We start from the raw sequence: 576716 nt of genomic DNA, 5'->3' as shown, positions 1-576716 counted from the left end.
GAGGGTCTAGCTGCATAATGAAGCCCTGATAAGCAGTAATGAGAACTCTGGGACTGACAAATTGGCCCTGGTAGGAGAGGATCACAGTAGTTGAGTTCAATCCAGAAACACTGGAATGATTTATGGTGCAGCCCCAGTGCAAGCCTGGGACTGACCTCTGACCCAACTCAAGAAATTGGACCCCACTTCCTAGAGGCGGTGGGGGGGGGGGTCTTTTTAAAAAATGAAAAAAGTGGGAAGTTCCCTAGTGGCCTAGTGGTTAGGATTTTGGGCTTTTACTGCCGTGGCCTGGGTTCAACCCCTGGTGGGGGAACTGAGATCCCACAAGCCTCAAAAACAACAGTAACAACCAAAAAAAAAAAAAAAAGGAAAGAATGGATAAAGTCATTCATTCATTCAGCAAATTTATACTGAAAATTTACTCCTAGTCCCTGAAAATACAGTGATGGATACAAAAGATCTGGTCCCTGTCCTTATGAAGTTTACTGTCAAATATTAATCAAACAGTTATACGAATAAAAGTAAAATTGCAACAATGTTGACAGAGGCTATGAAAGGGAAGGTCAAAATCTGAAAGAGTGATACTTGCGCTAAAATCAGGAGGATGAGTAGGAGTTAACTAGGTGAAGAAGGATTGTTCCAGGCAGAAAGAACATCAGAGCAAAGGGCCTGTGAACAAGAGGGTCTGAATGCTGGCCAGCATAGTGGGGACAGAAAACAAGATCAACCGGCTTTAAACTTCATTCAACAAATATTTACTGAGCACCTACTATGGACTATGCACTGTTCTAGATGCTGAGGAACAACAGTGAACAAAACAAAGTCTCTGCTTCTCACAGAACTTATAGTCTAGTCGGAGAGACCCCATAATAATATTGGTGGAAGAGAATAATTGTTGGGTTGAGCCATGACAATAGTAACTATAATTCACTGAAGACCTGCTACATCCCAGGTACTGCCAGGCACTTCCTATTTGTTGTCACTGATTTTCCCACCTACCCTGTTGGTAGGTATTAGTTCCATTTTATAGGTGAGGAAACCGAGGCTCATGAGGTTAAGTAACCTACCTAAACCACAAAGCTAGGAAGTTGGAGTCACCTGGCCCCATCTGACTCCAAAGCCCCACCACATCACGAGCTTGAGCAGGTGGAGAAGCATCATCACCCGACACAAGATGGAGCAAAGAGGGCTTCCCTGGTGGCGCAGTGGTTGAGGGTCTGCCTGCCAGTGCAGGGGACACGGGTTCGAGCCCTGGTCTGGGAAGATCCCACGTGCTGCGGAGCGGCTGGGCCCGTGGGCCACAACTACTGAGCCTGCGCGTCTGGAGCCTGTGCTCCGCAACGGGAGAGGCCGCGATAGTGAGAGGCCCGTGCACCGCGATGAGGAGTGGCCCCCGCTCGCCGCAACTGGAGAGAGCCCTTGCGCGGAAGCGAAGACCCAACGCAGCCAAAAATAATAAATAAATAAATAAATAAAAATTAAAAAAAAAAAAAAAAAAGATGGAGCAAAGATTGGCACCACTAGTACTGCACCCACCAAGGGGTGTGCACAAGTCATCCTGAGCCCCCTGCCAGCGCGTCAGGAGACTTTTGTTGGGGCTTCTTGTGATTACATGCAGGGATTATTGTGATTACATTGCTTGTAATTACCACTCCAGTTGAAGGCACCATTCTTGTTACCCACATGGCCTTAATGGTCCTCAATTCTGTAGATGGGCAGAAGCCAAGGAGGCCAGGGTTACAGACACCTGAACAAAAAAGTGCTATGGGAATTCAAAGAGTAGCCTTACTCTGCCTGAGGAGAAGAGACTTCAGCACTATAATTCTGTCGATTTGAAAGGCTTCTCACCCAAACAGTCCCTGTGAGTGGGTAGAGAGACTGAGGAGGCATCTCTGGGTTTTGCCTGCAGGTCTTCTTGTCATTCAATTGTTCGGTATTGCGCTGAATACAGAATGAAGATTTTCTCCATCTTTCAGCAAATGGAAATTTTCAGCTGCAATTCAAAAATTTCTCCAAGGGTTTAACTCATAAAGGATTGTACCAAAGAAATAGCTTCTCTGACAAAGACAATCACACATAAATTGCAGTAAGAGATATAGCATAGTAATTAAGAGTGTAAGCTCTGGAACCAAAGCATCTGGTTTTGCATCATAACTCTGCCACTTGCTAGTTTAATGACCTTGGATAAGTTACTTCAATTCTCTGGACCTCAGTTTCGTAATCTGTAACATGGAAACAGAATTTTTACTTACTTCATAGGGTTGTTGTAAGGATAAAATGGGTTTGCATAGGTAAAGTGCTTTGAACAATGCTTAGTACATTGTAAGTATTCAATAAGTAATTGGCTAGAGGTAGTAGTGGCATAATAAGCAAATATATGTTAGCTGTTATGAGTGGCAATAGCCATTAACTTCATTTATATACTAGGCTAAGAGCGCCACTTGTATTATCTAATGTAATGCACCCAGGAACCTAATGGGGAGGGTGCTATTATAATATGATCTTCATTCTGTAGATGAGAAAACTGAGGTTTGGAGCAGTTAATTATTTGTCCAAGGTTACACAGCTAGTGGGTAGTAGGACTGGGACTGAAATCGAGGTCTGTCTGACTCCAAAGCCTATGGTCACCTTAACAGTTAAAATCAGCAGTCAAAAGAGCTCATCTGACCTGGCTGGCTACTAGAGAGACCTGCAGGAGGGCAGCCTGGTGACTGCCAGGGGCAGCCAAGCTACTGGAGGGGAAAGTTGTGACAGTTAGCCAGGTAGGTCAAAGGGAAGGGACACGAGGTTACAGGCAAGAGCCTGGGAACTTGAGAATGGCATCCATTGGGCTAAGAATCATGAAAGAGAGATAAAGCAAGGAGTTAAGTACACGGAGGAATTAGAGCGAGTCAAATGGAGCTAAATAATTCTATTTTACCACTGTGTATGTTTAAGTATGTCAGCTTGACTCTGTATGTACACATATGTACTGAGCATATGTCATTTGCCTATGTGTATATATATATGTAATGAGTATATCAGCTTGCCTCTGTACATATGCATAAGTGCCAAGCATATGTCCTTTTACTCTCTGTGTGCATATGTAGGGAATGAGTATATATAAGGTTGCCTCTGGGAGAGTGTGTATGTCTGCATATTTGAGTGTGACAGCTGGACCCTCTGTTTGTACATGCACATTTAAATGTGTGTATCCATGCACACATTACTGTATACAGCAACTCATCAGTACATGTACATGTGAAGTTGAATTGAGTCGGTGGTTTTCTAACTCTTCTCCCTTGGCAACCAGTTGAAAATTATTCCCTACAGTCTGATGGCCTTGGGACTCAGCATCAGGGTCAACATAGTTAGACTTGGCACTTAATCTGGGTTCCTAATTAAGGGAGTTGTAAAGGTGAAACAGCAAGACCACATCCTAAAGCTGTTTCTCTCAAAGCAGAACAATAGTGGTGAGACTTTGGGCAGCTCTGATAGTGGTGACTTCAACAACAATGGGAGCAGGGGTCAGGGCAGGGCATGGAAAGCAGTGACAGTAGCCACATTCATCCAACAATATATAGAGATTGCCCATTATGTGCCAGGCAACCGTGTTAGGCAGTGAGGATGCAGAGGTGAATCAGATAGACACAGTCCCTGTCCTATTGTCTAACAGGAAGTCACACTTTAAACAATCAATTACAATTATGAAGGGTTTTGCAAAGGATGTGTAAAAGCACCAGACAGGGACCCCTAACTCCTAGGGGCTGGGTACTAGTACCAAGGAAAGCTTCCCCTAAGACGTGATATTAAGCCAAACCTGGGAGACTGGTGAAGAGTTAGAGGGGGTAGAGAGGGAATAATATTCTATGAGAAAAGTTCAACATGTAAGAATGATAAAGAATAGGGCAAGTTTAAGAAACAGAGAAAAGGCAGCTGTGGTTGAAGCCTGGAGAGTGAGGAGTCAGATGACACAAAGGATGAAGTTAGAGACCAGACCACACAGGGCCTTTTAAGCCAGAATAAGGATTCAGATTTGATCCAAAGATTATGAATGGGGAATAACCTGCTCAGATTTATGTTTTTAAAAGATTACTTGGTTATGAAACACTGTAAGTCAACTATACTTCAATTAAAAAAAAAAAAGATTACTTGGTTATATGCATGAACTGTAAGGTATGTTAATTGTATCTCAATGACACTGTTAAAAAATAGCTTGGGCTGTAGTGTGCAGAATGGATTGGAAAGATAAAATGTACCCAAGAAAATCATGGGAGAGCTATTAGTGGTCTAGGTGAATGATGATGGTGGCTTGAACTAGGGAAGATGGGGATAAGTAAATGAATTAGACAGGTTAAAGAGGTAAAATCAGCAGAATTTGATGACCGGCTAGATGTGGGAGCTAAGGGAGAGAACATATCAAGCCATGGTTATCCCTAGGTTCAAGGGTGTTTACTAAAATAGCCACCTCTGGAGAAAAAGCCAGTTTGGAGAGAGGATGAGGAGCTCAGTTGTAGGCACACTGAGTTTGAGGGGCCACTGAGGCATCTGTAACAAGACATCCAGTAGCAGTTGGATGTATAAGTCTGGTGCTCATAAGAGATTTACAATGGACATGTAAGTGTGGGAGTCATCAGAGAAAAAATTAATTGAAGTCATAGAAGTGGGTGTGACAACTTAAAAGTATATGAGATACAGTTGACCCTCGAACAACATGGATTTGAACTGCAAGGGTCCACTCAATTTTTTCAATAAATAGGTACTACAGTACTACACCATATGAGGTTGGTTGGCTCCTCCAACACAGAGCTGTGGATTCGGAGGGCCAACCGTAAAGTTATACTAGGATTTTCAACTGTGAGGAGGGTTGGTCCCCCTAACCCCAGTGTTGTTCAAAGGTCAACTGTACTATAAAATTAGAAGAGGGTCTAGCCTGAATCCCTGAGGAATTCCAATGGAGGGAAATGTGAAAGAACTGCCAGAAAATTAGGAGGAAAACCAGGGAAAGAACAGGGTCACAGAGACCAAGGAACAAAAATGTTTCAAGAAGGAGGACATGGCTAACTGGTCAAATGCTGCTACAAGGTCAAGCAAGACGAGTACTGAATAGTGTCCAATGGATAGAGTCACTTGAAGTCATCGGTGATCTTAGCAAGAGCCATTTGGTAAAGTGGTAGGGGCAGGATCCAGATTGGAGCCTCCTGAGACATGAGTAGGAAGTAGGAAGTGGAGACAGAACGTTTGGACAGCTTGGCTGTGAAGAGAAGAAGAGAAACAAAGCTAGAGGTGACTGGGTGGAGGAGGGACTTTTCGAGATGAGACTGTAAAATACTTAAACAATGATGGAAAAGATCCTGGGAAGGGGGAGTTGACTATACAACACAGGAAAAAGGATAATCAGATGTGTAAGATACTTGAGAAGACAAGGAGGCGTGGAATTCAAAGCATGGATGGAGGGACTGACTTTTGAGGGAAGATACTTTCTTCTTTGAAACAAGAGGGAAGAGTGGAGGCTGATATGGGGGTGGGGTTGGGGGCTGTAGGTATGGTATTGGTATTGAGACACTGAGGAACATCCTGGATCTTGGCTTCAGGGTCTCTTTCTCCAAAGAGAAAGGGGTGGAGTGGGGATAGTGGGTGGGGGAGTGGCTGCATCAAAAGGTAGCTGAAGGCAGCTTTGGCCCCCTGTAATCTCCATCAGCTCCCTCTTAGTCTTTCCACCCCAGTCTTCATTACCATCTTTGCTGTGGGCAGTTGCAGTCTCTCAATCATATGTAAAAAGTTACTTTCTCTTTAAACTGACTTCTGACATACAATATATACAGCAGATACCACTTCAGATCAAGTACCCCGACCCCTCCCTTTCAATTGGATTACTGCCCCAAGTCCCTACTACACAGCAATTTGGGGTCAGATTTGAGAAGGAAGAGAAAATTGTGAAGTGGTCATTGATGATAAAGGAAGAGAAAGCACATGATTTTCCCCAGTAGCACTCAGGAGAGATCGACAGCACCAGAGGCAGACACGAGAGGAACCCTGGAGTAGGCGCACTTAGAAGGAACTCAGGAGCCTTTTCTCTCAGGTGGGCATTTATTGGCATTGGAAAAAGAAAACAACACCTCCTACTACTCACCTCTGGCTCGGGAGTTCTAAGGGAGATGGCCTCTTATGAAAGTTGGAGCAAAGTGGACCCCATGCTTTCTGAGTAGCCAGGTGTGACTTGAGGTGACCTAAATTCAGATTTTCTCCAATCTGGCATACCTTCTTTCATGTATGCTGGCAAATGGTCAAGATTGGTTTAATCACCATTTTGAAATCCCCATGAAATAATTGATTTGAGTAATGATCATTGATGGATGCTAAAACCATGGGGTGAAAGGTGGCTGGGGACAGGATATTCAGAGAGACTTAAACTATCATCCCACATATAACTAATTAACTATGAGTGAAAGGAAGTAACTTTATAATGGAGAGATCTAGCAGATGCTGCCTTCTCCAGGTCATCAAATTTAGCCTCACCAATGGTGGGGCAGCTTTAGACCATGTGGCTCCTGAAACTATGTAAAGAGAGGTACATGACGTTATCTATAAGATAGTCTTGCCAAAGAAGTTTAACCTGAATCTAATCACGAGGAAGTAATCAAATAAATCCAGAATGTGGGGCACATTGACGAAGCCTGGACTTTAAAAGAAATTTAATGTCATGAAAAACAACAAAGAAGAGAGATTTCTTCTAGATTAAATTAGACTAAAGACACAAAACAACCAAATGCAATAAACCTTGATTGGATCTGAGAAAATAAACAGCAATAAAAGACATTCTTAAGACAACTGGATAAATTTGAATGTAGACTACATATAGAAGCTATTACTGAGTTAATATTAATTTTCTCCAGTGTAATAATGGGATTGTGGACGTAGGAAAATGTTCTTATTCTTAGTATATGCATGCTGAAGAATTTAGGGGTGAAGTGTCAAAGTCTGCAACTTTCTTTCAAGTGGTTCAAAGAGAGAGAAAAGCAAACTGTTAACAATTGGTGAATCTAGGTGAAGGGTAAGAAAAGGATTTTTTAAAAATTCAATGCAATCTATTTCATTACTTCAGACTTTTTTTTGCCATGACCTTGGATAGCTTCATGCTTATAAGCATAAACTGTGCTTCTTAATATGCTAAATTAGATTGAAATCTTTAAAAGCATCATAGAAAGAAAATTGCTCTGCAAAGCTTTTTAGACATAAAAGAACTTCTAATTTGTGTAGGACTATAAGTGAAGATATGGTAAAGTGGGAGAGAGAGCCATGAAATAATAAAAAGAAAACTTTCTGGGAGTTGAAGACCTTTGGGTCTAGCACTTAACCACCGGAGATGTCCGTTTCCTCATCAGCAAAGTGGGGCTAATTGTATCGCCTTCATTATCCTGCTGTACAGGCACAGGAGAAACAGGATATAAAAAGACTTTATAAACTGGAAATGGGAATGGAAATAAAGTGATTTTTGTTATCATACTATGGTGATGTCCTATTAGCAGTGGTTCTTCAACTTTATTACACCTAACAAGCAACAGGGAAGCTTGTTAGAAGTTTAGATTCCCAGTCTTGCCCTCAGAGATTCTGATTTCAGTAGGTCTGGGCAGGGGCGTAGAACTTGCTTTGGGAAAGCACCCCAGATTCTCTGATGCAAGGGATCTGAAACACTTAGAGAGCTGCCCTGGAAGTTCCTGTGATCTAAAATCCTTGCTACTCAATGTTTGGTCCATGGATCATCAATATCACTGGTACCTGGAAGCTTGTTAGGAATGCAAAATTTGGCCCTAGCCCAGACTTACTGAATCAGAATCTGCATTTTTAACAAGATGCCCAGGTGATTCTTATCCACGTTAACGTTTGAGAAGCACTAAATGGCAAGACTGATGGGTGACCTCTCTTTTTTGCCTTGGTCACTGATTCTCAGCTTGCTGTCAGACAGAATTGGGTACCACCTTTGCCGTCGCTGATACCTTTAACCTCACTTAGCTTTTCTCTGCTTCTCTTTGTTTCTGGCTCATCAGTCCTAGCAGATGTTGATAATCATAACCAGCCATAAGCAGACTAATCAAAGCATACTAACTCGGGATCTAAATCTAGTTAAGCTAGGTATGTGATTTTTTTTCTTACTGTGGTGAAATACCATAAAATTTACCCTTCTAACTGTTTTTAAGTGTAAAGTTCAGTGACATTAAGTTTATCCACATTGCTGTACAACCATCTCCAAAACTTTGGGTATGTGATTGTGAATAAGACACTTAACCTCTCCAAGCTTCATTTCATTAGCTTTAAAATATGGATAATATTACCTACTCCTACAGAGTATTTTAAGAATAAAATGAAATAATAGATGAATGTTCTTAGCACCCATAGAAAATATTCAATAAACGCTAACTTACTTCCATTTGAAGTAGGTTTTCAGGCAGCCCTCGATGTTTACAACAGATATCATCTACTGAAATCAACTGATAAAGTTTTAAAAGCAAATACAAAAATCTACATATTCTGGGCACATTATTGCCTTAGAATAGGGCAATCTGTAAAATAGAAGTATTCTATAATCTATAGAAATGGGCAATTTAAAAGAGCTAAAGTAAATAGCAGCCAGTTACAACTTATTGGAAAAATTACATTTGGGGAAGCAACAACCTTTCTGTGCCCATTATATAGAAATTCTTGTGTTGCCTATATTTAGATTGTTTTAGAAACAGTTTAAGTACAATCATTATGCTAATATCAATAACTTTCACAAATAGCACTTTCAACCTTGGGGCTGATCCACTTGGATGCATGATTAGAATTCCATTTATATGCACATTATCTTTTAAGGAGAACGCTACATTGAAAACTTGTGTTACATGCAGTAAATTGAAAAGATTAGTTTAACTTCAGAATTAGACTAATTAGAACAGGGGAAGGAAATGTAGACATCCTCTCCTCCAACACCCTTAATTTACAAACAAGGAAATTATATTAATCCAGAGAGTGATGAGTTACCAGCAAAGCTGGGACCAGAGCCCAGGTTACAGGAGTGTGTCCTGGTGTCACGTGACCTTGAAGGATGGGTGACACTTCAGCAGCACAGGTGATGGGAAGGGGTTGTAGAGAGGCTGAGAGCACTCCAGGCAGAGGGATCAACAGAAGTAATTTCACAGAGCCTGGTTCTGAAACCAAGATGATAAGTGAGTTCAGGGATTGTCACAGAGTGGAGAGGCTGGAGGGAGAGATTAAGGTGAAGTTTTGTAATGGGAGAAGAGAGTCTTGGACTGTCCTGTAACACAGAATATCAGAAGAAAGGTTTAGGGATTTGCGGGGGCGGGGGGTGATTTTATAGTTTATGTGGCCCTTTCATATGTATATTCTCATGTAATCATTATAGCAATCTTGGAAAGTATTTTACAGATGATGATCTAATATTCAGGAGGCCACATTCTTTGCAAAGCAAAGATGTGAACTCAGGCTCCGAATAGAAACACTGTGTATTCTGATTCTTAAAAGCATGAACTCCAGAGCCAGGCCACTTGGGTTCAAATATCCCTGGCCCATTTAGAAGCCATATGACCTTAAGAGAAAAAAATAATGGCTAAAACTTAGTGTTTGTGTGCCAGGCTCTGTTCTAAATACATATAACTAAATACATACTGCTCATTTAATCCAACAGCCCTATGACATATATTCTATTATTATCACTATTTTAAAGCCTCCCCCTCCAAACAAAGAAAGAGAGGAAGGAACAGGGACGCAGTTCCCCCCTAGATTCTCTGTTCCTCGATTAATAATATAATCTCAACTCCTTGGTATTCCACTCATTGCCTCCCCACTTGTGACACTGTGGTAAATGAGATTATTGTTCAAATTTTTCACACCCTCCCTTCACCTTCTTAAGAGCCGTCTACTTCCCTCCCCTTGACCTTTGGCTCAGCCACATGACTTGCCTTGGCCAAGGAGATATTAGCAGATATGACACTGAAACTTGAAATGTGCTTCCACAGGTGGGCTTGCCCTCTTGTACTTCTGCCGTCACCATGAGAAGGGGTTCCCCTGGGCAACTCCTGCCCCTGCAGCCTTGGGCTCAGTGTGACCACATGAGAGCAGATGGGCCCCAGCAGCCCCCCAGATTTCCCAAAGGCTGAGTGACTAGAGTGACCACCTTCCATTCCTGCAGAAAGTGTAACACCAGCCCATCCAAAAACTCTTTGAGACTCAAGGATAAAAATCTAGAACCACATGCACCTCACCAGCAGAGCACCAGTGTGAGTTTCCTTCTTGGTTACTCTGGAAGCCAAACCAGATGATGAGACAAAAAGGAACTGGAACCTTAACTTCTGCTACTATTTACAGTAGTTCCACTGTAACAGGTGTCCTTTTGATTCAAAATAACCAATTTCTTAAATAACAGGGTTTGGAATTTTTTCCCCCCAACAAACCCACAAAAGAGAAAATTCAGACCAGAACCTAATTAAATCTCTTAGCAGTTATCGGGAGTTAAGACAGGGAGCCCAAGTTTATGGCTAGAGAACCCCCTACTCTGATGCACATACATGGTGAGTCTTTTCCCCCCACACTAGAGGTGCTGTGAGAATATTTTGCAAGTGGAACTGGAGCTGCGATCCCCTCACTCAGAAGTAGCAGGATCCCCATTCTGTCCACTCTAATCAGTGTCAAGAGTGAAAAAACCTTCACACACAATCTGGGCATCTGGATAATGTAGAAATGGAAGTTTTCCACCTAATGTTGACAAACTGCACTGTTAGGAGAATAATCAGCTTGCAAACCCTATTATACTGGGTAATGAAGGCTCAATAGATATGTTCTTTAAAAATCTTACATAAATCACTCTTCTATAATCAAATCTCATTCTAAATGAACCAAAGGGCTGTTTAAGGAAATACTATGTTGAAAACCTTCACACACACCAAGAAATCACTCTTGTATCTGTTATGGAAGTTTTCTGTACTGGGTGTTCCTAAACCATGGTAACCACGGGGTACTTCCCCTACAGAGCAGCATCTCTACAGGGGAGCGTCCATATCACAACGACAACAATAATATTAAAATGCTTTACATCACTCTTTATTTCAAAAGTGCTTTACTAACATAGACTAATCTTTACAACATTCAAGGGAGGTAGATAAGTATTACACCACTTTCACAGATGGAAAAACTGAGGCAGAGATTAGTAAATTGTATTGAAGGGCATAATATACGGCACAATTAGAAAAGAATTTGTTGCAGACATGAATCACTGGTGACCTTTTCCATGACTTCTGAGTCCCACCAACACGCAAGTAGCGGATGCAGCAAGGAAGCAGATGGTCGATATTTTGTCTAGTCCAAGGCTACACTTCACCTTGTTGATACCACATGTTGAATATGCTGGTTTGGGGCCAGTATCTCCCTTACACACATTCTCACATGACTCCAACTGTAAAAGGGGGGACAGTGGAAACTGCTGTGGGTGCAGGAGGGGTTGGAGAAACAGGGCTGGGAAGGCAGAAGATAGAAGAGAAAAGGGCAAGGAAGAACAAGAGGACCAGCTGGGAAGCAGCCCAACAGAAAGGAAAGCCACAGCAGAAAAGAAGTGTCATTCCATTTGAACAGCTCAGACATCCAGAGATACTATTAAAAGGGTAATTCTTAGCAATGACATTACAGAGCCACTCTCCTTGGCTTTGCCAAATATAATTATCAGGTCCTTCTGACATTCCCAGGAGGCAAAACCATTCCTTTCCCCTGGTCCAGACCAAGTGCTGATGTAATTGACCTGACACTGCAGAAGCTGTTGACAACTCAAATGCACTGCCCCACCATACCTCTCTTCTTCTGTTCTCTTTCTTCTTAAAAAAAAAAAAAAAAAAGCCAATGCATTTTAAGATTCTCCCTGAAAAGTTCCTAAAATATTTGCTGATTTTTAATGCACAATAAGGTAGGATTCTATGTTTGATTTTTGGAAACAGGCTGTAATAGGGATACACGGGAATTAACATCCCCTCTCAGCCAGTGTACCTTTACACATGGGACACTTAAAAAATATCCTGAAATTTGTGGATGCCAGCTAGAAAAGAATTGAAGTTCAAGATAAAGAAATCCAGTTGAGGGACTTTCCTGGTGGTCCAGTGGGTAAGATTCCGCGCTCCCAATGCAGGGGGCCTGGGTTCGATCCCTTGTCGGGGAACTAGATCCCACATGCATGCTGCAACTAGGAAGCCCGCGTTCCACAAGTAAAAAAACTTAAAAAATAAAAAAATAAGATCCCGCATGTTGCAATTTGCAATTAAGACCTGGCACAGCACAGCCAAATTAAATAAAATAAATAAATATTTTTAAAAATAAAAAAAGAAATCCAGTTGACCCTTGAACAACATGGGTTTCAACTATGCTGGTCCACTTATACTCAGATTTTTTTTTCAATAAATGGGTACTACAGCACACCATCCGCAGTTGATTGAATCCCCAGATGCAGAACTGCAGATACAGAGGGCTGACTGTAAAGTTATAAGGGGATTTTCCACAGCTGGGGGTGGTGGGCACCCCTAGCCCCCAGGTTGTTAAGCGTCAACTATAGTCTTTCCTGCTCTTTCAAGTGTGAAGCCACTATAAGAAATGGTGACTGATGCACCACCAGCTGCAATGGAGGTACTGATGGCAGAGGGAGCACCAAATTGAGTCGGGGGACAAGGACCCAGCAGGGAGGGGTTAAAACGTCAGATGAACAGGTGCAAGAGGCAGCACAGGAGGCTGAAGAGGCAGAAGTCAGAGCAAAGAGGTGACAGCCAAAGAGGAGATGGGAGGAGGTGCTGGTGTCTGAGGCTGAGTGGGTGGGAGCAACTGCACTAGTTCATGTCTAGGCCTCTCCTAGGATACGTCAGCCAGAAATGCATCCGTTCTTTATTTCAATCAGCATCATTCTTTCCGGCATCTAGCTTTAAAACTTTACCCATCCCCTCCAACAAAAGCAATGTGCTGCCAAGCCTGACTGATTCCACTTCGGCAACGCCCTTCACGTTGGTCTCCCTCGTTTCTTACTAGGTCCTCCTATCATCTCATCCTAACCAAACCCTCCTACCTCATCTCCTGGACTCCAGTCTTCTCTAAACTCAATTCCATCTTCTAATCTTCCTCCTGGAGCACAGTTTTCATCATGTTACTGCCCAATTTGGAAATTCCCCCATGTCCTCCCAATTATGTGTCTCACCGTCTTGAATCTTCAACAGGACCTTGCATCTAGTGAAGTTCCTCTCCTTTCTGAATCTGCACCTACCAAAATACCAACTCTAAAGATTTAGCTCAAATGCCACCTCCTCCAGGCTTTCCTTCAAGCCTCTTCACTCTCTGCTGAGCTTCAAATGCTCTAGAAGATGTGCCTGATCAAGTACATGATAGCTGTGTACAAGCCTTACATCCCCTACTGGGCTGTGTCCATGATTTGGCAGGTCAGGGGATGGTGAACTGTGTCTTAGTATTTATCAGTCAATTCTCTACAGCACCTACCAAGAAATGATTATTGCATTTCCACCTCAGGTAAGGAACTACTCAAAAGTGGAATGAATTGGGATGTACCTGTTCATGAGTGGAAGCATTACAAGTATCCTGTAGATGTGATCTGGCTCTCAGGATAAAGCAAATCCACGATATAGCTTTGAGGGATGGGGTGGGGGGAGGCAGGTGGGGCTATTTGTTTTCGAGTCTAGAGACCTAGGACTGAGGTCCTGCTTTGCTGTTCACTAGCTTTCAGCCTGGTGCAGGTGGTTCTTCTCTGGGCATCATTTCCTCACTTCTGCAGGACTTCACAGGACTAAGGACCAAATGAGACACATTTGTGAACTCTACACCAGTGGTTCTCAATCCCAATTGGGTATCATCACCCCCTGTAAAGCTTCCAAAAAATATAGAGGACCAGGCCTCAACCCAGGTAAACTGAATGAGAATCCCCTGGGAGTGGGACCCAGCGGGACTAATTTTTTATAAAATACTGTTTCTGATGCATACTCAAGGTTGAAAACTGTTATAAACTCATAAATACCATTAACAGTAGAACAAGGTGCTTTAGCCTGCTGGTTTAATTATCCTTTATTTGTTCAGTTAGGAATTAGTTCGATGCTTTTATAGTTCCATTATGTGTGTGAGCATTTTTTGTGTTGTTCTACATTGTTATTTGTGTGATTAGGTGGTAATTCTGGGAGAGGAATAATATCCGGCACAAAGCTGTACACAAAAATGTACCTAACCCAATGGGTTGTTTTTTTGTTTTTTTGAGGATAGGTAAAAGCTTCACAGGGTCCTCTAAAACCTTGCTACACAGAACTGTGGTGGCCAGACAGGCAGACCTGGTATAACCTGGGAGCTTGTGAGAAATGCACACTCTCAGGCCCCCCCCACCAGAATCTGCATATTAAGATTTCCAGATGGCTCAATAGGTGAAGCAAAGGCAAACTTTTCTCAGTTCACATCATCTGTGTTGAGGACCTGCCACTCCCTGCCCTAATCTGTCTCCCATAAATCTGTTAAGCTTGGGACTTTTTCCAGATGCTGCTTCTCTAAAGGGTCCATTTGGTAAAAACTAAATTAAGAACACAAATCCTTACAAAAGCATCCTTCCTTTGAAAGAAGACTAGTCTTCACAGGGTTCCTTCAAATAACCAGTTCCTCTAAGATATTTAAAATATGATCAGTGTATAAAATAAATTGATATCCACTTAAGTTTTATGCAGTGCATGTATTAGTATACATGTACTTTACTGAACTTACAGACCCTGGGACCCAAATTCCAAAATTATGAAAGGAAGGAAGCTTAGCCACTGCAGTAAACTCTTCCTGTTGACCCACGCCCTCCGGACAACTATGATGTTAGCAGTACTCATCCAAGACTGTGCAGATCACATCACAGTCAAGGAGTTGTAGCAGATTCTAACCATCATCTAGACCAACTCTCCTGTTTTATAGACAGGAAACACCAGGGCCAAAGACTAAATGGAGTAACTTAAGGTCACATAGCACTTGAGACAGCATCGAGCTCAGAATTCAAGCCCTGACTCCTCGTCCTGCACTCCCTATATAGCCTCTGTCACACATACTGCTCCTTCCCCACCACATGGCCTTGAACTTTCATTCTCAGAAATTGCTGACCTGCCTTGGCACGTAACTGTCACTTTGCTTCTTCCAGCTACTGTTATGCCCAACTCCCAAGACTGTTTTTCTCACTAGGCTACAGGAGAAGTTATATCACAGCTCAGTCAAAATATCCATTTATCAATCCACGTTTCCAAATATATTGGTAATGGATTCTGAAAAAGCTCAATACTAACTGCATACTATGCAGACTATGTAGCATCACTATCAGCTAGCACCAGGAGCATGGCGAGGGCAGGGCCTTTCCTTAGGCGGCTAAAGATTAAAAACAAGGGCAACCATTTACTCAGTAGTACAAAGTCGGTAGGAAACTACAGCAGGAAGCCAAAAACTGTAGCACAGTGGAGGCGGGCAGCACCTTTAAAAAACATACACAGTGTGACTATAAAATCACAAGTCTTGTCTTTTAATAAAACAAGCATGACAGAATGTAGAGCTCTAAACGAATGTTTCTCCCTCAAAGTAGTCACATCCTTAGTTCCAACAAAGCTACACCTGCTGGAGACATTATTTGGAACTCCTCTTTGGGGAAAGGAAGGCTTTAAAAGGCAGCCTATGAGCCACATTAGAAAACAGCCTTCCATTATGTTCGGCCGTTTAAAAACAGAAAATCCACGCTCCAAAGATGACACTGAAAAAATGAAAAGTGTGCTATAGCTCTTGTGGAGGCTCCAAAAGACCTCTAGCAAATTCTGAGTAACAGCATTACCACTGGAGAAACGTGTGTCCTCCCAGGACAGCCACTTTCAATGGGAGGGCATTCATTTGGATAGACAAGGTCTGATGTCTATTTAAAAAAAAAACAAAACCCCACAAAACCCAGCCACACTAGCATTTGATTAAAAAAATACAACAACAACACTCACACATGGTTCTTGTATGAATTCTAATTAAGAGACATTACATTCAGAATGATAGCACTCATAGTGATCATTTTCAGAAGACTCTAACAGCTTCTTTGCCACTTCAGGGGTACATAGGGTGCAGCTGTTTACCTGAATGTATTCTTAAATAAGTGACTACTAACACTCTCATCTTCCTAGTTGTAGCTCTGTGACAGGCTACCGACTGCAAGTTCGTGTTCCAGACCTTCTTTGCCAACACAGATTAATTACAAGTGAGCCACACCCCACCGTCTTAGGGTGAATTGGGAAAGGGCCGGTTAAATGAGGAAACAGGCCATTCCTTGGTAAAAGTTTGCAGTTTTCTTTCCCAATACATCTTCTTTTTATTGAGAACTTCCATTTTTATCCTGTGTTCCTCCTCTGCCATCTCACACTCTCGCTCTAGCTGCTGGATTTTGGCCACATGCACCTCATTCATCTGTATCAGCTGCAGTTGTAAGATGGACATTTGTTGATGGTGTTCTTCCTCATGCATCTTTTTTAAAGCACCTTCCTGAGAGGTTTTGCTCCTGTAGTTTTTATTGGCTGTTATTCTGACAGCTGAACACGAGGGTTCAGGTTGAGAGGTCCCCTCACATACTGGGAAATGTATGAACTCTTTCTCATCATCGCACAGTTCTCTATTTGAAACAGCAAATGATTCTGAAAAACAGTAGCAGAAAACATGTTCAAAGATTTTACAGGCACAGAGTAAATCAATCCTATTTCAAATGACAGGGTCCCCCACGACAGGATGATCCGAAGTAGCATCTGCTCTGGTCTGCATGTTCACAGGTACCCCTGCCCCACCTGACTTCTCAAAAACCCATAAATCGAGAGCGATTTTCCCTGAAGAAGTAACGATAAAGGGTTTCATTATGTCATTTCTGGCACTTCGAACTACGGGAACAGTGGTCAGAGATTGTGCTTATCAAGAATTGGAGACCTGGCTATGTGGATATAAATCCTAACATGACATGTGCACGACTCCCAGTGAGCAGAAGACCACAGTACGAGGCCAGCAGTGGGTTTTCAGATTAAGTTCTCCTGCAGTCTATCTCCCTCTCCGATTCTCATTCAGCCATGAACACTGAAGTTCAGTCTCCACAAGGGCACCTTTGCTGTGGGTCCTGGTCACAGGTCTTAACCCTTACCCAGGATAGCCATCTTAACAAAGGTTCTTCCTTGAAAGATGAGCCTACACGCCCTGGCTTAACTTCCTCAGACTTCTCTTCAGTCTCCTACATCTGGCTGTTGCCTCTAGCACCGCCATCTGGGGGTCAATATTCAGATCCCAAAGACACTTTCCAACGTCCCTCATATGTAACTTCTCCCTAGCACTTGACAATCCTTCTTGACATTTCTTTCCTCTATTAGCTTCTGAACCATCGCTCTCTCCTAAGTTTTCTACAGCCTCCTTTCTGATTGCTCTTTAAGTCTCCTGTCAGGACTCACACTTAAATCTTCCCCTGGGGTTCCTATCTTTGGCTCTGTTTTCAATCCACCCTAAGTAACCCTCATAATCTGGTTCCGACCTTCCTTTATCTTCCTTGCCTTACTCTTCAAATTACCCTGTGTACCCTCCAATCCTACCACAATCTTTATTTTTTTCCCATAATTCTGTCTCACTGCTCCTTCAGCTAAAGTTGGGCTCACTATTTGTCCCCACTCCCCTACTCAAACACACACTCTTACTCCAGTTTCCCCTTTCAACCTCCCGCATAACCCCTACTTCATTCAGGATCAATGCCACTTGCTGTGAAACCTCAGCCCTCTCCTTTCTCTGTACATACTCTTCTGTTACAGCACTTAACACATTCTAGTATTATTTGGGGACCATGCCTTAATCATATCTTTTATCCTTGGGCACCAATTATTTTGCTTGGTACCTAGTGGATGCCTAGTGAATATTTATGGGCTGAAGCTTTGAACAAAAGGGGAAAAGAGCTTATGGATACAAAAGGATGCCACGTTTGGTGGTACCATGTTTGCACTAGTATTTTTATTGGGCAATGATACAAGTGTCAATTAGGAAGTTTCAATAAGGAAACCACTAACCCCACTAACCCATGGAGTCTTCTAGCTGTGACTCCAATGCCTTCTTGGGAAGCTTTATATTTCCAATAATGAGAATCATCTCCTTGAAGAAAAATAATATCAATTTATTAACAGAGTTGATTACATTATTACATCCACTCCATTATTCCAGAAGATGGGATGCTGGGAATGTTAATGGCTACTGGGGGAAACCTAACTCATAACAGTCTGTTAATAAAAGGAAAATGGCTACTGTTTATTTAGATTATTTCACTCCAAGGGGTTAGGTAACAACCATAACTAGTCCCTAATTAAGGTAAAAGAAAAGGTAAAAACCTTACTTTTGAAAGAGAAGGTTAAAAGGACCTCTCTGTCATCCAGAGATAATGAAAATGTCTCCCTAGGAATCTTTCCCAAATCCAGCAGCTATAGCCTCAATTAGATGTCCTTCCTTCATGCTCCCACTGGTTCCTAAGCCTACCTCTGGCAGAGCACTTGTTAAAACTGGCGGTTTAACTACCTCCCCTTCAGGTCTCTGATTACTTTGAAGACAGAGACTGCCTCTAGTTCATCCTCCTGGAGGACCCAGAACAGGGCCTGACACACTGCTAGGCATATAAGAAGCGTGTGCAGGATGAATTGGCTGCAGTAGGTCACATCCCTCTCAACACAGCACAACTGTGTAGAAAGAACAGTGTTCTGAGTGGAGAGCTGAGGCACAGGACAAAGGAACAGGAAAGGCTTGGCACTGAGAATAGGATCCCTCAGATGGGATCAGATGCAAAGAGGATTACCTCATCCGTTTCCTTTCTAGTCTCAGATCTGAAACTGTCTTCAAAGAAGACTGGACACATTAGATGTGTTTTGGTACCTTTAGCCTCTTTTCTCTTTGATTTCATTCCAGGGGATAGTTCTGAATACTCCTCTGAGCCTTTAAAGTTCATGCCCTGACAATGCTACTCATCTCTCCCAATATCCAAATGCTCATTTTTATCTCAGTAATTCTTGGTTTTGGGAGCCTTTTGATGATGGTGATGGTGATGACGATGACGACGGCAGCTACCATTTTCTGAGTAGCTAACCAGGCATTAGGCTAGTGCTTTGCAGCATTACCGCATTTAATCCTTACAGCAACCCTCTGAGGGAGGTATCAGTATGGAAAACCAAACACAACATCTAAAGTCATTTGGCTAGTTCAAAGAACCAGGACTCCAATCCAGGTCTGCACAACTCCAAAATCCAAGCTCAGCTACTACAACACCTGGCCTCTCACTGCGTCACTTGCTCAGCTGATCACTTATGTACCTTAAAATGCAATCTCCAAGTTGTATCAACTACAAAACCATCTATTATTAAGAATATGCGTGTATATCCTAAATTCTGATCTCCAAATTTCTCTCTAGAGTTGTGAACATGAAGACAGCATGTTTATATCCAGGAGCAGAGAAATGACTCTACTTTAAAACTAATTTTTTTAGTTTAAATGTGTGCTCACAAACGCATTTTAAATTTAAAAAGCCAGGCCTCTTAAGACTCTGGCAGAAGCTGGGGCTTAAAACTAGAGAAGCTCAATGGAGTAATTAACTTTCACACAAATATTAGCTCCAATGACTGGAAGCTAATGTTCAGATGGGGAGAATCTCCTCTTAATTAGAGAAAGACTATCCTGGGCATGGCAACCTTCTGCAAACACACACCATGTAATATCTCTCCCAGGTAAAACAAAGCTCACCTGAAGTAGAAAACAATTCGATCTTGTGCAAAATGGATAGGAAGGCCTAAAAGCTTTCCTGGGAGCAGAGAACACAGTCAAGGGGGTGTTCTTCCACTTGGGCAATCTGAGTACGTTTAAGCTCATCGGGAAAACCTACTAAGGCAGTAAAAGGATGGGAAGGAAACTGTGTACAGGCTGAAGCTCAGCTCTTCTTACCAGAACAAAGGAAACAGGATGGACTGGGAACACGGATAAATAAGATGTGGGGGATGCATACTACGGAATATTATCCATCAACTAAAAGAAACAACTTAGACTGACACACTGCAATGGGAATAGATATTTAAAACATTCTAAGTGAAAAGCAGCAAAAGGAAAAGGAATGGTATCTACTGCACAATTTTTAATCCATGTAAATTTAAAATATATGCACAAACACCAACGCATGCTTTCAAGAACAGGTGAGAGAATACACAAGCACCTAAGAATGATTAAGGTGCAGGAGAAAAGAATGAAAGTGGTGAATGGGGATAAAAAAGTAATAAATGTGTAAGTAACAAACAAAAAAAGGGCTTTTCCAGACCAATGATGCTAGTGTGCCATGACTGGTAAAAATATGTCAGTCCCCTCTACTGGAGTTCCCACCCCCAAAAGAATAGGATTGGACTAAACAGTGATAACAATGGAAATTATTAAGAAATGTTTGCATTATTTAATATAGCTTTGCATACCTATGTCTGTGTTACTGGATTATAGCTTTATAGTAAAGAAATAATAGCATATGAATTAAGTGTAAGTTCTCTCAAGATATTTGAGTACTACTGAAAGCTTAGTTTTCCTAAGTGTATTTGACATTTGGCCATCCTTCCCTCCCGACCACCCCTAGCAAATTTTGTTGGCTCCCTTAGTTTCTTCTGCAAACCTCTTCCCCAAAGATAATGGAAGATAAGTGTCAAAGGCAAATTACCACAGATCATAAATCTACAGGGTATAAATTGTTTTAATATATTTAAAGGGAAAATACTGGTTTTTTACAAACACATTCCTAAGTGTTAAGTTTTAAGACTACTGTGTTCAACTACAGATGTACATTTCGAGCAAGTCATTGACAAAGCTAAGAATATGCATGCAGGGGACGGTGATCAAGATGACACAGCTGTTTTTGATAATTGGAATTTTGTATTTAGAGGTTACATTTTGTCAGCTTATGAATGGGCAGCTCCTGGAGAGGTCACAGGGTCCCCTTCTGGCCTGTGAGTTTAGTACCACTGGCCTCAGGAGTCCCTGTTTGTCGTTGGCTTGCTTTTGAATTACTTTGGCCACAAGTTCTGAGACAATGCTGTGTAAAACAGGAAGGGGCCGTCCTGAAGGGTGTTATTTGTGAAAAGAACTTGCTGAGTGCCTTCACCAGAGGCAGTAGAGTCTGCAGTTGAACCACAATAAATGGGGATAATTTTGCACGGCACAGACATTACAGTAGTTGTCTTTATGATAGGAACTGATTCCTTGAACGTATAATTGAACTCTAAAATGAACTATGCCTCTATGCAGGTTTAATGAAATTTCTGAGGTTGCTGAAATTTGTATATTTGTTTACCTTTTCCAATGCAAGATCTGCTGATGAGGGGAAATATCTGACTGGTTTCATTATGGTTTATACATGAATAAATGGGATATTTAGTTCTGTACATAAATCTACAGTGAGTACATACACTGGAATGAGAGACAATCATATTAGACCAAATCATCAGATCAAACGACAAAGACATACTTTTGAGGCTTGAAAGTTCAAAGCTGACATTGACCTCTTGAAGGCCAGTTTTCCAGCCATTTGCTGCCCTGGCTCAACCCTCCACCCCGCTCTCACATCCACATTTGCAGCTGGGTTCCCCTCACTTCCTCACTACTGGGGATTGTGACAGCAAATTTAGTTCACCCATCCGTGGTATGGTCCGCAACACTAACTCAAACCCAACTCCTTCGTTTTACAGAAGGGGAAACTGAGGCTCAGAGGGCATTTTAAAATAGTGTTTGTTCACTATCTTGAGACTCTGTGGAATTTTTAATCACCTTATTTTAAGTCATTCATTATTGGGAAAATCAAACCCCTGTTACAAAGGAGAGAAGCCAAATAGGTTCAAATGAAGAAGCACTTGGAATTTCTGGATTTTACTGTGTATTTGGCATACATCATGCAACAGGCCCTCTGTTATCACTGGGACATAACCAGACCCGGGTACCTTAAGGTCTAACAGCCTTAAGGGCATAGAACATTAGATTATTGAAGAATCTGGAAAAAAAAAAAAAAAAGATGACACAGCTGAAGCCATCTCACACAAGAAACAGTTGGAGGGAGGCCTCTAGTGGAATCTGCCAGGCTCCTTCCTGTTTAACAAATGCCAACAAATCTTTCAGCACCTAATTCTGTCACAGGCACTCTGTAAGGTGTTTGGACAGAGCTGGCCGATAGAAATGTAATATAAGATACATTATGTAATTAAAAATTTTTCTCATAGGCACATTAAAGAAGTAAAAAGAGGTAAAATTAATTTAAGTAATATATTTTTGATCCAATATATCTCAAGTATTATCATTTCAACATTTAATCAACATAAACGTTGTTAGTAAGATATTTTATTGATACATTCTTTTTTGGTACTAAATCTTTGAGATATAGTGTGTACATTTATAGCACATCTCAATTCAGTCTCCCCACATTTCAAGTGCTTACCAGCCTCATGTGGCTTGTGGCTACTGTACTGGACAGCACAGTAGAGACAGAGAGATAGTAGAGATAAAGTTAGTAGAGATAATAACTGAACACACACACACACACACATACACACACACACACAGAGTCCATGTGTGTCAAAATATACACAGTGGAATGTGAGCCATAACCCTATAGCAGGTTTTCAACCTCTTCCCCAGCAAGACCCAGAAGGGATGATTAACAATTCCAGCTTTCTTTTTCTTTCTTAAAACTAAGTTGAAATGCAAAATGAGTGAGGTAACCTCAAAGCTGTTTAAATGTATGGAAAGCGTTCCAGTACCTTAACTACTAGAGTTTACAGATACTTTGGACACAGTTCCCAACTGACAAAGCACCATGCTTCTCCACCGCCCTCCAGATTTGACCTGGAAACAGGAACCAGGAAGCATATGGCTGTACTTTAATAATCACCAGCAAAGAGAAGTCTCATGTGTCATATATGTACAAACATCCAATTTAAAATAAATCTCTTTTACAAGTGAGTCTCTAGCAAATGTCACTACAGGAAGGACACTGAGAATCCATATTTATTGCCTTCTTGCTGGAAATTTAGAAATTGTTTTTATGAGTAAATGAACTACATTCTTTCCTCTAAAAAGCAAGAGAAAAAAATCCGTGGAATGGACTTTCTAGATCCTACCCTAGAATTTGAAAATGGGGAAATAAGACTGTCCCGTTAAAATAAGTCTAGGAAATCAATACGCAATCACCCAGATCACGGATTTGCGAAGTAAACTGCATGCAGTCCACACCAGCATCTTCCTCGGCAACATCTCCCAGGGAATATGAGCAATTTGAAAAGCAGTCCTGCTGATTCACCTCCCTCCCTCCCCCAGCACCATTCCTTTCACTGCCTCACAGACACGCAATCGCTCCAAGGCCAGCATAATGGAGAGGAACAGGCTGAAGCTATAAACATCTCCAAAGCAAGGACACTCAATTAGCAGCGGGCCCCCTCCACCACAGAAGCAGCAACAAGGAGGGGTGAGAGAGAGCTGGCAGTGTCCATATCAACACTCTCTTCTGGGAGCTGCCCTGACTGGGGAGCTCAAGAATCAAAACTCAGACACAGGGTTCCTACCCTGAGAAACAATACATGAGTTTCTTGACATTCACCACTATGGTTGCCCAACTGGCTCCCTAGACTTAACCTTGGCCAAATGATCAGAAAACAAACACTTGATCATAATTTAGCTTCCCAGGATGATCTGCTGACAGGAAAAAAAAAAGTGCTAATCAAAAACATGTATTCTGTTCACTTGGTTATTATCTTTTCCACTCTATACGGATAACATTCTTGGTTTTAGACAATTTCTTGTGACTTTTAATTAACCAGTCCCTCAGAGCTCAATTTACTCTGAGGACACTAATAAGTGAATTTCTCATCCTGCAAGCCAAGAATCGGATTTTCCTAGGCAAATGCTTGCTTCCTGGGTCCTTGGAGCACGTTATGAACAGCCCTCTGGTCTTCCCAGAAATCTTCCTCTGCTTCAAGTATATTTTCTGCAAACTGCAATCAGTCTTTATATAAACTGGTCATTCCTATCTTAAAAGAGGCAGGAATTATTGGCAATTTATCTATATGCATCCTCACCCTGCCCTTGCCTGGAGACATTTCAATAAGCCCCTTAATTCCAACTTTGTAAAGCCATGACACACTATCGCTACAGCCTTGATTACATGACATTCTTTTCCTTCCCCAAGAATTAAGTATGACATTTTTCTCTTTTCAGTGGAAGTATATTAAAACTAAAATGATGTTTTTCCAGAATTTCTCAAGTTTCCTAGAGTGCACAAACCAAAACTATAGATCACAATATTATAATGGGTAGAAATGCTGGTTTTTAATCGGGGTGACTGCTAAATGGGTGTTTGCTATATTAGTCTCTGTACTTTTCCTAAGTTTGAAATAGTTCACTTTCTTAATGTGGCATTTTGAGTAACTTAATGCAGAGCTTTGCACATAACAGGTCCTCAAAAACTATTTTTTGAAAAAAAATACAATAGAGTGAATGAATATAAATCCTCCAGTTCTCTTTAATATATTTGAGATAGATTTGAGATAAGCAACTAAGATACTTCATTAATAACTATATTAATGTAGCCCCTTATTTTTCCTTCTTAAGTAATAACAGAGATAAGTGAGATCTCTCTAAGAGAGACACAAGGAGATAAGAGCTTCTATTTTTATGTACGACTTGAATGTCCTATCTAATTGGGAAATTTTGTATTGAGAAAGTCAAGTTTGATATGAAAGTTTCCTTTTTCTAAATTCCCTCAAAATGAAGGACTTGAAAATCACAATGTCAAACAGGTACCCAAGGAGAACATGCAAGCGGGCGTCAGGCACCGATACCTTGGGTGGCGGCATCAGCGTGGTACTCGGGCTCCTCCTCGGGAGGGCTCTGCAGGAAGTACAGCTGCTCGGGCAGCATGTTGGCGATCTTCTCCTTCCCCAGGACGTGGGTGCTCAGAAGGGGGCTGACGCTCCGTTTCACTTTCTCTCTCCTTTCATGGGCCATAATCTTTTTGGTCCGAGCCTTGATGTTCTCCCAGCACTTCTTCAGCTGTTTGAAATCCCGCAGCGACACGCTGGGCTGCGAGTTGTATTCATGGGCGAGCGCCTGCCAGGTACGTTGCTTGAGGGCAATAGTTCGCGCGTCGCTTTTCTTACACTCCAGCACATACTTGTACTTTTCTACTAAAGCCAGCAGGATGCTCTTTTCCAATTCTGAGAAGTATTTGGCAGGTTTTATGATTTCGTTGTTTTGCATTTTCCACTACGTTTCTCCTGGCTGTTAGCTATCCTGGAACAGGAAGTTTGAAACAATCAGTACCAACTCCAGCAATAAACAAGTCAGCGAATCACTCAAGCTCTATCCCTGACTTGATTCCCTGGTCTGAAATACGGTACTTTCTTTTCCACTCATGTTGAATTGTGGTATTCTCAAGAAAACATTCAGAAGATTACAAGGAATGGGGTTTTTACTTAAAAGTAGATTTTCAGGTAGGACCTTTGCTGTAGGTTTTGACCACTTTGTGATTATCTGGTACAGAACAGCAAAAAAAAAAGTTGAACATCTATGTGGAACTCTAATGTGTTCATTTATTTCTGCTTAATATTAAGGAACAGATAATTCCCCAAATTCATAATGTTAGGCAGCTTTTAAACTAAACAGGTCTCTCAAAGTTTTGTCACAGCTGAAGACAAGAGAAGCCACTGTGTCATCTAATACAACAGATAATGTAACTACTACCAAGATTTCAGAATCATCCAGAAATCACCCCAGAAGATCTGACATTTCCATCACTATGTCTGTGACCTTCGTTAGGTCCATGCTCTTAGAAGAACCTCAGTTTCTTTACCTTTAAAATGAGGGCTTGGAGTCTGTGATCCTTAAGGTCTAAGGGCCACTTTTATTTTATTTATTTTTCTATTTTTTAAATATCTTTATTGGAGTATAATTGCTTTACAATGGCGGGCCACTTTTAAAAGTGTACAGTTCTGGGACTTCCCTCGTGGCGCAGTGGTTAAGAATCTGCCTGCCAATGCGGGGGACATGGGTTCGAGCCCTGGCCTGGGAAGATCCCACATGCTGTGGAACAGCTGAGCCCCTGCTCCACAACTGCTGAGCAACCCCCACTCTCCACAACTAGAGAAATCCCACACACAGCGACGAAGACCCAGTGCAGCCAAAAATAAAAAAAAAAATAAATAAATAAATAAATTTAAAATTAAAAGTGTACAGTTCTGTGTAAATAATTAATATAATTTCAGAAGTGTAAGGGCCTGGACACTTTAGAGCTTGAGTCCAGTGCCTCTCTCTTTTTTTTTTTTCCTGGACATTTCATATAAATGGAATAATTCAATATGAGGTCTTTTGTGACTTGTTTCTTTCACTTAGCATAATGTTTTCAAGGTCTGTCTATGTTGTAGCATGTATCAATACTTCATTCCTTGTTATTACCAAATGATATTCCATTTTATAGATGTAGCACAGTCTATATCCATTTACCAGTTAATGGATTTTTAAAATTGAGATATAGTTGACATGTAACATTACATTGGTTTCAGGTATACAACATAACGATTTTATTTACTTATATATATATATATATATATACACATACACACATATGGAAATGATCACCACAATACATCTAGTTGACATCTATCACCACACAGTTACAATTTTTTTCTTTTAAGATCTATTCTCTTAGCAACTTTCAAATATACAATATAATACTATTAACTATAGTCACCATGCTGTATATTACATCCCAGGACTTACTTACATTATAACTGGAAATTTGTACCTTTTGACCACCTTCACCCATTTTGCCCCCCCCTCACTCCCCATCTCTGGCAACTACCAATCTGTTCTGTATCTATGAGTTCTTTTTCTTTTTTCTTCTTATTCTTCTTTTTTTTTTTTTTAGATTCCACATACATGTGAGATCATACAGTATTTGTATTTCTGTCTGACTTATTTCACTTAGCATAACACCCTCAAGGTCCATCCCTGCTGTCGTATATGGCAGGCTATCCTTCTTTTTTGTGGTTGAATAACATTCCTTTGTGTACCTATATACCACATTTTCCTTATCCCTCTTTTCAATTGAGGGAACTAAACTAAGGGCCAGTAAGGTGAAATGGATTGTACAAGATCACAAAGATGGTGACTTCAGAAGTCAAGAACCTGGACTGCCCTGATAGTTTGGTAATCTTTTTTTTAAACACACCAAATAATAGCCATTTTTTTAATGCATATTCGTTTAACGTCTTTGTTCACATATTATAGTAAAAGTTACCAATTTTATATTATTTTAAAAATGTGAAATGACATTCCATTTTCTCCCTTATCATTATTACAGTCTACATACCTTTTTATATTTTAGATAAAAATTGTATATATTTATGGGCTTCCCTGGTGGCGCAGTGGTTGAGAATCTGCCTGCTAATGCAGGGGACACGGGTTCGAGCCCTGGTCTGGGAAGATCCCACATGCCACGGAGCAGCTGGGCCCGTGAGCCACAACTACTGAGCCTGCGCGTCTGGAGCCTGTGCCCCGCAACGGGAGGGGCCGCGATAGTGAAAGGCCCGCGCACCGCGATGAAGAGCGGTCCCCGCACCGCGATGAAGAGTGGCCCCCGCTTGCCACAACTAGAGAAAGCCCTCGCACGAACCGAAGACCCAACACAGCCAAAAATAAATAAATAAATAAATAAAAAATTTCCTTCAAAAAAAAAAAAAAATTGTATATATTTAACATACATAGAGAAATGATTACTACAAACAAGCTAAATAACATATCTCCTCACATAGTTACCTTTTATATGCATGATGAGAGCGCCTAAAATCTAGTCTCATCATATTTCCAATATTCAATACAGTATTATTAGCTACAGTCATCACTCCTGTACACTAGATCTCTAGACTTATTCATCCTACATAACTGCACTTCGTACCCTTTGACCAACATCTCCCCGTTTCCCCCACCCCCCCATCTCCAGCCCCCAGTAAGCACTGTTCTACTCTCTGCTTCTGTGAGTTTGAATAGCCTGGTATTCTTAGTATCATTTCACAACTATCTCGTGAGCTCTCACCTTGGGTGACTCCAAATTACTCAACCATGACTCCCTAGGTCATCTTGCCATCCTCCCCAGTGCTAAGCCAGCATCTTTCACACAATAAATGCTTAATAAATGTCTTATTCCACTGAACCTATGTGTGTTTTATGACCACACAGTTTTCCACATCTTTTAATCACAGGAAACTTCCTACAAAATTAATCTCTCAGTTACATTACGGCAAGAATGTCGCTAAGCAACAGAGAATGCAGCAATAAAGCAAGCATTGCATGTCCCCTTTGTGGAAAGGGCCGACACGCCCAGTCCTCCTTACATTCTCTAAGCCTCTGACTTTTCAGAATAACAGGCAAGCATCAAGATACTGATGATATAGTCCATTTAAAACTGACCAACTGGGCTTCCCTGGTGGCGCAGTGGTTGGGAATCCGCCTGCCAATGCAGGGGACACAGGTTCGAGCCCTCTTCCGGGAGGATCCCACATACCGTGGAGCAACTGGGCCCATGCGCCACAACTGCTGGGCCCGCACTCTAGAGCCCGCAAGCCACAACTACTGAGGCCCATGTGCCTGGAGCCCATGCTCTGCAGCGGGAGAGGCCACCGCACCGCAACGAAGAGTAGGTCCCGCTCACTGCAACTGGGGAAGGCCCACACACAGCAACGAAGACCCAACACAGCCAAAAATAAATAAATTAATTAATTAAAACAAACAAAAAAAACTGACCAACCTGTATTGAAAGAATTAGAAACTAACTTGAAAGGAGTCCCACTGGCCAAAAATGGGACATTTGAACAAGGGTGATGGGTACACAAAGATTCATTAAATTATTCTCTTGATCTTTGTGCACGTTTGAAAAGTTCCACAATACAAAGCTGGGGGGTGGGGGGAGGCTGTGACTTTTAAGTTTATGGTACACTGATTTAAAAATCACACCATTACAAGTCAGCTTTTCACCTACTATGCCTGGGGAGGGGTTACTATAGCTGTAAATAACTGAAATCTGTTAGATCTGAGGCTGGAGGGGACCCAGCCAGATCAGAGAGCCTTGAAACAGAGACCAAGGAATGTAGGCTTTACATGGGGGCAACAGAGCCTGGTCAGGGTCCCCCAGTATGTACCACCTCCTCCCAAAAGTTAAAGTTAGTGTCATCAATGTCTCCAGATACAAGGTACCTCACATTCATCATGGACACATCAGTATCAGAAATCGAGAGATTTAGACAAGTCAAAGGTGGTTTGGCCCTCAGGTCTTGGGCAAAGAGAAATGAGGGGGAATTTATCTTTGGAGATGTGTCCCTGTACCCCTAAATTATCCGGCCTATGCTTCAGTCACGTTGCTCTAATGTTCCTACAATGATCCAATCTAGGCCCTTTCTTCCCCAAAGGTCCAAAATTAATTTTTGACTTCATCAGTACTCCTATTTCCTATAGATCGGTGTTCCCAAACTGAAATTTATTAACACACCCTACCTATATCTCTTCTATATGATCTCTATCTGCCAAGATGACTACGTTCAACTTTATGTTCTATAGTTTTTATTATGAAATCAATAGGTATACTGAATGTTCTTAAACTACACAGCCCCCAGAGCAGATTCTGATCTGAAGCCCATCCCAATTCTTCTGCCCCCAGAAGATGTCTACCCACTCTTTTTAAGAATCACTGCTATAAGGATTGGGAATCTGATTCACAAATGAAAAAGGGATTGTTCCCTGTTTCATTCTATTAAAGGTAATGCTATTTTATACATTATATATTTTTTCTTTTTAAATAAATATTTTTTTCTATCCTTGATTATTTCAAGATAAATTCCCAGAAGAGGAATGGTTGCCACAAAAGATAAAAACACTCAAGACTTTTGTTCCATCACCATCTGCCCTCCAGAAATGGTGTACTAATTGACATGCCCACTTCATTGACTTCTGCTGTTAACATTTTTTAAATCTATGCCAACTGTGGAGGTGAAAAAATGTCCCTTCATTGTTTAGTGATATATGAATTGCAGCTCTCGGCAAATAAGCCATACTCTGCCTGAACAAAGTCCCTTTGATACTTAGTGGAAATGAAACTACATGGAATTAGTTCCAAGCAATTTAATAATTCTTCCTCACAGTGTGTGCAGTACCACTAACTGCCACCAGGTGGTGGTGGGCTGGGGGGAGTCTAAATTCATAAGGATCTTAACCTAAGTGTGGCCAGTTGAGTCTCTAATAAGAGCAATAATTACAATAGCAGATAATTTTTATTGAGCTTTTACTGTGAGTTTGACACAATACTAACTGCTTAATATGCACTATATCATTTAATCTTCCCAAAAATAGCCCCTGAGAGCATCATTTGTTACCCTGTCAAAAAAAACAAAAACCCACAAAACTTTATGAAAGTACCAGAAATACCAGAAGAAATTACACAACTGCTCTCAAAAGCAAATACTCAGAATTACCAACACCTGGGGACCATTAATAGCCTAGTAATTAAACTATTATTTAATCACTAGCTAAGTAAATCCAAGTTACCAATTTACTTTGCTAATTTTGTAGAACAGCAGGCCTCCCTCGGCCATGTGGTTGCATCCTGCCGGGCTATAAAGGGATTCTGGAGTGAGACAGTGTACCCTAAACGTCCCCTATGGATCCCCAACAGCCTCCTGAAGCAGGCTGTTTATCCCCACTAAACCAATTATTATTCCTATTTCCCGAATCAGAAAAGTGAGGCTCAGTAACTTGCCAGTGATCACACAAATAGTAGCAGCACTAGGATTCAAACCCAGGTCTGACTCCATGCCCAGGCTGCTCTCTGATCTGCTTAGCCCTCTTCTTTCAGACCTAGTGACAGCCTCTAGTGCCCCAGCTCAAATTACATATCAATTAGCAATCTGATTGTCAGCAGGGACAACCTAGGAAGAGCTGTGCCTGCTTCCCTCATCTCCATTTGTTGGCTCCTCCCCTCCCTTCCCCACTCCCATCACCTCCCCCCTTCTAGGTCTCAAACCTAGGGTCCACAGCTCCCCACCCCAACCCAGGTGCACCCCTCTCACTCTAACTAGGGTTCTGAAATAATTTCCACTGTTGATCTGCTAAGAATGTATGTTTGAAAAGTAACTGTAGCAATAATATGGGGCTTTAAAATGGGCCACACCTCAGGGGAACTGGATGCTGACATTCTGCTTGAGCACCTGACAGTCCTAAGTAAACAAACACTTCCCAAAGAAAGAGATCTCCAAGAGAAGCTTATTAATAGAAACTTCGAGGCTAGAAAGCACATTATAGCTTAAAACTGCTTAGGAACGTCCATAACTGGTTATAGATGACAACACAACAAGCCTTCTCTGCTACGTTAGCCTTTATCAGAAACTGCCCTTCCCTTCCCCCCAACTCCCCTCTGTACGGATCATCTTTTTTGTCTGCTGTTCTGCTAGACAGAGTGCTACCCGATCTTATGCATGGTTGTAGGACAACAAGCAGCCCAGAGACCCCACAGTGGGCCCTCAGCAAAATTTAATGAATGAATGTATTTTGATATAGTCATAAAACTGTCTACCATGCACAGAATGAGTATCATACACGGTAAAACAATCAGTACACCAAAAAGCTGCATTAAAGTAAAAATGGTCAAATAAAATAGCAAAATCCAAATGCAATGGAAGTTCCTCTTGGGCTAAGCAAAGACCCATAGACAAGACTAAATAAAATAGCAGGATTCCAATACCATAAAAGAACAAAAGGGAAATAATCAGCAAAATTCCCAAAACACTAACATTGACTAAACCACCAGAAGATTGTAATAAGTACATTTAATATGCACCTTAAAAATCCATCTGTTAGGGGACTGAATGTTTGTATCCTCCCCCCACCAAAAAATTCATTTGCTGCAACCCTAACTCCCAGGGTGACTGTATTTGGAGATTAGGCTTTTAAGGAAGTAAGTAAGATTAAATGTGGTCCTAAGGATGGGGCCCTGGTTCAAGAGGATTAGTGCCCTTAGAAGAAAAGACAACAGAGAGCTTGCCCCTTCCCCCACTAACCCCAGGGCTTAAAAAGAGGCCATGTGAGCACACAGAGAGACGGCAGCCACCTACAAGCCAAGAGAAGAGCCCTCAGAATGAAACCTACCTTGCCGGCACCTTGATCTGGACTTCCTAGCTTCCAGAACTGTGAGAAATAAATTTCTGTTGTTTAAGCCTCCCAGTCTGTGGTCTTTTATTATGGAAGGCCAAGCTGACTAACACACCATCTAATGATATTTTAAGTCCACCAAGGGTCAAACTATGTCCTAAAATTTCAGCAAAGACCAGAGAAAGTTGGCCAGATTTTACTTCTACTGCTGTTTGTAGAAAAGGGAGTTCTTTGAAGTCAATACTCAGGATGGGAACCATGACTAAAAATCTGTGACACTGAGACCTCAGACAGATATTAGGATATTAATGCACTACTGTTCTTAAAGTGAAGTGAAATAACCAAGACAGTGGATGCAGAGAACCTGGGCTCAAATCCTGAATTCAGCACTCACCTAGCTGTGTGACTTTGGGCAAGTCAATTAACCTCTAATGCTTCATCTGTAAAACAGGGTTAATACTCCCTACTCTGCTTTATTCCCTCTACACAGCTGTCCTGCAATGGGAGTAAAGAGGCACAGACTAGATCTTCAATAAATTTTAGTTCTTTGCACCCCTCTCACCCATACTGAACTGCTTCCAAAAGTAGAATAGTGGTCTAAATACAGTGTATACTCAAATACTTATTGGCTCTTTTATTCATAGACACACAATTCAACAAATATGTAATGGACTCCTGCCAAAGGCTCAGTACTGTCCTAGAGTATGTGGGAGATACAAAGACAAGCTGAAGGAGCATTGGCATGCAGAAACTGACAACCAAAAGGAGAGGTACAATGAAATGGACACCATAACAGAGGACAAAGCACCCTGGGTGTTCAGAGGAGAGAAGAGGTTAATTTGCACTCTTCATGAACAAGAGGACATTTGAGCTAGATCTTTAAGAATGTATAGGATATGAACAGAGAGAGCTGAAGGAGATCATTCAGATAAATAATTGATAAGAAAGGACCTGGATTCTGAGTGGTGGTGATGTTAATGGAAAGGAGGCAGTGCATGCCAGGGACTGTTTCAAAGTGAGAAATGACCAGGACGTGTGTGTGTCCGCACTACGGTGGGGGATCAACAGAAAGTAGAGGCAAAGAGGATACAGGAGGATTAAACAAGCACCTAGAGCACCTACATGTGCAGGCACCGGAAGGAGGGGTATTCCTTAAGATCCAGGAGACCACAGTCCAGTGAAGACATATCACAACACAGTGTACTGTGGATGGGCTGGTGACAAGGCAGTGTGATAAGCACAGTGACAGAGATGTACCCAGGGATGTTACTCCAGGACTGGGTAGGATCTAGAATAAGGACATTAATTCCTATCAGAATAGACTGGAAATAGAATTAGCATTAGAACAAAGCAGGGCCACTTTGGAAAGACTGAAAGAAGGAACAAATACAGAATTGGTGAGTAAGCTGCAGGAAACGTGGCAGCCAATCCCTGAAGGGAGGCCTGGCCACAGGTTATGGGTGATCAGTTTGCTCTAAAGACATGAGAGCCTACTTTCTATCCTGGTCTGTTGACTCTGTCTCCTGACTCAGCATCCCCCAAACAACTTTTTTTGGAAACAACATAGATCCTAACATGTTATAACTAAAAAAGGACTTCAGTCCAATCCTCTAATTTTACAGATGAGGAAACTTAGGCTTAGAGCAAACTATGGGGGTTCCCGGGGTCCCAGTAACAGAGGAGGGCCTAAAAGCGAAGCTTCATTATTTGTTTTCAACCCCTCCCCCCACATCTCTTCTCTGGAACCCTCCCGTCATCAAGATGCCCTTTTGCTAGGTACCCTCAAGCCTTCCTCACTATCCCAACTGAAAACTCGAGGGCACTGCTCTCAACTCTAACACTCACTCTGTGACGTCAGGCAAGTCCCCTTTCCTCCCTGATTGTTGATTCCTCATCTCTAAAAAATAAAGCTGCAATGGGTGTTCTCTAAAGCCCCATCCGGTGCTGGCAGTCCATACTAGCACTGCTGCTACAATGGTTTTTCTGCAACCTAATTTCCACAGTTCTCTGCCAAAGACACATAGATGGTATTTTCTGATTATTTATGAGGCTAGTGGAGCTACTAGCCAAAGAAAGAGAACACTGCCACAGAATAAAGTGATCTCAGCACTTCAGAGGATTTAAGGCCCAAGCCCAGGTTTAACTCTATAGGTTAAGTAGTTCCAAGTGAAACACCTAAAGCAGGTGATGGGATCTCTCTTTCCCCAGCTCCTTGAAGACCACCTGGTACACAGTAGGTACTCCATAAATATTTGTGGAATATACGTTGAAACTAACCTGCTCGCCATTCACATTTTTTTACTAATTATATCTAGATGTTCTACTATCTTAAATTTCTTCTTCTATAAAGGATTTCTCATAACAAAAATCATTTCCTGGCTTCTTCTTGTAAATACTGTTGCATGCCAAATTTTTTACAACATGATACAACAAATTTCTACAGCTGTGATGCCTTCATGATTTCATTTGAGGCAGAGGTAAGAATAGTCAGACATTACTGTCCCCGTGCACACCTTGCCGTGTACCTGCTCTCACGTGTTCAGACCTGTCTACTCAGGATGGCCACTCACCTGTGCCCTCTCCGTCTTCTTTCTTTCCCTTACGGGAGCTTCCAGTCTAAACCTAGCACTAAACTTGCTTCCTCCAGGGCTCTCCCTCCCCTTTCCCTTCGCCACCCACTCCAGGCAGCCAAGTAACTGGGAAGTGTTTATTTTTACCATCTGTGTCTGAGGGTGACTGTGAGCAGAACCAGCCTTGTGTTTAAGGCAAGAGCTCCGCCCTCCCGTCCCCCCTCCCTCACAGTTCCCTCTGTGAACCAGAGGCAGGTTCTTAAAGGTCCTGACCCCTTCCTTCCCCTCCCCCACCGCTCCTTCCTAAACCATCTCCCCACCCCCATCCCAGTCTCCCTGAAATTCCCTTGGAGTCATTATTAAAGTACCCTCCACAGAAAGTGCTTTTACAATACAGAAAAGTCCCCTTGTGCAGGTGTTCCTGCTCCAGCCTGCTTCTTGTCTGTGAGAACTCTCTCTTCTAGGCCCACCACTTCAGCATCAACGGCTCTCAAATCTCTGGGCCCAGGGTCTCAAGTATTTATCTTTTCCTGCAGCCCTCAGAATTACTCTGTACTGCAATCTATCCGTACCCTCGAGGGGCTCCTCCATCTGAGCTCCTGAGGCACAGAACTACATTTCACTTGTATCTTGAGCACACAGTTGACTCTCGGTGTTTGTTCAAAAGAAAGTAGGGGAAAAAAAAAAAAAAAAAAAAAAAAGAAAGAAAGTAGGGGGCTTCCCTGGTGGCGCAGTGGTTGAGAGTCTGCCTGCCAATGCAGGGGACACGGGTTCGAGCCCTGGTCTGGGAAGATCCCACATGCCACGGAGCAACTAGGCCCGTGAGCCACAACTACTGAGCCTGCGCGTCTGGAGCCTGTGCTCCGCAACAAGAGAGGCCGCGATAGTGAAAGGCCCGCGCACCGCGATGAAGAGTGGCCCCCGCTTGCCGCAACTGGAGAAAGCCCTCGCACGAAACGAAGACCCAACACAGCCAAATAAATAAATAAATAAATAAAAATAAATAAAAAATCCTTCCCTCTAAAAAAAGAAAAAAAAAATATATATATATATATGTTGGATGTAATTTGCTTTAAAAAAAAAAAAAAAAAAGAATGTAGGGGTGTCAGGGAGAACCTCTCTCCAGCCCCATTTTCTCTCCTCAGCACAACACACATTTCCAGTTGTCTCCTAGCCACCTCTATCTAGCTGTCCATTATGGGTACCTCAGAAATCTCCAAAAGCAAACGAATTATTCCTCTACCCCCAGACCTCCTGATTTCTGATAATTTCAGCCACATTAACTTGGCTCAAAGCAGAAACCTCAGCGTGCTCTTCAATCACGTGGAACCACTCATCACACTTACCACTACTACACATTTTACCTCAATATCTCTTCTCTCTGCTCCGATCCTCACTGCCTATGTCCAAGGTCAGCCCTAGTCTCCCAAAATGATCTCGCAAACTTCCAGCCCCTCTTCCACACAGCCACCAGAGGGATCTTCCTTAAACATAGTGAGGATGCCACAGTCCTGCGTGTAAACCTCTGACATCTCCCCCACTGCCTAAGCAATAAAGTCCAAACTGCTCACAAGGCATTCAAGGCCTTTCCAGATTTGGCCCCAATTACAGTGACCCCTCCACCCCACCCCAAACCACCCTTTCCATGTATGTTTCAACCCGGCCTGCCGAAACTCACCTTCGTGCCCTTGAACCTACTGCGTTCTCATGCCTCTGCGCATGGGGCCTCCTCTGGCTGGAATTCTTTACCCCAAGATCCACCAATGGCTCATCTTCAACCCTCAAGGTCCAACTCTCATGAAATTTTTGTGAAGCCTTCCTCAACTAATACCCAAGCTATTATGTTTATTTTATTTATAACAGCTTCCTCCTAAAATGAGTTTGAGGCAGCTTACAAACTACGTACACACTGCAACTAGATTTTTTTTTAAGAGAGAGGATATCAGGGCAAAGACAAGACAGAGGTAAAAAAGATAGAAGTTAGGAATTTGTGTAGCATTCAAAACCTCTGTGATAACGTCTCATCTTGTTAAATCTTGTTACAGAGGTAGATTAGCCCTGAGTATTCTATCCAGAATGAATGAGTTACTCTTCTCTGAGCTCACTGCCAGTTGTATATGATTGTACTTCCCATATTTTCTGTGATTTGCTCATTGTGTCCATCTCCCTCACTAGGCTGGGAAATTCCTAAGGGAAACACATAATTTCTGACTCATCTCTCTCCCCAGCATGAAGCGTATGACTCAGCATAAGACTGGTGCTCAGCAGACAAGCATTAAACAACTGTCACCATGGACAGGGAAAAAGGTCCTAGTGCTTGTTGAGCTCCCTACCAGGAATTTGAAAAAACATTCTTTAATCCTCACCAAAAAATTACATGGCGGAGCAATAGCAGACCTAGGATTCGAACCTCCCACTGTCTGTCTCTCCAAAGCAACTGCTCTTTTTACTAGGCACACGGCTCCCTACTTTCACCATCACTATGTGCCCAAACACCCCCTCCTTCAAGTCCTGGTTTTAAAACAACCTTTCTCTAAGAAGCTTTTCCTGCTCACTCAGGAGAAAAGTCAGCCTGAGTTCAGCCCCGACCTTAAACAACACTCAAGTAAGACACGGTCACAGTCGGGAGAGGAAGGGGTGCCTTCTGGGTAGCCGAGCACTAGTGGGCCGGGTGGGTGTTCTTCAGATGGTGTTGTGGGTCCTCAGCTCTCCTTCTACCCCCTGCCCCTGGGTGCAATGCCTGGGCCTTCCTGCCTTTCTCTTCCTTCTTCAGGGTCCAAAGCCTTCCAGTTCTCCCCATTTCAAACTGAACCCCAAAATAATCTCCTCAGGCCCATTGCTTCTCTAACCAAGGGAACTGTATCCAAACACACTCCATTACATCAGTTCAGCCTTTGTACTGATATTTTAAGCATCTTACCAATCTTCAGGGTTGTTGAGCATCCCAATTGCCTCAAACATAGTAAAAGAATTTCAAGAATCATGAGAAGCGACCATTACATTTTACGAGGCCCCGTCACCTGGCGCTCAACCCATCTGAATACTTTTGGGGTGTCCTGGGAATAAGAAGAGACAATCCACCGATCTCACCCCAGGATCCCTCCCCCCTCTCTCCATCCAGACAGGATGCGTGGTCTCTAAGGGCAGGATGGAATCCTGTCCAGAAAACTGCTGGGGTGGTAGACGCTGGTCCCTTCCTCCATATCCTCTTCCAGAGCTTCAGAATCTTCCCTTCTCCTCCCCGTCCACCCCTGTCTCTCTGGCCCCAAACTCCCCTAGCAGTCCTCAGTCCTAACTCAGGAACTATGTTTTTGAATTAATATTCAACAATTTCCTTGGTAACACAATTGACTTATCTGACATACTAAAATGCACACCCCTGGCCCTGATATTATCCTACCTCCCGGTTTTAAATGCGTAACAAATATATCCTATAACCACTCTCCTGACACTGCAGGAACATCTGTGATCTTAAATGTTACCATACCTAAGAATCACCCAATCTCCTGAATCAGAATAGGGAGACTAAATTTTCTCTATTTCCTACTCCTAAATAAAAATTACTCGTGCAATTTACAGTAGCTACATCACAGAGCCAGTGTGATGACTTAATTAGATAACTCATGCCAACTGTTTGGTACCTAGGGCCTGGTATATAGAAAGTGCTCAATATTTAGCTATGATCATTTACGTACATTATCTCTCACAATAGCACCTGAGGGTAGGCATTACACCACGCACTCCCCTGCCACCATCCCTCCCCCCATCTCACCCCCATTTACAGAAGCAGGAGCCAAGGCTCGGAGCAAAGGAGATTTCCCAAGGTCAGGCGGGCACCGATGTGATGTTCGGCCCTCAGCCTCTGAGTGAGGGACCCCTCCCATTACACCCCTGTAAGGGACACAAGGGGTCTTAAAGGAGACGAGTATGGAAAAGCGCGAGCACAGTGCCCGGCGTACAGTGGGGACCCCGGGATAGGGAGACCCCGGCACTGCGAGTCATCCGGATTCCTCCCAAGCGGCTCCTCCACTCCCGGAGTCCAGAGTCCCCCGACCCCGGGTGCGACGCTGAATCTGCCCGAGGTCCGCGCCCTGGGGCTTTGTACGCCGCAGGCCGGCCCCACTCACCGAGTCCCATCGCGGCGCGCGGAGGTGGCAGCCGGGCCTGCGGGGCAGGGGTCGTGGCGCCTGGGCCGGAAGCCCGCCCTGCCGGCCGCGCGGCCCCCGCACGTCTGGCCCGCGCCTCCCGCCTGACCCTCGCCCGCGCCCCCGCCTCGCTGCGGCCCGCCCGGCGGGCCAGCCTCCTACCTGCAGCGGCGGCGCAGCGGCCACGGCGATCGGGGGAGGGGCCGGCGAGATGCGAGCGCGGGCGGCCTCGGCTCCTCTCGCAGGCTGGGCGGCCGGGAGGGCCGCGGGCTCCGGAGCGCCGGGCGGCGGCGGCGCGCCCCCGGCCGGTCAGGCCCCACCGCGCGCGCAGCGGCCACAAAGCCCGGGAGCCGCCGCCCCCTCGCGGGCCGCCCGCCGCCTGCGGGTCCGCAGGCGCCGAGGAGGGCGGGAGCGCGGCCCCGCGCAGTCCCCACCTCCCCCACCCCTGGTCGCGGGCCTCCCCCGAGGTTCGGGGCGGGGCGCAGGGGGGTCCCCCGCCTACCCACCCCTCTCCCTCCTGGCTGACATTCTTGTGCTGATTGAGTTCCCTCTTCCCACCTTTGCGGACGAGCTCCTGAAGGACTTGAAAAACTGTTTCATTTCCACGAACAACAAAAGAATGTTATTTGTCGCAAGGTATTTGGCGGCCATGGACGCGAATTAGCCCAGTCCAAACCCCCTGTCTGAGAAAGGCCCCTTTTCTTTCGGGACACCCTGCTACTTGAGTAGACAACCCTCCTTGGCTGGGTTCATCACGGAGTTGTGTTTTGTTTTGTTTTGTTTTGTTTTTTAATTTGCGGGATGTCTCTCCCTAGGCTGCAGAGACTGTACCCTCCGCAGCCCAGGACCTGGTTCAGACACTGTGCGATGAGTAAGTGGAAATTTGTGCGCGGATGAATGAATGCACGACAGATGCAACTCTAGGACAAGGCACCTTTCATCGTGCCGCCACAAGGATGAGGGCTAGGTGTTTCTTTTGCCCTGTATCCATTGGGAAGATTCCAAGCTCAGAAGGGCACAGAGGGCTGCTGAACTTTCTCTTGTTATAATCGACGTGAAATTCAGATAACATAAAAATAGCCACTTTAAAGTCAACAACCCAATGGGGTTTATTACATTCACAATGTTAAGCAACCACACTATCTCTATCTAATTCTGAAACATTTATCACCCCAAAAGGAAACCCCCTACCCATTAAGCAGTCACTCTCTATCCCCCCCTCTCCCCAACCAGGGGAAACCACTAATTTATTTTCTGTCTCTCTGGATTTGGCTATTCTAGACATTTCATATCAATGGAATCATACAATATGTAGTCTTTTGTGTCTGGCTTCTTTCACTTAGCATGATGTTTTCAAGGTTCATCCAGATTGTAGCACGTATCAGTACTTCATTCCTTTTCATGGCTAAATAATTGTATGTATACCACAGTGCATTTGTACATGTATCCATTGATGGATATTTGTGTTATTTCCACCCTTTGACTACTGTGAATAGTGCTGCTCTGAACATGCCTGTAAACGTATTTGTCTGTATATCTGTTTTCAGTTCTTTGGGGTATATACTTAGGAGCGGGCTTGCTGGGTCATATGGTAATTCTATGTTTAACTTTTTGAGGAACTGCCAAAAAGATTTTCCATAGTGGCTAAGTGAATGATTTTACATTCCCACCAGCAATGTATGAGGGTTCCAAATTCTCCACCACCTCACCAACACTCGCTATTTTTTCATTTTTTAAAAATTTCTTGACTATATGTGAGGCTACTGCCACCCTCCCAGCTCCCATGACCCACAGACCCACTTGGCTGAGAGGCTGAGAGGCTGAGCCAGGTCTTTTGACTACAAAGAAACACCCAAACACTTCTAGGGGTCAGAAGCACCAATAAAAATAAAGACCCTTACTATAACTTAGACTTGTACTGCTCCTTGTTCATTATTTTAACAAATTTGTCTGGTGTCCAAGAAGCTTTGAAATTGTCCAGAGAACTTGGAAACTAAGACCATCCCGAGAGCGTTACTATTGGCAAACAAACTTTATGACACTCACCTCACTGGAACCCAAGGCAGTACACCATTTCCACTTCGAGTTTTCCACCCTAGTGCCACGTTAGACGTCTATGAAGATTTCCTTCTAAAATGAGGATACAGCCAAGGGAAAACTATTGGGGTGTGAAAACAGTCAATTCAGATTGGAAATCTGATTGACAGGTGGTACAGTAAGGGAAAAGAAAGCAATGAATTTAACAGACAGACAGGGGCCTGAATCCTGACTTTACTGCTTATACTTTGTGAACTAAGTTAACCACTTAGAATCTCAGGTTTTTCATTTCTAAGGTGAGAATAATGATACTTACCTGGCAGGGTGATGAAAGCTTCTAGTCTTGACTTTAATACATGATCAGTACCATTATTATTACTGCATGTTTTCAGCATTGTTATTATTGTTTAAAATAATAATATTTTAAATAATGATGATTGACATGAGCCACATGCAGAAATGCTAAGGAAACAGAAACTCCTATCTAATCATGTGTCTCCTCCTCAAATCAAGAGAGTAAACTATCTCCAAAACTAATGTGACAAGGGCATCTTGTAATGTGTGTAATGTGGTCACTGCCCTCCCAGCTGTCTCCTTGTTCCCTTATTTCCCTCCTTGTTCCCTGACCTTGGACAAGCTTCTTAACCTTCCTGAGTCTTATCTGTAAAGTGATGTAACAATACCTACTTAACAGGGTTGTTTGAGGATTCAGTAAGGTATTTATAAAAGGCTTAGTACTGTGCAAGTTACATAGAAAACACTCAATAAATGTTATCTATTATTTATTATTAATAATAAAGTTGCTATAACTTCTCTGTAGAAAGAGTCAATAGAAGGGTGGAGCCTACACAGAGTCTAATAAAAGGAAGCCTTTCAAGAGAACCCATCTGTGTGACTTGTCCCTTCCTCAAGAGCAGGAGGGCCATTCCAGTGATGGAGGTGAGTGATGCATTGCACTCTGATAGCTTGTTGAGAATAACTCTGAAAACAGTTTCTCCTTTGCTCAGATCCAGTCTCACCAAGCAGACTTGACATAGGAGTTGGTTTCTACATAAGTTTTCTTAAGGGAGGGAAAATGCACTGATCATCCAACCTGAATACTCCACAGTTTTAAGAAAGTACAGTTCTCTTAATACATTGAGGTTTAGTTTATCCAACCATTTTGACTGCTCAGATCCAGTATCCCTAAAATTGAATTAAGTATGGACATTAGAGACAACTTTAATCAGGCTTTCTTAGTGGCAAGGAAGAGATTCATTCAAACTCGCTAAAGGGAAAGGTGTTTATTGAATTTTAGGTGAATTTGAAATACAGGAACAACCCAAGTTACATAGGACCTCACAGAAACCTAAGAGCCACTAGGAACCAATTTTTCTCTCTCTCATTTAAGGTCAGTGTGTCTTTCTATGTCTCTGCCTCTGACTTCCTTTGTCTCTCTGTCTCCCTCTTTGTCTTGTTACATCTTTGTCTCTCTCTGGATATATGCTCCTTCTTCCCTACCTCTCAGCCTGCTCCCTCTGCTTACTCACCTGCACTTGGCCATCATGGACTCCCCAGCCTAGGGTAGAAACCTCCTGCTCGTCTGTTGGTTCATATTGACCTACACAAAAAAATGTGATTGGCCCAGCTCATCATTTCAAGATAGGATGCAAGTTGGCAGCCTATGAATTGATTGCTTTTGGACTAGAAGTCTGCTTTAACTCAATCAGCTGTTATGAGATGGAAGGGAGGTATCATCTGGTACAAAAATAACCACCCCACACAGCAGAGACTGGGAGTAGGGGTATTCACCAGAAGCTGGCATGGGTGGATAGATGCACTGAAATCATTCTATTAATATGACCATACTTTCTGAACCAAATGTCAGAATAAATAGTATAAAAAGTATTTGCAGGGACTTCCCTGGCGGTCCAGTGGTTAAGATTCCACTCTTCCACTACAGCGGGCATGGGTTCCATCCCTGGTCCAGGAACTAAGATCCCTCATGCCGCGTGATGTGGCCAAAAAAAAAAAAAAATTATTTGTAATCCACTCTCTAATGGTAGAGACAGTCTGAGGTATAGTTCAAATACTGAAATCTCAGAACTTCTGAAGCATTTTGATAGCTAATGACAACAGACCAAGACTTTTGAAATTGAGACTTTCCTGAAAAATCTTAGTCACCGTAATATGGTGAGTGATCTTATAAAGCAGAATACCTACATCACAGAATTGTTGAGAGGATTAAATGAGTAACGTATATAAATCACTTTAGTAGTTCCTATATAAATGTTATTATCACATAATAGAAGACAGGATAGCCCTTAATCTATGGTGACCCCACCAAGATACAGCTATCCTGTTAGGCAATCTCTGGCTGCTAGACAATCTGTCTCTTTGCACATTTCTCTTCAAACATAACATCAAACACCAGACAAGTAGGAGGATAGTTTTTAGGAAGCTTCAGAGGCTGGCAGTGATGCTTTCCACTAAGTACATAGAGTTGATTTTTTATCTGAACATCCCCTTCCCTAAATTGAAGAAGGGCAGACTATTCTTCAGATGGCTAGATAGATCCAAATATCTTTTGTAAGACATGAGCATGGAGAAAACCAAAAATGTCTCAACTTACAGGATCCAGCTGTCCAGGGAAGGAATGAGGGGTGAGGAGCTGGGAGTGCTGAACGAGAGCGTACAGGTGGAGTCGTTAGGAGACCAAAAGCTACTGCTGATGGAGCAACCTGGAAGAGTGCCAGGTCAGAAAGTGATGGGCTATCAGGGCCGGAATGAAATCCAGGCTGCATGAAAATTCCAGAACTCATGGATTTCAAATGCCTATACTCTACCTTTCCATGAGACCCACCTCGTCTATTTTACAGTGGCTGGATTTGCAAGCCACTGGCCACTGGAACTGCTGGTACCACAGCAATTTGATGTTGAGGTGGTTTTGGTGAACATGCTGTCAGTATCTAGGTTTATTAGTTACTCACTGTGGTGTAACAAGGTACCAGAATTGAGAGGCTTAAACCAATGAACATGTATTGTCTCACAGTTTCTGTGGGTTACGAAGCTTATCTAAACAGTTCTGCCTTGGGGTCTCTTACAAGGTCACAGTCAAGATGTCAGCTGGGGCAAGAAGGCAGGTTCTAGTTTGTCCTCGAGGGTCCCAGTGTTCTTTGTGGGCCCAAATTTGCCCTGGAAGGTTCTAGTTTGTCCTTGATCTTGTCCACATCCAGCTTTCCTTCCCAACTGCCAGTCTGGCTGACCTACAGCGACTTCAGGCTCAACACTAAACTCGAGGCAACAGCAGCCTACATAGACTGTTCCACCAGCTGCCACAGTTGCATGAGGTCTAACCCCTTTTAAATGTCTGAAGACACTGCTACAAGCCTGTGTTACTTTTCATAGAGCTGCTTGAAACTGTTCTACATTTCTTTTTTTTTTTAAGATTTTTTTTTTATTTTTTAGCTGTGTTGGGTCTTAGTTGTGCCATGCAGGCTCTTTCGTGGCAGCGCGCAGGCTTCTCTCTAGTTGTGGCGGGCGGGTTTTCTCTTCTCTAGTTGTGGCGTGCAAGCTCCAGGGTGCATGGGCTCTGTAGTTGCAGCACGTGGGTTCCAGAGCACATGGGCTCTGTAGTTTGCGGCACGCAGGCTCTCTAGTTGAGGCACACGGGCTCAGTAGTTGTGGCGCACGGGCTTAGTTGCCCCGTAGCATGTGGGATCTTAATTCCCTGACCAGGGATCGAACCCGTGTCCCCTGCATTGTAAGGCATATTCTTTACCACTGGACCACGAGGGAAGACCCTGTTCTACATTTCTAGACCTACTCTGCCACTAATAGGCTGTGAAATCTTGGGGAAGAGGTTTAGTGTCTGAAAAATGAAGAGTTTGGTTTAGATCCCTAATTGTAGCTTCAATATTAGTTGCTACTACTCTCTGTTTTTCACTATCAAATTTCTAACTCAGCAATTCCACTTCTAGGTCCTCTCCTAGAAAAACATTTGCCTGTGATTACAAAGAGGCATGTTTATTGCAGCTTTGATAATGGAAAATAAAGGAAGGTATAGAGAGGAGACAAAGGAAGAGAGATGGAGAGGAAGAGGGAGGGAGAGGGAGGGGAGAGGGAAAGAAAGAAAGAAAGGAGGGAGGGAGGGGACTTCCCCAGTGGTCCAGTGGTTAAGACTGCGCTTCCACTTCCACTGCAGGGGGTTGGGGTTCGGGGAACTATGATCCCACATGCCCCGCGGTGCGGCCAAAAATCAAAAAAAAAAAAAAAAAAAACAGGAGGGGCAGGGAGAGAAGGGAAAAATCACTGGAAGCAACCTAAAAGTCCATCAATAGGGAATGCTTCAATAAACTATGGTACTTCATAGGACTGACAAAGCAGTGTATGATGTGTTTGTTTGCTTATTTTTCTTTTGTTCTATTTTATGCAGCCATTTTGACTCCACAGTTTTAGACCTGGTCAACATTTTAGTCCTGGGCATATTCTCACCAAGGACATTTTGATCCAACAAAGAGTTAGCTTGCTCTTAACTCTACTGTGAGTATGAGTAGTTAGTATTACTATGGGCAAAGCTAAAAAAGCAATAGGTCAATGAAAAATGACACGGAAATATTATTCTTCTGGAGTATCTGAAAGGATTTGCTTACAACATTCTCATAAATTAATCAATAATTAACTAAAGATGTCACTATGTTGTCCAATTCATAATCAATATTTCTGGCAGAAATAATTAATACAAAATAAAATTGACAAAGGCTAAAACTGCACATGGCAAATGTCAGATCTGCTAACCTCGACTTCAGAAAACAGGACTTGCTAGATACACTGTTCACAAACTAGCACTCAAAATGGCAGAAAAGGGCTTCCCTGGTGGCGCAGTGGTTGAGAATCTGCCTGCCAATGCAGGGGACACGGGTTCGAGCCCTGGTCTGGGAAGATCCCACATGCCTTGGAGCAACTGGGCCCGTGAGCCACAGCTACTGAGCCTGCACGTCTGGAGCCTGTGCTCCGCAACAAGAGAGGCCGCGATAGTGAGAGGCCCGTGCACCGCGATGAAGAGTGGCCCCTGCTCGCCGCAACTAGAGAAAGCCCTCGCACAGAAATGAAGACCCAACACAGCCAAAAATAAATAAATAAATTTATTAAAAAAAAAAAAAATGGCAGAAAAGCTAATCAATTAAATTTAAAATAGAAAATTTTCATAGAAAAGAATTGATCCTGTTAATTCTATTAATTATAATTTCAGTAAAATCGAAATGTAAAAATTTGGAAATCATTTAACTGTGCTCGCTGGCCAAGGAATTAAATGAGTGTGATAGAATTGACTCCAGAAAATATATTCTCAACAAAAATTTGTGAATGATTGTATAATTCCGACTGATATTCTTATGTTCTTAAACTTGTGTTCAAAATGTCCTTGAGTCAAAAAATAGCAGAGTCAAAATCCTGCTGTTAAAAAAGTCCTGGTTTCTCTCTACAGGCTCTATGCTCTCACATTTCTTCTTAGTTCTTAGAGTTAATTCTTACAGCCAGTGGTTTGAGAACCACTTCTGTAGCCAGATAAGAAAGGAGGGTCCAGTGCATACCAATTAAAATCCCCAAAGCATTTTTCATGGAATTTGACAAGTTGATTCTAAAATTCATCTGCAAGAGAAAATGTTCAAGAATAGTGAAGAAAGTTTTATTTTACTTTTTTGATCAGAGATGGGACTTGTCTTACCAGATAACAAAATATTCTATAAACTCATATAAATTAAACCTGCATGTTGCTATACAGGAATAGATAACTAAATCCAAGGACTAAAATAAAGCCCAAACATATTCTTGGACATGTGGGAATATCATATGTATAAACTATATGGAAAGGATTGATTAGTCCACAAATGGGGTTGAGATACTTAGCTATCCATTTACAAAGAAATAACATTTCTACTCTACATCATATTTAAAAAATTCCAGATGAATTTTAAAGCTACATGTAAAAGAATATTGTACAAGTATTAAAATAATATACAGAGGGCTTCCCTGGTGGCGCAGTGGTTGAGAATCCGCCTGCCAATGCAGGGGGACACGGGTTCAAGCCCTGGTCCTGGAAGATCCCACATGCCACGGAGCAACTAAGCCCGTGCGCCACAACTACTGAGCCTGTGCTCTAGAGCCTGCGTGCCAAGAGCCCGTGCTTGGCAACAAGAGAAGCCACCACAATAAGAAGCCTGCACACCGCAATGAAGAGTAGCCCCCACTCACTGCAACTAGAGAAAGCCCGTATGCAGCAATGAAGATCCAACGCAGCCAAAAATAAATTTTAAAAAATAATAATAATATACAGATCTTGTTTGTTTTATCAAAAAAGATACTTTCCTATATAAGATACAAAAAGCAAAGCTATACAAGGCACTATTGATACATTTAACTATGTAAAAATTGAATTCTACACTCAGAGTGCCCAGATCTTAGATTCTAATACCATTCTCCAATAAAAGGAACCAGGGTTCCTTGGAGAAATGGTTGGTTCTATTAATAGGGTAGGAAATATACAAGATGAGTCTGGAGAATTTTGTAGTGCCAGAAGATAAAGAAGAGCTAAACTACACACACACACACACACACACACACACACATACACATTCACACACAGTTATGGGGATGTGTCAAAGAGACACAGGAGCCAATTGAAAAAGCACCATTAGCCATAGTTGTAACAATTTGAGCAATAATAGAAATAAAGTAGTATTGAATTAGAACCCAAAGTATAAAATAAATATCATAAGTCCATACATATATGATTGAATAAATAAGTAAATGAGGGAGAATAGATAAATCTGCCACGCCAAAGAATTCCAGCATAACTCCCCATTCCTTAAGTGTGGCCTGTGCAGAGTGACTCTTCCAATGATTACAGTATGTAAAGGGAGAAAAGGAAGAGTAACTTTATAGTGGATAAACCAAACAAACACTACCTCAGCCAGCTGATCAAGATTAATATCAATAGTGATAAGTCATGTTGATAGGCTTGAAATGAGGTGATAAGAAGGGCATTTTACCTCTGTGGTTTTCCTCCCCCAAACCCAAAACTCCAGTCTAATGATGAGAAAAACACCAGGTAAATCCCAACTGGGGGACAGAATACCTAACTAGTACTCCTTAAGATGACAAGGACATCAAAAACAAGGACAGTCTGGAAACTTCTACAGCCAAGAGGATCATAAGGGGACATGATCACTGAAAATAATAATGTGCTATTGTGGATGGGACCCTGCAACAGAAAAAGGACATTAGGCAAAAACTAAAGAGATCTGAATACAGTATAAGCTTTAGTTAATAATAATGTATCAGTATTGGTTCATTAATTATGACAAAGGTTCCATACTTAAGTGAGATGTTAACAATAGGAGAAACAGAGTGTGGAGGTATATAGCAATGCTGTACTATCTTTAGTTCACTGTGACCTTGACAATTTTGAGGAGTATCAGTCAGGTATCTTATAGGATGTTCCTCAGCTTTTCCCAGTATTAGACTGGAGTTATGGATTTGGGGGAGGACAGTAGCTATTAGAACTTTTAAATATGAAATTCTAGGAATCTTGAGAAATACTATTTGCACATATGGAAAAAAAGGCATGAAAAGGGGTTTACTGAAGCATTATTGGAAAAAAAAAGTGAAAACTTAAGACCTATTGATAAGAAAACGATTAAACTATGGAATAGCCACAGTGTAGTACATCATATTTCATTGACTTCAAGACATCATCAATTATAGACATCATTATTTTATGTATCATTGAAAAAAAAATGCTCCTAATAAAACTATGACACAGGGACTTCCCTGGTGGCACAGTGGTTAAGAATCCACCTGCCAATGCAGGGGACACAGGTTCAAGCCCTGGTCCTGGAAGATCCCACACGCCGCATAGCAACTAAGCCCGTGCGCCACAACTACTGAGCCTGCTCTCTAGAGCCCGCGAGCCACAACTACTGAGCCCAAATGCCACAACTACTGAAGACCGCACGCCTAGAGCCCGTGCTCCGCATTGAAGAGTAGCCACCGTAATGAGAAGCCCGCGCACTGCAACGAAGAGTAGCTCCCGCTCGCCGCAACTAGAGAAAGCCCGCCCGCAGCAACGAAGACCCAATGCAGCCAAAAATAAATAAATAAAATAAATTTAAAAAAATAAACAAATAAAGCTTTCTTATCATTTATAATTTTTATTTTAAACTTATTCAGAAGGCCACATGAAACTTAAGACATGGATTTTTAACTCCATATCATCCACATGCATACATTAAAATGAAAGTATTAATCAAATAAATTGATTAAAGCATATATAAATCTTCTTCTCAGAGTCTGAACCATCTGAATCATGTTTAGACTCAGGATCATCAATATTCCAGGCTGCTAACATCCATTCTGCAAGTTTTGAAGCATCTCCAGCAGGCGATGACAATTACATCACTACTGCTGCCTAGCTGACAGCAATTGTTAAGATGCATACTAATTTTAGAGATAATAACATGTGAATGAAAAAGTGTGCCTTAGAATAATGAAACGAGGGTATTATGCAGCAGCTAAAGCAACCAAGGAAGTTTCACACAGGCCACCATGGAAAGTTCTAATTCATTCAGATCGCCAAGGAAAACTAGCAAGTTGCAAAACATATATAGTGTGAGTTCATTTATGGAAACTCTATATTTCTGTGGCAGACACTGAAAATTCAGTTACCCAAAAGATATTCACAACTCGCTTTTACTGTGCCATTCTATAGTTTAGATACTTGAAAAGTAAATTACTTCCCTAGACTCCCATGTTGATAGAGGGGTCATGTGATACAGTATGGCCAGTGACTTGTAGGCAGATGTTCTGGTAGGCTTCCTTTCTTGAATTAAAATATAAAACTTCACAGGATGGCTTTTGTCCTTTCCTGCTAATATGTGGACTCACCTTTAGAGAAGCAGCAATCACCTTGTGACCATGAGGACAAACCTGTGGATGGTGAAACCAAGACAGAAAGCCTGCTGGCTCTGAGCTCCTACCCCTGGGCTTCCTTTCGAATGAGACTAATAAACTGCTTCCTTTTGTTGGGTATTCAGTTGGCAGAATAAAGTCCTAACTGCTACAAGTCAGGGTACGGCTAGATTTTTAAGTATCTGAACAAAATGCACAGTAAACTGATGAGTGGAGTTGGGAATAGAATTGGGAGGGGATGTTGGGGGAATTTCCCTTCATTTTTAGTTTTTGAACTTTTTACAACGTAAAGGTATTCACATATTACCTATCTAGCCAAAAGAATTATTTTTGTAAGATTTATGTCAGAAATGGAAAGAGACTCGCTGACAAGAAAGGCGCTTACAATGGGACAGCATCTCAGGCTGAGACCTTTGTTCAAATGACTTAGGTCCAGAAAAGACAAAAAGTTTTTCCACTGAGCTATCAGTTTACTATCCATTCAAAAAGGTTAAGCTGGATTGCTTTATTTGTTCTTAGACAGTTTAGAATGCTTCATAGTGCATACTAGTTCCTTTTCTAAAGGCTCTCAAACTACCTTTTTTTGTTTTTGGCCGCGTGTCTTGCGGGGATCTTATTTTCCCAACCAGGAATCGAACCTGCGTCCTCTGCAGTGAAAGCGCGGCGTCCTAAGCACTGGACAGCCCGGGAATTCCCCTCATAAACTACCTTTGATATGATCCATCCTGGGTTTGATTGGTGCTCAGTAAAAGTCAAGATTACCAGAGTCCATTTTTCAAGATCTACTTTTTTCTCATTTCTAAAATCAGCACATTTTCCAGTCTTTAATTTCCTGTTACTGCTCATGTTCTCTGATATTTCCCAAAGACTACCAGCATAACAGCTGCATACAAAAGATCCTGGCACACAAAAAAAACATGATGATTCTTATGCTATTAACGTTCATGATAGTAATGGCACTTACCACTTACTGGGCATTTCCTTTGTGCCAGGCACTGTGCTAAGCACTTTACACACACTGTCTAATGTCATCTTCACAAAAGTCCCGTGAGCTCCATTTCACAGAAGTAGACCCTGAAGCTCGGGCAGGTAACTTGCCCAAAGCCACACAGAGGCACGCGGTGTCACAACAGACTGCGACCTGCAAAGCACCAGCTCTTGACCACCAAGCTTAATTGAAAAAAAGGCAAAATCAGCAAAAGTGTAAACTCAGGTCAGTCCCCAACAGGTTCTCTTTGCGTACCCTTCAAACACTCACTAAGCTGCCCCACTTAGCCGGAGTTGACTGCCATTCCGATCCTTTCCGTGTTTCCCTTATCACCGCCGCCTGAGCTCCGCAGGCTCCTCCCCTCCACTAGCCCGTAGCAAGTTCTGCGCAAGCGCACTGTGGCCTGGAACTTGACTACGGCCCCGCGTGTCCCCGAGTGCTATCGAGCGGAGCCGAGCCGAGGGAGCGCGCCGAGCGGGGCGGCGCCCGGCGGTGGGCGGGGCCTGCGTGGAATGCGCAGAGTGACGCGAGCCTTGGATTTGCGAATGATGGCGGGGATTATATGGATTACACTTCTCGCCGGGGAGGAGCCACAAGAAGTTTCCATTGCACAAGTATTTCATCTACCCATCCATTTATTCCAGAAATATGTGTTAGTGGCTACTGTGTGCGGGTACCCACTTGGCATGAAGACTGTCCCCCCGGGGCTCCCCCACTTGATAGATACTAGAGAAAGTGCGAGAGCGGGGTTCCTTGAACCTCACCCCCACACTCCAACATCCACACAGGAGAATTCCTAATACTGTAGGAGGAAAAGCCGGCCCAGCAGGGTTCAGGTCTGCACCCACCTGGGAAATGGCCCCCAGGTTGTCTCTAGGCTTGTCATTCCGTGCTCGTCTGTTCTCCCAGACATTTGTACTTACCCCATGCGCCCTTATGTCAAGGTTCTGTCAGCACTGCTTACACTGTAGCCGGGTTAGAACACTCCACCATAATATAAGATGAGGAAAGGGCGCACTCAAAAGAGGAGCAAGTAGCTAGGGATGGGTCTGTAGAAGGCAGACGATTAAACCTCATGCTCACCCCTAGGATTATCACTGTGGTTCAAAGGAACTAGGTAATGATAGACCCAGTGTTCATAATACTTGGGAAAGTGTGGGCCCTCCCTCAGGAAGCTCACAATGTTTAAAGAAAGAAGAAGTGTATGGGGGGGCGGGGCGGAGCGGAGAGTGGAATAAAATAAAGATCCCTCCCTCCCAAGTCTTCCTTTCTATGCCTTCCACCTTCCTCTAATAATTAACATGTGCTAAATTTTAGAAATGTTTTCTGCTCTCATTGTTCAATTTCTAAACCATCTTCTTTTATTTCTGGAGTATATAGTCTTAACTCACTGAAAAACAGCCAACCCTTCTCCTCCTTCTCCTCCACCTCCCCCTGCCCTTTTTCACTTTTTGATTAATTATTATTAATCATTTTGTAATTTCCCAGTTCCAAAAACGCTTGTCTTCCATTCAGTCTTACAAGCAAGTAATCTGGTACATTCCTTGTCACTGCCATCACCTCTACACTGTTATATCCCATATATATGTATTGTCAGTTTCATGATCCTAAAATTTCTCAAACTTTTCTCTGTCTCACCATGTCCTCCCACTACCTTAGTTCAACCTCTCATCTGAATTACTGGTATACCCACATCCCTTTCATTTTTCCCTTCCTGCTAATCCATTCTCCCCAGAGTAGAGTGATTTGCTTGAGACACAAAATCTAATCTGTCATTGGATTCTGAGCATTGGCTTACCTTTGTTTTAAGGATAAAAACCAAAATCCTTAGTGCGACCTACAATGTGGCCCTGCCAAAATCTTTACTCTCTTTGACTCTGTTCTCTCCTTTGTGTTTCTGTTAAACCCACTGGCCTTCTTTTAGTTCCTTGAATATGCTTTCACCTCAGGGACTTTGCACATGCTATTCCCTCTGCTTAGAGTGTTCTTTTCCTTACTTATAACATTATTTTTTAGTTAAAAAATTTTCCCAGTATTATCAAGGAATAATTGACAAATATATTTGTATATACTTACAGTGTACAATGAGACAATTTGATACATTGTATCAAATGATTGGAATGATTACCAAGATCAAGATAATTACAACATCCATCACCTCACACATTAACTCTATTTTTTCTGGTAAGAATGCTTAAGGTGTACTCTCTCAGCAATTTTCGAGTATATAATACCATATTATTAACTATAGTCAACATGCTCCACATTACATTCTCAGAACTTAATCTTCTTATAACCAAAAGTTTGTGCTCTATGATCTATGTCTCCTCATTTCCCCCTCACCCCAACCCCTGGCAACCACCATTCTGTTCTCTGTTTCTATGAAATTGGCTTTTTTTTTTTTTTTAAGATTCTACATATAAATGATACTATACAGTATTTGTCTTTCTCTGGCTTATTTCATTTAGCATAATGACCTCCAGGTTCATCCATGTTGTCACAAATGACAAAATTTTCTTCTGTTTCATAGCTGAATATTATTTCATTGTCTACATAGACCACATTTTCTTTACCCATTCATCCATCAATGACACTTAGGTTGTTTCCATATATTGGCTCTTGTGAATGACGCTGCAATGAACATGGGTATACATATATCTTTCTGAGGTACCGATTTTGTTTCCTTCAGATATATACCAAAGGAGTGGGATTGCTGGATCATATGGTACTTCTATTTTTAACTTTTTGAGGAAATTCCATACTGTTTTCCATAATGGCTATACCAATTTACATTCCCACCAACAGCTTATATTACACCCACATCCACAGCAACATTTATTATCTCTTGTCTTTTTGATTATAGCCTTCCTAACATGTGTGAGGTGATATCTCATTGTGGTTTTGATTTTCATTTCCCTGATGTTTAGTGATGTTGAGCACCTTTTCAGATACCTATTAGCCATTTGAATGTCTTCTTTGAACTCATCACATTCTAAACACCTGCACATCCTTTAGATCTCAGATTCAACATCACTTCTCAAGAGAAAATTTCTCTGATTCCCAGACCAGGTCATTACAAGGATAAATTCTGACAAGTAAGCATGATTAAATCAAGAAAGTGCATGTGTTTGGAATTCCACTTGCTCTTCCAGATGCACTCTTCACTTTTCTTTACCATGCGTTATACCCAAGGGGGCCAACCTGTGTGGGCCACACCAAAGTCTCCCTGGCCCCATGGCTTCTGATTGGGGAGAACCGTCTGAGTGGGGCGTATAGGCAGGAGCTCAGAGCCAGGGGGTGTCTTGGCTTTTATCCCCTTGCCTCCTCCTTTGGGGTCCCTGCAGACTGGCTGCTCCCTCGACCATGTACTTAGTAAGCTTCTGTCAGGCAGGGGTTTCCTCTGACCTTTCTTGGTTTCCAGGTTTCCTTATCTGCCCCTCCTCCCTCCTCTTGCCACTTCAGGCCAATGGGTGCCATCAGCAGTGCGGTCACATACTACATTATTACCTGTGGCTTCTTTAATCCTTGCCCACTCTTTTGTAAACAGATCTTGTGTTAAACACTCCTCAAATTACTCTCTCAAAGTGTGCCATCTGTTTCCCCCAGGGATCCTGTTAGAGACATTGCCCCTGGGGATTTTTCAAGTAACTAAAATTTACATTATTGGTGTCAAAACTTTTCCTCTGGTCAACAGTAAGGGATTATCTAATCTATTATAGTTACAAAATGGAATGCTATTGGTTATTGAAAAATCATGTTTTTAAAAAATAGAAACACGATGCAAAGCATATATTGAATTTGATCTCAGTTTTATAAAACCAAAGAAAACAAACTAAAACAAATGTGTGTGTATAAAAGATTCAACAGATATGTTCCAAAATGGTAATAGTTGCTTTCAGAGTGACAGGATTTCTTCTTTATGATTTTCTATTTTTTTCCCATTGTCTGAAATAATGCTACATTATTATGATGATGAAATATATATGTTATTTTAAAACATTTTACTTGATCCAATACAAATTATAAAATTACTAATTAATTAAAATGAAAGTTAAATAAGACAGAAAGTATATTGCCTAGGATACGTGCCTATTACTTGGCACAGAGTAGGTATTCAATATGTCAATTATAACTTATTACAAATGTTTTACATATTTCTCTGCCTTATGAAACTAAATACAGAGAATAGAAATTAGCCTTTTCTGAATCACTCAGAAATATTAATCATTATCTTGTTCTTTAACAGCATGATGCTCTGAGCTCAGTTAGTTCAATTTTATCATTTAGCATATAAGAAAATGTATAAAATGGAATCATCCCCAGAGAGATTAAGTGACTTCCCCAAGGTCATATACAACTAATTAGTGCTCTCAGCTCACCCTCTCTCTAAAGACTTCCTCCAAGACATCCTTCCTTCCCTCTGGAGAAATACTTCTTTTCCTGTATATGTCACTACTCACAATTTAGTTAATTCTATTACAGGCTTTGTGTTAAGTAATTAAGTCTATTTCTATCTTTATCATAGTACATCATGTACAATTTTTTCTTCTCTCTCCTTGTCTCAGTTCTATTTTTGTTCTGGAAGTGGAACTAATTGGGTGAAATGAGTCCTAGTGCTAGAACACAGTAAAAGGAAATCAAAAAGTTTCAGAGTAAAATTAAATTTAAAAAAGAATGAATGCTATCAACTTTTAGAGCCCATTAACATGTCTTGTACTCCCCTTCAGAAATCACACAAACATCCATTGTCACCTTCCTCCAGCTCTTTATCCTAACAGTGCTTTGGTGAAGCATGCTTTATATATGAAAAAATGAACAGGTTTAAGTGTAAAGCTTAATGAATTTTGACAAGCATATATACTTGTGCAACCATTGTCTAGATCAAGATAAAGAAATGTCCTGTAAACAAAGACAGGCAGCGTTGCTTACCACCCAGCTCTGCAAAGATTAACCCGCTGCAGTCGTTGATGACCGACAGTGCACTCTGTGCTTCAGACAGAGGAAATTAAAATGATAACAGGATGCTCTATGCTCTGGACAAATAGGCCCTTAGATAGTTAGATGTATCTCAGAAAGAATTTTAGTGAATGAGCCTTCTTGCATCTTCCCATACACAGAAAAGCACCAAAATCATTAACTCGATATATATCTGTTCTGGGTGACTAGCAGTAATCTGTTACCAAGATGTATACTAGACTGCATGCATTCCCCAGCCAAAAATCATATATAAACTGCCCTGCCAGCTATCTCTTCAGAGCAGTTTTTCAGAGCTACTGAAAGACTGTCTTCCAGGCTAGTGTTTTCAGTAAAAACCTAAATGAAACTTAGCTCACAACTCTTATGTTGTACAATTTTCCTTCAGTCAATAGTCCTTTACCTCAGAAAATTCCCTCATGATCCTTCCTGTCTGTCCATGCCCTGCAACCTCCCTCCCCTGACCCCCTGCCATGGTACAACACAACCACTCTTCTGATTTCATAGCTTGGTTTTGTCTGTTCTTGAATTTCCCGTAAACGGAATCATACAGTTTGTACTGTTATGTATATCCATTTTTCATTCCTTTATATTGCTGTGTAGTATTCTACTGTATGAATATACCACAATTTCTTTGTCCATTCCTCTGTTGATAGACAGTTGGGTTGTTTCCAGTTTGGGCTATTATGAATAAAACTGTTATGAACATTCCTGTACAAGTTCTTTTTTGCACTCATTTCTTTCGGGGATATGCCTAGCAGAGGAAATGCTTTATAATGGGAATTTCTCTATTATGCTGCACATTTCACATTGTAGGAAACTACCAAGCAATTTTTCAAAGTGGTTGTTATATTTTAGGCTCTCTTTCACTACCCCACGTCCTCACAAATACTTAGAATTACCACTCAAATTTTAGCCATTTTGGTGTGTATGGGGTGGTATCTCATTATGATCTCAACTTGTTGAGCATGTTTTTATAAGTTTAGTAGTCATTCAGATATCTTATTTTGTAAAGTCTCTATTCAAGTCTTTTGCCCATTTAAAAAATTGTGTTGCATTTTGATAACTGATTTGTGAAAGTTCTTTATGTATTCTACTAACCTGTCCTTTGTTTAATGTATTTATTGTGAACATATTCTTCTAGTCTGTAGCTTGCTGTTTCACTTCTTTAAAGTACCATTTAGCATGAAGAAATTTATAATTTTTATGAAGTCCAAGTCATCAATTATTTCTTGTCCAGTTAGTTAATTGCATTGTAAGAAATATTTGCCTACTCCAGGGTCATGAAGAGGCATTTCTCTATGTTTTCTCCTAGAAACGTTATAGACTTATTTTCACATTTATACCCCTATTAAACTTGCCTTTCTTATAATTCTATACATGTAATCATAATCTTCAGATAGTATTTAAAGCCTTGGGAATGGATAAAATCACGCAGAGAGAGTGTAGAGAGATAGGAGAGGAGGGATCAATATACACCAGTTGAATTTCCAACAGCATTTTACATGGAATTTGACTAGCTGATTCTAATGTTTGTCTGAAAGGAGACTTGCTCAAGAACAGTCCAGAGACTTTTGCAAAGAACAAATTGGTGGAGTCTGCTCTACAAGATGTTAAAGATATGTAATTTAAAATGTACATTTCTGTGAAGAAATGGACAATTTTAACAAAGGAACAAAATAGAGTTCAAGCATAAATAGAAATATTAAGCACCGGGGGGAAAGGCTTTACAAGTCCATAAATGGTATTGAAACAGCTATCTATCCATTTAGAATAGAAATAAAATTCTTACCATACACTAAGACAAAAATAAATTCTGTATGGATTATAGAGCTTAACAATAAGGATTTATACAAGTACTAAAAGCAAATATAAGAAATTTGTTTATAATCTTGATTAATACCTTATGCAAATGCAAAAGACTGACAATTAACTATGTAAAAATTGTCTTCTGCATGAGATCATAAGCAAAGTTAAAGGACAAACAAATTAAAACAATGAGATACCATTTTTCAGGACCAGATTAGCAAAAATGTATTAATCAAAAACACCCATCGTGTGACAAAATGGATACCTCAGTACATTGTTAGTGCACGTTTATATTGACATAACCTTTTTGGAGACCAGTACCTAAGAGTTAGAATTTTAACTATACAATCCTTTCAATCTAGAAGTTCCACTCCTACTTATCTATTCTAGAGTAATACTTACACGTGTGCACCAAAAGACACATGTGAGGGAGTTACTGGAACATTCATGTTGATAAATGGTGTTTAAAAAGCTATAAAGTAACCATACTAAGTAATAATGTATTACATTAAATCTACTATAACATCAATTGTAAGACCTGGGGGAGAATTCACATGTTTATGATAGTGAGTCTACTAATCCGTGAACATGATATATCTCTCCATTTATTTACATCTTTGGTTTCTTTTATCACATTTTGTAGTTTCAGCATACAGATCCTATATAAGTTTTGTTAGATTTATAGCTAAGTATTTATTTTCTTGGAGCTGTTATAAATGGTATTGTCCTTCTAAAAAAAAAAATTCTAAGACCATCTTTCTTTGAAATTTATTTTATTGAAGTATAGTTGACTTACAATACTGTGTTAATTTCTGCTGTACAGCAACATGATTGAGTTATACATATATATATATACATTCTTTTTCATATTCTTTTCCATTATGGTTTATCATAGGGTATTGAATATAGTTCCTTGTTCTATACAGTAGGTCCTTGTTGGTTATCCATTTTACACATAGCAGTGTGTATCTGTTAATCCCGAACTCCTAATTTACCCCTCCCTCCTTTCTCCTTTGGTAATCATAAGTTTGTTTTCTAACTGTGTGAGTCTATTTCTGTTTTGTTAATAAGTTCATTAGTATCATTTTTTTTAGATTCCACATATAAGTGATATCATATGATATTTATCTTTCTCAGTCTGACTTACTTCACTTAGTATGATCATCTCTAGGTCCATCCATGTTGCTGCAAATGGCAATATTTCATTTTTTTTATGGCTGAGTAGTATTCCTTTGTGTGTATATATATCCCACATCTTTATCCATTCATCTGTTTATGGACACTTAGTTTGCTTCTATATCTTGTCTATTGTAAATAGTGCTACTACGAACATTGGGATGCATGTATCTTTTCAAATTAGAGTTTTTGACGTTTCCAGATATATGCCCAGGAGTGGGATTGCTGGATCATATGGTAACCCTATTTTTAGTTTCTTAAGAAACTTCCAGACTGTTTTCCATAGTGGCTGCACCAATTTACATTCCCACAAATAGTGTAGGAGAGTTCCCTTTTCTCCACACCCTCTCCAGCATTTATTAAATGTAGACTTTTTGACATTGGCCATTCTGACCAATGTGAGGTAATACCTCATTGTAGTTTTGATCAGCATTTCTTTAAAAAGTGTTCCTCTATTATAGTTTCTAGGATTTTCTACCAAGCCACTGACACCCATTCTGAGGTTTTGACACCTGTGTACTCAGTTGTAAGAGGTGGTCACATTAAAATGTGAAAAATTGTATGTTTAAAATTGATGAAATATGTGTGTTATTCAGCAAGATCTCTTCTGGTACCTATTATATGAAAAGAACAATTTGCAAAAAATACATAAAATATAATTCCATTTGTGGAAAAAAGCCTGTGGTAGACACTATAGATTGGCCCCCAGAGCTATTCATAATCCTCTCTTCTTTTTAACTTCTAAGAGCTTTACTGAGGTATAATTTACAGACCATGCAATCCATCCATTGTAAGTGTATGGTTCGATAAACTTTAGTAATTTTATACTGCTGAGCAACCATCACCACAATCTAATGTAAAATGCTTCCATACCCGCTAGTGCTAGAGGGAGCTCTCTGGGGAACACGGGGGAGTGCCGGAAAGTGGGCAGAGTCTGGCTGAAATTACAGGATGACTTCGGGTTTGAGGAATGGTGGGGACAAGCTTCCATGTGGAAGGAATGACATAAAGCTTCAGTTCCAAATATTTCCTTTTTTTTAATCATTCAAGAAATATGCATTAGTGTCTACCATATGCAAGCCCCCAGCAAGCAAGAAAGCTGCATTCCCTGTCCCCGTTTGTAGGTGTAGAAGGGACGAGCATTAACAGTGCACTGAAATGAGTATAACGGAGTTAAAACTTGGGTAGGGGGTTTCCCTGGTGGCGCAGTGGTTAAGAATCCGCCTGCCAATGCAGGGGACACGGATTTGAGCCCTAGTCCGGGAAGATCCCACATGCCGCGGACCAACTAAGCCTGTGCGCCACAACTACTGAGCCTGCGCTCTAGAGCCCGTGAGCCACAACTACTGAGCCCGTGTGCCACAACTACTGAACCCCGCACGCCTAGAGCCCGTGCTCTGCAACAAGAGAAGCCACCGCAATGAGAAGCCCACGCACCGCAACGAAGAGTAGCCCCTGCTCACCGCAACTAGAGAAAGCCCGTGCACAGCAATGAAGACCCAATGCAAAAATAAATTAATAGATGTAATCTCTCATTTCTTAAAAAAACAAAACAAAAAAACTTGGGTGGGGGATAATGGTGAGGGTGGGAGATGGGGGAGGGGGATTACAGAATAGTTGTTGAATCGAGCCCCACTGCTTGCCGCTTACAAAAACATATTCACAAACATTGATAGAAAGGAAAGTTGTCTTTAATCAGAGTGCCAGCAATCTGGGGAGATGGTGGACTCAGTGTCCCCAAAAAACAACCTCTGAAGATTCTGCTTGGCCATGAAAGTTTTAAAGGAAAGGAGAGAAGTAATCTCAGTTGATCATTGAGATAGGGGATCAGAGTCATCGCCATCCCCCACTGCGTGCAGGCTCGTGAACTTCTTGTGATCTTCCTCTAGTCCTTATCTTGTTCACACAGTTTGGTTACACAGTTTGTTTGCGAGATTACAGAAGGGGAAGCTAGGGAAGAGATCTGGTCATCTGTTAATCACTTATTCTTCATTCCTACTTCTTTGATCTACGGAAAGAACTGACAAGTTAGGCAAGGTACTGTGTGATTAAAAGATTTGAGAGGTGTGCCCAGGCTGGAGTGCTTGGTTAAAAGTTAGTTACAGAACGATTTTTTTTTAGATTCCATATGTATGTGTTAGCGTACGTTATTTGTTTTTCTCTTTCTGATGAACCTAGGGCCAGGACAGGAATAAAGCCACAGACGTAGAGAATGGACTTGAGGACACGGGGAGGGGGAAGGGTAAGCTGGGACGAAGTGAGAGAGTGGCACTAACATATATACACTACCAAATGTAAAATAGCTAGTGGGAAGCAGCTGCATGGCACAGGGAGATCAGCTCAGTGCTTTGCGACCACCTAGAGAGATGGGATAAGGAGGGTGGGAGGGAGACGCAAGAGGGAGGGGATATGGGGATATACGGATGCATATAGCTGATTCACTTTGTTATACAGCAGAAACTAACACAACACTGTAAAGCAATTACACTCCAATAAAGATGTTAAAAAAAAAAAAAGTTAACTACAGTATAGCTTTGCTAAAGTGGCAAGGAAAGGGGCTTCCTGCTGAGGGCGGTTTCCTGCAAAGAGCTGCTTACAGAATGAGATGGTGTAGGTCAGGGTCCAAATATGCACACTTTGGGGAAAAGACATTCAGGGCAGCCTCTAAGCTGCCTGTAGTAAACCAGTGATATATTATTGAAGAGAGAAAACGTAAAAAAAAAAAAAAAAAAAAAAAAAGAAATGTCACTACACAGGTGAATGAAATAAATTTTTATCATATATGTTGGGTTGAAGAAAATTAATTAAAATAATCATTAAAAGAGAAAATAACTTAGAAAAAAGAATCAATGTAAAATTTAAAAAAGGGAGTTCAAAATTAAGATTTCTAAAAAAAGGGAAGAAAAAGAAAGATTTATGGACTTAAAAAACACGGAAAAAAAACACAAAAACACGGGCCTCTAAGCCTGTGCTCTGCAACAAGAGAAGCTCCCGCTCACAGCTAGAGAAAGCCTGCATGCAGCAAAGAACAAGTGCAGCCAAAAAAAAAAAAAAAGACATTCCAAACATATATTTAATAATGGGTGAATGATTATGTGTTATGGGAATTATATCTCAGTAAAGCTGCCTAAAAATAAATTTTAAAATAGATCTAGATCTAGATAAATAGGCGTTCCAGAAGAGAATAGAAGGGATGGTAGTGAAGTGTTACTGAAGAGACAGCAACTGATAATTTTCTAGAACTGAATAAAATCTTAAGTTCTCAGAGAGAAAGCCCTAGATACACTCTAGTGAATCTGTAAAATTTACAGTGAATCTGTAAAATTATAAGGAATAAGAAAAACTTAAGACTACAATATGGAAGTATAAAGTGTATGCAGTTGAAGTCCTCCTTCATCTATCCCCTCAATATCACTTCCCTCTCCACCAATCAGCCCTATTAACTGCTTGGTGTATGGGTGTACATCTGTATCCATAGCTGTATCAATAGCAATACATCTATACCTATAGCTATCTATCCATATTTATACACGTATATTATATGGTTCAGTGTGTGTTGGTTTTTAATTAATAAAGGGGATCTTATAATACATTTGCTGTACAACTTTCTCTTTTCATGTAACAATAAACCATAGGGATCAGATTCAGCTTTTTTAGTATAAAGCTCTTCTTCTTTGAAATGTTATTTAAAAACAATGTTTGTGGGCTTCCCTGGTGGCGCAGTGGTTGAAAATCTGCCTGCCAATGCAGGGGACACGGGTTCGAGCCCTGGTCTGGGAAGATCCCACATGCCACGGAGCAACTAAGCCTGTGAGCCACAACTACTGAGCCTGCGCGTCTGGAGCTTGTGCTCCGCAACGGGAGAGGCTGCGACAGTAAGAGGCCCGCGCACCGCGATGAAGAGTGGCCCCCGCTCGCCGCAACTGGAGAAAGCCCTCGCACAGAAACGAAGACCCAACAGAGCCAAAAATAAATAAATTAATTAATTAATTTTTTTTAAAAAGCAAGTTCTTTTTAAAAAAAAAAAAAAAAGAAAAAGAAAGAAAAAAAAAAAGAAACAGTTTTTAAAAACAAAAAAAAAAGTTTGTTATTTTTTTTTCAAATTCAGAGAAAAATAAAGAGGTGCTCATAATCTCACTGCCCATGTATTGATATTTTTAAAATAATAAAAGTAATAATCATTCATGGCTAGAAAATAGAAACAGTTCAGAAAAGAACAACATGATAGCATGTGATTCTTCCTGGAAAAAATTATGTTTATTAACATACACTACCTATGCAAATTTTTCTTTTGTTTTAAAAGTTAACATGGGGCCTTCCTTGGTGGCTCAGTGGTTAAGAATCTGCCTGCCAATGCAGAGGACACGGGTTTGAGGCCTGCTCCGGGGAAGGTCCCACATGCTGTGGAGCAACTAAGCCCGTACACCACAACTACTGAGCCTGCGCGCTAGAGCCCGGGAGCCACAACTACTGAGCCCGCTAGCCACAGCTACTGAAGCCCGCACGCCTAGAGCCCGTGCTCCGCAACAAGAGAAGCCACTGCAATGAGAAGCCCATGCACCACAATGAAGAGTAGCCGCCGCTTGCTGCAATAAGAGAAAGCCCATGCTCAGCAACGAAGTTCCAATGCAGCCAAAAATAAATAAAAATAAAATAAATAAATTAAAAGTTAACAAAAAAGGAGTCATTATAACATTGTTCCACACATTGATTTTTACTTAATAGTATACCTTGGAGATCTTTACATATTAGTATATGTAAAGCTATAGTATTCTTTCCTTTTTAAAAAAATTTTATTTATTTATTTATTTATTTGGCTGTGCCAGGTCTTAGCTGCAGCGTGCGGGATCTTTTTTTTCAGTTGCGGCATGCAGGCTCTTAGTTGCAGCACACGGGATCTAGCTCCCTGACCAGGGATCGAACCCGGGCCCCCTGCATTGGGAGCATGGAGTCTTAACTGCTGGACCACAAGGGAAGTCCCAGTATTCTTTTCTTTTTAATGGATTCATAATATTCCATAAAATGTAATGTATTGTACATAAGTACAACCATTTACTCTACATGGAATACCTTGTATATAAAATTACGTACGTCCTCTAACGTTCAACTAATATTCTTCTAATGACAACTTTTAGGTGGTTTCCAGAGTTTTGCTTCTACAAGCTTTGCCAACACTAAATATCCTTGTTCATATATCTTTGTGCATATGTGCGAATGTTTTTCTTGGACAGATTTCTAGATTTTGAATTAAGGTATATAGGCACTTAAAATTTTGATGACCACTGTCCAATTTCCCCCCCAAAAAGCTGCACCAGTTTATACTTCCTTTAACAAAGAATCTGAGTGCTTTTTTTCTTCACTTCCCATAAATACTGGGTATTATCAATGAAAAAAAAAAAACTTCACCTGCATGGTTAACTAAAAATGAGATCTCATTATTTTAAATGGCATTTTCCTAATAACTAGTAAGAAGGACAATATTTCATAGCTTAATATCATTTCAGTTTCTTTTTCAAGACTATTTTTTGGTTAGTTTGTGTGTGTGTGTATAATCTGATAATTGTCTTTTTTTTAATCTGTCATGATATCTTTTCACTACACCAAAGCTTGAAATTTTTATAAAATCTAATGATCAATCTTTTTATTATGGATTTAGGGTTTAGTGATTTTCTTAAACATTACATGGCCAAGAAAATATTGTTTTATATTTTCTTTCTAAGGTGTTTTTAAAAAAAATTTAGATGCTAGGTTGGGATATAAATAAAATTTTGATTTTCAAATCCATAGCCAATGATCCCAACATTATTTATTGAATCATCTTTTCCTTCATTGACTTGAAATGTCACATTCATCGTGTACTAAATTCTGATATATATACACACATATTTGTGTATATATACAACTATGCATATATACACGTATATGTGTGTATATATATCTGTGTGTGTGTGTGAGTGTAGAGATCTCAGATCTCTTACTGCAGTAGAGTAATTACCAGCAGCTCTGAGGTAGGAGATAGGCCCCAAACTGAGCGGCTGTAACTGGTCTCCTGCTGATGCTTCCAGATGGGATACCAGTGGGAGCATTGGGCCCTGATTGGGTGCATTCTTGTGGGTTTCCAGTCCAACACATGTGCAGAGAAGGCCCTAGGTCTAGGGGAAGGACAAAAGGAGGGAGAAGATGCCAGCTGGAATCCATCTTGGCTGAGAGATGCGTGCCCACACCAGTACCAAATATGGAGATAATTGGCCAGAAAAAAACCTGGAAAACTGCCCCTATATAAGCAACTTAAGCTGCTCCTATTGCAGGCAACTCTGAGCTCCTCTGTGTGCTCTTCCACACATACTTTTCTTCTTCTACAAGTATTTTGCTTCTAATAAACGCTTTTGCCTTTTTCACAATCTTAGTCTCTCTGCTGAATTCTTTCTTCAAAAAAGACAAGAACCGAGGTCGTTCTTCCAGCTTCTTACAGCTGGAATCAGCTCTACCTCTAACACTGAAATCCATCATCTTTTTTGCTCTGAGGCCTCACTTCCCATGGGTTGCTCCTAGTGACTGAGTATCTACTAAGGTAGGTCTATTTCTGGGAGACAAGATGCCTCTGACAAATCACTTTGTCTGGAAGACTCCCTGTTGGCCTGTCAAAACTTTTTCTTTTTCTTCAGCTTTATTGAGGTATAATTGACAAATAAAATTGTAATATGTTTAAAGTGTACAATAAGATTATTATATAAATAATAATAATTTTATATAAATTATTAATTTATGTATTAATTAATTAATTAAAATAATTTATATAATAAATATCTTGTGCATATACTTCCAGCTGAACTTGTTTCATAAAAAATATGTATTATATATATATATATGTATATATGGAAAGAATTCCCACCATTGAGTTAACACATTCATCACCTTACATATTTACTTTTTTTTTTTTGACTGGAACACTTAAGTTCTACTCTTTTAGCAAATTTCAATTATACAGTACAGTATAATCAACTATAGATACCATTTTCTACATTAGATCCTCAGACCTTATTCATCTTATAACTGAAAGTTTATACTCTTTTATCAACTTCCCCTTATTTCCCCCACCCCCTCAGCCCCTGGTAATCCACAACTCCACTCTCTGAAGCCTTCTTAGAACTGCATTGCAGGCTAAGACCTTCCTCCCTTCCTTCTCTCTTTCCCAGGGTGGGGGGATGGGGGGTGGTCTGCATTGTTGTCTGACTGTGCATTCCCAGTCCTCTTCCCTCACTCTTAATTTTTCCTCACAGATATTTCCCACAGTAGATGGGAGACAGCTCATATTTTGGTTTTCAGAGGATCTGGACTAACACAGTATACATGGGTCTCTTTGTTTCATTGATCTATTTGTCTATTCTAGGTCTGTTATCACAGTTTTTTTTTTAAATTTATTATTTATTTTATTTTATTTATTTTGGGCTGCTTTGGGTCTTCGTTGCTGCACGTGGGCTTTCTCTAGTTGCGACAAGGGGGGGCTACTCTTCGTTGTGGTGCGCGGGCTTCTCATTGTGGTGGCTTCTCTTGTTGCTGAGCACGGGCTCTAGGTGCGCAGGCTTCAATAATTGTGGCACGTGGGCTCAGTAGTTGTGGCTCTCAGGCTCTAGAGCGCAGGCTCAGTACTTGTGGTGCATGGGCTTAGTTGCTCCGTGGCATGTGGGATCTTCCCAGACCAGGGGTCGAACCCGTGTCCCCTGCATTGGCAGGCGGATTCTTAACCACTGCGCCACCAGGGAAGTCCCTCACAGAGTTTTAATTACAAATATACCATAAAGCTGTAATTAACATAATTATGGTATATTTTGGTATATACCAGCTTTATGGTATATTTTGAAATTCAGTTGAATAAATCCCCTACATTGTCTTCTTTGTCAGAATATTTTTGTCTATTCTTGTGCATATACTGCAACTGAACTTGTTTCATAAAGATTTTTTTCTTTTTAATTAAAGCATGCACATGATGACAAAAGGCTATGTAAAAAGTAAGTTTCCCCTCCCATCTCTGACCCTCACTTCCAGAAATTCCCTTCTTAGAGGAAACTACCTTTACTAGATTCTTCTATATCATTCCAGAAACATTCTAGATATACACAAGCATGTGTGTGTGTGTGTGTGTGTGTGTGTGTGTGTGTGTACATATACATAGGTATCAATTCCTATACATATCCCTTCTTTCTTGGTCCATATTGTAGCGTAGTATGCACTGTGTTCTGTACTTTGCTTTTTTCATTTAACAATAGATCTTGGAAAGCTTTCAATGTCAATATTTATAGTTCTGCCTCATTCTTTTTAATAACTACTTAGCATCTTATTGTTCCCTCCCAATGCACATTTAAGTAATTCCCAGTCCCTTGCTATAATGAACAATGCTACAGTGAATCAAAGGAACTTTATTTTATTTTATTATTATTATTATTATTATTATTATTATTATTATTATTATTATTATTATTATTATTTTGGCTGCGTTGGGTCTTCATTGCTGCAGGTGGGCTTTCTCTAGTTGTGGCGAGTGTGGGCTACCCTTCATTGTGGTGCACGGGCTTCTCATTGCAGTAGTTTTTTGTTTTTGTTTTTGTTTTGTTTTTTTGCTTTAGACTTGAAAAAGACAGGCAGGTGATCTGCTACCGAGCAGTTTCAGGGAACAAGCTGAGCTATGACTAAACGTAGCCAAAATGTGAGTGGTTGAAGATCATTAAAGATATCAAATTAATTGTGTGAATTTGGAAGCACACCAGTCTTATCTTGTAAATTCTGATTTCTTTTCACCATTCGTAATGTAAGACAGAACCACTTGTAGATTTGATTTTTTTTGTTATCTACTGCATTTAGGGAGTATTCTCATAAGCTAGTTGAATACTTGAACCGTAAAATGTCCAGAAAGGTCACTGTTTAGATTTGCCAGAGTCCACTGCCTGCCTTAAGTGAGGAAATCAAAATGCTATGACGAAATTTAAGATCAAAAAGACTTATTAAAAACTGACTTCGTTGGTTCACTGTTAAGACCGTGAAGATCCTTTGTATTGTCCTCTTAGTGTTATACGAACATAAACATACATCTTTGATGTGTTGTTCCTGGCAATAAATTTTGAAAAGTCATATTTGTTAAATTTTTTTGTACAAAAAAAAAAAGATCACATTTCAAAGTGATCACTGCAATAAGTCTAGTTACCATCTGTCATCACACAAAGTTATTACATAATTATTGACTATAATCCCCATATTGTACATTTCATACCTGTGACTCATATATTTTGTAACTGGAAGTTTGTACCTCTTAATTTCCCTCACTTATTTCACTCATCCCCTCACCTTTCCCCTCTTGCAACCACCTGTCTGTTCTCTGTATCTATGACTCTGTTTCTGTTTTGTTATGTTTGTTCATTTGTTTTGCTCTTTTAGATTCTACATATAAGTGAAATCGTATAGTATTTATCTTTCTCGCTCTTACTTATTTCACTTAGCATAATAACCTCAAGGTCCATCCATGTTGTCACAAATGGCAAAATTTCATTCTTTTTTTATGGCTGAGTAAAATTCCATTAAAAAAAAAAAAAATATATATATATATATATCTCACATCTTCTTTGTCCATTCATCTATCCAATGAGTACTTAGCTGGATTCTATATCTTGCCTATTGTGAATAACGCTGCAAGGAACATAGGGGTGTATATATCTTTTCTACTAGTGTTTTTCTTTTCTTAGAATAAATACCCAGGATTGGCAATCCTGGATCATATGGTAGTTTTATTTTTAATTTTTTGAGGAACTTCCATACTGTTTTCCATAGAGGCTGTACCAATTTACATTCCCATCCACAGTTCACGAGTGTTCCCTTTTCTCCACATCCTTGCCAACACTTGTTATTTGTGGTCTTCTTGATAATAGCCATGCTGGTGAGGTGATATTTCATTATGGTTTTGATTTGCATTTCCCTGATGGTTAGTGATATTGAGCATTTCTCATGTGCCTGTTGGCCATTTGTATGTCTTCTTTGGAAAAAATGTCTATTCAGATCCTCTGCCCATTTTTTAATTGGGTTGTTAGTTTTTTGTTTTTTGTTTTTTTGATGTTGAGTTGCATGAGTTCTCTGTATATTTTGGATATTAACCCCTTATCAGATATATCATTTACAAATATCTTCTCCCATTCAGTAGGCAGCCTTTTCATTTTGTTGATCATTTTCTCTGCTGTGCAAAAGCTTTTTAGTTTGATGTAGTTCCATTTGTTTGTTTTGCTTTTGTTTCCCTTGCCTGAGGAGATAGATCCAAAACAATATTGCTATGACTTATGTCAAAGAGTGTACTGCCTGTGTTTTCTTCTAGGAGTTTTATGGTGTCAGGTCTTAGATTTAGGTCTTTAATCCATTTTGAGTTCGTTTTTGTATATGGTGTGAGAAAGTAGTCCAGTTTGTTTCTTTTATATGTAGCTGTCCAGTTTTCCCAACACCATTTACTGAAGAGGCTATCTTTTCCCCATTGTATATCCTTGCCTCCTTTGTCATAGATGAATTGATCATACAAGTGTGGGTTCATTTCTGGGCTCTCTATTCTATTCCATTGATCTATGTGTCAGTACCAACCCCACCCACCACTATGTTATACACCTGAAACTTATAAAATATTTGCCTGTTGTTGGGTGGGGTTGGGTCACAAGGCAGCCGGCTGCAAAGCCCTGGGGGGGTCCCCGGGCTATTGCTGGTCCACTGGTGGGCAGAGCCAGGTCCCAGGATGGCTGGCTGCAAGGTAGGGTGTTTCAGAGCCAGTGTCAGCCCGCTGGTGGGCGAGGCCATGGCCCACAGGTGTCCTGGGGCTGGTGTCCTCCCGCTGGTAGGTGGGGCCAGACCCTGAGGCAGTTGGCTGAGGGGCCGAAGGTGTCCTGAGGCTGGCGTTGGCCTGCTTGTGGGTGAGCCTGGTCTTGAGTTGGCTGGCTGAGGGGTTGGGATAGTCCCAGGACTGGTGTTTCCCCAGTGGTGGGTGGAACCGGGTCCTGGGGTCTCTTGCTGCAGGGTTCTGGGGTTCCTGGAGTTGGTGTTGGCCCACTGGTGGGCGGGGCTTCTTCCCTGGGTGGCTGGGGGCTCAGTGGCAGCTTTTCTGCTGGTAGGTGAGGCTATATCCCTGCCTGGCTAGCTGCTTGGCCTGGGGTGTCCCAGGACTGGTGCTAACTGCCCAATAGGCAAGGCCAGGCCGGCACTAATAAACTAGAGGGAGGATTCCAAAATGGCTCTTAATGGCATCAGTATCCTCTTGGTGGAACAAGCCCCCAGAATAGCTGCCTCCAGAGTCTATGTGGCCAGGGGAGTCCCAGTTGCCTCCCTCATCTCTGGGAGGCTCTCCAAGAACAGCAGTTGGCCCCTTTCAAATTAATGTTTCCGCTCTGGGTATAAGAGTGTGTGAAATTTTGTCCATGTGCATATTAACCTATTTGAACCATCCTGTGTTCTATATATTAGCAATGAACAATCAGAAAAGCCGTATAAATATGGCATCTAGCTCCTCTGTATCAAGATGTTAGAAGGAGAAAGGGTATGGAGAATCACTCGTGGAACATTTTTATGGGCCAGGCCTGAAAGGAGGTGTACATTACTTCTGCTTACGTAAGAGTAAATACAAATCTAACACCTGTGCTGGGTTATCTGTTGCCGAGAGGAGACAAGATCTTCAACAGGGACTATGCACCAAGTTACTCTGTTCCTGAATGCCGTGACTGGATGGAACTTTAGGATTTCTTCACTGGATAAGGTTTGAGAGTGTCCTGTGTTGGGGAACATGTGAATCTCATATTCAGCAGATGCAGAAGCTAGCTAGTTGTTTATCAAACTAGAGGAGTTAACAGCTCACCCAAGTGGTATGAAAGTGGTCTGAAAATTATTTTAAACTGGAAACATCTGAACAATCAGCGGCCACAGAAAGACATATTATCTGAACTTAAGCAGAACCTCTAGAAAATACAGCTGCCATTGACCCTCCTCTGAGAAAGTTTCCTTCTTGGAAAAAGACTGACCCTTAGCATTAGGAAGCATAAACTCAGCTGTCATTAATATAAAAAATCCAATAGAACCTTCCTTTTAGTGGGAAACATACTTTCTCATTAAAGCCCTAAAACAGCCTCCTTTTTAAAGCTGGTACTTAAACCTTTATCTGACTATTCAGGGAATTACTCACTGCAGAGTACTCTTGCGGCAAAATAAACTTTTCTTTGTTTATCTGTCTATTGTTAGTTAATTTGAAGTCCCACCCCAACCAGCAACCAGTCAGACCTAAATTGGTAGAGAAGTTTTCCTCCCCCGCAAAACCCAGGCCCTTATTTACCTGGGCATGCAGTTTAGCTATATTTATATTCCTCCTGTAGCTGTGGCCCTGTGACTGTGTACTAGCCAATGGAACATGAGTGTTGAGGAAATAATTAAAATAAATTTTACTGTCAATCCAGGAAACATCTCACAAAGGTACTTCAGGAAGAAAAAAGTTTTATTATTGAATAAGCATTAAACCATGCTTGTCACAGTAAATGGCCAAATAGGTTGCAAAATCAAAAAGAGTTCTTGCCCTTTTATATACACGTTAATTATCCTTATCAAAGGGGATAATAGAACTTCTCATACCTTTTCAACAAGTGGGAAGTCACATCTTGTAGCCAAGCAGCTGGGCTAGAACAGGCAGCTAGGAAATCATGTTCTCTGAGGTTCACATTTCTAAAAGTTGGCTCCAAGAAAGAGGTTCCTGAGATGCAAAACTGGCAAGAAGCTCATTTAGCTTTAAAAAAGATTTACAGGGGCTTCCCTGGTGGCGCAGTGGTTGAGAGTCTGCCTGCCAGTGCAGGGGACACGGGTTCGAGCCCTGGTCTGGGAGGATCCCACATGCCGCGGAGCAGCTGGGCCCGTGAGCCACAATTACTGAGCCTGTGCGTCTGGAGCCTGTGCTCCGCAACAAGAGAGGCCGCGATGGTGAGAGGCCCGCGCACCGCGATGAAGAGTGGTCCCCACTTGCCACAACTAGAGAAAGCCCTCGCACAGAAACGAAGACCCAACACAGTCATAAATAAATAAATAAATAAATAAAAGAACGTGAATTTCTAAAACAAACAAACAAAAAAAAAAAAAAAAAAAAAGATTTACATACATCTCTAGGAGACAAAGAAAGCATTTACAGCTTCAAGTTTTCTAAAGGAAATTCTAAAATGAAGGAAAATGGGGAAATTTCTTTTTCCCTTTTGGCACCAGTGAAAATTTTAAATTAAATCAATTTTTAAAAATTTTAGATTTGTATTTACCCTTAGGTTTTCAGAAGTAATGTGTACCTCCTGCAGGCCTGGCCCATAACTATGTTCCACGAGAGATTCTCTACAATATCTAGTCATCAAAAAATATTTTTTAAATGCTTAATATCAGGGACTTCCCTGGTGGTCCAGTGGATAAGACTCCATGTTCCCAATGCCGGGGACCTGGGTTCTATCCCTGGTCAAGGAGCTAGATCCTGTGTGCCACAACTAAGACCCAGTACAGCCAAATAAATAAATATATTTTTTTAAATGCTTAATATCAGGTATTAGTAAATATACCACATACGATTGCTTTGTAAAAGTCAAAAGCTTAAGATTTAAGATAGATATACTCTGTTCATTTTGTGAATGTTTGTACAATGTGCAAGGGAGTTGAAATGGGACAATGTAAAAATCCTATAATATAGTTGGGTTAAGGGGATTTCTAAGTGAAAAATGCAACTGTGTGATTCCCAAGAGGCCCAAAAAAGAACTTGGGAGGCTGCTGTTTTAGACATGCTAATGTGGCCATTATCAGTCTGAGGAGGGAGGTACTAGAAAATTATTGCACAAATAGTTTACATTTAGGAGGGTTTTTTTTTCAAGCTACATTTTAAATTCCATTATGGTGAATATTTAATTGTAACAAAAAAATAGGTTGCATTTGCATTAGCATACCCCAGATAACACCTAATGGGCACACAAATTTCATTGAAAGGCAATATTCCTACTTCATTAACATACTTGCTACAAGAATTCTGTGATGAAATAATTAAACAAATTTCAAATAAGGGTTAATAGATAATTTTATTGTGCTGGGGAGTGTTGTGGGTTCAGGAAACAGTCACAGAAGTCTAGTTCTACAATGTGTTTTAAAATATTTCTCTTATAATCATCATTTATTTTTACGTGCACCATAATTTTTTTTTTTTTTTTTTTTTTTGGTTGCGCCGGGTCTTAGTTGCAGGAGGCGGGCTCCTTAGTTGTGGCATGCAAACTCTTAGTTGCAGCATGAATGTGGGATCTAGTTACTTGACCAGGGCCCCCCCGCACTGGGAGTGCAGAGTCCTATACACTGCGCCACCAGGGAAGTCCCTACGTGCACCATAATTGATTTTAAAAGAAATATAGTGCTTTCCTCCTCATAGTCTTTTATATTGATTGTGTTAATGATAACCAGGATCTGTAAAGTCATAGTAGCTAGTTAAATATTTCAAGATTTATGAATAAATTTAAGTTTGATTTCCCTTAATACATTTAGAATGAATAGGTAAAATTTCCTACACTAAATGAGGAAACAAGCATTCTAATCTTAAAGTTAAGAGTTACATGACAATAACTCCATATAAAAGTAGACTCTCAGGATTTTCCTGGTGGTCCAATGGCTAAGACTCCATGCTCCCAATGCAGGGGGCCCAGGTTCAATCCCTGGTCAGGGAACAGATCCCACATGCATGCCACAGCTAAGAGTTCGCATGCCGCAACTAAAGGTCCCGCATGTGGCAACGAAGATTCCATGTGCCACAACTAAGACCCTGCACAGCCAAATAAATAAATAAATATTAAAAAAATAAATAAAGTAGACTCTCATATGGAATTTGGCACAAAGTACACTCTTGGCAAATGTCAGTTTCCTTCCTTCCTTCTTCTCTCCTCTATATTATATTGATTTTTTCTTATTAAATATGGTATTTTTTGATTTATTTAAAGAAGTAAAATTTCAGCGAGCATTAAGCACACATATGATTATCACCCAGTCATCCAACCCTCCTGGATGACCCAAGTTGAAAGGAACAAAATTTGATGCCTGAGAAAGGAGGGGAAGTGAACTGTAGAGTAACAGGTGCAGACACTTGTTTCAATCAAGCCTCAGGCAAGTTGCAGGCAAAAGACAAGGGATTTAAACCCTTTCTCCAGATCCATCTTAATGTAATTTCATTATTCACACTAGTTGATTGTGTGAGGGAGAGCTAAGATTTTGTTTGTGAATTATATCTTTTGTGTTGTTTACTGTGATCCTGAATAACTGCTGAGAAGACCTTAAAAGAATGCCTTGGGCTAGATAATGTAAATATCTAGAACTTGAGTCAGTGCATCCATTAGTTTTTATTTTTTAAATCATTCTTACTAGTAATTCACAATGAAAACTGAATTTCCAAAATCTCTGTAGTTCTAAAATATACTTAAACATTTACTATTTACGGAGAAGAGAAGAAAATAAAAAAGAAATTCTATTCAGAAAAGGCTTATAATCTAAATTTATGCAAAAACATGACAAAAATCAGTTATTTATCCAAAAGACCAAAGTGATTACATACAAAATAAATAGATAAGGCACAGAAAAGAACAATCACAGCAGAGCTGGCTTGGTCAGGGAAGGTTTCTTGAAATGGTAGTTGTGAGTCATTTTCTTGTATACTCACTCTCCTTTAAAGAACGCCTGCATTTGTGTTTATTTTCAATTAAATTTTTTAAAATGTAGTAAAATATACAAGATTTACCATCTTAATTATTTTTAAGTGTACACTTCGGTAGTGTGAAATACATTCACATTGTTGTGCAATTGATCTCCAGAACGATTTTCATCTTGCAAAACTGAAACTCTATACCCATTAAACAACTCCTCATTCCCTTCTCTCCCCACCCCGCCTCCACCCCTCACCCCCAGCAACCACCATTCTACTTTCTGTCTCTATGAATTTGACTGCTCTGGGTACCTCATGTAAGTGGAATCATACAATATTTCTCTTTTTGTGACTGTCTTATTTCAGTTAACGATGTCCTCGAAGTTCATTATGTTGTAGTATGTGTCAGAATTTTCTTTCTTTTTAAGGCTGAATAATTAATATTCCATTCTATGTATATACCTCATTTTGTTTATTCATTCACTCATTGATGAATACTTTGGGTTCTTTCCATCTTTTGGCTATTGTGAATAATACTCTTATGAAAATGGGTGTAGAAATATCTCTTTGACACCATGCTTTCAATTCTTTGGAGTATATACCCAGAAGTAGGATTGCTGGATCATATGGTAATTCTATTTTAAATTTTTTGAGGAATTGCCATATTGTTTTTCATAGTGACTGCATCATTTTACATTCCTACTTACACAAGGGTTCCAATTTCTCCACATCTTCACCAACACTTGTTATTTTCTGGGCTTTTTTTTTTAATAGTAGCCATTCTAATTCATGTGAGGAGGTATCTTATTGTGGTTTTGATTTGTATTTCCCTATAATTAGTGATATAGAGCATCTTTTTATTTTTAATTTTAACTACTCAATAATACATGTTAATTTAGAAAAAACAGTAAATTTTTATCTAAATAAAAATGAGGAAAAGAAACCACCTTTAATCACAGTCGTAGATAACTACCTCTAACATTTTGGTGAGATTTCATCCAGACTATTTTCTACATACTTATATAGAAATGCAAATGAATGGGAACATACTATATTTACTGTGTTTTAATCTTTAAAAAAAACTATGTACTCTTAATATTTTCATTTTTATAAGTGTTATGTACATTACAGTTTGAAGTGACTGCAGACTATTTCCTTATATGAATTTACTATACTCGATTTAGCCAAATCCCTATTGTTTAGCCTTTAGGTTGTTTTTAAATTGGGGACATTATAAATAACCAATAGTTATTGTCTACTAAAGGGAGGGTGGGAAATGATCTTTACAAATATTAACAAATGTCTACTGTCCCCCCCCCCAAAAAAAATGAAGAGCCTTCCACATCTTTCTCCACTTCAAATCATTATATAGACTTTTCATTCTTTTGTCTTTTATCACATCGTTTCGACAACTGAGTCTGTTCTTTGTCACTAATGTCTCTCATTTGTTTGAATATTGTATTTTCCAAATGCTTCTAGATTTGGATATCTACTCTTTTTTTTTCTTGCTTAGAAGTTGAATGTGTGTGGTTGTGTCTAATAATTTTTGTAAGGAAAAGTTTTAGTTAACTGGTGGACAAAAAAGTCTCCTTGCAGGAAACCCAGTAGTGAGCTAAGGAAGTGTCAGCATTTTAAGAAATTTGAAATGAAAGCAATCATGTTGAGTGTATTTATAAATAACTCCATATCTTTTCTTCACCTACCCCCCAGTCCTATCACAGGTATTCATCATCTCTTACCCGGGTTATTAAAATAGCCATGTTCCCAGTGTCACTCTCTACCTCCTACCCTGCATTAATAAGGATAGCTATGTTGATAGAAAATCAAGACTTACAGAATTTAGTGGCTTAAAGAGCAATAAGTTCATTTCTCATCTCATTCCAGAGTAGGTTTCCAAGTCAGCAGGTGACTCTCCTCCATATAGTGATTCAGGGATCCAAACTCTTTCTGTCTTAGGTCTCTGCCACTGGCTAGGACATTTTCCTCATTTGCAAAATTAAGGCTAGGTTCTGATTTTTTACCAGCAAGAGAAAGTAGAAAAAGTCTTAGTCTGGTCTGAAGATGCTGGGATGGAAGTAAATGCACACACTTCCATAACTTCCATCTCACATTCCTTTGGATAGAACATATTCACATGGCCATACCGAACTCAACAGAGGCTGGGAAATGTAGTGTGGTTGTATGCTCAAGAAGAAAAGGAAACTGGACTTGGACAGACAACTCTCAGTCTCTGCCACACCCCCTCAGCTTTGCTCAGCCTCCACACTGCTATCAATGTTAGCTAACTGAATCCCAAATCTGATCCTGTCATTCCCACTGCATAAAAGAAATATGCAATGGTTTTCTATCATGGAACAACAAATATTTTTATTGAGCACCTACTAGGGGTGGAATACTATAGATACAGTGATAAGGAAAACAAAGATTATTTGTCCTCTTGGAGCTTACAGAGGAGCTAAAATCCTGGGAATCATGTAGTTCTTCCTTCTCCATAACCCCTACACCCAATCCATCATGAAGACCCATGAATTCTACTTCCATCCAAAGTACTGCTCTGCACCCCACTTCCCCGTTTTCCCACCAGTGTCACCGCTGTAGATATTTGTTTAAATCCTAAATTACATACCTCCTACATAACCAGGTTTATAGAGGCCTTTATCAAATGAGCCATGAATGTGCAGAGTGTGCATGGAAATGAAGCATTTAATTTTAACTAATTTATTGACAATGACCTATTTTTGTGTTCATCCTGACTCTGCTCTGGCTTGAAGGTGTGAGGGAAACCTTTTCAAGGAATACTATTGGAACCCTTTTCCTTTGTGGAATGACTGGGTTCATTAGCTGTGCTGGTGGTCCATGAGATTTCCTCTCATATTCTTACAACAAACTCCCTTTAATTTGAGTAGTTTGACTAACTTCCTGCTCCTAGCCACCAAAAGATCCTTCAGTAAAACATTTTTTTTTATTTTTTGAAAAGTGTACTTAACATCTAATGTGGATATTGCATGGTACTAGATGTTTGAGTGTTAGCATTTCATCCTGCTTGGAAAAGGCTTTGGCAGTGGCTGATGCCCAGTCTAAAGAAGAGCAAGACGTCTGTATTATTTTTCTATTGCTGCTGTAACAAATTACCACAAACACACACAGTGGCTTATAACAATACCCATTTATTATCTCACAGTTCTGTAGGTCAGAAGTCTGCAATTATGTCAAAATTAAAAAAGAAATATTTCCCCGGGTTTCATTGAGAAATAATTGACATACATCACTGTATATGTTAAAGGCATACAGAATGATGGTTTGATTTACATATGTTGTGAAATGATTACCACGATAGGTTCAGCTGACCTCCATTTTCTCATACAGATACAATAAAAAAGAAAAGAATAAAGAAAAAGAATTCTTAGGATCTACCATCTTAAGAACTTTCCTACGTATCATACAGCAGGGTTAGCTATAGTCATCATGTTGTATATTACATCCCTAGTACTTATTTATCTTCTAATTGGAAGTTTGTACACTTTGACCACATTCCTCCAGTTCCTTCCCCCTCAAACCTCCACCTCTGCTAACCACAAGTCAGATGTCTTTTTCTATGAGTTTGGGGGTTTTTTTGTTTTTGTTTTTATTTCTTTTAGATCCCACGTATAAGTGAAATCATATAGTATTTGTCTTTCTCTATCTGATTTATTTCACTTAGCATAATGTCTTCAAGTTCCATCCATGTTGTCACAAATAGTAGGATTTCCTCATTTTTTATGGCTGAATAATATTCCATTATATATATATATATATATATATATATACCACAACTTCTTTATCCATTCATCCATCAATGGACACTTAGGTTATTTCCATGTCTCAACTATTGTTAAAACAATAATTTTTTAAAATACATGTAGCAGTGAACTAGAGTTAACATGATTTGTTCTAGTTATGGGATTACATCATAAACTCAATCTGAAGTAAGGAGGACAGGATAGCATTGAAAGCAATAAGACTTCTAACTCCAGCAATATCTCTTACTAGTTGTGTGAGCTTGGTTAAATTATTTAACTTGTTAATAACCAATATATTGCTGTAATAATTTATGTTTATTATTATTTTGTTTATTTGTATTATTATTTTATTTATATTATATACTGCTATATAATAATGATAATAATAATACCTAAACCATAGACTAATTATAAATTATATGAGAGTGCTTGTAACAAAGTGTATGTAAGAACTGTTTAGCATAAAGTAAATGATCAATAAATGTTAAATAAATAAATAAATAAATTTTAAAATAGAGGAGGTGAAGTATCTGCTTATTCCATAAAGATATAATTCTTCTTAGCTTTTAAAACAGTGACATGCACACATCTTAAGAATATAGTTTGATGAACTTTGACAAATGTATGTCTCTGTGTAACCCATATCCCAATCAAAGTATAGACCTTTTCTGTCATCCCAGAAGTTCCCTTGTGTACCTTTCAAGTCACTCCTTCCTACCCTGTGAGAGGTAACCACTGCTCAGTCTCTAAAAATTAGTTTACAAATTATTGTAGTTTTGTCCATTGTTGAAATTCATTGAAATAGAATTTTTCAATATGTACTCTGTAGTATCTAGCTTCTTTTGATCAAAATAATGTCTGTGAGATTTATCTATGTCATATGTGTGTTTCAGCTGTTCCTTCCTTTTTATTGCTGAGTAGTATGAACATATCACAATCTGTTTATTCATTCTCCTGTTGACAGACATTTGGGTTATTTCCAGTTATGAATAAAGTTGCTATGAGCATTCTTGAACAAAATTTCTTATGAAGGTAAATTTTCATTTCTCTTGTGTAAATACCTAGGAGTGGAATTACTGCATCATACAGTAAGTATACATTAAACCTGATAAAAAACTGAAGAATGGTTTTCAAAAGTGGGCATACCATTTTATAGAGCTCCCAGCAAAATATGAGAATTCCTGTTACTCTACTTCCTTGTTACCATTTGATATTGTCGTATTACATAACAGTGAAGGAAACCAGAATATGTCACCCCAAAGTATGTTGCTTTGGCATGTTGATTAAAAGCACTTAGGAAACAGCAGATGTAAGAAGGATGCTCTGACCCTCATTTCTTCTTTCTGAAACTAGGAGATAAAACTCCCATGTGAAAGGTTTCCTCCCTGTACTAGGAGGAGAGAAGACATTCTTATCAACCCAGAGGAAACTGCGAATAAATCTTACTCCATTAGTTTCCTCACATACGTACTTTCCCACAGTTGGCTGACCTTGGAAGCCTAAACTTCTTTCCTTTATCCTGTCATTTCTCTACAAATTTATTGTTCTTTGTTGAAGATGCTCTGTAAGCAGGAATTCTAAGCTGTCATTTTGTGTCACTTTTTGTTTAGATTTCTATCCCATGATGTGTTATGTGTACTGCAGGTGTTAATAAACTGGTTTTCTCTTGTTTATCTGTCTTTTTGCTAAAGAGTCCCAGTTGAAAACCTAAGATGGGTAAAGTTTTGCCTCTTTACAACAGGGATTACGTCCAATTCTCCTTCTCTCTCTTTCTGTCTATATATATCTGTTCGTCCTCACAGCGACCGATAAAATAGGTACTAAGATTACCCACATTTTGTAGATGAGGAAACTAAAGTACATAAATATAAAATCACTTGCTCAAGGTCATACAACTTTCAATTGGTGATGCAGGGAATTTTATCGGGTAGCCTGCTTCCAGCACTGCTCTCACTCACTACATACTGCCTTCTCCACATACAGCTTAAAGAGAGAGAGCTATAATAGATATTGTTACCATATATTATATTTTATACATGTATAATTTATATAATCCAGTTACTTCACTCTCTTTTTTTTGCTGCCATATGCAGGCTTTCTCTAGTTGCGGCGAGCGGGCATTACTCTTCACTGCCGTGCGTGGGCTTCTCATTGCAGTGGCTTCTCTTGTTGTGGAGCACGGGCTCTAGGCATGCGAGCTTCAGTAGCTGTGGCACGCAGGCTCAGTAGTTGTGGTGCAAGGGCTTAGTTGCTCTGCGGCATGTGGGATCTTCCCGGACCAGGGCTCGAACCCATGTCCCCTGCATTGACAGGCTGATTCTTAACCACTGCACCACCAGGGAAGTCCCTACTTCACTCTTATGTACAAATGAAAAGAATAAGCCTGAGAAGAATTTGGCACTTGTGCCCTTTGCTCTTCTTAAACTTCCAGGTTATTTTTCAAAGTTTTAGATGCTTAGGTATATTTTTCCATCCTGGGTCATGAAAATGATTCCAAAGAAGGAAGGAGGACTGAAACATAGCTGTTAGGACAGAGTGCCCATACTCTTAGGTCTTTTCTAACTCCAAACATCTGATTTACTGCTTCACAAAGAAACTAACTCTTGTATAAATAGGAAATATCTGTGAACCGTTTGCTAATGTGGGAGAAAAATTAAAATGGAGTTGGTATTGCTGAGAGAGCTCACTAAAATGGAGGCAGGAGGTCACTGAGGAAGCATAACTTATGCAAGTCTCAGCCTGGATAGAATTTAACCTTTTGACCGCTTATTGTCCTAACCAAGGCTTCTAGAACATCTGCCAGCATCTGAAGATACTTATGGAGCCCTTACCCTATAATAAGTCATGACAGCTTATCTACTTATCTGACCTTTACCCTAAAATGACTGGTGACAGCCACCCCTTAAGGACAAATATTTCCTTTTTCATGTCAGAGTACAGCCTCATGCCTTTTGCCTTTATAAGCCCCTGACGCTTTCTCTTCCCCAGAACACTCTTTTGGTTTTACCTGAATCTCTGTCTCCCAAATTGCAATTCTTAAGACCCCAAATAAACTCTCTGCAGGCTTCTGCATTTTGTTTTGGTTTGGTTGATACTAAAGACAAGTTAGCTTTCTTATTCTATAATTATTAGTCCCTGTAATCATATTTCATACAAAAAGACTAAGTCGTGCAGAAAAGGAAAACATTAATTTGAAATATTTTTCTGGTTTTAGGTTGAAACTGATATAAATGTGCATATATTTGTGAATATATGAATGTGTGTATGTACTTATTTTCTTAACCTAAAAATAGATATTTTGCTTGAAGATGTTCTTTGTACTTTCCTGTGCTCCATAAAGACTAATAAGAGCATTTGTGTTTTCTATTATCTGAGTCCCACACTGAAAACAGAATCAAAATTTAGAATTTAGATTTAGTGCCAGTAAAATTAAAAATCTATTAAGATTCATAAATTATAAAGATGATATCCTTCCAAGGTCTCAGCATTTATGAGCATATCTTATATCTCACAATAAAATAAATCTGTTTTGCCTGAGTATTCAAAAGGAAACTTTTGCTCTTAGGAGAGGAACCAAGATGGCGGAGTAAAAGGAAGTACTCTCACTCCCTCTTGCGAGAACACCAGAATCACAACTAGCTGCTGGATAATCATCGACAGGAAGACACTGGAACTCACCAAAAAAGATATCCCACATCAAAAGACAAAGGAGAAGCCACAATGAGACGGTAGGAGGGGTGCAATCACAGTAAAATCAAATCCCATAACTGTTGGGTGGGTGACTCTCAGACTGGAGAACACTTATACCACAGAAGTCCACCCACTGGAGTGAAGGTTCTGAGCCCCACGTCAGACTTCCCAACCTGGGGGTCCAGCAACGGGAGGAGGAATTCCTAGAGAATCAGACTTTGAAGCCTAGTGGGAATTGATTGCAGGACTTCGACAGGACTGGGGAAAACAGAGACTCCACTCATGGAGGGCACACACAAAGTAGTGTGTGCATCGGTACCCAGGGGAAGGAGCAGTGACCCCAGGGGAGACTGAACCAGACCTACCTGCTAGTGTTGGAGGGTCTCCTGCAGAGGCGGGGGGGGGGGGGCTGTGGCTCACCATGGGTACAAGGACACTGACAGCAGAAGTTCTGGGAAGTACTCCTTGGAGGGAGCCCTCCCAGAGTCTGTCATTAGCCCCACCAAAGAGCCCAGGTAGGCTCCAGTGTTGGGTTGCCTCAGGCCAAACAACCAACAGGGAGGGAACCCAGCCCCACCCATCAGCAGTCAAGTGGATTAAAGTTTTACTGAGCTCTGCCCACCACAGCAACAGTCAGCTCTACCCACCACCAGTCCCTCCCATCAAGCCTCTTAGATAGCCTCATCCACCAGAGGGCAGACAGCAGAAGCAAGAAGAACTACAATCCTGCAGCCTGTGGAACAAAAACCACATTCACAGAAAGATAGACAAGATGAAAAGGCAGAGGGCTATGTACCAGATGAAGGAACAAGATAAAACCCCAGAAAAACAACTAAATGAAGTGGAGATAGGCAACCTTCCAGAAAAAGAATTCAGAATAATGATAGTGAAGATGATCCAGGACTTCGGAAAAACAATGGAGGCAAAGATCGAGAAGATGCAAGAAATGTTTAACAAAGACCTAGAAGAATTAAAGAACAAACAAACAGAGATGGACAATACAATAACTGAAAAGAAAACTACACTAGAAGGAATCAATAGCAGAATAACTGAGGCAGAAGAACGGATAAGTGACCTGGAAGACAGAATGGTGGAATTCACTGCTGCAGAACAGACTAAAGAAAAAAGAATGAAAAGAAATGAAGACAGCCTAAGAGACCTCTGGGACAACATTAAACGCAACAACATTAGCATTATAGGGGTCCCAGAAGGAGAAGAGAGAGAGAAAGGACCTGAGAAAATATGTGAAGAGATTATAGTCGAAAACTTCCCTAACATGGGAAAGGAAACAGCCACCCAAGTCCAGGAAGCACAGCGAGTCCCATACAGGATAAACCCAAGGAGAAACACGCCGAGACACATAGTAATCAAATTGGCAAAAACTAAAGACAAAGAAAAATTATTGAAAGCAGCAAGGGAAAAACAACAAATAACATACAAGGGAACTCCCACAAGGTTAACAGCTGATTTCTCAGCAGAAGCTCTACAAGCCAGAAGGGAGTGGCATGATATACTTAAACTGATGAAAGGGAAGAAACTACAACCAAGATTACTCTACTCAGCAAGGATCTCATTCAGATTGGATGGAGAAATCAAAAGCTTTACAGACAAGCAAAAGCTAAGAGAATTCAGCACCACCAAACAAGCTCTACAACAAATGCTAAAGGAACTTCTCTAAGTGGGAAACACAAGAGAAGAAAAGGACCTACAAAAACAAACCCAAAACAATTAAGAAAATGGTCATAGGAACATACATATTGATAATTACCTTAAACGTGAATGGATTAAATGCTCCAACCAAAAGACACAGGCTTGCTGAATGGATACAAAAACAAGACCTATATATATGCTGTCTACAAGAGACCCACTTCAGACCTAGGGACACATACAGACTGAAAGTGAGGAGATGGAAAAAGATATTCCATGCAAATGGAAATCAAAAGAAAGCTGGAGTAGCTATACTCTTATCAGATAAAATAGACTTTAAAATAAAGAATGTTACAAGAGACAAGGAAGGACACTACCTAATGATCAAGGGATCAACCCAAGAAGAAGACATAACAATTATAAATATATATGTACCCAACATAGGAGCACCTCAATACATAAGGCAACTGTTAACAGCTATACAAGAGGAAATCGACAGTAACACAATAATAGTGGGGGACTTTAACACCTCACTTACACCAATGGACAGATCATCCAAAATGAAAATAAATAAGGAAACAGAAGATTTAAATGACACAATAGACCAGATAGATTTAATTGATATTTATAGGCCATTCCATCCAAAAACAGCAGATTACACTTTCTTCTCAAGTGTGCACAGAACATTCTCCAGGATAGATCACATCTTGGGTCACAAATCAAGCCTCAGTAAATTTAAGAAAATCGAAATCATATCAAGCATCTTTTCTGAACACAATGCTATGAGATTAGAAATGAATTACGGGGAAAAAAACGTAAAAAACACAAACACATGGAGGCTAAACAATACGTTACTAAATAACCAAGAGATCACTGAAGAAATCAAAGAGGAAATTAAAAAATACCTAGAGACAAATGACAATGAAAACACGACGATCCAAAACCTATGGGATGCAGCAAAAGCAGTTCTAAGAGGGAAGTTTACAGATATAGAAGCCTACCTCAAGAAACAAGAAAAATCTCAAATAAGCAATCGAACCTTACACCTAGAGGAACTAGAGAAAGAAGAACAAACAAAACCCAAAGTTAGCAGAAGGAAATAAATCATAAAGATCAGAGCAGAAATAAATGAAATAGAAACAAAGAAAACAATAGCAAAGATCAATAAAACTAAAAGATGGTTCTTTGAGAAGATAAACAAAATTGATAAGCCATTAGCCAGACTCATCAAGAAAAAGAGGGAGAGGACTCAAATCAATAAAATTAGAAATGAAAAAGGAGAAGTTACAACAGACACCGCAGAAATACAAAGAATCCTAAGAGACTACTACAAGCAACTCTATGCCAATAAAATGGACAACCTGGAAGAAATGGACAAATTCTTCAAAAGGTATAACCTTCCAAGACTGAACCAGGAAGAAACAGAAAATATGAACAGACCAATCACAAGTAATGAAATTGAAACTGTGATTAAAAATCTTCCAACAAACAAAAGTCCAGGACCAGATGGCTTCACAGGTGAATTCTATCAAACATTTAGAGAAGAGTTAACATCCATCCTTCTCAAACTCTTCCAAAAAATTGCAGAGGAAGGAACACTCCCAAACTCATTCTATGAGGCCACCATCACCCTGATACCAAAACCAGACAAAGATACTACAAAAAAAGAAAATTACAGACCACTATCACTGATGAATATAGATGCAAAAATCCTCAACAAAATACTAGCAAACAGAATCCAACAACACATTAAAAGGATCATATACCATGATCAAGTGGGATTTTTCCCAGGGATGCAAGGATTCTTCAATATAGGGAAATCAATGTGATACACCATATTAACAAATTGAAGAATAAAAACCATGTGATCTTCTCAATAGATGCAGAAAAAGCTTTTGACAAAATTCAACACCCATTTATGATAAAAACTCTCCAGAAAGTGGGTAAAGGGGGAACCTACCTCAACATAATAAAGGCCATATACGACAAACCCACAGCCAACATCATTCTCAATGGTGAAAAACTGAAAGCATTTCCTCTAAGATCAGGAACGAGACAAAGATGTCCACTCTCACCACCATTATTCAACGTAGTTTTGGAAGTCCTAGCCACAGCAATCAGAGAATAAAAAGAACCAAAAGGAATACAAATTGGAAAAGAAGAAGTAAAACTGTCACTGTTTGCAGATGACATGATACTATACATAGAGAATCCTAAAAATGCCACCAGAAAACTAGTAGAGCTAATCAGTGAATTTGGTAAAGTTGCAGGATACAAAATTAAGGCACAGAAATCTCTTGTATTCCTATACACTAATGATGAAAAATCTGAAAGAGAAATTATGGAAACACTCCCATTTACCACTGCAACAAAAAGAATAAAATACCTAGGAATAAACCTACCGAGGGAAACAAAAGATCTGTATGCAGAAAACTATAAGACACTGATGAAAGAAATTAAAGATGATACCAACAGATGGAGAGATATACCATGTTCTTGGATTGGAAGAATCAATATTGTGAAAATGACTATACTACCCAAAGCAATCTACAGATTCACTGCAATCCCTATCAAATTACCATTGGCATTTTTTACAGAACTAGAACAAATCATCTTAAAATTTGTATGGAGACACAAAAGACCCCGAATAGCCAAAGCAGTCTGGAGGGAAAAAAACAGAGCTGGAGGAATCAGACTCCCTGACTTCAGACTATACTACAAAGCTACAGTAATCAAGATAATATGGTATTGGCACAAAAGCAGAAACATAGATCAATGGAACAATATAGAAATCCCAGAGATAATCCCATGCGCCTATGGTCAACTAATCTATGACAAAGGAGGCAAAGATATACAATGGAGAAAAGACAGTCTCTTCAATAAGTGGTGCTGGGAAAACTGGACAGCTACATGTAAAAGGATGAAATTAGAACACTCCCTAACACCATACACAAAAATAAACTCAAAATGGATTCAGGACCTAAATGTAAGACCGGACACTATAAAACTCTTAGAGGAAAACATAGGAAGAACACTCTTTGACATAAATCACAGCAAGATCTTTTTTGATCCACCTCCTAGAGTAATGGAAATAAAAACGAAAATAAACAAATGGGACCTAATGAAACTTCAAAGCTTTTGCACAGCAAAGGAAACCATAAACAAGATGAAAAGACAACCCTCAGAATGGGAGAAAATATTCGCAAATGAATCAATGGACAAAGGATTAATCTCCAAAATATATAAACAGCTCATGCAGCTCAATATTAAAGAAACAAACAACCCAATCCAAAAATGGGCAGAAGACCTAAATAGACATTTCTCCAAAGAAGACATACAGATGGCCAAGAAGCACATGAAAAGCTGCTCAACATCACTAATTATTAGAGAAATGCAAATCAAAACTACAATGAGGTATCACCTCACACCAGTTAGAATGGGCATCATCAGAAAATCTACAAACAACAAATGCTGGAGAGGGTGTGGAGAAAAGGGGACCCTCTTGCACTGTTGGTGGGAATGTAAGTTGATACAGCCACTATGGAGAACAGTATGGAGGTTCCTTAGAAAACTAAAAATAGAATTACCATATGATCCAGCAATCCCACTACTGGGCATATACCCAGAGAAAACCATAATTCAAAAAGAGACATTCACCCCAATGTTCATTGCAGCACTATTTACAATAGCTAGGTCATGGAAGCAACCTAAATGCCCATTGACAGACGAATGGATAAAGAAGTTGTGGTACATATATACAATGGAATATTACTCAGCCATAAAAAGGGACAAAATTGAGTCATTTGTTGAGACATGGATGGATCTAGAGGCTGTCATACAGAGTGAAGTAAGTCAGAAAGAGAAAAATAAATATCATATATTAACGCATGTATGTGGAACCTAGAAAAGTGGTACAGATGAACCGGTTTGCAGGGCAGAAATAGAGACAGTGATGTAGAGAATAAATGTATGGACAACAAGGGGGGAAAACTGTGGTGGGGTGGGGCTGGTGCTGTGCTGAATTGGGCGATTGGGATTGACATGTATACACTGATGTGTAAAAAATTGATGACTAATAAGAACCTGCAGTATAAAAAAACAGAGAAACAAAAAAAAAAACAACTAATACTAAACTTTCTTTGGGTTATTTGTATGGAAATATGTTAATATAAATGTTTCAGACATTACATGAAATTTCTAAAAATCTTATATGTTCTGGTATAATGTTATAAGTCATAATTCTAGTTATTACTTTAAAATGTATATCTCAGAAATAGCTAAATTTCCTTGTCAATTGCATTATTATGGACTTTCATCAAATCTTTAACCGTGGTCATTTTTAAGTCTTTTGTCATTTACAGACAGTTCTGGGTGTACTCTGATGCTTTCGCAAAAATGTTCCTATAAATGGGTTTCATCTTCAAGGAGTTCATGGAAAAGACTCTGACAAGTACAGGTTTCTGGTAACTGACTATACTGCTGAACTGAATGAATAAGCATTTTCAGAACTCTAATGGAAAACTGATGAATTCATAAAAGTGCTAACAAAAGATCAAGATGAAAAAAAAAATTAATTACATGGGACTGAGTGAACTGATGAGGATGATTATAATTTTTGTGACTTCCTGTTTGAATTAAAAAAAAAATCCCACAAGGACTCAGAGGCAAAAAATATACAAATCAATTTTCACTGCAAAGTAAAGGAGCTGTTACAGTGGAGGATTACTGGACTGAATGTCAATATTATGACATAGTATGAGTGTGTTTCGTGTTTGGTAATTGCAATCATTGTTGCTTTTGTTGTGGTCATCCATTTACAATGCTTGGTGTCCGTTTCTTTATCCCTTGTAAAAATAAAATACAGTGTGTGTGTGTGAGTTGTGAAAAAAAAAAAAAAGGAAACTTTTAAATTCCTGATTCTGGTTTTGTACAACTGTGTAATTAATGTTGATGATCATATTATAAGGGCAGATTTACATGTGTGGGGGAGGTGGTGATGGGGAGGCCCAAATAGAAATTACAAATAAAGGAAATAACATTCCATTTTTTAAAGTACAAAAACCATCTACTGGTTTTGAGTTAGGGATGTGTCACTTAAAAAGAAAGACAGGCTTCTGGATTGCAAGACTGAAGCTAAGTTGAATTTATTTTTATAGCTAAAGAAAGAATGTGTCGATCAGAAGAGGAATTGATGGGTCTTTTAAACAAAAGAAAAAGAAAAGGGAAATTCCTAAAGAAAATTTTGGCTATACTCATTTAACACAGCTCAGGGGAAGAAACTTACTCGGAAAATTTCAGAAATCACTTTCCCAGTGGCAAATCTAACCCAATTTTGAAAGTGGTTGTATTAGGTCTCTTACTAGTAATCATTCAAGTTAACTTATTCCTTTTGTTCCATTTCCATGTCCACTATTCAGGCCTGTGGTCATAATTTTTCTTTTGTCCCATGGAAGTGTACCTATCGGAGGCAAATGTGCTAGGCTTATTGCCCTGAGTGTTCTGGTCTCTGTAGCAGATGTATTTTTATTATAAAACCAAACATTGACACTCAGCCGTTGGGCACTAGCTCCTTTGAGCTTGGTTAATGTAAGCTTACTCTAAGCCTGCCTAAGCTAACCTTTAAGCCTTCAGGGGGTAAGAGTCAGACCCTGTAGGCACGTTAGTAAAGTTATCAAGGTACTGGCACAAATTACCAGCATTTTTCCCTCCAAAGACCTCTGAATCACAGTTTCCTTTCACAACATCAATGCAGTTGTTGCTCATCTCATGAATCCATTGAAATAGAGTGAAATAATATTTATAGAGAGCTTTTCTCTCCTAGAAAAGAAAAAAGGTTGCCAGTTGTTACTTCACAGAATCAAAATACTAGGAATTCAAATAATTTTCTTCTGCTCTTTAAAAGTATCTTTCCATCCTGCAGATGGAAAGGCCTCTGATGATGAAAAGAGAAACCATATCTCTAAAATGGTTTTAAAAATTAGCTGAAGATAAAACTGATGAAATATTCAAACTCTTGAAAACTATGAAAAACCCCACAGAGAAATCAATTATTTGAGAGGCAAGTTTTTGAAAATCATTTAAGTGTTTTGAAATGAAAAGATGAGAAATAGCAAAATTAAACTATTTTACAATCATTATATAGAAATTTTATTTTAAAAATATATATTATATGTATATATCCCAAAGGATAATATTAAAATCTGTCTTTTACGATAAATCATACTCTGTGTGAGAATAATCGGTTTGTTCATTGGAGAAAAATGAATTTGTCAGAAGCTACTTGGAAGTGCAATGGTAATTTTAGGTAAAATGAAAAATGTAATAATAGTGTGAATTAACATTTAAAATTAACGCCCCCTTTCTTTTTGTCTCAGAAATTTGGTCTTTCAAACAGTATTCATTTACACCAAGGACCTGGAGAGGTTAAGTTACCCAGAGTCATAATGCCAAAAAGTTGTGGACTGGGATTCCCACCCAGAGAGCTTAACTCTAGAGCTTCATCTTTGCATTTACTGCGGTATGTCCCAGAGAATTGATGCTTAACATTAACATGCAGCTGTTTGAACCTATGTTTCATTCGTTAAGAGAATTATGTTAAGAGAATTCTAGGTAAAGAATTGTTGACTGAGGGACTTCCCTGGTGGTTCAGTGGGTAAGACTCTGAGCTCCCAATGCAGGGGGCCTGGGTTCGATCCCTGGTCGGGGAACAAGATCCCGCATGCATGCCTCAACTAAGAAGTCCGTATTCCACAAATAAGACCCAGTGCAGCCATAATAAATACATAAATATTAAAAAAAGAATTGCTGACTGAGCTGTCAAATGCAGCTAAAATTTCAGGTAGGAACTTGAATACCTTCTGACAATCCTTGATGACTGTTGGTAAATCCATTCAAATTCTTTACATTTAATAGTACAAATAAAGGTGGTTAAAGTAAGTTTGAAGTCAGAAATGCCAAACTGATTTGCCTACTTATCTTAAAGTTCCCCTTCACAGCTAAGATTTTCACCAGAGCACTGGGAAATTCTGTTCTAAATATGTATTCCACAAAATATTATTCTCATGAAATGCTAAAATCTTTAATCAAATAAGTTTGGGAAATGCTGGACTAAATGAAAATAAAATATATTTCTTTATCCACAATTTCTCAGAGCCTTTAAATTGGTAATATACACTCCCAAGAGGGGAATGAACTATGCAACATCTCCTAGGTTTATTTAATCATGCAAGTCTTCTTTCTTCAAATGAGCCTCTTGGGGTTTAGTGTTCCCCCAAACACCCTACTAAGAGCTGCCCTAAGCCAATTTTTCAGGCACAGTTATAAAGTCCTTTTTGGTAGATTAGTGAAGTGTCTATTAGTTAGAGTGGGTGAAGATTAACTATGCCTCCTTAACCTCACTACTAGGTTATAGGAAAGTAAGTCTGGGACATAATTATGGGACATTTACTAAACAGAAATTCATTATTAATAAAGCATAAGACAATACTATCTCAGTAAAATTCAGGTCTCTGCCGTTTTTTTTTTTTTTTTTTGGCTGTGTTGGGTCTTCGTTGCTGCGCACAGGCTTTCTCTAGATGCGTCGAGCGGGGGCTGCTCTTCGTTGTGGTGCGCGGGCTTCTCAGTGCGGTGGCTTCTCTTGTTGCGGAGCATGGGCTCTAGGCGTGCAGGCTTTAGTAGTTGTGGTACGTGCGCTCAGTAGTTGTGGCTCACAAGCTCTAGAGCGCAGGCTCAGTAGTTGTGGCGCACGGGCTTAGCTGCTCCGCGGCATGTGGGATCTTCCTGGACCAGGGCTCGAACCCATGTCCCCTGCATTGGCAGGAGGATTCTCAACCACTGCGCCACCAGGAAAGCCCCAAAATGCTGTTTTAAGGATAGTATTTTAGAAATAATGCCCCAGGCTCTGCAATGGCCATTTTCTAATTTTAAAGTTTTCTTTAGTTGGCTATAATAGGAAGACTGTCTTACTTCTTTCCCTGTAAATGTAGGGGTTTTGATATCTGGATTCAGAGTTTATAGTTTCCTAGACATGCGCATCCTTGCACCTTAGTTTCCTCAGGGCTGGTGTCCAACTGGGAGGCACTAAGATGGCTATGCTGGTATTTTAAAGCTGGCCTCTGTGCTGATTGTTTGGTGCTGAGCTGTATCATTTGTTAAAACTTTTGAGCGATCATCCTATCATCCTTGGGAATAAGGATATCAGTCAGGTAGTTATACGTTCTGACTCTCATAGTGGGATCAAGGATGCCTATCTGAATCCCTACAGAGCCCTTTATTCACTCTCTAGCTGTGGAAATTGTCAAAGTCTTCCTGTTTAGCAGAATTGATGAGAGGGGCAAAGCGACATTGAGATGTGGGAAAATATTTACAGAGACTATGAATATGTGTAGGATCTGCAAGGTGGCAATTTAACCTCTGAGATGATCACATGACTTTTTCAAAAAGATTTGTTAAAGGACGTACTTCCTTATATAAGTTGTTTGTAAACGCTTTTTAGCTTTTAGGAGACAAAATATCGAAGTTCACTGCTTAAGGTGAACCTTCTTCAGAATTTTGTGATGGGACTTACAGGTGTGTTATTACAGGGTGCGTTAATGTCTCAAGTTTTGGGATATGGTTAAGTAAGCATTTAAAAATCAGTGCTTGGACAAATAATGCGTTATTCCACGTACATGAGGTATCGAAAATAGTCAAACTTAGAAAAGCAGAAAATCGAATGGTGGTTGCCAGGGAATGGGGGGAATAGGAGATGGGGAGTGATGCCAGTGGGTATAAAGTTACAGTTATGCAAGATGAGTCCTAGAGATCTGCTGTACAATATGGTGCCTATAGTTAGCAATTTGGTGTTTTGCATTTTAAAAGCTGTTAAGAGGGTAGATCTCATGTTAATTGTCCTCACCATGAAATTGTTTTTTAATTTGAAAAAAAAAAGCAAAGGGACACAAGGAAACGTTTGGAAATGATGGATATGTCTGTTACCTAGGTGTGGTGACTGTATCACGGGTACATGTATATATGCAAACTCAGCATATTGTATACGTTAAATAAGTGTAGGGTTTTGTATGTCAATTACACCTTAATAAAGCTGTAAAAAAAAAATCAATGCTTGTAGTAAAAACTGGTGAAATCCAAATATGATCTACACAGGAGTTAATAGTATTGTACTAACTTCAGTTTTCTGGTTTCAACAATGTACTATGTTAAAATAAAAAACAATGTTTGATATTAGGGTGTTAAATATTATTTGATTTTACTTTTTGATAGCCATGCTTTCAATCATCTCTTTCTGCTGTTTACACACCCCTCTTTCCCTCTGTTCCTCCCAGGTAACTAATGACATTCTGACGTTATTTTTCATAGCTTTCTCCATGTTTATGTGATCACACAGAAATACAGACATATATTGATGTTTACATTTTTGGTTTATTTCATAACAATGTGGTTAGACTATATATACTTTTTCTTACCTGAAAATACATTGCGAAAAAAACCTCTTCAAATTAACTGGTATAGAAGAAACTGAATCTTTTTAATGGTACTGTAAGAGTCAATGTATCACAGCTTGTTCAATTATTCCCCTTTTGATTGATATTCATTTTTTTCCCTAGTGTTTTGCTACTCAAATATTGTTGTAATAAATATCTTATAAATATGTTCTTTGGACTGATACTTTTATATCTATGGGATAAATTCTGGGGGGATGGGATTACTAGATTGAAAGAACATGAATTTAAAACATTTCAAAAGATATTTCCAGACTTCTTCCCAAAATGGTTGCAATATTTTATATTTCCAACAAAGTACGAGAAGAAAGCAAAGCATGAGAATACACTTTTCCTTCATCCCTACCAGCAGTAGGTATTATATTGTCTTAGAATTGTTGTGAATTTGATAAATGAGACTTTATATTCCACTGTTATATTAATTTTACCTTTCCCTGACAATCAATAAGATTGAGCAGGCTTGCAAAGTTTATCAATCATTTGGATTTTTGGTGTGTGACTTGTTATTCATAGCTTTTGCCCTCTTTTCAATTGAAGTGTTTTCTTGATAATTTGTCAGAGCTCCTTGTATATTACAGATACTAATAATTTATCTTTCATATGTATTGCAAATCTTTCTTCTAAGCTACTTTTTGTCTTTTGTCTATGTTTATGGCATCATTTGCCATACCACATTTAATTTTTTTAATGTTTTGAAATAGGTCTATATTTTTCTCCAATGGCCTCTAAGTTCCCTACATTTTTAAAGAAAGTGCCCCCAATCCCTAAATTCTACCTGTATCGTACAAAATTTTTTCTTATGCTTTTGTTATTTCATTTAATTATTTACAATTTTCACGGAGTTGAAGTGCTGATTACTAAGCTACCTTCCCTCAGCTTCAGACCCACCCCTCTATAATCTGCTTTGTGCCTCTGGATCTAGGACTCTGCAAACCCCATTTCTACTTTGCCAGCTGGCTCTCTGCTGGGCTCTGTCTGTGGCAAGTAGAAGAGGGAGACTGGAAAGATACAGGAGGAAGAAGAGACTTGCTTATTCCTGTTTGTCCTGCGTTCCTGTCAACATCACTGGAGCGACTGGTCTTCACCCAGTGGCAACTAGCTTCAGAACAGCATCCCAATTTGCAGTTTTCCCAACACTTGCAGAAGCAGCCACATAGCACCACCTCAGAGACATTGGCCAGTTGGCACCATGAACCTCTCTGCGGGTCTGACCTCCAGCTCAATGCCCATCTCCAACCTTCTAAATTTTAATAATCCCCACTCCTTCCCTCTGTTCCCCTGTCCCTTGGGTTGGTAGCTGCTTCCTGCAGTTATTTCCTGTGATATCTCAGATCCTCTTTCTGCCCTCTAATCTCTTGAGTACTTGGTTAACAATTCTTTATTTTAAATTCTCTCTATTAAAATAGCTGACATGATTTCTGTTTCCCCCAGACCCTGAATGATACTGCTGAATTTTTCAATCTTTTCCTTTAGATTTTTTGTACATTATGACATGCTTTTGATGTTAGGAATCTCCCAGAGGCCAGTCCCACCTCCCTCCACCACTTTTTACTACTTACAGAAGATCCTTCACATTTCTCAGCTCCTATACAGATAGATACAGTATGAGTTCTGGCCAAAGGGATGTAAACAGAAATGTTATATGCAACTTCCAAGAACTGTCCTTAAACGGAAGGACCATGTCCTTCTCGTTCCCTTCCCTTAATTTGCTGACTGAAATGTGGGTGTGATGGCTGGAGCTAGAACAGCCATCGTGAACCATGAGGTGACCTTGAGACTGGTGAAACAATAGAGAAGTGGCCTGAGCGTTTGAGGACTTGCTGGAGCGGAGCCACCTGATGCCTAGACTGCCTACATCTTGACTTTAATGCTAGGAATTAACATCTCAACTTTAACATGAGAAAGTAAATTGTCTTGTGTTTTACTGTTACGCCCATCAAACTTAATTCTCACAAATACATCTTCTGTAGAGTTTATGTCAGTTTATACTTCCACCAACAACATATGAGAGTGCTACTTCTCCGCAGTGTCAACAACAGGTATGTTGTCAAATTTTGGATTTGGATAATCTTAAAAGTGAGGAAAAAAAATCTTACTTTTTTTTTTAAAAATTAATTAATTAATTAATTTTTGGCTGTGTTGGGTCTTCGTTTCTGTGCGAGGGCTTTCTCTAGTTGCGGCAAGCAGGGGCCGCTCTTCATCGCGGTGCGCGGGCCTCTCACTATCGCGGCCTCTCTTGTTGGGAGCACAGGCTCTAGACGCGCAGGCTCAGTAGTTGTGGCTCACGGGCCTAGTCACTCCGCGGCATGTGGGATCTTCCCAGACCAGGGCTCGAACCCGTGTCCCCTGCATTGGCAGGCAGATTCTCAACCACTGCGCCACCAGGGAAGGCCCCCAAAAATCTTACTTTTAATTTGCTTTTCTCTTTTTGTGAATCAGGCTGAATATCTTTTATGTAAGGATGATTTATATTTCTTTTTCTGTAAACAGGATGGAAATAAATATTTTTCTATGAAGTACTTGATTTTTTTCTTTGTTTCTAGGAATTCTTTGTATATTAGGAAAATTAATCCTTTACCTGTGATATGAGTTGCAAAATTTTTTTCCAAATTTGTCTTGTCTTGTGACTTTTCTCTTTTTTTTGGTGATACAGAAGATTTCTAAAAGTTTTGGGAAAAGCCTGTAATCAAATTTTAAAAACTTTTCCCCTGGCATTTACGTTTTAAGTTCTAGTAGAAATCAAAAGTCATAAAATAATTCACCCATTTTGTTTTCTGGGACTTTTATGGATTTGTTTTTTAAATTTATGTCTTTGAATGTAACATGTGAAGTATGAGCCCAGCTTTATTTCTTTCCAAATGGCTCCCTATTTGTGCAAACCACTTATGTTTATACCATTGATATGAGATGTTGTCTTTATAATGTACTAAATTCTTATATTTATTTGGTTCTATTTCTAGACTTTGTATTTTGTCCCATTGGTTTGCCTATTCATGTGCCAAAACCATATTTGAATCACTGAAGTTTTAAAATATATATCCATATCTAATAAGGTTGGTCCTCCTTATTGCTTTCATTTTTCAAAAATTTGTTGGCTATCCTTCTGTTTAATTTTTCATATACAAATTTTAATCACTTTGTGTAGGTCTAGAAAAAACCCTGTTGACATATTTATAGAGATCTCATTCAATTTACCAATTAATTTAGGGACAGTTGTCATCTATAGGATGTTAAGTATTCTAATCCAATTTCTTATTCAGTCCTAGGAATTTTATCAGTTTTGATTGCTATTGCAAGCGGTGCTTCCTTTTCCATCCTATTGTCTAGTTGGTTATTATTTGTGTATGTGAAGTCTATTGATTTCTGAATGTTAATTTTATATTGCCTCACCCTTTTTGAATTCTTTTATTGTTTTTAGTAGATTTTCAGTTGATTTTTTAGGCATACAATTATATCTGGAAACGTAGACAATTTTATTTCTTCATTTACAATTCTTACGTCTTGGAATGATTTTGTGGTATAACAGTGGTTGTACTCCTAGTTCCTGGCTGGTCTCCCTCCTTCCTGTCTTTTTTACAAGCCTGGGTCAGCAGCCTTCCTCGCCTTTCTTTGTTACTCAATATTCTCTGAGTAAATCCCTTTTATAAAGTCAGAACTGGTTCCTTTATCTAAGAAACTTGACTAAAAATTTCATTTTGCACAAGTAGGGTCCAATGATACATCAGCAATAAGAATATCTGTTGCCACTTATTGAAGTCTTACAATGTGCCACGCACTGTGCCAAGTAATTTGCATATAACCTATCAATCAATTCCTAGAGAATGCACTTTTTTCCCCCCACATCTTTATTGGAGTATAAATGCTTTACAATATTGTGTTAGTTTCTGCTGTACAACAAAGTGAATCAGTTATATGTATACATATGTCCCCATATCCCCTCTCTCTTGAATCTCCCTTCCATCCTCCCTATCCCATCCCTCTAGGTTTTCACAAAGCATCGAGTTGATTTCCTTGTGCTATGCAGCAGCTTCCCACTAGCCATCCATATCACATGTGGTAGTGTATATATGTCAATGCTACTCTCTCACTTCATCCCAGCTTCCCCTTCCCCCACTGTGCCCTCCAGTCCATTCTCTAAGTCTGCATCTTTATTCCTGCCCTGCCATTAGGTTAATCAGTACCGCATTTTAAAATTCCATATATATGTGTTAACATATGTTATTTGTTTTTCTCTTTCTGACTTACTTCACTCTGTATGACAGATTCTAGGTCTATCCACATCACTACAAATAACTCAATTTCATTCCTTTTCATGGCTGCATAATATTCCATTGTATATATGTGCCACATCTTCTTTAGCAATTCATCTGTCAGTGGACATTTAAGTTGCTTCCATGTCCTGGCTATTGTAAATAGTGCTGCAGTGAACATTGTGGTACATGTCTCTTTTTGAATTATGGTTTTCTCAGGGTATATGCCCAGTAGTGGGATTGCTGGGTCATATGGTAGTTCTATTTTTAGTTTTTTAAGGAACCTCCATACTGTTCTCCATAGAGGCTGTATCAGTTTACATTCCCACCAACAGTGCAGGAGGGTTCCCTTTTCTCCACACCCTTTCCAGCATTTATTGTTTCTAGATTTTTTTTTTTAATTTATTTATTTATTTATTTATTTTTGGCTATGTTGGGTCTTCATTGCTGCGCACGGGCTTTCTCTAGTTGCGGCGAGCGGGGCCTACTCTTCGTTGGGGTGCGCAGGCTTCTCATTGCGGTGGATTCTCTTGTTGGGGAGCACGGGCTCTAGGCGCGTGGGCTTCAGTAGTTGTGGCTCACAGGCTCAGCAGTTGTGGCTCACGGGCCTAGTTGCCCCGCGGCATGTGGGATCTTCCCAGACCAGGGCTCGAACCCGTGTCCCCTGCATTGGCAGGCGGATTCTGAACCACTGCGCCACCAGGGAAGCCCTGTTTCTAGATTTTTTGATGATGGCCATTCTGACTGGTGTGAGGTGATACCTCATTGTGGTTTTGATTTGCATTTCTCTAATGATTAGTGATGTTGAGCACCTTTTCACGTATTTGTTGGTCATCTGTATATCTTCTTTGGAGAAATGTCTATTTAGGTCTTCCGCCCATTTTTGGATTGGGTTGTTTGTTTCTGTGATATTGAGCTGCATGAACTGCTTGTATATTTTGGAGACTACTCCTTTGTCAGTTGCTTCATTTGCAAATATTTTCTCCCATTCTGAGGGTTGTCTTTTCATCTTGTTTATGGTATCCTTTGTTGTGCAAAAGGTTTTAAGTTTCATTAGGTCCCATTTGTTTATTTTTGTTTTTATTTCCCTTACTCTAGAAGGTGAGTCAAAAAGGATCTTGCTATGATTTATGTCATAGAGTGTTCTGCCTATGTTTTCCTCTAAAAGAGTTTTATAGTGTCTGGCTTTACATTTAGGTCTTTAATCCATTTTGAGTTTATTTTTGTGTATGGTGTTAGGGTGTGTTCTAATTTCATTCTTTAACATGTATCTATCAAGTTTTTCCAGCACCACTTATTGAAGATGCTGTCTTTTCTCCATTGTATATTCTTGCCTCCTTTGTCAAAGATAAGGTGACCATATGTGCATGGGTTTATCTCTGGGCTTTCTATCCTGGTCCATTGATCTATATTTCTGTCTTTGTGCCAGTACCATACTGTCTTGATTAGTGTAGCTTTGTAGTATAGTCTGAAGTCAGGGAGCCTGATTCCTCCAGCTCCGTTTTTCTTTCTCAAGATTGCTTTAGCTATTTGTGGTCTTTTGTTTCCATACAAATTATGAAATTTTTTGTTCTAGTTCTGTGAATAATGCCATTGGTAGTTTGATAGGGATTGCATTGATCTGTAGATTGCTTTGGGTAGTATAGTCATTTTCACAATATTGATTCTTCCAATCCAAGAAGATGGTATATCTCTCCATCTGTTTGTGTCATCTTTGATTTCTTTCATCAGTGTTTTATAGTTTTCTGCATACAGGTCTTTTGCCACCTTAGGTAGGTTTATTCCTAGGTATTTTATTCTTTTTGTTGAGATGATAAATGGGATTGTTTCCTTAATTTCTCTTCCTGATCTTTCTTTGTTAGTATATAGGAAGAATGCAAGAGATTTCTGGAGAATGCACTTTGAATTCTTGTCCCTGGTTATAGTACCAAATTTGAACTCATCTTTTTACCTTTCTTCAAAGAGTCTCTGCTTTCAGTGTCAGTAGTAGCTCTGAAATGTAAAAGCCAGTTTAATATGTTTATGCTTCTATTATTTGTCTTGACATTATAAAATCAAGTTTATTAGATTAACAGAGGTTTCAATTTTTTTTTTTTTTTTTTTTTAGCAGTGGTATCCTATTTCCAAAGCAAATATTAATTGGAAGCCCAGTGTAAAGAACAGAGAAGCTGCAAAGTTTAGGGAGATGGTGTGGTAATAAGTTACTTAAGTTAGAATTTTGTGATGCTTCTCAGCATAGACAAAAAAAGAGAGGATGTTCAAATGGTGAAATATGGACATTTCTGGACACAAATCTGTTTTTGTTTTGGCCGCCCCACACAGCTTGTGGAATCTTAGTTCCCCGACCAGGGATCAAACCTGTGCCCCCTGCAGTGGACGTGCGGAATCCTAACCACTGGACCACCAGGGAATTCCCAGGACCTAGATCTTGGTGACTGTTATGGGTTGAATTGTGTCCTTCTGAAAAGATATGTTGAGGTCCTAACCACTAGTACCTCAGAAGGTGACCTTATTTGGAAATAGGGTCTTTACAGGGGTAATCAAGTTAAAATGAGATCATTAGGGTGGGCCCTAAATGACTGGTGTCCTTATAAAAAGAGGAAATTTGGACACAGACACACACAAAAGGCAGACAATGTGAAGACAGGGAGAATGCCATCTACAAGCCAAGGAACATCTAAGGCTACCTACCAGAAGCTTGGAGAGAGGCATGGACCAGATTTTTCCTCAGAGCTCCCAGAAGGAATCAACCCTGCCAACACCTTGATTTCAGACTTCTGGTCTCCAAAACAGAGAGCCAATAAATTTCTTTTGTTTAAGTCACCTAGTTTGTGATACTTGGTTATAGTAGCCTGAGGAAACTGATAGAGGTTTAAGTGGCCAACTGGACAGAATTTTGGAGGTGGAATAGCCTACAGATTCTGGAATGCATGTTCACTGTACATGTTTTTCTGGCATGGGTCAAGGACCCTTGATTAGTTATATGCTTGTTATTTATCAAAGGTCTATTCTGGCTCAGCTGAGCAGTCAATTCTTGTAATTATCGAGTTCATTCCTTGGAGTTGGAAATCTATTTTTAGGTACATACTTTTCATGATTTAAACCAGAGGTTGTAAACTGGCAACCTGCTTGTAAGTATTTCGTTTGGCCCACCCAGTGTTTTAAAACAGGAAAAAGATGTACTTGCTTACCAGTATTTAAAGATCAGATTTCTTATAAACACTTCTGGATTTCTGATTTTTTCTTGAAAATGAGATATGCATTCCCTCATGGCAACAGTTGGCTATTGCTGAAGACCTGCTTCCTTTAGCCAGGCCACATTTCTGTCAGCTGCATTATCACCAGGCCCAATTTGCCACAGGCAAAGAAGCAAGAGTGTTTGGAGTAGAGCAAAAAAGTAGCGAGTGGTAGGAGGAATGCCCAGAGGTTAAGAGGATGTGTCAGAACACGGCACAGTTTGAGGCCATCAAGGACTCTGGTTTTTACTCCAAAAGAAATGGGGAGCTATCGGGAGGTTTTGAGAGAAAGATCTGACTTAGATTTTTAAATAATCACACAACTGCCCTGCTAGGATTAGACTGTAGGGGGAAGACACTAGACTGCAGTCGTGGAAGCAGGGAGACCTGTTCAGAGGCTTTTTACAGTGATCATGAGATGGCTTCTACTATCATGGTAGCAAGGGAGGTGTGTTAAGTGGTGAAAGTCAGAATGTGTTTGAAGATAGAGTCAACAGACTCTCCTGATGGCTTAGATGTGAGATGTGAAGGAAGGAAAGAAGCCAGGCCCAAACTCCAAAGGTCTTGGCTTCAGTAACCGGAAGGATGGAGTTGCTGTTTGAGATGAAGAAGCTGTAGGAAGATTAGATTTCAGGGGGAAAATCAGGAATTCCATTTTGGACACATTGACCTTGAGATGTAGAGCAGATGCAAAGAAAATGTTGAGAAAGCTGTCAGATATGAGTCTGGAGTTCAGGGGACTTGTCTGGCTGGCAATAAACCTTTCCTCTTCTGATTTGGTCTCATAACTTTCAATAACATATAATGCCACATAATGCTGATGACTACCAAATACATATGTATTTGTTGGAATCATATTATGTTGGAATCAAGGTAGATTGTGGGGCCTTCCCTGGTGGCGCAGTGGTTAGGAACCGCCTGCCAATGCAAGGGACACAGGTTCCATCCCTGGTCTGGGAAGATCCCACATGCCGTGGAGCAACAAAGCTCGTGCGTCACAACGACTGATCCTGCGCTCTAGAGCCCGTGCTCCAGAAGAGAAGCCACCGCAACAGAGAGTAGCCCCCGCTCGCCGCCGCAACTAGAGAAAGCCCTCGCGCAGCAACAAAGACCCAACACAGCCAAGTAAATAAATAAATTTATTTAAAAAACAGGCAGATTGTGGTAGTATGGCTGTATTGCCAGGGTGTCTGGGGCTGCCTCTTTGTCTCTGATCATAGAATATGCATGATCTTAGTCCCAGTGCTCGGGTCTCTCCGCACCTCAGACATCATTGCTCTGAATCCCTACCCAGCAAACTGAGGCTCATTTCTTATCAGCTTTACTGAGTCTTTTTTTTTTATACATATATATATTTTTAAATTTATTTAATTAATTTATTTATTCATTTTTGGCTGCATTGGGTCTTTTGCTGCTGCGCGTGGGCTTTCTCTGGTTGCGTCGAGCGGGCTTCTCACTGCAGTGGTTTCTCTTGTTGTGGAGCACGGGCTCTAGGCGCGCAGGCTTCAGTAGTTGCGGCACGTGGGCTCAGTAGTTGTGGCTCGCGGGCTCTAGAGCGCAGGCTCAGTAATTGTGGCACACGGGCTTAGTTGCAGTCTTCCCAGACCAGGGATCGAACCCATGTCCCCTGCATTGGCAGGCGGATTCTTAACCACTGCGCCACCAGGGAAGCCCCTACTGAGTCTTATAATCTGGTAAACTACAGAAACAAATTTGAATCAACTTCTAAAATCCATACCTGGGGCTCTTCCCTCCATGCCACCTGCCAGTCTTTGACAAGGCTATCTTTCAAAGACGCATTTTCTTTGCTTTCTCATCCCCTTTCTAGGCATTTAAATTTCTCTCTAACTTCCCTGGGCCCACTTGATTTCTGTAGCAGGAACCTCAGTGCTGAGAGACTGAAATATTAGGGAAGATCCTCACCTAAGACTTTCTGGCTCCAGCTACCAGGTGTATTTTGCCCTCTGTCGTCAACTAATTCTTAATTGCTCCATCCAGGTTAAAGGGAATTCTAAGGTCCTTGCAGTCCTAAACTTTTCTCTTTCTCAATTCAGTTCAACTTATACTCATCTTTGAATGTCTCCAGGTCTGAATAACAGTGGTCTAGCGAGGAGAGAAAAGGCATGCTCCCAACTAGCTGTACCAGGGCGACACCCCCCAGAAACGCACGCCACCCGGGAAGCTCAGGTCTGGACCTAGATCTAAGCTTTGTCCTTTCCCTCTCTTGGCTTCCCCGAGCGCGGGGGCCTTCCGGCGCCGGCCCCCTCCTCCGTGGGCGGGGCCTACCGCTCCCGCTCCCGCCTCCCCGGCTGCGCGCGGCTGCGGGCCGCGGTCACGTGAGCGCGGCGCGGCGGGGGAGAGGCCCTGATTTCCGGGCGGCGGAAGGAGACGCCGCCGCGTGAAGACGAGGAGATTTTAAAACACGCTCCGGGACCGAAAGCCTGAGGCCGGTGGCGCACGCCGTCGCCCCGTGGGCTCCTCCTCGGACGCTCTCTCCACCTGCCTCCGTGTCCCGGTCCCGACCGGGCCCTCAGGTGAGCTGCCGCCGCCGGTCTGGCCGGGCCCTCTCCGGGGCGCGGGACGGCAGGCGGAATGGCTCGTGGGGCCGTCGCCCCCCGGTCCGCGGCCCAGGCAGGCAGGGCCGGCTGGGGCCAGTCTGCGCCCCTGCAGAGCCGGGCCTCGGAGCGGAGAGGGGCTGTGCGGGGGCGGGGCGCCCCGCGGGCTTTCGAAGCGCCTCAAGTGACTGGGCGGGGCGGGCTCGCGCGGTTTCGGGTCTAGGAGACTTTTAGGCCGGGGTACGTTGATTGGACCCCGCTTCCCCGACTGTGGTCCTGACCACCGTCCCCAGAAGGAGCAGGAAAGATAGTTTCTTAAAATCGCGGGGTGTTCACTTCTGGGTTGCGGGACCAAAGTCTGGGGGTGGGGATGCGCAGCTGTCTCCTATTCGGCGCTCTCGCCGTCCAGGTGTGGACGGTTAAGCGATCAGTATGAAGCTGGTTCCGTCCATCGGTCCTCTCGAGTCGCCCCAGTCTGTGGTATTTGTTTTTTGGGAAGTCTGGTGCCTCCAATTGGCCCACTAGGTAGAGTTTGGAGGAACTCGTGAGCGTAAAGGGTTGGAGAGGAAATTACCAAAGGCCGAGTACAGTGTGCTTTCTTGATTCTTTTTTTGGCGGGGGAAAGAAGTTGGAAATCAGGGGAAGGTAATGAGGTGGCAGACAAACTAGCTGGGATTCGGTTCGGTCGAAATCCTTTTAGGCTAGAATCTCTCTTTTGTTGAAATTAGAAGGCCTGCAGCTGGAGTTTATGAAATTCAGTTGTAAAGCTTTTGAGGCGCACCTGGTCTAGCGATGTGAGAGCTCAGCCTCTGAGGCTGGACCTCCTACCTTCTTATTCGATACCAGCTACTATAAAAGTGGCTTAGTCGGACTGTTTGATTTGCTGTACCACGAAAAATCTTTATTTTAAGCGAAAATAACATAAGTTGCTGTAGAACTTTTAATTTCTAGTATAAAAATGTTCCCTGTGTACCATGAAAATAATCTTACTAGCTTGAAGAGTCATGAAGGGGCGATAAGCCCACTTTTCCTAACGGAGGGAGAACGGTAGAGTGATTAATACAAAGTGGTGGGTAATATGGCATAAGCTTGACAGTAGACTGTATGTTGGACACTGATCAGATAGTTAGTGGCTAAAGATAGCACAGGGAATTGGGGGGTGGAGGGTTAATTGATCGATTTTTCTGAATGTCTTGTTCCATTTATTTTCATCTCTGGTACTAGCTAGTAATAAAATTGTAGGGAAAACTCACAAAATGTGCTTGCTTAATTAACAGAGACCAGGTGAGTATTAGGGCCTTAGTTTTTACTTACTCATTTTTTACACTAGAATAACTAGAGGTGTGGGTGGGATGAAAATTTAGTATTGGGATAAATAAAGCAAGCCATTTTGCCACTTTTTTCCAATCCTCACCTGAGTTCCAGTATATATAACATAAAGTTGGTTTTGCAGAGTTCAGTCTTGTTTATGAATCCCTCTTCAACTCCTTAATAAGGGACTGACAAACCTTTCTGAGCTATGTCTTTAAAATAGTTTTAGTACCACCTTCTTCACATGGTCTTCTGAGAATTGAAAGCTATTGTGCATCTAATATTATGCTTGGTATTTACTGGTCCTGAGACTAAGAAAATATACATGTTTGTGCTTATAGCATATCTGTAAGTGTGCCAGGCACAGTTCTGAGTGTTTTACAGATATGAGCTCATTTGCTCCTCATTCATCCTACCTCATAACAACTGTATGAGGTAAGCATTATTATTATCCCTGTCTTGTAGATAAAAACTGAGGCACGGTGGTTAACGATAGCTAGAAAGTGGAAGAGTCTGGTTAAGAACCTAGTCACTCTGAGTCTTGAATCTGCTCTTAACCTGTGTAGCCAAACCCTAGATCACGGGGCTCTAATGTAGTAAAACCTTGCAATCATGTGAATTTGGATATAATGTCATAGGTGATTGGCTTCTGGATTCCTAGAATTTGAGCTGTCTGGTCTTGCACCAGCCATTTTATTAATCTCACAATAATGCAAACCTTCATTTTAGTCAAATTTTTTGGACTCCCATGTGTAGCATTGTAACTTAAAAAAAAATAGCTAGGGATAGGATAATTATGACAGATCAGGAGAAGTTTTATTTATTCCAGAGATACCTACTGCAGTGGGTGTACAGTGCAAGGCAGAATTCATTATTTTTGTAGTGTGTGGAAAAGGCTTCAAGAAGCGCTGAGCTAGTTCCAGGTATAGGAGGCTCTTTTTTAGATAGAGGTTAGTTTGTGGAAAAATAAAGCTGGAGAGGAAGTTAGGAAGGACCGAATACGTCAAGCCAAGGTGTTTTTACTGTAAGCGAGTAAAAGAAGCAGCTGAAAGCTCCTGAGCTTTGGTCAGATCTGTGTTTAGAAAGAGTCCCCTGGTGATTCTCTACCAAATGGACCATGGGGTAGACACTAGAGACAAGGCAAGGATTCTGGTGGGGGAACTGTTAAGTCTTGGGTAGAGATAAAGGACTTAAGAAGGGGCCTGGGAATGGGTAGGAGGCACAGATCAAAGATTTTGTGTGTAATTGGGATGATTTGGATGTCAGTTGAAAGAATGTGGTGAAGAGGGGGAAGTGCAGGATGACAGGGTTGTACCTGAGTTATTTATTATAATAGTGGCCTAGCTGGTCTTTGTTCCTTATTCCTTTGTTACACTATATTTGCTTTTATACTGATTTTTCTCCTGCTTTTTTGTTTACTGTTTATATCTAGTCTGAACTTTTCCTGGTGTTCACAATGCTGGTACTTTCATTTTTGCCTATACCAGGCTTATCCCTACTCCTGATCCATACTGTTTTCCTTGCTCATGAAATGCTCATTAACTGTCCTTGATGCATATCTGAATCTTACCCATTTTCAAGCACCCAGCTTAGGTTCATGAAACTTTTCCTAACTATTACAGGCTGCATTAAATAATAACATTGGTTTTCAGACTTTGTTTTGCTAGGGTTTCTTGGGGGCTTCTGGGGGCCAGGAGCTTCCCCGCATGTGCAAGGTGTTATCTATAGCAACTCTGTGCTGCCTCCCCCTCATCCTACGGGCACAAAAAATTTTTCAGAAGTTTTCTTTTTTTTTTTTATTGAAGTATATATATTAATTGAAGTATACAAAAGTTTTCTATTTAGCACATTGCCCAACCAAAGGTCCTGTTTAGAACATTGCTTGACAAAAGGTTCCATGGCCAAAAATATCTCTTGACTAAACTGATTTTTTTTTTCTTACTTCATAAAGGTAATTTATCTTTGTCTTTATTGATTGTTTTTAAATTAATTCTTTCATCATAGCACTAAAGAATGACCAAAAAAAGAAAACGCCAAGATGATTTTCAAAAAGTAAAACTAAAAGTTGGTAAAAAGAAGCCCAGGTTAGAAAATGCCACTGTTACAAACTTTAAAACGAAGACTATACATTTGCCTGACCAACTCAAAGAGGATGGAACACTTCCAACAAACAACAGAAAACTTAACATTAAGGTAAATCGTAAATATTATTTTGATAAAGTAGTATTTTCCTTGAAATCATCTAGGATGTTATATTTTTGTGAAAAGTTGTTTTAACTCTTAGGGTTTATTAATGGCTAAAGATTGGAGTTTATCTGTTACCCAAATCTGATGTTGCCACTGCAGCTTTCCCACTTCCTCCAGAAAGACTTGCTCAGCTAAAATCAAAGTGATTTCTCCCTTTTATATTTATTTGATGATTTGTCATCTGGAAATCATTTCTGTATTTAACTTTTTGATGCATCAAGTTTTTGATGTGACAGTTTTTTAGCTGTTTTTATAGCACATTAAGATAGGATCCTGTCTCATCCATTTTTTTTAATTTTTTATTTTTTTAATTTATTTTTTTATTTAATTAATTTATTTTATTTATGGCTGTGTTGGGTCTTCGTTTCTGTGCGAGGGCTTTCTCTAGTTGTGGCAAGCGGGGGCCACTCTTCATCGCGGTGCGCGGGCCTCTCACCATCGCAGCCTCTCTTGTTGCGGAGCACAGGCTCCAGACGCGCAGGCTCAGTAGTTGTGGCTCACGGGCCCAGTCGCTCCACGGCATGTGGGATCTTCCCAGACCAGGGCTCGAACCCCTGTCCCCTGCATTGGCAGGCAGACTCCCAACCACTGCGCCACCAGGGAAGCCCTCATCCATTTTTGAACCCTTATAGTATGTAGTTTATTCCAGACTCATAGTGAATGTGTGAAGTTAATTGAAATTTGAGCAGTGGTTTTGCTTAAAAATTTAACAGCTTTTTTGAAATGTAATTTACACAAAATAAAATTTATCATTTTAGAGTGGACAATTCAGTGGTTTTTAATGTATTTACATTGTTATGCTACTATCACAATAATCTAATTTCAGAACATTTTTGTCACTTCAGAAAGAAACCTTATACCTATTAGAAGTCATTCTCCATTCCTTCCCCCCACTAGACAGACACTGATCTATCTGTAAAGATTTGCTTATTCTAGACAATTCATATAAATGGAATCATACGAAATGTGGTCTGTTATTACTGGTCTTTCACTTAGCATGTTTTTGAGGTTCATCTGTGTTGTAGCATGTATCAGAACAGTACTTCATTCCTTTGTATTGTCAGATAGTATTCCACTGCAGGGCTATGTCATATTTTTTCTCTCAGCAGTTGATGGGCATTTGGTTGTTCCCACTTTTTGACTCTTATGAATAATGCTGTTATGAACATTTGTGAACAAATCTTTGTGAAGATATACATTTTCTAGTTTTGCTTTTTAATCTCTGAAGGTTAAATAATGTCAAAAGGTATTTGAAGTTATTGTTTATTTACAGATTATATAAATTATTCCACAAATAAAATTGCCAATTGTTGTACTCTGATTAAAATACACAGACACCCTGAAAGACCACTTAAAATAGGTAGAATATAGGTATAAATACATATTTGGTACATAGTAGGTCTTTAAGTGGTGGTGATGATTGCTGTCATTTTAAATGATAGTGTGCCTAATCCTGTGTAGTTTCAAAAAGAGAAAATTCTGACTGAAAGTTATTATGCTTTTATTAAGCTAAAGCTATGCTAAAGATAAAACTTTCTGATCTTAACAAAAGCTTCATTTTTCTAAAAGTAACATTTAGAAATACTTACCAAAGCAGTCTCTAACCCCCCACCCCCACTGGAGTGTCAGTTTATTAGCATAGTTTTAGTTAGCATGCTTATTTGAAAAGGATATAATGTGTATGTATATGTATATACCTAAAGCTTGTGTTTTTATTTTTATTTATAGGATTTGCTGTCACAGATGCATCACTACAATGCTGGGGTTAAACAAAGTGCTCTTCTTGGACTTAAAGACCTTTTGTCTCAATACCCATTTATAATTGATGCACACCTTTCAAACATATTAAGTGAAGTGACTGCTGTGTTTACAGATAAAGATGCTAATGTACGATTAGCAGCAGTTCAACTTCTTCAATTCCTGGCCCCCAAAATACGAGCTGAACAAATTTCTCCATTTTTTCCTTTGGTAAGTGCCCATCTCTCTAGTGCCATGACTCACATTACTGAAGGAATTCAGGAGGACTCTTTGAAAGTTTTGGACATTCTGCTGGAACAGTACCCAGCTCTAATTACTGGCCGTAGCAGTATATTGCTTAAGAATTTTGTAGAACTTATTTCTCATCAGCAGCTGTCCAAAGGACTGGTAAATAGAGACAGATCCCAGTCCTGGATACTTTCTGTAAATCCTAATCGGAGACTCACTTCTCAGCAGTGGAGGCTGAAAGTCTTAGTGAGACTCAGTAAATTCCTTCAGGCCTTGGCAGATGGATCCAGTAGGGTGAGAGAAAGTGAAGGACTTCAGGAACAAAAAGAAAATCCCCATGCCACTAGCAACTCCATTTTTATCAACTGGAAGGAACATGCCAACGACCAGCAACACATCCAGGTTTATGAAAATGGGGGTTCACAGCCAAATGTCAGTTCACAGTTCAGGCTACGGTAAGAAGGATTTCAGTTATGTCCACACTCAGTTTTCCTATATTGAATTATAACTGCTGACCGTTGATGGCTAATGGTGGGAAGACATGCAGTTGTCTTCTGTAGTTTCATATAGTTACTCATAATTTGATTTTATTTACTGATGGGAGGAGTCATTTCAAAGTATATTAATTTACTCATTTGTAGCAAAGCCTAATGAAAAGTAAAAAATTATAGTCTTTTGGCTTTGTCATCTTAGAATTCTGTTTTTCTTCCTAGTGTTGATCAATGTAATTATCAATTCATGGTGCTTCATTTTGCTGGTACTTTATATTTTAAGGTTTAAATTAAGAAAGGAATAATATTTTTTAATTAAATTAAAAAATTTTTTTATTCTTACCTTTCCTCGTTAGGTACCTGGTTGGAGGACTAGGCAGTGTGGATGAAGGCCTGTCATCTACTGAAAACCTGAAAGGATTTATTGAGATAATAATTCCATTGCTAATTGAGTGCTGGATTGAAGCTGTGCCTCCACAACTAGCTGCTTCTGTTGGAAATGGTATAGAACGAGAACCTCTGCAGGTTATGCAGCAAGTTCTTAACATTATTTCCCTTCTGTGGAAGCTCTCTAAACAGCATGATGAGACCCATAAATTGGTGAGAACTAATAGGTTCTTTATTTTCTGAGTAATGCCTTTTATCATGACAAATTAGAAATCAGCATATTACTACTAATTGGTTATGCATTTTCCAAAAAATTCCCAGGGTTTAACTGTAAACTTATTTCTTACATTTGCTCAAAACTACAAATTAAAACAGTTTTGTGAGTTTATTATCTGTATGTTTAAATTTTTAAGCGAAATGCATAACTGTGCTTGATTTCATTTGTTTTTATTAGCTGTAATTCACAGTAGTGTTACAATGTATTGTTTATGGCAGATTGATTATGTAGGAACATTCTAGTTTCTGGAGACCTCTTACAGGATTTAAAAAGTGGCTTATTAAGTAGTCTCTTCCAGTTTGTGCCATGTTACCAAGTTTATGGTAAGAAATGGACCAAACTGAAGATCTCATAATCAACCCTGAGAAGGTTTTTTTTTTTTTTTTTTTTTTATAATTTTAATTTTGTCCTTTAAGTGACTATTTTCTTTTTATTTATTTATTTATTTATGGCTGTGTTGGGTCTTCGTTTCTGTGCGAGGGCTTTCTCTAGTTGCGGCAAGCAGGGACCACTCTTCATCGCGGTGCGCGGGCCTCTCACCATCGCGGCCTCTCCTGTTGCGGAGCACAGGCTCCAGACGCGCAGGCTCAGCAATTGTGGCTCACGGGCCCAGTCGCTCCGCGGCATGCGGGATCTCCCCAGACCAGGGCTAGAACCCGTGTCCCCTGCATTGGCAGGCAGACTCTTCAACCACTGCGCCACCAGGGAAGCCCCCCTGAGAAGTTTTTAAACTACTACGTTTTAGGGAAGAAGCTACCCACAGATTTGCTTAGTGTATGCTTTGTTGTTTTTTCTTGATAAAGGATGTAAGATCAGAAAACATTTCTTAAAGTTACCTTTACTGTAGGTAAGCTGTAGTTGTAGGTATGGTGTGAGTGAAGTTAACCTAAGTAATTCCAAGTCATAGGACAGTTTCTTGCTAGAAAGCTGATAGCAAAGACATATTTCTTGATGAGTAAATTTATCTCCTATTTGGGGAGAATTGAGTGTTGGTGGCTTTTTTAAAGTGTTATGTTGTAGTGAATACAATATATAGTGCATGGAGCAAGTAAGGAAGAACAAGCTCTAAGATTAATTGGTGCTGGATTAATGTGGTTAATCTTAAAAAGGGTAGCTGCAGGACCAATAACTGAAGCTTGAAGCATATGTTTTACAGAAGAGTTTCTGCAAGGACTTGACAAGGCAGGTTTGAATCCTTGAAGTTGCCTGCATACGTCCGAAACTGGCAAGGCAGTTTTTTAGTTTTATTTAGTTCTTTTTATTTCATTCAAGCTTACGAGTTAGTAAGACACATAAAATAATACTGGGGTAAATTGTAATAGTATTTCATAATCTTGAAAAGCATTACAGAATTGTACTAAGGTGTGTGTTTCTTTTAAGAGCTTACTCTATCGCTATTAACCCATTACCCATCATTCTGTAGGGATGTTTTATGAATTGCTTTCTCAGATAGGATGGCATTTTGTTGATTACAATTTTGAGCCTGTTTTATGATTTATTGCATAAATTGGCAAAGTGATCATGGTTAGGGGTATTGTATATGATTTTATGAAAGTGAAGCTTGTTCTCCTTTATGGCAATTAATCTGTGGTCGTAGGCTAGTTACAGTAATAATGCATGCAGCTTCTTAGAAAATATATATATTATTTGGAGTCTTGAATGGCTGTATTTTCATCTGAAAGGCTAAGATAAGAAGTAAAAGTAATGATATTCAGTGTGATCTTAAGTACTAGGCTTTCTTTCATTTTTGGAAAGCTGAAAAATAAAATTCCAGGCATTTTGGTGTTTGTTTTTTCATGGGCACTGGTTAATGTTTATTATTGCTTTAGTAATAGTATTTGTAATTAGAATGGTAGGACTAAATGCAAAATCATTAATTGTGCTAGTTTTGGATCATCTACTGTCATTCAGATGATACTGACAAAGGATCTAAACACTGCCTTAATTTTAAGGATATTTAAAGTAGCTATATTCAGAGCTATTCTGTGGTATTATAACATGACTATATTTATTAGCAGTCCATTAACATAGGACACTAAATTCAGAAGACTGGTTTGCCTAGACTGTTGAAGGTTATATAGAGTACTGAATTGGGATACTGTATAAAATTGAAATAAACCGAGTTGGTTAATTCAAATAGGAATAGTATTTAAAAGCATCCACTGGTAGAATTCGCTAATTTACCCTGGCAAATTTGTTATTTCGAACTATAATAACTAGATAAGGTAAGATGTATTATCTTAGAGACAAAGTATAAGTATGTATGTTAGTTATATCAGGTGACATTAAAATGCACGTTAGTTTTTTTTTTTTACCATTCCCACTGTTAGTTCCTCTCTCTCATTCACCTTCAGTTATAGCTTAGTAGTTAAGGTATTGGGTGACCTGTAACAGCTCAAACTTTAGGAGGAATGAAATGGCATTCCTTGGTCTTAAATTCTAATTATGTACCACAGGCTGAATTGTAGCTCTTTTCTCTCAGAAAATGTGTAGGTTTTCTATTGATAAATTGGCGTCTGTATTAGGTGCAACCTTAGGGTCACTGACCACTTACTTTTAGGTTTTGCTAAATGCATGTAGTGTGTTCGTATTTTGCTGCAAAGTTGAGAAATTTCATTTTTATCCAAGTAGTATTCTTTTAAACCTTTTTAGGAATTTGAAATCTTTCATCTTTGCTTTGAAAAGAAATCTCAAGTTACATTAAATCTTATTTGCAGTGGTTGAGTACTCAGATCCTTACTGAGGTTGCTTATTTCTGATATACTGTGTGTATCCTTAATATATAGCTAGTTTTAAAAATGAAATACAATTTAACATTAACTTTTTAATTAACTTTGGTTTTTGGAGTCCTGTATTAATAGCTTCAGGTCAGTATTATAATTTTACACTGTAGAAATTTTGTTGTGTCTTAGCTTTGTATTTTAATGCTTGCTACTTTTTGTCCAAATGTTTCATTATTGTTGTCTTTTTTACCATGAAGATTAGAATTTGTGAAGAAAAGTTAGATGCAATCATGTGTCAAAGATTTATTGACCATGTATAAATGTGGGTCTTTAATTAAAATTCAGTTCCTCAGTAAACACTAGCCACATTTCAGGTGCTCAGTAGCTTCAGGTGGCAGTGGCTACTGTACTGGGCAGCATAGATACAGAACAACTCCATCGTTGCAGAAAGGTCTTTTGAATAGCACTGCTCTGCAGTGTGCCAGGTTCTGTTCTAGGCTCTGGGAATACAGAGATGAACATGACTGACAAGGTGAGTACTTAGCTCTTGGTAGGGTTGATGGATGGTAAACAAATAGGTGATGTTGTTATTAGGAATAAAGATGAAAGTGGGGTAAAGGGAGAACATATGATGGAACAGTGGGGGGGAGCTATTTTAAATAGGAGGTCAGGAAATGCTTTCTTGATATTTAAATATCACTGAATGAAGTGAAGGACCAAGTCTTGTGAAGACCTGTGGGAAGGACGTTCTAGGCACAGGGAACAGCAAGTGAAAATCCCTGAAGTGAGAACAAATTTGACATATTTGAGGAATGGCAGGAAGTCCTGTGCAAGTGAGGTACTAGGAAAATGGTAGATGATGAGGGAGAAGAAGTGACAGTAGCCAGATCATATGGTACCCTGTGGTAAAGAGTTTGGATTTTAACCTGAGTGTGGTGAAAAGACATTGGAGGGTTTGAGCAGAGGAGTGGTATGATCTAAATTATGTTTATTTAACTTTAATGTGTCAAATTTACAAATAAAACACTAATGAACTCCCACGTACTCACTATCCAGCTCTAGCAAAACTGGAGGCCAAACTCAGACCATTGATCCCATGGATGACTAGTCCTGCCCTACATACACACCTATTTCCTTTATCCTTTCCTGTATTATTTTGAAGTGTGATTTATGTTTTAAAAGATCACCCTGGCTGCTATGTAGATTATTGTGTCTAGGGGGAGCAAGACGAAAAGCAAGGAGACCATTGGGAGGCTGTTATAGTAATCTAGGTAAGAGGTAATGGTGGCTTGGAGTAGAATGGTAGCTAGTGGTTGAAGTGATGAGAAACAGCTGGATTCTGATAAAGCCAACAGGACTGATGGTGTGCATAGTGAAGAAAAGAGGAGCAAGGGTGATCCCTATGTTACGCTTCAAATGACAGTGTGACTGCCTGTGAGGAGAGTTCAGTTTATTCATTTTAAATTTAAGATGCCTGTTAGAAGTCCAAGAAAAGTTGTCAAGTACACATTTTTAGGTTGGGGAGAAGAGAAGAATCCAGTGAAGGTAACTAAGGAGATGTAGGGTGACTAGCTATTTTAGCACCTCAAGTCCCACAAGCCAAGCAGCCCCTCTGTCCCTGGCAAAATGGAATGATTGGTTCTGTGGATAGCAGGAAATAAGAGTGTTGTAATCTGAAATTAAGACAGTGTTTCAAGTAGGAGAAAATGATACATTGACGAATACTGCTGAGCAATTTTAGGGAAGTGCATTGCTTTGTGAAAGTGTTAAATACCTTTAATGGGCAATAGAATTGCTAGGGAATGGAGTTACAGTTAAGTGTAACACTAGGTTGAAGACTTTCTTGTATATTTTGTAAATATTAGTTCAGATTCAGAATTTTCTTAACTCTTATTTACTTTCTCCCTTTTTTTTTCTCCTTTTTAAACAGATAAAATGCAAGTAAAAATAATTAAATAAAAGCACCAAAAAGATGAAAATTGGATGGCTTAACAGTTAATTCTGACTTTAAGATTTATTTACCTATTGTATCATTAGCAGAAGGTGTATTGTACTGGTAAATTTATAGTTGAATATTGACAAGTTGTTAGATTTCTGCTTAAAGTCTTATTTGTCATTTTAAGTTATTGTTTCTTATAGATTTTCTAATCTTTGCTTATTTTACTAGGAGTCATGGCTTCGAAAGAATTATCTTACTGATTTCAAACACCATTTCATGAGTAATTTTCCATATGCCTTAAAAGAAATAACCAAGCACAGAAGGAAAGAGACAAACAAAAGGTACTGGCATTCTTTTCCACTGGTTAACCTAAAATTATCAGAAAATAATTAGCCTTAAACTGGAACTTTCTATGCTGTGAGGTGTTTTTGTCTAGATTTTGTCAAATAGAGATAAAAGCAGTAGTATGGCTGATCTTGAGCAAGTCACTTTAAGCCCTGGGACTTCCAATTTTACTTACTTTCATTTTTATTTTTTTAATCTTTCAAGTGAATGTTTTGTGCTAAATGAGTGTCAGGTATCAAATTATGTAGATATGAATTTAATAAAATTTGCCAAGGTGGGTGATTTATTTGTGAGAGGTACTATGTAATTATTGAATTTTTAGGTGAGAGAGTATCTTAAAGGTCATTAGTTCATTTGTACATGAGGAAACTGGTAATGAAACTAATATCAGTATCCTGAAGAAAGAGGGATAATTGGAGAAAAACAGTTCTCTTTTCTAAAATAAATTTATGGATTAGAAGATGGAGTTTAAAAAAAAATGTAAGCCTGGAAGTTATTTAAAATGTTTACCTCAAGTGAGAGCAGATAAATGTAAAAACAAATTGTCTAGTAAAATTTGACAAGCAGGGCTTCCCTGGTGGCGCAGTGGTTAAGAATCCACCTGCCCATGCAGGGGACACGGGTTTGAGCCCTGGTCCGGGAAGATCCCACATGCCGCGGAGCAGCTAAGCCCGTGCGCCACAACTACTGAGCCTGCGCTCTAGAACCTGTGTGCCGCAACTACTGAAGCCCGCACACCTAGAGCCCATGCTCCGCAACAAGCGAAGCAACTGTAATAAAAAAGCCCTCGCACCGCAACGAAGAGTAGCTCCTGCTCACTACATCTAGAGAAAGCCTGCACACAGCAACGAAGAGCCAACGCAGCCAAAAATAAATAAGATAAAGAAATTTAAAAAAATAGTCTACAGGTTTCTTAAAAAAAAAAAAATTGACAAACAGATACAAGCTAGAACACGAAAGGTGCAGTTCCCCACCATGAGCAAACACTTGAAGGGATCTTGAAGTCTGTCAGAAGGTTCTTAAATTTATCAAAAGAAAGAAACTATGTGGAGAATCAGGCTCATGGAGCAGAGTTCAGAGGATATGCTCAGAAGTGATAAGTCTAGTGGTAAGTCTATTGTAGGCAGATTAACTTTTCATTCATTCACTAAATAATTATTTTGGTTGCAAAGTATTATGACAGATAATCAGATGTCTTAAGGTATACTCCTTGTTCTCTTAAGTGATTTCATAAATTGCTAAAATCGGTACAAAGTCTTAAAATTGATAAAAGTATGTGTCATGGTCTAGTCAGGAGATGGAAATCACACCAGTGATTTTAACAGAGAATTTAATACAAACAGTTTTTAACTAGGTATTAAAGAAGTGGCAAGACGAAAGGGAACAGTAAGGTATTGTGGAGGAAGCACCTACAGGAAGCGGCTACTGCCTCTAGATTGGGAGAACAAAGAGAAGAGGGGAAGAAGTTTGGAGGAAAGTCTGTCTGGAGCCACAGCTCAGGCCTCTAGGAAGGGGTTGGTGCTCAGCTGGTGCTAATGTCTTTGAGAGCACAAGAGGGGCCCTGTGGGGCAGGGGTCCAGGATTTGGCAACAGGGGTTCTGGCTGGCTGGTGCTGGTGTTTCTGGGGGCATGATGATGCTGGTTCTGTGTCAGAAAAACCACAAAGTGGAACCAACTGTGACTACTAGAATGAACTGCTGCTGGCTTCTAGAAGAGTTGTTGGGTTGCACTGGTGGCAAAGGGAAGCAAAAGTAGGACTAGGAAGCAAACAGAAAGGAAAGTGTCCTATTTTCCTCTTATAGCTTTCCAGTCTCTAGTACTCCCTTATTGGCAGAGCCTAACAAGAAGCCAGCTGTAAAGGAAAAAATGTGGCTCAGTTCCAGGATCACAAAGCAGAGTGTAGAAGGGTGGTTTTGAAGCTGAGAAACAATAGCTCAATAACTTGCAGGAAAAAAAGTGAATTTACATATTTAACACAAGGCGTATGTAAGTGTCATTAGGACTTTACAGTTAAGAAGTGCTGTAGGAATTCATAGGAAGAGACATCCTTGTTAGGATAAACAGACAAAGCTGTGTTAGAGGGTAGTATTTGAGCATGGATATGGTTGTAGCAGGCAGAAGTGAAGCAAGGGAGGATAGATTACACTAACTGGAGGAGATAGCATATGAGAAAGCTGTCGGGTTAGGTAATGGAGAACATGGGACCGATCTCGGTCAAATCTGGTTTCTGCTGTTGACTAGCCTTGATGCTGAAAGTCATTTCTTGTCTCTGAACTTCATTTATCTTTCATCCTTGATCCTTTTGGCATTGAAGACTATTGGTTGGATCAAAACCATGTTTTAGGAATATTAATTTAGAGTTTCTGGAGTTGGAGGGGACAGAGAATCAAATAGGGAGATACTTTCTTGAGCAAGTAGGTTGTTAGGGTTTGTTTCTTCCAGATACAATTTTCTTACTAAAGCAAAAGTTTTTAATCAGGTGTGTGGATAAGCTTCAGAATATCCTTGAACTCGTGAATAGAATTGTATGTGTGTATATTTTGTCCAGTAAGAGGTTTCAGATATAATTTTCATCAAAATGAGATTAAATAATGGTTAGGATGTTTGGAATTTGGTAGACCATTAAATGTAAGTAAATTATTCAAGAGTATATGGGTATACTGTCATTATTCACTTTACTGGACACTTAATATGTTTCAGGCAGTTACTATACCAGGTGCTGAGCATTTAGTGGAAAAGGAGATAGGTAAGCCAGTTCTCATGGAGTACAGTCTAGTGAGGGAGACTTTATTTCTATGATTCTTTTCAGTGACCAACTGTGATAAGATCAGTGAAAAAGAATGTAGGGTAATGTAAGAGTATATGATAAGAAGCTGGTCCTGCTCTTTCATGGGGGGAGTAGAGTCCTAGGGAATGCTGCCCTGATGAAGTGGTTTGTGCCAAGATACAAAAGGTGAAAAAACGGATATGAAGAGGCCGAGGTGGTGAAATTGTGGAATTTTTAACAAAAGTGAATTGGCAGTATAATTTATTCTTCGTAAATTTCCCCAGTGATTTGTTTTTAGGGACCACAGGCTGCTACTGTATTGAGTTGGCCAAAATACTTCCATAAGGAAGTGCGTTGAATAATTAGCAGATAGCCTGTGGAGGGCAACACGGGTTAAAGTTAGGGGAGCCAACAATGGTCTAGGCCAGTGGTCTTCATACTTACTCATGTACTCCCAGTTAATATTTGACCTGATGTCTAAATTTTTTAAATCTTAGGTTGAAATGCAGAGTTACAAAGGATGTTGTTTATTATTATTGTGGTAAAATATATATAACGTAAAATTTAGCATTTTAACCATTTTTAATTGTATAGTTGAGTGGCATTAAATACATTCCCATTGTTGTGCAACCATCACCACCATCCATCTCTAGAACTTTTTCATGTTCCCAAACTGAAACTCAGTACATGTTAAGCAGTAACTCCCCATGCTCCCCTTTCCCCAGCTCCTGGGAACCACTCTTCTACTTTTTTGCTTCTATTAATTTGACTTTTTTAGGTGCCTCTTGTCAGTAGAATCATACAATATTGTTTTGTGTCTGGCTTAATTTCTCTTACCATGATATCTCAAGGTTTATTCATGTTGTAGCACTACTAGCATTTCATTCCTTTTTTTTTTTTTTTTTAAGTGGAGCTTATTTTTTAGAGCAGTTTTAGATTCATAGTAAAATTGAACAGAAAGAATAAAGTTCTCATATATTGTACTCCTGCCCCCACAGATGCATAGCCTCCCTCGTTGTTGGCGTCCACCCCACAGTTACATATGTGTTGTAATCTATGAACCTAAGTTGACGCATCATTAACACTCAAAGTCCATAGTTTATGTTAGGGTTCACTCTTGGTGTTGTACATGCTGTGAGTTTTGACAAATGTGTAATGACACGTACCCGCCATTATAGTATCATACATGATATTTTCACTGTCCTAAAAATCCTCTGTGCTTTGCCTATTCATCCTACCTTCCCCCATGTTTTTTTCATGGTTTGATAGCTCATTTCTTTTTAGTGCTAAATAATATTCCATTATATGGATGTGTTTATCCATTCACCTACTGAAGAACCTCTTGGTTGCTTCCACGTTTTCATTACTTTTTAAGGCTAAATCTTCCATTGTATGTATATATCATTTTATCTTTTCATCTGTCAATGGACATTTGGGTGGTTTCTACCTTTTGGCTATTGTGAATTATGCTGCTATGAATATTGGTCTCCAAATAGCTGTTCCAATCCCTGCTTTCAATTTTTTTGTGTGTATCAAAGGTTATAACTTTGGCATTACTGAAAATAGGGACATTTTAAAAATTCAGTGTAGTTGAGCGGTCTTTAAGAAAGCTTTCTTCTTGTACTCATCCTTTATTAGTTTATACGGTGATTATTCTAATGAGGTAATTCTAATATGTGCTGGGAACAGATAACAGCTAAGTCTTGCCTTTGGCTTACAAATCAGCTTGTGAGAGGGAAAAGTTCACTGCTGACTAGAGTAGCCTAATAGTTGGGAAGATTTTCCAGTGTGCTGGGAAAATTATTTTTTCAGAGGGATTGGAGAGCTTTGATTGATTTAGCAAGTTGAGATTAACTAAATGGTGGCTGGGTGGTTCGGAATCTATTGCAAAGTGTATTGGGAGAGGCTGATTTTCTCTTTATGGTAGTGATAGAAAGTTTCTTTTAGAAATACTTGTTTTTAAAAAGTGAGCTATATTAAAGAAACAGCGGGTAAATAATAGTTCAGACAGTATGTGAATGATTACATTTTAGAAAAATGTACTAACAAGTAGATTCTTTGTGGGAACCTGAGGATAGAATAAGCCCCAGAGAAAGACAGTGCAGTAGGAATTGAGCACAGTCGACCCTTGAACAGCTCTGGGGTTGGGGTGCTGACCCCTCTGTGCAGTGGAAAATCCACATAGAACTTTACAGCCCTTCATATCCTTGGTTCCACATCCTCATATTCAACCAACTGGGGATTGTGTAGTACTGTAGTTCGTATTTATTGAAAAAAATCTGTGTATAGGTGGTCCCTCGCAGTTCAGATCCATGTTGTTCAAGGGTTAACTGTACTTAAGCCGAAATCAAAAGGAAATTGACTTGCAGTTTCATCTATAGAAGAAATCTGGGCTTCCTGTAATTGAACAGAAATGTTTGTTAAGGCTAAAAGAAAAGATCATCTGGGACAGTATAGAAGGTTACTTAGTAAAAACAAATTTGTTGAATGTATTGTACAAGCATACCTCGTTTTATTTTGTTTTGCTTCTTTGCCCTTGGCAGATAGTGCATAATTTTTTATAAATTGAAGGTTTGCGGCAACCCTGCATTGAGCAAGTCTGTTGGCGTCAGTTTTCTAACAGCATTTGCTCACTTCATTCATGTCTCTCTGTCACATTTTGGTAATTCTTGGAATATTTCAAACTTTTTCATTATTATTATATTTGTTATAGTGATCTGTCATCAGTGATCTTTGATGTTACTACTGTGGCTCACTGAAGGCTCAAATGGTGGTTAGCATTTTTTACCAATAAAGTATTTTTTAATTAAGGTATGTACATTTTTTTTAAAGCATGATGCTATTGCACATTTAATAGACCACAGGTGAGAAATTGCTGTAGTGCCATTTTTCTCCTTTCCTTTAAAGACTCTAATTGAATGTATGTTAGACCTGCTTACTGAATTTTCTACCTATTTCTCTTGTCTTTATCTCATATCTTCCAGGTTTTAATTTTTTAGTTTTTGTTCAGTTGTATTCAAACATATATTTGTTGAATTTGTTTTCTGTTTTTATTTTTCAGTTTTAGACTTTCTGTGCAGTTATTCCAGCATCTTTTTTTGAAAAGACTATCCTTTCTCCGTTGGGTTGCTTCTGCTCCTTTGTCTAAGATCATCAGTTGACTATACTTTGTAGGCCTATTTTAGAGCTGTTCCATTAACCTGTGTTTGTTCTTTCACCAATACTATGCTGTCTTGATTACTGTAGATGTATAGTAAGTCTTGAAATTGAGTAGTATGAGTCCTCCAACTTTGTTCTGCTTCAGTTTTGGGTAGTCTAGGTTTTTGTCTTTCTGTATAAACTTTAGAATCAATTTGTCGATAACTACAAAATAACTTGCTGGGATTTTGATTGGAATTGCTTTGACTCTATAGATCTAGTTGGGAAAAATTGTTACTTTGGCTGCTGAGATGATGCAAAACTGGGATTAAGTTTTATGTAAGAGCTGTTTTTACTTCCAGTTCACCTTTACCCTGGAAGGGAGGCCCTTAAGGGTCCACCTTGAAGTAGGGATAATATACGAAAGTCCCCATGTTTGGCAGGCCCTGGGCTTTGTTTAAGACTTTTCCCTGTGAGGCCTCTAAAAGGTTACTTCATTTTTCCAGCCTTTTCTTTGAAATTGGCAGTTGCCTTCAGGTCTTGCTTTATTTTAGATTTGGGGACCCAGTAAATGTTCATTATCTTGTTAGCTCTTGAATGCTTTTGAGTTGTTAAAAACTATTTCATCCAGCTTTTAAAGTTATTTTCAGGAAGGGGATTAGTTCTAATTACCTGCTGTGTCATTGAAAATGAGAGTTTCCCCAGTGGCCTGCCTCCCTTATAGAATTGGTGGTCGGTTTATTTAGACTTTAAAATTTTGTATAAATTATTGGAGGAGCAGGATGAATTCTCCCAAGTTTGCAGTGTCGACTGAGACCTTCCAGACAGTAATAGATTATGTTGCTTGAGGTAAACTTAGGTATATCTTGGAAAGCTCTCTACCTTTGTAGAAGAAATGTTGCAATTGAGTTTTTGTGTGGTCTAGTCAGTGTAAAATATGCCTTGGTTTTGGGTGCTGAGCAGTTTGGCAAAGAACCTACTGGTAATTTTGGATTTGTGGTATAGATTGCTAGTGGTCTGTCTCAGCTTTCATTCATTCTCCCCTCTCTTAGTGATGGAATTTCCAGTTTTTAGCTGGACATATGACTACACAAAATAAAAACTAGATTTCCTAACTTTTTTTGTAGTTAGGAGTGGTCACGTGGGTAATTTCTATTTAAATAGCTCAGACTCCTCCCTCCAGTGTCAGACTTATACATTGAGTTGTTTGATGGCCATCTCTGCCTGGATTTATACCAGAGACACTTTAAGCTCAACATGTTAAAAGTAGAATTTATTTACTGTATATTTGCTCCTCTCTGCTACTTCGTCTCCATTTACCAGTCAGCAGTGCTAGAACCCTCGATTCTTCCAATCCTCATCATCCCAAAACTCACATACATGTATACATTTAACCAGACTTCAAATCCAGCTAATTTTTGTTCTTCCTAAATGTCCCCCTTTCTCCCAGTCTGTACCAACATTGGTTCTTGCACTTGTCATGTCTTGCCTGTATTGCTCAAACAGACATGCAACTGCTTCTTTGTTTAGAGTCTTGTAACTCTGATTTTTTCTATTCCATCCGCAGAATTATCCATCTGAAACAACTTTTCAACCATGTTACTCCTGTGCCTGCAGAGTTGATTTTAGTGTCCTTAGCCTTCAACTCTTTTTGTTATCTGGTCCCATTTTACTTTTTTAGGCTCATTTGTCATTCCTAGCCCTACATTTGATCCCCTGATAGCACCAGATTTTTAAAATTTTCCTTCCCATGTATTTGTGGTTCCTTACTACTATGTCCTTGCATGCCTAATCCAGGATTAACTTTTTCTTTTAAAATAAGTTAGTTTGAGGTTTTTAAAAATTTAAATCAACTGTACATGTTTCTGAACATGAAAATAAATAGACTCTGCTGTTGAATACATTGTAGCCTGAAATAAGTATTTATATCCTAAGTTGCAAATTTTGTTTTTGTTAAGGTATTCTATTTGAAGTTTTTTTTTTTTTTGAAATTTCTTTGAAGCTTTGAAAGAAATGTGTTTTATTTGGCTAGAAAAAAGTGATTTTAATATGTGAGTCATAAAATTAAGTCGTTTCAGAATAGTGCTTATCTGGACCAGTCTCCTGTTTCACACATAAGGAAATTGTGGCCGGGAGAAATTAGTGATTCTGTTAAGTCAAACTGAGTTAGAAGCAAAATCAAGGTCTACTGTGACCTCCATCCTAATATAAGTATCTGCTTAAAGAAAATCTTCCAAGTGTGTTGAGGTTTTCAAGTCTTCTTACCTCCAAGTTACATCTAGGATTACCAGGCAGTGTTATAAGAGCCTGTACTTTTTGTGTGAATAGCAGCTTGGGTAATGAACTGAACAATATGCATTCTTTATGCCTTAACAAGCCTCATTTCATAATGAATGGTTTATTTACAAAACAGTGGCTTTATATTCCCGCCTTCTTGGCAGTTTATCCTAGGAGGAATATCTTTTGACCCACTGACAGATTATTTTAAGTATTCTAAGTGAAGCAGGCATGGTAGATATAACACTTAGAGATGTGTGTGTCTTTGTTTGTTTTTAGCATCAAGCATTGCACGATTCTCTCCAATAATGTAGATCATCTCTTACTGAATTTAACACTGTCTGATATCATGGTCTCCCTGGCAAATGCCTCAACTTTGCAGAAGGATTCCAATTGGATAGAAATGATAAGGAAATTTGTAACAGAGACCCTTGAAGATGGCTTTAGGCTAAATAGTAAGCAGCTGAACAGATTGCTTGGGGTCTCGTGGAGGTTAATGCAGATACAACCAAACAGAGGTAGGTGTTACTGCTTTGTCCTTATTTAAGAGGAGCTCTTATGCATGCTATTTAGAGTCTAGCTTTGAGTTGATGACTTTCAAACATTTCACGTAGTCAAGTTATTTACATTCAAGCCATGAAAGGTAGCTAGCATAATTATAAAGGAATATCTACTTGAACACTGAAATCTTCTGTGGCTCAGAGCATCCCTTTCTCAGTGGGTAGGTCCACTCTGAAGCTAATTGGTAGGATTTCTACTAGATTACAGAGTTGGAGTGAAAGGAGGTAGGTGTTATTAAGATGAAATGACAGTGAGCCTAATGATGAAGTACCCTCTTCTGATGTAATTTGACTAGAAATTGATGAATCCTGTTTATCTTTTTATCTTTCTTGTAGCTTGAAGTTATGTTGCATTAAGTCAGTTTTTAGTGTGACTTACTAATTCTTTTCATTCAGAAACAGAGCTTTCCTGTTTGGTTTCCAGCTTATCCACCTTTCTAGTCTGGTTTTTGTCATCCCTGACTAGGTTTGTTGTCTCTTAGGAAAATTTACACTGCAGTCTCTGGTTGGTTTGACTTTGGTATTAGTCAGGCTATTACTGTAGGATTTTGACAGTAGTCATCAGTTTGTGTCTAAGGTCTGCTTTGTCATAGGAGCAAAGTAAAGTACTTTCGTGCTTTTTAGAAGAATTAAGGGGCTGTTGAAGAAACATTTTTGAATCATATGCAGTTTTTTTCTCTCTTTTTTTTAGAGGCTATGGAGTCTCTCATTAAGGCAGTTTATACATTGTATCAGCAGAGAGGCCTTCTCCTTCCAGTTCGGACTCTGTTACTGAAGTTTTTCAGTAAAATCTATCAAAAAGAAGAACTGAGATCTTACAGAGTCAGGTAAAGTTTCCTTTGTTATTCTGCCTTTCTTTTTCTCACCAAGTTATTTTGTAGTCTTTTTAAATAATAGACTAGATGGGGTGATTAAATCTTTGGAGAAATTCACTTTTTATATCCTATTTGGTTGCATTTAAGAAAAGAGAAGAAATTTAATTTTATAAAGAAGCATACATAATAGTGCCAGTAATCTTTATATGCATAACTGAGCAGATAAAAGTCTCTTTGAGCATATATTTCCACTTGTCCACTTAACAGCTAAAGGGCAGTTGGAACAACCTGTAGCAGCCTCAGCCTTTTCTTTTGCCTCCCATAAAAATTATGGAGGTTTAACAGCTGGTCCTTAGTGACATATTGAGACATACGGTATAAGAATGAGGGCAGTAGAAGAGGAGGTGTGAAATGGGTGAAGGGGATTAAGAGGTACAAACTTAGTTATAAAGTAAATAAGCCACGGGGATGTAATATATAGCATAAGGAATAATAATACTGTAATAACTTTGTATGGGGATAAATGTTGACTTATCATGGTGATCATTTGTAATGTATGCATATGTCAAATTATTATGTAGTATATACCTGAAACTAACATATAATACTGTATGTTAAAAATATTTCAGTAAATTTTTTTAAAATGAGGGCAGTAAAAGATGAGAAGGTTTCTGGCGTAGTTTGGTGCTACCAGCTGAAATAGACAACACAAAGGATAGAACTAAAGAATCAGGTTTTTGATATGGTGAGTTTGAGGTTTATTTGGGATAGTCGGGAAGAGATGTTTGGGTGGAACATAGAGATTTGGGATACATAGGTGGTTGTTAGAATGTATTTGAGTCTTTACTGTAAGTCAGGTGCTTTTCTTAATTTCTCAATACTCATACTTTGAAGTGTAGGTACTATTGGCTTCTGTCTTAACAGAAGGAAATGGATGCTTAGGTTAAATAATCTGGTGAGTGTCATGCAACTAAGGGCAGTGGAACTGAGACTTAAGTTCAGGTCTGTCTGACTACAAAGGTCATGCTTAAGTCACTAAGGGGGACAGCAAAAGTGATTGCTGTTACCTGAGTAAGGAGACATTAGAGCATTAACAAGTATATAAAAGAACTGAAGTATGAAATAACACAAGTTTGAAGTCATTTAATGTGGGGGCACCCTACACTGAATGCATCAATGACTTAATATAGTGTAATAATTAATGCTAATTAGTATAAATAGTTCACCAAGAGTTAAGTAGTGTCTGTGTCCTTTAAGATAAAAATACAGTTTACATAGTGCCACAAATCACATGAACTTTTAATATAGTGGGTAAAACTTCAGAAACTGCTATAGCTGAATAAATGATGCCAGCCATCTTGTAGGCTCTCACATGTTTAAATAAGTAAATGTGTTATTGGTAGATGATTTGTCACTTTGTGTGGTGTTTTAAGTTAAAAATATTCTTTGTTTAAATTTATTTCCCTTGTCTTTGAAAATTACACTTTATTTCATTCTTCCTTGACCTTAGGTATCGTAGTAAAGTGTTATCCCGTTGGTTGGCTGGTTTACCATTGCAACTTGCTCATCTTGGCTCCCGAAACCCTGAGCTGTCAACACAGCTTATTGACATTATCCATACCGCTGCAGCACGAGCAAATAAAGAATTACTAAAAAGTTTACAAGTTACTGCTCTCCGAATCTATGGTAAGAGTTTTGTTTAATTATGTGAGTAACAATTGGTCTACCCCAATTTAGGAAAGATGTTTCAAAGGGGAGCTCTTTAGGTTTGCTTTTCCTTTAAATTATTATAAATTAATTATACCCTGGGAAAATTAACAAAACAGCAAACAGTAAATTCATTTTCACTAGTATTATGTAAATTCATTTTCACTAGTATTATCTATTAGAATAGTTCTAGAAATTAATGGTTGTAGATGCGTCTTGCATTCTTTTTTTTTTTTTTTTAAATTTATGTATTTTTGTCTGCTTTGGGTCTTCGTTGCTGCGTGCGGGCTTTCTCTAGTTGCAGCAAGCGGGGGTTACTCTTCGTTGTGGTGTGCGGGCTTCTCATTGTGGTGGCTTCTCTTGTTGCGGAGCGCGGGCTGTAGGCACGCAGGCTTCAGTAGTTGCGGCACTCGGGCTCAGTAGTTGTGGCTCGTGGGCTCTAGAGCGCAGGCTCAGTAGTTGTGGTGCATGGGCTTAGTTGCTCCGCAGCATGTGGGATCTTCCCAGACCAGGGATTGAACCTGTGTCCCCTGCATTGGCAGGCGGATTCTTAAAGTTATACAATTTTTATTTATTTATTTATTTATTTATGGCTGTGTTGGGTCTTCGTCTCTGCGCGAGGGCTCTCTCCAGTTGCGGCAAGTGGGGGCCACTCTTCATCGTGGTGCGCGGGCCTTTCATTATTGCAGCCTCTCTTGTTGCGGAGCACAGGCTCCAGACGCGCAGGCTCAGTAATTGTGGCTCACGGGCCCAGTTGCTCCGCGGCATGTGGGATCCTCCCAGACCAGGGCTCGAACCCGTGTCCCCCGCATTGGCAGGCAGACTCTCAACTACTGCGCCACCAGGGAAGCCCCTGGCAGGCGGATTCTTAACCACTGTGCCACCAGGGAAGCCCGCTTCTTGCATTCTTAAATTGTCTTTTAAGCAACATGTTATTCACAAATTTAAAACTGATCAGGTATTTTTATAAAATTCCTTTGAAGCTTTAGTGGCAAATTTTACTTACTTAACCATAATGGATATCTTGTATGACTTTCATCTATTAATAACTTTTTTTATTCATCACTGAAACTTTCATTTTTTAAGCAAAAATATCAATAAAGCATACTGGGATATATACATATATATATAATTTATATTTATTATTGGAATATAATTCATATACCATAAAATTTGCCATTTTACAATGTACAATTCTTTGATTTTTTTAACATAGTCCCATGATTGTGCAATAGTGTTCATTATCTAATTCCAGAATATTTTTATCACCCCAAAAAGAAACTGTACCATTAGTAGTCCCTCCCTACTTTATCCTTCCCCACATCCTGGCAACCACTAATCTTCTTTTCTGTCTCTGTGTATTTGCCTATTCTGGACATTTTTTATAGATGGAATTATACAATATGGGTCTTTTGAGTCTGGCTTCTTTCACTTAGTATACTGTTTTTAGGATTCATCTATGTTGTAGCATATATCAGTACTTTATTTCTTTTTAATGTTGAGTAGTATTCCATTGTGTGGATGTACCACTTATATTTATCCTTTCATTAGGTGATAGACATTGGTTTGTTTCCACCTTTTGTGGGTAATATTTTAAAATCTGTATTTTTCGGTATTGCTCATATGTGGGGTGGTGTGTGTGTGTGTACACAGATAGGTCTTTGGCTTTAAGTCCATATTATAATTGTGACTGTTTGGCAAAAGTGCTAGTTTTTTGCCATTTTGCTTTGTGTCCAATCCCGTTAACCCCATCATAGTTTTTATTTCAAATAACACATTTGAATGTTACGAAATTAATAGAGTGTTAAACATATCTTTAAATAATGATTGTATTCAGTGTTTTACTCTATACAATACCTTAAGCCATACATACATGCTTTGTGATGAAACTTTTTTCCATGTAATTGATGTATTCAACATACATCAATTCAACATAACACAGTGAAAATAATCACTTAATCTGCTTTATTAATTTAACTCTGGTTTGTATATCTTTTTTAGTTTAACTTATCTTCTTACCCCACTAGATCCACAAGAAGGCACTATGGTGGTTCTCCCAGCAGAGTCTCAACAGCTTTTGGTCCAGCTTGTATATTTTCTACCCAGTCTGCCTGCTGATTTGCTTTCTCGGTTAAGTCGTTGCTGTATTATGGGAAGACTCAGTTCAAGTTTGGCTGCCATGCTTATCGGGATACTGCACATGAGGTAGCATGCTCAAGTGAGCTGTATTTTAAGTGTATAATCTCCCCCCTCCCTCTGTCCTTTTACTGGCAATTCATGAACTGTAGAGGATTTTTTAAATACTGCTCCTCCCTTCATTTGCTCCTAATGCAACAGTTAAAACTGTCGATACTATTATTAGATAGAGGAAGTTAACTAGAGTAAGACTGTTTCAGATTATTTGTTTAGTGACTTGTGTAGGTGGATTGGAATAAGGGTTAAAATTATCAAAAGTATGCAGTGAGGGTTCAGTGGCAGGTGAGAGTACTGTGCTTAAAACCTTGGGTGTTACGAAATGGCCGTACAGACCTTCCTTTCTGGAAGGGAGCTCAGAATTTAATGTAGCTGACGAAATAAATAAGTTTGTAGACTCAGACAAAGAATCACTTGAAATATCTGTGTGTGTGTGTGTGTGTGGCAAAATATACATAACATAAAACTTACCATTTTAACCAGTTTTAGGTATACAGTTAAAACTGTTCAGTGGCATTAAGTACATTCATATTGTTGTGCAACCAGCACCACTATTCATCTTCAGAACTTTTCATCATCCCAAACTGAAACTCTGTACTAATCATTTCCCCTTCCCCCAGCCCCCATTTACCACTATTTTATCTTCATGATTTTGATTATTCTAGGTAACCTCATATAAATGGAATCATACAATATTTTCCTTTTGTGTTTTGCTTATTTCACTCAGTGTAGCTTTTCAGGGTTCATCCATATTGTAGCATGTTTCACGGTTTCCTTTTTTAAGTCTGAATATTCAATATTCCATTGTATTCCATTATACCACATTTTGTTTATTCATCTGTTGATGGACTCTTGGTTGTTTCTACCCTTTGGCTATGGTGAATAATGCTGCTGTGAACACTGGTGTACAGATACCTGTTTGAATCCTTTTAATTCTTTTGGCTATATACCCAGAAGTGGAGTGCCAGATCATATGGTAATCTGTTTAATTTTTCAAGGAACTGCCATGCTGTTTTCCATAGTGACTGTACCATTTTACTCTGAAAGGTCTTATAACTAATAGTGTTTCGTATTGCGAGTGTTCAAAGTATTCTTAAAAACTTCATGTCGGTATCAGGCATGGTACTTTAGTATTCAGCAATATTTGTTACTGATTGTGGCCTATGGACAGGGTCTGATATGGTTTTAGGCAGAACTGAAAACTTGAAGACTAGCTTCCTTGTGGCTTCTTGTACAGATCCCCTATCCCAGTTCAACAGGAGTAGCTCACGTTATTAGTAGATTTTCTTTAGCTTTGTTTGCCAGTTTCTTCATACCAGTATAGGACATATGTTTGAATGTTGTCACCCAGAGTGTGCTTCATAACTGATGATAACATTTCCTTTTAGCAAAAGAGAGCTGTTGGCAATGTGTTGTTTGTATGTGAAAATTCAAGGTTTATTTCTGTGTTCATGTGCATTAAAGAAAGACTTGGTCTTAATTTGAAGTACTCTAAACATTTATTAGTTTTCCATGTTTTCCTTTCTTAGAAATTAAAAAACAAAACAAAACGAAAAAACCAAAGCCCTGCTCTTTGTCTAGTGCAGCACTTAATGCTAGGCCTTTAAAGAAATATTTCTTTTCTTATAACGTAAGTGGTTTCAAGTTAATAAAACTTCCAGTGGAGGGCACTGTTCCTTTGATATAACTATTGGAGGCTCTGTTTTAACGTTCATTTAAAAGCACCATTTGAACACTTCTTGAAATTGATTCTCTTTGGAAGCTATATTTAATATCTTTATCAGTTATGATTGACTTATGCTTAACAACTTTTGTCAAGGATTTTTTCAAAAGTTTTTTTTACTTTTTTCTTTTTGTGGATTTGTGGTGAGTATTGAGAAAATCTATTAATTTACAAATAATGATCATAGGGGTTTATAATTATTAAGAGCAGAATGTCATTGTAGTTAAAAGTCCACTAAGTTAAATTTTGCTTTTTAGTATTTGCACAGAGTCTGTTAGTAGACTTCTCTTTCTGTAGATGTATTGTTCCTATCTATTCAAATTAATCTCTCTTAAAAAATAAAACAAAATTGGGACTTTTCAACTTTCTCAGGCCAGTGGCATTATTATTGTATCACTTTTCCTAGATTTAGAATTTAAGAATTTAAGAATATTTCCTTAGAAATAACCTGGGTTATTTCATATGTTTAGTTTTCTCTTCAAAATATCCCTTTCTGTCCCTGATCATAAGTATAAACTAGCCAGCTTTTTCATTATCTCCCACCTGTACTATTATAGCAAGTAGTCTTGCTTCTTAGGCCCATGTATTTTGTGCACTGTTGGCAGATTAATTTTCCTGAAATATTCCTTTAATCATTTCTGATTTTCATCTGTTACATTAATTGGACTGTGAGATCTAGTTCACTTCAGGTATTGTAGTTCTGATGCCCTGCTTTCTCTGTCTGAGAGACTTGAAGAGCAGGTTACCAGCAAAGAATATCAGTGTGTTCCATGCATGAAAAACTCATCAGCTAAAAAACCGTTGGTGTTCATTTTATCTTTTAAAAAGTGTATTTAGAATTCCTGCTCCTACCTTTTTTACCATCTACTTAGAGCTTTTTTGAGTTTGACTTTTCCCCCTATCTGTGTTGTTCTACTGGCCTTTACTCATTCCTTATCCTCTCTGCTCCTAGTTTATTTACAGCTGGGTTGGGGAACATAAGACGTAAATGTAGAAAGGTAATCTACACTGTTAGATAAAAATATCAGAGAAGGGAGAAGTTCTTGGACTGAGAAATTCGGCTTGGTTTTTAAGTAGAGTGAATATGTGAGCTGGACTGCCAGGAACAGTTCTGGTTTACTTCTTTGGTCCCCAGCACGTTTAGTAATAGCATCCCCTTTTACTCTCAGAAGTGTTCTGGCTTGGATAGCATATATATTCATCATAGTTTTAAGGACAGCGTGATATATTGCTTGTCTTTTGTCCAAACTAGGCTCTTAAATGGATTTCCTACCCGCTTTAGCCACTGGATGGCACAGTTTTCACTGGGTTTAAGAGGATATTAGTTTGTTTTCTAATCACCATTTTGTACTCCTTTCCATTGAGCATCTCTGATGTTTTATAACCTCATAGCTTGTGATATTCCCTCCATAGCCCTTTGCTTATTGTGGGAATGATTATCAGAAGAGTGTTGCCATTATTTTTAACTCCCCAACTTTTAAGAATGTTAATAAATACAGTTATTTCATAGGTAAAAAATTTTTAGTGCTTCTAGTTGAATTAGAAATTCCTAATTTTGTCTGACATTTATTCAGATTTCTGTGATAAAAATTTGTAGTTTCAGCTTGTTGGATCTGATCATTCTCAGCTTTTTTTTTTTTTTTTTTTTTTTTTGCTGTATCCATGGTTGACATTTGCTCTATTCCTTCTTAGACTTACCTTGAAGAGAGTTTTTAAAGGAGTCACTGGAAACTGATCTCATAGCAGGAACCAGATAATCCTCATTTAATGAGAAGCTGTTGTACATTTAGCTGTTCCCTGGAGTCCCCTACCAGTACTTCAGCCACAATATTGTGAAGTAGACCTAGTTACAACTTAGAAAAGAATAGGAACACATAGTTATCTTAGAGTGGCTTTAAATTGAAGTATTCTTTGCCTAATTAAGATACTTCTGCTTAGGTAGGAAGCAGGAACTTGTTTAAACTTAACTCATTTATGTAAGCAAGGTAAGACTTTATAAAAATCAAACAGTAAATACATAGCAGCTGAACGTACTACTGAAAAGCAAAACTTTATCTTGGCTCCTTGGGTCTGATTTTCAAGTGGTGTGGAAAACTTTTTAAGTTTGTACGATATTTGTGGACCAATTATGCTTTTCAGTGAAACTTTACATAAATACAAATAAGTTAGAAGTTACATTTTCCATATTGTGGTACTTGAACCCTTATATATAAAGTTAATACATACTGTGGATTTTGTTTAAGCTATTAAATTAGACTTGTTTTCAATAAAGAAAAATGGTTATATATGCTGTGCTTTATTCTTGAGTCTTCAAGTGGTCACTTCTCGTAATAGTTCTCCCATTGTTTATTATAGATCATCATTTTCTGGATGGAAGTCTTCAGTTAAAGACTGGTTGATGAGTGATGTGGACTATTTCAGCTTCTTATTTTCAACACTTACAGGTAACCACATTGATCTGCCAAGTTGAGGAAAGGAAAAAAGCCTAGCATGAAGATTCTCCTGAGATTTACTCTCATACCTGTTTGGCTCTAAGTTTTGAACCCCATTGCATACTTTAAAAAGTTGATGAACAGAATATCCATTTTAAACATGTTTGAAATGTTTAACATGATAGGAAGAATATCAGATTTCAATTAGCCATTTTTTGCATTTCGTTGACCTGAAAGCAAAATTAGTAAAATGAGTCTAGAAATGTTATAAGTTCGATTTCTAAGTATTATTACTATTGTTTTAAATGATGTACTGTCTCAGTATTTTTGTTTTGTACTTGGATGATGAAGATGAGAATCTTTGAAATTTTCTGAAGACTTGAAATTTGGAGACTTAATTAATATGTTAAGTCAGAATCCAAAAAGAACTTGACAGGTTTCTGATATGGAGCTGAATCTAGCAAGATAAATATTATATAAAAGGTAAAAGTAGACTCCTTCATGTTTATTTGATAGTTTTGGATGTACACATTTGAGATGGAGGTGAAGGCTTTATGTTTTAATAGTAGTACTGGTCAAAAGGTTTAGTGGTTTTAGGAAACTCATTAGGAATCAGTAGTGGGGTGTAGCTTCCAAACTAGATGATGACTCTCTAGGGCGTGTTCCTGGAAATATAGTGATCTGAAAATATCAAAGCAGGTAGCTAGGGTCAGACCACATTGCAAGTATTCTGATCATTCCAAGAGCTATCTTTCAGGAGGGACTTTGGCAAGTTGTCTATATAGGTCAGGCCAAGTGTAATAGAGGTGGTAAGAGAATCAGAAATTTTATTATGTAAGGTATGGTTGAAGGAACTGCATTGTCAAAAAAAGACTTAGGAGGGATGGAGTAGTTTTAAAATATTTGAAGGGCTATTATGTAAGAGAATATAGAGTTTGGTATTTGTATGAATGAGTATATTATTTTACTTGTTCAATAGCTTTTTTAAACCTACCATTAATTAGAACGATTATGCCTTTCACAGTTATTTAAGTAAAGGTGGTAATGCCCCCAATATTAGGGGTAAAACCTGTTTCTTGCTGTATCATAGATTGAGTCAGGTTACATCCTTTGTGAACATAATTATATGAATTTTACTATATTACATTACATTGCTAGCATTTCATTTTTAAAAATACTACACATGAAATACAGAAATTCAGAGGAGACAGGGTAACTTAAGGAAGAATTTAACTTGAAGATACATGTCATCTGTTTTTAAAAAATGAATAAAGAATGTCACTTGCTTTGTGATTTATTTATTTATTTATTTATTTATTGGCTTTCTTTATACCCAAATTAGGGTTTTCAAAAGAGGAGCTGACTTGGCTTCAGAGCCTTCGAGGAGTTCCTCATGTCATCCAGACGCAGCTTTCTCCTGTGCTGCTTTACCTTACTGACTTGGATCAATTTTTACACCATTGGGACGTAACAGAGGTAATTGTCCATTTTAAAAGAAACTCATAATTATTAGAATTCAGTTAATCAACCGCCAATAGTTGCTGTATGTTAGGGTTGCCTTGTATAAGATACTTTTAGAGATTCAGAGTAGTATAAAACACAGTCCATGTTCTGAAAGTGCTTGTGATCCTTGGATAGATGTCTGTTTCTAAAAGAAGAGTATTTTCATTATAAGTTATGACAATACAATAGAATAAATTAGCAATTTGAACGATAGAGACAAATTTATTTTCTTTTGTCTAGCATAGGGAAGAAAGGATGGATCCATCTATGGAAAAGAGGAAAGGCTTCATAGAAAAGGAAGAATTTGACTTAGGTATTGAAGGATGAATAAGAGTTAGGGTAGGATTTGGTATTCTGAAGGTGGGTTTTTCTAATCAGAAAAGATTATTCGGCAGTTCCTTTGGTTTTAAGAATTAGTATGTAGTTTATCAGAGTTAAATTTTAAACCCTAATTTCTCCTTAACTTTTTAAGTTCAACTTACAAATCTTATTTTTTAGATAAATATGGTAAATTTAAGGAATCATTTTAAAGGGAGACTTTGATTATATTTTATTCCTTTTACAAACTATTTAAAACTTTAAAACTGTTTAAATAACTTAATATATTCACTATTCGTCAAGTAGTTCAGTTTTTTGACAAACCTTCACAAATGTTACAGTAAATCTTAAATATTTAATAAATTTATATAAGTATGATAAATCTTAATATCTTTAAGTTTCGGTACTGTTTATAGTGAAATTCAAATTAAAACCACAAGTCTAAATTAATTATTGATATGTTTTAAATTGGAATTATAGGGCTGATCTTTTACCCTAATAGTCAAAATTGTCTTCTGTGTTACAAATATGTAAACTAAATATGTAAAAACATCCTAACTGTTAATACTAAGGATTTGAGTCTCTAAAAACATGTATCTATTAGTTAATTTCTGTTATTTATTTCTTCAGTTTCTTTCCTTGCATTGGAAAGGTGCTTGCCCAGTAGGAATGCCATTGTGTCATCCCAAATAATTTTGGTTTAAACCTTGCAAATTCTGAGGTTATGTTCTCTGCTGGCCAGTTTTTTTTTTTTTCTTTCTTTCTTTCTTTATTTATTTATGGCTGTGTTGGGTCTTCGTTTCTGTGCGAGGGCTTTCTCTAGTTGTGGCAAGCGGGGGCCACTCTTCATCGCGGTGCGCGGGCCTCTCACCATCGTGGCCTCTCTTGTTGCGGAGCACAGGCTCCAGATGCGCAGGCTCAGTAATTGTGGCTCACGGGCCTAGTTGCTCCGTGGCATGTGGGATCCTCCCAGACCAGGGCTCGAACCCGTGTCCCCTGCATTGGCAGGCGGATTCTCAACCACTGCGCCACCAGGGAAGCCGCAGTTTTTTTTTAATGACTCAGAAGGTTTCTGGTTAGGACACTGACTATATATTCTTTTCTTGTAACTCCTAATTGCTAGGCCATTAGCCTTTTTTTTTTTTTTTTAAACCACTTTGTCAGTGTTCTCAGCAAGGTAGTCTCTGGAACCTACATCTGTTTTGTTGCTATACCAATTGAGTTTTATTAAAATTAACTGATCTATTTACTACTTCTTTTGTTCTGTTCCTGAATACTCTTCATGTTCTTCCTGTCCCTTAGGGCTATACCTTTTGTAGATGTTTAACACATTTCTCTCATGGTTTTGTTTGACTCTGATCACAATACTTAAGTCATGCCAATGACACTTTGTTCTTTTTATTACCCTGGTGCCTATATATATGAACATATATAGGCTCTGAAAAAATAGTGGATTTTAAAAAGTGAAAAATAATGAATTGGGTAACCAACGTAATTATTTAACATCTGAAATTTTATATTAATCCATAGTAAGTGAAGAGAGCTAAGAAAGACTGAGATTGAGGCCTTGAATACTAGATTGGGAAGTTTAGGTTTGCCAACAGTAGTATTGGTAGTTGTTTTGTAGGACAGACTGTTTCTAATGTTTTTAAACTGTATCATGCTGTATTGGAAAAACCATTGTATGGGGATAAGTGGGCTCCAGATTCCCGGCATAGATTTGTTAGTGTCTAGTTTGGTAACTTGGACAACTCCATTAATCTTTCTCTGACAATTACATTATCTGTGTAAAGCCAAGACACAGTTGTCATGAAAATGTGATCAGTTATATTTCTGAGTGTACATTTGGCAAGAACATGTATTAAACTTCAAGGTTGCTGTCTTTGAAATGTTAAGACATACATTAGGAAAAATCTGAAAGTTTTGGTTTTAGTTTTTGAAGTTCTTAAGTGAAGATGTCAATTTTATTTTGGATAAAATTTGCCATATTTAAGTTGGCCTCTTCATGTGAAATTATTTGAAATATATAGTTTTTGACAGCCTTAGTATAAAAATTTATTTTTATAATTTTTTTTTGGAGTAGGTATTGTCACAAAGTACAATTTAGAAGAATAGAAGGATAATAGTAAAAAGTGTTCCTCCATTCCCTATCTCCCAGCCATCAGTTTTCCCTCCCTAGTTTCTAAATGTAGTCTTTTTTTTAAAAATTTTTATTGGAGTATAGTTGCTTTACAGTGTTGTGTTAGTTTCTGCTGTACAGTAAAGTGAATCAGTTATACGTATACATATATCCCCTCTTTTTTAGATTTCCTTCCCATTTAGGTCACCACAGAGCATTGAGTAGAGTTCCCTGTGCTATACAGTAGGTTCTCATTAGTTATCTAGTTTATACACAGTAGTGTATATATGTCAATCCCAATCTCCCAATTCATCCCACCCTCTCTCCCCCCGCTTGGTATCCCTAAGTTTGTTCTCTATATCCGTGTCTCTGTTTCTGCTTTGCCAATAAGTTCATCTGTACCATTTTTCTAGATTCCACATAAAGCAATATTATATATTTGTTTTTCTGACTTACTTCACTCTGTATGACAGTCTCTAGGTCTATCCATGTCTCTGTAAATGGCAGTATTTCATTCCTTTTTATGGTTAAGTAATATTACATTGTATACGTGTACCACATCTTCTTTATCCATTCCTCTGTTGATGGACATTTAGGTTGCTTCCATGTCCTGGCTATTGTAAATAGTGCCTCAGTGAACACTGGGGTGCATATCTTTTTGAATTATGGTTTTCTCCAGCTATATGCCCAGGAGTGGGATTGCTGGGTCATATGGTAGTTCTATTTTTAGTTTTTTGAGGAACCCCCATATTGTTCTCCATAGTGGCTGTACCAATTTACATTCCCACCAACAGTGTGTGAGGGTTTCCTTCGCATCCTCTCCAGCATTTATCGTTTCTAGGTTTTTTGATGATGGCCATTCTGACCGGTGTTAGGTGATACCTCATCTAAATGTATTCTTTTAGGTAACTTTTGTGTCGTCACAAATGATTACATGTGTTCTTTTGGTTTTCTCCTTTTATAGAAATAACATACTCTGTACACTGATTTGGATCTCGCAGTTTTCACTTAGTATATTTGCGGTCATTTCTTCTGAAAGAATTGTATGACCTTGCTGTTAATGATGGAAATAGTAATTAACAGGGAAAGATCACAAAGGGAAAAGGAATCTCTAGACAGAGATACTGTTTCCAAATGGAGCTGTCTATTCCAGAGCCAATGAAATGTTTTAAGGTTAATTTTATTTGTGATTTACAAAATTTTGAATGGTTTTAAAAGTTATTTTTTAACTAAGTTCTGAAGGATAATAATAAAACATTAATCTAGTTTAAGAAATAGAATGTTTTTCATTATTTTTGAAACCCCTATGTGCTTTTCCCCTCTCCCTTTAGAGGAACACTCTTAAATTTTATCATACTCTTGCTCCTTTATAGTTTTACCATATTAGCATGTAACTCCAAACCATATTGTTTAGTTTTACATGTTATTGAACTTTTTAAAAGTGAAATTTTTTTAGTAATTTCCTTTTTATTCATTCAGTATACTCTCTAAGATACCCACGTTAATGTGTAAGCAGTTGTTCATTCTTTTTCATTGCTGTGTAGCATTCCATTGTAATCAGATATCATGATTGATGGTTTTTCATAGTTTCAGTATTTTTATCATTCCATTTTTATCTCCACTTTTGGCATGTTAGCTTTGCCTCTTATGTTTTTAACCATTTGCTCTTCAAGTTAATACAACCTACCTTCTATACTGTACGACTTCATGTCATAATGTAGTGTGTAATGATGTGTGAGGTCATTCTTATTTTTGTTTCTCTGCATGTGATGTGTGTTTTTTTTTCTCTACATGTTTTTTTTTACAAGTTTTAAAGATTTTTCCTTTTATCACATTTTTTCCAGCAGTTTGATTATATTAATACCTTTTTTTCCCAATGCTTTGAAATGTCAAATGAGTAATTTTGTTCTCTTTTATTTTTAAACTATTTGCAGAGACAACACAAAATTATATAATGTTACATTTATTTTAACCTACACTTCTTCCTTCATAAGGTTACTTGTCTAAACATTTCACTAACCTACAATTTTAAACTGAGAAAAAGAACAAAGTTACAAGTGTGACAATTTATCAGGAATAGATTAAGTGACAGCTGTAACTAGAATCAGAATTAGTAGATTATTTTAATAGTTCCAGGAAGAGTATAATTTACAAAAGTACATTTGAATGATGTTAGGAAGATAGCAGGAGGAATTATTTGCTTAGTCAAATAATTTCTTTTACTTAGTAATATTTATTTAAGGTTCCTCCATGTGTTTTCATGACTTCATAGCTCATTTCCTTTTAGCACTGAATAATATTCCATTGTCTGGTTATATCAGTTTATCCATTTACCTACTGAAGGACATCTTGATTACTTTGAAATTTTGGCAGTTGTGAATAAAGCTGCTATAAATATCTGTGTGTAGGTTTTTGTGTAGACATAAGGTTTCAACTCCTTTGGTTAAATACTAAGGAGAGCAGTTGCTGGATCATATGGTAAGAGTGTATTTAATATTGTAAAAAACCACCAAACAGATTTCCAAAGTGCTGTACCATTTTGTATTTCCACCAGCAGTAAATGGGAGTTTCTGTTGCCCCACATCCTTGCTAGTATTTGGTATTGTCAGTGTTCCAGATTTTGGTCATTCTAATAGGTGTGTAGTGGTATCTCATAATTGTTTTAATTTGCATTTCCCTGATAACATATGATTTGGAGTATTTTTTCATATGCTTATTTGCCATGTGTCTTCTTTGGTGAGGTGCCTGTTACGGTCTTTGGCTGATTTTAAAATTAGGTTATTTTCTTATTGTTGGATTTTAAGAGTTCTTTGAATATTTTGGATTTTCTCCTAATCTGTGGCTTATCTTTTCAGACTCCTGACATTGTCTTTCACAAAACAAAAGTTTTTAATTTTGATGACATCCAACTTATCAGTTATTTCATTCATGCATTGTGCCTTTAGTGTTGTATCTAAAAAGTCATCATACTCAGGGTCATCTACATTTTTCCTCCTATGTTATCTTCTAAGAGTTTTATAGTTTTGCATTTTACATTTAGGTCTGTTGGGATCCATTTTGAGTTAATTTTTGTGAAGGGTTGAAGGTCTGTGTCTAGATTCATTTTTTTTTTCATATGGATGTCCAGTTATTACAGCACCATTTGTTGAAAAGACAGTCTTTGCTCCATTGTCAAAGATGAGTTGACTATGTGGGTCTCTTTCTGTTCCATTTATTTATTTATCCTTTTGCCAGTAGCACACTGTTTTGATTACTGTAGCTTTATAGTAATTTTTGAAATTGGTTAGTGTCGGTCCTACAAATTGTTCTTCACCTTCAATATATATTGACTATTCTGGGCCTTTTGCCTCTTTGTATAAACTTTAGAATCAGTTCATGGATCTCCACAAGATGACTTGGTAAGATTTTGGTTGGATTTATGTTGAATGTATAGATCATGTTGGGAAGAACTGACATCTTGACAATATTGAGTCTTCCTATCCATGAACATGGAATATCCTCCGTTTATTTAGTTCTTTGATTTTGTTCATCAGAGCTTTTTAGTTTTCTTCATATAGACCATATGTATATTTTATTAGATTTATACCTAAATATTTCATTTTTGGGGGTGCTAATGTAAATCGTATTATGTTTTTAATTTCAAATTCCGTTTGTTCATTGCTGATATTTAGGGAAGCGGTTTGACTTTTATATATTAATGTTGTATCCTGCAACCTTTCTATAATTACTTATTAGTTCCAGGATTTTTTTCTGTTGATTGTTTCAGATTTTCTACAAAGATGACCATGTGATCTGTGAACAAAGACTACCCAATGAATTTTAAATTTTAGATAATGGGTTTTTTTTTTTTTAACATCTTTATTGGAGTATAATTGCTTTACAATGGTGTGTTAGTTTCTGCTTTATAACAAAGTGAATCAGTTATACCTATACATATATCCCCATATCTCTTCCCTCCTGTGTCTCCCTCCCTCCCATCCTCCCTATCCCACCCCTCTAGGTGGTCACAAAGCACCGAGCTGATCTCCCTGTGCTATGCGGCTGCTTCCCACTAGCTATCTATTTTACATTTGGTAGTGTATATATGTCCATGCCACTCTCTCACTTTGTCCCAGCTTACCCTTCCCCCTCCCCATATCCTCAAGTCCATTCTCTAGTAGGTCTGTGTCTGATAATGGGTTTTTTAATCTCAACTTTTTAGGTTCATCTTCTGTTTCTCTTACATTCATTTTTCTTTAACTACTTGAATATATTTATAGTAGTTGTTTTAAAGTTCTTGCCTGCTAATTCCGTCATCTCTTTTGATTGCTTTTTCCCCTGGTTATGTGGCACATTTTCATGTTTTTAGCATGTCTAGTAGTTTTTTTTTTTAGTTTTTTTTTTTCTGCCTTTATTTTCTTATTTTTTTTTAAATTTTTAAAAAATTTATTTATTTATGGCTGTGTTGGGTCCTCATTTCTGCGCGAGGGCTTTCTCCAGTTGTGGCATGTGGGGGCCACTCCTCATCGCAGTGCGCGGGCCCCTCACCGTCGTGGCCTCTCTTGTTGCGGAGCACAGGCTCCAGATGCGCAGGCTCAGTAGCTGTGGCTCACAGGCCCAGCTGCTCCGTGGCATGTGGGATCTTTCCAGACCAGGGCTTGAACCCGTGTCTCCTGCACTAGCAGGCAGATTCTCAACCACTGCGCCACCGGGGAAGCCCAGCATGTCTAGTAGTTTTTGAGTGTATATTGGGCAATGGAAATTTTATGTGGTGGATTTTGTTGTCTTTTAAAGAGTGTTTTGCTTTGTTCTGTCAGGCAATCAAGTTACTTGAGTTATCACCTTTATCCTTTAGGGTCTTGTTTTTAAATTTTGTTGGGGTGGTTTATTAGAGCAAGTAGCCTTTACCAAGGCAAGGATCAGCAAACTACAGCCTGTAGGCCAAATCTTGGTGGCCCTATTTTTGTGCCATCCTTGAGCTAAGAGCAGGGTTTACTTTTTTTAAAAAAACATATTTATTTATTTAGGCTGTGCCGGGTCTTAGTTGTGGCATGCGGGATCTTTTTTGGTTGCGGCATGTGGACTTCTGAGTTGTGGCAGGCGAACTCTTAGTTGTGGCATGCATGCAGAATCTAGTTCCCTGACCAGGGATTGAACCCAGGCCTCTTGCATTAGGAGTGTGGGGTCTTACCCACTGGACCACCAGGGAAGTCCCTGTTTACATTTTTTTGACAGTTGTTAAAACAGAAAATACCCTAAGAATATGTGGCAGAATCTGTATGTGACCTGCAAAGCCTAAAATATTTACTCTTTGGCCTTTTATAGAAAAAGTTTGCTAACTCCTGCCCTAGTGCTAATTTAGTTCTACTATTAATAGGTTCTTTTTCTGAGTATCATCTGAATGACCTGGTTGTTCTATGAAGACACTCCATGCTGGCTGGTTAGGACTCAAAACATCTCTCTTCCCTGTTTGAGCTTTGGGAATTCTTTTGCTCACAACTCTGCTGCTTCTTTGGCCATGTGGAATTTCATCACCTTGTGCGTGTACAGCTTTTTATTCATGAACGTATCTGAGGAGACTGGAGCTGTCTCTCAGGCAAAGAGGATAAGAATTTGGCTTTGTCAAATGGCCTCTCTTGGAGGACAGAGAATCCATTCAACCTTTTGACCATCTTGCTGAGCTGAATTGAGAAAATAGGAGACTCAGGAGGCCTCTGAGGGGCCTGATCCCCTCCAGCATTTCCCAGATTCTTAAGCTGCAAAAGCAGAGAGGCTTAAAAGCTAAGGCAGTAACCTCTGTGACTCATCGTCCTAAGGAAACAATGATTAGTTTAAGTTGCTGGCCTGGAAGTGGGTTGGGTCTTCAGTGTACACATAACCTCTCATTGCAGACTCTTTTTTTTCTTTTAATTTTATTTATTTATTTTTGGCTGCATTGGGTCTTCGTTGCTGTGTGTGGGCTTTCTCTAGTTGCAGCGAGCGGAGGCTACTCTTTGTTGTGGTGCACGGGCTTCTCATTGCCGTGGCTTCTCTTGTGGAGCACGGGCTCTAGGCACTCGGGCTTCAGTAGTTGTGGCTCTAGAGAGTAGACTAAGTAGTCATGGCACACGGGCTTAGTTGCTCTGCGGCATATGGGATCTTCCCGGACCAGGGATTGAACTCGGGTCCCCTGCATTGGCAGGCGGATTCTTAACCACTGTGCCACCAGGGGAGCCCCTCATTGCAGACTCTTAAAGGCTGTAACTTAGTAATGGGGACACACACATACATAACATGAATATAGGTTAAAGGAGAATTTCACAAAACAATTGCTGAGGACCTCTGAAAACATTGAAAACCATAAAACATTACTGGGAGATATTAAAGATGACTTAAATACATGCAGGGATATATAATGATCATGGATTGGGAGACTCCAATATTGTACAAATAATAGCTCTCTCTAAATTAATCTATAGTATAGATTCAGTGTAATCCAGATCAAAATCAGAGCAAATGTTTTTGTGGAAATTGAAAAGGTGATTCTAAAATTTATATTGAAATACAGAGGAAAAAGAATAACAAGAAAGTGTTGAATAAAAATAAAGCCTGAGGGCTTGTACTATCAAATATCTATTACAAAGCCATGGTAATTAAGCAGTTGGGATAATAGGAAAAAACAAGTGGGGCACAAAAGGACTCTGAACACAAACATGCTTCCAATACTAGGGAACCCTTGGGTGGTCTTTAGAGGCAGCTTGGTTGAAGTGAGTTTGTTCCCCCCACCAACCACGTACGTAAAGAAATACTGGGGTAAGGAAAGAGCCCCAGAATAGAGGCAGGTTGTCTATCTCTTTCTTATCGTTTTTTATTATTCATTGATAATAGTTGAGACATGGCCAACAGGGGAAAGGTAAAATGTAATCTGCCAAAGGTAAATTTGACGACACTTTCTTAGAACAATTGAGCCGTTTTGTAGTGTGAGTATATGGAAATTTTCATTCTGTAAATATATTCCGTGATGTAATTTTATTGGTAAGTGAAAGAATCTCTAAATCTGAATTTTAGTATTTTAATAATTATAATTTCTTTCTTTTACTTGCTCTTTTTAACATTTTAATATAGCAATAAAAAGATTTTATAAAAAGTGTTAGGTGCATGATATTTCTGTATATTTCCTGATAAAATTAGGTAGAAAATACTTCAATGTAGAAATTAAATGTACAAAACCTTCTTAAGAAAAATGAAGTTTTCTATTTTAAAAAAAACCTTAATTTCCACATTGTACCAGATTAGCATGCCTGTTCTGGAATTGTGCAATGTGAGGTCAGGGTTCTGAAGTATGCAAGTTTTTGTTAACACTGTAATTGCGGAAGTGAGGATTGCCTGTATTTGTGTATGTTTATGTGTGTGTATACATCTATGTGTTTATATTTTTATTTACTTTTACTTTGAAACATTTTCAAACTTTGAGAAAAATTATAACTACAGGACAAAGAACTTCTATTTTCTTAGACTATTTGACAGAATGCCCATACCTCATACTTCAGCATACAGGCATACTTTGTTTTAAAGCACTTTGCAGATACTCTTTTTTACAAACTGAAGATTTGTGGCAACCCTGCATCGAGGATGTCTGTTGGTCTTCATTTTTCCAACAGCATTTGTACTCTTCATGTCTCTGTGTCACAGTTTGGTAATTTTTGCAATATTTCAAACTTTTTCATTGTTACTATATTTCTTATGGTGATCTGTGATCAGTGATCTTTGACATTGCTATTGTAATTGTTTTGGGGCATTACGAACCATGCCCACATGAGACGGTCAACTGAATGAATGTGTGTGTTCTGACTGCTCCACCAACCAGCCCTCCCTCATCTCTCTCCCGATTTCCTGAGACACAACAATACTGCTGTTAGGCCAATTAATAACCCTACAATGGCCTATAGGTGTGTTCGAGTGAAAGGAAGAGTTGCACAACTCTTACTTTAAATCAAAAGCTAGAAATAATTATAAGCTTAGTGAGGAAGGCATGTTGAAAGCCAAGATAGGCTGAAAACTAGACCTTTCTGCCACTTAGCCAAGTTGTGAATGCGAAAGAAAAGTTCTTGAAATTAAAAGTGCTATTTCAGTGAACACAGGAATGATAAGAAAGTGAAACAGCCTTATTGATGACATGGAGAAAGTTTGAGTGGTCTGGATAGAATATCAGACCACCTACAACATTCCCTTAAGCCAAATCTAGGGCAAAGCCCTAACTCTCTTTGATTCTGTGAAGGCTGAGAGAGGTGAGGAAGCTGCAGAAGAAAAGTTTGAAGGTAGCAGAGGCTGGGTCATGAGGTTTAAGGAAAAGAGCTGTCTGCATAACATTAAAAGTGCAAGATGAAGCAGCTGATGGCGAAGTTGCAACAAATTATCCAGAAGATCTAGCTAAGATATTATTGAAGGTGGATACACTAAACAGCAGGTTTTCAGTGTAGACAAAACAGCTTTATATTGGAAGAAGTTGCCATCTAGGACTTTCATAGCTAGAGAGGAGAAGTCAGTGCCTGGTTTCGAAGCTTCAAAGGTCAGGCTGACTTGTTAGGGGCTAATGTGGCTGGTAACTTTAAGTTGAAGCCAACACTCATTTACCGTTCTGAAAATCCTAGTGCCCTTAAGAATTATGGACTTCCCTGGTGGTGCAGTGGTTAAGAATCCGCCTGTCAATGCAGGGGACATGGGTTCGAGCCCTGATCTGGGAAGATCCCACATGCCGCGGAGCAGCTAAGCCCATATGCCACAACTACTGAGCCTGCGCTCTGCGACAAGAGAAGCCACCGCAATGATAAGCCCACACACCGCTGTGAAGAGTAGCCCCTGTTCGCTGCAATTAGAGAAAGCCTGTGTGCAGCAATGAAGACCCAACGCAGCCAAAAATAAAATATAAATAAATAAATTTTTTTAAAAAAGAGAAGTGAGCAGAAAAAAAAAAATAACAGTTAAAAAAAAGGAATTATGCTGAATCTTCTCTGCTTGTGTTCTGTAAATGAAACAACAAAGCCTGGATGACAGCACATCTGTTTACAACATGGTTTACTGATTATTTTAAGCCCACTGTTGATACCTTCTGCACAGAAAAAAAGATTACTTTCAAAATACTACTACTCATTGACAATGCACCTGGTCACCCTAGAACTCTCATGGAGATGTACAATGAGATTATTGTTTTTTTCATGCCTGCTCACACATCCATTCTGCAGTGCATGGATCAAGGAGTCATTTAGACCTTCAACTCGTATTATATAAGAAACACATTTCGTAAAGCTATAGCTGCCATAGATAGTGATTCATCTGATGGATCTGAGCGAAGCAAATTGGAAACTTTCTGGAAAGGATTCATCATTCTAGATGCCATTAAGATCATTCGTGATTCATGGCAAGAGGTCAAAATATCAGCATTAAGAGGAGTTTGGAAGAAGCTGATCCCCAACCCTCATGATTTTGAGGGGTATTCTAGACTTCAGTGGAGGAAATAACTGCAGATGTGATGGAAATAGCAAGAGAACTAGAATTAGAAGTGGAGTCTGAAGATGTGACTTTTATTGTAGATATCTCATGATAAAACTTTTAATGGATGAGTTGCTTCTAATGGATAAGCAGAGAAAGTAGTTTCTTGACATGGAATCTACTCCTGGTGAAGATGTGAAGATTGTTGAAATGACAGCAAAGGATTTAGAATATTACATAAACTTAGTTGATAAAGCAGTGACAGGGTTTGAGAAGATTGACTCCAATTTTGAAAGAAGTTCCATTTTGGGTAAAGTGCTGTTGGAAGGAAGAGTCAATCTATCTGGCAAATCTTATTGTTGTCTTATTTTAAAAGAAATGGCCACAGCCACCTCAGCCTTCAGTAGTCACCACCCTGATCAGTCAGCAGCCATCACCATCAAGGCAGGACCCTCCACTGTCACAAAGATTATGACTCACTGAAGGCTCAGATGATGGTTAGCATGTTTTAGCAATGGAATATTTTAAAATTAAGATATGTACGTTGTTTTTATAGACGATGCTCTTGTACATGAAATGGACTACAGTATAGTATAAACATATCTTTTATATGCACTGGGAAACCAAAAAAATTTGTGTGACTCGCTTTATTGTGATGTTTGCTTTATTGCTATATTTATGTTATCGCAGTGGTCTGGAACTGAACTCACAATATCTTGGGTATGCCTGTATTTGTCTTAAACAAGACCATTCCATTATGTAAACAAATATAGTCATCAGAATCAGGAAATTAACATTGGTATACTGTCATCTAATCCTCAGACTTTACTCCTGTTTTGCCAGTTGTCCCAATAATGTACTTTAAAGGATCCATCTGAAATGATTCATTGCATTTAGTTGTAATGTCTGTTTAGTCTCTTTCAAAATCTGGAATAGTTCCTCAGTCTTTCCTTGTCTTTCGTTGACATTGACACTTTTGAAGAACACAGGACGGTTATTTTGTAAAATTTCTCTCAATTCAGGTTTAGTTTATTTTTTCATGGTTAGATCAGGTTATATAAATTTGGCAGGAATATGACATGAGTGATGCTGTGGTTTTCTGACTGCATCCTGTCAGGTGGTGCGTGGTTTTGATTTGTCCCATTAGATGTTCACTTTGATCCCTTCAGTAAGTGGTGTCTGTCCATGTTCTCCACTCTTTACTTCTTCCCCTTTGTTATTAGTAATATTTTATGAGGAGATACTTTGAAACAATGTAAATATCCCATTCCTTTTTGGTCTTCGAATTTATTCATTTATTTTTGTTAGTATGGTTTCCTGTATTTTCCAGTGGGTTAAAATTCCTTACTATCCTTACTAATTTTGATACTCTCATGTTTGCCATGGTTACCTCCTGAAAGCTGGCTTCTTTGTTCTTTTGATACATCCTCATTTTTCTCTGAGTACAGTTGACCCTTGAACAACACAGGTTTGAACTGTGCCCACTTATTTGGAGATTTATTTCAGTAGTAAATACTACAGTACTACATGATGCGTGGTCGGTTGAATCTGCAGATACGAGGAACCTCAGATATGGAGGGCCGACTATGAAGTGATACGCAGATTTTCGATTGCATGGAGTGTCGGCACCCCTACCCACTGCCCCCCACATTGTTCAAGGGTCAGCTTGCTTCCTTACTTTCTTGTACCACAAATTGTTTCAGATTCATGTTGTATTTTCCCTGTCCCAGCCCTGCAATCAGGTATTTCTTTAAGAAGCCCAGTTTTCCTGTAAGTGGAGAATGGATTTTAGAAACCAACTTCTGGACTCTTAAGTGTGGCCATTGCTATTAGATGTTGCTGTTCCCATGCCCTATCAGTGAACAGAAATCAGGAACGCAACACCACTGGGTTCATTCTAGCTGTCTCCTTTTCCTCTTGTACCTGCCTTTTCTGATGGTGAGAAACCTGACTTCCATTTTGCTTAATATATTTACCTACTTCATCAGTTACTTTGCCTGTAATCAGTCTCCTTTTGGCGCCACCCCTTGCCCATGCAGGCATCTTCCTTATCGCATTTGAACTCCAACGCTTGGGGACAGTGTGCCTCCATTTGTTAATGGGCAGCCTGCTCTGGGCCACTGAAGCTCTCCCACCCACTCTAGTGGTGATGTCTAGCTTGGCCTCATGCAGTGTCTTTAGAACTGAATCGTTCAGGAAGGGGAGGGGAGGCAGAAGGGAAGGGATTGAGTGATCATTTATTATTGAATGGGCCTTTCAAATATGATTTATCATTTATGAGTGAAAATATTCATTACACTCATTTTGAAGTAGAAAGATGGCATTGGAAATACGTTGTTTCCGTTGTTACCTATAGGTTTAAAAGATAAGACAATTGCCATGTGAAAACTCTGGGTGGTCGCTCTACAAGAGGTTTTATAGAGACATAATGCATAGAGATGTTGATTTTTTGAGGATTAACAGTCCTCTTGAATTTATCTTGACTATTCATTCTCTTCCTAGAGTGATATTCTTTCCACCAGTCTTATCTTTGTCTTTCCGTGGGATTTTTCTACATACTTGATTTTTGATACTGCATTCCATCAGCTTCTGGAGTTGTGTTGTGATTCTTTGAAGGACTTGATGCTGTCCTTCCCTCTTGTTGTTTTCTTGAGAACTTAGAAAATGAAAAATACTAGAGATTTGATTCCCACCTCATTCATATTTTTCTTCTTTTCCTATAGACTATTTTCCTTTTACCTTTAGGAAATAAGAGGCAGCATTATAATTAATTTGAACATGGTATTGGTATTTTCTGAATTATAAGTTTTTTTCAGTGTTATATTTTTCCACCAAATGGGAGAAAGGCTTTTGTCTGCCCTTTGTTCCCATCACTGAGATCTCCCTATTGTAGCACTTACTTAATAGAAATGTAGTCTCTGCCTTGGTAGATTGTAAGCTCCTTGAGGGCTGTGAGACAGAAGAGTTTCTCTTTCTTTCATTCCTATGCATAGCACCTAATAGGCCTAGCTCAGTGCTCAGTAAATGTTTAATAAATGAATTATTTGGAAAACTGGACCATTTATATGAGGCTTGATTGTTTGACATTTGCATCTTTAAAGTCACTTTTTGTTAAGTTTCCTTTTAATATATAGAGCAAGTAGATTTTTAAAAAAAACTATTGAACTTGTTTCTGACTAAAATGTTCTGATTTGGTATTGGTTTTCTCCTTTTCTGACAGACAGTTTGTCACAATTTATTGGTTATCCCTGCCCGAAGCCAAAGCTTTGACATCCTGCAAAGTGCCATCAGTAAGCATTTGGTAAATATACTTAAAATTCTTTTCTGTTACACAAGCATAGAGATTTGGTTAAGATTGAGTTTGCCATAACCAAGGAGAGAGTGAGTGTCCAGAAGTCTAAGCTTAATAATTTCATGATGCTGTGGTGAGAACTGAGAAATCTTGGTGTTTTTCCTGGCTGTTATTAATTAATTCTGTGACCTTGGGAAAATCTCCCCTTTTGCCAGGACCTTACTTTTTACATCTGAGCAATGAAAGACCTCTTAAACCTCAGGTCCTTCTGACTTAAAATGCTTTAATTAACGTGTGCCAGGTGTCATTGTGTTGGGAATCCAGCATCCAGACTGGGGTTCAGTTTCCACCCAGAAGGTTTGGGGTGTAAAGTAGGGATGTCACCTCACAGGCTCAAGGCCCGGTCACTGGAAGCAGTGAGCTCAGCCATGAAACTGACTTGTCTTTTGGCCAGTGGGTGTCTCTAGTTCCCATTGGCGATAAATTCTCATTAGGTATGCCTGGGTTTTGCTTTTAACTTCCTCCAACATTTACACTTTGCCCTTTGGCTTTTTAGTATAATGATGTGTTACAGTGCAAGGGGGGACTCCAAAACTTTATCTTCCAGGGACTCTCACTTGTTTGGATAATTTTATAGGCATATCTGTAGTGCCTTTTCTTTACTTACCTCGAGTTGGAAGACTACTGCTTTGAATCCTCAGTACTCTCTTTTCTCCCTGCTATCAAACTTCTAATCCTTATCCACTGTGTCTCCAAAGATCCCCATCTTTTTTCTTTTTCTTTTTTTTTTTTTTACTTCCACTCCAGAAATTTATGCCCTTTCACTCTTCTAGTTTCACATTCACTCTTCTAGTAAAAGATCAACATTCCAGTGTTGATCTGGCCACTTTTTACAGACAGCCTGGGTAAAGGTTAAGACCTCAGAACCTGCAGAGTTTATGATGACTCAGCAGTAGTTTGCAGGAGATTTAGACCATGTATGCATGCAGTTACAAGTTAGAGTCCAGCTGAATGACACTTTATATGGCAGAGTCCAGGTGGTTAGCACACCATGATGTCCCTTATCTGGGTTTTGGGACAGTGAAGCAGTCAAGTGTAAGTATAGTATTATCTTACTCCAGTATAGGTATTTTCCTTAGTTATGTCTGAATGACTGGCTAAATCAAAGGGCAGGGGAAGGATAATTGTAAAAGGAACTGTAGTTTGTACATTTAATTACCTGGGGTGGGGGTGGTGCCAGACATTGGAGTTTTCCAGTCTGGATAATCTGAAGATCATGTAAATGTGATTGCTGGTATCAAGATCTTCTTTGGATGCATGAAATAATCCTTTTAAATAATAGTATTTCTGTCCATCAGTAGAAATTGTAACATCTAGAAAATTTTAGGAGACTTTGTCATGAAGGGGAGGCAGTGGATTGGGTTAATAGTATTTCCTGAGTTTGTGTATTTTCAAAGTCATTTAACGTAGCAACTAAATTCTCAAAGGAAAACAGGATCTTAAGGTGTGGTTGGTGGCATGGCATGTATTATGTAAATACAAGTTTCCACCAGTAGTGATGGAAGGTTAACTCTCCAGATAATGGTGTTTGGTTTTATTCTGGGGAGAGGGGCTGTTGTGAAGAGGTCATTAATCTCATTTTTCTCTGCCTAGGTTGGGTTGACTGTAATTCCTGACAGCACGGTGGGCTGTGTTTTGGGTGTTATCTGTAAGCTCCTGGATCATACGTGTGTACTTAGTGAGATGCTGCTGCCATTTCTGGCTTCGTGTTGCTACAGTCTTCTTTATTTTCTGCTCACTTTAGAGAAGGGAGAAGCAGAACATCTAAGAAAGAGGTAATAGTTTTTGTATTCTTAAACTTTAATTTTTTTCCTACTTGTTCACCTCCCCTCAATCAATCAGGCAGTCGGTCAGTCAGTCAAGCTGATATTTCCAAAATCTAATTCTCTTCTAGAGTTTGTATAAACCTAGCTAGCTTTTTCTTTGTTCTTTTATGAATCCCCTTTGTGATGTGGTGAGCAGTCTTAGTATTTTTTTTTTTTTTTCCTGTAAGCTACAAATTTGAAAAGTTAGATGGCATTATGAAGTTTCCTGAGAGCTTTCCTTATTAACTTTGCTATAGATCTGGCAAGAAAAAAAATTCTACTTTTAGAAGGATGGGCTTATTATTAGTACAAGCCTTTGTATTTTGTTTTGGGCTTCATTAGAACTAGCCAGCATGGATTTTTAAATTCTTGGGTTTAAGGAAATTGTTCTAAGATGCTAGTGTTTTTAATTAGTACTTTTGCGCCTCTGTAATTTTTAGACTAAAGCTTCTAGGATAGTATAGAAGATTTCACTTTAATTTTCAAAGAGTTTTCTCATGCTTATGTTCTCATTGGTATGCTGTTAACAATTCATTGCAGAAGGTTTTTAAAAAATCTAACAGATGAGCAAATATAAGAAAATAAAAATCATTCTATCACATTTTGACATTTGCCTTTCTTTTTTGAGCTTTTAAATGTCACTGAAATATACATATGATTGTATAAAACATTTAAATAGTTTAAAGAGTATAAACTGAACACCTGTTTAACCAACCTCCTGGTTCAGAAATAGAACATCGTCAGCACACTTTCTCCATGTACCCTCCACAGTTACATTTCTCTTCTGCATCCCCAGAGATCACTTCTGTATCCCCAGAGATCACTTCTGTGTTAGTCACTTCCTTACCTTTTTATTTAAAAATTTTATATGCATTTGTGAGCAATTTCATTTTTGTTTTGCGTATTTTAAGAATTTGATATAAAAGGAATCATACTATATGTATTTTTTGTGACTTGATTTTCATCATCGTTTGTGAGAGTTACTCACGTTGATTCGAAGATGTATTTCATTCATTTTTGTTTCTCTATACCAGGAGTCAGCAAACTTCTTTCTGTAAGGAGTCAGTGAATATTTTAGGGTTTTCAAACCATAAAGTCTCTTGTCAGAACTACTCAGCACTGCCCTGGTCATGTGAAAGCAGCATTAGATGAAACATAAATGAATGGGTGTAGCTGTGTTCCAATAAAATTCTGTTTACAAATACAGGCTGTGAGCTGGATTGGCTGTGGTCATACCCCTGCTCTGTAGGATTCTGTTATATGAATGAACTATAACTTATCCATTTTACTGTCAACAGACATTTGGATTTTTTCCGTTAAGTGTGTGTATTTAAAACTTTGTACATTTCACTGTTAATATCCTGTAAAATTTACACATAAACAAGCATAGATTTGATGGTACTTACCATCATCAAACTTTTGGGCCTGATAGTTCAAGAAAAGGCTTTGTAAATAGCAAGGAACTTCTCAGGGTTCTAAAAATTTTATAACGAGCATCCCCATTTATGAAATATGTATATTACTGTTTGTTATTTCCTGTCATTTGAAATGTAGCCCCTTTGTGATATACTCTGATAAGTTTCAAAGATCTTTTTTAGTTTCTTATAGAAAAACATCCTGCTTTGATTTTATATGGTTGGACTGAACAAAATTCACTGTATTTAATATTTTGCCTGTGTAAAATTCTGTTTTTAAAAGTATTTTGTACTGTGTATTGAGTTTGATATGCATCTCTCAGGATGACATTAGTCACAAAGAAGTGTTGGCAGCCAGAGTCTTAGGTACTTAAGTTTCCCTTTTAGGCTGCTCCTACCCTCCTAGAGAAGGTGTTTGTGAGATTACAAATAATGAGAGTGCCAGTCAAACTACTGGGAGCTTTTGATTTCACAAGTGCTGACCAAAAAATTGGGCTTGACCAATTTGAGGTATTCAAACTGTGGCCACTGTACTTTGAAGAAACTATTCTGTTGTCTTCTGGATTCATTGTTAGTAATGAAAGATCTGCTGTTCAACTGAGCCCTTTTGGTTTGTAGGTAGTAATCTATTCTTTTTTTTTTTTTTAACATCTTTATTGGAGTATAATTGCTTTACAGTGTTGTGTTAGCTTCTGCTGTATAACAAAGTGAATCAGCTATACGTATACATATATCCCCATATCTCCTCCCTCTTGCATCTCCCTCTCACCTGCCCTATCCCACCCCTCTAGGTGGACACAAAGCACCGAGCTGATCTCCCTGTGCTATGTGGCTGCTTCCCACTAGCTATCTGTTTTACATTTGGTAGTGTATATATGTCCATGCCACTCTCTCACTTCGTCCCAGCTTACCCTTCCCCCTCCCCGTGTCCTCAAGTCCATTCTCTAGTAGGTCTGCATCTTTATTCCTGTCCTGGCCCTAGGTTAGTAATCTATTCTTTTCTATGGTTTCACTGTTTTCTTTTTGTTGCATTGCAAATCAGGGTGTATCCTAGTGTAGGTTTGTTGTTATTTATCCTGCTTGAGACTTAGTGTACTCCTTTAATCTGAAGACTTAATGTTTTTTCTTCAGCTATGTTTTTATTTCTGTTATCTTCCCCACTGTTTCTATTCTCTCCTAAAAACTCCTTTTAAACATAGGGAGTTTCTCATTCTGTCCTCTCTTAACATCTTCCACTTTGCTAATTCTTTTGTTTAATCCTCCTATTGAGTTTTTACTGTATCAGCTATTGTTTTCTCTTTCATCTATTTTGAGTTTTTACTTGGCTCTTTGTCATTCTCACTTTATTGGTGTTAAAGGTCTTGTCAGTTGTGTTTGCTCTGTTTCTCTCTGGTGTGGGAATTCTCTCTTATTTTGGGGAGCAGGTGGGGCTTTGGAGGTTGTCTCTAGTGGGGTTGAACAAACAAGCTCATGTTTTGGGTTGTATAACTTTCTCTGAATGAATCTTTTGTGAGAGTTTGTGGAGGTTGTGGAGACCTCCCTATGGGGCAGTTTCACATTTGCATTTTCCTGGCTTCCAGCTCTATGCAGGGAGCCCAGTTCTAGCTCCCTGCTTTCCGTACCTGGGGCTGAAGCCTCAGCTTCCAACATTGTTGGCTGTTGAATACCCAGCCCCAAAATCCCATATCCAGTTCTGTGCTCCTGTGTATCTTCATGAGTTCTGTCATAGTTTCTGGCACCTAGAGATATCACCCATTCTGGCTTTTGAGCTTGGCTGTATTTTTGTTTTTTAAAGTATATTATCTGTATTTCCCTGTGTTTGGGGAGTGGGGGGTTGGTTGGTATTATCTGACCAGAATACATCAGAAGTTTGCAGAGTTAGTGGAACTCCTGAAAATTGTATGTGAAATATTGGACTTTCATCAGTTCCTTTAGAGTGGTTTAGAACCATTGCTTTATGTTGACCTAAAATCTCAACTTCATAACAATTCATATAGAGTTGGTACAATTATTTCTGTGCATGACAACTCTTAGAAAACCCTAAGAATGGCTCTTCAAATGGTATTGCTTACATCGTTCGTGGTACCCAGGTCTCTCTTTTTTTGGCCTGACAGTTTTCTTTAATTGTGGTGTGCGAAGGTAGAATTCTAAACTTTACTCATCCATTCAGTATACTTGTATTTGGTATAATGTAGAATCCATAAGCTCTTTTAACAGTTTTGATCCACAGTTATTTGAAATCCACTGAAGTTCAAGTAGAGAGTGAATATATTGGATCAGTACAGTAGCAACTTATTAAAAAAAAAACACAAGGGGTAGGAATTGTGGAGGTAGGAATTTGAAACCCAGCAGGAACCAAAGCAGCTTTCTCTAGTCTTTCCTTTTTCTTCTAAATTTTGTAGTCTTTAATCTTTGTGCCTTTGCCTCATCATTAGCTATGTCTACAGTCTGGCTTTCTCTTTTCTTCTTGCACATGGCTGTCCTAACCTGGCTGTGCATGAGCCCACAGGCTGAATAAAGTCTCTTCAGATAAGAGGATCTGTTTGGCTTAATGGATTCGGTATCTACCTTTGATGCAATTGCTGTATGTGGAGTTGGGAGGGGGGTCAGATGGTGAAAGGTCTGGAGGTAGGCTTTCTTAGAAAGATTTGGGACTGGGAGGATTATGCACTCTTGGTAGAGAAATTGTAACAGGCTAAGGTCAGAGCCTTTAGCAGCCAGTGAACTTTTCCTCCAAAAGGATATTGCTCCATTTAATTGACACACTTCTAGAATGTGGTTAGGCCACTTAACCTCTGTCATAAAACATTTTTGTTCCTGTTCTATAAAGATACCAAAAGAATGATGCTCACTGAAATTTGGATTTATTTACCATCTCTGGCCTGTAATAGTTCCCTTACTGGTTATTTTCTCAAATTCCTTTGGTTCCTTGTGAGCACATCTTTCTCTGGAAACCTGCCCTGTTCTAACATGTTGAAGAGACTCATAATCCAGGTCAGAGGCTTAGAGTTTCATGAAGTTCTTTTCTTCCCTTTTTGCCATTGGGACATTCTTACTCTTTTGACATTTGGTGTTGTGTAATAGACAGTTGAATAATGTCCACTGGTAGAGAATAGTATGCATGTATAGATCATTCTGTGGTGAATTCTGTGTAAATATGATCACTAGGGCTTCAAGAATGTCTTGTTAAGCCCAGGGAAATGCTGGTTGCTAGGCTTCCTGAAACCCGTAAAATAGGGGAAAGCAGCTGATTCTTCACTGCATTTGCTTTTTTAGCTCTGATGAAACCCAGTTCTTATTAGTTTTGGTTTCTGGGGTTTTATCAGAAAACACCGTGTTTCTTAAAAGGACATCTTCAGTCTTGGGAAGTATGGAAAGGGCACTTTTCCTGTATGCGTTGGTTCACTGACTCATTTCTGTTTTGTAGGGACAAGCTGTGGGGCGTCTGTGTCTCCATCCTGGCACTCCTGCCTCGAGTGCTCAGGTTGATGCTGCAGAGCCTGCGGGTGAGCAGAGCTGGACCTGAGGAGCTGCCTGTTGTGGGCCAGCTGCTTCGCCTGCTGCTGCAGCACGCACCCCTCAGGACTCACATGTTGACCAATGCCATCTTGGTGCAGCAGATCATCAAGAATATCACAGTAAGAAGCAAGGAACAAGGGCTTTGTACTGTTCGTACTAGATTCATGGGCATGGAGGTGCTCTTGGGAGGCCAGGGTTTCTGTGCGTTGACGGACTCCTGGAATTAAGCCCAGTGTGGTGATTTCTTAGGGCTTCCCCTGCCGTCTAGTAACTGACTGTCACTTAACCAGGGGGGTGACTTTGATTGCAGAATCAGTACTAAAAACCTTAAAATACTCAAACTGAATTAAGGTGGCAGGCAGCTTAGTTGGAAAAAGTACAAGCATCAGAGTCACTCCTACCTGTTTTGTGATACAGATTCTATTGCTTAACTGTGATAATTTGGCAAGTTGTGTGGTTTTTTGTTTTTTGTTTTTTAACCTATCTGAGCTTGTTTTCCTAGCTGTAGAAATGGGAATAATAGCAACATTGTTGGGTTTTGTTGACCATTAAAAGAGATCATCCAAGTAAGGTTAATACTGTAACTGATAGTTACTAAGCACCCAACAATGTTAGCTGTCATTAAGGAAATTTAGCAGGAATAAACTAAGGCCTATTTCTAGTCACTTAGTTCACTGGAGGAGGTGGAAGAAGTTGGAAGTTGCAGGCTTCAGCTTTGTCTAATGGTTGGTTCTCTGTGTTCACCTGGGGCGGGCAGTTCTGTTTATTAAGGATTCCTTTGGTGTTTTTGGTTTGGGAGAGTTAAAGTGAGGTATTTTGTATAGGCCTTTGATTGGAGGGGGTTATTAATTGGTATATGTAATAATACTTCAGAGTAATAGAGCTTATACCTACATATAACACAAGATGTATTCTGAATTGTCTCAGTAATGGAAGAGGATGCAGAATTCAGAAATAGTAGAAGGGAAGAAAAGTTAAGAACTTGGATTATTCTAAGGTTGGAGAATCAGCCAATTTCTATAAGAATGACAAATTGAGACCTGTTGAATTATTATTCTCAGTTAATGTTATGAGATTTTAGAATGCAAAGGGGCAGAAGTACAGGGTGTAGGGGTGGTTAATGGTGAAATTTCATTAGTCCCTAGCAAATGTGGGAGGGAAGAGACCCAATAAGAAACTGGTAGCACTTAATACTTGAGGATGAAACTAGGAATTTTAACTACCTGTGGTAATAATACCTGATTAATAGGTTCCTTTTTTCAGTGAGGTTTCATGTGATAATTTATAGATGAGGATACTATCGCAAGGACTCTTTGAGATCTTGTTTGGGTGTGGGAAAAAACCATCAGGAAGCAGTTTTGTTACAACTCTCATATTACTCTTGTTTTTCTCTGCAGACATTGAAGAGTGGAGGTGTTCAGGAGCAGTGGCTCACAGACTTACATTATTGCTTCAATGTGTACATCACTGGGCATCCCCAGGGACCCAGCATGTTGAGTACAGTGTATTGAAAAGGCACTGTTTGAAATTGTTTATTCACATCTAATTTTGAAGAGACTGATGTAATAAATGTTTGTCATTAAAGCTGAACTTTTAAAGAAGTTGTTTATGAACCTTCCTTTGCACTGAAATAGGAAAATAATGCTTGGGAGTTGCCATTGATGCACAGGCTGGCTTCCTGGACTAGCATGTGATAGGTGGTTACAGGTATTATGTATTTCATAGCTAAGTATATGTAAAATACAGAGCGATAATATGGTACCTTCTATTGTATAGTAAGAAATAAGCTGTGTCTTTGTGGTCCCATCTAGGCAAACTTCATTCTTTTTGTTCTCAGCCCCAGTTCATTCAGACAGCAACAAACTAAACTAGTTTTTGGTTTGGTTTTGTTTGGGAGTGGTTGCTTCTCACTCTGGAGTTGTGTTGTTTCCCGAGGATTTCTAGCAAGATTTCAAAACAGTGCTCCCATTTGTTGTGGATTTTCCTATACCTAAATGGTCCTTGGTCTGAGCTGGGTAACTCTTACAAAATGGTTTTCTACTAGTGGTCCATTATAAGAGTTCTTAATTTATGTTATAATTTTCATAAAAATGAAGTAATTTAGTTAGCCAACTGTAAAAAATCTAGGTAATTAAATAACACTTTATTGCTTCCAATCTCTTACTTTCAGGACAGGGGTGGCAGTAATCTTAAAATGCAAGCAGTTCTAGAAATATTTGTGAGCCTAATATGCCATTGTTTCTGCCTGTCTACATTCCTAGTAGCTTTGCCCTTAAAAAATGTGAAAAAGCCCACAATCACTGGATTTTATTTAAACCATGTGTTCGTAGAGAGCTAGAATGCATAGTTAGCACAGTTTCCCATGCCTAAGGAACAGCATTTTGACAAGGTTGCTCACCTCTGCAGGTCAAGCAGAAAATACAAGTGGAAGGTTAAGGCCTGAATTGGCACCCCGTGCATGAATGTCTGGTCTGTAGACCTTCCCGACTGAGGCCTTGGTGCTGTGATACTGCTGGTGCTCAGCAGAAGGAACGCCATTCACAGAGAGGACGTGGCAGCAGCCTGTGGCCTTCAGAGGCTGACACGGGAACTGTAAAATGTAAGCAATCAACAGTATACCTATTACAGTCTTAAAATGTCTAAGAGCAAAACACTGGGTCACGACTCTGGTCTAAAAATTAAAACTGATGATGTTGGAATAACAGGATGTGGTGTCTGTAATGAAGTCCATTGCATTAGATTCCAGAAAAGTAGTGAACTGAAGGCAGCTGCTGTGGGACAGGCTCTTCCCCATCTCATTTAGGTTCTTCACTGGAGCCAACAAACCAGGCTTGCACCCACTGAGGAGAAATCCCAACCCAGCAGTGTCTTTAGTGCTCACTTCCTTAGTTTTACTTAGACTTAACTGTTATTAGAAACACTCTTTTCCAGCCGTCCTGATGGACGTGTAGGCACACGGGCAGCTTTGCACAGGTATAGTCTACCCTGGTCCTTTCAGCACTGGCTAAGAATTTACAAAACAGTGCCATGTAAGAGCAGAAAGAAAACACATTTCTTTCAGTTGTTACATTTTCAGGCTAATAAGCCTTCAGGCATGGATATTAAAGTTTTCCCAAAGTGTAAAAGCTAATCAGAGAATTATGCACTAGCTATTAGAACCGCCCCCTCCGGGCACAGTCTTCCTCCATAGGCAGTCGAAGCTTTGTTTTGTTTCTTGATGGGTTAGCTGATTGCAGGTTATAAGAAAAATTCTTTGATCTTCCACTGTTCTCAAGGAGGTGTATACACTGCAAGTTGCTCACTGTTAAAAACAAATACCAGATATTCAGATTATTATTATTGCTACTACTATTATTATTTTTGGCTGCGCTGTGCGGCATGCAGGATTTAGTTCCCCGACCAGGGATCGAACCTGCGCCCCCTGCATTGGGAGTGTGGAGTCTTAACCACTGGACCACCAGGGAAGTCCCGATATTCAGATTATTAATTTTCATGCTGAAGGGCAGAGTTGATCAGTGGGGAGGAAGAAGCGTTTAGGTTTGGATTATCCATGGGGCTGAATAAGGTGATGGCTAGTTTATTGTAGAGACAGGAGGATGTCAGCCCTCCATTTTCCATCCTCTCAAAGATACCTGACATCTCTTTAAGGAATAACCTTGACTATGAGGGGGCAGCTGCTTGAGGAGGTAGGACTGGAACTTAGGTCTTCAGTCTGCCTGGAATAACTGGTATGATACTGCTTTCTCTGTGCGTCTCTGTAACATAACACAAACATATATATCTATCATGTAACTTTCCCTGTGCCACATACTTGGCTATAGTCCATTCTAGAAAATAGGTTCCTTTGAAAACTATTCAGGTGATAGAATAATAGGCATGTCAAGCTTGAAGTGGATTTTTTTAGGCCTTTTTATGACTTTGAAATCACAGAGTTACAGGATGCTACAGTTGGAAAACTTTAGTGGTGCAGTCAACCCTCTCACTTAACAAATGAGGATACTGAGCCCCCGACCGGTTAAGAGAACTTGCTGAGGCCGTACTGCTGGATGTTGCTCCTAACTGGAGCAAAGAAGCAAACATGAAAGGTGAGTAGTTTTTAAAAAGTTACAAAAATATGTCTTTCTCTCATCTGGTTTTATTACTGTTACTTCAATAAAGTTAAAGTGAACTGTTTTGGAACTCTGGTGTGTTTGTGGCTGCCTTTGTTGTATCAAGTCTTGAGTTGTCATCTGCATACCCCTCTGTAGGTGGGCAGGAATATTCTGCGTTCATACAAGGGGGTACCGTTTTTAGTAATCACTTAAGCCATGGTTATTCCATTCGTTGGAATGGAATTTTTTTTAGAGGAAATTCTTTTATTTTTAACAAGATGGGCCCACAGATTTAGGACATTGATATATATGTATGCTCTCTGATCATTACCGTGGTGCTATTCTCTGTGGGTGTGGGTGGTTTGCAGGTGGGTGTAGAAGACTGAGGAGAATGTGATTGTTTGCCTCCTGGATGCAGGTAGAGAAACAGTCCAAGGAGTTTGTTACTTTGCTCTAATCAGCTCACTTTCTGCTCCTTGTTTTAAGAGGTAAAGGCACTACTAAAGTCTCCCCAAATTGAAGGTTAGGAGCCACAATCCTCACTCAAATATTTGAGTACCTACAATGTGCCAAACAATGTACTAAAGCTAAGTAGAACAGTGAGCAAAATCGAAAGATCCTTAACCTCATGGAATTCTCAAAGCAAAAATTTCTATTCAAGGTAAAGACTAAAATGAATGGTTTGTCCTTCTTGGTTCCATTTGCCATCTGTGATTCTACATTGCAGAAACTTATATTGTATGTCCAAGTCATGCCCATTTCATGGAAATTTATAGACTGTGTTCTGTATAAAACACAGGCTGTAGCTAACTAGCTAGGAGCTCTGGTGACCATCAGCCGTATTCACATGTTAATGGTTAATGTGGATAGGTGGGCCTCATAAAACCTTTGTCCCCCAAGCTTAGGTTTAGGAAAAGATTCTCTTTGGTCCTCATCTGTTTTCAAGCCAGTGTAGGACAAACAAGCTGATAGTTTATATGACGTCCTAAGAAACCATTATTTCTTTTATTTATTCTGTCCTTTAACTGTGAGTCCTTTAACTAAAAACCTTTATGCCACTAAACACCTTCATTTTTAAAGATTTGATAGTCCTGGACTTTTGAGACAAAGTAAAAAATGCTCTGATTATCTCATTTTAATATCTGATTATCTAAATGCTACTTCTTAAGTAGTTTTATCTGACAGTGTGTTTTTGAAACTATTCTTTAATTCACTCAAGTATAACTAGAGGTTTGTTTTGTTTTGTTTTAAACATAGAACCATGGGCCTGATTCCTTTGAAAGTCTCTAATTGCCCCTGATCAGCCTGTCTATATTACATGAGTTGCCCAACTCTTATTAAAGCTTTGGCAGTAATTACTGTCCCCCCAACCTCTTGGTTTTCCCCCCATCAAAAATAAATGAATGTTAAAGTTCACGCTGACAGTCATTGTTCACCTTCCCAGCTGTGCTCTGTTCCTGCAGGATGGCCGTGGCTCAGGGACTGGGGGGAGTGTGTTGCCATAGCCACCCGTGAGAAACCCTGGACCTGGCATTAACTGCTGACAGCACTGAACTTATCACCCAAATTTAATTCTGGCATGAATGAAGGGGCCCTGAGTAAAACAGTCTTGTCTTGTGGCTAAAAAGAAAGTTCCCTGAGCTGCTCCTGTATGAGTGGAAGTGTGCACAGTTAAGCCTGAGCTGGACGTGCTATTAAATATTAAATGCCTCCTTAGGGGGCCCTAAAAGGCAAAAGTCAGAATCTATGGTCAAGGGACTTTTTCCCATCTTTGGGAAGGAGATGGAGGATCTTAATGTGAAACCAAAATGGAGCAAGAACTCCCAAGGTATTACTTTGAAGAATGACAGTATTTGTGTTTCCCCCTCCTGTATGTGAACAAGTATGTAAAAGTGATCAATAATAGGTGCCATTTATTGTTTCTGCTGGAGGTAATGTTAATAAGCTTTTGGTTGCAAAAATAACTTGCCTCTTCTGGAGAAGAGATGTTTATTACAGTGGTAATTCCATGAAAGGGGGATGAAGAACACATGTAATCCTGAAATCAAATGACTATTGGAACCCCTGGCAGTCTGTTCTAATGTCTTCCACCTTTGGGGATGAAACAAAAAAGGGAACTGTTTCCCCACATGGTCTCCCCAGTCTGCTTTGCCCATGCAGTGGCTGCCTTACCTGAGTTGAGACCCAGCACAGAATGGGCTTTTGAAGATCTCGTGGGCTGATGTACTTTTCCTTCTTGAGAACCTGAAATCAACCAACAATGATCATCTATTTCTGACCAGTGACAGCTGTGGCCTGACCAAGTTCTGAATTCTTTATTGAGGTGAAGGCTTGAGTTTGCAGGTGTCTGCCAAGATAGATTAGGTATGGTGTGGAAAAACTACATAGGCCCGCCCGGGTCAAGTCTGCAGATTTTGCTGCCAGGGCCACAGATCTGTTTGTAAGGGTGCCCTGACTTAACTTTTTTTCCACTGGGGAGCTAGCCAGTCCTGTTCTCTGAGTTTATTTGGATGGGCACTTTGCACAGCTGTAAGTGTTTCAGTATGCAGCAGTTCATCTGCTAAACAAGTACGTACTGTAGGGCTTGGATCTGGGATATTCCCACAGATAGGCAACTCTGTACTATCTAAGCATAGTGAAGGTCAGTGTGAGGCAGGCAGGGTCTGCCTGGGCCTGGAGTCCTCTAAATGGAGAATTTAAGGGAAAACAGGCAGCAGCCTAGAGCGGTTGCTGTGCTGAGGCTTTCACTCATGAAGCCCAGCAGACAATCTCTTGGCTTTAAGTCTCTCTCGGTTGAGATACCAGGATACCTTATGAAACCAATTCTGACCCGGAATTGCTGGAAGGGAGGCACTAAATGTGATGAGAATTCTGTTGGTGCCTGGAAGTTTAATAAAGTTCCTACCTGAATGGAGGTTTGCCCAATGTAATTAAATCCTGTTTCCAAATTCTGATGTGACACACTCTGGGGGTGCTTGTTGTAAACTACAAAGTACCCAGAAGGACAGTTACCATAGATCTGCTTGAGCACTGAGTGTCTGGTGGGCTTGGTGCCTGAGCTGCCCTTGGGTGGACTCTTGGTGGTCCTGCTTACTGCCATGGTCTTTGGGGGTTTCAGTTCCAGTTCCTTCCTCCAAACCTGGAGGATCAAAGCCATGCACTCTCGGTTCCATCTGTCCATATCTCTGGTTCCAACCTGCTTTATGTGCAGAAGGTGGGACAGGTGCTTCCTGAGCTGGTAGCTGGTGGGGTGAGAGGAGGGGAGAGACTTAATAAGATCACAATACTGAGAAAACCAATGTTCCTTAAAGTTCCTACAAGCTATAGGAATAGTAGTTGCTGAACTCTTGGGAGATTCAGTCAAGCTCCCATTCCTAATTTCAGTGGCAGTATGTTGAATATTGAATTCTGTGTTTGTCCATCAGTACTTCCTGAACTAGGAATCAGATGGGTCCTTGCCCTCAAAGTGGGACAGGCCAATGTGTAAACAAATGTGGTATGAGAAGTACTATGTGAGAGGAAAGAGCTAGATGGCTGATATTTGTGCTGGGTTTTAAGGGATGAGTAGGAGCTTGCTAGGCAGGGAAGGGCATTTTAAGTAGCAGAGGTGGCACGAGCAGAGGTAGATGCATTTGTGTAGGAATGTTAAAGTGAGATGTGTGTGAAGCATTATGTATTTGGTAAGGGAAGGAGGATGGGAGGCTGGGCTACATTGTGGAAGCTGTGTCAGGGGAGCTGAGTCATAGCCCAGCCCATGGCTGAGTGTAGCTCCTGGCCCCTACCTGACCAGGAAGGTTGGCCAGACCACCTGGAAGCTGCGTAGCCCAGCAGTGCTCAAGAAGGGTGTACAGTAGGCAGAGCCGATCATCACAGAACAAAGCCAATAGCACTGTTCAGCCAGGGAACTTGGGGAGCAGGCCAGTTTGAATCAAGACCACAAACAAAGAGGCTCGCCACCTTTGGAACCAGTTTCCCCCACTCTTCCTGGGCAGGGAAAGTAATTCATAGCTCCAGCCATTGCTGAATACAGCCTTCAGCCTGTCCAACCAGGGAAGCTCACCAGAGCACACGAGAAGCCTTGTAGCCCGTCCATCAGCCTTTCTTACAGTAGCACTTGAAGAGAGCACAGCCCGTGGCTCCCCGCCCCTACCCCAGAATAGAGCTGGTGGCTGTGTCTGGCTAGGGAATTCAGTGCACAGTCTTTTACCCAATTTGGGTCCCTGAACAATGAGCTATGCAGGCCCTGGGCCTGTCCTACTGTCCCACCAGAGCAAGGAAACTAAATCATACCCCTGCCTCCTGCTGAGTGTAGTGCCCAGTCCCGGCTGTCTAAGTAAGCCTGATCAGAGAGCCCTGGCAACTGCGGAGCCCATTCTGTAGCCTCACTTGAGCAGGGAACCAAACCAACAGTCCTGTCCAACCGTTTGCAGTCAGCAGTGGCAGCACCCTCCTCCTCCCACCCCCTGCTCCACAACCTCAGAGCTTGGGCAGTGGCCCTGCCCCAAAAGAGACAGCAAGCCCCACCTGCCCAAATATGTTACCAGCAGACACATCCAGAAACCCAAACTGAGCTGACTGTTGAAGAGTTCAGTTTGCTCTCTGCCAAAGCAAACCTGGAAGAGGAGCCTGCTTATTCAAATGCACAGATGCCAACATAAGGAATCAAGGATACAAAAAAACGAAAAAACACAACAGGTAAACATGACACCAAAGGAAACTTTAAAAAGCTCTGAAAGCTGACCTTACAGAAATGGAGATCTGTGAATTGTCCGACAAAGAATTCAGAATTCTCTTAAACAAGTTTAGTTGTCTGTGTGATCTTATAGTTCACTAAACAAAATTAGGCAAACAATGCATGAACAAAATGAGAAAAAGTTCTAAGAAATAGAAACTATCAAAAAAAAAAAAAAGCCAAATCCTAGAGCTGAAAAATACAATGACTGAACTGAAGAAATCAATAGCTTCAAAGGCACACTTAACCCTGCAGAAGAAAGAATCAGTGACCTAGAAGACAGGACATTTGAAATTACCCAGTCAGAGAAGGCAAAAAGAAAAAAAGAAGTGAAAAAAGCCTATGGGACTTAGGGGACACAATTAAAAGAAACAGTATCTGCATTATGGGAATTCCAGAAGGAGAAGAGAAAGGGACAGAAAGTATATTTAAAGCAATAATGGCTGCAAACTTCCCAAACCTGAGAAGAGAAATAGACATCCAAACCCATGAGGCTCAAAGGACCTCAAATAGGTTGAACCAGAGTAGGGCTACACTGAGACACATTATAATTATCAAAAGTCAGAGACAAAAATAATTTTGCAAACAGTAAGAAAAAAGAGAAGTTACATACAAGTGAACTCCCATAAGACTATAAACAGACTTCTTGTCAGGAACTTTTCAGGAAAGAATGGGATGACAGGTTCAAAACATTGAAAGAAAATGACTATCAACCAAGAATACTATACCTGACAAAGTTATCTTTCAGAAATTAAGGAGAGATAAATACTTTCCCAAACAAGAGTTGAGGGAGTTCATCACCACCACACCTGCCTTACAAAAAATGCTAAAGGGAGTAAAGTAAAAGGACATTAATCATCTTAAGGCAATGTAAAACTCACAGGTAATGGTAAACGTATAGTCAAAGTTAGATTCTGTAATACGGTAATGGTGGTGCATAATTAACATACAACTCTAGTTTAAAAGTAAAAAGTAGTAAAAATAACCATAACTACAGTAAGCTTTATTGGATGTGCAATATAAGAAATATTTATGTAAACTGTAACATAAATAACCTAAAATGTGAAGAGGGAGAAGTATAATACTTAGCAGTGCTATTGAAGGTAAGTTAACAGTTTAAAATAGAGTGTTATTTTAAGATATTTTATGATATTTTAAGATACTTTATGTAAGCTTCATGGTAACCACATGGGAAAAACCTGTACTAATTACACCAAAGAACATGATAAAGAAGTCAAAGCAGACTGATACCAAAGGCATCAAAACACACAGAAAAGATAGCAGGATAAGAAATGAGGAACAAGGGATCAACAAAACAGCCAGAAGACAATTAACAAATTGCAATAGTAAGTCCTTACCTACCAATAATTACTTTAAACATAAATGGATTAATTCCTCCAATCAAGACAGAATGGCTGAATGGATTAAAAAAAAAAAAAGATCCAATGATACATTATCTACAAGAGACTCATTTTAGCTTTAAACACCCACACACACAGTGAACAAATGAGGATATTTCAAGCAAATGGTAGCCAAAAAACACTCCCAAAAACAAAGAAAGCAGGGGTAACTATAATTATATCAGACAAAACATACTTTAAAAATGTTATAAAGAAACAAAGAAGGTCATTACATAATGATAAAGGGTCAATCCATCTGGAAGATATAACAATTGTAAATATTCATGCACCCAACATCAGAGCACCTAAATATACAAAACTACCAGAGCTAACAGAAGAAATAAACAGCAATACAGTAATAGCTAGGGACTTTAATACCCTACACTCAACAATGGATAAATCACTCAAAGAGTCAAAGAGGAAACAGTGGATTTGAACACTATAAACCAAATGGACATAACAGACATATAGAGAATAGTTATCCAACAATCAGAAAAAACATTCTTCAAGTGCACATGGAACATTTTCTAGGATAAATCATGTGTTAGGCCACAAAACAAGTCTTAGCAAATTCAAGAAGACTGAAATCATACCAAATATCTTCTCTGATCGTAATGGTATGAAATTAGAAATGAGTAATAGGAGGGAAATTGGAAAACTCATAAATACATGGAAATTAAACACTCTCCTGAACAACCAATGGATCAAAGAAGAAACTGAAAGGGAAACTTGAAAGGTATCTTGAGACAAATTGCAAATAGAAACGCTACATACCAAAACTTATGAGATGCAGCAAATGTAATTTTAAGAGGGAAGTTCATAGTAATAAATGCCTACATTAAGAAATAAGAAAGATCTCAATCTAACTGTATGCCTTAAGGAACTAGAACAAGAACAAACTGAGCCCAGAGTTAGAAGGAAGGAAATAATAAAGATTAGAGCAGAAATAAATGACATAGAGAACAGGAAAACAATAGAAAAGATTTAAAAAGCTAAGTTGGTTCTTTGAAAAGGTAAACCAAATTGACAATTAGCTCTACAAACCAAGAAGGGGAAAAAAGGATTCAAAGCAACAAAATCATAAATGGAAAAGGAAACACTGCAACTGATACCACAGAAATACAAAGGATCATAAGAGGCTGCTGTAAACAACTATATACCAACAAACTAGACAACCTAAAAGAAATGGAGAAATTCTTAGAAACAACCAACCTACCATGACTGAATCAGGAAGAAATAAAAAATCTGTACAGACCAATAAAGAGTAAGAAGATTGAATTTGTAATCAAAAATCTCCTAATGAAGAAAAGTCCAGGATCAGATGGCTTCACTGATGAATTCTACTAAACATTTAAAGAAGAATTCCAATCCTTCAAATTCTTCAAAACATTTGAAGAGGAGGGAACACTCCCAAACTCACTTCATGAGCCCACATTACCCTGACACCAAAGCTAGAAAAAAATTCCACTACAAGAAAAGTATAGGCCAATATCCCTGATGAATACAGATGCAAAATTTCTCAATAAAATACTAGCAAACCAAATTCAGCAGCACATTAAAAGGATCATTCCCCATGGTCAAGAAGGATTTATTCCTGGAATGCAAGGATGGTTCAACATATGCAGATAAATCGATGTGATACATCATATTAATAGAATGAAAGAAATCACATGATCATCTCAAAAGACACAGAAAAAGCATTTGACAAAATCCAACATCTGTTCATGATAAAAACCCTTAACAAATTCAGTATAGAAGAAACATACCTCAACATAATAAAAGTCATATATGACAAGCCCACAGCTAACATCATACTCAGTTGGGTAAGGTTGAAAGTGTTTCCTCTAAGATCAGGAATAAGGCAAGGGTGCCTACACTCACCACTCCTTTTCAACAAAATACTAGAAGTCCTAGCCAGAGCAATCAAGCAAGAAAGAAAAAAGGAATCAGAATGGGAAACGAAGAATTAAAATTGTCTTCGGGGCTTCCCTGGTGGCGCAGTGGTTGAGAATCTGCCTGCCAATGCAGGGGACACGGGTTCGAGCCCTCGTCTGGGAAGATCCCACATGCCGTGGAGCAACTAGGCCCGTGAGCCACAACTACTGAGCCTGTGCGTCTGGAGCCTGTGCTCCGCAACAAGAGAGGCCGCGATAGTGAGAGGCCCGTGCATCGCGATGAAGAGTGGCCCCCGCTTGCCACGGCTAGAGAAAGCCCTCGCACAGAAATGAAGACCCAACACAGCCCAAAATAAATAAATTTAAAAAAAAAACTTAAAAAAAAATTGTCTTCATTTGTAGATGACATGATTTTATATATGGAAAATCCTAAAGACTTCACAAAACCGTTAGATCTAATCAACAACTTCAGTACAGGTGCAGCATACAAAATCAATACACAAAATCAGTAGTGTTTCTATACATTAAGAGTGATGTGAAAAATAAATTAAAAAAAGAATTCCATTTACAGTAGCATCAAAAACAATAAAATACTTAGGAATAAGTTTAACCAAGGAGGTGAAAAAATCTCTACCCTGAAAACTATAAGACACTGATGAAAGAAACTGAAGAAAATACAAATAAATGGAAGGGTATTCTGTGTTCATGGATTGGAAGAATTAATATTGTTAAAATATCCATGCTACCCAAAGCCATTTATAGATTCAATCCCTATCAAGATTCCAATGGCTTTAAAAAAAAAAAAAAAACAGAAGTAGAGGGACTTCCCTGGTGTTCCAGTGCTTAAGACTCCACGCTCCTAATGCAGAGGGCCCGGGTTTGATCCCTGATCAGGGAACTAGATCCCACATGCCGCAACTAAGAGTTCGCATTCCGCAACTAAAAGATACCGCATGCCGCAACTAAAGATCCCACATGCTGCAACTAAATATCCTGCGTGCCGCAACCAAGACCTGGCACAGCCAAATAAATAAATAAATAAATAATAAATATGGGGGAAAAAACCAGAAGTAGAACAAACAATACCAAAATTTATATAGAAACACAAAAGACCTTGAATAGCCAAAGCAATGCTGAGAAAGAATAAAGCATCACACTTCCTGATTTCAAGCTACACTATAAAACTATAGTAATCAAAACAGTATAAATGGAATAAAAATAGACACATAGACCAACAGAACAGAATTTAGAGCCCAGAAATAAACCCATATATAAATAGTCAACTAATATTTGACAAGGGAGCCAAGAATACTCAATGGAGAAAAGACAGTCTCTTCAGTAAATGGTGCTGGGAAAATTAAATATTCACACGTGAAAGAATGAAACTAGAACCCTATTTTACACCACTTGCAGAAATTAACTCAAAGTGGATTAAAGACTTAAATAAAAGACCAGAAACCACAAAACTCCTTGAAGAAAACATAGGAAAAAGTTCCTTAACGTGGGTCTTTGCAGTGATTTCCTAGATACAACACTTAAAGCATAAGCAACAAAATAAAAAATAAGTGGGACTACATCAAACTAAAAAACTTCTGCACAGCAAAAGAAATGATCAACAGAATAAAAAGGCAACCTACGAATGGAAAAAAAAATATTTGCAAACCATGTATAAGGTTAATATCCAAAGTATATAAAGAAGTCGTACAACTAGATAGCAAATAATAATAATAATAATAATCCAATGGGCAAAGAACCTGAATAGAAATTTTCCCAAGATATACAAATGGCCGACAGGTATATAAAAAGGTGTTCAACATCACTAATCGTCAAGGAAATACAAATCAAAATCACAGTGAGAGGGACTTCCCTGGTGGCACAGTGGTTAAGAATCTGCTTGCCAATGCAGGGGACACAGGTTTGATCCCTGGTCCGGGAAGATCCCACATGCTGTGGAGCAACTAAGCCCATGTGCCACAACTACTGAGCCTGCACTCTAGAGCCTGCGAGCCACAACTACTGAGCCCGTACACCACAGCTTCTGAAGCCCGTGTGCCTAGAGCCCGGGCTCCACAAGAGAAGCCACAGCACTGAGAAGCCCGCGCACCACAACGAAGAGTAGCCCCTGCTCGCTGCAACTAGAGAAAGCCCATGCACAGCAGTGAAGACCCAACGCAGCCAAAGATAAAAATAAATCTATATAAAAAAAAAACCACAATGAGATATCACCTCACATCCGTTAGAACAGTTGTCATCAAAAAGACAAGAGAAAAGTGCTGGTGAGAATGTGGAGAAAACGGGACCCTCCTGCACTGTTAGTGAGAATGTAAATTGGTGCAGCCACTATGGAAAACAGTATGGAGGTTCCTAAAAAAATTAAAAATAGAACTACCATATGATCCAGCAATCCCACTACAGGGTATATATCTGAAGGAAATGGAGACATCTGCACCCCTATGTTCATAATAGTATTATTTACAATAGCCAGGACATGGAAACAACCTAAGTGTCCATTGATGGATGAACAAATAAAGAAGTTGTGGAATATATATATATATATACACACACACACATTAGATTATTATATATATTATATATACACACAGTAGAATATTATTCAGCCTAAAATAAGAAGGAAATCCTGCCATTTGCAACAACATGGATAGACCTTGAGGGCATTATGCTAAGTGAAATAAGTCAGAGAAAGACAACTACTGTATTATTTCACTTACACGTGAAATCTTCAAAAACAAAAACAAAAAACCAAACCCAGAAAAAGAAATCAGATTTGTGGTTATTAGAGGAGGGGAATTGGATGAAAGTGATCAAAAGGTGCAAATTTCCAGTTATAAGACAAGTAAGTACCGGGGATGTAATGTACAACATGATGACTGTAGCTAACACTGCTTTATGGTATATATGAAAGCTGTTAAAGAGTAAATCTTAAGAGTTCTCATCACAAGGAAGAAAACCTTTTTCTTTTTATCTGTGTGAGATGACGGATGTTAACTAAACTTATTGTGGTCATCATTTCACAATATATGTAAATCAAATCATTATGCTGTACACCTTAAACTTATACAGTGCCATATGTCAATTATATCACAGTAAAAATTGGGGGGAAAAGGCGAACAGCTAGAACTAGGAGAGGCCAACATTCAAAATCAGTGCTGTCTGGTCCAACAGCCAAATACTGCTAAGGACTTGGTGGGGATGATCAGGGGTTTTTAAGAATAGTGGCAAATGTAAGAGCTGAATTTTACTAAGATCAATGTGTTGGAGGGCAGAGCCTGGGGCGGGAGAGAGGGGAGGGGCACCAGGATGATGGCTATATTTACCTCTAGTGCTTTTCTGATGGTGTTTATCCCATGTGCACTCCCAAACCTCTTATTGAGCACAGATGTTTCGGAGCCTCCTAAGGAAAGCTGCACCAGTGTTCATTATGCATAGCTGATTAACTACTCCTGGTGAGCCTACAGGGTGCTGCAGAGAGCAGCAGGCCCTGTGCCTGATCTTACAACACACCAACTGGGACACAACCTTCTTCCCAAATGCTCGAAGCTCCTTGCAGTGCTTGGTGCAGCCCCTCCCTCCTGCTCGAAAGGCTGATTTCAGTCGAACTACATAATTCTTCCTTTCTTTCCCTGGAGCGTGACAAACCACGGCACCCCTTTACTAGAACATGTACCACATTTCCAAAAAGCCAAGTGTAGAGAGAAGCGAGAGTTAACAGGACAATACCGCTCTGCAGTCAGTTCTTCCACACCCCCGCTCTGTGGGCAGAGGACTTGTCGGGAAGCCTGGGTGTTGGCTGAAGCTCTAACAGCTCCGGCTTTCGGGGGGCACGGCTGCCACCTCATCGACTCTGGGATGGAGACCGAGGCTGTGTCTCATGGTCCTAGTGGTCAGTCACAGCCTCTATTCTCCCCTTCTCAGGGAGAACGTGCACGCCTGGTTTGCTGAGAATCCGAGCACACCCAATCATCCCTTTCAGCCCGGGGCGCCAGGGCACTTGTTATAGTCTAGCCTAACCTTGTTTATTCACCTCAGAACATGCTGGAGAGGACCCGATGGGAAGTGCCTTACACAGCAACTCGTCTTCACCACAGCAACTTTCCAGCCCAGCCTAGCTTGTCCAGTATCCAGTTTCAACCTTTAAAATAGTCAAGTCTTGACTGGTAATAAAACTCAGACGCTTAGACAAAGCTTCATTTTCTCTGGGCCCCAGGTTCAATCTGCTCACCCCATCCTGTGCGTTTTCCAGTCAGCCTGCCTCCCTGCTGGCCCCGGGCACGTCTCCTATGACGGCGGCCTGCATTTATGGGAGGTCGTGTGCCAAGCCCCGTTCCCTACCCCAGCCCTCGGTGCCCCTGAGGTTTGCTGTCGGACACCACACGCTGTCCCCGGACAGCACTTAGGGCTCCTGTGCTTCAAATGGAAGACATATAGGGCCATAGCGGAATCAATAAAAGGGTTTTTACTGTCACCAGACACGGGACTTGCCACGGTGTGCAGCGTCCCAGAAGCCCTCTGGGAGTCGACGTCCCGGGACTCGGAATTGCACAGTGGTGCAGCCAGAGGGGGCCTGTGTAACCGCCTCCCCAGATGGTGCACAGACTGTGAGCCCGCTGTTCTTGGGGGGAAGGGCTGAAGGCTCATTTGCTGCTATGCACACTTACTGACAGGACCTGTCAGCTGCTGACTCTTCAAAGGAGTCCAAGGACAGTGTGATGGGGAGGCGCTGCAGCTGGGGAGCAGCTGTGGGGCCTGACGTGGCAAACCTCGCGGGCTTGTGTGCGCCCCAGGTGGCGGCTGAAATACTTCACAAAAAGTTCCTCTGGGATGGTAGCCAGTGCACGTCCTGGCGGAACGCCCCAAGGAGGGGGAGCAGGGACCCTTCCCATCTGTGGCTTCAGAGGCCGACGGTCTCAGCTGCAGGCCAGCACTGGCACGCACTAGCTCTGTAGCCTGAGGGTGATGAACCCATCTGTGCTTCAGTTTCCTCATTCGTGGAATGGGGAGAACAGTGATCCCAGTATCCCTCACAGCATGACTGAGGGTTTAGATGAGTTAATACATGGAAAACTACTTAGAACAGTGTCTGGCCCAAGTGCCTGATGAATGCAACTACTAGTATTAATAACAGTGCTAACAACATCCCCCATAACAACATTACCTTGATGCATGTGAGACCATCCAGGCAGCCTGTCCTCCAGCCTGTCCTGAGGTGCAGAGTGCGAGGTCGGCCTCCGCCTCCATTATTTTGACCACAGCAGACACTACCTTTACTGAGAATGTAAGGGAAAGGCCCCTGGACTCAAGTCAGACAGAACTTCGAGTGCTGGGTCTGACCATCAGGACAAGTCTTTTTTCCTGAGACCACTGCTTGTCTGAAAAACAGGGACGCTAATCCCTATCCTGACGGCTTCCTGGCATGGTTGGGAGAGCAAAGGGGTCAGGCATGAGACGACTTTGTAAAGAGCCACGAGCCTGAACAGACGTGAGGACGCACTATAGCGAAGGCCGTGCAGGTCGCCCGGCTCTGGGTTAGGAGACTTTGGCATGACAGTCCCTGAGGCCTCTCCCTGGGCCTCACAAGCCGCTCAGCTCTCCCTCTACCAACAGCAGGGTCTCTTCGGCCCTTTTATCTCCTGACAGGGGCACACCTGCGCTCGCAGTGATCTGATGGAGACCACATGACCCCCACCTGCGGCCGACGGTCCGGCCCTCCCCTGGGCGTGGTCATCACTGAAAGGCCTAATCTGGATGGAGGCCCTCGTGGGGCCTGCAGTGTGAAGAAGATTGTGAGACATGTGAAAACTTGCAGCAAAGCACTCTTCCAGTCCTCCCAGAATTACCCCCTGGTGGTGTTCACCTCAGTGTTTCAGTAAGCCTCCACCACCACTCCCAGCTCCTACCCCACATTCTGAGCTTGGTCGAGGCTCACACAGGTTTTTGTGATAAATTTCAGTCACTTAATCCACTGTATCTAATTCCTGGGTAGTAAAGAAGGAAAATAAAATATCTTACATGTGTAGTGTTTTAGAATTTACAAAGCACACGTTATCTCATTCTAGCAACCTGTCACATGAACAGGACGGGTGCGGCAATTGTTAAATCCCATTTTACAGAGGAGGCAACTGAGGGTCAGGGATGCTGAGTGATTTGCTCAAGGTCAGATAACCTCTTAGAGCTTCACCTGAAACTTAGGCTTCATGGTTTTTCATTTACACCAGGCTATCCTGGGTACTTTCCTATCTTTCTGGGTAAAAACACCTTCCAAATAGCTTACCCAATATAAATTACTAAGATCTACACATGTGTGACTCTCATGGGTAGGCTCAATAAAATTGGCCTTGTCATGCCAGCACATGGAAGAGCACGGGGGTATCACATCAGGGGGATCAGGACAGCCACAGAGCCAAAGATGCTGTGGCATCCCATCTTCCTACCTTCTCCAGGCCCGCTGGATGACCACTGCTGCCTTGTTCTTTTTGCGAAACAGCTCTTTCCTGCTTCTTTCTCTCTGGATTATCTGCAGCCGCAGCTCTACGGGGAGAAGGTCAATATTCACACTCTGCCCAGAGAGGGGACCAGGTGCTGGATCAGTCTCCTTAGATAGCTGAGTGTCCTCCAACAGGGCGGATGTACCCAGCTTCCTGACTCCTGACCTCAACACCTCTGTGCTCGATGGCAAATCTGAGTAGGTCCCTCCTGCGAACTTGTCCTGCGTCACTGTGTTTCTCGGCGTCCGGTGGTGGAGAGGACTCTGCCCAGCACGGACGGCCTCCCCCTTGGCACTGCCAGGCCGGCTGGATCCAGCCGGGGAGCGCCTCCCTCCTCTGAGCTCCTGGCTGCGCCTTTTCTGGGAGGCACATTTGGCCTTGGGTGCTGCATCCTGCCGCCGGCTGGGCTTCCAGTGGCCGTCCTGCTGTGGAAGGCTTGCAGCTGCCCAGCTGGGGTCCTCTCCTTCCTCAGCAGGCCCAGACCCCCTGACACAGGAGGGCTGCTTCAAGGAGCCTTTCCCCTTGTCACACTGCTGCTCGCCAACTGTCTCACCTCTGGACTTCTCGACAGAGGAGGCTCCTGGATGCCTGTTTCCATCACTGCCTTCGCTGGGGCTGAAGTGGACACAGGCAGATCGGCCTTTAGAATGTTCTCTGGATGTTTCTAGGGGAGACAAGGAAGAAGGGGAAGAATCTTTATTGTCCAAAACTTGCATAGTAGGGCAGTTCTGCTCACTGTTCACAAAAAAAAAAAAAAAAAAAAATTCAGACTTGTCCTCTAGTATCACCATGATAGTGCTGATTACGATTAGGAAAAAATTGTTTAACTTCTATTTCTAGCAACAGGAGGTTAGATAACCTGAAAGCCTTCCCCTACAAATACCTAGAAATGGGACTTCCCTGGTGGTCCAGTGGTTAAGACCCTGCGTTCCCAGTGCAGGGGGCCCGGGTTCGATCTGTGGTCAGGGAACTAGATCCCACATGCCGCAACTAAAAGATCCCACATGCCGCCACTAAGACCCGGTTCAGCCAAATAAATATTAAAAAGAAAAACCTATTCCCTGGTGGCAAAGTGGTTGAGAATCCACCTGCCAATGCAGGGGACACAGGTTCGATCCCTGGTCCAGGAAGATCCCACATGCCGCAGAGCAACTAAGCCCGTGCGCCACAACTACCGTGCGCTACAACTACGGGTTCTATGCCTAGAACCCGTGCTCTGCAACGAGAGAAGCCACTGCAATGAGAAGCCTGAGCACTGCAAGGAAGAGTAGCCCCTGCTCGCCGCAACTAGAGAAAGCCTGCGCGCAGCAAGGAAGACCCAATGCAGCCAAAAATAAAATAAAATTAAAAAAAAAGATATTATAAAAAAATACCTAGAAATGCTGACTAAAATATTTACAATAAACATTACTTTAAAAGCACCATAATGCTTTCAAGAAAATAAAGGAAATTCCTGGGGGCCAAAAACAAAGGGAAAACTGAGAACTGAGTGATAAGCTTGTGAGCTGATCCAGCGACTGTCGGGCAAGTGGTAGCAGTGAAGTGGGGCAATGGCTGGTCTTATTAAATAACTGGTTGTTTTAACATCCAGATAAGAACAGAAAATGAGCCTTGCAGGCAGAAAGTTAATTGGAAACAGGACCCTGCATGAAGCCAGGACTCTTGAGGTGGCAGACCCCTGGGAAATGATGGTCCAGATAAAAAATCTTCCCAGCACTGGAAGATGACAAGGAAATTTGTCTCAGCTTAGGTTCGGGATGGGGTAAAGAGTCATCCATGAGAATTTGAAACCAAAGTGCTGTGCCTCACATGGGTTTGGTATTCATTTATTCTCAACCCATAGGAAAAATTAATATAAAAACTAGTCTCAGGATGGTGGTATTGCAGGGTGCCTCTTAGAAGCAAACACAATATTGCTTTAGGATGGCATGACCTCAACTCAGGCTGCACAGAGGGGACCTCCTGAAAATAACTTCACAATCCCAAATTACAAAATACACAAGGAAACAATCTACCATGAGGAATAGTTAATAGAGAAAATAGGAAGATTAGATCAACAAGTACTTTAGCTTATAGACCAGTGTGTATGCACACTCACATGCACTCATTAAACACATAAAAGAAATTTAGAATTTGAGAAAAGAATATATATATATATTTTAAATAACTAAATACAACATATAAAATAAAAATTTTAGTCTCAATGTAAAAAACAGTGAAGGAACTTCTGCTTCCATAATGGCAGAATTGAAGCATACTCACCAAAAAGGACAATAGAAAAGTTAAACAAAATATTACAAACCACCTGTTTGAAGGCATCAAAGAGCTAACAAGGCAGAAAAAAAATATGGGGCCAAGATCCAAGAGAATCAGGCAACCAGGAGATGAGCAAGGCATTTGGGGCCACATATCCCTAGGGAAATGAGGCTCCTTGAGGTTTGGAGGACAAAACTTGGAGTCCAGATCCTGCCCAGAAGCATTATTTTGACCTGGGACTCTGGAAGGCTATGTCTTAGGAAAAAAGGCCCACTGGTCGTGGATTGACCTTGCAGGGACTGAAGCCCAGCTCTGTATCATCTCAGTTCTGGAAACCGGATTAAGGTGACCTTGGATTGTTCTTGCTTCTGAATGCCTGAGAGAAGCCAATGTAAATCCTCCCTGGAGGAATTAATATCATGCTAGGCTTCTAGTTATTTCTCTAATTTTTTATATTCAGTGATCCAGTACTTAGTGAAAAATATACAGGGAGATGAGACAAGACAAAATTGAGAGAGGGAGGGAAGGAGAGAGAATAGACAATAAAACAGACACACATTATCTGGTTATCCAGATAATGTGTTTTCAGAAACAGACTTTAAAATAACTATTCTTAAGTGCAAAAGAGTATATAAACTATACTACTCTTCATGTAAGAAATAAGAGGATATAAGAACAAATACTGGTACCTGGGACCTCCCTGGTGGCACAGTGAGTGGTTAAGGCTCTGCGCTCCCAATGCAGGGGGCCTGGGTTCCATCCCTGGTCCAGGAACTAGATCCCACATGCATGCCACAACTAAGAAGCCCACATGCCACAACTAAGGAGCCCGCCTGCTGCAACTAAGACCTGACTCAACCAAATTAAAAAAAAAATCAAACAAACAAACAAAAAACTGGTATGGTTTAAAAAAAAAGAAAGAAATGTATTTGTATCTGCTCATTTGTACAAAAGAAATATAGAAAGGATAATCTAGCAACTGAAGAGATTGGATCCCTATGGGGATGGAGTGGGAAAGGGATAGAAGGAAGAGGGAAATGGAAACTGAGTAGTAGGATGAGGAGGGAGCAGCACTTCTCTGAGTAAACCTTTCTGTAAGGCTCTGACGCTTACAACCACTATAATGTTTCACACACACCAAAACAAAACAAAATAAAAAACCAATTAATTAAAACAACAAGATACCACTACACATCTACTAGAATGGTGAAAATCAAAAACACTGACAACACCAAATGCTGATGTGGGTGACAAGCAACAGGAACTCACATTCATTGCTGGTGGAATGCAAAATGGTGCAGCCACTTTGGAAGACTGTTTGGCAATGTCTTATGAAACTGAGCATGTTCTTACCATACAATCCAGCAATCTTGCTCTTTGGTATTTCCCCAAATGAATTAAAACCTTATGTCCACCCAACATCCTGCATATGGATGTTTATAGTAGCTTTATTCCTAATTGCCCAAACTTGGAGCAACCAAGATGTCCTTCAGTAGGTGAACAGATAAATAAATTGTGGTACATCCAGACAATGGAATTTTATCTTTTTTGGCTGCATCGTGTGGCATGTGGGATCTTAGTTCCCCCACGAAGGATCAAACCCCAGCCCCCTGCAGTGGGAGCACGGAGTCTTAACCACTGGACCACCAGGGAAGTCCCCAGACAATGGAATATTATTCAGCAATAAAAAGAAATAAACTAAAAGAAAATGAGCTAAAAGTGAAATGTGTACCAAAAAGATATAAGCTACCAAGCCATGCAGAATATTATTAAGTGAAATATTACTTTACTTGCATGAATATTACTACTACATATTATTAAGTGAAGGAGGCCACTCTGAAAAGGCCATATACTATATAATTCCAACTATATGACCTTCTGGAAAAAGGCAAACTATGGAGATCCTAAATGGCTCAGTGGTTACCAGGGGTTTGGGGAAGAGAGAGACGTGTAGGCAGAGCACAGCGGATTTTTAGGGCAGTGCGATGGTTAATTTTATGTGTCAACTTGACTAGTATAAGGGATGCCCATATAGCTGATAAAACATTATTTCTGGGTGTGTCTGTGAGGGTGTCTCCAGAAGAGATTAGCATTTGAATTGGTAGTCTGAGTAAAGAAGATCACCCTCACTAAGGCAGGTGGGCACTGTCCAGTCTGTTCAGGGCCTAAATAGAACAAAACCGTGGAGGAAGGGTGATTTTGTGCTCTTTGCTTGAGCTGGGACATCCATTTTCGCCTGCCCTTGGACACAGGTGTTCCTGTTTATCAGGCTTTTAGACTTGGACCAGGATTTATACCCTTAGCCCCTCAATTTCCAAACCTTTGGACTCAGACTCATAGCATCTGCTCTCCTGTTCTTAAGCCTTTGGACTCACTGAATCACACCACCAACTTTCCTGGGTCTCCAGCTTACAGATGGCAGACTGTGGGTCTTCTCAGCCTCCATAATCAAGTGAGCAAATTTCTATACCAAATCTCCCGTTATGTCTGTCTGTCTGTCTGTCTGTCTGTCTGTCTGTCTGTCTGTCTATCTATCTATCTATCTATCTATCTATCTATCTATCTAACTGGTTCTGTTTCTCTGGAGACCCCTAATACGGGCAGTGAAACTATTCTGTATGACACAATGCAGGATACAAGTCATTATACATTTGTGAAAACCCACAGAATGTACAACACCAGGTGTGAATCCTGATGTAAATTGGACTTGGGTGATAATGATGTGTCAGTGTAGGTCATCAATTGTAGAAAACGTGCTACTCTGGTGTAGGTTGTTGATGTTGGGGAGCCTGTACATGTGTGGCAGTAGGAGTATATGGGAACTCTCTGTACTTTCTGCTCAGTTTTGCTGTGAACTTAAAACTGCTCTAAAAAGTAAACTCAATTAAAAAGAAGAGAAAAAAGAAAAATAATAAAGAGATGGCTAGATATCATTAGATACTAATAGCTAGTAATCATAAAGATAATGTGATTTAGGTATTAGTAGAGATAGATCAGTGAGAAAGAATAGAATGCTAAAAATATTCCCATACATGAAAATAAACAATAAAGATGGCATTTTGAATTTGTGGACCCAGGAGATGAGGTGCTCATAGGCCCTGGGTATGACCCCAGAGAGTGATGCTATACTCCTTCAGAAGCCATTATTCACAAGCCTACTGCCAGCGCTGCAGCTCCGGATTATTCCATGTTTATGGCTAGAACAACTGCTTATTCTCTAAAAAGAAATCATTCAATTCCAACCTCACTATATAACGAATTAAATATGAGATAGTAAAAGTTAGAAAATATATGTGTTTATTAGATCTTAAAGTGGGAAAAACCTTTTCTTGGCATAAAACCACAAAGAAAAAAATCTCAGAAGAAAAAAATGAAACAGAATTAAAAGGTAAACAAAAAAAGTTCATTATACATGACAGAGAAAGGTTACTATCCTTATTATATAAAGAGCTTTTAGAAATATTAAGAAAATGAAAAACCAGTATAAAAATTGACAGCAGACATCAGTGAGTAATCCAGAAAATAGATACACAAAGCCAATAAAAATATGATAAAATTCCATCTTACTAACTAGGATTTAGTAAAACCATTATTTGCCTAAGTGTTTGGAGAGAGTTTTTTGGTTTTTGCTTTTGAAAGGGTGAAACAAATGTCTGCAACCTTCCTGGAAAGATATCTGGTAGAATGTTTTTTTTTGGTTTTTTGTTTTTAAATTTTCTTTTATCTATCTATCTATTTATTTATTTATTTGGCTGCTTTGCATCATCGTTGCTGCGCATGGGCTTTCTCTAGTTGCGGCGACCAGGGGCTACTCTTCATTGCGGTGTGCGGGTTTCTCATTGCGGTGGCTTCTCTTGTTGTGGAGCATGGGCATTAGGCGCGCAGGCTTCAGTAGTTGTGGCACGTGGGCTCAGTAGTTGTGGCTTGCAGGCTGTAGAGCGCAGGCTCAGTAGTTGTGGCGCATGGGCTTAGTTGCTCCGCGGCATGTGGGATCTTCCTGGACCAGGGCTCGAACCCGTGTCCCCTGCATTGGCAGGCAGATTCTTAACAACTGCGCCACCAGGGAAGTCCCTGGCAGCATGTTAAAAGAGCCATAAAAATTAGAGGTATATACAAAAATTTATATGAAAGGCTGTTTAGTTTATATGTCCAACACAGGCGTGATTAAACAAAGCATGCTGTACTCATAATCTGTTATAATGCTAAGCAGCTACTAACATTTTTGTTGAAAACAAAGAAATTATGTAAGAACATCTCAAAACAGGATGTCCTGTTTCTGAATTTTCTGAATTAAAAAAAAATTAAATTAAGTTAAATTAAATTTCTGAATTAAAAAAAAGTTCTAGTAGAAAGGTTTGTATAGTTGTTTATTTTAAGATTAAGGAGGATTTTAATTTTTTCTTCTTTGTTCTTTTCTCTGATTTTAATCTTTTGGTAATGTACATTAAGTAATTTTATAATTAGGAGAAAATGTCATTTTCTGTTTAAATAAAAAGTACCCAACTACCAAAAAAAAAATGAACAATTAGAATCAGCTGGGATATGGGAAAGAACCCAAAATGGAATAAAAACAATAACAAATAAACCTAACACTATTACAGAATTAGATCAGGTAACCACACTAAAAAGGTGGAGAAGAAGGGAACTCACCCAAGTAACTTTGTAAAATCTTATTTTAGCTGAGTACTTGTAAGACTAAGGACAAAAAGAAATGTATGTAAATACTAAGCTCTAGTTAGTAAATTTATTTCTCAAAGGGGTATGGGTTGGCAATTCTGAATCTTTACGTGTATACTAGGATTGAACAAATAAGCATATATATCATAGATAATGGGAGCCAGGTCTTTCACTGTCGGAGAAAAAAAAAATTCAAATAAAAAGATGAAAGCTAGAATAAACCCTGTGGTGTTGAATGGAATTGGAGGTAACAGTTTGAAATCAGTGTGTGTGTGTGTGTGTGTGTGTGTGTGTGTGTGTGTAATACACATATACACTGATAGGTGCACAAATAGATATAAATATTTCTCAGTTCTCTCTGCTGAAAGGGCTTAGGAGCAATGACAGTCCAAGAGTAGTATACACACCTAGCACTCATCTTGGATTCCAATACCACCTCCAACAAAAGGAACCAGGTTCCTTGGAGAAGTGGTTGATTCCAGGGCTTTGGGTAGGGGAGTAATATGATGAGATTTCATACTGAAGGGACTGATATGCTCACAGAGAGGAAAATGGATTAGGGGAGTCAGAGTAGATAAGTAAGACCAGTTAGGAAGCTACTGCAACAGTCCAAGTTAGAGATGAAGGTAAGCAAATGTTAGGTAGACTATGTGGTGGTGGTGGATGAGAAACAAAGAATGATTCGAAAGCTATTTAGGAAGTAAAGGTGACAAGACCCGGCGACATACTGGATTTTGAGTGGTAAAGGAAAAGAAGATAATGATCAGATTTTTACTCCTGGGATGGACATACAGATGGATAAGTATTGGATATTAACCAATATCAGGAATAGTTCTGCATGAAATCATGATGATCAGTTCTGTCCTGGACAGGTTGAGTTTGAGATGCCTTTGGGACACCTAAATGAGGACATAGTAAATAGCTGAATATACATAATTTGAGTAAGGAAAAGAAGTCAAGGAGTCTCTGGTATCTAGATGGTAATAGAGTTTGCTGCCTTAGCCACTGCACATGTGCCAAATGTAAGGGCCCCCTGATACTCCCACCAATCATACCCACTAGCCCTGGCAGCCCATATGGTGAGAATAAGAAAACATCAGGGATGGCCTTTAAAACAGTGAGTTTCTCCTCCACTAGACTCTCCTGAAAAACCACACTGACTCAAAGACAGCTTTATTCCACCACCTCCCACAAGCAGTCTGCTGCCAAGTCATTGCAATTCTACCTCTCAAGTCCATCCGCTTCTCATCACCCTGCTGCTACTGTGCCTTAGTATAGGCCCTACGTGGCCTTCCAAATCCACCCTCCACCCAGTCACAGCGGTCTTTCTTTTTTTAAAAATAAATTTATTTATTTTATTTATTTTTATTTTTGGCTGCATTGGGTCTTCATTGCTGCACGCAGACTCTCTCCAGTTGCGGCGAGCGGGGGCCACTCTTCGTTGTGGTGTGCGGGCTTCTCATTGTGGAGCACGGGCTCTAGGCTCCTGGGCTCAGTAGTTGTGGCTCACGGGCTCTAGAGTGCATGCTCAGTAGTTGTAGCACACGGGCTTAGTTGCTCCGCGGCATGTGGGATCTTCCCAGACTAGGACTTGAACCCGTGTCCCCTGCATTGCCAGGCGGATTCTTAACCACTGTGCCACCAGGGAAGCCCCACAGCGGTCTTTCTAAGTAGTGTCTCCTTCCTCTCTTTCCTCCCCCCTTTGAAATAGTAATGAGGTTAATTATAGTAACAGCTCATACTTATAGAGTACTTTAGGCACTGTGTTTAAATCTTTACATGGGTTATCTCATTAACGGTCGCAATTTTCTAAGACAGGCATTATTATCTCTCTCTCTCTTTTTTTTTTTTTTTTTTTAACAAATAAAGTAAAGGAGGCTTGGAGAGGCTACGTAACCTGCTCAAGATTGTATAGCTAGTAAGTGGTAGGGTCTAAAGCTTACACACTTAACCATTATGCTCTACACACATTGTAAACAACAAAAAGGGAAGAATAAGGAAGAAGAAAGCAATCACCTGTTAAGAGACCTTAGGCAAGGCCCTCTCTCAGAGCCTCAGGGTGCTGACTTGTTTTGAGGAGGCTGAACTAGATGCTCTCTAACAACCCTCAGGCTCTAATTTATGAAATGGGATAATGGAGAAGAAGAAGGGGTCAACGTTTCCCATCTCTGGCTTCCTGCTAGGATGCCCATGCTGCTATACTGCCTGGTCACTGATCAGCTGAGGCAGCTGTGACCCTTCTTTATGTGGCCAAACATAATGTGGCTTGGGGTGTCCTTTGCCCAATTATGTTGGGTTTCCTGGGAACACTATGCTGGAGAAGCCCTAGTCAATGTCCAGTCTTGATTCTTAGAAGTTTCTCCCTATTTTCCTTTGTACTCTGGCCTCTTGGGCAGGTCAGCAGGGCAAAGGCTGCCCCTGAAACTGGAGCTCCCTCTCCTTACACCTGAATCAGGCTCACGGGCCTCTCTTCCTCCAACTCTCCCCAAAGTCTGGATGCTGGGCTTCTCTGAGCCTGTTTGCATATCTGAATCTGGCTTTTCCCAGAGGTCCCTTATTCAGGACACCACTTCCTGCCCTCAAACGAATGAGGAGCTCTCCTGCCTCTCAACTGTTCTAGAACAGTAATTTTCAAAAATTTTTGACAATAACCCATACCAAGAAATAAATCTTAAATTGTGTCCCAGTATACTCATATGCATGTATACAAACACACACACACATGCACACACACACCCCTATGTACATAGACATATAACTGCAACAGAACTTACTACCTTTATAATGTGCAGTGAACTTTGATAGGTTCTACTGCAGTCTGTTTCATGAAAATTATCCTAGTCCAATCCACTGAATTCATTTCATGAGCCCTACATGGCTTGAAAATCATTATAAAACCATGCACTAGTTCACCTTTAAACCAATAGTGAGGAGAGGAAGTCTAACTATCAGTAGTATCAGTAAATTAAGGACAAAGGATTGGTTATGAAAAAACCAATCTTCATGGACTTCTCAGGATGTAAGGTAACTACCTGAATGTGACCAGGTCCACAGTAGATGTGACTAGCTTTGCAGCATAACTGTCTCAAGGTATTTTATAGTAAGGTGAATACAAGCCACAATTACCCTGTGTAGTTGTAAGTAGTCTGAAATAACTGTGCTCCCCCTTCTCTCTGCTCTGTAGAGCACTGGATTGGGGGAAAACCACTGTCCATTTGAAGTTGCAGGAATTAAGTATAATTCTTGAGGTACAGAGTAAACCCAAAACCAATCAAACTTTCAACAGGTGCTTTCTAAGAGAGGAGTCAGGTCAAGAAATATTTACCTATGTAACCAATACTGTGCTCACTGCTATAAGAAAATGCTGATGGTATGGTCCTTAGTCTTATTTATAATTCAGTATAGCTGGCACATAGTATGAGCTCAAAAACATATCTGTTGAATAAATGCATGCATAAGTTGATTTGGTGAACTAAGTAGAAGCAAAGCTTTGCCATAAAAATGGGACTCTGTTACAGAAAACGTGTTTACCCAATGAATACTTTTTGCGTCATGTTTAACAATCTCCAAATCTTAAGCACTTAGCTAGTATACATTCAACAAATGTTTATTATATCTCTTATGTGCCAGACACCCTGCTGGGATAAAGAAGTAAGAGACATATTGCTCCTTCTGAGAGATTGTTTAAAGGTCAAAGATTCTTCCTACCCTAGGATCCACTAACCTTTCAAATGTGATTTTGCAGTATGTCTACGTCTCCACTCTCTTGAGCTGGGCTGGCCTTGTGAATTGCTCTGATCAACAGAATGTGGTATAAGTGATGTGACAGTTCTGGAGCCCAGGGCCTCAAGAGGACCTGTAGCTTCCACCTTCTCTCCCTCAGAGCACTGCCCTGAGAAAAACATGCAAGGAAGATGGTCTAATTTGCTGGATGATGAAAGGTCATACAGAAGAGAACTGAGACACCTTGGCCAAGAGCCAGCACCAATTACCAGACATGTGAAGGGAGCCATTTGGACTTTCTAGCCTGGCCAAACTTCTAGCAGCCATAGGAGTAAGTCCAGCTGATCCAGTAGAGGAGCTGCCTAACCAACCCATAGAACTGTGAAAAATATTAAACCATTGTTTTAAGCCACTTAGTTTGGGGGGTGGTGTGTTATGCAGCTAGAGAGAATCAACACAGAAACTGATACCTAAAAAAGAGACATGCTGGCCTAACAAAAAACCAGAGCATTGACTTTGGAGCTGGCTGGTGAGCAGAAGCTAGAAAGGCAATGAAGAAACTATTAGTGAAGGCTGGAGGAGCAGAGAAGAAATTGCTATTGGAGTCTGGAGAAAAGTGAACTGTGTAATTCAGTGGCAGGATAATTGGCAAAATTGTCATCTGCAGTAACTTGGAAGATAGAAAATATACCTAATGAACTTGTAGATACGGCTTAGGAGCTTTCTAGGTAGAATGTTGAAGAAAATATCAACTGGCTTTTTTTAGCTGCATATGATAAGGTACGGGGAGAAAGAAATAAAGAACTACTCAGCTTGCAAGCAGAATTTAGAGTAAATATAGAGCACAGAGTGTGCTGGGTTAGAAAACTGTTTTAAATTTTCATTTTTTCTTGCCAACAAAAGAGTCTCATATAGTAAGATATGACCTAGAGATAAAGATCAAATCAAGAGTATGGCTGTGCAACCCTTTATTAAGACCTCAGAAATATTAAAGATGGTACATTGTAGGGCTCTCAGCTAGACAAAAGAACTTCTAAGAATCTCAAGGGCATTTTTCCACAGCAGCCTGAGCCACCCAAAGTAGAGAGAGGCCTATTTGAAAAATAATTATGGATGTGGTTTTGGAACATGGAGTGAACCCAGTCAGATTCATAGAAGACCCATGAAGTTTTTGAGATAATTGTATCACTGAGAGTGCCACCAGCTTGAACTACTGAGGCAGTCCCAAACGAAAAGGAACCTCTGAGGCCCCAATTTCCTATATGCAGGAAACAGGGTAAGAAGTCTACTCAGCTGCAAACATGGGCTATGTCTCAAGGAAAAGGAAGACTTCTCAGAGAGCAGAGCCAAGAACCCAGGTGGCAGAGCCCAGAGCCAAGGAGAACAATGGAATAGAAAACACACATAGGAGTAAAACCAGACCCTAATCAGGGCACATTTCATACCTCAGAGTAGGGGCCCTGCTAATGTATAACCAGCTGGCTTTCAGAATTGCTATGGACTAGTGAGTGCTATGTACCTCCTATTTCTCTCCTTTTGGAACAGGAATGTCTCCTGTGGTTATTCTGTTCCTGTCTCACCACTGCTTGCTGGATGTGTATGTGTGGTTGATGTGTGTTTTGTCTATTGGTCTTTTTTTTTTTTTTTTTTTTAAGATTTTTAGAAATTTCATATAATGTCTGAAACATTTATATTAACATATTTCCATACAAATACAAATATAAGATTTTTAGAAATTTCATGTAATGTCGGAAACATTTATATTAACATATTTCCATACAAATATGTATGTGTGTGGTTGATGTGTGTTTTGTCTATTGGTCTTTGAATCAGAAAGATTCACACCTGGGGAACCTCAACAACATCTGGACACGACACTAGTCTCAAGATCCCAGACTTCAACCTTGATGTGATAATTGGCATGAGATTTGGGGGTCCTAAGATAAGGGTGAGAATATTTTGCATGTGGGAGAAATGTGAATAATCTGTGACCAGAAGGAACTGTGATAGATTGTTTAGTAGCCCCAAATGACTCCCATCCTAGTACGCATAAAGATGGAATCTATTTCTCCATATTATTTAGTCTGGGATGGTCATATAACTTGGCTTTGATCAACAGAATGTAGCGTGCACATTCTAGAGTCTATTCCTCAAGAGGTCCTATAGCTTTTTCCTGTGCTTTCTTAGAATGATGTCCTGAGACCACTGTGTAAGAAAGCCAGTTTAGCCTATGGGAGGATGAAGGCCATGTAAAACAGAGTCGAGGAATCCCAGCTGATAACCAGCATCAACTGCCAGACATTCAAGTCAGTCCATCTTAGACCATCCAGTTCAACTGACCTTGAACTGAATGTAGCCACATGAGTGAGAGCAGGTGAAGCTTGCAGAGGAACTGCCCAACCAACCCACAAAATCATAAGAAATAATAAACCGTTATTGTAAGCCATTTAGTTTTAGTGTAGTTTGTTACACAGCAGTAGATAACTGAAGCGACCCTGATTTTACAGATCTTATAGTCTAGTGGAAAAAATAGACAAGTAAGCCAGTAATAACAGTGAAAGGTGATGATCCTCATAATAAGGAAGTACAGGAAAGCTATGGGAGCATATAGCAGGAAAACAAAGCCTTGTTTAGTGGGAAGGCATGGCTGTACAGAGGAAGGAGCATTCACTCTGAGAGCTGAAAAATAAAAGGTACTTTTTGTCCATATAGATAAAAGAATTGTTATATGCAAAGGTCCCAAGCTAAGAAAGAACTTGAGGAAATACAACAGGGCTGTCACATCGTGAGAGTCTGGTTAATGAAGGGAAGAAAAGAGAAACAGAGGAAATAAAGAGCAAATAAATAATAAAATGGCCGACTTAAGTGCTGACATAATTACCTTAAATGTAAATGGTCTAAATACGTGAATCAAAAGAGCCCACAGTCCATAGGTTAGCACTGAATAACAAGGCAATACACCTACCATTTGGTTTTCTGGGATCTGTTCTCTGCAAGTCTGGGGAGAGATGCTGCTCCTTTTGGGGGGCTCTGCTTGGAGACCCTCTGCCTGGAGACCGTCTACAGGCTTTCCGCTCAGGGCCCTGGGCCTTGTCGCTGCAGGGAGGCTGTTTGCTGGGCGCCCAGCTCTGCCTGCGGGGCTCAGCCTGGGTGCTGGGCAGACAGGGAGGAGCTTGGGGTCTGCAGGAATCTGGGCTCAGCCTTCCCTTCTGCTGTTCTGCCTCTCTTCGCCTATTTTCTTCTTCTCGCTTCCTGGGAGCAAAGCCAAAGGGGAAGAGGAAAAAATTAAGAGCGTTCGTTACCTGTTCAAGTGTTCCTGAGTGAGATTTGAACTTTAAAAGGAGCTACCACAACACAGGGGGGATTTGGAAATTCAGAATTTTCACAATTTCACAATTTCCTGTCTTTTATCCAGGTCTTATAGCTCAAAGGATGATGGAGGCAGAAAGAATCTTATAGATCAACCTGTGCCCAGTTGAGACACACATGATATGGAACTTTTTGGTGAGACATAAGAGGATCCCAAAGTGTGTGTGCCCCAAGTGTGTGTGATCCCTGGAACTACCTGTAACTACACCCCTTTTCTCCTATTCCAGAAAGCACATCAGAATGCAACTGAGAATGATAGTCAGAGGGATAACCCTTAATCTTCTCTATTTATTAAAAAGACCACTGGTAAACCTTAATGATTACATGAAAAAATTACAAAGCACCTCACAAGTGACTATAACACACCTGTGAGGTGTGTTATAATCTCGTAACACTGCCATCGAGAGAGCGCTTAGCTTATGGGTCAAACCCACTCAACTTGCAGATGAGGCCCAGAAGGTACGGTGATTTTCAAGAAGTCATACACAAGTAGCTGGTGGCTAAGCTGGAACCTTTGGGTAGCAACAGAATAGAGAGGGGAGGCCAGGACTAGAAATGAGTGGCCGGGTGAGACAGATGGGCCGAGGTAACGCAGGTCCAGAAAGGGGCCAGGTGCTTAAGGACGAAGTGGCTGAGTTAAGGACAGGATTTGTTTGACTGATGTCATTAATTTGTAGGGATATCCAAGGGAAAAAAAAGAGGATGAAAACGAACATTTTCTGCACCTGTCCTGTGCTGGGCACTGATGATACAGTGATGAGGACCACAGAGTTCGGCCCTCCCTTGAAGAACCTTCTACCCAGAGCGGAACAGCTAGGGCAACAAAGGCTTAACATATGATGGAAGAAATGTTATAATAATGTGCTTGCACAGAGGAAGTAGTGATTAATTTTGTGGAGGAACCTGGAAGAAGGTCCCAACTGTTGATTCTCAAAGATGTGTAGGAGTTTGCCAGGCAGGTAGGTGGGAATGAGGAAGTTAGTCTGAGGGAGCAGTCTGGGCAAAGGAGAGAGTATGGAAAAACTGGGTCTGTTTTGCTTCTTCTGACCTTTAAATAATGCTTGCTATAAACAGCAGGCACCCAATACATATTTGCTGCTCAGGAAGAGAATTTGGTTGCCATTTAAGGGTGCAGTTTAAAGTAGAATAATTAGAGGTATAGTGAAGAGAACCCTGTACTGGGAAGTATAAGAATTCTTCTGGTCCTGCCTCTGCCAGTAACCACAAAAAGACCTTGAATAAGTCACCTTCCTGCCGAAGACTCAGTTTCCCCAGGTCTAACACTCACATGATGGCTAATAATCCTGAATTGATTTAAGGGTCTGTTTGGAATGTCTTTATAAAATCGGGGCTGTGTTATGTAATGAGATGGAGAGATTTCTTTTATCGGAGTAGCTGGTATCAGGGTCCCTCTTAGTGGGGGACCTTGTTTAGACAAATACCTCAGTAAGCTTGGGGACAGGATTGAGGGCTGGTAGAAGGTGAGACCCTCAGGGCCTAGGTGGTGACTGGCTTGGGGCTCCAGAAAAGAGGCCTGCTCTGTCAGGACACAAAGAATTTGTTTGTAGCTCCTGACAGGGAGGGAAGAGATGAAAGAACAAGAGAGGAGGGAGGGGGAAGAAAGAGAAGGCGAAGGACTGGGTACTGCGTGGAGCAAGGGCCGGGCAGAGAATCGTCCAGGTGAGGGGACAGAAAAGGACTTTAGATCTGTGATCCACACACCTTAATGAATGGACTCTCCTGAGATCTTACTAAAACCTAGGTTCTGATTTACTGGGGCTGGGGTGGGGCTCAAGAGTCTGCATTTCTACCAAGCACCCAGGTCATACAGGTGCTACTGGTCTTCTGGCCACACCCCGAGTAGCAAAGCTTAAGAGAATAGGAAAGTCTCGTGTGGCCTGTTAACTATGCCATTAGAGGATATGCAATGTGAGTCTCCTCAATGACACCAGCTTCTCGGAAGGCCTCCCATGCTCATACATGCTTTTTTATAGGCAACCTGACAAGTTGTAGGGCTACGGTCCCAGAAATGGGACCAAGAGCTGAGGCAGAGACCCTAAGCCCCCAAGAAGTCATAGAATTCAGATTTCCACAGACTGTGCAATCTGAAGCAAAGCTTATTTATATCTCAAGGAACAGGAAAGTCCCAGATGACAGATATCTGAGTCACACTTTAATATAAAGCCTTGTCAACTTAACTCCCCACCACCTCTTAAAAAAAAAAATTTATTTAGGCTGTGCCGGTTCTTAATTGTGGCACACGGGATCTTCATTGCAGCATGCGGGCTTCTTAGTTGTGGCAATGTGGACTTCTCAGCTGCAGCATGCGGGCTCTGAGTTGCGGCGTGCATGCGGGATCTAGTTCTCCAACCAGGGATCGAACCCTGGCCCCCTGCATTGGGAGTACATAGTCTTAACCACTGGACCACCAGGGAAGTCCCTTAACTCCCCTTCTGAAGGTCTTTCATCCTGTGTGGTGAAGCCCCTGATCTGGGGTCCAAGCTTGCCTCTCTGATAGGTTCCCACTGAGTGCAATCCCAGAGAAAGTGGTCAGATGGGTCGTGCTGACTCCTGTATAGCTCGAATGTTCTCATTTGACTCTGGCCTTGTTACAGGCTTTGCCAAATGCTGACACTTGTGTGCACTGCGTTGCAGTCGACAGGCGAGCTGGACAGCCTGTCATCTTCAGTGCCTGGGATTCATATGGATGCTAGCAAGTGCCATTTCAATGTGATCTGTCTGTGAGAAGGCTGCTTTTCAGAAGGTGGAAGCATCTGGGTGGCTGAGGTGCTGCTAATTGATCTAACAGCCGTGCTCCTGGCAGGCAGAGGGAGAGCTGCTCTTTTTACGAGCACTGATGAACAGAAGTGCTTTAAGAGAATATATTGGTCCTTCAGACAGACAGGCGTGTGGGGTTGCCTGGCTTGGCATTTGCATGGATATCATTGCCATCAAAAGAGGCTTTGAGGTGATAACCAAGACGTTGTTATTTGAGCAGTCATTTCTCCTTCTTTTAGGACACCAAACCCCTTTCCTTTTCAATTCCAAGAAGCCACTGTGCAATCAGCCCCTGGGCAAACCTTGTCACTGAAGACCTTTCTGGGCCTCCCACAAGGGCAGTCACAGGACAAACAGGGGATCTAGCCTTTTAGAGTGATCAAGATGGCCAGTAGGTAAGGGAGCTCTGCCTTCTGAAGACTCTTCTGGAGGGGGAGGTTTGCAAGGGGTTATTTTTTCATTTCGGTGGAACTCAGTAAGCAGATTCGGGAGAAAGAATGTAATCATGAGAATATATAATTACACACTCAGCTGATGAATAGAAGTAAATTAATGTTTTTTAAAAATGGATGCATTTTGCATTAAAAAAATCTTCCAGGTGGCACACAGCCCACAAATGTGCAGATCTCCAGAGCTGTGGTTCTTGATGTAAAAGTAGTGATCACTGAGGAAAAGGGATTAGAACTGGGAATTATGTATAAGCTGCATCCTGTTTTATCTGTACTGCTGCCTTGAAACAAAAAGCAACCACACACACACACACACACACACACACACACACACACACACACACAGAGGATACAGCTCCTCAGAAAAGAATATGATCCCGTGTGTGTTTGTGTGTTTCCCTGGGGGAAAAGGTCCAGAACCACTGCTCACAATGTAAGAACTTGAAGGAATCTCACTTTAATGAGGGCAATGCACTTATTTGGTAGATAAGGAAACTGAGGCAGAGAGCTTAGTGACTTATCCAAGGTTACGTGCTAACAGCTTTCTATACACAGAGCTGAGCTGGAATTCAGCAGCTTTACTTCTTTCTGTAAAATTCATCTCACAAATCATTTTTAAAAATTTTACTCAGTCTTCTTCCATCATTTAAAAAAGTGAATTGGGTCATATGAAGAAAGTGGTAAGACTACATTAAAGTAACCATTAACAGCATTTCAAGCTAGCTTCTAGCATAGCTTTTAGTCCTGAACCCTTAGACTCAATAACTGTCCTAAAATTTAAGTGTTTTTTCCCCAACTAATTTATTACAGAATGTCAAAGATCTTTAATCTTCATGCTATACACTTGACCTATTTTTGTAAAGTTTAGGAAACAAATACAAGAAAAAGAACCAATGTTATTCTACTTTACATGAAAATTTAAAGAGAAAAAAATCCTGTCCATGACACAGCAAGTAATATTTTAGCAGGAAATTTATTAAGATAGCAGAATCTTAATGTATAAACTAGTCCCACATTTTCCTCCCCCCTTTTTTTTTTTTCTATTATCTTAAGGGAAATCAGCCAGACAACAGCTTTTGATGGGCTACCAATTAGTCTGGTTTGTACTGTCTCTTCTAGAGCAATTTTTGCAGCTCCCCAGAGGCTCACAGTATAAAAATGTAAGAAAGCCAACTGGGGATCAGATCTTTGACAACCTCTGCTTTGGGTCCTATGCACCACAGGGTAAAGAGGGTCTCCAAAGGATGGGCTGGAGGAACGGGGCTGTTTCACCCAGGGAAGAAAAGACCCAAGGCATACACTGCTGGTGCAAATCTCTGAAGGGCTGTTGTGGGTCAGAGATATACCCTGGAGCCCTCCCAAGCCAGATCTAAGACTCAAGAATGGGGACTTCTGCAAATGAGAAGCCTAGATAACCATTGCAAAAAAAAAAGGCCAGTAAGAAACCAAGTGATCAAAAGATTGCTTGATGTGCAGAGAACCAGATCAAAGGCAGTAACTTCAAAGGCTTGAATGCTCCATGGCTTCAGCATCTCAGCACTGAAGGCGTCTGTCTGCACGACAGGGCACAGACCTGCCTCTGGGCCTGGAAAGTTTAAGTCCTGGAAGTTGATGGATTCTTTCCCTACCCCACTATGTGGCTTCCACAGAGAGTTTTAGTTGTCAATTTTTAACAAGAAGAAATTAATTCTGTCAGACACTGCAGAAATAAAGCAGGCTCATTCTCATTCATGAGTATTCAAGTTGCCATTGCCATGAATATAGGACTAAGAGAGGTTTGAGAGGTGTGATTAAAATGGTTTCCACAGAAAAGGGAGGTTAAGTTAGTGTGTCCTGCTGTTGTACCGCTTTAACCCAGCTTTGCCCTAGTGCCATTCTTGTTCATCGTCCTGGTGTAGGCTTGGGGCCAACTAGTTTTCTTAACTTTCTCAAGGATTTAGGAGGATACTGGTATGCTCTGCTATGTTAGCTTGGAGAATAATAAGGAGATTTTTATTGAACTATGTTGCAGAACTGATTCTGGTGGCTTGGTACCACTCTCTTAATAATCACTGGAAATGACACGGCACAACTGAAAAAGCATTGAGTTAGGACAAAAGCTGACTTGGGGGCCTGGTGACTTTTGCCACCAACAATTACATGTTGCATATAAGTCAGGAAAAAGCAGCAAGGTTGTTCCATGCTGGCCTATCAGATGGTGCTGGCATCTGGAGAGAGCCTCTAGCACAAGCATGGCTGGAGGGCTGATTCCCCTGAACCAAGCAATGGTAGGAGCCCTGGCTTTGGGTAAGACTGAGATTCATGTGCCAACTCTCTCCCTTACTAGCTGTGTGATTTCAGGCAAGTTAATCTCTCTGTGTTATTTTCCCCTGCATGAAATGGGTTTAAGGATAGCTGCCCTGTCTACTTCATTGGGTTTTGTACAAATTTAATGTACAAGAATTCTGTAAGCTATAAAGTACTATATTAATATAAGTAATCATTATTACTTTTATTAACAGGTAAAGCTGTTAAGCTGCAACTGCATCTGGTTAGAAGTGAAGAAACCTGGGTGTGGCATGAGTGCCTTGCCATCTAAGAGCTACAGGGCTGGGCCTGTTGATATTTTCAGAAAATGCTCATTGTTGAAACCACACAAATCCTTTTTCTGTAGAAGCCATTTAAACCACATCTCTCAAGCCTCTCTTAGGTCTTGTATTCATGGCAAATAGCAACTTGAATGCTCATGGAATGGGAAAGAGGCTGCTTATTGCTACAATGTCTGATAGAATTAATTTCTTGGCAAAACTGGGCAAATACAACTCTCTGGAGAAGCCACATAGTGGGGTCTAATGTTCAAGTATATGCAGTGATAAACCTTATTGCTCTTAGGTTTCTTTTTAAAATCATAAACCTGTCAAATGGTAATTTGCTCATGATAAATATGGAGGGAGCTGGAAAACCAAATGCACAAATACAAGTGCCAGTGTGTGTTATGAGGATAAATGGTACATAAATGTGTTTGCTGCCTGAGTAAGGCAAACAAGTTACAGTGATTGGTCCACTTACAGAGACTGAAGGAGACCTCAGAGAGGACCCGGTCCAACCCTTCCATTTGACAGAGGGGGAAACTAAGGCCCAGAATGATGAACGACTTAGGTAAAGTCTTAGACCCACTGTAGGAGCAGTTACTGAACACATATTATTAAATGCTTGCTATATATCAAGGGCTCTAAGGCACTAGAAGTATGGAGGTACATAATATAATCCCTGCTCTCCAGGAATTGACAATCTAGTGGGGAATCAGACCCATACTTCCTGCAGATAGTAAGTTCTAGATGTGATGCATGCTGAAATAGAGATATCTACCCAGAGCTAAGGGACGATGTGGGAGACTAATTAAACTAGAAGAGAAAAAAAGGCTACATAGAAATAATGTCAAAATGAGAAAGGAGGGATGTGAGAAAAGGTTATTTCAGGCAGATGGGAGGGCACAGCTCTCATAGAATCTTTGACTCTGAAGAGATCTGAGAGACCAGCTCTTCATATACTTTTTAAAATTCCTTATGTATTATCCTGGAGAGATGACAATTCAGTTTCTGCTGGAACATTTCCAGTGAGAGGAAACTGATTACCTCACCAGACAGAAAAGGTTTAGCTCTAACCTTTTCAGGTGGTATTGTGTTGTATGTGGGGGGTCTGTCAGATTCTATCTCTTCATTGTCGCTGAAAAACAGGCTTAGTAATATTTGGTCTTTGACTTCCTCTCGAGGGAATGAGAAAATGTCACGCATTTTAGGACCTTTGACTTACAGACTGTTAGAGCTGGGAGGAACCTCAGATATCATTTAGTGCGATTTAAAAAAAAATTCTTTCTATGATTCACGAACCCTCTTACAGAATGTAATAAAAATCCAAAGATCCTCCCCCCCCCCCCCCCACCAAATGCACATATGCTCATGACACACAAAATACTGCCTACAGTTTCAGGGCGCTCATGGAGCCCCAAAGCTTGTCCTGGACTAAGAAATCTTTTCATTTGACTGACGAGAAACTGAGGCTCAGGGAAGTGGGAAGGTATGGAGTAGAACCATGGAAGTGGTTCCCCATGGATCAGACCACTGGATGAGCAGAAGACTCAGACCTATGGGTCAACCCTGAAGAAAGGCACTGACAAACTGAGCACGTCTGGGGAGCTGGCTGCAAGCGGATCTGCTACAAAGTGAGAAGGAGAGCTGGGGTATGAGTGCGAGTATCAATGAGCACCTTCTTTAATTATCTGGAAGTTGGTTTATAGAAAAGGATTTAGACTTTTTCTCTTTTGCTTCAAGGGGCAGCTCAAGATCAAAAGGGAGAAAAGAACTTCTGCCAGACAGAACTGCCCACTAATGAAATGTGCTGCTTGAGAGGCACATACCTTGTCACTTGACTTTTTGAGGACACAGCACAACTTCCCATGCGAGGGACTTTGGCATTACAAGAGTTTGAAGTGGGTGACCCAAACTGGACTTGATTATGTAACTCTAAGAGTCATACTCAGTCTCATACACTAGCCAGAAGGAAGCTCAGGTCTCCCGAGAGCGTGGTGGTAAGTGAGGAAGTGGCGAAAGTTCAGGATGGCTGAGGCCTCAAGTGTGAGGGGTGGCAGGGTGGGACTAATGGAGAGAAATGAGACTTGGAGATATAAGCGGAAGTCAAATGTTGAAGGGTCTGATGTAGTATCACGGATGGTATTCAAGAATGATGGCCTCCATAGAGCAGTGGGACAGAAGAACCAAAGCAAAGGACATTTCAGAAAGAGGAATTAGCAGAATCAGCGGCAGCAGCACTAGTAGGGAAATCAGGAGGCCAGGGGAGACAGGTTGTGGTGATGAGTTGTAGGTTTCACACAGTGAGCCTGAAGTGACAGTGACAACAGGACATGCAAATGGAAATGTCCAATGATCTGACATACTGGCAAGTAACAAGTGGAAATGCCCAGTAGGCAACGGATGATTTGGGATTAGAGTTCCAGGAGCTCAAGATGTGAGAGAGATGAAAGGGTTATCTACAGAGATGAAGTAATTTAAGTTTTCAGAGTAGATATGTTTTCAATGAAAAAAGTACAGCATGAATAGAAGTCTAAGGAGTTAGCCTGCAGTGCTGACCTCAGTGTGGAAATGGTATAATTAAGAAGATGTGAGAAGGGAGACTTCAGGGACTTAGAGGAGATCTGAGATTAGAGAGTGAAATAAAAACCCGGGAAAAAGGAAGCTTCAAGGAATAAGAGTGATCAACATAAACACAGTCTTATTTTCATGTGCCTTCAACTCTGCTTTGGCAGGTAAACTACAGTAACGTGCATTTTGGCAACCTCATAGGAGGTGCAGTATGGGTTGTAAAGTGCTTTTAAATGGATTATAGGTATTTCCTAAATAGTATTTTCTAAAAAAAAATGACTTAGAAAATATGACTAAAACTTCTCTCTCTCCCAATTTCTCTACCAGTAAAATAGTAATCCCGTTAAGTTTAATCAGTTTCTTCGACATCCTTACTTCAAGGAAGGTGATTCCTGCCATCGTAACGTGAGAAATAGGGAAAGGTACATTGAGGCAACATGATGTGCCTGGGCCAATGAGGCAGCAGCAGCAAAGACTGAATTTAACATTCTGATTTCTGTTTCTTAAAACCAAATCTAAAACCAAAATTAAACACTGACTCAGATTTTCAGAAATAACTTTTGAGAAATAAAATTAATACAACTTAAATCAGTTACTTCTCCATTTAAATATTTCTCTTGGAGATCTATGCTACAATGTCTGTAGGAGGTGATGGTTAGGAAGTGTAAGAAACTTGTTCACTCCCAATAATGAGGACCAATAAAGGAAAGACTGTGACGGAGAAAAAGTACAGGAAATTTTCAGTTTCGGTAATTTCAATGATTATCACAGTAAGTACAGCTACCATTTAAAAGTGTTTTTAAAAATCAATTTCAGAAACTAAGAATTAAGAATGAAGAGGGCCTATCTTTCACAGCACTGAAACTAATCAGGATAACAACTAAAAGGGTAGAAGGTGGGGGTTAGACTAGAAAGATGTCTCCTAAATCTCCTTGTCGGTCCAAACCCTCTGGGCTTGGAGTTACAAAAGGCCATGTTAGGGAAAAAAATACTGCAAACCACTACTCTTTTTAAGCATGGCATTATGTGAAACCCCTTCCTCCGTATAGCTCTCCTGATAAATGTATTTTCAGTTCCCAGCGTACACTGACTTGGAACTCTTGGCCCCAGGCATACAGCCTCTGGGCAGCATCACTGGCAAAGGAGAGGAAGAGGAGGCTGAGGTCACTAACAATGAAGACAGGGGTTTCCACTGAGCTGGAGGGTGCCTAAAATCAGCTAGTCTAATTTGTCGTGTTTTACAGATAGAGAAACTGAGGCCCAGAGAGAGAAATGCTGTGTTCAGTTCATCTTAAGTAAATATCAGATGCTGGATTTGAACCCAGGTCTCCTTTTCACTCAACCACAATCCTTCTATTCCACTGGAAAGGGAGTTTGGTGGGGAGGAGAACTCTGGGGCCCCTCTCTCCAGTAACAAAATAGAATGTGTTTGGATCAATACACTCTCTTTTGGGAACATACAAAGTCAGCCATGGTAGCTTTGTAGAGTCCCACCTCATATTCAGGTAGATATGACTTCAAAGTCAGAAAGTGGATTCTCACATATTAAACTTGAGTTTATAGAAACATCGGTAGTCAGAAATACAGTATTCCTTCCCTTGCAGAGAATGTTTACTTGCAACTCAGGATAATTTGTCACATGTATTACCCACTTACAGTTGTCACTCACATGCAGAGAACTTTTATGAGAAGGCTGCAGAAGAGGCACGTAGAGGCTTTAGGTTAATACTGGATTCTTTGGTAAAAGTGAAAAGAGCCTTGTTATGAGAAGAGTGCAAAATAATACTTCCCAAGATATCAACTACTTCAGTAGCTTCAGAGTCGCAGAAAATGATGTGTTTCTGTCAATCTTGTCTTGAAGATTGACAAGATGGTTAGCATTCCAGCTCATAGTGGTATTCAACTTCTTACTAACATAGTTTATCTTGCCTTTTATTATTATTTTTAACTGTTATTTATTACACTTATGCTTCCTCCTTGTGGGCAAGATATGGTAGGATTCAAGAATTGGAAGGACTCAAGAGTTGGAAACATTCAGGAAGTTATCCCTCAAGAATCTGCCTGTCATCCGTATCTTTCTCATCAGAGGTTTTGGTATTACACCTGCTAACGCAATACTCTCTTGCTATTTAAAATACCCAAAACAAGTATCAAAGAAAAGGAAAACCAAGGCATAATCTAGAATCAATTACTTATGGTAAAATAATCACAATGTATAATAGGCAAAATGACTATTTTGCATATTATATATCATTATCCAAAAAAGTATGAGGTCCTCAAAGCAAGTACTATTTTTTCCTTAGGCTCAAGCCAAGAGTTTTGTATGTGTAGTAAGAATTCAATCAATATTCCTTGAATAAATTACATTACTTAGTACAGATTTGTTAAGGAATAGGTGGGGGAAAGCAAGTTATTTATGCAAGTTGGTTGCTTCAATCAAATCAAAACTAGACTTAGTCTAGCCAAAGTAGGCTAGATATTGGCATGAGCTTCTTTTGGAAAGGTAGGAAAGGTGAGAGGACCAGTTATCCCTTCGTAGCTTACTGCAGGTAGCACCCCCATCCCCCAACTCCTTGCCATGGGTGGGTGTGACAGTGATTTGTTCCAGAGTTAGAAGGTCAAGGACTAACCTAGAAGAACAGCCACCAAGTAGAGATTAGGCTGTTATCCTTCCTGTTAGCCTCAGTCCTCTGAAGGGCTGGTGAGCAGAAGGGGGACAGTGACATGGGTACAAGGATCACAGGGATTTCAGATTCCCTCTTGATTCTCTCTCCTGGCCACTCCCACCACCGTGCCCCATTCCACGTTGACTCTGAGTTGTGAGAACACAGTCCCTAGATCTCATACTTACTTGGCAGCAGCATCTTTTCTCAACTGTTCATGCTTCATGAGGAGATTTTTCCGGTCTCGGAAAGCTTTTCTGACCTTGTACCCTTTGTAGACAGCCTGGATTTTGAAGGCGGCGATGTCCTGTATGGCTGCGATGGACAGGGCGCCATGCTCCAACATGAACTGGATCACTTCATGGCGCTCACCAAGCAAAGCGTAATCGAGGGGAGTGTACCTGAAGCAGGGAGATTTTTTTTTAAGTGTCAGAATGTAGTTCAGGGCACAGTTAAACTGGCAATATTACGCAGCAGAAGGAAAACTCATTCTAAGATGTGGAAATGTTCCTCAGGCAAAGCTATCTTCTGTACTCCAGGACTGTTCCTTTCTTCTCTGATGCACACAAAACAAGGGTGAAGCTGGGGTCAGGTGCTTTGTGCTGCTGACCATGTCTATTCCTCAGTTTTGCTAACTTGCTCACAAATCAGAACACATGATCACTTTTCTTCTTCCCCATGTTCCAAGTAATTCCTGCTCCTATCTGGAAAAAGCACTGCAAATAATATTCTGTGAGATTCATAAGTTAGAGCCTGTGATTACTGATAGTTAATGCTTATGAAATGAAAAATATACCTCCAAATGGAGAGATTTAGTCTATGATAAAGACAGCCCTTTAAATCACCACAGTAAGGATGGATTATTAAATAGAGTTGGGACAACTGGGCAACCGTCTGGAAAAAAAAAGATTCTTACATTTCACTCCAAAATGGATGAAGCAAAGATCTACATATTAAAAAGAAAAAAAGAAATCATGAAAGTACTAGAAGAAATCATGGAAGATTTTAAAAAATATTGGAGTGAAAAGTTTTTTCCAAAAAAAGATACAAAAATTCAGAAACCTTAAGATTGATAAATCCAACTACATAAAAATAACAAATATTTATAAGGCAAAAACACCAATAACAAAGATAAAAGATAGTTCTTCAAACAGGAAATACTAGTGGCTCCTAACGTATAAAAATATGTTCAACCTCACTCATTTAAGAGAAATACAATTTAAGACTAATATGAGTGAGCACTTTAATCTAATGATCAGCTTAGCAAAGATCAGAAAGTTTAATAACACACTCTGCTGGCGAGGGTGGAGGGAGACAGGCTCTCCATACGCTACCTTAATCTTTAGGGAGACACTTTGGCACGATATACAGGAATTATTCATGATCTGCCCTTGACATAGCCATTTCACTTACAGGCATTTATCCTACAGATCTGCTGTCCTGTGTGAAATGCTGTATGTACGAGGATATTCATAGAAGCACAGAAACAACCTCAATTCCATCAACAGAGGACTGGCTAAATAAAGTACAGGCCATCCATGTAATAAAGTTATCTGCATAATGCGGCCATTATTGTGGTATATGCATATATAAGGAAAAATTTCCAGGATGACTTGTTCAATGAAGGGACAGAGAAAAAAATAAGAAACAGAGCAGTATTATGGTGTGCTCCACTGATATAAAAAGAACACATCCGGGCTTCCCTGGTGGCGCAGTGGTTAAGAATCTGCCTGCCAATGCAGGGGACACGGGTTTGAGCCCTGGTCTGGGAAGATCCCACATGCCGCGGAGCAACTAAGCCTGTGAGCCGCAACTACTGAGCCTGCGCGTCTGGAGCCTGTGCTCCGCAACGGGAGAGGCCGCGACAGTGAGAGGCCCGCGCACCGCGATGAAGAGTGGCCTCCACTCACCGCAACTGGAGAAAGCCCTCACACAGAAACGAAGACCCAACACAGCCATAAATAAATAAATAAATAAATAAATAAATAAATAAATAAATTTATTAAAAAAAAAAAAAAAAAGAACACATCCCTGTGTGCTTATCTATGTAAAATATGTCTCTAGAAGTTTCCCAAGAAACTGGTGACAGTGATGTCTCTGGGGAGGAAGCTTGTTGTCTCAGAGATGGGGGTAAGTGGGACACTTAGTTTTACTAAATGCCCTTAAATTTTGTACAGTGTACATACCTTTTTGATAAATATATTATTTAGAAAAGATGGGTATTAGTGTCATATAGTTACGTATTTGAATCTCAACTGACTACTTTCTAGATGTGTGATTTTAGGCAGATTCCTTTAAAAAATATATCTTCTCTTGGGACTTCTCTGGTGGCGCAGTGGTTAAGAATCTGCCTGTCAACACAGGGGACATGGATTCGAGCCCTGGTCCAGGAAGATCCCACATGCTGCGGAGCAACTAAGCCCATGTGCCACAACTACTGAGCCTGCGCTCTAGAGCCCGCGAGCCACAACTACTGAGCCCGCGTGCCACAACTACTGAAGCCCGCACACCTATAGCCTGTGCTTTGCAACAAGAGAAGCCACTGCAATGAGAAGCCCGCTTACTGCAACAAAGAGTAGCCCCGATCGCTGCAACTAGAGAAGGCCCACGTGCAGCAATGAAGACCCAATGCAGCAAAAAAAGAAAAAAAAAAATCTTCTCTACTTTTGGAAATATAAAACAAACTGGATAAATACACAGAAGAAAGTAAGTCATCTATACTCCCACACTCAGAATTAAGCACTGTTAATATCTTTGCAAGTATGCTTTCCTTTTTTAAAGAAAAATGATTACTTTGTAAAAATGACACATAGTTTAAGAATTCAAACAATGCAGAAAGTACAAAAATTTGAAGTAAACACCCCAAATTCTACCATCCAACAATGGTAATGATGGTTGTCACTTCCTAACCAACTTACTTGGTGTTTCTAAGCCACGCTTTTCCTAATCACAGACTTGGCATGAAGAGAGAATGAAATAACCAATGTGAGGAAGACAGCAGTGTGCCTGGCAAGAAGGAAGCAGTTCATAAAAGTCAGCTGTGATTGTTGATATTACAGGACATACACTGCAGCACAGTTGGTGATAGCACAGTCACTTATCACTAATATCATTTGCATAGGACTGAAACTAGTACTTATGACCACTGAAAAACCACCCTATCGGATCCCTCTGGGTGACTGTTGCTGAGTTAGTGGGTTAGAGGTGTTGGGAGGAAATAATCAGTTGATTGGTGAGGTGGAAAAATGATGATTATATGGATGCATGATTAGACACAGAAAATCATCCAATTATTATAGAAAAGAAACTTGCTCTTCAAAACTCACCTAACAGTCACAGTAAGATATAAAAGGAAGAGGTTTTCAGTAAAAGCAAAGGGTGATTTGATCACTTTAGTAAGGAAACTATAAATTCAGAAGGAAGTCCTAAATGCTAAAATTAAGGAACCTCCATTTTAGGACAGCTTGATCTGCCACTAGTGTTCAGAAACCAGAAGGCCATAAAGTAGAGGTGCCTATATAAACTTTAAAACATTATTTATACGTAAATAGCATTTTGTAAATTCAGAAGAACTTTCACAAATTTCACTATATAGTCTATCAATAAAATGCCTTTCAGGGGCTTCCCTGGTGGCGCGGTGGATAAGAATCGACCTGCCAATGCAGAGGACACAGGTTCGATCCCTGGTCTGGGAAGATCCCACATGCCGCGGAGCAACTAAGCCTGTGCACCACAACTAGTGAGCCTGTGCGCCACAACTACTGAAGCCCGCGTGCCTAGAGCCCATGCTCCACAACAAGACAAGCCACCACAATGAGAAGCCCGCTCACCGTAATGAAGAGTAGCCCCCGCTCGCTGCAACTAGAGAAAGCCTGTGTGTGGCAACAAAGACCCAACACAGCCAAAAAAAAAAAAAAAAAAAAAAAAAAAAAAAATGCCTTTCATGACTGTACTTTCCCCAATAGAAAAAAATCATCAGAGTCATAGAACCACACAAGAGTAGAGCTGAATTGAATTTCAGAGGTTTAGTTTAACACCTTCATTTCATAAATGAATAAACAGATTCAGAAAGATTAAGCAACTTACTGAAGGTTAAGTTACTAGTTACCTGCAAAATCTAGATGACTAAAATCACGTGACTCCCTGTTCAGTAATCCTTCCATAATTCATCTATCAATTATTGAATATATATGTCTCCTATAGAATGAAACTGCTTCTAAATCAACATGCAAATAACATATGTGTTTTTAGTAAGCTTGATCATTTTTTCTATAATTACTAATATATAGTGTCTTTCACATAGTATACAAACAGTATTATCAAAATACGGCTTATGAAAATGAGGCCCAAATTATGCATTTACTTACAAATATGACAAAAAGAAATGACATGGGCATAATATATCCTAAAGAATGCTGAACTGGAAGTCAGCAGACCTGTGTGACCCTGGGCATTCTCTTCACTTCTCTGAGCTTCTATTTCCTCATCTGTAAAAGGTGAAAGGAAGGGGAGAAGAAGAACTAGATCTCTCAGGCTGCTTGTGGATGGAAAGTTGCATTTCAAATATGTTAAATATTTTTATTACAAAAAAATTATATTTTTATTATGAGAAAATTCAAGCACAAACAAAAGAGAATAGCATAATAATGCTTTATATTCTCATTACCCAAATTTAATAATTAGCAAAACTTTTGCCGTATTTGCTTCATCTATCCCCTTCCTTTTTATTTTTGCTCAAGTATTTTAAAGCAAATTCCAGGGAAATTCCCTGGCGGACATGGTGCTTTCACTGCCAGATCCTGCAAGCCGAGCAGCGTGGCAAATAAATAAATAAATAAGCAAACAAACAAATAAATAAAGCAAATCCCAGAGCTCCTATCATTTAATCTCTCTGCATTTTAGATTCATCTATAAACAATGTGAACATAACCACAATGTCATTGTATTAACAAAATTAACAGGAATTCCTTAGTAAGATCTAATGCCCACTCTAAATACATGTTCTCCTGATTTTCTCAAAAATGTCTTTTTTTTTTTTTTTTAACAATTGGTTTATTCAAATTACAATTCTCAGTCAATTTTTGATTCAGGGAGATACAATCCAAATATCTAGCAAGGTTTAAGATTGACATCTATACCTAGTGTTTAAGCAACTGACCATATTGTGATTATTATGATTGAATTTTTCTTCATCCCAGACTCAGTTTAGAAACATTCTAGTGCTGTGAATACTCCCGTCTATGTCAGAGTATGGCTGTCAGATAGTTATTGACTGAAAATCAGCAGTAGTTGGCAAAAATTATGTCTATACAGTGCACATCAAGTGGTTTGTGTCAATGCATGTGAAGTACAAATTAGCACTACATTGATGGTAACCAGTCAAGAAACAATGTAGATAAAGACAAGAGACAAGATTCAACTGGACTTGCCATGTGGGAATGGTCTGATGGAATGAGTAGAATGCCTAAACTGGAATGTCAATAAACATAAAAGGCAGTGCCAAGTCCCGACATTTGTACATCAAGGTGCATGGCTGATGAAACATTAAAGGAGACTGGGATATTGCCACTGTCTCTTTTTATCTGTAGACTGGCAAGTACACTTAGGAGGATCTTTCCTTTGGTCTTTTGGTCTGTAATTAACATGTTTACTCCAGCAGGCAGTAAGCACCTTAATTCACATGTTTACTTAGGTCTGAAATTCAAGGGTTAGCATATAAATGGAAATTGAATTACAAAATATTACTTTTTTTTATTGTTTCCTAAAAAGTAGCAGTCAGGCAGTAAACACAGCTACAGAATACATCCTTATCTTTCCCTTTTGTTTTTTCAGGATTTCAAAGGGAGAAACCTTCAGCACCCTCACATATCTGTTTTAATGTCAAAACCTCAGCCTTGAGGATTTCACTTGGCTTTCCAGTTTCCTTAAATGTCCAAATGCCTAAATCTTCAAGTCTTTTTTTGTTTTGCAATTGTCATTTGACTATAATAGAGACAGTGAGTTCTTTATATAATTGTTACCAAGTCCAAGCTTGCTCTGCTTGCTGCACGGCAGGCCAATGAATCGGAGACAAGGTGTTGAGGCAAGGAATACTTTATTTGGAAAGCCGGCAGACCGAGAAGATGGCAGACTAGTGTCTCTGCAAAACCATCTTATCTGGGTCTGGATGCCAGTTTCTTTTACAGAATCAGAGAGGAAGAGGCAGTGAGGAAGTAAAATAAAAGGGCAACCAGTCTTGCAAAACACCTCCTGGAATGGCCAGCCTCGGTGAGGGCATGTGTTGGTTTCTTTTTTCTTGCAGCCATTCGTAGGTGGGCAGCGTTCCCTGAGGCAGGCCATTATGTATGATTATAGTAACAAAAGGAACGAAAAGCAAAGGTTAAAGTCAAAGAAACAGATCCAATGTGGAGTCCGATTTAGCTCTTCCCTGTTACATATCACTCCCAAAGTAAGGCATACTAATCTGCTTTATCTAAGTCTGCACATGGTCTAAGAATTCCACATAAGTTTCTAAGGCTGGTATGAAGCAGGGTGATGTTACTAGGAGCCTGAAAACACCGATTTGACAACTCAACAGTTATTTACTGAGCATCTACTTCATGAAAGGCACTGTGAGCAATACAGAGATGACCATGATCTTCAGGAGTTCTCCATTAATAGGGAAGACAGATTACATAAAATCATAATATAATGTGAAATGTGCCAAGTGCTGTAAAGATTCACAGTGTAGGGAGAACACAGTTTGGGACACATGAATGTGGGACAGAACAATCTTCTTAGACGAGACTGCATTTGAACAGGGGAATGAGATGATTAACAATTATATTAGCGATATGATTTAGAAAGTCTACTTTGGAAGGTGACGAATTGAAGGAGGGAAAGATCAAAAGAAGGAAAACAAGTAAGGCACTGCGATAATCCCAGAAAGAGTCAAAGAGGGCAAGATCTAGACAATGGTGCTGGTAATGAAGTGGAGAGGACAGTGTGAACCAAGGAGGGGTGCTGAGTCTGAAATAGAGATTGAGAACTCACCAGCACCCAAGTGAGTGTGGAAGCCTCGGTGGCTGGTCAGGTCGCCAAAGGAGATAGGCTGAGAGACGAGATCCAGTCCTTGAAGACTGTTTATATTTAAAAAATAAAAAATGGAACAGAAGCCAAAGAAATGGAGAAGGCGCATGATTAGAAGAGAATTGGGGGACTTTCCTGGTCGTGCAGTGGTTAAGAATCCACCTGCCAATGCAGGGGACACAGGTTCAAGCCCTGGTCCGGGAAGATCCCACATGCTGTGGAGCAACTAAGCCCGTGCGCCACAAGTACTGAGCCTGCGCTCTAGAGCCCACGAGCCACAACTACTGAGCCCGTGTGCCACAACTACTGAAGCCCCTGTGCTCTGGGGCCCACGTGCCGCAACTACTGAAGCCCGCGCGCCTAGAGCCTGTGCTCTGCAACAAGAGAAGCCACCACAATGAGAAGGCCGTGCACCGCAACGAAGAGTAGCCCCCACTTGCCACAACTAGAGAAAAGCCCACGCACAGCAACGAAGACCCAAAGCAGCCAAAAAAATAATAATAATAAATAATAATAATAATAAAAGAAGAGAACTGGAGAAATTCCGGGGCGTTCCAGTGATTAGGACTCTGTGCTTCTACTGCAGGGTTTGATCCCTGGTCGGGGATCCCGCAAACTGTGAGGCACGGCCAAAATAAATAAATAAATAAAATAAAAGAAGAAAATATACTGTCACAGAAGCTTAGAGAAGATATAGGCTCAATAAGGTAAAGAAGAGGAGGCAATAGAAAGGAGATAAAGAAAGGCCAGTGAGGGTGGGCAGAGAAGACATCATGAAGACATCATGTGATTTATCAACTAGGAATTTGTCAGTGACCATTCAGACACAGATTTCAGTCTAAATGTGATGATGAAGAAATGGAGGCAGGGAAGACAGTGTGAGAGAAGGCAAAGAAGACAAACTTCAGAAGAAAGAGAACTGGAAAATAACAGATGGAGGTATAACTAATGGGGAAAGGTTCTGAAAGAAGTGGAAAAGATGAAGGCCCCATGTTTCCTCCGAGACAGCACAGGCCTAGAGAAAGCCTCTTTCCTATAGAGTTTCCCATCTCCTGACAGAAAGAGCTGGTGGTGACCAAGAGTGCGGGGATGGTGTCACTGCAGGGCCATTTTAGTGACAGCACCCATGAACAATGAAAACTAAAGCACAGACCTGGGCTGGGGGCACTCAGGTATGGAAATCTGATTACCATCTTATTCGTTACCTACAAATTACTAGAATCTTCCTAGATCCAAGACCATCAAGAATCTCTCTTGCTTAGACTTCACACTATGTCTAGTCCCTTTTATTGGGCTTGGGTTCTTGGACAACAACTCCAGCCTAAATCTGTGGATCTCATATTATTCAAGAAATCTGTATTTAAATTAAAATCCCAAACTTTCATCTCAGTTTCTCCTTATTTTTTCATGCTGCATGGTGGCACCTCTGTCCACTAACTGATAATATCCTCTTCATCAAGAGAAACTTCTTGAATATATAACACATTCCACTGGCCTAACCGAATTCCTAGTCCTGGTCAGTCAGGACTCCCCTGACTTGATGCTACTAGCCAAAAGCCAGAAGCCCTAATTTCTTCATCTGGAAAATGTGAGCTTGCCCTAGGTAATATCTAAAGTTCTGAATAGCTTTAAAATCCCATGATTCTAAATCAACACTGCATGGAACTTTTGTTCTTTTCTTCTGGTTCAGGATTTCTTAGTGTAGTGTTTCCTTATGAATATACTTATTATTTCTGAATCAATATCTAAACTTGAGATTTTTTAAAATATGGCAGAAAGGATGTGAGATGAACAACAATATATTCCTTTTATCAATGGCTTACCTCTCTTCATTGTTTTCCATCTGATTAGGGAAAGCAGCAAAGTCTAGTAGTAATTTAATGGCATCAAGGTATCCATTGTTACAGGACCAGTGCAAAGCTGTCCTTCCCTACAAGCATAAAGAAAAATCAAGTACATCTGGTGTCGGTATTTTTGGACACATAGTTATTTATGCTGACTCAAATATATAAACACGTCTCTCAAATTGCTTAATTACAAAAAGAGAAAATATTAAGTATACAGTGAAGAAAATGGACTGTATCTTAACCAAATGATCAAAATTAATACTATGTTAAGAGGCATCACATGTCTCCAGAAGTGATACCCTGAGAAGAATTCAATATCACTTATGCAATATTCCAACCCAAAACGTAAAACTTGACTCTAATTATGATGAATCATTAGGCAAACTCAAATTGAGTGAAATTCTATAAAACAAATTGCCTGTATTCTTAAAACATTTCAATGTCATGAAAGATAAAAAAGGCTTGAAGCATTGTTAGAGATAAAAAGGAATACTTCATAGTGTTAAAGGAGTCAAAGAGGAAGGTATCACAATCCTAAATCTATATGCACGTAATAGCACAGCTTCTAAATATACAGGATTAAAATTGACAAAATTGAAAGGGGAGATAGTCATATCCATAATCACAGTGGGAGATTTTAACCCATCTTTACAATAGTTGATAAAACAAATAGATAAAAAAGCAGTAAAGATATAGAAGGCATGAACAATACAATGTAAAATTTGAACTAAGTGATATGTATATAAAACATTGCATCAAACAATGACAAAATTAGTACCCTTTTCAAGTGTACATAGAACATTTATCAAAATCAACGATGTGTGGGGACATAAAGAAAGCCTCAAAAGCTTTTGAAAGATTAAAATAGTTTAGAGTATGTTATTTAACTACAGTAAAATTTAAGCTACAAATCAGTGCGGTAGGTAGAATAAGGAACTCCCTTGCAAAGATGTCTACATCCTAATCTCTGGAATCTGTAACTATGTCATATTAAATGGAAAGGGGGAATTAAGGTTGTAGATGGAATTAAGGTTACTAATCAGCTCACTCTGAGTTGTGGAGATTATCCTGGATTATCCAGGTGGGCCCAATATAACCACAAGGGTCCTTATAGTAAGTGACAGAGAGAGGCAGAAGGTGAATGTCAGAGTGATGTAGCGTGAGCGAGACTCAGCCAGTCACTGCTAGCTGTGAGGAATGCAGCCATGAGCCACAGAATGTGGGCAGCATCTAGAAGTTGGAAAAGTCAAGGAAGCAGATTCTCTCCTAGACCCTCCAAAGAGAATGAAGTCCTGCCAACACCTTGGTTTTTAGGACATTTTGGACTTCTGACTTCCAGAACAGTAAGATAATAAATTTATGTTGTTCTAAGACACTAAAAGTTTCTGGTAATTTGTTATAGCAGCAATAGGAAACCAATATAATCAATAACAAAAAGATAATGAGAAAATGCCCAACTGCCTGGAAATTAAACAATACACTTCTAAATAATCTATGGGTCAAATAATAAATCACAATGGAAATCAGAGAGTGTTTGAGTTGAATGATAGTGATCATACAATTTATCCAAATTTGTAAGATGCAGCTAAAGCATGCTTAGAATAAGAAACATGCTTAAATACATATATTGAAAAAAAATATTGAAAAAAATCAATGATTTAAACTTTCATCAAAAGAATCTTTTAAAAAATATTAAATCAAATCTGATGGAAGTAGATGGCAGGAAATAATAAAGATAAGAGTAAATACCAATGAAATAGTGAAAAACATAAAATATAGAGAATAAAAAAAGACTGGAGTCCTTTGAAGAGATGAATAAGTAAGACTGAAATTTTTTAAAAAAAGGAAAAGAGAAAACATGTATTACCAATGTATGGAATGAATAAGAGGAAATCATTACAGGTCTTACAGACATAAAATGGAAAAGAGAATGTTATGATGAACTCTATGTGAATACATTTGACATTTTTAATAAAATGGATAAATTTCTCAAAAAAATGCAACTTACCAAAGCTGAACGGAAAATGATTAGAAAATCTGAATTGTCTTTTAATTATTAATGAAGCTGAATCAGTTATTAACAACCTTTGCACAAAAAAAACCCCTAGACCAGATGACTTCAGCAGGGAATTCTTCCAAACATTTAAGGAAGAATTTAACACAATCTTACACAAATTCTTTAGGAAAATAAGAAAAGAGGGACTACTCCCTAACTCTTTTTATAAGGTCAATGTAACCTTGCTACCAAAACCTGACAATACAAGAAAGGAAAATTATAGGTCAATCTCTCTCATGAACATAAATGCAAAAATCTTATAATATTAGCAAACAAAAATCCATCAACACATATATTTCAAAAATATATCATAAGTAGGACAATGTAATCAATGTAATTCACCACATTAATAGCAAAGAGTAGAAAAAATAACATAATCATGTTGATAGATGCAGATACAGTATCTGATGAAAATTAAACAGCTAGTTGTGATTTAGAAGAACCCTTAGCAACCAAAAATATAAGAGAACCTATAGCAAACATCATATTCAATGGTGAAATATTTAAAGCTTTCCCCTGAGAAGCCAGAATGACTTAAGGATGTCAGCTATCACCAGTTCTATTCAACATTGCATTGGCGGTCCTAGCTAGTTCAATAAGGCAAGACAAAGAAATGAAAGTCATAAGAATTGGAAAGAAAGAAATAAAAATGTTATTGTTCACAGATAGCATGATTGTTTATTTGGATAGTCCAAAACAATACACATGAAAACTAACAGAAGTGGGAAGTAGCTTACATAAGTAATATAAGTAATATACTACTTATGCATGAACTTGTAAAAAAAATGTAAAAGGTACAACAAAGTATAAAAGATGCATTTCTAATAACATTGGTATAGGGACCATATTTTACACATTTTTCATTATGTTACTTTCACATATAGTAACAATCTTGATAAATACTTATTCAATGAATTAATAGGGAATATATTTTCTGACTTGGAAAACATAATATTCTAGTATTTTTAAAGAGTTAAAGTAAGTAAACTAGCCAAATATGTCAATATTGGCTAAATTGAGAGAAATCAATACACTGCTACATAGCTGAGGGAAGCATAGATTAAGCTGCATGTTTTAATAATTGGTGTGACAGTATATATCAGAGCCTAGTCACATTCATATACCATTCATTACTTTGATTCAAAAATCTCACTTACGTGAAATTATTCTAAGAATAACACAAAAGGAAAAAGTTAAATGCACAAAGATGATTAATGTAACATGTTCTATAAATAATGAAAAAGTATCCAGCAATAGTAAGTTACTGATTTAATTCTAAAGTCTAGGTTACAGGCGTAGCTTGGACCTGACTCCCCCCAATACTCCCACCACTGTTGTCACCTTGGGGTAATTATTTAAGCTCCATGAGCTTCAGTTTCCTCCTCTGTAAAACAGGGATGAAAATAGTAACTACTTTATAGACTTGCAGTGAGGAGTGAATGAGTTATTTAACAGAAAGCTCTTAGAACTTTGGAATATTAAGCATCCATGATTATGAAAAAAATTATATACTGATTGAAAAAGTACTGGTGATAATTTTGAGGGAGCAAAACAAAATGTGGTTTGTAAAATCATATGATATATATATTTATATACCTATATACATATGCCATGTATATATATTTTATAAAAGTTATCAAACCATTCCCGTTCTATATGATGACTTTGTTAAATTATATACGGATATATAGGCAAGGACTAGGAGAGAACATGGACAAAGACAAATCACTTTTTTTTTTTTTTTTTTTTTTTTTAATTTTATTTATTTATTTATGGCTGTGTTGGGTCTTCGTTCCTGTGCGAGGGCTTTCTCTAGTTGTGGCAAGTGGGGGCCACTCTTCATCGCGGTGCGCGGGCCGCTCACCATCGCGGCCTCTCTTGTTGCGGAGCACAGGCTCCAGATGCGCAGGCTCAGCAATTGTGGCTCACGGGCCCAGCCGCTCCGCGGCATGTGGGATCTTCCCAGACCAGAGCTCGAACCCGTGTGCCCTGCATTGGCAGGCAGATTCTCAACCACTGCGCCACCAGGGAAGCCCAAGACAAATCACTTTTAATTAACAGATTTGTGAGTGATCTCTTCACTTGGTAAATTGTTGTCTTCCTTAACTTTAGGTAACAAAGAAGCAATGCTCCAAACACTTTGGAGCAGACAATATAAAAAAGACCTAGAATTTCTACCTCTTTGTCTTGAATGTTAGGGTCTGCGTTATTTTCCATGAGCACGGCCATGCAGTTGATATATCCCCCATATGCAGCGCACTGCAGTGGGGTTCTTCCTGCATAATCCTGCACATTTGGGTTGATCTTATTTTCTATCAATATCTGGCAGACATCAGCATTTCCTCCCAGCGCTGCCCAGTGTAGAAGAGAATGTCCATCTTGGTCGACTAGATCTACCCTTGCTCCACCTGAAAAAGCAAAAATATAATGAAAATGTCTAATACAGAGAGCATTTGGCAAAAAGAAGTTTAAAAAATATAACAACAGTCCTTTAAATGCTTTACTCTTAGCAAAAAGCTTTCATGTATATCATCTACTTCAGATTTTTACAATAAGCCTGTGAGCTGGTCAGGGTAGGACTCCTTCCCCTTTTACATAAGGTGAAACTGAGGATCAGGCAGGTGCAGTGACTTTTCACAAATCGAACAGCTACTAACAGGTGGGGCTAGCAGTGAACCTTGAGTTTCCTGATGCCAGGCTCTTCCCTCCATCCTCCTACCCAGGCAGCTCTCTGCCATGTAAAGCTATATTTCAAAAGGCGAATGCAGGGGCTTCCCTGGTGGTGCAGTGGTTGAGAATCCGCCTGCCAACGCAGGGGACACGGGTTCGAGCCCTGGTCCGGGAAGATCCCACATGCCGCGGAGCAACTAAGCCTGTGCGCCACAACTACTGAGCCTGCGCTCTAGAGCCCGCGAGCCACAACTAGTGAAGCCCATGCGCCCAGAGCCTGTGCTCTGCAACAAGAGAAGCCACTGCAATGAGAAGCTTGTGCACCACAACAAAGAGTAGCCCCCGCTCGCCACAACTAGAGAAAGCCTGTACGCAGCAAAGAAGACCCAACACAGCCATAAATAAATAAATAAATAAATAAATAAATAAATAAATAAAATCTATTAAAAAAAAAGGTGAATGCAAGAAATCCTACCTTTTGAGAGTGACTTGTTAGGAGCACTCTTAATAACTAACCTTTGATGAGTGTCTGAATCACATCTTTGTGTCCCATCTCACAGGCTCGGAAAAGTGGAGTATGTTTCATGACATCAGTAGCATCTACTTGAGCATTATTTTCCAATAATAACTTCACGGTGCTGACATGGCCAGAAAGGGCAGCAGCATGTAAAGCTAAAAAGGGAGCGAAAGAAAGTGAAGAACTTCCAAATAACAGTTTTACCTTTTTATTATCCTTACTATGTGTCTTCTTCACTTTTGATTTTCTCATCATTTTGGCTAAATGCAATTTAATCTTCAGGATTCTCTATTTTTTAACTTTTATAGATTTCTATCTTCCTTTCTATTCATATGTATTACTCACACTTTTCCCCTTTCCTTCTACTTTTCTCATTTCACTGTTTTCTTCCTTTCCATCCTGTTGGTCTGATATGGTCTCCTCTTCTCAGTTACTAGTTTATTACCTTTTCCTCTTTCTAAGAGGGTAAGAGAACAAAAAATGACAAAGAGAAATGATTTAAATGATTCAGGCAATTCTGCCCACAAACCCACTCAATTAGTATATGTCCCTGAGGGGTTGTGTGACGGGACCTTCAATCTACTTACTATTCCTTCAGTTGGTTACCTGTGCTATTCCTGCAGTTGGTCTGTGAATCCACATGGTACTGAGAGTATGTGTATCTTACTGCACTGAGTGCATTTTTCATACAACATGACTCCAAATGCAAGCCAGCTATTTCCTCAGGGCCCAATTTCAAAAACAGCAATTCATTTCAAGACTGGAGAAAAAAGTGAGATGGAATATAGTCTCCTCTCTGGTAAGGGGTTTGAAAGAGTAATTTTGACTATGTGTGAGTTTCATGTTACGCTGATCCCTGTCTACATTATACCACTCTAGTGCTTATGTCATCACTCTTTAGATTACTCTTTAAATTCTATTTAATTCATCACTCTCTAAATTCTGAACTTTTCAGGATAACTGTCTAGAGGCCTGAGCCAATTCTTTCTAAGGATTATGGCTCTATACTGCCTAGGATAATGTTTCTTTCATAAAGTGTGATCCATGGACCAAACCTGGGATGCCTATGAAATGCAGATTCCTGGGGATTTGTTGAGAAGCTATTGCGGACTGGGTACTAATATAATGCTGGGAATTCAGCAGGGAACAAGACAGCTAAGGCTATATTCTCATAGAGGAAGCAAAACAAAACAAGACAAAAACACCGAATTAATAACATTTAAGTATTAGATGGTGATGGATGGTATAAGTAAAGAAGTAAAAAGTATTTTGATATATAGAGTGACTGGGGGATTACTTTTGATTGGTGGTTAGGGAAAGCCTTGCTAAGGCGCTGACATTTAAGTTGAGAGTAAATCATAAAAAAGAGACAGCAAAGCAGAGATCTCAAGGGAGAGTAGTCTGGGCAAAGAGAACAATGAGTACAGGGATAGGAATGAATCTATGTGTTTAAGGAAGGCAAAGAAGCTGCAGCACAATGAGTGAGAATGAGGTAAGTCAGAAAGGTAGAAAAGGCCAGATCATAAATGGCCATACAGGTCAGAGTGATGGAAGACACTGAGGGGCTTTACGTAGGTGAGTAATATTTGATTTATGCTTTCAACAGATCACTCTAGCTGTTTTGAGAATGCATTTAGTAAATTAGAGTGTAAGCAGGGAGACCAGTTAACACTAGCGCAGTTGACTGGGTGAAAACAGCGGTGGCTTGTACTAGGGTGACAGGAATGGAGATGGAGAGAAGCAGAAAGATTTAGAATATATTTTGGAGGTGGAGTCAACAGGACTTGTTGACAGGGTTTGATGTAGGATCTCTATATAGTCTGGGAACACCCCTAGTAATTCTCATGCATACTTGAGTTTGAAAAGCCTGACCTAAATGGCTGAATGTTAGTTTGGCCTAGACAAGATTCAGATGGGTGTGAGAGACTTCAAAAATCTGAAGTGTGTCATATGGAAGACAATGCAGAGTGGAACATTCAGTTTGACAAATTTTGGCTCAGTATAAGGAAGCACACCCTAATAGAGTGAGATTAAGATGGAAGTAATGGGTTCTCTATATTGGAGCTGTTCAAACAGAGGCTGAAAGACACTGGGGAGAATGTTATAAGGCAAATTAAGGCATGATGTATCTGTGAGAGTTCTGTGATTTTCACATTTAAGAGCATAAGAATGCTTTTTCTTTTTCTCCCAGATGAAATTTTATACAACATCCAACATATAAAATAGTTAAGAGTTGAGTGGTTCTGCCTAAAGTAGGGGTAGAGGGTTACCCACTTAAGCATTTACCCCTCAGCAACATTTCAGGTACCTCTATAGGAACGTGTTGTTCTAAAGAACATGGTTTGGAAACCCCTGGACTAGATTTAATTTTAAGGTACTTTTTAATTCTGAAATTCTACAATTATGTAATGTGGCTTCAAGTATGCAACAGATACTCTTCAGACAAATATCAATGTCAAATTTTTAAAAAACAGACAAAATTTCAATTAAGCATAAGATAGAATTAATGATCTTATTAAAGGAAATTCCCCATTTCTGAGTATTTTCATTTATTTTAAAACAATCTTAGACTACTATTGCTGCTCCCTCTTTGAAAAAGTACCACAAGTTTACCTAGGAGCTTTAAAAATTATTTTCAATAACTTTCTGTTATGGAAAATTTCAAACATATTCAAAAGTAAAGGCAATAGTAGTCCAGTGAACTCAATATTGTCGTCACCCAGATTCAACAATTATGTGTTGGCTAATCTTGTTCCATCTAACTGCTATCCATGCCCCCACTTCTGATTTTTTGAAGGAAATTCTAGAGTCATATGCTTCCGTTTGTGAATATTTTAGTATGTCTGAAAGACAAGGATTCTTTTTTTAAACACAACCACTGTATCAGTCAGAGTATCTCTCAGATACTCTAGATAGAATTCAATATGAAGAATTGCTACCTTTGTACTGAAGAACTGAAAAAGCAAAAAGGGAACACTAAGGTATCACAGAGGCAGTAAATGCAGAAAACGGCTAGCAATTCTAAGACTGAGGAAACGAAAAGAAGAGGACGGAATTATTACAACTTTAAACGCTCAGAAGAGGCACCCAGCAGAGCTGAAGCTCGGACCTCAGAGGAGGGGCTTTGCTTGGCTGTTGTTGGTGTCTCTGAGAAGGGTGCTCTTTGGCCGCTACCGTGAGTGCTGGAAAAACTGCAAAGTGAAATTAACTGTTGCCACTGGAACAAGCTCTCAGTGCTCTGTTGTGTAACACTCACTAGGGTAATGCTGACAGGAACGGGAAACAAAAACAAGAATAGGAAGCAAACAGGAAGATGCAGTCCCATGCTCCTCTTCCAGCTTTCCAGTCTCCCTGTACTGCCCCCTGTGGGCTGACTCCCCTGCTGGCAAAGAGGGAACGTGGTTTGCAGAACCCCAGCCCCAGCCATGCAAAGAAAAGATAGGCCCATTTTCATACCTAAAAAATATTAACAAAAGTTTTGTAATATCAAATATCCAGATAGTGTTCACATTTTCCTGAGAGCTTTATAATTTTTTTGTAATTGATTTATTTGAATCAAGATCCAAATAATACCCATATATTGCTATTGATAAGAACTCATTTTTAATTAAGGGAAAACAACTCTGTAGAGGGATGATGGAAAGGAACTCACTTGCATAGAAGAGAAATGTCAGGAAGGTATCTCTGACATATAATAAAATCTCCTTAGGATAAAGAGCCCAGGGAATGAATGAATTTGAGAGGAATTTATGTCTCAACCCCAACCATGATGCACATCAGAAAGGCAACTTTGGTCGAGAGAATGCAAGTATCCTAGCCCATACTTTATTAAAATACATGAAAAGTTAAACAAAGAGCGATGCTAGTGATAAAGACTGCATATTAATACAAGTCTGACAAAAAAATTAAATATTCAGATCATTTATAAACTCAGTGTCCTATGTGTCTGTACAGTACTCCTTAAGAAGCTTAAGGTCTACTATGAAGCTTTGGTATAGAAATATTCAATACTTTCAAAAGTTAAAGCCTTTATCAAAACTGATATTACCTAAAAACTCTTTTTAAAAAATTAGAAGGTGCGATGGTCTAGGTATAGGGAGGGAGATACGAGGTGTAGCAACTCCATTCCCCTCTGTCCCCCAAGTGCTACATCAATAGTGTCAGTGGTCAAGAAAGATCTTATTCAGGATAACAGGTAGGTGCAAACAGCTCTAGTATGTTTCTACAAATAAGAAAACATAACATTGAGAAGCTCATAGCTGAGGTTTTGTTCTGTTCAGTGTTATTGTGCTGTTCTGTGATTTTTCTTTCTCCTTCTGACTTGCAATTTGGATATACAGGTGTCCCTCGATATCTGTGGGGGATTGATTCCAGGAGCCTCTATAGATACCAAAATCTGAAGATGCTCAAGACCCTTATATAAGATGGTAAGTAAAGTGAATACAAGTCAGGCTTCCATAACCGCAGATGCAAAACCCTCAGTTACGGAGGGCTGACTGCAGTATATAAGGAAGAGACCTCTAAGGTGACAATGAGTGTTAAAATACTTATACTTCTCTTACTAATCAACACATAGTTAGAGGGCTCTCTTATTAGAAAAAGAGATTAAAGGAAGCACCTAGTAAGAGCTTTTGAAGCTTTGAAGCTTCTAGAGCCATGGGAGGTTAACTCTGAAATGGGAGATTCAGGATGCAGCAATGCTGTTCAAAACTGAGAAAAGAGCATATTAAATGAGACTGGTGAGAACATACTCAGATGTGTGCGTTCTCTAAAATGTAATTCTAAATGTTTGAAAATATAGTTAATAATTGCTAGGTATGTATAGTTTTAAAGTGCAGGTTCATTCTTTTTTACACAAAGATATATGTTCAGAAGAGTTCCCGCAATCATGTCTAAGGAGCAACAAGGCTTGTAAATCAAATGCCAAGATTCACTTGGTAGAAACACAGGCTAATTTTAGCCATAATACTTGGAAGAAATAAAGCTGTTGGAGTGATGTCCTGGCAACCTAAACTTAAAAAGTTAAGATGAAAGTCAAACAATATTAGATTAAGAACAATGGTTTCAACTTACTATTTTGCAAAATAGCACCATCTACACTTTGAAGCCTGAATGAAAGCAAACTGAATATGTCTGCCAGTTCTTACCTGTACCTCCATATTTGTCTGCCATGTTAATGTCAATGTCAGATTTTAAACTCAGCATAGTCCTAAGGACGTCATCACTGCCTTTCCCAGCAGCCCACATAAAGGATGTTCTTCCTTCAAGGTCTGAATCATCTTTTACTGAAGGATGTTTTAGAAACACTTTAACTGTTTCCTGTAAGAAAACTTCATTTAAAAATTTGAGACAAGAGAGTGGCATTTTCTATGGTAAGAAAGCCAGTGTTATATGTGACTTCCACTTAGAAGCAAAGTATTTTTTCCTCTACTTTTGAATCAAATGAAATTATCTTTTTATGAATAACGAAATTACAATGTCCATTGAAAGTGACAATCTTCTGTCCTTATACATTGGTTTTAGTTTTCATAGCACTTCAAAAATGTAACCTAACTCCCTCATTCAACATTCTAATAATTGAGAATGATCATCCTCAATTAAGTTTAAAAACTCAACTGCAGAGAAGCCTAATACATTCTCTCACTGTGTGTTTTGCTACTATTTTAAAAAATAGTTAGTGCATTTATCAAATAATTATAGGTAGTTACTGAGAAATGCAGTGTTCAATTCATCTAAACAAATATTTATTCAGCATTTCCTACATTCAAGGTCCTTCCTCTATAGAATCATACAAAAATTAGGACCCTTAATAATTCTAATAGTGTTTAACAATTTTAATCGGGGTTAATATTCATAGCATTTAAAATTGCATCTTTCCTCAAAACTCAGATGCTTACAAGCTTTTAGGAAGATCACAGAAACTTTTGCTTGAATGGAAATAAAATAGTTTCAGAAAAAAACAATTTCTGGAGGCTGTGAGGTGGCCAAAAATGTACAAAATGTTGATGATCAATATTTCAGAGCAAGAAAAAATTTAAGGGCTCATCTCGCCCAGCTCCTCATTTTACAGATGATATTTAGACTCAAGGTCATATAAACACTGGTAGCAGTTAACAGGAGTAGAATGCAGGGTTAAATCACTGCACTCTTTCCACTGTAACACACACTGCTTCCTAGTCTTAAAACTAGACGTTGAGCTACTGAGGTATTACAGCTTAGTGCTCCTTAGGATCTAGTGTATGTCCTTATTAAGTAGATTTGAATAAAGAAATAAAATTTTGGGACTTCCCTGGTGGTTAAGAATCCAATGCAGGGGGGCACTTCCCTGGTGGCACAGTGGTTAAGAATCCGCCTGCCAATGCAGGGGGCACGGGTTCGAACCCTGGTCCGGGAAGATCCCACATGCTGTGGAGCAACTAAGCCCATGAGCCACAACTACTGAGCCCAAGGGCCACAACTACTGAAGCCTGTGCACCAAGAGCCCATGCTCCGCAACAAGAGAAGACACCGCAATGAGAAGCCCACGCACTGCAACGAAGAGTAACCTCCGCTCGCTGCAACTAGAGAAAGCCCGCGCACAGCAACGAAGACCCAACGCAGCCAAAAATAAATATAAATAAATTAAATAAATTAAAAAAAAAAAAAAAAGAATCCAATGCAGGAGACATGGGTTCAATCCCTGGTCCAGGAAGATCACACATGCTGCGGAGCAACTAAGCCCATGTGCCACAACTACTGAGCCTGCACTCTAGAGCTTGCGAGCCAGAACTACTGAGCCCACGTGCCACAACTACTGAAGCCCACACGCTAGAGCCCGTGTCCACAACAAGCCACCGCAATGAGAAGCCCGCGCACTGCAACAAAGAGTAGCCCCCGATCGCCGCAACTAGAGAAAGCCCGTGTGCAGCAATGAAGACCCGATGTAGCCAAAAATAAATAAATAAATAAATTTATAAAAAAAAAGAAATAAAATTTTAAAATGTTGGTGATTTGGGGGTTTCTTTTAATAATTTGCAAACATTTCTTTGTTGAGTATGTTTTCTTAATGATGAATGTTTGCAAGGGTTTTATGGGACTGTTGTTGTTGTTGATGATGTTTTTTAAAAAGACAATTACAATCTCTTGTGAATTAATAGAGTCCCAGGAGATCAAGGGACTTGAAATTGAGCCTATAAAATTTGCATAATTATTAAAAAACTATTTCTGTAATTGGCAGATTGTCTAAAGCAAGTGTTTCTTTGAATAAACATCTGTAATGTTCTAGCGTTCTTTCTTACTAGCATTAGCACAGTTACTTAATTACTGGTTTCTGTACATAGGTTAAATTTGGAGTCTAAGACTTGGGTTCAAGATCTTGAGCAAATCTTTTTTTTAAAAATTTTTTTTTAAATCATAGCAGTGACTTTTTTTTTTTAATTTTTATTTATTTATTTATTTATTTATTTATTTATTTATTTATTTATTTATGGCTGTGTTGGGTCTTCGTTTCTGTGCGAGGGCTTTCTCTAGTTGTGGCAAGCGGGGGCCACTCTTCATCGCGGTTCGTGGCCCTCTCACCATCGCGGCCTCTCTTGTTGCAGAGCACAGGCTCCAGACGCGCAGGCTCAGTAATTGTGGCTCACGGGCCCAGCTGCTCCGCGGCATGTGGGATCCTCCCAGACCAGGGCTCGAACTTGCGTCCCCTGCATCGGCAGGCAGACTCTCAACCACTGCGCCACCAGGGAAGCCCAAGCAAATCATTTAATCTCTTGGAACCTTGGTTTCTTCATCTGTAAGTAGGGGTAACATGTCCTTTCATAGGCCTATGTTGAAATATGGATTGAATTCTGATTTCCATAGGTTGACTAGACTGGGCCAATTGGATTTCTTATCTATGTGTAATAAGAATGAACTCCTCCTCAAAAACTCTGTATTTTTCTGAGATCTTGGGAGATAATAGAAGATAATGGTTTACCAAAACTTTAGGTGATATATAGAATAGATTTTTAGGAATGCCAAGAAGGGGGATGATTGCTATAGTTGCTCTGGGTACCAGAGAGAAAGAAAAGTGGGAAAATAAGATGTTTTCTCAATCCAAGAATTCAGTGTATTCAACAGTGCATTTGGGGAGGTCAGGAAGATGGAATTATACTATGCTGATGATAACATTCTCATAATTTAATGAAACCAGGTGTTTCACTATGCACTCTCATGTAGAAGGCAGCAAAATCCACTGTGACTGCGTTAATGTGTGCCTCTTTGGATGTGTCTCTAGTTCTTAGTGGCCACTCATACTCAGGAGGCTGAAGCAGCCTAGACATTATCATGTTGCTGGCTGGACTGAGTGACATAATGGATGAGAAAGTACTTTGTAAACTGTAAAGTGTGGCAGGAAGGAACTATTAATAATAGTTAATATCATTGGATATATCAATAATTCATATTTTTGCTTTCTCAGATGTACAATATACAAAATTATTAGCACAAATAATAATAACAATGAATGCTATTTCTTGAATACCTACTCTATGCCAAGTATTACACTAGGCACTGGTCATAAACTTTCTCTAATCCTTATAATAATCCTAAAAGAAAAGGTATAATTATTCTCATTTTACATATGAAGAAACTAAGACTCAGAGAGGTTAAGAACTTATGCAAGGTCGTACAGCTAGCAAATAGCACAGTCAGGATTCTAGCCAAGGTCTATCTAGTTCTAAAGCCTTGCCCACTGCCTTCAGGACAATTATAGATTGCCAAACACTAGATTGTCTTTAGTGCCTTACAATTAACAAAAAAGATTAAGTACACTTCAGTAAAGCAAAATGTTACACTGAACAGTTAAAATAAAAATTCTTTAAAACTTCCCATGTGACTAACAACTTTATAAAAATTCAGACTATCACCTGAATCACAGAGTGAACAGTATGAGCAATTGTTAAAAAATAATTGCTACACAAACACACAAATGAGTACAAGTAACAGTGTGAAATCTGAATAAGGTCAGTGGATTATATCAATATCAATTTCCAGTTTATGACATTATATTATACTTTTGCAAGATGTTACCACTGGAGTGAACTGAATGAAGGGTACATGGGATCTTGCTGTTTTATTTCTTACAACTGCATGTGAATTTACAATTATATCAAAATAAAAATTTCATTTAAAAAAAAGATAATTGTCATGGTTTACTTACAGCGAAGTTACTCTGAGCTGCATAGTGCAAGGGTGTTGCTCCCTGGCTGTCAGATGGGATGGTTCCAGACTTATTTCTTTCTAAAAGCAGATGGACAATCTGTGCGTGGCCTGAAAGCAGACACAAGGTAGTTATCACATAAAAGGACTGATTCACTTATAATCTATTTAAAGGAAAGGGGTAAGAAAAATCATTAGCACATAAACCAGCATTCACAATACCCAGTGCAGCCTCTTCTAACTTCTCACGAAAATACATGATTATGTAGCACAAAGGCAAAAACTTACAACGCTAAAAACTTAATGCTTCAACCAGGAAGGAAATGACTAATTATAACAGCCAGATTGAGAAAAAACTGTATTAGGTATCAGCTCACTGCATCCCCTGGCTTCACCTTATAAAACTGCCCATAAAAACAGAAGAAGGCACGTTAGGAGCCAGCCCCTCTCAGCCATCAGTGTCCCTGGCCTCCAGGTTCCATTGCACCATCAATCAGAACTACGCGGTTGTTCTCTTCTGCTACTCAGGAGGACAACCTATAATACAAACTCTTGTGAGCTCTGAGGCCTTCTATCCATCCCCTCTAACCTCCCTCCCCCAATTTTTTAACATCTAGGCAGTGATTTCAAATCCCAGAAAACAGGTGGGCAGGAATGATGAGGTGGTAGTAGAGAAACATACTCTGCAGTACACTTTGGAGGATGTGGATGTGGTCTCCACAAGTGAAGAACTGTAGAAAGGATCAAAGAATAAACAAGCCTGGTAATCTTATATTTAGGAAACCTGAATTTCATACATGCCATTGCTTCAGTGTATAGGGAATGAGGCAATGAAGAAGATGCCACATTAGCAGAGCAAGAATACACTGCATGAAAGCCAGGCAGAAAAAAAGGAATTTGAGTGGGAGCTGTGCTTGTCTACCTGCTCTCCAGCTATGGTTTGAGATGGAGTTCTCCATAACATGAACGGGCAAAAACAGGATCAAAGGCAATCTATGCACATAGTCAATCTAAATATCTCTCGTTTGAAAGATAAAGAGAAAAATTCAGAAAAGGCTATATGAAAACATACTCTAGGACAGGGAGAAAGGAACACCATCAGAAAGAAGAAGAGCATACCTCAGAAAATGATCTAGAGAAGGATCCAGAGGAAAATTTCAGGCAACTGTTTGGCATCCTTGACTTTTGCAAAGAGATGGTCTCTATGAAATGAAACAGAATATCCTAAGAAGAAAATAATCTAAAATGAAAAGGTAATGGAAGGAGATAAAAAGGAAAAAAGCTGAGATAAAAAGAAATATGGATGAGAGAAGGAAATCAAAATATAACCTAAAATACAATCTATAAGAGGCAGAAAGAAAGCTGAACTTGTGGAACACAAGTCAATTTAGTGCTGTGGAGACAAATTTGCAAAGTCCTCCTAGAATGCAGAGGAAAAGGGATGAAACTGCACCTTGAAATGAAGTCTAAATAATAATTATAAATCTGACTATAAAACTGAATGCAATCATTTAAAAAAGAGATAATGTGTAATTTAAAAACTAAGTCCATAATAATAATGGTTTATTATAATTATTAATATTAATTAATAATTACTATCAGATTATATTTATAAATACCCGAAGAATGATAAGTGAAAGTGTGCTAAATTCCTCATTTTTAAATAGATGGGAATTAATAGACACAGTTTTGCTCTGGACTCTGACTTAGGCTTAAAAATTTAAAAGTAACTACTAGTAGAACTTAAAAATCCTCCTAAAACATTAGGCAATTCAAAACCAAACAACAACAAATGTAATCCACACACCACAAGGCAGAAAACAAAGGAATCAGGAAAGAACCAAAACACTAATAATACTCAAAGAGCAGAATAACAGAAAAAAGATCAAATTATACAATTTATAACAATGACTATCAGTGGGTAAAACTCCTTCACTAAAAGAGACTCTCAGAGTGCCAAAAATCAGACACATACACATATATACTCTCTCATTTAAAAAAGTGATCCCCAAAAAGGTTAAGTCAAAGGCATATCAGGAAATATGATGAAAAGGAAATCAAATATCATAGTATTAGCTCACATATAAAATTAGAGCCCTTCTCCAAAAAAGCAAAGGCACTGAATGTGAAGATTATTTTATATTTACATTTGTCAACAAATGTGCATTACTTTTATAATAAAAATGAAAAGACACGATGTTGAAATTAATATATAACAGAGAATACATTCTATATTGCTAAAATTTAAGCATACAACAGAGTGATTTAGGTATAAAGCACCACATATCAATTAAAAATTAAAACAATTAAATAGGAGGTGGGAGCTGACAGGGGGAGAGAAGCCATGGAAAATTTCCTATACTCATGCAGTTCCTCCTACTGTTGATCCTTGGTTTCACATTCAACTCACCTAGTAAAGCTGCCCAGTGAAGAGGCGTTCGAAATAAGTTATCGTAAGATGTTATATTGCAGCTTTCGTATGAGGTCAAGACATCAACCACTGTCACGTTCCCATCAGCAACTGCAAAGTGAAGAGGTGTTCGACCCTCGTAGTCTTGCCAGTTCAGTAAAGACTCTGTTGGAGCAGCATCCTATTTTTAAGGAACCAGAGACCTCAGACATACATGGAATCCTTAATAAATCACGTTTGACACAGTATTAACTGAGCAATTTTTGAAACCTACATATTCTCTCTCAGCAGAAGTGATAAATTCAGAAAAAAGTATACAGTCTAAATCTTTAAAAATTAATTTTCATATTTAACTATAAAAAGTACAGAAAAGATACAATAAACAACATGTACCATCTATCAATAGATTAAATAGGGATCAACATTTTGCCTAATGTGCTTTTTTTAATCTCTTACAGATTCAGCTAAAGGCATATGTTTTGTATTTTTGCTTCACATATATACATCCATAAACAACAGTTAAATTTTGTATGTGTGTTTTCAATATTTATACTTATGTATTATACCATACATATCCCTGAATTTTTTTTCAAAATTATACTTTTGAATTTTTAATTTCAACACAATACATTTGAGTATCTATGATGATACTAGTCCATTTGTTAAACCACAATTTAGTTAACCATTCTCCTACTGAGGGATATTTAGGTTATTTACATTTTTTCCCACTATTAACAATAATGCTGCAATGAACACGCTTCCTTTACATGTCCCTTTGTGGCACATGTGATTTTTCTCTAGCCCAGACACCTAGATGGGAAATTGCTGGGTTGAAGGATATTTGCATCTTCAGCTAGTATTGTCAAACTGCTCTCTAAATGGCTGTACTAATTAACACATCCATAACGATGTGTAAAAGCTTTTATTTCCCCACATGCTGGTACAGATTAACCACTTAGTATTATCAAACTTACATTTTTCCCCTTATAGGTATGAAATGCATTTCACTGATGTTTTAATTTGTATTTCTTTTATGAATGAGGTTGAGTTTTTTAAAAATCATATGTTTATTGGATATTTGGTTTAAATTGACAGTTTACAACACTTATTCATTTTTCTACTGGATCTTTGTAGCAGATATGATGCATTGCTAAGGTCCCCCTTCACGACTAAAGGACCTACTTCCCCATCTGCTGCAAGTGCTGCCAGCAAATGACTTTCTACTGTCATCCTTTTGGAATTGCTTCAGCTAAAGAGAGTTACCTCACCTACGGTCAGGTCCCTTCTCAGATTAGGTCATATCCAAAGCCAAGCTCTCTTGTCCAAATTTAAGAACTCTCTGAAGGGCCATCCCAGATTTAGAGCTGTCTATACAGTCAGGCTATTTTACAAAAAAGAGTATTAAAGGTATTATAAACACTTCAAAAAAAGAAGTAGAATATTACCACAATGGTATTCTAGGCCCTTGAGTCTCCCAAGGACTTAGATGCATTTATAAGGGAGAAAAAAAAAGCCAAATCTGTGAGGAAATAAGATATTATGAGTGAGAATCATCCTCCAAAGACTTCAGATCTTGGAATTAACACAAAAAGAATATAAAATAACTATCTATGAAACATGTAAGAAAATAAAAAATGAAATAAAAGGTGAGCAAGGAAACAAAAACTCTCAAAATGATCAGGCAGATCTGAAAAAGAACCAAGTAGAACTTTTAGAAGTGAAAATATAATCACTAAGATTGAAGACTAAATGAATAGGGTAAACAAGAGATTGGATGCAGCTGAAGAAAGACCTGGCAAACTGGAAGGCAGATCTGATGTAACTACCCAGAATGTAGCAGAAAGAGACAAGATGATAGAAATGTAAAAGAGAAGTTAAGAGACATGGAAAGTAAAATGGAAAGGTCTAAAATATGTATTACTGGAGACTCCATAGGCAGGAGTAGAGAGAATAAAAGAGAGGCAATATTTAAAGAGATAATGGTTATATATTTTCCAGAAATGAGATGCAATAATCAGAATGTATACTAAACAGGAAAAAAAAAAAAAAGGCACACCTAGACAAACCGTAGTAAAACTGTAGTTATGCCATGTAGAAAAATTTTAAAAAGCAGCCTGAGAGAAAAGATATCTATAAAGAGATGACACAGACCAATAACAGGCTCTTCAAGAGGAATTAATGAAAGGCAGAAAGCAGCAAAATGACAGTCTGAAAGAGTTGAGAAAAGTAACTACTTAGAACTGTGTATACAGGAAAACTATATATTCAAGAGCACAGTAGAAATGTAGACATTCTTAACAAATAAAATCAGGGAGGGCTTCCCTGGTGGTGCAGTGGTTAAGAATCCACCTGCCAATGCAGGGGACATGGGTTCAATCCCTCTCCTGGGAAGATCCTACATGCCACGGAGCAATAAAGCCCATGCACAACTACTGAGCCTGAGCTCTAGAGCCCACATGCCACAACTACTGAAGCCTGTGCGCCTAGAGCCTGTGCTCCACAACAAGAGAAGCCCACCCACTGCAATGAAGAGTAGCCCCTACTCACCGCAACTAGAGAAAGCCCGCGCACAGCAACAAAGACCCAACACAGCCAAAAAAACAAAACAAAAAACAAACAAATAAATAAATTTATTAAAAAAAAAATCAGGGAGTTTACCACCATAGATCTACACTAAAGGAAGTTCTAAGAATTATATTTCAGAAAGTAAGATAATAATAACTCTAGAAGGAAAATTTGAGACTCAAGAAGAAATGCAGAGCAAAGAAATTAGTTAACACACAAGTAGAAATAAATTTTCATTGTACAAATAAAACAATAATATCTTTTAAAGTCTAATTTGTGTGTTATAAGCAAATAGGACTAAATATTAGACTACCATAGCTTGTAAGTTGGAATTTGGGAAGGAGTGATTAGAAAACCTCTAAGAATATACTGATAAATATTCAAAATTAATAAGAAAGTATAGCAAATTGGTTAAATATATAATTAATGGCCCAAACTATCAATTGCATTTCTATACACCTGCAACAACCAGTTAAATACAGACCCTAGATACCCTATATATGCTTTTAAAAAAGGTTCAGAGCAGCACTGTTGTAAATAGCAAAAAACTGGAAACAGTTCCAAATGTCAGTCAATAACAGACTGAATAATGTGTCATTTAATCTTCATAAAATGGAATACTATACAGCAGTAAAAAGTAATATATTACAGCTGCACACAGCAACATAGATAAAATCACCAGCTTAACACTGAGCAAGAGAAAAGTATGTTGTGGAAGAATATATACAGTATGATTCTATGAATATAAAATTCAAAAATGTTAAAAACTAAACAATATATTTTTTAGGGATACAAACACGTGGTAAAACTATAATGAAAACCAGTGGAATGATAAGCACAAAACTGAGGATAGTGGCTGACTCTGAGAAAGGAGAGAAAAGAATGGTACTGGGAGATATCTAGGGAACTTCAACGGTAATGGTAATGGTAATGTACTTGGCTCCTCAACTCAGTGATGAGTACATGAGTATTTGTTGTTTCCTTATATATCTTAAATGTATTATATAAATATTCACTTACATCTGTTTACTATTTAATATGAACAAGTATAAAACAAAGACAGGGATGATAAATATAAACTCAGAAAAGGAGCTGATGGGGGACAGGAATGAGCATGGCACAGGGAGAGAGAATGTATTTGGAAACTGGCACATAGGAAACTTCTGTGTGGTCTTAAATAACAGCATTAAAATGTTTTATTTCTTGGTGATGAGCTCACATGTTTGTTATACTCTTTTGCTTCATAATTTGGTTGTGTGTCATATAAATGCTTTTGCATATATTGGATATTTCATTATATATATATATATACATATTTGGAAAGGCCATCCATTATACCCACCAGAATGCATCGCACTGTATGAACAGCACTCGGATCTTTGTGGTTGGCCGCCCAGTGAAGTGGGATCTTGCCTTCGACGTCAGGAATTCCAATGTTGGAATCATGCTTGATGAGCAGCTTCACATGCTCAGGGTTATTGTAGTAGGCACTCCAATGCAGAGCTGTTTGCTGCAAAATTGAGAGATTCTCAAAATAACGATAACTACAGTAACAGTGAAAACACAACAAACTTTTCCCAAACTTTCAGTATGTGACAGGCACTGTCGTAAGAGTTTTATATATTTTATCTCATGTAGTCTATATCATGACAACTCTGGGAAATGAGTACTCTTGAATTTGCATGCGACTGATGAGGAAAGTAAGTACGAAGAGGATAAGTAATCTGCTCAAGGGTGTGAAGGTAGCAAGTGACTGAATAGAGATTTTAAACCCAGGCAGTCTGACTCCAGAATCTGACATCTTAACCATGGCAGGGATTTAGGTCATCAAGTACTAATAACTGATAATACTGAGAAAGAAAAAAGAAGCCAAATATTTTATGAATAATTATCAACAAAGCAAGTGATCATCTTGACATTGCACTAAGCACCTTAAGAATTTGATAGAAGGTTTTATATCTATCAGAAAAGATCCATGCATAGGAAATCATGGATCTAGAATCCATTTTTTATATCAAAGGATAAATTTAAATTTAACTATAATTTTACAGGATAAATTGTTAAGATATATTTTGAAAATACAGCAACACTTGCTTTATTTTTAGATAAAGTTAAAAATGAAAAAAAAAAATGAACATGCTGAATTTGCCGATGTTGCTTTAAAAATCTCTTCTGCCATTCTCATCAACATACTGGTTTCTCTATTAGGAGAACTATTAATGAAACCACAGAGAAACTGTTTAGATATACTTTATGCCTTGAGAGTAGCATTGTCATGAATACAATCTAGAATGAGATCATTTAACAGCAGGAACCAAGCTCATTTGTCACATTAAAAACTTTAAATGTTGGCATATGTGGTATTCATTCAAAGTGAACCTACAGGCGTCTAACATGTAGAGTTATTAACTCATTGCTCTTTGTTTAGTGATAACTGCAGAACAAAAAAGTCACAAATATCAAAGCAGTTAATCGCCTAAAACCACATTTTCAGTAAACAACATGTAGAGTTTCTGTAATTCTTTTCTTTTCCTATATTTGTTCTTTTTTTAAAAATTAATTAATTAGTTTTTGGCTGCGTTGGGTCTTCATTGCTGTGCGTGGGCTTTCTCTAGTTGCGGTGAGCCGGGGCTACTCTTCGTTGTGGTGCGCAGGCTTCTCATTGTGGTGGCTTCTCTTGTTGTGGAGCACGGGCTTTAGACACGTGGGCTTCAGCAGTTGCAGCACGTGGGCTCAGTAGTTGCGGCACACGGGCTTAGTTGCTCCACGGCATGTGGGATCTTCCCGGACCAGGGATTGAACCCGTGTCCCCTGCATTGGCAGGTGGATTCTTAACCACTGTGCCACCAGGGAAGTCCCTGTTCTGAATATATTTATTGAAATATATTATGCTGTTGAACCTAACAGTAAAAAGTTTGGGGTTGCATTTTTTTACATCTTTGTTTTTTATTTTTCTAGTAATTCTTTTTTTTTTTTGACTGTGGTAAAATGTACATAACATAAAATTTACCATTTTAACTGTTTCTAATGCCATGTTCAGTGGCATTAAGTACGTTCACATTGTTGAGTAACCATCAGTACTATTTATCTCCAGAATTTTTTCATCTTCCCAAACTGAAACTCCATACCCATTTAACAATAACTCCCAATACCCACCTCCTCCCCGTCACCTGGCAACCACCATTCTACTTTCTGTCTCTATGAATTTGACTCCTCTAGGTACCTCGTAAGCAGAATCTTACAATACTTGTCTTTTTGTGTCTGACTTGTCACTTGGCATAATGTCCTCAAAGTTCATCCACATTGTAGCATGTGTCAGAATTCCATTCCTTTTTAAGGCTGAATAATATTCCACTGTATGTATATACTACATTTTTTTTATCCAGTTGTCCATCAAAAGACATTTGGGAGGTTTGTGAGTAACATCTTTGGGCTATTTTGAGTAATGCTGCTATGAACATGGATGTACAAATATCTGTTCACATTCCTGATTTCAATTCTTTTGGGTATATAACCAGAGGTAGATTTACTGGCTCGTATAGTAGTTCTATGTTTAATTTTTTGAGGAGTTTTCCACAGTGGCTGTACCATTTTACATTCCCACCAACAGTGCACAAGGGTTCAAATCTCTCCACGTCCTCACCAACACTTGTTATTTTTGTTTCTTGTGATAATAGCTATCCTAAAGGGTGTGAAGTGCTATCTCACCGTGGTTTTTGATTTGTGTTTCTTTTGTGATTAGTTATATTAAGCATCTTTTCATGTGCTTATTGGCCATTTGTATATCTTCTTTGGAGAAATGTCTATTCAAGTCCTTTGCCAGTTTTTTAATTGAGTTGTTTGGTTTTTTGTTGCTCATTTTTAATGTATTTTATAATACGATTGGTCTGTGACAGATTAGAAATTTTAAAAAAACCGATCCTTCACTTCAGATGGTTTGAGACTCATTGCTCTATGCTTTTGTCCTTCTTTCTTCTCTGTGGCTGCCTGGACTATGCAGATCCATTTTCCATCTTTCTGACTGAATAACCTCCCATCCCTGTTCAATAACAGAAGAACATACAGGGACTGGAAGACAGCAGGAAGTTCATAGAATATATTGGGGAAGACATGAAGCCCAAAGACAGTTGTAGCTTCTCAAGTGATTAATGGGTCTTGTGCTTTTTTCAGTGAAATATTTATTTATTTATTTATTTAGCCACACCATGTGGCTTGCGGAATCCTAGTTCCCTGACCAGGGACTGAACCCAGGCCCTCAGCGGTGAGAACAGAGTCCCAACCACTGGACCACCAGGGAATTCTCAGTGCAATATAAGCACTATAAATGCTGTGAGTTAGGAATAATATTAATTTACAAGTTGTAAAATAAAGTTAAAGTTGATTTCAGAACTCTGGGTTATGTGAGTGACCACTAAACAAAATCTAAAAATCACATAAAGAACACTATGGGAGTGAAAAGATTATTGAATATAAACCCAGTGAATGACTTATAAGAGTTTTAATTACATGAGAGTGCTGGAGTTAGCAAGACTCTATGATTAAGTGCCTGATGAAAAGGAAGAGGATGATTGCATTTGTCTAACTAAAGACCACATTTTTTTCCTGTAAGGAATGATCAGAGTGTTGATCAAAACAATGACCAATGTGTACACTATGTTAAAACTCAAGAGCAGGGAAGATAATGGATCCTAGTAACAATGCCAGAGCAGATGTTAGAATCAAAATGAACTAATAATAATAATTTTAAGCTAATATTTATTGAGCGAATACTATGCACCAGGCATTGCTAAACACTTCATATATATCATCTCATTTTATCTTCAACAACCCTTTATCCCCTTTTTGCATATGAGAAAACTGAGGAATAGAGGAGTTAAGTAATTTGATGGACATAGAACAAGTGGTGGCTTCTACACTGGAACCCAAGAAGAATGATGCCAAAGCCCAGGCCATTAAAGCACTATGCACTTAGTACATTACCCAGGGCATTTGGCCACCACAAATCTAACTACCTTTAGCAACTATCTTGACGAGCAGTCAAACACTGAGTTGGAGTTAGACAGGCCTGGCTTGAATTCTAGTCCTGCCAATTGGATCTTGGGCAGAATTTTAATCTTCTTGAGCTTCAGTTTTCCCATATGTAAAAAGATGATACTACCCACCACACCTGGTTGCTGGGAGGATAAAATGACAGAATTTAAGTGAAATACTTTACTGGGGTGCGTGGAGACTTGGAATTGTTTTCCCACGCATGAGTGGTAATTTAGGCCTCCTTCCTTGAGATTTCACGTCATAAAATAAAGCATTTGCTTTCTGCTCTATTTGTCTTGGATTTTGACGGCCCGTTACCTTGTTTTTATCCTGTGTATCCACTTCTCCTGGTGCCATAAACTTCAGCAGAAGCGCCAAACACTTAGGGCTCTTGTGCCGGGTAGTCAAGTGTAAAGGAGTCATTTCTTCCAGATCCTTCTGCATCCAGTTTGCTCTGCGTGTAAGTAAGAGTTTCATGAAACGATAATTTCCCTAAATAAAAAATAAGAGACAGTAAGAAGAAATTTAGTTTGGAGCCAAACATTTTTTAAAATTTTAAAATGTTTTAAGCATTTTAATTATTCTGCTAGGATAATAACATTCAGATAAATTAATAAAAGGAAAATACTTATAATTCTACTACTCTAGCAATTGTTTTATTTTTTCATGTTTCTTTCCAACCGCTTTCTATATGTATTTGGTTTACTCAGTGGCTGGTCAATATTTCATTGTGTTAAGGCAAAACATTTTATTTAATCATTCTATGATTGTTTATAATATTTTTTCAATAGAAAATGCTACAATGTACATGATTTTTCACATATTTTTTTTTCCATAGAATAAATTATCAGGAACCAAATAACTGGGTCAAAGGAGTTTGTGCATTTTATGGTTTTTGGTGTATTTTCCAAATTGCTATCTAGTAGCAACAATGTGTGAATGTATTAGTTTCAGCACAATCTGACCAGCACAGCACATATTATTTATATTCCAAGTATAATAACTTTGTGAAACAAGTAGAGATTTTAAACCCCAGTTTACAGGTGAGGGAATTGAGATTCAAAGGGGTTAAATATTTTGTTCACAGTCATTTGGTTAACAAGGAAAAGGTGGTTAGTTTTCTTGATGAGAACTATTTACAGGTACAACTAAGGTAGAAGCAGCTTCTTCAAAGTTCAGGTCCCAGACTCATCTGGTCACACAAACACCAACCCAGAAATCACTGTAGGCCACCCACTTGCAGGCAGTGCTCTCCACACCAGTTAAACCCTCCAATCTGGCAGAACCAACCCATCTGGAGAAAGAAGTTTAGCTATAAGGGCTAGAGTAATACACTGGTGGGGACTCAGGTTGACCATTTTATGGTATGGCTGTGTGAGCTTTGAAACCCTTGAAAAATATTCAATAGTTCTTTTAAGCTCTTTCCTGAGATCTAGTTCCATATTTCCAATTCTGATTGGAGCCTTCAATATGCTTGGTATCACAGATATTTCAAAGTCAACATGAACAAACTTCATTGCATGATCAAGTTCTCTGCCTACTTCATGTGTATTTTCTCTTTCCCTATTCAAAGCATAGTGGCAGGCAGGGCTACCTGTCTTTTTCATCTTCTGAGACCCTCTAAATCCTTAACATTGTTGGAAATGTGACCTTTAAGTATTATAATTACAATGCATTAATGTTCTACTATCAGGAACTATCGGTATTAGTAAGGAAGACATTTATTGATTGAGCAGGCTCCCCACTGTGATGAATGTGAGGCTCTAAGTAAGGCAAAGGGAACTAGCTAGAGCAACAGTGAGGTGCAGAAGGAAGAATGAGACTTGCCTGCTTGCCTACAGGGGCAAAGACAGGATTCAACTCAGCTCCAGGGCTGGGGCAGAGATAAGGGAGAACAAGGCTAGGAAAAGGGTCATAAGGCTGTCTACACTAGATGGGCAAACTTGGAATGGACTGAAAAACAAACGAATGCAGCTCATTTATTTTCTTTCAGAGAGGCTTTCCTTGACCACCCTAAGTAGAACTTAGTTTGTTCTTCTTTATTGCAGTACCCTTTCATTTCCTTCATAGTACTTTCCCCAGTTTGTAGTTACATATGTTTTTATTTCCCTTCACTGAGATTTCCCTCATAAGCAGTAAGCATCATGAAGGCAGAGACTATGTTTTGTTGACCACTGTGCTTGGCATGGTTCCTGGCACATAATAGGTGCTTAATAAATATTACTTGAGGGACTTCCCTGGTGGCGCAGTGGTTAAGAATCCGCCTGCCAATGCAGGGAACACGGGTTCGAGCCCGCAGGGCACACGGGTTCGAGCCTGCAGGGGACACGGGTTCAAGCCCTGGTCCGGGAAGATCCCACATGCTGCGGAGCAACTAAGCCTGTGCACCACAACTACTGAGCCCGCGTGCCACAACTACTGAAGCCCACGCGCCTAGAGGCTGTGCTGTGCAACAAGAGAAGCCACTGCAATGAGAAGCCCACGCACCGTAACGAAAAAGAGTAGCCCCCGCTCGCCGCAACCAGAGAAAGCCCGCGCACAGCAACGAAGACAACACAGCCAAAAATAAACAAACAAACAAACAAACAAATAAATAAATATTACTTGAAGGACTGAGTGAATAAGAGGAAACGAAATATCTTCTAGAGGTTTTTTTTCTTTAAAAATTCTTATTTACAGTTGCTAAATTAGATCATAACAGTTAAGAATATTAACTCTCAAATATCTGGAATTTGGTTACTATTACTTTTTAATGTTTCATTTATCTGAGCTTCATTCATAGTGGACATCATTTATCTGGATATTCTGATTTCATCCAATGCCAGTTTTTGAGAAGGTGCTAAAATTTCCTCAAGAGGGCACCCTGCTCTAAATCTCTTGCCATCTTTTCTTTCAAAAAAAAAGAGAAAAATGCCCAGGAAAAACAAACATATGTGGTACTTCATACCAAAAAAATAAGGTTTGACCTTTCTGAGCATAACATTTCAAATATTACAGAATAATTCATCATGACCTTTTAAAGATATTCAATCAGACAATCATTGTGATTTTGAAATTTAGAGGAAATGGGAAGGAGAAGGAGGAAACTAGAATATGTTAGGGGGTGGCTACTGAGTTATAGACATAGTGCTTGGTATATTTCCATTTCACATTATTCTGGGGATTCTACCTACACAAAACATCGTACACCTCAGTAATAATCACTCATTCATTCAACAAACATCCATTGAACCTTGTTACAAAGCAGGCAGGAGTAAAATGTTTGTACTTTACTTATTACAAAGCTCTTTGACATAGATTTCATCTTTGCTCCTCACAGAAGTATCATGGAAAATTTTTACATATCAATTAAAGTATCTTCCTGTGACTCTAATTTCCTCATCTGTAAAACAGGAATAATAATAGTACCTGAGATTATCATGCATATGAAATGATAAAGGTAATATCTGTACTTAGAACAGTACACAAAGCAAATGCTCAGTAATGTTTGCTAACTTTATTATGGATAGTTTTCCAATGTGGAGGAGGCAATAAAACATAAATGGTCCAGTGGAACCAAGAATGGCCCATGACAGAGGGCATGTAGATAGAAAGATCTGACTGAACATAGTATACATAGTTCAGCTACTGATTAAGGAGAGAACCAAGGTTAGGAACAGGTAAAAGTACAAATAGTTGGAATGTTATAAATAATGGCTTTTCTGATTTTTTTTTTTTACATTGAGAAAGATGTCTATACTCTACCTACAGATAAAGGTGATATAGTACCAACAAGAACATACCTAATAGGAATTTAGCTGGTACCCTGGGGAGGGGTCAGCTATATGATCAGGCCAGCTTCTCCTATTCCAAAGGACAGAGACACATCAGATATTACCGACGAATGCTGGGACTAGAAACAATATAATCCATTTGGACCAAGGTCAACCTCCTTGGTCTCATGAACAAGCATTTATTAAATGCCCAGTGTACGCAAACTCAATTCTGAGACTGAACAGAGGGGACAGACAACCTTTGAGCTAAAATCAGGAGAGTATTTGTAATATCAGTGGAAAAGAGGAAAACACTAGTTTGAGGCAGCAAGCTGTTTTGATAACCCCCTGAAGACTGTATGACCCTGGGGACACATGTTATAGGCTACTTTGTTTCCCGTAAAGCCTCCTCAATACAAAAGCAAACAAACAAAATATCTAAACATTTCCTCACAATTGCTTGAAATTAGGACTTCTTAAGTTTTCAGGTTTATTATAACACAAATACTTTGGGGATGATTTGGAAGTTAACAATTTAGTATCATATCTTAGGGCCACACAGAACATGATCCTGAGGTGAAGACTGTTTTGGAATTTGCTTTTATAATTTCTGACTGGGTAGGAAATAGCATAAGAGCAAAAGAGATAATAGATCAAAAGAGTGTATATTCTTAAGAAAATTCCGGTGGTAAGTGAGCAGAAATGAGAGCTAAATTTACAAAAAAGTCCTGATTTCATCACTAAAAGGACATTAACTCTGATATGATGAGGTCTGTTATGCCCCTGAAATGTGAAAATATTTCCTAATGTCTCTGAAACATTGAATAAGATGTTGTTTCTCAGTTTTTGGTTTTTTGTTGTTGCCATTGTTGTTAGGTACTAATAATCCTCATCTTAATCTTCCTGTAATTATTAACACCATGAGCTTCTTTTGTCTGTAATGTAAGTGATTATGACATTTGGATTTTCCCCAAGTACGTGAAAAGGAGTATAATATCCGAAAGGGTAAAAGAGAATGAAAAAGCTCTCTGACCTGGAGAACAGCTCTTGAAATGAATCTGGGAACAAATCAACTCAAAATGCCACTTAACGCTCATATTTTTGTCTGTCCAATTTGCTAAGATGAACTCCTTTTTTTTAGGAAAAGTCATTTAATCTTAATAACAAAGATATGGAAGTTTTGAGTGAAATACTTTGATATTTTGCTTTAGATTTTTCATTTTTAAGAAATAAAACATAACATATATGGTTAATGCTCCCTTTGTGTCCTTCCCCAATTCTATTACCATTCCTCTCTTTAGAGAACTTGGTGGTTATCATTCCAATGAATGTTTTGATACATTTTATTTCTTACAAATACATGTATTCATAAACTACATAGCATTATTTTACATGTTTTCAATCTTTATATAAGTAGCCCTACATGAATCACTTGCCACCTTTAACTCAAAGCAATATTTTTGAGATGTATCCGAATTGCTTTGGTTCATACATTTTCACTGAAGAAAGCTTTCTATCATATGAAAATAATGTTATATTTATTTATTCTCTAAGGGAATATTTAGCATGTTTCTCATTTTTCACTATTACAAACAATACTGTAATGAATTTTCTCGTACATAGCTCCTGGTACATGTGCCAGAATTTCTGAAGCCGCTGTGCTGAAATTGTTCTCTCAAGTAGTTACTCCAATTTACACTCCCACCAGTAATGTTTGAGAATGCTTGTGTCACCACATCCTCTCCACACTTAGTTTTGTCAGACTTGCTAACTTCTGCCAATATGATGGATATACAATTGTATTTTACCATGGATTTAATTTTCATTTCCCTTCTTGAAGTGGAACGTCTTTGTTGGCTATTTGTTTCTTCTGTGAAGAGCTTTTTTGTGTTGTTTACTCATTTTGCAACTGAGCTATTTGTCTTTTTCTTACTGATCTGTAGAAGTTATTTACATATTCTGGATACTAATTCTTGGCTTGTTTTGCAAATATCTTCTCTCTTTGGGTGGGTTTTCTCTTTGCTTTGTTTATGTTCTTCTGCCAGGAATGAATTCATGATCTGAATGATGATACTGGTAGCTTTCTTAGCATTAGATTTCTTCATATATTTTGTTTGCGGGCTCATTTTAAAGAGAAGATTGTTTGCTGTTATTTTTTGTTTTCTTCTTTTTTTCTCTTTGCTCACCCTTATAGCTGCTAACATCCAGCTTCTGGTCGATTATAAGAATCTGTAGTTATAATGATGTTTTGCAGCCCCATGTCTAGTGATACTAGGGGTATCACAGTTACTGTCACTGAGCTAGTGGGTAGCTTCCTGGTCTTGAGGCTTGATCTTTGTCCTGCTCCTGCCACTTCTCTAAAACAGCTTCCTCTAAAGCTATAGCCTCATATCAAGGCAAAGAATACTCCCAAATTCTAAGTATTTTCTTGGCTTTAGTGTGAATATAGGACTGCCTGTAGCAGTACTTTTCCCCACTGGGACACTGAAGAGACTAGATATTTTCTCAAAACCTACATGTTTCCTGATGAATCTCTTTGCATTCTTGTTCTCTCTGTGTCTTCAGCACTTAATTTACTTTCACGGTAGCTGGGGAGAAAACAATTGTTCACCAAATGTTCATTTATTTTTTTGTTCATTTATAGGTTTGTGTATAATTTTGTCCTGGAAATATTATAATTATATATATAATAGCACAAATAAATGTAAGGTGGGCATTCTGCCATATTTTATTCTAAATCCTAATCATACTATATACCAAAAGATACATTATTTAAAACTGAAATGGAAATAACAGAAACATGATTTGTTACTATAAAGTATTTTCTTGGCTTTAGTGTGAATATAGGACTGCCTGTAGCAGTCCTTTTCCCCACTGGGACACTGAAGAGACTAGATATTTTCTCAAAACCTACATGTTTCCTGATGAATCTCTTTGCATTCTTGTTCTCATTATCATAGATAATGATATCTATATAATTATATATTTATAAACTCTCAAGGCATTTACCATGTTAATTTTTAAAAAGAATCACTATCCCTAGGAAGTATATAGGTCACAAATATCTATAACCTCTTTATCTCAATCTTTCCTGTAATGGTTGCAGACACAAATGAGTCTCAGAAATATCACAATAGTGTTGGGAGAGGCAATCTGCCGTGGACCCTGAGTGTCCCTGCATGTTCTTACTAAGTATGCCAAGAATGCAAAGCCTTGACTCCTCTACCTGGGCCATTTCTCAGAGTTGGGTTTGTATCAAGCAGTCTTAAGGGACATTAATGTCTCCCAGGACATGAGATAGAGTCTTGCTTACTACTTACTAAAGTAAGTAGTAAAGTCTGGAGCTACCCCAAATTCAGCATTCCTCAGATGCCATGTGAACCCACTGTGTGCTCAGTGTCCGTCTGGGGCCTCTGCATTGCCTCCTGGCTCTTGGGGGTAAGGGATGCAAGAATGCAAGTGCTCATGCTTTTGTCGTCAGTAATAAAGCTTTTCTTGTCTCTGATGGTAGTCTTATGTCTTCTGCCAGTACTCAGAACCAATTTATTACCTTGTAATAAGTTGGCACAAACAAAGAAAAGAGGAGGGTAAATTAAATCCAAGACTTGACAGTACAGGAAATGAGGAGGGGCTACTGACAGAGACATAGTTTTCTTGAAGAGTAAGGACCAGGGCCCTGCAGGTCAGGTTCAGGGATGAGAAGATTCCATGTGATCACACCCAAGCGGTGGGCAAGGTTGGGGAGATAAGGGAATCCACTGTCCTGTTAATGACTCAATGATGAGGAGCAGGATTAAAACAAGCCACCCAAATGATGCCTTGGTCTTGGCTCACCTTCCCCTGGGCAAGCAGAGGAAGGGATGAAGGCATGACAAGGGGGCAGCAAGCTGAAAGGCAATGTAGCTGTGGCTGCTGAGTCACGGAATCTCCAAAGTGGAGATCAATGGAGAATGCAATGAGACCCTGCTTCTTGAGACAGAATTGTGGGTGGACTGAAAACAGTAGAGGTTCCCTTGGTTGATACATGAGTGGGCAGCTGCTCAAAAGTGAAAGTGAATGCAAAGCCTTGCCTGATAACACAGAGCCAACTGCGCCACATGCCTGATCCCTGCTATAGTCTGCTTTGTCTGGCAATGAGGACAGAGAACTGGGCGTAGAGATGGCCACCGTCTGAAGCAAACTGCTGGTTTAATGGTGCCCTTGATGCTCAGAGGTTCCCCTGAATGCCTTGGCCTGGTTTACTGATGATTTGGCTAAGTTAAAACCTGATGGCATCCACTGGGAGGCAGTCCAACCTCCATGACAACTCTGGAAGACCGACTGTGTACAGGGCAGGTCAGCCCTTTACATTCTATGGGCATTCTATGCCCCATACTGTCCTCAGGAATCTGAAATTATCAAGAGCAGGCATGGCCTTCTTGAAAATAAACTCAGAAAGATTTCTGATTCTACCTCAGTTACCTCTTCCAGATCCACACACCTGAGAGAGGTAGTTTGGTTACTGTACGTGGCCACTCACAGAAAGAGTTCATCTCCTCATGGCAGCCTCCTGGGAAATAATCAGGACAAAAGGAATGGGGGATCATATATACCTATTTTGAAAATTTGGGATTCTGCCCAAAATTTGGGATTCTGCCCATCATCCCTGGTTATGACGCTTCTTTCTTTCCCCTAAGAGTAATCCCAGGCTGGCCTCATTGGTACACCCTCTGGGTGGCAGCCCAACCAAAAGGGAGCTTAGAGATTCAAACTTAACTCTGGTTCAGCCACCTGAATTTGTTTGTTGATTGACATGGTCCTACATCATACACATCCATAATGACCACTTGCTTGAGTACACTACTCACAAAGTCCTCCTAAATGCCCACGTGGACCAAAGTGGGGGACATAATGGGTCTCTGTAAATTTGTCCTATATGCATCTACCCTTCTAGATGAAAGGTATGGGTGCAAGTAGGAGATGATGAGAGAAAAGATGAGGCGTTCTAGCTATTAGGGTGGGACACACTGATTTTGTGGTTGAGGAGGGAATGCAACAACTTCAGCACCTAGGAAGGGGACACCTTGGGAGGTACAGGGAGGGAGAGGACAACTGATGCTCTCTTTGTCCTCTGGATCCAGTACTGTATCCCAGAAAAAAACAAAATTACTTTTCACTACCTGAATCAAATAGCAGCTGAGGCTAGCAATCTAGCCTCAGCTAGATTGCAACAAAAGCAGTTGTCTGCTTTTGTGTTTGTCATCCCCATCCATGTGCTATGAAACAGAAAAATTCATGTGGACATGAATGGACCTGAACTCTTCTGCCATGCTTGATGCCATCAATGGCAGCATGAGAAGCCTTGGGTTATGCCATGTATGACAATCAAAGCTGTAACTACTTGGTGATACTGCCCATGTGGCTTAGCCAAACAATGAAATGGTGATCCACGTTTAACAACAAATCCTGAACTAAAGTGACTTGTGCCTCTTCAGGTTATATGTTTGTATCTGGGGGAGAGAGGGCCATGAAATAGTTCTCCATTGGGCTTAGGGGTTGCTTTTCAGCCCCTAGTGCCTCATGTAATTATTGGCAATAACACCAAAGATCAGCAGGTCAGTCAAACTCCCTTGCATGGGTCATAATAGATAACAGAATAGCCATAGAGTATATCTTCGCTGTATAAAGTAAGACCTACTGTCTCCCCTGGTACTCATTCACAGTGGACTTAATCCAGGACACTGAAGTCAATACTGCAGGTTGTTCTCATCCTGCGGCTTGGAGTTCTATTATTTAAATGCTGTATGAGACATATTAAAGAGATTTGTTCCCAGCCTCTGTTGGTCAGATTAATCAGAGTAGCTGACGGAATGGCATGCTCATGTCAAGAACATGTAGGGCTAAGTGATGGGTTGCTGGGAGAAGCAATTTACCATGGGCCCTAATCATCACTGCATGTTCTTATGCCAAAAATGCAGAGACTTGACCACTCTTGGCCTAGGCAACTTCTCTGGGTTGTGCTTGCTGCAATCAATTTGAGGGATGAGGTCATCTCTTCCTCTGGGTTTATTAACTGCTCACTACAAAAGCGTAGATTCCTGAAGTTCAGTGTGCCTCTGTGCTATGATGGAAACCTGCTGTGTGTACAGCATCCATCTGGGCCTTCTGTGACTCCCCCATGGTTCTTGGGGGAAAGGGAAATCAATACAAACATATAGGTGCTGATGCTTTTTGCTATGCTGTGAATAATAAACTTCTTTGTCCCTGACCCTGGAGGCCTGTGTCTATTGTCAACATCCATGAAGCAGTAACAGACTAACTTCTTATCTTGTATATACGGTGAGACAAAATCTCAAGCCTTGAAGATAGTTCTATATTATTGTAATATGAAATGAAGTATTGAACATAAGAAGTGAAAATTGATTAGAGAGGTGAGTAGGTGCTAGAAAATGGAGAGTCTAACACAGTATGACGAAGAGTCTAAAATTTATCATATAGGTAATGGGGCGCCAGTGAAGAGTTGAAGAAGGAAATGACATGAGTGGATTTATGTTTTGAAGAAATATCCTGGAGGCTGTGTGAAGTACTGATTTGAGGGAAACAAATCTTTGGTAGTGAGACTGGTTAGGGGGTTACTACAGCAATCCAGAATAGAAATGTTGGGAGCTAAGTGGAAATAAGAGGACAGACTGTGAAATATGTAAGAGGCCTCCTGAATGGGTACAAAATGGAGAGTGGTGTCAACAACTGAAAAGACAGAGGAAAAATAGGATTAAGGATAAAGATTTTGAGTTCTGTTTTTCTAACATGTGGAGTTTGGGGTGTCTGAGGGAAATCTATATAGAGATATCTAGCAAAAAAAAAAAAAAAAGAAAAGAAAAGAATCTATATGGATCTGAAGATTGGAAGAGACAGCTAGATTCAAGATATAGGGTTATGAATCATCTATATTAATAGCTGTTTCAACTGTTTTATCTAAAGACATAATTTCTGGCATAAATTAAAGTACATGAAACTGGAAAAATGAATCTATACATCTTAGCTGAAATATAAACATGATTTAAATATCCACATAAATAGCTCAGTACAATGCAATCCATACTGTTCTTTTACCTAGACCATGAGATACTACTACCATATCAAATATAAAGTATAAGTGGATTGGAAAAAGGATGGGCCTTTCCTCATTATTCTTGTCTGCTTGGATCATTCTTTGATCCTGGTTGATTTAGGTGTCTCATTGTACTCTGGTTTCCTGCTTTCCTTCTTCTTCTTCTTCTTCTTTTTTTAAATTTAATGTGAATCTTTACAGGAAACAGTTACAAAAACCAAGTTTTTGAATGACATGAATTACTGAGCTATAGAAATGAAATCAAATCTGCATTGCTTTTCCCAATCACAGACGTTCTCTTTCTTTCCTTAAATTTCTGATTTCAAGCCTAAATACTGTGTTTTACAGCTAAAATTTCTAATTACTCAACAACTATGATGGTAACCACATCACTAACCTGCCATCTTATGCAAATCTTAAAAAAATGTTTTTAAAAAGCTATTTGACAAATTCTCTAAGCAAAGGTTAAGAATGGCACTTCAAAGGCAGAATGGAGCTCTATTTGTTGCTTTTCAAGTTTAAGATGTTCATCCATCTGGCAGAGCAGCTAGACAATACATCAGCCAAGAACATCTCTCTGGCTTGAAACAGATTCTGGCTCTCAGAGAGGATTTGACTGAAGGAAAGGCAACATCTTTATTTGCTCTGTGGCTGAACTCTTCTAATATTTCTCCTCAATGCCTCCTCCAAGCCTTGGCTTCATCTACTAACTTGGTTTCCATAGGAATAGACAGAACTATCAAGTGGCACATAGTCAAACAGCACAACAGAAAGAGAAAATGTTACTGTCAAAAAAAAGTAGACAGACTTTTCTCTAAGAAAAGAAACTATGAAAATGTATCCTTGACTCTGAGGCTTCCTTACCCAGTGCTGGATTTTTCATGTGCTTTTCCTGCCTGATACAGACTATTTTTTTTAAGATTATTATGAAAATTAGTTCCTTCGGTAGAGAGGATTTCATACAAAAAATTTTAAAAGTTATAAAAGGCTGTGATGCTTATTTCCACAAGTACAATTCTCTTGTGCTTGTGAGCTACCCTCATTTATTCAGAGTGGTGCTTTGAGTTGGCAAAACCTTTTGGGCTGATTATAAAATGTATTTTGTTTCTCATAGTTTGACGTTTTATTTATAGGAAAACATTTATTTCATCTTAAATCAGTAGTTCTCAAACTCTAGCATGCATCACGATCTCTGGAGAGCTGGAAAACACAGTCTGCTGAGGACTTCCCTCAGAGTTTTTCATTCACTAACTCTGGTGTGGGGTCCCAGAATCTATATTTCAAACAAGTTTCTGGGAGACACTGGTGCTGCTAGGTCCAGGAGTTCACACTTTGAGAATCATTGTTTAAACAAAGACTCTAATAACAGAGTTCTCAACCCTGAAGAACTTAAAAAAAACAAACAACAAAAACCACCAAAAAAAGAATACCTGTTTCATCCTAGATCAATGAAGTCAGAATTTCTGAGGCTTTGGCACCAGAAAACTACTAGAGCTAATAAATGAATTTGGTAAAGTTGCAGGATACAAAATTTATGCCGAGAGATCTCTTGTATTCCTATACACTAACAATGAAAGATCAGAAAAAGAAATTAAGGAAACAATCCCATTCACCATTGCAACAAAAAGAATAAAATACCTAGGGATAAACCTACCTAAGGAGGTAAAAGACCTGTACTCAGAAAACTATAAGACACTGATGAAAGAAATCAAAGATGACACAAACAGATGGAGAGATATACCATCTTCTTGGATTGGAAGAATCAATATTGTGAAAATGACTATACTACCCAAAGCAATCTACAGATCAATGCAATCCCTATCAAACTACCAATGGCATTTTTCACAGAACTAGAACAAAAAAATTCACAACTTGTATGGAAACACAAAAGACCCTCAATAGCCAAAGCAATCTTGAGGGAAAAAAATGGAGCTGGAGGAATCAGACTCCTTGACTTCAGACTATACTACAAAGCTACAGTAATCAAGACAACATGGTACTGGCACAAAAACAGAAATATAGATCAGTGGAACAGGAGAGAAAGCCCAGAGATAAACCCTCGCACCTATGGTCAACTAATCTATGACAAAGGAGGCAAGGATATACAATGGAGAAAAGACAGTCTCTTCAATAAGTGGTGCTGGGAAAACTGGATAGCTACATGTAAAAGAATAAAATTAGAACACTCCTTAACACCATATACAGAAATAAACTCAAAATGGATTAGAGACCTAAATGTAAGACCGGACACTATAAAGCTCTTAGAGGAAAACATAGGAAGAACACTATTTGACATAAATTGCAGCAAGATCTTTTTTGACCCACCTCCTAGAGTAATGGAAATAAAGACAAAAATAAACAAATGGGGCCTAATGAAACTTAAAATCTTTTGCACAGCAAAGGAAACTATAAACTAGACAAAAAGACAACCCTCAGAATGGGAGAAAATATTTGCAAACGAATCAATGGACGAAGGATTAATCTCCAAAATATATAAACAGCTCATGCAGCTCAATATTAAAAAAAAAAACAATCCAATCAAAAAACGGGCAGAAGACCTAAATAGACATTTCTCCAAAGAAGACATACAGATGGCCAAGAAGCACATGAAAAGCTGCTCAACATCACTAATTATTAGAGAAATGCAAATCAAAACTACAATGAGGTATCAACTCACAGCAGTTAGAATGGACATCATCAGAAAATCTACAAACAACAAATGCTGAAGAGGGTGTGGAGAAAAGTGAACGCTCTTGCACTGTTGGTGGGAATGTAAATTGATACAGCCACTATGGAGAACTGTATGGAGGTTCCTTAGAAAACTAAAAATAGAATTACCATATGACCCAGCAATCCCACTACTGGGCATATATCCAGAGAAAACCATAATTCAAAAAGACACATGCACCCCAATGTTCATTGCAGCACTATTTACAATAGCCAGGTCATGGAAGCAACCTAAATGCCCATTGACAGACACATGGATAAAGAAGATGTGGTGTGTATATATATACAATGGAATATTACTCAGCCATAAAAAGGAACGAAATTGGGTCATTTGCATAGACGTGGATGGACCCAGAGACTGTCATACAGAGTGAAGTAAGTCAGAAGGAGAAAAACAAATATCATATATTAATGCATATATGTGGAATCTAGAAAAATGGTACAGATGAACCAGTTTGCAAGGCATAAATAGAGACACAGATGTAGAGAACAAATGTAAGGACACCAAGGGGGGAAAGCGGGGGCAGGGGGTGGTGGTGGTGGTGGTGTGATGAACTGGGAGATTGGGACTGACATATATACACTAATATGTATAAAATAGATAACTAATAAGAACCTGCTGTATTAAAAAATATAATAATTAAAAAAAAAGAATTTCTGAGGCTTTGGAATTAATATTTCCTAAATGCTCTGCAGGTGATTCGAAAATGGTATTAAGACTGAGATGTGTTGACCTAATTCAATAATTCATTCAACATTCAACAGTTACTTACTATGTAATTATTCTGAATCAGACACTATGCTAAGGGTTTTGGAAGCTTTAAAAATAATTAAAATAGAGATGTACGCTCATCATACACTATAATGTAGTACAAGCAAGGAGGGGCAAGTGCATAAAAAATACAAAATAGACTGGGCACGTTGGATGAGGATGTACTTTCAGCCCTTTATGGGGAGGGGAAATGTTAGATCAGGAAAGACTCCATGAAGGAGATGGCAGTTGAGCTGGATCTTGATTTGGGATCACCAATAACTTAGCATCTCTCCATGTCTCCATATTTTCTCCCCTCCCCATTTCTTTGATAGGGATGATAGATATTTTCCGAATTTTATGCAAAGTGCTATACAAAGATAGCTTTGAGTCTTATTCCCACCCCTTCCGATCAATTTGTCCCCATAAGCTCCTCCTATGGAGAAATTCTGAAGCCAACATTAGTTAAGTTGTATATAGCAAGTCTCTCATATTCACTTATTACATGGTGCAGTTAATCCCACACTATCACTCACTTTGGCCATAACAGATGGTGAAGCCATTTGCAAGTGTTGTTCACTATTGTAATACAATGAATGAGATCAGCCCTATGTAAGGACAGTGGTAAGAACTCTAAAGAGGGGTACCTAACCCAGCCTTGAGGGGTCAGTAAAGGCTTCTTGAAGAAAACAGTGCCTGAGCTGTATTTAAAGCCAGCTTAAGTGGGAAGTGAGTGTGCAAGGGCACTGTGCATGGAGAATGAGGGTGAGGAAGAGGTGATTAGAATAAAAGCTTTAAATAGAGTAGAAAGGGAGACACATGAAGCTGAAGCCAAAAAGGTAAGCAAGGACTAGATGATGAAATGTGCCAGACTAAGGAGTTTGCACGTTTTCCTTAGGGTTGCTGAAGCAGTACTGAAGAATTTAAGTAAGGCAGTGACATGAGAGGGTCTCAGCCAGCTCAACCTCACATATAAAGGCAAATTATTGATTTTCTCCCAGCCTCAGTTTCTTCCCACATGAAAAAATAAGGAGGTTGGATTATGATCTAAAGGCTTACCCAGCTTAATGTTCTTTGACTTTATGATTCTAAGAAGCAGATGACCCAGTTTTTATAGCTACTTCAAAACTAAATGTTTTTTATTCTAGCTGCCTCAACAATAACCTAAATTTCTAATAATTTTCATTTTTCCTAAGCACAGGGTAATAGTTTTTGAGCCTATTTCCTTTTTCCAGGTACAAAAATTCCTTTTCCTAGCATAATGAAGTTCAAGCTTTAGGGGAGCCAGAAATGCTACCCATGGGGAGGCAGCATGGTATAATTAAATGAGAATGTATTTTGGAACCAGTCAGATCTGGGTACTTCATTGGCTGTATTAACTGTGAGCATGTTATTTCTCAAAGCCCCAGATTTCCCACTGGTAAAAAAGAAAAAAAAAAAAAAAACACCCAAAAACCCATAGTGACCAGTTCACAGCAAGGGCTTAATAAATATTGGTTTCTTTCTCAGATACCATTATGGTTCTCCTCTCATCATAAAAGTAGTCCTTGTAAACAAAACATTTTTTATTTGACCATATTTGTTGTTTCAGATACAAAAAAAAAAGAAAGAAAGAAAGAAAGAAAGAAAGAAAGAAAAGAAAGAAAGTATTTGCTCCTAGTGTTCTCATTGTTTGATGAACATTATAGTCTGCCAGGTCTGTTCTCCTCACTGACCCTGACCAGTCTTCTGAGTTGCACTGCAAGTAGTTACTTTAAAAAATCATGTTTTAATATTAAGTTCAGAAGCTAAATCCAAACAAATCTTGTTTAACACCCAGTTCCTTTGAAGCACCCCACGTCTTGCAGTAGGCTTCATCTTTAGTTTTTCAACAATGTACCTTAGTTTTATTGATCCTAACATGGAGTTTAAAAAAAAATCAATTCATCTACTTGGCTAAGATATGTGCCTTTGGGGAAACTGTTGCAAACAACTGATTGAATCCATCTGTTGCCTTCTCTACTTCAGTTCCACACTATGGATGGGATTTCTTAGATAGTGAAAAAGACAAAGACAGATAAATGTGTAAATAAATTCAATTAAACTCAGAAATCCTTAGTGAACCTCATTCAGGCTATGCATTAAAGGTTTTCATTAAATGCTGAGCACTAAGTAGTAATCTGACTTGGTAACCATTACCCATTTTCAAAATGGTAGCCAAAGTCCTCACAGTGGATGGTGATGCTTGAATTCAAACATGTATCTCCTAGTCTCAAATCTAGCCATCTTCAGAAAATCATATCACAAACCACCTCCATCTACAAATCCATCCCTGAACTCTGTACTGTTCCTCACCTTTCCTTCACTGTTCTGGGACCTTTTCTCTTTAAAACTAAGAAAGAGGCAACTGAGTTGGTAAAAAATAATGCTAGTAGTGGTTAGAGTGGGGAAGAAAGATTTGCAGATCAAAGGTTATTTTAGTTGTGCCATTTGGTAACTTATCCCAGGGTAGGTAGGTGTCCTGTTTGCCACAGCTATGTTTTAATTCTAGTTTAACAGTTCTTCTAAGTTCAAGCACATCACAACTCTTAAATCAACATTTTAGTGTCTCCCTCAAGCTCTTTGTGGACCAATTAGATATAAACAAATATACATTTTAGAAAGGGATTCAAAAACTATGAATTATATATTTCATATGTATTGAAAAACTTGGAAAATTGGGAAAATAAGAAAAAAGATCACTATAATTCCATTATCCTAAATCTAACACAAGCTTTTGTTAGCCTTGTTAGTACAATCTCTTCCATTCTTTTTTAGCTTTTTTATTTAATGTGAGAGATGCTTTTTACAATTTCCATCAGACCATTCATCTAATTTCATATCTGAAATAAGCAGTGATTGATTAAAAATAACTTTTACCATTGGCAGCCATCATAATATTAACTGACTCAGGTGGAGTGGCCGGAGGATGCTAATCCTTGTGGGTGAAAGTTTGAGGAATAATAGGATATTTACATAGTTTCAAATTAGCTCTCCACAAAATACTTATTAATCACAAAGGAAAAAAAGTAAGGTTACAGTGGAGCAACCTGGTAGATACCACTTTATCCAAATGATCAAAGTTAACATCACCAATCATGGGACAAATAACATCATGTGCTTTCTGATATGATGCACTAAGAAGAACACAACATCATTCCTGTGGTATTCTTACCAAAAATGCATAACCTAGATTATGAGGAAACATCAGACAAATCCAAAATGAAAGACAATATAATTGGTCTGTACACTTAGAATGTAATGTCATATGTGCACACACACACACACACACACATGCACAAGACTGAGGAACTATTGCAGATTAATGAAAACTAAAAAGACATAATAATTGAATGAAATGCCTGATCCTGGATTTTCTTTTATGTAGATGACATTATTGGGACAATTGGCAAAATCTAAATAAGATTTGTGGATTAGATAATAGTATTTATGTTAACTGCCTGATTTTGGTAATTGAACTGTGGTTATTTAAGAGAATGTCCTTGTTTACCGGAAATATGCACTAAAGATTTGAGAGCAAAGGAGTATCATGTCTACAGCTTACTCCAGATGGTTCAGAAGACAATGTCTCACACTCACATATACTGAGAGAGAAGGATAAAGCATATCTGGTTAAATGTGCACGTCTGGGGAATTTGGGTGAAGGGTATATGAGAATTCTTTGCAGTGTTCTCACAACTTTTCAGTAAATCTGAAATTATGCCAAAATATAAAGTTAGAGGAAAAGAGAAAAAAACTTAATATTATTATAAAAGTAATAAGATATTCATTAAAGAAATTTCAAGAATAAAGAAAAATATAAAGAAGAAAAAAATGAGCAGCCTGCATCTCAGAAACCTGAGGAAACCATGGTTTACATTTTGATATACTCTCTCTCTTATTTATGGGGAATGTTTCTTACGCTCAGATGGGCATTTAAATTTTGAAATGTTCCATAATCATGCCTTCATTAATATTCACAATATCCCTGTTGTGAAAGCCAGAATTATTGTCACTTCATAGATTAAGAAACACAGATTCAAAAAGATTAAATTATGGGTTGACTTTAGAAAGATTAGCAGTTTATATCATATAACAGAAAAAAAAAAATAATGCCACTAAATAGTTGGTTGACCATGATTCACAAACTGGCCGCGATTTAGTTTCCTGAAAAATGATAAGTTTGGAGATGATTCTTGGGATTCCTTCTAACACTAAAATATTACAATTCTAACCTCTTCTATTATCACCAGCATTTTTTTTTTGTATGCAGAATCTGCAGTGCCTAGCATAGTGCCTTATATGTAGTAGGTACTAGATAAATATTTTTGAATGAATAACAAATGCATTACAAATTATAAAGTGGGTATTATGTTATAGAGGTTATGAAGACAAGATCATGTATATAAAAGTACTTTGTAAAGTATAACGTAATTATAATTTATTATTATTATTATTGATTTGGAATAGAAAACAATATAGAACAAATTGCTCATTCTGAAATAGAGATTAAAGTTAAGATATGCCACCTCTTAAAAAAAAAGAGATGTCACCTTTTTGTAGGAATCTAAGAAATTTACTATGAAGTTTATTTCTATATTACTCTTGTTTCAAGTATAATTCACCTTATTCTCATCAATAACCAATTTAACTGACTGTTTACAGACAGATGGAGAGACAAATGACAAATTAGTACTCCCCAGGTTTGTGGCATGGACATAAAAAGTGAATTTATTTTTCAAATACCTTTTATAGCCATAGCCTTGCAAGTAGAAGACATCTTATCTGGTTTACTATTGATCCAAATGACAAGGCTGAGCATCAGATTAAGGATATGTCAGAAACCTGAAAGAAGGCTACCAACGGATGTGGCAGGATGGTAGCTTCTTTCAAAATGATCTATTAAGGCTATGGTGTTTACAAAGGCAGTTGAGAAAACACAGCACAATATACAGGTCTGCATCAAGTAACTAGCACAGTGCCCATAAAAACTTCTGATACTAATGTGAACCCCCATACCATTCATCATACCCATTTATTTCCAGCAATAAAAGCTATTCACAGATTTTTTTTTGATGCTAAAACAAACGATACAGGCATTTCTTCACCCCACATCCTTTTCCTATTGTTACAGTTTCTTTCTCCACAAATGGTAGCATTCCTAAGAGATAATCTGTTTTAAGATGATGGGAGATACTACCTAATTTAAACTGGCTGCCAATCAGTAAGGTCAAGAGCAATTCAAGAATTTAATTCTAAGATATCTTCTTTGGTGATAGTGAGATATGACTTAGCTAAGTATGGTAATGACCAAAAAATATTATGCCAAAATGGAGTCCTGAAAAATAAAAATTCCAAGAGTGTTTCTTATATATTGTACAATATTTTATGAAAAAAGAAACATCTTGGGGATAAACTATCAAGCATGCTAAAAATATACAGCAAAATAAAAGAAGAAACCTGATCAGAGGTGGGAAAATCTATCTTTTGTGATCACCATGGGATTAGCACTTTTTTTTAAGTTCATTTATTTATTTTTTATACAGCAGGTTCTTATTATCTATTTTATACATATTAGTGTATACATGTCAATCCCAATCTCCCAGTTCATCCCACCACCACCCCACACCACCGCTTTCCCCCCTTGGTGTCTGTACGTTTGTTCTCTACATCTGTGTCTCTATTTCTGCCTTTCAAACCGGTTCATCTGTACCATTTTTCTAGATTCCACATATATGGGATTAGCACTTCTTTAAGGGAAGATCCATTACTTTCTAGACTAGAATGAATTGGAGAATTTTGTGAGAATCATGGGGATAGAAAATGCTTCAGAAAATTCCCCTTTCAGATGCCTTTAGACAGACTTGAACTGTTTTTTCAAAACCCAGAGTGTTCTAACCAATTTCAAGGGACCAACATTTGACATTGTTATAGACTAAAGAGACAGGAAAACTATTTAAAATATCAGTAAACTACTTCACTCTTTAGTTTGCCTTCTTAGCTAGCATGTCACATTTTACAGCAATGTAAAACCTTTTTTATTTATCACCAGCTTAAATAGTAGCAAATATAAGTTTAAATGCATTATCATTATTAAATGCTATGAGATATAAGTCAGGACATCTGGGTTTTGGTCCTGGCTCTAACTAGTTACCTAAACATGAGCATATCATTATTTATTATCTACTTTGTGGATGTAAGGCATTGTTTTTAGATGTGATGGGTAAGACAATTTTCTGGGCCCCAGTTTCTTCAACTGTGAAATAAAGATACTCGATTAAGTTATAAACTAGTATTTACCAAAGTGTTTGACCAGTTCCTTAAGATGCTATTAGTTTATGCTTTAAAAAAAAGTGCTGAAATCAAACAATTATGAAAAAATCCTGGATTAAAAAAAATACACAGGTTTCTTTACTGTATGACTTTTCAGAGCCTTTAAGATGCTAATGTGCATTGTGAATTTCCAAGAAAGAGCATGCAGTATTTCCCAAACTTATTTGACCATGGGACCCAGTTTTCACACAACATTTCATGAGACTACTGTCCTAAGGAAGAAGCTTTGTGAAATGCTGTAGATAATGATTTTCAAGGTCCTTTTAAGCTTTTATAATTTTTATTGTTTTTTAAAATAAGAAACATACAGCAGCTTAATAACTACCCTCATTTTTCTTGGATAGAATAAACTTGGGAAATATGCTTGGAGAAAAAAAACTCTCACAAAGCCAAGGAGAAAGTTACTTGAGACTATAGTTATCAACAATAAAAATCAAGCTACTGGGTAATGGGTAATATAAAACATCGAGAATAAATGCCAGGAATGTGGCAGGAAACAAAATTCAAAAAAATCACCCCAAAACCCCCAAAATAGTTGAAGCAGAGATCATTCCCAATTAAGTCTCCTTTCAACCTACTTTATCAGAAGTAAGGAATATGTCCTTCACAATAGCTCACCAAATGCTACAGATGCTAAACATCAAGTGTATATTGGACTTTATGTTTTGTATCTTAGGAGATAGAATTTGCCTAGAGCTATGGTGAAATACCTATCTTATTACCTCCAGCACGCCTTGCATTCACCCTCTTCAAGCCCATCACATTACTTTCATGCTCAAACTCCCAATCACATCCTTAACTCTACTCTGCCAATGGATAAGAGATATTGCTTTGGTTAGAAGAGATGGCAGTAAACAGGGCTGTAAAGCTCAGAGCTTCCAAGGGCAGTCATGCACATCTGAAGAGGATTTCTGGTAGCCCATAATAAATCTAGTTAGTCCAAGGAGACTAAATTTATTAATAAGACTGCTCAGTAATAGAGCCAAGTTCAAGAATGACTCTGCTGACCTAATAGTGGAATATTCAATGGAAAAGACAAACTTTGGACATGCAGCAACTTTAATTCTGAAGGCCACCAAAATAAGTAAGCAATGTCTGTGGATGCTGCTGTATGAAACTGAAAAGTTTACGCTATAGACAAGTAAAACAGGGAAGGAAAAGATGGGGAAAAAAGAAAGAAAGTGGAATAGGAAAAGAGAAAGAAAAGAATTAGGATTAGACAGGAAAGAAAGAAATTTGTATAATAGAAAACTAATTCATCTCTCATTTTCTTCTATAATCAACTTCCTCAATGTTACAAAAAAAAATGCTATGGCCATTTCTGTGGTTCAATCTTTGCTCACTCTATTCCCTCTATCTGAAATTCTATCCCCCATTCCCAATCCTTGTCTAAGTTTAACCATTTCATTAAGGCCCACCTGAAATTTCAATCCCTCCATGTATTAGGGATATTCAGTACAGGAAACAGCTATTTTTGCCATTTTACGCAGGAAGAATTTTTAATACAGGGATTTTACATGCTTATAAAATAATCAGAAGGATTCTAACTAGGCTTCAAGGACTGACTCCTTGAACAATGCAAAGCTACCATTGTGACTACAGTATTAAGTTCAATGCAAGTCTGTAGCTGCATCAGGAAGTCAGGGGAAAAAAAGCTGCTGTAATAACTGCCTCTCAGTACCTAGGAGGAAGAACACCAGAAACCGGAATGCTGCAGAAAAGCTTCCCACCTGAGAAGCCCTTACAGGCTGACTTTCTTATGAGGGACACTTGGTATACTGACACTGTCTTGTAAAAAAATACCCTCTTCAAGTATAAGCCCATTCTCCTTATCTTGGGTATAAGGCCCTTGTAGCTAGAATCATGACATATATCTCTAATTTCTTCCTTCTCCAATCAAAACTAACCCAATTCCCTTGGATAGTTGTTCAAAGTAGTAATAAGTTGCTAATTGTAAACATACTGCCATTGCAGACCACACCTTTCCAATTTAGCGTAAAAGAGTGTAAGTCCAAAACTTCCAAGATAATTCTAATTTTCAGCGTTATATCTTCTTGTGGGGTAAAAGATTTAAAATCTATTGTGGAAATTTAAGCCTATAATTAGCATGTGGTTGAGATTTCTTTTTTCCTTTGCAGATGGAAAGGAGAAGGATAAAAGGGCTTAGGGGAACAGACAGACACATTTCTATTATCTCTGAAATCACTCTCAAAGCTCAACCTAAGATAAGTTTGGTTTGTTCTTGGTTGGGCAGGTGTGCTCATATTCCTGAGGTAAGACTTCTAAGCTCAAGTTTCCTCAAATGTGACACAGTCCCACTGCCTGTGCAGCATCTACCTGGACTTCCTTCTGCATTACCACTATAGGACTTGGGGGCAAGGAGAATCGATGCTGCCTGCTGTATCATGAATAACAAACTATCTAAATAAATTTGGTCTTATGGTCTCTTTACCTGATGAATCTATGTGGCAAGCCAACCTAACAGCTGCAATAGGGTGACTGCTTGACTATATTGTCTTTTGAGTGTGTGCTCATCAACTATTTTGCAAATGAGTAAATGAATGAATAAAAGCTGTCTGTAGCATGGAGAATGGTTTGAAGAGGAAGAATTGAATCAGGAATACTGATAGGCTACTTTAGTTTTTTTAGACATTAAATTATGGTGGACAGGATTAGAATGATGGAATAACAGAGATGGAAAAGAGCCAAAGTGGGGAAACCTCAGATATACATATGGACTCTCCGAAAATCCTTGGCTGACCCCTGAATTGCAAATGCATGTAGAAACTCCAAGAAGTCTGCAGAAACTAAGAAACTAAAGGTTGAAAAAGTTGATCAGAGATTTCAGCTACTATCCAACAGAGAGGAGACAGAATTTGGAGTTTTAGTCTCACCTAGTTAGAGGGCTTGGTACACATCTCAGGCTTTTCACTGAAATCTCAGAAGAGCCATGCCTTAAAAGCATAGATTATATACCAGGACTATGGGTCAGATCTAAGAGATTCAACTAAAGACTATGAGAAAAAAGTAAAACACTCAATAAGCTCAGTGTAATTAGCCAGTTTTAACTACCTGATAGAATAAAAAATCAACACTCTTAAGTGGAAGACAACAGAATGAAGAGTCCCCATAATGTACCAACTGAAATTCTGAGTATACGATAAAAAATGACTATAGATGCAAAGAAACAGAAAAATAGGAAAAAAAAAAAGGAAAAACAATTAAATATAAATAGGCCTCAAGATGACCAAGATGTTGGAATTAACACATAAGGACTTTAGAGCAGCTACTGTACAAAACAGTGTGGTAATGGCACAAAAACAGACATGTGGATCAATGGAACAGAATAGAGAGCCCAGAAATAAACTCACACACCTACGGTCAATTAATCTTCAACAAAGGAGGCAAGAATACACAATGGGAAAAAGACAGTCTCTTCAGCAAGTGGTGTTGGGAAAGTTGGATAGCCACATGTAAATCAATGAAGTTATTAGAATACACCCTCTCACCATACACAAAGATAAACTCAAAATGGCTTAAGGACTTGAACATAAGACATGACACCATAAACCCCCTAGAAGAGATCATAGGCAAAACATTCTCTGACATAAATCGTACCAGTGTTTTCTTAGGTCAGTCTCCCAAGGCAATAGAAATAAAAACAAAAATAAACAAATGGGACCTAATCAAACTTACAAGCTTTTGCACAGCAAAAAAAAGCATAAACAAAACAAAAAGACAACCTACAGAATGGGAGAAAATATTTGCAAATGACACGACCGACAAGGGCTTAATTTCCAAAACATACAAACAGCTCATACAACTCCACAACAAAAAACAAACAACTCAGTCGAAAAATACCTAAATAGACATATCTATTTAGGCAGAAGACCTAAATAGACATTTCTCTAAAGAAGAAACACAAATGGGCAATAGGCACATGAAAAGATGCTCAACATCTCTAATTATTAGAGAAATGCAAATCAAAACTACAGTAAGGTACACCTCACACCGGTCAGAATGGCCATCTTTAAAAACTCTACAAATAAATGCTGGAGAGGATCTGAAGAAAAGGGAACCCTCTTACACTGTTGGTGGGAATGTAAGTTGGTACAGCCACTATGGAGAAGAGTATGGAGGTTCCTCAGAAAACTAAAAATAGAATTACCATATGACCATATGACCCAGCAATCCCACTACTGGGCATATACCCAGACAAAACTCTAATTCAAAAAGATACATGCACCCTTATGTTCATAGCAGCACTATTCACAATAGCCAAGACATGGAAACAACCTAAATGTCCATCGATAGATGAATGGATAAAGAGGATGTGGTAAATATATACAATGGAATACTACACAGCTATAAAAAAGAACTAAATAATGCCATTTACAGCAACATGGATACAACTAGAGATTATCATACTAAGTGAAGTAAGTCAGAAAGAGAAAGGCAAATACCATATGATATCACTCATATGTGGAATCTAAAATATCACATGAACCCATCTACAAAATAGAAACAGACTCATGGACATAGAAAACAGACTTGTGGTTGCCAAGGGGGAGAGTGCTGGGGGAGAGATGGAGTGCGAGGTTATGGTTAGCAGATGTAAGCTATTATATATAGAATGGATAAACAACAAGGTCTTACTGGATAGCACAGAGAACTATGTTCAATATCCTATGATAAACCATAATGGAAAAGAATATAAAAAAAGAATGTATATATATGTAAAACTGAATCACTTTGCTATACAGCAGAAATTAATACAACATTGTAAATCAAATACACATTTTAATAAAAAAATAATAGAGGCTATTATAACAGCTTACCAGAAAAAATGCTCATAATGAACAAAAATATGAGGGAAAGGCATTTGATAATATTCAACACTCACTCTTGGTATACATTCTCAGCAAACTAGAATCAAAATAAATTTCCTCAATCAGTGTAGCAGTTATCAATATCAATTATCTGCCTTACAACTCCAAATCAACTCTTCTTTACCTTGTTTTATGATACTGGAACCAGACCTTATAACCATTTTCTCCTTGGCCAGCTGCCACAAAATTTGGCTTTAACAGTAGATGGTACAGCAGGAATACTGTAAGGTTCCATCTGGTGTCATTTCCTTTCAGCCTGAAGAACTTCCTTTAGTATTTCTTATAATGCAGGTTTGTTTGAGATAAATTCTCTTATTTTTTGTTTGTCCTTATTTTAATTTTAATATGGAAAGACAGTTTTACTACATAAGAATTCTAGGTTGATAGTTTTCTTTCCCCAAGCATTTTAAGGCTATCATTCTACTGTCTTCTTGTGTCTATTGTTTCTGGGAAATATGCTGTCATTGGTATTCATGGTTTACCATATTGGGTTGTGTCTTTTTCTCTGGCTGCTTTCAAGATTTTCTCTTTATCTTTGGTTTTCAGTAGTTTGACTATGGTATTTCTAGGTAAGGTTTTCTGTGTATTTATCTTTTTGGGGTTCACTTGCCTCTTGAATCTTTAAATGTATGTTTTTCATCAAGTTTGGGCAAGTTTTGGTCACCATTTTCTCAATTATTTTTCTGCCCCATTTTTTCTCTCCTCACCTTCTGATAATCTCATTACAAGTATGTTAGATCTTTCAATATTGTCCCACAAGGCAGCGAGACACCATTTTTTTTCTTAATACATTCCTCTCATGTTTATGGTTGCACAATTTATATAGATCTATCTTCAGATCCACTGACTCTTTTGTTATCTCCAATCTACTGATAAGTTCTTCCAATAAAATATTTATATATTACATTTTTCAGTTCTAGAATTTCCATTTATTTTTTTACAGCTTCTACTTTCTGTGATACTTTCTATGTGTTTATTCATTATAAGCATATTTTTCTTTGCATCCTTGAGCGGAGTTAAAATAGCTGCTTTAAAATCCTCGTCTGCTAATTACAACATCTCGATCATCTTGGGTTGTTTTCCAAGATTTCCTTTTCTCTTGATTATGGATCACAGTTCCTCATTTGTCCACATATCTAGTAATTTTGGATAACATTTTCAACATTGTAAATGAGACTTTGGATTCTGTATGTTACATTAAAGATTATAGACATAACTCATTTTATTACGCTTCACTTTATTGTGCTTAGTAGATGTTGCATTTTTTAAAAATTGAAGGTTTGTGGCAATCCTGTGTTGTCAGATGATGGTTACCATTTTTCAGCACTAAATTAATTTTTAATTAAGGTATGTACATTTTTAAAATATAATGCTATTGCACACTTAAACTACAGTATAGTGTAAACATAACTTTTATATGCACTGGAAAACCAAATAATTCATGTGACTTGCTTTATTATGATATTCACGTTATTGCAGTGGTCTGATATTGAACCTGCAATATATTCAAGGTATGCCTGTACTGATTTTTTTTTTTTTCTTTTTAAGTAGGCAGTTAACTTGACTGAACTCAAACTCCAAACTGTTTCTCCTGCATAGGCAGGCAGCAGCTAAAATCTCTTATTTTAGCCTTAGCTTGGGTGCCTGAAGTTTTCCCCATGTATGTTTTGGTAAGGGGTCAGCCAGAGATTTCGGCAGCTTATATGTAGAATTTGGGGTATTTTTATTCTGTAATATCTTTCTTGACTTGGAGCCATTGCCCCAAATGTTATCCTCTGATTCCTCACAAGTAACAGTGCAGACTTCTATTCAATTTTCCTTCTCCTTGAAGAACTGACTAGGCCCTGTGATAAAAGTGGAAACCCATGCAGTGCCATCCTTATCTTCTCTTATTCCAAGAATTTATTCCTCTCCAATTTCTGCCTGCTTCTGTTCACTCTTCAGTTGCTCCAGGTAGTTGTTTCTAAATTTTGCCCAGAGTTTTAAAATAAAATTTGTGGGAGGGATGATCCAAAATGAGCTACACCATCATTAACAGAAGGTGTTGTAATTTTTCATTTCTTTCAAAAAAAATTTTTTTATTGAAGTATAATTGATTTACAATGTGTTAATTTCTGCTGTATAGTAAAGTGATTCAGTTATACATACATATTCTTTTTCATATTCTTTTCCATTATGGTTTATCACAGGATATTGAATATAGTTCCCTGTGCTATACAGTCGGACTTTGTTGTTTATCCATCCTATATGTAATAGTTTGCATCTGCTAGTCCCAAACTCCCACTCCATCCCTCCCCTACTCCACCTCCCCCTTGGCAACCACAGGTCTGTTCTCTAAATCTGTGAGTCTGTTTCTGTTTCGTAGATATGTTCACTTGTGTCGTATTATAGATTCCACATATAAGTGATATCATATGGTATTTGTCTTTCTCTTTCTGACTTACTTTGCTCAGTACGATAATCTCTAGGTCCATCATGTTGCTGCAAATGGTAAAGGCATTGTTATGTTTAAAAATCTCACAACAACCTGATGATAGAAGAAGTATTTAGGTACTCAACCATCCTCATAAGTATCACTTAACTATTTTATTCTGGATCTCGTGCTGACAATAGCAATACTTGATTAAAGATCAACTATAATCTTTACACAATTCAACATCCCCTCCTGCTGAACCCCTACAACAAGCTGGGTAACACAACTTCTCTCAGATTTTTCCTTGTCCAAGCAGGTGAGGTCAGTATCACACTTCTGTCCTTTCTCACTATAAGTCAAATGCTATATTTTGTTTAGTATATGTGCTGCCAAAGCGAGCATGCTATATTTTGTTAATAAATCCCAAACTTTGGATAATAAAAGGCTTTGCAGAGTAAATGCTATTTTTAACATCTCTGCAAAACTGAAAATGAAAGAACAAATAGATTCAAGGATGTTGGATATGAAACTGTATCCAGAATGAATTCTGACAATACTAGCACAATAATTCACTGTTTCATTCCTCCCAACACACAAATATTTATTTAACACCTATTTTGTGCAATGAATTGCAAGGGGATACAAAGATAAATTTGATAGGACTCTGTACTTCATGAGCTTACAGAACACTAGGAGTGGATTTGTTCATGAATAATCATAATACAGGATAAAAAGTGCTAAGGTCCGTAAGAGAAGATTTAATAAAATATTCTCAGAACTGTTACTTGATTATCTTCGTTGTTGCTTCTTAATTTTAGCTTCAAAGTGACTCATTTAATCTGCCTGAATACACTTTTTTCCTTACTCAACAGGCTTATCATTTTGGGATCCAAGTCAGGGCTCTTCAGACTATATGTCCCTTAACAGAAACAAAGGGTCCTTTCAAATCCAGGAATTTATTTAACCCCCATTAGAACCTTTTGAGATCAGTATTATCACAAATTTAAAGAACATGAAACAGAAGCCTAGAACATTTATGCTTAAAACTTGTCCCAAATCACTTAGTTAGAAAGAAGCAGAACCTAAGTCATGAATCTAGGTCTTCTGACTTCCAAGTCTAGTTCAATATTTTTTGCCACTGTTACAGGTAATATACCTCAGGGAAAAGAAAGAAATTCATGGAGAGGGTTATAAGGAAGGTCAAATGTACCAACGAAGTCAAGGAAGACTAGGACTTAGGAAAGGTATTTGAATTTGGTGATCAGAAAGGCATTGGTGAGTTAGCTACAAATCCCTTTCCTTAAGCCCAATATAATCAATTTTCAAGTTTTAAATATAACCCTTCAATAAAATTTCAAATCCTTTCACTGTTCTCCATGTAGGACCCTTCAAGGTTTGACCCCATTTTACTTGCCCAATATCATCTCTCCCTATTGTATACCTCATATTCAATGATCCATACATATTAAACTACATATTCTTTCTCTCCTGGAGAGTACTACAAGAACACTCCAAGGTATTCTTGGAGTGGCCTTCCCACCTCCTTTCCCTCTCCACTTAGCATAGATGCTATTTGTTTAAGGAAGTCATTCCAGACTACAGCACCCCAGGGTGGCTTAGCTGCCCCTCCTACTTTTCTCCACGATACCCCTAAGCTTACTCCTTTTCTAGGATTTAACACAAGAATACTATAGTCTAATTACCATTTGCCTTGTCTGTTTTCCCCATTAAACTATGAAGTCATTGAGGGCAGGATTACGCCCTGTTCATGGTTGTATTTCTGAAACTTAGCACAGTGGCTTTTGCATGAACATTTGTTAAATGAATGAATGAAAAAGATTATGAGGAGTTACAAAGCAACAAAATATTCTAATGTGACTTCAAGAGCAAAGACTCTACTTATAGGTCGCAGACAGTATGTTCTGATCAAACACCCTAATGTGAATCTAGCTACCTAAACGTTGAATTTCTTTTGCAAGGACATCAAGTTTGCCTCTACCATTTCCTATGAGCAATTTTGCTTAAGAAAATGTGGTCACAATTATACTTTCACAGATGTAATTGTAGAAGAATTGCATGAAATCTGAGAGATTTCTGCACCCTTGAAGAGTTGTTTTGAAACTTTAAATTTTCCTAGCTTAGATCAAGCAAAACAAGTACTTTAGATAACAATTCTAATAAATGCTTAGTCAGCAGTATTGAGAATTTTCCTAATATTCATTATGGACTACAAAGAATAGAATCTTTATGGACTATAATAGAATCTTCAAGCTAGCACTTACATAGAAAGAACTTAATGAAATGCTTGTAATGATAATGAATCTCAGAGTTTCAAGGGCCCAATGAGGTCACTGGGTTCACCCATCCAGTGTCTAGTTTGTTTATCATTCAGTCCTTTTGGCATTCTTTTTTGAGTCATTTCAAATTGGTTAGCAGAGCTTTGAATGACTATCGAAAAGAGACCACGGGGTTATAGAGATTGGCTGAATACATAATCCATAACCTAGGAATGCTTATTCACACACTCTTGACATTACTGTCAATTCACTTTTATTCAAGGCTGTCATCAAGATATACTGCATAAATGATGCTTACAGTACCTAGTGGACTGTAAAAGCATTTAAAACATTATGTATGCTTTTGGATGACAAAAATGCATTGAATTTAAGTTGTACATAAAGAGTGTATACATAAGGAAACAGATTTTGTTTACACATTGTGTTTAGCATTTATCATTAAGTTTGTTCCATAGAATTTACTGAAATGTAAAATCATTCACTTGGTCTTGAAGAGGCAGTATTAAGATTTCCGTACATTAGAGAATAAGTCAACTCATTTTTTCCAAACAACTTCTCCATTCATACTATAAATCCATGATAGCATAAGGATACAGGAGTATAGGGGACTAGCATAAGTATGTAGGGATATAGAAGAGAAGAGGTTTTGAGCCTGAATTTATATGATAGCATTGGTATCATTTAAATCCAATCCTGTCACTTGTTCTAATTCTTTAAGAAATAAAGAATTGTGCATCCTTTTGAAGAAACAATTTAGCCAATGCATAATTCTTCATTCTTTGGGTTAGTTCATGTTGGGGTAAATGAAAGATTTTGTTTTATAAGGAACCCCATTTCTAAATGAGTATGGGAGAAAAATACTGTCAAATGTCCATACTTCATTATTAACTCATCTATCCTTTTAATTTAATGTCTCAGTTATTTTCTCTTAATAATAGTTAAAAATGCTTATCACTTGTTAGTTCTGACAATGAGATGACAATTTATGCAATTTCTCCCCTATAGTTTCATTCTTAATCTCCATTTTAAGTGGTTTACCTTGTAGCATGACCAAAGACAAAAAGAACGAATCTAGATTTGTATTGTGTGTACGTGTGTGTGTGTTGCACATCCAGGCTTGAAGATATCATTTAAAGTTACATAGGTTTATTATCCTAAGGGATCTCTAATTAAATAAAAAAGGGAGCATATGTTAGCTGAGTCGACTTCAGGATCTGTTCCTTTGTATAAAGGGCTTTAACATGCCTTCCTCCTCAATTCTGAAAGCACACGGTTCCTATTCCCTTCACCATGAATAAGGCCGACATTTGACAGCTTCACAAGGCTGACAGGGTTACCCAACAGCCCACCCTCCCTATTCTCAATCCAATTAGACCTCTAATCCTCCAGATGAAAGGCCCAACTGCTCACGTTCCTCATGACAACGACAGCTATTGATTATTTGTCACTGCAGCTAACACCTTCCCTGTTGAGGCTGCTCTGACAGAGGCAAACCTACCAAATTAGACAGCACTTTATCTGCCCTGGAGGCCAAATGGCACAACAAGTAAAGGCTAATAAATGGTATAAAAATGAACAAATCATAACATTATGACAGGCTGATCGCTGTCAGCAGCCTCCCAGCTCAAGCTTGATGTTCTGTTAGGCTTGCTCCTTCTCTTTCCCCTCTGCTCTAGCTCCAACTTTGACTGAATTAAAGGCCAGAACAATTAAGGCATTTGACCAGCAAAGACAAGCCAACTGAAGTATCACCAAGGGACATAAATGCCAATAACTGACTGCCATTTGTCAATACAAACATTCTGGAGATGCAAATGCTCAGGCCTCTGCTCTCCACTAGGCTGCACTGACTCACTTTCCAACAAGAGTCAGCTCAAATAGACAGTCTGTGGCTATTTAACCAGAAGAAAAAAAAAAAAAGAAAAGAAAAAGAAATATACAGTCCCAAGAGAGGAAGTATTCTGTGAAGAACAAGCAGGAGGCATTTGGGTGGGGGTAAAGGGTTGTATGAGAAAAAGAGAGATAGCAAAGCAGAGCTATTCTTCCTTTAAAAAAATAATATAAGACAACCAGAATGGCATCATACGTTTTTAGTTGAGAATACATGCACAATGTAGGAAATGCTGGGCCACGTGGGAAGTTAATGAAGCTGTAACTTTAGAAGTATACTCATTCATTTAATGAACATTTTCTGAGCACGAACCATGTACCAGGCACTGTTCTAGGCAATAGGGAGAAAACAGTGAATAAAACAGACCAAAAAAATCCCTGACTTTATGGAGTTCACATTCCAGTGGAGTATAAGACAATGAACAAGGTAAACAAGTAAAACATATAGTATTTTAGATGGTGTTAAGTGCTAAGGAAAAAAAGAAAGCAGAGTAGGTGGAATAAAATGTGTGAAATGAGGAGGTATTAGATAGGAGAGCCAGGGGAGGCTTTACTGAAACAGTGATATTTGAGTAAAGAACTGATGAAAGTGAGAGAGTTGAACACAGAAACACTTATTGGGATATCACTCCTAGCAGAGGAATGAGCAAATGCAAAAACCTTGAGGCAAGAGCATTCTTTGCTTCTTAGAGGAACAGCGCTGAAGCCAGAGTGGCTTATGCAGAGAAAACAGAGGAAGATTAAAAATGAGGTCATATAGGTAACAGGGGATTCAAAACATATAAGGATTTATAATCCATGGGAAGTACTTGGGCTTTTACTCTGAGGTGGAAGACGCTTGGAGGGTCTGGAGCAGAAGAGTGACATGATTTTTTCTTGTTTTTTGGCTGTGCTGCACGGCATGTGGGATCTCAGTTCCCCGACCAGGGATCGAACACGCGCCCCCCTGCAGTGGAAGTGCAGAGTCTTAACCACTGGACCACCAGGGAGGTCCCTGACTTAGGTTTTAAAGGGTCATTCTGGCTGGTGTGATGACCACAGACTGTAGGGGCAAGAGCACAAGCCAGAAGGCCAGTTAGGAGGCTGCTACAATAATCCAAGCAGGCTACTACATCATTAATCCAATCCAAGATGCTGGTGGTTACTACCAGGGTGGCAGCAGATGGGGTGCTGAGAATTGGTTGAATTCTGGAAACATTTTGGAATGTAGAGCTGACAAGATTTGCTGATTGACATCAGTCTTACACAAGAGAACAGGACTCTGTACGGTAATGGGTGCTCAATACATGTTAGTTGAATTAAATTCTATACCTGGCAGTTCGACTAAAAATGCTCTTCTAGTGAGACAGTGGCATGGACATATATACACTACCAAATGTAAAACTGATAGCTAGTGGGAAGCAGCCACATAGCACAGGGAGATCAGCTCGATGCTTTGTGTCCTCCTAGAGGGGTGGGATAGGGAGGGTGGGGGGGGGAGACGCAAGAGGGAGGGGATATGGGGATATATGTATATGTATAGCTGATTCACTCTGTTATAAAGCAGAAACTAACACACCATTGTAAAGGAATTATACTCCAATAAAGATGTTAAAAAAAAAATGCTCTTCTTTGAAGCAAGGGAAGAGTGTTAAGTCAAATTTTTTAAAAGACGAATTTAAGCAAAGACTGTGGAGTCACAGTCTGCCTGTGCCAGGCTCTGCCAGGATTAGTGAAAAATTACTCAAGCTCTTTGAGTCTCAGTTTCTTCATCTATGTCACGTGATACTCTATCATTCTCAGCCAAGTAAGAAAAAGGAGTAGAGATGTAAGATAAAAGAGGGTAAGTCGGGTAAGTCTAAAAAAGCAAAAAACAACAACAACAGAAAAACAATCTTAGTCCTGAATTAGAATAGGAAGTGATAAAACTGTATTTTTATTAAAAAATATTTCCAAGCAGTGTCCACTGTAAAGGCTTAGAAACAATCACCAACCCAGTAACAACGGGTTGTTGGGCACCTCTAGACTTTAGATTATAGTCTCCAAATACTTTTTCCTGCTATAAGGAAACGCAGTTCCTTGGAGAAGTGGCTGATTCCAGATCTGGAGCAAAAAATATTTGGAAAATTTGGTCACAGCAGATAGCAAGGGAGCTATCAAATCATAGGATCATGCCAAAAGAATTTAGGAATCAACTTGAAGGACCTCTCTCAACCAAAGATGGAGTAATTTGAATATCAGTTAAGGATAATAACGTCACTGGACTGATATAGCAAATATGTTAAAATGATACTAAAGGGACTTCCCTAGCGGTCCAGTGGTTAAGACTCTGCGCTTCTACTGCAGGGGGTGCGGGTTCAATTCCTGGTCGGGGAACTAAGATCCCATGTGCCGTGTTGCGCAGCAAAAAAAATTTTTAATTTAAAAAATAAATAAATAAAATGGAATCAGGAAGGCCTGAAGGAGAGCTCTCACGCCTGTACCAGTGTTACAGCCTGCATAACCAGCAGGAATAAGGAAGATGAAAATTATATTAAAAAAATGATACTATCGAATCCTATGCCTTGTTCATAATGATATTAAAAAGGAAAAAGAAAAAGATTAATTGGTCATCATGGGGAGACTCAGGAAACCAACGCATTTTGAAAACTAGTAAATAAAGAGAAAGAATTAAGGATTTATTCTTCCTTTTCTATATGAACTATATATACCATTGAGTAATCTAATAGCAGATAAGGGTTAGTTTCTCTTTGATGAATTATTCCAGTTAACAACTGTAGAAGGGATGGTAGAATTAGAATATCACCCTTTTGCAACACCTAATAAACAACTGGCTTTGGGCATTGAACATCAATAACTGCTAACATCACAAAAATAGAGACAACGAAACATTATGTTTCTCCTTGATGAGAAATGTATCATAACCATGAAGTGGTTTAGCCAAAAAAACTGAACCTGAATCAGATGAAGCCTATAGATAAAATAACTAATTTATAGGGAATACAGAAGACAGAGGAGCAAGTTACCTATACCCAGGGAGAGAATCAACATAATCTGGACTGAGAGAATCAGTCCTGACCAAGATATCAAGTTACGGTAGGAGTTAAACCACAATTACAAAAAACTGTAAGAAAAAAAAGAAAGAAAGATGGAGGGAGAACCTATAGATTAAAAAAGACTTAAAAGACATAAATAAATCACAGTATATTGCCCTTTTTGGATCTTAATTCAAACAAATGTAAATCAACAAACAAAAACATTAGACAATTCATAATTTGAATATCGATGGGCTATTTTATGATACTATGCTACATAATTCTTGCTAAATTTTAATAAGTATCACAACGATTATATTAAAAATCATTGTTATATAAATAAATATTGAATAAAATGATATAATTCCTGGGATTTGCTTCAACATTGGAAGGGGAGAAGTTCTCCCTAATAAAACATTTAAAAAGATATAAGGCTTGGGGCTTCCCTGGTGGCGCAGTGGTTGAGAGTCTGCCTGCCAATGCAGGGGACACGGGTTCGAGCCCTGGTCTGGGAAGATCCCACATGCCACGGAGCAACTGGGCCCGTGAGCCACAATTACTGAGCCTGCGTGTCTGGAGCCTGTGCTCCGCAACAAGAGAGGCCGCGATGGTGAGAGGCCCGTGCACCGCGATGAAGAGTGGTCCCCACTTGCCGCAACTAGAGAAAGCCCTCGCACAGAAACGAAGACTCAACACAGTCATAAATAAATAAATAAATAAATAAAAGAACGTGAATTTCTTTAAAAAAAAAAAGATATGAGGCTTAAAAAAACCTTAGTGTCAAATTCATTGACTTCTCCTCTCATATCTGTAATCCATCAGTAAATTCAAAATATATTTAAAATTGAACCACTTTTTACCATTTTCACCACTTCCACTCTGGTCCAAATCAACATCATCTCTCAGCTTCCTATTAGTTTCCCTTTTTCTGCCCTCATCCTTTTGACAGTCTGTCCTCAGCACAGCAGTTAGAATGAGACTTTCAACATACAATCTAGATTATATTTTCTGTGCTCATACCCTTCAGTAACCTTCCTCTCTCGTGCAGAGGAAAAGCAGAATTCTTTTTTTTTTTTTTTTTTTAAATTTTTATTTATTTATTTATTTATGGCTGTGTTGGGTCTTCGTTTCTGTGTGAGGGCTTTCTCTAGTTGTGGCAAGTGGGGGCCACTCTTCATCGCGGTGCGCAGGCCTCTCATTATCGCGGCCTCTCTTGTTGGGAGCACAGGCTCCAGACGCGCAGGCTCAGTAATTGCGGCTCACGGGCCCAGTTGCTCCGTGGCATGTGGGATCTTCCCAGACCAGGGCTCGAACCCGTGTGCCCTGCATTGGCAGGCAGATTCTCAACCACTGCGCCACCAGGGAAGCCCCTCAGAATTCTTAAATATCCTACTGGCCCTACCTGACCTCTGACCTCCTGCTCACATCACTAGCGCCCACAGTGGCCTTCTTGCTGATGGATCCTGGTAAATACCAAGCATGCTCCCATCTCAGGATCTTTGCACGTGGCATTCTCTCTCCCTGAAAGGTTTATTCTCTCATTGCCTTTACGTCACTTAAATGTCAAATGTTTGCTTAATGTTACTTTTTAAAGTGAGGTTTATCCCCATCGCTCTCTTTAAATTTGCAACCCCTAGGCTCCCTATCTCCTTCACCTGCCTTATTTTTTTTCCATAGCATGTATCCCCATCTGACATAACTTATCTTATAATATTTATTAATTTGTCTTCCACCAACAAAATATAAGCCCCTTGAATGCAGGGGTTTTGTTCTGTTTTGTTCACCGCTATAGCCCAAACATATAAAAGAGTACCTTATGATTAGTAGATGCTTAATAAATATCTGTTCACTAAATGAATCCTTTGATTTTCAGACCAGTGCTCTTTACAACTATACTTCTCAATTAAGCTTGTGGGGTGAAGGGTGGGCTAACATGATAGGTGGTGCCTATATTTGTTACTGACAAAGCTAAGTGATCTGACTATTCTCTTATTTGGGAGCATTTGGGAGGAGATATCCATATTTACTAAAAAACAGGAAGGACATCAAGGTAGGCTAAGTGTTAAACTCAAAATGGATCGAAGACCTAAATGTAAGGCTGGACACTATAAAATTCTTAGAGGAAAACATAGAACACTCTTTCACATAAATCGCAGCAATATCTTTTTGGATCCACCTCTTAGAATAATGAAAATAAAAACAAAAATAAACAAATGGGACCTAATTAAACTTAAAAGCTTTTGCACAGCAAAGGAAACCATAAACAAAACAAAAAGACAACCCACAGAGTGGGAGAAAATATTTGCAAATGAAGTGACCAACAAGGGATTAATCTCCAAGATATACAAACAGCTCATGCAGCTCTACGTCAAAAAAAACAAACAACCCAATCAAAGAATGGGCAGAAGATCTAAATAGACATTTCTCCAAAGAAGACATACAGATGGTCAAAAAGCACATGAAAAGATGTTCAACATCACTAATTATCTGAGAAATGCAAATCAAAACTACAATGAGGTATCACCTCACACCAGTTAGAATGGGCATCATCAAAAAGTCTACAAACAATAAATGCTGGAGAGGGTGTGGAGAAAAGGGAACCCTCCTCCACTGTTGGTGGGAATGTAAATTGGTACAACCATTATGGAGAACAGTATGGAAGTTCCTTAAAAAAACTAAAAATAGAACTACCTTATGATCCAGCAATATGATCTACTCCTGGGCATATATCCAGAGAAAACCATACTTTGAAAAGATACATGCACCCCAATTGTTCATTGCAGCACTATTTATAATAGCCAAGACATGGAAACAACCTAAACGTCCATCGACAGACGAATGGATAAAGAAGATGTGGTACAAATATACATATACACAATGGAATATTACTCAGCCATAAAAAAGAATAAAATAATGCCTTTGCAGCAACATGGATGGACCTAGAGATTATCATACTAAGTGAAGCAAGTCAGACACAGAAAGACAAATGTCATATGATATCACTCATATGTGGAACATAATTTTTAAAAAATGATACAAATGAAGTTATTTATAAAACAGAAACAGACTCACAGATTTCGAAAACAAATTTATGGTTACCAAAGGGGAAATGTAGCAGGGAGGGATAAATTAGGAGCTTGGGATTAACATATACACACTACTATATATAAAATAGATAACCAACAAGGACCTACTGTATAGTACAGGGAACTCTACTCAATATTCTATAATAACCTACATGGGTAAAGAATCTGAAAAAGAATGAACATATGTATATGTGTAACTGAATCACTTTTCTGTACACCTGAAACTAACACAACATTGTAAATCAACTATACTCCCATAAAATAAAATAAAATAAAAAGATATTCTTTATCATAAAAAAAAAAAAGTAGGGTAAGTGTTAAGCCACTCCTGTTGTAAGCAGACTACAACCTAAAGCTGGAGGGCGGCGCCATGGGATGGAATTCCACAAAGGTGGACTACGGCCATTGCTTTACATAGTAGTTATAGGTCCACAAAGCTCTGTTAAGTGTCCAAACAACATTGGGGCCGAAACTGTAGAGTGCTTGCCTAACATCTACACCCATCTTCTTCCAGGCTAACAGAACCCTGATTTTTGTTGATCCTTCTTTAAGTGGTTTTGTCCTTCAGAGGAGGCTGGGCCCTCACCAAATCCAGACAGCGTCTTTGATTGATATAAACAATCATGGCAGTTTTATTCTCCTTGCCTAGAGAGTCAAAGAGATAGAAGGAAAGTCTGCCACAGGGCTTCTGGGAAGGTTTTTCTTGATGTTGTAAAGGTGAAAAAGACAAGAATGTTCAATTTTTCTGATTCTAGATATTGTGGTCCGTGTGCTATTCTTCCCCCAGGAAAAATTTAAGTCCAGCTCATTGGTGAGAGTCAAGTCAGCCTGGATGCCTTAATGTTGCGATCCAGATAGCATAACTCAGTTTTCTGTCTTGTTGCTGTGATCTAGTCCCATCTGGTACCTCAAGGTCTAGCAAAGGGATGCCTATCTATCCATCCATCCATCTATCCACTCAACAGTATTATGGTCTTAGGTATTGGGGCTCTAGTTATGTTCTTTATATACTAACTTACAAACCTGCCTAGTATCCAAATTTCTTCAAGCCTTGTCCTTTGTAAGTTCTCCCAGGGGATGGTGTACTGTCATGGCTCACCCGCTCTTCCAATTTTGTGGCTGAGGTGTCACTGACAAATTACCCACTTTCCTGTCTCCACATCTCAGTGTGTTTTTGTACTCTAGGATACCACCCATAATTTCTGGCTAGACTTTCCCTCATTTTCTGCCCATCCCCATGATGTCCTCAGTCCCAGGTACTCCAAGTCTAGCTTGTCCACTGTCAATTGAATTACAAGTTCCACTTCTGACAGATCACACATAACATTTCACTTTTTTTTTTAACTCCAGGAGATAATTTAAAAATATTATATAAAAAAATTTCTCATTATTTGTTACAGCTACATAACGTTCCATTGTGTGGATATACATTTGTTCATTCAATCAGTTCTTTAAAAGGACATTTCCCTTCATGCTTTTTCTATTACAAATACTGCTGCAATTGAATAGTCTTGTGCATACACCATTTCTTATTTTTACCAGTGTATGTTTGGGATAGATTTCTAGGAGTGGAAATGTTGGGTCAAAGGTAAATGCATATTCTTGTTAATTTTGCTGGATATTGTTTAGTTTTCCTCCATAGGGACTGTACTATTTTTCATTCCCTCTAGCAACAGTTTTGCCATCAGAGCATGCTGTCAAACTTTTTGACTTTTGCCACTGTAACATACGAAAAACATGTTATTGTAATTTTAACATGCATTTGTCTTTTGATAAACAATGTTGAGCGCATTTTTCCATATTTAAGGGTCACTTGCATTTCCTTTTCTGTGAACTATCTATTCATATCTCTTGTTCATTTTTTATAGAATCATTGGTCTTTTTCTTCTCCATTTTATATATTAGGGATATTAACCTATTTGATTTTTTTGTTTTTAATTTATTTATTTATGGCTGCGTTGGGTCTTCACTGCTGCACGCAGGCTTTCTCTAGTTGTGGCGAGCGGGGGCTACTCTTCGTTGCGGTGCGCGAGCTTCTCACTGTGGTGGCTTCTTTTGTTGCGGAGCATGGGCTCTAGGCACACAGGCTTCAGTAGTTGTGGCACACGGGCTCAGTAGTTGTGGCTCGCAGGCTCTAGAGCGCAGGCTCAGTAGTTGTGGCGCACAGGCTTAGTTGCTCCATGGCATGTAGGATCTTCCCGGACCAGGGCTCGAACCCGTGTCCCCTGCATTGGCAGGTGGATTCTTAACCACTGTGCCACCAGGGAAGTCCGGGATATTAACCTATTGTTAATGACATAGCTTGCAAATATTATTTCCCAGTTTGTCTTTCTTTTTCTTTGCTTATGATGTTTTCTAGAGGGAAAAGTCTTTCTTACTCCTATGTAGCCATATTTATTAATCTTTTTCCTATCACTTCTTTATTTTGATTCAGAGATAGGTTTCCCCTATTCCCAGATTATGCACTGTAAACATTCATGGTATTGTTAACATTTTATAATATGTATACAGATTACCATTCAATTAAATAACAATTTAAAGCATACACCTGGTGCAAATATTTGCACACTCACAAACACACAAAGATTTTACTAGTTTACAATCAGTACAGCATTGAAATGACCAGTTACATACATGGTTAGAAATTTATAGTCATTACTTCAAAGTGTAGTCTGATATTTTAGCCCAAATTCCTAACAAATTGTTTGCAAAGAGTCAGTCGGATGAATGACAAAGAGATAGAAAGGATTCGAATAAAAAATTGAAAGAATACAAACTATATCTTCTGATATCCAAAATTGTTTTTGAGATAAACTGAGTATACTCAGTAAATTTCCTTAAAATGAGTAGTTTTATTTTAGCTCTATGATGTTAACTTTATGATGATTCAGAATCTGAAATACTTTAAATATTTAGACAGAGGTTGAATTTAAATACTTCAAGATATATAGCGCAATGCCTCAAACATATTAAATAACAAAAATTTATTTGTTGAACAAAATGAATGAATTACATACTCATCAGAATTGGAATGGCAAACAAGTACACTCTGACAGACTATATAAAATTTTTCAAGAAGCCTGGTTACCACTGATGACATAGTTTAGACAAGTATAAAGAAAGAATAAAATAATCTTTTAAATTGGTGAAGTTAATTTTAGTAGTAGTGTTTCAATGATTAAGCTTTCCTGCAGGCAGGTTCTATTTTGATATTAAAGATTAGGATGAGAATCTGGTGACTCATGTGTGGGAGAGATGACAACTATACTGGATGAGAGACTCAAGAACCAAGAGGACCTTGACAGGTTGCACGATGAACCCAATTCAATTCACCAAGCATTAACTGAGTATATGTTAAGTACTAGGCACTGGAAATAAAAAAGATGACTATGGCCCTCTTCCTGATATTAAGATGCTTACTGTCCATGGGGAAATCAAATGGGTAAACAAATAAATATCTTTTGGTGCGATAGGTGATATAACAGTAGTTGAGTACACAGGTACTGGAGGAACAAAGGAGGGAATGGTAAACTCTACCTAAGTCAGTCTGGCAAGTTCAAAGAAATGACTAAATATAGGTATGATAAAATGCTATACTTGAGTCCAAAACCACAACAATATGAATACAGGATGAGTTTAATCAGTAGGAAGTATAAAGTAGACTTTAGAGGTTTTGTTTGAAAAACTTTCAACATGAATCAGCTATATTTGGTTGCCAAAATGCCAAAGATGAACGTCATGCTATACTCTGTGCTCATCAAACTGGCACTGTATTCCGTTCTAGGTGTCTTATTTTAAGGGGAATTTAGGCAGCTGTGTACCTATACGGTGAAAGGGATCAGGATGGAACAGAAACTTGAAAACATATTATATGAAGAAGGAATGAAGGAATAGATAATAGTAAAACTGGAGAAAAATTTCTTTACTTGGCCAAAATGATTATTTTTTATTAAGACGTGTCAGATCATGTCATTCCTTTCCTCGAAACCCTCCAATGCCTCCTTTATCATTCAGAGTAAAAACATACTCCTGACAATGGCCAAAAGGCCCTACTGAGTCTGGCCCGCATTTCTTCCTTGTCCTCATCACCTACTGCTCTCCCCTTGCTCACTCATTATAACCACACTAGCCTCCTTGTTACTCCTCAAACATTCCAGGCATGCTCCCACTTTAAGGTCTTTGCTCTGACTGTTCCTCCAGCCTGGAATGAAAGAAGGTTCTTCTCTCAGCCATTCACATGGCTAACTTCCTCACCTTCTGCAAGTCTTGCTTCAAATGTCACCGTCTCAATGAAGACTATCTTGATTGCCTTATTTAAAATTCTAACTTGCCCTCCCCAGGTGCCTTCTCCCTGGCTTTCTTGATCACCTTTACTTTGGCATTTTTGTCGTATTTCTGTTATTATATTAGTAAGTGATCATCTGGGCTTTGTAAAATCTTAATGGTCAAAAGAGGTAGAAAGAGTCCTATGATTGGTCACAGGGAAAATATTGTGCCCAGGGGCTGACAATATTCATACTATAGGAATAATAAGCCCCCTGATTTCCACTCATTCAATTCTGAATAGTAAAATACAGGTAGGAAAAAGACAAGAAGAGGAAATTATATGAACAAATACAGTTCTATGATATAAGAAGGTAATTAGCAAATTAATGCTCAAATTTTTTTGAAATTGATGTTATATACAAAATTAATTTTTAGACGTTTAAATGAAAGTAAATGGATCTGAAGTTCCTTTTTATCAGCTGTAAAAATATTCACTGGTCCTGTGCCCAGAGTTTAAAAGAAATCAGCATGAGTCTAATGAAAAACAAGCTGTAGGTCTCGGGGAAATTCAATATATACTCCTTCTTTTCCTTTTAGTTTTTGATTGGTTTCCATGGGAATCTAGGCTTGTGGGGATCTCTAATCTATTCATGGAAAGCAGATGCTTGAATTTTCATGACAGTAAAAGTGGGGGTCAGTGAAGAGATAAAGATGATTAGAAAGTGAATATGGTTGTAGGAAACATGATCATGTTCAAAACAAAATGCTGCAAGCCACGTAGATTTAAACAATCTGCAAGGCAGTTCTACTGTGTTTGAGAGGTATTATATCATAAAGAAAGAAAACACTGGACTTAAAGGCATTAGCTCTGGTTTCAAATTCTGAATCTGGCCCATAAGGAAGAAGCCCTTAGGAGAGCAGTTCTCCTGGGTTCCCTTACCCTGCTGCTCTCTGCTTGAGCGCCCCTTTCCAATAAAGTCTTTCGCTTTGTCAAGAAAGAAGGAGAGGAAGGAAGGGAGGGAGGGAGAGAGAAAGGAGGAAAGAAAGAAAGGAAGGAAGGAAGGAAGGAAGGAAGGGAGGGAGGGAGGGAGGGAGGAAGAAAGGAAAAGAAAGAAACCTTTAGGTATTTCTTTGGGGAGTTGACAGGGAAACTGACTGGATCTGAGAATTACTCTAAGACAGAAGAACCAGAGGCCTGAGAAAGTAAGCTGCAGAAGAGTAACTCCTCTTTCAGTGGAGCATTATCAGGAGCACTGAGCGGGGAATCAAAAAAAAAACAAGATAATTCCTGACTCTGCAAATGATGAAGTGCCTTGAAGAACTCAAACTAGACCTCGGTTTACTTCTATAGAAAATAGTTAATATTCAACTATTCTAACTGCTAAGAAGCTACTATGAAATTAGATAATTTTTTTCTTACTAGAACTATGTTACAACTCAAAGTAGTGATTTCAGTGAAGATTTGCTGACATGCTGTTTCTTGTGACTATAAATTTCATCTATGCAGGTGGAAGTACATTAACTATAATCAAAGTATTAAAGAATGGACAGGTTTTTATTTCAGTTCTCAGATTTGTTTAAAAATAGACCAATCTGGGTTTTGGTTGGAACACTCATTTGAATATAAGACCCTAATTATTTGAAACCAGGTTCTAAACTGGAAAGCCAGACGACAGGTTTAGATATAGTTTCTAAATACTCAGAAGAGGACAAAACTGATGCTAGTTTGAAAACCTCAGAAGTTAGAATGTAATGAAGCAAAGATTCTTCAGACTTAGACTCTGTCTGCCTGGAAAAGGTAGCTTAGCTAAGGTTGAAGTCAAATGGGGTAAACTGCAAGGGTTGTCTAACATAGCCCCTCTCAGTCCAGAGATGTCTTGAGAGATCATTAAAATTCCAGAATATAAGGGTTTCGTATGCTCAGACTTTCCTACATTTCTAGGTAATGTGGGCATTGCAAACGTCTTTTGGTGCGTTCTTTTAGAAGCACACCAACATCTAAAACCCCACTTGCTTACTCTTCAGATATCCTCTGGCAACACAGTTTGTGGCAGAGTGAGCAGCTATTAAATTGGTTTTAAATAGATTGAGTTAATACAGCCACAGAGAAACCTGGAAGTACCCACTAAATACCCCAGGCCATCTTGTTGCTTGCTCAAGTTTAAGAACCACTGGATTAGAGCACAGATACAAGGCTTCCAGATAGCTCCTGAGGTGAAGGCTGGGGAAATGTGACCTGAGTGCTTAAAAGCCTAAGCCAGAAACAAACAACCCAATCAAAAATGGGCAGAACACCTAAATAGACATTTCTCCAAAGAAGACATACAGATGGCCAAGAGGCACATGAAAACATGCTCAACACTGCTAATTACTGGAGAAACGCAAATCAAAACTACAATGAGATATCACCTCATACCAGTCAGAATGGCCATCATCAAAAAGTCTAAAGGGGCTTCCCTGGTGGCACAGTGGTTAGGAATCCGCCTGCCAATGCAGGAGACATGGGATCGAGCCCTGGTCTGGGAAGATCCCACATGCCACGGAGCAACTAAGCCTGTGTGCCACAACTACTGAGCCTGCGCTCTAGAGCCTGCAAACCACAACTACTGAGCCCGTGTGCCACAACTACTGAAGCCCGTGTGCCTAGAATGCTCCGCAACAAGAGAAGCCACCTCAGTGAGAAGCCCGCACGCCACAATGAAGAGTAGCCCCCACTCGCCGCAACTGGAGAAAAGCCTGCACGCGGCACAGAAGACCCAATGCAGCCATAAATAAATAAATAAATAAATTAAAAAAAAAAGTCTACAAACAATAAATGCTGGAGAGGATGTGGAGAAAAGGGAACCCTCCTACACTGTTGGTGGGAATGTAAATTGGTACAGCCACTATGGAGAACAGTATGGAGGTTCCTTAAGAAATGAAAAATAGAACTACCATATGATCCAGCAATGTCACTCCTGGGCATATATCCAGAGAAGAACATGGTTGGAAAGGATCCATGCACTCCAATGTTCACTGCAGCACTATTTACAATAGCCAAGACATGGAAGCAACCTAAATGTCCACTGACAGGTGGATGGATAAAGAAGATGTGGTACATATATACAATGGAATATTACTCAGCCGTTAAAAAGAATGAAACTGCCATTTGTAGCAACATGGATGGACCTAGAGATTATCCTACTAAGTGAAGTGAGTCAGACAAAGAAAGACAAATATCATGATATCACTTATATGCAGAATCTAAAAAAAAATGATACAAATGAACTTATTTACAAAACAGAAACAGACTCACAGACTTAGAGAACAAACTTCTGGTTACTGGAGGGAAGGGTGAGGAGGAGGGATAGATTGGGAGTTTGGGATTGACATGTACACACTGCTATATTTAAAACAGATAACCAACAAGGACCTACTATATAGCACAGGAAACTCTTCTCAGTACACTGTAATAACCTAAATGGGAAAAGAATTTGAAAAAGAACAGATACATGTATATGTATAAGTGAGTCACTTTGCTGTATACCAGAAACTAACACAACATTGTTAATCAGCTATACTCCAATATAAAATAAAAAATTTTTTTAAAGTATAATAATGAATAACAACAACAACAACAACAACAAAAGGGCCTAGCCCAGGAACCATTCTTGCTTCCATTCTCCTTTTGCCTACCTACAAATGATGGTCACCAAGTTCTAGACATTTTATCATTTTTTATAATAGACTTTTATTGAGGTATAACCTATATATAATAAACTGCATAAGTCTCAAGTAAACAGTTTGATAAATTTTTATGTAAGTAACACACAGATCAAGACATAGAACATTTCCAGCATCCCTGAAAGATTCCTCATGCCACTCTTCAGTCACTACCTATCTCTTGGGTAACCATAAATCTGATTTGGGTCACCATATCGTTTTGCCTGTTTTTAAAATTCATGTAAATAGCATATATATCTGACTTCTCTCATTCGACACGATGCCTATGAAGTTCATTCATGTGGTTGAATGTATCAGTAGTTTGTTCTTTTTTATTGTGTAGTATTCCATTGCAGGAATACACCACAATTAATTTACTCATTTGCCTGTTGATAGGCATTTGGGTTGTTTGCGTTATAAGAACATTTGCTATTTCAAACAAAGCTGTCATGTATGTTCTCATACATGTCTTTTGGCGGAAAAAAGCACTTACCGCTCTTAGATATGACTGGCGTTGGGGTGTGAATTGCAGTGATCGTGTGTGTGTGCATGTGTGCACATATATTTTTAACTTTAGTAGATATAGTTGGTTTTTCAGAGTGGATGTTATCAATTCACATTCTTACCAAAAATATTTGAGAGTTCCATTTGTTCCATACCCTCACCATCAGTTGGTACTGTCAGACTTTTTCATTTTAGACATTCAAATGGTTGTGTGGTGGTATCTCATTGTGGCTTTAATTTGCATTTCCCTAATTAATGATGTTGAGCACCCTTTCATTTGTCTTTTGGGCTTTTGGCTATACTCTTTGTAAACTAGGGTTACATGTTTCAACATGAATAAATCTCACAAACATGTTAAGTCAAAAAAAAAAACAAGTTGGAGAGTAACACACAGTATAATACCATTTACATAAAGATTTTAAACATGCAAAATAATATTATTGTTTCTGGGCATTTAAATATACATAAAGTAAGAGTAGAAAAATACACATGGGAATTGAAACCACAAAAATTAAGATAGACTAAGGTGGCAGAAGAAGAGGGGAATGGGATTTAGAAGATAAAAAACTTCAAGTTTTATTTCATTTTTAAAAATCAGAAGTAAAAACTTAAAAAAATTGAGGTTCATCTCTTCTGGATATTAGGTACCTGAGTGTTTTTATATTATTTTCTATTCTTACCTATAAGTTTAAGATAATTAATTTAAAAATAAGACAGAGAACATTCAGGCATATGCAAAGGCAAAGTGAATGATGAATAATTTATTAAGAGACGAAAACTGAAAGGAGAATTGACTCCATTTCCTCATCCAATGGCTAAATGGACTAGAAGATCCTAAAAGATCTTTCTGTTTCTGATGTCTACTGATTCCTAAAGACTAATTTGATGTGTACATGTGTATTGCAGCATGACTAATAGCAATAACATTGATAACTTACACTTCTAGAGGGTATATTTCTCCACCAAGCAGAATGCTTTATATCTAAGAACTCATCATTCCTATGTGGTGGACAGGGAGAGGTATTGTTCCATTTTATAATAAAGAAATTGAGGCATACAAAAATTATATTTGTTGAGAAATTAAGCTCACAGAGTGTTGTAAAATCCTACTTACAAAATTATGTGTTGGGGTGGATAATGAACAGGAATAAATAATATATAATTTAAACTCCAACAGTTTTAAAGACTATACCATTCATGATAAATTTATCTGATGTTCACATTGATTGATTCATTCATTCCTTCATTTATGTATTCATTAAACAAACATTAACTGAGTCTTTATTAAATGGCAGGAACTGTGTTAAGACTGGAACTATAAAATCAAATAAGGGACTTCCCTGGTGGCGCAGTGGTTAAGAATCCACCTGCCAATTCAGGGGACATGGGTTCGAGCCCTGGTCCGGGAAGATCCCACATGCCACGGAGCAACTAAGCCCATGTGCCACAACTACTGAGCCTGTGTGCCACAACTACTGAAGCCTGTGCGCCTACAGCACATGCTCTGCAACAAGAGAAGCCACCGCAATGAGAAGCCCACATACCACAACGAAGAGTTGCCCACGTTTACTGCACCTAGAGAAAGCCCGCGCGCAGCAATGAAGACGCAATGCAGCCAAAAATAAAAATAAATAAATAAGTTAGTTAAAAAAAAAATCAAATTAAGACATGACCTCTGCCTTCAAACAGCATTAGAGGGGGTGAAATATAGATAAGTGAAATCCATGGTTAATTGTTAGGTAAGGAGTTATGGTAGAGGTATACGTACTGAGGAGGAATAATAGAATACAGAGTTGAAGGGGACCGGGTAGGGGTTGTTTGGTGTTTAAGTGTTGAGTACGTGTAAGATAAGGAAACCAAATACTGTTAGGTGGTATTAAGTTTTCCAGAAAAGTTTCAGAGGTATTCTACTTTTCTCCTTTACTTTTTATAAGTCATTAACATGGAAACAACATATTTTTAAAACTGAAAATTAATATTTAATTTTCATAGATGAATGAGAATTCTCTTTGTAAACCAAAAAAGAAAAAACAACCCAACCACAACCTGAAGCTTCTTTAATTTTTGTGTTTAACATGATATAATTTTTCAAAGTGGGTAGTCTTAATCTTCTTGAAGCCAAATTAATAACCTCTTGGAAGATTAAAAATGCATAACTATTAAAATTTAGTGAGATTGTGAAAACTTTTTTTTAATCCTTATCAACAAAGAAATGTATCTGTGGAAGTCAGAGAAATAGTAGCTTCCTAGGAGCAAAACATTTCTAACAATTAGATATCTTTTGTGAGAAACCCAGAAAAGGTATGATTGATTGCTTTCTTGGATTAAACTGAGGGTACCAAATGAAAAACAAGTTAGGTACAGATGTTCAGTATATTGAGATTAATTTTATTCTCATCGGTATCATTTCCTTAGCTGCTTGGACTGACAGCAATTTGTTTCCAGAAAAGTGAATACGTGTCAAAATACCTAAGTCAATCAACACAGTTCAGTAAGTTTTTCCTATATATGTATTTTGAAACTGGATAAATGTTTCTAATAAACAAAATGTCTAGCATTTGTATTCATAATGACTTTCTATATAAGTAACATAAAACGTATTCATTCGTTCAACAAAGACATATCAGACACTGTGTTAGACTCTGGGGGATTCAAAAATAAATAAAACAAGTCTCCTCCTGGAGCTCCAATCTAGTGGGAAAGAGGCAAGTACATACAAGATAGTGGGGCTCTAATAGAAACACAAACAAAATGCTACGCGAACGTGAGTTTTTCTTACTAATCAATCTAAGGTGCCATAACGTAGTTCACTATCACAAAAAACACAAAACCATAATAAATAATATATGAGAATGGTTGATCTTTGGGTCAGTAATAATAACAATGCTATTTACATGTTATGGCTGCTGATATTTTATAAAACACTTAGGTATATTAATATCACACATAGGTATACGTACCTTACAGTAGATAGGCCAATTTTAATTATCACTTAATATCTTTATCTATGGTCTTTGTAAGCAACTTAAGAGTAGGAATCATGTCTTTCATCTTTGCATTCCAAGACCTAGCACAGTGTCTGTTGCACAGTAACAGTTTTAACATATGTTGAATGAATGCATGCATGCACATATATATGAATATTGATGTTACATAAATAGCACACTTCTGAGTTCACAGACAACAGAATTAAGTTAGACAATACTTGAAAAGAATATTTGATATCCAAAATATGAGAAAGGTTCACTAAATAAAGGGATGTGAAGTTTACTAGGGATCGGTACTGACAGTACCTATTTATAGCAGACATGTGATTCATTTTTTAATATTCTCTCTAGATGTATAATCGTGATACACAATAGACACTTGGCAACTACTTATTGAATGAACAGTTCTACCTCCACAGTGTATCTATTGGATCCAACTGTTCCTCTCCATTGGCCTGAACTGTAATAGCTTTCTATGTACCTCCATTCTTGTCCTCTTCCAAAGTAGCTTTAGTTGCCATATTTGTCCCCCTAAAATAATTTGATCACGTAACTTCCATTCTCAAATTTCCTAAGTAGCTCCCTAGAATTCAGGACCCTTCATTTAAAAAATGTAATTAAAAAAAAAAAAAACAGCATAGGAAGTGCATAGTACAAAAGTCTGGCACTGGCACACAGCAGATACTAAACAGCTAAACATTAATGAGCTAGGTTGTCCTGGGAAAATTAGTTATTCCTATGTTTTAAAATGAGAATGGATCCCTACACAAAAATCAATATGTTATGTATTAAAAGATTTAAGTAGAAAAGAAAATATAGGATAATGTAAAAACAATCTCTGCTTAGCTCTGTTTAGTCTACTAGCTGTTGTTTACTGCTAGGTTTCTTAGAGCCTCACCCTATACAAGCAGAGTTCAGGCAACTGCTAATGACTTGAGAGGAATTTGTACTCAGGTTTTCGGGTTCCTTCTCCATGGTCCCCTTCTCTTCAGGAGTTTGCCCTTCAAGTTCCAGCTACTGCTAACACCAAACTACACCTGGGTGTCCCCAGCTGACTAAGAATCCTGCTTCCTGCTAGGGTTGTATTCTTTTGCATTCCAATTTGGAAAATGCCTTGAAGGAAAAAGCCAGGATAAATGCAGAGCTAATTTCATGTGCTTCCCTTCTCTGAACCATCCTGCCTATGCTGACTGCTCCCAGTGCCTTCAAACAATATGTTTTGTTCAGTTTTCAGATGTGTTTGGCAGATGAGCTGGTCTAAAATAGGTGGTCGTGGTGAGAACTTATGCCTAGTCATGAAAGTCTCGGGTTGGTTGCTCCTTTTTGTGATTTCTTCTTTTATATCTTTAAATGTTCCATCAATGGTTAGTTTATATTGTGTTTCTAATGGTGCCAATATCTGATGTTTTTGATAGAAATCTGTTTATTGTTTCAGCTGACTCTCCTTCACGGTAGATTGATTGCTCATGTGTTTGGTGATCTTTCACTGTGAGATCATGTTTGGTCTGTTTTAATATGGGGGAATCCTGGAAGTTAAAGGTGAAGATATTTTTTCTAAGAGAATTTGTGTTTGTGTCTGCTTAGAGGCAGGGTGGGCTACAGAGCCGGGACATATCATCTCCAACTATTTTTGAAAATTATTTCTAGATCGTCCACCATCTTATCCCTGCCCGAAGTATACTACCTCTGATTTCTTAATCATGGTGCTTTTGCATGAAGCACAAAACCAAACACAATACCCAGGTTTGATCTGGACAGAGTGGAGTATTAAAGAATGATTATCACCCTTGTTCTAGAAATTCTACTACCGCTGGTATAGCTTAAAGGTATATTATGGCTTTTGGCAAACATGCAAATACAAACAGGAACACAGAGATGGGGAAACGCATAATTATCAGATAGTTGAAAGAACATGAAACTTGTTACTTATGAAATCAGCTATGTAAACTGTGACATGTAAATCATAGTTCTATTTATTCTTTGACACTAAAGAAATCACTGCTTAAAAAAGTAAAGGAGAAACAAAAGGCAAACAGAAACAATGCACTGCATCTCACAGAGAGACTTAGCAGCTCAGATGTCTGGTTGTGCTCTCCCCTTCTCTCAACCTTTTCCACATTATACCTCTACAAAAACGTCATACTGTTGGACCATCAACTTAAATTCTTTTTCTTTCCTCACATGATCCACTTGATGTGCAGTTAGTTTCTCCCAACTTACATTTTTCAAGTTGAGTTTTAAACCTAAGTGAATCACAATGAAAAAATCTAAAGTGTGTCAAATTCTTAGTGCTGGGGCTATTCCCAATCTGAAATGTTTATTTTTTAATGATAACAAGTTAAATAGAGTTACCCTTCCTGAGTAAATAATTTTAACAGCTGACAAGCCTAGGTGAAAGGTTATAAATACCTGAGCAGTAGTTAAAACTGAGACTGAAAATGAGAGATTTTTTAAAAAATTACTGTAATGAAAAGCAAATTCAAGAGCAATAACTTTGGAAATAACCTGACAGACTTAACTGATAAGAGCATATAACTAGCATATTCAGAAGTATATCTTAATGTCAGTCTCTTTTTATGCTTTCAACTAATGAAAAGGTATTTTTCTAACCCCTCAATTAATCAGCTATATCTGGTTCACATTTTTTAATGGGAAATACCTCTAATAGTTTCTGCTGGATCTAACTAATTTTCATTGCTTTTTATTTCCAAAATACATAAGTCTAAAATAACAAGGAGAAAAATATCAGGCACTGGAAATATATTTTATAGACCAAAATTTTATGGTGAGAAAAATCATTTTCAGATAAATAAGTCTTCAAATAAATTTAGAAGCTTCCCATTTTATTTATTTTGATATGTTTAATCCTAAAAAACTGAGCTCTTAACAAGCCTTTGAAAACTTGACATCATTTATACTAGCAATATAGATTTAGAGTTTTAAAAATTTGAAAATACATTTCAGAAGATAAATTTCTTTCATGCTCCCTAATGCCACATACTTTATGAGCAACTACAACTTTTTATTGTAAAAGTAACACGCATTAAGGAAAACATTTTAAACAATGAAAAGTACCAAAATTCATATATATTCCCAATATTTAAACTCAACCACTATTGAGATATATATACATTTCATATATATATATTTTGGTCGTACCGCACAGCTTTTAGGACCTTAGTTCTCCAACCAGGGATCGAACCCATGCCCCCTGCAATGGAAGCGTGGAGTCCTAGCCACTGGATCGCCAGGGAACTCCCAAATCCAACCACTGTTGACAATTTAGTGTGTGGTGGTTTTCTTTTTTTCTTTGCCTTTTCTCATGCATAAATTGATTTGTAATATAGTTTAATCATATTAATACATATAATTTTATTTCCTTTTTCCCAACTTAACTTTAGATCAGAAAATAAATTCCATCACTGGAGGAACTTGGATAAGTGAAAGCAGCCACTGATGGTTATCTGTGCTTACTTTCCGCAGTTTAAAGATTACAGTTTTTAGAGAAAACATATGAAACTAAGAGTTATATACCTGTGATTTCTTTACCATCTGTCCATCTCACAGTTCCATTAATCAATTAACAAATACCACAGAAAAGGTTTACTCTTCACGGTAGTTTTACTTCTCACCTTTTGAGCTGCAAGATGGAGCGCTGTTCTCTGGCTATGGTCAGTTTTATTAACATCTGCTCCTGCCTTCAGGAGAGTATCTGCACAATCCAGTCTGTCAGCCAACACACAATACATAAGTGGTGTTCTCCCAAATTGATCTTCTTTGTCTTTAAGGGCAGAATTTCCTATGAGGATAAGAAACAGATAGTGATATTTGATAATTATTGTTGTTATTACTAATATAACTGTGAACTATATTTACTAGCTGTTTCTTATCAAGTACTGTGGTAAATGCATTAAATATATTATCTCATTTTTACTCACCCTATGAGATAGATATTACTGTCCTTATAGTATAGGAAACTGAGACTTAGAGAAGTTAGGTAACTTGTACACATTACAATGACAGTAGGTGGTGAAGCTAAAATTCAAACTGATTGTTGACTTTAAAGGGTATCTTCTTAACAACTCTGTCATACTAAATTAACATTTTGAGATATGAGGTTATTTTTTTCCTCCCTTACTCCTTTTGTGAAAAAATACTTAGTGTAGATCATACACTAGGCATTGTGGTATGTTTTTGAGATCTACAAAAATGAATCATGGTTGGCTTCCTGTTTTAGACTATATGGAGCAAATGTATACTATCATGATCCTCCTGTTACTTAAAACTAAACACCTCAGGCAAAATAAATGAAAGGTGGTGAAAAGAAGGCAAATTGGTTAGGGAACTATGAAACTTCAGGAACAACCTGGTATTGAGTTCCCTGATTTTTTTTGTTTTTTGTTTTTTTTTGCCTCCTACATAAAGCCAGCCTGGGTGCTAAAGTAGCTCACCAGAAATACCAGTGGGCACATACACAAAATTCCCCAAGAAGCCTGCTCTCTCCAGTCAAAATACTGGGAAGCGAGTAGCTCTGCAGGAGTGAACTCTTTTGACTATACTTCTGCTACTCAAAGCACATACAACAAAACAAATTGTACCTCTTTTCCTCTCCAATGGATACTGCAGAGACTGTGGGGAGGAGCCCTATGAAGCACTGTGCCCTGAATTAGGCAAAGGATAGCAACAAGGTGGTATCTTTCCCCAACTAGAGAGTGGGGAAAGGTTATGGAGAGGAGGAAGCTAGAGAAAGCAATTCTTTAAATCAGTGCATGATGCCATGGATAACTGAGCAGCCCATATGTGAAACTGACCAGAGTCAAAATTGCAAAAGCTTTGAGAATGGAACTCTTGGTGGGATGCTTCCCAGGTTCTAAATTGGCCTGGGTAGCACAAAAATGGGGCAGACCAGAAAATAACTTGCAAGAGCTCTCAAAACTAACTTGACATTTGAACCACAGTCTACAAAATTGGAACAAAATATTCATTCTAAACCTAAACAGATTGTCAGTGTACTAAAATAGGAGATTTAAAGTAGGATCCAGAGTCTCATAACATAATATACAAAATGTCCAAGATATAATCCAAAATTACTAGACAAACCAAACACCAGGAAAATATTAGACAAGAAAACACAATCAGCAGGCACCAAAACTGTGATGATACAGATATTAGAAATATCTGACAAAGATTTTAAAGCAACGGTCATAAAAATGCTCTGACGAGCAACTATGAATGCTCTTGAAACAAATGGAAAAATCCAAAGTCTCAGCAAAGAGAGAAAATATAAAGATGAACCCAGTGAAAAATTTAGAATAATAAATGTTTAAAAGTAAGTGAAATACCAGACTTTCCTGGTAGCACAGTGGTTAAGAATCTGCCTGCCAATGCAGGGGACACGGGTTCAAGCCCTGGTCCGGGAAGATCCCACATGGCGTGAAGCAACTAAGCCCTTGAGCCACAACTACAGAGCCTGCCCACCGCAACTACTGAGGCTGTGCACCACAACTACTGAAACCCACATGCCCAGAGCCCGTGCTCCACAACAAGAGAAGCCACTGCAATGAGAAGCCCATGCACCGCAATGAAGAGTAGCCCCCACTCGCTGTAACTAAGCCTGCACACAGCAAAAGACCCAATGCAGCCAAAAAAAAAAAAAGTAAAAAACCAAATAAAATAACCAAAATAAAAATCTCACCTAATAGGCACAATAGCATAATGGAAATGACAGAGGAAAGACTCACTGAACTTGATGACAGACCAATAGAAATTATTCAGTCTGAACAACTGATAGAAAAGATAGAAACAGAAAGAATCAACAGAGTCTCAGGGCTTTGTGGGATAGTAACAAAGTTTTTACCATTTATATCATCAGAGTTCCAGAAAGAGAGGAAAAAGAATGAAAGGCTGAAAATATATTTGAAGGAATAATGGTTAGAAATGTCCCAAATTTGGTGAAAGACACAAACCTACAAATTTAAGAAGATGAACAAAGCTCAAACAAAATAAACCCAAAGAAATCCATACTGAGTCAATCAAAATCAAATTTCTGAAAACTAAATTCAAATTACAGTGTATTTCTCATAAGAAACTATGGAGGCCAGAAGGCAATAGCACAACACTTTTCAAGTGTTGGGGGGAGGGGGAAGAACTGTCAACCCAGAATTTTATATCTAGTGCTTGCATAGGGCCAGGGGTAGGGAGAAAAGAGGAGGAGTGTTTGAGGGGTCATAGCTAAAGGGTACAGGGGCTTTTGGGGGGTAATGAAATAAAATCAATTATGGTGATGTTTGTACAACACAACTCTGTGAATATACAAAAACTACTAAATTGCACACTTTAAACTGGTGAATTGTATGGTATATTGGTATGGTGGATCTCAATAAAGCTGTTACAAAACACTCTGCTACATACACATTAAAATGGACTATTAAAAACATTTAAGAAATGCAGAGGAAGACAGGAATGGGGGATTGAAAAACAGAGGAAACAATATGTAATAAGTTGGAAATCTTAAATTCTAACATTAATGATTCCATTATTGGCAACTGGTATAAGCACACCAATAAAAAGATTAAAAAAAAAAAAAGGGGCTTCCCTGGTGGCGCAATGGTTGAGAATCTGCCTGCCAATGCAGGGGACACGGGTTCGAGCCCTGGTCTGGGAAGATCCCACATGCCGCGGAGCAACTAGGCCCGTGAGCCACAATTACTGAGCTTGCGCATCTGGAGCCTGTGCTCCGCAACAAGAGAGGCCGCAATAGTGAGAGGCCTGCGCACCGCGATGAAGAGTGGCCCCCACTTGCCACAACTAGAGAAAACCTCGCACAGAAACTAAGACCCAACACAGCCATAAATAAATAAATAAATAAATAAATAAATAAATAAATAAAGGAGGACCCAACTATATGTTGTTTATAAGAAACTCACTTGAAATATAATGGCATAAATAGGTTAAAAGTAAAAGAATGAGCACAAATATACCATGTGAACACTAATCAAAAAAGCTGGAGTGTCTATATTAATATCTGATTAAGTAGACTTCAGAGCACAGACAATTACCAGAGACAAACAGAAATATTATACAATGATAAAAGGTTCAATTCATCAAGAATACATGACAATCCTAAATGTGTATGTACCAAACCACAGAGCTTCAAAATACACATAGCAAAAACTGGGAGAATTGAAAAAACACTTGAAAAATTCACAATTAGAGCTGGTAACTTCAACACCCCTCCCTCAATAATTGTTTGAACCACTAGAATGAAAATCACAAGGATAAAGAATAAGCGAATACTATCATAAAGCAGCAGATATACTGGTATTTATTGAACATATTATCCATTGACAACCAGATACACAGTCTTTTAAAACAACCATGGGACATTTACCGAAATAGACCACAGATTGGTCATAAATGTTAACAGATTTGAAGAAGCGAATTCATATAAAGTATGTTCTCTGACCATAATGTAATTAAACTAGAAATCAATAACAGAAAGATAATTGGAAATCACTGAATATTTGGGAATTATTCAGTGATTAATTAATTAACTATGATTAATTAACTATGTGTTCAACACATAGACAATCCATTGGTTAAAGAGAAAATCTCAAGGGAAATTTAAAAATACAGTTAAGTGAATGAAAATAAAAATACTATTGTAAGATTCCTACCCTACACATGAGGGGAGCTTAGAAGAAAATATACAGCATTGAATACTTGTATTAGAATAGAAGAATAGTTTCAAATCAGTGATCTATGCTTCTACCTTAGGACCCTCTCCCCCCCAAAAAAAAGAAAAAGAAAAAAAAAGAGCAAATTTAACCCAAAACAAGCAAAGGAAGTACATAATAAAGATTAAAAGTAGGGATCAATGAAATTAAAGTCTGAAAAACACTAGAGAAAAATCAGTGAAGCTAAAAGTTGGTTCTTGGAAAACATCGATAAAATTGATAACTCTTCAGTCAGATTGATCATTAAAGACAGAGCAGACAAAAATTTCCAATATCAGGAATTGAAATAGGGATATCACTACAGAGCCTGTAGACATTAAAAGGAAAATAAGGGGATATTATAAATAATAAACAATTTTATGCCCATAAATTCACGATTTAAATAACAAAAAAATAGACATATAGATCAATAGGACAGAGGTGAGAGTACAGAAATAGACTCATATATATGTTCAATTGATTTTTTTGGAGTAACAAGTATTCTTTTATTTATTTATTTTAAAATTTTATTGAAATATAGTTTACTTACAATATTGTGTCAGTTTCAGGTTTTGAGCAAAGTGATTCAGTTGTACATACATACATACATATATATATATATCTTACATTCTCCTCCATTATAGGTTACTATAAGATATTGAGTATAGTTCCCTGTGCTATACAGTAGGCCCTTGTGGGTTATCTATTTTATATTTAGTAGTATGTATATTTTAATCCCAGACTCCTAATTTAATCCCTCCCTGATCAACTGATTTTTGACAAAGGTGCAAAGGCAAACCAATAAACAATTTTTTAAACAAATGGTACTAAAAATATTGGACATCCATATACAAAAAGAAAAAACAAACCAAAACCTCTCAACCTATACTTTTCATCATATACAAAAATTATCTTGAAATCAATAATAAATTTAAACGTAAAATCTCTATAACTACATAAAACTTTTAGAAGCAAACAAAGATGAAAGAAAATCTCTGTGACCTTGAGTTAGGCAAAAATTTCTTAGATATGATACCAAAGAACAATCCATTAAAATATCGATAAATTGAATTTCATCCAAATTTAAAACTCTGCTTGAAAGACACTGTTAAGAAAATGAAAACACAAGCCGCAAAAATTAGGAGAAAATATTTGCAAAACACATATCTGATTAAGCCTTCTATCCAGAATAAAGAAAGAACTCTTACAAGTGAATAATAAAAAGACTGATAATGGATTTCCCTGGTGGCGCAGTGGTTAAGAATCCGCCTGCCAATTCAGGGGACACGGGTTTGATCCCTGGCCCAGGAAGATCCCACATGCTGTGGAGCAATTAAGCCCGTGAGCCACAACTACTGAGCCCGTGTGCCACAACTACTGAAGCCCCTGTGCTCTGGGGTCCACGTGTTGCATCTACTGAAGCCTGCGTGCCTAGAGCCCATGCTCCAGAACAAGAGAAGCCACCGCAATGAGAAGCCCGCGCACCGCAATGAAGAGTAGTCCCCGCTCGGCACAACTAGAGAAAGCCCACATGCAGCAATGAAGACCCAACGCAAAAAAAAAAAAAAAAAAAAAAAGACTGATAATGACATTATAAGATGGCCAAAAGGTCTGAATAGACATTTCACCAATTAAGCATATGAAAGGATGCTCAACATCATTAATACACAGGGAAATACAAATCTAAACCACAATGTGATGCCAATACGCATCTATTAGAATGGCTAAACCAAAACCAAAATAAACCTGTCAATACCAAATGCTTGGTGAGGATGTAGAACAACTAGAACTCTCAGACTTTGCTGGTAGGATTGGTATCATAGATGGTACAGCCACTATGGAAAACTGTTTGCCAGTTTCATAGCAAGTTAAATATACACTTACTACATGGCCCAATAATCTCTTCTAGGTGTTTATTACTCAGGAAAAATAAAAGCATGAGGCTTATGTTCACATAAAAACCTGCATGTGGATGTTTATGAAAGCTTCATTCATTATTGCTAAAAACTAGAAACATCTCATTGTCCTTCAACTGGAGAATGACAAAAGAAACTGTAGTACATCCATACAATAGAATACTGCTCAGAAATAAAAAGGAATGAAGTACCGATCTACTCAATAACATGGAAAAATCTCAAATGCATTATGCTAAGTGAAAGAACTCAGTCTCAAAGGGTACATATTGTATGATTCATTTACACGGCATTCTGGAAAAGGTAAAACCACGGGACAGAAAACAGTGATATCTAGGGGCTGAGATGCGTGGAGGGATTGATGATAAAGGGACATGGGGGAATTTTGGGGTGTGATGGACCCGTTCTACATCTTGACTGTGGTGGTAATTACATGATCATATGTTTGTTAAAATTAAATAACTGTACACTGCAAAAGTGTAAAAAGCTCCATAAACTTTACTTAAAAACAACACCAAAAAAAAAAGATATCATGGCTCTTGCCATGTACTTTAAGTGAAAAAATTTTGTTACTTTCATCACAAACAATGACCAGGTATTCACACACTGGCTAAAGGTAATCATATATGAGTTGAGCATGAGGGAAGCCAGTTACTTTTAAGGTATTTTGGCATGAACTGCTAATGGGGGAAGAAAACTGAGCAAATGAAATATTTGCTTTGGGGAAATACAAATGCTAGATGAAGAAAGAGAACGTGTCACACTTCTGTCTGAGTTGTTTTGTTCCTGAAACTAAGCTGTTTTAGCTCTAAATATTTCAATATATATTTAAATTTTGTATATATTGGGACCCAGAAGTACTTCATAGCTTCTCAGATAACTCACTTTGCTAATCCATGTTTCCATGTATGCTGGTAATAAATCAAGAAAGGTCACTGCTCCTGAAATTTGAAAGAGCTTTACAAAATACTTAGGTTGTGTATAGCAACTACTGGAAGAGGCAGGGTTTTTGTTTTGTTTTGTTTTTTTCAGAATCTTGGTTTTGAAGATGAGGCAAGTTTTGCATTTGACTCAACATATCTGATAACAGAAGCTCTTATGCACAAGTCTTCTGAGTGGTCACGCAGTGCTAGGTATTATTTATTTATTTATTTATTTTTGCAACATCTTTATTGGAGTATAATTGCTTTACAATGGTGTGTTAGTTTCTGCTTTATAACAAAGTGAATGAGCTATACATATACATATATCCCCATATCTCCTCCCTCTTTGTCTCCCTCCCACCCTCCCTATCCCACCCCTCTAGGCGGTCACAAAGCATCAAGCTGATCTCCCTGTGCTATGCGGCTGCTTCCCACTAGCTAGCTATTTTACGTTTGGTAGTGTATATATGTCCATGCCACTCTCTCACTTCGTCCCAGCTTACCCTTCCCCCTCCCGTGTCCTCAAGTCCATTAGGTATTATTCTCTATACAAAGACCTCCAATATCTAATCCAGAAGATTCCAGAGATTCTATCACTGCATTTATAGATAAGGAATCATTTAAACCCAAACTCATTAACAGAACTAAAATGTATTACAGGTAGAGCATGTTCCTTTTATCACTTGAGCCCTTCTGGAGTGAAAATGATACTTACAGAGAATATGCTGTAGTAAAAGCTAGTCTCCAGTTGTCTTTCATGATTAACGGCTACTCTCTACCAGCATCTTATTTGTTAGCGTTAAGCAAAGAGAGTAGTACTTAGTATTAGCAAGATGATGGTAATTCATATTATAATCACTCCCCCCACCCCCACCCCAGTGAGATTCTTCCTTGGAAGCTTGAGTAAAGGAGAGGATTTAGGACCTGTGGTCACAAGAACAAATGTGATAAATGGAGGCAATCATCACACATCGGGACAATCCTAACTGATTAGGTTTCTCAGGGCCAAAGTGGAGTCAGAACCACGGGGGTAATAGGTCACTCTACCTCCCAGGACACCAGTTGCTCCACTCTTGCCAAGTCGGCTGTAAGATACAGGGAAACTTCAAGCCTTCTCTTCAATCCCTGACATACTTTGCTTTTGTGTGACGGGTATTTATACTTCCCAACAGAGAAGATTTAATTGGGTTATGTCACCACCATCCAATATGTTGTGCCTATAAGGAAAATTTCTGCACCTGAGGTAGCTGAAAGCATGTATCCCCTAGTCATAATTAGAAAAAGCAGCACTTAGTCTCACCTGGGTCCTGTTTTGAGTTGCTTTTCGGGGGATAGTGGTTCTATGGCTAGTTTCTGAGTGGTGAGTGTCCCATTAAGTTCTGAGCTTCCTGAATGAGAGTAACTGAGAAAGGCCTGTTTCTTTATCTAGCTACCCTACTCCCTTCCTTCGTTTCCTCAGTTACAACATTCAGCCAATACCTGTCCAGTCTCCACCATAGCTTATTTTGATGAATGAATTAAATGATTTATTGTTTGTGTCTGGTAACTGCGACATGTTATACAAATGTGGGGCTTATGAGGTAAACTAGTATTCACTGGATGGCAGTGCATTTAAATTTGCATTCCTATCAGGAACAGCTAATATAGGATGCAGCTGGCTAGTGTGCTGTGTTGTTTTAATTATTCCGGCAACCGTGGAGGTAGCCTCTAATCCATGACCAACGGGGGCCGGCATTCTACTTGCGCTCAGTCTGAACATAGCTCAGAAAGCTGAGGTGGAACCATGATTGCGCTACTGCATTCGGTTATTTGAAGGCTAGTTGAAGCAGAAGAGTCTCTGTATGTAGGTGTAGAAACCAGAGCTCCAGCCCTAGCAGTTAGAGGAAATGACTGTCACTTGTAGCAACAGTTGTGCCACTCTGCACAATAGCTATGGCGCCATACTGTCCAACACAAGTAAATCCAGCATTCTCTACTGATATCGTATTTGCTTGTTCTAAAATGTTACCTTTGTGTGGCATCAAAGATGCATTTATCTGTTTTCACCTACTTCTTACTTCACACCTTTCATATTGTCACCATCTTCTGTGGTCATTTAAAAATATCTGCTTATTGTAATAGAGGCAACATGGGAACAATGGAAAGAAGATAGGATTCATAATCCAATGACTTGGTTTGAGTTTCAACCTTGCATTTATTAACTATGCAACTAAACTGCTTAACTTCTGAGTCTCAGTGTCCTAATTTAAAATGAGAATAATAAAAATAACATGGGACATATTACATTTTGAGGGTACTTGAGATTTTAGAAAATATTTTTACATATCTCATTATCATTGTTGAGGTATCTTAAATATCATTTACACTCATTGCTACTTTGAAATTATCATAGTTGTTAGATCTGCCACTAGATCTTGCTATTTACTGTGTTAAAAAAATGATTGCAAGTATATTGCTACACCATAATTTGAAAATACTTTGATAACTGTATTTCAGTACAGCTGATTTTCTTTTGATTCTTATTATATTATAGTTAAGCTCTTAAAATATATATTTCTGAGAAGGGGTCCATGAAGTTCACCAGATTGCCAAAAGGGCTCATAGCACAAAAAAAATTCAGAAAAGTTCCAACTAGATAACCATTAATTTCATCTGTCAAGGTTTAGACCTAATCATCTTTCTTGTCTTTCTCATTCTCTATGTACTCATACATACGAATGTGCATGTATATGTAGACATATCTACCCACACATGGAGGCCCCATATGTTAGTGGTTAAAAGCATGGGCTTTACAATCAGTCTTGCAGGCTTCAATCTCAGTCCTGTTACTTATTAGACAAGTTACTTAATCTCTCTGCATCTCAGTTTCCTGACCTATGAAATGAGGGAAATGAGAGTACCCCAAACTCTTTGTGGTGTCTTGCTATTAAATGAGTTCATAAGTTACAAAATGCTTAACACAGTGCTTATATAACATAACTTTATGAATGCTGGCTCATTTTATTGCTATTATTAGTATGGATGCATATGCATATAAGTATATTTGTAAATACATGTATATAAGCAAGCATTTATAAAACATTCAATGACCCTAACCCTCAGTGACAGGGTTGAAGTAAAGGAAGAAGGAACCTGAAATAATGTCACTGCTCTACCACTTATGAGGCTCCTTGCCACACCCAACTACTGTGTTGGGAGATGTTATAAACAAAGAGAGACAATGATTCAGAGAGATTTATATTAGTGTAGAACATGGACAGGCCAACAAAAGTTGTAGTAGAATCAGAAATGGTGCTGCTTGGTCACTTCACCACTGCAAATGCCCCAAACACTGTTAGCAGTAATGCCAGTAACCATCATTACACAGTGAATATTTACAAATTATTTTGTTTGGTTTTCACAAAGAAAGCAGCATCATTTTTTTCTTAGCATTTAGAGCTTTTCATTTTGAGACATTTCTGAAACTATGTAAGATTGGATTATTTTACAGGAAATCCAACCTGATATAATAATAGTAATAAGGTTCTATTTATTGTCTACAATGTGTCAGGTGCGATGCTAGATGTTTTACAGTCATTATCTAATTTAACTGTCCCACAGGCAAAGTATTATAATCTATAGTTTACAGATGAGGAAACTGAGGCTCAAAAAGATTAAGTGGTTCAAGCCAAGGTAATATAACTGATAAATGACAAAGCCAGAATTCAAGACTCAGGTTTATCTGACTCTAAGTCTATAACCTTTCTACTACATTACATTGTATAGTATTAAAATGAATCTACTAGAATATATTATCAACGATGTCTCTGGTATTCAATTAAATTACTTGAGATGGATATTACAAGAAAAATCTACTTATGTATAAATAATAGTCATAGCATGTAAGGATTTTACTATGTATGTTTATGTTTTTAGGGCCCAGGACTGAGCCCTAATTCATCTGAATCTAGGATGTAATGAGTTATGTTAAAACATTAATCCATTGTATTACACTAAACACTAAGAATTGCTACTAAAATGATGTCTCATTCAGGGAAAGCCTCTTCACTCCTCCTCCTGGACAATGGGCAGCACAGAAAGTGTTCGATTTAGTTAGTTGTGTATGTAGAAAGAGATGCTCATCTGTTTCCATGGAGTCAAACACATCACGACATACTTCTCCATGGAAACGGAGAAGGGAAAACAGAAAATGCTAAAGTGAATGAATTCACTGAGCAATTGGTGAGCAAAGATTGAAGAAAAAATATAACTCATTTGTAGTACTATGTGACTAGTTTAGAAAAGAGAAATAGCATATATTTAGAGATAGTCACTCTCGTGCTATATAAAAGAAGGTACAAGATGCATTGAAATTTAAGATGTATCTTAATATTAAAAAAATAACACATTATTTGATAGGAATATACAAATGTTAGGAAATACCACAGAGCAAAGGTATTATTGTCTTTGCACGGAAGACAAAAATGGCAGAATTCTTAAAAGGTGAACAGCTCAAAGTCAGTAATGAATAAGGGGTTCCTTAGACAAGAAGATAGAAAACATAGGGGACCAATTTATAAATACATTTATCAGCTCTGTACTGGTTTCACATCATGATTGCTTCTTTGTTTCTAAGGAATTTTTTCTTTGGGGATATAAAATTATAGGAATATTTCAAGTTTTATTATGTAATACATTAATTTATATGATTGAGCCTGTATAAGTGTTTTGAATTTACAACATACTGCACACTTTGTTCCCTTTGAAGATTATATTTCATGTTAAAATAATAAAAGATTTATTTTATAAGATATGTTTTCTTGAGGAATTCTGACTTAAATAAATTTTTTTTCCAATGGAATTTAGTCCTAACTTGTCTCTCAATTCAATTCAACTCAATTCAGATTTAATCTCAGCCCTCTAGATGATTATAGACTTCTTGGGAGGAAAGGTACTTAAAGAATGATTATAATATTTATTTACTCCTTCAACAAATATTTCTCATGTGGCTACTATGTGCCAAGCACTGTGCTGGATTTTGTGTATATAATGATGAACTAAACAGACCTAGTCTACACTCATGGAGGCTCTTAGCTTACAGAGGAGAGAGACATTAAAATAGTCATACATATACACACAGAATTACAATCTGAGATAAATTTTGTGAAGGAAAACTGCAGAGTTCCAAGACAGGACACCGTGAACAGATTTCACTGAGAATGGATGGGCAGAGCAGGCCTCTTTGAATAAGTGACCTTAATGCTGAGATATGAAGAATGAGTAAGGGTCAGTCAGACAGAGAATGGGGAGAATAGTATTTCAGGCAAAAGCCCTGAGATGGAAAAGGGCTTACAGATTTGGGAAATGAAAATAAAGCAGGTTTTTCTAGGAAGAGAGTGGTGAAATGTGAGGTTGGAGAGGGAAAGAGGTACAGGTACACTTTCAAATTTTATTCCAGGTATAATGGGAAGCAATTAAAGAGTTTTGAGCATGAAAGTGACATAACTGAGTACACAATTTTTAGTACAAGTAAACATGGAACATTTAGCCAAAAAAGTCCAGAAAAGGCAAAGCTAAACTATAGTGTTTAAGATATATAACTAGGTGGTAAAACTACAATATAATTATTACCGTAAACATCAAGACAGCAAATGAGTCCAAGGGGGAGGGAAGGATGCAGTGGGGCTTCTGGGGGAACAATGTTCTGTTCTTTGACCTAGTGATGATTATATGGATGTTTGCTTTATATTTTTGTTAAACTGAACATTTATGTTCTATGGACTTCACTATATGTATATTTCAAAATAAGAAAGCATGTTTTATTTTCTTTCAGAAAAAGATGGATTGAGATAAAGAAGTGGGGATGAGTGCAGGTGGCTCAAGAAGCTTGGTTTTGGTGACAGAGGGTGATAATTGTCCCCATATCCATTCTCTCATTCTTCTTTTTGGGAACTGAACACCCTGAGTTTTAGCTGGGCATGATGCCATCCAGGGAGAGAGAGTTTTTTTTAGCCTCTTTTGTCCTAGGTGTGGCTCTAAGTCCACCCACTTCCAGAATGACAAATTGCTATTCTGCACTCTCTCCTTCCCCCTTCCTGCTGGCTGGGCTTGTGACTACAGTGGAAGAATCTGCCTTTGACCCAGAGATGGAAGCCACATGTTGAGAATGGCAAAGCTAAGCCCTAGCAGCATCCCTGGATGATTTTATGAAGCAGAGATGTTGATCCACCCTAGACTGCCCACTTACCTTTGTAGTGTTATGAGAATGAAACATAACATCTATCTTATTTAAGTCACTGTTATAGCAGTTTAGCCCATGTACTGATACACTTACACAAAGGAAAGTTGAGAGATATGGTAATACCTAGAGGGGGATGAAGGAACAGAGAAGGGATTTTTAAATAATGGAGACAATAGAGTATGTTTAAATGTTGATAAAAGAATATAGAATAGAAGAAAAGGTTGATGATATAGTAATCAGAGGTTTAAAAAAAATGGAACAAGATCCCTGAGAAGATAGGAAGGAATATAATACAGAGTATGTGTGGAAAAACTGATCTTTGACAGAAAGGGATATTTGCTCTATTTTAGCAGGGAGACAGAAGAAGATGGGTGTAGCTGTAGGTTGATTTGTAGATATCGGGCTGAAAGATGAGGGAGTTCCTATTTAGTGTTTTCATTTTTGGTAAGAAGCATAAAGCATTAGCAGAGAAGGGAGGGAGGGAGAAGCGGCAGTCAGAGTTTTGGTAGAGTGAGAAGATATGGAACAGTAATTATGGAGAAATGTAGTATGATGAACAGAGACTGCTGAGTGCCTTTTTGATATGGGTAGTCTTAAATTTAGGGTGTTACAAATCTCCCAGACAGGTTAAGTTGTTCAGGGCTTGGCAGAGGTAGATGGATTAGGTCCATCCAGAGCTGGGATTGCAACAGCCAGGCGTAACAGATGAGAAGAAACGGGAGTTTTTCCAAGGGAAGGATTTTAATAATAGACCATGGAATCAGGACTGAATAGGGACGAAAGTAAAGACAGAAGGAGACTGATGGTCGAAAGTGGAGAAGATAATGGATTGGGGGTCTCAGTGACATTGAAAAACTATTGTTCTCATTAGCAAATGAGCTGGAACTAATAGAGTTTTAGTTGAATGGTGGATGTTTGAATGAGTGATACAGAGGTGGTGGAAGATGTCAAATTCCAAACAGTAACTGAATGTAGGTAGCTGAGGTAATGTGAGGCTCACATCTCTGATAGAGAAGAGAAATCTTTACAGAGAATGTGGTAAAAGAATTTTGTCTTTGAAGATGAATTGGAGTTTGTTTAGTAGAGAAGAAGGTAAGGGGGTAGAAGGTAGAAAAGGGGAGAAGGAACAGATGTATAGAGAAAACTAAAGACAAAATTCATGGCATACTGAGGAATAGAAAGCCTAGCCAGCGGTTAGGGTGCATGGATAGAAGTTCCTGGAGAAACTGGAAATGTAGGGCGAAAATAAATTCTGAAAGAATAGGTATGGAAGTTCAAGTGGTGTTGACTTGATTTTAAAGCCCAGGTTGTCAATCATAATGTCACTAGACACCGGTATGTATAGAGATTACAAATAACAGAAATTTTTATTTTATTTATTTTCTTTAGGACTAATGACTTGTAAACATGTGGATTTGTGGTTTTTACAATTCTGGAATATTCTTACCCACTGTTTTTCTCCTATTCACTTTATTCTCTAGAACTTCTCTAGAAAGTTCTTCTAGAACCTCCATATTGGACCTTTCTCTCACTATAAGATAGGGTGAACACAATCAATTTCAATCAGTTGAATCAATGATATGGAGAACACTGAATCAATTTTAAATCATTAGTAGAAACTAACACACCATTGTAAAGCAATTATACTCCAATAAAGATGTTAAAATTTTTTTTAAATCATTAAAATTTAAATTATTTGTAAACATTAGTACTTTGGGTATATATTAAATGTTATAGCTCACTATCCAATATCTCATTCCAGATCTCTGCTGTTACAAAGATGAATTAATTCTCTTAGCACCTTAAAGTACATATCCAGATTCAATGCCAAACACACAGATATTTCTCAAGTACTTTTCATCTAGTCTTAACCTGTATTTTTAAGTTTCAGGACTTAATTTCTTTCTTGTCCAAGTCCTGAAACCAAATATAAATAATAATGTATTTCCATTAAAATGTGTAAGTAAATTGCAAATTAAGACTAAGATTAACAAACTTCCTTAGGACAAAGAGTTATTTTTAAAGTTTCTGTACTTAAGGGGAGCTTGGAGCTTACCTATGATAAGCTTGTGAAGAGCACCCTTATCTCCATTAATAGCAGCAGCATGAACTTGGGATGCTAATGAGGAACCAGGAAAGAACAAGTTCTCTGACCTGTTCATAGTCTTCTCAACAACTGGAACAACCTGAAATGATGATGCAACCAATAAGTATCTGTAGGAAATCCATCTCATCAGTTCTAAATGGGTACGTTATAAACATGGTTTACTAGAAATATTTCACCAGGATTCAAAAAGTCTACAGTCCTAGTCTTAGAATTGCCATAATGGAGTAAATTAGGTGACCCTTTGTACAAGTTGCTCATCTGTAAAATGAAAGGATTAGATGTTTCAAGACCCTTCTCAGGGGCTGAGGAAAAAAAAAAAGGCTGAATATTTAACATTAGACACAGGGTCCAAAAGTCACAGTGACTTGCTAAGTTAATACAGGTGATTTGATTCCACATAATACTAAATATTAGAATTGATATTGGGAATAAAGGTGATGACCAAGCCACAAAATAGGTATGATGTGAACTTAATTGTCAGGTTAGAATTACCTAGATTTAAGCACTAAATTAGAAGGTACCTCATTCTTTCTCTCATGCCCACAAAAGGAGGAATTTATATTTGTTCTCCCCTTGTGTCCACCAGGGAAATATACCTAGTTAGAGATCTTGACCTTAGGAACTTAACTTGGAAACCACATCTTTAGGATAAACCATGTTTCATTAAGGAAAAATTTTGCTCTGACTGGTAGTCTCATGTGGTCTGATAGAACCTTCTAGAAATGCATTAGCTGCATAGGAAAATAGTGAGTTCCTTATCATAAGAGTGTTTAAGCAGAGGCTGGATTATGTCAGAAATGCAGCGGGAAGAATTCAAGCATCTGATGGGAAGGAAAGAGGGGTAGTTTCATCAATGATCTTAAACTTCCATCCTAAAGCGAAGATGCTATATCAAAGTTCCAAAGTTGAATGCCTACAAGGATCAGGGAGGTAACAAGGGCAAGAAACACGGGGAGTCATGGGGAACATGGCAAACTGGAGCGTACATACCTATCTAAAGGGAGCAGCTGTTAATTAGCTACAGTTAGTATCTGCAATAAGGGTAAGCAAGCCCTCTTCTGATTTTACCAGAAACTGACACTCCAATCTCTGTGACTCCCAAGGATCTGAGAGCTTTGTAAAATAAATTTATCACAACCCATGAGCTACTACTTGGCTGTCATTGATGAAGATTTTTGGTTCAAGCTCTGCCTTAGAGTGAAAGCATTTTCTTAATTTTGGTAAAGTCAGCTCTTCATGGCTTTATTTTGCTGACAATTTGAGTTAACGTGTTGGCAGAAATTATGGGCGTTTTGAGAGACTCTGTCATGTCTGAGCATGTCTGTCATGTCAGAAAAAACAGTCATATGCAGGATTATATTAAAATGACTTGAAAGAAGCTACAAAACAGGGGTGGAGGTGGAAACACAGTAGAGGAGTAATTGCACTTGGGATCAAGATCCAGTTCTGTTAATAATATGGAGTGAACACTTAGGCTACCTCAGCTCTGTTTTTCTGTAAAATATGAAACATGAAATTGGTAGACCAGGTTGATCATTCAACAAGTTGAGTGCCAACTATGTGCTAGGCACTGTACTGAACTCTAATGCCCATCACTTTAGATTCTAGGTAATCAGAGTTTTAGGCACATCAGAATCACAAAAAACTTTTGAAAATAAACTAAAAATTGTATCTCAGTTATAAATTGGGTTGGCCAAAAAGTTCGTTCGGTTTTAAGTAACAATAAAAGACATTTTTCATTTTCACGAAGAACTTTATTGAAAAACGTATTCACTAACCAAATGAAATTTTTGGCCAGCCCAATATATTTATATATACTTCATCTCATAATTCTTAGCATTTAGCACAGTAACAGATGCTGTTGTTCAGTGAATGTTTGTTGAATGAAAAGTCATAGGCTGAGTGCTAAGTCCAGAGGGTGAGCAGGGTCAAAGTTTAGTTTCTTGGAGTAATGAGTTCATACTCATGAGTCTCCGCTCTTTTTTAATTCCTCATTTCTATCTCTCTGTCAGAGAGGTCGCTGAGTGGTATAGAGATAAGAACACTGGACTAAGAGAGAGGAGACCTAAATAAAAATCTTGGCTCCATCACTGTTTAATTTTGTCAGCCTGAGAAATACATTCTTTAAGGTTCCCCCTCCCCTGTTTTTTAAGCTCAAATGCATACATATTTTTTTTTAGCGCTAATGCTTTTTGTAAATTTTTTACAGATGAAAATCTAAACCACTTTAATTATGAAATGCTATACAATGCAAAGGTATAATCATCATTAACTAATTATAGAACAAGCCAGTGTAATAAATGCTCTAATAATTAAAACCATAGAAAACTAGTGGTGCTGTAGTCATAAGCAAAGGAAGAGTAATTTTGATTAGGACCAAATGGTTGGTTGTTTGGGACGTTCTCAGAGATGGCGACATTTGAGATGGCTATCCAGGTAGAGAAGGGGTTAGGGCCATTCCAGGCAGCAGGGAAGCTGAAGCAAAGGCAAGGAGTAGGGAGAACCACAGAAGAGTCAAATGCCTCACGGCTACTTAGTTGTGATTGTGTGGCTACAATTGGGGGCACGTGGACCTGGCTGGGTGTTAGTAGATGAGGCTGGAGAGCTAACGGGGTCAGCCAGGTGGTTCCTCAACTGCTTTGGCTAACGAATTTTTAAAATTATCCTGCAGGTGTGATCCATGTATTAGTAGCAATCACTCTCGCGCTGAGCTTTTCAGTTTACAACGTGCTTTCCCAGTCCATCCCACATCTATTCCTTACAGGAGCCCAAAGAGACAATTAGGGGTAAGTCATTGACACATTCCACTGAAACCCAGAGGGGTGGCTCGGGCTTTATAATGCAAGAATTAGCGCAGAGAGAAGAGGCAGCAGGCGAGGAGGCCAGTGATGGGAGGTTCAGGCCACAGCCCAGGACAGGAGGGTCGTGAGTTTGAGGCAGGGGCCAAGCAGTGCAGATCGATAGGAGCCTCCCCAGCCAGGCCCCCTCTTACTCACCCTCGCCTCCTCCAGGACTCACGTCCTGGGGGCGGCTCCAGGAGGCACGACCCCCACTGGGCCGCCCCTCCTTCCAGGGCAGGCCACTACATCCGGCTGGGACAGAGCCCACCGCGCTGAAACTGGCGGAACCCCTCGGAAGGCCGCCCGAGACTCTCGACCGCACAGCCTTCTGGGAATTGTAGTTCCCGCCCTCCGCCCTTTCTATCCCACAGGGCCCCGCGCGCGGCGGGCTCGGTGGACCAGGGCCGAGAGCCTGATGGGAAAAGAGTTCTTGGTGCCCAATGACGTGCTCTTTGAGAATGGGGCAGGACTACATATTCCGATGTGCTCCGAGGTAGGCAGGACCCGGAAGTGAGGGTGTGCAAGGCCTCTCTGGAAGTTGTCCGGGTGTTCGCCGCTGGAGCTCCGGGTCGAGAGGACGAGGTGCCGCTGCCGGGAGAATCCTCCACTGCCGCTGGCCCCCGGAGCCCAGCCCTTTCCTAACCCAACCCAACCCTGTCCAGTCCCAGCCGCGGACCCCGGCGTTACCATGAGTCCTGCCGTCTTCCTATCCTTACCCGACCTCAGATGCTCCCTGCTGCTCCTGGTGAGTGAGTGAAGGAATGACAGACCCTTCGACAGACATTCTTTCCTATCTTTTCCCCTGGTGGCGGGGACTGCACCCTACCCCGCTGCCTTCATTCTCGGCATCCGTCCGTCAGCTTCCCAGGCCCGGGGTTCCCGAGGCCTGAGAAACCACGGTCGGAGGTGGGACCTATAAACCGGAGATTAGCCCTGGGAGAAGGATCTGTGGGAGGGTCACGGCGAGCAGCGCCCCTTCCCCTGGAGTTCGGAGGTTGTTTCAGTCCAGAGGGGTCATGGACTTGGTGGTAGCCTGAGTACAGAAGGTCGGGGCATAGACCTACTGTTCCCTCCCACCCCCTCTTTTTGGGAAGAATGTGAAGCCGACAGGTGCTGGGGTCTTGTGCATCTCGCTCTGGAGCCCTGAAACGGTGCCCGGGTCGGCGGAGCCCTCTGTTGTGGCTTGATACGATTGGTTGGGAACCCGGAACTGGAAATTGGTTTGGTGTCCACTGGGGGAGTAAAGGTTTGAAGGGTGGAGGCTGTGATTACCAGAAAACCTCAGCTCAGAGCCTCCCTCAAATCTGGTTATACCTCCCGAAATTTAAGCAGAGTTGTTCTTCAGTGCTCCTGATTTGTGAATGACCAGGTTTTCTGCATGCATATGCACTTATTCCTTAACTTCCTCACCGGCTCAGCACCATCCCATCTTGTAAAGGAATCTTCCTCCAGTCCCTCTTCCTCCAAAGTACATCTTGAGGGTGCAGCCTAAGTAATCCAGGCTGCAGGTCAAATTGAGACAAAAGTGAAGGAGTAACTCCATGTGGTAAAATGATGTACCTTTAATTGAGCTAGTGTTATAATACGATATTTGAAGTACTTTAATTGTAGTAGGTTTTAAAAAAGCTAAATTTAAGGTGAACACTAAGTCGAAATCACTCTTGACAATGTAAAAAAATATAATTAAATGACTCAGAGGAAGGCATATAGCTGATTACCGGCAGAACTGGGATTTGAAGCAGATCTCTTGACTCGCAGTGCTTATTCTGCCATATCACGTTACATTTTTAATATTTGTGTTTGAAATAGTTTCTCTCTCTCTCTCCCTTTTCCCTCTCTCCCCATTTTCCCTTCTCTCCCCTCTCCTTCCTCTCTCCTCTCTCTTTTCTTTGTGATTTTCAAGTCATGTTCAAAGGCCTTTGAATATTTGGACCTTTTCAGAGGAAAAGTGCTATAAATTAAGGGGAATGTCGAAGTACTTTTGAGAACTAAAAGTTGCATATAAACATGGTCATGTTAAATGATGAAGTGTCTTAATGGGACTTCTTATAATTATATGGTAATGAATGGCTTCTCTATAGAGGAAAATACTCTGTAGAGAGCTGTTTCTTGGTAATTGCATTATACTCTGTGGCTCTCTTCCTTCTAGAAGTACTGGAATAATACTCATTGTTATCAGAGACCACTTTCTCTTTAAGGATAATAGATACTAATCTTTCCATATCCATAAACATGGCCTGAATTATGAGTTGTTTACCAGAAATTACTTTTAGGTTACAAAAAATATGAAGGGCAAAAAATCTTAAGAGACTGGAAAGAAAAGTTGAAATACTGAATAGGAAAACGACATCAGATGCACTGTTTGGTTGTAGAGCTAAGTTTAAGAAGGAGAAAAGAATTTATTTTGAAATAACTCATGCTTTTTATAGAAAACCTACAAACCCTGTTAAGCATAAAAAAGTTTTTTCTAATACTTTTAAAATCTAGTTAACATTTTGTACACTTATCTCTCTGAGTAAATGTAGCGGGATAGAAGACATTTTAGAGAATACCTGTAAAGGTTAGTAGGCTGGAAAATAAAGCCCAAGAGAAGGTTTAGTAAGCCAGAGTTACAAGTCGAGCTAGATTCAGTTTGAACACAGTATTTACCGAAGTAGTTTTAATAGTCATATACCAGTTAGCAAATATTTATAGAACATCTGTCTGATCGCAGTTTGAATTACTTATCTAACTAGCAGTTCTGTTCTAGTGATGGAAACTGCTTACTCAGTATCGCACCTGTCTAAAAATATACCCTTTATCTTCTCCAATGTGCTTTCTTCCTCCTCCCTCCAACTTCCCCTCTCAGACTTCAAGTTTATTCCCTCCCACATACAGCCATTGAATATCCAAGTTTCCCCCTAGCTGAGGTCATTTTTTTCCTTAAATGGCCTGCTATAAAAAGCCATATATTCTCTTAACCCAATAATTTATTTTTCAGGTAAACTCTACCTCAGCCCTAAAGAACTAGATCTATTGAGATTTAGTGGTGTTCATAAGATAACAGCAGAAACATAAAATCCTAAACTTCTGCAGGCAGGTAGCTTTTTTTTTCCCCCTGATCTCAAAAGCATGTTAGGACATATCATTCTATGCCTAAAAAGCCTTTCTGGGATGGGTAACTTAACACAGAAGTTCAATGTGATAACTTTTTTTCCCCCTGAGCTTTTATGTATAGATATCTTTAAAGTCAGGGTCTTAGAGAATGAGTTCTTTTATTTCAGGCTTGCTTTTTGAAACACCCCCATTGCCTTTAAATTATTTTTAAACTCCACTGAATTTGCAGCATGTCTTGGACAAAGTGCGGTAGTATAGGGGTGCACTGATTTTGGATAAATCAGAAGAAAAATTTGAGTCACCTGGCAAATGCAAAGAGGCATAATTCTCCTGATACCTTTTCTGTACCTCATGAATATTTATTGTTTCTGTAACGGTTTGAATTGATCCATTAGATATGTGATTACAACTTTAGTTTCTGAACTGTATAATCTCTGCCTCCATAACTGTTCATCATATTTTGTGGATGATTGGAATGCTGGAGACAGCAATGTTTCTCTGCTAAAACCCCATGTATATAATGTCTGGATTGGGAAATTCCTTCCCAGTTGTGTGCTCTTTTAAGGAGAGCTGCCTGAATCAGAAGAAAGCACCTGGCCAGATGTATCTTGGCATTATCTTTTCATTTTGCTATGTGACAGTCATTACTTGGCAGCTTATAGGATAAGTTAAAGGTACATTTCATTTATCACTAACCGAAGAATCAGTTACTTATTAATTAGCCCTTTTCTGCTTATCTTTCTGCCTGAGATGGGTTTATTCAGGATTAAAAGTGATCATTTTCCCCTTAAATTAATTATTTCTTAGCAGTTGTTCTTCCTGCATTGGTTGTGTACAAGAGTTTTGAAAAGCTGAGATAAGAGAAATAAGACTAAATTGGAATGAAGTTGTCTGATATAGCCTAAATAACCTTCTGTGGTTCAGAGGTTTGTAACCTGCTCCAGTTGCTTTATTGAGAATGCTTTCTTGTTAATCTCTTAATGGTTTATGTTTATAGATCATAAGTTGTTACTAGCTCTGATTGCCTTGTGCCTGGACATTAAGGCTCTTACCATTATTGCTCCTGGTTTGTTCAGTATGTATAAGAAGCCAAGAAGAGTTTGCTTAGGAAACTAAGTAAATCAGAGAGCTAAGTAAACATTTATTTAACTTCATAAGTACCTTAAAAATAAGTACAGTAGAATTCAGAGATGTCAGTTTTAGCCATTAGTGCCAATGATAAATACTGATTCCTACCTTCAACAAGAGTACTTTTGGAGACATGTAGTTCCATTCATAACTCAGTGAGTTATTTATCCTATTGATATGACTTGCCCCAGATCAGTGGTTTACAAAACTTGGTGGCTCATTAGAACTGCCTGGGGCAGTTTTAATACAATGATGTGTAGGCCCTATATCAGGCTAGTTATATCTGTGGGATCCAAACATTGTTCTTTGTTTGTTTGTTTGTTTTTAATTCCCAGGTCATTTGTTTTTTCTTTAGTATGTCTCTCTAAAAGATAAGAATTAAACAACAAAGGAAAAACCAGAATACCATTATCACATCTAGAAAAAGTAACTGAAATTTCTTTATGTCATCAAATATCTAGTCAATGTTCAGATTTTCCTGACTGTTTCAAAGAAAAAAAAAAATTTTTTTTAAACAAATTGAACATTCAAAGTAGGAGCCATATATGGTTCATACATCCCAATATGCTTATATGTCTCTTATAAAACTTTACAAATCTAAAGGCTCACTCTCCATCTCATTTTTTTTCCTTGTAATTTATTGTTGGGGAACCTGGGTCCTCTGTCCCGTAGAATTTCCCACATTCTGAATATTGCTGATTGGATCCTCATAGTGTAGTTTCATGTTTCTCTGTTCCTTTTGTTCCCTATAAATTTGTAATTAAATTTACGTGTGCTTAACCATCAACTCAATGTATGGTTAGGCATTTGTTTCATTTAGCTTTCAATTTTCAGGTTTTTAAAAAATATCTTCTAATATATAATTATGTAAAATTTACTGCTTCCAAAGCAAATCTTTAAAGCAAACTATGTTTACAGCAGGCTAACTTCTATCCCTGTCTATTCTACTGTCTTAACTTCCTCCTAATATAAGAAACCTTTAAAATTAAAAAAAAAAATTTTAATTCTTCCGTTTAAAAAGAAAATGTAAGCAATCTACTTGTACTTATATATGTGTATATTTGTTTCTCCCTCCCCTTGATAAACTCTAGCATATTATTCATACTTTCTCTGCCCACCTCTTTCTCTCCCCTTTTAAACTCTATAAAGTGTATCCTAGAGATCAGGATAGAAATATTCCCTATTTCTTTTAAACTGCTTATTGCTCCTCTGGGTAGATGTGCTACTATTGTTTCCATTCTTTTGCTTTAACAAATGTGTTACTTTGCAAAACTACTTTTGCTTGTGTATCTTTGATATAGATTCCTGTAATTGAAGTTACTCAGGCAAATGGTAAATGTATTTGTAACTTTGTAGATGTTGCTAGATAGTGGAAACTCCTCTCCACCTGGAGTTTTGCCGTTTTGAGTTCTCACCAACAATGTAACAGACTTTTCTCATATCCTTGCTAATAAGGTTGATGTCAAATGATTGGGTGTTTGTCAATCTGATAGGTGAGAAATGGTATCTCAGTGCATTTTAACTTGATTCTCTTTTCATGTGAGCTTTTTTATGTGTAAAGGCCATTTGCATTCTTTGACACGGAGTTCTTAACCCTTTATCTCCTTAGTTGATCCAAGGATGCAGCCAGATTGAGAAGCACTGGAATATATTACTCTATTCAGTAATATTTCTGATGGGTTAAAACTTGTAAAAGCCTTGGAAAAGATGTCTGATTGTCAGTTATTGAAAACATTTTCCACACTATAGTAGCTCAACTTGTAGATGCACTATATTTTACTTCATCGTTTGTTAAAATACTATTATTTTAATATAAATTACGGTATTTTTAATATAAAATATGGTTATTGGTCATCTCCAGCTTTTCACAATTGTAAAAAAAAAAAAATGTACAAATGATACATATACAATGATGTTCACTGCAGATCTCCAGATATATCCTCAGGTTAATTTTCCAGAATTGTATTTCTTAGATCCTATGGTATATCTTTTATTTAGGATTTCTGATACATTGTACAAATTTGCCCTACTGAAAAGTTGTACAGACATTTATTTCTGTCAACAGTGTATGAGTGGCAGGGCAGGAATAAAGACGTAGACATAGAGAATGGACTTGAGTACATGGTGGGGAGGGGGAAGCTGGGGCGAAGTGAGAGTAGCATCAACATATATACACACCAAATGTAAAATGGATGGCTAGTGGGAAGCAGCAGCATAGCACAGGGAGATCAGCTCGGTGCTTTGTGACCACCTAGAGGGGTGGGATAGGGAGGGTGGGAGGGAGGCTCAAGAAGGAGGGGATATGGGGACATGTGTATGCATATGGCTGATTCGCTTTGTTGTGCAACAGAAACTAACATGGTATTGTGAAGCAATTATACTCCAATAAAGATGTATTTTTTTTAAAAAGGGAGAAACACTTTGGTATTATGCAAACAAAATAAAGCAATTTTTCTGGAAAAAACCCCCAAAGCAAAACAGTGTATGAGTATGCCCACTTCCTTACACTCTAGTTACAGTGGGTGTTTTTGTAGTCTGTGCCAATTTAGTAGACCAAAAATATTATCTGATTTAAATTTACGTTTCTGTGATTACAACCAAAGTTGATTTTTTTCATATTTATTAACCATTTATATTCCTGCTTAAGTATGTATGTATGTGTTTATGTTAGTTACCCCCTTTTCAAAAAATTGTTTACTCATTCTTCTTCCAGTAATTCAGAATAGATGTGCTCACAAGATACAGTTTAAGAATGATGGAAAGTGTTATTTCTTCATGTAGTGTCCATTCATGAGGTAGCATAGTGCAAAGAATACTGGACTAGCTGTCAGGGCATCTGTGTACAAGTTCCACCTCTTCCATATACTTGTATCCTTGGATAAATCACCTAGCTAAATTTTTTAGTCTATAAGTTAAACATACTAGATTTGATGATTCAGTGATACTTTGTGTAGTCTATTATGTTTTTTAAAAAGGATATTCCTCTAACTCCCCTAATTAATAAATTTATTATTTGATTGGGTATTTCCTCAAAAAATCTGCTAGCTTTGCAGGTCTGTGCCCCATCACTCTGCTATCCAGTGTAAGGAATAGCATGCTTTGGTCACAGCTTTTCTGATATTGCTGCACTCTATTTCATTTAACCAAGTAAATGAAAAACAGTTTGACTTTTCACAGCATTCAGTGCTCTTTAACCTACCTTTGATTCCATAGAGAGGAACTACCTATGGCCCAGGCTGCAGGAACTTTATTTCTTTGGTATTATTCTTCCCTTTACTCCTGGCGTTTGAATGCCTGTTTGCTGTCTGCTGTGGAAAAGAAAAAGATAATTGAGATTCATATCATGCTTCCAAGGAATTTATAATTCAGTGGGGGAGACAAGATGTATATGTAAATAATTGGAATTCCAAAATGAAAGTGATAGGTGCCCTTAAGGTATTTGTAGAAGTGGGTTGTAGATCTTGCTATACAGAAATGTGGCGGTGAGCCTGGGCATCACCTGGGATCTTCTTCCAGTGTCCTCACCCCAGGCCTACTGATTCAGAATCTGCACTTTAACAGTGTACCTAGCTGATTCGTATATGCGCATTAAAGTATGAGAAGTACAGCTATAGATGTTTGAAAAGAAGCAAATTTATTCTCATTGGCAGAATCAGAGAAATCTTCTTGAAGGAAGATGAGAGTAGAGCCTTGAAAGGTTAAATTGATGGGTTAATTTTCAGGCTTGAGTGGAATGAATAAGAAGGCTTGTACCCTTCAGTAACTTAATAATCTTTAACGTGAATTGGATACCTGCTTTTTTGGTTTCATTTTTTTTTAAGGAGTCTTGCTGTGTGGCTTGCTGACATGGCCAGATGTCAGACTTGGCCCTAAAGAAGCTGGCAAACCCTTTGGCCAGTTTCCATTAGAACAGCTCATTATTATCTTAGCCAAAATAAAAATCATGGTCTTTAGTGGATTCTCACCAGCTTTCCGATTACTCCACTCAAGAGGAGAGGGACAAAAAAGGGACTTTGGAGAAGTTTCTTATGTAATGCCATGGATCTTAGGTCTTGGTTCTATTCTTGTAAAGATTGCAATCAAATTCTAACTGCTTTGATTCCCACGGTAATATTGTGGTCAAGATCTCTGATTCCTCTAGCTCTGTGATTTTCCCGTTATGTAGAACCTTGAACGTTATATTTTAATGTATCTAATTTTTAGTCACCTGAGTTTGTAGACATGAACATTACTAAAATAATAGAGAAAAACAATGAAAATGAAGGAAGAAATCATCTCAGAAAAACATTCTAGTATTGGAGCTAAAGAAAACTGCAGGGTGAATAGTAGAGTGCCAATACTTTACCCATTTCTTCCTCAGGATTATAAGGGTCTAGTAGTAGAAGCTTTGGTAACTGGATTTAAGAGATTTTAGGAAAAGGTCTTTAGGAATCAGAAGAATTTTTGACCCTGGAAAAAAGGAATTGGAGGCCTTTTTATTTCTATGGGACTCTATCGTTAGTGTTTTGCTCAGTTCAGTAGGCAGGAAGGGATATAAGAACCATGACTGGGTCACAGGCAGTATAATGACTGAAGTTATAGTTATCTAGAGTTGTACTGTAAACTTAAATTCATTAAAATGGAATAAAATAAAAAATTCCGTTCCTCAGTCACAGTAGCCATATTTCAAGGGCACAGTAGTCACATGCAACTAGTGGCTACTGTACTGAACAATGCAAGTGCTGAAACATTTCCATAGTTGCAGAAAGTGCCATTGGATAGGGCTGGTCTAGAGCTTTGCTCTTGCTGTCTGTCTCAGAAACCAAGACAAAGGTGAGGTAAAGAATGAGGAAAGTGCCTCAAATAGTGTTTCACGGCTTGTGAGGAACACATATTTTACCTGTTCAAGGAATAGCAATAACTGGGAAAAAAACGTCAGTAATCTTATTAGCACAGATTTGGCTTTTGGTTGTTGCCTAATGGCAAATTTAGGGAGGCACCAGAGAATACTAGTTAAAACTTGAAAATAAGAGTTGGAGTGTTAGTATTTTTCTTTTACTAGTTCACAGGGTCATTCAGGGCAAATCTCTTTCCTTCTTGAGGCCTTAGTTTTTCAACTGAAGATTGAGTAGGACTGCATAGACTGTTTGGAGGAGCCTAGCAGACCTTCCAATGGAATGTGACTGGGACGTTGGGACTTGATGGCCTACAATTTGTCTCGGTGATAAAGTCCCTTTTGAAGTCTTCATCGTTAGAAATGATATAGAGACAATTTTATTAAGTACATACCTACATTTTTAGTTAGTAAAATTACCTGTAAAAAGATGGCCTGTTGATACATTCTGTTTGCCTCAGGTATCAGAAGGGTACCCTTGCCAGGAACTTAATCTTCTAATTTGATAAACTCAGAAATTACTGTGCATCTCTTCCTGCATACTTTAAAATGGCCAGAAGTTGTATGAGCTCATGAAGACAGGCTAATATTTAATATACATAGCAGTTTTCTAAATTTGAGCCAACTCCAAAATGTGAAGAAAGTATGATTTAGTGATGGAGTAGAGATCATGAATAAGTTTATAAGGTAAAATATTAAATGGAGTTAAAATTTCTTTGTCCTTTGGACAAGATACTCATATTTACATGCCTGCTGTTTAGGTGTTTTGTTGTATTTGAAGTTTTGTAAAATGTAGGGGGAAATGCCAGCTCTTAAAATATTACTGACACAACATTAAAGTCTATCTGTGAGTAAAGAACAGTTTCAGCTGTGAATGTGATCTGAGAGAGAAATTTGGATATTTCTCAATTCCTTTCATTTTATTACTATGGTTCTGGCCCAATTGCAGTAAAATCCCAGCTAGCTGGTAAAAGCTCCCGTTTCTGTACTGACTTCACATTCTGAAAGAGCTACATTTTTTTTTTTGCAGTCAAAATAATTCTTTGAAAACAGCTACTCAAATTGACTCACTCCACAGTTTCTAGCACCAGTTTTTACTATAAGAATGGATACTGGGGGCTTCCCTGGTGGCGCAGTGGTTGAGAATCTGCCTGCTAATGCAGGGGACACGGGTTCGAGCCCTGGTCTGGGAAGATCCCACATGCCACGGAGCAGCTGGGCCCGTGAGCCACAATTGCTGAGCCTGCGCGTCTGGAGCCTGTGCCCCGCAACGGGAGGGGCCGCGATGGAGAAAGGCCCGCGCACCGCGATGAAGAGCGGTCCCCGCACCGCGATGAAGAGTGGCCCCCGCTTGCCGCAACTGGAGAAAGCCCTCGCACGAACCGAAGACCCAATACAGACAAAAATAAATAAATAAATAAATTAAAAAGAAAAAAAAAATAAAAAAAAAAAAAAAAAAAAAAAAAAGAATGGATACTGGGGTTCCCTGGTGGTGCAGTGGTTAAGAATCCTCCTGGCAATGCAGGGGACACGGGTTCGAGCCCTGGTCTGGGAAGATCCCACATGCCATGGAGCAACTAAGCCCGTGCGCCACAACTATTGAGTCTGTGCTCCTGAGCCTGCAAGCCACAACTCCTGAAGCCCGGGCGCCTAGAGCCTGTGCTCTGCAACAAGAGAAGCCACCGCAACGAGAGACCCACGCACCGCAATGAAGAGTAGCCCCCGCTCACCGCAACTAGAGAGAGCCCGCGCACAGCAACAAAGACCCAATGCAGCCAAAATAAATAAATTAAAAAAATAAATTAAAAAAAAGTTATTAAAAAAAAAGAATGGATACTGATTCTCATAGGAAGTCTTGTGATCTGTTCACAATTAACACAAGTACCAGTGTTGCAAGATACTTGGTTCTTTACTTAATCTTTGAATGAACAGTTTCACATACCCTAATTTTGCTTTAGAACTATAAAAACTGTGCTACATTTTAAAGCATGTTCTACTTATTTGTTTTAAAAATTGTCCAGTTTGTTTATTAATTGTGCCTGTACTCTGGTCTTAGAGTGTCTTCCAGAGGTAAAGTGAAGTATTGGCTGGGCCAAAAAGTGCCTTGGGGTTTTTAAGTAAAAACAAAAGACACATTTTTTCATTTTCACCAAGAACTTTATAGAACAACGTGTTCACCCTTTTGTTCCACTACCTTCTGCCATTTTTCAGGCAACTTCATAATTCCATCTTCCCAAAACTTTTTATCTTTTTGAGCAAAGAACTGTTACAGGTGCCTTTTACAGTCCTCCAGGGAATTGAAATTTTTCCCATTAATAGAATTTTGTAAAGACTGAAATAAATGGAAATCTGAAGGTGCAATGTCTGGTGAATACAGTGGATGAATCAGAACTTCCCAGCCAAGTCGTAACCGTTTTTGCCTGGTTATCAAAGAAACGTGGTCTTGCGTTATCCTGATGGAAGATTATGTGTTTTCTGTTGACTCATCCGGGATGCTTTTCGTCGAGTGCCGCTTTCAGTTGGTTTGATTGGGAGCACTACTTGTTAGAATTAATCGTTTGGCTTTCCGGAAGGAGCTCATAATAGAGGACTCCCTTCCAATCCCACCATATACACAACATCACCTTCTTTGGGCGAAGACCAGCCTTTGGTGTGGTTGGTGGTGGTTCATTTCATCTGCCCCACAATCTCTTCCGTTCCACATTATTGTACAGTATCCACTTTTCATTGCCCGTCACAATTTGTTTTAAAAACGGAACATTTACATTATGTTTCAGTAGAGAATCATATGTGGAAATATGGTCAAGAAGGTTTTTTTCCACTTAACTTACGTGGAACCCAAACATCAAAGCGATGAACATAACCAAGCTGGTGTAAATGATTTTCAACGCTTGATTTGGATATTTTGAGTATGTCGGCTATCTCTTATGTGGTATAAGAAGACTGTTATCAATTATTGTTTCGATTTGATCGCTATCAACTTCAACTGGTCTACCCAACCATGGAGCATCGTCCAGCGAGAAATCTCCAGCACAAAACTTCGCAAACCACTTTTGACACGTTCCATCAGTCACAGCAGCTTCTCCATACACTGCACAAATGTTTTTGTGCATTTCAGTTGAGCTTTTACCTTTCTGGGAATAATAAAGCATAATATGCCAAAAATGTTGCTTTTTTTCTTGCATCTTCGGTATTAAAATGGCTACACAAAAACTTACCAATTTTGATAAGTCTTTTTTTAAATGCACGCTGATATGATAGCTGTCACAATACAATCTAACAAAATTGTTTTGAATGAAGTTGAAGACAACTAAGTGCTACTAGAGCCATCTTATGGAAAAAACTAAATGAACCTTTTGGCCCACCCAATATTTTCCATTAATAATAACTTGAAAATATATCAGCTAAAGAGAAGACTTTTAGGAGAATATTTAATTTAGGAGTCAGAGATGTGGGCTCAAATCTTGGATCTGCTGCTTTTCACCTTTGTTATCTTGCCTGTTAACCTCTGAGGAATAATACAGGTTTTGTGTCTGACTTATAGGAGGTGTTATTTGCATGCTTCTATGATTTTGTGGAACAAAAAGTTTTAAAAAGGTATCACGCTTTCTTATTCTTAGATCTTAGTTTCTAGTACAATACCTTACACAGGTTAAGTGCTTAATAATAATTTATTGCGTGTATGGAAAAAAGAAAAGGTACAGCTAGGGTAAGGAGGATCAGGAATGCCCAGGGGAGTGGGAGTTTGTAAGCATCACCAAGAAGGTGAGCCTTGAACTAGGTGAGGAAGTTAGTCATTTGGATTTCTTGGGGGGAAGAGCCTTCCAGGCAAGGGCATTAGCCAGTACAAAGTTCCTAAGTGTCACAGGCATATTCAAGGAGCAGCAAGGAGGGCAGTATAGCTGTCATGCTGTGAAGAAGGTGCAGTGTATTAGAAGATTAAGTCGGGAATTCCCTGGCGGTCCAGTGGTTAGGACTTCACACTTCCACTAAGATACAGCATGCCATGTGGCTGAGCCAAAAAAGATAAAAATTAAGTCATGTAGCTAAAACACATTTTCCAAAACTGTGCTTACTATGTATGTTGTTTGCTGATGTTTTCTTTTTTCTTGTTTTCTATTCTGTGCTTTGTTTTTTTAAAAAATCGCTGATCTGACCCAATAAGGTAGAACTCCGTAACAGGGTTGCTGGTAATATTGATCTCCTCAGCCCTGGCCCAGTTGGCTCTGCTGGGAGTTGCCTTGGCTGTTTACCCCAGTGTTCCCCCAGTTTGCTATTTTCAAAATATTCCCTATGTGTGACAGGATGGGTCACAACCTGCAGTTGTAATAACTTAAACTGTGAAAACAAAAGATTTCCTGACATATTTTTTGATTCCTGAAAGCAGTATACTTTCATGGTACAGAAAAGCATAATGAAGAAAAAAAGTACATACCCCTACCACTGATAACATTTAATGAATATCCTTCCAGTTCTTTTGTGTGCATATTGAAAGGACTTTTTTTTTTTTTTTTTTTAATTTATTTATTTTTGTCTGTATTGGGTCTTCGGTTCGTGCGAGGGCTTTCTCCAGTTGCGGCAAGCGGGGGCCACTCTTCATCGCGGTGCGGGGACCGCTCTTCATCGCGGTGCGCGGGCCTTTCTCCATCGCGGCCCCTCCCGTTGCGGGGCACAGGCTCCAGACGCGCAGGCTCAGCAATTGTGGCTCACGGGCCCAGCTGCTCCGCGGCATGTGGGATCTTCCCAGACCAGGGCTCGAACCCGTGTCCCCTGCACTAGCAGGCAGATTCTCAACCACTGCGCCACCAGGGAAGCCCTGAAAGGACTTTTAACAGTAAAATGTACGTTTTGAACAACGTAGGGTTGGGCTCTCACTCTTGTTTGGTCGTGGTGTAGAGTGGTAGACTGCCAGCTACGTGGGAACAGAAGATGATGCCCGTGTGTATACCTGTGCTTGTACTCAATAGAACTTGGAAATGGCACTGAGCTTGACCACTTAACTTTAGAAAGTTATTTAACCTTTCTGAGCTTCCTTTTTCTCACCTTTCAAATGAGGATACAGCCCTCTTTTGAAGAATTCTGGGAAGACAAAATGAGACTGTTTATGAACGTGTCCATGGTACGCTGTAGGCACTTAAACTTTTCCGACTTCTGTCACATCATAGGTGTTCAATAAATGTTGTTTAGATGAAGGAATCAGTGAGTGAATGAATGATTGAATACATTTGCTGCTTTGGGTAACTTTCAAATTGTTCACCCTGTGGTATTAAAATTGTGTGCACTGAAGTAATGAGCTGGCGTGACTAGCTTCCAGCCCCTTGTGGTCTTCTGATGCTAATTGCACTGTCAGTATTATACGAACAAAAACAGCTTAAAAATGTGACCATGAAGTGAATAAATTATCTGTCTAGTTCTGTTTTATAACTGTACTTAGTTTTGTACTTAAATTCAGTATATAATGATGAAAATAGTTTATGGAAACAGTTGTATTTTGTTGTACAGACCACTGGTTTTAGAATTAAAAGAGACCTGAGTTTGAACCCTGTTCTGCCACTAGTTTGCACAAGTCACTTAGCCTATTTGAGCCGTAATCCTTTAGCAAATATTTGCATATACTATGTGTCACATACTGCATACTTTCATTTTCCTCATTTATAAAATAGGGATAATATAATTTCCTACTTCAGCTTCAAGAGTTGATGTGATGATGTAAAAGAGATATGTGTTTGTAAATAGTAAATATATATATTGTTACATTGAAATATTCTTTTGTGTGCTTCAAACATATGTTTGTTACTCAGATTTTTTTTTCCCCCAGAAGCCTAGGTATGCAATGTAGTTCATCCCTTTCAGGGAGAGTTGATGCATTATGGAAATACTTCTAGGGTCTGAGTTTCCGGGATAACTGACAATACTAGAAGTAGAGTGACTTTGAAGCTGGAAAGACCTAGTTCATTCTTGGTTCTGCCTCTTTGTAGCTGTGTGATATTAAGCAAATTTCTTTATCTTTCTGACCCTCCAATTTCCTATTTTGCAAGTGGGAATAATTATGTTGCAAGGTTATAAGATTAAGATATAATGTATATTAAGTACTTTGCATCATGTCTGGCGTATAGAAGAGATTTTTGTTTTGTAAGGTAATGGATAGAGAAGGAAAGGTTGCCAAGTGGATAGAGTTGTCATTATAAAATGGAAGAAGTACCTTGGAGGAGGATTGCGCTTGTTTTGACAATCTCTCTGTGCTTCTAGTGCCTTTTCGACCTTCTGAAATGAGTAAATGGATGAGGCTTTTTATTTTAAAAGTCTGATTCTAAATATTAGTGGTTTCTTAAAGTGCTTATCAACTTGTCTCTTTCCCCTGGTAAGTTACGGCATAGTCTTATCAAAATAGTGACAAATGTAACTGTTATTGATAAAAATAAAAATCTAACTTGATATGCATTTCTGCCTTTAATACAAAAGCAAATAAATTCCTGTAAGTGGTATAAATGGAAGTGGGAAACATGCTTTATGCTTTGCTGTTTGAAAGGTATCATTTGCTCCACAGAGAAAGGCATCATTTCTTTTACTTTGTACATTCAAAAAATACATCCCTGACTGTTGTAGTTGACTAGATATTTGGAAAATGATGATGATTCTTTAGAAATATATAATCTTTCTCTAGTAGAATTTAGTTAGGGAAGAGAAGATGATTATAGTGTATTTTGGTCACTGAAAAGAGGCAAACGTAAAAATCCTATTTGTGTAAGTGTGGAAGATTTCAAATTGCTGGTTATAATACCATAGTTATCCCTTAAATATTGCTTCCAGTGAGGTGTGAAGTTATTTACACATAAGCATGTATGATATCTCCTACTTTTAGTAAGTTTTGGCCATTAATCTAAATCTCCTTATAGATTTGATGAAAACTGAGGATATAACAGATCTTCTTGAATTTAGATACTGTGATGAAGGTATTTGGTAAGAACCTATCGGCATATAAGATAGTTTATAATGAGAATTTCATCTTGGATCAAGAAAAGCTCACCGTACGGTTTTCTTTTTCTAATCTCATGAATACATCTACAAACCCCTTCCATTGGGAAGATGGGTACTTGGTTAGAAGAGGAGGGTAAATTGTGTTTTCCAGTCCACAACACTGTTATAAAGACCTCCTTCATATGCACTGGTTATTGTCTGGAACAAAAGAGTGGTTAAGGTAAATATATAATAAGATGAGCCCTCAAGAAATAGCTTTTAATTCTGAGAAGTATCCAATATTCTGTAGCAAAATAATCAGATTTTCAGTCTTCTTTTTCTCATTTGGCCCATGAGGCAAGAGAAACCATCACTGAAGTAGTTAATTGTACTTAAAGTGTAGTGTTTGATGCCTTAATGTAAGTCTTTCTTAGCTTACATTATTTGGGGAATACTTATATGTACAGTGGTACTAACTTCCCTTGATCATCTTTAGCTGTTATTTCTAATGCAAAACAGATTGTGATATATGAGGAAATTAGCAGAGAGTTTGTCTATATTCCTACATGAGTTGATTTTCCAAGAGTATACTACTTTGGAATATTACTTTGAAGTACTAAGTTAATAAATATCCCTGAATAGTCTAAAGATGGGATAGAAAATATTTTCTTAATGGCTTAATATGCACTTTTATTCAGGTTGTTTAAATGGTTTTTAGTTTAAGGAACAAGGGTGTCTTCTAGGCAGATTTTCTTCTAAGAGAAATACAGGACACTTGTATTACTATCAAAGTTTATTATCCCATTGTCAGGACTGGGGTAATTCCTATCAGTAAGTTGTTTTAGGTAATTAAAGTCAGTTTCATTCACACAAACCAAATATATGTGAATGTGTCCTTTTTTTTTTTTTTTTTTGCTGGAAATCATTAAAAAATATAAAGAAGCATTTCTCTTTCTGCTTAGCTTCTGAAATGATGTTTGTTATGCCTAGTTCATAAGTCCAGAGTGACACATCATACAAGGAATGGCTAATTTCATCTGTTGGTGGCAGGCAGAGCCTATGTGATTTTGTTTGATTTGCATCTTGTGAAAACAAATTTTAAATTTGTAGATTGAAAGTGTTTTAAGTAGAGGAGCTGGTGTCTGCCTTACTGGTGGCTACCAGACATGATTTAACTGTTTAAAAATGATGATTGTGATGTGTTCCCTAGGTCAGAGTAGCCTCCTAATTGTGAATTAGACTACCCTTTGGTAAGTCTCTCACTTATACCCTTATAACATTTCACTCTAAGTACCCTGTTTCTTCTTGAAATAGTGTTCCCCCTGCTTCTTTTATGCTCCAGTGGTTCACTCTGTTTCTCTCTTTCTCTGTTCCTCTTTCTGTCCCCCCTCCCCCTCACTGGCTGGAGAAAGGGAAAAGGCCTACATTTAAGTGACAGAAGGACAGTAAGGAGGTAAATGTACTGTCTAAGAGCTTCTTTTCTCCCTTCCCATCACATCTTGTCATCCAGTCATTTTAACTCACAGCTTTACCTATCGCCTCTAAAGACTGGAGTAGCTTGGGAGTCTTTTAGTGTTTTGTTAGTGCCTTGGGCGCAGGTGCTTTCTTGGTGTTTTAGTCCTTGGTGTGAAAAGTAGTCAAATACAGTTTCCAGACTCTTTCTGCTAGTTGGTAGAAGGCAATTCATCTTCTGTCAGCTGTTTTCTCATTGACTGGGCAAGGCATATGACTAGTGAAATTGAAGTAGATCAATGACTGCATAGTAATTCTTTCTCTAAAATAGTCTTACTCTCCTTTCAGTTCCTCTAGTCACCTAGGTTTATAGCTTTGGCTCATTGACTTTTGCAGCCCTTTAGTTTGTCACCATGACCCATTTGTCTTTCTTTTGAAAGTTTCTCCAAATCTCCCCACCTCAGTCCAGGCCCCTGTTTCCCTTCCTTCCTTGTATTACCATTTCACTCTCTTAGCTGTATAGTCTTACTTCTCCCCGGTAAAGGGAGGAGCACAGTAATTTCAAGACTTAAAGATTAGTGTTCCCGCCTTACTGAGAAGTCTCCCATGGCTTCTTACTTTCTGCTACAGCAGATATCAATTCTTCTGTCTGGCTTTCAAGGGTATTATACTTACTCTGCTAACACCTTGGTTTTTTCCTTAACATTCTGGCCCCAACCTAACCTTCCAGCTTCATCTCCTACTACTGCACTACATGAACTTCCTTAGCCAGGCTTTCTCTTCACTTACTTCATCTATAGAAACTACTCTGCTCATTAACCGATACAGCATTCTCTGCCTTTTTTCTGCCCTCTCTCTAAATTTTTCTGTAAGCCTTACAGTACTTGCATCATACATCTGGTAGGCTAACTTTCCATGCATGGTCATGAATCTCTTGAAGGACAGAATGTGCCTTTTATTCCCTGCAGGCCCTACCTGGTTCAGTGCTTCCATCCCCGTAGGTTCTCATCGAAGGACTTCAGTGAGCTTGTGGGAGAGCAGGTGGATATGTTCCTGGTGAGCTGTACATGATAGAATTGTGATGAATGTGTAGAAGGTAAAGGTGAACAGATGTTCAGCCCAGTAGGGTAAAACTTTCCACTTTAAAGTGTATTGGTTCGTCCTGTGAGTTCTCTATAATAGCTAGTGTTCAGTTGAAGGCTAAATGGTCCTTCTGCCAAGGCTGCTGTCAAGGAGAGTCCTGCACGAGGTAGGAGGGGAGGGTATTATTCAATCAGATAAACTAGTGCCTCCTTCACTTTGTAATTCTAAATAAGTACTATTTTGACCTAATAAAATAGAGGCCAGAGAGGCTGATGGGAATTGAGGAACTGACAAAGGTAATGATAAGAAGTTAAACAATAATACTTGTAATTTATAGCTGAGTAATCTTTGTAGTTTATAGACCTGTTTTTCAGTGCTCTCTTTACATCTCGTGATGTTGAAAACAAAATTCAAAATTACAAAATATATTTTTGTGGCCTTCACATTTGGTTATTTCTTTGACTACTGAGAGAGTTCCATTTAGAAGATTATCTAGCCTACATAGATGCTTTATCCGAAAACTTTATTGTTTTGAGTTACTGAAAACAAAATGTTCATCGGAACTGCTGTGTTCATTTTACTTACGATAAATAGGAAAATTTTACTCCTTCCTGCAAGGATAGAGAATGTGAACTTCGGTTGATTGAAACTTGCCTTTTTCTCTCTTTTTAAATGATTCCAATGGTGATTCATTCTCTTAATTTGATTGTGAATTGATTTGTCACTTTTTTACTTGCTAGTTTGTCCTAAGGCAGGCCAAGTATTCTTCTCAAGTCTTTTTGGGGGTGGGAGGTCTCTAGAATTATTGCTGTTTGATGAATTATATGTTTTTTCTATTTAAAAGTGATCCTTTTCACTGTCATAATTTGAGTTCTAGTCCCCAACCAAAGATTTCAGAAAATGCTTTCTAACAGCAAAGTAAATGTCATTCATGTCCTCTCCCAGCTTTAAGTAGTTGGGCTTCTCTTGAGGTCTCAAAGAATTGTAGAATGTCTAAACATGGAAGAATTTTAAAGTTACTTGGTTAATCTCTTTGTTCATTAAACATTGTGGAGTCTCTACCAAGTTAATGAATAAAACAGTATAAAAACTACACTTCATTGGCAAAATAAAATTTTACTAAAAAATAGTAAAGTAAAATAAAATTTTTGCAGAGTAGAAAATTTTAATTTTAATGATATCCAGCTTATCAATTCATTCTTTCATGGATCATGCCTTTGCTGTTGTATCTAAAAAGTCATCACCAAACCTAAGGTCATCCAGATTTTCTCCTGTGTTATCTTCTAGGAGTTTTATAGTTTTGTGTTTTACATTTAGGTTAGTGATCTATTTTGAGTTATTTTTTGTGAAAGGTGTGTGGTCTGTGTCTATGTTCATTTTTTTGCATGTCCAGTTTGTTACAGCACCATTGTTGAAAAGGCTGTCTTTTCTCCATTGTATTGCCTTTGTTCCTTCATCAAAGATCAGTTGGTTCTATTTATCGGGGTCTATCTCTGGGCTGTCTGTTCTTTTCCATTGATCTATTTGTGTATTTCCATTGATCTTTTGCCAATACCACACTGTCTTGATTACTGTGGCATTATAGTTAGTCTTGAATCTGTGGTGTCAGTCCTCCGATTTTGTTCTTGTCCTTCAATGTTATGTTGGCTATTCTGGATCTTTTGCCTTTGTGTATAAACTTTAGAATTATTTTCTCAATATCCATAAAATAACTTGCTGGGAATTTGATTGGGTTTGCATTAACTCTGTAGATCAAGTTGGGAAGAATTGACCTCTCGACAAATTTTGAGTTTTCCTGTACATGAACATGGAATAACTCTCCATGTATTTGGTTCTTCCTTGATTTTGTTCATCAGAATTTTGAAATTTTCCTCATATAGATCTTGTACATATTTTGTTAGATTTATACTAAGTGTTTCATTATGGGGGGTGCCAATGTGATGCTGTATCTTGAATTTCATATTTATCTTGTTTATTGATTTAGGAAGGCAACTGACTTTTGTATATCAACATTGTATTCTGCAGCCTTGCTATAATCGTTTATTTGTTCCAGCAGTTTTTTTGTCATTTGTTTTGAATTTCTACATAGATTATCATGTCATCTGCAAACAAAGACAGTTTTATTTTTTCCTTCCCAGTCTGCATGTTTTATTTCCCTTTCTTATCTTATCACATTAGCTAGGATATCCAGTATGATCTTGAAAAACAGTGGTGTGAGGAGACATCCTTGCCTTATAACTGATCTCAGTGGGAATGCTTCAAGTTTTTCACCATTAAGTATGATGTTAGCTGTAGGCTTTTTGTATGTTCATTAACAAGTTGTAGAAGTTCCCCTCTATTCCTAGTTTACTGAGAGTTTTTATCATGAGTAGGTGTTGGATTTTGTCAAATGCATTTTCTGCATGTATTGATATGATCATATGACTTTTCTTCTTTAGCTCATTGATGTGATGGATTACATTAAATGATTTTCAAATGTTGAACTGGCCTTGCATACCTGGGGTAAATCCCACTTGGTCATGGTGTATAATTCTTTCTATTCACTGTTAGATTTGATTTGCTGATATTTTTTGGAGGATTTTTGCATCTATGTTCATGAGAGATATTGGTTTGTAGTTTTATTTTCTTGCAATGTTTTTGTCTGGTTTTGGTATTAAGGTAATACTGGCTTCATAGAATGTGTTAGGAAATATTCCCTCTGCTTCTGTCTTCTGAAAGAGATTGTAGAGAATACGTATAATTTCTTCCTTAAATGTTTGGTAAAATTCACCAGTGAACCCATCTGTGCCTGGTGCTTTCTGTTTTGGAAGGTTATTAATTATTGATTCAATTTCTTTAATAGGTATATGTCTATTTAGATAGTCTGTTTCTTCTTGTGTGAGTTTTGGTGGGTTGTGTCATTTGAGGAATTGGTCCATTTCATCTAGGTTATCATATTTGTGGGCATAGAGTTGTTGTTAATATTCCTTGATTATCCTTTTAATGTCCATGAGATCTGTAGTGATGTCCCCTCATTCATTTCTGATGTTTGTAATGCCTAATTATGCCAATGCTTTTTCCTTCTTTCTTTACCTCTATCTCATGGCAGTTAAGAAAAGGGAGACAAAAATGCACAAAGGAGATAGATTCCTAAATTCAGATTTCCTTTTAGCAAACCATAGTCATTTCCTGATTAATATTTTGGTAGACACATACTACATGGTAGTGATGGAGGTCATGAGATAATGACCCTTAATATATATGAAAGCTTTGAGATCATCTCTGGGGGGGTTTTAGACCAAATGAGGGAAAGACAAACCCATTTGCTTTACAAAGTTAATTAAAACAGTATGTGGCATATGAGGCAGCATTAAAGAGTCTCTCTTCTAATGATTATTTAATTAGTTTAGATGTCTCAGCAAGTATATGCACTTTCAGGGCTTCCCTGGTGGCACAGTGGTTAAGAATCTGCCTGCCAATGCAGGGGACATGGGTTCAATTCCCTGGTCCAGGAAGATCCCACATGCCATGGAGCAACTAAGCCCGTGCACCACAACTACTGAGCCTGCACTCTAGAGCCCTCGAGCCAAAACTACTGAGCCCGCGTTTCACAGCTACTGAAGCCTGCACACCTAGAGCCCGTGCTCCACAACAAGAGAAGTCACCGCAATGAGAAGACTGCACACCGCAACAAACAGTAGCCCCCCGCTCGATGCAACTAGAGGCAGCCCGCGCACAGCAATGAAGACCCAATGCAACCAAAAATAAAAAAAAAAAAAAAAAAAAAAGTATATGGCCTTTTTCAAGGACTACTTCTGATTGACATTTAGAATTGGTTTGGTTAGAAGTCATAAGACAATTATTAAGGTAACATGTTTTTAAAGTAAGCAGTGGATTAATACATTAGGCCTATATAATAATGGAATCATCCTTGGATTTGGTAATAAACATATTTTTACCCTAGAACATAGTACTGAAGAATAAGAAACTAGAAAGCCCGAGCTCATTGTAGAACTAAATGAATGTAGAAAGTAGGAAACCAGAGGTTTCACTGAAGAACAGTTTTTCATTGAAGGCTGTTGACTCACCAAAAAAAAGTCAAGTTCACATGTTTAATAGTGAAATAAAAGCATTCTTTGACATATGTAGGAGATATTTCCTTCATATTCATATTCTGCATTGTAGAAATGCATATGCTACCAGCAGAATCTGGTAAATAAGAGAGTTAAAGAATTTAAATTACATAAGTGAAAACATTGGTATTTATTTCACTATATTATATTATATATTCGCTGTCGTTCCCATCCTACTTCCCCATTTTTCTGTGGGTCCTTCCTTTTTCTCCCAAATAAGCTGCTTGTACTTTACCACTTGTCTCAGGGATCCACTTCTGGTGGGAGCCCAAATGAAGATAGGCTGTCATTTTTCCTATAAAATTCCCTTTATTTTGACATAGCTGCTTGCATCCTCATGGTGTCATGTTACATGTTCCTCTGTATTCATTGTTTCCTATACACTAGTTCTTGGGCTTGATTAGAGTGAGGTCAGGTTCAGTTTTGGGGGGTTAAGATTACTTAATAAGTGGTGCTTTTTATTTCCTATTGCATCCTATCAAGAAGCATTAGTATATAATTAACACTGCTGAATGCTATATGAAAGTTGTAATGAAAGTAAATCCTAAGCGTTCTCATCACAGGAAAATATATTTTTTTCTTTTATTTTGTTTCTACATGAGATGATGGATGTTTACTAAATTTACTGTGGTCATCATTTCATGAGTGTGTACATCCAATGATTATGCTGTACGCCTAACACTTACACAGTGCTGTATGTCAATCATATCCCAGGAAAACAGGAAGAAAGAAAAAAGAAGCGGTAATATGTAGTTGTCCCACTTTCAGTGATGTTAAGATTGTTCAGTGACAGTGTTGATGCAGTTGTTCCACATTAAGATTAACTCAAGGCTTCTTGAAACCTAGGCAAAAAGGGAGTATGGCATACTGTGTAATTCTTATTGTTCAGTGCCCAGCAGTTATCTTTTGGGAATAGATCATGACTTTGCAGGAATTATGGTGACTCTTAAATTAAAATACTTGAGAGAGAATCTTCTCTTTCTCTTTTTTAATATGAAAGTGAAATTGTTAAGTTTGATGATCTTGCCAGATGTAATATAAATATCTATATAATGTTATTCACACTCCTTTCCCCAGTGCCTAGGACAGTGCCTAGCATGTAATAGATGACTCAGTGAAAGATTTGTGGAACGACCTAACAAAAGAATGCACGTACCAACATGTGTGTAGACTCTCTTAAGGGAACTTTCTTTCATCAGGCACCCTGGGGAAGAATTACAGTGTAGCACAAGGAGGGCAGTCATAATTTTCTCTTGGCATATATGTATGAATGTTTGTTCTGGACTATTACAGGATCCAGTGCTAGGTACTAATCGGGAGACAGTGATGAATGGAACATTGTCTCACACATCCCCCCCACGCCCCCCCCCCCCACCCCCGCAGCCCTGGGTCCCAGAGGATGTACAGAAAAAGAAGAAAACAATTCTCATCTTGAATTTTCTCCCAGTTCCTATGCTTTGTTAGTACTTTCATTGCTAGGTCTGGGTTTTAGTGAGGTGGTCGTTTTAACAGAAAAATCCTTTCCACACATTGAGAAGCTCATTCCCAGTTGTGAAGAACTTTTTGTAATAAGAGCATTCTTTCCTGAAGGTCGGAGAAGTGCACTGTCTATTCCAGGTAAATTCATTCATCCCATTTTTAGGATACAGTGAAGAACAAAACACAGACAACGTCAATTTTTAATGGAAATCCATGCATGATTAATAACTAATATGCAAGAAAAAGAATGAATTGCAACAATTTTTTTCTTTTTATTTTCTATGGTTGTTTTTACTGGCAGAATTTGATTTTAGGGGTTATATTATTCATATTTGAATTATTTGTTTTTGCATAGAATTTGTTTTCCCAAACATGTCTGTGCCCACCATATTTTGAGTTGTTTAATGAAGAAGGTTGTGACTGTTTTAATGTTTCTTTATAAAAGCAGATTGGTTCTGACTTGTCCAAAATGGGTTGCCCTAATATTATAGGAAGGTTGTATCACTGAGCAATTTAAGGGTTAAAGTGGCTTTCCAGTGCTATTCTATACTTAGTCCTATTTTTCCCCTATCTTTGAACTTCTGGTTCATTATAATGCTTCTGGGAATACTAACAGTGAGATGTGCCTTGATTGATACTCAGCTTCAATACAGTGCCTGTCAGCCTTTCTCTGGGGACCTTTCATATCTCTTAGCTCCTTGTAGCTAACTGCAGACCTCTATGTTTCTGCTGCCTGCCAGCTTAATGCAAAACTGAGAGTGAGAGTAGTGGCCTCAGGGAGGAGAAGCTGCCTGGGTCCCATGGCATTGGGACTTCAGGTGGGAGGCTGATTTGTCAATCTGGATTAGAAATAGAAGGGAACTGTTGCCTGGTACATTACTTATTTCTTGCTATAGAAGAGACATAGTTTGTAAAGGGCTTTGAGAAGCTCCCAACAGAAAGGCAGGTAAATGATAGATTTAGCAAAAATACACTAAGCTGTTACTGCAGAACTCCTAGCAGATGTAATGGCAGTTGAGAACAGTAATGCTGTAGGGAAGGAAACATCCTCTATTGAAGCTTCTATTTCTTGCCAGTAATTTTCGTGTAGAAATATCTATTCAAGCAGAAGGCAGTATACTTTGAAAAATTAACATCAATGTAGATTTCTAATGAGATTTTAGATTCCACATTTTTCTAAAATCACAGTATTACGCATCTCAATACAGAATGCTCACGAATGAGTATTACTGTATTCATATTTGAGGACCAAAACCATTGTACAAAGTTTAAAATGAATTTACATGCTTGTAGAGTCAAGAGTTTTGTTCTCTAAGGCAGTGGTACTTAATATGCATAGGAATCACTTGGGGATCTTACAAAAACGGAGATTCTGTTTCAGTAGGTCTGGGGTGGGGCCTGCATTTCTCACAGACTCCTAGGTGATGCCAGTGCTGCTGGTTCAGGGACCACCATTTGAATGCAAGGTTTTAAGGTATTGAGTTTTAAAACAAACAAACTCACCGGAAATACTTTCTATTTTCTAAACTCATTTATACTAAGATATTCTAATAAAACACTTAAAGTAAGGCCTAGCAAATGCTTTTGTGACTGTAAATCTTGCTAACAGAAATAATATTTAATAACCTCTTCTTCCTGGTACTTTATTAGCTTCTGGTCCTGAAAGTCCGAAATCATTTATTTTCATGACTGAATTAACAACCTTACCATGGAACAATACAAGACGTATTGGACTTTTATCCACTAACGTAGCATAGCTATTTTTAAGTGAGGGTATTCTATGTGCTGAAGTGTCTGGAAGTCATGCCAAGGAATAGCTGGGGGAACTGGAAGAAGGTATTGCTGGGGATTCGTGACGGCTCTTAGACAGCAATATAGAGGGGTTTCTGCAGTGGGTGGGAAGATCACTTCTGAGATTCCCTCTAAATCTGAGTCTATGAATCACCACCTAGTATTGTGTTTTCATCATTACATTATTAAACACAAATTTTAATACAGACTTCATTCCTATCTGATAACCTTATTTTCCTCAAACATGTTAAAAATATTTATTGACTATTCCCATTTCTGAACCCCTTTCCCGTATTTCTTACTTCTAACACCCTCCCTCTAAATTCTTAGTGTATTACCATAATCCACCCATTCATTCACTTAGTACATATTTGAGTGCTCATTGTGTACTGGTAGGGTACTGTAGTAGGTGATATGCGGGGTACAAAATTGAATAAGGAACAGTCTCTACTTTCAAGGTACTCAGAGTCTCCTAGAGGAGGCAAGATGGCACAAATAATCTGTGTGAAAAATAATATGTTAACACCCTAAGAGAGTGCTCTGGAGGTTCAGAGAAGAGAGAAATTAATCACTCTTGTCTGGGACCATCAGGAAAGGCTTCATAGAAAAGATAGCATTTGAATTGGGTCTTGAAAACTAGATAAGCTTTCCTAGCTGTTTCAAGCAGAGGAAACTACATGAGCCAAGTATGGAGGCAAGAGACTAAGATGACACATTTTAGGAATTGCAATTACTAAGACGCCTTGCATTCTTGGATTTGTAACTTAGAGGATTTGGACCATTTGTGAGTGACCCTTGAAGGGTCATGTAGTAATTTTTCTGAGCTACTGATTTTATTCCCTTCCTAAGAGCCTAATGTTTCAAGTCAATGACTGAGGCTAGTGATTGGTTTAGCTTAGCATTCATATCTTGGTCCATCTTTATTTTTCTCTATTCATTCTCATTCCATTCTCATTTTACCGCATGTTATATGGGAGGACATTATATGCTTATTAATAATTTAGAATTTGTGAAGAGATTGTTACGGTTCCTCTCAGTTGCCAAGAGTCTACTGCAAATAGAGTGACCATATATATAATTTATTGCCCAAACTGGGACCCTTTTGAAAGAGAGTGGTGCTATTAATAATATTCCAGGGCAACAGGCATAACCTGGGTTTGTCTCAAGCAAGCTAGAGTATATGGCCAACTAGAATATATGGTTACTCTAACTATAGTTCTTGTTAGTTGGAATATAGAATATGGATGGGGAGCAGTACCATGTGATGTAGGAAGGCAAGTGTGGGCTAGTTTGTGAAAGGTCCTAAATGCAGGCTAAGGAGTTAGGCTTTTATACTGTAGACAGCGAAAAACGCTTGGAGTTTTTTTAGGGGCAGAGGAATTGATATATGCAAAGCAGCATTGGAAAAGACTAGTCTGGACTCTGGGCAGGATGGATTGAAGGGAGATATCGATTCAGAGAGTGTCATAGTACTCCCCTTTAAGGGTATATTCAAATGGTAACTACTCGAATGGTCTTAATGTACTAGGAAAATGTATTTATTTATTTTAAAAATTATGCTGAGAGCTTTAATAACTCACTTCCAATATGTGTTATTATTGATGTTAGTTCGTACTTCTAAAGATCCTGTTAGGTTGGTGTCTTGTTCAATTAATGTTTTTTTTAAAAAGAGGAATAGCACTGGGGCCTAGCAGTGAATGCCAAAGCATTTTGTATGTGTTTGTATTATAGCATGTTTATGTGTTAATATTGTAACAATTAAAGTTTGACCTAACATTGAGAGAGAGTGCATAGTAAAAAATCTTCCCAAGATTTATTTCTAAAATACTTTTTAAAAAAATCATGTAACCAACTTTTCATTGCATCTTGTTTCAAACTGATGTCTAATTTAGAGAGAATTTTGATTTTGCAGTAACTCCCACTTCCCTAACCTACATTTTTCCTTTTTCTATCCTCATGGAGTAGGTTGGCTTTTGGGAAAGAAAAGGCATTTTCTACCAGGAAAACCAGATAAAGCATCATGGAAGAGGGAATCAATCCTTGAAGGATTGATTATGCAGTAGTGGAGAAGAGGACATTCCACATAGAGGAGACCATGTATGCAAAGAGAAGGAAGCAGAAAAATTGTGGGGCATGTTTTGGGAAAAGCAACTGGCTACTGGGTGGCTTAAAAAATGCTGTGGAAATACAGCTAGTGCACTGGCATCACCAGCCAGTTAGGTGGTCATGAAGGATACAGGGAAATTAAAGGAAAGGAAAGCTTTTTTAGTTCCCAAAGATATCTCAATGTTTAAAAACCATCTAATGGAAGAAAATATACTTTACTTGCTAAAGAAGCTCCTATTTATTTATTAAATTAAAAAAATTTTTTATACAATTTTAAAGGTTACTTTCCATTTACAGTTACTACAGAATACTGGGTATATTCCCTGTGTTGCACAATACATCCTTGAGCCTATCTTACACCCGATAGCTTGTACCTCCCACTCCCCCACCCCTGTATTGCCCTGCCTACCCCCCAGCCCCCGCACTGGTAACCACTAGTTTGTTCTCTATATCTGCTGAGTTTGAAGAAGCTCCTATTTAAAGCTAGCCTTTCACTTTATTTATTTATTTATTTTTTAATGAATTTGGGTGCAGTGTTTACTATTTACTCTGTGCCTTTTATATAAGATCATATCAGTAGACATATCTCAGACTGAAATGTTTAATATTTTGTACAATAAATGCATGTGGAAGGAATTATCTAATGAATTATAGAAGATTATTGGAGATGCTTCTCAGTTTTCTTGGCAAGAAAATGAGCTAATGAACTGAAGAGAGTGACCAGTTTGTAAAATATTTCATAAGTTTATGTCTGTATATTTACGTATGTTGTAATATTCCATCATTAGAGGCTAAATTCTCCATGACTATTAAGATCTATGGAAAATTTCTGTGTAGGGTTTTGTTGTTTCTTTAAAAAAAAATTAAAAGTTTACTTCAAGTCTAAATTTAAAAATTAATTGACTTCCCTCCTCCCTTCCTGGTTTAGAGCTACTTGTCTTTATTTTACTTAAGCACTATAGCATTTGACACATAAAGGTGTTTCCCCAGGAGAATATTGTTTCTGCCCGGGGCTGACATGAAAAGAAACGATTTGTCAGACTAGTGGAGCTTGCTAACAATTCAAATAAACAACCTGTCTTTCCCTTCATACTGCATATTAATAGAAATGTTAATGATAAATTGCCTCTCTTACACCCTACAGGGAGGAGAGATTATTGGGTCAGAGACAGTTTTCTTGCTTTGGGCCTTCTTAAACACAGCTGTTAACAGAATCCTTCTTACCAGTTGCATGCTTATTAGCACAATGTTTCTTACATAATGGTTATGTTTAATACAGCCAAATTGATTGTGCCTCATTTTTGTCATTATCTAACGTAAAAAGCAATTAAATTTAGAATATACTTCTCTGGAAACATGTATTTTGATAGGCAGTAACTAACTTTTCAAAAATGGGCTTCCTTGGATGATACAGCTGAAGGCCATGATCATACCTGTATTTATCACTTTTTTCTCCCCTCCTTACCACCACCACTAGTTTGAGAGCTCCTTGAGATAGAGCATGCATGCCATGCCTTATGCATTTGTGCCCTCAGTACCTAGCAGACACTGTAAATGACTGTCAAGTTATTTAATGACTTGAATTTGATAATGACCAACTTTGTTGCTTTATTTTTATGTGGTCTTCTTGAATTTTTCTTCAGCATACAATCCACTCTAAAATCTTCCTTTATCAATATAATTGTTAGAAACAAGACAACAGGCCCCAAATGGAGTTGCTTATGCTAAGCCCCACATCACCAAACTGAGGCTTAACTTACAGTTTAGGCTCTTCCAGAAATGGAATCTAAACCTGTCAGTCCGGAGTCTCCTGATCAGCATGTGTTAGGTAATCTGCCAGATAGACCCCTGCCGTCCTCTAAAGGAAATTAACTTTGCAATGACCAATCCAATTTTTTTGCCTAGCATAACGTCCTTGTTCCTGCTCCCCTCTGCCTATAAAAGTCTGATATTTTGTACAGCATCTTGGAGCTCCTTTCTATCTGCTAGATTGGATGCTGTGTGCTTCAAATTGATTTCTGCTCATATAAACCCTTAAACATTTTAATACGCTTCAGTTTATCTTCTGACAGTTTATATAGTTGTCTAGAGCTAGTCATACACTGATGTGGGAAGGATCTGTTAATTAAGGTATGGGTAGTAAGTAATGACTGGTGAGGGAAGTCTGATCTTTCCAGTTGATTTTTGAGGTATTGAAAATAAATTAGTTATAGAAGTAAAATATTCAGGGATTTTAAGTTATCTAGCTTACTTTTAGGAGAGTATAATTTACTGGTTGCTAACAGAAATAATGTCAGCTATTGGCTACACTATTATGGTAACTTGAAAATAAGACTGGTATTATTCTTAGGTTTTTCTAAGAAAAGAATGAATTTATAGAAATATTTAAAATAATTAGCTGGGCTTATTTACCTACCAGCATCAACCTGTCTCTTTATACTATTCAGAAATTGAATTGTTGGTGAATTATAAAATTTTGAGTTGTAACTGTTGTGAGTACCAAAAGTGTCCATGAAATGGGTGGGCAGAGGAGTGTCTTCAGTACCTTGATTGGGGCCTAATGTTAATTGTCACTTGATAAAGAGCAGTGGTTCAGTGAATGGATTTCCATATATAAATGGGATTGAACAAAAAACTGTCCAGGCATCAAATGGGCACAACCTAAATGTCCATCAACAGAGGAATGAATAAAGAAGATGTGGTACATACATACAATGGAATATTACTCAGCCATAAAAAAGAACAAAATAATGCCATTTGCGGCAACGTGGATGGACCTAGAGATTGTCATACTGAGTGAAGTAAGTCAGACAGAGAAAGACAAATATCATGTGATATTGCTTATATGTGGAACAAAAAAATGGTACAAATGAACTTATTTACAAAACAGAAATAGAGTCACAGATGTAGAAAACAAACTTATGGTTACTGGGTAGTGGGGGATAAATTGGGAGATTGGGATTGACATATACACATTACTATATAAAATAGATAACCTAGGGAATTTCCTGGCGGTTCAGTGGTTAGGATGCCATGCTTCCACTGCAGGGGGCATGGGTTCTATCCCTGGTGGGGGAACTAAGATCCTGCATGCTGCAAGGTACGGCCAAAAAAAAAGAGAGAGAAAAGAAAAAATAGATAACTAATAAGGACCTACTGCATAACTCTACTCAGTACTCTGAAATGACCTATATGGAAAAAGAATCTAAAAAAGAGTGAATATATGTATATGTATAACTGATTCACTTTGCTGTACACCTGAAACTAACACAACATTGTAAATTAACTATAGTCCAATAAAAATTTTAAAAAACAAATAGCAACATCAACATGGGTACTCCTGTTTACACTTTTGGGCCAAATGTAAGTTTCAAACCTTTTCTTATAGCTTGCTGCCAAAGCAGATGTGTGTCTCTTTTTGAAATTAAATACTTACGTTTCTACCTTTATCCTCTATGCTGATTTTTGTATGTATTCATTCCTTGGTTGATTTTATTTTTCATGGCCTTGTTCACCAGTCCCACCAAATACGATGCTGAAACATCTCTCTTTCACTCATTGTGTTAGATATTATCAAACTACTTAACTGCATTAGAGACAACACACGATTTATTTGATTTTGTTGTTGTAACTTAATGCTTGTTTCTCCATTAGACAGTAAACTTTCTGAGTGCAAAAAAAACAAAAACCCACAAAAAACACATAATGTATTAAAGATGGAACCTAAAAATAAAATACACTAAATATTACTTTTTAAAATAAGTAAGCAGTTGTTAGTTTAGTTTAAAATTGTGCCTTTTCTTTGTTTTGCAGATGGCAAGCTGAGATTTTCTTTGAACACTAAGAAACACTAAGATTTTGATAAACTTGAATTTAGCGTTTTAGACACGTTAAAGTGGATGCACTTTACTGCTCTTAACTCTCTTTTTAATAACCTCTCACTTAACACATCGTAACTACCTGTAAGTGAAGACCCCGCAAGAAGGGCTTCTGGTTAACGATTTGAAAAGTCTTTCTTGAATTGTTCTTTTTATTATTTTGTTGTGTCTTAGAGACATGGTGGGATAGAATCAGCAAACTTAGCTTTGGTTTTAATATTCTTTCAAAACTGTTAATAATCTGGCAAAATTTTTCTTGTGGCACCAGAGATAAAGTTGTTGAGAATATTAATTTAAAACAGTGAGTACATTTTTAATTTTGAAAATTGTTTGGAAACAATCTCTTTTATGTATTTAGAAGTATAGGAAATCTACTGAACTAGTTTCTAGGCTTGAGAAATTGTACTTCTATTTCACTGATCTTGTGAAGGGTTAGAATAGATAATAAAGATTAAAACCAACTGATGGATAATTTTTTAAATAGTGGAACCAACTTAATTCATAAATTTTCTTTTTCTTTTTAGATTCAGCATTATTTGCCTTTTGTAGAAACATTTATTAATTTCACATTTTTTAAATTTCCAGGTAACTTGGGTTTTTACCCCTGTAACAACTGAAATAACAAGTCTTGATACAGAAAATATAGATGACATTTTAAGTAAGTACCTTGATATTTTTAAAGTATACTTTTTTCTCTCTAAAGAGTTAGTTTATATACAAAAACAAAATAAAATCTCAATTATCTAGAACAATTGAGGAGCCAGCATTCTGATTAATTCCATGGTATACGGAATTAACTAAGCACTTTCGGTTTTAGTTTTTAGTAAAGTTTCTTAAAATGCGTAAGTCTACTTTCCTGTGTTACAAGTAAACTTTTAGTCTTGTTTTGTTTCTCTGCCTTGTCATGAATACCACTCTTAACAATTCAGAGTATTTTGTTGCTTAGAGGCCAGCAGTTTCCACTGTGCAGTATTACATGTTAATGACCTTAGGACACAGCCTACAATTTTTTTTTTTGGTCTTTTTTTTTTTAGCTTTTAACTAAATCACCTACTCTGATCTCTTTTATTGTCATTGGTCCAATTAAGTTCAATAAGTGTTTTGCTTGTTTGCTGACAATGTGATTGTAGATACAGTTAACTTGGGGGAAAACATTTCTTGTTTTTAAAAGTAGTAGAGGGAATGTGAAGACGTGGTTGATAAAAAAATAACAACTTAGGAGTTTTAAGAAAATGTAGTGTGGATAAATGATGTCTTTTTTTTTTTAAGCATTCCATTTCACCCACTGGTTTGAGCAAAACTAAAAATAGTAAGAGTTAAAAGGAGTTATTCATTCACCATCATATACTGTTTTGTGTTCTTGGAACTGGTTTTAAATGCTAGAAAGTCTATTCCCATATTATGGGATCTCTTTAGAGAAAGGGTGCTATAAACTTTAGCCTGTATCAGTGTCACCTGGAGGACTTATTGTCAGTATTGCTAGGCCTGCCCCCAGTTTCTGATAGAAATTGCTAGACCCCGCCTAAGAATTTGCATTTCTACAAGTTCCAGCATGATGCTGGTGCTTCTGGTCCCAGGGATTACAGTTTGTGAACATCACTGCTTTAGAGTAAATAGCAAGTAGATAAAAAGTGCTTTGAAGGTAAACAAAGGAAAAAGAGAATCAAAACTTGCAAATCATCTTCACTCCTTTCATCTTTCAAATTCTAGAATATCTTTGTGGGTATGGTTTCTGTGTGTGTGTGTCTGTGTGTGTGTGTGAGTACTGAGTACTTGAGTTTATTTAAGTTTCTCTTTGTTAGGTTTAGGCAAAAGGAACAGATATATCTTTCTCATGTCTTCACATCCGGATATGCAAATAATACTGTTATATTTTACAACAGAGAATAACTGTTAAATGGGTAGGAACCAGAAAAGGTACATCTTATGCAACACTGTTATTTGTAGATTACTTGTTGCAACTAGGTGGCATCTGAGTTTTAGAAATAGATTAGTTATACAAGTCTATTCTCTGAAATAGGATTTTATTTGCAAAGCTCAGTTATTCATGAATATGGAAGGTCAAAAAATGGATTATTAAAATCCAAATCACTCCACTTCACTTTTTATGAGAGTATGCTATTTAGTAGCTTACTTTCCTGATCTGGGTTTGATTCTCTGTTTATTTTATATTCATTCAGTGGAGGTATTAAGATGGAGGACGATATAGAGAAAAGGAACAGGGACTCCCACAAATTATATAAGCTGTCCAGGACTCTCTGTATGGGTTTCTGAGTGAGAGATAAGTTACTGTGTATTTTTAGTGAGCCTTTAAGAATGGAAAAAGACCATGATGAAAACCATATCTTTAATTATGTCATAATTATGTAGACACGAGTAACTTAGGTTATTTGGTTTTGTTTTTCAATTTCAGACAATGCTGATGTTGCTTTAGTAAATTTTTATGCTGATTGGTAAGTAATATCTTATTTTTTTGGTGGGGGGGGAGTGCATCATTAAGTTTTTTTTTTTTTTTAAACTTTATAGAGGTGATTTTTCTTTGCTAGAAAGGAGTAAGTGGGAAAGCCTCTTTTTTTTTGTGAGACAATATTCCATATACAAAAATCAATTAAGGTTCATTCAAAGATGAAGCAGCTCAATTTGGTGAGCATTTGTTTTGAGAGAAAATATACCTGATTCCATTATCCCACATTTTAAAATAAAAGCAGGTAACATAAAAACTCAGATCTCTCTGTCTCTCCCTCTTTGTCTCTCTCTCTCTCTCTCTCACATACACACACAATTACTTATTGCAGTTCTCTTTTTCCTGACTGAGGAGTAAGGCAGTGTTTGGAGGTGAGGATGTGGGTGTGGCAAGTTTAGAAGGAAAAATAATGTTGACATTTTATAATATATACCATCTACTACTACTTACTACTTCTAGGAAGCCTTTACTCCTTTCCCTGTCTGAATTGGATTCTGTCTTGTGTGTTCATATAGTTCCCTATGTACCACATTCTTTTCTTGCTACATTGTTTTTTTTTTTTTAAGGTCTTTATTGGAGTGTAATTGCTTTACAATGGTGTGTTAGTTTCTGCTGTATAACAAAGTGAATCAGCTATATGTATACATATATCCCCATATCCCCTCCCTCTTGCATCTCCCTCCCACCCTCCCTATCCCACCCCTCTAGGTGGTCACAAAGCACCGAGCTGATCTCCCTGTGCTATGCAGCTGCTTCCCACTAGCTATTTTACATTTGGTAGTGTATATATTTCAATGCTACTCTTTCACTTGGTCCCAGCATACCCTTCCCCCTCCCTGTGTCCTCAAGTCCATTCTCTACGTCTGGGTCTTTATTCCTGTCCTTGCCCCTAGGTTCATTAGAACCATTTTGTTTTGTTTGTTTGTTTTGTTTTGTCTTTCATCTTTGTGCTCTAGCAAACAGAGTTTGAGAGCAGAGATGTCTTACTTAGTATTCCCAGCATCTAGAAGGGCATAATATGTAGCAGATGTTAAAGAATGTGGCATGGGGTTAGGAAGAAGGGAGCTTCAGCTGGAGAGAAGTTTGAAACACTCACATAATCCTTATTCCTAGACAATCTGTATCTTATATGACCCTTTTAGGCTTACTACCTAGTAGATGCCACTACCCTACTTCAGGCCACAGTCCTGCAGTTTACCTAGATTCCTGTGACCGTCTCCTAGTTTATTTCCTGTGCTTCTAGTCCTATGTATCCCCATTCTGTTCACTACAAAGTAAGCCGGAGTATGTTTCCTAAAGTGCAAATTGGATTAGTTTACACCTCATCTTAAAACCCTTAAATGTTTTCTGTTACCTTTGCCTAGGAGGCCCCTGATGACCTGGTCCCTTCCTTCCTCTGTAGCTATATCTCTTGCCTCTCTCCACTCCCACATTCTGTTCTGTTATACTGAATGTCTTTCAGTTTATGTAATATTCTGTATTCTTTCATCATTGGACCTTTAGTCATGGTACTTTCTCTGTCTGAATGGATCTCTCTTCTCTTACCCACTTGTTTACTTCCTTAAGTCTGAATCATCTTTCAAGTCTTGGATTAGATGCCACTTTCTCCAGGTCACCTTCCTACATCAATACCCCTACCCCTACTCTTAAGTCAGGTTAGGAACCCTTTTTATATCTACTCATAACACCACATACTTACCCAGTCATAACACTTGTATGTTGTGGTTTCGTTGGTACTTCCCTACTATATTAGTAGCTTTGTGAAAAGTTACCATATCTATCTTTTTTCAACATGAATCCCCAAGCACTTTGCATAATACTTGGCAGATAAGTACATAATAAATATTTACTGGATGAATGATGTATAGTATCTGTATTTGAAGAACTTCAGTAAAATGTTGAAGATATACAGAGAAAATACCATTTATAAAATGTACAACAAAAGGTAGCATTTTCCAAGGTAAATTAGGATTATCCAGATGTAACATTAGCCACAACATTTGGTAGAAGATTATTTAATTCAGTCCACTTTAAAGATAAAACTGAGATCCAGAGGAGTAAAGTATTTCCCCACGATCACCTGACTAGATTATGGCAGAGTTAAAACTAGAGTGCAGTTATTTTGATGGAGGGATTTTGTGTGTTGTAAGAAAAAGAAATACAACATGCCACCAACGTTGTTGTAAAAAGTGAATTGGAAATGTGGAATAACTGCAGTTATTTGAGAAACATATTACCAAAGAATACCTGGAGTTGTTCATAAATTAATACTCTTTTATTCAACTGAAAAAACTTGGGTAACTGGCCATAGGACATAGACTTACACTGTGTGGCCTCAAAGGCTGGATTCTGAGTTCCCTCTGGAAGTTATGGATGTGGCACAGTTTAAGGAAGAATTCTCTAATAGACCTGCCTAAAAATATACCTGAGAGGACAATAAACCATAGTAGGAACTTAATAATGCTGTTATGTGCCAGGCTCTTTACATATATATTGCTTTTAATGCTCAGAACTACTCTGCAGGTAGGTATTATAATTTCCATTTTAGGTTGAGGAAATTGAGGCTCAGAAAGGTCAGACGGCTAGTAAGTGGTGGAACTGGGATTTAAACTCAGGTATGTCTGACTCCAAAGCTTATTTTTTTCCCCACTAGGTTATACTATTAGCAGGTGCCCCTAATCTGTCCCTGCAGAGACTTTTACCCATTTGGTTGATTTGTAAAGGGTCGATTCAAGTACTAGATTGGAGATTGGATTCTGATGACCCTTAAGGCCCTGTTACTAGATCTATTTGCTTTGGTTGTGTTACTTTTATAAATGTAACTTTCCATATGTATGAAGGTACAGTAATATTGCAACTGAATTTTTATTTCATCTTCCCCTTTCACATTTTGGTATTAAAACCGATCCTATTTTAAACATTAATCTGTGCTTAAGTGCTTACTGGGCAGCAAACTGGACAATCCAGAAAGGAGCCGTTAATATCTGTCTTTACCTTGCCCATAAGCCAGGAGCCTGTCCACTGATTCTTTACTAGGCCATATCCTAATTCTTCAAGAAACCATTAATCAGTCCTTACCCCTTGCCTCCCTGGCCCTCTAGAATGCTATCTTCAGCAAACTGTAAGAAACCACAAACCTGTGGTCCTAGCCTCTCCAGTTCCTCCAGTCTATCAGTTTATTCATTTCACAGACATCTACTGAAATGCTTGTTAGAATATGTAGTCAAATAAGACACGGTCCCTGATATCCGCAGACCCCACCCACCTATCCCAGATGGGAGAGATTTAAGAATGCTAAAAGAGGAAAGAGCCACTTGAAAGCGAGAGATTGAAGATACAGATTGTGTCTCCTTGGTATATTCTAGGACATCTCCTTAGGAAGTCAGGTGAGTGGGCTAGAAGAGTTACATACAAAAAGAAATAGGGAAGAAATATAAAGGCTTTATATTTTTGTTGAATTATAGTTAATATGTATGACCTAATCACATGTGGATTAAAGAGCTCACAGGCTTCATGTAAGTAAATTTCTTGATGGCAAAGGGCTCAGGAAGCAATAGTAGCAATTATAGTTTTTTTGTTGTTGTTGTTGACAAATACTGCATACCTTTTTCATATGAGAACGACCATTCTAGCCCAGCTGCTTGTGTGCTGATTCTGATCCTTCTTTTTCTTATCAGGTCCCTGTAATGACCCATAGAATATATTTGTGAAGTGGTTGGCCTGATTAAGGGGCAGTCAGAATTAGAGATGTCAAGTTTCTGGAATATTGTGGGGTTTGTGCCCCCTTTTAAAAGTAAAAGCAAAACAAAAACTACAGACAAAGGAAACATGGACAGGAAAGTCTCATTTGGGGATTAAAAAATTTTGCTCCTGAACTTAGTATATTTAATAGTTTATAGATACAAAAGCCCATTTTAACCAAAGGTAAATTTTGAGGGGGAAATTCACTCTATACCATATATCATTTTTATAAAACTTATTTATTTAGTATGCTAACTTGCCTATGAGATTTGACTGAACTTGTCAGGTGAATCAGTCTAATATTTGCAATAAACTTACCATTTTAAAGATCTTGTAGTCTAAAAATATGTTCATTATTTGGAGAAAACTAATTTCCTTCATAAATGCCTGAGTCTTAGTAGTTACAAGTCCAGGTAGATACATCTTAGAGGGCTTATTTCAGACTTGTTTCATTGCCTCTGTGAGAGGTCCTTAGCTTTGTGCTCCATAATATTGGCCATTTTCTTCCAGTGAAAAAAACCAGAATCTTTAAATTATCTGTCCAGTCTTTGAAATGGAATAGTCTTTGAATTCAAAATTGTTTTCCTATCCAATGAATGACATCAGGATTCCTGAATTAACAGTGTGATTGTTAATTCTGTTTATTGTAATATGCTAAATATGAATGGATAACAACAGAAATATCAATAAAATTTTATTGCTTCTGATTTTCAGTTTTAATTGGTATCCTCCTCTGTGCATAGGTGTCGTTTCAGCCAGATGTTGCACCCAATTTTTGAGGAAGCTTCCAATGTCATTAAGGAAGAATATCCAAATGAAAATCAAGTAGTGTTTGCCAGAGTTGATTGTGATCAGCACTGTAAGTACCTTATAGGAAGTCGGGAAGAAACTGTCCTGTCCCCACCTCTCCTACACACACTCACACACACACACACACTTTTTTTTTTTTTTTAATGCTCTGTTTTAAGTAGAGAACAAGCCAAAATGTTCTAGTGACCTTGGTTAAAATGTTAATATTTAATCTTTATGTACTTACAACACTACTTTCCATTGTGCCTGTGTGAGGGACTAAAAAATTTTTTTTCATTAAAATATAGTAGGGCAAGCATATAGGTAGTAAATAATTTTGGTTTTCTACCAAAGCAAATACCAAAATCAATAAATAAAATTGAAATATAGTTTTAGGAAAGAAAAGGATTTCTGTTAGTTTTAGAACCATGCAAAAATACTATTTGTAGTCATTTCAGATAAAACAATCTCAGATTTTGGGGTGGTTTCTGTTGTTTAAAAGATTATACTAAGATTGTCATAGACTGTCTTTGAGGTGTAATTTGCTGTAGTTACTGATTAAAAGTTTGTTGCAATGAGTTATTGGTAAGTTGCCCTGAATTACAGAACACTCCCATTGTGCAAATTTCCTATCCTTTATGTTTCACCTGACAAGTAGAATTTGTGTGTGTGTGTGTGTGTATGTGTGTGTGTGACATACAGATGGCCAAGATGCACATGAAAAGATGCTCAACATCACTAATTATTAGAGAAATGCAAATCAAAACTACAGTGAGGTATTACCTCACACCAGTCAGAATGGCCATCATCAAAAAATCTACAAACAATAAATGCTGGAGAGGGTGTGGAGAAAAGGGAACCCTCTTGCACTGTTGGTGGGAATGTAAATTGATGCAGCCACTGTGGAGAACAGTATGGAAGTTCTTAAAAAACTAAAAACAGATTTACCATTTGACCCAGTAATCCCACTACTGGGCATATACCCTGAGAAAACCATAATTCAAAAGGACACATGTACCCCAGTGTTCATTGCAGCACTATTTACAATAGCCAGGACATGGAAACAACCTATATGTCAAATGATAGATGAATGGATAAAGAAGATGTGGTACATATATACAATGGAATATTACTCAGCCATAAAAAGGAACAAAATTGGGTCATTTGTAGAGATGTGGATGGACCTAGAGTCTGTCATACAGAGTGAAGTAAGCCAGAAAGAGAAAAACAAATATCGTATATTAACGCATATATGTGGAATCTAGGAAAATGGTACAGATGAACCTATTTGTGGGGCAGGAATAGAGACGTAGATGTAGAGAACTGACATGTGGACACAGGGTGGGAAGGGGAGGGTGGAACAAATTGGGAGATGAAGTTGTACGTAAATACACTACCATGTGTAAAATAGATAGCTAGTGGGAACCTGCTGTATAGCACAGGGAGCTCAGCTTGGTGCTCTGTGACGACTTAGATGGGTGGGGTGGAGGGCAGTGGGAGAGAGGTCCAAGAGGGAGGGGATATAGGTATACATATAGCTGATTCACTTCATTGTACAGCAGAAACCAACACAACATTGTAAAGCAATTTTACTCCAATTAAAAAAAAAATGAAAGCTTGTTGCATTGAGTTATTGATAAGTTGTCCTGAATTATGGAACAGTCCCATTGTGCAAATTTCGTATCCTTTACATTTCACCTGACAAGTAGAATTTCTCTGTGTGTGTGTGTGTGTGTGTGTGTGTGTACACTAACTTTTCACTTTGCTGATGAGGAAATGGAAATAAAGTGGCTTAACCAATGTCATACAGCCTACTATCTAGTCATGGCAGGCTTAGAATCCAGAACTCCTGACCAAATGCCTTCCTAGACCTATTTGCTTCTTTTCTGTTTAATTCAACAAACGTTTTGGGGATTTTCTGGTAAAAAAATTCCAGAAACGGCTAACAGCAGAGCATTTCAAAATCTTATAAGCCATACCCCACATTTCTGTCTGCCATTGTTCATAACTAGATACGATGAAGGGAGCAATAAAAGGTTGTCAGTGCAAGCATGGCCTGCATTTCCACACTGCTTTCTGGATCTTTCCTCCCTCCTTTCACTGACAGAGAACATGATGTTTTTGGTGTGGACTCTTATTTCAGATTTTTCTATTCTTTATGTATTTAATTAGACATTACAGTACAGACAACAGTGCCTACTTTCATTGAATTTGGAGTATAAGATCTGAAATTATGCTCTCAAGCTTACAGTTATTAGAAAGAAAAATTAACTATTGTTGAACAGTACATATCATTTATTCTACTTCTAAACATATTAACATATGAGATAAATCTGACATCATTGCTAGTAATTAAGTTCTCTTTTTATGGGAGTAAATAGCCATAGTTAAGATGTTTTTTTTATCCACCAGAGATATTGACAAAATTAGTTTTTTACTAATGAAAGTTATATCTGAGACATTGTGTATTTTCTCTAAATATTTTTTCCCTTCTGTGTAATTCTTCACTTTTTAAAGTGACATTGTGAAATCCTTATTGATGATTTGTTCATGTTTTCCACTCTTTCTTTGAGATTGTATGACAGACTGTTCTTTGGGTAGCCCCTCATGTGCCAGTTGAATTATAGAGGTTTTGAACTGGAAGGACCGTAAGAGTCCTGTGGTCTGGAGAGAAATGCCTGTTAGGCACATTGTTCTTTGGTAGGATTTGCTTTTTTTTTTAAAAAAAAAGATTTATTGAAGTATAATTGACATATAATAAACTGTACAAGCTTAAATTATACAATTTAATGTTTTGACACATGTATGCAGCTGTGAAACCATGATCACAGTCAAGATGTCAACATATCTCTCATCCCCCAAATTTTGCTTGTGCTCCTTTGTGGTCCCTCTCTTCCCCTGTCAATCCTCAGGGGACCATGAAACTGCTTTCTGTTACTATAGATTAGTTTGTATTTTCTAGGATTTTATATAAGTGAAGTCATACATCATGTGTTCTTTGTGTGTGTGTGTGTGTGTGTTGTTGTTGTTGTTGTTGTAGTTCTTGACTCAGCATGGTTATTTTGAGATGTTTACATGTATTATTCATTTTTATTATTGAGTGGCATTCCATTGTATGGCTATATACTATAATTTGTTTAACTATTCACCTGTTGACAGACATTTGGGTCGTTTCCATTTTCAGGCTATTATAAATAAAGCTGCTATGAACATTCAGGTACGACTCTTTGTACACATGCTTTCATTTATCCTGGGCAAATACCTAGGTGTGAAATATATGGGTCCTTATGGTAGGTGTATATTTAACTTTTTAAGAAACTGCCAAACTGTTTTCCGAAGTACTTGTGTTATTTTACACATCTACTAGCACTGTATGAGTGTTCAAGTTGTTCCATATTCTTGGCAACATTTGGTATGGTCAATCTTTTTAATTTAGCGTATTTGTTAAATTATTAACAGGTGTAATAATTTCTTATAATAAATTCTTACTGGGGTTTGAGAACTCTTTATACAAGTTCTCTTTTACATGTGTAATTTGCAGATCTTTTTCTCCCATTTTACTCTCTTAAGAGTGTCTTTGTGCTAAAATACACAGAGCATAAAATTTACCATCTTTACCATTTTTAATTGTACAGTTCGGTAACATTAAGTATATTCACACTGCTGTACAACCAGTCCCCAGAACTTCATCTTGTGAAACTTAAATGCTATACTCATTAAACAACTCCCTATTTCCCCCTCCCCCTAGTTCCTGGTAACCACCATTCCTCTTTATTTTTCTATGAATTTGACTATTCTAGATACCTGGTAAAAGTGGAATCATACAGCATTTGTCTTTTTGTGGCAGGCTTATTTCACTTAGCATAATGTCCTGAAGGACATATGCTCCTTTTTTTTTAAAAAAAAGGACATAATGTCCTGTCCATGTTGTCACATGTGTCAGAATTTCCTTCCATGTGATGGCTGAATGATAGTCTGTTGTATGGCTATCCTACAACTTCCTTATCCATTTATCCATCGATGGACACTTAGGTTGTTTCCATGTCCTAGGTATTGTAAATAATGCTGCTGTGAACATAGGGGTGCAGATATCTCTTTAACATACTGTTTTCATTTCCTTCAGATATATACCCAGAAGTGGAATTGCTGGATCGTATGATAGTCCTATTTTTTAATTTTTGAGGAACCACAATACTGCTTTCCAAAGCAGCTGTACCAATTTTTATATTCCTGCCAGCAGTGCACAAGGGTTCTAATTTCTCCACATCCTTGCCAACACTTATTTTCTGTTTTTGAGATAACAGCCATCCTGAAGGGTGTGAAGTGATATTTGATCCTGGTTTTGATTTGCATTTCCCTAGTGATTAGTAATGTTGAGCATCTTTTCATGTGCTGCTTGGCCATTTGTATACCTTCTTTGGTGAAAAATCTGTTTGAGTACTTTGCTCATTTTTTAATCCGTTTATTTTTTGTTGCTGAGTTGTAGGTGTTCTTTGTATATTCTAGACATTAACCCTTTATCAGATAATAGGATTTATAAATATTTTCTTCCATTCCGTAGGGTGCCTTTTCACTCTGTTGATTATGTCCTTTGCACAGAAGTTTTAAATTTTGATGTTCAGTTAATCTGGTTTTATATTTGTTGCCTTTGCTTTTGGTGTCATATCCACGAAATGATTGCAAATCCAATGTCATGAATCTTTTCTCTCCTATTTTCTTTTTAGAGTATTAATCATTTAGGTGGTATGTTTAGGTCTTTACCCATTTCAAATTAATTTTTGTATATGGTACAAGGTAAGGATCCAGTTTCATTCTTTTGCATGTGGACATTCAGCTTTTCTAACACCATTTGTTGATGGACTATCCTTTCCCTATTGAATGACTTGACACCCTTGTCAAAATTCATTTGACCATATATGTGAGGGTTTACTTCTGGGCTCTCTGTTGTGTTCCATTGGTCAATATGTCTATCTTTATGCCAGTACCACACTGTTTTTATTACTGTAGCTTTGTAATAAGTTTTGAAATCAGGAAGTGTGAGATCTCCAGTTTTGTTTGAGAGTATCTTCTGAAGGGCATATACTCTTAATTTTGATGGAGTACAATTTATCCTTCTAAAAAATGGATTATATTTTTAAATTCTGTATCTCAGAAATCTTTGCCTCACCCAAGATCCGAAAGATTTTCTGCTATGTTTTCTTTCATACATTTTATAGTGTGAAGTTTTACATTTAGGTCTATTATGCATTTGGAGTTAATTTTTACATGTGGTACAATGTATGGATTGGAATGCGTTTTTTGCAAATAGTTATCAAGTTGTTCTGACATAATTTATTGAAAAGACTATCCTTTCTTCAATAACTAACTTTGCGTCTTTGTTAAAATCAACTGACCATATATATGTGGATCTATTTCTAGTCTCTATTCTGTACTGGATATATTTGTCTATGATTTATTTGTTTATTTGTCTATGTTTACACCAATACCACACTTTCTAGATTACTGTAGCTTTATAGTAAGTCTTGAAGTCATTAGTGTAAATCTTCCAACTTTGCAATTTTTTTCAAAGTGGTTTGGTTACTCTAGTTGCTTTGGATTTCTGTATGACTTTTAGAATCAGCTTGTTAATTTTTAGCCAAAGGGGGTGTTGGGGGGGAAGACTGCTGGGATTTTAATTGGGATTACTTTGAATCCTTAGACGACTTTGTGGAGAACTGTCATTTTGACACTATTGAATCTTCTAATTCATGAACATTGTATATCTCCCCATTTATTTAGGTCTTTTCAATTTCTCTTAGCAATGTTTTGCAGTTTTCAGCAATGTTTTAGTCTACATGTCTTTCACATCTTTGTCAGATTTATCACTTTATTTTTTGATGCTGTTGTAAATGATATTTTTAAAATAAACTTTTTATTTTTGGAACAAATGTAGAGATATAGAAAAGTTACAAAGATAATACAGTGAGTTCCCTTATACTCCTTACCCAGTTTACCCTAATGTTGACATTTTACATTACCATGGTACATTTGTCAAAACTAAAATTTTTATTTCTGTTGTTTGTTGCTAGTATATAGAAATACAATTGATTTTTGTATAATGATCTTGTACACTGGTACTTATTAGTTCTAATAAGTTTTATGTAGATCCCATAGGATTTTCTACTTAGGCAATTATACTGTTTGCAAATAAAAGTTTTACTTCTTATGGTCTTTATTTCCTTACAATATTCTTTCCAGCCAAGTGTACCTACTTGCTGCTTCACGATTAGTTTCTGTCAGGCAGAAGTTCTCTATGAAGCTTCCTAGCAGAACCAGAAGGTGACCTCAGAATCAGGATATCATCCTGCTCACATATGTGTTCTTATTAATCACTTGTCTGGCATTGTGGCAACCCACTCTGTCCTGCCTTCTGATACTTAAGTCTGTCTCTCTTGCTTCCGGCTCAGTGTGTCACCCAGAACCTCCACTCATAGTAATAGTGTTATTTCTTGGAAAAGGTCCTGTAAAAAGTTTCTAGTCAAATTGCTGGGAAAAACTACTGTTTATGTAGTGCTTACTTGGAGTTAGGCATGCTTTTTGAATGTATTATTTCAGTTATCTTCACCACTGAGATAGTGTTACTCATTTATTCCACAACATTTTTTTTTAATATGCCTGCCCTTTATAATGCAATGTGGGAGATTCTAGAGATATAGCAGTGAGCCAAGCACACCCAGAAAGGCAAGAGCAATAAATACACAATTGCCTATCGGGATAACTGTTTTGAAGGGAAGGTTTTGGGTGCTATGAGATAATAAGTCTGACTTAGTCTAGGGGCATAGAAAGGTCCTCTCTTGAGGCAATGATACAAGACCTGAAGGAAGAGTAGGAGCTTTTAAGGGAAATAAGGGAAGAAGAGTGTTTTAGACAAACGGAGGAGTAGGTGTGAAGTTTCTGAGGTGGTAATGAACATTGGACTTTCAGAGAGCTAGAGTATATTATCATTTTATAGATGAAGACACTGAAAGACTTAGAGAGGCTGAGTGATTTACCAAGGACCATAGTAAATGGGGGGAACCAGACTTGTTGCCAGCAGTATACAGCTTTTATCAGGTAACTATACTATTTTGAAGGTCAAAGTAAAGTAATTTAAATTGAGGTTTCTCATAGAAACTGAGAACTCACCCAGTTCCTGCATAAAAATGACTCAAGGGGACTTCCCTGGCGGTCCAGTGGTTAAGACTCTGCGCTTCCACTGCAGGGGGCGCTGGTTCGATCCCTGTTCGGGGAACTGAGATGCAGCATGCTGCGCTGCATGGCCAAAAAAAAAAAAAGGACAAAATGTTTGTTATGAGTAATGTAATAGTCTGTTTAAATTATCCCTACTGAGTCAGTATATAAACAAAAATGTAATTACTTATATGTGGTATTATTGTTTCTATACTGTGTGGCTCAACCCTCTACTAAGGTAGAATCCTTTGTTCTGGTACCAGAGGCCTACTACTTACTAAGTCATATACAGTTGGGCAAGTTATCTAAAAAAACAAAAAAAATCGCTAAACTTGATTTAGGACTCGCCATAAAAAGTGTGTGTGTGTGTGTGTGTGTGTGTGTGTGTGTGTGTGGTGAGAAAGAGGGATATGGTAACAAAATGTGGTAAAATGTTAAATCCAGGTGAGGGCATACAGGTGCTCATTATATTACTTTTTCATCTTTTTTTAAGTTTGAAAATTTTCAAAATAGAAAGCTGTTATAAAAAGTCACTGAACCTGTAATTTGTCTGGTTTGGAAAAGAGGGAGGAGCACCTTGTTGCTTTAGAGTTTTTGAGAGAATATGTGTGAAAGAAGCTTGAAATCTGCACTGTACAGGTGTACTGTGATACTGTTAATTCTAATTTCTGTTACTTTCACTATGATAAGTAACCTTCAACATGATTATTGAATTTAAAGAGAATTTCCTTGAATAGACTTTTACTGGCATTTTGAAGAATACTTAAGAGCCACTTGATGGCTTTTGGAAACTGAGCCCTGGTTCTCTCTGTGGCTGTCTCGATTTCTTAGTGAAAACCTCCTGTGTGCAGGGATGGCAGTTGAAGGCATTTTGTTGGTCATGAACTGCCTTCCCTCATAAGTTGCCATCTCCTGGACAGTAGCATGTCTGCGTTACCACTGGGTACTATGGAAGGTAGATGTGCCTTTTGTGAATATTCTCCCATTACCAAGTAGGATGCCAGTAACACAAAGATGGCTTAATGGTAGGAAATAGAATAAATCCCATCAGTATCTAAAATGGGGAAAACCAGCTTATCCTATCAATAAATGCTGAAAGACTTGATAAAACCCAACAAGGTTCCTGGAAGAAATTAATGTGGCAAAATGAATGAGCCACGCTTTGCTTGCATTGAATTTTTAAAATCTTTAATGACTATGTACTGCTTCTTAACATTTTGCAAGCTCGAACTGAGGTGTGACACATGTCTGAATTTAGTTGTGAAATCTGTCTATCTTAGCCACAAATCTGGTATATTGTCTTGCATTTGGGAATTTCTGCCAGTGCGGTGTTATAGTTCTTTTCTTTATCAGTACTACTTAAGAATTGAGGATGAGGTGAGACCATAAAGTGAAGAAACAAACAACATAATTATATAACAATATAAAAATGTAATGGCACTAATTTTCGTAAAACATGCCGAGTATTTTCAAAGCAGCCCCTGTGGGAGGCAATGCATGTACTCATCCCTTAGAACCTGCTGGCCCTCCTTTTGGAGTTGTCCTCCACGCCAGTTTACTAGTTGATCAGGAAAAGCCATCTCAGTACATAATTCTAGGTTTGCTGCCCGCATTTCTTTCTATCTCTGTCTCTTCCACGTAGCAGCATCCCATGGAGTGCTTTCTGCCCTACCTTTATCTCACTTCGTTATCTGCCCTTCCTAGGACTTGCTTTGTTGAAAGGTTCAGGTAAATAGGCTGAGAACTTGGAACTGGAGAAGGAGAGAAGGCAAGAGTGGATATAACAGGCTCATTTCACTCAGTCAGCCCTTTTGTTTCTGTGTATGAGCTGCTTGCAGCAGCTTTGATTTCCCTTCCCCACTCTACCGCCTTCCCCAAAAAAGGTTGGAAACTGTAAGAGAATTTTAAACTTAGACTGTTGCTGGAATGACATCAGGAAGCTTCCAACTATTTAAGCTTAGCTATATTTTTTTGAAATCCCAGTGTAAATCTTGTAGCTTGAAAAACCCTCATCTAGTGGTAAAATTTAGTTCACCTCCTAAGCCCCTAACTTCTCCATCTGTTGTATTTAAGGTAGGGAACAGACAAAGTAGAAGAGAAGTAGAGGAAGAGAAAAAGGAAAAGGAAGTCAGGGCAATTAAAGAGACAGAGTCAAGGTACAGATAGAGGAGCAGCTCCCTCCTACAGCCCAGAGAGCATTTATGTCCTGTGATGGCCGCTGTGTCCCCACTTATCCTGCAGAGGACGGGTACTGTGTTTCATATTTGTCACAGATCTGACAATTGCCCTTTTAGTTTCTCCCAGCTGGGGGTCCCATAAAAGGAATCTCTACATCTCTGGTGAAGACATATTTATTATGGACTTATTAGAGGATTTCTTTTATACTGATCTTAGGGAATCCAAACTGGTATATCTTTTTGTTACATGTATGATACATTAAGAGTTTTAAGAATTTCATTTAGGATTCTAGTCTGTGGAAACAATTAGAAGTAGTAGTAGCAGCAGTAGTAATATTAATGATGATAATAATAATGATAAAACGTAAGCTCTATAAGAGCAAGAACCTTATCTTTTTACCCCTCTATCCCTAGCACTGGATTGGGGTGTCTAGCACATAATCGGTGTTTATTTATAGTTATTGAATAGATGGATGGGTAAATAGTAGCCAGCATTTATGAACTATTAGTTTTACAGGTGCTTTGTTAAATACTTTAAATAGGTTATATCATTATCTCTCAACATACGGTAAAGTATTTTTTTCAGTATTTTGTCAAGTTTACTTGTCACTGATTATAAGGCACACTTTTATCTGTAACTGAAAAAAAACTGAGAAAAATTGAACTATAGCACAATGCTTTCTTATCACTTAGGATTTTTATGTCTGTCATAAGAACTATTTGAGAATTACTTAGATACAGGTTTTTTTGTCATATCATTCATTTGTGTACCTAAAAAGGGAAGTAACTTATTCAAGTAATCCTGAAACAGTTTCACTTTCAGAATCTGACTCTTGTTCAATCACTTACCAATTCTGAGTCATTGATTTTTGTGGTTTTCCACACAATATTTATTGACTTCTGTGCCATTAAGAGTGTTGGTAACACTCTTGATTAAAGAGTGTTACTCTACTTTTTCTAGGATTTTCTTCCAAGCTGCTCATACCCATTCTGCAAGTATTGATGCTGAGACCTTACTGTTTGACTAACCTTAGAGTTCATTTTTTCTCAATTGAAACATGTCAACTGCTAGTTAAGCAGCTTTTATTCAAAGTCAGCAAGATATAACCAAAATGTTAATAGTGGTTTTCCCCAGTGGTAGTTGGATTACAAGTGTTTGTTTCCTTTTTTTGTAATTGTGTTTTCCAAAATTTCTACACACACACACACACACACACACACACAATTGAAACTTGCCTTTGCTTCAACTATGGATCATGATATCACTTTATCTAATCTTATGCAGCCTCTTTTGGAGAGTTTGAGAGTAGAATTCATCACTCTCTCTGGTGGTCATGCTGCCTTAGATGTAGGAAGTCCCATCCATCTGCCCCTGGTGGGACCAGGTTCTCTGCTGCCCTCCAGTGGCTATAGGCTGTATGGCACTGAGCAAGAGACGTTCTTATATTATTTGCTGGCCAGTGCAGAACATTGACTCCCACGAACATTTTTAGGAATGTACTTTGTAATTGTCCTTGAATTAGGCAGCACTTGCTCCCAAATACCAGAGTTACTCACACTTGTCTGCCTTCCAATGCAACTTGAACCTTCCACATTAGAAATTGAGAAGTTTTTATAAGAGCTATACACAAATGAGACATTAAGAATAGGAAAATAATTATAGACAACAATATTGTATTAACATCAAACTTACTAAGAGACTGGATCTTAATTATTCCCACCACAAAAAAAGAAATCATAATTTTGTAAAGTGATAGGAGTGCTAGCTAACACTACAGTGAGGACCATATTGTAATATTGCAATATAGAAATGTAGCAAATCAACATGTTGTACACCTTAAACTTATATACAATGTTATATGTCAACTATATTTCAGTAAAAAAAAAAGAAAAGAAAATATACAGTGAAGAATTCATGTGCATAAAATAGAACTTGGATGAGCAGGTTTAGTCTGAATCCTGAGTAAGCTTATAGGCTTTGTTTGTAATTTTTCTGTTTAGGGTTTTATTTTGCTGTTGTGTTTTTGTTTTGTTTTTTTTACCACATTGTGGGAGGGCATGGTTTGGGAATGGAAAAAGTACATAGGCGGCAGTGGTCTTTATCCTGGAACCAGAACAGTAAGACCTTCCTGTTGAAATCATCTGCCTCTTTTACTATCTGACATGGATAATCATAGCAGGGAGGGACATAGCTGAGACAAGAGGAGAGGCATTTTCCCATTTGGAACCTTGCTGGGCATTAGGCAGGCAGGCTGGCAGGCAGAACCCATCAAGGCAAAGTAAGTGACCACTGAAGCAAAAGTATGTGCTAATTTTCCAGTCAGCGAGATGTTAACCTTCTTAAATTTATAATTCCTTTGACATCCATTTTAACATTTGATCCATCCAGTTAATAATAATTAAAAAACCCCTCCATTTATTATACTCCTTAAGTCATTCTTTGTTATACTGTCAAAATGTCACACTGTAATTATCTTAAAATCACTTTTGACCAAAGCTTGTAAAAAGTCACCTTTATGTCTGAGATTATTGATCAATGTAATTTTAAGGTTTTTGCTTCTTTTTTAAATTTTTAGTTATTTTTGGCTGCGTTGGGTCTTCGTTGCTATGCGCAGGCTTTCTCTAGTTGTGGCGAGCTGGGGCTACTCTTTGTTGTGGCGCATGGGCTTCTCATTGCGGTGGCTTCTCTTGTTGCAGAGCATGGGCTCTAGGCGTGCGGGCTTCAGCAGTTGTGGCACGTGGGCTGTAGAGCACAGGCTCAGTAGTTGTGGCACATGGGCTCAGTTGCTCCACGGCTTGTGGGATCTTCCCGGACCAGGGCTCGAACCCGTGTCCCCTGCATTGGCAGGCAGACTCTTAACCACTGTGCCACCTGGGAAGTCCCAGGTTTTTGCTTCTTAATAATTAAAAGCCACTTCATTATGCAGTATACTTGCTGTCATGATGTTGTTTGAGAATTAAGCAAGCAAGTATCTATTCCTCCAATAGTCTTTAAGTGTTAAATCTTTTTCTATCCATAACTAGAATTTTTTTTAACTTTTTTTTTTTTAACTTTGGGTTTATTTATTTATTTATGGCTGTGTTGGGTCTTCGTTTCTGTGCGAGGGCTTTCTCTAGTTGCGGCAAGTGGGGGCCATTCTTCATCGCGGTGCGCGGGCCTCTCACTGTCGCGGCCTCTCTTGTTGCAGAGTACAGGCTCCAGACGCGCAGGCTCAGTAATTGTGGCTCACGGGCCTAGTTGCTCCGCGGCATGTGGGATCTTCCCAGACCAGGGCTCGAACCCGTGTCCCCTGCATTGGCAGGCAGATTCTCAACTACTGCACCACCAGGGAAGCCCCATAACTAGAATTTTAAGGCAACCTAAAGGTTGTACTTTTAAGTTGGTACACAGACTCTTATTTCTCCAGGACTATTATAGTGGCTTCCTTACTAGTCTCCCTGGTTCTCTACCACTGTTAGGTGAATATTTTTAAAGCCCAGCTTTGCTGCTCAGTGACTACTTATCACATGTAGGATAAAATTCAAATTCCATTAATTTAGCACTTAAGACTCTCTGGAGTCCATCTGTAGCCTTATTTATTTCACTTCTAGTTTATGCGTATTTGCTATTAGCACACTGTTTTCCGATTATGCCCACTAATTCACCAAGTTAAGGAAGTTGAAAGCATTATATTGTCTGTAGCAGTGCCTCTTGCTGTCCAATTTCATACTGATCCTTAGGCCACAAATAGAAAATGGATGTTTCGTATTACACTAGTTCATTTCTTTCTGGGTCTATTGCATATTTTTTCTCCCAAATCCTTTGGGGATTAAATTCCTTGGCAAATCAGGCACCAGCTAATCTAGTTTAGCTTTTTTTCTTTTTTTTGGCTGCGTTGGGTCTTCGTTGCTGCGCGCAGGCTTTCTCTAGTTGCGGCGAGCAGGGGCTACTCTTTGTTGCTGTGCGCGGGCTTCTCATTGCGGTGGCTTCTCTTGTTCTGGAGCATGGGCTCTAGATGTGCACGCTTCAGTAGTTGCAGCATGCGGCCTCAGTAGTTGTGGCACACAGGCCCTAGAGTGCGCTGGCTTCAGTATTTGTGGCACGTGGGCTTCAGTAGTTGTGGTGCATGGGCTAAGTATTTGTGGCTCGCGGGCTCTAGAGTGCAGGCTCAGTAGTTGTGGTGCACGGGCTTAGTTGCTTCGCAGCATGTGGGATCTTCCCGGACCAGGGATGGAACCTGTGTCCCCTGCATTAGCAGGTGGATTCTTAACCACTGCGCCAACAGGGAAGTCCCTAGTTTAGCTTTATTAACATTGAATGTGCACCTAAATTGGACCTAGTAGGATATATTTTCCCTTCATAGGGCTTGATAATATTGATTTTAAAAATTCTTAAAAAGTTATTGTTATTTTGCTGATAGGATGGGCCAAATGTGTTCTCTGGTAGTTTTAATTTGTTACTTCTTAATTACAACTGAGCATGTTTTTACATGTTTATTGGCCATTTGTGTTTCTTTCATAAATTGACTGATAATCTTAGCCCATTTATCTTTTTGATGGTCCTTTTGTAACTGTTCTTTATATATTCTGAATGTTAATAATTTGTCTCATATATGTCACCAATAACTTTCTTCCTGTTTGTCTTAAAAATTCATGGTGTTTTCAACATCTAGATGCTTCCTTGCCTAGGCAGCTTCAAAATCTGGCAAATGTCTTGGTTGTATGTTTGATGCTGATGCAGGCCTTTATACAATTAGACAGTATCTCCTAAGCACTACAAGGTCATGGGAGATTTTACTCTGTCTTTTTAGCTCAGTCCCCAGCTTCCTATGCCACCCCTGTACTCAGTAAATATCCTCTGGGGAAAACTTCCTGTGTGTTTCAGGGTCCCTTTCAGTCCACCATTCCAGCCCAGGTACTATGAATAGCTTCACTGATTTCTCTTTCTGCCTATGCAGGTGTAATCCTTGGCCCTAAATCTGCACAAGTTGCAGATTTAATTTCTAAAAGGAATATTGCATAGGAAACCTAGAGGAAAAAAAAATGCCAGTGAGTGAGCTTTTGCTTACTTAGGAATGGTCCTTTCCTTTCTGGAATTTCAATTCATTTAGTCTTCATTGGTTTCATGGTCTCTGGTATCTTTAAAAATGTGATTTAAAAAAAAAGTCGGTTTTTTCCCCAGTCATCACAGTGGAAGCAGTAGATTTCTGCTACCTACTATATCCTGCTTGGAAGTGGAAATCCTTTTGTAGATTCTCTTTTGGGTTTTCTGTGAACTCAGTAAGATTGTCTGCAAATAATGACATTTTACTTCTTTACCAGTGTGTGTATGTGTATTTATTTCTTTTTCTTATCTTATTACACTAAGAACTCCAGTACAGTGTTATGTAGAAGTGATGGCAAGCATTTTTATTTCTTTCTTGATATCAGCAGGATAGCTTTTAGTGTTTTACTGTCAAGTTGTTTGGTATTTGTTTATTTAGATACCCTTTATTAAATTAAGGAAGTTCCCTTCTATTCCTTGTTTGAAAATTTTTAAGTGTGAGTAGATGTTGATTTTACCAAATGTTTTTCTGTTTCTTTTGAGAAGTAGTAGAACCTTTCTCTTTCATTCTGCTAATGTCATGAATTACACTGATTGATTTTCAAGCATTAAACTGAAGTGCTAGACTAAATCCAGCTTGTGATGTATTATCTTTTGTTCACAGTGCTAAATTCACTTTAATACTTTCTTTACAAGTTTTGCATCTTATGTTCTTAATTGAGACTAACATGTATTTTTCTTTTCTCATCATTTCCTTGTCAGATTTGGCAGAAAGATTATGTTGACCTCATATTTGGGAAATGTCCCCTCTTTTTGTTTTCTCTGGAATGGTTGTATAAATAGCATTATTGGCTCCTTAACTGTTTGGTAGAATTTGCTGGTAAAGTTTTCTAAGAATGGAGTTTTCTTTGTGAGAAGGCTTTGGATTATGGGTTCAGCTTCCTTAATAATTTTAGGACCAGTTATATTTTCTAGTGTTGGTTTGGTGAGTTGTGGTTTCGTGAGAATTTTTCCATTTTATCGAAATCTCCATACTTACTGTCATTAAGTTATTGATAATATTCTCTTATTATCTGAGTTGCAGACTCCCTCTATATTCCTGAAATTGTGTTTTTTTCTCTTTTTTTTTTTCTGGGTTAGTCTCTCCAGGGCTTTATTTATTTTATTATATTAGCCTTTGCAAAGAACCAGATTTTGGCTTTTTTGGTTTTTTGTATTGTATATTTATTTTCCACTTCATTAATTTCTACTTTTATCTTTTTCATTCACTTCTTTCTTCTTTGTTTTTGTTGTTCTTTTATGATTTTTTTTAGATTAATACTTTTTTGTTTTTTTGCCTTTTCCCTCTAACATACACATTTTAATGTTATAAATTTCATTCTAAGTATTGCTTTGGCTGCATGCTGCAAGTTCTGATATGTATTTTTCATTATCATTCAGTTCAAAATATTTTCTGGTTTCCCTTTGTAATTTCATCTTTGATCCATGGCATGTAGAATTTACTTTCTCATTATGAGTTGAATCGTTTGAAAGTTGTTGAGACTTTTTTTGTGATACATCATATGTTTGTTTTTTATATGATATATATATACCTGCAAAACATGTGTATGTTGCAGCTTTGGGCTAGTGAATAATATATCTGTCAAATAATTCTCGTTTCTTAGTTGTGTTGTTCAAATTCTCTATATTTTATTGATTTTATTTGTTATATCAGTTGCTATAAGACGTGTGATAATAATCTCCCACCATCATTATAGATCTTCCTTGTAGTTCTGTCATTTTTTACTTTATGTATTTTTAGGTTTTTATTTGACACATAGAAATTCAGAATTGTTACATCTGCCTGGGGAATTGAACTTTTTATTAGTATGAAGGGACCTTCTTGATCTGTAGTAATGCTTTTTGCCTTAATGTGTACATATTTACTATTAATATAGCTATATGAGATTTTGTTTGATTAGTTTTATATAGAATATTTTTCCCATCCTTTTAATTTTAAAGTGTTTTCATCCTTATGTTTAGATGTATATTTTATAAGTAGTATATAGTTAGATTTTACTTTTGCACCTTTGTCAAAAATCACTTCTACATGTATATGTGGGTCTGTTTCTGGACTCTCTTCCATTGATCTGTTTGTCTATCATCTGTCTTTATGCAAGGATCACACTGTCTAGATTCCTGTAGGTTTACAGTAAGTGTTGAAGTCCACTAGTGTAAGTCCTCTAATTTTGTTTATTGGGTATATTGGTCTGTAATTTTTTTATAATGTCTTTGTCTGGTTTTGGTATAAGGGTAATGCTGGCCTCACAGAATGAGTTGGGAAGTAATCCCTTCTCTTCAATTTTCAAGAAAAGTTTGTGTGGAGATGGAATTATTTCTTCCTTAAATATTTGGTAGAATTAGCCAATGAAGCTCTCAGTGGAAAGAGCTTACTTAGAAATATGTATTTTTGAAAGAGAAAAACACATCATGAATTTTTGCTAGTAGTTTCAATTCAAACTAAATATTACAGGGTTTTTACTTAATTCCCTCAATTTTATATTGGTATCTTTTTTCCTTATGCTGAAAATCTTGATTCTTAATAGCATTAGCGTGATTACTCGTGTGCTTTATTTATAATTTGTGCGTGTTTAGTTCAAAATAACAATTACAATATTAAAATTTTTTAATCTAATTTTGTTTTACTATTAAACATTTCCTTGGTCCCAAGTCAAAACTGTAAAACCAAGGTATAGTCAGGGAGATATGAATTCCATTCCTGACTTCTCCTTGCATTTTCTTCCATTGATGTTGTTTTTTGGAGGAGGTAGTGTCGCAAAGATATATATATATATATATATATATATATATATATATATATATATGTATGTGTATATGTATATATGTATATATACATATATACACATACATATATATATACACACACACACATACACGTATATATACATATATGTATATTCCTACTTATTTTCCAAGTTTCTTCTCCATATTTCTTTCACCTTCTCTGCACCTGGCTTTTTTCACTTAACACAGTGTATCTTGGAGATTGCTCCTTAGCAGCACAAAGAGATCTTTTTCATTCCGTTATATAACAGCCTAGTACTTCATTGTATGGGTGCACCATACTTCATTTATCCAGTCTCCTACTGATGGATATTTGGGGGAAATAGGAACTTTTAAAAAGACATTTTCCACATTCCAGACCACAGCGTTGTAGCATTGGCTAGTATTATAGAACTATTTAACCTAATTTTAACAGCATTTTTATTAAAAACTTTTTCATTTATATATCACTGCAAAAATTCATTTTACAGTATGCTAGGTTTCAGTGTGTAGTGTTCTGGGGACTGAATGAGTTTTTTAGTTAGGAAGGTAAAGTTCCATACTTTTTATTATTTCTTTGGGCTGATTTTCTACTAAGTAGTTTAAGCCTAAGCCTTTGTGGCCTTTGCCTTATAACAGGTGCCTCTGTTTATCTTAAAAGACTTCTACTTGCTTATAGAACCACTCTTACCCCTGAATTTGTAGTACCAGTTTAATCTAATTAATTCCTTGATCAGGTAATAGAACCACCATTTTTACAACACCTCAAAGACACGTTTTCTCATTAATTTATCAGGTTGAAAAAGGGCTTATGGCTGATATATCCACTAGTGTTCTGCTTCAAAAAGTATTAACTCCTAAACCAAACAGATTAATGTCTATTTAAATACTTGTATATTAAGGTATCTTAATATTATTTCAGATTTCTGTGATTTGGTGAATAAAATATTCTCCTCGATCTCATGTATGACCAGTGGTTCTGTCTGTTTGCTCATATCTGTCTTCTGTTTAAAGAATTTTAATAGTCAAGTATATTTCCCCTTTATAAATCCTCCATGGAGTTTAAAAAAGTGTTATGTGATCTTAATTACATAGTCTTTTCTCCAAACCCCCTTCTGAGAACACATATTCCATCCTTAACTTCTAATACACCATTTTAGTATTCTTTGATTTCTTATCTTAGGAAAAAATGCAACCTTGACTTATCGAAATAGTATAAGAACTTTTACCTCTTCCTAGGCAGTGTAAAGACCTTAGAATACTTAGAATCATTAACCTTCTGCTTACATCCCCTCCCCCAGTTTATATGTTGTTGTTGTTATTATGTATTTTAATTTGTGTCAAACTCCATAAGGCATAATTATTGTTGTTGTTTTGTATAGTCAGTATTCATTTAGATTTTTAAAAATCTTTTTTGAGGTATAGCTAACCTAGAATTAACTGTAAAATGTACAAATTAAGTTCGACCTATGTATACACCTGTGAAACTGTCAGCACACATATACGTATGTACCCTCAGGTACAGTTGTTTCTACCATCTAATCTCCTAGAAAATTAAGATGGTTAACAGAGTTTATTGCAGTTCTGTTTGTTTTGTTTTGTAACTACTAGGAATGGAGGTGGGGCTAGAGAATTTTCATGTGTTTTTTCTTTTTTGCCACCATTTTAGAATTCTGCCCTCATGTTAAAACTCAGTTAAAAAAATTCTTCTTTTCATCTGTTTTAAGCTACTTGTGCTCTCTCAGGTCCCCTTCACTCTAAAAAAGTAGTGTATCTTTTATCATTCTCATACATGTGACTAGCATGACATTTGAGCTTTACCAATGTCTAGAAACCATTGATTTCTCCTATCTGCTACCTCTTGGAAATAACAGCAGAAAAATTTGAAGGCTTTTCCATTCTGATTGAGTCAGTATCTTAGTAATTGTGATTCCTAAAAGTGAGATCAGCATATATTTTTACCTAGTTTCTTATTTTGAGGCTATAAATCCTAATTTTAATGATTTGTGTGAGAGTATACCCATAGGTCATAATAAAGGGATTTTTTTTTTAGTGTATACTGCTGAGTTTTGCTCTTAATTGTATTAGCTTACACAAAATTTGCATATGTGGGATTATAAATTCTTCTACTAGCAAAGAATCTAATATTAGTTTTTAGCCTTTAAGAGTGATTTTAATTTACATTTAATTCCTTTTTATTAAATACTGTAAGAGATCCTCACAATATAAAGTGACTTGAATGACTGTTTTCAAAATTGGAATTTTGTACATTCCAATTTTTTTCTAGACTGTATCTATAATAATACTTACTGACATTTATTTAGAGTTTACTCTGTCATGCATTTGTATTGTCTCATTTAGTCCTTAAAACAACTTTATGTAGTAGAAATTATTATCCCTACAGATGAGAAACTAAGGCATGGAGAGTTGATGCACCTTACAAGTTCACACATACAGTAAATAGCTTTGGGATTTAAACCAGGTAATATATGTCTGGAGCCTGGCCTCTTAATCAGTATAAACTCTTTTTTTCTCTAATACTGGAAAAGAATTATATGAACCAAAATGTTCTCCCTAAATAATTGTAAGGTTTTTGACTGTTGGGCTAATGGGCCCACTCAGACTGAGTTTGAGGGTGACATTAATTTTTTTTTTCATTCTTTTAGCTGATATAGCCCAGAGATATAGGATAAGCAAATACCCAACCCTCAAATTGTTTCGTAATGGGATGATGATGAAGAGAGAATACAGGGGTCAGCGATCAGTGAAAGCACTTGCAGATTACATCAGGCAACAAAAAAGTGACCCCATTCAAGAACTTCATGACTTAGCAGAAATCACCACTCTTGATGTAAGTCATTAACTTTTGCTGGATCAAATGAAGCCTGCCTGATTAATGTAAACAAATTCTTATGCAATCAAAGAATCTGGCATTTTCTTATAGTTCGTTGCAGTGGATTTTATATATATATATATATATATATATATATATATATATATACTTAACAAATTGAAGTTTTCTTGAATTAATTCTCAAGGGAAATGCTAATATTTTACTGAACCTTTGGATAAAATGTATATAGCAATACAATAAAGTTGCACTAATTTGAATTAATTGAGGGCAAAGGGTAGCCTGAATTATGAAGAAATAGAAGTTAATGTCAGGCATACACAACCAAAGTTTCCGTAGTTTGCTTACTGGAGACCCTTATGTAGAAGTGTGAGAGACCCACGGTGGAGTCTCTACCAACAGTCACACATTACGAATTGATGTATTATTTTAACACATCTTAGAATTAGTCATCTTGTTTAGGAAGGACTGTCACTGATTAAACAGTTATGTATTTCTTGAAATTTTAAAATAAAATGCTGGAAGGAAATTATTATATTAGATGATAGTTAAGACTGTTTTCAACCTAATGTAATCTTTAATAGTTTTGGACTAGGTGTTAAAAGCCAATTATGCATTTATAGTCATACTTCATTTGGAGATAATTGAACAGCAGCTGGGTAAATGAAATAACATTATTCTTAAAGAACTATGTATGTTTATAAAGTAATTACATACTTTATTTTACAGCGCAGCAAAAGAAATATCATTGGATATTTTGAGCAGAAGGATTCAGAAAACTATAGAGTTTTTGAAAGAGTAGCAAATATTTTGCATGATGATTGTGCCTTTCTAGCTGCATTTGGGTAAGTAGCCTAACTGAGAGTGTGTTAGTGGGTCAGGTCAGCTCAGCTGTCGTGTTAAAATTCTTGTTGTGTGTGGTCGTTTTCTGAAGATGACCTCTCCAAAGATTATCTCAGTCCTCTTAAAGTCACCAACAAATTTTTACACCTATCTCTGACCTCTTTCTAAGAGTTTAAGTCTGTTAATTATTCTTTCTATACTATATTCTATTTCAAAATGTGGGTAAGAGGAAAAGGTTGGACAAGTTAACTCTCATACTTTTGTTCAGCTCATTTACTAACACTATCCTGTGTCACAAAAAATGCTTATTAACCTGTGGGGTTTCCAAACTGAAACAACACAGTGTTTCTCGTTAATGACCATGAACTTCATCATCTTTACTCATCTCTGGCTCTCCACCACCTTTTCTTCTCCCTTCCCTGTCTCAGAGGAACAATGTTCCTTTCCACTGCTAACCTCTTTACTTGTTTCCTTGTAATTGTCCCTTCAAAATCCTCTGGGGCTTTGATCCATCAGTTGTCCTTGCTTTCTCATGTTTTCAACCTGACCCTTTTCATGAACTCCTTTCCTTTTCCAAAAACATGATTCTCTTTCCTGATCTGTCCCTTCTATCTCTTGAGCTATAATCTCATCTCTTTCTTTTCATTCTCAATTTTTTTTCGGAGATTAGTTTTGCTTGGCTACCTTGAATTTCTCATACTTTAACCAGTTAAAATACCTTAAACTCCTGGAAGCTAACTTTCACCTCCATTACCCTAAAGAAACTTCTCTCTACACAGTCACGAAGTGACTTCTTAATTAACAAATCCAGTGGCCTTTTTTCAATCTTAATCCTCTTCAATTTCTCTGAAGGATGTGACCCTCAACTACCCTGTCCTTTTTCTGCTGTGTCTACACTTTATGTTGAACTCCCTGGTTTGATCCTTACCTTTCTGACTTCTCTGGCTTTATCTTGTTTTTTTTTTCTTTCTCTTTCAAAATGGAATCATTCTTATGGTTCTGTCTTTGACTCTTTCTTCTCATTGGAGGTTATCTTCCCCCATCCTTTGACGTTATACAATATTATTTTTCTCTTTTCTTTGGTCTATAACTGGTAGACTCTATTGTGGTACCTATCTTGAGTAGAGCCCAGATTTCTGGCATACTATGTCCTCTTCATTTTGTGACCTTTTTCCTTGTTTTAAATGCTTCTATAGGCTTTTTATGTGTGTTTTATTGTAAACATTATCAGTGTTTTTTGAAGATTGTTGTACAGAGTAAATAACGAAAGAACTTCTCCCCCATGCTTTTTATAATACTGTTTCCAGCCACGCAGGCCCCTTGCTATTCCTCAAACACTGCAAGCACACTTCTGCAGCAGAGCCTTTGCCCTTACTGTCTCTATCCAAAGTGCTTTGTCCAGATATCATCTCATCAGAAAGATCTTTCCTGATAGCTGTATATAAAATAGCACTACCATCATCCAACTTGTCTTTCTTTATCCACTTATTTTTCTTCATAGCACCTTTTTTTGGTTTGTTTTTAACCACCCAAGATAAAAATATCTAGTTGTTTGTCTTTCCCCACAAAAATGGAAGCTCCATGAGAGCATGTTGTCAGTTTTGTTCACTGCTGTGTACCAAGTGCCAAGAACATAGCTGGTACAAAGGAAGCACATAGTAAATAGTGAATGAATGAATGGAGCATGTTCTTCCTTTCTGTTCCAGTGTCATCAATCTAGCTTAGCACTGCTTGCCCCTGTCTCCTAACTACTGTAGTCAGAACCTGGAGATAAATCAGGGTTCATTTAATCCAAATATAATTTAGAGAGAGAAAAAGTTACCCATTTTGACTTAGAATTTGTTGTAGAATTCACTCACCAAATATTTATTCACCTATTACGTGCCTGTACCAGGCATGGGAAATAGTAAACAAATAAACAAAAAATTAGTCATTTATGGAACTATATTCTAATGATGTGTAGGTTATTTCATCTATTTTTTTATTTTAGAAGTTTTGGTTTTAAAAATAAAAAAGAATTCATGGTTGAGTCTGACTTAATAAGCAGATAATATGTTTGTGTGACTGGTTTATGTGACTACATCAATGACCTTGATCCTCAGTTACTAGAAACAATCTGGGGTCAAAAACAGCTATTTAGTGCCCAAACTGCCAATCCACAGATAAAATACTGAGTCACAAAAACAGCTAACTAAAATTTCCCTTTAAAAAAATCTGCCTCGTATTAAATTTTTCCTTTAAATGTATGCTTTTGTTTTCCTTTAAATGTATCCTTTAAATGTATGCTTTCTTATTTATTTATTTATTTATTTATTTATTTATTTATGGCTGTGTTGGGTCTTTGTTGCAGCACGTGGGCTTTCTCTAGTTGCGGTGAGCGGGGGCTACTCTTCGTTGTGGTGCACGGGCTTCTCATTGTGGTGGCTTCTCTTGCTGTGGAGCACAGGCTCTAGACTTGCAGGCTTCAGTAGTTGCAGCGCGTGGGCTCAGTAGTTGTGGCTCGCGGGCTTTAGAGCGCAGGCTCAGTAGTTGTGCTGCACAGGCTTAGTTGCTCCGTGGCATGTGGGATCTTCCTGGACCAGGGCTCTAATCCGTGTCTCCTGCACTGGCCAGTGGATTCTTAACCATTGTGCCACCAAGGAAGCCCGGTATTGCATAATCTTATAAGTAGAAAAGAAGATGGACAAGTATATATTTCAAGTTGTTATAGTTTATATGTTGCAAAACAGCTAGGGAATTCTGCTTCATTCAGGTATATTGCTGCCATTAGTTTTCTTAAAAAATATTATTACTGCTTCTCTCTTTCCATTAGAGCTGTTTCAAAACCAGAAAGATACAGTGGAGACAACATAATCTACAAACCACCAGGGGTAAGTTGCTATTTCTTAGTGTATAATTTTTAATATAATTTAAGTACATATATAGTATTATCTGTAGTTTTGTACATGTTAATGTTCACAGAATCATAAAGTTTTAATATAGGAAGGAACCTTAAGGCATCATTTTGTGCTAATCCAAACCTTTCAAAGTAAAGATGAGGACACAAGCCTAAAGTCACACAGGCATTTAGTGGCAGAGCTGGGACTAGAGATCCCTTGATCCCCAGGCCTTTTTCACCTCTCTGTTTTGCCTTTGGCCTGGGACTCAAATTTAAAAAAAGGCTTCAGTGGTCTGTGATCATCACTCCAATTTGAGTGAGACTAGCCAAGCTCCCAAATCTCCTGGGGTATAAGTTCACCTGGTACTTGCCAGATACTAAGGAGTGCTAGGTTGTTTTTAACCTTGGCTAAGAAGTTAGGTGTGTCTAAACTTAGAAGTAGCTGTTTAGGCCCAGGTGATGGTAGCCACAAAAAAGAGAGACAGAAATCACAGTATTGTCACCCCAAATTGACCTAACGGTCTGTCATTGCAATTTTCACACACACACAAATAGAAATCTATGGATTTTTTTTTTAATTCATAGTTTTCATTTTAAGGTGTTTTTTTTGTGGCATTTTGACACTGAAGTTTTCAACTTTTCTGTAGTCATATGAATGAATTTTTTGCTTAGAAAGCTCATTTCCTATTTTGAATTCATATAGGTATTTGCCTGTATTCTCTGCAATTGTATTTCTTTAATAATAGCTTACATAGTGTGACCATCTCTGGATTATCAGAATCTATGTGTCTCTCAGTGTAGTTTTCTTGTTAAGAGCACAGGCTCTGGAATGAGACTGTTTTAATGTCAAATCTGCCACCTTCCTTACCACCTCACACCAGTCAGAATGGCCATCATTAAAAAGTCTACAAGTAACAAATGCTGGAGAGGGTGTGGAGAAAAGAGAACCCTCCTACTCTGTTGGTAGGAATGTAAATTGGTGCAGCCACTATGGAAAACAATACGGAGGTTCCTTAAAAAACAAAAAATAGAGTTGCCATATGATCCAGCACTCCCACTCCTGGGCATATACCCAGACAAAACCATAATTCAAAAAAGACACGAACCCCTATGTTCATAGCAGCACTATTTACAATAGCCAAGATATGGAAACAACCTAAATATCCATCGACAGATGAATGGATAAAGATGTGGTACATATATACAATGGAATATTACTCAGCCATAAAAAAGAATAAAATAATGGCATTTGTATCAACATGGATGGACCTAGAGATTATCATACTAAGGGAAGTTAAGTCAGAAAGAGAAAGACAAATACCACATCACTTATATGTGGAATCTAAAATACAGTACAAATCAACATATCTACGAACAGACTCACAGACATAGAGAACAGACTTGTGGTTGCCAACAGGGAGAGTAGGTAGGGGAGGGAAGGAATGGGAGTTTTGGATTAGCAGAGGCAAACTATTACTGTATATAGGGTGGATAACCAAGGTCCTACTGTATAGCACAGGGAACTATATTCAATATCCATAATGGAAAAGAATATGAAAAAGAATATATATATATTCTTATACATATATATGTATAACTGAGTCACTTTGCTCTATAGAAAAAATGAACACAACATTGTAAATCAATTATACTTCAATAAAATAAAAAAAAGAATCTGCTACCTTCCTAGGTGTATAACTCTGGGAAAGTTTATTAGCTTCTCTGTGCTTTAGTTTGTTCATTAGTAAAAACAGCAATGATAATACTGGTACCTGCTTTATGGGGATGTTTCGAGGATTAATTGAGTCAACACATACAAGGTGTTTACAGTGGTAAAACAGTGCTTGGTCACAGTAAGTTGGCTTAGGTAATGTTAGCTATTTACCATCATTTTAGGCACTTCATAGATACAATTTTGAGTGAATGTGGAAACAGATACTGCAGTTAATTAATTTTAGAGATAGCCATACCTTAGATTTATATAGTATCATGTATTTTTCAAGGCTTTTTCACTGGAAGTCTCCAAATTTTCTTCTAACATTTTTGAAGGGAGAGATAGCTAAATTAAATCATTAGGATAATTCTTCTTTTCACAATGTCTGCCTGCTATTGATGAAGATACTGGTAAACATTTAATTGACGCAAATCCAAGGGAAACCAGAAGGCTTACACATCACAGGTTGGATAATCAGGTCCCCGATAATCACAGAGTTATCAGCTTATTACCATCTATAGCCCTCTTTCTCAGGAGTTCCATGTTTTTTGTTTCTTTTGTATCCTGTGTAGATTTTCTGGGCTCATAGATGGCTTTAAGAATGCATTTTTGCTAGCACAGGTTAGATTTGTTTAATTTTTTTTTCTGTTTTTATAACAGCATTCTGCTCCAGATATGGTGTACTTGGGATCTATGACAAATTTTGATGGGACTTACAATTGGATTCAAGATAAATGTGTTCCTCTTGTCCGAGAAATAACATTTGAAAATGGAGAGGTACGGACTTTCTAATGTGTGTTGTTATTTTTAATTAAGATTTCCAAAAGAGCAAGCTTCCTCCACCCATCTTACTATTTTACCACAGAACTTATCAGTTATAAAAATCATACAGTGAACATAAGTACATATAGCTATTTCCGTAATACAGGCCAATGGTTCTCCACCTCTGCTATCCCAGAACCCCACTGTTGTATTTCCTGCAATAGCAGTGGTTCATGACAGCCTTGAAAATGAGTTTGCAAGTGCCTCTCAGGGGATTCTGATCACACCCTTGGTTGAAGATCCTTGTTTAAGGGGACTGCTTTAGAAGCAGTGCTCTGCAGATTTTAGTTACAATTAATTACATACAGTGAATAATCCTTTGGTATAAAAAGGTTTTTCTGATTCCTGTCTATCCTAAAAGAATGAAACTGTGTTCTCTTTCCATCGTAAATAATGAAAGCAATTATCAGTTATTATGTAACTGTCCTCAGTGATCCCATGCGCCTGAAATAAAGCCCATCCCAAACTCTGAACAACTCCCACAAAAACAAAACACAAAAACCTAAGAGGTTGGAGGAGCAAGTACAAAGAGCTGTGTCTGTGAGGTGCATCTCTCTGTTCTTTACTGTATTCGAAACATATCTTTCATTTCATTTTACTCCTTCATTTTCAAAACCCTCAGTCTAAGAATGTAATTTTTAAAAAACATTAAAAAAAGTTAAAAAAAACCTTTCTATATGCATACTTACTTCAAAGAATTATAAGTGCATAGCTCAGGTATTGAATACACAACTGAAGAAATTATCACAGAGTAAACACACCCATATAATCCCCACCAAGTCAGAGGTTGGCAATTCTGTAAAAAGTCAGATAGTAAATATTTTAGGCTTTGCAGTTCATATAGTCTCTGTTGCAACTACTCAACTTGGCAGTTGTGGCACAAAAGCAGCCCTTGATAGTACATAAATAAGTATGGTTGTGTTCCAGTAAAGCTTGCTTGCTTATTGTCTTAGTTTTTATCAAATGAACATCCCTTCTACTTTCTCAGTTCTCAGGGCTTCAGGTATGTTTAGCTGAATTAACTTACATTTTTATTGTATCATTTAGTCCTTAGAGGCTCAGAAAGATCTAGTAACCTGTCACGATTATTCACCTGCTTTGACAGTTCTTACAGGGATACTTTCAAAACAGAATTTAAAGTTATGGAGCTGGAAAATCTTAATTAAACAGGGGTCTGTCCGTCCTCCCCCAGCCCTGCCTCCCGCCCTACAGTAGTTGGCATGTTTAATAATTCTTTAGATTTATTACATGTTGTAACCAACTACCCATAAATCCTTTAAACTATGGGGAAAGATTTGTTAACCTCTGAACCTGGTTGTCTTGCTACCCCTCTCCTGAATCCTTTAATACCTGCTGGGTAAAGAATATGTTGGTATGGATGTGGACATGGGTACACCTGGAAGCTCTAGCAGCATAAACTACCAGCTACTATGTTAATGTATGTACTGATAAATTAGTTTAGCAAACTAATTCACATAGTTTTGAACTATTAATCTGTTTATTACTTGTCTCTTTACAGCTGTTATTTCATCCATATTTGTGTTTTTTTGTTTAAACAATTTTTTGTTTACTTACAAAATTAGTAATTTTATTACTAATAAAGTAATATATTTGTTTCTGCTTTTAACTTCTTAGCTCTCAAATTTTCCAAAAGGTAACTGCTGAGTCTTCTTTCCCAATTAGTATTTATTCAGCAACATTTGTGTCTTCATTTATTCAGTCATAGGTTGATTACACATTGTGTACAAAAATCTGTGAGCAAAGGAGAAGTGAAATAAGATTCTCTGTCTTTAAGGGGTTTTCGATCCAGTAGTTCACATGTACAGACAATATAAAGACATGCCCCATGCCACATGAGGGGCACTGAGAATATGTTGTGAGAGTTCAGAGGAGAGAACTCAGTTCTACCTTTGGCAGAAATGGGATAGAATCAGGAATGGCTTTCTAAAAGAGGCATTTCAGTCCTGAAACAAAAGGGATAAAAGAGAAAGAGAAGTACTAATGGAAACAGGGAATTAAGAGGAGGGGACAGTGCATTTTATGTTGAGCATTGAAGGTACTGGAACTGGACTTGGAGATATAAATAAGGGACCAATTTGAGGTGGTGACTGAGATTGTTGACATAGTTGAAGTTGCCAGGCTAGAGCAGAGAAGTCCAAAGACAGAACCATGGAGGAGTAGTGGCAATTAATGTGTTGGGAAAGAAAAAATGTGAGCACAAGAGATAAAAAGTGAGGAAGAAGAAATTCTAAATCAGTTTGCTAAAACATCATTGTAATGCCAGGAGCTGGGGGTAAGAGAGATGGGAAGTGACTGCTAATGACTATGGATTTCTTTTAGGAGTGATGAAATGTTCTGGAATTAGATAGTGTTGATGCTTGCAATCTTGTGAATATAATAAAACCCACCAAATTGTACACTTTAAAATGCTGCATTTTATGGTATTTGAATTACAGTCATCTCTTGCTTTCTGCCGGGAATTGATTCCCAGACCCCCACGGATATCAAAATCCTCGGATGCTCAAGTCCCTTACAGTTGGCCCTCCAGTATTTGTGGGTTCCACATCTATGGATTCAACCAGTCGTGGATCCTGTGGATATGGAAGGCCGACTATATATCTCAATTAACAAAAAAAGGTGAACTTGATGAAAAGCTTAATCATTTATCCTATGTATGAGTGGAACAGGCTTAAACATAGAGACAGGAACCAGAAGAAAACTCTTATCCTATAAATTAGGTTCCAGTTTCAGTTTTTTTAGGATAAGGACATGTGTGCTTTCTGCTGAGGCAGTTCCTAAATTACAGAGAGATAGGCAAAAGAATTGTTAATGGAAATGATTTTATTATGAGGCCCTTTCTGGACTTTTTTTATGAGTCAGAACTTAGCATTTGTCAGAGAGAATAAATGATCAAAATATGCTGTCTACTTATCACATTTCTCTTGTATTCTCCAATAACAATAATAAAATTTTTTTAAGTAACAAAAATTTCAAGGTATTTTTGTGTATGTATACATACAAGGTATATAAACATACACATATATAGTGGCAAGTATTTGTTAATAATGTTGATAAATTGTGTATTGGTTGAAAACTGGCTATGTTATAGGGTTTTTGTCTTTTGTTCTGAATCACACTTTTCAGCTTTTGGTAGGTCTCATGTAAGTGGAGTGTTTTTTGCAATAAACCTTAGAATAAGCATAAGTTTGCAAATCAGTTAGATTTATTTATTGCTGGTACACTCAGTTTTTCAGTGTTATCCGTGAAGACTGTTTATCCCCTCGTAAAATCAACATCTTGAAAAAGAATCAGCATAGTTCCTCCTTTGGTCAGCTCACGTTTTAAATGTCATGGCTTCATCCAATACTAGCTAACAGGTCAGCCCAGTGATTACTTTAAGGCAGGTCAGCATCTACAGTACAGCAGGACATGTGAGTCCTCTGAGTGCTTGGATACTTCAGGTGGAGGGCATGCGTTCCTTCTTCCATTAAGGCATTTATTTACACCATTGGATCTCTTTCCTGGGATGTTGCAGCTGTTGCATGTTATGTGGGCTGGGTTTAAAGTTGTTCCTACCTAGAAAATAGCTAGAGCTGAATGGAGAGGCCTGATAATTCTCACTGAATACTTCTCTATACAGGAATTGACAGAAGAAGGACTGCCTTTTCTCATACTCTTCCACATGAAAGAAGATACAGAGAGTTTAGAAATATTCCAGAATGAAGTAGCCCGACAATTAATAAGTGAAAAAGGTAGACAGATTAAGGTGTTTGTTTATATCCTTCCTTTCTCTATTTTTTTACCTTCTCCCTTTTCCATTACATTAATACCCACATAAACATTTTTGGGTTAAAAACTTAACAAATTATTTTAACTCTACTCAACTCCTGAATTTACATGAAAACATGGGGATGGGAGGCGTTAGTAGAGATAATATGAAGCAATAGCTTTAAAAACAAAAAAACAAAAAACCCTGACTCTTTTAGCTCTCTAAAATCAAACAGCATGAAAAGTGGGGTCATGGGTGGACAGTGTTAGTTTGAGGCACTTTCTTCCAGCACCGTGATACTTGTCTGGTCCTTTTCTAATAGTCCCAGAAATATTGCTGAGAGAACTTACACAGTCAGATTAACATTTACTATATTTCAAATGGAAGAAAGTTGAGTAGTTCTCTGCAGACTTCTCCAAAGCATCAAAAAGGAATTTGAGGTATCACCAGCTTTCCCTCTGTAGTTAGAGAAGAAAGTCAAACAAAATAAACTGAAGGCTTTGTATAGAGCCATGCCCATATTAGTCACTGTAAATATTTTTGGGGTTGAATTGGATTAAAAATCAACCAATAGCGACTGGAAGGGCATCCTTCATCCTTGATGAAATGAAGATGCTCCCATTTTTACCCATTTAAAGAAAATTTAAAAATTCACTATAGCATTTGAATTTGGGTTTAATTCCTATAATTTCTAAGGAAATTATACTCTCTGCCCTAAGAATTAAGATCCTACCTTTTTAAAGTGTTGTAATATTTAGGTTTTAGTTTTTGTGGTCTATATTACTCTAAAGCATGTTGGGGTTTTTTAGTATGTCACTTTTTATGAACTTGCAAACTTATGAGAATACACTGTGTGAGCGTTGACTATTGTGCTAGACAGAAATGTCTTAGCTGATTGCATGTCCTCTTCCTCTTTTGACCATCAAAAGAATATTTTAATCTACCTCTCCAAATTCTATTTCTTTTAAAGGTACAATAAACTTTTTACATGCTGACTGTGACAAATTTAGACATCCTCTTCTGCATATACAGAAAACTCCAGCAGATTGCCCTGTAATAGCTATTGACAGCTTTAGGCATATGTATGTCTTTGGAGACTTCAGGGATGTATTGTAAGTATTCATTTTGGTTTTTTAAAATTACTGATATATGTCTCAAAAATGAACTTAAAATAATTGTTTGAATATTTTAAATAATGCTATGTTGAAATACTTTGTTATTCGGAGGGAAGAGGTTTTTTTTTTTTTCACTCCAGAGTATAGTGTAATTGACTGTGGGAAATTCCCTTATGGTCCAATGGTTAGGACTTGGCGCTTTCACTGGTCAGGGAACTAAGATCCCGTAAGCTGAGCAGTGTGGAAAAAAAAAGAAAAGAAAATGTTAATTGACTATGAGAATTATGATATATCCCTATAGAAATGCCAGCATTAGATGATCCTAAATGCTTGGGAATTAATCTCTGAAAGAAAATTTTTGACCTATGAGAAATTCATTTTGAATTGAGTTTGGTCTTTGTCAGCACATCAAGGAAAGTAGGTTAATCCTAGGTAGGTTAAAGGAAATGGGTAATATTGCTGCTCATTTGTGACTGTGTCTACCAAGAATATTAGTGGTATTTAAGACCCAGAAGATGGCTATGACAAGGCATTTATAAGGGCATACAGCTAGGAACCTTTCCAAGAACAGATATGCTTTCTGACTCTATTTTCACCTTTCCATAGTATTAATAAACATATAAACCTTGTAACTACCACAGATATTACAGTTTTATCAGCTTTCTGAGATGTTAAATACAATGGTTAAAAATGGAAATGTTTCTTCATATATGAAAAATTTAAGCAATACAGGTATTAATTCAAACTAGACCTTTTCTTTTCAAAATTCATTTAATAACCCCCTTTTTTAATGTCCAAAGATTAAATTTCACAGTTAGAGGGTGATTTGAAGTCCTACTGCAGGATGAATTACCTCACTCATTTCTAAATATTTCAATAGAGATGTGGTTGTTTGATAGAAGACTCTCAGTCCTCATACAGCGAGGCCTACGTTTGAGTCCTACCTCGGTGAAGTCACTTAACTTCTCTGTTCTTGTTTCTTTACACTTAAAATATAGTTGGTGGTACAGCCTCCCTGATGGGATTGTTACAGAAATTAACGAGAGATGATGGCTGTGTTATGAACCTTAAAGTACTTACAGATACTGTTTTTATTTTACCTGTACTCAAAAGAATACCACTTAGCATATTAACTCATTGAAAATTTATGCGGGTCTTCTATACGACAGTTGTATAATATAAACCAAGTCATATAAAAACCAACGGTTTAAAGTTTACTAAGACTGGATCCCTGCCCTCAAAGAACTCGCAACCAGGTAGAAAAAGGAGACAAGCTGGGTAACAGGCAGTTGTTTTATAATGTGATAAGTGCTCTGGCAGAGTTCAGCAGAGGGGGCACCTGATTCAAGATTTCTGGAGATGTTAATGCCTAAGGTAGGACCTAAAGTTCTCTAGAAGTTTTTCATGGAAGTGAGAGGGAGACAGGGCTTGGAGAAAGGTGATGTTGGCAGAAACAAGTACAGTCTCTTGGCTGAATATGAGTGGACAGCAGGGGTATCGCTGAGGGATGAGGTCAAGAGAAGTAAATAGGAGCTTGTTCATGAAAGCCCCTACATGCTGTGTTAAGGAAGTTTGATCCTGAAAACTATGACGAGCCAATGAAGGATTTTAATCAGGGGATTGTTTTTTTAAAGATCACTCTGAATGCAAACTGGAGAATAGATTAGAGGGAGTCAAAATAGGATCTAGGAGGCTGTTCAGTAATCCAGGCAAGAGTTGATGATAGATTCTTAAGTGAATGAATTTCCAAAATTCTGGCAGTAGCACTAAGTAAAGCTAGAGAGAAGCGGGATTCTTGAGACTTTTTTTTAGGTGGAATAGGAGGACTTGGTATTTCAGTAAGTGGGGGAGGGGCGAGGCCAGCCCTGATGACCAGGACTCTGATTTGGACAACTAACTGGGTTGTGGTGCTACTAACTGAGCTGGGAACTTAGTGGAGAAGCAGCCTTGTGGTAAAGATGACGAGTTCCCTTTCTTGGCATATTGAATTTGAGGTGCTTGTGGGCTACAAAGGAGAAGAGTGTCCAGAACGGAGTTTACGTGGCTCTGGGATTCAACAGTGAGATAAGGGCTGGGTCTTGAACACATGAGGATGTAGTTGAAGTTACTGAAACAGATGAGATGACCTAGAACAGGGTTGAAAATGGAACCCTGATGAATACCAGCAATTAAGGAGAGGATAGAAGAAGGAACATCTGCAGAAGACTGAAGAGGAGGAGGAATCAAAGACGTGAAAGAAAAAACAGAAAAGAGTAATATGGTAATTGCGGGAGGAGCACTTCTAGCAGGAAGGAATGCTCAACCAGAAGATAAGGATGGAGCATCTGTTAGAGTTGACCCTCAAAAGGCTGTATTGCAATGAATTGAAGAGTGTTTGGTGAGGAAATGAAGATTTGATATGAAGATTCTTGCAAGAAGCTAGCCTCGAAAGGGAAAGAAGAATAGGGAGATAGCTCCAGAGAGACATAGGGTGAAGTAAAGTTTTAGCTTTTCTTCCCCCCACCCCCCTTAGGGTAACAAGAAACTAAACATGATTAAATGCTTGTGGGACAGAATCAGATGGATTTATTGAAGAGAGAGGGAAAAGAGGGGCTCACTGATAAAGGAAAGCCGTAAGGAGCACAGAGGGAATGAGGAGCAAAGGAAAGGAAATAACCTACCCTCTCTAGTGAGAAAGCGAAGAAAGGAACGGTGCAGCATTTCGTTGGGTTGTTTGGGGATTATGGTGTTAGTGACAGCAGCAGAAAACTGCTGAGGATCCTGTCTGATTCTTGTTTTTAACTATGGCTAAGGAAGCAAGATCATTTGCTGAGTGAGGAGCTGGAGGATAGTTGAGAGGGCAGGACTATGCTGGATTTAAAAAGGAAGAGTAGTTGTTCCCAGAAATCCACCATAAAGATCCAGATCTCCCTAACAATCCGGCATTTATTTGGATTAAAAATTGGAACTCATACAGCCCGCTTAGCAACTGTGTGAGCGTTGACTGTTGTGCTAGACAGAAATGTCTTAGCTGATTGCATGTCCTCTTTCTCTTACTTCATTGGCTTGCCTCCAGAGGCTGCAAGCTCAAGATAAAAGAACAAACTTTTTAGGAGAGGGGGCAGCTGTTCTAGTGGTTGAGCTCGCTGCAAGAGTTTCCAGGCAGTGACTGTGTTTGGCATTAAAATGCTGCCCTATTCATGGGTCATTTGCATGAAGTCTTATCAGGCCATTTCCCTACCTTTGGTAGTGGATAAATCTTGGGTTATTTACTTCTTCCTTTCACTGGAAATTTACAGCCCTAATTATGAAGTCTCAAATTAGTGGAAGTCAATAGGATGCTGACTCAGGTTAGGTTTACCAATCAGCAACCAAACTATGCCCAACTTTGGCTTTTATTCCTAGGAATGTTGCTACACATGAAGGGAAACCTGTGACGAATTCCATCTTGGCTATCTTAAGTTTTTTCCTCCAGTTCTGAAGTCGGGTTTAAAACACTCTAGCACTTCCAGTCCCATCTTGGTGTCTGTTTCTTAGAGTATCCAAACTAACATAAATGGTCATATTCTTTATCACATGACCCAGTCCCCCTATCCTCCAACCATAGTTCACTGGACCAAGAGATGGGCACTTGACCAAGAAAAGCTAATTTATCAGCTGGCAACATTCTGCTTGTGCCCTGGTGCCAAAAGACACTGAGTCAATAAGATTCCCCAAAGAAATATGGAAATGGGAAATGATCCTCTCCCATCCTGCAAGTGGTTAGTCCTGTGAGCAGGGAGGGAGATAAGAGAAGTGACTGTATTTGAAGCTCTGAAACAAATTACTTCTTTAATTTCTCCCTTAGGTGCCTGATTTCCCCTCCTAGGCACTATTTCCTCTAATATTTTTTTAATTGTAAGGAGGCACATGCTGTGTGAGCTACAAACTGAGCCTATGTGAATAGATAAGTGTTAAAAATCAAAACATGCAGCAAAGTGAATCAGACACATTTAATGGCTTGTGTAATTGTTATTGTGCTGCGTGGTAATTAAGGCTTAAATGATCAACAGTTTCCATAAATTAGTGTAATTACTATTACTTTTGCTTAGTAGCGCGGCATTTCTGGGGTTAAGTGGCGGAAGTATGGTTGTGGTAAGGAGAGAGAAAGCAGATTTATGCTGCACTTTCCTCCCATGCTAGAGGCAGGCACTGCAGCATGGTGGGGGCAGGGCGAGGTGCTAACCAGTGTTGTATTCATCTCTTCCTTATGGCAGAGAAAATGAGGGTTAGGGAGGTAACGTAAGCAGCAAGGCCACACAACTAATTAGTGGCAGGGCTAGGAGTCATGTCAGAGTATACTGAACCCCCAAATCCCAAGCTCATAACACTTGATACCAAAGCAGTTACATTTTCAGTATATATAAAAGCAGTGTAAGTGTGAATGTGAAAGATGTTTGAAGAGACAGTATTGCTAGTACCTGAAACTAAATCACAGATCTCTAAATCCTTAGTTTTTTTCTATAGTCTGACCAGGCTGGTTTCTTGCCAAACGTAAAGGAAAAAATTTTATATGGAGATGGGAATGGAGGGAAGTGTTGAAGCCCAAGAGCACATAAGGGTAGGTCTAGGAAATGTGCTCCAGTCCTGAGAGAATAAATGATGGGGTCTGGTATAAGACTGTGGAAGGGCTTTCTAGAGAATCTTACCTTCTAAAAAACTGTGGCCTGCAAATACCCTACCATCTGTTGCTTTGCTTAAGGGTTCTTATGTAAGCTGCCACTGGAGCCCCGGTGATGGGAAAAAGCAGCAGGGCAGACTTCAGGTCACTCCTAGGAAAACTAACAAACAAACAGGCTACTCTAATGCTAATGAGTTTCCCAACTCTGAGCTCTAGGTCATTTATTCCAAATCACTAAATCACTGAGCATTATGATCATAATTCCTTGAACTACTCAGGGTGAGGGTAGTTGTGGTGAGGAGATGAGATGAAACTGAAACTACAGGGGTGGGGTATCTCCCTAATTTAGCAATTTGGTTGTCTGCCACGATGAATTAGCCTGTCTCATTGAACTTAGAGGGAACAAACCAGGAATTGAATGAAATGATAAAGAACTTGGAGGGACAGGTAAGAGAAATGTTTAAAATCAGGTCACCGTTAAGTTCCCTTTTAACCCTGAGAATCTGGTTTTGTTCTTCACTGTCTAGGGGGTTCTTTTTTTTTTTTTAACCCAAATCAGGCTTTTCTTAATTGAAAAAAAAATGGTGCCGAGAAATCTTTTTTTTTATTAGTTTTTTTAAAAATTTTTAAATTTTTATTTTTTTATACAGCAGGTTCTTATTAGTCATCAATTTTATACACATCAGTGTATACATGTCAGTCCCAATCGCCCAATTCAGCACACCACCACCCCTACCCCGCCGTGGCTTTCCCCCCTTGGTGTCCATACATTTGTTCTCTACATCTGTGTCTCAACTTCTGCCCTGCAAACCGGTTCATGAGAAATCTTTTTAAAAGGCAAATCTTATTTACTTTTTATTATCTCTTGCTATACTAACTGCTTTGTAATGGCATTAGTAGTAGATGTTCATCCAATGCTTTGCTTTTAGTTTCATCTGCTTATTACAAGATTAAGAGTTTGACCACTTTGAATGTATATATCTGGAATATATCCTAATATTTATCAACTACCCATCTGCCCTACTACCCACCTCTCCTGTTCATCTGTATAGTTTTGATTCTCTGAATGTGTCTCTCCTGTCAACCACTGAGCAATATACGTACTTATCGTACAACTGATATTGATACATAGTATTTATAAGTACTTTTTATTTTACAAATCATTCCAGTATATTTTACCTTATTTGGTCCTGCCAGCAAAATAGACATCAAACACTGACATAGCCAGGCACTGTACCAGCCTTACTTTGTACTTTTGTATGTGTTTTCAGTTAATCTATAACAAGCTTAGAAGATAGATATTATTTCTACTTTTACAATAAAGAAGTTAAGCTCTGAGAGATTTATAAACTTTACTAAAGTGGAGTCACTATAGAGGCGATATAGCATAGTGGTTAGGTGCACAAGACTCTAGATCCAGACTGCTTAGATTCAAATCCCGGTCTGTTACCTATTAGTTATATTCACCCTGGGCAATTTCTTACCACCTCTATGCCTCTGTTTCCTCATCGGTAAAATAGGAATAATAATAGTATCTACTTAATAGGGTTGTTGTGAGCATTAAATGAATGTGTATATCTATAGCTCTTAGAACAGTGTCTGATACATGGCCAGTGCTATTAGAAGGCTAGCTATGATTATTATAGGCAATAATATATTTGGATTCAAATCCAAGTCTGTTAGACTATAAAAACAATACAGTTAAGTTAAATAAAGCAGTTGTTCTCATTTTACATATCAGAAAGCTGAAGCTCAAAGATGTTAAGTAATTTAAATGGCAAGATACAGTGTTTTTACACTGTAATACATTGAATGAGTTCAAACTATATTATTGTATAAGTTGAGTCAAAAAGTAGAAAACAATATTAGGAAATTGAATCCAGCATTGTATGAAAGAAGAATAATATATCACAACCAAGTGGGCTTTATCCCAAGTGTGCAAGGCTCATTCAACCTTCAAAAATTAATGAGAGTAATTCAGCATATACTGATTACAGCAACATATGCAAGATGCATTTGACAAAATTCAATATCCATCATGACAAAAATGCTTAACAAACTAGGAATATATGGAAACTTCCTCGATCTGATAAAGGACATTTACAAAGAACCTACTGTAATATCATATTTAATGGTGAAAGACTGAATACTTTCCCCTTAAGATCAGGAACCAGGCAAAGATGTCTACTCTCTTTGTATGTGTGTGTTAAGTATATCATTTGTTCCTTATTTCTGATTATAAAAATTTTATCTTCTTTGTGGATAATTCTTTTTTTTTTGTTGTTTTTTTGTTTTTTTTTTAATTTTTATTTAAGTATTAGGGAAAGGTTTTTTTTTGTTTGTTTTGTTTTGTTTTTTATTTATGGCTGTGTTGGGTCTTCGTTTCTGTGTGAGGGCTTTCTCCAGTTGCGGCAAGTGGGGGCCATTCTTCATCGCGGTGCGCGGGCCTCTCATTATCGCGGCCTCTCTTGTTGCGGAGCACAGGCTCCAGACGCGCAGGCTCAGTAATTGTGGCTCACGGGCCCAGTCGCTCCGCGGCATGTGGGATCTTCCCAGACCAGGGCTCGAACCCGTGTCCCCTGCATTGGCAGGCAGATTCTCAACCACTGCGCCACCAGGGAAGCCCTGTGGATAATTCTTAAAGTTGATAAAATGCCAAAGAATAAATTAAAAATCACCCATAAATCCACAAGAGATCTATACATATGTTATAAAATTAGAGCTATGCTATTTTATGAATTTTCTTTTTAACTTATCCACACATTATAAACATCTTCCCATGTCATTAATATTTTTCTGTTATTTCTAATGGTCAGATAGCTTGCCTTTGAATGGATTGTTTCATGATTTGTCTAAATAACCCCTGTTGTTTGAAATCCAGGTTTTTCCCATGAAAAAATAAATCACACTGCTAGTAATGGGACTTTACCTGACTCATCCTCATTAACATTCTTGTAGTTTCGGGTGCTGTGGAACACTTTACTTGAGTTCTGTGACACCATCATGATTTTCCCTTTTTTTTTCAGTGCTTTCATTGTCTTTTACTGATTGTGCTTCTTGTCTTTCACCCTTTGTAATAATGATCATAGTGCTGTGCTGTCTAATATGATAGTTACTAGCCCTATATGAATACTTAAGTTTACATTAAATTAATTAAAATGATATAAATTAAAAGTCAGTTTCTCAGGCACTGTAAACCCATTTCAGGTGCTCAGTGGCCACATGCGGGTAGTGGTTCCTGTATTTGACAGCATAGATAGATATACAATATTTTTTGGTCTTCACACAAGTGCTCCATCCTCCTCTCTGGATAGCAGCTTCTTCTGCTGCTGTGCTGTAACTTCTATGGATGTGGTTCTGATTTATCATGACAGGACTTAGCGTGAACTCTATATGACTTTATAACTCTTTGACTTTATAACTCTATATGACTTTGTAACTCTAATCAAATCATCTGACTGTGTTCCTTATATCTCTTAGTTCACATCCTCCAGGATCTGATTGGCTCAACACACATAGATTGGTTCCCTCTCCACTCCAAATTATATGTTCCCCCCCTTTTTTTTTCCAGCTTTATTGAGGTATAACTGACAAAAATTGCATATATTTAAGATATATTTTGATATATGTATACGTTGTGAGATAATTACCACAGTCAAGCTCATTAACCTATCTATTACCTCCCGTAGTTACCTTTTTTGGTGAGAACAATTAAGGTCTGTTCTCTTAGCAAATTTCAAATATACAATACAGTATTAGTACTGTAGTCACCATGCTGTACATTAGATCTCCAGAACTTACTCATCTTGCATAACTGAAACTTTGTATCCCTTGACCAACATTTTCCCATGTCTCCCACCCATTCAGTCCTTGGTGTCCACCAGTCTGTCCTCTGTTTCTGTGAGTTCTGTTTTTTCATATTTCACTTAGCATAATGTCATTCAGGTTCATCCATGTTGTCGAAAATGACAGGATCTCCTTCTTTGTTAAAGCTGAATAACATTGCATTGTGTGTGTGTTTATAAACCTTACCCATATTTTCCTTATCCATTCATTGATTGATGGTCACTGGGTTATTTCTCTATCTTGGATATTGTGAATAATGCTGCAATGAACATGAGAGTGCAGATATCTCAAGATACTGATTTCATTTCCTTTGGGTATACACCCAGAAGTGGGATTGCTGGGTCATATGTTAGTTATATTTTTAATTTTTTGAGGAACCTCCATACTGTTTGCCATAATGGCCTTACCAGTTTACATTACTGTGAACTGCATACAAGGGCTCTCTCTTCTCCACATTCTTGCCAACACATATTATCTTTTGTCTTTTTGATAATAACCATTCTAACAGGTGTGAGTTTTGTAAAATCACTGTGCATTTTGCAAATCATTGTGGTTTTTGATTTGCATTTCCCTGATGCCTAGTGATGTTGAGTACCTTTTCATGTACCCATTAGCCCTTCATATATTATCTTTTGAGAAATGTCTATTCATGTCCTCTGCCCATTTTTAAATTAGGCTTTTGTTTTCTTGCTATTGAGTTGTTAGTTCCTTATGTTTTTGGATATTAAACCCTTACCATGTATATGATTTGCATATATTTTCTCTCATTCCGTAGGTTGTCTGTTCACTCTGCTGTTTCCTTTGCTGTGCAGAAGCTTTTTTGTTTGATAAAACTGCACTGTCTATCTTTGCTTTTATTGCCTGGGCTTTTTGGGGTCATATCCAAAAAAGTCACTGCCCAGACCAATGTCAAGAAACTTTATGCCTATGTTTTCTTCTAGGAGTTTTACAGTTTCAGGTCTCACATTTAAGTCCTTAATCCATTTTGAATTGATTTTGTATATGGTGTGAGAGAGACATACAAAATAAAATTGGGTAGGGGTCCAGTATTATTCCTCTTCATGTGATTCCCAGCACCATTTATTTAAAAAACTACTCTTTCTTGGGCTTCCCTGGTGGCACAGTGGTTAAGAATCCTCCTGCCAATGCAGGGGGCACGGGTTCAAGCCCTGGTCCGGGAAGATCCCACATGCCTTGGAGCAACTAAGCCCATGCCCCACAACTACTGAGGCTGTGCTCTCGAGCCTGTGAGCCACAACTACTGAAGCCCACATGCCTAGAGCCCATGCTCTGCAACAAGAGAAGGCACCGCAATGAGAAGCCTGCGCACCTCAACGAAGAGTAGCCCCCACTCACCACAACCAGAGAAAAGCCTGCGTGCAGCAACGAAGACCCAACACAGCCAAAAATTAAATAAATAAAATAAATAAATTAAAACTACCCTTTCCTCATTGTGTATTCTTGGTACCTTTGTGGAAGATCAGTTGACTATGAATGTCTGGATTTACTTCTGGGCTCTCTATTCTGTTCCATTGATCTATATGTCTGTTTTTATAACAGTACCATATTGTTTTGATTACTACAGCTTTGTAGTGTATGTTGAAATCAGGTAGTGTGATGTTTCCATCTTTGTTGTTCTTGCTCAAGATTGATTTGGCTATTCAGGGTCTTTTGTGGTTACATATGAATTTCAGGACTGTTTTTTCTATTTCTGTGAGAAATACCATTGGGATTTGATAGGGATTGTGTTGCATCTCTAGATTGCTTTAGGTAGTATGGACATTTTAACAATATTAATTCTTCCAGTTCATGAACACAGGGTATCTTTCCATTTATTTATGTCATTTTTCATCAGTGTTTTATAGTTTTCAGTGTACAGATATTTTACCTCCTTGGCTAAATTTCTTCCTAAGTATTTTCTTGTTTTTGATAAATATGTCCACTCCCACTAGTTCTATTTAATGTCATACTAGAAGTCCTAGCAAGTACAATAAGAAAATAAATAAAAGGTGTTCAGACTGGAAAGAAACTTTCTTTGTAGATGACACAATTGTGTATGTAAAAACTCCCAATGAATTCACAAAACAGCTCCTAGAACTGAAAAGTGCTTTTAGCAGGATACAAGGTCAACTTTTAAAAAATCACTTTTATTTCTATACACTAACAGAGAATGGTTGGAAACCATTAAACTTTTGAAGTACCATTTATAATAGCTCCAAAGGAAAAAAATTTTAAAGGACTATTTAGGTATAAGTCTAACACAATATGTACAGGATTTATATGCTGAAAACTACAAAATGCTGATGAAAGAAATCAAAGATGACCAAAAGAAATGAAGAAACATACTGTGTGCATGGATTGGAAGACTCAGTACTGTTAAGATATCAATTCTCCCCAAACTGACCTATAGATTTAATGCAGTCTCAATCAAAATCTCAGCTAGATTTATTGTAGATACAGACAAGCTGATTCTAAAATTTATATGGCAAGGTAAAACTGGAATAACAGAAACACTATTGAAAAAGAAACAAAGTTGGAAGACTCATACTACCCAATTTTAAGATACAACGTAAGCTAAAATAATCACGGCAGTGTAATATCAGTGAAAAAGTAGGTACATAGAGCTGTGGGACAGAATAGAGAATCTAGAAATAGACACACAAATATAGTAATTGATTTTTTTTAAAGGTGCCAAGACAATTCAGTGGAGAAGGATAATCTTTTCAATAAATGGTGCTGGACCACCTGAACACCTTCATACCAAAAAAAGGAATTAAGTCAGAATTGATCACAGACCAAAATTGAAAGGTAAAACTCTTACAAGTAAATGTAGGAGAAACTCTTCATGACCTGGTGTTAGACAAAGAGTTCTTAGATAGGACACCATCCATAAAAGAAAACAATTGATAAACTGGCCTTCATGGTGTTAAGAACTTTTGCTCCACAAAAGATACTGTTAGAATATAAAGAAGATATATGAATGACAAATAAGCACATGAAAAGATGCTCAACATCATTATTCATTAGAGAAATGCAAATTAAAACCAGAATGAGATCCCATTATACATCTTTCAGAATGGCTAAATTAAAATACTGATAATACTAGGTGTTCATGAGGATATGGAGCAAATGGAACTCTCATACATTGCTGGTGGGACTGCAAAATGATACAGCCACTCTGGAAAACAATTTGTCAGTTTCTTAAAAAGTCAAACATACACCACCCATGTAATCCAGTATTTTTCCTGTAGAAATAAACTTAACGTTCACACAAAAACCTGTGCACAAATGTTTGTGGTAGCATTGTTCACAATCACCAAAATCTAGAAAGAACCCAAAGTCCTTCAGTGGGTGAATGGATAAACTAGTTGTGGTATATCCACTCAATGGAATTCTATTCAATCAATAAAAGAACAAACATTTTTATGCATGCAGCAAAATGGATGAATCTCAAATGTAGTATGTTAAGTAAAAGAAGCCAGTCTCGTGATTATATGCTATATGATTCCGTGTCCATGACATTCTGGAAAAGGCAAATTATGGGAACAGAGAACAGATCAGCATGAGTTAAGGGGAAGAGGAAGATATGAGTTAAAAAAAAAAAGGGTGTTGGTTCTGTATCCTATTTGTGGAGGTGGTAACAAGATGCTACAAGCCTATGTTAAAACTACAACTTAAGCCCCCAAAATGAATTCTACTCTGTAAATTTTTTAAAATAATAAAAATACTTCTCACCTTGTATGCATTTGTCAAAGCTCGTTTAAATGATACACTTAACATGTTTTGTGCATTTCACTGTGTATAAATTTTGCATCACCTAAAAATACTGTAAACAAAAAAGTAAGTGGAGGATGGGAGAGAAACACTTAGGTGTTCTGATTAGAAAAAGTATACCTTAAAGTGTGAAAATATAATTGAATTTATTACAGCAAGGGTCCATTTATTCTCCTTTTTTAGCAGATAACCATGTTGTCTGTTTTCTTGACAATATATTGTTGATTCACTGATTGTTACCTAATAATGATGGATAATTTCTAGCCACAAGCTAGATAAGAGTTCTTTTGTAATCTGTTTTCTACCACATCAATTCAGATTCACCCTATCTCTCGTCTTCGCTTTCTGCTCACAATTCTCTCATATGTTGACAAAGGGAAAAAACTCAAGCTGGGGAAAAATCTGTTTTGAGTGTACTCTATGAATTTGTTACACTTAAGATCTAATTATAAATTATTGCTCGACTGGCAGAAGCAATTCACACTGTATTGGTTGTGATCATCTTTGAACGTTGTAAAATAACAAATTAGCAGGGGCTTTAAACATTATAGATTCTTTGCAGTTCTTTGAATTGAATGGATATATTTTAGCACTTTGCTGTGGGTGACAGATGATGTCAGATTAAATTTAAATTGATATCCTCTCAATGTTTATCTCTAGTGCATATGCAATTTCTTCTGTACCAGAGAACCTTTCAGAGGCATTCTGTCAATACAGCTACCTGACAGTCATTTGTATTTGTAAACTGTGCATTTGGCACCTGCTGGCCTCTGTTGCATTGGAGCTAGTGGGGAGCCAAAATGGGTGTACAATGAAGTTATTGGCTGTTACATCTCAGTGGGAGTTATTGAAGAGAAGAAAACAGCACTTGCAGGACCTCAGGAGAGGATAAAAAGAAAAAGAAACTGGTAATATTAACACAAGCCAGGTATGCTACCAAAAAAGTAGTGATTTAAAAAGTCAGTTCTATTGAAGGAATTAAAGTGTTTGTGGACCTGCATTTTAATTCTTGTAATGGATATGAAAAAGTGTTTCTATTTAAAAATATAATGAATTTTAATTAATTGATCTCGGTAGAGGACAATTCATATGAGCAGAAATATAAATTAAAACAATGGGAAAAATGCTTAATTTCTGAAGAGATGGAAATTAAAATGCTGGTGTCTTTTACTTATCAAATTAGTGAAACATATTTTAATAATAAACAAAGACAAATGTGCTGGCAAGACTTCAGAGAACAAACAGGTAGACAAGTAGTAAATATCGATGTTTTGTGCCTATAATTTGCCCACACTTTGTTTAAAGTTCTTATTCTTTAACTTATTACTCCTACTTTATCAGATACAACTCAAGGAAATAATTATGAAGAAAAAAAGGCTGATGTATAAATCTGCTTAGCTTTATATTGGTCTGTTTTGCTACAGTGCATGTTTCTGTACTGCAGATTTGCTCATTACCATGATTGGGAATTATGGGAATGACGCCAAGTATATAGTGAGTTGTGTTGATTCATGTTATATTCCTCAGAATAGTATGAAGCCACCAAAGAAAGCTTTTTTTTTTTTACCATAAAAGACAATGCCTTAGTGGTATATGAAGACATTTAAAAAAAAAAAAAAAGCCACTTTCATGGCCTTGAGAAGTGCTTTGCTTTTCACAGTGTTAAGCTAGCCAGTGAAACTGCCTGTGTGGTTGAAGAAGTTGTGAAGAAATTTCCTCCTCTGTTTAAGAAAAACATGAAAAAGCTACACCCTGGTTTAGATTATTTTGATAAAATTGGTTGTGCTGGCAGTGAATGCCCTCAAGGACCTACATACATCTCAAAAGAGGACTGCTAAGCTCCAGGTTAAGGTTACATAGGGTCACCTGGCTGACACAGGGCTCAAAGGCTGGAGGAGGCTGAAGGGTGCTAATATTTTTGCTCTAGGCTCTTAGTAGTACTCCGGTTACAAAGCTACATAGTTTTAAGTGGTTAGTCCCTAACACTATTTTTCCCTTGAGCCCCTATTACTTTTAGTATAATTTTGCAGAACATAAAATTTTGCAGTTATATATATTAAGGAAAATATATAAATGCCCAACAGTAAGGGTGTAAGTCTTAGGACAGCATCTTGATAGACTCTGATGCATCTTTTACAATAAGCATAGAAAAATGTCTATTAAACAAATGCAAGCATTAGAACACAAAATTGAGTATCTACATACCATGATTACAACTGTGTCAAAATGTTTGACGTGTACCTGGCCTGTTTGTTAATAGTTATGGTAGGATGGTGGGATTGTAGGTAAGTTTTTTAAAAAATTGTTTTTAATGTTGTGAAGTTGGTAAAATAGATATAAGTCCATTTAAATAGTTTAAGCTAAACTTTTATTTTACTTTGGTTTTAGAATTCCTGGAAAACTCAAGCAGTTCGTATTTGACTTACATTCTGGAAAACTACACAGAGAATTCCATCATGGTCCTGACCCAACTGATACAGCCCCAGGACAGGTAGGACTCTTGTTTTTCAGTGGGAACTCTTTTTCTTTTTCAATTAGTCTTGAGGAGACTCTGAAGCTCTTGCATAGGCTTGAGTTTCTGCCCCTGAATGTCTTTGTAAAGAAATTCTGAACAAACTCTAGATAATATACAAATTATGTTCCTTTAAAAATTTTAAACCTTCAGAAAAGTTGCAAGAATATTACAATATAGTTTCTTGATCATATAAATGAAGGTTGCCTGAGTAAATCCTTTGTGGAAAATGGCTATGAAAGGGTTAAATACAGTTGGCTTCATATAGAAGTAGGAGGTAGGGATTAGAAGCAGGTAATTAGTGAAGAAATCAGTGGATTCCATTAATTGTTCAAGCCTTCCTCTGTGGCTGAGAGATTGACCACACTATAAAGAAAATAATGATTTGATATCCTAAGAGCCCGCATCACTACAGTATTCATAATGCTCAAAACTTACAGTTTAATGCAGCTTTTCCATTTGAGATTTAGAATGCTTGACAACTATTTATCAACACAACTTTATATTTGCTTGATATATAGATATGTATTTTTTAACCTGAGAATTTTCTTCTGTTACAAGTAACTTTCTAAACTGCTGTATATGTTCCGCTTAAATATTCCTAAATTTGCATTTTGATGCATTATTGATTTATATCATGTCTATTACCATTATACTGAAAGGGAAGATGATACATACCAAAACTCTTATTGCCTATGCCCAGAACTTCAATCCACTATTTTGTCCAAAGAACCACCACATGTAAAAGAAAAATAAAAACTAAGTGAATTTTTCTTTAAGAGTCCAATTAAGTTCAGAGTTAAGAGTTCCTTTTAGGAATCTGATGACATGCTTTTTCCTTGAAATCTGAGGTCAGATTTTCTTTGATAATTAAGCAACTACAGATGCAGGAAAACTTTGTTGGCAGTAACCCAAAGTAGGCCTGCTTAGTATTTTATCAGATTAAGAAAAGATGTAGCTTGCTATTATATTATCCTGATTTGTTTCAGCTTCTCCATTAGACACTGAACTCCTTGTATTTATTCATCTTTGCATACTAATACATAGTTGGCACCAAATACATGTTTGTTTCATAGTAATATAGCTTCAGCTTAAACAAAACATCTCAGCAAAAAAATAAAAAATATACTGGGGAAGGGGAACGTGACTAATGAGGGAAGTTTGTGGACACACTGCTTCCGATTATAATGGGAATGTGCTTTCTATATACATATACATATATCATGTACTATTATATGTACTATGTGCCTATGTAAACTACAGGAAATATTAAAACGATGATAATCATGTTTGTTCTTGAGGAGCTCATGGTGTAGAGATAGACTACACTGTCTTTTCTCTGAAATTATTGGAAGTCACTCTTATATTTCCACTGTATATTTTTATGTACTGTTGGTGTACAAGTAAAATACTACAGAAATTAATTTCTTGCAGTATTGAAGTGTTTTTCTTCCTTATGTCAACTGAGTTTTGATAATTGCTGGCATCCAGGTCTCTATCTTCAGAGTAGCTGCCTTTAATAATCTTAGCAGTCATTTGTAAGAGGGAAGGGTTCTGGCTAACTTAGGGTTATGCTGCCTCTACAGAATATTCTAGGAAAGCAACCAGGTGTCAGGTATTTTGCTTCTCCACCACACCTCAGAACTGTCATCAGGTTCATGGTTAATGGCTCTGTGGCAGCCCTGCCTTGGAGAATCTGAGTTAAGGGCATCTGAAACGGGGAAAGCAAGATTTCACACTTAACTCTTGTCTTTGGTACACAGTAGCTATATTTTATTGATTATTAAGCAAATAATTAAAGGGCAATTACCATTCATCTAATACTCTTAAAATATTATAACTATAAAATATACTGATGCAAAAATGTTTTATTCTTTCCCTTGTAGGAAGTCCAAGATGTAGCAAGCAGTCCACCTGAGAGCTCCTTCCAGAAACTAGCACCCAGTGAATATAGGTATACTTTATTGAGGGATCGAGATGAGCTTTAAAAACTTGGAAAAACAATTTGCAAGCCTTTCAAACAGCAGCATCAACTTACATGGTGGAAATAGTAAACCTATATTTTCATAATTCTATGTGTATTTTTATTTTGAATAAACTGAAAGAAGTTTTGGGTTTTTAATTTTTTTTTCTCCCTGACTCAAAATGTATTGTCATTTAATGTAGCCTCTTTTAAAAAATCTGCTAGGGTTAAAAAATAAATAAAATCAGAGGCCTATCTTTACTTTAAATCTGAGGTCTATCTTTGCTTTAAATCTGTCTTGTAAAATTTTTCTAAATCAAGTGAAAGGTGACATTGCCAGAAATATACCATTAACTTGCACTACTAGGTTAGGGAGGACTTAGGGATGTTTCTTGTGTAGTATGTGCTTTTCTTTCTTTTCTTTATATATGATCACCTCTGTTGGTATTTTAGTTATCACATTTCTCAAAGCTAAGGGGGTACGTATTCTGGATACTTGGGGGGGGGAATAAATTAAAATTTTCACACTGTGCACTGTGTTTTACTGATTGGTTGGATATAGCTTATGAAAATTCCATAGTGGGTTTTTTTTGGATTCTTAATGTGTAACTTAAACATACTATGAAGAGGAGGAGAGCCATAAGCCAGAACATTTGGCAGGAATTGTCCTTATGAATTAAGAAAAAGAAAATGAAAAGTGTTATTAAATTTCTATGTGTTTGTCTAACAAAGTGTCATATGGATGGCATTTAAAACTTTGAATTATACCTAAATCTGGAAAAAGGAGATACTAGTGGAACAGATTACCAATATTGAACTAGATGTCTTTTAAGGCTCCTCCTATCATGATAGTTAAATTTCCAAAGAGAAAAACCAGCAGAGAAAATGTATTTCAGTAATTCTAACCTTCTTCTATCTTGTAGTCTTGTTCTAGTTGTATAGATCAAAAATGAAGACAATAAGGCACATAGGCTGTTTTGTTTTTTCCATTGTAAAACTGTTAGAGAACCCTACGCCCTATAGATTCCCTGATCTCCTAGGCCTGCAGTGTAGTCAAATGGGTCCCTGTGCCAGGCCTCAATACTGCCAGGGAACAAAACCAGAGGGAGAGGACCCTCAATGTCATATCAGGAAGCCCAATGCCAGAGGACAGGTTCAAAATTGGCTTTCCTCTGGGCCTGGGTTGGTGCTATAGGCCAAGAGTCATTTTATACTTGGAGTCTAAGTCAATCCCAGTTTGGGGAAAGATTATTTTTAAGCTTAAAAGGCTGACATGTGCCATTATATGTAGTATGTAATATATGTAACATCTTCCAATTCTTTTAAAATAAATATTTATAATAAATATTTAATGATTGTTATTTTTAAAAATCAGCCTAAAATTCTTAGTTATGCATGACTTACCCATCATTTCATTTAGAATAATAAATGTTGTTAACAAGGTAGTAAGGGGCATGTTTAGTAGAAAATGCTAGAAAAGCAGGACAGAGCTTCCTAAAGGTTGGGCCTTAGTTCTGTTCTCTTCATTGCTTTTAATCATTAACTTTGAAATCAGAGCTACAGTCTTCAGGTCAGAAGATGGACCAAATGTGAGGTGGTCAGAATGAAAAGTTACAAACATTAAACTAGCACACAAAACCAAAAGCAGCACCTGCAGTTGACTGGAATAAATTTGTAATCCTGTAATCGGCTTTTAAAAAATAGTAAACAAAAGATAACACTTAAGAATTGGGTTGCACAGAATGGTTTGAGAGTAGTTATTATGATAAAGGCCTCAAGGAGCACATGTTCAATGTGACCTAAGATAACTGAGTGGCTGTCAAAAAAGTGAGTGGATCTGAGACTTTATTTAGCATTCATGCATATGGGGACTTAAGCTCTAGCCCTGCCACTATCACTGTCTTCTCTAGAGTGTGAAGCCACTGAGGACAAGGATACTGAATTGTATGCCTGTATCTCCAGTGTCTAGCATTTCTGGACACTTAGTAGTCATCATCATATGTTTATTTAATGAATGAGATATGCAGCGACCTTGGGTAATTTTGTATCCCTGAAAGGCTCAGCACTAATGAGGACTTGGTGCCCAATTTTATAGAAAGTTAACAAGCTCAAGTGCGAAACAGCAAAATGCATTAGATAAAATAAGTTCTTGCCACAGGGCTAGTGCAGGGTTGGGGTGGGGAGAAGGCCTGTGGCTAGGGCAGTGAGAAAGAAAGTTGGAGCTGATTGTGCAGGGCCTTGTATGCCAAGTTAAGGAAGGGGTTTTTACTGTATCTTATAGCCAGTAGAGATCCAGCAACAAATTTAAATATGCAAGTATGTTCATATTTAAGTTTGAGAAAGAACACTGTAGCAGGTCTAGGTTATGATTAAATTGAGTCCAGTAGAGGAGAGAGAATGGCCAGCACTAAGACAGTGACAGTAGAGATGGAGAGGAACAAATACAAGAGATTCCACAGGGATTTGTCATCAGCTGGATGTAAAGAGAGAACTTCCAGGAATCTAGAACTCACAATTTAGACTTCTTCCCCTCTGAACCATGCACGAATCAGACAATATTAAAGGTGGAAGTCTTCTTATTTTATCCAGTCTACTCCAGGCCTTAGGCTCCTTAGCTGTGAAGAGAAGGGATGCTAGACTAGACTGAAGAACACAGTCGAGTTGCAAAACCAAAATTAGACTGCTCGTCAGCCCACTACCTTTTCCAGTTTTTCAAAAAGTGTTACAATAGTGAGGGGGACCATAAAAGGATGAAAACTTACTTTAGATGAAATTCTGAACCTTTTTTTTTTTTAAGTTAAATGGACCTAGAGAGGAAGACAGAGAATGGGTATCTAGAGCATCTCATGGAGAGCTCTTTGATGAAGTCAATTTGTCAAGATCACATATAAAAGAAGGAAAAACTGGCATGATAAAGCCCAAAAAGAGCAAAGTGAAATATAAAAAACAGTGTTTGAAATTTTAAAGCTCAGAATGAGCTTAAAATTGCAGAAAATGCTGAAGTTGCCAAAAAAGAATTAAAAACCTGAATCGGCAAAAAGAATAGAAAAGGAGTATACTGTAATAACAATCTGGAAAAGCAGAATAATTCAATTTTTTTTTTCTCTGACAAGGAGATCTAGTCTGCCTGGACAAAAATAAAATGACATAAGCAAAACTGCAAAAATGAGAAGTAAAAATCTTGTCACCTTGAATAGTTTTAGGATTCTCAGGCCCCAAATTCAGTATCGCAGAGAGCTGCTGGATGCTGCAAATGCTCTGTTAGCAACTGTTGGGAATTTCTGAGACACCGTGGAGATTATAAAGTAACAGACTAGAAATGGACAAACAGTATTCCAGTTTTCAAAATCATTATAGTTAAAGGGCTTTTTCTATTTTCTAAATAAAATATGAACCAAACTGAAATGTTAGTAGTCTATATTTGGGGGAATGATTTAAATAACTGTAAAGAATAATCAGTTTTTAAGCCCAATATTTAAAGACCCTGAAGACAGTAAGTTGTTTTAGGACTTAAATTGTTTTATGCTGATTATAACTGTTTTATGTGTTCATTAAAACAGGTTGGATAGGACTGCTGCTTGGCAACTGTTTTTTAGCTGTGTTTGAATTTTTGTATGTATTTCCAAGTAATAAAACTATATTTATAAAATATTTCTATATTTGAGACTTTTTACTAATTCAATTTGTCATGAATATCATGAACATTTTATTCAGAATCCAGATGACCAGAGTCACAAGATTTTCCAGTTTTAAAGTTATTTTTTAGATTATTTAATAGTACCTGACTCAGAATGGGAAGCTATATGAATCCACGTGCTGATAACTCAAACCTAGCCTTTAGCTGAAGCGTCAAAGGTCCCTCTTGCAGAGCACACTGGGGAAGGGCTAGCCTGCCCTTAGAGAATAGGTTTTGGAGTCACTGGAAGAGGAAAAGTGCAGCTTACAAATTGCTTCTCTAAAATGCTCCCTTTATTCCCTCTTCCCTACCTTGCCTAGTAAATTCCTTCTGTCCATCCTTCAATGCCCAGGATGAATTATCACCACTTGTGGTCCCACAGCCCTTTATTTATATGTTTTAGAATACCCAGTCTAATAGAAAATTGGAAGTATATGTATCCCTTTTCCTTATCACCATGTGAATGCTCTGGAAGCAGGAACTGCTCCATCTTTGTATTCCCAGCAACCTAGAGCACTGTGAGTGATTAATAAGTCTCTGATGGAAAGAAAAAAAGCCAAATTACATAATAAATAAATGAACAAATGAATGAATAAGGGACAAGAAAGCATCACCATAACTGGAATGGATTCGGTCATCTGTGAATCCCAATTATCTGATATCTAGTCACATTTAATCCTATACCCTAAATTGATTATGGGGTCTTAAGAGTTTTAGTCTAGAATAGATTAAAATCTTACACCAACCCAGAGATGCGTAACTTTCAGAATGACACTGGAGTGCTCTTTTGGGCAGTGCAGAGTCCTGCAGAAGTGCTGGAAACTTTCCCATGAACACTACACATTTTCTGTGAGGTAGATTTGACCCCTAGCTTACTCACTCAGCCTTGTGGAAGGACAGACTAGAGTGAGTTGACAATACCACATGTGGTTTACAGAACACCATACATTTACCATTCGGCAAGCATTAATCTACTGTTGCCAGGCGAAGGATACAACAGTGAACAAGACTGCCCCTACTGTCACAGAGCTCAAAGTTGAGCGAAGGAGCAAAATAGACGGGTAAAAAGATGATTATAATAGAATGTTGTAGGTGCTGTGCTGTGAGTTAACCACAGGCGCCTGGAGGTGTGTGTGCAGCTGGGGGGTCAAGAGAGCCTTCCCACAAGAAGTGGTTTTCTTGCCTAGGAATAGAAAGAGCTATACTTTCCTAAATTTCTCCCCTCCAGGAGAATTACATTAATAGAGGCTGTTTTTATTCTCTGTTAGAATCTTACTTTAATAGCAAAGTATTGCTAGGCATTGCTGTCCTGTTGTTTCTTTCCCAACTTGGCCACTCAGCTAAAAGATCACATACTTGCCTATCTGTGCTGTCTCTCATGTGTTTTACTTACTGGGATGAATGCCAGGGAGGAAGCTGTATGCCCACTCTCATGATGCCATGTGTAAACTTGCCTAGGGAAGATCAGATCAGTCTTGGAAGCCTGATACTATGATTGTTTTCTTGCCCTAACCATTGCTCAAGCAGAGGAATAGAGCGGGGCATCCCTGGCTATGCACATAGTGAGGGAAAAAAACAAGGCCTCTCTTCTGACTTAGCAGTTCTTCATAATTCTTCATGTCTTCACTAAATAGTCCACTTTAGTCCACTTAAACATTTTCTAGGATTAGAAGGTAAAGTCCCACTCTCTGGCTTCTGGAATGCAACTTCATCCCTTAAATTTTAGACTTTTGCCCAAGCTCAGTGTTCTGGCACCTTCTCTGTTTCCTGGTTCCTCGAAGATTGCTGGTAGTACTTCACGATCACATCTACAAGTTCCCACGAACCTTAGGATGTTTTTTTTCTCTGAGCCTAGAAATTATAAATTCTTTTAAAACACAGATGCTTTTTTTTTTTTTTTTTTTTTGGCAACCCCACACTTAACTTCCACTGCCTGTGTGACTAGGGTGACCATGTAATTTTTTTCATCCAAACCAGGACATCTGAGAGTGAAAGGGATCATTAAGTAATAATTTGACCAGGACAAGAGATGTAAATCAAGACTGTCCCAGACAAGATGGGATGTATCATCACCCTGTTCCTAACCAGATCTTATACATTTTTATGTTTGGGTAGCATTCTTAATAGGGATAAAAAAGATTTACTTTCCACCAAGCATCTGTCACCATTATACCACCATCTTAATAACTAAGCCTATTAAAAAATGTAAGAATACTTGCTATTTTTTTTATCAAGTCTCCACTCATTTTAGGTGTCTCCCTAACACTATTCTTGTAGGTACATAATTTTTCATTAATGTGCCTTTTGTTTAAACTTTGGGGAAAAATAATAGTAATAGTTACAACAGTAACAGTAGCAACTAACATTTGTACAGTTACTAATGAGCCAGGCTCCATTTAGGCACTTAACATGTACAAATTTTTAAATCTTCATGACTACCCTGTAAGATGGGTAAGGTACCAATGGGGAGTTGGGGATGCAAGGAGGGGAACACTAAGGAAGCCCTGAGTTGTTGGCCCCCATCCTCACCCAGATAAGAGGCAGCAATCTGTTATGAAAAATAAAACCTAGAGAGGAAAGAAAGGGAACTAAAACCTATGGACTAATTCTATGGAGAATTAGTAAGTGACGAGCACTTTATTCCTTTTCATTCCTGTTAATTCACTGAGAGGCTGTTTGGTGGAATAAGTACATGAATCTGAGTATTAGAAAACTTGGTTCAAATCCTGTCAAATGCCTACCTCTTAATTTGAACCTTGCCCTTGCCTAATTCCAATCTTTGTTTGCCTGAGAAACCATTTAAATTCCTGCCACTATTCTGTTTCAATACTAGACCATCAGATTATAAAGCCTTCTTGGGTCCCTACTATTCCGAGCCCACTCATCTTATGGTAAGACAGAAAATAACCCAATTTTCCCACATCATTTCTTCAGTGATTCATATCCTCTCTCTTCCAAGTCATGACTTTTAATTGGAAAAAGAGATTGAAATATCTTTACCTCCAAATTCTGAAATTTTCAATTCATGACTTCCAAGTCTTAGAGATGTTATCCAGATTTCTTCTTTTGCTTCATTCATTCCTATGTTAATATACAAAAGTGAGGACTGAGCAAAGGTTTGATACGTCTTAGAAAACTTTTTAACATTTCAGTACGTATCCCTGAAAACAGCAGAACACACATGCCATGACCTTATCACTCACCATCAGGGAGTCACTAATAGGGTGTAGTTTCTTTTCCCCTTCTCATCACTGCACTTTGTGTTATAAAATACTCTTAAGAAGCAGATGATAGGTCCCTACCCTGTAAGAAGCTTACATTCTAGTTATGGAGATCACACTAGCACAAATGAAAGAATTTTATACCTATGAAGTTGTAAAACATTGCAGAATTAGCCCCAAGTGAAAATGGAAGCCACTGAATTGCAGTTGTCAAGAAATATTCATAGAGAGATGGAAAACTGGACCATGAAGGTCTTGGACACTAAAAGGCAAAAGTAAATTTCATGACTATTTTCTCAGTGGGTTTTCAATAAATATTTATGGAATGAATAACAGGATAGGAAGAAAGCAGGCATTCAATGTCAAGCAGGGGATCTTACAGCAGAGGCAAGAAAGCACAAATCATTTCTTACATGTGGGAAAGAAAAGCAAATATGCCAAATATACCAAGAGTCCAGGCAAATGTGAGGTTTATTACTAACTTCTCTGGCAATGAAGGCAAAACGAAGAACTCAGAGGCTTATAACAGTCTTATCTGACACAAAGCAATACATTAATCCCTTTAAACAAAGAATTATTAAATATATACAAAAATATATACATATTAAATACATATACACATACACGTATGAAAACTACCCTAGCCTGTATTTTCATCTAACCAGCTTCATCACTCACATTCAATTCCTTTGTTTTCTCTAAGCACACTAAAACATGAATATTCGTTCATGTTTTGAACCCTTTGTACGAGCAATTCCTCTGCCACTTGAAAGCTCACAAACCTGGTCTTCAGTCAGGCAGATTCTTCTTTATAGAGTACTGTTCAAATACCACATGTTCCACAAAGCCTTCCCCTTCTTTTCCAGGCAGAAAGAGTCACTCCATTATCTGTGTCCTCATATTACTTTGCTCTCATCTTTTAGGGTACTTACCATGTTTTACTGTGATTTACTTGCTTTGAGTATCTGAATTCATTAGCCTGAATGGTTTACATGGGTAGATCCGAGAGGCCTAATATTTTTCTATGTATGGCACTGACACTCAACATACAACAGGCATACAGTTAAACGTTTGTTGAATGAGTGAATTTATTGCATGTTTCCTCATATAAGCACCACTCAGCAACATAATAAGCGAATTCAGTAAGCTTTACAGAATTTGTAGAAATTCTCACCATTGGGCCTTCTTTTTTTGTGCTGAACCTTGCTAACACCAAGGGTTTTAACAATAAAATGGAAAGCATCTTTAGGGGGTTAATTAAAGAAACCCTCGTAAACATCTTTTTTAGTGATTAACCTTAATAAAAGACAATCTCAAGTACTTGAGAAATGTATGGATAACACGTATGTACTCGAGTAATTTCCTCAAATATTTATTAGTCAAGTTTCTCACAGGAGCTGGACAATGGTCCATTCAAGTCTGGAGTATCTATGCTGCTAAATTAAAATCTTCATGCTTTGGCTATCCTATGTACAGGTGACAAGACTGACATTGTTTTGGAGGTTAAGAAATTGAATGTAATTTCCTCTGAGGGGACAAAAGATTTCTTCTCCTTAGGAAACAACTTCTAGACTTGTTCAAGAGCTTAAACAAAACTCAGTTGACTAGTTTTGTAAAATGTAGTATTACAGAAATTTCTTTAGTCTGGAAAAAAACGTAAACATAGTTTATTACTAGTTTGTACCTTCACCATAGAAAAAGCTTAAAATCATTCTTGTGGAATGTCTGATTTTCAGTGGCATTGTCAGATGGTTGAGCAGTAAGTCTGAAGAGACAAAGCTGGGGCCATTATATGGAAGGCTGAACTTTATCAGGTATTCAACAGGATCTGCTGAAAATATTTCAGCAGAAAAATGAAAGACAGTTCTTGTGGCAATGATGTGAGGAATGGCCTAAAGTGGGGGAAGATGAGGTAGGGGATGTGAGGTAATAAAGTCTTTTACTAGAGTGATGGTTATGAATATATTTAAGAAATGAACGCAACTAATATTCAGACAATTAACAAGACCCAGTAAGAGGCTAGATATAAAGAATGGAGAATCCCTGGCTAGAATGGGAGAAAGCAGCCACGCCTGAGTAAAAGCTTACTATAAGAGACAAAGCCACAAGTAAAACTCTTATCTCCTGATTCCCCATCCAATTCTCTTTCCACTATAGCTGTTGACTGATTTGGAATGTTAAAGCTGGTCTGGAAGACCACAAGCTTCAGCAGGCAACCTGATATGGCGTAACAAACTCAGTTAAATTACTCTGTGGATTTTTTTTTCTTAGACCATGGTTACAATTCTAGCTTTTGTGCTAACTAGCTGTAATCTTAGGCAAATCATTTGCCTTTGACACCTTTTAAGTTTTTATATGAATTTATTTCTTTTGTTAATATTGCATAGACGTTTTTCTTGTCTCCCACAATAAATAATTTCTTTGAGGGCAGTAATATGGACTATATGTGGATCTTTTACCATTGATTGTTTACAATACCCAAGAAGTGTCTCTGTAAAAGGGTGTCAAATTAATGAATATAAATAGTTGAGAACATCTTGTTAGAAACAACATGAAATGTTAATAAAAACACAAACAGAACCTGAACTGTTCACATTAATTTAGGCTAGGGGGGAAGCTTCCCTACCTTTTATTAGGCCTCTGACTACTTAAGAAGAGTTTCTAGCATTCATAAGTACCTGATAGCCACCGCCATGTTATACTTTATTATGAGAAGAAAATGTCCCATTTCACAGGAGAACCATTTCCCCATGCTTTTCTTCATCCTTCCTCCCAAAGATTTCATGTGGCAGCAACGAAGGGCAAGGGGGACCCTGAAAATGACTTTTCCGTTTTTAACACAAAGAATGGCTTGGTTTGGCTTCTGTGACATTCACTGGAGAAAAATGTTATACATTTTATGTATAGCTTCTTGTGATTGATAGATAACACCAGTATTCAGTCCTTACTCCTGTGCAAACTACTTTAGGGCACTTACGGGCAGGCAGGCAGCCCACAGAGGAAGGTTTTTGGATTCGCAGAACTCTCCCTATACAGCACTCGGCTTCAGTATAACCTGAAAGTTCTTGCTCCAGGAACTCTGGCCAGCACACCCCTTTTCTGGGGCTTCTTAGGTTACTGGCTCCAGCTTAGGTGGGTAGGAGAGCTAAATCAGCAGAAGAAAAGCAAAACTGAGGAAGGAAGAGAGAAGAGGTCATAAGGACAAGGGAGCATAGTCTGCGACTGATAAACACTGAGATGGCTTTTTTTTAATGTGATTTGTAAAATGTCTTTAGAGGCAATTCCAAAAGAGTTTCAAAAATATTCTAAGTAATACTAGCATCACTACAGTAAGTGCATGGCCTCCCAAGGGTACCATTTTAAAGGATAATCATTTGATTCTATGAGTTATGGTTGTTTTAAAAAATATTAAAGTTTATTTTAAAATTCAATATAAAAAGCACTGCTTAAGTGATGGCTATGACTCACAAATATAAGGAAATTTGTAGGATGTGTGGGTGGGATGGAAACACTATTTATAGTCTAAGGACCAAATTCAGCACTACGTACTTCTGCATTGGCCACCATTAAAAACTTCGAGGCTGTTGGCCATTTGGTGAGGAAACAGATGATTTTAAGAAAAGTGCAAATGAATGGCATGTGTAATTTCAAAGCAAGCCTGCCTTACAGAATATATGGGTGTTTGGGTGAAGCACAGTGAATAGCCCATCTCAATTTTAATATACAGAAGCAACACAGTATGAGAGTAACAGAAGTTTTTGTAGTTCAACAGACCTAGTTTACATCCTGGCTTCACCCTTTTGTAGTTGAATAACCCTCTGCAAATTATTTACCTTCTCTGAAACCCAGTTTCCTTACCTGTAAAATGCCTAGTGAAGTGCCTGGCAAACAGAAAATACTCCATAAATATCAGTTCCTCTATAAGGGTGTTTTTTTTTTTCAAACTAAGGGTCAAAAAACCCTTTGGTAGATTATGAAATCAATTTAGTAGGTTACAACTAGAATATTTAAAAAACTGAAACAATAAAAAACATCAGAGTACACTGCACATAATGGCAAGTATTGTTCCATAATGCACATGCTGAGTTTTGATATAAATGCATTTTTTACTGTGGATTACAACCAAAAAGTTTCAAAGTCTCTGCTCTACAGAGAAATTCTCAGATTATTTTATTAAAAAGGCTTTAGGAATGCTGCCTTGATCCAAATGAGACCCTGTAAATTTTAAGAACTTAAAGTGTTCCTTACCTTCTAACTTGTTGCAGTAAAAATAAGACATGAATCATAGAGAAGATGAATTTAATCTGATACAGTAGGGCATTAAATTCAATTTTAAGATTGGTTTCTGTGTTATATTGACTAATTTATACTTCTAAACACTTTATAGTTTATAGGTATATCATTTATAGTTGATCAAGCACATCTAGAATTTCTACAAGAAGTTGGCTATTAGGTTCTATTATGGGGAAATTAGATACAATTTCTAAATAATTTTAAATTATAAAACTTTTTAAAAGGATTGTAACTTGCCTAAGCATGAAGACTGTTAAGAGTAATATTCAAATCCTGATGAGTAGTAAAAATCAAAGGCCTATATGAGCACATACAGTGATGTCCCACACTGGCTCAGTAAAAAGGAGAGCTCCCAAAACAAACTGTGAGGGTCAATAACAGGCCTCCTTTCTCCTTCATGTCTTGAGGTAAAACCAGCCTGACAGTATAATGAGTCCCTAGTGCTGTTAAGATGGTGAGCTAGCCAATTTCAGGTTGGCAGAATAAGAATTTTAGGTTGGCTGAAGGGTAGAATACTAGAAATGACAGAATTCAACAATACAGCTGAATCTTGATATAACTGTATCTTAAATTTATAATTTTAGCTGACCAGGCCAGATTGGCTATTATTAGAACCCATGGGACTGAAGTTTAGGAATCTTGTTTTATATTAGCGTCCTGGGCAATTCTGATCCTCATTCTGGTTTGAAGGCCCTGTGTTAAAGGGACAGCAAGGATCAGAAAATATAAAAAGAAGGAGTCCAAAAGTATTTATCCCAACCTGTAAGGTTGGAATAAATATCACATATCAAATACTGGATCAGAATCTGACACTTACTCAAAGTACTTCCTTCTTGGTATTATATTAAAGATATGAGTCAGCAGGTAGCAATACTTGATGTTTTCCAGTTATTTAAGAACAATGAGAAATGGTGTGTTGCCTCATTGGAATTCACTGGTGAGAAGCAAAAAGTATGAAAGAGAAAGGTCTCTTTAGATTAGATATAGAAGTAAAAGGTAGCAATCAATAAAAGTTATTAAGAGTAAACTCAGCAAGAGAGAAGTGATAAACCATTCAACTACTTGATGAATCCATTTGGCTCCTGAGCAGAGAGTTCACACCTTCTGTAGTGTAGGTGCCCTTTCCTCTGTCCTCAGAAAATAAAGAATAAGGCAAAAGGTGGTTCCTTCCTATTTCAAATGAGTTGAGGGTACAGGATGAGGCTGCCTATATAATCTTAAGTTCTTTTTTTCTAAATTTAAAACTTTTCTGCTATTTGAGATAGACAGTGGGTTGGGCAGAGCCATGCTTGCTGTCAATGTCAAGTGTTGAGATTAGCACCACAAATCCTCCACCAGGACTGAGTCTTGGCCAGGCTTTGTCCACCATCAACCTTGAATGTGAGAAAAGGCAAGCATGAATGCCATTCTTGGGAAGAAACAGCAGCTGTGCAAAGTGAAGGAATCACAGGAGATGGCAAAGCCTGGGGAAAAGGATGGTAGCAACAGAAGTGAGGTAGAAAGCTAGTTCTTAGCTCCTCCAAGTGCCAGCTTAAGAGACTTAGGGTCAAACACTTCCTGCACGGCAAGTACATGAGCCCCCTGAAATTGTAAGATGCCCCAAGAAATGATCTGGTGTTCCCCCCTTGCTTATTTTTTAGCTCAAAGTCTAACAGTGTTGGAAGTATTTGGAAATCGACACCTCTCTCTCACTTTCTTTTTTACCTAGAGGTTACAGTAGAGGATGAACAAAGATGGCAGCCAATACCAAAAAAAAACACAAAACACCCAAAAACAACAAAAAAAACCCCAAACATTTGTTATAAAGCAGAAACTGACACACCATTGTAAAGTAATTATACCCTAATAAAGATGTTAAAAAAAAACAACAAAACAGATTATGAGAGAAGTCTGCATTACACATGGGTAGAATTCACCCCATAAGTCAAAGAACTTTTCAAAATTACAAGGGAGGGAAGGCAGAGGGGACTAGATATTTGAGGTGTTAAGAGAGGCTGACAGAGCAAGCTTAGTGACTGGCTTTATAAGTCTACCACTTGAGACTCTGTGTTCTTTATTTACAGAGAGGCAGAAAAAAAGAGTTCAGAGAAGAAGCCAGGGTCCTAAATTAAGATATCTGAAAGAGAAGTTGGGCCTTTCTTTCCATTTTCTTACACTATTTGTTTCCTTCACTTGAAAATATTGTTAGACCAAATTGCAATAGGGCTCACCAAATGGACTCCGTTATGCAGTTTACTCATGCACCTTGCTAGATCCTGATTTCCCTATTTGATACGAAAAGCTGAACTTCCATTCTTTTCTCTGCTAAAACGCCTAAAAAAATCTATATTTAGGAGATAAAGAAGCATATTTACAATATGCTTAGCCTTGGAGTCTCCAAGTCAGGGTTATGGAAAAAACTATTCTGAAAACTATCCTTCCGTAACCCAACATGTTCACACATCACAAGTCCTTATCAAAGTTATGGTTGGGTTTTCACATTTCCAGGTAAAAAATCTGTTCCCTGGCAGTCCTTAAACTTTACCTGACAAATATTGTACACCCTCAGTCCAGGCTCCTCAATCTCTAACATCCCCATTAACACCCCAGCAAACAACAAAATACATCCACTTATCACAGTTCAATCCCACTTGAGCATCTACAGCCACTATTTTGATACAATCATGTTCCAAAAGCTGACTGAGTGTCCAACAGCAGCAAAGGATAGACATGTTGGCGCCAGTAATACTGAAGTTTGGTTTTTAACTGCATTTTTTGTCAGTTTGGCTGGGAAGATTTGGACAGCTGGAAGTGAGCTTCTCCATCATTTTCTGTTTCTTTCTTTGTAACAATTTTCCACCTGTGAAGCCCAACACCCCACCACCAAGTGCAGCTGCAATTCCTGCCACTTTGAAGCCTGCAAGGAGGCCAATCGGACCCCCCACCACTCCTCCGATGAGTGCACCTGCCACAGGCAGAGCTGCCAGCTTGTATTTTGCAGCCTGTAAAAAAAAAAAAAAAAAAAAATTCAATTTAGAAATTGAGTTGAGAATATCTCCCTGTGGTGATGTGCATTTTCCTCTCATTACTCCTGGCAATGCCTCTTTAACTCGTGGTACATAATTAACCTTAGAGATTGTTCTGGGGTCAGGGGAGGGGAGAAAATATTCCACAGGTACTACAATTGCTCCAGATCTCAGAACTTGGAGAAATGAGCTACAAAGAGTAGACTGCTATAAATTGATTTTACTTGCAAAACAATCAATCCACTAACTATCTAGCTGGCTTATTTAAACAGTTTCAGCAGCCACAGATACTCCCAAAGCTTTTAAATTGCAGAGATAATTTCGTGCGAATACCTGGGGTTAAAAGCAACATTCTATGGGAAACAAATGGACCCGCTCCATGTGTGCTGTCACGTCCTTACAATTTTGCCCCTGTTGGATTCTGGAAACCCTCTCTATGCCTCTCCCTGAACTCTTGCAAATATCCCCTTGTAACACCAAATGCCTTAAAGTAGGGCTTCAGTTTATTCTCTCGTTGAAAAAATTTCTCTCCCAACAGAATGAATCTTAGAGCAGAATATTACAAGAGCCATTGATTTCTCACACTACCTATGTGTCATTTCTTCCTTATTTTCTTAATTGCTGGTTCCCTCAACATTAAAGAGAGCAGATCAATTGGGTTAATACTAGGGATTCCTGAGAGCCAGAGTACCATTGATTTGTCAGCAGGAGCAGAATCTTACCTTCCCCAAGTTTTTGGTTCCCTCTTCAACATTCACAGCAGCACTGTTGACATGGTCTTCAACGCTGTCAATCTTCTCCTGCTGAGACTAGATGCAAAGGAATTATGAGTGAGCGTTCCTGCTGGGGAGCAGCAGTCAGCCAATACACACTATTTTAATTCCTGTAATCAGAGCCCTGGGTACTGCAGCCTTGCAGTCTTAATAGCAGTTCATTAATAGCATCTGATAAACGATGTCGAAAGTACAAATTCACTCATATGAAAAAAAGAGGGTGACTTAATTATTAGATAAGAATAGGGTGGCACCTTTATAGGAGAAAGCATCTCACACTAAAATTCAATCAAACATACAAACATATTATTCTCCAAATGAATCTACTTTCCAGGAGGAAAAATATCTAAATAAGCATTTACATGTCAGGTTGGGTTTTACAGAAAAAAACAAAAACAAAATCAAACCAAAAAGCCTTTCTAACTTACCTTCTTTGAAGATTCAGTTTAAAACAGGCAAATTTCCTTAGGAGTTAAATGCCCTTGATCCAATAAACACAAATTATTATACTTTAGGAATAAGAATATAATATGGCTTGATCTGCCAGGAAATTGTTCCACCTGTGATATGCACTCGGGAGTAGTGAATGAATTTACTGTCCCATGTTTTACACCTGTACACTTTAATACATTTTAAAATCGTGACAAGTTAAAATGTTTCAGATCCAACATATTAATAAAGCATTCTACATAAAAAGGCAACACCTGTGCTGACACAACAGAAACTCATGGAATCTCCGGGTAGAAGGAATGTTTAGGTCATTGAGTGCAATTTTCCCCTCAGCTGTGTGAAGCCTCACTACACTTCTGACAAGTGGCTACTGAATCTCTGCTCAAACACCTCCAGTGACAGGAACTCATTACTTGACACAGGAACACACTTTTATTTATTACAAAAAATTTTATTTTATTTTATTTATTTATTTTTGGCTGTGTTGGGTCTTTGCTGCTGCGCGTGGGCTTTCTCTAGTTGCGGTGAATGGGGGCTACTCTTCGTTGCAGTGCGAGGGCTTCTCGTCGCAGTGGCTTTTCTTGTTGTGGAGCATGGGCTCTAGGCACGCAGGCTTCAGTAGTTGTGGCACACGGGCTCAGTAGTTGTGGCTCACGGGCTCTAGAGCACAGGCTCAGTAGCTGTGGTGCACGGGCTTAGCTGCTCTGTGGCATGTGGGATCTTCCCGGACCAGGGCTCTAACCCGTGTCCCCTGCATTGGCAGATGGATTCTTAACCACTGCGCCACAGGGAAGTCCCACACTCCCATTTTTAAATCAACTTATTTATACGAAATTTACATATGATAATACGCACCCAATTTTTAGGGCATATACTTTGATTAGTTCTGACAAATGTATAAACCCATGTAACCACGATCACATCAATATATACACTATTTAGTTTTTGTTTTTTTAATTCACAGAAAAAACAAGAGGATCCCTTTTTGATCCCAGCTGAATTTCAACTTCTACAATGACTGTGAAATAATTCAACTTTAATCCTGAAGTATTTGATTGCCCTTATATAACTGACCTCTTCATTTATACTGAAGCGATTATAACTAACACACTGTTCTAATTCCAATCATTTCATTTGAGAACATGAAACCCAAACAACACATCTAATTTTTCTCCACAGTTGCTTCCTATCAGTATCAATGACATTCTTTCCCTTCTCATATCCTTTTCACTACTGGACCTTTACATGGTATCCCTTCCTTCCCATATTCTCCACTACTATCTTGACATCCCTAACACAATCCCTAAAAAAGTTCTTTATCAGTTTTCCTTCCAACATCTCTGTCAGAGCAAATACAACAGTGGTTCTCATGCATGAGTGTGCACCAGAATCACCTGGAGGACTTCTCAAAACACAGGTTGCTGGGCCCCATCCCCAGAGTTTCTGATTTAGCAGGCTTGGGATGAGGCCTGAGAATTTGCATTTCTAATGAGTTCCCAGGTGATGCTGATGGTGCAACTCCATGATTCTCATACTTTAAAAACCACTAGCATCTATACACCATAGGATTAAGGGCACAACCTTTGGTCAGATGTCCTGTGTACAAATCCCAGCACTATCACTGTGCGCCCTTGGACAAATTACTCGAGCTCTCTAGGTGTCAGTATTCTCATCTGCCAACTGAGGATAATGATACTTACACCTCACAGAGCTGAACTGAGGATAAAATGAGCCAGTGTCTGTAGAGTATGAGGGTAAAAATTTGAAAAGTCATTGTATCTTCCCAAGAAAGCTTAACTCCCATCTTTTCTATCAAAAAATATATCAACCTTTTTCCTGTGATGCTTGAAAATATCTGGGGCACTAAAACATTAAATCTCTCCTAGCATTCACTCATTCATTCATTCAATTTTTATTTTCCTCAGACAATAAAACTTCTTTTATGTTGGCTTTCTTTTTCCATCCCAAAGAGGCATCAAGTGCCAGTGCTTGTAATATTCAACTTGTCTTGATTTCTGTCATTATTTCTATTTGGGACACCCCCAACACTTTCAGTTCTTGCCGGAAAGTCTATGCTAGCAGATAAATCACAGGTATAAAATATCAACCTTCATATCTTGACTAGTTGAGGAGTAGAGGGAAAAGCCAACATGTCTCCTTTCTCTCAGCCCCAAAGTAATTCTGCCACGATGGGAGAGGCTGCCAGGATTATTGCCATTTCTATACTCCAAGAGTGATTTCAAGACCTCAAGAGACAAAATATTTTTAATGCTTTTTTCTAAAAAGGTTGGATACTGAAGCTCTATGACCTTTTTTCAATAAAGTGAAATTTTAAAAAGTTTTTAATATTTTTTTCCAAGGGCGCGGAGTCAAGATGGCAGCATGGGAGGACGCGGAGTTCGCATCTTCCCACAACTAGGGCACCTGCCGGACGCTGGTGGGGGACCTTGAAGCCCAAGGAGATGGGAGGAACCCCCAAGCGACTGGGTAGGATGTGGGGGGGAGTGAGGGGGGAGGAGAAGTGGAGGCCAGACAGGACCGGTGCCCCTGAGGGGTGGCTGGGTGAGGGGAGGGGTTCTCACGCCTGGAGGGACCCTCAGGGGCTTGGAAGACCAGGGGAGGCACGGTGGGCATCTCCCCTGCTCACTTGGGCCCCGGGAAGCCTGCTGGGCTCCTGAGCCTGGTCCTCTGCCCTCTGGGGCCCCCTCTGGCCGCATGGGTCCTAGGGGCGTGGTAGGGAGGGAGGGGTAGAAGAGGAGGAGAGGTGGACAGTGGACAGGGAACCCTCTGGGACCAGAGGATCCGGGGAAGCACTGCAGGCATTTCCCCTGCCCACTCGGCCCTGGGAAGCCTGTTAAGTTTCCACGTCTGGTCCCCTGACTTCTGGGGCCACCCTCTGGTCACATGGGTCCTTGGGGCATAGGAGTTGGGGGGGAAGAAGAGAGGCTAACAGGGAGGGACGCTTGGGATCAGAGGATGGGGGAACACGCCTAGCATATCCCCAACCCACTTGGGCCCAGGGATCCTGCTGAGGTCCCGGACCTGGTCCTCTGCCCTCCAAGGCCAAAGGCACTCCTGGGCCCCTCCTTTTCCAGCCCTGTGGGACCTAAACATAGGTCCCGCCCACCACCTAAACCCCGCCCCTGCCTAAGCCCCATGCCCCACAGCCAAGGCCTTTTCCGGCTTTTTTTTTTTCCTCCTCTTTTTTGTTATTGTGGTTGTTTTACCTTCTGGTTGTTGTTTCATCTATATATATTTTTTTTTGATAAATTTATTTATTTTATTATTTTTGGCTGCGTTGGGTCTTTGTTGCGGCACGTGGGCTTTCTCTAGTTAGGGCGAGCAGGGGCTACTCTTCATTGCAGTGCACGTGGTTCTCATTGTGGTGGCTCTTCTTGTTGCAGAGCACAGGCTCTAGGCACACTGGCTTCAGTAGTTGTGGTGCGTGGGCTCAGCAGTTGTGCCTCGTAGGCTCTAGAGCACAGGCTCAGTAGTTGTGGTGCATGGGCTTAGTTGCTCCGTGGCATGTGGGATCTTCCTGGACCAGGGCTTGAACCTGTGTCCCCTGCACTGGCAGGTAGATTCCTAACCACTGTACCACCAGGGAAGTCCCTCATCTATATTTTAATTTTTTCTAACATATCTGTTAGTTTTCTAATTTATTTTATTTTTTACTCTTTGTTATTGTTCTGCTCCTTTTTTTTTTTGCCACCCTGGACGGCTTGCGGGATCTAGGTTCACAAGCCGGGGGTCAGGCCTGAGCTCCTGCGGTGGGAGCTCTGAGTCCGAACCACTGGACTAACAGAGAACCTCAGACCCCAGGGAATATTCAACAGAGTGAGGTATCCCAGAGGTCCTCATCTTGGCACCAAGACCCAGCTCCACCCAACAGCCTACAAACTCCAGTGCTGGAAGCCTCAGGCCAAACAACCAGTAAGACAGGAACACAATCCCACCCGTCCAAAAAAAAACAGGGATGACAAAAAATATGTCACAGATGAAGGAACAAGGTAAAAACCTACAAGACCAAATAAATGAAGAGGAAATAGGCAACCTACCTGAAAAAGAATTCAGAGTAATGATAGTAAAGATGATCCAGAATCTCTGAAACAGAATGTAGGCATGGATCGAGAAAATACAAGAAACGTTTAACAAAGATCTAGAAGAACTAAAGAACAAACAGAGATGAACAACAAAATAACTGAAATGAAGAATACACTAGAAGGATTCAATAACAGAATAACTGAGGCAGAAGAACGAATAAGTGAGCTGGAAGACAGAATGGTAGAAATAACTGCTGAGGAGCAGAATAAAGAAAAAAGAATGAAAAGAATTGAAGACAATCTCAGAGACCTCTGGGACAGCATTAAACACACCAACATTTGAATTATAGGGGAGCCAGAAGAAGAAGAGAAAAAGAAAGGGTCTGAGAAAATATTCTAAGAGATTATAGTGGAAAACTTCCCTAACATGGGAAAGGAAATAGCCACCCAAGTCCAGGAAGCACAGAGAGTCCCATACAGGATAAACCCTAGGAGAAACACACCAAGACACATATTAAACAAACAAACAAAAATTAAATTCAAAGAAAAAATATTAAAAGCAGCAAGGGAAAAGCAAAAAATAACATACAAAGGAATCCTCCTAAGGTTACCAGCTGATTTTGCAGCAGAAACTCTGCAGGCCAGAAGGGAGTGGCAGGATATACTTAAAGTGATGAAAGAGAAAAACGTACAACCAAGATTACTCTACCCAGCAAGGATCTCATTCAGATTTGACGGAGAAATCAAAAGCTTTACAGACAAGCAAAAGCTAAGCAAATTCAGCACCACAAAACCAGCTTTACAAATGCTAAAGGAACTTCTCTAGGCAGGAAACACAAGAGAAGAAAAAGACCCACAAAAAAACCCCAAAACAATTAAGAAAGTGGTAATAGGAACATACATTCAATAATAACCTTGAGGGCTTCCCTGGTGGCGCAGTGGTTGAGAATCCGCCTGCCAATGCAGGGGACACGGGTTCGAGCCCTGGTCTGGGAGGATCCCATATGCCACGGAGCAACTAGGCCCGTGAGCCACAATTACTGAGCCTGCGCATCTGGAGCCTGTGCTCCGCAACAAGAGAGGCCACGATAGTGAGAGGCCAGCGCACCGCGATGAAGAGTGGCCCCTGCTTGCCACAACTAGAGAAAGCCCTCGCACAGAAACGAAGACCCAACACAGCCATAAATAAGTAAATAAATAAATAAATAAATAAATATTTAAAAAAAATAATAATAACCTTGGATGTAAACGGACTAAGTGCTCCAACCAAAAGACACAGACTGGCTGAATTGATACAAAAACAAGACCCATATATATGCTGTCTACAAGTGACCTGCTTCAGACCTAGGGACACTGAAAGTGAAGGGATAGAAAAAGATATTCTATGCAAATGGAAATCAAAAGAAAGCAGAAGGAGCAATACTCATATGAGATAAAATAGACTTTAAAATAAAGAACGTTACAAGAGACAAGGAAGGACACTACATAATGATCAAGGGATCAATCCAAGAAGATATAACAATTATAAATATTTGTGCACCCAACATAGGAGCACCTCAATACATGAGGCTAATGCTAACAACCATAAAAGGGGAAATTCACAGTAACACAATAAGAGTAGGGGACTTCAACACCCCACTTACACCAATGGACAGATCATCCAGACAGAAAATAAATAAGGAAACACAAGCTTTAAATGACACAATAGACCAGATAGATTTAATTGATATTTATAGGACATTCCACCTGAAAGTGGCAGAATACACTTTCTTCTCAAGTGCACACGGAACATTCTCCAGGATAGACCACATCTTGGGCCACAAATCAAGCCTTGGAAAATTTAAGAAAACTGAAATCGTATCAAGCATCTTTTCTGACCACGATACTATGGATTAGAAATTAGTTACAGGAAAAAAACTGTAGAAACCACAAATACATGGAGGCTAAACAGTGCACTACTGAATAACCAAGAGATCACTGCAGAAATCAAAGAGGAAATAAAAGAAATACATAGAAACAAATGACAATGAAAACACAATGATCCAAAATCTACGGGACTCAACAAAAGCAGTTCGAAGAAGGAAGTTTATAGCAATTCAATCTCACCTCAAGAAACAAGAAAAAATCCAAATAAACAATCTAAACTTACACCTAAAGCAACCAGAGAAAAAAGAACAAAGAAAACCCAAAGTCAGTAGAAGGAAAGAAATCATAAAGGTCAGAGCAGAAATAAATGAAACAGAAACAAAGAGAACAACAGCAAAGATCAATAAAACTAAAAGTTGGCTTTTCGAGAAGATCAACAAAATTGATAAACCTTTAGCCAGACTCATCAAGAAAAAAAGGGAGAGGATGCAAATCAATAAAATTAGAAATGAAAAAGGAGAAATCACAGATAATGCAGAAATACAAAGGATTATAAGAGACTGCTACAAACAACTATATGCCAATAAAATGGACAACCTTGAAGAAATGGACAAATTCTTGAAAAGGTACAATTTTCTAACACTGAACCAGGAAGAATTAGAAAATATAAACAGACCAATCACAAGTAATGAAATTGAAACTGTTATTAAATCTTCCAACAAATGAAGTCCAGGACCAGATGGCTTCACAGGTGAATTCTCTCAAACATTTAGAGAAGAGCTAACACCCATCCTTCTCAAACTCTTCCAAAAAATTGCAGAGGGAGGAACACTCCCAAATTTGTTCTATGAGGCCACCATCACCCTGATACCAAAACCAGACAAAAATATCACAAAAAAAGAAAATTACAGACCACTATCACTGATGAACATAGATGCAAAAATCCTCAACAAAATACTAGCAAACGGAATCCAACAACACATTAAAAGAATCATACACCATGATCAAGTGGGGTTTATCCCAGGAATGCAAGGATTTTTCAATATATGCAAATCAATCAATGTGATACACCATATTAACAAATTAAGGAATAAAAAACATGTGATCATCTCAATAGATGCAGAAAAAGCTTTTGACAAAACTCAACACTGATTTATGTTAAAAGCTCTCCAGAAAATGGGCAAAGAGGTAACCTACCTCAACATAATATAGGCCATGTATGACAAACCCACAGCAAACATCATTCTCAATCGTGAAAAACTGAAAGCATTTCCACTAAGCTCAGGAACAAGACAAGGATGTCACTCTCACCACTCTTATTCAACAAAGTTTTTGAAGTCCTAGCCACAGCACTCAGAGAAGAAAAAGAAATAAAAGGAATACCAATTGGAAAAGAAGAAGCAAAACTGTCACTGTTTGCAGATGAAGTAAAACTGTCACTGTTTGCAGATGACATGATACTATACATAGAAAATCCTAAAGATGCCACCAGAAAACTACCAGAACTAATCAATGAATATGGTAAGGTTGCAGGATACAAAATTAATGCACAGAAATCTCTTGCATTCCTATACACCAACAATGAAAAATCAGAAAGAGAAATTAAGGAAACAATCCAATTTACCATCGCAATAAAAAAATAAAATGCCTAGGAACAAACCTACCTAAGGAGGCAAAAGACCTGTACTCAGAAAACTATAAAACACTGATGAAAGAAATCAAAGGTGACACAAACAGATGAAGAAATATACCATGTTCTTGGATTGGAAGAATCAATATCGTGAAAATGACTATACTACCCAAAGCAATCTACAGACTCAATGCAATCCCCATCAAATTACCAATGGCATTCTTGAGAATGCCAAATAGCCAAAGCAATCTTGAGAAAGAAAAACGGAGCTGGAGGAATCAGGCTCCCTGACTTCAAACTATACTATGAAGCAGCAGTAATCAAGACAGTATGGTACTGGCACAAAAACAGAAATATAGATCAATGGAACAGGATAGAAAGCCCAGAGATAAACCCACACACATATGGGCACCTAATTTATGACAAAGGAGACAAGAACATAAAATGGAGAAAAGACAGCCTCTTCAATAAGTCGTGTTGGGAAAACTGGACACATACCTGTAAAAGAATGAAATTAAAACACTACCTTACACCATACACAAAAATAAACTCAAAATGGATTAAAGACCTAAACATAAGACCGGACACTATAAAACTCTTAGAAGAAAACATAGGAAACACTCTTTGACAAAAACCACAACAAGATCTTTTTTGACCCACCTCTTAGAGTAACGAAAATAAAAACAAAAATAAACAAATGGGACCTAATGAAACTTAAAAGCTTTTGCACAGCCAAGAAAACCATAAACAAGACGAAAAGACAACCCTCAGAATGGGAGAAAATATTTGCAAACGAAGCAACTGACAAAGGATTAATCTCCAAAATATACAAAGAGCTCATGGAGCTCAATATCAAAAAAACAAACAACCCAATTAAAAAATGGGCAGAAGACCTAAACAGACTTTTCACCAAAGAAGACATACAGATGCTCAACATCACTAATTATTAGAGAAATGCAAATCAAAACTACAATGAGGTATCACCTCACACTGGTGAGAATGGCCATCATCAAAAGATCTACAAACAATAAATGCTGAAGAGGGTGTGGAGAAAAGGAAACCCTTTTGCACTGTTGGTGGGAATGTAAATTGATACAGCCACTATGGAGAACAGTATGGAGGTTCCTTAAAAAACTAAAAATAGAACTACCATATGACCCAGCAATCCCACTACTGGGCATATACCCTGAGAGAGTCATAATTCAAAAGGACACATGTGCCCCAGTGTTCACTGCAGCACTATTTACAATAGCCAGGACATGGAAACAACCTAAATGTCTAATGACAGATGAACGGATAAAGAAGATATGGTACATATATACAATGGAATATTACTCAGCCATAAAAAGGAACGAAACTGGGTCATTTGTAGAGATGTGAATGGACCTAGAGTCTGTCATACAGAGTGAAGTAAGCCAGAAAAACAAATATCGTATATTAACGCATATATGTGAAAGCTAGAAAAATGGTACAGATGAACCTATATGCAGGGCAGGAATAGAGATGCAGACATAGAGAATGGACATGTGGACACAGGCAGGGAAGGAGAGGGTGGGACGAATTGGGAGATTAGGATTGACATATATACACTACTATGCATAAAATAGATAGCTAATGGGAACATGCTATAAAGCACAGGAAGCTCAGCTTGGTGCTCTGTGATGACCTAGACGTGTGGGATGGCAGGGGGGTGAGGGTGGGTTGGAGGGAGGTCCAAGAGGGAGGGGATATAGGTATACATATAGCTGATTCACTTCATTGTACAGCAGAAACTAACACAACATTGTAAAGCAATTATACTCCAGTAAGAAAAAAATTTTTTTTCACAAAAATCCTTTGGAATAATTGGAGAAAGGACCACAAAACAAAATGAAGCCTGAGATCACTGATTATTTGAACTGTAATATTCCCCATCACCGCAATAACCAGTACTTGATAAAGCCTATCTCACCCTGGACAGTAGTCCACAACCGTTAAGGACATATTTACTGATATCAGGAAGCTTGCTTAAATAACGGCATGGAGATAAAGCAAAGCACAGACCAGTCCCTCTCCTGGGATCAACAAACAGTTGGCCCTCTTTCTTTTTATACCTTCTTCTTCCCCTATTTTGCTTGATTTGAATCTCAAATTTTGCCCATATCTTCAAATTCTATTCCTTGAGTAAGGAGGACTCAGTGATATAGTTAGACAATTATAGTTAGGCAGCAAATTGGTGTCAGAGTTGTCTATAACTGTCCATAGAATGCTAAACTAGACTCCATTCAGAGCTGAATCTGGTCACCACTTGTCCACTATGACCTTGGCTCTTTATGCTGGGCCAAACCATACATACATAACTTTATCCTGGTACAGCACACCAAGCTCCTAACAACAGTGGCGGCTCAGAAGCCTACGCACCACTATCTACCAGCCTTCCCTTTTTGCTTCTGATTTGCTTATGTTTGCTTTCATCTCCTAGGCCTCCCAAATCTGACCACCATTAAACCTCCTTTTTAACATTTGGCACCTCATATATGCTCTCAACATCCCTTTAAAAATGAGTTAAACCATTTATGAGGGACACTGTAGTTTTCTCAAACTAATGTACAGACTTTTCCCTTTTTAAAGGAAAACAATTCTCAAAATACTCTAAGAATATGTCTATGGATTTTAAGGAACACTGAATTAGGTTTCCTTATCTGCCTGAAAAAAATAACAGAATCTTAATAAGCAGTTATAGGAGCACCTAAGAGTCTGAAAAAAATGTGATTTATTAAGTTAATATTTGTCAAGTAGAATGTAACTTAGGCATTTGAAGTCAAAACTAATGAAGAATTGTTTTTCCCTTTGCTGGTAGTTGTGCAGTTTAATCAATGTGCTTGGAAAGCTACAGGTTTAAGAAGCTAATGCCAAAATTCCAGGTATGTTCCTTTATTCTTCACTCTCTAAATTCCAGCCAGCTTTCAAGGTCAGCTTTAGTCTTAGATCCCAACCAATTGAGCTATCTTGGTTCTGAACTCCAAAGATACATAATCTATATGCCTTAATTAACATGCAATCATATACAGAGAAAAGCCCAGAAACAAACACACAAACACTATGATATACAGGCAGAGTATACTGGCCTACAGTAGGCAATAAACAGAGAAGGTAAGTATGGTGTTGACATTAGGAGATTTTAGTAATAGGAAAGGGACTATAGGAACTATAGTACTAAAATGTCTAAAGGTATTGGTGGTGGCAAAGCAGAATACCAAGCAAAGAGGGAATCTAATAAGGGAGGGACAAAAGAAAGAATGCAGTGGGTCAGTGTGGTAGGGAAGGGAGTGGGAAATAATAGAAAATATCTCATGGAGTCTTCCCACCAATTTACAAAGCTAGTGTTGTTAACATCCTCAAGGTCGCACTGGTAATAAATGGAGGAATCTGATCTAATTTATTACAACCCAGTTTTTATGCATCGGGACTAAAACTTGATTATAAAAACCATAAGGAATAAGACAAAAGGTAGAGACAAAACTGGACTAGTAGCAGTGGTGATGTGCTATTGAGCGAATGGCCCAGAGTTCTTCTAATTCCCCTTGACTAGAAATAGGGCTGGTTCCACAGTTACAGGAATAGAAGAGGACACCTGAGCAATAAGGTTGAAGAAAAAAAGCATGGTGCCTAGTAGATATTAATTTATTAACATTTATTGGACCACATATGGATCTCTCAATGGCTTTGCAAGTACTTTTATTATTGTGGTAAAAATATATATAAAATTTACAATTTTTAAGTGTACAACTCGGTGGCATTAAGTACATTCACAATGTTGTGTAACTATCTTGACTAAACTATAGGTTCTTTTTTTATACTATTCTCTATTCTTCATTGAGTTTGGCACAGTGTTATGCACATAGAAAGCACTCCATAAATACATGGTTAATTAGCCTAGATACTATCATGACCATGTGATGATAATGAGAGGATGTGGTCACTCTTGTTACGTTCCCAAATCATATGGTGTCTAAATGGAGTTTCTGTTGAGTGCTTGACAATGTGGTCATGAGAACTCACTCACCCTGGGAACAGTAATCAGGGGTTCTCCCTTGAGCTTTTGCCTAATAGCATTCTGTCTCATGTCCTTACACAGACTATTATAAATAGGACATTTGTATACAGCCATGGCTATACCCAAAGTTTTCCTGCACAAATCTTCCTCAGATTAGGGGTTAGGAGCTGCTTACATAACGTAATCAGAAATACAACTTGTTAAATGGCCACAAACCGTTAATTTCCCTTTCACGTGCCTATTCCACTGGAAGAGAAATGTATTCCTTTTGAATGAGAAGAACTTTGTACATGTTTAGTTTGTTTTTTGTATCAACTTTGAGGTATAATTTACATATGCTGTAACTCATCCATTTTATCGTGTACATATCGATGACTTTTGGCAAATGTAAGTATTTGTGTAACCATACATGTACAGATTTTACAAAGTGCATTAGATCAGATTATGAATTATAATAATTGAATAAATCTTGATTGTAAAAACAACAAATATTTTGGGATTTATATTGTATTATTCCCTTTCATATGCAAATATATTAACAGACTGTACAGATACCTAATTCAGAAATTTCAAACATTTTGCTGCTTCTGATTTAGAAGCATTAAAAAAAGGAAAATGCTTTTAACAATTTACTGTACTCAATTTTAGGCATTACATTTCAAGAAAAAAATCCACAAACTAGAAAACAAGCAGAGTAAGTCGCTAGTACTGAAAAGCTGAGAAATCATATTCTAGAAAGAATACATTAGAGAATCAAGGGTTCTTAAGAGAAGAAAATATGCTGAGGTGTGGTAGGGTTAGGAAGGATAATGTTGATCTCAAAGAGTTGAAAAACTTGTTTTTTTTCTCTCTCCATTATGGTTTATTACAGGATATTGAATATAGTTCCCTGTGCTATACAGGGAACTATATTCAATAGGACCTTGTTGTTTATCCATTCTATATATAATAATTTGCATCTGCTAATTCCAAATTCCCAATCCATCCCTCCCTAGCCCCACTTACGCCTTGGCAACCACAAGTCTGTTCCCTATGTCTGTGAGTCTGTTTCTGTTTCGTAAATAAGTTCATTTGTGTCATATTTTAGATTCCACATATAAGTGATATCATGTGGTATCTTTCTCTTTCCGACTTACTTCACTTAGTATGATAATCTCTAGGTTCATTCATGTTGCTGCAAATGGCGTTATTTCATTCTTTTTTATGGCTGAGTAGTATAGAGAAAACCCTAATGACTCCATAAAAAAACTACTAGAAATGATAAATGAATTCACCAAGGTAGCAGGATACAAGATTAGCATACAGAAATCTGTTGCATTTCTTTACACTAACAATGAAATATCAGAAAGAGAAAGTAAAAAAACAATCCTTTTTAAAATCACATCAAAAAAAAAACAACTTAGGAATAAACCTGACCAAGGAGGTGAAAGAATTATATGCTGAGAACTATAAAACACTGATAAAGGAAACTGAAGATGATGCAAAGAAATGTAAAGATATCCCATGTTCTTCTACTGGAGAAATTAATATTGTTAAAATGGCCATATACCCAAGGCAATCTACAGATTTAATACTATCCTTATCAACTTACCCATGACATTTTTCACAGACCTACAATGAATAATCCTGAAATTTATACAGAATCATAAAAGACCCAGAATTGCCAAAGCAATCCTGAAGAAAAAGAACAAAGCAGGAGGCACAACCTTCCCAGACTTCAGACAATACTACAAAGCTACAGTAATCAAAACAGTGTGGTACTGGAACAAAAAAAGACGTATGGATCAATGCAACAGAAAAGAAAGCCCCGAAATAAACCCACACGCCTACAGTCAATTAATCTCTGACAAAGGAGGCAAGAATATACAATGGGAAAAAGACAGTTTCTTCAGCAAGTGGTGTTGGGAAAGTTGGGCAGCTGCATGTAAATCAATGAAGTTAGAACACATCCTCTCACCATACACAAAAATAAACTCAAAATGGCTTAAAGACTTAAATGCAAGACTGACCCCCGAAAATTCCTAGAAGAGAACACAGGCAAAAACATTCTCTGACATAAATTGTGGCAGTTTTCTTAGGTCAGTATCCTAAGGCAATTGAAATAAAAGCAAAAATAAACAAACAAGACCTAATCAAACTTATAAGCTTTTGCACAGCAAAGGAAACCATAAATAAAAATGAAAAGACAACCTATGGATTAGGAGAAAATATTTGCAAACAATGCAACCAACAAGGGATTAATTTCCAAAATATAAAACAGCTCACACAACTCAGTAACAAAAAAACAAACAATCCAATCCAAAAATGGGCAGACGACCTAAACACATTTCTCCAAAGAAGACATGCACATGGCCAATAGACACATGAAAAGATGCTCAATATCGCTAATTATTAGAGAAATGCAAATCAAAACTACAATGGGGTACCACCTCACACCGGTCAGAATGGCCATCATTAAAAGGTCTACAAATAACAAATACTGTAGAGGGTGTAGAAAAGGGAACCCTCCTATACTGCTGGTGGGAATGTAAATTGGTACAGCCACTCTAGAAAACAGTATGGAAGTTCCTCAAAAAACTGAAAACAGAGTTGCCATATGATCCAGCAATCCCACACCTCTGCATATATCTGAAGAAAACTGTAATTTGAAAAGACACATTCACCCCAATGTTCATAGCAGCACTATTTACAATAGCCAAGACATGGAAGCAACCTAAATGCCCACAGACATAGTATCATGTCATCTGCATACACTGACAATTTTACCTCTTCTCTTCCAATTTGGATATGTTTTATTTCTTTGTCTTGTCTGATTCCTGTGGCTGGGCCTTCCAACGCTATGTTGATTAGAAGTGGTGAGAGTGGGCATCCTTGTCTTATTCCAGATTTTAGTGGGAAGGCTTTCAGCTTTTCACCACTGAGTATTATGTTGGCTGTGGTGAAAAACTTTTATATGGTAAAAAGACCAAACTTTTTCAGGATATGGCTCCAGAGGGCAAAAGTACTAGAGGGGAGTTATTAAGGGTAGAGTTTACTTTACATACGAAAAAACTTCTAAGAGTTAGAGCCTCCAAATGGAATGGTTGTATCCTTGCACTGTTATTGTTCAAAAAGAGGCAAAAGACCATCTATTTGAGAAGTTGGGGCAAGAGTAGAAGGATTAGATTAGTAGGCCTCCTAAGTCCTTTCCAATTCCAATTCTGAGATTGTGTGATCTAGGAACTTCTTCTAATTTAAAGCCAGATATCAGGGAAACCATAACTCAAAGATGTACAACCCCTAAATCATGGTTTGACCAAGAACAATGAACTAAACCCAGACAGAAGCATACGCAGAAACAGACTTGCACCTGTATATACATACGTATACACACACACACAAACACACACACACACACACACCCCTTCCCACAATTCCTGGGAAGGAAAAATAAGAATAACTTATAAAAATAATGACAAAATCTGTTCTATCTTTCCCACCAAATCTACTTTATGTTCCCTAGTCTATGTTAATAGTATCACTGGCTACCCGATTATGCAGAATAAAGCCTTAATGTTTATTTTCTTTGACTCTTCCATCTTCCTCCAATTCCTACTAAGTCTACCCCAGAAACACCTCTCAGCTGTCTTTTATCTGTATACTTGTGTTGCCATGCTCTCAGTGAAACTCCTGCAATTGATTCCTAAGTTCCTTCCACCTATAATCTCCTCCTCCCTAGGGCTATTATTCACACTGCTAACAGTGATCTTTCTGAAGCACAGGCTATCACATCACTCAAATCTGCTCAAAAATCTACTGGCTCCTTGATACCTACAAAGTAAAGTTCAAATTCTTTGGTATGGCCTTCAATGGCATCTCAATCTCCTTGCTTAGTTTGCCCATGGTATCTTATGCTTTGGTTACACTGTAGTTCTTGTCATTCCTGAAAGGCTATACCCTTCTCTACTCCATGTTTTTGTTTAGATGTCTTCAAATGCACCCCCTCATTCCCTCCTGTGGAAATTTTACTCATTTTCCAAGGCTCAAGCAAATGCTACCTATCTTGTGACACTATCCTTAATGCTTCTATGTCACAACCCCTGGCTCCCTCCCTTGGAATTAAACAATTCTCCTTGGAGCCAATAATACTTCTTTTCATACCTTATTTTTGCATTTAACAATAATGCTTGAAATTTCAGTTTTGGGTGGGTCCAAGCTTATGGCCACCCACTGTAAATCCTTAAAGGCAGACAGCAGGCTTCATTTATTTCTATATCCAACCTTGTCAGAACCCCAATACCAAGTACCTTTTGTATAAAAAGTGCTTAATAAATGTTTTTTTTTTTTAATTGAACTGGGATTTGAGGACAGTTAGACTTCTGTCCATGGCTCAATATCAGTCTTAAAAATTGTAAATTCGGGACTTCCCTGGTGGCGCAGTGGTTAACAATCTGTCAATGCAGGGGACACGGGTTCGAGCCCTGGTCCGGGAAGATCCCACATGCTGCAGAGCAACTAAGCCCATGCACCACAACTACTGAGCCCACGCGCCGCAACTGCCGAAGGCCGCATGCCTAGAGCCCGTGGTCTGCAACAAGAGAAGCCACTGCAATGAGAAGCCTGCGCACCGCAATGAAGAGTAGCCCCCGGTCGCCGCAACTAGAGAAAGCTCGCGCGCAGCAATGAAGACCCAATGAAGCCAAAAATAAAAAATTAATTAATTAATTAATTTTTAAAAAAAGAATAAAGAGGCTTAATTTTTTAAAAATTGTAAATTCTATTAAAATTCTAATCAGAAGCCTAGTGATTGATAAAAGTCTCTTATCCTATTAATCTAACATCTCTGAGCCAAAAACAGTTATATACTTACATTCACTAGGAGAGAGAAATCAGTGACCAGTTGGCTAAGTTCAATTAAGTCCTTAAAAAGAAAGAGAAAGAGGAAGTTACTTACTTTCATGCCTCACAGCTACCAAAAGGAAAATCATTTTTAACATACCGCTTCTAAGGTTTCCCATGATTCTGCAGCATTTTGATCTCGAGGAATTTCAGGCAACACATATATCTGAGTCATACTCTGAGGATCAGCTTCATCTTCAGTAGTGTGAAATGTTCCTGGATGAACACAGCCTCATGTTTAGAGTTTATCTGCTTTGTTAGAAAAACGGTAGAATGAATCAATTCCATAAAACAACTACCATGTGAAATGCTTACTAACAGAATTCAGGCTAAAAGTAAATTGATTATGTATCTATGGGCAAGTTAGTTAACAAATATTTTTTCTTTAATTATTCTACAAAGTCATCTAAAAAAATTGCTACAAATACTACTTACCCGATCTGAATAACTAGGGCTAGATGTGGAAGTAGCACAAAGTAGAACTATTCTATTTGGCCAATGTTCTATGAAGAGATACCCAGTAGATATAAGTTTAACACTTTTCATTGCTAAATCATTAACATTTCTTTGGCTATTTTAGTAATAAACATCAGATTCACAAGATTTTAAAAGTAGGGAAGTGATGTATTTTTAGCAATGAAAATCAGTCATTTTTGGTAACAATAAATTTGTCATCAAACTAACATCTCTTACCATATGTACCTTTTTGCACATATTGCCATCCTCCTTCTCCTCAGAGTAATTTTTCTGGCCCATGCCTCCATTGCTTCTATGTCTTTTCTGGATTTTAAGAAGTCATCAACCCATTAAGGCTTTCCTCATTAAACACTGCTATAAAGATGAATTAATTTATACTCCAAACTCCATCTTCAAGTCTTTCTTATTTCCTTCTATTGGTTTTACCAATCCATTCATTAAACTGGTATTTATAAAATGCCTACTATATGCCAATCAGTGCGCTAAGGTAAATCACAAAACAGTTCCAAGTCATAGTGGTTAGGGGTATGGGCCTAGTCAGAAAGACCTGGGTTAGAATCCTAGTTTGGCTATTTACTAGCTCTTTGACTTGGGAAGGTATTTCACCTCTTTGACTTATTTTCCTCATTTGTAAAATGAGGTGGTATTTATTTTGCACTGTGGCTGGCTTATCTATTAAGAACAAGTGGTTAATAGTTACTACTACTGTCACTGCTACTGCTGCTATTGTTAATGGAACTTACTATATAATGTGTGATACAGACATGCTAACAGGCAAGTTCAGTATAGTCCGATAAGAACTATGATATGGGTAAGCATGGAATGCTATGTGAGCACCAAAGAAAGGTATTTAATCTAGACTTGTGGAGGAAGAGTGGTCTGAGAAGGTTCTGAAGCTGAAGCCTGAGGATGAACAGAAATTATATAGCTGAACTGGGGCAAGGGTAGAGGGGGAAGGAGAAAGTATTCAGGCCAGGGAGAATAATATTTGCATAAGTTTGGGAACTGAAAGGAGTCAGTACAACTGAAGCATAGACTATGACAAGAGAAAGCAAAGGTTGCGGCTGGAAATCTAAGAGGACATCATTTACGGCACTGTAAACTATATTAAAGAGTTTTGTCTTTCTCTTAAGATCAATATGGAACTTTTAAAAGCAGTGGGAGACTATTGGGAAGCTGAGGGTGCCATGATCAGATTTCAGATTTAGAAAGGTAACCACAGCTGTAGTGTGACAACAGATTAAGGATGGAGTTGAAAGGTGAAAACTTAAAGAGTGAAAAACCAGTTGGGAGGCTTTTCAATGTGTCTGGTGCAAAATGATGATGGTGTGCTCTAGGACAGTGGCAGTGGAAACGGAAAGAAGAGATCTGAAGGTCTACTTCCCTTTGTCTTCCTTACTGCAAGCTCAAAACACCTACCACTTTAATATTTTCTGAGCACCCATTATGTATTGTGTTGAGTACCAGGGATAAAAAAGTGAATACAAGGGCTTCCCTGGTGGCGCAGTGGTTGAGAATCTGCCTGCCAACGCAGGGGACACGGGTTCGAGCCCTGGTCTGGGAAGATCCCACGTGCCGCGGAGCGACTAAGCCCGTGAGCCACAATTGCTGAGCCTGCGCATCTGGAGCCTGTGCTCCGCAACAAGAGAGGCCACGACAGTGAGAGGCCCGCGCACCGCGATGAAGAGTGGCCCCCACTTGCCGCAACTAGAGAAAGCCCTCGCGCGGAAACAAAGACCCAGAACAGCCATGGATAAATAAATAAATAAATAAAATTAAAAAAAAAAAAAAAAGTGAATACAAAGTAGCTGCTCTCAAGGAACTTATATTCTAGCAGAGAAGACATACAAAGAGACAATCCTAAAACAATATGAGAGTGCACTGATATCTAGATAAATATAGATACATATAGTATTTATGGGAGTTTCAAGCTGGGGATGGCATCTGACCTAGTTTGGTGTGGTGTGCACCAAACTAAAAAAGGTGATCTTTTCTACTGGCCTAAGAAGATAGGAATATAAATTCTCGGTGAAGAGACCAGCATGAAAAAGGTCCTCAAAAACAAAACAAAACAAAAAAAACCCCAATATAGCTTAATATAAAATCAGCAGTCTGGTCTTGTCAGCATAAAGTAAAAGACATACAATATAGAAGTGGTATTTTATAAAACTGCATTACAAACAAAAACAAAAACAAAAACAAACTGCATTACTATTTTACTTTCAAAATTTGAGAATGTTTTACCTCTTGAGGAAAAAAAACCCATTTGAACTGTTTAGAAAGGGCACAGTCAGTTGATTAAAAGTTAATTTGTAGGCTTATTAGAATTGACAGTGTTCTTTTAATTTTGAATCTTCACTGAAATGAATACATTTCCCTACCTTAAAGGAAGAGCAAAAACATCAAATACAGAATATGCTTTACATTACAACATACAGCAAATATCCAACATTTTAAAAGCTCTGATTTTTACAAATGCTTAAAAGAGTAATTTACCCTATGTCTTAAGTTATCACATAAAAATACTTCTCACTTCAATCAAAGTAATTACTCTAAGATCTTTCTTCTACTTAATATTGCTTTTGTAATAAGAGCTCCCAACTTCTTTAATAGGATGATGAATAGTGATAACTGTTATCATTAACAGAACAAATGTAAAGCAGAACTTTATAAACATAACACCACTCAAAAGATTTTTTTTAAGCCATAATCTTCGTTCTGTTAGAGAAGATTCCAATGAAATATGCCAGGATATATAACAAAATAATTATTATTATCTTGATTACATAAATTCTTGATCTAAAAAATGAAGGGATGGGAAATGTTTGACATTTTAAGCAAACACAAAAGATTTCCCTCAGTGAAAAAATAAAAAATGTTTAAGTCATTTATGTTTCACTTGAAACCAAACTGCGTATGCATCTTAGTTCAAATGGAGTCTTAGAACAAAGAAATCTGTTCTCTTCCATGGAAAATCCTGCTGTAAACTTACAACTCGGAACATCACTAATCAATTCGAGGCGTGACTAACAACTGAGAAAGGAATCTTTTAATTTCTACAACTTCCGTAATTCATTTATTCCAGCTTGTATTAAAAATCACTATATCTCAGTGATCATCCATTGACTTTGAACTTTTACAAGTTGCTACAGACATGATGAGGCAAAACACAGAGATAGCTTATAGCTGCAGGAAAGATGGCTAAAGAGTTCTTATCCTGTCCACAGAAGTCAAAATTGCTATTGTTTTATATGACATAACAATCTCAGTTCCATCCACTTGCAAACAACTGCAAGTGTAAAGGGCACATGGACTATATGTATCACTCACCAGTGTCTTTCAAATTCTATTTATAAAACATTATTGACTATAAACTCAAATAAACATTAAGATATTTTTAGTTCATGTGAAAAATAAGTTTAACAACACGGACATAAGACTTCTCCCTTCTATGTGTCTAAACATATTCTCTCTCTGCCCCTCACCTTTCTCCATACATCACGAAGGGCAATGATTCTAGTAAGAATTACAACACAATATTTAAGGAATTTCTACTAAATTTTACTACATTAGAAAAAGTTCCATTATAAATCTAAGTTAATTTAAAAGCATTTCCTGAATTCTTTCATGTTCTAACAGCTTTAACATAGTGACATTATTTTACTGATCATCTACATAAACCTACCCATCGAAATAAGATGACTTCTAAATCATGGCTTAACTAAGCTGCAGAGGAGAATTTTTAAGAATATTAAAACCAATACAAAACACACCTTCTGAATAATATACAAAAGCATCTACATGATTTACAAAACTGTTCAATACAAGTGTATATATATACCTGTGATAAAATCTAATATTTCATTAAATTCAATATGCTGGTCTGAAGTTCCCAGAAGTTCTAAGGTTGGATTCTTTCCTTTTGTGAATATTTGTTTAAAATGTAACAAGATTCTGTTTCTATTGCACTGATGAAGTGTGTGTGCTGGATGGGGAGTAAGAAAGACAAAGATAGAGAGAAGCACTGGTTTGCTCTGTATGCCTTGATACACCTTTCTAAATACAAAACAAATGTGTAGGCTCATCACTTCTCTTGGTGGGAGGCAATATGCTAAAAATGAACTAGACACACAAGAGAGAAAGAAGGGAGTTTCTCAGATCAAGCAAGATCGGCAGAGAAGATTTGCTTTAGGAACTCTAGGAATCTGGACAAAAGAAACAGCAAAATCATCACAGCTTCCCCCTAAACTTAATAAGCTTCTTTCATTCTCCAGAGAACATAAAACATTCTATTCTACTTGTTATTTCTATCTGTAAATGAAAAACTATTTTTGTATTTTGATCTCAGTCATGGAAATGTGGCAACATTGCTTCTGAATCTGTTGATGTCTCCAACCAATTTATTTATAATCAGATTGAATTTTTAAAGGAAAAAGTATTTTAAGGCATTTAATGTCTGTGCAAATCAAACACATATTTTCTGTATAGGCTGTCATTACTATTATGAGTACCTAAAGCAAAAATAAGAAAAAAACAGAGAGCACAGGATAAAAACATGTAGAATGACAGAAAAGAGTCTACAGCTAGAAGAAGACCACACATGGAGCAAACCCAGTTCTTACCCCACTATTAACGTCTTATGTATTAGTTGCTCTCTTTCCATTATTCTTCTTCTTTCCCACCCTCTCAATTACTTGTTAATAATATTTATGGATTTAACACAACCTAGTAGAAACTTCACATTTGGTGAAATACTCAGGCATTGGGTGAGACAGTTAATTTTAACTGATTAATGCTGGCAATGGATTCAAAGTCAAAGCACAATCTGACCAGCAGACAGTTCAGAATTTGAAACTATACACACTGTTTTAGGTATAATTTAGGTATCTGATTTTATAAATAGAATGACTGTTTCAATTAAATCAGCACTAGATGCAGAGATTTAATTTTGTAGTTTCTCTCAGTGGCAAGTGATTAGTTCTTTAGCTAATTTGGTATTCCATGAATTGAGAAGTTTGAGAACCAACAGAGTTGGAAAACAAATTTCACCTATTTCTTCTCCCTCATCCTTTGGCTCTGCCCCAATCTTCTTCACTTCCTCCGTACACATGATTCCTCAAATTTTGCCAACATTTTTTTTTAACACCAGTCAGCTCCCTACAGAGAAAGTTAATTGCCAGCAAACTGGGTAAACTGCCTTTTTCTAACAATCACCCAATTCCTCTGATGACATATAAACCCAAATTTGTTGAGCCCGAACAATCCTACTGGTAGAAACACAAACAATGCAATACTAAAATGCAAATTAAAGCTAGAATACTTAAATAGAACTCAAAATTTTTGTTTGCTAGGGAATTGCTGGTGATAGCAATTCAAAACTAAATAGCAGAAGAGACTGATGCCAGTGACTCTTTCCAGAAAATCCAACATTATCAGTGTTATTACTGTCATCACAACTGTCACAATGTCTGGTAGATAAGATGACTCCTTAATCTCATGGAACTTATAAGGCCCAGTTTCTCTATACACAAACATAAAGTATAGGTTTGCACTACATGGTAAGAACAGCATTCAGCTGCATCATTATGGAGGTGATAATTACATATGAACAAGATGATGTAAACAGTAACTACAAACTATCAAAAAGCATTCTTCCCAAACACTCTTCGACCAAGGTTGAGTGCTAACATCTCCTTCTCCCCAGAACAACACTTTAGGCAGTGTTGTTAGGTAGTGGTTATCGACAGAGTGAAGTGATTAGACCACATCTGAAATTATAAAATTGTCTCTAAAAAGATGTTTATTCATTCATATTTCTAAAACATTTATTAATGGTCCACTATGTGCCAAGTACTATGTATTATGTGCTTAGGTACTAAGGAGGCAATAAAAGCAAGATTACCCAGAAACTCTGGATGGTGGCCTAAATGTTTCTTTTATTTTTAAAAAAAATTTCCCTGTAAAACTGGATCATTAGCACTGAAAATACAGCGTTAAAAATAATCTGGCTTTGGAGACAGGGAGTGATATAGGAGCCTCCCAACTCCTAGGTAAATAAAAAGAGGAAAACAGGTCAGCTGTAACATCTCTCAGATTGTATTCTAATTTGTAATTTATTTATACCGCATCTTTTCCATAAAGTTTTAAGGTGGCTTAGAACATATATAAACTGTAACAAGATGGCATAAATTAAAAAGAGAAACTCTAAAACAAAAATCGAAATACAAGGGCAGCAATTATAAAACAAAGCCAGGAAAGTTCAAAATTTTGGCTTTTGGCAATTAAAAAATTTAGATTTAAGTATCCTAGTAAACAATTCAAGTAGAGAAATCTTATTAGTTATGCCATTCAATACCCAGAAGAATAAAAAAGATTAATTGTTTTGAAGTACTACTACCTATTAAACCAAGAATTTTTTTCAGGGTTCCTTACACAGACATTATACAATGCAATCAACAATTATCAATTACATCCTGACAAGAGTTATCATGACAAGTTTCATTGGCCTCTTTCTTAGAGTATCACTTCATAAAAGTTAATGGCATGACCCCCAATGCAGACTTTTCTGGGAGATAGATCTAACATGCCCTCTGAAAACCAGAATGCCTAAACAAGAAGGATGCCTGCCTAGGCCACCCCTGCACCTGGAGATGAGGGAGGAGCACTCTGCAGACAAGGATGACATTCTCCTTAGGAAATATTTTAAAATTTATTTTTAATATATGCACAAATAGGTACTTGAAGCCTTTAAGTTCCTCACTATACAGCATAGCCTCAATTTTTTTACCCTGTAAAACTTTTAGGATATGCATTTCCAAGTACACTCAGGGTCCAAGAATTCAGCATACTGGACTAGGAGGTGATCCCTGGAAATTTATATATAATCTGCAATATCAATACAAGGAGGTAAACTTAAATAACTGCATTACTATACTATGATCAAGAATAAGACTTAGTACATTACCACCAACAGTCATGGATCTGGTCAAAGAAGGCTGTAATAAAGTTTCTTCATCATTAAATTGTTTCTTAAGTTCTTCTACAGATTCCAGATGGAGTTGAAGAAATTCTGCTGTTGCTGCTGATGCTTCTTCTTTAACAGGATCTATCATTCTCCTCAGAAGTCCAAGGTCATCTTTTTGGACTTTCAAACAAAGCTTCTCCATTTCTCGGATATTGGAGCGGAGTTGCTGTAAAAGAAAAAAAAATCATTAAAGCCACCATCTCTTAATATAAAATATCTTTATTTTCAGAGGTAATTTGTGATAATGGCTTTCAATGGAAATCAGAAGTATTCTCTACAACAGACAGTATGGATTAATACTTTTCTGTTTTTTCACGTCTCTGGCCAAATCCAGCTTCTTTAGAACTCACATCCTCATACTCTGAATTTATTTACCATTTTTTCCTTCATTAAATGTGATTATTACAAAGGTAACAAATGATCTTCATAATAAATGAAACACTGCAGAAACACATCAAGAAAGACTTAATGACTTTTTATTTTATATTGGAGTATAGTTGATTAACAATGTTGTGTTAGTTTTCCCCACTTCACCAATCCTACCACTTCTCTTAACTCAGTCCTTTCACATACTTATTGCTCATACAAACATAAGCACATACAGCCTTTCTTTTTATAAAAAACGAATTACATTATGCACAATAATCTACAATTGACAAACTTCCACACCCCAACTTAACAATATCATAATGGATATCCCTCCTGGTCAATGATTGTACCATATTCCATAGTAGTGATATAATTTATTCGATCACTCCTCCAGTGATTAAAGTCATTCATGTTGTTTCCAGTTTTTAGTTATTACAAACTATGAAACAAATGTACTAGACTATAAATCCTAATATATGGTAACAGTATATATTAGTGTTCTAGCATATACTATTATACTACATTTTGTAGGAATGATTCCCCAAAGTTAGAGTACTCACTCAAAGGATAATATGTATTTTTATTTCAATAGCTATTATCAGTTCTTCCCCAAGAGGCTTAACAACTCACACTACCACTAAAGTTTGAGTTCCCATTTCCCCATATACTGCCAGTACTACATTTTATCTCATTGGTGTTTTACTTTGAACTGCTCTCTGAAGTTGCTGGATTTTTATGTAATGATTTTCTCCGCTATTAAAAATCACCTATTGGCATAATTTATAAATTTTTCTCTAATGTGTTGATATAATAAATCATGGGCAAATTTCATGGTACAGAGCCATTTTAATATTTCTGAGATAGACCCTCCCTGGTCAATATATACAATTTTTTAATACACTGTGGGATTCAATTTGCTAATATTTTATTTGGAATTTTAGTACAACTGTGTATGTGAATGTGTGTATGTGTGTGTGTGTGTGTGTGTGTGTGTGCATGGATGCATACATGAACAGTGTGTGTGTCTATACTATCTTCACTAGGTTTAAACTTATTCTAACAGGTTTAAGTTTGTGCTAGCTTCATAAAATAAACTGGGGAGCTTTTCATCTTTTTCAATGGTCTAGAATTTGAAAAACATAAAAACCAATTCTTCTTTTACAATTAAACAGAACTTGTAAGAATGATCTATAATGCTTATTTTAAAATTATAGATCTCAGTCATATAATATTTTAAATTCTTTTCCCCTAATGTACTTTCACAGACACTAATGCAAATCCTGTACAGTAGACAGAACAAAAAGTATTGATTTCTTAAATTTTTCAACTGCCTACTTTGAGTGAGGTGATATGGTCCATATTATTACATTCCACATTATTACACATAGAGAAATCAAAACAAAATTTGTTCAGGATTTACTTAATTATCTAGCAGCAAAGCTCAGGTTAAAACCCAGGTATTCTTACAAGTCCAGCAACCTTTCTATTAAACTATAAGCATAATTCCTAGCTATATGGTACCTTAATACAATCTAAAGTATCTATTGTATTCTACTAAAATTAAAGCTAATTCTGAAAAAAAAAATAGTTTAGCTACCACCGAAAGCATCTTGTAAGATTTTGTGGGTGAATCAAAAAGTTGTACCTCTATCCTATCATGACTCTATACTTCACTTAACTTTATGTCCACTCTTACCACCCCCATGTGAGCTGGAAAACCTAAAGATAATTGGACTGTGGATTAAAAATGTGTGATACGTAAGCATTTTAGATGTAAAATTCATGGAACCCTAAGGGGCTTATGTGATCATTCAATTCAACTTCACAATTTTACAATATGAAAACTAGAGTCCAGCTGAACACAGTGGCAGAATTAGGACTACAGTCCAGTTCTCAAGTCCTGGAAAAATACTGTCTCCTACACACCATCTCTTGGCTGTGTGATTCCTTTCTGGACTACAGTTATAACTTGGTTATGTACTTGCTACATAATTCATAGAGGTATTTTAGGTGATGTTACTTTGGAGAAGCATTAAGAAGTTTCTGCAGCTAATGAGCATTTGCCTTTGACATATTCTTCCCCTCTTATAGAATCTGTACATATGTTACATCTCCAGTCAAATTATGGTGTCTAGCTTTAAGAACTCTTTATTACTATGGGTGAAGGGAAAAATGTTAAGGGAGAGAAAGAAAATACCCATTTAACTATAAAATCTGATACTATAATAACAAAAACACAAATAATGGCTAAATTTGTATCAACACTACTGTAAGTTGTCCATTATGCTAAGTGCTTTACCTTCTTTATCTTGTTTTACCTTCACAATTTATTTTTGAAATAGATATTACTGTTATTCTCATTCTACAGAAGAGAAAATTAAAAGCAAATTAAGAAAATATCCCAGTATTACACTTCTAGTAAAAAGTAAAGCCAGGAATCAAATTCAGGCTACAGAGCATGTGTTCTCAACAACTTTACTATATAGCTATACTATCCAAAAGAAATACAATACAAACCATAAATGCAAGCCATACACTATGTAATTTTAAATTTTCTAACAGTCACATTAAAAAAGTAAAAAGGAAGAGGTGAATTAGTTTTAATATATTTTATTTAACCCAATGCATCTAAAACATTATCATTTCAACATGTAATCAATATAAAAATTATTAGTGAAATATTTTACATGCTTTTATTTGTAGTCAGTCTTAGAAATTTGGCATATGTATTACATTCACAGCACATCTCAATTCAAACTAGCCACATTTTAAGTGTTCAACAATTATATGTGGCTAAGGGTTACTATATTGGACAGCTACTATATAGCTACAGAGTCTCTCTAAAGTTAATATGTGAAAAATATAAAGTAGGTGTTTCTGCTTCTGGCTATAGCAGGCTGGATAATTCAAAATAACCCTCCCATCAATGACTACTTAAAAAGCTGAAAGCAACATAAATCACAAAACAGACCAAAAGAAAACTAAATTCAAAAGCATCAAAAAGCAAACAAGATAGCGAGAAATTTGTAGGCCAAGAATTGGGCAAAGATGGAAATCCAGAGACGTGAGTCCTGAATTTAGGTCACACTTGCTTGAGGGTATCTGCTTACCAGAGTGCTTGACAGCCTCACAAATCTCAGGGTAAAATATCCAATGCCAGGACCTGCTAAGGATAAGCACTATGGTGCCTTGGGCTGGAATCTTGAAAGAATTGCACCCTAGGAGCACAGGTGATCCTGAAATAAATCAGCCCTTGCATGAACTGCAGTTTGGCTTCCTATCTTTTGTGTAGCTAATATAAATCTTAATCTCTGAAATAGTATAATCTTGGAAGTTAGTACCCCAGAGGCTTAGAAGCAAATGAACATCCTCTCTGGAGGAAAATAACATCATCCCTAGCTATCAATAACTTCCATAAATAATTTTTCAAATATAATGTCCACCAATCAAAGACAATCAAGCACATGAGGACATACACAACATAATGAAGAAACAGCAGAAACAACAGACAATTGAAACATCCAAAGAGGACATCTAATAGGGGAATTAGCAAATGTGACTTATAAAACTATGGTTATTTTGTTCCAAGATATAAGTATCAAGCTTGAAAATTCAGGAGATAACTGGAAACTATAAAAAGCAAAATATAGATTTTAGAAAAGAATGAATATCATTTAAAAATAGAGTACACAATCCTTGTACACTGTTGGTGGGAATGTAATTTGGTACAGCCACTGTGAAAAACAGTATGGAGGTTTCTTAAAAAAATAAAAATAGAACTACCACATGACCCAGCAATTCCACTCCTGGATATATATCCAAAGAAACCCCAAAACATTAATTTGAAAAGATACATGCACCCCACCCAGTGTTCATAGCGACGTTATTTACAACTGCTAAGATTCGGACCCAAAGTAAGTGTCCATCAACAGATGAATGAATAAAGAAAGTGTGGTATACATACTTAATGCAATACCAATCAGCCATGAAAAAGAACGAAATTTTTCCATTTGCAGCAACATGGATGGACTTGGAGGGCATTAGGCTAAGTGAAATAAGTCAGACAGAGAAATACAAATATTGCATGACATCACTTACATGTGGAATCTAAAAAATGAAACAGAGGAGTGAATATAACAAAAAAGAAGCAGACTCAGATATACAGAACAAACTAGTGATTACCATGGTAGGGGAGGGATGGGGGAACAGGAGGCACAAACTACTGGCTGTAAGATAGGCACAAGGATATACTGTGCAAAACAGGGAATATAGCCAATATTTTGTAATAACTGTAAATGGAAAGTAATCTTTAAAAATTGTATAAAAAATATAATTTTTTAAAAAATTAAAAAAACAGTATGCAAAAGAAAATAATAAATGAGTTCAGCTGCGTATTAGACCCAACTCAAGAACGACAGAGTAAACTGGAAACTAGATAGGAAGAAACTATGTAAAACTATACAAAAAAGAAACAAAGAAAGTAAAAAAAAAAAAAAATACAGAAGAGAAGGTAAGAGACATAGAGGATACAGTTAGAGAAGGGTACAGTATACATATATTTAGAATCCTAGAAGAAACGGACAGAAAATAAATTTGGAGAGATAGTGACTGAGTTTCCAAAACTAAGGAAAGAAATCAATCCACGTTTCAAGAAGGTCAACAAATCCTGAGAAAAGTATAGACAGAGAAAAATACACTTAGCCAAAAAAGAAAAAAGGAAGAGGAGGAGAAATGATGTCTCAAAAGGAGCTCAAAAGGAGCTAAAGACAATACGATCTCTTGAAAAATAGATCCACCACCTCAGAGGCACCACAGCCAATGTTACACATGCTGCAGTTGCCCTTCAAACAAGATGCATGTTTGCCGTGTTATGTAACATCTGGTTCTCTCACCCAACATGCCTGGTCCAACTTTTTTCCTTCCAATCAATTACGTCCTGTGATTTAATGTATAAATCCAAATTACATGTACCATTCAAAAATATTCTAAAGAACCTTACTTTGTTTACTCTACATATCAGAATACTATACACTGCATTATAATGTAAAAAGAAAAATTACTTATAAGCAATGCAACCAACTATCCAAGTGTCATAACAACAAAAACACCAAATAAAACTTGAACAAAGGGGGAAAAAAAGGCATTATCACCCCGAGAAGACCAGAATAAAGACCAGACAAAGAAAACAGTAAGATTATAATTTAACTTCTTAAAGTAATAATGAAAGCCAGAAGACAGAAGGATGATACATTCAAAGTATGAAAAGAAAATTCTATTAAAAGACTATATAATTCCAAAACTAACAGAGGAACAATTGGATCAATAAAAATTATGAGATCAATCCAAAAGAAAGTGAGAGGACCGTCAGGATGGTGGAGGAGTTAAGACATGGAGACCACCTTACTCCCCACAAATACATCAAAAATACATCTAACATGTTGAACAGTTCCTACAGAACACCTACTGAATGCCGGCAGAAGACCTCAGACTTCCCCAAAGGCAAGAAACTCCTCAGGTACCTGGCTGTGTGGCTGACAGGGTCTTGGTGCTCTGGCCGGGTGTCAGGCCTGAGCCTCTGAGGTGGGAGAGCAGAGTTGAGGACACTGGACCACCAGAGACCTCCCAGCCCCATGTAATATCAATCGGTGAGAGCTCTCCCAGAGATCTCCGTCTCAACGCTAAGACTCAGCTCCACTCAACGACCAGCAAGCTCCAGTGCTGGACACCCCATGCCAAACAACTAGCAAGACAGGAACACAACACCATCCATTAGCAGAGAGACTACCTAAAATCATAATAAGTTCACAGACACCCAAAACACACCATTGGACGTGGTCCTGCCCACCAAAGACAAGATCCAGCCTCATCCACCAGAACACAGGCACCAGGCCCCTCCACCAGGAAGCCTACACAACCCACTGAAACAACCTTACCCACTGGAGGCAGACACCAAAAACAACAGGAACTATGAACCTGCAGCCTGCGAAAAGGAACCCCAAACACAGCAAGTAAACCAAAATGAGAAGACAGAGAAATACACAGCAGATGAAGAAGCAAAGTAAAAACCCACCAGACCAAACAAATGAAGAGGAAATAGGTAGTCTACCTGAAAAAGATTTCAGAGTAATGAGAGTAAAGATGATCCAAAATCTTGGAAATAGAATGGAGAAAATACAAGAAATGTTTAAAAGGACCTAGAAGAACTAAACAGCAAACAATGATGAACAACACAATAAATGAAATTAAAAATTCTCTAGAAGGAATCAATAGCAGAATAACTGAGGCAGAAGATCGGATAAGTGACCGGGAAGATAAAACAGTGGAATAAACTGCCACAGAACAGAATAAAGAAAAAAGAATGAAAAGAATTGAGGACAGTCTCAGAGACCTCTGGGAAAACATTAAACGCACCAACATTCGAATTATACGGGTCCCAGAAGAAGAAGAGAAAAAGAAAGGGACTGAGAAATATTTGAAGAGATTATACTAGAAAACCGCCCTAATGTAGGAAAGGGAATAGTCCATCAAGTCCAGGAAGTGCAGAGTCCCATACAAGATAAATCCAAGGAGAAACATGCCAAGACACATATTGATGAAACTATCAAACATTAAACACAAAGAAGAAATATTAAAAGCAGCAAGGAAAAGCAACAAATAACATACAAGGGAATCCCCATAAGGTTAACAGCTGATCTTTTAGCAGAAATTGCAAGCCAGAAGGGTGTGGCAGGACATATTTAGAGTGATGAAAGGGAAAAACCTACAACCAAGATTAATCTACCCAGCAAGGATCTCATTCAGATTCAACAGACAAATTAAAACCTTTACAGACAGGCAAAAGCTAAGAGAATTCAGCACCACCAAACCAGCTTCACAACAAATGCTAAAGGAACTTCTCTAGGCAGGAAACACAAGAGAAGGAAAAGACCTACAATAACAAACCCAAAACAATTAAGAAAATGGTAATAGGAACACACATATCGATAATTACCTTAATCGTAAATGGATTAAACGCTCCAACCAAAAGACAGAGACTGGTTGAATGGATACAAAAACAAGACCCGTATATATGCTGTCTACAAGAGACCCACTTCAGACATAGGGACACATACAGACTGAAAGTGAGGGGATGGAAAACGATATTCCATGCAAATGGAAATCAAAAGAAAGCTGGAGTAGCAATTCTCATATCAGACAAAATAGACTTTAAAATAAACACTATTACAAGAGACAAAGAAGGACACTACATAATGATCAAGGGATCAATCCAAGAAGATATAACAATTGTAAATATTTATGCACCCAACATAGGAGAACCTCAATACATAAGGCAAATGCTAACAGCCATAAAAGGGGAAATCGACAGTAACACAATCATAGTAGGGGACATTAACACCCCACTTTCACCAATGGACAGATCATCCAAAATGAAAATAAATAAGGGAAAACAAGCTTTAAATGACACATTAAACAAGATGGACATAATTGATATTTATAGGACATTCCATCCAAAAACAACAGAATACACTTTCCTCTCAGGTGCTCATGGAACATTCGCCAAGATAGATATCTTGGGTCACAAATCAAGCCTTGGTAAATTTAAGAAAATTGAAATCGTATCAAGTATCTTTTCTGACCACAATGCTATGAGACTAGATATCAATTACAGGAAAAAAACTGAAAAAGTACAAACACATGGAGGCTAAACAGTACACTACTAAATAACCAAGAGATCACTGAAGAAATCAAAGAGGAAATAAAAAAATACCTAGAAACAAATGACAATGAAAACACGATGACCCAAAATCTACAGGATGCAGAAAAAGCAGTTCTAAAAGCGAAGTTTGGGGCTTCCCTGGTGGCGCAGTGGTTGAGAATCTGCCTGCCAATAATGCAGGGGACATGGGTTTGAGCCCTGGTCTGGGAAGATCCCACATGCCGCGGAGCAACTGGGCCCGTGAGCCACAATTACTGAGCCTGCGCTTCTGGAGCCTGTGCTCCGCAACAGGAGAGGCCGCGATAGTGAGAGGCCCGTGCACCGTGATGAAGAGTGGCCCCCGCTTGCCACAACTAGAGAAAGCCCTCGCACAGAAACGAAGACCCAACACAGCCATAAATAAATAAACAAATACTTTAAAAAAAATGGCTCCCATGTATCCATATTAAACTGCCCTTTTAAAAAAAAAAAAGCGAAGTTTATAGCAATACAATCCTACCTCAAGAAACAAGAAACATCTCAAATAAACAACCTAACCTTACACCTAACGCAATTAGAGAAATAAGAACAAAAAACCCCGAAGTTAGCAGAAGGAAAGAAATCATAAAGATCAGACCAGAAATAAATGAAAAAGAAATGAAGGAAATGACAGCAAAGATCAATAAAAATAAAAGCTGGTTCTTTGAGAAGATAAACAAAATTGATAAACTATTAGCCAGACTCATCAAGAAAAAAAGGGAAAAGACTAAAATCAGTAGAATTAGAAATGAAAAAGGAGAAGTAACAACTGACACTGCAGAAATACAAAGGATCATGAGAGATTACTACAAGCAACTATATGCCAATAAAATGGACAACCTGGAAGAAATGGACACATTCTTAGAAAAGCACAACCTTCTAAGACTGAACCAGGAAGAAATAGAAAATATAAACAGACCAACCACAAGCACTGAAACTGAAACTGTGATTAAAATCTTCCAACAAACAAAAGCCTAGAACCATATGGATTCACAGGAGAATTCTATCAAACATTTAGAGAAGAGGTAACACCCATCCTTCTCAAACTCTTCCAAAATATATCAGAGGGAGGAACACTCCCAAACTCATTCTACAAGGCCACCATCACCCTGATACCAAAACCAGACAAAGATGTCACAAAGAAAGAAAACTACAGACCAATATCACTGATAAATATAGATACAAAAATCCTCAGCAAAATATTAGCAAACAGTATCCAACAGCACATTAAAAGGATCATACAACATGATCAAGTGGGGTTTAGCCCAGGAATGCAAGGATTCTTCAATATATGCAAATCAATCAATGTGATACACCATATTAACAAATTGAAGGAGAAAAACCATATGATCATTTCAATAGATGTAGAAAAAGCTTTCATTAAAATTCAACACCCATTTATGATAAAAACCCTCCAGAAAGTAGGCATAGAGGGAACTTACCTCAACATATTAAAGGCCATATATGACAAACCTACAGTCAACATCATTCTCAATGGTGAAAAACTGAAACCATTTCCACCAAAATCAGGAAAAAGACAAGGTTGCCCACTCTCACCACTATTATTCAACATAGTTTTGGAAGTTTTAGCCACAGCAATTAGAGAAGAAAAAGAAGTAAAAGGAATCCAAATTGGAAAAGAAGAAGTAAAACTGTCACTGTTTGCAGATGACATGATACTATACATAGAGAATCCTAAAGACACTACCAGAAAACTACTAGAGCTAATCAGTGAATTTGATAAAGTAGCAGGATACAAAATTAATGCACAGAAATCTCTTGCATTCCTATACAATAATGATGAGAATTCTGAAAGAGAAATTAAGGAAACACTCCCATCTACCACTGCAGCAAAAAGAATAAAATACCTAGGAATAAACGTACCTAAGGAGACAAAAGACCTGTATGCAGAAAACTATAAGACACTGATGAAAGAAATTAAAGATGATACAAACAGATGGAGAGATATACCATGTTCTTGGATTGGATGAATCAACATTGTGAAAATGACTCTACTACCCAAAGCAATCTACAGATTCAATGCAATCCCTATCTAACTACCACTGGCATTTTTCACAGAACTAGAACAAAAAAATTCACAACTTGTACGGAAACACAAAAGACCCTGAATAGCCAAAGCATTCTTGAGAAAGAAGAATGGATCTGGAGGAATCAGACTCCTTGACTTCAGACTATACTACAAAGATACAGTAATCAAGACAGTATGGTACTGGCACAAAAACAGAAATACAGATCAATGGAACAGGATAGAAAGCCCAGAGGTAAACCCACACACATATGGTCACCTTATCTTTGATAAAGGAGGCAAGAATACACAACGGAGAAAAGACAGCCTCTTCAATAAGAGGTGCTGGGAAAACTGGACAGCTACACGTAAAAGAATGAAATTAGAACACTCCCTAACACCATACACAAAAATAAACTCAAAATGGATTAAATACCTAAATGTAAGGCCAGACACTATAAAACACTTAGAGGAAAAGATAGGCAGAACACTCTATGACATAAATCACAGCAAGATCCTTTTTGACCCAGCTCCTAGAGAAATGGAAATACAAACAAAAATAAACAAATGGGAGCTAATGAAACTTAAAAAGCTTTTGCACAGCCAAGGAAACCATAAACAAAACGAAAAGACAACCCTCAGAATGGGAGAAAATATTTGCAAACGAAGCAACTGACAAAGGATTAATCTCCAAAATATACAAGCAGCTCAATATCAAAAAAAACCAAAACAACCCAATCCAAAAATGGGCAGAAAACCCAAATAGACATTTCTCCAAAGAAGATATACAGACTTCCAACAAACACATGAAAGGATGCTCAACATCACTAATCATCAGAGCAATGCAAATCAAAACTATAATGAGGTATCACCCCACACCGGTCAGAATGGTCATCATCAAAAAGTCTACAAACAACAAATGCTGGAGAGGGTGTGGAGAAAAGGGAATGTTGGTGGAAATGTAAACTGATACAGCCACTATGGAGAACAGTAGGAGGTTCCTTAAAAAACTAAAAATAGAGCTACCATATGACCCTGCAATCCCACTCCTGGGCATATATCCAGAGAAAAACATGATCTGAAAGGATACATGCACCGCAATGTTCTTTGCAGCACTGTTTACAATAGCCAAGACATGGAAGCAACCTAAATATCCATCGACAGAGGAGTGGATAAAGAAGATGTGGTACATATATACAATGGAATATTACTCAGCCATAAAAAGAATGAAATAATGCATTTGCAGCAACATGGATGGACCTAGAGATTGTCATAATGAGTGAAGTAAGCTGGAGAAAGACAAATATCATATGATATCATTTATATGTGGAATCTGAAACAAAAATAAGATACAAATGAACTTATTTACAAAACAAAAATAGACCCACAGACATAGAAAACAAACTTATGGTTACCAAAGGGGAAGGGCGGGGGGCAGGGGGATAAATTAGGAGGATGGGATTAACATATACACACTACTATATGTAACTATACAACCAACAAGGACATACTGTATAGCACAGGAAACTATACGTGATAATTTGTAATAACCTATAAGGGAAAAGAATCTGCAAAAGAATATGTATGTGTGTGTGTGTGTGTGTGTGTGTATAAAACTGAATCACTGTGTTGTACACCTGAAACTAACAGGACACTGTAAATCAACTATAATTAAAAAAAAAAAAAATTGACTTTTCCAGTAAGCGGCCTGAGCTGACCTCTAAAAATGGTTCGCTATTCACTTGATCCAGAAAAAACCCCACAAAATCATGCAAGTCAAGAGGTTCAAATCTTCATGTTCACTTTAAGAACACTCGTGAAACTGCCCAGGCCATTAAGGGTATGCATATCCGAAAAGCCACCAAGTATCTGAAGGATGTCACTTTAAAGAAGCAATATGTGCCATTCTGTCGTTAGAATGGTGGAGTTGGTAGGTGTGTCCAGGCCAAACAGTGGGGCTGGACGCAGGGTCGGTGGCCCAAAAAGAGTGCTGAATTTTTACTACACATGCTCAAAAGTGCAGAGAGTAATGCTGAACTTAAGGGCTTAGATGTAGATTCTCTGGTCATTAAGCACATCTAGGTAAACAAAGCCCCCAAGATGTGGCACAGGACTTACAGAGCTCATAGTAGGATCAACCCATACATGAGCTCTCCCTGCCACATTGAGATGATCCTTACTGAAAAAGAACAGATTGTTCCTAAACCAGAAGAGGAGGTTGCCCAGTAGAAAAAGATATCCCAGAAAAAACTGAAGAAACAAAAACTTATGGCCTGGGGGTAAATGCCACAAAAAATAAATGCAAATAAAAGTAAAAGCAGGAAAAAAAAAAAAAGGGACATCATTCAAGACCATGTACTCTGATCATAATAAAATTAAACTTTAAACCATTAACAAAAATATACCCAGAAACACTACATGTCTGGAAACAAAGAAAAACCCTTAGACATAATCCACAAAGCAAAGAAGAGATCACAATGGAAATTATTATTATTTTTTTAAATAAATTTATTTATTTCATTTTTGGCTGCGTTGGGTCTTCATTGCTGTGCGTGGGCTTTCTCTAGTTGTGGTGAGCAGGGGCTACTCTTTATTGCAGTGTGCAGGCTTCTCACTGCGGTGGCTTCTCTTGTTGCAGAGCACGGGGCTCTAGGCACACAGGCTTCAGCAGTCACAGCACGCGGGCTCAGTAGTTGCGGCACGCGGGACCCAGAGCTTGTGGGCTTCAGTAGTTGAGTTGCGGCGTGCAGGCTCTAAAGCACAGGCTCAGCAGTTGTGGCACATGGGCTTAGTTGCTCCATGGCACATGGGGCCTTCCAGACCAGGGATCAAACCCGTGTCCCCTGCGTTGGCAGGTGGATTCTTAACCACTGTGCCACCAGGGGAGTCCCCACAATGGAAATTAAAATGCTTTGAACTTCATTAGAAAAATAACGCATGCTAAAACTTACAGGCAGATGAAGCAATAGTTAGAAATTTATAACTCTAAATGCACATATACTAAAAAAGGCTGAAAATTAATAAACTAAACATCTATCTCAAGAACTTAGAAATGCAAAGAAAGTAGAAAATAATAAATATGTGAACATAAATTTCATTAAATAGAAAAAGCCAGCATACAATTGGTTAAAAAAGCCAAATTTTCAGTTTTAGAAGACTAATAAAGTTGGTAAAATTCACTCAGAAGTAGTTAAAAAAAATAAAGAAGGTCCAAATAACCAAAATCAGAAATGAAAAAAAGGGGACGTTGCTACTGATCTTTCAGATATTAAAAAGATAACAAGAGGGGGTGGCACACTGGTTAAGAATCCGCCTGCCAGTGCAGGCGACACGGGTTCGATCCCTGGTCCAGGAAGATCCCACATGCTGTGGAGCGACTGGGCCCGTGTGCCACAACTACTGAAGCCCACGTGCCTAGAGCCTGTGCTCCACAACAAAAGAAGCCACCGCAATGAGAAGCCCACGCACCGCAACGAAGAGGAGACCCCACTCGCCACAACTAGAGAAAGCTCATGCGCAGCAACGAAGACCCGATGCAGCCAAAAATAAAATAAAATTTTTTTAAAAAGGTGGGGCTTCCCTGGTGGCGCAGTGGTTGAGAATCTGCCTGCCAATGCAGGGGACACGGGTTCGAGCCCTGGTCTGGGAAGATCCCACATGCCGCGGAGCAACTGGGCCCGTGAGCCACAACTACTGAGCCTGCGCGTCTGGAGCCTGTGCTCTGCAACAAGAGAGGCCACGATAGTGAGAGGCCCAAGCACTGCGATGAAGAGTGGCCCCCGCTTGCCGCAACTAGAGAAAGCCCTTGCACAGAAACGACGACCCAACATAGCCAAAAATAAATAAATAAATAAATAAATAATTTTTTTTAAAAAAAGGTAACGAGAGGATATTATGAATACATTTATGTCAATAAACTAGAAAAGTTAGATGAAATGGATAAAGTACTAGAAAACTGTAACTTACCAAAACTGACAAGAAAAATATCTAACTAATCATAACTATTAAAAAATTAAATGTGCATTTTGAAACTCCCCCACCTCCCTGTACACATAAACAAAACCAAAACCAAACAAACACCAGCACAGGTGGCTTCACTGGCCAATCCTTCCAAATAGTTAAAGGAAATTATACTAATTATTCAAGAGAAAGAGAGAACATTCTCTAACTCATTTTATGATAGCAAATCTTGATACCAAAACTCAACAAAGAAAGTAAGCAAAAGGAAAAATTCAGATCAGTCTCACAGACTTAAGAACAAGATGCAGCCCACCTCCTCACCCAGAACGGAGCCCATGTTTCTGCAGAGCTGGGACTCCCAGCTCGGGGTCTCTTCCCTCCGCTGTCACTGAAGTGCCCCGGAGCCCAAGGGGAGGGCAGCCTCACTGAGGCTGCCGGCTCTGGAGAGGCCCCGGCGGCCGAAGCCGCGACAGTCCTGGGGACCACAGGCCGGTGAGCTGTCTGAGATGTCATGGGAGTTGCCTCTAACCAGGACCTGATACCCAATGCCCTGACAACGCTGCCTTTTCAAAGCTTGAACTGCGGCTCTTCACTTGGCTCCGCAGGCCCAGGGCAACTTGAACACCTGGCAAGACACCGTGTGGATGAAAGGCTCTTGGTGCTCCAGCCAGGCATCAGGGCTGTGCCTCTGAGGTGGGAGAGCCAACTTCAGGACACTGGTCCACAAGAGACCTCCCAGCTCCACATAATACCAAAAGGCGAAAATCTCTCAGAGATCTCCATCTCAACATCAAGACCCAGCTTCACTCAATGACCAGCAAGCTACAGTGCTGAACACCCTATGCCAAACAACTAGCAAGACAGGAACACAGGCTCACCCATTAGCAGAGAGGCTGCCTAAAATCATAATAAGGCCACAGACACCCCAAAACACACCACCAGACGTGGACGTGCCCACCAGAAAGAGAAGATCCAGCCTCATCCACCAGAACACAGGCACTAGTTCCCTCCACCAGGAAGCCTACACAACCCACTGAACCAACCTTAGCCACTGGGGACAGATACCAAAAACAACGGGAACTACGAACCTGCAGCCTGTGAAAAGGAGACCCCAAACACAGTAAGATAAGCAAAATGAGAAGACAGAAAAACACACAGCAGATGAAGGAGCAGGGTCAAAACACACCAGACCTAACAAATGAAGAGGAAATAGGTAGTCTACCTGAAAAAGAATTCAGAATAATGATAGTAAGGATGATCCAAAATCTTGGAAATAGAATAGACAAAATGCAAGAAACATTTAACAAGGACGTAGAAGAACTAAAGAGGAACCAAGCAACGATGAAAAACACAATAAATGAAATTAAAAATACTCTAGATGGGATCAATAGCAGAATAACTGAGGCAGAAGATCGGATAAGTGACCTGGAAGATAAAATAGTGGAAATAACTACCACAGAGCAGAATAAAGAAAAAAGAATGAAAAGAACTGAGGACAGTCTCAGAGACCTCTGGGACAACATTAAATGCACCAACATTCGAATTATAGGGGTCCCAGAGGAAGAAGAGAAAAAGAAAGGGACTGAGAAAATATTTGAAGAGATTATAGTTGAAAACTTCCCTAATATGGGAAAGAAAATAGTTAATCAAGTCCTGGAAGCACAGAGAGTCCCATACAGGATAAATCCAAGGAGAAACATGCCAAGACACATATTGATGAAACTATCAAACATTAAATACAAAGAAGAAATATTAAAAGCAGCAAGGAAAAGCAACAAATAACATACAAGGGAATCCCCATAAGGTTAACAGCTGATCTTTTAGCAGAAATTGCAAGCCAGAAGGGTGTGGCAGGACATATTTACAGTGATGAAAGGGAAAAACCTACAACCAAGATTACTCTACCCAGCAAGGATCTCATTCAGATTCAAGAGAAAATTAAAACCTTTACAGACAGGCAAAAGCTAAGAGAATTCAGCACCACCAAACCAGCTTTACAACAAATGCTAAAGGAACTTCTCTAGGCAAGAAACACAAGAGAAGGAAAACACCTACAATAACAAACCCAAAACATTTAAGAAAATGGGAATAGGAACATACATATCGATAATTTCCTTAAATGTAAATGGATTAAATGCTCCAACCAAAAGACACAGACTGGCTGAATGGATACAAAAACAAGACCCATATATAGGCTGTCTACAAGAGACCCACTTCAGACCTAGAGACACATACAGACTGAAAGTGAGGGGATGGAAAAAGATATTCCATGCAAATGGATATCTAAAGAAACCTGGAGGAGGAATTCTCATATCAGACAAAATAGACTTTAAAATAAACACTATTACAAGAGACAAAGAAGGACACTATATAATGATCAAGGGATCAATCCAAGAGGAAGGTATAACAATTGTAAATATTTATGCACCCAACATAGGAGCACCTCAATACATAAGGCAAATACTAACAGCCATAAAAGGGGAAATCGACAGCAACACAATCACAGTAGTGGACTTTAACACCCCACTTTCACCAATGGACAGATCATCCAAAATGAAAATAAATAAGGAAACACAAGCTTTAAATGATACATTAAACAAGATGGACTTAATTGATATTTATAGGACATTCCACCCAAAAACAACAGTATACACATTTTTCTCAAGTGCTCATGGAATATTATCCAGGATCATATCTTGGGTCACAAATCAAGCCTTGGTAAATTTAAGAAAATTGAAATCGTATCAAGTATCTTTTCCGACCACAACGCTATGAGACTAGATATCAATTACAGGAAAAGATCTGTAAAAAATACAAACACATGGAGGCTACACAATACACTACTTAATAACGAAGTGATCACTGAAGAAATCAAAGGGGAAATCAAAAAATACCTAGAAACAAATGACAATGGAGACACGACGACCCAAAACCTATGGGATGCAGCAAAAGCAGTGGTAAGAGGGAAGTTTATAGCAATACAAGCCTACCTCAAGAAACAGGAAACATCTCGAATAAACAACCTAACCTTGCACCTGAAGCAATTAGAGAAAGGAGAACAAAAAAAACCCCAAAGCTAGCAGAAGAAAAGAAATCATAAAGATCAGATCAGAAATAAATGAAAAAGAAATGAAGGAGACAATAGCGAAGATCAATAAAACTAAAAGCTGGTTCTTTGAGAAGATAAACAAAATTGATAAACCATTAGCCAGACTCATCAAGAAAAAAAGGGAGAAGACTCAAATCAACAGAATTAGAAATGAAAGAGGAGAAGTAATCCCTGACACTGCAGAAATACAAACGATCATGAGAGATTACTACAAGCAACTCTATGCCAATAAATTGGACAACCTGGAAGAAATGGACAGATTCTTAGAAATGCACAACCTGCCGAGACTGAACCAGGAAGAAATAGAAAATATGAACAGACCAATCACAAGCACTGAAAGTGAAACTGTGATTAAAAATCTTCCAACAAACAAAAGTCCAGGACCAGATGGCTTCACGGGCGAATTCTATCAAACATTTAGAGAAGAGCTAACACCTATCCTTCTCAAACTCTTCCAAAATATTGCAGAGGGAGGAACACTCCCAAACTCATTCTACGAGGCCACCATCACCCTGATACCAAAACCAGACAAAGATGTCACAAAGAAAGAAAACTACAGGCCAATATCACTGATGAACACAGATGCAAAAATCCTCAACAAAATACTAGCAAACAGAATCCAACAGCACATTAAAAGGATCATACACCATGATTAAGTGGGGTTTATTCCAGGAATGCAAGGATTCTTCAATATACGCAAATCAATCAACGTGATATACCATATTAACAAATTGAAGGAGAAAAACCATATGATCATCTCAATAGATGCAGAGAAAGCTTTCGACAAAATTCACACCCATTTATGATAAAAGCCCTGCAGAAAGTAGGCATAGAGGGAACTTTCCTCAACATAATAAAGGCCATATATGACAAACCCACAGCCAACATTGTCCTCAATGGTGAAAAACTGAAACCATTTCCACTAAGATCAGGAACAAGACAAGGTTGCCCACTCTCACCACTATTATTCAACATAGTTTTGGAAGTGTTAGCCACAGCAATCAGAGAAGAAAAAGAAATAAAAGGAATCCAAATCGGAAAAGAAGAAGTAAAGCTGTCACTGTTTGCAGATGACATGATACTATACATAGAAAATCCTAAAGATGCTATCAGAAAACTACTAGAGCTAATCAATGAATTTGGTAAAGTAGCAGGATACAAAATTAATGCACAGAAATCTCTTGCATTTCTATACACTAATGATGAAAAATCTGAAAGTGAAATTAAGAAAACACTCCCATTTACCATTGCAACAAAAAGAATAAAATATCTAGGAATAAACCTACCTAAGGAGACAAAAGACCTGTATGCAAAAAATTATAAGACACGGATGAAAGAAATTAAAGATGATACAAATAGATGGAGAGATATACCATGTTCTTGGATTGGAAGAATCAACATTGTGAAAATGACTCTACTACCCAAAGCAATCTACAGATTCAATGCAATCCCGATCAGACTACCACTGGCATTTATCACAGAACTAGAACAAAAAATTTCACAATTTGTATGGAAACACAAAAGACCCCGAATAGCCAAAGCAATCTTGAGAACGAAAAATGGAGCTGGAGGAATCAGGCTCCCTGACTTCAGACTATATTACAAAGCTACAGTAATCAAGACAGTTTGGTACTGGCACAAAAACAGAAATATAGATCAATGGAACAGGATAGAAAGCCCAGAGACAAACCCACACACATATGGTCACCTTATCTTTGATAAAGGAGGCAAGCATATACAGTGGAGAAAAGACAGCCTCTTCAATAAGTGGTGCTGGGAAAACTGGACAGCTACATGGAAAAGTATGAAATTAGAATGCTCCCTGACACCATGCACAAAAATAAACTCAAAATGGATTAAAGACCTAAGTGTAAGGTCAGACACTATAAAACTCTTAGAGGAAAAGATAGTCAGAACACTCTATGACATAAATCACAGCAAGATTCTTTTTGACCCAGCTCCTAGAGAAATGGAAATAAGAACACAAATAAACAAATGGTACCTAATGAAACTGAAAAGCTTTTGCACAGCAAAGGAAACCATAAACAAGATGAAAAGACAACCCTCAGAATGGGAGAAAGTATTTGCAAATGAAACAACTGACAAAGGATTAATCTCCAAGATTTACAAGCAGCTCATGCAGCTCAATAACAAAAAAACAAACAACCCAATCCAAAAATGGGCAGAAGACCTAAATATACATTTCTCCAAAGAAGATATACAGATTGCCAACAGACACATAAAAGAATGCTCAACATCATTAATCATTAGAGAAATGCAAATCAAAACTACAATGAGATATCATCTCACACCAGTCAGAATGGCCATCATCAAAAAATCTAGAAACAATAAATGCTGGAGAGGGTGTGGAGAAAAGGGAACCCCCTTGCACTGTTGGTGGGAATGTAAATTGATACAGCCACTATGGAGAACAGTATGGAGGTTCCTTAAAAAACTAAAAATAGAATTACCATATGACCCAGCAATCCCACTACTGGGCATATACCCTGAGAAAACCATAATTCAAAAAGAGTCATGTACCAAAATGTTCATTGCAGCTCTATTTACAATAGCCAGGACATGGAAGCAACCTAAGTGTCCATCATCGGATGAATGGATAAAGAAGATGTGGCACATATATACAATGGAATATTACTCAGCCATAAAAAGAAATGAAATGGAGGTATTTGTAGTGAGGTGGATGGAGTTAGAGTCTGTCATACAGAGTGAAGTAAGTCAGAAAGAGAAAAACAAATACCGTATGCTAACACATATATATGGAATCTAAGGGAAAATAAAGGTCATGAAGAACCTAGTGGCAAGACAGGAATAAAGACACAGACCTACTAGAGAATGGACTTGAGGATATGGGGAGGGGGAGGGGTAAGATGTGACAGGGTGAGAGAGTGGCATAGACATATATACACTACCAAATGTAAAACAGATAGCTAGTGGGAAGCAACCACATAGCACAGGGAGATCAGCTCGGTGCTTTGTGACCACCTAGAGGGGTGGGATAGGGAGGGTGGGAGGGAGGGAGATGCAAGAGGGAAGAGATATGGGAACATATGTATATGTATAACTGATTCACTTTGTTATAAAGCAGAAACTAACACACCATTGTAAAGCAATTATACTCCAATAAAGATGTTAAAAAAAAAAAAAGATGCAAAAATTCTAAATAAAATATCAGCAATTTAAATCTAGCACCATATAAAATATAACAATAATAATAAATCAACAGATACAACATGTTCATGGATTGGAGGACTCAGTATTGCAAAGATGTCACTTTGATAGACATCTATAGATCAATGGATTCAATAAATCTACTTAATATATAGATTCAATATCTATTAATTCAATAAAGTCAAATAAAATTTGAATCTACAGATTCAATAATCTAGATTCAATACATTTAGAATAAATTTTTAAAAGGTTAATGTATATGAAAATGAATAAAAAGTGCTGAGACTAGCTTTTGAAAAAAAAGGTAACAGAAATTGCCTATTAGATACTGACTGATTAAAATGCCATAGTAATTAAGACAGTGTGGTAATGGTGCAAGAACAGACAAATACACCAATGAAACTGCCCAGAAACAACCCAAACACATGTGCACTGAATTTATGACAAGGGTGGCAGTGCTAGGAAAAATGATCTTTCCAAAACATGGTGCTTGATTATTCAGGTCTGGATACACCACCTCACACCATACACAATAATCAACCAGATGGATTATAGACCTAAATCTGAAAGGCAAAACAATAGAAGAATATCTTCACAATGCTGGGGTAGGAAAGACCTCTTAAATGTGGCACAAAAAGCATCAACCATAAAAGACTGATAACCTTAACTATATTAAGTGAACTTCTAGTCATCAAGGGACACAGCCCAGATAGTGAAAAGGTTAACCACTGAGTGTTAGAAGATAATCGCAACACACATACTGATAAAGGGGTCATAGGCAGAATAGAGAATCCTTACAGATCAGTAAGAAAAAGACAAACAACCTGTAGAAATGTGGGCAAGTACCCTAAATGGGCACGTCTCATAAATAATAGTGTTACTTGATCTCACTAATAATCAGGTAAATGTACATTAAACCATAATTAGTTACCCACCAGAACAGCTAAAATTAAAATCCGACTTCACTAAGTATTGGTGAGGATATGGCATCCACGGGAACTCGTGTTTACTTCTGGAAGGGGTGTAAAACTAGTACAGTTATTTTGGAAAATATTGATAGTTTGGCATTATCAACTATAGTTGAAAATAGGATGCCCAATGAACCAGCAATTCCAGTTCTAGGAATATATTCAACAGAAATACATGTTCATGTGTACCAGTAAAAATACAGAAGAATGTTAATAGCATTTGTAACAGAAACTGAAAACAACCCAAACATTAATCGTCGAATGGATATTCCAATGTATTTCATACAATGGAATACATACAACAATGAAAATGAATGAACTAGTGCTATAGGCAACAATGTAGGTAAATCTCAAGCCAAATATAAAGATATATTGTTTAGTTCAATTTGTATGATGTTCAAAGCCAGACTAAATTAAACTATAGTCTTAATGACGTATTTTGGTGGTAAAACCATGCAGAAGAACTAAGTAGCAGTTATCATACAAATCAAGACGGTGATTACTTTTGCAGGGAGACATGTGTTCATAAGTGGAAAGAGGCTATGAGGGGATTCTAGGATGCTGGTAATTGTCTATTTCTTGATCTGAGTAGTGATTACATGAGTATTCACAGTACAATAACTTGTTTAGGTTTATATTTATGCTTAATGAATTTTTATAGCATGTATATTATATTTCACAATAGAAAGTTACAATAATAGTTTTAGAAAATTATATTATATTTTCCACAAAGTAGCAAAGTGGTGGTCCAACAACAGGGATCTCCAACTATCAAGAAACCAGCTAGAACTCTTGCCGAGGAAAGCATAATGTAAGTCACTAGCATATGAAACATTTCATCTTCTATTAGTTGGAAAAAATAATGAAAGGAACTACTTTTTGGGAATTAATTCTGACACAGAAGCATAAAATAGTAAAGTGGAAATGAAAACCATGAGAAAGCAACCTTGCCAACTTGGAGTTCATAATAGTTACAAAAAGGAATACTGGAAACAGTGATACTTTAGGGAAGTGAGTCAAGTTTACAGAAAATACTTGTATGATGCCATAGCAGAGATTATATTGTAATAGGAAAACCTTTTTTAAAAGAGAGTTTCTAAAAAGTAAAAATTCTGACACTATAAAAAAAAGTTAAAAGTTAATCGGATAAGGAAGAAAAGTGACATCTTAAAAAAATCCAATATGATTGGGTAAGGTGTGCTGTAAGTTCAGAATTTTAAGATACTTGTTTTAAAAAAAAAAAAGGAATGAAAAGAAAGGCATGTAAACAAGGATGAATACAAAAGAGTGATGTGAAAGGAGGAGAACCATGTAAGTAAGAGCCCAGAATGAGCAGAGGCTGGCGAAAAATGTTAAGAACAATAAAAAAGATTTTTAAAAATGCATGTAGGGCAAGAGGAACAAGAAAGAAGGTACAGGCCTACTGCTTGGGGCAGATGGTATAATGTTAGCAGACAATACAGAGAAAGCAGAACTACTTAACTCCTATTTTGCTTTTGCTTTTCCATTAAGAAGAAATATTCAAAATTGAAAGGGGTATAAGAAACACGCTCAAAGGAAACTTGAAACATCTTACTGTACAGAGATCTACACGGACTTCATGAAGGAGGTGAGATTTGAGCCACTCCTGATGAATAATATTGAAAAAATAGAACTTACTAAATAGAAAGAATAAATCAGGAAAAGACAGAGGTGGAGTAGAAAGGTAGAAGACTTCTAAATACTGTATTTCATCAATCTGAAGACACAACATCTTTCCCACATTTTTGCATCTCTGAAATTGGAATGTATCTTAAAATAGATGGTTAAAAAAAAGCACTGTGCTATACTTAACTGGCAGCACTTTTCTCTCTTAGGGGTACACAAAATACTGGTGTATCTTACAAGTGATGGTACCTTAGATTTAATTTCCTCCCTGAGGTTCTATAGTTCCAATCAGAGTAAAGGCATAGGTACTATAGGTATACTCTGCCTATCAAAGTAGAGGCATAGGTACTATACCTATTTAAAAAAAGGGGGGGGGCGGGATCCTAAATCCTGATTAATCAGCTCACAAATATTTCAAGGCAAAATTTAAGTTTAAATTCCTCTGAAGTCATAATAACCTAAAACAATTTACCTCCTAACAGCATTCATTTTGGAATCTACTCTTCTATCTTCTCTTCTGTTCTCTACCTGGCCTTGCTTTTGTCTAATCTTTTCTTCTTTTTTCCTAACTTTTGTCTACTATCCTCACTTCTCCCTCTCTCCTCCTTGTTCCCTCTCTTTTCTATTGCTTCTCCCTTTAAAATTTTCTTTTACAAAATTTAAAAGTAGCTCAAGTATTCTATATTTCTCCCAGTAAAATCATGAAAGTCACATTTTACTTCTACCAGTTCCATGTCTGACTTTCTTTGTATTTATGCTACCTATGGAACTGGGATAGACTCTCTGTAGAGCAGTATCTTTCCAAATGTGGTCTGACATCTACTGAATCAGAATCTTTAAGGTAAGTCCCAGAAATCTGTGTTCTCAGCAAGCTCTGCATCACCACTGCTACAGAGACTAGCCTGACCAAGTTTCTATAAAAGCCAAGTTAATGTTCTTCATTGAATTATTACAGTAGTTACAATTTCAACTTTTTCACTGTTTCAAAATTTGATCACAAAATCTTTCTTATTCCTAATGATTTCTTATCTCAGAGAATAAAACTGTTAAACCTATTCTACTTGCAGTTTCAAAATGTAATAACAGATAGACTTCTGCTTCCGCAGAGTTTGTAGAACAGAGTACTGGAGAGGAGAGAGCTGTACAGAAAGAGAATTCTGGAGATATGCAGAAGGGTAACTCTCAAGTATTTGGCAAAGAACTGATCAGAACATGTATGTGAGGAAACTACCCAAGGCTGGAGAAAAAAATCACCCCAAAAGATTAGAGGGAACAGTGCCCATCACTCATTCAAAGCTGGAAAGAGTGTCTGTTCCCTCCAGCTAAATTGGAAAAACTCTTAATTCACAGGGCATTAGATAGAGCACTCAGAAAGGTTTTTACTTCAGTAGTGGAGAAATAACTAGCCCTAGACAAGCATTGCTCCAATCAAGCTTAATAAATCATAAAAGTGAGGCCCAAAAGGATCAAACTGTTTCCAAGTAACTTAACTATACTCCAGAACAAAGCTCAAGAAGATTTATAGGAATATGAAAATATCTAGCACCCAGCCAAGGAAAGGTAACCCAAGCAAAGACCACCAGACATACAAAGAGAGAGGAAAATATGGCTTATAATGAAGAAAATAATCAATCAATTGAAACTGACCCAGAATTGACATAGACGTTAGAATTAGCAGAGCATATTAAAACAGTTATTATAATTGTATTCCATATGTTCAAAAAGTAGAGACATGGAAGATATTAAAATAAACCCAAATCAAAATTCTAGAGTTGAAAATTACAATATGAGATGAAAAATACGCTGAATGGAATAACAGATTAGACATGGCTGCTGCTAAGACTAGTGAACATGAAGGCATAGAAAAAGAAACCATACAAAATGAAACACACAGAGAAAACAGAATCCAAAAGAATTTAAAAGAGCATCAGTGAGCTGTGAGATAACTTCAAGTAGCAGAGCATATGTGTAATTAGAGTCCCTGAAGGAGAATAGAGATTGGAGGGGACAGAAAAATATTTGAAGAACTAATGGCCAAAAATTTTCCAAATTTGATGCAAACTATAAAACAAGAGATCCAAGAAGCTCAATAAATTCGAAGCACAAGAAACATGAAGAAAACTCTACTAAGGCCCATAATAATCAAAGTGCTCAAAACCAGTGATAAAGGGAAAATGTAGAAGTACCCAGAGGAAAAAGACATATTACATACGGAGGAATAAAAATAAGAATAAAACAGATTTCTCATTGGAAATAATACAACTGAAAAGAAAGTTGAACAACATCTGTAAAGTACTGAAAAGAAAAAACTCAATATAGAATTCTATATACAGAAAAACTCCTTTTGAAAACAGAGGCCAGATGAAGCCTTTTTAGATAGATACACAAAGGAATTTATCAATAGCAGAACTGCGCTCTAAGAAACGTTAAAGGAAGTCTTTCAGGCAAAAGAAAAATTACACCACATGGAAATATGGGCTTACACAAAGGCATTAAGCACACCAAAAATGGAAATGACAGAGGTAAATAGGTAAGATTTTCCCCCTTTAATATCTAAATCACTTGAAAAAGACAACTGACTGTTTAAACATTATTAAGTATATAACACATGTATAAGTAAAATATATGACAACAATGGCATAAAGACTGGGAGGGAAGAAGAAGTATATTGTAAATTTCTTAAATATATGTGAAATAGTAGAATCTCACTTGAAGATAAACTATTATCAGAGGTATACTATAAACCCTAAAATAACCACTAAAAAAACAGAGTTATAGCCAGCAAGACAAGAAAGAAGACAAAATGGAATAAAAAATACTGAATTAATTCAATATAAAACAGAAACATCTTTAGTCAAATGAAAATTAAAACGACAATGAGATACCACTACAGAACTATTAGAATGGCTAAAATTAAAAAGGCTAACCATATTAAGTGTTGGCAGGATATGAAGGAACTGGTGGGAATATAAAATGGTACAATTATTTTGGAAAACAGCTTGGCAGTTCTTAGAAAGGTGAAGAATATGACCCAGTCATTTCATTCATAAGTATTTATCCAAGAGAAATGAAATCCTTTTTCCATACAAAGTCTTGTATTCAAATGTTCATAGTAGCCTTATTTGTAGTAGCCAAAAACTGGAAGTACCCAAATGTTCATCAACAGATGAATGGATAAACAAACTGTGGTATATCCATACAACAGAGTATCTACTCAACAATAAAAAGCCATGAAATACTGATACACATTACAACATGAATGAACCTCAAAATATACAGGCAGAGTGAAAGAAACCAGACAAAAAAGAAGTACGTATTGTATGATTCTATTTATATAAAATTCTAGAAAAGTCAAACTAATGTATAGTGACAGAAAGCAGGTCAATGGTTGCTTGAGTAGTGAGGGTGTATGTGCATGTGGGAGGACGTGGGAGGGAGAAGCCAGAAGGAAGGTTACAAACGGGTATAAGGAAACTTTTTGGGGCAATGGATATATTCATTATCTTGACTGTGGTGATGGGTTCACATTATCTTGATTGTGGTGATGGTGTCATGGTGTATACATATGTCAAAACTTATCGAATTGTATACTTTATTATATGTCAATTACACCTCAAGAAAGCTGTTTGGAAAAAAGCAGAAAGAAAACTGCAAAACAATATCATATATTATTTATATATAGTTATGTGCACAAAAATGATAAATACTTAAAACAGGGGAAAAGACTTCCTTCAGATGCAGACAGGAACAAAGTAAATGGAATCAAGGAAGGGTACACAAGGGACTTCAGTGGTATTTTGAAAGTTTTCTTCCAAAAAAGGGGATGAAACTGTGGCAAAACGTTAAGAGTTGACAAAGTTGGGTGATGAGTGTTATATTATTTTTATTATTTCCTACATTATTGTACATTTGAAGTGTGTGTGTGTGTGTGTGTAATTTTTCAAAAAGGTACTTCAATGTTAAGGTTGTTGTCAGGGTAGTTCCTTATTCCTCTCTCAAGCGTTTAAGTTCAGAACCATTTCCTAGGGCTACAGAGAGTAGGCAAAAATATAACATACTAGGCCCCTGACATTCTACACAATTGTCTGTACATGGGTGTTTCTGCATTTTTCTAAAAAGTAGACCCACAGTATCCTGATTATTATATTAGCCACCTACCTGGTATTCTTGCTTCAATTCTTGCTCCCTTAGAATCTATCCTTTTCATAATAGTCAAGGTGATCTTTTAAATCATCTGCTCAGAACCTTCCAAAGGTTTTCTATCCAACTTTGTTACGATATCCTGCAAGGCCTTCCGTAATCAGGCCCAGCTGATCTCTCTGACCTCCTCTCCTGTGCTCACAATCAGGCACACTGACCTCCTTATTACTCCCTGAATATGCCACGCATCCTCTCACCTCAGAGTCTTCACACTTGATTTCCCTTCTACCTGGGGAAGTCTATTCCTGATGGTTTATGTCTTCACTTCCTTCAGGTCTTTGCTCAAATGTCATCAGAAACCTTCGATAACCACCCTATATAAAAGAACACTCATTACCTTATGTGATTCTCTGTTCTTTTTAACCTGCTTTTGCTTTGATTTCAAGGTACTTATCGCCATTTAAATATTACATATTTATTTATCTTAAAAATGTCTCGAGGTTATAAAAGGGCTAACTGGCTCCCTCTGCTGCCCAGTCGTGCCGCCAGTGGGCTGAAGGAAGGGATTAGTTAGCTGGCTGAGCGCAGGCGACCGGGGACTGAAGAACGTGCAGCCCTCCCGTGCCACTTCCTAGAAAGATAGACAAAATGAAAAGGCAGAGGGCTACATACCAGATGAAGGAACAAGATAAAACCCCAGAGAAACAACTAAATGAAGTGGAGGTAGGCAACCTTCCAGAAAAAGAATTCAGAATAATGATAGTGAAGATGATCCAGGACCTCGGAATAAGGATGGAGGCAAAGATCGAGAAGATGCAAGAAATGTTTAACAAAGACCTAGAAGAATTAAAGAACAAACAAACAGAGATGAACAATACAATAACTGAAAACTACACTAGAAGGCATCAATAGCAGAATAACTGAGGCAGAAGAACGGATAAGTGACCTGGAAGACAGAATGGTGGAATTCACTGCTGCGGAACAGACTAAAGAAAAAAGAATGAAAAGAAATGAAGACAGCCTAAGAGACCTATGGGACAACATTAAATGCAACAACATTCGCATTATAGGGGTCCCAGAAGGAGAAGAGAGAGAGAAAGAACCAGAGAAAATATTTGAAGAGACTATAATCGAAAACTTCCCTAACATGGGAAAGGAAATAGTCACCCAAGTCCAGGAAGCGCAGCGAGTCCCATACAGCATAAACCCAAGGAGAAACACGCCGAGACACACAGTAATCAAATTGGCAAAAATTAAAGACAAAGAAAAATTATTAAAAGCAGCAAGGGAAAAACGACAAATAACATACAAGGGAACTCCCATAAGGTTAACAGCTGATTTCTCAGCAGAAACTCTACAAGCCAGACGGGAGTGGCATGATATACTTAAAGTGATGAAAGGGAAGAACCTACAACCAAGATTACTCTACCCGGCAAGGATCTCATTCAGATTTGATGGAGAAATCAAAAGCTTTACAGACAAGCAAAAGCTAAGAGAATTCAGCACCACCAAACCAGCTCTACAACAAATGCTAAAGGAACTTCTCTAAGTGGGAAACACAAGAGAAGAAAAGGACCTACAAAAACAAACCCAAAACAATTAAGAAAATGGTCATAGGAACATACATATCGATAATTACCTTAAACGTGAATGGATTAAATGCTCCAACCAAAAGACACAGGCTTGCTGAATGGATACAAAGACAAGATCCATATATATGCTGTCTACAAGAGACCCACTTCAGACCTAGGGACACATACAGACTGAAAGTGAGGGGATGGAAAAGGATATTCCATGCAAATGGAAATCAAAAGAAAGCTGGAGTAGCTATACTCATATCAGATAAAATAGACTTTAAAATAAAGAATGTTACAAGAGACAAGGAAGGACACTACATAATGATCAAGGGATCATCCAAGAAGAAGATATAACAATTATAAATATATATGCACCCAACATAGGAGCACCTCAATACATAATGCAACTGCTAACAGATATAAAAGAGGAAATCGACAGTAACACAATAATAGTGGGGGACTTTAACACCTCACTTACACCAATGGACAGATCATCCAAACAGAAAATTAATAAGGAAACAGAAGCTTTAAATGACACAATAGACCAGATAGATTTAATTGATATTTATAGGACATTCCATCCAAAAACAGCAGATTACACTTTCTTCTCAAGTGCGCATGGAACATTCTCCAGGATAGATCACATCTTGGGTCACAAATCAAGCCTCAGTAAATTTAAGAAAATCGAAATCATATCAAGCACCTTTTCTGACCACAACACTATGAGATTAGAAATCAATTACAGGGAAAAAAACGTAAAGAACACAAACACATGGAGGCTAAACAATACGTTACTAAATAACCAAGAGATCACTGAAGAAATCAAAGAGGAAATCAAAAAATACCTAGAGACAAATGACAATGAACACACGACAATCCAAAACGTATGGGATGCAGCAAAAGCAGTTCTAAGAGGGAAGTTTAGAGCAATACAATCTTACCTCAAGAAACAAGAAACATCTCAAATAAACAAACTAACCTTATGCCTAAAGCAATTAGAGAAAGAAGAATAAAAAAAAAAAACCAAAGTTAGCAGAAGGAAAGAAATCATAAAGATCAGATCAGAAATAAATGAAAAAGAAATGAAGGAAACGATAGCAAAGATCAATAAAAATAAAAGCTGGTTCTTTGAGAAGATAAACAAAATTGATAAGCCATTAGCCAGACTCATTAAGAAAAAGAGGGAGAGGACTCAAATCAATAATATTAGAAATGAAAAAGGAGAAGTTACAGCAGACACTGCAGAAATACAAAACATCCTAAGAGACTACTACAAGCAACTCTATGCCAATAAAATGGACAACCTGGAAGAAATGGACAAATTCTTAGAAAGGTATAACCTTCCCAGACTGAACCAGGAAGAAATAGAAAATATGAACAGACCAATCACAAGTAATGAAATTGAAACTGTCATTAAAAATCTTCCAACAAACAAAAGTCCAGGACCAGATGGCTTCACAGGTGAATTCTGTCAAACATTTAGAGAAGAGCTAACACCCATCCTTCTCAAACTCTTCCAAAAAATTGCAGAGGAAGGAACACTCCCAAACTCATTCTATGAGGCTACCATCACCCTGATACCAAAACCAGACAAAGATACTACAAAAAAAGAAAATTACAGACCAATATCACTGATGAATATAGATGCAAAAATCCTCGACAAAATACTGGCAAACAGAATCCAACAACACATTAAAAGGATCATACACCACGATCAAGTGGGATTTATCCCAGGGATGCAAGGATTCTTCAATATATGCAAATCAATCAATGTGATACACCATATTAATAAATTGAAAAAGAAAAACCATATGATCATCTGAATAGATGCAGAAAAAGCTTTTGACAAAATTCAACACCCATTTATGATAAAAACTCTCCAGAAAGTGGGCATAGAGGGAACTTTCCTCAACATAATAAAGGCCATATACGACAAACCCACAGCAAACATCATTCTCAATGGTGAAAAACTGAAAGCATTTCCTCTAAGATCAGGAACGAGACAAGGATGTCCACTCTCACCACTATTATTCAACACAGCTTTGGAAGTCCTAGCCACGGCAATCAGAGAAGAAAAAGAAATAAAAGGAATACAAATTGGAAAAGAAGAAGTAAAACTGTCACTGTTTGCAGATGACATGATACTATACATAGAGAATCCTAAAAATGCCACCAGAAAACTACTAGAGCTAATCAATGAATTTGGTAAAGTTGCAGGATTCAAAATTAATGCACAGAAATCTCTTGCATTCCTATACACCAATGATGAAAAATCTGAAAGACAAATTATGGAAACACTCCCATTTACCATTGCAACAAAAAGAATAAAATATCTAGGAATAAAACTACCTAGGGAGACAAAAGACCTGTATGCAGAAAACTGTAAGACACTGATGAAAGAAATTACAGATGATACCAACAGGTGGAGAGATATATCATGTTCTTGGATTGGAAGAATCAATATTGTGAAAATGACTATACTACCCAAAGCAATCTACAGATTCAATGCAATCCCTATCAAATTACCAATGGCATTTTTTACGGAGCTAGAACAAATCATGTTAAAATTTGTATGGAGACACAAAAGACCCCAAATAGCCAAAGCAGTCTTGAGGGAAAAAAACGGAGCTGGAGGAATCAGACTCCCTGACTTCAGACTCTACTATAAAGCTACAGTAATCAAGACAATATGGTACTGGCACAAAAGCAGAAACATAGATCAGTGGAACAGGATAGAAAGCCCAGAGATAAACCCACGCACCTATGGTCAACTAATCTATGACAAAGGAGGCAAAGATATACAATGGAGAAAAGACAGTGTCTTCAATAAGTGGTGCTGGGAAAACTGGACAGCTACATGTAAAAGAATGAAATTAGAACACTCTGTAACACCATACACAAAAATAAACTCAAAATGGATTCAAGACCTAAATGTAAGACCGGACACTATAAAACTCTTAGTGGAAAACATAAGAAGAACACTCTTTGACATCAATCACAGCAAGATCTTTTTTGATCCACCTCCTAGAGTAATGGAAATAAAAACAAAAATAAATAAATGGGACCTAATGAAACTTCAGAGCTTTTGCACAGCAAAGGAAACCATAAACAAGACGAAAAGACAACCCTCAGAATGGGAGAAAATATTTGCAAACGAATCAACGGACAAAGGATTAAACTCCAAAATATATAAACAGCTCATGCAGCTCAATATTAAAGAAACAAACAACCCAATCTAAAAATGGGCAGAAGACCTAAATAGACATTTCTCCAAAGAAGACATACAGATGGCCAAGAAGCTCATGAAAAGATGCTCAACATCACTAATTATTAGAGAAATGCAAATCAAAACTACAGTGAGGTATCACCTCACACCAGTTAGAATGGGCATCATCAGAAAATCTACAAACAACAAATGTTGGAGAGGGTGTGGAGAAAAGGGAACCCTCTTGCACTGTTGGTGGGAATGTAAATTGATACAGCCACTATGGAGAACAGTATGGAGGTTCCTTAAAAAACTAAAAATAGATTTACTATATGATCCAGCAATCCCACTACTGGGCATATACCCAGAGAAAACCATAATTCAAAAAGACACATGCACCCCAATGTTCACTGCAGCATTATTTACAATAGCCAGGTCATGGAAGCAACCTAAATGCCCATCGACAGACGAATGGTTAAAGAAGTTGTGGTACATATATACAATGGAATATTACTCAGCCATAAAAAGGAACGAAATTGAGTCATTTGCTGAGACGTGGATAGATCTAGAGACTGTCATACAGAGTGAAGTAAGTCAGAAAGAGAAAAACAAATATCATATATTAACGCATGTATGTGTAACCTAGAAAAATGGTACAGATGAGCCGGTTTGCAGGGCAGAAGTTGAGACACAGATGTAGAGAACAGACATATGGACACCAAGGGGGGAAAACTGCGGTGGGGTGGGGATGGTGGTGTGCTGAATTGGGCGATTGGGATTGACACGTATACACTGATGTGTATAAAACTGATGACTAACAAGAACCTGCAGTATAAAAAAAAACCAAACAAACAAAACAACTAATACTAAACTTTCATTGGGTTATTTGTATGGAAATATGTTAATATAAATGTTTCAGACATTACATGAAATTTCTAAAAATCTTATATGTTCTGGTATAATGTTATAAGTCATAATTCTAGTTATTACTTTAAAATGTATATCTCAGAAATAAAAAAAAGAAAATTAACTATGAGTTGAACCTGGATGATGGATACAGAAGAGTTCATTATACTGCTATTTTTGTTTATATTTTGTTTTTATTGTTTTCTATAATAAAATGTTTTTAAAAATTAAAAAAAAAAAGTCTCTGTTTTCTTCACTCCCACCCCCAGAATATAAGTTCAATAAGAAAAGAATTTTCTTCTGCTTTGCTCACAGATATATTTCCAGTGTCTAGAATAGTATCTAGGATGTAGTAAATATTCAAATGTTTCTGTTCTCCTAATAATCAGGTCAGAAAGGAAGATATTATGCCAAGTTCTGAAAATCTGCAAAAATATCAAGTTTGATAAATGGTACTATAACCAAGGAAGTTTATTAAAAAAAAGAAAGTATACCAACTCAGTAATTAAAAAGCTTTGCAGTATGCAACCAGTAAACAGCAAACTATGGCCAAACTTTCAGTAAAGGTGACATCTCTCTCTTTTTAGTTTTGAAACTAAATTTAATAACTAGTTATGGCTTTTTCCCTTCTTCCAGAAATATCCTGAAATTTCTGTCTAAAGATTAAAAGATATATTTAAATGTATACTTATCCATACTGGTAATTGTAAAAAGTAATTATTCTGAGTTAATTAAAATTCTGAAAAATGTCCAATTATGTATTTAATGATTAAAAGAAGAGAGGCTACGCATATATTTGCCTTTGTTAAATATTGATTTAAGGATTTCTAATATGTTTTTACAACATGTAATTTTAAGAGCAAATGTACACAGCAGAAAACATTTGGTATCATAATAATCTAATTTCTTTACAAACACAGAGCACAAGTCCACTGGTAAACATTTAAACAACTTAGAGTAAACACAATCTAGATGTCATATAATTTATCATTAAGGACTCCAGAGTCATAACTATTTAATTAAAATAAATCTGGACTACTCCTTGCTTGTATTACCTAACTACTACACTAAGGTATTAATAGTAATGACTTCACACTTACTTCAAAATCAGAAGGCACCAAAAAGAATACATAGAGCTTAAAAAATATTAAATGAACCACCAAAAGGAATGAAAACCAAAGGAGAAAAGGGCCTCCATTCATTTACTCAATAAATATCTAATGAAGACCTACTATATAGGTATTAAGCACAGTATTCCTGAGAATATTCCTGGATTGTCTATCCATCTGAGTTAATAGTAAAAATAATTCCAGATTGGATCCCTGCCCTTCCACTTATGAAGGCCTTGTGCTTTAGACAAACACCGAAGTTTCTCTGTTCTTCAGCCTTCTTTTATCTGAAAAATAAGGATAACACTGCCCTTATCTAGCATCCAGATACCTGGCACTCTTTCACTTACTGGTCTCTATAAAATATTTGACAATTAGTCATATAGTGACTTATATTAACATTTTACTAAAGCTTTAAATTATTATTTAAATATTTTATTTAACATTTCATGAAATCCCATCTAGGTAAGTTTCTTCAAAGCAGAAACCATGATACATTTTTCAGAATCCTCTATTATAATCAACTAGTAGTATTACCATATGTCAACTGTTTGGGGAGAGGGACAGGGAGAGCTGAGTTTTAAAAAATATGTTTTGTATTTTTCTATGACAAGCCAAAAAAATGGTAAAAAGTGATGCAATTATAATGTGTTTTAAATTAAACTAACAAAAAGCCAGGAATCTTTTTAGCTTGATCTAGCAGTTAAAAATGGGAGTATCAAATCAAACTTACTCCAATTCCCCTGAGAGGAGCTGTGTAAGCACTTTACACACATGGTCAACAATCTTTACAACCATCCTGTAATACAGAATGAAATTTTACTTTCAGAAAAAATATATATAAATAGCATTAAGAATTTTTTTGCAGAGGGAGCTGCTGTCATTTATAAGGTCTTTTTGAAAAGATAAACTTGGGGCTTTCCTGGTGGCGCAGTGGTTAAGAATCCGCCTGCCAATGCAGGGGACACGGGTTTGAGACCTGGTCTGGGAAGATCCCACATGCCACGGAGCAACTAAGCCTGTATGCCCAACTATTGAGCCTGTGCTCTAGCACCCATGAGCCACAACTACTAAGCCCACGCGCCACAACTACTGGAGCCCGCACGCCTATAGCCCATGATCCACAACAAGAGAAGCCACCGCAATGAGAAGCCCACGCACCTCAACGAAGAGTAGCCCCCACTCGCTACAACTAGAGAAAGCCCGAGCACAGCAATGAAGACCCAACGCAGCCAAAAATAAATTAAAAAAAAAAAACTCCTTAAAAGATAAATTTGAACAAGTTGCTTTATTAACTGTTTCTTTCAATAACCAGTGAGCCAGATTGAAAAAAAACCATGAAGAATTGAAACAAGAAAGGAAAAATGGGTGATATTGTTAAGAGAAGAAAAACATCACCCTCCCCCCAAAAACCCTATTAATAGAAAGTGCAAAGGGATTTAGACCAATTATTAGAAATAATAAGTTTAAAGATAATTGGCCATAAGATCTATATATGAAAACTAACTATATTTCTATATACACCACCAAAAGTTAGAAAACATAATTTAAAAGGACAATGTTTAACACCTCCCTCAAACACACACATACACACACACAAACCCTAAAACAATAAAGTACTTAAGAACAGATTAATGAAATAGACTGAAATACAGAAACAAAGTTAAGTGTAAGCCCTGTATTCCAGTCATCTGTTGCTGCATAACAAATTCCTCCAAAACTTAAAGGCCTAAAACCGCCACGTAATTCTGCTAATGATTTTGTAGAGCAGACATTTAGGAAGTCAGCTGAGGAGTTCTCACTTGGGGTCTCTCATGCAGTTGAGTCAGATGTTGGCTGAAGCTACAGTCATCTGAAGGCTCAACTGCACTGATGTACAAGATGGCTCACTCATGTGCTGGCACCTGAGGCTGGACATTTCTGAGCTCAGCTGTGGCTGTGGCTATCTCCCATGTGGGAGTCTTCAGATATTTGGACATTTCACATGATGGCTAAGTTCCCCCAGTGCAAGCATCCTCAGAGAACCAGTGGGAGCTATCTGGCCTTTTCTGATCTAGCCTCAGAAATCTGGTGGCATTACTTCTGCCTCAGCTCAGATTCAAAGGGAGGAGAATTAGACTCCACTGTTGCTACTGTTTGTGGGGGAGTAGCAACGTCATACTGTAGAAGATGATGTAGGATGCAAGAAACTTTGCAGGTATCTTTAAAATGTACAATCTACCACAATCTGTATGCAGAAAACTATAAAGATACACAAATAATAAAGAATACATAACCAAGTACAAGAATATCCCATATTCACAGGCAGGAAAACTGGACATTGTAAATATGTCATTTTTCTCTAAATAGATGGATAAATCTAATGCAATTCCCAAATTTCCAACAAGACTGTGTATGAACTTTGAAAAGCAGATTCCAAATTTTATATGGAAGGCTAAATGGCCAAGAATAGCCAAAACACTCCTGAAAAGGTAGAATAAGGTAATCGTATTATCCAACTAGATATCAAGCCTTATCACAAGACTGTCTTAATTAACATAGTGTGGACCTTGGTGGAGAAATAGACAAATTGACCAGTAGAATAGAAGAGAAAGACCGGAGACACACTTATGCATATATGGAATTGTGATATGTAAATAACACTGCAGAAATCAGTTAATAATGAGAGACAACTGGTTTTCCAAAAGAAATAAAACAAAATTTTATTTATATCTATCTCATAACCATCAATACCAGATGGATTAACAACTTAACCGTTAAAAGCAAAACATTTAAAACATTCAACAGAAAATATAGGGAAATTATCTTCTTGATCTTAGGATACAGAACATTCCTTGAACAAGATACCAACAGCATGAATCACAAGAGAAAACACTGATAAATTAGATTGATAAAGACTGACACATTTAAATTAAGAACCCCTTTTCAACAAAGACACTATACCAAAAGTAAAAAGATACTCCTTACTATACAAATCGAATAATGATAAATCTAGAAAATTTATAGTAACCGTTCACGAAACTGTTTGTCTAAAAATAAGTTTTATGCAAACTAGCAAAGAACAAGCCTATACAAAAAATTCAAGGCAGATATGAATAAAACTAAACAAATACCTATATCTAACAACAGTTTCGATCTCATTATTTTAATGGCACACACCAAGCTTTTATGCCAGATGGAGATCAATAATGTAAATATATATATATATTTTAAAATCAGTAAACAAACACTTTGACCATACCACTGTCTCAAGAAAATCAGAAGTGATTTTTAATGACGTTAAACAGTGAAGATGGTAAGAAATGAAAGTCATAATAATCTCATTGACATTAACATGTATAGTACCATTCAATAAACTCTGCATCTTGCTGAGCACCTGGTACTGTGACATACACAATTAGTGGAGACATAGTCCCTGATCTTTAGGGCTATAATTTAGGTAGCAAGAAGTAAAATACACATATAGAGAGGCGAGTCAAATTTCCACCTAAGTCTCAAATCAATCTTTTTTTCTCTATCTTCACCATCTCTGTAACCACTCCTAAATGATCTTTTGCATTCATTTCATTCTATCCCAGTCTATTCACTATACTGCAGCTATAATAACCTTTTGAAATGTAAGAGGATCAAAAACGCATTTTTCGGTGAAAAAGACTATAGATTCACAAACACGAGAGAGGACCTTCAAGATAGCAGAGAGGAGTAAGACATGGAGATCACCTTCCTCCCCACAAATACATCAAAAATACATCTACATATGGAACAACTCCTACAGAACACCTACTGAACACTGGCAGAAGACCTCATATTTCCCAAAAGGCAAGAAACTCCCCAGGTACCTAGCAATGTGGCTGACAGGGTCTTGGTGCTCTGGCCGGGTGTCAGGCCTGAGCCTCTGAGGTGGGAGAGCAGAGTTGAGGACACTGGACCACCAGAGACCTCCCAGCCCCATGTAATATCAATCGGTGAGAGCTCTCCCAGAGATCTCCGTCTCAACGCTAAGACTCAGCTCCACTCAACGACCAGCAAGCTCCAGTGCTGGACACCCCATGCCAAACAACTAGCAAGACAGGAACACAACACCATCCATTAGCAGAGAGACTACCTAAAATCATAATAAGTTCACAGACACCCAAAACACACCATTGGACGTGGTCCTGCCCACCAAAGACAAGATCCAGCCTCATCCACCAGAACACAGGCACCAGGCCCCTCCACCAGGAAGCCTACACAACCCACTGAAACAACCTTACCCACTGGAGGCAGACACCAAAAACAACAGGAACTATGAACCTGCAGCCTGCAAAAAGGAACCCCAAACACAGCAAGTAAACCAAAATGAGAAGACAGAGAAATACACAGCAGATGAAGAAGCAAAGTAAAAACCCACCAGACCAAACAAATGAAGAGGAAATAGGTAGTCTACCTGAAAAAGATTTCAGAGTAATGAGAGTAAAGATGATCCAAAATCTTGGAAGTAGAATAGACAAAATGCAAGAAATATTTAACAAGGACGTAGAAGAACTAAAGAGGAACCAAGCAACGATGAAAAACACAATAAATGAAATTAAAAATACTCTAGATGGGATCAATAGCAGAATAACTGAGGCAGAAGATCGGATAAGTGACCTGGAAGATAAAATAGTGGAAATAACTACCACAGAGCAGAATAAAGAAAAAAGAATGAAAAGAATTGAGGACAGTCTCAGAGACCTCTGGGAAAACATTAAACGCACCAACATTCGAATTATAGGGGTCCCAGAAGAAGAAGAGAAAAAGAAAGGGACTGAGAAAATATTTGAAGAGATCATAGTTGAAAACTTCCCTAATATGGGAAAGGGAATAGTCAATCAAGTCCAGGAAGCACGGAGAGTCCCATACAGGATAAATCCAAGGAGAAACACGCCGAGACACATAGTAATCAAACTATCAAAAATTAAATACAAAGAAAAAATATTAAAAGCAGCAAGGAAAAGCAACAAATAACATACAATGGAATCCCCATAAGGTTAACAGCTGATCTTTCAGCAGAAACTCTGCAAGCCAGAAGGGACTGGCAAGACATATTTAAAGTGATGAAAGGGAAAAAGCTACAACCAAGATTACTCTACCCAGCAAGGATCTCATTCAGATTCGATGGAGAAATTAAAACGTTAACAGACAAGCAAAAGCTAAGAGAATTCAGCACCACCAGACCAGCTCTACAACAAATGCTAAAGGAACTTCTCTAGGCAGGAAACTCAAGAGAAGGAAAAGACCTACAATAACAAACCCAAAACAATTAAGAAAATGGTAATAGGAACATACATATCAATAATTACCTTAAATGTAGATGGAGTAAATGCTCCAAGCAAAAGACAGAGACTGGCTGAATGGATACAAAAAGAGGACCCGTATATATGCTGTCTACAAGAGACCCACTTCAGACATAGGGACACATACAGACTGAAAGTGAGGGGATGGAAAAGATATTCCATGCAAATGGAAATAAAAAAAAAGCTGGAGAAGTAATTCTCGTATCAGACAAAAGAGACTTTAAAATAAAGACTATTACAAGAGACAAAGAAGGACACTACATAATGATCAAGGGATCAATCCAAGAAGATATAACAATGGTAAATATTTATGTACCCAACATAGAAACACCTCAATACATAAGGCGAATGCTAACAGCCATAAAAGGAGAAATCAACAGTAACACAGTAATAATAGGGGACTTTAACACCCCACTTTCACCAATGGACAGATCAACCAAAATGAAAATAAATAAGGAAACACAAGCTTTAAATGATACATTAAACAGAATGGACTTACTGATATTTACAGGACATTCTCAACTGCTCATGGAACACTCTCCAGGATAGATCATATCTTGGGTCACAAATCAAGCCTTGGTAAATTTAAGAAAATTGAAATCGTATCAAGTATCTTTTCTGCCCACAACGCTATGAGACTAGATATCAATTACAGGAAAAAAAAACTGTAAAAAGTACAAACACATGGAGGCTAAACAATACACTACTAAATAACCAAGAGATCACTGAAGAAACCAAAGAGGAAATCAAAATATACCTAGAGGGGCTTCCCTGGTGGCACAGTGGTTAAGAATCTGCCTGCCATTGCAGGGGACACAGGTTCGAGCTCTGGTCTGGGAAGATTCCCACATGCTGTGGAGCAACTAAGCCCATGCGCCACAACTACTGAGCCTGCACTCTAGAGCCCGTGAAGCACAACTACTGAAGCCCATGCACCTGGAGCCCATGCTCTGCAACAAGAGAAGCCACCGCAATGAGAAGCCTGCACACCGCAAGGAAGAGTAGCCCCCACTCACCACAACTTGAGAAAGCCCGGGTGCAACAACAAAGACCCAACACAACCAAAAAAAAAAACCTAGAAACAAATGACAATGAAAACATGACAACCCAAAACCTATGGGATGCAGCAAAAGCAGTTCTAAGAGGGAAGTTTAGAGCAATACAATCTTACCTCAAGAAACAAGAAACATCTCAAATAAACAAACTAACCTTACACCTAAAGCAATTAGAGAAAGAAGAATAAAAAAAAAAAACCAAAGTTAGCAGAAGGAAAGAAATCATAAAGATCAGATCAGAAATAAATGAAAAAGAAATGAAGGAAACGATAGCAAAGATCAATAAAACTAAAAGCTGGTTCTTTGAGAAGATAAACAAAATTGATAAACCATTAGCCAGACTCATCAAGAAAAAAAGGGAGAAGACAAATTAACAGAATTAGAAAGGAAAAAGGAAAAGTAACAACTGACACTGCAGAAATACAAAGGATCATGAGAGATTACTACAAGCAACTCTATGCCAATAAGATGGACAACCTGGAAGAAATAGACAAATTCTTAGAAAAGCACAACCTTCTGAGACTGAACCAGGAAGAAATAGAAAATATAAACAGACCAATCACAAGCACTGAAAGTGAAACTGTGATTAAAAATCTTCCAACAAACAAAAGTCCAGGACCAGATGGCTTCACAGACGAATTCTATCAAACATTTAGAGAAGAGCTAACACCTATCCTTCTCAAACTCTTCCAAAATATATCAGAGGGAGGAACACTCCCAAACTCATTCTATGAGGGCACCATCACCCTGACACCAAAACCAGACAAAGATGTCACAAAAAAAGAAAACTACAGGCCAATATCACTGATGAACATAGATGCAAAAATCCTCAACAAAATACTAGCAAACAGAATCTAACAGCACATTAAAAGGATCATACAACATGATCAAGTGGGGTTTATCCCAGGAATGCAAGGATTCTTCAATATACGCAAATCAATCAATGTGATACACCACATTAACAAACTGAACAATAAAAACCATATGATCATCTCAATAAATGCAGGAAAACCTTTCAATATAATTCAACACCTATTTGTGATAAAAACCCTACAGAAAGTAGACACAGAGGGAACTTACCTCAACATAATAAAGGCCATATATGACAAACCCACAGCCAACATCGTTCTCATTGGTGAAAAACTGAAACCACTTCCACCAAAATCAGGAAAAAGACAAGGTTGCCCACTCTCACCACTACTATTCAACATAGTTTTGGAAGTTTTAGCCACAGAAATTAGAGAAGAAAAAGAAATAAAAAGAATCCAAATCGGAAAAGAAGAAGTAAAACTGTCTCTGTATGCTGATGACATGATACTACACATAGAGAATCCTAAAGATACTACCAGAAAACTACTTGAACTAATAGGTGAATTTGGTAAAGTAGCAGGATACAAAATTAATGCACAGAAATCTCTTGCATTCCTACACACTAATGATGAGAAATCTGAAAGAGAAATTAAGGAAACACTCCCATTTACCACTGCAAGAAAAAGAATAAAATACCTAGGAATAAACGTACCTAAGGAAACAAAAGACCTGTATGCAGAAAACTATAAGACACTGATGAAAGAAATTAAACATGATACAAACAGATGGAGAGATATACCATGTTCTTGGATTGGAAGAATCAACATTGTGAAAATGACTATACTACACAAAGCAATCTACAGATTCAATGCAATCCCTATCAAACTACCAATGGCATTTTTCACAGAACCAGAACAAAAAAATTCACAACTTGTATGGAAACACAAAAGACCCTGAATAGCCAAAGCAATCTTGAGAAAGAAAAACAGAGCTGGAGGAATCAGGCTCCCTGACTTCAGACTATACTACAAAGCTAGAGTAATCAAGACAGTATGGCACTGGCACAAAAACAGAAATATAGATCAATGGAACAGGAAAGCCCAGAGATAAACCCACGCACCTATGGTCACCTTATCTTTGATAAAGGAGGCAAGAATACACAGTGGAGAAAAGACAGCCTCTTCAATAAGTGGTGCTGGGAAAACTGGACAGCTACACGTAAAAGAATGAAATTAGAACACTCCCTAACGCCATACACAAAAGTAAACTCAAAATGGATTAAAGACCTAAATGTAAGGTCAGACACTATAAAACTCTTAGAGGAAAACATAGGCAGAACACTCTATAACATAAATCACAGCAAGATCCTTTTTGACCCACCTCCTAGAGAAATGGAAATACAAACAAAAATAAACAAATGGGACCTAATGAAACTTAAAAGCTTTTGCACAGCCAAGGAAACCATAAACAAGATGAAAAGACAACCCTCAGAATGGAAGAAAACACCTGCAAACAAAGCAACTGACAAAGGATTAATCTCCAAAATTTACAAGCAGCTCATGCAGCTCAATATCAAAAAAACAAACAACCCAATCCAAAAATGGGCAGAAGACCTAAATATACATTTCTCCAAAGAAGATATACAGATTGCCAACAGACACATAAAAGAATGCTCAACATCATTAATCATTAGAGAAATGCAAATCAAAACTACAATGAGATATCATCTCACACCAGTCAGAATGGCCATCATCAAAAAATCTAGAAACAATAAATGCTGGAGAGGGTGTGGAGAAAAGGGAACCCTCTTGCACTGTTGGTGGGAATGTAAATTGATACAGCCACCATGGAGAACAGTATGGAGGTTCCTTAAAAAACTAAAAATAGAACTACCATATGACCCAGCAATCCCACTACTGGGCATATACCCTGAGAAAACCATAATTCAAAAAGAGTCATGTACTACAGTGTTCATTGCAGCACTATTTACAATAGCCAGGTCATGGAAGCAACCTAAGTGTCCATCAACAGATGAATGGATAAAGAAGATGTGACACATATATACAATAGAATATTACTCAGCCATAAAAAGAAACGAAATTGAGTTATTTGTAGTGAGGTGGATGGAGTTAGAGTCTGTCATACAGAGTGAAGTAAGTCAGAAAGAGAAAAACAAATACCGTATATTAACACATATATATGGACTATATATGGAATCTAACACATATATGCTAACACATATAAATGGTTCTGAAGAATCTAGGGGCAGGACAGGAATAAAGACACAGACATAGAGAATGGACTTGCAGACACAGGGAGAGGGAAGGGTAAGCTTGGTCGAAGTGAGAGAGTGGCATTGATATATATACACTACCAAATGTAAAAGAGATAGCTAGTGGGAAGCAGCCACATAGCACAGGGGGATCAGCTCCATGCTTTGTGGAGCACAGGGAGGGTGGGAGGGAGACGCAAGAGGGAGGGGATTTGGGGATATATGTATACATATAGCTGATTCACTTTGCTATACAGCAGAAACTAACACAACATTGTAAAGCAACTATATTCCAATAAAGATGTATTTTAAAAAAAAAGAAAAAGAAAAAAAGAAACACTAGGCACAGGACTGAAAAACGGAATTCATATGAAAGCCTGTACTGAACAATGAAAGCACAGGAGCCTTCATCTAAGCTGCTTCTATAATTAGGAAATAAGTGCCTACTTACCCAAGGGGGAAAATGAGGATTCTTCTTTAGAAAACTAAACCAGAACAACCTCTAGATACTGACACTTGGAGGTTGCTCCAAGGAAAATGACAGTCTACCAAAGCACCTTTAGGTGAAGTCCACCAGGGGACAAGCAATCAGCTTTTTAGTGTCTCAGAAAAGCAGGAAAAATTTTTATGTCCAAAGATAAAGTGCTACGAAAAATAAGAAGAAAAGAAAAAGCTCTTGGAAAATAAATACTGTAATAGTAGAAATAAAGAATTCAGTAGAAAGAATTGAAAATAAGGCTGAGGAAATCTCTCAGAAAATAGAAGAGAAAATTAGACAAGCAATCCAAGAGTCTTCCATCCAACAGAATAGGGATCAGCAAACTTTTTCTCCAAAGGGCCAGACAGTAAATAGTTTAGGCTTTGCAGGCCATATGGTCTCTTGTTGCAACCAAACAACTCTGCTGTTGTACTATGAAAGCAGCCAAAGACAGTACATAAACAAATGGGGCAGACAGCAGGCAAGATGTGGCCTGTGAGCTATAGTTTGCTGACCCTTGCAATGAAAGAATTTAAAAAAAAAGAGAGAATAAGAAAAAACACAGAGGAATAAATCATCAAATAAATTATTTAAGAAAATTCCCAGAACTAAAACGATGAGTTTTTAGATTGAAAGGGTCCAACGCAAAGCACACCATATTATCAAACTTCAGAACACCAGGATAAACAGATCACAAAAGTTCCCAAAGAGAGAAAAAAATTGGTCTTATACAAAGATAAGGAAACTAGATGATATCTGCTTTTTTAAGAGCAACACTAAACTAGAAAGCCTAGAAAGCCTTCAATATTGAAAGAGAATTCTATACCTACTCAAAGTAGCAATCACATGTGAGGGGAGAATAAAGGTGTTTATCAGACACATAATAAATTAAAAATTTACCTCTAAGGTACACTTATTTGAGAGCTATTGAAAGATGTATTCCAACAAAATAATAGAGTAAGCCCAAAATAAGGAAGACATGATAGCCAGGAAAAACAGGAACCCAACACAAGAGGAGCTGAGGGAAGTCCTAGAACAACAGCTGTGCAACAAGCCTAGAAAGTGAGTCCAGATTGGAATTGGAGGAAGAAGGGCTTCAGGAGGGAGTCTTTAGTATAAAGAATGGAAGTGATGTATTTGAACATATGAAAAATATTGACAGCATGTGGCAGAGATGTGGAGCACTTAAAAAATAATTAACTAAAAATACACAAAAACCCAGGCAATATAAAAAAGTGAGAAAAGTATTAACTCCAAAAGAAGCAAAAGGACAGCTAACATCATACTTAACAGTAAAAAGAGGAAACCATTTCCTCTAAGGTCAGGAACAAGACAAGGATGTCCACTCTTAGCACTTTTATTCAACATAGTATTGGAAGTCCTAGCCACAGCAACCAGACAAGAAAAAGAAATAAAAGGAATCCAAACTGAAAAGGAAAAAGTAAAACTATTTGCTTATTTGTTTAGTATCATGTCACTATTTGCAGGTGACATGATACTAAACATAGAAAATCCTAAACACGCCACCAGCAAACTACTAGAGCTCAATGAATTTGGTAAAGTTGCAGGATGCAAAATTAATATACAGAAATCTGTTGCATTTCTAAATACTAACAACAAACTATCAGAAAGAGAAATTAAGGAAACAATTCCACTCACCACTGCCTCAAAAAGAATAAAACACCTAGGGATAAACCTACCTAAGGTGGTAAAAGATCTGTACTCAGAAAACTATAAGATACTAATGAAAGAAATTGAAGATGATACAAACAGATGGAAAGATATACCACGTACATGGATTGGAAGAGTTAATATTGTTAAAATGACCATACTACCCAAGGCAATCTACAGATTCAGTGCAATCCCTATCAAGATACCAAGGGCATTTTTTGCAGTACTAGAACAAATAATTTTAAAATTTGTATGGAAACACAAAAGACCCCATATAGCCAAAACAATCTTGAGAAAGAACAGAGCTGGAGGAATCATGCTCCCTGACTTCAGGCTATACTCCAAAGCTACAGTAATCAAAACAGTATGGTACTGGCACAAAAACATTTAGATCAATGGAACAGAGAGTTCAGAAATAAACCCACACACTCGTGGTCAATGAATCTACAACAATGGAGGCAAGAATATACAATGGAGAAAAACAGCCTCTTCAATAAATGGTGCTGGGAAAACTGGACAACTACATGTATAAGAATGACATCAGAACATTCTCTAACACCATATACAAAAATAAACTCAAAATGGATTAAAGACCTAAATGTAAGACCAGAAACCATAAAACTCCTAGAAAAAAACACAGGCAGAACACTCTGACATAAATCGTAGCAATATTTTTTTGGATCTGTCTCCTAAAGAAAAGGAAATAAAAGCAAAAATAAACAAATGGGACCTAATTAAACTTAAAAGCTTTTGCACAGCAAAAGAAACCACTGGCAAAACGAAAAGACAACCTACTGAATGGGAGAAAATATTTGCTAATGATAAGACCAATAAGGAGTTTATATCCAAAATATGATAAGCAGCTCATACAACTCAACATCAAAAAACCCCCAAACACCTCAATTAAAAAATGGGCGGAAGACCTAAACAGACATTTTTCCAAAGAAGACATACAGATGGCCAACAGGCACATGAAAAAATGCTAAACACTGTTAATCATCAGAGAAATGCAAACTAAAACTACAATGAGATATCATCTCACACCTGCCAGATGGCTATCATCAAAAAGACCACAAATAAATGCTGGTAAGGATGTGGGGAAAAGGGAACCCTTGTACACTGTTAGTGGGAATGTAAACTAGCATGGTCACTGTGGAAAACTGTACAGCCGTTTCTCAAAAATCTAAAAATAAAACTACCATATTACCCAGCAATTCCACTCCTGGGTATATGTCCAAAAAAACCCAAAAACACTAAGTCAGAAAGATACATGCACCTCAATGTTCATATCAGCATTATTTACAATAGCCAAGATATGGAAGCAACCTAAGTGTCCATCAACTGATGAATGGATAAAGAAGATGTGGTATACACAGACACACACACACACACACACACACAAACACACACTGGAATACTACTCAGCCATAAAAAAGAATGAAATTTTGCCATTTGCAACAACATGGATAGACTTAGAGGGTATCAGTGAAGTAAGTCAAAAGACAGAGAAAGACAAATACTGTATGATATCACTTATATGTAGAATCTAAAAAATAAAACAAACTAGTGAATATAATAAAAAGGAAACAGACTCACAGATATAGAGAACAAACTGATGGTTACCAGTGGGGAGAGGGAAAGGTGGTAGAGCGAGATAGGGGTAGGGGACTAAGAGGTACAAACTGTTATGTATAAAATAAATAAGCTACAAGGATAAACATACAACACGAAATATAGCCAATATTTTATAATAACTATAAATGGAGTATAACCTTTAAAAATTGTGAATCACTATGTTGTACACCTATAACTCATATAATATTGTACATCAACTATATCTCAATTAAAAACAAAAAACACTAAAGACATTTAAAAAGTCATTAGAGTGAAAGTGACATTTTAAAGGAAAAAAAGCAAAAGGCTGTAGTGTATGTCACTATTTGGCTTAGCAAGAAACAATGCCTTTATAATCAAAAATAATGAGATATTGATCACTAATTTAACCAGAAATTATAATATATGTAATTATAGGGGGGAAAGGAATTAGGAGAGTAGGGTGGAAAGCTAGATCTGCATCTCCTATAGCAAGAAGAGACTATGCCTAAACCTGATTAATTAAGAAATACCAGTCTACACATGGTATTTAGGAATAAAGAGCTAAATACCAGGGAAAATGGCCAAAAGGATTAAAAGTAGTTTCCTAGGGCTTCCCTGGTGGCGCAGTGGTTGAGAATCTGCCTGCTAATGCAGGGGACACGGGTTCGAGCCCTGGTCTGGGAAGATCCCACATGCCACGGAGCAGCTGGGCCCGTGAGCCACAATTGCTGAGCCTGCGCGTCTGGAGCCTGTGCCCCGTAACGGGAGGGGCCGCGATAGAGAAAGGCCCGCGCACCGCGATGAAGAGCGGTCCCCGCACCGCGATGAAGAGTGGCCCCCGCTTGCCGCAACTGGAGAAAGCCCTCGCACGAACCGAAGACCCAATACAGACAAAAATAATAAAAATAAATAAATAAATAAATAAATGTTATCATGGTTATGATAAAAAAAAAAAAAAAAAAAAAAAAGTAGTTTCCTAAAAGTAGGACTTGGAGATGGAGAAGGGTAGGGTTCTATAAGGCTTTTAATTTTACTTGGCTGTTAAGTATGTAAATATATGACTTTCAAAAATTAATTTAAAATAATTAAAATTTATTACAAAGCCAATAACTAGCAAAAAATGTTTGCAACACTATATTATTGCAACAATCTTATACACAGAAGACCAATATCTTAAAATTATAAGGAACTCTGACAAAAGACAACAACATAATATAATATATGCAAGAGACATGAACAGGCAATTCACACAAAAAACATTACTATCCAAGGTGCATATAAAAAACTTTCACCCTTCAAAGCAATAAAAGAAAAAATTCAGATTAAAACGACAAAGCAGTGTTATTTTAACCTACTAATTAGCAAAAATTTGAGGAATGAGTAATACTAGTGTTTTAAAATGCATTCATTGTGAAAGTGTAAGTTGATATATCATTTCTGGAGAAAATTTTGGTGATATGAATCAAAATCTTAAAAATATGTATGACATCTAATTCAATAATTCCTGCTAAAAATGCATCCTTAAGGAAATAGTTACAAATACATATAAAAGGATTCAGCTACAAGGGTATTTATTTTAGCAAAATCTCCTTAAGACTCTCTTTTTCGGGCTTCCCTGGTGGCGCAGTGGTTGAGAATCTGCCTGCCAATGCAGGGCACATGGGTTCGAGCCCTGGTCTGGGAAGATCCCACATGCCGCGGAGCAACTAGGCCCGTGAGCCACAACTGCTAAGCCTGCGCGTCTGGAGCCTGTGCTCCACAACAAGAGAGGCTGCAATAGTGAGATGCCCGCGCACCGTGATGAAGAGTGGCCCCTGCTTGCCACAACTAGAGAAAGCCCTCGCACAGAAACGAAGACCCAACACAGCCAAAAATAATAAATAAATAAATAAATAAATTTATAAAAAAAAAGACTGTCTTTTTCATAGTGATTTACCTGAAACAATAAAATAGCCTTACCTGAACTGTACGTCCTGCATTGATATGCTCTTCATGCAACTTGTCCCAGATTCTGCACCTCTGATACTATACGAAAGAAAGGGGAAAGGTACTGAATTTTTTTTTATCACTAAGTGATTATTCCCAATTTACCTCAAAAATCCCCACTCACCCACCCAAACTTAAACATACCAGCTAAAAAAGTTACTGACTTAGTAGTGGAAATTAACTGTCCAAAGACCATACAAGTAACTAGGAAGTTTTCAAAAACATTACACACAAAATTCTGGTAAATGGTAAAAACAAACAAAAATCACTAAATACTCTTTATTTTACTGAAAAAGATTATGTATTTTGTCTATAATGCACACTCTTTGGAGGTGAAAAAAATGAGAATGTAAAAGAGTGTGAAAAATGAAAAGACTAACAGCATTCATCAGATATTCTTACTATATATGAAGACTCTGAAATGTCTGTTAATGATAGAGTCAAGTACTGAAAACTAAAATGTGATTTGAGAAAAAGTAACATGGATACTGCAGACTAGAAAGTATATAAAAATGAGAATGAACATTTAATATATATGTCTTAATTTTTACCAAGGTAATGTTTAGTTTTCAGAGTTCACCCAAGAAACTTAATGAGCATGATAATGGAAAATTTTTCATTTGACAGGAAAATGTGATAACATTATGACGGAATACTTGTATAAAATATAAACACCACCAATGTCACATATTATTTTTGGTTGAAATAAAAAACCCAAATAATTAAGATGTTAGCAGATGTGAATAATTACATTAAACACATTTTTGGTATAACCCACACACACACACTACTTTGAAAGCACAGAAACATGAAATGCCCCATATACACATGGAAGGAAAAACAGATTATAAAAGTAGAGCACTAAAATTTTTTCTAGGGTATTTTTATATTCCTTATTCTGCATATTCTTTAAATTTAGTAGTGAATAATGCAGCAAAAAACTCTTTTGATACTCCTGAATTTTTGTTTTTTATATCATCTAAGAACTAAACAATAGCCATTAAGCTTAAAAATAACTAGACTATGGAGAACAGTATGGAGGTTCCTTAAAAAACTAAAAATAGAACTACCATACGACCGAGCAATCCCACTACTGGGCATATACCCTGAGAAAACCATAATTCAAAAAGACACATGCACCCCAATGTTCACTGCAGCACTATTTACAATAGCCAGGACATGGAAGCAACCTAAATGTCCATCAACAGATGAATGGATAAAGAACACGTGGTACATATATACAATGGAATATTACTCAGCCATAAAAAGGAATGAAATTGGGTCATTTGTAGAGATGTAGATGGACCGAGAGACTACATCTACAGAGTGAAGTAAGTCAGAAAAAGAAAAACAAATATTGTATATTAATGCATATATGTGGAATCTAGAAAAATGGTATAGATGATCTTATTTGCAAAGCAGAAATAGAGACACAGATGTACAGAACAAACATGGACACCAAGGGGGAAGGAGGGTGGTGGGATGAATTGGGAGATTGGGATTGACATATATACGCTATTGAAACTATGTATAAAACAGATAACTAATGAAAATCTACTGTATAGCACAAGGAACTCTACTCAGTGCTCTGTGTGGTGACCTAAATGGGAAGGAAATCAAAAAAGAGCAGATATATGTGTACGTATAGCTGATTCACTTTGCTGTACAGTAGAAACTGACACAACATTGTAAAGCAACTATACTCCAATAAAAATTAATAAAGAAATAGACTATATTGAGAATATATTTACCAAACATAAACTTAAAAGCACTACGCAATCAACTAAATTTAAAACCACTATCAAACTACTTTTGCTTCTAAGAAAAATTTAATTGATGCCATCAGACCCAGTATAAATGCTCCTTTAGTGTTATGATATTAACAAAAAGAAAAGAATGTAAGCCAAAGATACATGTCTGAAAATAAGCCACTTTAAAATTACTTAATACTAATCTGTCATGATATTTTAAGAAAAATTAATGTTAAGGAAACAATTGAAAATCCAGAGAGGTCAGGGTTGCAAGAATCGTGGAGCAGAGTATCAGAGAGGAAAAAGCTGCATGTGAGGAGATAACTGAAAAGAGAGGACTATACTGAAACAGAGCTCCAGAGATCCACAGGGTTTTCCTTTTGAGTCTTCAGCTGAGTACAGATCAGCACACGCACATAAGCAAACAACCTGAAGTCAGAAAAAGAACCACTGGAAAAGACCAGGTAGACTAATCCCCCAAAATCACACAAGGTCAGAAACAGTTCATGTGACCACAAGTCAGACTGGAAAAAATCTCTCAACACACTAGACATCAGGTGGAGTACTCCAAAGCACTGTCCTACATGGGGAAAAATTAGGCCTGGAATAAAGGCTATTCTGATCCTATGCAAGCTTAAAAGAGCCTCAAAAGGATCAAACTGTTCCCAAATAAATGTGTCTCAGAATAAATAAAGCTCAAAAGTACTCAAAAGTAATCTAAAAATATTCAGTATCCAACAAGTTCAGAATGTCTGGCATCCAATAAACAATTAACATGCATGCAAAAAAGCAGGAAAATATGATCTGCAATGAGAAAAACCAATCAATAGAAACAGATTCAGATATGATAGCGATAATGGAATAGACAAGGATATTAAAAATTATTATGATATATTCCATGTTGTTAAGAAAGAAGAAAACATGAGCATATTGAGATATGGAAGATATTTTTAAAAATTCAATTCCTAAAATTAAAAAAGGTATCTGAAATGAAAAATGCAATGGATGGGTTTAATTGAAGCTAAGACAATGCAAAGAAAAGACTAGTAAATTTAAAGATATAAAGTAGAATCAATCCAAAATGAAACACAGAGAGAGAAAAAGATGGACAATAAATGAATGGAGTATCAATGAGTTGCAGGCCAACTGAAAGCAACATTTTATGTATGCAATTGGGCTCCTTGAAGGAGAGAGAAAAATTCTGAAAAACTAATGAGACAGTGACTGAGATGGTGGAGGAGGAAGACCCTGAGCTCACCTCCTCCCATAGGTGTACCGAAATTACAACTAATTTCAGAGCAATTATGGATGAGAATGACTTAAAGACTAGCAGAAGAGATTTTCCACAACTAAATATATAAAGAAGGAACCATACAGTTTATGGTCAAAAGGTGCAAACTTCCAGTCATAAGATAAATAAGTACTAGGGATGTAATGTATGCCATGATTAATATATATAATTAACACTGCTGTATGTTATATATGAAAGTTGTTAAGAAAGTAAATCCTAATTTAAATCTCATGACAAGAGAAAAAAATGTTTCTTTTATTTTGTATCTATATGAGATGATGGACCTTCACTATTTTATTGTGATAATCATTTCATGATGTATGTAAGTCAAATCATTATATTGTACACCTTAAACTTACACAGTGCTTGCTGTATGTCAGTTATATCCCAGTAAGGAAGAAAAAAAAGAAAAATGAGTGGCCAAAGCTTTTCCAAATCTGGTAAAAATTATAAACCCACAGATCCAAGAAACTCAAGGAATACCATAAGTAAGAAAAATGAACAAAACTAAACTAATGCACATCATAATAAAACTACTTACAATAAGTGATAGAAAAATCTTAAAAACAGAAAGAGGAAAAAAAGATATGTGAAGTACAGAGCAACACAGATAAGAATGACAGAAGACTTCTTGTGAGAAACAATGCAAGCCAGAAAACACCAGAGCAACATCTTGAAAGTACTGAAACAATCTAAAACTCAACCTAGAATTATATACACAGGGAAAATATTTTTTAAAAGTGAAGGCAAAATAAACATTTCTTTTTCAAACACAAAAAAGCAAGCAGAATTCATTACCAGCAAACCTGTACTACAAGAAATGTTAAAGGAAGTCCTTCAGGTTGATGGGACTACAAAAAAGTTTTTTGTCTACAAAAAAGTGACAGCACTGAAAAATGGTAAATATATAGATAAATATAAAATATACTTTTTATTATTTTAAAAATCTCTTTGAAAGATGACACTGCTTAAAACAAAAATAACAATATTACATAGAAGTAAAATATATTACAATAATACTACAAAGACCCTGAGAGAGGAAATCGAAGTGTACTGTTATAAGGTCATTCATTCATTCATTCATTTATTTATTTATTTATGACTGCATTAGGTCTTTGTTGCTGCATGCAGGCTTTCTCTAGTTGAGGTGAGCGGGGGCTACTCTTCTTTGCAGTGCGCAGGCTTCTCACTGCGATGGCTTCTCTTGTTGCGGAGCATGGGCTCCAGGCGTGTGGGCTTCAGTAGCTGTGGCACGTGAGCTCAGTAGTTGTGGCTCACAGGCTCTAGAGCATAGGCTCAGTAGTTGTGGCGCATGGGTTTAGCTGCTCCGCGGCATGTGGGATCTTCCCAGACCAGGGCTCGAACCCATGTCCCCTGCATTGGCAGGCAGATTCTTAACCACTGCGCCACCAGGGAAGTCCAAGGTTCTTATAATATACGTGAAGTGATATATATATATATATATATATATATATATATATATGTGTATATATATGTATATATATGTATATATGAAAACACATTACTTGAAGGTAGACTGTCATAAGTTAAAGATGAATACTCTCAACTGTAAAGCAACCATTAAAAATAAAAATAAAAAAACAAAGAGGTATAATTAATAAGCCAATAAAAGAAAAAATGGAATCTTAAAAAATATGCAATTAATCCAAAAGGGAGTAAAAGATGAAAAAAGGGGACAAAGAATAGATGGGACAAACAGACAAAAAGAGCAAGATGGTAGATTTAAAGACAACCATTCGATAAACATCTGTTCATTATAAAAATTCTCAGCAAACTTAAAAAAGTTAACATTAGAGGTATCTACAAAAACCCTACAGTCAACATCATGCTTAGTGGTGAAAGACCATTCCCTAATATTGGGAACAAGGTAAGGATGTCTGATCTTGCCATTCCTATTCAATATTGCACTGGAGGCCCTAGTCAGCACAATAAGGTAAGAAAGGAAGCGAGGGGAGAAAGGAAAGAAGGGAAGGAGGGAAGGAAGGGAGGGAGAAGGGGAAGGGAAAGAGAGGAAACAGAAGAAAGAGAGGAAAGAAAGAAAGTAAGAAGGAGAGGAAGGAAGGAAGGAAGTGGGCAGACAGGCAAAGACTGGAAAGGAAGAAATAAAATAGTTTGTCTTCACATGATTGTCTACAAAGAAAATATCAAAGACTAGATTCAAAGAGACTGAAGAGCAATGACGGGGAGATTATCTGTCAAGAGACTGGGTAAAACAGCTTGTCTTTGCCAAGGGCTTCTCCTTAGGGCTTCTCTCTAAAGGGTTTTTAAAGGTAATGGCAGCTTTGCAAGGAAATATTTTCTAGATGATGTTGGATTTATACTTTTCCTTTATTTTCACAGAGTGGGCAGAAGGATTTGTCTCAGCACTACTTGCTCTTGAGTGGCTTCCAGGCCATTAAACTCTGCCCCAACATTTCAAGGTAGATGGAACTCAGAATGACATCCCCAAAGTACATTGGATTCTGCTCTTTCCTCCACTGGATACTGCAACTTCTGATAAATACCTTTAATTGCTATGAATAAACAGGATGAAGAAAGAGGAAAAACAACTACAGAAAAAATTCATAGATACTGTTTTTCAGTCATTTCAGAAAGATGTATTGTCTCACTACATGCATTCATGTTGTTCTTCATTGATATGTTATGGCTCCATGGTCTACCAGTGGCACCATGGTTCTCCTCTGGCACAGGCATAAGCAGAGAATCCAATATTCACAGAAACAGCCTTTCCCCTAGACTTTCCCATGAAACGAAAGCACATTCTTAACCTGGTGAGACAAAAGCCGTGTTCACCATTCTCATCCTGGTGAATACGTTGTCTCCTTTTACCCACTCTTCTATTTTATCTTTTTGGAGAACCCTGATTATAAACCCACACCATGGTGCAATGAACGCCTCTGCACAGGTGTTTTCAGGCTTCCAACATTCATCCCTTTGTGCCCTTTGGCAGTGACACCCAGGTCTCAGTTTTGCTTTGCCTGCTGGGCAAAGAGAACAAATATTTTAAGAGTGGTTCCTGGACTAAAAGTTCTCTCTAGAACACCCCACCATTTATTTAATCAACTTTATATATTTGTAGCCTCACATTTTATGCCATTTCATCTTCCAGAATATTTTGATTCAAAATTGAATAACAATAATAATTCTGCTTCATATTGCTTAGAGTATAAAATCATGAAAGCTACTCATAATTATTAAAAATAATTTTCTAAAATTATATAATGTTATTCACTAGAGGTTCAGGGAATCTGATGATGACATAACATAGAGAATGTTCAGAATTTAGGAGTTTAAGGTATAAAAGCACTTTAATTTAAACTTTATGCTGACACCTAAAAGATTTATTTGAATTTACAAAGCATAGTAGGGAAAAAAGGTTTCAATTGGAGAGAAAAAGACCTGGGAATACTCTGAGGTGTAAAGTCACATGTGGAATCCAAAGGACTGAAGTAAGATCAATGTCACGTGTGGAATCCAAAGGACTGAAGTAAGATCAATGTGTTTGTGGTATAATGTATGATGGGAAGAGTGATGAGAAAAGAAGCAGGAAAAGTAGAGGAATGCTCCTTCTGCCAGGTATCAGAGGATACCTCAGTGATCAGAATGATCAGGACTTTTCGTAGGGAAGATGATGGTTTTGTGGGGGATTAATCAGGTGGGATAACAATCAGTATTGTAGATGATAAAAAGTGTAAGTATTCAATTCAAATAAATTTACTTTATTAAACTCAACAAAAGAGAAAATATCAAAGACTCTAAAAGTAAAGCTACATAATATTAATAGATGGCCCAATGATTATAAGCCATAAACTTAGGATTACTCATGTAATGAAGATGAATAATAATATCTACCTTATAGTGTAGCTAATGTAAGGCACCTTACTGTGCCTACCATGTATAAAAAATATAAAACCCAAAACAAACACAAAGGGTCTCAGGAATGCTGTGAATCTCCTAATGATTACAAACAATTAACTGACAGCACCAATGTTGACTGCCCGGGAATGATAACTTACTTATAAGTAACTCATTTCCAAGTATCAACCTTGCATTCAAGGGTTCTTCACATAATATCTCAATCCTCAGAATAACTCTATGAGAAAGATTTTAATGTTACCTTTACAACTCTCTAAAAATCAATCATGGGGTGGTGAACCTTAAGGTCTACTGCAGAGTGCTGTGTGAGGATGGTGCATTTATATCTGACCCAGGATGGAATCAACCAGGGCATGTTCCATAGAACATTACTAAGTTGGGATCTGAACAAAAAAACAAAGTTTGAAAGGTGAACAAATGGAGTGGATGTTGCTAATAGATGTAGGAAAGCCAAAGTATTCAACTCTATTTTTTTTTTTTTACATCTTCCTTCTTCATTGAGGAAAATGATCATAAAATAGAACTGTCCGCAATAAACATGACTAAGAGGAAAATGAAAACCAAGAAAGAGTAAGAACAAACTTAGAACACACTATGTTTCAAGCACAACATTAGAAGATTAATATATTTAGCAGCATAGTGATCTCAAGAAAGTAATTTAACCACTCCAAGTCTGCTTCCCCACCTAAAAAAGGAAGACAATAATAAGGGTAACCCATAGGGATGTTGTGAGGATTAAATGATATATATAAAAACCTTACACAGCACTCAACAGATAAACACAACAGCTACTATCGTTACTATCATTATTATTTGCTCACTTGTCAAGTAAGTTGTAGAAGAGATTAGTGTCTTGGATGAAGACTGAATAGATGACCTTATGTCTTATAATAATAAAATTCTAAGAAAAATAAGGAATAAAATAGGTCAGACTTTCTATGCTTGCTACACAATGTTAAACCTAAATTAGGTTACACTATTAAAGGCTATTATTCCAAACACTTGGAGAGGAGAAAAAACTTTAAATGATTTAATATGTTTGGGGGGGAAAATTACATGAAATAACCCCTTAAAATTTAGTTAAGTTGGGACCACTGACAAACATTTCTAAAATGCAGTTTTTACAAAATGTCATTTTTTGTATTGTCTATTTGCACAGCAACACTACAGAGATAGGTTAAAGCAGTGCTATGACTTGAAGCAATTAGGATGCTTTTGGTTGCAAATAACCAAAAACTCAAAGTTAAAAAAATGGCTTTAATAATAAAGATATTTATGATCTCACATAAGCAGCACCCTAGAAGTGGGATGATAAATTCAAGGGTAGTTTAGTTCAGAAGCTTACAAGGTTGTCAAGCACCCAAGTTCTATCTGCTTTACTACCTTCAACAGAGAGTTTCATTTTCAGACTTGTCCCCTCTTGGCTATAGTTCCAGACACAACAGGCAGACATTAAGACCAGTAGGACTGTTTCCTCCCATGTATATCTTTGTAACTGTAGGAAAGTCTTTTCCAGAAGTTCCATATCCCAAACAGGCTTTCCCTCAAGTCTCATTAGCCAGAACTACAGGATATGTCTCTTGTTCGTTGCTAACCAAACACTGACAACAATGGAAATACCACCATTAGACCCATTATCATTCACCACCTGTGCTGAGGCTTTCCTATCCTGTAACACAGGAGAAAGCAAACTGAATCAGGAGTCTATCAGAAAAAAAGAATGAGGGGGAAAATGTGATTGTAAGATTGAAATAAACATTCTCAGACTAAAAAGAGAAATGGGAAAGGTTTTTGTTGTAACCACAAGTTAAGAAAACAAATAAATGAAACCAAATCAATAAATAACAAATCAATAAGACTGCTTATATCTGATTTTGTACCACATAGTTCACGCTTCATACTGCCTGAACAGTCCTGAACACTCATTTTCACACCTAATTATATGTTGCCCCATCATATCCTATCTTATTTCCTTAACTGGACTGTAAACTTGCAGATTAGAAAACTAATTTTTTACATAATTTTCAATGCTAACAATATAAGAAACAGCAAACACCAACACTTATGAAAAGCTAACATATATTTATATCCTGTAATAATTTCCCTTCTCATTAAACCTGGCAGACTGAACACAAACATTCATCTCTGTTCTTTTCCAAAATTCAACTAAAATGACAGTAAAGAACTTTAAAAGGTATAAATTCACAAGAATAATGAGAATACAACAGAAGATATCAATGGACAAGAAATTTTAACAAAATTTTGGAAGCTGGAAAGACTATGGATATGTTGCAGCTGAACTTAGCAGAGCAGAGAAAGCTGAAACCTAGGGCTGCAGAAGGGGTGGATGGTGGGGGAGAAAAGCAGTGAGAAGCAAACCAATGCACAGCACTACTCCAGAAAGACTCAGTAACCAGAGGTACCAGCTACCAGGTAACCAGGAGGATGTGTATGGTGGGGTTAAAAACAGAAGGATTAGTTGAAAGTTTATGTAAGGAATAGGTAGTCTATCAGATGTCCTCTCCATAGGCCCAAGCAACTGGACTGCCTCTATCATCACAGAATACAACACTCCAGGAGAGTATCTGGTGGTTGCCCATCAAAATAGATCCTCCTCTGTTCACGTCTCCAGGTAATAAGGTCCCTACTACTGCCCTGCTACCCATTCTCCCTCTCTCTCTCTCTGCTACCCACTCTCTCTCTCTCTCTCTCTCTCTCTCTCTCTCTCACACACACACACACACACACACACCCCTTCCAATTAGCACTCTTAAATATCGACAGCTAGCCAAGGAAAGCCTAAAATACTGTAGACTGACACAAAGAAAGGAAGGAAGGAGGGGAGGAAGAAAGGGAGGGAGGAAGAAAAGGAGAGAGGGCAAGAGAGAGAAGAATACATTTAAGAAAAGGAAAAAAGAGAAGAGAAGGAAGGAGGAAAGAAGGGGAAGGAAGGAAGGAAGAGAGGGAGGGAGGGAGGGAGGGAGGGAGGGAGGTGAGGAAGAAAGGGAGGGAGGAGGGAGGAAGAAAAGGAGAGAGGGAAAGAGAGAGAAGAATACATTTAAGAAAAGGAAAAAAGAGAAGAGAAGGAAGGAGGAAAGAAGGGGAAGGAAGGAAGGAAGAGAGGGAGGGAGGGAGGAAGGAAGGAAGGGGGAAAGAAGGAAGAGGGAAGAAGGAAGGGGGGGAGGAAGGAAGGAAGGAAACACAGAAAAGGAAACAGAAGAAAACTTTAAAAAATATAATAATAATACCACCATAGAGAGACTGTATGATACTGCATCCATAAAACAAGAACAGGAGGATTCTCTTTAAAAGAAAAAAAAGAGAGAATTGAGAGAAAAAAGAACATATTCAGAAAAAATAGGATTCTGGTTCTTTCATCTTAGTTGGAATGTGGATGCGATAGCTAGAGCTGGAGCTGCTGTTTTACATGTAAGACAGAAACAAGTTGAGGATTGGAAAGCAAGATAAAAACAGCCTGAGTCTTTAATGACTGTTGAGCTGCCACTGGAGCCCTAGACCACCTCCAAAACTATGAGAGATTAAAAATGAAAGCAAAACCAAAAAACCTCTATCTCATCTAATAAGCTATTTTTAGGTTTTCTGCCACTTGCATTTTAACCATATACTAACTAATACAGTACATGTTACACAGTAAGTTTTCCCCCAAAGCCCTATAAAATGAAACAAAGAAAATTATGTTCCAAGCTTATGATATTGTTCCTATTAACTATGCTTAAGTCTATTTTACATTAGCCAAGAAAGCTGAATGCTAACATTTCAAATTTCAGGATTACATTCTAATCAAGTCTATCATGTGTAATAAAACGTAATGCTGAAGGACCTATGGAATATAGTCCCAGGTGTCCACAGCACACTACTCTCATTGTTTTCAGATGTTGCAGAATCACTCCACTAAGGCTTACTTTCAATTTCCCTTCAGTCTGACTTTCTTCTTTTAAATTCATATTGGATGACTGATGGCTAACATAATAAATATTTTATCTTTCTACACCCTTCCCCCAGGAAAAACATGCCTTTTTGAAAATGAGGCACTGTTAGACACCTGGAGTCTAAACTTAGTTCTTAACTATTTTGTCCACAGTGAACACTGTGGCTTTTAAATGTTTTTATATTGCCATAAACTATCTATTAAAATATGCTATTCAATCTTACATAGATAAAAAAATTACTTTCATAACTAAACTAGAAAACCAAGAGATAGAATGATCAAGATTATGGAATAAAACATAGCTCAGTATGAGTTTAACTGCTTAGCTTCAGACAGCATCACCTGTATTGTAAGTTATAATTATTCTGATATTGTCTAAAATTTTAATAAGTAAAAATTTCAGAAAATGCTGAAGGAAAAATGTTCCGGCAGAAAAAGATCTCTATAACTCTGGAATAATCTTCTTCTGAATTCTGACGCAGCTAATTAAATCAGTAATAGACCTGTTTCTATCCCCACAACTTTCTCCCAGGGTTCTGGCCTTTCCATTGATGACTGGGTGGTACATGTGGCTAGGATCTGAGGGTAATGAAAGCAAGCACATTCGTATAGAATAAATACAAGGAAAGGGAAATTTGCCAAAGGGAAAATGCCAAAGGTAAAATAGGACAATAAAAGAACCAGTCTTAATAGACCACAGTCCACCTATTTATTCCTTTCAGAATCAATTCACTTGCCAAATTCTCACCATCTTTGTAACTGAGCACTTCAACATAAGCTCAGGACTTTGACACACACATTATCAAACACAGGTATGATCAATCTGAAGTAAACAACTCCATTTCTATACTGTTACAGTGCTAAAAGAACAAGCCCTCCTTATTAATCAAAGCATGGAACACTTTGTTTCTGCTCATGACAAGAATAACCAGTTTAGCAGACAACTCCTCCATCCTTAAAAGTCATAGCACTTATTGCTTATGGATAAAGAAGAAAGAAGTTAAGAGATGACTAAATATTAATCTTGAATTCTATTCATATTTGCATTGAAATTTTCATCTTATTTTTCTTGGCACTTATTTTCTATACTTTTACAAAAGACTTAAGTACTAGGAAGACAGCTGGTATCTATGAGAGAAAAAGTTGACACTCTTCTTACTTGTATAAGGTATGCAGTTGAGGGTGTTAAATATTATTTATACTCAAAGGCTTAATGACCACTTCCACCCTCCCCCCACCCCCCAAGAAAAATTAATGGAGGGCCACACAGCTTAAAATTTATACTGGGGGAGGTTCTTCTGAAGGATCAAATACCACTGACCTATCCCACAGCAAATAAGACAAGGTAACCTGCCAAATCAATGCTCAGTACTCAGTAAACTTGACGTTCCCATAAATGCCACAACCACTCCATCAGACCCTAGCCAGACCGGGTTCTATGAAACCACCACAGTCCCTGAAACTGGTTCTTCCTTCTGTCTATCTCTTAAACTGACCTCTAGCTAGTATTTCTCAACTTTGGGCTTTCCTCAAAGGGAAGCAGTGAAGTTGGGAAACTCCCTCATATCAAACAGTGATTTTACCTCTTTAATCTACTTGCACCTGAAAGGACAGGAACACACACTCACAGTTCAGAAAACTTGCCATGGGGTGAATGAAATTAAGGGAAGCCCTTTAGCCGAAGTCTACCACCTTCACATTATAGTCAACTATCAAACAGTTTGTATTTTAATTATTAACTGCTCAATTCATCACTGTGTATAACTAAAAAGGCATTGATTCTATTCTTATATCCCTTCCTAAAAAAGGAATAATGTGAGAGGGGTATTTGTAAAACAGAAAACCCAGATGAAAAAATGAATAATGTTTTTAAATCGACAGGAGCTAGGTGTTTTAGCGAAGACTCTTATCTAATAGTCTCAATGCAGGTGAAATGCACAACAAATATAAATCAGAATATGTAACTGTTTCTTGTGGTAAAAAAAGAAAAAAATGGAAAAAAAGAAAGAAATAAAAAAACTCACCTTCTCAATATTTATCTGGTGCTTTCTTAACCTCTCCAGGTCTGTTGGGATTACTATCTTAGTAAATTTCTGAATAGCTGGTTCAAGACGGCGTAATTTCACTTTTTCTTCATCTTCAGACATCCTAAAAAAATGTTGTATCTCTTCTACTTGCAACATCTACCTTCTCCACTCATGTAGAAAAACCTAAAAGGGAAATATTTATTTAAGAATTTAAAAAATCTATTTCCATTATTTTTAAAAGCCAACAATTAGGGAATTTTATAATATATTCTAAATACATACTCAACTTAATGCTGAACTTCAGTGACTGGTTTTTTAAACAAAACTTTTATTTTAAAATCTTTTTCTCTCTACAAAGGTAATGTATATTCACTTTAGAATGATTAGAAAATAGGAAAAAGAGAATAAAATAAAATCAACAATCATCTCCTCACCTATAGTTAACTACTCTTTCCATTTTTCCCCCTCCCGCCCCCCTACTTCCATTTTGATGCATGTCTTTCCAGGTCTTTTTAATATAAGGATATATATATGTATGCATATATTTAAATAACTTTTTTCATAAAACCAGAAGTATACTGTTCAAGTCTTTATCTCCCAATGTACCTTGGACAGTGAATAATGTTTTCTAAAAAGGTGTCAAATGGCAAAATTGGAAGAAAAAATTTCATTCTTAACATTTCTGCTGTAAAAACTCCATTTCTAATATAACATATGTAATTATATACTTCAAATATATTATAAAATGCAACTCTTCTCATTGATGTCCTTTAAATTGCGTCTTCCCTTTCTTACAAAGTGATTATCATTGTCTACAATCAGTACAAGTAACCAGTGACAGAGCTGGAATAAGAACCCAGTATTCCTGAGGGTGCAATCAAATGCTCTTTCTAATTCACCAGTAGTTTTTTTTTTTTAGCAGTGTTCCAGAGAGTCCAGGGTTACGTCTTTGGGGTCAGGGTAGGTGATGGTAAAGGTTGTCAAGTGGACAGGCTCCAGGACCCCACACCTGCTTCAGCTGGAGAAAATTTACTTATATCTATTTCATAAATTTGAACTTATTAGATTTTCTGTAAATAAAGGGCTCCACTGCTTAAGCAAGCTTGAAAACCACTGTTGTACATCATGTTTTCATGCCATCTAATTAGCCATAACCTCTCCCATATTAAAAATAAATGAGTTGACTATGTTAATTCCATTGGGTTATGGTATCTTAGACTGGGGTCCACAGAGGTAGGGGTTTGGGACTTGAGGAGTTCCTGAATGTTTACAAAAAATTATGAATATATTTTTGAATTATTTCAGAAGACAGAGTCCATTGCTTTCATGAAATTATCAAAAAGCTCTATCACTCCAGAATCATTAAGAACTATTATTCTAAATAATGTTGTTTCTCTCTTTCACAACTGAAAATCTTGAAGTGTTGGTTATACAGATTCTCTCATCTACCAGTAACTTGGTCTTTACAGTTAATCTAAGCTTGAAAGCAAAAAAGGAAAATCTCCAGACACCAAAAATAAAGAGTCTAACAGCTACAGTACTTAGTGGGAATTAGAGATGCATGGGGAAGTTCACTGCCGAAAGATTGGTCCACAGCCCCAACAAAATGGGAAAATTTACAGCTAAGGGACTAGAGATAATAAAGTAACCTAAAAATATAATTAAAATAGGTACATTTTAAGATAAAGATATAAAGAAAGAAACAGAATCTTAAAAAAATTAGATAGTATTATGAAACAGTAACAAGCCAATCTGAAAATAAACCAAGTAAAAATTCTACAAATAAAAACCTCCAAAGATGCATTAAACAGTAAATTTTGTTTACTGAAAAGACAATTATTGATTGGAAGCTATCAGTATGAACACAGAGGAATAAGGACACATAAAAAGAAGATAAGCAACATTAAGGATAAAATGACAAGCTCAATAACAAGTAGGAGTCCCATAAGGAAAGAATAAATAAAGTGGCAAAAAGTCACTATTCAAAGAGAATATGCTGAGAATTAAGATGTAAAACCTCAAACTGAAAATGCACATAAATATTAAGTAGCATAAATAAAAAACAAATTTACCTAAACACATGGAAGGGAAATTTCAGAACATTAAGGACAAAGAAAAAATATCTTAAAAAGCAAACCAGAGATAAAAGACAGATAAACTAAAACAACAAAAGCAGTAAACTTTTCATCAAAGCAACATATCAAAAGATAGGAATATCTTCAAAGTGCTGAGTTGGTATATACCCAGGTTAATTATTATCCAGAAGTGAAGGTAAAATAATCATTTTCAGACATACAAAGACTGAGTTTATTACCAAGCCCTTCATTAAAAGAACTACTAAAAGGCATGCTTTAACAAAAAAGAAAATAAACCCAAAGGAAAGGAATGGCAAGGAGCAAAAAAATATAATAAAGTATACTGTTACTGCGTGAATAAAGGAAGCAGTGAATAAAAGAATAAAAGATTTATTTTGAATAACCTGATCAAATATAATAAAAATGTCTCCATGTAAATTATTATTTTTCTATAATGTATTTTTTATAGCAGCACGGTATCACATTGTACAGATGTTCGATAATTTAATCATCTAATGTTGGCCACTCAGGATGTTTCCAATTTTCCACTATTATAAACTAAACCACAGTGTAATTACTCTTCTTTCACACAAATCCATACTACCATCTATGATTATTTCTTTAAATACCTGGAAATAGAATTAATAGACACACACATTTTTTAAGGCTTCTGATACTAAATGTCCCAAAAAAGGCTGTGCCTATTTACATTCCCACTAGCAACATATCAAAATGTCCATTTATCTGGATTAAAGACTTAAATGTGAGACCCGAAGCCATAAAACTCCTAGAAGAAAACATAGGCAGTATACTCTTTGATACTGGTCTTAGCAATATGTTTTTGGATGTCTCCTCAGGCAAGGGCAACAAAAGCAAACAAAGAAATAGGACTACATCAAAATAAAAAGCTTTCTCAGTGAAGGAACCCATCAACAAAATAAAAACGTAACCTACTCAATGAGAAAAGATATTTGGAAATGATATATCTGATAAGGCATTAATATCCAAAATATACAAAGAATTCACACAACTCAATATCAAAAAAATAAACAATCCAATCAAAAACTGGGTAGAGGATCTGAACAGACATTTTTCCAGGAAAGACATACAGATGGGAAACAGACACATGAAAAGATGATCAACATCTCTAATCATCAGGAAAATGCAAATCAAAACCACAATGAGCTATCACCTCACACCTGTCAGAATGGCTATCATCAAAAAGACAAGAAATTTCAAGTGTTGGTTGTTGGCAAGGATGTGGAGAAAAGGGAACCCACATGCATGTGGTGGGAATGTAAACTGGTGCAACCACTATGGAAAACAGTATGGAGGTTCCTCAGAAAATTAAAAACAGAACTATCATATGATCCACCAATTCTAATTCTAGGTATTTATCTGAAGAAAATGAAAACACTAACTGAAAAGATATATACACCCCTATGTTCATAGAGCATTATTCACATTAGCAAGATATGGAAGCAACCATTAAGTGCTCAAAGATAGATGAATGGCTAAAGAAGATGTGATACATATACATACATACACACACACACACACACACACACAATGGACTATTACTCAGCCATAAAAAAGAATGAAATCTTGCCATTTGCAACATGGATGGACTTAGAGGGTATTATGCTAAGTGAAATAAGCCAAAGAAAGACAAATGCCGTATGATTTCATGTACACGTGGAATTTAAAAAACAAAACAGAACAGAAACAGATTCAGAGAATAATCTGGTGGTCACCAGAACGGAGGCAGCCTGGTGAGTGAAATGCATGAAGGGGAGTAAGGAGTGCAAATTTCCAGTTATAAAATAAACAAGTCACAGGGATGTAAGGTACAGCATAGGGAATATAGTCGATAATATTGTAATGACTTTGTAGGATGATAGATGGTTACTAGACATCATGGTGATAAATTCATAATGTATAAAAATGTCAAATCATTATGTTGTATACTGGAAATAAATACAGTATTGTATGTCAACTATACTTCAATTTAAAAAACTTTAAAATGTCCATTTATCCGTACTCCAACCAATACCTGATATTATCATTCTTCTTAAGACATTCAACTGGTGACAAAAATGGTATCTCATTATTGTCTTATTTTGCATTCTTTAAATTACTAATGAGATTGATTTATTCTCTATTTGCATTTCTTCTTTCATCAATTGCCTGCTCGTGCTACAGGGACTGTCTTTCTCTTATTATATTAACATATAATAGTCTCATAAATTATCAATATTTCCCTAACACTAATGTTCCCAGTTTATCACATTGCCTCTTGTGTTTTCTTCCACTATGCAGATTATATAAGAAGCTATCTTTATATCTATTACTATTCCTATCAAAATGTTTTTTAACATACCTGGTATTCAACAGTTGCTAATGGAACTAAAACACTTCTTCACATGTCTCTTCTACACTATGTCTAATCCTATCACTCTAGTCAAACAGCACAATATGCATAGCACATTACAAGTGTCTTATTTGGCCTGCGTTTAGACTCTTTCCCCTCTCCAATTTTTCCCCATAGTTTACCACCAATGAATATATATCTAAAACACCAAAGGCAACATGCTCCTCCTCTGAATAAAGACTTCTAAGAGTTCCCTATTATCTGAACAAGAAAATAAAATGTTCGTAAGTAATCCACCCAATCTACTGAAATATCATCACCCAATCTCTACTTTTGGCTTTGTAAGGTGCTCCCTCTGTCTAGATGCTCTTTTATATCCCATCTGCCTCTCAACTTTGTGTATCATTTGAGATACAACTCAAATGATTCTGCCTTCTCTTCCACTAATCAGTTTACGGTGTACTTGACAAACCCCAATTATTGACTATTTGGCTTGTTTTCACTGCTCCCCTATACTATGATGATAGCTCTCTTTTTTGAATTCAAAAAGTAATATTTCCAGGTCAGAGTGTATGGCTCTGCCCCTCAGCTTTTTGTGCTCAAGGAATAACCTGCTGCCTCACAAGGGCCATCTCTCAGGGAAGACATTCTGGCCCAAGACCCGCCCAAGAGACTTTTCCAACTCTTGGTCTCCTTCTAGAGAGTATTTTTTTTTCTCTCCACCATTTCCATTTCTATAAAATTACAATAAAATACCCATATAAAACTAAGAAGGGAACATAGCATTCAAATAGTTACATAAAGTATGATGTTACTGAAACAAAGTCATCCAACAGTGCCTCTGATCATAAAATAGCTCAAATAATGTTTATAAGCTATTAAGGGAAGGTCTTAATTCAATATAGAAATTGTGGTTTAAAAGTGTGATTAAATAATGAGTTGAAAATGTATTTCAGCATTTCTTGATTTTTAAGTCAGAAAACTGGGAAATATTTCTGATATAATTCAAACATACGATTAAAAAATACATTTACATTAACATCACAGGTATTTAAAATATGCCTATGAAAAAACAAGAGAAAACACACAAAAATGCCTAATTTCTCAAACTTCTGTAAAGTTGTTGTATTACTTTTAACTTTATTTTTCAAGTATAATGGAATATTTGGGGTGACAGAATTGTTTGTGACATGACAATGGTGGTGGATAAACAATTATATGCATTTATCAAAATTCACAGAACTGTACACCACAAAAGGTGAATTTTTGTATATTAAAAAACAAAAACAACGAGATGTGGGGGAACCCAAAATGAAATACAAACTATAAAAAATAAAATTAACTGTATTACAAATGAACAACAAAACCACAATGAAAGAAGTAGGGGAAGAAAATAACTAATCTAGGTAACTTTGGAAAATAGATGCTGGATACTCGATACTAGTGTCTAGATATAGGATCCTAGATACTAAACTGGATACTACAAGGCTAAAGACAAAAAGAATTACACACAACTATACTGTACTCTAGTTAGTAAATTTGTTTCTCATAGGACTATGGGTTAGAAATCCTGAAATTACTTTATGTGTATACTAGGACGGAACAAATAAGGAAGTATTTTGTAGAACACAAAAGCCAGATTTCTCACTGTTGAAGAAAGAAGTTACAAGTAAAAGGCAAGACTAGAATGAACCCTGTGGTACTGTATTAGAAACAGAAGTATCAGAATAAACTTTAGAAAAAAAAATATATATATACAGACATATATCTAAAATACATGTGTGTATATATATATACAGACAAACACAAAAATAAATATAAATCTTGGTAGATGCATGAATATACACATATGTATGCCTGTATCTCCATGAAATATATGGATTTGCAGTTGACCCTTGAACAATATGGATTTGAACTGTGAGGGTCCACTTACAGTGGATTGTTTTCAATAAATAACGATTTTTTCAATAAATACTACATGATCCACAGTTAGTTGAATCCGTGGATATGGAACCGCAGATACAAAGGGCCAACTATGGGACCTAAGTGGCTTCGGATTTTGCTATCCACTGCAGGTCCTAGAACCATTCTCTGTGGATACCAAGGGACGACTGTATATACGGCTAGAAATATACACACACACACACACACACACACACACACACACACACACACGCTTCTAAGATGTCTTCTGCCAGGCACTGGAAGTGATGATAACCCAGTAGCAATGAGCACACCTAGCGCCCAGATCCTTGGTGTTTAAATACTACTCTCCAAACAAAGAAAGCAGGGGTCTTTGGGGAAATGGTGGATTCCAGTGCAGGGAAAACACAAGAGAAGCTTGGAGCATCTTAGGGTGCCAAAAAGCAAGGAACTTCTCAAAAAAGGATGAGAGCCTATAAAAAGGGCACAGGAAGCAACTTGAAAAAACTTGAAATGGACGAAGCTGGAACAATTTGAGACATAAAACAAATAACGAAAGTGTAGGAAAATAACCAATAGAAAAATAAATGAGTCCATACAGATACAAAAAATTAACAATAAATAAATAAATGGGATGAAGATGCAGCTCTTCCTTACAGAAAAACTCCAATTAATAAATTACAAAGGGGCTTCCCTGGTGGCGCAGTGGTTGAGAATCTGCCTGCCAATGCAGGGGACACGGGTTCGAGCCCTGGTCTGGGAAGATCCCACATGCCGCGGAGCAACTAGGCCCGTGAGCCACAACTACTGAGCCTGCGCGTCTGGAGCCTGTGCTCCGCAACAAGAGAGGCTGCGACAGTGAGAGGCCCGCGCACCGCGATGAAGAGTGGCCCCCACTCGCCGCAACTAGAGAAGGCCCTCGCACAGAAACGAAGACCCAACACAGCCAAAAAAAATAAAAATAAATAAATAAATAAATAAATAAATAAATAAATAACGAAGGAATGAGGGAAACAGAAAACCACCATTAGAACATTACAGTAATAATTACTGAAGGCAAGATCATCAATGGATGCTAAAATCAACAAATTAAAGTTTGAGGAGAAACAGGATATTTGCATTGTTTAAAAGTAGTTCTCCCCCAAGATACTGATTAATTACAAAGGGAAAAAGTTACTTTACATTAGAGAATCCCAGCAGATACCACCTTAACCAAGTGATCAAGAGCAATATCAAATGCAGTGTGTCATATCATGTACCCCTCATATGATAAACTACTGAGAAGGGCATATACACTTCTGTGGTATCAACAAAAGTACACAACCTTAATCTAATCTTGAGAAAACATCAGACAAAACCCAACTGAAGAACACTCTACAAAATAACTAACCAGGACTCTTCAAAAGTGTAACGGTCATGAAAGACAGGAAAAGACTTAGACGTTGTCACAGATTGGAGAAGACTAAGGAGCCATGCCAACTAAATGCAATGTGGGATCTTAGATTGGATCGTGGAACAGAAAAAGGACTTTAGTATAAAAAATGATGAAATCTGAAGAAAGTTGGTGATTTAGTTAACAGCGTTGTACTTAAGTTAATTTCTTACTTTTGATAATTGTATTATAGTTATGTAAGATGTTAACATTAAAGGAAATTGTAGAGAACTCTGTATTACTTTTGTAACTTTTCTGTAATTGTAAAATATTTCAAAATAAAAAGTCTCTTAAAACAATGTGTAAACTGATGTTTCCCGTAAGACACGTCAAATATTTTGAGGTCAAAGAACTGCAATCATATTCACTGCACTAACACTTGGGGTGGGCGGGGGCGGGTGCCAGGTGCTTTACAAACTACCTTTAGTGCTTACAACTATTACCAGCTGAGTACCACACTACTCACGTTTCCAATAAGGAAAAAGTACTGGGAGGTTAACCAAATTACTTAAAGTTATTTGTAAGTGAAAAGCCCCATTTCTTAGGAAAAGTCCAATATCACTGGCAACGCCCCTTTCCAAAAAAGTTATGAACACCTTCCCACATTTCCCCACACCTGGGGCACCGAATTCCCTCAGGCACGTCGCCCCGTGTTTCTCACTGGGGGAAGGGGTACTGAATTTGGAAAGAAAAGTCAAGGCCCTAGGACCTACCTACCGTACGGTCTGCTCTCTGAGCCTCCGATTCCGAATTGTAAAAAGGGGAGACAGACGTGAGGCCTTCTGCGAACCACCCTCCCCGGTATGGCTGACAGGAGGCTCCCCTCTCGCGCCCCAGGACCTCCCCTCAATACCCTCGAGCCTCGAGTCATTCCTCGCAGCGTCACCCACCGCGCACCTGGGCCACATACACCAAACGCCGCCTCCCCCCACCCCCGCCCCCGAATGGGTGCGCGGGCCCCTCTCCGGACCGAGACGCCGGAGACCCTGATGACCTAGGACCCACAGTGCGTCACACGCAGGGCAGACGAAGTAAACTTTTCCACCCCGAGACCCCGGGAGGCCGTCAAGCTCGCCCGGTCGGCCGCCTCCCTATACCCGCTTCGAAAGCACCTCCAAAACCGAAACCACCACTTCTTCAAGCCGAGAGGAGCTCCCACAGCTTTCGCACTTCCAACCTGATGCCCTGCTTCCTGCAGGGCGCCCCTCCCGCGCGCTGGGCTGGCACCGGGCCCACGACGCGGGCCAGGGCCTTACGCCCCCAGGGGGCCTATCGCTATCCCCCTTACCTCCCGCCGGGGCGTTCGAGGCCGGTGGGTACGCACGGCGCAGGCGCAGGCGCGGGCGCGACGGGACGGGGCGTCGCGATAGGCGGGCTGGGCTGCGCCACGCCCCCTCCCGCCTAGTCCCGGCCTCAAGGGGTGTGGCTGGCGCCCCTATGTGTACAGACACGGTTGCCGCTCTGGACAGTCTTACTAAGTGGTCTTGATTTATGTTGTGGCGTTGTAACAAGGGAGCCAAGAGGAAGGAGACGCACAGATGCTCTTTAAGTCTGTCTGTTCGTTGTGTTTTAAGTGTGAGACAATTCACATCTGTATAGCCCTCTACATTTTGCAACTTTTTTCTGTCCATTTTCCTCTGTTCTTCTAGGAATTTTATTGGTGGGCTGGCCGGGTGTTCTTACCTCTTTACACTGATAGAAACTGAAGCTCACAGAGGTTTTGCCTTCTCCATCTACACCCCCGTCTGAGGTAGACGGCGCAAGTCTTAACTGTAACAGGCACAGAAACTGAAACTCAGACAAGTTGTGCTTTTTCCCAAAAACGGGTTGAACCAGTGTCAACCCAGTGCCAGTGTCCTTTTCCCAATTTTATAGATAATGACGCTAAGGCTCAACAAAGAGTTCTAGTGACTCACTAGCAGTTCAGCCATGTAGTGACACAGTTGGAACTTCAACTGGGTTTCCTAATTCCCTTTTCAAGTTCTTCCAGTTATACCAGCTGATACCAATGAACAAGCAGTTGGTTGGCTTTGAAGCCCTGTCCAGGTCACAAGTCCTCCTCCCTGGATGGCCTGACTTCCAGATCCAGCCTTTTTAATATGCGTTTGTGAATATTCAGATGACTTGCTCAGAACGTATCCACTGATGATACTATCCTTAGAAGTCATAAGGATGTTCAAGCCATAGCTAAGGAAACTCAGCTCTTAGGGTCTTCCAGTGGAGTGGGAGTAGGGGTAGAAATTGTGGACCAATGTATATTAGGGGTCTGTAAGAATTGCCTTGAAAGGTAATTTCTAAAATAAAGCATAAAATCTGCTAAGCATTTTGGATTTTCTTTGTGGGTATAATGAATGCTGATTTCTTTTACTCTAGGAAGGAGGTGTTTATAAGATTTTAATTCTAAGGAGAAAAATTAAAGTATTAGCCAATACCATGGGAAAAATTTTTTTATGCAAGACAAGAGCTTTTGAAGTAAAGGTCATTCAAGTTAAGCTCTGAAAAATCTACCTCAAGTACACTAGGGAGATGTGACACTCAAGGATTCTAAACTTGAACCTAGACTTCTAGGTTATTATATGTATGTTTGCTATAAGTTAGGTGTGTCAAGGTAGCTAAATATAACTTTTAAATCTAACAGTTTGTTAGCTTGATTTATAATCTTTAAATATTTAGATATATGGTGTGTGGACCTCTTTTTGTACTCTTGCCTGGGCACTGAAGTTGTTAGGAGCAGGCCTGCTGCTACTAGCCAACATTTTCCTGAGGTCCTAACTGAACCAGGAAGGCCAAACAAAACAAACAGTAATAAATAAATAAATGGAGAAAAAGAAAAATATTCTTTTTAGGTATTATGATTGCTTACTTGGAAAACCCAAGGAATGAATTGAAACACATTCAGTAAAATGTCTAGAGCAATAGCTTTCCTAAACAGCGATCACCTATTAAAAATTGTAATGGGAGAAAAGATCACTTTCAAAGAGCAGAATCTAATTTGTGTTTGTAAGGAATTATGGGAGCTATTTGAAGAATTAAGAATAATAGCTAAATGGAGTAGGGGTGAAGGGAGGGATTTCCAAGAGGCACGAGGAAACTCTGGGGATAATGGATATGTTCATTATCTTGCTTGTGGTACTGGTTGCATGGGTGTATATATATGTTAAAACTTACCAAATTATACACTTTAAATACACTTTAAATATGGATATTGTTTATGGTATGTCAGTTATACCTGAATAAGGCTGTTTCTTGAGGAAAGGTGTATATTATCATTTGCTTAGAAAGTAGCACATTCTTGGAACAGGCTAAGGAAACAATATATATTCACTCTATGAATTAAGACATAATTTTTCCAGTATTATAGAGCAAGTATATGGAGAACCTGAGAATCAAATTCAGATTTGGCACAATACTATAGACCTCCTAGGTTATCTTCCTAGTCCATTCCTCTTCTGGGAACTGCTTCTCCCTACCAGATCTGCAGGCTATCAGTTATGAGCCTCTGGCAGCCATTTTATACAGGCATGAACCCATGCTCCTGACCATAGTGAATTGGTCCAGGAGCAGACCCCTGACCCAAGCTGGAACAATAAGATACCTGTTCCAGGACTCTGAGATTGGAACTAGGATTCTAGCTTTAATATGGCTTGTTTCTTGAATGGAGGAGATGCTCACAGCAGAGCTCCTGGTGGCTGTATTTTTGACTCCATAGACTGGTGAATCAGAGGAAGCCATGCTGCTGGTGACCCCACTTAAAATTGTGGAGAGATGATTGTATGTATATCCTAGGCCATGTTGTTAAAAAACGTGGGGGGTTTTTTTGTTTTTTGTTTTTTTACTGTAGGTCATGTTCAAAAAATATTTAAAGCCACTACCTTCACTAAGTTCTTTCTCTAGCATATGAACTATTGAAATATCTACTGCAGTTCTGAATGCATTCTATCTTTGTGCATTCTAACATTCCAACAATCTTGTGAACTGAGATGAAGAAAGGTTAAAAATAAAGTGATAATAGTGGTTACCTTTAATGTGGGATTAACTGGGAGAGAGCATAAGTAGCTTTCTGGGGTGCTGGAAAGTTTCTGTGTATTGAACCGTTGTGATTACATATGTGAAAATTCATCAAGCTGTACACCTAAGATTTGTGTATATACTTTGTGTGAGTTACACCACAATAAAAAAGGAAAATAAAGATCTAGTAATTCTTGATTTAAAACAAATAAAACCTCTTAGTAGACAAGGAATATATACTTCCTTAATAGCATTTCTCTCTACTACCTGTCTCTGAAATAGTGGTGAAATAGCAGCAGTAATCCCTACCCTTGTTAGAGACCTTCAACCTTTAGAATATAAAATGAAAAGCCATGAAAGAGACAGAAAGAGAGGTAGGTGAGAATGATTAGATGCACAAAAAAGAAACAGAGTTTGCAGCACATTCAAATTCCTGGTTCCAGCTCATTCCTGAGGCTTAGCTTAACCCCAAAGTGGCTTAGCTTTAACCACTTAGGTCTGGTTAAACCCCAAAGCCTCCTAATCCCCCACCCTACCCCAGCTCTCACCCTGCATTTTCTTTAATTGCTTAAACTAGCTCAAGTGAACTTCTACTTTCAATCAAGAGAGTTCTGTTATCAACACAAAATTCCATTTGTTTCTATTATCTTATGATATCATTTTAAACTTACACATAGTGTTCCCTGGCTTTAGTACTTCAACCTTTCCACTTTCTGCTTTAGTGGCTCCTGCCACCACACACACACACACCATTACCAAACAATCTGTTCATATATATTAAGATTATAGAGACCTTACATCAAACCAAAAGCAGTGAACTCTGCAGGCAAACAGTAACACTAAAATTCTCTGCTTATCAACAATTCACTACTTAGGAATTTGATAACCGTTTAATATGTAGAATAGCTTAAATGCCCAGACATCTCTCTAAAGACTCCTTCCCCACCTTTTTGTTCTTTTAATTATCTTAATAATTCTCAGAACTTAGTGCTCCCAACAATTATTGCACAAGGTAGTATTTATAAAACCATGCTTAAAAGACCTTATGGGCAATTTAAGCAATTTTCAAGAGTAGTTTTAACATGGTAATTTTCGCTTTATCAATGACTTTAATTCATACCCACACCCCTTACCATCCAACTCACCTTCAAAAGATGCAACTGTATACTACGCTTGCAACTAAAACACAGTAAACTTACTTAGCATTAGAATCTTACTAAATATTGTTTAAACTTTGGCAATTTACAAGGCACCTTGAATTTTGTAGTACCTTAGTTATTGTCATGAATATCAATTAATATCACATGATAAATATACAAATGTGCAAGTTGATAGATATTCCACATGCACCCAACCTTGCTTTCTGACTTTAGCTCCCATTATTCCTCTTCACTCATCCTCTGCTCTAACCAAATCGAATTCAGTATTCTTAATCCCAATCCTTTTCCCAATCCTACCTGTGCCTTACACCTGGAATATTCTCCATCGATTGCCCCTCCCTCTCTGCACATTCAAATCCTACTCATCTTCCCATGTTCACTCCAAATGTGACCTCTCGTAATTTTTCTAGAATTTCTAGATTTAAGGCCTCCCTCCTCTAAACACCCACCTTAATAATCTGATCTTTTTTTGACGCATCACTGTCTGCATTTTATTATAGAAATTTGGTGTGTGTTTTGTTGCCACCTCCAGTGTTTTTCACCCTTTTCCCTGTCATGACACAAATAGAAAATGATATTTATAAAGCAAAACTGAGAGAGAAAGCTGCTCTCAGCCTCTGCCACTGGCTCAGTTGCACTGGGAGCTGGGAAAGTTAATGCTTCCACACACCTATGACACAGTCAAGCACAGGGGTTGAGAAGCTGTCTTGTACCATCCCACGTAAGAATATAAGCTTCCTGAGGACCGCCTCCATGTTTGCTTATCTCAGTATCCACCTATAGATTCTAGTTCAATACCTTGTACCTGTAATAAATGAATAATTGGATAAATGACAAAGCACTATTTAAATTTGTTTGTACAGAGTTCTGAGGGCTTCCAGTTTCAGCTCTGACTTGTAAAGAACTTGAAGGTCATCACCCCCATCCGTACAACAAGAAAAAAGATGGACAAACTTAAAGTAAATTACCTTTCTTTGACTCATAAAAGAACTGAGGTTCAGGGCAAACTGCCCCTCTCCCCGAAATCTGGAGAGAGAGGCAAATACAGAGAATCGCAACTAACATTAGCTTATCTGAAACAGAAGTCCCTGGAGTCTTAGGCTGGTGGAAACATTTACATGATAACTTTGACAAATCCTTGGAGGTGGAGTGTTGACTAGTGTGAGAGTGAGAAACTCTTGGGGCCTGCAGTCTTAGGCAGGGAACTGCATACATTCATGAGCTTTACCTCCAGGAAGCTCACCAGGTTCTCATGGTGAAGAGCCAAGAAAAAAAACTCACGTTTCTGGCAGAGGAGGAGAAAATAAACTATGTTGAAATATATGGAGCCTTCTCTATAACAGAGGCCTACATAGCCAGAGACGAATGATGGTGGGGGGAGTGGAGGTGCTGAGAGAAGGTTGCATTACCCAACTCCAGCCCCTTCTAGACTTCCTGTCTCTCCTAAGGCAGGGAAGTGGCTGAGAAACGCTTGTGAAGGTCAAAGCCCAAAGACACAAGACCACTGAAAGACTGAAAATTAATCATAGGTAAATCATAATTAACGAATGCTCCTGCTCCCCCTACACCTTAGCACCATATCTACAGGTCTTCAGAATAATCACAGCGGATTAGAACTGAAAGAACTGCAAGGTGCAGTCTCTATATAAGGAGTTTTTAGGAGAATCCAGACAACAAGGATGCTAGAGGAAATTGAAGCCTCTTATACCTACTGCAAACATTAAACACAGCCCAGCTCCTAGCCAGATTAATGTAAAACCTCACACCAAAAGCCTGTTCACCTCGGTTCCCAATACCTGATACAACATGTTTGGCTTTCACCAAAAAATTACAAGTCCTATTAACAGACAAGAAAAGGCACTGTCTAAAGAAACAAAGCAAGGATCAGAATCAGACTCAGATATGACATAGATTTTTGTAATTATTAGGGAATTTAAAATAACTGTGATTGGGCTTCCCTGGTGGCACAGTGGTTGATAATCTGCCTGCCAATGCAGGGGACACGGGTTCAAGCCCTGGTCTGGGAAGATCCCACATGCCGCGGAGCAACTGGGCCCGTGAGCCACAACTACTGAGCCTGCGTGTCTGGAGCCTGTGCTCCACAACAAGAGAGGCCGCGATAGTGAGAGGCCCGCGCACTGCGATGAAGAGTGGCCCCCACTCGCCGCAACTAGAGAAAGCCCTCGCACAGAAATGAAGACCCAACACAGCAAAAATAAATAAATAAATAAATTTATAAAGTTCCTACCAAAATTCTTAAAAATAAAATAAAATAAAATAACTGTGATTAATATGGTAAGGAGTCTAATGGAAAAAATTGACAACATACAAGAACAGATGGGTAATGGAAGGAGAGAGATGGAAACTCTAAGAAAGAATCAAAAGGAAATGCCGAGAATGAGAAACACTCTAATGAAGATGAAGAACACCTTTGATGGGCTTTTCAGTAGACTGGACATGGTCCCACGGAAAGAATCAGTGAGTGTGAAGATATAGCAATAGAAACTCCCCAAACCAAAATGCAAAGGAAAAAAAAAAGAACAGAACACCTAAGAACTGTGGGACAATTTCAAAAGATGTAACGTATACATAATTGGCATACTAGAAGGAGAGGAGAAAGAAAATGGAACAGAAGAAATATTTGAAGTAAAAATGGATGAGAATTTTCTGAAATTAATGACAGAAACCAAACCACAGATGCAGGAAGCTCACAGAAAACCAAGCAAGATAAATGCCAAAAAAATCTACACCTAGGTATGTCATATTCAAACTCAAAAAAACAAAGACAATGGGAAAATCTTGAAAGAAGTCAGAGGGAAAGAACATCTTACGTATAGAGGAACACAGATGAGAATTACATGTGAATTCTCGTCAGAAACCATGCAAGCAAGAAAAGAGTAGAGTGAAATATTTAAAGTGTTGGGGAAAAAAAAATCCAACAAAACACAAACCTAGAATTTGATATCCAGCAAATTTATCCTTTACAAGTGAAGGACAAATAAAGACTTTCTCAGATGACCAAAAAAAAAAAAAAAAAAGTGAAAGAATTCATTTCCTGCAGACCTGCTCTACAAGAAATGTTAAAAGAAATTCTTCCAGGGAGGAAGAAAATGTAATAGATTACAAATCTGGATATGTAAAGAAAGGATGAGCCCAGAAGAGGAATAAATAAATTTAAAATAAAATATTTTGTTTTTCTTCTTCTTACTTGGTCTAATAGATAACTATTCAAAGTAATAATAGTAACAATACATTGGGTAAAATAAATGGTAGCAATATTTTAAGGAATAGGAGGGAGGAATTGGGAAAACTCTGTTTAACGTAACTGAACTACCCATAAAGTGGTAAGTGTAATATGAAAGGGGACTTAGATTGGTTGAAATATATATTATAAACTCTAGAGAAATTACTAAAAAAAAGTTTAAAAAGAAGTATAATTGATATACCAGAGAGTACAAAAAGGGGGCAGGAGAGAAACAAAGAACAAGTACAAACAGAAAAGAGTTATAAACATGGTAAATATTAAACCAACTATATTAATAACCACTTTAAATATGAATGCTCTGAATACATCAATTTTTTTTTGTCAGCATGATTGTCTGAGTGAACAAAAAAAACATGACCCAGCTATATGTTTTCTGCAAGAAACCCACCTTAAATATAAAGACACAGAAAGGTTAAAAGTAAAGGAATGGAGAAAGATATACCATGCTAATGCTAATCAAGAGTAGCTATATAGGGGCTTCCCTGGTGGCGCAGTGGTTGAGAATCTGCCTGCTAATGCAGGGGACACGGGTTCGAGCCCTGGTCTGGGAAGATCCCACATGCCACGGAGCGACTGGGCCCGTGAGCCACAATTGCTGAGCCTGCGCGTCTGGAGCCTGTGCCCCGCAGCGGGAGGGGCCGCGGTGGAGAGAGGCCCGCGCACCGCGATGAAGAGCGGTCCCCGCACCGCGATGAAGAGTGGCCCCCGCTTGCCGCAACTGGAGAAAGCCCTCGCACGAACCGAAGACCCAATACAGACAAAAATAATAAACAAATAAATAAATAAATAAATAAATAAAAAAAAAGAAAATCCTTTAAAAAAAAAAAAAAAAAGAGTAGCTATATAGAGACTTCCTTGGCGGTCCAGTGGTAAAGAATCCGCCCTACAATGCAGGGGACGTGGGTTCAATCCCTGGTCAGGGAACTAAGATCCCACATGCTGGGGCAACTAAGCCTGAATGCCGCAACTACCGAGCTTGCGCGCCTCAACTAGAGCCCGAGTGCCGCAAACTGCAGAGCCACGCACTCTGGAGCCTGCACACCACAACTAGAGAAGAAAAAATCCACACACCACAACTAGAGAGAAGCCCATGCACCACAACAAAGGTCCTGCGTGCTGCAGCTAAGACCAGACGCAGCCAAAAATAAATAAACAAAATAAATAAATTAATAATAAATAAATCTTCAAAAAAAAGGATTAGCTATATTAATTTCAGACAAAGCAGACTTGAGAACAAGGAAAATTATCAAGAATAAAGAGGGACACTTTGCCTAATGATAAAGGGGTTAATTCTCCAAGAAGATGTAACAATCCTTAATGTGTACGCACCTAACAACAGAGCACCAAAATACATGAGGCAAAGCCTGATAGAACTGCAGGGAAAAATAAAGTGCCTTGCAAATAGAATATGAGAGCAACAAAAATTAAGTTCATGAAAGTTGCCATTTCTTCCAGGGGCAGCAGGATTGTCATAGAAGAACTAAGAGAATATAACAATAGCGCAAAATGATTTCCAAGATACCAAATATTTCTAGATTCCTGTTGGAGAACCTGCCGAGGCTCTCTTTTACAGGATTATAGAATCTATCCTCAATCCTTTCATAACTGACACTCTCACCAGTAAACCTTTTAATCCTCCAACTAGCAGAAATACATTTAAGGGATTGGAAATCAACAAAATTCACAGAGTTCCACCCTCCCTCTTTTCAGCCCAGCAAGAGCCCAAATGTCATTGTCACACCCATTAGGGGATTTTTTCCCTTTTGTAGGCCTCAATGGATTACAGGAGCTTTTTGAATGGTATTTATATTTCCTCTAGCCAAAGATACATTAACTGTAATATTTCTTTGGCAGATTATTACTAAAGAAAGAAATATTGCTTGCTCCATGGAAATAAACTGATAGGTTCAGTAACTGTCACTTTGCTTATATAAATGAACGCTTCAGAGGATAAATGTTTCAAGCCTGAGCAAAGGGTTTTAAATATGGAAAAAATGTTCCTGAATCCCTGTACTTAAACATTACAGGACATAAATTGTAAGTTTGAATCTTTCTAACATCTGGTGAGTGCTTTCGCATTCATTCAATCAGTCAGTCTGCACAGTCAATATGCCAGCCACCATGCTGAGTCCTGGTGATTGAAAGTTTAAAAAGATCTCATTTCTGTCTTCTAGGATCTCACCTTCTGGAGGGAAAGACAGACATGTCAATGAATACAATACAGTTAACAAGCCCTTTTAAGCTATCCCTACACAAGTGCTATAGAAAGAAGCACAGAGAAGGTGACTTCAGAGTTTGGTCAATACATAGGAATTATTAAAGAAGGGAGGACAGAGCATTCTGAACAGAGAGAACATATGTAAAAGGCACAAAGAATGAAACAAAGGTGTGTTCAGGTCCCCAGAGTGCAGGTCCCAGGGTCAGATAAGCAGAGAAGGTTGCCTGAAGGTAGGATGAGTAACTACCTCAAATGTATTTACCAAAGTTCATGTTGATCATGTTCCTATTTGTTTCAGATCTGGTCACGGCACTAGTTACTTTTAAACCTTTGTTGTGGCCCCCTCCTTCTCAGACAGGCATCATACAATCTTACGCACACTTATGATTTCTTGTGGGGGCTTCTGAGGCTCTCCAAGTTTTAATTTAAATTTCCAGCTTCATAGCCCACCATTTTCTGAAGCTCCACAAGGTTCCTCTAATTTCCTAATATCCCATCCACTTTCTTTCTTCTATGCCTTTGCTCAAGCTGTTCTTTTCTTTGGAATGTTTTCTGCTTCCTTTCCATTGATCAAAATTTTACTTCTCCCTGAAGACACACCTCAAATCTCTTCTCTCCAGAGAAACCTTCCCTTATTCCCCTCCACCTGTTCCCACAGTACCTTGATTTAATTTTACTCTGCAGTATAGTTGTTCACATATCTGTCTTTACAACTAGAGCAGAAACTTATTGAGGGCAGGCACCTTGTGTCATTTATTGTGTGTTCCCAGCACATGCCCTGGAATGTGGCATTTGATAATATTTGTTTTCAATGACATGTGTGTCTCATCACCTTTGTGATCTGATTAGTCTTCTCGTTTCACAACTGAGTTCCCGCATCCGCAAGCCTTCTTAAAGCTACTTGTCACTGAGGGTGAGATCAGAGGAAGAATAAGAAAACCACCTGAGGCACACAACAAAGTCACTTGGGGATCTTTAAAAAATGTAATTGCCTGGTCCCCACCTTCAGAGATTATGATTTCATTGGGCTGAAGTGGAAACCAGGCATCAATATGTTTTTTAAAGTTCTCTGGATAATTCTTAAGTGTGGTCGGTTTTGAGAACTATAGACTTAAAGGGCAGGTGAGAAATAGTTACTAGGTCCCATATGGGAATTAGAATAATTTCGAATTCATTTTTCTCAAATGGTGATGCTTTTCCCAGAAAAAAAAACATAACTAAAGGAATGGGGCCACACAGTTTACGTGAAATCGACTTTTTTTCCAGAGAAAGTCCTACTGTATAGCACAGGGAACTATACCCAATCTCCTGGGATAAACCATGATGGAAAAGAATATAAAAAAGAACACATGTCTACATGTGTATAACTGAGTCACTTTGCTGCACAGCAGAGATGGGCATAACATGGTAAATCAACTACACTCCAATAAAAAATAAATTAAAAAAATAAAAAATTTAATTGAATTATATGTAGTTTTGTAAACCATCTTCAATCCTTTCTGGAATAAGGGTAAGTTATAAATAGATAAAGATCATTTCTTATTTTTAAATTTCTTATTCAATTAACTTCTGGTGAAGAGTATTTGAAATGTCTCCTGGGGAAATTTGCATGGATCAGGCAGATTGGAAAAATAACATTACAGGCGTTACTTTCTGGTTCTACTGCTGATCTCCTAACTTTTAAAATTTGGTTTAAGTCCTGTATAACATAGCACTTGAACATAATGTGAATCTATTGGTAACTGAATATTTTTGCATTTAGAGTTAAAGTTTGAATTTTGTTTTCAAAAGAATTTAAGATACAAACTTAAGACTACCTAAATCTTTGTTCCTGTGTGTATAAAAAAATTCTATTTAAGTTTAAATAAAAGAGCTAAGATTTATAGCCTATCAGAGCATTAGAAGATAAAATCTGATATCCCGCTTAAAAAAAATCATACATATAAAAATGCATTTGAAATGGAATGAAACCTGTTCTGTTACTAAAAGATATTTGTAATGCTAGAATTACATTGCTAGATCAGAAGAAAGGAAGATATAGAAAAGTCTGTATGTCTTCCTATATTCAATCTCCCTTATCATTTTAAACTTGTTTTTTTTTTTTTAATTTATTTTTGACTGCATTGGGTCTTCGTTGCTGTGCGCAGGCTTTCTCTAGTTGCGGCGAGTGGGGGCCACTCCTCGTTGTGGTGCGCAGGCCTCTCATTGTGGTGGCTTCTCTTGTTGTGGAGCACGGGCTCTAGGCACGTGGGCTTCAGTAGTTGTGGCCTGCGGGCTCAGTAGTTGTGGCTCACAGGCTCTAGAGCACAGGCTCAGTAGTTGTGGCGCACGGGCTTTGTTGCTCCGTGGCATGTGGGATCTTCCCGGACCAGGGCTCGAACCCATGTCCCCTGCATTGGCAGGTGGACTCTTAACCACTGCGCCACCAGGGAAGCCCTAAACTTGCATTTTTAAACGTTCAAAAGCAAGACAATCCTTAAAAATTTGAAAGTATTAAGGACATTTTCCTCCATTAAAAAAATCCCTGTTTAGAGATTGCTTTCGGAGACAATTTACAAGACCCCTAACTAAATCAGTTTCCTTGGTTTATGTGTAGACCCTTAATCTCTGCCTTCCTCACTTCCCTACCCCCTCATTCAATTGACTAGGTGATCAAGGTTCATCCTTTTTTTGTTTCTAATAGACTTGATTATTTCTGAAAAAGTTAAAAACCCATTCTCCAAAGGGCAATGCCTTTCTACCTGTAAAGACAGAAAGTAAACTTCAGCAGAGAATTCTGAAAGTGGAATTAGAGATGTTCCAAATGCAGGCAATATTATTAGAACTAAAACATTACCTTCAGGGTGACTGCAGGAGGTAGACTGGGTGCATGGTCAGGATGGACTCACTACTGAGTTTACCCAGACTTCTGATGAAGGAATAACTGCTGCTACATGAACTGATTTGGAACATAGAAAGAAAATTAAATACCATCCAGCTGACTTTATGATCTAAATTTGGGTTTATCTTAAATCTGATAAACCAATGCATAAATGTGTCTACTAATAACGCAGCCTAGAACGTAAAATGCTGAATGACTGATGCATTTGTAGTGAACTCATTTTACTTCCTGGTGATCACTGCATTCTTTTCTACGCTCAATAATCAGCCTGAATTTTTCCAGAGGTTTTCGTTAGACTTTCTTTTCCTGTCTTTGAAGGCTCAAATAATTTCTCTATTTAGAAAGTCAAAATATATGATTATTTCTAGTGTTCAAGCACCTCTTCTCATCTCTATGACACCTCAGAGGATGATAAACATTGTCTGTGTTTCTTGTACATTGTGGAATAGAATTTATCTCGGTCTAGAGATTTGAAGTCACGCAGAGTATTTAGAGCACTCTTTCTTCCTCCTCATATATCTCAAGCCACAGTTCTCTACTACTGTGGTTGGTCTTGACTCTTTTAATTTCCTATTATGCTTCCATTTGCACCAGAAGAAAATGGAAATCAAGTTGAAATTGAATATAAAATGTCAGAACTAGAAAAGCTATTAGATCAAATTAAGGTAAAGAAACAAGTGAAGGATTTGATGTGTCTTGTTCCTTGTGGAGACAAGTACATTGGGCTTTATCAAAGTTAATGCTATTAAACATTTGAATCATGTGCTAATTCACTTAATGCTGAATCTATGCTTATGTGCAGCAGACTTTTGATAATAATTTGGCTTTCTGTGTAGATCTGTCTGTAGATCACAGTTAGAAATCAGAGGATCCAAGTTCCTAGTTATAAGTTAATAAACAAGCTTCCTGGTTTATATTTCAGAGTTTGTTAGTAAGTGTTCACCTGAGAGAGAGAGAGAGAGAGAAATCCTCTGTCACCATGCTACAAAATCAGGTTCCCGAGGTATAACCCTGGAACATAGAGGTACTGCCACTTTAAGGCTTCCCCAGGTACCTAGCAACTCTTCACCATGGGGCACTTTGATTCCTACTTGTTGCTAGTTGTCCACAAACACCTGCTCTATAAAGACAGTCCACCTCTTGGTTTGCTAGGCCAGAAATGAACACAGCTACTTCTTAAGAGGCAATTACTGACCACGATAGATCTTTTATTCTTAAAAGCAAAAGCTGGAATCCTCCCATCTGTTAACACCTGTTAATCTTCTGAAATGCACCATGGAACAAAGACACTTGTTTTTTCCTTTAGACATATGATGTGAAAATCCATTTTTACAGCCATGCAATTGTGTGGGAAGCTTCAGAAATAAAGAAAGATTACAACAGAGTCCCTTCCAAACCTTTTAGAGATTCTTCAGACGATGATGAGAATTTGATGAATGTTGATGAGAGTTTGATACATGTTCCAAGGACTGAACTGTGGGCCTTTTCAACAAGTAGGAAAAAGGATAAAAAATGCCTAAAAGCCCTAACACCCATTTTTTAAAAACACTGGCAAAATATAACTATTGAAAAATACAACTTGGAACTTTATCATGATTAAGAAAGCACTTGCAAGTTGCTTGACAATTTTGAGTTACTCTCCAACTAAAAAATCTGTTTAATGGACTTTAAAATGATTTTGTATTTGTGTTTAAGAAGTATGCATTAAAAAAAAAAAGAAGTATGCATTTCTATCTGGTTTGGCAGTTTAAGTACCAGGCCCTAGCCAGAAAAAAATCTGAAGTGACTAAGGCAGTGCTTCTTAAATAAGAGCAAATTTGAGCTGCCATCCCAAATCACTACCATCTCTTCTGGCAAGACTAGATTAGCACTAACTCTCATCTGATGAAGGAGTCACCTCAAGCTTGGAAACAGCCAGTGGGGATCATCCAGCAAGTACAGGGTAAAACCGAAAAAAAGATCCCAGAATTCTGTTCTTTGGCCAGTCCATAGAGAATGGAGAATCTTGTAGAGTTGATGTCATTAACACTTGGATACATTTAAGAAGAGAGAATGACTCTAGTTTCTTCTCTATCTCTTTAGGTTAGCTCAAAATAACCAAGCACTTGCCCTTACTGACCTCTAAAGATCAATTACTGTTATCTGTCTTACCTGTTCTTGCTTTACATCTCCTCTTTGTTTTATTCAGCTACCTGACTGGTTCTGCTTCTGGCCATTTGGAATTGGTGTTTGAGCTTAGTCTCTGTTCCTTTAGACCCGGGATTTTCCTAACAGATTCCAATTTGGTTTATTCTGCTGGCTTTCTATGCTCTGGGCTATCCTACTTCTTGCCCTTCTGAATCTAATTTCCAGCACAGTCCACTCAGCTGGCTGACTGGCTCTTTTCTCTGTATGTTCAAGTGTATACGTGAGTGTATGGGGGGCAGGGGGAAGGTGTGTGCACAATTTGGATAATCACTCACTAAAATTAGAGAGAGAGAGAGAGAGAGAGAGAGAGAGAGAGAGAGAAGGAGCTCTAAACAGAAGCAAGGGGAGTGGGGAAGTTATGCATTTGTTACTTCTTATTAACCATCCTGAGGTTTGAGGCAAATTCTTAATTGTTTACTTTCCTGCCAAGAATTTTATCTCAGCTCTCAGATTTTGCTGCCACCTGGTGCTAAAATGTTCTAGGTAGTGATGCCTAAATAGTTTGACAAACTCCAGAAGTATAACCTAGACTCAGAGATAACACAAATTAGGATACTGGATGCTTAACATAATAAATAAAAATATAACATTGAAAAATCCCTAATTTAGTATCATATAATCATTTAAGAAATGAATATAGTATACCTGTTAGAACAAATTTATAAGAAGCAATAGTAGTAAATTACTATGTAGTTCTGAGATGTCACCATCTCTTAGAAGTATGGTCCCCATTTGAGCTGTCACTCTTGAATATGACAGAATACTTAGTGTTAATACACATTAACAACAAATAATTTCTCTCAGTTAATGTACCCCCTAATTTAAAATGGGAGGGGGCATTTAACTTATACTCTTTTTAAGTCAAGATTGGCTAAATTTGCCCAAGGTTTATTTGTTTCACAGAAACTATTCTTGCATTTTATCTTCTTCATTGTCTGCTGTTTCTCCCCATTCTTCATCCTGCTACTCTTGTTCTCCATTGCTTCTCCAGGCAGGATTTGCTTCTGTTGGTCCTACTTTTCCATAATTATCTTTGTCCCTGTTCTTCCATTCACTGTGTTGAAAGTGGTTTTTCCTTCCAGCTGATGACATATCATGTAGCCAACTTTTCCAATTCTAACTTTTAAAGGAATGCTGTCCTATCGGACTGTCAAATAGAGCTTTGCTCATTTAGCTTTTGAGTCCCAGGTGTGGAGGGATGTTAAAAGAATCCCCCCAAAACCCAGGCAAGACAGCAGTTTGGTAGTGTCATCCATCTGTGGCAGATTATATTTTAAAGAATAACTCCCATTCCACATACTCTTATTTACAATGTGACTTTGACAGTCCTCCCATAGAGAAGTGGAATCTATGTTCCCTTCCCTAGAAACGGTGGATTTGTGGTTGAAAGAAGCGACACTATGTGACTTCCAAGGTTAGATTATAAAAAGGAATCATGTCTCTGCCCAGGTCTCTTGGGAGACTCACTTTTAGAACCCAACCACCAAGCTGTGAGGAAGCCCAAACTATCTCACGCTGAGACACCACATGGAGAGATCATTTGTACTTTTTCCAGCCATCAACCCACCTGAGGTCCCAGCCACAGCCAACATCAACTTTGAAGACACCTCTAGATGATCCCAAACCCCAGCTATCAAGTCACCTCAGCATTCAAGCCTTGCTAGATGAGACCCCACACATCAGAGACCAGAAACAAGCCAGCCCTGCTGTGCTGTGTCAAAATTCCTGACCCACAGAAACCAAGAGTATAATACAATTATTGTTTTATGACACTGAGTTTTGGGGTGGTTTGTTATACAGCAATACTGACAGAAAAATTATTCTCTTCAGTGTGTTCCTCATAAGTCGTGAGCGGGTACCCCAAGATGGGTGCAGATCCCAACTCCCCTTTATCTCATACATAAGTTTCTTATCATCTTGAAGCATCTTCCTTGACCAGAGCTTGAGCAGCCTTCATTTCTTGTTTTTGGGGGTCTTATTTCTGGTCAGAAGCCCCACTATTAATTTCAGAGACTGTTTCTCCATTTCCCCCAGAAGATCTGGGACTTCACTGTAAATACTTTTGTCTCACTCATTTCTGACCCATTTCTCATGTTACCTATCCTTGATTTCTCATTCCATCATCTGCTCCTGGAATCCACATCTTCTTGGGATGAGTGCCAGTAGGAATTTTACCTTTCCAGAAGAGACTCCAGCCTACGCAAAGGAGTGTGGCCTCGCCTGCTGGTTCCTACGAAACAATCATAGCGTTGATAGCCCAGTATCAGTATTTTCTTGATTATTTTAAAATTTATTGAGATATTACTATATGCCAAGCATTGTGCTAAACTCTCTACATACTCATTTCAATCCTCTCAACAACCTTATAGAGTAACAACTATTATCCCTCCAATTTTAAAATAAGGAAAATGAAGAACAGAGAAGTTAGGTAATTTGCTCAAGGCAAGATGGCCTGTAAATGGTAGGGGGGGATTCAGATGAAGGTGATCTAACCCCAGAGCCCATGCTCTTAACCACATGTCCCATGTACAAGACATTGAACAGCTGGCATGCATCAAACCAAGCCCAGCTTTTAAAGACTATTCCAGGGTGAGGTGAAGACCTTACTTACATGTCCCTCCTGCCTTTCTCTTCCTCACAGCTTCCTATTTCTGCACATAAGGGCACATGCATCTCTACAGGAGTAAGCAACCACTTCTAGGTGAAAAACATCCAGTTTAATTGTCTACAAAGAAAATAAACATTTCTCCAAAAAGAAGCAACAAAATCTGTAGATGCATAATTTTGGCTGCTAAAACCTAGCCAGGACAATTTATATTATACCACAGTCATTTAGCTTTTTAGGCTAAAATATCTGCATTCAGGTTACACAACAGATCTTCCCAAGAAAAACAGGTAGAAACTTGTTTTATATTTGGGTAACTAAAGGGCCAGTTCAGGGCTTTAGCCTCCTGAAACAAAGGACAATCTGCCTCGAAGTGTATTCTTGCCGGGCAGAAACTGCTCACAGCAATTTAATAACAGTGCTTTGCATTGGTTTTCACCAAGATAACAGGGGTGTAGCAGGCTTCCTGGGAATAGCTATAGCTGTTGCTCCTGGCCTACTATTGAGACTGCACTCAGCATTCTGATGCATTCCCACTGTAGGTCCACCTCTTCCATGCATGGTTGAGAAATGAATATTTTACTGAAAATCCCGTGGGACTAGGGGAAGAGGTTCTATATTGCAAAATTATATTTTAAACATTAATAAAATGTGTTAAATATCTCTTTTCTTTCCCCAGTTTTCCATTGTGGACAGCAGCTCTCTTTTCTCTTCAAAATTCTTTCCCCTCCCTCCAGAATTATTCTCTAAGCTCACACCCCTCTTCAGTCTCTCATTCCAAATCAACAACAAAAATACTGGCAGAAGTTGAAATTGGATGCCTGCAGCACTATAGCTCCATTCAGTGTGACTATGAAGGACAGTGTTGAAGAGAAATCTCTTCAGTGGTCAAAACTCCAAGCAGTGCACCTGGTTGGTTAATTTGCCTGGAAGGAGAGATGAACAAAAGTATTGCTCTATATTAATTCATGAGCAAATCACTAAGAGTTTGGATTGGAAGGAAGATGACTGGAGAATTGGAGGCAGTGAGTTCTGGAGAAGAGGTATGAGGATAGACCTCTTTGAAAGAGCACAGAATATGATATTCATGTCCCAGGTGCATGCTAACCAAAGAACAAGATCTTAATCAGGTAGACAAGATGATCTGTTTTGTGGATGTCAGTCAGCCTCTTTCCCCAGTCACTCCTGTCCTTGACCAAGGCATTCATAAATAAAGTGGCCATGGCTGCAGGGATAGAGGTTGTCCATGTTGCTGGTTAAAGAGCCAGTCTGGTTACCTCCACTACTGAGTCCCTAACTGCCAAAAGCAAAGACCAACACCAGTCAAATATATGGCATTGTTTCTCAGTTCACCTGGCCTCAGGCTGAGTATACTGAGCCATTTCCATAATAGAAGGGAAAGTGTATTGTTCTTACTAGAATAGATACTTACTTTGGATACAGATTTGCTTTCCCCTCCTCGGTGATTCTTCCCAAAACACCCATCTATGTATGGACTTACAGAATGCCCTATGCACCGTCATCGTATCCCACAGAGTATTATTTCTGACCAGGGAACTCACTTTACAGAAAACGAGGGCAATACTAGTCTTCCCATCACCTAGAAACAGCTTACCTGATTGAATTATGTAATAGCCTTTTGAAGATTCAGTTTAGTGCCTGATGGATGGCAAAACTTTGCTCTTCAGGATAGATGAAGTGGACTTTGTGTATCTTTTGGTTAGGAGATGGTTAGCATGTTTTCAGTTGTGTGAAGAGTAGTTTAATCATGTTGTACAAAAGCATGGTCTCGTTGATGGTTTTATTTGGAAATTAAGTATAGTTAAAGAGTGTGTGTAGACACCAAGTTGACAAGGGATATACTATGCTGGATTGTGATATGTCAACTTGGATGAACTGAGAACTTCATTTCCTAGAATTCCATTTTTTGTATGAGTTAGAGTTGGCTAAGAGAGGAACTTGTGCTAAAGGTCTGAAAGGCTGAAGTCAACACTTTCTGAGGGTTATTGTGGTCAGATGTGGTGATGAACAGATACAGAGGTGCCTAGCAGGTCCATCTTGTCTTTTCCCATTAGCATTTAAACATGTCTTTCCAATCTTTAAAAATCTCTCCCTTAACCTCATGGACCCTTCCACACTACCTTGTCTTCTTTCATGTTGACTGTGTCCATTTTCACCTTTCTCCTCAATCCTCTGCTACTGGCCTATCACATCCTTCCCCTTAAAATTGCTCTCACTGTTCTTCTCTCTATACTCATTTTTTCCCTGGATTTCTATAACTATTATATGCTGATAGTGCTCAAGAATATATCTATCCAGGTGTCTCCCGAGTTTCATACCTGCATATTCAATGGTCTACTCAGCGCCGCCACCTGGATGATAGGCACCTACAACTCAGCGGGTCTATAACTAAATGTGTCCTATTTCCCCTCAAAACTATACCTCCTTCATATCTCAGTGAATAGCACTGTCATCTACTCAGGTGCCCAAGCCAGAAACCTGCCACTCTCTTTGCTTAGGTTTCCTTTATCTTTTGCCTGCAATGATTATTATGTCATTCTTCCTCAAGTTGCGAAGCTCCAGTTCAATAATACAACTAGGTCTCGGGCCAAAATGGTGAGCAAGCCTGCTGTTGCAGCGTCAAGCAAATGGCTGGAGGGTATTTGAAAAATGGTATTACAATGCTGCCGGGTTCAATAAACTGGGCTTAATGTGAGATGATTCAACATATGAGAATGATGATGTAAAAGAATCCATAAGAAGGCTTCCTGAGAACCTTTATAACAACAGGGTGTTCTGCGTTAAGAGAGCACTGGACCTGACCATGAGGCAGCAGATCTTGCCTAAAGAGCAGTGGACAAAATATGAGGAGGATAAATTCTACCTTGAACCATATCTGAAAGAGGTTATTCGGGAAAGAAAAGAGAGAGAGGAATCGGCAAAGAAATAATCATGTAGTTTAAAAATCTGTGGATGCAGCCGTTCTCAAAGTATTTTTATGAAGTTGGTTAAACCTGGAATATACAATGTAGAACTATCTGGGCTGTAAATGTATTATTTTAAATAAATATCTATAATAATCATTAAAAAGTAACACAACTATAATGTACCATACAAACGCTATGGTTTATTTTCAGTATAGATCTGTATTAACCCTGGGAATGTGGGGTAATAGATTTCCATTTTATGGGAGAAGTTGCAGCTGATAGTGGGCTGAGATGAACAAAAGGAAAACATGCTTGCACAATAGTGGACATTGTCAGTGTGTTAGACCTGGTGACAATGCTATTCTTTCCACAAATATTTATTAATTTCCTACCATGAGCTAGGAACTGTGCCTACAGGATATGCTTCCAGGGCATTGATTCACTGTGTACTTTTTCTGGGTCCTGCACATGTAGGGGATACAAAGATGAAAAAGTCATGGTCCCTATGCTTAAGGGGCTCTCAGCTCTCTTCATCATGACCCACGTCAAATGATATCTCAGATGGCCCTTTCCAATGCTGAGCTCCTCCCACAAAGAGTGCTGCAGTAAAGTTCTTTCCAGGGCCTATTATTTTCAAAGAATAAATTAATTTCAGAGGAAAAGAAAGTCAGTCTAGAGACATTAGTAGGCTGTTGTCCAGATGCAAGGATTCTGGAAAACCACCACCAATTTAAAAAGCTATATGCAAGGATTCTTTTTTTGGTGACACATAGGGACCGCCTCATTGGGACCTAAGCTAAACTGCAAGCAATCTCAGTAGTGAATTCAGCCTTGTGCTCAGCCCTTTCCCAGAACCTCTGGCTTAATTATGAGAAGAAAACCTATTTATTCTGAGACATCACCACTTTGGGATAAATTCCTGGAAGCCATCATGAAAGCAAAGGGAAGATCTTTCTCAGAGTCTCTTCTCTGGATTTCTGAGAAAGAAGTGTTTCGTGTTTAGCCTGTCAAGTTGCTTTTCATTTCAGTCCATGGATTTGCCCCTTATTTAATTCGCTTTGAACTTAGTTCTCCCTGTTCATCCAGAGGCTTGGGTCTCCTATGGGAGGGTAATTCAACCTTTCTCGTGTCTTCCTCAGATATCATCTTTCTTTGAGCACATTCTTCATATTATTAGTTACAAAATAATAAAAATAATAATACTTATATACTACCTTACATTTCACAAAACTCTTTTCATGTGTTTTAGTTCATTTAATCCTAATAGCATCACAGAAAGGCAGAGCCATGAGGAACCTGAGGTTCAGTGAAAAGTAACCTAAGATCACATAGCTGTTGGATGACAGACCTCACAAAGAACCCAGATATTCTAACTCACATCTTCTTTCAACTATTTCTCCCTATATTTGTCCAGTGGCCAAAGTCATTTCTAGCCCTGATCCATTTCATTTCATCCTTCATCCATTTATTCTGAAATCTGAACAAAACTATGTTCATACTGGGAGCCAAGGAACACTGATGTCTCTCCTGGGGATGAGCTTGGTTGTAGGGACCCAGGAAGCCCCCCGTAAGCCAGGACTCCCAGGACCTACCAAGAACAAGAAAATGCAGGAGTTCTCCTGAGGCAGGGGTTCTCCACTTTGGCTACACATTGAAAACAGCTGGGGAGCTTTAAACACTACTGAAGCCTGGGTTCTAGCCCCAGAGATTTATATTGAATTGGTCTTGGGGGCAGCCAGGCCATTAGATGTTGAAAAACTCCCCAGCTGATGCTAATATGCAGCCAAGTTTGGAAACATTGCCTGAGGGCTTCCACGTGTTTACCTGTTCCTTGTAGGACCTGTGGACTCATTCTCTCTTTCTCCCTTTTCTAAATGCTTATTACACCAATCATATATGGTTGTTTAATAAAATCTAGAAAATGCAAGAGGCAGGATCAAGATGGTGGAATAGGAGGACGCTGAGCTCACCTCCCCACAACGAACCCATCAAAACTACAACTACATATAGAGCAACCCTCACTGAGAATGACATGAAAACTGGCAGAATGACTCTCCTACGACCTAGGCTGTAACGAAAGGACCACACAGAGTCTGGTAGGAGGGAAGGAGAAGTGATCTAGTCAGGACCTGCACCCCTAGCGGGCGACCCAGAACAGGACGGGGATATCACAGGTTTGGGGATCCTCCCTAAGGAGTGAGGGGTTCAAGCCCCATATTAGGCACCCCAGCCCTGGGGTTCAACACTAGGAACATGAGCTGGTTTGAAAAGATGTGGGGCTTACCGGAGGGCTGTAAGAAACCGAGACTCTGCTCTTGAAGGTCACGTGCACAAACTTCTTGCTCCCAGTCCCAGTGTGGAGGCAGCAGTCTGAAAAGTGCCTGGTGCTCTGAGGGGCTGCCCCCCCCCATACTGGGCTCCTGCTTCCAGCACCTCCTGCTCCGCCGCTGCTCCCTGCGAGGGCCGAGGCCACCACTGCCAGTGAGCGTGCTCACACTTGGAGGGAGATGAACCAGCTTGGTCTGGCCCTGCCTCTAGCCAGGCGGGAGCCCACCACTGCCATCCTGAGCTCACACCGGGGAGGGAGCAGAACCAGCTCAACAGTGTGTCTCCAACCCCCTCGGTTCCAACACCTCTGACCCCAACCCAGCCTCTAACCAAGCTCCACACACTGGGGGAAAATTGGAACCCGCTCAGAAGTGCAGCCCCAAGCCCTCAGGCTCTGACCATGCTCCCAAGCAAGGTGGAGACTCCATCACACTGGGGAGAAGCCCAACTTCCTCAGAGCTCCTGCTCCAGCCCCTCTGGCCTTGACCCCACCCACGATAGGGTGGTGACTGCCTTTGAGCCCAGGAGAAACTGGTGCTGGCACCTGGCTCTCTGCACCCAGCCCCGCTGATTCCAGCCTGACCTCCCATCAAGGTGGTGGCTGCCAGTGCGGGGGGGAAGACATGGCCCACGCTCACTTCAGATCCAGCTCTCCCCCTAAGGCCGCTGGAGACACGCAGACTGCATAGGGACACTCCCACACAAGGACATGCCTTCAAGACCAGGATAGGTAACTGTTTCACCTAATTTCATAGAGACAAACAGAGAAAGGTAAACAAAATGAGAAAACAGAGGCAGATGTTTCAAATAAAAGACCAAGATAAGGTCCTTGAAAAAAACCCTAATGAAACAGAGACAAATAATTTACCCGATAAAGAGTTCAAAGCAATAGTAATAAGAATGCTAACTAGACTTGGGAAAAGAATAGATGAACAGAGTGAGAAATTCAGCAAAGTACTAGAAAATATAAAAAAGAACCAGTCAGAGGCTGAATACAATAACTGAAATGAAAAATACGCTAGAAGGAATTAATAGCAGATTAGGTGATACTGAAGCATGCATAAGCGATCTGGAGGATAGAATAGTGGAAATCACCCAGTCGTAACAGCAAAAAGAACAACAAATTAAAAAAAATGAGTCCCTCTGGGACAACATCAAGCATACCAACATTAACATTCAAAACATCATAGTGCTGGCACAAAAACAGACACATAGATCCTTGGAACAGAAGAGAGAGCCCAGAAATTAACCCATGTACCTATGGTCAATTAATCTATTACATAGAAGATAAGAGTATACAGTGGGGTAAAAACTGTCTCTTCAATAAGTGGTATTGGGAAAACTGTACAGCTACATGGAAAAGAATGAAATTAGAACATTTTCTCATACCATCTACAAAAATAAACTCAAAATGAACTAAAGACCCAAATGTAAGCCTGGAAACCATAAAACTCTTAGAAGCAAACATAGACAGTACACTCTTTGACGTCAGTCTTAGCAATCAATATCTTTTTGGATCTGTCTCCTCAGACAAGGGAAACAAAAACAAAAATAAATAAATGGGACTTAATTAAACTTAAAAGCTGTTGCACAGCAAAGGAAACCATTGACAAAATGAAAATACAACATATTGAACAGGAGATGTTTGCAAATGATATGTCTGATAAGGGATTAATAACAAGCCCATACAACTCAATATCACAAAAACAAACAAGCTGATTAAAAAATGGGCAGAGGACCTGAACAGGCATTTTTCGAAAGAAGATGTACAGATGGCCAACAGGTACATGAAAACATGCTCAACATCACTAATCATGAGGGAAATGCAAATCAAAATCACAATGAGCTATCACCTCACACCTGTCAGAATTGCTATTCTCAAAAAGACAACAAATAACAAGTGTCAGTGAGAATGTGGAGAAAGGAAACCCTAGTATACTGTTTGTGGGAATGAAAATTGGCATAGCCAGTATGGAAAACAGTATAGAGGATCCTCAATAAATTAAAAATAGAACTACCATATGACCCAGCAATTCTTCTACTGGGTATATATCTGAAGAAAACGAAAATACAAATTCAAAAAGATATATACACCCCAATGTTCATTGCAGCATTATTTACAATAGCCAAGTTTTCACCAACAAATGAGTGGATAAAGAAGATATAATGGAATATATATATTAATATATATATTATGGTATACTAGCCTTAAAAAAGAATGAAATTTTGCCATTTGCAGCAACATGGATGGTCCTGAGGTTATTATGCTTAGTGAAATAAATCAGACAAATACTGTATGTTTTCACTCATATGTGCAGTCTAAAAATTAAAACAAATGAATGAATATAACAATACAGAAACAGACTCATAGTTATAGAGAACAAACTAGTGGTTACCAGTGGGGAGAGGTGTGGGGGGAGGGGCAAGATAGGGAAAGGGGAATAAGTGGTATAAACTTCTAGGTTAAAAAATAGGGGCTTCCCTGGTGGCGCAGTGGTTAAGAATCCGCCTGCCAATGCAGGGGACACAGGTTCGCCCTGGTCCGGGAAGATCCCACATGCCGCAGAGCAACTAAGCCCATGCACCACAACTACTGAGCTTGCGCTCTAGAGCCCGTGAGCTACAACTACTGAGCCTGCGTGCCTAGAGCCCATGCTCCGCAACAGAGACGAGCCACAGAAATGAGAAGCCTGCACAACGCAAGGAAGAGTAACCCAGGCTTACCGCAACAAGAGAAAGCCCGTGTGCAGCAATGAAGACCCAACACAGCCATAAATAAATAAATAAATAAATAAATTTATAAATAAATAAATAAGACACCGGGGTGTAATGTACAGCACAGGGAATACAGCCAATATTTTATAATAACTTTATATGGAGTATAATCTATAAAAATACTGAATCACTATGTTGTACACCTAAACTAATATAATATTGTCAGTCAACTGTACTTGAAGTTTTAAAAAGTAAGAAAAAGAGAAAGAAGTAAAAAAACTAGAAAATATAGATTAATCTTTGGAGAGTAATCATAATTATTCCACAGAGAAATAAATACTGTTAACAATTTGTTAAATATCTTTCCAGAACTTCTTTCTATGTATATACAGATAAATAAATAAACCAATACTCTTTTTTAATCAAAAACTACCTGGGTAAACTCATTGAGGAGTCTATGAAATAATGCTAAAAATAATTACAACTAGCATTTGCATAGCACTTTAGAGTGGCTAATTCTCACATGAAAAAATAAGAACTAATTACCAATTATTCAGCATCCTTTTTGAGAATCAGTGTGCCAGGTGCTGAATTAGACATTTACTTTAGTCCTCTATTTGATATCTCTCATAAAGTCTGTACAGTCCCCATTTTACAGATTATTTAAGTCTCAGTGGAGTGCCTGAGTTCACTTGTTAAAACATGGATTGTGTCATGGTTTTACTCAGCACTGTATCTCAGAGCATAGCTCAGTGCCTTGCACTGTGCCTCGCAGAGAGTAGGCACTCATACATAGTTAATGGATGAAGGAATAATTAAATCACATGCCTTTTCATTAATTCATACTGCCTCTGGTTGATGCAGAGAGGCTTTCTCCAGAGGAGATTTACTTCCTGGGCCTTCATTCTCTGGCAGTGATTGCTCACCGAGTAGGGATTTCACGGCTCATGGAAATGTGTCTATGTTATATTCATTATCTAGGGCAATGGTTCTCAAACTGTGGTCCCTGGCCCAACAGCATTGGTGTCACATGTGAGCTTGTTAGAAATGCAAATTCATGGATCCCATTCCAGGCTGCTGAATTAGAATTTCTGGGCACGAGTCTCAGGAAGCTGTGCTTTAATTAGCTTTCCAGATGATTCTAATGAACGTTAAAATGAATGTTAAATTTTGAGAACGATGGGAAATAAATGAATTTCTTCTTGTCCTGAGACTCACAATAATAGTATAGCTTGGCTGATTGGGTGGATGGAGGAGCCATTTATAGAGATTGGGAAGACAGGAGGGGCAAGTTTGGATGGAGATTGGGGTTTGGTATGTTAAATTTGGAGTACCCGTGGGATATCCAGGTGAAGCTACCTGGAGGCATCTGCAAGGACTGAGTTAGAGATATAGATTTGGGAGTGGTAGTTGAAGCCACAAATAAGAGTGCCCAGGATAGTGGGAAGCACTGGAGAAGAGGAGGGCCATTGACATACCTTAAGTAATAGCATTATTTAAGGGGAGTAGGGGAGAAGTGCTCAGAAAAAGAAGAATTTGAGGACAGTCATTCTTCCTTGTGTGTGACTTGCATCGGAATGTTTGTCTCATCTTCCCCTCTGGATTATAAGCTCCTTAAAGCCTGGAACTGTGTAAACTTTAATAGGTCCCTCAAACAAAAGTACATTGCTGCATAGCCTGTAAATAATCAATGAATTCCTACCAGGATTCTGCTTTGCAGAAATCCAATGTGATCAGAGCCGTGAGCAAGATGTTTCCCCCAAAAGACACATATATAATTTCCCAATGGACAGTGTGGCAGATTAAATATAAGTGAATAAATAGAGGGCATCATGTGTAATCCACTGATATCTATGCTAATCACATTAATCAGAGTGAATTAATTACACCTGAAAACATGCAAAGTTAAATTCCTTAGAAAATCAATTCATTAAACTCATATTGGAATGCACAGTCAACAACCTCCATGTTTAGAAACTATCAGCATGATTTGTGGCAACTTCTGATTTACTAACGAAACTGCTTAAAACATTTTTAAAGGCAATTGCAATTACTGTCTGGCATTTGATGGAAAGAAATCTTGTCAGCATTGTCCCTCGTGTGTCAACTGTCACAATTTTCTAAAAATTTTGAGGTGAAAAATAGGCAGGCTCTACTATTTGCTAGCCTCGATTAGAGTTAATTCAATGTGTGTCTGCAAATAATAGTGTTTAATGTAATCTCTCTAATTACAGATAAAACGCATTTTCAGTCATGCTCATCACTGACAGTATTTTGGGATAAGTTAAACTGACAGCTGCTTTCTAAAGGGAAGGGAAAAAACAAACCTTCCTTGAGGTTGTGTTGATTTTCTCTCTCTCTCTCTCTCTCTCTCTCTCTCTCTCTCTTTGGCATTGAAGTTCAGAAAAATATGAGACTAGACACTTTGGCTCTAGATACCAACTTCGAAAATCATGACATAGTCTATCTCTTGGGAATATGATGTGGTTTCCATCTCCCACTTCCATCAATGAATATCTAACTTGAATTTACTAAGTAAGCATTTCTAAGGGTTTCTGGTAAACCAGGCACTGTGCTAGGTACTAAGGATGATTCTCCCAAAACTACCCTCCACAATGGCTTCATGAGTCAAGTCAAGCTTCCTACTATACTAGACATGATAGTTACAGTGCCACTATATTTATAGCCCCTTCAGATTTAAACTATTCAGGTCACAATATTTTCTGAAGGGTCAATGCATGTTCCTCTTCAACCACAGCTAACTGATGGGGTAGGGAGATGGTTCTACTTCTAGAGCAACACCAGAAATAGGGATGACATCAGCAGTACAGCAAGACAGTCCATTAACAGAGCTAAGCAAACAGAAGTGGGAAACTGAAGCCAGAGCTAATGTAAAAATTGGCAGAATTTGCAGATATCTTGAGGAGGTCTTTGGACCTCACTGTTTGTGGAATAGGGAGTTCAAAACAATCCCTTCTAGATCCTAAGGAGAAGAGGCCCCAGCTAACATGTGGGTTACAATACCAATCAGACATATTCCAGGACCAGCCCTAGGTACAAGTCATCCTAAAATATCACCTATTATGATACTACTCTTGATTCTTCTCCAAGCTGAAATTTCCACCCATAAAGCCACTTTCTGGGGCCAGACAATAGTAATGTTGTCTCTAGAAGGCCACTGTCAAATGCCATCTGGAAGGAGAGAGTGGCATATAGGACATAGTACACAGATGACAATATCACTTATATCCCATTGACCAGAACACAGTGCCAAGACCACCCCTAGCTGCAAGGAAGTCTGAGAAATGTGTTTATCTTGAGTAGCCATGTGCCAGGCTAAATATTCTATTTCTATGTAAAAAGGGTTGACAGTTTCTTATGAAGTTAAACCTATCCAGCAATTCCACTCCTACGTATTTACTCTAGAAAAATGAAGCATGTTCACACAAAGGCTTGTAGGTAAATAGGCAGCTCTATTCATAATTGTATAAAGCACAACATGGTGCCATTTTATAAACGCTGAGTTAGCAAAAATAAAAAACCCTGATGAATCCAAGTGTTGGGGAAGATGTAGAACAGATGGAACCCTCATACAATGCTGTTGAGAGTGTAAATTGGTACAACCACTTTTGAAGAATATTGGTATATCCAGTAAAGGAGAAGATTTGCATACCTTATAACCTAGCAATTCTACTTCTTGGTAATCCTAGAGCAGTGATTCTCAAGCTTTAGCATGCATCATAATCACCTGGAGGGCTTATTAAAATACAGATTCTTAAGCCCTATCCCCAGAGTTTCTGATTCAGTAGGTCTGGGGTGGGACCTGAGAATTTACATTGCTAGCAAGTTCCCAAGTGATGCTGATGTTACTGGTCCTGGGACCACACTTTGAAAACCACTAGCCTAGAAAAATTCTTGCCTATGTTTATCAGGAGATGTGTGCAAAAATGTTCCTGATATTATAGCTTGTAATAGTAAGAATATGGAAACTTAAATAATAACTTAAAAACAACTTAAATAACCATTGACAGGACAGTGAATAAAGAAATGATAATGTATTAAAAGAAGTACTACAAAGCAGTGAAAATTAATGAATTAGAGCCATATGAAATCATGGATAAATATATTTTAAAAATTGAAGTATAGTTTATTTACAATGTTGTGTTAGTTTCTGGTGTAGAGCAAAGTGATTCAGTTATACATATACAGATTATTTTCCATTATAGTCTATTACAGTATACTGAATATAGTTCCCTGTGCTATACAGTAGGACCTTGTTGTTTATCTATTTTACATATAGTAGTTTGTATCTGCTAATCCCAAGTTCCTAATTTACCCCTACCCTCTTCGATAACCATAAGTTTGTTTTCTATGTCTGTGAGTCTACTTCTGTTTTGTAAATAAGTTCATTTGTATAATTTTTTTTTAGATTCTGCATACAAAGGATATCATATGATATTTGTCTCTCTCTGTTTGACTTACTTTGCTTAGTATGATAATCTCTAGGTCCATCTATGTTGCTGCAAATGGCATTCTTTCATTCTTTTTTGTGGCTGAGTAATATTCCATTGTGTGTGTGTGTGTGTGTGTGTGTGTGTGTGTGTGTATGTATATAGCTCACATCTTCTTTATCCATTCATCTGTGGATAGATAAACATAATTTTGAGCAAAGAGAAAAACAAGTTGCAGAAGAATATATACCTTACGATACAACTAATATAAAATTTTAAAAGTGTAACTCTAAACAGTAAATTGTTTAGGAATATATACATATGCAATGATAAACCAAAATTCAGGCTGTTGGGGAGAAGGGGGGAATACAATTAGGGAAGCATAGAGATTCCAACAGTTCTAGAGTTGGGTGGTGAGTTCATAGATGTTTGTTATATTACTGTTTTGTATGTATAAATCATTTTATAATTATTTTTTGGTTTTAAGTCAGTTTCATTTTTTGTATATATGAATTATTTTACTTTTTTCTTTTCAATCGGTTTTATTTTTCCAATTTTATATTATTTTAGTTTCCCATAGAATCTCTTGGCAATGTAAGAAGCAAAAATGCAAATATATAAGGATGTACTCTTTATTTTTTTTAAATAAGAAGAAAAACCTAAGTATGTTCATATGGACAATGAAACATATGAAAGCAGCTATGTTAGGTTAGTATATTTACGTGTCTTTTTTTTAATATATACTTATAAACACCTTTGTATAATTCTGAACAATTGATTAGAAACTGGCAAGAAAAATGTGCAAGGATGAAATGATCAGGGGGAAGAAATTAGGATTTTAGGAATAAAAGGTAGAAAGTGTGTTAGGAGACTCATATGTTCAATGGGCAAAATGAAGGCCAGGCTGCTGGGAAGAGAACAACTCTGAGATGGTCAAGGACTGCCTGGCTCTCTGCATTGCTCCAGCAACTCTCTGCAGGGACAAGGAAAGCAGATTATGGGGCTGATGAGGCTGGTCTTTGTGGGTTTACTGAACGTGGTCAGAAGGGAACAGAGAAGTGGCTATAGAATTTGAAGGAGGACGACCTTTAAGCTGTTGACTATAGTGCTCAGTGTAAGTTTTAAATCAGCTGGAAATTGGGAAGTTGACTGGGGCAGGAAAGAGTTGTGAGGGGTTGAATGATTGCAGTCCATTCTGAGTATAGAGAACATTTGTGTTTAGAGGGGGAAGCATCAGAAAGGGATTCCAAAAGTGGAGCAGGGCTTCATTATTACAAGACTCTGTGGGTCTAAGCCTGGTGAGGGACAAAGTTAGAGTACCTGGCAAAAAAACGGTGAGGGTCATGAGTCAAGGAATCTGAAGAATTAGTAGGACAGGTGATAAATTTGACAGAAAGAGAAAATGAGGTTGTGTCACTCTATAAACTGGTAGCTCTGGTGCTTGGGTAGAGTTTCTTACCACTTGCTGATGAGCAAGGAACTGAGGGTAAATGCTCTCTCTGCTTCAGAGAGGAGCAGGGGTCTAAAGACCAAGCACCAGGAAGACTGCCAGGGGTTGCAGAGCCATATTGACATGTGTTCAAATCCCATGGGCTCTTGGGCAAGGTACTCACCCTCTCCTAGCCTCTTTCCCCATTTTCAGACAGGGAATAATGACACCTTCTCAGAAGTAGTGAGCATTAAGTGTGATCATGTATGAGCATATCTACTGGAGTATCTGGCACACATAATAGTTGCCTAATAAATGTTGAGTCTCCTCTTCTCCTCGAATCAAATGCCCTTAGAGCCCCAGCCTGGAGGATGACTAGCATCATAGCAGGTAATCGGGTAAAGGGCCAGTGATCCTTGGGCTCCCAGTTGGAGTCATGAAATGCGCAGAGTTAAAAAAATTAAACAGGAATGAGTGTGCTTGCAACACTAACCAAACAGAACACACAAACAAAAAGTATTGTCTATGTTAGTGTCACGGTACAACTCAGCTATGACCCTGAGGAATAATTTTCTTAAATATCTTTTGAAGAATTTTGTTCATGGTGAGGTGTGTCATATAATAGAAGGTGCAAAAATCCTCTTTGAAACATGATGAGATTTTCAACCCATTGGGCTGAAAGTATGGGCTTTTTCAAAGAAAAGTATGGGCTTTTTCAAAGAAAAGTATTTGGACAAGATGATGGACCATTTAATACTCTTAGATTTCAGTCTTTTCTGTTTTTGATTTTAGTCTTTCCCATTTTTCTCCTAGTCCTAGAACAAAGGTTTATAAGCAGCTTGCTCATGGAGCTACCTGAGAGAAGGAAATGGGGAGGGTCTGAAATCAGTGCCTAAGGCAAAAAAAAAACCCCACAAAAAATCACATATAATCAAGATTATCTTTGAAAATAATTTACATAATACTTAAGCTCAAAGGTCAACATTTAGCCAAAAGAATTGAAAGCAAAGTCTTGAAAAGATAATATTTGTACACCCATGTTTATACCAGCATTATTCACAATAGCCAAAAGGGGGAAGCAAATCAAGTGTCCAATGACATGTGAATAGGTAAACAAGATGTGGTATATTATGTGGTATGGAATATTATTTAGCCTTAAAAAGGAAGGAAATTCTGACACATGCTCCAACATGGATGACTCTTGAGAACATTATGTTAGGTGAAATAAGCCAGACACAAGAGGACAAATACCGTGTGATTCCACTCATATGAGGTACCTAGGGTAGTGAAATTCACAGAGACAGAAAGAAGAATATTGGTTACAAGGGCTGAGGGAGGGAGGAATGGGGAGGTATTGTTAATAGGAACAGAGCTTCAGTTTTGCAAGATGAAGAGTTCTGGAGATTGCTTAAACAATATGAATGTACTCAACATCACTGGATACTTAAAAATGGTTAAAATGATAAGTTTTATGTGTGTTTTACTGCAATTTTTTTTAAAGTCAACAATTAGCTTCTTGCGTTATCTTTGTGAATTTAACTTATGCAAATTCAACCGCAGGCAAATAAATGCCCCTTATCTAGAACTGATCTTCCTTGCCTCCCTCCCCATTCAAACCAAACTTTTGCCCCTAGAGTCCCAAAAAAGGAGCTTCCCCACTCCCCCTTTCTTTTTTCCCTTTGGGCCAAGCACCTATATTTGAATTTGTATGCAAGATGGTGCTCAGCTGTATCTCTCATTCTCTTCTTACTGTATTTTAGATTTTTTTTTTTTTTTTTTTTTTTTTTTAGAAATTCACGTTCTTTTATTTATTTATTTATGACTGTGTTGTGTCTTCGTTTCTGTGCGAGGGCTTTCTCTAGTTGCGGCAAGTGGGGACCACTCTTCATCGCGGTGCGCGGGCCTCTCACCATCGCGGCCTCTCACCATCGCGGCCTCTCTTGTTGCGGAGCACAGGCTCCAGACGCGCAGGCTCAGTAGTTGTGGCTCACGGGCCCAGTTGCTCCGTGGCATGTGGGATCTTCCCAGACCAGGGCTCGAACCCGTGTCCCCTGCATTGGCAGGCAGATTCTCAACCACTGCGCCACCAGGGAAGCCCCTTACTGTATTTTATAGTTGAGGAAATGAAGGCACTGGCAAGAAGCAGGAAGAAGGGTTTGGCTCCTAGACCACACACAGCACTTAGAAAATACTCTATGCATGAACTAATGAAGAAAATCATGAGAGCTCCCACGTTTCTAGTTTTGAGCTATCAGTGCACACAAAAAAAACCATATTTGTACTAACTTGGAATATGTGTTTGGGGTAGAGCTGAATAAAAGTTGTATTTGCATTGCCCACAGAGGGGTTTCTAAGCAATGTAATAGTAATGGCTTCAGCAAAAAGGCAGAGAGTACCAATCAATCTTTGAGAACTCTAACCCTGATTCTTGTAAATTCTGGTTCACAAACAACTGATATCCTGTCATCTTGATATAGAAATAAATCCTTCATACCCCTAAATGATAAGTTTAGGCAACAGATTGTTAGCTCCACTTATGTTATATACAGTTGAAAGCAAAAACTTCATACACTGTGCATGTTTGTATCTCCTCAAAGCACCCAACTGTGCTTTGCCTGCAGGAAGTAGTCAATAAATGGTTATTGAATTTAGAATGTCCTTCTTCCCAATCAGTGAGGTTTAATATATTTCCAATTCAGAATGCCTATTAATTTTTCAGCATTAGTAAGCCTTTTAAAAAATCCATTTGGGGTACGTTTAAGAGTTCACAGCAAATACCATTATATAAATGGTTAAGAAAATACTGTTAAATGAAGCGTGCTTATTCAACACACCAGTAGCCATTGATAAAATGTAATTTAATTTAATCATTTAACTTTACATTGTTAATGTACAAGAGCATTTCTTTCAAACACAGGTTAACACACACTAAAGAGCAATGCTGTTAGAGGAGCAGAGAAACTTTGGAAAACTCTGCTGTCTGAAATGAAAGCAAGGCACTCTCCATTAACAGCTGGTGGATTCCTGATTTCCGCCCACAGAAGGCATGTTCGCACTGAGAGAGCTCTCCCACAAGGGAAGAATCACCTGCTTTAATTCTTGCTGTCCTCTTCTGAGCTAGTTTGGTCATCCACTCTGTATAAACTTGTGTGTCAACATTAAGATTAAAAAAGAGACTTGAATTGATAGATGACTTGGTGGGGGGCTCTCATAGTTGTAATAACTATGGAAGACAGAAGAACACTGGCTATAATCTTTATTTTTCAGCACTAGTGTCTGGACCTATAACTAAAAACCTTCATTCCTTCCAACCAACCAATAACAGCTAAAAAGTCTTTCCCTTAAATCTGATGGGTGTAAAAATGAAAAGTGACAGCATTTCTCTAGGGCTCTGTTTTTTCATTTTGTTTTTCCTTTACAGACATGACCAAAAAACAAGGATTAACATTCCAAGACTAATGGTGCACAAAAGGGTTATATGTATGCACAGTATTTCTAATTTATCCAAATTCATTTTGAATTTGGTCTGAAGCTACCTTGTATGAAACGTTAGCTTTCCTGATATTTAATAATGTTTATTGTGTTTGCATATAAGCTAAAAAAAATTCCTGCAAAAGTACTACTTTTTCATGGTAAAATGTAAATAAATATTAGTGGTTATTTCTAAAAGCCTGTTTCCCTATAGGTGCAGTAAATTAAGTAAAAAGACCATGGAAAGAAGGATTAGGTCCTAGTCTTGATTCTGTTACCAGCTGTCTGACCTTGGGTAACTCTTTGCCTTTTGCTGGGCCCCAGTTTTCTCCTCTATGAATTTCAGGGTGCGTGGACTAGTTGACAAGTCAGGCCCCTTCTAAGTCTAACATTCCAAGATCCTAACATTCCAGATCCTATCATCTTGATATAAAAATAAGAATCTCTCACAAAAGCTCACACAAACATAATATATGATCAAATATCAGAATGACTCTTGGAAAAAAACATATATGATTTGCTATCTCGGCTATCCTTTGCAGCAATTAGGCAATTCATTTGGCATTTGTTTGATTGTATAATTTAATGACAATATAAACAGCATAGTTTTGTTCTTTTTCCTTTAAAAAGACTAAAGCAAAAATGATTTAAAGCTAACAAAAACTACTGTGACATCAGTTTGACATTCAAAGTTTGTTTCTTAGCAAAATGGCCAAAGATATTTTGACTTGATACAGAGTATATAATATAAAGACCTTTAGACCTAAAAATCTTCAAACATTATTTGAATTTAGCAAAACATAAGCAAAATTTTAATATCAAAGTGCTAAACAGTACTGCCTTAAAAGTCACTGCAAATGAACCAAAAAATAACCGCATGGGAAGTAACATTTATTGTACAAATGGTTAATAAAAAGACACATTATAAATATATATATGTAACCTGCTATATTTATATATATATTTGCTTATTTAATTTCTAATTGGTGTATCCAAGTTCACTGTGAACACCCCATTTAAGTACTCTGTAACTCAGCTTCCAGGAGCTGGTGGTCTTGCAATAAATACAGGCAAAGCTATTACAATATAACGTGCATACAAATGTTTATACAAATAAGGACACTATGCAACAAATTATCTCATAATAATATGGCATTAACAGTATAAACATACAAAAGGGAGTACGAACACGGAATGTTGAAACGCAGCCCACTAATCCTTTCTAAGTACTTACATTCACACTATTTTTTTTTTTATAATAAGACTTGCTTGTTCTCCAAAATTGTCTCTTTAACCGATAACAAAAATTAAATTATATATATTTTAAAAACCTTATTATCCCTGGTGCTTACCCTGTATGATCCATTCCTACTCATTTGCATGTTCTCATCTAGGGTTCAAACGCTTAAAACTCATTGAATGCTCCTGGGGCTTCTGAATGAATGTGTCAGTCGGTTTCTATAACTGAAGAAAGTTTAGGGAACTCCGGCTGGATTTACAGAACATGACAAAAAAAAAAAAAGCTGTATGCAATCCATCTTATAATCTGAGCCCCCTTTAGGACAGTTGGACAGTCAGGGCGGGGATCTGTATCCATCAAGAATGGCCTAAATTCTTGGATGGACCATACCTCAGAAGGGTTCTAAAGGGCAGGTGGACAAAGCCTCTGCTAGGAAAATTAGCATGTGTCATTTGCTAACATGACTGCCTCCTTTCAATTTCCATATAAAATAAAGGAGAGTTAATAAACAAGACTTAGTAAGACAGCACTTTAAAAATTGCACTTGTATATGGAAGCGAACAGCCATTATCATTTTGCTATGTCTGATTTATAGGTAATCCTCCATCTTTCACCATTTGTTAAAATAAAATAAGGAAGAAAGAAATTAGGAAGAGGGAATTTCTGCTTTGTTTGCACCACATATGTACCCTTGATACAAGAAGTGTACTCTAAAGGGATCAATCTCAAGACACATCCTACCCTGGCGAACAACCCTTGGCTGTTCTTGTTTTTAAATACAAACCAACTATAATTGTATTCCCCAGAAAGAGTTTTAAAACAGTTATTATTATTATTATTTTTTTTCCTGCTGGGATAGCATTGTCCAAAAGTGCTTTGTTAGCAATTTCTTAGAAAACCCTCATGAACTATACCCCACCCCCCCCCCCCACCCCAACCCCAAAGCCTAAATATAAAACACAACCCCAACACAATAATCTGCAAGTTTTCTGGCTTTCAGTTGTAAGGAAAAGTGCCAGGAAAAAAAAAAAAGAAAAAAAAGGTCTTTCATTTCTACAGGAGCTTGCTTTTTCTCTTAAGGAAGGACAGAAAATGGTAGGTGTCCAGACCCATCCCTCCGCTGCTTGGCAAGCGGCTGCTAGCACATGAGGCAGCTCCCTGCTCAGGCTGCTCCTGCTCAGAAAGGCAGGGTATCCAGGAAGAGCTTGTCGATGATGGAAGGTGGAGACACCAAGTCTTCCAGCTTCAGGTAGAAGATGCGCTGGAGGCCCAGGGTGCAGATCTTCCGCAGTTCTACCAGGGCACGCAGGACCTTGGGCTCGGTGGGCTCCAAAGCTTGTCCCTTACTCTGATGCTCTTTTAAGCTGCTTGTGATCTTGTTGCATAGCTCCTCCACTCTCTTTGGTTCTTTTAACCCATGTCGTTCTGCAGAGGGTTAGAAAAGGACAGAAAAATTTAGGAGGCAGTTACATCTTAAAAAACCCGGAATCCCTGGACTTCCCTGGTGGCTCAGTGGTTAAGAATCCGCCTGCCAATTCTGGGGACACAGGTTCGAGCCCTGTTCCGGGAAGATCCCACATGCCGTGGAGCAACTAAGCCCGTGTGCCACAGCTACTGAGCCTGTGCTCTAGAGGCCGTGAGCCACAACTACTGAGCCCGTGTGCCACAACTACTGAAGCCCGCGCACCTCGAGCCTGTGCTCCGCAACAAGAGAAGCCACCGCAATGAGAAGCCCGCGCACCGCAACGAAGAGTAGCCCCTGCTCAACACAACGAGAGAAAGCCCGCGTGCAGCAACAAAGACCCAACGCAGCCAAAAAAAAAAAAAAAAAAAAAAACCCAAACAAACAAACCCTGAATCCCTAATGGAGGCCTGTGTCCTGTTCTGCCAGTTGGGATGGCATTTTACAGCCAAAGTGCCCTCCCTCTTAGAGGTAGTTCATGGCCTTTGGTATTAAACAACAACAGGGATTGAATCCCAGTCCTGTCACTTACTCACTGTGCCCCCTTGAGTAAGTCTCTTAACTTCTGAGCCCCAGTTTCCTTATAAAATGAAGATAATAATCATACCCAATTCAGGGTTTCTGGGAGGATCAGCTTGGGCGAATAATGCAGATGAAGTACACAGTTCCCGTCACAGAGCCACATTGAGTGAATAACAGGGTGGTTACTATTTTGCACACATTATCTGACTGAGGTCTTCCAAAAGCCCCATCAGGAAGCAACTCTTTTTCAGAGTGACATGGAAACACATCCAGGCAAATGAAAAAATGTTCCCATCTTGACACACTGGGTTGGTAATGCGGCTGTAATTTCCATTTGTTAATGCAAAGGCCACCCTGCAAGACCTGATACAAAGTGCATTCTTGTATTTTCATGCTAACCAGCATTGAGAAGAATCCAGATTTTCTTTTCCTTGTTCTCCCAGCTCCATACTCCTATTGACCTACACCTGGCACACACCTACACCTGACCTACACCTGGTACAAAATACACGTTCCTCTGCTGTGGAGACGGAAAAGTCAAAGAGAAGAGAGGAGGCCCAGAGGAGGTGGTGCAAGCATTTTATAATGTGGCAAGACATGAACACCAGTATCTTATATTTTATAAAATAATGTATAAATTATCTCCATGTTAAATATTATGATCTCTTATTTTGTAAATAAGGTTAAATGGTTTTCCCAAAGTCACACAGTTGCTAAAAGCTGGGATTTGAACCCAGTCTTCTGAGGCAGACTCTGTCCTCTTGCTCCAGAGCAATGTTGCATCTCCTTGCAAACAGAAAGGAGCATGACATCCAGTACAAATCAATTTGCTCTCCCTCAGCATGTAGATATCAGAGTCTCTTTCCTGAGAGAAGAGCTTGGCCCCTGTTATCTTAGTCAAAGTTTTCATCTCTTGGTATATTTACATGTAAAATAATAATTCTTGAGAGATGGAAGATATCCATCCAATGGGAAATCAAGTACTAGTTTTTAATTTTTCCTACATTAATTTTTTTTTAGTTGGGAATATTTTTGTTAGAAAAGTTAATTCCCAAAATCATCGGAAAAATGAAGCAACTATCTAGACACATTTTTTTTTCTCTTGCCCTAAATAAAAGGAGGCCCAGGAATCAGGAGATCTGCATTCTTCCCCAACTTGGCTAGTTGTGTATGACTTGGGGAGTGCCTTCCTCTCTCGAGCCCTTATGAAAAGGAAGAGATTGGATTTAATGACCTCTAAGGTCCCTTCCAGCTCTGATGCACATTTGTATATATTTATAATTATATTAAAATACAACCATGAAAATTGCCAGCAGCATCTCAGTGGGCTGTAACTTACAGGTCTCCAATCTCAGTGCAACATAATATAGAGAAAAGGTGACTGAACTTGGAGTCAGACAGACCTGGGTTCCATTTTTGGTTCTGTTACTTACTAATCATGTGACCTAATTGCTCTAAGGCTCAACATCCTCCTAGGAAAATGGGGATTAAAGGGTGGTAGATACACAAGTCTTTGTTGTAGTCTTCTTCATTCTTTTCTGTGTTTCTTAAATATTACACAATGAATTGAAAGAAAAAGTGTGATTATAATAAAGCTCGCCTCCATGGTTTATTGTGAGTTTCAGCTAAGAAGATGCTACATAAAAGTGTTCTGCCAACTGGAGAGTGCTACATGCATGGTACAGTCAGCCCCTAAGACAATACCTGACACATGGCAAATGGTTGGCAGCTGCAGGGTCAAACAAAGGCGATAAAGTCCCCTGACTCCCCAGCTTTGCCATGCAGGATTTTGCTTTCCCCCAGGAAGCCATTAACTAATCAGCCCAGGTGCAAAGCTGTCCTCTATGGTTTATCTTTACTAAATACATAGTCCCCTTGTTTTAGTCTCAGAAGAAGAACTCGAGAGTGAACTTCAACAGCAATGGTGCTCTGCCTAAAGTTTTATTTCCCCCCCAAAAGCAAAAAAGCTGGCTGCAAATTTGGCAGTAAATTTCAAGCGCTATAAAATGTTCGTAGCCTCTGACCAAGTAATCCCATTCTTGGGAATTTATCTGAAGAAAACACTGAACAGAAGAATAAGACTGTATGCATGAAGACATTTGGGGTAGCATACCTATTTTAAAAAATGGAAAAAGATAAAGGGAAGAAGAATAGGGGAACTGTTAAGTGAAAAATGGTATGCCCGCATAATAGAAGATTCTGTAGACATCAAAAAGGACAAATATGAAGGCTGTGAAGCGACATGGCAAAATATATAATATCACATTAAATAAAGATTAGAATATAAAATGGTATCTAAGCTGTGATTCCATCCATGTAAAAATTATTTCTGCATATAGAGAAGGATGAAAGGGAACAGAAAAGTGAAAATATTCATGAGATTGTCAGATAACTCTTTTCCTTTCTTTTAAAATATCCAGGTTAACGCTATTGGTATAATAAACAATGTTAAAATAGAACAAACTGGGATTTGGTCCTCTGAGAAGCCCTCTAGTTGCTGTGACACGATCAAACAGTCATCTTGCTGATAGCAAATTCTATTAAATACTGAAATATATCAAATTAGGTTCATAATGCAGGGAGAGATGCTTTTCCCAGAATAAAATACCGATCCATTGATTTAAGCTTCCCCTTCCTTTCTGTGCCTCATGCCTTGCACTATATTCAAGATCCCATATTCATTATCAGGATAAAGAAACTGAGCAATGTGTGGGCTGGATTTCAGGAGGGGGTTGATTATGGAACCTTGTAACCAGACTTTCTCATGGCCAAACTCACAGAAGGTGCCTCGGAGTTTTCCCTGCTCTCCAACCAGTTGTGACTGCTCGATAACTATGGCAACCATTATTTATTCAGTGAATTCAAGTGGAGATCGATACCTCCTGCCAGCTGGATCAAGCCTAGGCCTGGAATTCCTTGAGGAATTCAGAGACACTCCTGTTAGAAGCCAAGGGCACCTTCTTTGTTGTTTTGAACAGCTACTGGATTTGTGGCTTCTTTACTCTTTTAAAAGGGCTGAGATAAAATTCAGTCTCCAGGCAAACTGCTGCCAGCCAGTCAGTAAGATTTTCACATCACTTGGGAGTCACTAAGTGTCTGGGACCTTCCGAGTAATTTGAAATTCCTTAAAACCCCAATCACTGCCATTTTAGTTTAAGGGACCCCCTTTCATCTTGCAGCTTGGTAAACATGGCTGCAGAGCTGATATACAGAGAGTTCATAAATTCTAGGGGAAATCAGACATTCGGATTTTCCCCCCTCCCTAGAGAATTATATACAGATTTCAGCTTAAGATCTTTGTCCACCATTAAATAAAACAAACTTCTCAGTATTTTTTTGCATTTTGATCTACAACATTTGTACCCAATACTTCAGTTATTTTAACTCAGCTTTATGTATTCAAAACTTTAAAATACAACTTACAGAAATGGTTACATAATGGATTTACATGTCCTAACCATAGAATATATGAATTGGAAAGGATTTGAGTTATTTAGTTCAAACTTTCTCCTAAGACAAGAATTCCCACTATGAGATGCCACAGAGACAGTACCTGGCACCAGCTGGACCGGCAGTTCACTGTTACACCCTGATAATAAAAATACATTTAATAGCACTTTACATTACATTTTTACTGAGATTATTTTACTGCACCCTCACGATCACCCTGTGAATTAGGCAGGACAAAGATGATCTTTATTCAACGAGTAAGAAGGCTAAGGCACAGAGAGTTAAGTGCTTTGCCCATGGTCAAAATTAACAAGTGGCTAATTTCCTTCACACCAAGTCCAGAGATATTTCTATTATACCTGGTTGCCTTGAACACTGTTAGAATGTTCCTCCTCTTCCTGAGATTAACTCAGCCTCCCTGTAACTCCCTCCTACTTTCCCTGTACCTAATTAGCTAATTGACTAATTGCTTCTTTCAACAAATATTTGAGTATCTATTCTGCGCCAAGCAATGTTATAGCCACTGGGGTTAGAGCAGTGAACAAAGCAGACAGACAGCAGACCGCACTCCTAACCTGCGTCGCGTTAGTATCTAAAGACACTGCTGGGTTCCTGCTCATTCTGGCTATCCATGCCATAGACATCTCTGCTAGGAGAGAGAGGAAGGCAGGCAGTGGGGAGGAGGAGAGACGGGAGGGAGGGAGGGAGAAGGGAGGAAACAGGGAGAGAGAGATCGAGAGAGAGGGGGAGAGACTGATTGAGTGAAATAATACAGCTATTTAGGTTTGTGTTCATGTTCTTCTCTCTTCACCTAGTTAACATCTATTCATCCTTTAGACTGCAGATCAAATAATTCTTCAGGGAAGCTTCCCTTTTTACTCCCAGTCTAGATCATGTTCTCCTATGGCATTTTCTCTATTTTTTCCCTTTGAATGATATCACAGGTTGAAATCAGATAGTTTTGCGACAATTGCCTCCTCCTCCATTAAATGTAAGCTCCATGGGGGCATAGACTGTACTTGCTCATCATTGTATCTCCAGCACCAAGCCTACTACATAGGAGATACCCCATAAGTATCTGTTAAGTGAATATATTAATGGAGGGACCTGTAAAATGTATTAAATGAATATTAAACAGGTAGGTTGCTCAGAATAAGCAAGTTGGGAGTTATTAAGAAGCTAACAACAGGAAAGAACTTAACAAACTCTAAAACCTACCACATCAGAAGCTTTGGAACCAGATTTCCTGGATGTAAAGCTTTGCTCTGTCACTTATTAGCTGGGTGACTTTGGGTCTGTTTCCACATTCATAAAATAGAGCTAATAATGGTACCTGCCTCATGAGTTGTTGTGAGAATTAAATGAATTAAGACATGTGAAGTATTTGGAACAATGCCTGGCATATAGTAAGTACTTAATAAATATTAGCAAGTATCTTCCACGTCCCCAGCTCAACTTTCCCTTCAAGTTTCCTTCAAATCAGCCACTTCTGAGTTGGCCTATTAATGATTCCACAATCCTCCCCGTCACTCTCACAATCAAATCTAACAATTTTTCTCCCCGGCTCATATTTAATCCAATGCAAGAACTTTGATTATTATCTCTGCAATGTTCCTTGCACCTATCTTCTCTCAGTCTCACTGCCTCTGGACCAGGTTTTCAATATCTGTTACCTATATTGTTTTAATAGCTTTTGACTGGTCTCTGTGCTTCCCATCTCTGCTGTAACCCATCTCAGGTCCTTCCAAATTTATTTATTAAAGAACATTAAACAAATAACACATGCAGAGGCCTTGGCACAGTGCCTCGCACTGAGTATTTTAAAATGGTAGTTATCGTTAATTTCATGGAATCCTGGTTACCAGTAGGTTCCCTTGTCCCTTGCTGCTCAAGTGTGGTCCCTAGATCAGCAGCATCAACATCACCTGGGAGCTTGTTAGAATCTCAGGCCTTGCAGAGACCTACCTAATCAGAATCCTCAGTTTAACAAGATGTCCAGTGATTTGTGTGCACGTGAAAGCTGGAGAAGGTCTGTTATAGTCAACCCCGGTCCCCATAAGACGTTTGACCCAGTCTACAACTAGCGTTCATTTAGTCTCTGTTTCGTAAACCTCACTCCCCAAGGCAGGAACTCACTGCCCATGGTTGCTTATTCCAATTTCAAATAGTTCTGTCTTTTAGAAAGTTTTTCTTATGTTGAGCTAAATTTTGCCTTCCTACAGTTTCCAGTTCTGCCTCTTAGACCCACACAAGAAATGCCAAATCCTCTTCCTCATGGCAAGGATCAGGGGATGAGGAAAGGGGTGATGATACCATCAGGAGCCTCAATAAGGAAAAGCAACTTCTTTTGATTTTGAGCAGGTCTCCACACAGGCCAACCCAGCAACAACAATAATACAGGTCCAGCCAAAGGAGAAGGAGAGGAGAGCAACTGGGGAGAGATGTGTGTGTAACTCAGACACCAACTAACAAACAGGACTTCCTGCTCGGAGCTCTACTTCCTTCTCTGGGAAGTCATCTCACCGCTACTTCTCATGTCATAATAACATCCTTTACTGACGGGCAGTCCCAGAGACACTGAGCCCACGCTGATCAGGAAACCACAAGTTGGTCAGCAACCTGTGCTCAGGCTGTAATAGTGCTTTTCAGTCTGTCTGTCTGTCTTTGATCTATTAGAGCAGGTGTCTGTCTCCCCAGCGAGACCACAAACTCTTGGAGGATAAGGGATTTTATGCCTGGCACATAGAAGATGCTCAATAAATATTACTGTGTCAATCTGAATCGAAATAGGGTAGTTCTCAGGAATTCTGACTATTTTCTACTAACAAAGTGGTGGGCTAAAAATAAATAATTCAGATTTTCCTGATTTGGGAAACTTTCTGCTATTCACAATTAACCCATTCATTCAACCAATATTTGCTTTGTGCCAGACACCTTTCAATGCTAAAGTAATTTTAAAGATGAATAAGACTCTCCCTGCCCTTAAGAAACCCTGGGTCTAGTTGGAAAAGAAAGACACAAAGAAATCGCTTAATGTGATGTGCATAAACAATTCTAGGGATGCATCAACATTTTTATGGATTCTTAGAACAGCTAGCTCTACCTGGAAGTAAAACTCCTACCATTTAGGATAATAATAATAAAGGTTTGTCTAATATTTTTTTCTGCAAAGTATACATTAGCTCATTCAATCTTTACAAGAAACCTACAAGCAGACATTATTATCCCTGTGAAAAATGAGAAAACTGAGATTCACAGAGGGTAAGGAACTTGTCCAAACTTGCACAGCTAGGAAGTAAGCAGGGTGAAGACTTGAACTCAGCTCTCCAATCTCCAAATCTCATGATAACCTTTCTCCACTACCTTTTAAAAAAAACAGTATGGCCCTGCCAAGTTTTACACTCAGTTTTCCTTGCAATGTAGCCGATGGCTATAGGTGATATAAAAACAGAGTAACCAGGTAACCATTTAGAGAGAACAGTGGAGCTCTGGGAAGACAGGTGGTAGAGGGTGTGGCAGGATCAGCCACCTGCCCCGTTCTGCCATGTCACTGTTTCATTGCCTTCTGCCTCCCCCTCAATCTCAGAATTCATGTTCCAATAAGACAAAGAAAAAGACTACAGAAAGAAAAGAGCATTTTCTACCTGACGGAAGACATGAGTAGGGAAAGAAAGCCACGGGGAACATTCTTTTAGTGTAGTGTTTTGCAAAATGGTATTTGGGCACTCAAGTTCCCTCCACCATCTGGTCCAAAACTGCCTTTCCAATCTTATTTCCCTTTTTACTATATGGGAAATGCATTTATAATCCTAGGCCATAAGATAAATATTACATAGAATCAATATTTTTTCCTGAAAATTCTTTACATTTCCCCAAAGTGCAGGACATGCGCTCAGCTCTCACCACCAGAAGCAGAGAGACCATGGCCCACAGTGGATTCATGTCTTCTCTCTCACGCTCATTCAAAGACATAGAATCATCAAATGTAATAACTTGTACTCTTTTAATTTTTCTGTTCTTTCTACTGAGATTATATATAGGATTTAAAAGATATATAATGCAACCCCACCATACTTGCTTTTCCCCAAAATGTGTTGAAGTGTTCCACTGCCATGCCCTTGCTATGCTGTTTCCTCCGTCTGGAATGTCCTTCCTCTAAATGGTCTCATTTCTTGATACCACCTCCTTGGGAAGCTATTCATGACCAGCACCTCCACTTTTCTTCACCTCCAAAGTGCTAGCAGTAGTCTGAACTTCCCCTGCACTTTTAAGGACCTGAGCACTCACCACCACACACTGAGTTCACTACATCATCATCATATATGACTTCCTAGTAGACCATACACTTTCTGACAGCAGAATTCACACATGACTCATCTTTGCATCCCTAGGGACTGCCACCATGCCCCACATATAGTAGGTCTTCAGTATTTACTTAGTGAATGGATACTTATAAAATGGTAATTCCACACTAACTTTCTATCTGGGGGGCTTCTTATTTGTTATACATAATTAACTGCAACTAGATACCACCTCATTGATATTCCATCAGAAGCAAAGCATTTCCATTACTCCTATGTCAGGAATATGTCACTGGAAAAGGGAATGGTTAGGGTAGATGAACTGGGGACCTAAAAACATTTGACAACCACAACTGTGGGGAATTCCCTTTCACTGTGCGAAAGGAGAGTGATCTGAAAGAAACCATTTCCTGCCCCACCTCGCCACCTAGTTTTTCACCAGGGCACATAGAGAGAGGTGGAGGAAGAGGAAAAAAAAGAATTAGGAAACAAAGCCAGGTTTGTACAAACTACCAATATTGTCCAGATTCTCAATAACTTTCCTGGAAAGCAAGACTGGTTAAATGTCTAAGACCCCATTTCCTTTTCATGAGTTCTGTGTGGTCTGGAGCAGACGATTTTGGGATGATTTTTCTGCTGCCAATAGCCCCACTGATATTCGACAAGCACCCTTTAGGATCAACGGAGCTTATTTAGAAGTCAAGATTTCAGGGTAGCCCATATTCAAATGAAAATTAATATCCACAACAATGTGCACTACTGTTGCTCAGGCACTGCCTTTTCTGCCATTTCCTGATGCTTTCACACATTTCAAACCCCCTCTGAACCAGCAAATCACAAAGAGAGTTCTGCGAGATCCAGAAACGAGAGAAGAGGCCTTCTTTTTCTTGTGTGTTATAACCACAGCACCTGTAACACCCGGCTCTGCACAGGCTGCAGGACTGAGCACAGGATCTGGAACCACCCCACCAAGGACCGGGCCCATTGTAAGTGCCCAGTAACTGCAGCTGAATTCCTTTAATATCACTGTCCTGCTCTGAGCCTCTCTCAAGCATCCAAAGAGATATTCACCAAACACACTGCTTCTAAGGCCACCACCTGATTCCTCATGCCACTGAGTTTGATTTTGGACCACTTAGGGTGTGCAGAAGGGGCAGGCGTGTGTCTCATTTGAGGGAGTCCCTGTTACCATCCCTCCAGGAAGGAACATAAGTGGATAAGAGTGCTTATTCTGAATCCAGTTTGGCTACATCACAAACCTAATTTTCTGTAATCCTTACTGCCACCTGAGGCAATAGATATTATTTCCCCCATTTTACAGATGGGGAAACTGAAGTTCAGAGAAATGCATTTCTCAATAGTACGTACTTACTAAATACGCGATCCCAGATTCTAACCTGGGGATGGCGGTCTCCAAAATCCTTGCAATTTCTGCCATGCTAAACTGTTTCCTCCCTGAGCATGCCTCTGCATAAATAGGCAGTGGATGAGCAGCTATAACTGCCGGACACACAGTAAACTGGAGGCAGGGACAAGACTAGCACCACCTTCTCCTAATTCCTAGTTTGTATTCTGTGCACTGAACTGCCGATCTCTCCAGGTTGGGATTGCCTGGCACCCGCATGCTGTGACCTCATTGTTGTCTATTAATTTCTACTTAAAGGGTAAAACAAAAAAACATGTAGGCCTCGGTCCCTCCTCTTAAACCACAACTCTCACACCTGGACTGGCCTTTTCCCGCTTAGTCTCTTTCCTGCTAAAATCTGTGCTCAAAACCAGCTGTCAGGGTAGACCTTTCTAAAATGCAAGCCTGGCCACAATGCTCATCTCTGTGGATCCCCCACTGCTCTCAAGATAACCCCCAATCTTCTCACCTAAATGTGAAAGCTTCTTCATGCCCTGCCCCACCCTAACCTATCACACCAGTCTCATTTCCCATCACTCTATTTTTTTACACATTTCCTTCCTGAAACGTATGACAGCCATATTTTCAATGGCTTTAGCACATTTTAATTTATGCCTAGAATTCTCACTCCTTCCATTTTAGCCTGGAGACATCCTATGCTTTTATCAAAGACCAGCTCACGTTACCTCTTTTTTTTTTCCTGGTTTGGAGATATTTACTTCTTTTAAAAAATTTTTTTTGGAGTATAGTTGATTTACAATGTTGTGTTAGTTTCAGGTGTACAGCAAAGCATATCGGTTATACACATACATATATCCACTCTTTTTTAGACTCTTTTATGTTACCTCTTTTGAGAAGACCACCCCCTACCATGGGTCTCTCAGCACTTTGTACCCACTTTCACATCCCCACCATAGCACTCAGCACCTTCTATCACATGGATTCTTTTGCATATTCTATCTCCTCTAGGGATGTGTGTTATCATCTCTGAAAACCCACTGACTTGCAGCAGAGTACCTAGATCAGGGGACACTTGTTGATTTACTAGACTCAAAACCCATTTCCATAGAGACATGGCAATGTGCTGGCTTTATTTATGGAAAGCAAAGGCTGGCTCTAGTTTTTGTGTCTGTTTTTCTAAATTAACTAAATTTCATACTTTCTAGTTTTGAAGGTTTAACTGTCCTAGGAAGAGGTGAATTGTTTTAAAATTGAACTGAAGAGCTTTAGTTGAAAGGTAGCCTTTGAGCCAATTTCATTTCAGTACTGCTGGAGTAATATGTCTGTGCCTTAAATGGGTTTATTTTCTTCGGGTGCTCCCTTATGTTGCCATTTGAAAGCCCCCTTAATCAAATCCATACTCTTGGAGACTGTGTTTCTTTTTGTTTTGTTAATGGCTCCCTTGGAAGTCTCTGGCAGCCCTTACAAAAGAAGGGAGTTTCTCATCTAGGATCAAAGACCAGGAGGATTCAGGTTCCACTTGGAATACTAAGGGAACATGCTAGTGTCCTATTCCTCCCATGGCACATGCTTTTACTCTTCTTGACCTTCATGTAAACCATTAAATGATGAACCAGCTTAGCCTCTTAAGGTACTCAGACACATCTCACTTTAGCTAACAGATGTCCCAAGAAGGTGCATATAGACAATGCATCAGAAAGAAGGGCCCATCTGGTCCGCTGTGAAACTCATCACCTGCCTGAAAAACATGTTCTTCACGGCCAAGAGTGTTTCAAGAATCTGAAATTTAATCCTCAGTCCAACAGCCTAGCCTGTACTTGGGTCTGACGAAAAGGATGGGAGGTGCACCCCTGGTCTGGCTAGCCTCTTCTGGAGCCTCCATCTACTGTCACTGTCTCACCAGGCCCCCGTTTGATCAAGAAGGATGAGATCGAACAGGAAACTCTGAAAGTGTAAAGGGGCAAAGGGGAGCTGGGGCCTGCAGCCTCCAGCAGCCACAGCGAGATGGTATCCCCTCTCTTACCCACTGTGCCTTTCTCTTTCTGTCTCATTCTGCCTTGGAATCCTTTATCTCCCAAAGGACAGAGAGGGAGTGACACATAGAGGGAGAATGGCATAACAAAGAAGTTGACTATATTTTAGGCTTCTGCTTTTAACCCGTCAAAATCGTTGAGTTAAACCATTTTTACTTTATATGAATATCCATTTTCCTCAGTCCTCTGCCAATCAAAGTTGCTAAATAAAGCTGTAAATAAATACAGGTGTGTTTTATGTGTGTGCAGTTCTTTGGTTTTACTTTGGGTTACTAGCCAAGGACTGGCGAAAAGGGAAGACTCGACCCTCTGCCCCACAGGAACAGGCTGGTTAAGGTAATCTTCCTTCCAAACCCCCCGTAAAAATAACCCTGAAGCAGCGACTCCAACTGCCCACGGAGGTCCCGTGGAAACTTAGATTTTCATCTATTGGGTTTGTTGACAATAACCAAATAGACTGGGAATCCTCTTTCCTGGAAGTTCATGACAATAAGTTGCAGGTGTATGCCTCTTGTGGTTTTTCTTAAAAAAAATTAATTAATTAATTAATTAACTTTTGGCTGCATTGGGTCTTCATTGTTGTGCACGGGCTTTCTCTTGTTGCGGAGCACAGGCTCTAGGCGCCTGGGCTTCGGTAGCTGTGGCTCGCGGGCTCTAGGGTGCAGGCTCAGTAGTTGTGGCGCATGGACTTAGTTGCTCCACGGCATGTGGGATCTTCCCGGACCAGGGCTCAAACCCGTGTTCCCTGTATTAGCAGGCGGATTCTTAACCACTGTGCCACCAGGGAAGTCCGTCTCTTGTTTTAAACTAGGGTAAACAGCAGATTTCAGCAAAGTGGCAATCAGTTTCCTAATTTCTTGTGTGTGTGACAGCCAAAGTCAGAATCTACCATAAGCCAGGAAAGGAGAGAGAGGGGGACACAGTCCCTTCAAGTCACGGCAGGGTGGTGCTTACCTGTGATCATGCTCAGTGCTGACAGGCAGGCTAAGGCTTGGATATCAAGGTTCAGGCTCTGCAAACTTAAGGAAAAGTCTTTAATGGAGTCGAGCCACTCCCCAAATCCACGAAGGCACTGAAGTCGATGCAGGACAAGTCCATTGCAGAACACAAACTTATCTTCAGCAGTGTTTGACCTATGAGAGAAAGTCGCGGTGGGTGAGGGACAGAGACACATTAAATAGGTCTGTTCAGTCTGTCCAGTGGGATAACATCATAACACACAGGCACCCGCACAGCCTTGGGGCAGCGTCCAAAACCCAGCGTGGTGCTGTGAAACCTGTCCAGACGCCCTCCATGAACAAGACTGTGCTCCTGGGATAAACAACCACCACCGGTTGTCTGCTGACTTCCCTGGTGAGCCTCAGCCCTGGGGATGCTCGGGGTGGGGCGTCTGCTCTCTTATTCCTACAAGCAGCTGCTGGCTCATCCTGGGACTCACGGATGGTGGAAGCGAAGCCCAGTGCCCAGTCTCTCTCTGCAGTGAACACGAGACTGTTCCCTTCAGTACTCCTTCCCACTTCGCTCCTTCGACTTCTCTTTCATTTTCTTAAATGTCAAAAAGTGATAAGGCCCGAGGCTAGACACTACAATTCCATTGTGCAGACTCTAAAAACACCAAGTTCCTGCAAGCGCCAGAAGTCAATGACAAACTGAACAGTGGTCTAAAATAAAAAGAGTCCTTATTTTGTATTACATTCTCTGCTTTAAACAGTGGGGCTGTAGAGGGTTATTTCTCAACCCATCCAGATAGTTTATATTATGTCCATAGTCATCCCATTCTTTTCTAATGAAAGGTGCCCTGGAACTTCTAGTTAGCACCACTTCGCTGTGGGGCCTTGGGCACTCCTTTAATCTTTCTGAGTTTCCTTTTCCTTGTCTATAAAACAGGAATTATAATTGCTACCTCCAAAGAATGTTGTGGGAATTGAATGAAATAAAGGATTTGAAAGCCCATGCACAATGCCTGGTATACAAGAGGCCAATGAGTGTTAGGTGTTAACTAATTCTGAATTCTAGGTGGTCCTTACCTTAATCTTAAATTCCTTTAATTTTCAAATCTCTTGCCACATATTTCTCTCTCCTGGCCTTCTGCCTTAACAAGTTAATGTCACTTTAATTGTGCCTCTTGGATGAACAGCTTTATTCATTCATTCACTCAGAAAGTATTTCCTGAGCACAAAGCCTGTGCCCGTTCCTTAGCCAGACACTGGAGAACACCTGGTAAATAGGGCCTCTGTGGTGCCTGCTCTCATGGAGCTTATCACCTACTTAATCCTTTGCTGCCTGCCTAATAGATGGTAGTCACATTGCTGGCTCAGCGTGGCTCTTGCACACACAGGAGTGGCAGTAATTGTGCCAACTACTGGCAGTCTGGTAGTAACTCCACCTCAGCCTCTCCCACAGATCCCTCCACAGAGGGACGCACGGGACCGCATGCTTCAACCCCAGGGTTTAAAACCCAGACCTCAGAACACCGGCATCAGAATCGCTGGAGCATGACTTAAAAATGCAGATTTCTGGACTTCCTTCAAGGCAGATCCAAACCAAAATAGCTGGGAATGAGGCATGGGAATTTGCACTTTAAGTGAGAGTTTCTGGTAGTATGGTATGAAACTGGGGAGGGGGTGGTAGGGAAGACAAAGAGGGGAAAGGTGATGATTTTTCCTATAAAGTTGGTAAAATTTTGGTACCATCTCCTATAAATATATAACTAAAAGGAAGCAAGGAAGATGAAATTTAAAATGCTAATGTGGACTTTAAGAGAGAAGCTTAGATCCCAGGTTCCAGCTTTTAGAAAAATCAGCTCCTCTTTGTGTTTGGTGTCACTGAGTGTCATAAGTTGAACCAAATCTTTTGATCCAGAAGCTATTCTCTTGGAGTAAACACTGGGGGTTGAGAAGCTGTGGGAACTCTTCAGTGCCCCATCTGGTGTATGAGAACAGCAACTTGTTAAATAGAACCTTGGGAGGTAAATGCAACGTTCAAAACAAATACTTGCTCCCAGGAAATACCTTATGCACCATGAGAATCTTCCTGGAATCACAGAATGTGAGCGACAAGGGGCTTTAGAGAACACCAAACCCAACATTCTCATTTTACAAAGAAGGAAACTAAATTCCTGGTGAGGCAAGTGACCTGCTCAGGGTCTTAGAGCAAGTCTGTATTAAAACTGAGACTAGAACCCAGGAGTCCTGGCTACCAGCCCAGGGCTCCACCCACTGCTCAGTTTTTTAATGCCTGGTCATATTTCATATGTCCATCTTGAGCAAACTTTTCACTGCTGACTTAGTTACAAACACAGCAGGTTTCAAACTTCTTCAAAGGAAGGAGTGGACTGAGGAAGAAAAAATAAAAGTAATTACCTGATGGAAAGTCTGAGAACAAACAGCTCCAAAAAGGCTGATTCTATAAGTAATGTCTGATCTTCTTTGGGGAGATCAGTAAATCCGGGAATCTTTTCTGCCCAGCTTCTAGATACGTCAATGGAGGCTGTTAGAAGGTTGTAGAACTGTTGTACATGCTCGGCATCTGTGCCTGCAGCGGCCTGGTCAGTGGGACAGTACTAGAATGCAAACCACAGATAGCGGCGTTATCTCAATCCAACAGGGATAACAGCATCATTTGCAGCTTGGCTCTTCCAAGATTTTCAACACCTAAATCCTTACTTTTAGGTGCCACAGTTTATAAAACCTTTTTGCATTCACAGTCTCATCGGATTCTCACAATAGCCCTGTGACATAAATAGAGTGGATTCTGTTACCACTTAATAGTCAATGAAATTTGCTTAAGTCCCATTAAGTGCAGTGGTTTTCAATCCTGACTGCAATCATCTGGGGAGCTTTAAAAAAACACTCATGTCTGGGTCATATCCACAGAGATTCTAATTTAACTGGTCTGGGATCGGGACTGGCCATCAGGAATTTAAAAACTCCCCAGGTGATTCCAAAGGGCTGCTGTGCTGAGAACCGTTACCCCAGGGGGTTGTGTCTGCACCAGCCTCCAGGATCCACAGATTCCCTAAGGCACAGCTGTCTCCAAACAAGATGCTTAATTAACCCCTGGTTCTCAAACTGTGGCCCCGGTCCAGCAGCATCAGCAGCACCTGGGAATGTGTTAGAAATGAAAATCTCCAGCTCTGCCCCAGACCTACAGAATCAGAAACTCTGAGGGTAGGCCCAAGAAACTGGTTTATCAAGATCTCCAGGTGAATTCTCATGCACAGTGAAGTTTGAGAATCACGGAATTGACCAATACGAGAAGATGGATGCTTGCTGCAGATGGATTCCTGAGAGATAAAACAAACAAGGAAGCAGTCGGGAAGGAGTGTGTCCTTGGCAGGGCCCAGGCAGCTGTGTGCCATCAGACTCAGGGCTCGCGGCTACTAAAATTAATGAAAATTAAATACAATTTAAAATCCAGTTCTTCAGTCACGCTAGCCGTATTTCAAGTGCTCAATAGTCACATGTGTTTAGAACATTTCCATCACGGCAGAACATCCTATTGGACATCATTGATCTAGAGGGCCCCAGGAGAAGAAAGGTACAAACAGGGATAAAGTCTTGACACGGCTTTTAGATATGCTGGTAGAGCCTGGGTTTTGCTTGAATCACTGGAGGAAAATCTTTCCTGCGTCAGGCAGGAAGATTGATACAGCGAGATAATAATTAAGGGACAACCAACAACACAGAGACTTAGGAGATGTGCAAAAACATTCATGTAAATATGCACGTCATTGCCTTCATACGAACACAGCTGAGTGTGCTTTTGTGTCTCTCAAGTTGATCCTCAAAGGGCATGGATTTTAATCCTTACTTTACAGATGAGGAAACTGAGGCTCAAAGATGCTTGGAAAGGTTAATAGACTTTCCCAAGTTACATAACCAACAGTGGTACAGCCAAGACTTAAACATGGCTCTGTGATTTCCAGTCTTACACCTCCTGGCTGTTAATAGGTCTGATGTTACTAGCTGGTGGCCTGTAGGATAGTTTTAAAAAGTATTTTGCTTTGCTTTAATTGGAGTTCTCCATGTATGTATTCATTTGGTCCCATACTTTGTCAACACAGTGACTGGCACATAATTGACGCTCAATAAACAGTTGTTGAATATTGTTCCATGAAAGAACAGTCAGGGGAGTGCCTAGGTTTGCAACAATACTCTAACCTGGCTGGAGGACAAACAGCCAATAAGCAGCCAAGTGCTCACTGTAGAACTACACAGGTCTGAGGAAATGAGGCACTTGTCTTAATTGGGTCTTTTTTTTCCCCTTTGTGTTTTCCCAAGAGGCATCATGAAATAACAAAAGAAACATCAGACAAGGAGCCAAGCCACTTTGATCCTAGATTTGTCTAGGCTCCTAATTTGTGAAATAATGTAGCTCTGCTGCTATAGTTATCTGGGGTAAATTACTTCACTTTTCTGAGCCTCAGTTTTCTCCTCTGTAAAATGGGGATAATATCTTCCTTAACATTTTGTTGTGATGATTAAATGTGATAATACATGCAGAGGACCTGACGCATAGAACGTGTTTAACACATGACGATAGTGATGATACTGATAACAGTTTTGATACTTGGAGTTATCACTGTCCCTCAGCTTCCATATTTATAAAATGGGGGAAAGGGTTGAACCGGAAGGTTTCTAATTTTCAGCCCTGACTTTTTCTAGGATCCCATAATATCAGGTCCAGTTCAAATCCCTGGTTCCTCTGTTCCCAATAATCCACCCAGGGCCTGGATTCTGTGAAGCCCTGGATGTTCTGTGTTGTAATGGACCACGGAAGCAAAGCCCAGGAGGAGGAAGCAGTCATCCTTCCCACAGATATTCAAGGATGACAGCATGATACTGGTGTCATAGACACTCCCCACCACTTCCTTCCAGCACACATACTATTAACTGGAGGAGAGTGGAAAAAAAAAAGATTTTATTTTTAAACTTTCTCTTCTTATATGAATCTAATTCCATATGCTCTCCAGGGGCAGGATGAAATTCAGGGCAGCACCACCTTTAGAAAGTTGACAGCACTACATGTGAAACTCCCAGGTAATTCAGAGTTGAGGAAAGAATGTTGGATCAGGCAGTCGGTCATGGGGACCTCCTCCAGGCTCTGGCACTGACTTGCTGTGCAGTCCTAGACAAGGCACTTAACTTCTCTGGGTTTATTTTTGCCTCTGAAGTTGGAAGTGACTAGACTAGCTGATTCCTTCTGGCTCTTGCATTCAGCTATCTTTCTGTTACTGATTTCTAGTTTAATTCCTTTGTGGGATTGACGGCAGACACTGTATGATTTCTATTCTTTTAAATGTGTTAAGGTGTGCTTTATGGCCCAGACCATCATCTATCCTGGTGAATGTTCCATGTGATGGCTCTTGCATTTGATGATTCTAAATGTTGCTAATCACACCAGGTATGACGGTATTGCCTAGAATTTGATACTGATTCAGCATTATTGTTTTAAAATAGTGTGTTAAATGGAGAAAAAAAGACTAAAGAATGTCAGGGAATGGGACCTAACAGCTCTCTCCTGCACTGAAGTCCCTGAAACCATGGCTCACAACTCAATAATCTCCCTGCTTCCAATATTTGCTCAGAATCCTCCGGAGCACTTAGCTTTCCCCCAGGGTCCTCTGCAGGCCTCCACCCCTGCTGGGCTCACATTTCATGCATCCTGCACACAGGGAAATGCAGTTGCTGCCTGTGTGTGCGGTTTTCTCTGATAGAGTCCAGCAGGGAGGAAAGCCAGCGGGCCCCGTGTGCCAGACTCCAGCCAGACCCTCTGAGCTTCACCTGCAGTGATTCTGGTTCACGTTTCAGAATTCTGGAGCCAAACTGGATTCAGCCTGAGCCACCAGTAACTTGGGGGTGACTGGAGGGTCAGCATCAAGTGCTGGGGGGAAAAGACAAATCAAGTATCCCCTCTACTGAACATAAGATTTAAAGAAATGGAACAAAACGTTTTAGAGTCTTTCTCTGCCCGGACTAGCAGTTTATAAACACCTTGCTAAGGAATACTGGACGTAGAGGTGGAAGAACCAGACCCCCATCTCTGCTTCTGTGCTCCCCTACATCCCTCTGTCTCTGGGATAAGCAGCTTCGGGGTTCACCAAAGAAAAATCTAGAAATACTTGTTTATTGACTATTCTAATCAGACATAGGCCAAATAGAGAAAGACTTTAAAAATGAATCTTTTTTTTCCTATTTATGCTTTTTATTACAGCCTATACGGATAATCAATAATCAGGTTTTACCACTAGTCAAAGACACAATATTGCATTTACTGATAGCTAATGTCTAATGCAGATTTCTCCGAAGCACTTAGGTTGAGAATCTAGAGCTGCAAAAAACAGTGAATACTATTTAAACTAAATTGAGTTGACACATTTCAAATGGCAATACCATGGCTCTACAGGTCAGATTTCAGCCACAACCTAGGCCTAAAATAAGTTATTTGGGAATTACGTGAAACCCTTGGTGAACACCAGCCCTAAAACGTAGCAATGTGGTGCTTTCATAGCAGAGTGGAATCTGCTATTTACTCTACCTCAGTGTCAGTCCTGGCTAAATATGTAAAATGTCCTAAGAACACTTTGTTTCCACTTAGAATGTTACTTTTCCCTGGGTCCTTATATTTCTTTATATTTTAGATGTTATCATTCTATGAGCCAAACTATGTATACATATTCTTAGGTTCTTACACTTTAAAAAGTGACACTTTAAAAACTGGCAATGAATATATTTTATCCCAAATTTCTTCTTTTCTGATCTAATTGCCTCCCCTCTCTAAAAAACCAAACCAAAACCAAAAAACCCTCCTCTCTTCCCGTCAATGGCATCACTGCAGTTACATATTTGTTTACTTTCTGTCTCCTTCACTTGCCTGTAAGCTCCATGAGGGCAGGAGCTGCATCTTGTTCTAACAGGTCCACTGCTCTGGAAGAATTGTTAAATGAATCAATTACTTTCTGTTAAACTTATCTCTATTGCTTATTCCTTTTCAACCCCAAGAAAGTTGGGAAATAGGAGATACGAGGTAAAATTGAATTGTTCTTATTAAACCATATCGATCGTTCTCAAGGCTTAGTGTGCCAAAGAATCATCCAAGGTCCTCTTTAGAATACAGATTTCTGCCTGTCTTCCCCCATCCCCCAATTCTGAGTCAGTAGGCCTGCGTGTGGCCCCGAGAATCTGCATTTTAAGCAAACACCCTGACTCCTTCTGATACATGCGGTCTGGGCACCACACTTTGGGAAATGCAGACCTGTACCCATAGGGGAATCAGAGGGTCAGGGAAGGAGAAGGCTGGAAGGGATCATGGCAGTGCATTTAGTCCAATCTCCTTGGCCTTCAGATGAGAAAACTGAGGCCTACAGCAGGGCAGAAGTTGCCTGAAATCATCTAGTGAGTTGGTGGCAATTTGAGAGGGTCTTCTGAGTAGCTTCATGAAAGCACCCTCTTTGCAGAATCTTCATGATGTTTACTTTGTAGGTTTAACATGTGTCAACCATTTCTTAGGCTATCTTGTTAACATATTTAAATGCCACTTGCTGGTGCCTGGTTTTATCTGGGCAGTATCTCTTGTATTTGGAGTCTGTTACTATACTAAGTGACACCCATTACCAGAAAACATCCTAGTTTGCTGGAAAATACTTGAAATGACCAACTAATGAGGATGTGAAGTGCATTTTCTCATTAGTAATTATGCAGGCTCTGAAGACAAGCCCAGTATCTATATATACTTGTAATGCTAAATTAAAAGCAACTGTGGGGTACAGAATAGCAACATTTTGAGGAGAAACAAATCAAATGTGACATGTTTTGACTGCACTGATATACAATGATCTGAGCTCACTTTTGAAGGAGAGAAGTTTGGCCCAAAGGAGAAGAAAAGTTCCCAGAGCCAGGAACGCTTCACAGAGCGAAGAGCTCTCTTTCTGGCCTTGAAAACCCCCTTCCCTCTGTGACTTGGAACAACTCCTCCACCTCCCTTTCCCACAAACGAGGAAAATGCTCACTTACTACCTTAAAGCCACATAGGCAGGTACAAGATTAGAACATACCTGCCCGGCAAACATTTTCTCATTTCTCTGATTCACTGGGGGAAGGTAGCATCTTTAATAAATTGTTTTGGTCAAGCCAACTGTCTGACTCAAAACTGACAGGGCATATTCTTATTTAAAATGTAAAATTACATATACCACTATGATATAGATTAGGCAGGAATAAATGAAGAAGAGACTTTCATTTTTCACTTTATTCACTTCTAAATGGTCTGCCTTTTATAAATTACTCTTATTGTAATTTTTAAAATCTAATAAAGCTTCTATTAAAAAAAAAACTAGTATATTGCCATTAAACAGAAGTGGCAGTATGGTGAAAGAGAAACATATTACTTTGAGTGATGAGATTTGGGTCTAACCCTAGCTCTGCCACTGACCTTAGGCAAGCCACTTAGCCTTTTTAAGCCTTTATTTAGTCTTCTGAAATATGCGTTTTGGATTAGATGACCTCAAGATCACCTCCAGTTCTATGAATTAATAAATAAAAAACTTTAAGGAGAAGGTAATATGAAAATTGAATTTCAATGAATGACATTAAAAAAATGACTGAAACCATAAATTGTACCACATAAACTCGGTTTAAGTGAAATTATGTAAGAATGTATGTGATGGTGCCTGGCTCAAAGTAGGCATTCAATAAATTCATTTTGCTTCATTCATTTTATGCTAATTTTTTTTTAAAAAAGAGAATGAAGCAAATTCAATCTTGTGAAGTAACAAGTTGTTTAACAACACATATTCTTATACGTATATGTATATATATTCACTTGCATTTAGGGACAGTAAGGTAAACCCTAGAATCATAAAATCTTAGCGTTGGAAGGAAATTAGTATCAGCCAAAATAACCTCTCTCCTGTGAGGAACCCTGTTATGTGTTGTCCTTAGTTTCTTCTTGTGTTGATGAACTCACGCTTCCACAGCAGCTCTTATAGCCAGGAGAGTTCTTCCTTGCCCTCAGAGTGAGCTGGAAGGGCCCCCTCCTTCACCCTCTAGTTCTGCCCTTGGGAGCAACAGTCGTCTTGTCGACAGGGCCAAAGTGTGACCTAATCCTGCCAAATCTTCTCCCTTTCTGTCTACGTATTTCCATTTCCTTCAACCATCCCTTTCAAGTTTCCAGAAACAGTGTATCCACATACATACACTGGATCCTCTTAAATCCCAGCTTGGAACTGAACTCCATCCTTGAAGTGTGCACTGACAGGACGGAGTCCGTGGGACACCATCAACTTGGTTCTAGCCCCATGCTTCTACTACTGAGGCCTAAGCTAATTTAGCATCCCTCCCTTCCACTGCACACTTTGTTGGTTCTTACTGAATGTGTATGGAATAAACTCCTGAGATCTTCTTAACATGAACCACTGACAGGCCAAGGCTCTCCCATTTTAAAAAATTCTAAATGCTGAGCTTCACACTTATTTTTGTGACCTTTCTTCACGATGGTTTCAGCCCATCCTGTTCCAGCTTGTCGAAATCACTCTGAATGTTGACACTGACATCCATCATATTAGCGATCCCTCCCAGCTTTCTGTCATCTGCAAATGTGATCAGCATGCCTTCTCTGCCTTCATCCAAGTTTTTGATGAAAACTCACTGTATTTTATTAAAAGAGACTTTTAATTTAATTGATTTGGGTCCAATTTTTGATAATTTTGTAAAGCTATCTAAAAGCAGGAGAATCCAAGCTATGAGGTTCAACCCAATTCCAAAACAATGCAATTAAAATAAATATGCTTTACAAAATTGAGCCAGGCCCCAAAGGTAGTATCAGTGTGACCCAGACTCTGGCATGGTCAATCTGTTATTTTGGGCAAAGCTAACAATTAAATTGGATAAATGTTTGTTGATGAGGATGATGACTCTAGTCTAACACCCTGAATGGTGCAGAAGCAAGCAAACACAGTGGATTGATTTTTCAGTGTGAGGCAGTTCCCAGCTGGGACAACTCAAAGTATGGGGTAGGGTTTGCCTCTGAATAACTAATTAGGCCATGTAGACCAATAATTGGATAATTTGGCCCCCCCCCCAACCCACCAAATCACTTTGTGGACTAAACCTCTGGACTGGCCATCAATAGTGATTTCAAATGCCCCAGAACAATGTCAGATTGTGTGCTGTAGCCTCAGTGAAGGCAGTGCCAAGAAGCTTCATTAATTCAGATGAATTGCATAAGGGAAGGCCAGAGTTGGCTCATGGAAAAGTTTTTATTCCCAAATGCTTTTCTATCACCCACTCTCACTGAAACCAGAGATGCAACGAATTATGGTTTTAAGAGCACAGACTTTGGGGGCCAAATTGGGCCCACTTGGCTTCCAATTCTATCTCTGATACCTATTACTATGTGACCTTGGGCAAGTCAGTCCTTTAGCCTTTCTGAGTTTTAATCTCATCTATGAGAGATCATAACACTTACCTTAGTGGTTTTGCTACATAGCACCTGACATGTGTAGTGTTTATACTCATTAGAACGTTCAACAAAGGATAGAATAAGAAGTTTTGGTCAAGGAGATAACATACAGGGCACTGTGCTAAAGCTTTGACAAGTATCATCTTATTTAAACTTCCCAGAAACAACCCTGGGAAGTAGATATTATTACTATTACTCCATAACACAGATGAGGAAACTGACACATTAAAAGATTTAATCAGTTGCTCAAGATCACCCAGATAGTACATGATGGTGTTGGGATTTTAATCAAGGCCTGCATGGTTCCAAAACCTAAGCCCTTAATCACTGCATTATTCTGTTAGACTATTATTTGAGACTTGACTTCAGTCAAGAGATGCTACTTGTAATCAGAGTAAGAGTCCTCAACCTTTGATGCTAAGGGTCTACCATGCTTCTTATATGAAGTCTTGTGCTCAAGTGTGGAGAGGAGGCTTCACAACCTACAGTGAGGGAGGGGATGAGGGAAGGAAGATCACAGCAGATACACAAATCACCCCTTCACTTTTGTTAACATTGCAGCCTAAAAGGAGGGCATATGGCAGACACTCTCACACTCTTGGCCAGCCCTTCAACCAGAAGTTTGAAATACTGATTGGACCTGGAGAAGGCAATCTGGTAGCTGCTGCCAAGACAAATCAACCAACTGGGGATCCCTGGACTGGTATCTCTCTTATCTGTGCGTAAACTGTGTTTCTAAGTTTTCTTGTCTTTCGGTGGGATTAACCATTCGTACAGTTCATGTTTCTTTCAATGGTTAGATGAGACAAAGTACCACAATGCCTAGCATGTAGAAATTGCTCAATGATTGATATCTTTTTCCTTTCTTTTCTTCTTTGGTGAGACCCTGTCTTACTAGAAGTCTGCTTTTCTAAGTCTCTTTTAAAACTGCCTTCCAGTAATGTTTATACCTTTGCTCAGAAAATCCTTTCTCATCATTCTTCTTTGTGTTATCCAAATTTCTGGGAATTTGCAGGGCTCAAACTGATGATGTTTTACTATATCCCATATGAAATAAAAGTGTTAATATATTTTGGTTGGCTTAAATAACAACACTGGTAATCATTTACAGTTTTCAAATGTTTTCTCAACCGTCATTCCTGTGTGACTGATGTTCAAAACACCCCTCTGAGGTTAACTATTGTAATCATCTCCACTGTAAGGATGAGAAAGCCAACAGCAGGAGCCAGGTGACCCAGGCAGGAAGCAGCAGAGGTAGCATTCCATCCCAGTCCTCCTGACACCTCCTGATGTCAAGGCCAGAGTTTGCTCCTCTCCATCAATGGTTTAATCCCTCAGTATAAGCAGTAGGTCAGTCAATGCCGGTGCAATTGGGTAAACTGTTTAAGGATAACTTGAAGCTTACCCAGATGGTTTGGTCACAATATGGAAAAAAAAAAGTAGTCACTTTGTCTAAAGCATGAAAGAAATGTACAAATTGTAATTCACCTGTGCAGATTTTCATTGGCACAACCATCAGGAATCCTGCAACAATGGGTATGACAGGTGCAGCACGGTCAGGGTCATTTGTTAAGGCATTTAGAGATTCAATAAGGCAAAAATTATTTGGTGCAATGGATGCACTGGAATTGCTAAGTGAAGTGAAAACTAGAGAAAAGGTATGAAAACGGTTGAGCACAGTGCCAGGCACGAAGCCATTCAATCCACTCTTATTACTATTATCATGAATAGAGACCCTGATCATTCATTCAAGAGCAAGACATCATAAAACTTACTCTGGAATAATCGAGATCTCTGGGCGTTGAGTCTGTTAAAGCTCGGACGAGGGCATTCATCATACAGATTGGAGGAGAAGGTGGAGAGGGCTGAGAGGCTTCCTGCTGTAATGGGCTCTTTGGTTTGGAAGGCAGCCGACCTCTCCTCCCTTTCAGACTATCTGTACGGACGACTGATACCGAGAGAAACAAAGAAAAAATGTCTTCAAAGATATCCATGAACAGCCATAAATCACAAAAAGGAATCAAAACACTTTACAGTTGAGCAAATCATTAATGAGACCAACCATTTAAAAGTGGCAATAAGTTTGGAGTAATATCCACACAATGATTTAATGAGAGTTGAAACAAGCAGCATAAAAGCCACCCCATACTTGCATTTGGTAATGAACTAGCCCTAAAAGTCTCCTTCTCAAATAGAACAAAGATGTATGTACACAAGCTCTCTATTGATTTTGAGAAATTAGAATAAGTAGACCTCAGCTATTTTTGAATGTAAATACACACCATAAAAATAAAATGTTGAAAAGAAAGGGAAACTAGGAAACTTCACCATTCTAATGTAAATATTAACTTTTTCAGTGATATCTGAGAATATTTATAAGCAAGCTGGACAAAAAGCATTATATCCATACCTTCTTTAACCATTCCGACACCGAGACACTTCTGAAATCGACAGTACTGACATCGGTTTCGACGTCTCTTGTCTACAGGGCAGTTTTTATTTGCCAGGCAAACATATTTTGCATTTTTCTGCACTGTTCTCTGAGGAATACAATACAGAGATAGTCAACTAATAGTTTCTGGAAAGAGGTAGGACCTGACAAGATGTATTTTAATTACAATGTGAAAAGCGACAGTGCAATTCGTATAATTAGATAAATTTAATTTCCTAACACGCTAGCCTGCAGGAAAAACAATTTTATTAGTGTTAGCTGCTGACAATGAAAATCATCTCGGATTGTTCTGAAGCAAGTCTCAGGAGACACCCAAGTCTGAATGATAAAATCATATCTGAAATTACCAGGTCAACATATCATACCTTGGAGGATTAGATTATCTTCACTTTTAATATCCCTTTGGGAACAATTTTCTACTTGTTCCACTCCCCTGATTATTGCTGACCTTATTAAAATAAAATCAAAATTATCTGGGATGTACTTTGCTGGATATCACTATTGTAAGTCAAATATCACAGAAACTGGCTTTGTTCCCCAATAGAGATGAAATCATAAAAAGCAAAAACGAGGACTTGTCTAGTTATAACATATAGGAAATAATGTTTTAATGCAAAAAAAAATCATTTAATCAGCTTGTGTAGTGTATTTTATTTTTAAAAGAATGGTAAACTGTCCATTTCTCATTTTTGAAAGCAAAATCATAAAACGGGATACTAAAAACCGCTATCACATCCAAGAAAGAAAAAAAAAAAACCAACCAAACAAAAAGAATGAGATAAAAGAAGGAATATGACAGCCATATATTTTCAATGAAAATTCCCATTAATTGGTTATTTCATAAATGAATATTGACACAGACATCAAAATAGCCATACTGTAAAAGATGTATCATAAAACTTGGGCCTGGGTATAAAATAATGTTGTATTCTTCAGAATCACGTATAATTTAAAAATGAAACATGAAGAAATAATAAAGGATATTTTATGCTCCAAATATAAGAGAATGCTTGATTTTTTAAAAAAAATAAAAAACATTTGTGCAAATGGATGTGTATTTACCACTCTTAAGAAATTACCTGAATATATTCAACTCCAAATAGAGCAGAAAGTTGGAATTTATTTGGTAAGCCTGGGCTGCATAAAAAAAAAGAAATCCAGGTAATTTGGGATTGGTGATCTATTTTGTGTCTAAAATTCTAAATAGATTTACTTTCTTTTTTAATTTTCAGCAATTCTCAACCCCCTTGTATCAGTTTTCACTCTATCACCTTTTAATTTCATTTTAAGAGATCATTTCTAAACTGCTTATATAAAATTTAAAGCCAGATACATTTCCCCTGCTTTAGCAGGTGATTTTAGTTTAAAATGCAAAATTTCCGAAACACAAACATACTTCTGAGGTTTCCACCATTTAAATTCGCAGCAGTTTGTAAGGGAAGGAAACTTGTATTTCCTAAATGAAGCTCTCTTTCATTGAACATGAAGTAATTTAAAAAACTCTACTTCTTGCCATCGTCCTCAAGGATATCCCAGTTTCAGTGCTGGTGGCATTTTGCTTCAGGTATACGTTTTCCCAATAACCTCAAACCTTCCCCACATTTGTGTATGCCTGCACAATAGTTTAAGGACAGGGAGAGATCGTTATGGTTCAATCACTGAATTCCCATCATTAACTGCACTTCATGTCACATTTTTAAAGAATTCAATTTAATGGTAGAGAGCCACTGGGTAAAACCTGCTCCCGTTCCCTTAATTAACGGATCTGTGGGGTGGTTCTCCCTTATCCTACCCCTACCCTTTCAAGTATAGATTTGTTTTCAAGATATTGCTACAGAAAAAGGATGCTGTTGGGGAACACTTAATTGACATTTCTAGACGAGGAATGTATCACCACTCCTGTATTTTGGTCAATTCAGGGGTGATTATATTTGTGGATTACTTGTACTTCTCTTGTTTTTCTTTCTTTTCCCCCTTTCAGCTGCCCATTTCACTGCCTTTCAGCATTTCCGCTGAAATGCTGTAAAAAGCAAATCTGCTAAAGGAATGCAGTTACTTGAAAGTAAAGCTTGTGTAGTTAAGACAGAAAAAAACGGCTAAACCGATGGTTCTACATTTAAAACATCATAATCCTGCATACCTCCTGTATGGCATTTAACATACTGCAAAATCTTTCCACAAGCATTTTCTCATTTATCTGCAGAAGTTAATCACATGATTCCTAGCTCCAGATCAAAAATAACTGTTGCTTGTTGGTATGTATACCAATGCACACATGTGCATTTTTTAATAAATGTCTGTATTTTCATTTATAATGAACTATTCTTTTATGGCCCTTTAAAGCTTATAAAGTGCTTTCATAAATGTTTTCTCTCATTTAATACTCACAGCCTTTCTCTGAAATGTATTCACCTGATAGGGAAACTGAGGCCTGGAAGGAAGTGTCATGCCCGACATCATAAAATTGGTAGGTGACAGATCAAGGACTCCTATTTGAGTGTTCTGACTCCAATTCCAGCATGCTCCCAGATACATCCTATTGGCCTCCCAAATCCTCATTATCCAATCAGCATCCAGCTTCTCCTCTCCCTCCACCCTGCCCAACACTGAAGGCTAGGAAGTGATTATTGAGCATTCGGGGGTTTGCAAATGCCTGACATAAGAGCCAGGGGAGTGAGGAGTGGGGAGGGTGGCACAGAATTAAGTGTCTGAAGAATTCTGGGAGTCAGTAGCAAAAGTAGAGCTGCAAGAGAACAAGGCCTGTTCCCCCTGAGTGGTGAGAAGAGCACTGAACTCAAGAGTCAGGAGAAACCAGCTGGAACTGTCCCCATGTGCAACTAAATCACCTCTCTAGACTTCAGTATCCTCCTGGGCAAAATAAGGGGGAGGCTGAAGACCCTCCCACTATAAAATTCTCCTTTGGGTCTCCGAGATAATGAAGAGTGTCCCCACTCTGTGTGGTACACTCAGAAGTGGAGTGGAATGATGAGACCCCAGCTGCTATCTTCTACAGAGCAAGCTGCCCCAAACTGCATCCACCAGCTGCCCCTGTCTATTCTGCAGCTGCAGAGCTGTGAAGAGGGCAGGCACGTTGAGGTCATGCAAACATGAGTTTGCATCCTGCCTCCATCTCACTCTCTGAGTGTGTGTCCAGGGGCAGTTAACCTCCCTGAGCCTCCATTTCCTCATCTATGAAACAAGGATAATTAAACAGTCAAGACGCAGTTAGTAAAAATAGCTAGTGGGTGACCAAAATTCAATGTCAGTTCTGTTTGAGTCTAGAGTCCTAGCTCTTACTAGGAGGATTAAATGAGATACAAATACCCAGGGCCTGGCACACAGACTCTATTCCCTCAGATATCCTGGATGGACAGAATAGGAACACAGTGAGGTGTTTGCATTTTGAGGTCACAGATCCCTTTGCGAATCTGCTGAAAGCTCTCTCCATAAAAATGAGCAGGAAGTAACGCCAAGTCAGGAAGTTCACAGCCCCCTCAAGCCCGTCTGGGCCTCCTGTAATGGACGTCAAGTTAAAAAACCCTGCGAAAGTGGGTGTGAGGGTGCTAGGAAAGGCTACTGAAATGCACAGTATAACCATTACACCTCTCAAACCGGGAAGGGCCCGCTTAGACGCTCACTCGAGCGGGTGTCTGAGGAAGCTGGCTGCGGAGGGGAGAGGGAGCCGGAAGAGGCGAGCGCTCACCTTGAAGAAGCCCTTGCAGCCCTCGCAGGTGCGCACACCGTAGTGCTGGCAGGCGGCGTTGTCCCCGCACACGGCGCACGTGCCCTCGCCCGACGCCGAGCTCCTGTTGGGCGGTGACGGCAGGCTGGGGCTCTCGCCCAGCAGGTTGGATGCGGTGGGGGAGGCCGTGAGGCCGAGCGGCGGGAAGGCCAGCGCGGCCGCCCTCTTGGCCAGCGGCAGCCCATACGGGTGGCCCTCGAGCGCGGCTGCCTGGCTGCCTGCGGCGGCGGCGGCGGCGGCGGCGGCTCCCAGCGGCAGGCTCAGCGCGGCGGCGGCCGTCGGGTCGTAGCCGAGGTGGTGGCCGCCTGCGGGGCTGGGCGCGGGCGGGTGCGGCGGCGAGGGCTTGAAGGGGAAGAGCGGGAAGCGCGCGCCTGCCACCGTGGGCACCGCCTTCATTGGCTGGTCGAGCAACGGGCCGGGTGCGATGCAGCCCTGTGCCGAGGACAGCGTGTCGTCCCACATCGCCCCCGCCTGCTGGGGGAAGCCCGGCGTGGTGGGGGTGGACGGCGGGGACTGCTTAAAGTACATGGAGGTGCTGGGCAGCACCTCGTCCTCCGGGCCGGAGGGGGGCGGAATGGATGGCTGCTGCTGGTGATGGTGGTGGTGGTGGTGGTCATGGTGGTGATGGTGGTAGCTGTGCGTGCGGCCCTCCTCCATCTTGATCAAAGGCCGGGTCCCCGACGGCTGCATTTGGTACAGGCAGGAGGGCTTGAGTTCGTAGTTGCTCGAGTAGCCCTCCATGAAGGTACTGAAGCTGGGCAGGGACGTGGTAGCCGTGGCCGTGATCTCGGTGCTGCCGAGGTCCATGGTCAGCTTGGAGTAGTCAGGATTCATGATCTCCGTGGTGTATTCCGAACCATATGTCTGTGCTGCATAACTGGAACCTGGCGGTGAAGGGCTATACTGGGCTTGCACGCAGGGCATACCTGCAAGGGAGAGGAAAAAGGTCTCTCAGAAGCAAGTCGGCACTCTTCCTAGCTAATAGGTAGCAATGGACTTGTCACTCTCTAATATGGGAAATAGAGAGGAAGTGACATTCTTTCCACCTTCTAGTAGCATAGACTTAGAGTCCTTCCTTCCTTCCTTCCTTCCTTCCTTCCTTCCTTCCTTCCTTCCTCCCTTCCTTCCTCCCTCCCTTCTTTCCTTCCTTCCTCCCTTCCTTCCTTCCTTCTTCCCCTGGGAAGAAAGTTGAATCCCTGACAAACTGCCAAAGGGGCCACAGGTTGCCAAAACCCAGCCTCCTGAGGACTTCTGTGCCTACCTTCCCTCCCTTGCCCTGTCCTCCACTGTATCTGTGAATTTTGATGTCTTCCCTCATAAGCCCAGTCGTGTTTTTAAAAGTGGTTTTGAGCCCTAGAGATTAAATGAAGTGACCTCAGCCACAAATTGGGAGGACAAGAAGAAATCCAGTGAAGGCCGTGTTGGTTTCTTTTGGGTGAAAGAGACCACTGGTCCCCCAAGTCACACACTTTGATTTGTAAACCTATGAGTTAGTAAAAGAAAAAAAAAAAAAAAAAGGTGTCCTACATGGGACTTACTGGCCCAGTGACATTCTAACATTTTATGAGTGCCAACTGAGGCTACCCACACACATTGTGGTTGCTTTCTCCCACCCTCTCCCTACTCCTCCAAGCAGGGCTAGCAGCCTGCTCAAACTGGACCCCTGTTGATGATTTCAGCCAGCTAGGTGGTGAGGTAGGAACGTAGGTCCAGGAAATGGACTCGGGGGAGTTTGTACCATCTGCAAAGAAAAAGATCAGCAGCTGCAACAAAACACCCACCAAACCTGCTCTCTGCCATATATGCTATATATATATGTGTGTGTGTGTGTGTGTGTGTGTGTGTGTGTGTGTGTGTATTTCTCCCCATTCTAAGAAATAAAATATATCAGTGGCTGCTTTATAACAATAGTTTACAGTCGTCATAATAGGTTAGTTATCTACATATTTTCTTATGACAGAAGAATTAGCACCCCTAGAAAAGAAAGCAGTTTCTTAATAGGTTTAGTTTCTTTCAGCCCCCAAAGCAATGATATCTGGAGTGCTTACTATTGTTCAGCGAGGTTGAACTGGATGAGAAAGCCCTGAGAAATATTGGATCTAGTGGATAATTTATCTAATTATTTCCCTTTCTTTATGGCTAAATATAAATAGTAAACTGGGCAGTTTCTGGTGGTTGGTTTTTCTGAGCCAAAGGAAAACCACGTGCTTAACGTGTCTTTGGAGTCTATGGGGTAAAAGTTGTGACTAACAGAAAAGTGAATACTTCACATTTCCTTTGACATCTTTCTCTTACCCACATTTCCAAATCTGATTGAGTCATACATGTATGGGATGAAATCTTGACTTGTAAAAAGGTGTTGAGGGCCTGGTGGAAGAAGCAGTGATGAGGAGAGGCCAGTTCAAGCCTTTATTTCCCGAGTGCCCTACAAACACTCATTAGTTTGAAGTTAAAAGAGCACTTATCCTGCTGTCCACTTGTTGGGGTGAAATGAAAGGCTAGTCATTTAAAAGAAAGAACACTGCCTGATGTTTCATTTGTTCTCCTCCCTTGGATTTCTCCATGAGTCTTTTCTATCATTCTTCTTTGCCAATCCCTACCTATTGCTCTTCTTTGTGTCTTTCTGAGGTTTCCAGACAGAAGATGAGCTTGCTGGGACTGAGTTCTATTTATCTGCATCTCTTTGGCCAGGCACCTGGTATCCCTTTACCAAATGCATAAAGAGGTATTACAAGCCAAACCTGCAGTCCTTTCTTTTGCCCAAATCAAATTTACTCCTTGGTTTTCAGCTCAAATGCTTTCTCTCTTTCCCTTTGAGCTTCAATAATCCAAATGTCTGCACCCAAGTGATTTGCGTTTTATACAAACAAAAATGCTTTGCATTGTTCGAAATGATCCCATAACTTAAATGCATTAGCATTAAAAGTAGAGCAAATATGAAGACATTAAAATGTATAAAAGATCGAAATCTGTTGGTGTATTTGCATTTTTCTCAGGAAAAATATCTTTGAGCAATACGATTAATTTAATCTGGCTGCTCCACTAGGTAGCAACAGGGTGTGGTATCCAGAGGAGATTCGTGCAAGGAAGCCACCTGTGCCGTGAAATTCTCGGCCAGCAGTCACTCGCTGTCCTGGCGCTGGGCAAGTCGACCAGCCTGCTTGCTGGGTATGTGGCTCCCCCACACACATATCCCAGCCCGGGAGGAATAAGGGGTCGTGCCTTCAGACCTACCTGGAGGATATCTTGCGCGCTGAATGGTGGGGCTGGGGGTCTCTCCAGCGGAGGCTGAGAGTGGAGGAGGCGGGGACGTCTGGCGGGGCGAAGCGGCGGAGGTGCTGCCCGGCTCCGCTGAGGGTCCAGTCTCAGGGCTGGGGCTTGCCGGGCTGCGATCTTCCGCAGTGGGCTCTGAGGGCACCAGGAGAGAGGACAAAGGTCACAGTGAGACCACGCTGGGTCACCGCGGCCTGGACTGGGCGTACGGCGGTGAGGGTTGAAGAGATCTCTAGAAATGCATTAATTACAAAAGAATTAGAAGGGTAAGAAAGCGGTGCTTAAGGTGACCGGAGTCCCCGGGCAGCAAGCATCACAGCGCCTTGGGGGAGCCGAGGAAAGGCTGTCCGCACTCACCGCGGTTTTGTGGTTCCCGAACCGAGGCTAAAAAAACGCGCAGCCAGTCGTCGCCCAGAAATTAATCTATCTGCCCCCACAATTGGTTCCAAGCTAACGATGTCATGAAAACCGAAGAATGGAGAACACTTGAGGAAGGAGTTCCGCCCGAATCGGAGTCTGTGAGTGTGCACGAGCGGAAAATATTTTCCAACTTCACCCGCCCCCACCCCTCAAATACAAATTTTACACGTTGCATAGGAAAGGCATAGGGTCCGGAACGAATGCATGAATGCCCCGAGGAATTAAGAAAGTCTGCGCTTTTCATTCTAAATGCTAATGGAGCTTCGCCTCTATTAGCCGCGAGTTTCGGGGGCCAGGGGTCAAGCAAACAAAAGGACACAGTGGAAATAGGCCGGCGCTGGAAACGAGGCACAAGGCGGTTGGCGTTTGCGGCTGGTGGTGAGAGGGGAGGGAGGCCCCCTGCGCCCAGCGGGCGGTATCCCAGAGGGTGGGCGACTTCGAGGCTCGGGGCCATCCGGCGACCCGGAGGGGGGCACATTCCGGAGGGCGCCGAGAGCGGCTCTGGGGCGAGCGTCTCTGCGCAAAGCCTTAGCGAAACTTTGTAGCTAGAAGCGCATTTCGGCGGGCCTCGGGTAAGGATCCCACGGCCCCAAACTCCGGCCTATAGCGCCCCCTTTGCCCGGACCCACTCGCAGCTTCAGGGATGGGAACGGGGACTCGGAAAAAAAAAACCCAAACTACCAAAATTCCAAAAACCTCGGGGGTGCGCGGGCCGCGGGTGTCGGATAAGTTTCGTCTCCCGCCGCCCCTGCTCCCCGGGCTTGCCTGAAAGGAAAGAGGGTATCGGAGCCCCCAGATCCGGGGAGCCCTCGACGGCCAGGAAATGAGGGATTCCCTTGCCATCCCCAACCCCAGCCCCAGCTGATACTACAGAAAGCCTGCGCTCGCCCTAGCGCAGGCAAGGGCGGATCTTCCCACGGCTGTAGCTTGCGCTTCCCGTCACTCCCGCATCTTCAGTGGGAGTCTCTGGCAACCTCCCACCACCACCTCCAGGTGCCCGCATTCCCGCCCTTCTCCGCGGCCTTTCAAGCGGAGTCTTTCTCCAAGGATAGGCCTCTGACTGGGGTGGTCGAGGGTAGCGTCTCCCCAAGGAAGGGGCTCCTCTCGAGCGCCCGGCGTTCGCGGGGAAGAGCCACACCGCACTTCCTACAGCCGAGCCGAGCGCCCCTCGGCTCTCTCCCCCCACCCTTACCCCCCCGCCCCGAAAAGACCGGTTACCTAGGCGAAGCCTCAGCGCCTGGAAACACGTTGCTCCGTTCCCGCTCGCGGCCGCCGCGGCCGGGAGCACGGAGCCTCGGGGTTGTAAATTAGGAAGAAATAACTACCTCTGTCAAAGCCCCTTTCTTTCTCGTGGGCCGACGAAAGGAACACCCCCGTGTTCCCCTCCCCGTGGTGAAGTGTGTGAAGGAAACCGTGAAACGCACCATTGTGACCGGGGCTCCTCCACGGAGTTTCCAACCCTGGGGAGCGGGGGCGGAGGTTGGGCGGGGGCAGGAGGAGTGGAGAAGAGACCGACAGAAAGGGAAAGACAGAGATTCTCAGAAAGACAGAGGGAGAGGAGACAAACCGCGGGGGAGAATTTCTGCGAGCGCACGGTCCCAGGGAAGCGGGGGTGGGGTTGGGGGGGTGGGGGGTTCGGGAGGAGGGAGCGGGTGTGGAGGCTGCTGTGGCCTAAGGGGCCTTTGATATTCACATTACGAGCGTCTTGCTCGGATAAGAGAACTCGAATAAACTCAAACTTCATTCATTGTGCTCAGCAGCCGCGTTAGGCAGCTGTTCCTTTCCCCAGCTCAGTTCTATAAAATATTTCTCCGTCGTGGGAAAAGAAGATTCAGGATTGGATTCGCGATGAAATGACTGAAGGGCGCCCTGTACCTCTCTCCTGGCACCCTAGGGCTCTGGGATAATAGCCCGAGATTTCTGATTACCCTACTCCTTGCAGCTCTTCCCTCTGGAGAATCCGTGGGCATAATAAATAAATGACAATCTCCAAGAACGGTCTTTGGAATGAAGGGACAAATGCTTTCTCCCTCACGACTGACCCAAGCTTCCAACAGGTTCTAGAGGTGCCTTTGGAAGTCAGCCTCCGCAGGCTGCGCCCGCTTGACCGCTCTCCTCTCACCACCGAGAACTTTCATTTCTATGAAGAGTAAAACACTACGAGCAACTTCTCCAAAAGCGCGAGTTCTGTCAGTTAAGAGTAAAACACGCCTCTCGCATACCGACTCAAGGCCCGGAGGAGAGGGACACCGTTCCCACGCGTGTCGGGGCACTGGGGTCGGCAATTACACCCGATTACCTCCGAAGGGAAAAGTGTAAACGGGCAAGTCGGCGACTCCAGGCAGACGTGCCTGGTGGAGCCCCAGGCTCATTTCAATACAATAAGCCACATTCCTACAATTACGCCCTCTTTCCTGAGATCCTCGGAGCGCCGCTGCAAACTCCGGCCGCTGCTGACCAGGCCCCTTCCCTCCCAAGCTTCCTCCCAGTCAACCATCTCGGAGTCACCATTAGGCATATTAACTTGGACCCACCGGAGCCCCTATTTTCAATCCTAGTTAAAAGGCAGGAAAATTACTGCCGTTCATCACCGGAGCTGCAACTCCCTGCCGCTGCCGCCGCCGCCGCCTAGAGCATCATTACCATGACAACTAGAGCCGAAATACCCTGAATTACATCGCTGGAGCTACTACTGCACAAATCCCGGTCCTCCTCTTTGTTAGAGGCTTTTCGCCTCTTTGGGTAGGGAGAGGAATCCCACAAGCTCCAGAGATCCCCGCAGGCCCGCTACGGGGGAAAAGTTTCAGATCAGAACCCGCCGGCGACTCCGCGAGCAAAGCCGGAGCGAGGAGGCGAGGGGGGAAAACCCCACGCTCAAAGTTGTCAATTTCAGAAGCTAAGCTTCCCAGCGCGCCAACTTTTTAGCAAGTCCCCCTATTAACTGAGCGAATCTCATACGTACTTGAGTGCTGTGGCGGTTCCGTCTTTAGAGCGAGTTTCTAGAAAGCTGCCCCGAAATCTGCACTGGGGGCGGCGGGGGGGGGCGGGAGTCACAGTTGCTGTCCCGGAAGGGCTGCGGTGTAGAAGTCCAGCGGCTCCCAGAGGCAGTGAGCTGCTGGCAGGGGATGCTACGATCCCGACTCATGGGAGAGCGCCGCCGAGGGGTTCCGCGGGCGTCCTGGCTCGGGCCGCGACCAGGGGGTAGGATGCAGCTTCTGTTCCCACCTCCACAGCCACCGCCGGCGCTGTCAGCGTTGCAAAGTGAGACCGGGAGGGGCGTCCGCCTGCCGCGCAGCGCTGCACCCGCGAGGGCGCAGGGCGAGAGGGGTGTGAGCGCGCGGGAGAGAGTGGAGTGTGTGTGAGGAGCGTGTGTGCGCGCGTGTGTCTGTGTGTGCGAGTGAGGGAGCGGGTGTGAGCTTGTCTGTGTGTGGGGAGCGGAGGAGGAGCAGGAGCTGGAGGGGTGGGGGGCGGGAGGCAGGAGACTCCGCTCTCCCGGCTGCGCGTTCGCTCTCTCTCTCGGCACGTCATTTATGCCACAGGAGCCCTAGCGGCCTCTCCATAGAGTGCCTGGAATGCGAGACGTCAATGTGACGCCATGGGACGCTACGTCACCCTCCTCCTCCCTCCCCTGGCCCAGCCGGTTCCGCGTGTGCGAGGGAGGGGGTGTGTGTGCATGTGTGCGCGCGCGCGTTCCCCGGCCATTTGCAGGGCAGCGCAATGGAAACTGTGTCGCGCGGCCAGTCCCGGCCCGGGGGCCTTTCGGACTCGCGCTGCCAACCCGTTTGCAGCCGCGCTGCTTGCCCGGGCGCTATTCTGTAAGAGGGTGCAGCGGCCCGCCCGCGGGTCAGGCGGGACCGCCCAGCTGTCAGACTCGGGTGGAGTAGAGTTGGAGGAGTGCTACTGGCGCGCCTCCGAGGCTGCCCCGAGGCAGGGAGCCAGGGCGAGGGGGTAAGAGAGAGGACAGCTCTTCCGAAAGGGAAGGCTCAGCCAGCCAGCTTCTCCGAGTGACCTGGCAGCGGGTGCAGGAGTCAGGCACCAGTCCGAAGACTCCCCGAGGTGCAGCTGCTCTTTCCCCAACCAACAGTTCTAAAGCTTGTTTACGTCTCTCTGGCTCCCTGCGCCTAGGCTAATCTCTCTCCTCCTCCCATCATTTGCTGGGTGCGTGTTTTGCACAGGGATACCGATGGCTCTGGAAGATAAGGTTTTATTTCTTTACACTTAAAGTGTGGGTTTCCTAACGGGACTTTATAACCCAACTAAGTGCACATCCGTCATCCGCGCGCGCTGCAGCAGAAACTACTTATTGTGTGTAAAACAAACACACACGTGTTGAACAGCTGAGCGGGTCTGACTTGCAAATCACCCCCTCCCATCAGAAATGTAACTCTCAGCTCGCACTTTCACTTTTTGATGGTTGTAGACGGGCCTCTCCTCCCACCTCCCAAATTAAACATTTCGAAATCAATCAACAGGATTTATTAGTCAATCCCTCGCTACGGGATTTGCTCTGGTCTCCTGGGACACATTTGTTATGAAATGGCGAGCTGAAAGCCTGGGTGATTCTGTTAGGGAGAGCAATTTCTTCCTGGAAGTGATGAATTTAAGTGTGAATTTCTTGCTGAAAACACAACAAATTTTATCAGAATTAAAGTCTCCTAGTTCCAAAGGTTGCAGCTGGGTGAAAACAACCTCTTTTAAAAATGATTTTTTGAGGAGGAGAAAGTATTTGAGTGAAACAATG

The 576716-nt window shown here is 38.5% G+C and overlaps 6 protein-coding genes and 2 pseudogenes across 18 annotated transcripts; 4 read left to right on the top strand and 4 right to left on the bottom strand.

Annotated features, from left to right (window-relative positions):
- Window positions 1–11844: 11844 nt before the first annotated feature.
- Window positions 11845–51294, bottom strand: MSANTD3 (Myb/SANT DNA binding domain containing 3). Of its 5 annotated transcripts, XM_057548697.1 has the most exons (4): window positions 51204–51294; window positions 50910–51115; window positions 24897–25347; window positions 11845–16679 (listed from the first exon to the last, which is right to left on the bottom strand). In XM_057548697.1, exons 3-4 carry the CDS (start codon window positions 25312–25314, stop codon window positions 16270–16272), a joined length of 828 nt encoding a protein of 275 aa, XP_057404680.1. In that variant the 5' UTR covers window positions 25315–25347; window positions 50910–51115; window positions 51204–51294; the 3' UTR covers window positions 11845–16269. The 5 variants fall into 5 exon arrangements, with proteins under 5 accessions (XP_057404680.1, XP_057404677.1, XP_057404678.1 ...); XM_057548694.1 differs by lacking the exons at window positions 50910–51115; window positions 51204–51294 and adding an exon at window positions 39125–39397; XM_057548695.1 differs by lacking the exons at window positions 50910–51115; window positions 51204–51294 and adding an exon at window positions 38945–39096.
- A 51721-nt stretch (window positions 51295–103015) lies between these two features.
- TEX10 (testis expressed 10) lies at window positions 103016–157949 on the top strand. Its single transcript, XM_007197068.3, has 15 exons — window positions 103016–103222; window positions 106559–106747; window positions 108530–109242; window positions 109635–109878; window positions 114833–114945; window positions 123411–123649; window positions 124383–124518; window positions 126017–126192; window positions 128241–128418; window positions 132485–132573; window positions 133904–134037; window positions 149169–149249; window positions 150894–151075; window positions 155948–156158; window positions 157437–157949. The coding sequence occupies exons 2-15, from the start codon at window positions 106568–106570 to the stop codon at window positions 157548–157550; spliced, it is 2790 nt and encodes a 929-aa protein (XP_007197130.1). The 5' UTR covers window positions 103016–103222; window positions 106559–106567; the 3' UTR covers window positions 157551–157949.
- A 212-nt stretch (window positions 157950–158161) lies between these two features.
- INVS (inversin) lies at window positions 158162–304814 on the bottom strand. 4 transcript variants are annotated; one of them, XM_007197067.3, is made up of 18 exons: window positions 304648–304814; window positions 301601–301730; window positions 286406–286572; window positions 233373–233546; window positions 229366–229533; window positions 225459–225639; window positions 223050–223159; window positions 219019–219190; window positions 213871–214026; window positions 212863–213092; window positions 208605–208711; window positions 199902–200114; window positions 188282–188568; window positions 175214–175324; window positions 174607–174703; window positions 163143–163372; window positions 162303–162374; window positions 158162–159340 (listed from the first exon to the last, which is right to left on the bottom strand). In XM_007197067.3, the coding sequence occupies exons 2-18, from the start codon at window positions 301704–301706 to the stop codon at window positions 159192–159194; spliced, it is 2730 nt and encodes a 909-aa protein (XP_007197129.2). In that variant the 5' UTR covers window positions 301707–301730; window positions 304648–304814; the 3' UTR covers window positions 158162–159191. The 4 variants fall into 4 exon arrangements, with proteins under 4 accessions (XP_007197129.2, XP_007197127.2, XP_007197128.2 ...); XM_007197065.3 differs by having other exon boundaries at window positions 174607–175324; XM_007197066.3 differs by having other exon boundaries at window positions 158162–158629; window positions 174607–175324.
- A 179-nt stretch (window positions 304815–304993) lies between these two features.
- ERP44 (endoplasmic reticulum protein 44) lies at window positions 304994–391562 on the top strand. Its single transcript, XM_007197063.3, has 12 exons — window positions 304994–305236; window positions 337032–337104; window positions 338860–338899; window positions 343395–343510; window positions 363339–363523; window positions 364253–364368; window positions 367179–367236; window positions 369619–369735; window positions 373421–373532; window positions 374520–374661; window positions 389312–389414; window positions 391322–391562. The coding sequence occupies exons 1-12, from the start codon at window positions 305180–305182 to the stop codon at window positions 391421–391423; spliced, it is 1221 nt and encodes a 406-aa protein (XP_007197125.2). The 5' UTR covers window positions 304994–305179; the 3' UTR covers window positions 391424–391562.
- Window positions 391563–391742: 180 nt separating this feature from the next.
- Window positions 391743–501941, bottom strand: STX17 (syntaxin 17). 6 transcript variants are annotated; one of them, XR_009008749.1, is made up of 10 exons: window positions 501685–501881; window positions 492806–492991; window positions 479867–479932; window positions 430711–430936; window positions 423370–423485; window positions 423241–423291; window positions 406316–406402; window positions 401273–405569; window positions 398075–398155; window positions 391743–394013 (listed from the first exon to the last, which is right to left on the bottom strand). XR_009008749.1 is itself a non-coding variant. In XM_007197061.2 (8 exons), exons 2-8 carry the CDS (start codon window positions 492962–492964, stop codon window positions 405330–405332), a joined length of 945 nt encoding a protein of 314 aa, XP_007197123.1. In that variant the 5' UTR covers window positions 492965–492991; window positions 501898–501941; the 3' UTR covers window positions 398740–405329. The 6 variants fall into 6 exon arrangements, 5 of the variants coding, with proteins under 5 accessions (XP_007197123.1, XP_007197124.1, XP_057405295.1 ...); XM_007197061.2 differs by lacking the exons at window positions 391743–394013; window positions 398075–398155; window positions 501685–501881 and adding an exon at window positions 501898–501941 and having other exon boundaries at window positions 398740–405569; XM_007197062.2 differs by lacking the exons at window positions 391743–394013; window positions 398075–398155 and having other exon boundaries at window positions 398740–405569; window positions 501685–501890.
- LOC130708520 (60S ribosomal protein L17-like) lies at window positions 442627–443139 on the top strand (annotated as a pseudogene).
- Window positions 501942–521546: 19605 nt separating the features above from the next.
- LOC103000916 (cytochrome b-c1 complex subunit 7-like) lies at window positions 521547–521885 on the top strand (annotated as a pseudogene).
- A 15244-nt stretch (window positions 521886–537129) lies between these two features.
- Window positions 537130–575472, bottom strand: NR4A3 (nuclear receptor subfamily 4 group A member 3). The gene is made up of 8 exons (XM_057549315.1): window positions 574938–575472; window positions 571517–571690; window positions 568244–569208; window positions 564499–564628; window positions 563864–564036; window positions 553991–554190; window positions 551583–551761; window positions 537130–538919 (listed from the first exon to the last, which is right to left on the bottom strand). Exons 3-8 carry the CDS (start codon window positions 569204–569206, stop codon window positions 538672–538674), a joined length of 1893 nt encoding a protein of 630 aa, XP_057405298.1. The 5' UTR covers window positions 569207–569208; window positions 571517–571690; window positions 574938–575472; the 3' UTR covers window positions 537130–538671.
- Between the last annotated feature and the right edge of the window lie 1244 nt (window positions 575473–576716).

Source organism: Balaenoptera acutorostrata, chromosome 6 (assembly GCF_949987535.1).
Source record: "Balaenoptera acutorostrata chromosome 6, mBalAcu1.1, whole genome shotgun sequence".
In the NCBI taxonomy this organism is placed as follows: Eukaryota; Metazoa; Chordata; class Mammalia; order Artiodactyla; family Balaenopteridae; genus Balaenoptera; species Balaenoptera acutorostrata.
Note: the sequence above shows the minus strand (reverse complement) of the source record. Positions and strands in the feature narration are given on the sequence as shown.

What these genes read in the sequence shown, in the direction of transcription:
- MSANTD3 (XM_057548697.1), bottom strand. Translation starts at nt 25,314, where the DNA reads ATGCAAAACAACGAAATCATAAAACCTGCCAAATACTTCTCAGAATTG. An exon ending in CGCTGATGCCGCCACCCAAG is followed by an intron (nt 16,680 to 24,896) that starts GTATCGGTGCCT and finishes ACTGTTTTTCAG; the next exon opens with AATCATTTGCTGTTTCAAAT.
- TEX10 (XM_007197068.3), top strand. Translation starts at nt 106,568, where the DNA reads ATGACCAAAAAAAGAAAACGCCAAGATGATTTTCAAAAAGTAAAACTA. An exon ending in TACTGCTCTCCGAATCTATG is followed by an intron (nt 126,193 to 128,240) that starts GTAAGAGTTTTG and finishes TTACCCCACTAG; the next exon opens with ATCCACAAGAAGGCACTATG. An exon ending in GCAGAACATCTAAGAAAGAG is followed by an intron (nt 151,076 to 155,947) that starts GTAATAGTTTTT and finishes TCTGTTTTGTAG; the next exon opens with GGACAAGCTGTGGGGCGTCT.
- INVS (XM_007197065.3), bottom strand. Translation starts at nt 301,706, where the DNA reads ATGAACAGGTCAGAGAACTTGTTCTTTCCTGGTTCCTCATTAGCATCC. An exon ending in TCTTCACAAGCTTATCATAG is followed by an intron (nt 286,573 to 301,600) that starts GTAAGCTCCAAG and finishes TTATCCTCATAG; the next exon opens with GAAATTCTGCCCTTAAAGAC. An exon ending in CTAACATTCAAGACAAAGAG is followed by an intron (nt 208,712 to 212,862) that starts GTAGAAATTCTA and finishes TTATGCTTGTAG; the next exon opens with GGAAGGACAGCTTTGCACTG.
- ERP44 (XM_007197063.3), top strand. Translation starts at nt 305,180, where the DNA reads ATGAGTCCTGCCGTCTTCCTATCCTTACCCGACCTCAGATGCTCCCTG. An exon ending in GATGCTCCCTGCTGCTCCTG is followed by an intron (nt 305,237 to 337,031) that starts GTGAGTGAGTGA and finishes TTAAATTTCCAG; the next exon opens with GTAACTTGGGTTTTTACCCC. An exon ending in GGAGACTTCAGGGATGTATT is followed by an intron (nt 374,662 to 389,311) that starts GTAAGTATTCAT and finishes CTTTGGTTTTAG; the next exon opens with AATTCCTGGAAAACTCAAGC.
- STX17 (XM_007197061.2), bottom strand. Translation starts at nt 492,964, where the DNA reads ATGTTGCAAGTAGAAGAGATACAACATTTTTTTAGGATGTCTGAAGAT. An exon ending in ACCAGATAAATATTGAGAAG is followed by an intron (nt 479,933 to 492,805) that starts GTGAGTTTTTTT and finishes TCTTTCGTATAG; the next exon opens with TATCAGAGGTGCAGAATCTG. An exon ending in CAGATCCATGACTGTTGGTG is followed by an intron (nt 423,486 to 430,710) that starts GTAATGTACTAA and finishes GTGTTCATCCAG; the next exon opens with GAACATTTCACACTACTGAA.
- NR4A3 (XM_057549315.1), bottom strand. Translation starts at nt 569,206, where the DNA reads ATGCCCTGCGTGCAAGCCCAGTATAGCCCTTCACCGCCAGGTTCCAGT. An exon ending in GCTGCAAGGGCTTCTTCAAG is followed by an intron (nt 564,629 to 568,243) that starts GTGAGCGCTCGC and finishes TGTATTCCTCAG; the next exon opens with AGAACAGTGCAGAAAAATGC. An exon ending in GTTCTCAGACTTTCCATCAG is followed by an intron (nt 551,762 to 553,990) that starts GTAATTACTTTT and finishes TTTCTCTCATAG; the next exon opens with GTCAAACACTGCTGAAGATA.